Here is a 576,716-nt window from a genome sequence, read left to right as displayed (position 1 = left end):
TAGACAGAATTTTTTTATTTTTTTGGAGACAGGGTCTCACTTTGTCACCCAGGCTGGAGTGCAGTGGTGCAATCATGCTTACTGCAGCATAGCCTCCCAGGTTCAAGCAATCCTCCTCCTTTAGCCTCCTGAGTAACTGGGACTACAGGCATATATCACCATACCTGGTCAATTAAATTTTTTTTTTTTTTGTAGAGATGAAGTCTCACAATGTTGCTCAGGCTGGTCTTGAACTCCTGGGCTCAAGGGATCCTCCTGCCTTGGCCTCCTGAAGTGTTGGGGTTACAGGTGTGAGCCACCACACCCGGCCTAGACCCAGTTTAGACCTTTATGGATTTGAAGTGATTTGGTAAAGTTTAATATACGGTATCACGTTATGATGACTTCTGCTGTTCCTTCTCTTGGTAATCTTATTATTTGGGCATCTCCTGTTGGGGAATGCGAATGATAAGGATGATGGTAATTCTCGGTGCTGGTGCAGATGAAGGGAGGTATGTCCTCTCAGCCTAAATAAACATTGATGCACTCATTCCAGATAGCCGCTGTTATATATCACAATGCAAAGTGTGCATAGCCTTCTACCCAGAAAGTCCACATTTAGTAGGAATTTATCCTGAATAAATAATAGGAAATGTTAGAACAGATATGTGTGCATAGTAAAGAACAGCAAATAACCTTAGATAAGGAATGATTTAGATAGATTATATTATCTTCCTTGCATGCAGCCATTGAAAGTGATGATGCATTTATAGTAACCAATCTGGAAAGATACCCATAATATATTATTGAGTGAAAAAGATGGGTTCCATAAACATAGGCACAGCACTTAGAAACATATAGGCACAGAAGATGCTGAACAACTAGGCTTTGAAGGCTGAGCTCAGAGGAACTTCAGAAACCACCTGATAAATGTTTGTTTAGGTCACCATGGTCTCAAAGACTGCACCAACTGCTTTAATTCTCCTGTCATAAGATTCAGATTTCCTGGACTGAGCATATGATTGACCTTGGGTAATTTGCCTACCCCTTGCGGGGTGGGGGGGTGTGTGTGTGGGTGTGTGTGTGGGTGTGTGTGTGTATACTACTCTCAATTGACATTTCCATAAAGACCATATAGAATGTGGACGGACTCACAAGGAGAGTTGAGGTTATTTTAACCAAAGAAAGGGGAAGACATGCCAGGAAGACAAGGAGATGGATGCTCACTACCTATTTAGCTAAAATTATATACATTCTGGGTGGCTCTTGCCTGTAATCCCAGCACTTTGGGAGGCCGAGGCGGGCGGTTCACAAGGTCAGGAGATTGAGACCATCCTGGCTAACACGGTGAAAGCCCGTCTCTACTAAAAATACAAAAAATTAGCCGGGCGTGGTGGCAGGTGCCTGTAGTCCTAGCTACTCAGGAGGCTGAGGCAGGAGAATGGCGTGAACCCAGGAGGCAGAGTTGGCAGTGAGCCGAGATCGCACCACTGCATTCCAGCATAGGCGACAGAGCGAGACTCTGTCTCAAAAAAAAAAAAAAATTAAATACATTCTTTGCTCAGAAACATTAATCACCACATCTCCATAAAATTACTGCAAACTCTGATAAATATGTGCTTTCTTTTCCCTTTAACCATCTCTTTAACATGTTAGGATCTATACCAGTGAGTCAGCTCTACTTGGTTTCTTGCTTTCATAGAAAATAGTTGGTGAAAATTAAAATTTTGAATTCATGAATTTAAAAAATTATGCCCTTTTTCCTTTTAAATATGGCTAATTTAGAATCATATTTTTTCTAATGTAAGTAGAAATAACAGTCTATATACTTACGTGGTGTCAAGGATACTCACACGTGAGAGAAAGAGTATTTTAAGAACAGAATTGAGATGTAGTGTTTATGGAAAGCTCCAACAGTAATGGTGTGCTAGGTTATAGAGTGTAGGAAATTATTCTGTAGGTGTGCAGAGGTGCTGTGCAGAGGATATAGATTTATTTGAACATCTTTCTCACTGTTATTTTTAATGAGAAACACAATTAGAGTCAAAATGGATTTGAGAGAGCTTTGCAAAAGATACACACTATAATGTAAGATACTGATTTCTCACTTTTTAAAAATTAAAGACTAAATTTAGACTGTAATGGATGGGAAAGGATTTGGAAACACGTTACATGGGGTATTATGTTATTACCATTATTTCTACTGTTTCTTCCTTTTGTAGTTTTAACAGGTATCCCAGTTTGTAATGGGCATGTTAGATCCCCTGGGATAAAGTGCCTGTACTGTCTCATCTATTAACGTCTGGTTAAGTCTAAGAAGTTGATCCTTTACGTCAATCATGGTTTTTTTTTTTTTTTTTTTTTTTTTTTGAGACGGAGTCTCACTGTCGCCCAGGCTGGAGTGCAGTGGCCGGATCTCAGCTCGCTGCAAGCTCCGCCTCCCGGGTTTACACCATTCTCCTGCCTCAGCCTCCCGAGTAGCTGGGACTACAGTCGCCCGCCACCTCGCCCGGCTAGTTTTTTGTATTTTTTAGTAGAGACGGCGTTTCACCGTGTTAGCCAGGATGGTCTCGATCTCCTGACCTTGTGATCCGCCCGTCTCGGCCTCCCAAAGTGCTGGGATTACAGGCGTGAGCCACCGCGCCCGGCCAATCATGGTTTATGAAAGATTTTTATGAAAGATTTTTTAAGATTTTTATGAAAGAAAGCTATGAAGTCTTATAGCTTTCATTTGTATGTTTCAACTATTGATCCAGCTGGTTACTAGTTGGGACACTACATTCTGAAGACTCATTTGTATCTACTTTCCAAAACTGTTGCTCAGCAAGTTTGAATTTTACTTAAATGTTAATAGACTGTTGTCACTGGGTTCAGAATTTTTTCATCCTACTGGATGTTTCTTTTATTAGTTTCTTGTCAAGGACAAAAGGAAGATTAGTTTAAACTTCTTGAGTCAGTTATACCTCTGATTTGTGTGTGTGTGAATAATTTTCAGTTCCAGTTAGGGAAGTCAAGAGTTTTGTGTAGAAAACTCTTAGAGGACCATGGTATTCTCCCCTGCAACTGTGCCTTTCCACTATCTTTGGCTATTAAGAGTGTGTTTACCTCCATGGGGAAATGCACATCTTTGTTAGCAGCAGCTATGGCAAAATGGTAGTGTCAGAGATCCTCAGACAACACACTGAGCTGTTAGTGCTGGCGCAGTTTTAATATTCATGAACAGTTGATCAGCAGTGATGTCACTAGAGGCTGAGAAAATATACAGGATTATCTTTACACGTAATCAGTTTCTTAAGCTTCAGATGACCCTCTTAGCCCCAAAACCGGAGGCACAAATTCAGCTCCAGTGGTTAGAATATCAAGACCTACATCACAAGAAGTCAGGCTTATGCTGTGCCCACAAAACCCATCAGCCAAAGCTGACATTTTCAGCAGAGTTACTGTTTAGAGTTGTTAAATAATCAGAAAATTTAACTGTATGTTAACAGTCAGATTAGAGAATGCAATTTAAAATGTGATGCCTGGCCGTGCATGGTGGCTCATGCCTGTAATCCCAGCATTTTGGGAGACTGAGTCGGGAGGATCATTTGAATCCAGGAGTTGGAGACCAGCCTGGACAACAGAGCCAGGCCTGGTCTTTACAGATAATGAAAAAATTAGCCGGGCATGGTGGTGCACCTGTGTCCCCGCTATTCGGAGGCCTGAGGTGGGATGATCGCTTGAGTCTGGGGAGGTCGAGGCTGCAGTGAGCCATGATTGCACCACTGCACTCCAGCCTGGGTGACAGAGCGAGACCTAGTCTCCAAAATAAATAAATAAATAAATAAAGAAAGAAAGAAAGAAAGAAAGAAAGAAAGAAATAAACGGTGATGCTTGGATTTAATGTATCTGAGAGAAAGGTTTAAAGAGGTTGGGTTGCTCAGGCATGGTGGCTCATACCTGTAATTCCAGCATGTTGGGAGGCTTAGGTGGAAGGATTGCTTGAACTCAGGAGTTGGAGACCAGCCTGGGCAACATAGGTAGACCTACTTCATCTCCACAAATAATTAAAAAATTAGCCAGGTGTGGTGGCATGTGCCTGTGGTCCCAGCTAGGTGGGAGGATCACTTGAGCCCAGGGAGGTCAAGGCTGGGTGACAGAGTGAGACCCTGTCTCAAAAAAGAGGTTGGGTCATAGGAGAAATCCGTAAGATGAATGCGGTTGACACTGAGGTCACCTTTTCGAGGCCTTACAAGTAATTTGAGCCTTTTCCATTTTTATTCTTGTCATATTTTCCCATGAAATGAGAAACTGAGTCTTATGTTTCATATGTAAAAACTACTTTTTTGAGTTAATTTTCTGTTGCCTGAATAATGAAATAAATAATCTAATATTTGAAATGCTTGGGGGTAATACACAATAACTCTTAATAAAAGAGAGCTCACATTTTATTATCTTATTCCATTAGTCATTATTTTTAATACTGGGACAGAAGTAAGAATGAAAGTGGCACACATTGTGTTTTGTCTTTTTACCCAGCTTTGCCTGTGAGGGACTCGGGAATAAATTAGGTAGTGTAGGATTGGGATGCTGCCCAGAATCTTATCTGTTGTAGCTTACTCTAATGCATCAGTTCCCAACGTTTTTGGATTTATGACATTCTATTTGTGTTTAATTTTGCATCTCCCTCCTCACAACTTCAATGGCTGTGACAGCCAGGTCTGTGTTATCAGTGGAGAGCAAAGTGCTGATAGGAACTCCACAAATTATCTCTCTCATTCAGTTTTGTCTTAATTACATCCACCTTTAATTTTAATGATCACTTTCAGACTTTTCTGGATCATTAACAACCTGCTCAATTACATTGCTATACAGAATATGTTTATTTAAAGTTTTTGACCAATTAAAATGCCTTGAAAAATTTTGTGATATGGTATAAAAAGTAGTCAGTGGGCGGGGCGCAATGGCTCACACCTGTAGTCCCAGCACTTTGGGAGGCCGAGGTGGGTGGATCACGAGGTCAGGAGATCGAGACCATCGTGGCTGACACGATGAAACCCCGTCTCTACTAAAAATACAAAACAAAACAAAAAATTAGCTGGGCGTGGTGGCGGGCGCCTGTAGTCCCAGTTTCTTGGGAGGCTGAGACAGGAGAATGGCGTGAACCCAGGAGGCAGAGCTTGCAGTGAGCTGAGATCGCGCCACTGCACTCCAGCCTGGGCGACAGAGCGAGACTCCATCCCCCCCCCAAAAAAAAAGGTAGTCAATGATAGTGAGTGAGAATTGTATTTTACGTGCATTTTTGTGATATTAAGTATCATTTGGTCCCTCTTAGGCTAAAACTGCTTCTTTTTTTGAGATGGAGTCTTGCTTCGTCACCCAGACTGGAGTACAGTGGCACAGTCATAGCTCACTGCACCTCGATTTTCCTGGCTCAAGTGATCCTTCCACCTCGGCCTCCCAAAGTGCTGGGATTAAATACATGAGCCACCATGTCTGGTCATAATGCGTTTCTTTTCTTTTTTCTTTTTTCTTTTTTTTTGAGACGGAGTCTCATTCCGTCGCCAGGCTGGAGTGCAGTGGCACAATCTCGGCTCACTTCAACCTCTGCCCCCCAAGTTCAAGTGATTTTGTCTCAGCCTCCCAAGTAGCTGGGACTACAGGTGCCTGCCACCACACCCAGCTAATTTTTGTACTTTTAGTAGAGACTGGGTTTCACCATGTTGGCCAGGATGGTCTCGATCTCTTGACCTCATGATCCGCCCGCTTTGGCCTCCCAAAGTGCTGGGGTTGATTACAGGCGTAAGCCACCATACCCAGCCCCAGAATGCTTTTCTTTACAGAGATACATAGAAGCAATAATGTTTATGAGATGCTTTGAAATCAGCTTTCTGTAAATTTATTGTAAAATAAAGAAGTCTCAAGGTTGACCATATGATTCAGAAATGGTAGGAGTATTGTTCTTAATTCTGAGAGCCTTGGGATACCACAATTTTTGTTCCCTTTCTTAGTGTTTCACAAATACCTTGGCTGACTGATGCTCATATAAATGGAATCTCCTTGGCTGTCCTTCACTCATGTTTAGAAAGAAAAATGGCATGTGATTTTACTAATAGGGAATTGATCTGTTACTCTGATGCATACAAGACAGCCAAAACTTGGGAGATAAGGCAAGCACTATCAGGTGAATAATACCAATGATCTGTGGAGGTCAGTTTAAGCCAATGACTTCACCCTTCTAATTTTCATCAGTTATTCATTATTTATTACCAAACCTTTCACTAGATTGTTAATGACTAGCAGAATTGGTTTCGCTCCTTTGGTGTTGAGTAGTAAAGTGGACCCCAGATGAGATGTTCCAAGAAGGAGGCAGACAGGGGAGGCTGGGCTCATTCACAAATTAGATCACAAAAGAGCCCCGAGAAGTTAAGATCTGGTTAATTCCTTTCTCTTCATTTTGTGTCTACCTGACCTTAAGTACTGTCTGTTACCACATAATATTATTTTGAGAAGCAGACTATTAATATTTTATAGCATGGGTTTATCTAATGTTGTTGGAAGATTGTTAATCAGCTGGGATGCATACCTTCAGCTACTGAATTTTTAGTTTGATGGTTTAATACGGTCGTACTCTTCTGTGTGAAAAATATTTTGTTTCTTGGCTTCTGTATTCATGTGTGGAACTTCATTGTCATGTGAGATTTATAACCTTCTGCCTCTTAATTCTTAATGTAACATAACTAATATTTTTAATATGATTCTAACTTAGACTTAATATAAACTATTTTTTATATATAGGGACATTTGAAAGAAGTACACTCTCTTCTAATTCTCTGGTCTCCTTATACATTTAAAAACACACAGAAATGACAATAAAAAAATTCCTGAGATAGATTGGCTTTAATGTAAACTGCTGAGTTATAGGTAACTGTATTTTATTTTAAAAGATGCTTTTTCTTTGGATATGTGAGTCTTTCTAAAAATCCAGGTAAATGGGGCTCCAGGTGGGAAATGACTGCTCACCTGCATTGAAGCTTTTCCACTTCCCTCTTCTGGTGCTGATTGACTGGTGCTGAAATTTGAGTCTAGTTTTGACAGTGCGGAGTCTTTGCACTCCTTAGTCTTTTCTCAGGACCCCCACTTCTGGCTTGACCAGATCACTATCGTAGGTACCAAGTAGCTAAGCTCGACATACTGAGCTCAAAGAGGAAAGGTTTTACATTCTAGAAGATTTTGGTTAGGAATGGTCAGATTAAACAGAGGTTAGCTGCATTGAAGCCCAGCTTTCTCTAGCAGAACTCTCAGGCTGCAGAGAACCCAAGGAATTGGATGGTTGGGACGAAACATGTAGTTGAAGGAGATTTTGAATGTGAGTTTGGACGGTTTTGAAATGTGTGAAGCAGTTGTAGCAGATAGAGCATCTAGGCCTGTAGCCTTTTGTTTTTTTAAGTTTATGGAGTTTACTGTGTTACTGTTTTCACCTCTTACGTGTATACATATTTTTCATGGTTGGTTGCCTTGTAACTCTATGTTCACGACATATTTTGATGTGTACAAGTTTATTCTATGTAGTCAAACCTGTCGACCTTTTTTCTATTGTTTCTACTTTGATGATTTGCTTAGAAAGTCTATTTCTCATGGAATTTTTTTTCTTTTTTTTTCTTGAGTGGATGTTGGGTATTTTTAATTTTTTTTAATAAGCTTTTATTTATTTACGTTTTTAGATGGAGTCTTGCTCTGTCACCCAGGCTGGAATACAGTGGCATGATCTCAGCTCACTGCAGTCTTCGCTTCCTGGGTTCAAGTGATTCTCCTGCCTCCGCCTCCTAAGTAACTGGGCCTGCAGGCATGCACCATCACACCCAGCTAATTTTTGTATTTTTAGTAGAGATGTGGTTTTGTCATGTTGGTCAGGCTGGTCTCGAACTCCTGACCTTAGGTGATCTGCCTGCCTCGGCCCCCCAAATGCTGGGATTATAGGTGTGAGCCACTGCATCTGGCCATAAGCTTTTTATTTTGGAATAATTTTGAATTTATAGAAAAGGTAAAAATATAGTACAGAGTTCCCATATAGCCTTATCTCAGCTTCCTCTAATATTAGCATTTAATCTTTTTTTCTTTTTTTTTTTTTTGAGATGGAGTCTTGCTCTGTTGCCAGGCTGAGTGCAGTGGTGCAGTCTCGGCTCGCTGCAACCTCTGCCTCTCAGGTTCAAGTGATTCTTCTGTCTCAGCCTCCCAAGTAGCTGGGACTACAGGTATGCACCACCACACCCAGCTAGTTTTTGTATTTTCAGTAGAGATGAGGTTTCACCATGTTGGCCAGGATGGTCTCGATCTCTTGACCTTGTGATCTGCCCGCTTTGGCCTCCCAAAGTCCTGGGATTACAGGCGTGAACCACCACGCCTGGCCAGCATCTTGCATAACTACTAGAGCATTTGTCAAAACTAAGAAATTAACATTGGTACATTATTATTAATTGAACACCAGACTTCTTTCAGATTTTGCCAGTTTTTTCTTTTTTTTCCCTTATTTTAATGAAAGCAAGTTTATTAAGGAAGTAAAGAAACAAAAGAACGGTCACTCCGTAGGCAGAGCAGCCTGTTCTTTTCACTAATGTACTTTTTCCAGGGTACCACATTGGATTTAGATGGGGTAGGTTTTTCTATCCATGTTTGTATAGAACTTTACAGCTTTACAATTCAGAGTCCTTTCACACACATACGGTAATTTAGATGGAAAATAATCTTGGGCATTGTCTCATTAGACACATCTGCTCCATGAAGCTTACGTGTTGCCAGAGGTGCTGCTCTGTATGTGTGAGGCCACAAGAAACTTGGGCATAGAAATCCCATTCAAATTGTCAGTCCCTGCTTCTATTTTCCATTATTTGTTCATCTTAATTCCCTACGATGTTTTGCTCTCACTCTGCTGTCTTGTTCTTCCTTTGCCTGGACCTGAGTGGAAAATTAGGCTTTGTTGTTGCTGATTTTTAAGTCTAGGAGAGAAAGTCACCCTCATTGTGAGGAATAACGTATTCCTACACATCAGTCTCCAGGATCTAGGTGCGAGGCATGACCAGTCTTCCAACTTTATTGCCTAGACAAGACATGTTGCCTGGATAAAACGCGTGTCTTACTCTTCAGATAGGTTTGAAAATCTGTGTGGCCTGCTCTCCTGTCTCTGCCTTGCTGTAAGTGGAGACAGATGGAACTAAGAGATGGAGAGGGCAGGCAGGGAATTAGGCAGAGCAGGGTGCACATTGGGTGGCTTCATGTCAGGTGCGCTGCCTGGTCAAACTATCATTAGTAGGGAGGCCTTAAATGCCTCTGGATTTATTATCTTGTGGCTTCTCAGCTTACACCTGTTAATGTTAATGACCTGAGTTTTCTCATGGGTGACCAGTAGTAGCTTCTATTTGTGCGTTCAAATAATCTCCCCTCTTTCTAACTAAAACACTTTTTTTGATTTTCTCAACATTTTCTGACCTATAAAACACCACCGCCCTGCCTTTCCATATAGAAGATAGAATCTGCCGGGCACGGTGGCTCATGCCTTTAATCCCAGCACTTTGGGAGGCCAAGGTGGGCGGATCACCTGAGATCAGGAGTTCGAGACCAGGCTGGCCAACATGGCGAAACCCCGCCTCTACTAAAAACAGAAAAATTATTAGCTGGGCATGGTGGTGGACACCTGTAATCGCAGCTACTCGGGAGGCTGAGACAGGGAGAATTGCTTGAACCCAGGAGGCAGAGGTTGCAGTGAGCTGAGATCACCCCACTGTACTCCAGCCTGGGTGACAGAGCAGGACTCCGTCTCAAAAAAAAAAAAAGAAAAAGAAAAACAGTGAGAATCTGATTATTATGCATGCCTATGGAGGAGGGGTCAAGGAAAGAGTGGAGAAGGGAATCCTGGTTTTGGCCTCCAACCAAATCATTAGTAAATTGATGGAGACAGAGTCTTGCTCTGTGGCCCAGGCTGGAGTGCAAAGGCATGATCTTGGCTCACTGCAACCTCCGCCTTCTGGGTTTAAATGATTCTCATGACTCAGCCTCCCGAATAGCTGGGATTACAGGAATGTGCCACCATGCCCGGCTAATTTTTGTATTTTTAGTAGAGATGGGGTTTCGCCATGGTGGCCAGGCTGGTCTCGAACTCCTGACTTCAAGTGATCTACTGGCCTTGGCCTCTGAAAGTGCTGGGATTACAAGCGAGAGCTACTACGCCCAGCCCCCCAGAAACACCATTTTTAAGGTAGATGTCCGTTAGTAGATTACACATACTTCAGTTTGATCAGATGAGAGTGTTGGCCTTTTCTCCAAGGAGTTTTTCTCAATGATTTGTGACTTTTTCCATTGTAAGTAATAATCATTGCTTACTTATGTTTAACACCTAGTTTACAAAGTATTTTTCCACATATGCCATTTCATTTCGTCTTCACAGCAACCTTGCACAATATGTCAGCACATATTTTCATATTTTGTGAGAAAACTAAGGCTGAGATTTGCCTGTAGTCATAAGATGTTAAGCAGAAGTCTTGAGACTTGAGTCTGCATCTCCTGATTAAAAACTCTGTGTCCTGGCCAGGTGCCCTGGCTCACGCTTGTAATCCCAGCACTTTGGGAGGTTGAGGTGGGTAGATCACCTGAGGCCGGGAGTTCCAGACCAGCCTGGCCAACATGGTGAAACCCTGTCTCTACTAAAAGTACAAAAATTAGCTGGGCGTGGTGGCGGGCGCCTGTAGTACCAGCTACTCAGGAGGCTGAGTCAGGAGTATCGCTTGAACCCAGGAGGCGGAAGTTGCAGTGAGCTGAGATTGCACCACTGCACTCCAGCCTGGGTGACAGAGTGAAACTCTGTCTCTGAAACAAAACAAAACAAAAACAACAAAAAAACTCTGTGTCCCTTCTCTTACTCCCTCACTCCCACCCTGTGGCCTCCCCTCTGCATTGGTCCTGTCATGTTTATGGATCCCCTGCAGGTGATGCTGGTGGGGGCTTTCTCTTGGCAGTTGTAGACACTGTTGGGGACCAGAGCATGTACCCCAAATGGATAACTGGCAGACCCTGTCGATTGCACGTCTAATGTTCTTTCTTCCCTTCTAAGTAGAATTGGAATTTTGTTTAGAGAGCCTCTTGTCCTCTTGTGTGACTCTGGGGAAGGTGATCTTATCCCTAGCACTGGGGTAAATCCTGACTGGTTTCAGCTAGTCGCATGGGTCCCATTCTCCATAGGTGATGACTGTAGGGGTGAGCCAGAGACCTACTTCTGATCAATGAGATTAGTGGGAGGTCTGTCCAGAGGTTCTGGAAAACTCAGCCTTACAGCAACAACACTAGGAAAGGTGGCCTTTTCTTCCTCTGAAAGTTGTCATGTCTGGGTGTGGTGCCTGGAACAGTTACAGTTGTTTTACTGCTGGTCTGAGCATGAAGCCAACATCTGGGAGAGGACTGAGCCAAGCCAACAGCAGAGAGAACTCTGCAGAGCCCTGGTGCACCATGCCTGGCATCCACTCACCTTGGACTTGTTCTGTGAAATAAATTTTCTTATTGTTTATGCCAATTTAAGTTAGGATTATCTGTTACTTGCAACCCAAGATGTGCTAACTGATGCAATAGCTTTCATTCATTTCCTCATTGCATGAAGGAGAAGTACAGGGTATAAAGGCAGAATTGATCTAGTCAGAAGGTCAGAGGTGGCTTCCTTGGGGAAATACAGAGCCCTTGGTGGGAGAGATCCCTTTTCTTGCTGGGCCTTGTGTGCCACATTTAAGGATTTTGGTCTTTATTGCAAGAGCAGAGCCTCTTACTAGTTTAAGTACTGGGCTATTGCATGAATGCAGTGAACTCTTACTACTTAAAGTAACTCTCTAGTTACTTAAGCTACTCCTGCTAAAGAACACCTTGGCTTAACATTCCAGAGTTGAGTTTGATTTGCTGAGCAGGCAAGGAACAGTCAGTGGTTAAGGCTCTGGTGATTAGTAGGTGTGTCCAGAAAGCACAGGAGAGCATCTTTGCTTGGAATCTGATGAAGTGAACAGCCCAGATTGTTTTCTTTTTTCTTTGCCAGTGCATGTATGTGTGTATGTGTTTCTGTATGTGTGTGTATGTATAAACTGTGATATGTGTGTATATGTGGTATGTATACTCACATGTACACACACACAGGCAGCTTTCATGTTTTCTACTTTAAGGGTAACTTGTGAACAGCCTGTTGTTCTCTAAGTCTTTGATCAATTAAATAAAAAAGTTGCAGCCAAGAAACCAAGAAACCTGTTAGCAGTTATAAAAACAAGATTGGTGGTCTTATTGTAAATACAATTTTGAGAATGTATTAATATGTCTGAAATTGAACTTTTTAGCATTTCCAAAAGTTTTCCTCCAGATTTGATAATAAGATCTGCTCTCACTCTTATACATACGGATGTATTAGCAAAACTGGATTACATCCCAGTGTAATCAGGCAGGGAACCTGTCTGAACCATATAGTGGAACTGCAATGAGAAGCTACAGTATTCTTGTAATTATATTAGGACGTGATGTGGTCCCTCCCTATGTTTATTAATTAGTGGAGTTGTAATGAGCCTTCCCCCCTGTGCTTTTAAGGATGCTGATCAGTGGGCATCCAGGTAGGATTTTAGTTGTGTTTGGGAGCCTTCTGTGTAAAGGTGGAAGGGATTGGTGTTTCAGGTGGCAGCAGGTGAGCCTCCTGCCAAGTTGGCATAATGGGAACAGGACTCTTCTGAGCTGCCATCTGTTTGTGGCTGATAGGAAACCAGCAGTGATTTCTGAGGAGTGAGAAACTGTTCCATTTATGTTGAAATATTTAGGCCGGGCATGGTGGCTCACGCCTGTAATCCCAGCACTTTGGGAGGGTGAGGCAGGAGGATCACTAGGTCAGGAGATCGAGATCATCCTGGTTAACACGGTGAAGCCCCATCTCTACCAAAAATACAAAAAAAATTAGCCGCGGGTGGTGGCGGGCGCCTGTAGTCCCAGCTACTCGGGAGGCTGAGGCAGGAGAATGGTGTGAACCCAGGAGGCGGAGCTTGTAGTAAGCCGAGATAGCGCCACTGCACTCCAGCCTGGGCGACAGAACAAGACTCCATCTCAAAAAAAAAAAAAATTTTAGAAATTAGTAATATTAAGACTGTGCTGATCAGGTGTTAGTAGGTTGGAGAAAATGGACTGTGGAGTGAGTTTTTGTTGTTACTAATTTCAGAAGATGCCTACTTTGTTTGACAACTCCTGCCCCCTCTCCCTCCCAGAAAACGAAAAGCCAGGACTCTTTTCGTTTCTGCCCACCCAGACTTACCACTCAGGTCAGCCTCAGCTCTGTACTGAGTTGCCTTAGGCCAGGGAACACGTTATTTATACGACTGTCACATGTACACTGCCTGTGGTGTATTTGCAATGGAGGGGATTCAGTCTGTCTCAAACTCTTATGATGTGTCTTTTTAAAAAACTGTGATAAAATATACATAACAAAATGTATTATTGTAATCATTTTTCAATGTACAGTTCAGAGCCATGAAGCAACATTTATATTGTGCTGCTGCCATGGTGTGTCATATTTCAACCAGGTGCTTTGACGTACTTTAAAAATAGCGGACGCTTCTTCTGTATGGTGAATCATCAGCATGTTTTCTCTAACGTGATGTCCCTTTGGTTTTGCAGCTTGCATTTACTTCTTTCCTGTAGGAGTTGATTAGGTGAATGGAGGTGCTGTGTCCACATTTCTTCTGGGTCTGATTTGCTGCCCTTGCAGCTGGGGAAGTTGTACCCTCCATGTATGTTGTCTTTGATGGTATCCTGAAAACTTTGCTTTGTCTCCCCCGTATTATACTCTCAAAGCAGCGGTATGAAATAGAGAACAACTCATTTCCCCTTTAACCTAGCATTAGTTGGTAGGTTGGCTGGAGGAATTAGTCTGTGGCCCAAGGGCCTACCAGAAAGTTGCTGTGGAGCCCTGCAGTGGCCTGGTGTGGAGCGGCGAGTTAGGGTTATGTGGTCTAAGCCCTGCCACGGGAGTAGGTTCCAAGGGGTGGCTGATCTCTTTCTGGCTCTAGGACTCTGCTGGGTTCAGTCAACCACCTGTAGATTTCTGTCTTGCCTCTTTCAAAACAATCAGCGGAAAGAACTGTAGAACCCTCTGTTAGTCAGGGGATTCTTGGTTACTGGTGAAAGAGACTTAACTAACACAAAAAAAGGGAATTCAGTGGAAGGATCCTGGGCTGTCTACGGAATCCAGGCCAGGAGCCAGGGATTGGGCTAGGATGCTGCATGGATGGGGCCAGGAGGACACACACTCGCTCTCTTCTCTTCTGCCTCTTTCCCAGCTGTCAGCTCCCTCAGTGTTTCTGAGTTATTCCTTTTCCATCATGGACCAGCATCCTCTGCTTCTCGGTCCAGGTGGCAGAACCTGGCTGCCAGCCCCATGTTTTTCATATTATGACCCAGGTGTCCAGAGAGAGATTATTTTCTTTGTGTTCCAGAATTTCCAGGGAAGAGCTGATGAGTTGGTGTAAAAAATGGTGACTTCCATGGTAACGGTGGGAGGATGGAAGCCATTAAGGTAGTCATTGAGGTTCAGCAGAAGGTCCATTCTTGTTGCAGTTTATAAAAATGTTAGAGACACCACTCCAACAGTTAAAAAATAGGAAAGGATGCGGGCTGTGAAAGCTCCGAAGCCTTGCATTAAAATTTAAAGCAAAACAAGGCTGGGCACAGTGGCTCACGCCTGTAATCCGAGCACTTTGGGAGCCCGAGGCGGGTGGATCATCTGAGGTCGGGAGTTCGAGACCAGCCTGACTAACAGGGAGAAACCCCATCTCTACTAAAAATACAAAATTAGCCGGGCATGGTGGTGCATGCCTGTAATCCCAGCTACTCAGGAAAGCTGAGGCAGGAGAATAGCTTGAATCTGGGAGGCGGAGGTTGCGGTGAGCCCAGATTGTGCCTCTGCATTCCAGCCTGGGCAACAAGAGCGAAACTCTGTTTCAAAGAAAAAGCAAAACAAAACAATCAAATCTGATTAAACTAAATTAAAACAAAATGCTGCCATCACCAGGGCTAACAAAAAATCCTGCAAGATTGAAGATTTGAACCTGCTGAACAAATTTGGAAGCTGCTTTTTGTAAAATCAAAGTTCTTTTTTAGTAAAATAAATTATAGCTTATATTCATATCAGCATTATTTGAGCTCAGAGAATTGTGACCAAAGTTTAACCAAGCAGGGTAGTTTGACATGTGATATATTTACCTGAAACACAGAATAAATAAAGTATTCTAAATTTACCAGGCACAGTAGCTCATGCCTGTAATCCCAGCACTTTGGGAAGCTGAGGTGGGTGGATCACCTGAGGTCAGGAGTTCGAGAACAGCCTGACCAATATGGTGAAACCCCGTCTCTACTAAAAATATAAAAAGTAGCTGAGCGTGGTGGCACGCACCTGTAATCCCAGCTACTCGGGAGGCTGAGACAGGAGAATCGCTTGAACCCAGGAGGCAGAGGTTGCAGTGAGCCGAGGTTGCACCATTGCACTCGAGCCTGGGCAACAGAGTGAGACTCTGTCTCAAAACAACAACAACAACAACAAAAAAAAAACAAAACTAAAATAATATTTTAAATGCACAAGGAGATCTTTCTGTTAGAAGGCCCTTTTCTAAAATCTACTAATTTCATATTATAATTTGAATTTTCACTTAAATCAGTGTGTGCCAGTGGATCTGTCCTCCCTTGCTGTCATTGTGTCTCATCAGGGTCACTGATTCATGGGTAGATCACATACTCCACTGACTTCTGAGGTTATGAAAAATAGCTGTTCCCCTTATAGTTGTTTGGTTATGCACGTAGATATCCTCTATGATTTTGAGAACTCTATGGAATTCAGTTGGGATTGAATCCTATGTGTGAATTGTGAACCTGTATGCAGTAATCCAAGGTGAATTGAAAGCATCATTTAATTATTGCAATTTTGAACCACTATTGACTAAAAATCAGAACAGTGGCTAAGAGATCATAATGCTTTGACACCAGTTCTCTAACACCAGCTGGGTTCAACTTGGTTCTGATACTAACCGCCTGAACTGGATGTCAGACATGAGGGCTTATCTCTGCAAGGCTGCTCTCATGGCAGATACCAGTTGCAAGTCTTCAGGCTACCTGCACTTCTGACCAACTGGCTGTACATTTGGGGATTCCACCACCTTGTCAGGTTTGATAATTTGCTAAAACAACTCACAGAAATCACAGAAGACGGTTTTATGATAAAGGATACAACTCAGGAACAGCCAAATGGAAGAGACACATAGGGCAAGACCTGGGAGGGTCCTGGATGCTGAGCTCCCGTGCCCTCGCCCCATGGAGTCAGAGTGCATCACCCTTCTGGCACATCCATGTATTCATCAACCAGGAAGCTCTTTGAGCTCGGGTGTTTATTGTGTCGGTGTCTTATGACATCACTGGTCATGTGATTGAGCTCAGTCTCCAGCCCCTCTTCTTCCCAGAGATCAGGGGTGGGAATGAAAGTTCCAGCCCTCTAATCACATGCTTGGTCTTTCTGGAATGGCCAGCCCATCCCTTGAAATGTTCTAAGGGCCCACCCTCTGTCACCTCATCAGTGCAGACTCAGATGTGGTCAAAAGTGGCTCTTCACAGATAACAAAAGACACTCCTGTCACCCAGAACATTCTAAGAGTTTTAGGAGCTCTGTGCCAGGAACAAGGGCAAAACCCAGATATATTCTTTCTGCCACATCCATGATTTAGATAAAACTTGGATTCTTGCAGGAAGTTTCTGAGGATATTAAGGTGTTCATAGTGTTTAAGCTTTCTGCATAAGGATGACAGAAGGAGATCCCCTAAGCGGAGTGAGGGGAGAAGAGGGATTTGGATAGAGCTCTGAGAAATGCCAGCATTTGAGCAGTGAGTATAGAGGATGAGGGGCTGGGGAATGCCTGGGGAGGTGGAAGGGACACAAGGAGAACTGGCTGTCATCGACGCCTGGGGAAAAGTGTATTTCTTTTTCTTTTTCTTTTTTTTTTCCGAGACGGAGTTTCGCTCTTATTGCCCAGGCTGGAGTGCAATGGCGTGATCTTGGCTCACTGCAATCTCCACCTCCCAGGTTCAAGCGATTCTCCTGCCTCAGCCTCGCGAGTAGCTGGGATTACAGGTGCGTACCACACCTAGCTAATTTTTTGTATTTTTAGTAGAGATGGGGTTTCACCATGGCCAGGTGCGCACCACCATGCCTGGCTAATTTTTTGTGTTTTTAGTAGAGATGGTTTCACCATGGCCAGGCTGGTCTTGAACTTCTGACCTCAGGTGATCCGCCCGCCTTGGCCTCCCAGAGTGCTGGGATTACAGGCACCAGCCACCACACCTGTCTGAAAAGTGTATTTCTAGACCAGTGCTTTCCAGGAGAATTTTCTGGCCCGATAAAAACCGTCTGTATTGTTGTGCAGTAAGGTAGTTACCAAGCACATGGAGGCTGTTGAGCAGTTGAAATGCAGCTAAGGCATCTGAGAAACATAATTTATATTTTTATTTAATTGTACTTAATTTAACCATATGTGGCTAGTGGCTACCATTTGTACAGTGCAGTTTGATTTGAGGACATGGTCAGTGGGTTAAGAAGGATAAGGGCTTCAAGTATACTTTTTCCTTTCAGCCATCACGCTCTAGGGCTGAAGTTTTAGAGTAGCTTAAGACTGTAGAATATTCCCCACAGAGAACTTAGGTAATTGGGACCTGGTAAATGTCTTGGGCTTCAAGGGTAAGATCCAGTTATTCAGATACTTAATGAACATAAATGTCAAAATGAGACAGTGATTTGATTGATGGAGAGTCTTAAAAAATATAGGCGAGGGATATGAATTTCTGTAACATGCAGGGTTCAGCGGCATGTAACAGAAAACTCAAGTGGCTCATACAAGATGACTGCTGACTGTTCATGTAGCGGTCTGGAGGCAGGTGGGCATGGGTGGGCATGGGCTGATTGTATGGCTCCTACTGATCAGGGTTCCAGGATTCCTCCGCCTTTCTCTTTCACCATCTTTAACCTCAGAATTCCTGACAGTGCATGATGACTACTGGAGCTCAATAATCACACTGTGACCAGGCAGGAGGAGAAGAGAGGGTGGGAAGGGCAAAGGACTCATCTTCCAGATGAGCTAGTCCCCCTTAAAGATCTTTCCTGGAAGCTTCCTCTTCGCCTAACAACTTGACTTTCTGTTATGCTTCATCAGCAACAACTACATGTGAGGCGGGGAAATGAGTCCTTGATCTGGGCACTTTGCTGCCCCAAATAAAACCGAGATTCTGTTGGTGAGGAAGAAAGGGAGACTGGACATTGGGCAGAGGCCTGGCAGTCTCTGCCTTGGTGTGGAAAGGGTGCACCTCCGTGCATATGGGAGAAGGACCAGTGCCTTCATTCCCTGACATCGTGTCCATGAAGGCACCTGCTGTCGCAAACACCAAACCATCATTCCCACTCAGCCTCCGCAGATTTCTCTGCAAGCTCCCATGTAGGTTGGCACAGCTTTTACAACAATCCCTTTTGGTTCTCAGAGCTCTTCTGGAGACTTTAGTTGTGGGCTGCCTGCACCTTAGGTTCAGGTAACTGATAACAAGCCTACAGCGCTCCTGAGTGCTCCCTGAGAGAGCGTGTGAATCAGAGGTCAGTTTCAGAGGCACATTCTCAGGGGTTGTATTCTTCACCTAGGCCAATGACCACTTAAGTCTTCCTGCACATTGTTCCTTGCAGGGACAGCTGGCTGCTGGGCACACATGGGGGCACAAACTGGATAAGGCTCCTGCCCATTCGGGAGCTTAGGTCAGTAATTTTCCTAGTTCTTCTACAAAGAATTGAACTGTTTCCCCTGCGTACATTCTGTTAACCTTTTCAGTGAGGATTCCAGAAGAGTCTGAGAGAAGGCTGGAAGAAGGCTGGAGGGTGGTGTCATGGGATGCATGTGCAGATTCAGAAGTGGTGGGTGCAGAAGAATAGCGTCCAGGACAAGCAGCTGTCGCTGTGCCATGTCATTTGGCACCCTGCGATGTCACCTTGCTTTTCAGGAGTGCAGCCGGTTGTGGACATTTTGGAATTGTTTTGCTTTTGGAATGGGTGTTGGGGTGAAGCATTCTTCTGCTGGGTTTTCAGTTGTAGCTCTGACTAGCCACATCACTTCAGCCAAGTCATTTCTCTCTGGGCCTTAGATGTTTCCTCTGTGAGGAGGGAGTTGCCACATCCACCTAGAATATTGTTAGAGCCTGTGTGGCTAAATGCATGATCTTTCAAAATCTTCACCTGTCATAATCACTCATAGTGATACCAGGTATGCGGTATGCGGAGGTTGAGGGCAAAGAAGTAAAACAGATGTGTCTTTATCTTTGTGTCCCTGTATCTGTGTGTGATTGATGTGCCAGACTGAACATCCTACCAGTTTAAATTAACTGTGGTACTTCAGAAACCTGCTGCTAGGTTGTTAGATATATTTTTAGGTTGACATAAGATCTTTTATTTAGCCTTTCAGCAGTTTAGCATTTTTGGATTTAATATCAGGACTTGAACTGTTTACCAGCCACCCCTGAAAGGCCATGACGGGTTGTTAGTAACTTGACTAAAGCACTAATTACAACTGGGCCTGAGCCAGGGGACTGTCTGCTAAGAACTAGACACTCATGGAGTGAATGGCTAAGTGAGCCTAGCCAACCACTTAACGTTTCAACCTCAAGGTAGTTTTATTATCCTCTGCTTAATTTATAAATAGTAACTCCTGACCTGCTAAAGACTTTATTCGTTTGTGAAAAATACTCTAGAGAAGAAAGGCAATTATTAGTGCTATTGATGGAGGTAAATATTCTGAGGGTTCTTAGCCAGAAAATAGAAATTTTGGCTAAATTAAAGAATAGGTATTAAATTTGGTAGTGACATGGGTCTATAATGGAATGAAGCTATCAAAAAGAAAAAACTAATTCGCTGGGCGTGATGGCATGTGCCTGTTTTCCCAGCTACCTGGGAGAGTAAGGTGGGAAGATCGCTTGAGCCTGAGAGGTTGAGGTTGCAGTGAGCCATGTTTGCACCACTGCACTTCAGCCTGGGCGACAGAGGGAGACCCTGTCTCAAAAACAACAGGCCGGGCGCAGGTGGCTCACGCCTGTAATCACGGCACTTTGGGAGGCCAAGGCAGGTGGATCACCTGAGGTCGGGAGTTAGAGACCAGCCTGGCCAACATGGTGAAATCTCGTCTCTACTAAAAATACAAAAATTACCAGGGTGTGGTGGCAGGCGCCTGTAATCCCAGCTACTGGGGAGGCTGAGCCAGGAGAATTGTTTGAATCCAGGAAGAGGAGGTTGCAGTGAACTGAGTGAGACTCTGTCTCCAAAAACAAAAACAAAAACAAAAAAACAAAAAACCAGAATAAAGACAAAACTTATTAAAACTTTACTCATGAAGTAAAAGACAAAACTTCAGTGAAATTGATGCAGCCTATGGAGTTGGGCAGGCACAGAGGAACTGTGGCCTTGGCGGAATCACGTTCAGGAAACGCGTAGGAGCCCATTCAGAGGTTTTTACGGGCTCTGAGGTGGTGAGGGCAGTGGTGTGTGTCATTGCTGAAATGAACTTCAATTTGAAGAAAGATCGCTCTGATGTTTCTGAGAAGTAGTGCCATTTGGGAATTTGGGAATTTATATGTATGTTGGTTTGTCGTCTTCACACCAGAATCTGCTTTATTTGCACGTCAGTCATAAAGGTCATTTACCCATTTGGCTTATTTGTGTGTTTAAAATTAAAACTCAAACCATTTTCCCTCTGTAGAAAATGTGGCTGTGTGGTATGACATCTTACTGGAGTTGGAGGGAGGCATGGTGGGCACCTGAATAAACATCGATCTAGGGAAGATGCCCCTGGAGGGCTGCCTGGACAAGTCCCTGATGCTACTAAATTTCCTACTTTCAAAGGACTAGGAAACATTTTTTTCAGCTTTAAAGGATTTAAAAGCCAGTGGTATTTCAGAATAGTGCTGAAAGAGCCCTGCTGTTGAATGAACATTGGGAGCTCTGCGTGTGGGTTGTGGCAAATCCTTTATCCCATGAGGCCCACTCTTCTCCAGGCCTCTAAGTTCTATAGACCGTCAGTGCCGCCCCTGAAATGTCCTGTCTTAAATAGAATGCCTTGAACCATACCTCTGCATCAAAAATGTGGAGCCAGGGGAGCTCCAAGGACTGGGGATTCTCGGTGCCTTCAAAATGACAAGTTAGAAGTACTAAGGTAAAAGCAGAAAAGCATCTGTTTGGGACTGACTTTCAGGTGGTGCTTCTGACAACACACAGCAGTCAAGTTACTACTGTGCATTTAACAGGGCACACCTTTTAGCTCCGAAAGAACCTTAACTTTTTCAGTGCTTCTTTATCGCAGTATCACCGTTGGTTTTTACAGCATTCTTGAGAAAGGGCAGAGCAGATAGCCTGTTCACTTGCAGATGGGAAAGCTGACTTTCGGGTAGCTGACCCCATGCCAGGTCTCTCAGCCAGGATACAGCAGGTTAGCCAGAAGCTGTCTTCTGATTCCTGGTCTGATTCTTTTTCCATTTCAGTTTCCCCACCCCTCCTTTTTAAAAGAAGTTTTATTTTATGACAACTTTACTTACTTGCTTATTTAGAGCTTAACCTTCTCCCACAAAACATTTGAGGTGGCTTAAATGTAGTGACTAAAGAGGAAGTTGGCCGGGCGCGGTGGCTCACGCCTGTAATCCCAGCACATTGGGAGGCCGAGTCGGGCAGATCATGAGGTCAGGAGATTGAGACCAGCCTGGCCAACTGGCGAAACCCCTTCTCTACTAAAAAAAAAAAAAAAAAATTAGCTGGGTGTGTTGGCACACCTGTAGTCCCAGCTACTTGGGAGGCTGAGGCAGGAGAATTACTTGAATCTGGGAGGCAGAGGTTGCAGTGAGCCAAAATCGTGCCACTGCACTCCAGCCTGGTAACAGAGCAAGACTCCATCTCAGGAAAAAAAAAAAAAGAGGAAGTAATGTTGATACAAATTTTTGGCTCAAGTAAGGCAAATACTTGTTTTTTTTTCCATAAGCATTGAGAATGAGGATAAGAAGAAAGCTGTTTCTTTGATTAAACTGAAATCTTACCTGTGTGCCCAGACCTCCCCACCAGTTCTTAGATCATTGGACAGCACCCCCAATATTAAGCGTGTCTAAAACTTTTGTATTTCACCCCAAATTCAGGATGGTATGAATGGAGAAAGGAGTAACACATGAAGGAGCTTCGTGGTTATAGCCGCATTGCCTTTACCTTTTTGGTATTATACTTACTATATCATACTTTGTATTTTTGTGTGTTTAAACATGAAAAGTAATAAAATATTATAGTACATTTGTAAAAGGGGGAAAATCACCCCTAGCTTCCACCATTATTATAACTCTTAAGCATAGCATTCTCCTGAATTCGTTCCTCATATGCACTTTTTCCAAAAAGTTCTAAGCAACATTATAAACACTGTTGGAAGATTTTAAAATTTAGCATAGCATAAGCATTTTTTCATGTTTTAAAGTGGTTTCATAATTATACTTCTTTTTGAAAAATTTTTTATTGTGATAAACTTTACCTTTTTTTTTTTGATATAGGGTCTCACTCTCATCCAAGCTGGAGGGCAGTGATGCCAGTCATGACGCACTGCAGGTTCCAGGTTCAAGTGAATCTCCTGCCTCAGCTTTCTGAGTAGCTGGGTCTACAGGCATGTGCCACCATGCCCAGCTAATTTTTGTATTTGTTTGTAGACATATGGTTTCACCTTGTTCCCAGGCTGGTTTTGAACTCCTGGGCTCTAGCAATCTGCCCATGTTGGCCTCCCAAAATGCTGGGATTATAGGTGTGAGCCCCTGTGCCCAGCTAAAATGTACCATTTTAACCATTTAAAAGTATACAGTTCGCTCTACATATCCGCAGTTTCTACATGTGAGGACTGAAAACATTCAAAGAAAAAAAATACAACAAAAATATAGTAGAACAATAGCATTTACATTGTATTAGGCAATATAAGTAATTTAGAGATGATGTATCTGAGGGATGCATATGGATTATATGCAAATAATGTGCCATTTTATATGAGAGACTTGATCATTTAAGGATTTTTTCATCTTCATGGGTCCTGGAACCAACCCCCATGGATACTGAGGGGCAACTGTGTAATTCAGTGGCATTAAGTATTACGTTCATGTTGGTGTGCAGCCATCATCACCATCCATCTCCAGAACTTTTGTTCATCTTCCCAAACTGAAGCTCCGTGCCCACTAAACACTTCCCTTTTACCCCTTCCCCAGCCTCTGATAACCACCATTCTATTTCTGTGTCTATAAATTTGACTACTCTAGATGCTCATATTAGTGGAATAATAAAATATTTGTCCTTTTGTATCTGGCTTATTTCACTTAGTGTGATGTTCTGAAGGTTCATCCGTATTGTAGCATGTGTCAGAATGTCCTTCCCTTTCAAGGCTGAATGATATTTCATTGTATGTAGATACACATTTTGTTAACCCATTCATCTGGTTTTTTTTCTTTATAATCCAGGACAATGCTGAAACGCATTCATCTGTTGATGGACACCGGGTAATTAAACTTTTTGAAGACTGTAATAGTCAATCAAGTAGATAAATCATACTAGAAGATGTAGTTTTTGCCGTCAAAGAATATTGAAGTTGATATGCCAACATGTGAAACACAGAAAATGAAAGCAACTAAGTGATGTGAGAAGCCAGTGTGGGTTTATACAGAGTAACCAAAGGAGGCTGTCCTCGCCTTTCATCCAGTTGTTAGACTGAGGGAGGGTAGGACCTGGGAGGATTCCAGAAGAAGGTCTTCAGTTTGATTTCTGACCCTCCCACTTCTGCTGCTCTGTTAGGCCTCTGTGTACAGTTAGCAGCCATCTCATAGTAAATCTTCCAAATCATTAGGAGGTCCACTGCTTTGTCAGGACAATTTATACCTTTTCTCAATTAGCAAATTGTGTGGCAATCCAGAGTTAACTGGAGTGTTGCTCCCCTTTTCTGTTTTGCTCCCGTGTGGATGTAGTGCAAGAAGGCCTGCCAAGGTCAGGCTCCCATTTCCTCCCTGGGTTGGTATAGACCCGTTTGTTGGCCAGACATTGCCTAAAGCCCTGTAGTTGAGGGTGGTGTGCTTGCATTTGCCTGGCTGAATTAAAGCTCTTTGGTGCTTTTCTATCAGTCGAATCCCTTCTCCTCCATGTCTTTTAGAAATTTAGAAGGGTTTATCAGTGGTACCTCACTCTGTTTTCCACAGGTTTTTAAAACTTTTTTTTGTACTTTTACATTTGTTTGATTTTTTTTTTTTGAGACGTGCTTTCGCTCTTGTTGCCCAGGCTGGATTGCAATGGCGTGATCTTGGCTCACCGCAACCTCTGCGTCCCGGATTCAAGTGAATCTTCTGCCTCAGCCTCCCGAGTAGCTGGGATTACAGGCATGCACCACCATGCCTGGCTAATTTTCTTTGTATTTTTAGTGGAGATGCAGTTTCTCCATGTTGGTCAGGCTGGTCTCGAACTCCCAACCGCAGGTGATCCACCCGCCTCCGCCTCCCAGAGTGCTGGAATTACAGGTGTGAGCCACCGCACCTGGCCTTGTTTGATCATTTTAATGGGACTTTGGGGAGAGGGAATAGGTAAACAGATGGCTCATTCATCATCCTGAATTTATTTTTGTGTACTATTTATCATCTTAAGTCTGTTTGGCTGCTATAACAAAATACCTTAGACTGGGTAATTTATGAACAATAGAGGCTGGGCGCGGTGGCTCATGCCTGTAATCCCAGCACTTTGGGAGGCCGAGGCGGGTGGATCACGGGGTCAGGAGATCGAGACCATCCTGGCTAACACGGTGAAACCCCGTCTCTACTTAAAAAAAAAAAAAAAAAAAAAAAATTAGCCAGGCGTGGTGGCGGGCACCTGTAGTCCCAGCTACTCGGGAGGCTGAGGCAGGAGAATGGCATGAACCCGGGAGGCAGAGCTTGCAGTGAGCTGAGATCGTGCCATTGCACTCCAGCCTGGGCGACAGAGCGAGACTCCGTCTCAAGGAAAAAAAAAAATGCTAAACAGACATGTAGTTCTTACACAGAGTCAAATTTTCGAAACTAAATTACCTTATCATAACGTATACAAAAATTATCTGGGCGTGGTGGCGGGCGCCTGTAGTCCCAGCTACTAAAGAGGCTGAGGCAGGAGAATGGCGTGAACCCGGGAGGTGGAGCTTCCAGTGAGCTGAGATCGCGCCATTGCACTCCAGCCTGGGCGACAGAGCGAGACTCTGTCTCAAAAAAAAAGAAAAACCAATAGAAATGTGTTGCTTACCATCCTGGCAGCTGGGAAGTCCAAGACCAAGGCACCAGTGGACTTGTTGTCTGGTGAGGGCTTAATCACTTCTCAAAGGCCCCACCTCGTAATGCTATTACATTCGGTATTAGGTTCCAACGTAGGAATTTTGGGGGGACACCAACATTTGGATCATAGCAATTACATTTTCCTATTTACTGAACTCTTTTTTTTTTTTGAGACGGAGTCTCACTCTGTCACCCAGGCTGGAGTGCAGTGGTGCAATCTCAGTTCAGTGCAAGCTCCTCCTTGCGGGTTCGTGCCATTCTCCTGCCTCAGCCTCCGGAGTAGCTGGGACTACAGGCGCCCGCCACCACGCCCGGCTAATTTTTTATATTTTTAGTAGAGACGGGGTTTCACCGTGTTAGCCAGGATGGTCTTGATCTCCTGACTTCGTGATCCACCTGCCTCGGCCTCCCAAAGTGCTGGGATTACAGGTGTGAGCCACCGCGCCCGGCCTGAACTCTTAATTGTTCTGATTTCATTCGATTCTGTTGGGTTTTCCAGATGCAAAATTATATTACTTATAAATCAGGGTGATTTTTGGCTCTATATTTATATGACTTTTTTTTCCCTGTTGTAATATTCTGCTTGTAGTTTCTAGAATGATACTGAATAGCACTTTTGGTGGGCATCTTTGGCTTAATCCTCACTTTAGCCGTTAGCACTGTTGGCTTTAGTCACTTTCTGCATATTGCCAAATTGCTTTTTGGAAAGGTGCACTAGAATTGGAGAACGCTTGTCACCCATGTCCACACCCAAGCTTAGTGACCAAAGCATTGTGAAGGGTCTTCCCAATTTGTGGCTCTTGTCATTTTAAAATTAAATTTGGGTTTACCATTTATTATTTTTTCTAGAAATTCTGGAGTCTGAGAATAGAATTGGCCTAGGTTTGTACATTGTTTTGTTCTCACCAGATAATTACACAACTTTTTCTTCCTATGCCAAAGCAACAGTGTTGTGGAGTGGAAATTACTGTTGTTAATTTTGGCACCATAGTTTGGTGAAAAAAGTATGGATCTCGGAGCCAGATATCAGAACTTAGCTCTGTCACTAATAGCCTGGTGACTTTTCATAACCTTACTTAAACTCTTTGAACTTTAGTTTCAGCATTTGTTTAAAAAAAAAAAAAAAAAAAAAAAAAGATTTCACTGTGTCTCACTGGGAGATTGAGAACATGGAGTAAGATGCAAAGTGGGCCCTTCCTTAGCAATGGAGAAATCATTAGCATTCACATACCAAGGCATTCAGCAAGAAATTGTTGCCATTTGAAGATTTTGATAGACTTTAATTTTGATCAAAGGTGATTTTATAACCTTTTTTTCTCCGTGATTCTTTATCCCTAATTTCCAAATGGAATCAGGGTCAATGATAATTGTATCTGCATCTTTCTTTAATAATCTATTTTATTCCAGATTTTAAACATTGCTTAATGGGTAGAATATAAATGAAATTACAAAAGCAGTGTCCAACATTTATTGAGCACTTTACTATGTGGGCAGGTAATTGAGTACTTTACATATGTTTATTTAATCTTCCCAACATTCCTACTTCTTGGGGAAATAAAGGTGCTTGAGAGGTTACCCATTCAGGTCGTGGGAGAGCCAGGTCCGGGGCCTGGCAGTTTTGCTGCTGAGCTGCTGTCACTGTGCTGCCTTTGTGGTCTTTACAGGGTTGTTCCCTTTATTCTGTGTTCCTTAAGCCCCTTTTATTGCTTTGAGATCTAGGAAAAAACAAAACAAAAACACTGAGTTTTTGAAAATTTTGAAAATTTAATTGTTTTAAATAGTGTCAAATGTACAACATTCATATCTATTAAATATATGTTAATTCTACTCTGTAGCAGTAAGACCTTTTCTTTTTTTTTTTTTTTTTTTTGAGACGGAGTCTCGCTGTGCTCCCAGGCTGGAGTGCAGTGGCGTGATCTCGGCTCACTGCAAGCTCCGCCTCCCGGGTTCACGCCATTCTCCCGCCTCAGCCTCCCAAGTAGCTGAGACTACAGGCGCCCGCCACCACGCCCGGCTAGTTTTTTGTATTTTTAGTAGAGACGGGGTTTCACCATGTTAGCCAGGATGGTCTCGATCTCCTGACCTTGTGATCCACCCGCCTCGGCCTCCCAAAGTGCTGGGATTACAGGCGTGAGCCACCGCGCCCGGCCAACAGTAAGACCTTTTCTTATCCAGGCAGTATAGTTAGATCTTCTATTTATCTTTAATAGCCTTCTGTTTATCTTAAGAACTCTGGCTTAATTTTCTCTTGGATTATTATGAAGCCTTCATTATTGGGATATTTTTGTCAATAAATTGTCCTGACTTGGTCCAACTTGGAGCTCTCTTTCTTTCTTTGCTCTTGCATCATCATCTGAAGACCCTACCTTGGCTTTAGGCTGCCAGGGACCGGTCATTCCAACAAGATTCTCTCAACTCTGCTCCACAGCACTTTTTTGGCTATTGATTACAGGATTTACCTTGTAGTATTGAAGCTGGTTTATTTTGCCCATCTTCTGTCACTGTGTAGGGTGCTTCTCGGGGCTAGGGACTGGACTTCGATGAGTTTTGCATTGTCAGCACCCAGCCTGTTTGGCCTGTGGTGGGCACTCACTAAGTGTCTCTGGTACCGGGGCCTGTGATGGGCACTCGGTAAGTGTCTCTGGCTTGAGTGTTGCTTGGCTGCTTTCCTCGTTTCACACTGCACTTTAGACTATTGCAGCTAAAATTAGCACACATCATCTGTTGATGGGATGCTTGCCTCCTTTTAAGCATTTCTCAAGCTTTCAAAATTTCTTCCTGAAGTTTGTCCTTCACAGAAGAAATTGCTCCTGAATTAGAGGGAATTTACTCCAGGCTTCCTTGTGCTTAAATGTGGCAACTTTTAAGGCTGCCTTCATTTTTTGCCTCAGAGTTTATAAAGCAGCCTAGTGTAAATAGATGCTGTAGGGCCGGGCACGGTGGCTCACGCCTGTAATCCCAGCACTTTGCGAGGCTGAGACAGGTTGATCACCTGAGGTCAGGAGTTCAAGACCAGCCTGGCCAACATGGTGAAACTCTATTGGAAATACAAAAATTAGCAGGGCGTGGTGGTGTGTGCCTATGATCCCAGCTACGTGGGCGGCTGAGGCAGGAGAATTGCTTGCACCCAGGAGGCGGAGGTTATAGTTAGCCGAGATTGCACCACTGTACTCCAGCCTGGGTGACAAAGTGAGAGTCTGTCTCAAAAAAAAAAAAAAATTCTGTACTTAGCTTATTTAATATAAGCAGTTTTATGCTAGTCTCTGCTCTGTCGTGTTTTGTTTCATTTTCAATTGTTGCTTCTCATGTGGTAATGAAGAAAGCATTTAAAGGCCAACTTAGGTGGGTGCCTATTTTGGTCCAGCTTGCTCAAGTTGTATCATGACTCATTGATGAGGAGGAAGGGCAAGGAGACATCTAACTCTCACAGGCTTTGTTTCTTGTAGCTCAGAGAGGGTTCCTTTAATCCATTTTAGAATTTTTTTTTTTTTTTTTTTGAGATAGGTTCTTGCTCTGCCACTCAGGCTGGAGTGCAGTGTGCCATCATAACTTGCTGCAGCCTCAAACTCCTGGGCTCAGGCGAGCCTCCCACCTCAGCCTCTGAGTAGCTGGGGCTACAGGTGGGCCACCACATTTGGCAAATTTTTAAATTTTTTATAGAGATGGGGTCTCACTCTGTTCCCCAGGCTAGTCTCAGACTCCTGGGCTCAAGCCATCCTCCTGCCTTGGACTCCCGAAGTGCTGGGATTACAGGCATGAGCCACTGCGCCTGGCCCCACATTAAAAATTTTGAAAGAGTAGCTTTGATTCAGGTGTAACTGTCCTCCTAAAGAAAAATAAAATGTTCTGAGGCGTTTTATTTTAAAGTTGGAAAGTACTGGGAATAAATCTGTTTCAGGGGAAACATTGAAATGCTACATTTGAAAATCTGTAGAATTTGCTTCAGGTGAGACAAAGGATGGGGTGAGTCATTGAAAGGACTCACTGGGACATGTGTGTAGTGGAGGGTTTAAAAGTATTTGCAGGAAAAAATTGAGAACCTTTCATTTCTAAATTAGAAATGCCTGAGTGAATTTAGGAGGAAGGGACTGGTTAAGTTCCCAGGGGTTGGTTCCACAGTTGCTGAGCATCCGCTGTCACCAAGTCAGATGTGGCTACGGTCCTCGGGGAGGTGACAGGTAGGGGAGAAAGCCTTATCCACGAGGCTTTAATTCAAGGTGCCAAGGACCATGTGATTTGGCAGCAGGTGCATTTCAAGCATAAAGAGGTGGATTTTTTCAGTTGGGAATTACCAGTGGTCACCAATGTTTTTATCATCAGATTCTTTTTATATTTTCTTTCTTCCTCCCTTCCTGCCCCCATGGCTATGATCTTATTACTAGCCAAGAATTGTTGTTTAGTACAAGATAATGGTATTAATGGCTCATATTTGTTTATTAATTATGCTTAATGTGAGCTGAACGAGGCAGAGGCTGGAGATGGAGAAGAGGATCTGGTGGTGAGTGCTGTGGAACCCCAGCATCCCAGGCCAGGCAAGGCAGAGGAACAAGCAGAGGAGACAAAGAATCACAAGGGAGGAGGAAACTATCAGAAAGTTCCTATAGAGAGCTTACAGTTAACTCACTGAAATCCCTCTACAGCTGCCTGAGATAGGTTTTGTCATACCTCCATTTTACAGGTGGGGAAACTGAGACCTTGAGTAGTTAAGTAACATAACTCCAATGCAGGAAGTAGTCATTGACAGACCCAGGACTTGAAGTGAGGCTGTCAGCCTCCTGAGTTCCTCCTCTTAATCACTACTGCCTTCCAAGTTTCTAGAGTGTTTCTGTCAAAAACAAATGTGACAGTTTGGTTTGTGTAACTTTACTATAGTAGATCTGTAGTTCTCAATACATACTTTATCTTAGCCAGAAGGCTAAGGAAGCGATTGATATGTGTTTTAAATATTGAAAAAGAGCTTCTGGACTTTGATTATTGGGTTTGTAGAAGAATAGAGATCTCATGAGCTGGCTTTGGGAATCTGGTCCGATCTTGTCGTTTTGCCTCTGGCGAAAGTGAAGGCCCTTGTTGAGGGACCTACCCAACACTTCACTGGAACTTGAGCCTGGGTCTCTTGAGTCCACGGTCAGAGTTTTTCCCATTGCACTATGATGTCCTTGGAATGTGTGTTCTTTACACAGGCAGTGTTGCAAGTGAAAGTTAGGGAAAGTCAAAATGGGTAAGATGTTAAAAGTGCCCTTATCAAGAGCACAGATAATCTTCAGGAGCCCCATCCAGTGTCTTCATTGAACTGGACCCCTCTGCTGTCCTCTCCTTGCTCAGGTGTTGAGACTCCCCTCTCTTTGGTTTCCTCCTCCCTATTCACTCTTCTCACCCTCCTCTGCTGGCTCCCTACCTTTATTTACCTGATGTGGGGTTCCACAAGGCTCACCACTAGAGCCTTTCTTCCATCCTCATCCTCCCTCACTGGGGTCAGTATGTTCTGTAGTTAAAACTCACCTTTGTGTCGATGACACTGACTTAGCTCCAGTCTATATTTTGACTCTGAGGTTCAGATACGAGTGTCCAGCTATTTACTTGACCCTGCCCTTTGAATGTCTCCTAGACATTGCAGACTCAACATGCCACATCTGTTCATGGCAACTCCATGCCCTGTCCCATTCTTCCTCAGCTCAATTACTGCCACCACCAATTGGGAATTATTCATAACTGTAATAGCTGACACTTACTGAGAGTTTATTATGTGCTGGGCACTGCCTCAAAAATATTGCACGAATTTACACAAATAATCTGTTTGGTCCTAACAGTAATACCATGAGGCAGGTTATGGTAATAGTGATAGCTTATATAACTCCTAGTGTGTACCACACACTGTTTTTAGCATGTTACAGATATTAACTCTTTGAATTCTTGTCACAGATTCATGAGGTAGATACTGGTATTATCTCTAATTTATAGGTGAGAAAACTGAACTACAGAGAGATGAAGTTACTTGTTCCAGGTCCCTCGGTTACAACTTGCCTCCCAGGCTGGGTGCCGTGGCTCACACCTGTAATCCCAACACTTTGGGAGGCTGAGGTGGGTGGATCATGAGGTCAGGAGTTCGAGACCAGCCTGGCCAACATGGTGAAACCCCATCTCTACTAAAAATACAAAAATTAACTGGGCATGGTGGCGGGCACCTGCGGTCCCAGCTACTCGGGAGGCTGAGGCAGGAGAGTTGCTTGAACCCGGGAGATGGAGGTTGCAGTGAGCCGAGATCACGCCACTGCACGCCAGCCTGGGTGACAGAGCGAGACTCTCTCAAAAAACAAACAAAAAAACCCCCCCAAAAACCAAAAGCCTGCCTCCTGGCTGCTCTCTTGTCCTTCTCTCTAGTGAGCATCTTAGTGCTGGCCACCACCAGCTGTCCCCGGATCACTGCAGCAGCCTCCTACCTGTGCTTTCTGCTTTCACTCTGTCCTCTTCCACACAGCAACGATGTTGGTCCTGAAATGAAAAACAGAACATTTCATTTAAACCTTCCAGTGGCTTCCTGCTGCACTCCGAATAAAATATAAGCCGCTTTCTGTTGCCCACAGGCCCCTCCTAAGGAAACCCCCAACGTCCTGGTCTTTTCTGTATCCTCATACATGCCAGTCTTTCCTGCCTCTTGTTAGCCTTTTATTGATCTCTTCCATTTTGTTGTTCTCTCCATTAGAATGTAAGCTCCCTGAGGGCTAGAGCTTGATCAATGTAGAAAGAAGTAAGAAAGAAAGAAGTACAGGTTTAATTTTAGGCTATATCAGTGTTCCATTTGGAAATTGTGTTCTGAGTTCCAAAAGAGCCAAATCTTACTAGACTGGAACACAATCCAGTGCCAAGTTGTGGAGTGCTTGTATAGTTCTGCCACTGTCTGGAACCCATACAAGTGTCCCTGCACAGTTGCAGCTGCTTTTTTTGTTGTTGCTTCCCTCTTAGTCCTGCCCATCTGCCTTACGTGCCACAGTGTTTGAACTTCATGAGGCTTCTGCTTGCGAAACTGTGGTGATTCTGATGGTTCTGTGGATAGTGGAAGAAACCTGGCCAGGGACGCACAGGGAGAGAAGCTAAGCCTGAGAAGGTTTGGCCATATTCCTGCCTGTGAAAGACCATGGGAGATGGTAATCTTCATGGTCCCATACTGACCCTCACCAATTCAGATTCTCCTGGCACTGATTTGCAAATTGAGCAACAAGTCTAGCTGTCTAGATGGCCACAGTTACTATTTTCTTTAGCTCTCAGTGCCCATTCTAACCCATGGCAGCTCTTTGTCACTGTCCCTAGAGATTCCTTTGAACCCACCTTGATGCACATAACTACACTAATGGCAAATTCTTTCATTTTTTCAGTAACTAAACCTGTCAGCATGGAGCCCAAGGAAATAGGTCTTATGAGAATTTCTGTAGTAAGCAAAAACATAGAATTTGGGGTAATATTAGTAAATAAGCAATAACTTAGCAAATTAAGATCTTGTTTGTAGTTCTGCTGTGGAGGAGAGTAACTTGTCATCTTACTTAAGACCCTGTAACTTCCAAAGAAGTGTCATTCTGTGAAAGTGTTGAGGGAGGGTAGGCCCCTGCTATGAATTTAGGAGTGTGCAGTTCACATATACTTTCTAAATACTGAGCAGGAGTAATGACTGTAATAAACTAGGGAGACTTTTTTTTTGTTAAGGCAGAGTCTTGCTCTGTCGCTCAGGCTGGAGTACAGTGGTGTGATCTCAACTCACTGCAACCTCTGCTGCAAGGGTTTAAGCGACTCTCCTGTCTCAGGCCCCCAGGTAGCTGGGATTACAGGTCACGCCACCACGCCTGGCTAATTTTTGTGTTTTTAGTAGAGACAGGGTTTTACCATGTTGGGCAGGCTGGTCTCGAACTCCTAACCTCAAATGATCTGCCCACCTTGGCCTCCCAAAGTGCTGGGATTACAGGCGTGAGCCGCTGTGCCCGGCTGGGAGACTTTTTCTTTTTCTTTTTCTTTTTTTCTTTTTCTCTTTTCTTTTCTTTTCTTTTCTTTTCTTTTCTTTTCTCTTTCTTTTTCTTTTTTTGACAAGGTTTTGCTCTGACAACCAAGCTGGAGTGCAGTGGCATATCATAGTTCACTGCAGCCTCAAACTCCTGGACTCAAGTCATCCTCCCATCTCAGCCCCCCAAGTAGCTGGGACTACAGGTGTGCAACCACCCACTGGCTATTTTTTTTTTTTTTTTTGTAGACATGGAGTCTCACACTGGTCACAAACTCCTCTTTCTTCTAAAGCAACAAAAACGTGTTCTTAGTTGACAGTGGAATGGTAAACATGACTCTCAGAACTGTTGTACTGAGTTCATGACTTGTTTAGGTGACAGGAGGTCAATATAGATGGTGCCAGCTTCACACCCTTGTGTCATAGGGTCCCTTTGCCCAGCACTCTCTTTTTAAATTCAGAATAATTGGGAAGTGGTGGGTGTAAACCAGCACTGCCTTCTCTGCAGACCTACCAAGGTGTTATGCAAGCAGTATATTTACATAAATTTATATTGCATAAATATATAGTATATTTGCTAATAATAATACCAAGGTATTATGGAAATAGAGAAGGCCTAACTTATTAGAACCCACGTTTGTTTGTTTGCCAAGACCTCTGCTGGTCTTTTTTTTTTTTTTTTGGTCTTTTTTTCCTTTTTTTCTATTTTTCTTTTTTGAGACAGGGTCTTGCTCCCATTGCACAGGCTTAAGGGCAGTGGCATGATCATGGCTCACTGCAGCTTCAACTTCCCAGGCTCAGGTGATCCTCCCACCTCAGCTTCCCAAGTAGCTGGGACTACAGGCGTGTGCCGCCACACCTGGCTAATTTTTTATATTTTTTATTAGAGACAGGGTTTCACCATTTTGCCCAGGCTGGTCTCAAACTCCTGGGCTCAAGTGATCTTCATGCCTCAGCCTCCCAGAGTGCTGGGATTACAGGCGTGAGCCACTGTACCTGGCCCTATAGCATCTATTTACACTAGGTCTGTCTCTTGGTCTTGAATGTTACCTTTAATGACCTCTCAGTCAGGGAGGTCAGGAAAATGAGATTTCTTTGTAGATATTAAAGAATATCACAGAAAGTACTTTTGGTATTGCAGCCCAAGTACATCATGGGTTAAAATGACTTTTACAGATTAGCCTGTGTAGCAGTGATAATGCTTATCATATTACTTCTCTAGAAATGTTTTTTCAGAGTTCTGAACAACCTGTTTATAAGAAGACTTTAACAGTGTAGTCCGTGGGTTAATTGGGGAGATTTATGTTAGAGCCACCAGAAGCAAGGGTTAGCTTTGGCCACAGTAGCCAAAACAACTCTTGCGCCACCCCTCCCTCCTGCTCAGTGTGGCTCGTGTAGGTAGTTGTCTGGTTTCTAGCATCACGCAAGGCTTGGTTACACTGAGTTTCTGGTGGCCTGGAGGGTAACTTTCGGCCTTTGTGTGGAAGCTGTCACTTTGCACCTTAAATATCAGATTGTAATTTGGGGACTTCTTAAGATGATGTCCTTCAGTGATGCAGATATTCTGAAACAACTCCCTGCAGCAGTCCCAGGTACCAGAGATAGCCCTTCTTTTCTTTTTCTGGCAGCAGTAACCTTTGTGGTCTTTCTGGGCCATATCAAGCTTGGCTTGAGGCAACTCTGTTTCCTTCACTCAGAGAGCATTATATCACCTCCCATCACCTCATCCCTGGAATTCTCTTGACTTATTTTGCTGCTGTGACCTTTGAACCAGAGCCCAGGCTCAAGCTTTTGTTGGGTGGAGGTGAATGTGGACTCCCTTCTTCTTGTGCTAAATTCATCATCATAGGCATGGAGTAACTGAGCTTCAAGGGATCTTAAGTCTGTTGCATGTCAGTCAAGTGGACTGCCTTCTGTTTGTGTTAGATGAAGTATTGGGGGAAGTGTAGGGTCTGTGTTTTCACAGCTCCTTTGAGACTGCTAAAGGTATCCGGCCTGTACTGTGTGATACAATGAGCTGTACTGACAATACACCTTCACAAAGAGCAAGTCTAGCACTGTGTCTTTCCATACAGTTGTTTTGATGTGTAGTGCATTTTGTAGCGTTTAGAGGGGAAATGTAGAAGAAGATACTAGTTTTGTTTTTTTTGGCCATATGCTTCAGTGTAAAATGATCCAGCACTTTCCAAAAGATATTTTTATTAGTAGTACTAAACTATTATCTATATGCTCATGTTGATTAAATTGATTGAAAAGCTTAATTTTCAATACATATATTTAGATCTTTCCTAGACAAAATGTAATATTAACTTTGATAATACTTTTTGTTTTATGTCATTTGAGAGCATTTTGACATTGTAAGTTGAGAACAGTTGCTCTGATAATAGATTATTTTCTTCTTTATCATTTTACCTATTTTATTAGTTTATTTTATTTTTTAGTAGATGCCAGCAAGTATTCTTTATTTGATTCTGATACTTTTCCCCTTTAAGAGTCTTATTGAACAAATACTTTTAGAGGACCTCGTATGTTTAGGGCACTGTTGTAGAACCGGTGAAAGGAAGGAGAGCCGGAGGTAAGTCGCAGTCTCTATTTGGGGAGCTTCCCTGGGTGAGTTTAGCTTTCTTTGTGTAGACCCCATGGGGATCCAGAATACTGGCCATAGTTTTTGAAAATGTAGAACAGTTAGTAGATATTCAGAATTCAGAACTTAAATTATATATGCTTTCTACCATCTAGTTTAAACTTTTAAAAGATATTGTTAAATTTACACTTAAATTGCTTTAGTATGTCTTTATGATTTTAGCTCAAGTATGATAGAACGAAGATATGTTCTTTTCCCTTCACTGCTGTGTTCTGATCTTAATGTCAAGGGAAGATAGTAATATTGTGTTTGACACTAATACGTTTAGAAGATAATTTCTAGCCCCAGTTTATGATAGCTATGTACATTTATGAGGAAAATCTTTAGCACATGGCTTACATGGTGCAGAAATTAGTTTCAAATGACTTCATCTATGTTTAATATCTGATCATTATGTTAAGAAAAAAGGAGAAAAGCAAATGGAGACTCTCCCTCTCCCAGGCCATTTGACAATAACATAATTGGGAACGTGTCCTTGGCCTCTCTCCTCCTCCTCCCCGCAGAATGATGTAGGTCCTCTTTACTCTTAGTGAGATATACAGCAGACCTATTCATTCACTTCCAAGAAGTTCTCAAAACAGCAGACAGCTGTGAACACTTGATACGTGTTTGGCTTGGAATTCAGCGTGTGAACTTCTGCCTAGACGGGTTTTCCCCAGACCAGAGGGCTTTATTTCAGAACACAGTTGTGAAGTGAGGTGATGCTTCTTTACGGCGCAGCTAAACCTGCACCACTAACTGCGTGGATAGACAAGAGATGCACCATGGTAGTCGTGAGGGTCTGACTTTCTCCATAACTGGGAAGTTAAAATGGACAGTTTGGCAAGAAGGAAAGTTGCATATTTCTCATGTATTCTATAGCCATTTCCTTTTGTTTATCAACGTGAATGTTGAGAGTTGGACCTCAGTATGAATTTTAATTAGAATTGTAGTATAGCGTTAATCTTACTATGGTAGCAAGACCAGTGTAATATGAATACACTTAAAAAAAACTTATACATTATAAAATGAATAATTGAAGCCATGCCAAGTCCATGATACTATGCATTCATGCCATTTTATCTTTTTTTAATTGCTTTTTTATTTTTGATATTTCAACTGATCATTTATTACCTTTTCCTCCCTGGTTGTTTAAAGTTATCTTTTCTTCATTTTTCTTTAGCAGGAATCTATTTTATTAGCGTTTTGGGACAAGTGGCTACCTGAATACAGATTTTATTTTTGTTGTGAAAATTGGTTTCTTGCAGATATTCTTCAGTGAAATTAAAAAGTGCTTCATGCCAAAGGAGAAAACTGGTCAGGAGGAGTCCCTGCATAGTTTGATTTCCACTTAAATAAAGCCCTGTCTCAGTGCCTGTGCAGCTGTCTAACTGTTGGCTGCCGAGACAAATCTGCAAGCCTGGCTCTCCTTATGGAGTGGCGATAGTTGGGTGATTAATTGAAGATATGATTTTGTATTTGAGGACCCAAGCAGAAGAAAGTCTCACATTCTAATGGTGTTTGAAAGGTGTCCTCTTTTAACTATTTAAATTGGGAGAGAGAAATGCTGTAATTTGTCATCTAAATTAGAAAGTTAAACCTGTTTTATTCTTCTTAGCACAGTGCCTGGGATGTTGGGCATTCAAGTGTTTGTACAGTGAATGAATAAATGGACAGATGGGTGGATAAATAAATTTAGTTGATCTTTATTTAAAAAATATTTCATTCGAAAAGAAATGAAGAGCAGATACCTTACATTAAATGTGAGGAGTAATAGCTCCCTTGTAGCTTTTGCACTCCCATTTCTTTGGGCAAATGACTGGGGTAAATGGATTATGATATGGGGCCGGGGTGAACCACCTCACTTTGTGGGTGTTATGGGAGGGATATTTAAAAAGGCAGAAGGAGAAAGAAACAAAATCTCATTTGTTTCCATGCATTTTACTGGTATCTTAGCGAGGTAATTCAGACTTAAATCCTAGGCTGAAATTCCTGCCTTAATTTTTTTTTTTTTGAGATGGAGTTTCGCTCTTGTTGCCCAGGCTGGAGTGCAGTGGCGTGATCTTGGCTCACTGCAGCCGCCACCTCCTGGGTTCAAGCGATTCTCCTGCCTCAGCCTCCCGAGTAGCTAGGATTACAGGCGCCCACCACCACGCCCAGCTAATTTTTTGTATTTTTAGTAGAGACGGGATTTCACTATGTTGGCCAGGCTGGTCATCTTAATTTTTTTTTTTATTTATAGAACTGGCCTAAATACAGTGAGGCATTTCCATTCTGGTTTTTATCCTTCCATTAGCCTGAAGGGGTGATGGGGGCAGGTGGTCACATTTCACAGCAAAGTAGGGAGGTAGGGAAATGCAGTGCCGAGCCTTAGGACCAATCCTTAGCTTGTTAGCTGGCCTCATTAAGAGTTATGATTTTTAGGGAGAAGGGGAAGGACAGATTCTCTTGTCTGTTTTGTTCATAGCGTGTTTTGGACCACATTAACCTGGCCCTTAAAACATTGCTTTGACTGAGTTACCCATGAATGTTAAGCTTTTATTCATGTTCGCTATAGGAAATAATTGTAAATCCTGTTTTTTTTTGAAGCGGAGTCTGGCTCTATCACCAGGCTGGAATTGCAGTGGCGGATCTCAGCTCACTGCAAGCTCCGCCTCCCGGGATTTTTACGCCATTCTCCTGCCTCAGCCTCCCGAGTAGCTGGGACTACAGCCTGCCACCTCCTTGGCTAGTTTTTGTATTTTTAGTAGAGAGCGGGGTTTCACTGTATTGGCAGGATGGTCTCGATCTCCTGACCTGCGTGATCCGCCCGTCTTGGCCTCTAAGTGGGATTGAGCTTGAGCCACCCAGCCCGACCCGTAAATCCTGTTTTTACATTTGTATGAGATTATTGTCTTTGTCCCTTCCACCTTCTGATGACTCTTCCGTAGTGCTTCATTGGTGACATTTCTTCAAAATTTAATACTGGGAAAAACATCTTTCCTGGCTAACTAGACAGTTTCCTCATTTCTGATGAGATTTGTGTAAGCCATCCTGAGTCTGTCTTTGCCCTGATCAAGAGTATACTTAGGGCCAAGGTTTTAATGCTTTGCGTTAACATTTTTCCTGTCTTCTTTTTCTTAACTCTATTTTTCCTCTTAAAAGTTATTATAAACAATCTTATTTTGTATGTGCTTTTAATTAGGTGCTTTACATTCTTCTTGGAAAGAGTCATGTTTCTAATAGATTCTTTAAAACAACAGTGCATGTTCATTATTAAGTACTTCCTTTGTATTTATGCTTATTGCTCCTGTAACCTTTTCCCACTAACCCTAGTTGATTTTTCTTTCTCGTTTAGTCCTGGATCAAGCTGAGTATCTCCACGTTTAGATGCATAAATACTATTTTGTTAAGATCTTACGTTTGTGGTATAAGAACTTGAAGGAAATAGAACTGATTTGTTATTTCTAAAAGGTAAGCTTTTGATAAGTGAGTATGAATTCCCTCTAAGAACTAGATGATATAGATCATTGCTGAACCCCAAACTAATGTTCCTTATGTCCAGCTGTGATTCTAACCTTTGACTGAAATGTGGGTTAAGGGAACATTTGGATCATTATCTTTTTTCCTGCTACCCAGTGTCTACTCTTTGATTTGAGGTAATATTATTTTCTGGGAAGAACGGCCACAAGATTTAAATCCTGCCATTAATTTTCTCATGTTATATTTGTGCACCTATAGGACATGGTAGTAGTCAAGAATCAACTGAATTTTCCCTGACACTTTTTATTCTTGTTAGTGTTATTGTAATAACACCTGTTTAAAGCAGGCATCTGGATCTTCTAGGAGCACAGATGCTTTCTTGATGAACCTCATGTCATGTTAACCCTTTCTCTGTCTAGAAATATCTTAATTATTTCATATACAGAACGTTATATTACGTGAAACTCTATGGGCCGGGCGCGGTGGCTCACACCAGTAATCCCAGTACTTTGGGAGGCCAAGGCGGGTGGGTCACTAGAGGTCAGGAGTTCGAGACCAGCCTGGCCAACATGGTGAAACCCCACCTCTAAAAATACAAACATTAGTTGGGCATGGTGGCACACACTTGTAGTTCCAGCTAATTGGGAGGCTGAGGCAGGAGAATCACTTGAATCCAGGAAGCAGAGGTTGCAATGAGCTGACATCCCACTACTGCACTCTAGCCTGGGTGACAGAGCAAGACTCCGTCTCAAAACAAACAAAAAACCCCTATAAAGACCTGCGTCTGTAAGAGCCTAGATACAGTGCTGCCACCATGGCTCTATGGCTTCTTTTAGCCTCATTTTGCCAACTTGTAACTATTAATATCTTCCATAAATGGTTATTATTGTAATAAAGGAAAATCATTTTTAGAAATTTTGGAACACTATGTCTAGCTACATTCAATAGTAATTGAATCAGGATAATAAATGTTTCGAAGCCCCTGGTGGTAGTTCACTTATTTCCCACTCTTTGTAACAAAGTTCTTGTGTAAAACATAAGGTTTTGGCTTGTGCTCTGAATCTTAGCACTTTACAGCGGGCAGAGCACAGCATCCCCTTCATTCATCTTAGTTCCTTGGTTTCCTGTGTGCTGTTTCCTGCCTGAATTTGATTCAACTTTGGATCTGTGTGCTTGTCCTTACAGAATTATATGTGCAAGTGATACTACTATGTTCTTAAACTATCCTCTTTATTGGTGGAAGTACTAGTAAATAGAATCATTATATTCATTTACCTACCAGTCATCCTTCAGAACTAATTGAAGTGCAAGTTGGTCTCCTTTCACTAGGAAATAAACTGCCTCCAGCCTTCTGCTTCAGCAGGTCTGCTCCTTGTACCTCAGGCTCCTCTTCCACCCCAGCCAGCTTCAGCCTCTCTCTTGTATTGGCTGCTTGTGTTTTTCTTCACCCTCTCTGGGAGTCCCCTGGGGTATCCTCCTCTCCTTTTGCAGCTTATGTGGTTTCTGCGCTCACTTACTTCAGGGAATGGTTTCTAAACCACATCCAAAGTTAAAAGTGGTAGATTATGGACCCTCCTGTAAATGAGGCTGACCATATATTCTGGAAAACTCTCCTGCTATGAGCCCTTAGAAATACTGCAAAAGAGGCCGGGCGCGGTGGCTCACGCCTGTAATCCCAGCACTTTGGGAGGCCGAGGCGGGCGGATCACGAGGTCAGGAGATCGAGACCATCCTGGCTAACACGGTGAAACCCCGTCTCTACTAAAAATGCAAAAAATTAGCCGGGCGAGGCGGCGGGCGCCTGTAGTCGCAGCTACTCGGGAGGCTGAGGCAGGAGAATGGCGTGAACCCGGGAGGTGGAGCTTGCAGCGAGCCGAGATTGCGCCACTGCACTCCAGCCTGGGCGACTAAGCGAGACTCTGTCCAAAAAAAAAAAAAAAAAAAAGAAATACTGCAAAAGATACAGCAAACATCCTTTAAAAGTCTTTATCAGAAGAAAGTGAGAGAAATCCATAGATAGGGAAAAAGAAAGAGGAGTGAGTGTTTCTGGGAGACAGAAGGTCTAAAACTGGAGTGGGAAGTGAGCCAGACAGAGACCAGGCTGAAAAACAAAAACATCCATCAGCAAATGGAGTTAAAAAGAAAAAGTCTCTTTTGAGACTGTTTGGCTTGGGGTTTGAATTAATGCTACCTGCATGGTCTGGAAAACCCCAAGCTGAGAAACGAATCTAAATGCTTCTGAGTTGGAAGAGCCCTGGGGTGCTTGGCAGAAAGAAATAAATGCAAATCCCTTCAGGAAGAATGCTACCCTCCACCCGCTGATGAAGAGCTGGGGATATGCTGACGACAGAAACATTGCTAGACGTATAAGGAAATGAGCCGCCATGAATGAGAGTCAGCTTAAAGTCAGTGATGACATGCCATCTACTTGATTCATTCATTCCTTGCTTTTTAGCTGACCACCCATTCTATTCTGAGTGCTGTTCTCAGTGCTGTGGTTATAATGGCAAAACATTCTGTGGGGAAATGGGTACTGAGCTGCTGACCAGAGGCTTTGGTACATTTGGCCTGCAGCCCTGCCCACTTCAGGGCTCTGAGTTAATGCTAGAAAACTGGTGCTTGACTGGTCCCAGTTTGAAAACTGCTGATTATGTTAATTCCTGTATTTTACAAATGAAAAAACTGAGACCACAGTGGTTAAATAACTTGCCCGAGGTAGGAGCCTCAGTTTCCTTGCCTGTGGAATGGGGATGATACCTACCTCACAGGGTTGCTGTGGCCATGAACGGTTAACTGGCATGTTGTCTGCCTCAGATATTTCTATTCTTCCTTTGTCTTCGTCTTTAATGATCACAGATACTACAGGGACCCAGTTCTACTGCTTTTCAGATTCAACACTTTTCTGTTGCTGGTATGATTCTCAAGGTCTTTGATTGTTCAAGCCTACACAGAGCTCCACGCCCTCACTTTTAGTTGTTCTCTGATTATTTCATGTATGTGAGTTTCCCCTTCCTAACAGATTGTGAACTGTTTACGTTCAGGGTCCAGAGTTTGTATTTTTATGTTAGCTTTATATTATCTTTATCTAGTCTTGGACTGGTCTGATTTGTTGTTGTTGTTAAGCAACAATAAACAATTATTTATCAATAAACAATTATTATTTGTTTGTTGTTGCTTGATTAATCACAGTAGTTCCATTGTAATGAGGAAACAAGAATATTTCTGTCCAAAAAGTCATTATGCGAGAGTGTTGGCAAAGGAAAACACTTTTGCTGGCCATTTATGATGTTGACATCTGTATTCTGCTGCTTCAGCCTCTGACTGATGATTGCTACCTGAATTCCTACTGCAGTTTGCTTTACAGTACAGGCCTGCTCATTCCTTCTGTGCCAGGCCTGTTTGTGAATGCTGTTCACCACCCTGAGATTCTCTCTGTATGTTGGAAATCATTGAATGAATAGCTCAAGCCGCTTCCATGTAGTTGTAAGCACATGTATTAGGATTGGAAGTGCATCCATTTGTATGGGCACGGGTCCATGGTTAGCTTTGTTTTCCTGTCGCCCTGCCCTGCCCTGATCTCTGGCCTAGATGGACAGTGTGGGCGTGCTCTCTGTGTCTTTCCTGTCCATCTGTTGGCTGAGGGTCAGGCACTTCTGCTTACCATCAGAACCAGGAAGGAATCACTTGGAATTCATCCCTCGCATAGAACCCAACTGTGGCTGGGCTATAGCCAGGGCTCTGTTCAGTTGCTGGCTGCGTTTCAGCTCTCCATTTGAGTCCTTTCTATATGAAAAACATGAAAATGCCAGGGGATTATTTTTGCAAGTAAAAAAGATGGCAGCAGATGTGAAAACAGATTTACTCATCATGATGTAAATTGGTGTTTTGTTTTCATTTTAGTTTAACAATATATAGGTATTCATGAAAATATTTGGCTGTAAAAAATTAGGAAAATTACAAACTGCTGTTATCTGTTGCAGTTCATTCAATTCAGTTTTATTGGAAAGAACTTGAAATTGTAAGTTAAAAAATTTACTGAAATTTGTGGTAGTTAAGCTTTAAGAATTATAAGTAATGCAAAAGACATTTTAAAATTCAGATTTATCAAAATCAATTGTTCCTTTCTTTGTACAGATAAAATAATTTTCTGGAATATGGAATATGGTGGTAGAAGTAATGCAGACTTGTTTTACCACAGCCTTCATTTTCTCTGGCAATTATTTCTGCGTTTCTTCTGTTTTATAAAGGAAATGGCTTGTGTTTAGTAATTTCCTCTGTACCTGTAACCAAGAGAATAAACTTGTTATTACATCTAAACTTGTGTATTCTTGTATACATGCTGGACCAGAGACTAGTTAAAATATTCTGTGTTACCATGGGTCTGTGAAAAGATCTTGTCTTACTGGTTTTGTATTCCTAGTAAATTTCAGTATGATGATATCACCTAAACACTGTAACTATGGGGACATTGGCAGGAGCTTGGGGATATTTTTAGCTACTTGGAACTCTTCTTGTAATGGTATTTATTAGTAATTCAAGACAAATTTTATTATATAATTATGCTCGATGGGTTTATTGCCATGCAAGACTGCAATGTTTTAGATGACTAGAATTTAGCTTTTTAAGAACTCCACATTTTTATTTCAGCTCTTTCAATGGAAAATTTTCTAAAATATGCAATTTCCTTCTTAATGAGAAGGTAATGAGCATAATAGGACTTGTAATTGCCCACCCAGGGTCATCTCTTTATTCTTTTGTGAGGACTCACAGTAATGCTTTTGGAAGGGGTCAGCATGTTGGGCTTCTTTCTACATTTAATGGTCATTTGTCAACAAATATTTACTGAGTTCTTTTCTAGGTCTGGAGATTCAGTGATGAAGGCATATTTCTTGCCCTCAAAAGGTTCACATTGTAGTAGGGAAGATAAACCAGGTAGTAAATCTTAGGACACAATGGGATGTTTACAGTGAAGAGGAGAGGCCAACCTGGAGTATATGGGTTTGAGATCCATGCAAATCTGGGTTCAAATTACAGGGTGAATGGAGTTGTGTTAAGCTCCATCTAGCACTTGCATGGCTAGACGTATGCATGTGTAGTGTTTATTTCTGTCATAGCAGTAAAAAGACTTCTCCTGTAGTTTATTGGCCTATAAAATAATATAATTTATGACATCATTGGAAAAGTGTATTCCTACGTGGGGTCATTTGTTTCTAGAGTAAAACAGTTTTAACACCATATACAAATAAAAGCACTTCTATTCAATTGAACATGCATTTATTGAATACCTAATATACATGTACATTTTGCTTGCTAGATGTCTTGATGAATAGACATTTAAAAGTCCTTACCCTTAAGTAACTCACAAGTTAGCACGGATGATAGGGGCTCAAATACTTAAAATATGGTGTAGAATTGAATGAGCAACTTAAGGTAGAAACATTTGCTGTAGAAGACCATACTTGCTAGGGAGGAACTGGCAAAGATGTATGGAATAGGTGATGTCGAAGCTGCATCATGAAAGATGGCTAAAATTGGGGGAATTTGGGATGAGCATGTACTTAGGTGGATTAGCTGGGAGCTTAGTACAGGCAATAAATATATTAATACTTTGAAAGGAGCATAATTTTTATAGAGGACCCTGGTGGAAGACAAGACTGGCACGATAGGTAGGTGTAAGGCCCTTCTGTGAAGGCCCTTGAATGCCAGGCTGAGGAGGGTGTTCTTAGCCAGTGAATGTGACCAAGTGACTGTTCTTAAAGTTGCAAATGATATTATTGCAGCTGTCCTTTAGCTCACTGGCAAAATGGGTGAGTATTAACTGAGGGGAGGTCATGTGGGTCTAGAGTGAAGAGCACTGAAATTATCAATTGGTTTGAATTCTGGCTTCAGCACTTATTACGCTGGGGGGGACTTCAACTTCAGGCAAGTTGCTCAAAACCTTTCTGAGCCTCAGTTTCCTCATAGAGAAAATGGGAATAATGATTCCTTTTATATGGCTGTCTTAAATGACATAACATTTATGAAATCACCTTTAGTAATTTGCATGTGCAGTTTGTTTGGGATTTCAGCCTAGGTGGTTTGGTTTTTTTCTTTCCAATCTTCCCATACCTTGCATTGATTTTTGTTGTCTTCTGTGCTAGCTCGGAGCTCCAGTACTGTGTGGCAGTAGGGTTCTCATCTTTCTGCTTTGTCTGGGATTTCTAGTACAGCATGATACAAACATCTTTATCTCATTTCGTTCTTAAATATGATATTTGCTATAGATTGTAGGTAAATATCCTTTATCAGAATAAGGAAATTCTCTTCCTAATTTGGAATCTAAAAAAAAAGAGTGTTGAATTTTAGGATACTTTTTTGCTTGTATTGTAATAATCTTTTTCCCTGCTCTTTACTCTTTTAGTATGATGAATTATGTCTAATAGATTATATTTCTAATTAGTAGACAAACAGATTTTCTAATAACCTCTTAGAACTAGTTGTGGATATTATCACTTTTTTAATATTCTAGTTGAGTTTATGTAATACTGCTGTAGGCTATTCTTGAATGTTTGGTAGAACTTGTTTGTAAAATATGTGGCCTGATTTCTTTGTGGGATGATTTTAAACTACAGATTCATTTTCTTTAGTGGGTATAGAACAGTTTAGACTACCTTTCTTCTTGAGGTCGTTTTGTTAAATTGTGTTTCTTAGGAATTTATTCATTTCATATGTTATCTAATTTTATAGCATTAAGTTGTTCATGATATTATTTCATCTTAAGTTTCATGGTGTCTAGTTAGTTGTAGCCCCCTTTTCATTCCCAGTATTTGTATGTGCTGCTCTCTCTTTATCTGTCTTGCCAGAGCTTTGTGTCTGTGATTACTTTTTGCAAAGAATCAGTGTTTGGCTTTGTTTAGCCTCTGTAATTTTTTTTCTTTTTATTTCTTTAATTTCTGTTTTTATTATTATCTTCCTTTACTCTCTTTTGGTTTATGCTGTACTTTTCTAACTTCTTAAGTTGAATGTTTAGCTCCTTAATTTATAACATAAGTTTTCTTTTATAAGATAAGTTTTATAACATTTTATAACAGTTTCTTCTTTTATAAGCTTTTTTTTGTTTGTTTGTTTGTTTTTGAGACAGGGTCTCATTTTGTGGTCCAGGCTGGAGTACAGTGGCGCAGTCATGTTTTACTGCAGCCTTGACCACCTGTGCTCAAGTGATCCTCCTACTTCAGCCTTCTGAGAAGCTGGGACCACAGGCATGTGCCACCATGCCTGGCTAATTTTTTAATTTTTTGTAGAGATGGGGTCTCTCTGTGTTGCCCAGGATGGTCTTGAACTCCTGGGTTCAAGCAGTCCTCCCACTTTGGCCTCCTTAAAGTGTTGGGATTACCCATGTAATCCACCGTGCCCAGACTAACATAAGCATTTAAGGCAATGAATTTTCTTTCAAAATACTGCCTTTGCTATAGCCAAGAAGTGTTTTGTTTTGTTTGGAGACAGGGTCTCACGCTGTCACTGGAGTGTGGTGGTGCGATTATGGCTCACTGCAGCCCCCACCTCCTAGACTTAAGTGATCCTCCCACCTCAGTCTGTTGTGTAGCTGGGACCACAGGAGCATGCCACCATGCTGGCTAATTTTAAATTTTTTTGTAAAAACGGGGTCCCACTGTGTTGCCCTGGCTGATCTTGATCTCCTGGGCTCAAGCATCCACATCAGCATTTGTTATTTTCTGACTCTTTTAGTAATAGCCATTTTAACTGGGGTGAGAAGACATCTGCTTGTGGTTTTGATTTGCATTTCCCTGGTAATCAGTGATGTGGAACACATTTCATGTACCTGCTCTCCATTTGTTGTCTGCTTTTGAGAAATGTCTTTTCAGATCCTTTGCCCATTTTTAAATCAGAATGTCTTTTGCTGTTGAGTTGTTTGAGTTCTTTATATATTCTGGTCATTAATCCTTTGTTGGTTGAATAGTTTTACAAATATTTCTCCCATTGTGTTGATTATGTCTACTTTGTTGATTGTTTGCTGTGCAGAAGCTTTGTACATTTTCATTTATTTTTACTTTTATTTTGTTTTTCTCTTTCTCGGGGATTGATTTTGGTCTCCCCTGCTCCCACCTCCATTCTATTTTTACCCCTCCAGTGATTTAGAAGCTTTATACTTTATTTCTAGTCTTTTAGTGATTGCCCTTTAAATTTTACCATGCTTACCTAAGATAATTAAGTATAAAGTTGAGTATTTTAACTATCCTTCTAAAACGATATAAAGGCCTTAAGTACTTTTGGCTCTGGTCATCCTTGTTTTGATCAAATTGTCTATTTTTTTTTTAGTTTTCCACCCTCCCCCGTGTACTCGTCATAGACACAGTCTAGTGGTTAAGCACATAAACTAGAAACTGAAACCGGCAGCCTGGTGTGACACCCAGCTCTGCTGCCTACCAGATGAGTAGTGCTGGGCAAGCATTTAACCTGCCTGTGCCTCAATTTCCTCACCTATAAAATATGGACAACAAAAGGATCTTTCTTATAAGGCTAAGGCTTTTAAATGAGAAATACAGTACCTATAAAGCATTAAGAGCTATACCTAGAAGTTGATAAGTACTATATATTAATGTAAGTCTGCTGTTACTGCTTTATTGTTCTGTTTTGAATAGACATTGTTTAATTTTACCTACATATTTAACAATTTCTTTTCTCGTTGTTTCTTCTTCTACCTTAGACCTTACTTCTGAGACATTTTCCTTCTATCTGAAGAATATTCTTTAGATGTTATATTGCGAGGTCAGTTGGCCTTATATTTCAGCTTTTGTTCTTTTGAAATGGTCTTCCTATTTCACTCTAATTCTTAGAAGACAATCTTTCTGGGAACATAATTCTGTTTTCTTTGAGTGCTTTGAAGATACTGTTTCATTGATTTTGGCAGCCAATGCCGCTGTTGAGATGTCTCTTATCTGATTGTCATTCTTTTTTTTTTTTTTTTTTTTTTGAGGCGGAGTCTCGCTCTGTCGCCCAGGCTGGAGTGCAGTGGCGCGATCTCGGCTCACTGCAAGCTCCGCCTCCCGGGTTCCCGCCATTCTCCTGCCTCAGCCTCCCAAGTAGCTGGGACTACAGGCGCCGCCACCACGCCCGGCTAATTTTTTTGTATTTTTAGTAGAGACGGGGTTTCATTGTGTTAGCCAGGATGGTCTCGATCTCCTGACCTCGTGATCCACCCGTCTCGGCCTCCCAAAGTGCTGGGATTACAGGCTTGAGCCACCGCGCCCGGCCTTGATTGTCATTCTTTTGTGAGCACCTGTCTTTTCCTTTTGGCTACTTCTGAACTCTTCTTTTTGTGTTTTTATTGTGCAATTTTACTAAAGTGTGCCCAGGTGTGTATTTCTTCTTTATTTCTCCTGCTTGGCGTATATTGTGCTGCTTCTCATGTCTGTGCATTTTTTTTTTTTTTAATCAGTTTTGGCAAATTCTCAGTTGTTATGTCTTCAGATATTTCTTTTCCATTTTCTCTGTTCTGTCCCTTTAGAATTTTAATTAGATATGTCCTTTTTGGAGTCTCACTGTGTCTCCCAGTCTGGAGTGCAGTGGCGTGATCTTGATTCACTGCAAGCTCCACCTCCCAGGTTCACAACATTCTCCTGCCTCAGCCTCCCGAGTAGCTGGGACTACAGGCGCCCGCCACCACGCCCAACTAATTTTTTATATTTTTAGTAGAGACGGGATTTCACCGTGTTAGCCAGGATGGTCTTGATCTCCTGACCTTGTGATCCGCCTGCCTCAGCCTCCGAAAGTGTTGGGATTACAGGTGTGAGCCACCGCACCCGGCTGATTTCTTATATTTCTATCTCCTTGTCTCTCTGTGCTATAAAAAAATTGGTGGGTAATTTCTTGAGCTATTAGATCGAGTTCATTAATTTCTTTTTTAGCTGATGTCTTAATTGTAGAGTGCGTTTTATTGAAGGAATAGGTTTTTCATTTCTAAAAGAATAGGTTTTTCATTTCTAAAATATTTCATTTCTAAAACATTTGGTTCTTTCTGCCATTTTAGATAGTGTCTTGCTTTCTAATTCCTTTAGACATTTCAAACCTAATTATTTAAAGTCCTGTTTATTTCAGTTTCTGAAGATTTGCGGATCTAAATTTGTCGTTTGTACTAAGAATTCATGGTGACTTATTTTGTGTGTTTAGTAATTTTTAATTGTAAACAGTTTGGTTAAGCCTTATCTGAGGGAATCCTTATTTACTAAATTGGGACTGTTTGCATGCAGCTAAGATTTGTATTTGCTCTGGTATACAAGGATGTTAGAACTGTGGGACACTTAGCCTGTGAGTCCTGCTGAATGTGTGTGACTCAGGTTCAGCCTCTCTACCTAGAGGTTGGACCAAAGTTTGAATATCTGATAGAATGACCAACTGTCTGGTTAGTCCAGGACTGAGGGGTTTCCTGGGATGTGGGACTTTCAGTGCTAACACTGGGACAGTTCTGGGTAAACTGTGACTATTGGTCACCCTAATTCCGATTCCAGTGCTTGTTTTGTATCCGCTTGTGTCCCCTATCAGATGACCCTGGCTTTCCCTTATGTTTATGTGTATGTGCCTTCCTTAGAGATTTCCTATACTTTCCTGCAATTCCAGCAATTAAAAATTACATTTGTTGTAATTTACTCAAGATCTACTAGTGTGCAGAGGCCCTTTCAGAGCATCGTGGAAGTGTAGCATGTAATTTTACTTTTTACTTATTGAGAACGTCTTTTCATGTTGTTCTGTAGTCTTCTACCATATAATTATTAGTGGTTGTATAGTATTCTGTTTTATGTCTTTATCAACATTTATTCAACCAATACCTGTTTTGGACATATTCATTATTTCATATTTTTCCCTTATACAAACGCTATAAGAAATCCTTGTAGCAAAGTTTTTGCACAATGTAAGATTATTTCCTTACGATAAATTTCCAGAAGTGGAATTGATGAATCAAAAGGTTTTGCAGCATTTTAAGCCTTTTTGAATTGTATCACCAAATTGCTCTCTCATTTCTGTGTACCCTGTGTGACATGTGACAGGCTATTATTTCTTTCACTCTTTGTTGCTTTGATAAATAAGATGCCCCCCTTTTTAATGAAGGCACCTGACTTTTGATACTGGTGAGCCCCAGTATGGTACCACAGTATTTTAATATCTGAGTATCAGGTGTAGATTCACTCTAAGAAGTAGCTTAGCTAGCTCCCACTTTGTTTTAAACTACTAATCAAGCTGTTTGTCTGCAAGCTCCATACCCTCCTCTCTCTGTACAGATAATTAGATGTTCATGTTCTCAGAATTGGCTGTTGAAATCAGCCATATAAACTAAATAGGGAGTAGCTTTCCTTGAAAATACACTTCTTTGTGATTCTCTGAACTTGGCAGTGAACCCCTGGCCCTTGTGACTTTTGCTCACAGGGCTGAAATGCCCTTCAGCATTGGGCTTCCAAGTGGCTGGTGTTGACCTGGGGTTCACACAGAGAAACTCATTCAGTTCATGTTTATTGTTTCCCACTTCCTTAGACTGAAGCACTGTGCCATGCTCAGTACCTTATTGAACACTTAATTCAATGCAGGGGTACTGGTGGGAATTGCAGGGGGCATAAAAATTGGAGTAAAACATAGCCTCTGTTTAGGAGTATATGATTTAGGTAGGGATAATTAATTAAATGAAAAAAATACGTGTGCCACAGGCAGAAAGACCCTTGCTATATGAGTCTGCTCATGTGCTCAGCGCTTCTGTGTGCCACACCTGAAGGAGTTGGTGATGTTCTGAATAAGACAGAATTCTAGAGACTCCAACCTCTGTAATTTACAACGTAAGTCAACGGGAAAATGATTTGAGACTACCACAGTTGTAGTAGAAACACATCTTTCAAATAATCCTAGTCATACAGTATTTATCTCACTAGCACGTTTTGAGAATTAGAAGTAGAAAATGATAACACAATAAATATATAAAATCATTGTTAAACCCCATTACCTTTGCAGTGATGTTAGTTTCTTCTGGATGTATGTGTTTCCCTGCGTTTGTCAATAGCCACATAACGAGTGGCTGCTGAGAGTATTCCAGCCTTCAAAGGCAAGTTCTGAGTGCAAATTTGAACCAGCCTGGAGGCAGCCATTAAATCTAATTAGGAAACAAAACTGCCTCATGCTCGGTGGGTATTTGTAGGTTCTGGAAAATTCTGAAAGGAAAGGAGTGATTCTAATTAGAAGCAGGTCATCGGGCCAGGCGCGGTGATACACGCCTGTAATCCCAGCACTTTGGAAGGCCGAGACAGGTGGATAACCTGAGGTCAAGAGTTTGAGACCAGCGTGGCCAACATGGTGAAACCCTGTCTCTACTAAAAATACAAAAATTAGCCGGGCGTGGTGTCAGGCGCCTGTAGTCCAGTTATTTGGGAGGCTGAGGCAGGAGAATCATGTGAACCTGGGAGGCAGATTGCAGTGAGCCAAGATCGTGCCACTGCACTCCAACCTGGGCAACAGAGCAAGGCTCCATCTCAAGGGAAAAAAAAAAAAAAAAAAAAAAAAGGTTGTCATAGTTACTTTATTTAAAAAGAAATGTGGAGTTCAGGACCTGTTGCCATCTATGGACAGAAGGGCAATAATGAAGGGAGGTCTGGGTGTGGAGAGGAGGAAAAGGAACAGAAAGCACAGGATCGCTGTTTGTAGGTGGTAGAGCTGTGAGGACATCCTGTGTCCACACCCTCCATGGGTCCCTAAGGTAGCAGAGTCAGCCTCCCAGGAGAAACTGGGATGTGTTTGATTCAAATCATAAAACAGGAAATCCTCTTCGTCCTCCTTCTCTACTTCCTTCTCTTCTTCCTCCTCCCTTCTTCCTCTGCCTTCTTCCTCTTTTTTCTTCGAGACAAGGTCTGGCTCTTGTTGCCCAGGCATGGAGCACAGTGACGTGATCTCAGCTTACTGCAACCTCCACCTCCCAAGCTCAAGCCATCCTCCTACCTCAGCCTTCTGAGTAGCTGGGACTACAGTCATATGCCACCATGCTCGGCTAATATTTGTAGAGACTGGGTTTCACTATGTTGCCCAGGTCCTGGGCTCAAGTGATCTGCCTGCCTTGGCCTCCCAAAGTGCTGGGATTACAGGCATGAGCTACCTTGCCTGGCTTGCTCTCTTTCTTTTCCTCAGCCCCCAAACAAACCTGTAGTCAAAAGCTGAAATGTTAGGGTGTTTGCGTATTTTATTGAAAATTTTCTACTATATTTTTTTTTCTTGCTTTGCGTTCATCTGACACCTGTATATTTTTTTCCAAATCTGCTTTTCCATTGAACCACTGTTTTACGTTGTTATCCTTTAGAAAGAAATAGGACTTTATGCTGAAATTTTATATCCATTCATTACCGTTAATGTACATTTTCTTTGTAGACATCTGAGCTTGAGAACTAAAATAGCATCTTTATGCTTTATTGGGATTTTCTAGATTGGGAGAGTAGTACCCCTTACGGTTGGATACAATAATTTTTTAAAAACTTCCTGATTTTTCTAAAAGTCCCCCAGGACTGATGCCTTATATAGTTCACAGCTTGTTAAACCTGTTTAGATCAGGTTTCTTAAGTTAAAAAATTCTCAAATTAAAAAAATTATTTGCTGTGAGATATATATACAGAAGCATATGTTACAAAGAATGAAGTGTATATATGTAATAAAGAATGAAGTGAACACCCCATAACTACCACCCAGGTAAAGAAATATGGCCAGCATTGGCTGGGCGCGGTGGCTCATGCCTGTAATCCCAGCACTTTGGGAGGCCGAGGCGGGCGAATCACGAGGTCAGGAGATGGAGACCATCCTGGCTAACATGGTGAAACCTCGCCTCTACTAAAAATACAAAAAATTAGCCAGGCATGGTGGTGGGCACCTGTACTCCCAGCTACTCGGGAGGCTGAGGCAGGAGAATGGCGTGAACCTGGGAGGCGGAGCTTGTAGTGAGCCCAGATCGCGCTGCTGCACTCCAGCCTGGGCGACAGAGTGAGACTCCGTCTCAAAAAAAGAAAAAAGAAATATGGCCAGCACACAAGCAGCACACCTATGTGTGCCTCTCCTGGCTCACAATAGCCACCCCTCAAATAAGCAGCATACTGCTTTTTGTAATATTTTTCTTTTTAATTTTTAGTCATACTACCAATGTATTCTCTATTAATTGATAAAATTAGTTTGGCTTGTTTCTGAACTTCATATAATTGACTCCTAGATATTCTTTCATAAGATCCTTCCTTCCTCTTCCTTTTCCTTCCTTTCTTCTCTTTTTCCTTTCCTTTTCTTATTTTCTTCTTTCTTTCCTTTCCTTTTCTCTTCCCATTCCTTTTTATCTTCCCTTTTCCTCATAGCTCACTGCAGCCTCAATTTCCTGGGCTCAAGCAATCCTCCCACCTCACCCTTCAGAGTAGGTGGGACTGCAGGTGTGTACCCCCCATGTCTGGCTAATTTTTTTTATTTTTTGTAAAGATGGGGTCTTTTCCCTTCCCTTTGCCTTTATTCCTCCCCTCCCCTTCCCCTGTTCCTCTCCCCTCCCCTCCTCTCCTCTCCTCCCCTCCCTGCTTCCCCTCCTTTCCCTCCCCTCTGCTTGCCTCTTTCTTTCCTTGATTTTTCTTTTCTTCTTCAGGATCTCACTTTGCTGCCCAGGATGGCGTGCAGTGGTAAGCCTCAATCTACTAGACTCAAGTGATCCTCCCACTTCGGCCTCCTAGTAGCTGGGACTACAGGTGCATGCCACCGTACTCAGCTAATTTTTTTGTTTTTCATTTTGGAGAGACAGGGTGTCACTGTGTTGCCCAGGCTAGTCTCAAACTCCTGGGCTCAAGTGATCCCTCCTGCTTCAGCCTCCCAAAGTGCTGGAATTACAGGTGTGAGCCACAATACCTGGTCCATAAGATTCTTTTACTTAATATTATGTTTATGAAATTCACCCATTTTGTTCTGTGTAGTGTTCATTTACATTGTTATATAGAATTCTGTTCTTTAAATACACCACATTTGACCCATTTGTGTTGTTTTCAGTTTGAAGCTGATGTAAACCCTGCTGCTGTGAATACTTTGTATGTGAATACCTTGTATCTGCCTTCCCTTGAGCACTCACAGGGAATGTGTCTGGCGCACACTCAGGAGTGGGAATGCTGTTTGCAGGGTATTCGCATCTTCAGTAATACTAGTAATGCCAAACTATTTTCCAGAGTGGTTGCATTCTTACAACTTGTAATGAATATATTTCTGTCAAAATTGTGTAAGTGGGAAAAAAAAATCTTGTAAGTAGAGATCTCTAGTCTCTACCATTAATTCAAACGATTTTAAAAACAAAACCAACCAAAAATGCTTTTTTACCTCTCCACTTCCGATGGTGAATTTTATCTGTGTTGGTGGAAAATAGGAATCAGATAACAAAATAGACTGTAGTGAAAATAACTCAAGTTAGAAAGTAGAATATCTAACTGGGGACAAGAGAGGGAGAGAACACAGCACAGGGGCCTTGTATATAATATTAATAATATTAATAGCTGTTTAATGAGGATTTATTGGTTGATTAATCCATGGGTGTCTAACATACCTGATACACCATCCTGTCCCTAAGTAGAATTTTCCAAGCAAGTTCTCGGGCGCCTCCTTTGCCATTAGAACTGGGTCGTATGGAAGCTAGAGTGGGAAGCATCTGATGTGTTTCATTACTGGCATCTAGAACCCTAGCAGGTCATTAATTCAATTAGACACAAGTATTCTTTGGTTTAAGATTCTAATGCCCTAAAAGCAGGTATGGGTTTTGTACTGATTTACAGGAATGTTCTGAAAATAAGCTGCAATTATTAGAAACAGGTTTGGGCCAGTCTGTGGAGGTCAGCATTGTTTATTCTTAATGAAAACACCCAGGATCACTCTTGGGCCTGTGTTACAGTGTTCAGGGTAAAAAACCATCATGATGACAAACTGAGTCATATTTACTTTCAATCTGTTATTGAAAGACTATAGGAATAGTTGCTTTTTAACCAACTTACCTCATTTTTAAAATTGAGGGGAAATATATATACCATTAAATTTACCAATTTTACTCTTTTTTTGAGATGAGGTCTCACTCTGTCACCCAGGCTGAAGTACAATGGTGTGATCATGGCTCACTGCAGCCTTGAGTACCTGGGCCCAAGCAATCCTTCCACCTCAGCCTTCCAAGTAGCTGGGACTACAGGTGGCACCTCTATGTCTGGCTAATTTTTTAATATTTTTGTAATGACAGGGTCTTGCTGAATTGTCCAGGCTGGTCTCAAACTCCTGGGTTCAAGCCATCCTCCTGCCTCAGCCTCCCAGTGTGTTGGGATTATGGGTGTGAGCCACTGCGCCCAGCCCATTTTTACCATTTTTAAAAGTGTACAGTTTGGTGGCATTAAAGTGCATTCATGTTATTTTGCAACCATTTGACTCCAGAACTCTTTTCATCTTACAAAACTAAAACTCTATACCCATTAAACACTAACTCTTCATTTCCCCTCCCCTCAGCCCCTGGTACCCACCCTTCTACTTACTGTTTCTGTGAATGCTACTACTATCTACTCTTGGTCCCTCGAATCACTAGAGTCATACAGTATTGGTCTTTTTGTGACTGGCTTATTTCATCTAGCATAATGTCCTCAGAGTTCATTCATTTGATAGCAAGTATCAGAATTACTCTCCTTTTTAAGGCTGAATGATATTTCCGTGTGTGTGTGTGTGTGTATGTGTGTGTGTGTGTGTGTGTACATACATATACTACATTTTGTTTACCCGTTCATCCATCGGTGGACATTTGGGTTGTTGCTGGATGTGGTGGCTCACACCTGTAATTCCAGCCCTTTGGGAGGCTGAAGTGGGAGGATAGCTTGAGCTCAGAAGTTCGAGACCAGCCTGAGCAATATAATAAGACCCTGTCTGTACCAAAAATTTAAAAAAAAAAAAAAAAAAATTAGCTGAGCCTGGTGGCATGCACCTGTAGTCCCAGCTGTTTGGGAGGCCGAGGTGGGAGGATAGCTTGAGCCTAGGAATTCAAGGCTGCAGTGAGTTGTAATCACGTCACTGCACTCCAGCCTGAAAGACAGAGGGAAACCCTGTCTCAAAAAAAATGAAGTCATTTATGTTGGTTTCACCTTTTGGCTACTGTGAACATTGGCATGTATCAAGTTTTTGGCATACAAAAATTCAAGTTTCTGCTTTCCAATTGATAGTTGCTTTTTAATTGTTTTATACCAACCACCCTTAGTAGTGTTGATTTGACAATACTCTTATCATTCCTTGGAAACTTAATCAGTTTAGTTACTATTCTCGTTTTCTCATCTTTATGAGCAAATAAGGCAGAAAGAAGGGAAGCGAAATGTCCAACACCACTCATTTTTGTTAATGGTATTGATAAAATTGGCACCAGCCTTTCAGTAATTTGGATGCTATGATTGTTCTTTTTTGTTGTTAAATTTTTGTGTCCATTATGCATTTTGAGTCATAATAAAGTGGCATTTTAAAAAAAACCTGCCATATTTGTCTAGCATGTATGGCATTTTATGATTTTAAAGATATTTTTAAAGTTTGGTTAAAAACCTTAACAGTATATATAAAATGAAACACTGTGCTTTTACTGTGGAAATTTATCCTATATGCCTTAATATAATAGTTATTTAAGATTTACATTTGGCTGGGCACTGTAGCTCATGCCTTTATTTTTATTTTTTATTTATTTTTATTTTTTTGAGACGGAGTCTCGCTGTGTCTCCCAGGCTGGAGTGCAGTGGCGTGATCTCGGCTCACTGCAAGCTCCGCCTCCCGGGTTCACGCCATTCTCCCGCCTCAGCCTCCCAAGTAGCTGAGACTACAGGCGCCCGCCACCACGCCCGGCTAGTTTTTTGTATTTTTAGTAGAGACGGGGTTTCACCATGTTAGCCAGGATGGTCTCGATCTCCTGACCTCGTGATCCACCCGCCTCGGCCTCCCAGAGTGCTGGGATTACAGGCTTGAGCCACCGCGCCCGGCCGAGCTCATGCCTTTAATCCGAGTACTTTGGGAGGCTGAGGTATGCAGTTCACTTGTGCCCAGGAGTTTTCAAGACTAACCTGGGCAACACTGGGAAACCCTGTCTCTTCAAAAAATAAAAAAAATGTTAGCCAGGCATGGTGGTGTGCGCCTGTAGTCCCAGCTCCTCAAGAGGCTGAGGTGGAAGGATTGCTTGAGCCTAGGTCAACGGAGGTTGCAGTGAGCCAAGATTGCGCCGCTGCACTCCAGCCTGGGTGAGAGTGAGACCCCTTCTCGAAAGAAAGAAAGAGAGAGAGAGAGAGAGAGAGAGAGAGAGAGAAAGAGAGAGAGAGAGAAGGGAGAGGGAAGGGAGAGGGAAGGGAGAGGGAAGGGAGAGGAAAAGGAAAGAAAGAAAGGAAGATGGATTTACATTTTAGAGAGTTAGTATATGTCTGTTATTTTTGAACTTTTGGGTTTCAGGGCTCCTTTATATTCATAAGAATTATTGAAGGTCCAAAGGAACTTTTGTTTTTGTGGTTATATGTTGATATTTACCATATTAGAAATTAAAACTGGCTGGGTGCAGTGGCTGACACCTGTAATCCCAGCTACTTCAGGAGGCTGAGCAGGGGTGGATCACTTGAACCTCGGAGTTTGAGACCAACCTGGCTACCATGGTGAAACCTTGTCTCTACACACAATACAAAAGTTAACTGGTTGTGGTGGTGTGCACCTGTGCTCCTAGCTACTGCTGATAATTTAAAAAATATTCCCTAATTTATTACAAAATGTAAACCCATTAAATGTTATAAGTTATATATTTTTATGAAGACAACTGCCTTTCCTAAAACTAAAACATTTAATAATAAGAGTGTATTGTTTTATATTTTGGCAGCAATATTTGATGTCTGGCTTACTTAAAGATGGCTAGCTTCTCATATTTGCTTCTACATTTAATCTGTTGCAATATGTCGTTTTTATTGAAGTATATGAAGAAAATTCAGCCTCACACACATATAATTGGAAAAGAAAGGAGGATTTTCTTAGTCTTCCGATAATCACGGATATTTTTCTTTGATAACCACACTCAAATTCGACAAGTGGTAGCTTCTCAAAGATTAGTTGCAATATAGAATTTGAATGAAATATATCAGTGAATTTTTCATCCTTGGTTACACTAAAATTCATTTGTCTTCCTTGTACCTTTTGTTGTTGTTGTTTTTTGTTTTCGTTTTTGAGATGGAGTCTCACTGTCACCCAATCTAGAGTGCAGTGGTGCGATCTCGGCTCACTGCAGCCTCCACCTCCTGGGTTCAATTGATTCTCCTGCCTCAGCTTCCCAAGTAGCTGGGACTACAGGCACCCGCCACTACACCCAGCTAATTTTTGTATTTTTAGTAGAGATGGCGTTTCACCATGTTGGCCAGCCTGGTCTCCAGCTCCTAACCTCAGGTGATACCCCCGCCTCGGCCTCCCAAAGTCTTGCACCTTGAATAGATCTTTTACTCAAGTATAATTTCTATCATCTTCATTGGTCATTTGGAAAATACTGGTTTACCAAGTATGTGAGTCTTCCAAATATTGATACACAGTGAAATATGGGATAAAAAATAAAAAATTCACATTTATTAACATCACCCCCAGTTACATGGGGAGCTAGCAAGCTCATCGATCGTGATGAGTGCTGGTTTTCGCAACAATCTAAATTTAACTTGAAAGCTCGGTTTTTATTTTTGACAACAAATTCTGTCAGTTGTTTTCCTTAAAGTGGCAGGCTTACTTTGTTCATGTTCAAGACAATGTCTGCCAAGTATCCAAGCTGGAACAACCATAATTTGTCATTCATTCTTTTTAGTAAACTTGGTGTAGTAGCCCATTTGCATTACTATAAGGAATACCTGAGACTGGGTAATTTATAAAATTGTTTTAATTGGCTCAAGGCTCTGCAGGCTTTACAGGAAGCATGGTGCTGGCATTTGCTTCTGGTGAGGCCTCAGGAAGCTTACAAACATGGCAGAAGATGACAAGGAACTAGTGTGTCACATGGCTAGAGCCAGAGCAGCAAGAGAGGTGGGAGGTGCTACACTCTTTTTTTATTTTTTATTTTTTTGAGGTGGAGTTTTGCTCTTTTGCCCAGGCTGGAATGCCGTGGTGCGATCTTGGCTCACCACAACCTCCGCCTTCCAGTTTCAAGCAATTCTCCTGCCTCAGCCTCCCGAGTAGCTGGGATTACTGGTGCCCGCCACCATGCTCGGGTAATTTTTATATTTTTATTAGAGACAGGGTTTCACCATGTTGGCCAGGCTGTTCTCGAACTCCTGGTGCTACATTCTTTTAAACAACCAGATATCGTCAGAGTTCACTCACTATCAGAAGATTACACAAAGACATTCATGAGGGACTGCCCCCATGATCCAAACACCTCCAACCAGGCCCCACCTCTAACATTGGGGGTTATGTTTCAACATGAGATTTGGAGGGGCCAAACATTCAAACCATATCACATGATATTCCATGAAAAAAACAAGCAGTTCATTTTGCAACTTAAACTGTATAATACATGCTTTTTCCTGGGACTACCATGGTGCCTCGGTAGTCCACAGAAGTACTTCATGTGTACCTACTAGTTTGGGACACAAGGACGTTAAAAGCCATGTACTCGGGCCAATTTTTACTGCTCTATCAAGGATCTTCTTAAGTGAAGCTGGCATTTTCTTTTTTTTTTTAATCTGTGATTACTGGTGCAGTTGATACCTCTACCATGATTAGTGTTAAAGAGCTCGCAGTTTGACCCACTGTTGATTTTGCACCATGGACACAAATGTGAACACAGAAGAAGGCAAATTATGTTTTAGTATTATGATGAAAGTAGGGTGTTTTGCTGGGACTTGGTTTGCTACAGGCCAGTAGTTCTCAAAGCCTGGTTCCCTGACCAGCGGCATTAGCATCTCTTGGGAGCTTGTTAGAAATGCCAACACTTGGGCCCTCCCCTTCCCTTCCAGTGTCCAGGTCCTTTGGGGTGGGGCTACGCTGCTGCAGCTAGCTCCAGGGGACTGAGAGAGTCTGCTGAATTTCAGAAAGGCCACTCTGCCTTCTGGAAGGATGGTGGTTGCGGGGGATGAGTAAGTTAGGGACAGAGTGTTCTAGTGTTTGTAGAGGATGTGATGTGGCCTGGACTTCAGGCAGTAGGAAGAAAATGGAATGGATTTGCTAGAGATAGATTCTCTAGAACTTTATTGCTGGTAGACCACTTAAAAGCTTAGAAAACAACTGTGCTTTGCTCTGAGACCTGCCAGCCATCAGGGACGGATGAGTTTTAAAGGCCCTTGCTGCTTTGTGTCTTGAAGCAGTTTAATCTTTTATTAATCGTGAAAAAATCAATCCAGATAACTTGCCTGAGTCATTTCAGTCTCCTTTTTGAGGATGCCTGCTGAAGCAGTGACCATGATCTCTGGTAGGGTAGAGCCTCACATTCAGAGTTTAGAGTCTTAGAAAGGACAGTTCAGTGTAGGAGAATGGCAGCTATGATTTCATTCAGATATGCCCAGCTGCTGACAAATTGAATACAACGATCCGTGGCCGGCAGAGCTCTCATGTGTTGTGTGTTGTCTTGAGGCTGGTGAGGTGTATGTATCCTTTCACTATTGGATATTACCATTCAGTGCAGTCAGTAGCTCCATTTGATATAAGTGTAAAGATGGGTCTCTCATTTCAGTTTCAGCAATTATTCTCAAAACTTTTATTTTTCAGTGTTTTAAAGTTTTTTTATTTTATATCTTTTTTTTTTTTTTATTTTAACAGATTTGTAAGACTCCAGGGCCTTCCAGCCGTGAATAATCTGATGGTTCCTGAAATGACTGGGGAAACAGACGCTTCGTATGGCAGTTGAAGAGTGTGTGTCTGTGTGCATTTAAAACCTTCTTTCTGTACTTACACATTCACACGGGAAGACAGGCTCATTCTTGTGCACACTTGAGAGTTTTACAACTGATGAAAATTAATTTAAGAATCAGATGGAGCAACTTGACACCACTGGGCTCAGGAGCCCGGGGAGAAAAATACATCACTAATGGCCAATTTTCCATATGGTCTGCATGGGTAAAGAAAGTCTGCAAAAAGAAGAAAAAAAAATTTGCACAGATTAAGCCACAAAAATACCTTCCAGTTTAAAGAAGGAACTAAGTGCGAAGGTGACTGAGAAAGAAATGTGACTTCAAACATTGCAGCGGCTCACACAGTGCTTGTTGCACTTTATTTTTCAGTGGGTTTGGTGATTTTGATGGATTAAAATTCTGGACTGAAAAGTAACTCCTACTGTGGTTTTGGCTAGAGGAAAGCAAGTTCAAGTATGATGGGACAAGTTTGAATAATGAACTGATTCCTTTGCCTATTTTAATTAACTGTATTTGAGAAATTTTAATTTATTATTTCCCCGTTTCTTTTCCTGCATCTATAGGATAATATTGTAAAATAGCAGTTGAAACCAATAATTATAAAACAAATATCAAGGAAAATCCAAGCAAAGCCTTCTTTTTTTTGGACGAGCGGTGTGGTGTTTGGAGACAGTCTCTGAATGTGAACAGGAAAGCACCCATCAGCAAAACACGATCACTCTCTAGGGAGACAGTTGAGGGAATCTGACTCTGGCTTCTGCTTTTGTTTTAAGGGATTATCTTCCCTGTCAAGTCCAAGAAGATTTGCGAATGAGAAGATTACCTGATGGACTTAATTCTAAGATTAGCTTTTTTCATCAAGATGGAAAAAGATCTTTAGGAGCAGAAAAGGGGAGTGCTAACTGGGGGAGCGAGAAGGGAGACGAGCAAAAGAAATAAAATCTTGTAGCGTGGCTCTGTTTTGTCAGCAAGAGGATTTAAGACTCACCCAAGGCAAACACTGGGACCACTGTAAGAGCGCTGGAACATTCTGCCTCTTGAGTGAAGGGGCCTTCTTTCTAGCCTCTATGGCACTGAGGGGTGTGCCGGCTGGTGGAGGAGTAGTCCGATGGAGCCCTGCGTTCCCCGGGGACACAGGGCCAAGCTTTGAGGTGGAAAGTTTCTGGTTCTGAAACAACGGGGAGAGAGTCTGTTTTTCTTCCTAAAATTTGGACTCTTGTCTGCACAAACTCTGGTCTGTTTTGCACGGTTTGTGTGCCTTTTTTTCCCTTTATGCAATCTTTTTCAGCTTTAGCAGCAGAAATTTGTCTAGTTCAGAAAACATGCTAGAGGGTGGCTTCCGAAGGAAGATGATCCTGTGTGTTCTGTCTCTGCATCCGAACTTCTGAAGAGAAAAATTCGAGCTAGAGGGATTCTTAAAGCCTTAAGTTACTTGAAATCTATGTATTTGCAACCCGTTGTCTCTGGAATCATTACACTAAACTGGAATCTCAGGCTGAATGAGAATAACCAAGTGGAGTAAAAAGAAGAAAACCGTTTCTTGATCACCACTTAATTAACGATGCTCTTTCTCCAAAGGATCAGCACGTTCTTCCTCTGAGAACTTGAAAATAAAAATGGACCCCATGTTTTTTTAAGCATTACCTTTTCTTAGAAGACTGCCATCATCTTTTATAGAGGAATTTTTTCACTATGCATTCGGTGGATCTTTATAAAATACTGACCTTCTAATTAGATTCAGGTCAGTCTTAATTAAAGGGGGAAAAACTCAACGCAAACCAACCACAAAAACAAATACACCAATGAAAGAAATTGGTTTAAATTTCACAGCATTAGCATTACTTTTTAAGTAAAACAGTTCATTGAAGAAAGTATGTATGCAGCGGTGGAACATGGGCCTGTGCTTTGCAGTGACTCCAACATCCTGTGCCTGTCCTGGAAGGGGCGTGTCCCCAAGAGTGAGAAGGAGAAGCCTGTGTGCAGGAGGCGCTACTACGAGGAGGGCTGGCTGGCCACGGGCAATGGGCGAGGAGTGGTTGGGGTGACTTTCACCTCTAGCCACTGTCGCAGGGACAGGAGTACTCCACAGAGGATAAATTTCAACCTCCGGGGCCACAATAGCGAGGTGAGCTGTGGTTTTGTTTCACTTTTTGGTCACTTCCAGTGGTGTTTTTGAGCCCCTTGTGGACTTGAAACTTCCTTCATTTCAGTTTCATAGACTTGCTGCTAAGTGAGACTTTCCATGCTGTGAGTTCTGTCTCTTATGCTCTGGCAGAAAAGATGCTAAGGTGGACACAGTTCACAGTAGGCTGCCTCTCCCCACGTGGGTCAGTTGTCCCTGGCACCCCTGCTGTCTTCCCCCTGCACTCTCTCAGAGGGTCCAGGCAGTGGGAAGACGCCCAGCAGTAGGGAGGCCAGGGCGCTTTCTGACCACGGTGTGGGGTTAAATTAGATGATCCTAACCAACTTCTCATGCTCCAAGTCTGCATGGCAAAGAGTTATCCCCACCCCTGATGTCACACTGAGAGTGTGAAAAATGAAAGTGGTGCTGCCTTTACCTTGCACAGTTAACATCTACGTTTCTTTGGTGATGGCTTGACACTTGGCTTGTATTTTTTTGTACTACTAAAGAAGTAGTTAATGGACAAGAACCATAGTTTTTCACATGTATAGGGTATATTATATTCAGGCTATTATGCAATATATTTGTACATATAGATTCCTCTGGGCTTCTAAAATATAAGCAGTGGGATTATCTATGAAATTCATGTAACCAACATTTATTGAGCAATACTTAAGTGTTAGGCATTGTGTTTTAAAGAAGAGCTTTGAGTGATAATTTCTTGCAAAGTTATGCTTGTATAGCACCTTCACAATATTCATGTTTTACTCTTCACTAGCTTATTTAGATATTTTTAAAATGAGGAATCCAAGACTATTTCAGGCATCTTAAAATGTCATTAAATGGTTATTAAATAGCTATTGTAAAGGAGCAGGAATATTTTTCAAGTATAGGTCTTAGTCCATTTGTGCTACTATAACAGAATATAGACAGGGTGGCTTATAAACAGTAGAAATTTATTTCTCACAGTTTGGGAGGCTGAAAGTCCCAAGATCAGGGGGCTAGTATGGTACGGTTTTTGATTTCTTCTTGGTGGTAAGAGGATGAGAGGCTCTCTGAGGCCTCTTTTATGAGGCCATTAATCCCATACATGAGGGCTCCATTCTCATGACTTAATCACTTCCTGTAAAGACCCTACCTCTTACTACCATCACCTAGGGGGATTCACCATACGAATTTTGGGGGCACACAGACATTCAGATCGTAGCAATATAAACATTCAGTAAAGTGTACTAAACTTAACTTTCAATGATTATTTTTATATGCAGTCACCCATATAAGCGCCAAAAAGACCAAAATATACAGCATTTCCAGCACCAGTTACAGGTACTTGGTGCTCCTTTCCAGATTTTACATTCTGTCTTAATCCATTCCTGCCGCTAAATCAAAATATCTTAGACTTGGTAATGTGTAAACAACAGAAATTTATCGCTCACAGTTCTGAAGACTGGGAAGTCCAAGATCAAGACGTCAGCAGGTTCAGTGTCTGGTGAGGGCTCTCTTCTCCATAAATGACACCTTATTCCTGTGTCCTCACGTGGTAGAAGGGGCAAGGGAGCTTCCTTGGGCCTATTTTATAAGGATAGGAATCCCATTTATGAGGGGAGAGCCCTCAAGACCTGATCACCTCCCAAAGGCCCCACCTATTGATACCACCACATGGGGATTAGGTTTCAACATTGAGTTTTGTGGGGATGGAAACCTTCAGATCCTAGCACACCCCTCCTGAGAAGTAACTCACATTCTGACTCTGTCACTGCTTAATGGAAGTGGAATCCTTCATTACATACTCTCTATGTCTGGCTTCTTTCACTCAACATGATATCTGTGAGATTCATCCCTGTTGTGTATATTATTAGTTTGTACTTTTTAACTGATGTGAATTTTCCACTGAAGGAAGATACCTGGTGTTTTTCTTCTCCTGTTCCTGGGTATCTGGATTGCTTCCAGTTTTTGGCTGTTATGACTAATGCTGCTGTGAACGTTTATGTGCGTGTCTTTGTATGGACCTGTGCATTCAGAAGGTGGAATTTCTAAATCATAGTGTTGCATGTTTAGGTTTAGTAGAAATTGCCTGTTTTCCAAAGTGGTTGTACTATTTACACCTCATCATCAATGCATGAAAGTTTTAGTTGTAAGGCCAAGAGTAATTTGAGATTGATTTTTTCACCGAGTTTAATTTATTAAGAAGCTTCTTTTGAATTTGAACTTTTTCCATTAAAAAACAGTGCAATAAATTATGTTTTTTTTTTTGAGAGGAAGTCTCGCTCTGTCCTCCAGGCTGGGGCGCAGTGGCCGGATCTCGGCTCACTGCAAGCTCTGCCTCCCGGGTTCATGCCATTCTCCTGCCTTAGCCTCCCGAGTAGCTGGGACTACAGGCGCCCGCCACCTCGCCCGGCTGGTGTTTTGTATTTTTTAGTAGAGACGGGGTTTCACCATGTTAGCCAGGATGGTCTCGATCTCCTGACCTCATGATCCACCTGTCTCCGCCTCCCAAAGTGCTGGGATTACAGGCTTGAGCCACCGCGCCCGGCCAAGAAATTATGTTTTAGAAATAATATATTGGGCATATACATACAGGCATGCACGCATTATACCCCCCCCACACACACACATCTCTGCACCTTTGTAGTGGATACTCTTAAAAATATTTTTTCTTGTTCTTGTGTAACAAATTACCCCAGACTTGGTGACTTAAAACGTTACCCATTTCTAGTCTCACAGTTCTGTAGTTCTGAAGCCCTGTTATGGTATGTCTGGGGCCTGTGCTTAGGTCTCCCAGGCTGGGAAACGTGGTACCAGCCAGGACTGCTAGCTCCTCTGAGGCTCAGGGCCTTCCTCCAAGCTCACTCAGTTTGTTGGTAGAAATCAGTTCCTTGTAGGACTGAGGCCCTTGGGTCGTAGAGGCCCTAACTAGTCCCAGCCTTGTGACTCTCTCCACAGCATGCAGTTTGCTTCTTCAAGGCCAGAAGGAGAGCATCTGCTGTAACTTCAAATCTTTCTGACTTTCTATGTCTGAAAAATGGCATCCCTGAGCTGGCCATGCTCACCTCCACTCTGGGGAGGGGATTACACTGGGTGTGCATACCAGGGGGTGCGGTTTTAGAATTCTGCCTACCACAAAAGAGAGGATTCTAATTCACAGACAGTGGTCTGGCTGTCTCACTGTTGAAACTGTTTTGTGTGATTTTTTTCCACATTGCATTTTTACTTTTTTTGTTTTTTGTTGTTTTTTTAAAAATTATGCTTTAAGTTCTAGGGTACCTGTGCACAACATGCAGGTTTGTTACATAGGTATACATGTGCCGTGTTGATTTGCTGCACCCATTAACTCATCGTTTACATTAGGTATTTCTTCTAATGCTGTCCCTCCCACTGCTCCCCACCCCACAACAGGCCCTTGTGTGTGATGTTCCCTGCCCTGTGTCCAAGTGTTCTCATTGTTCAGTTCCCACCTATGAGTGAGAATATGCGGTGTTTGGTTTTCTGTCCTTGTGATAGTTTGCTTAGAATGACGGTTTCCAGCTTTATCCATGTCCCTGCAAAGGACATGAACTCATCCTTTTTTATGGCTGCATAGTATTCCATGGTGCATATGTGCCACATTTTCTTAATCCAGTCTATCATTGATGGGCATTTGGGTTGGTTCCAAGTCTTTGCTATTGTGAATAGTGCCACAGCAAACATACGTGTGCATGTGTCTTTATAGTAGCATGATTTTGGGTATATGCCCAGTATTGGGATCACCGGGTCAAATGGTATCTCTAGTTCTAGATCCTTGAGGAATTGCCACACTGTCTTCCACAATGGTTGAATTAGTTTACACTCCCACCAACAGTGTAAAAGCGTTCCTATTTCTCCACTTCCTTTCCAGCATCTGTTTCCTGACTTTTTAATGATCGCCATTCTAACTGGTGTGAGATGGTATCTCGTTGTGGTTTTGATTTGCATTTCTCAGATTGCCAGTGATGATGAGCATTTTTTCATGTGTCTGTTGGCTGCATAAATATCTTCTTTTGAGAAGTGTCTGTTCATATCCTTGGCCCACTTTTTGGTGGGGTTGTTTTTTTCTTTTAAATTTGTTGAAGTTCTTTGTAGATTCTGAATATTAGCCCTTTGTCAGATGGGTAGATTGCAAAAATTTTCTCCCATTTTGTAGGTTGCGTGTTCACTCTGATCCTTTTTTACTTTCAGTTAATTTCTGTTCCTCATACTAGAATCTGTTCCATTTAGCTGGGCATGGGGGCTCATGCTTGTAATCCCAGCACTTTGGGAAGCTGAGGCGGGAAGATTGCTTGAGCTTAGGAGTTCAAGACCAGCCTGGGTAACATAGTGAGACCCTGTCTCTGCTCTCCCCCACCCCCCGCAAAAAAAAGAATATGTGCCATTTACTGAATGCCTGCCAAGTAGAGTGACCAACTCTCCTGGTTTCCCAGGATGTGGGACTGTCGGTGTTAAGAACTGCAAAATCCCAGGCAAACTGAGGTGGGCATCCTACTGCCCAGTGCCCGATGTAGTTTCAGGCATCTTACCTCATGTTGTTCACAGCAGACTCATGGGAAGATATCATTATTTCCCTTTTATAGAGAAGAAAACTCAGGCTTTAAAGATGTTAAATAACCTGCCTAAATTCATGCAGCTTGTATGGAGGAGAACTTGAATCTAGGGGTTTAACATTTTCCTAAAACTTTATTTTCTTATAACTTGTGTTAAATACGAGTCCTCTATCCCTTATCCTCAGTTGTTAAATCTTTTTTTTAAAAATTTTTTGAGACAGAGCTTCTCTCTCTTCCCCAGGCTGTGATTGCAGTGGCACAATCACAGCTTACCACAGCCTCTGCCTCCCGGGTTTGAGTGATCCTCCCACCTTAGCCTCCCAAGTAGGTGGGACTACAGACATATGCCACAATGTTCAGCTAGTTACAAATTTTTTTTTTTTTTTTTGTAGAGACAGGGTTTTGCCGTGTTGCCCAGGCTGGTCTCAAACTCCTGGACTTAAGTGATCCACCCACCTCAGCCTCCCAAAGTGTTGGGATTATACGTGAGAGCCACTGTGCCCAACTCACGGTTGTTCAATCTAAGGGCTCTGAAATAGCGAGTTTTTGTGTAATTGTTTTAATGGCAAGACCTGACCTGGACTGATGTGAAGCTGCTGATTGTTATTATTCCATCACTTCAGCTGCAGAAATACTGTGTTTTATTATGGAGGCTGCCCAGACCTGTGGGTGACATTAGATAATTGACAGGAGCTCCCCCTGTAGGACTTTGCTAAGATTTAAAAACTTATGAACTCAAAATACTTGTCTGTAAGGATTCTGAATCAGGGGTTGTGAACTTGTATCTTCATTTAAGGAAATCATCAAAAGAAACCTTGGGTTTTATTTAATTTGTTTTTTCATTTCTGGGAAGGCTGACATGTAACTCATCTCTGCCCATACCTAGTTACCTTATCTTCACTCCCTTCTACCACAAGAAGCGGAAAAACCCTGTGTCCCCACCGGCCATGCCTTAAAAACACTACTGAAAGAACCGCTGCAAGATTTTATTTCTGGCCATGGAACTAACTAAATTGAAGGGGTCAGAACTAGTCATCTGCTAATTTCACAACTGAATTAAAAAGGAAACAAATCTGAATGAAAGATAATTTATTTCACCCTCAGCTAGTATGTAAAATCTGTTTTACATTACGCATTTAACAAATCTTAACAGTTTTGCAATTATAAATTTATTCAGTTAGATAAATTGAATCTGAAATTAAATACTGTGATAAATGTTTGTCTGGTCTTTGAGACTAGTTTCCCTTTCTCACATTGTGTATTCTGTTGTTAGAAATTTGTGATAAAATGGTATCAGCTATATTTGCCGGAGTGAAACATATAGGCAAGGAATTCTTAACCTGTATAAATGGCTTCATATTTGGTAAGTATGTTAATGGTTCTAATCAGATGGTCAAAATATGTGCCCCCCCCTCAATCCTGAAAGCACCTTTCATAAAAAAGAACCACTACCACAAAAGGTGAATGATCAACCAAATCAACTTTTCCCAAAGCAACTTTTTATGGCATTTGGGGACGGTTAATCCTTTTGCCAGTATCTCTTTTGAAACCTTTGATAGCAGTGTTATAGAAGAGGAATAGATGTGTGCTTACCTACTGAAACTCCAAGGGAGACTCTTCGTGGCTGGCTGAGAAGTGATGTTTTTTTAGAATTATTTGTCCTTTTACTGTAAAGCAGTAATTCAAGAAAGATGAGTTTTTCTTTTAAAAGAGTCCCCAACAGGTGGGCAGGTATGTCAGGCAAAATAATTATGTTCCATAATGAAGATTATTTCAGAAAATAATTACTTGGGAGTGTTTTTATTCTATGAAACAATTTCTTACAGATATGGTAGATGTCGTGCAAATTAATCAAGGTTAGTACTGATTGTCATTTAACAGGATTTTTTTTTTTTTTTTTTTTTGAGACGGAGTCTTACTTTGTTGCCCAGGCTGGAGTACAATGGCATAATCTCGGCTCACTGCAACCTCCACCTCCCAGATTCAAGCCATTTTTCTGCCTCAGCCTCCCGAGTAGCTATGATTGCAGGCGCCCACCACCACACCTGGCTAATTTTTGTATTTTTTTTTTTTTTAATTTATTTATTATTATTATACTTTAAGTTGTAGGGTACATGTGCATAACATGCAGGTTTGTTACATATGTATACTTGTGCCATGTTGGTCTGCTGCACCCATCAACTCGTCATTTACATCAGGTATAACTCCCAATGCAATCCCTCCCCCCTCCCCCCTAATTTTTGTATTTTTAGTAGAAATGGGGTTTTGCCATGTTGGCCAGGCTGGTCTCAAACTCCTGATCTCAGGTGATCCACTCGCCTCAGCCTCACAAAGTGCTGGGATTACAGGCGTGAGCCACCTTGCCCGACCAACAGGATTTTTTTGACTTAAGAATAAGCAGGCAGTCATGTGTAGTTGCTGGAATTCGTTTTGTTATAAGGACGTGTCTACTACAGCAGTGGTCTCACCTGAATTCTTGGATTGGATACATCTTCTCTGATATGCTTTGTCTGACCCTGCCCCTTGTCCCTGTTGTACACTGATCAGACTTCTCTGGTTGCACTGATAATGCTTTATTATAGTTATCCGCTTGCCTCGTTTGGTAAAACTTACTGGAAGATCAATGTACCCCGTCATTCTTAACTTCCTCACCTCTCATTGTTTAGAATATCAATTAGTTATTTATTTTTTAAAAAAATTTCCTTTAACTTTTTGGCCCCCTTCAGTGTGCTTTCCTTATTCTGCTGAAATGATCTCTTTCTCAATGACCACACATTGGTAAACTCATAGGTTTTTGGTGTTTCGTTTTTGTTTTTAAATTGCACTTGTTGCCTCAGTAGCAAGTTGCTCAGTAGCATCAGTAGAATTGAGACGTTGTCTTCTCTCACTTTCCAGGACATGAGGCTCTCCTGGTTTTCCTGTTACTGTTCTGGCCTCTGCTTTCCACCCTTCTTTGCTGGCTCTGCCTTTTTTTCTTTTTTCTTTTTTTTTCTTTTTTGCCTCATCTTTAAATGTTAACGGGTACCAGGCATGCATATTTTTCTGTATTTCCTCTCTATGTTGGCTTTAAATCTCCCTACATGCTGGTGACTCCAGGTGTCTCTCTCTGTCTGCCATCTCTTTCTAGTTCCAAACTTCATTCTCCAACTTGATATATGAGATACAAAAGTGGACACCAATCAGGCCTTGCAGACTATCGGTCACCCAGACAGAACTGATTTCTCCCCTGCCCCTTGAACCCTCAGATCAGTTCCATGCACTGTTTTCCCATTTTGGTAGATGGCCCAAGACCAGTCAGTCAGTCCAGCTCACAGTTCAGGAATCTCCCTGCACTTCCCTTGTCCCCAAGTCTTGTTATTAGCAAGACCTCCGACTGTGTTTGACTTCCAGATAATATCTGAAACGTGCTCACTTTTGTCTTCCTTCATCACCATGCCTAGCACAAACTTCCTCATGAATCTCTTGACTTAAACTCTACTATCTTCCCATTGTGGAGGACTCTACTTAACAATGTATAGTAAGTTTTTTCAGTGTTTAAAAATATTATAAAAATTTATTTCTAAGGTACTTTTCTTTTTTACTAAAAACGCTGTATGACACATCTTAATTCCAAAAAGGATGGGAATTTCTAGATTGTAAGAACGGCCTCCCTTGCAGTGAAAGACCCTCCTAGTACCATTGTCTGATTTACCCTCTCCTGAAGAAGGCCCAGAGCCACTGGGGACTGGCAAGCCAGGTTCTGTGTCCACCTCACTGTGCATAGTGATGACCAACTTTCTCAACATTTGGAGAGATTAGAAAACCATTTTATTTTAAAACTTTTTACAGTATTTAACGTACTTAATTTGTACAACAGTTTTAGTGAGAAAAGTTGATTAAAGTTTTGGATTAAAGCCAGCAAAAACTCACTGCAGCTCTTTTCTCTCTCTTATAAATTCTACATAGAAAGTGACTTTTAGTAGATTTGTGATGACCAACTAGGGTATTATAATGGTGGATATAATGGAGGGCTGTTTTATTTCCTTTAGTGATGGCCTGTTCTTTTTTCCTTTCTGTTTCTGTTTTTCCATATCTTGATTCCAAGAAGTTCTAGCTTTACCTGTCCAAGTCATTCAAGTCATTAGTTTACTCAAGTCAGTAGTAAATTGAAAATAATAATTCTCTTCTATCAGAGTTGTAGAACCTGAGACAGTGTGTTTTTCGAAGGGCTGTGAAAATGGTGTATAAGTGATGAAATAGTAAAGTACTCTATACCCTTTGTACTTAAAGTAATATACTTACGTATATCACTTTCCAATCCTTACAATATCACTTAGTACCTGGAAATTCAGTTACGGTTCTGACTTATGAGGCCAGAAACAGTGTTTGTTGATTTTTGTTCCTCAGTTTAGATTTGAAAACACATGCATTAGCAGGTATTTACTACATCTCTGTTGTGTGCTGGGTGCTGTGTGTACTTGCCACTGTGTGGGGGCAAGAGAAGTCCCAGCTTACACCTCATGAAATCTACAGTCTAGCATGAGGGTGAAGCGTGGACTTCGCCTTCTTCTATTTGCATTTCCATTAGGAAGAGAAAGCAAGCTTTGAATTGTTCAAAGAATGAAGAATGAGGCTTCCTAGAGATTGTGTGGTGAAGATCATCTTTGAGCAGGACCTTGAGAAATACTTAGGATTTAACTCGTACTTTTCTCAGTTGTGCAAGAAGATTAAGCCACATTCTGGCTTCAGAGACGCATTTCTGAGAGAGATGAAGGACACTTTGTTCCCCAGCCCCAACCTAAGCATGTGACTGTACTCCCTTGTCAGATGCTTTTGGAACCTGGCTGACAAGGACAAGGACCTATGCATTTTTTCCTGCCCTGGAACAAAATTGCCCTTGTTGGACATGCAGTGATGTTCTTTGTGCCTTTTGACTATACTGTGAAATGTTTGTAGTTTGTAATGGGGATTTTATCCATCTGAGCATGATACACTTTTTATTAATTTCCATGGCAGATGGTTAAACTAGGGTGCTGCCTTAATAATTTGACTTATGCAAGTGCTCAGATATGACTGTTTCTGTGCTTAATGTATTCAGCATGTGGTTGTAGTCAAGTTTGAAGTTACATAATCATGTGTTCATGACCTGAATTAGAGATAATTTATTAGTGACTCAGCATTAATGACTCGTTTTATGCAACTCTTCTGGTAAAGCAACGTTTCCGTTTATGTGAGCGTATTTTAGCATGCTAGATGACCACATCTACCTTGTTTCTTTCCTAGGTAGTGCCTTTAGGTATTCCATAACAGGAGGGCTGCCCCACTCCCAGAGGTGCATTGAATCCCAGAGAGGGCGTCGTTGGTGGATAAAAGCCCTCCTTGGGGTCATCTGTAGCTGGTAATAGGGGCTGAGAAGCTCAGGGCTACATCATCGTTGAATGTTTGTGGCTTCAGTGGATCTGCATGGCAGGTTTCAAAACCGTATAATGTTAGAGATATGAATTGCAAAACCACAACCCCTCAGACTTTTCTATACAGTAAGTCCTCAATATTGTTGGTAAGTTCTTGGAAACTGCAGCTTGAAGTGAAATGACATTTAGTAGTATGTCGTATATACGTAGGATATTTACTCTTGTTTATATCAGTTAGCTTAAGGTAAAATTGTTTTCATATGCAGGTCGTTTTTGCTTAAAGTTCAGCTTCTAAGAACCTATCCCTGAAGTTAAGTGAGGACTTAACTGTACTTTTTGCAGGTAAATTTACTGTATTGAGCAAAATGAATAGTGGAAACTTACCTAGTTTTTTACCCTGGAAAGGAGTTTAAACTGATAAAATGCACTTACTAGAATTTCGTGGATGTTCCACTTTTATCTGCCAGCTTTATTACTAAGGATTTCCTCAGTGGGAACACTGAGAGAAAGGATCTGCATAGTGGGACTGGAAAGGTGGAGCAGTGTGTGAATGAAGTCAACTAGGTATTTAAAAAATATTCTTACATTCCCTGAATATAGCCATAGTTAACTTCATTGTCCTGGTGAGTCTGTCTTCTTTTTTTAGACCAAGGCTGAAGAAATGGGTGGAAGATATTGTACTGTTCTGATGTACTGCAGGGTGCTGTAGTAGGTCAGAGGATGAAGCACTGTGGACCAATGTGGACAGGGAAGCTTCCTGTGGGGAGTCAGGGAATGAGCTGGACCTTAATGTTCATTTTGGTTCCGAAAATATTTGAGAGCCTGCTCTAGGCTAGATGCTATTGGGCTTTGGCTCTACTGTGATGAAAAAGGCACTGTTCCTGCCCAGATAGATCGCCTATCATGTGTGTCAGAGGGTGGATATCGTTTGCACGGATATAATGTTGTCTTTCCTGATGACAGTTGCCATATATGTTCCCATACTTTGTGTGTGTGTGTTATGTCCATTATTTAGTGTAGCCCTCATAGCATCTCTCTACGGCTTTGTATTAACATCCCTGCTATACAGTTGAGGAACCTGAGGTTCTGAGATGTTAAGGAAATTGTCGGAGGTTGCAGAACTAGATGATGGCAGACCTGAGATTTGAATTTGTGTGTTTTTCCATCTATAAGACACTGCTTCAAAAAGGTGAAGGGAAGAGGCACCCTTAAACAGAGTTTTGAATGACTGTGGTGTGTGTTTTGGACATGGAAGAGTTTGGTGAAGTGTTGGAGAGTAGTGGAAAGCAAAGCTGGATGGGCAGGTGGGACCAGACATACATAGTCATGATAATAAACAATAGTAACAAATGTTTGTGGCATGAAAGAAGACAGTGCTTTTGGTTTGGGTCGTACTCTCATATTGAAATAGAATTGTTGAAAAATCAAATGTGAGTATAAAAATTACCATTCAGTTCAGTGCATTTATTCACCAGTGTGGATAACTGAGAGTTGACAGCACTGGCTATGCTTAATCAATTATGGAAATAATAGTCTTAAAGAAGTAATAGACATCAGTCACCTTGGTACTGTGATAATGTACACATGAGCCTGACTCTTAATTGTAGCCAGTTATTGTAGACTGAAGGAATTTGAGGAACAGCTCTTTTTTTTTTTTTTTTTTTTTTTTGAGACACAGTCTTCCTCTGTCTCTCAGGCTGAAGTGGTGCAGTGGTGCCATCTCGGCTCACTTGCTAGCTCCACCTCCCGGGTTCATGCCATTCTCCTGCCTCAGCCTCCTAAGTAGCTGGGACTACAGGCACCTGTCACCACACCCGGCTAATTTTTTGTATGTTTAGTAGAGACGGGTTTTCACCGTGTTAGCCAGGATGGTCTCGATCTCCTGACCTCATGATCCGCCCGCCTCAGTCTCCCAAAGTGCTGGGGTTACAGGCGTGAGCCACCGCGCCCGGCTAAGGAACAACTCTTCTTTTAAATGTCTTAGGAATTCTTATTTTGAATAAGGAACCTTTCTAGCAAAGAGGCAGAAATGGAACTGTTGTTTTATATTTAGGTCAGAATCTCATTTCACCTAAACTGGCTTATCTATTTTTATACCGAAGCTCAGTAGTGTGAGTTAATTTTTTATCACAGTAATAGTTATACATATTGGTAAATGCTAACAATGAAAAATAGCAATGTTCTAACTCCTGTCTCCCCTCTCCCCCCACCTATTGTCCTGGCCACTTAACAAAGGCTCATACTATTATTTTTTTGATGAATCAATTTTAGGATTTTGTCTATTGACTTCATTCCCATCTCGTTAGGCGGAGATTTAGCTCTCTTCTCTTTCATAGTCACTCAACCCAACTTTGCCCTACCATCTAATCATTCCAGTATTACTGCATCACAAATATTGGTTATTTTTCAGTGTTTACACTATTTAAACTATGTCACTATTATTCCCAGATGAGCCAAATAGGGTACTATGATTGTATTCCTTCATTATTTAACTCTTTTCACTTCATGATAAAAATTTTCCCCCCAGTGGTTTAGTTTCTTTATTGCAAAACCTTCCTTTCTCTTCAGTATAATTTCATGCATTCAGACCGATTAGATGGTTTATCAGTTCCTGTAGTTTTTTGTTTTGTTTTGTTTTGTTTTTGTTTTTTTCCTGAAGACCTCCCCCTGGGAGTCGTTTGTCATCCTTCTGCTCTCTGGATTGGTTGCTCAGTGGGCCTGCTGCCCAGGTGATTTCCTGAACTTCCTTTTAATCATCATCTTGGGAATTCTCTCTGCCCCCTACTTCTTCTGTGTCTTGTTTTTGGAATCTTGTGGTTTTTTTTGGTCTAACTCCTTTTTATTGGAACATAATCTCCAGTATCTTTCTAGGAAAGTATTTGTAAGTCATAAATTATAAGACTTTCTTATCTCTATAAATGTCCTAATTCTGCTCTCACACTTGATAGTTTGGCTGGGTACAGATTTTTAGGTAGTTTTCTTCAGAATTTTGTCTTCACATTTCCAGAGTTTTTAGAAGCATAGTAGTTAAGAGCTCAGGCCCTGGAGCTAGACTCAGTTTACATTCTAGCTCCATCACTTAGTAATGCCATGACTTTAAATATATTATCTAATTTATCTTTATAGTTGTCCCTTGACCATCATGGTTTGAACTTTGTGGATCCACTTATATGTGGAGTTTTTTCAATCAAATATGTATCAAAAATATCGTATTTGAGGGATGCTTCATCTTGTGCTAATCCTCTGGCTGCTCCAGTTCTTATTTTATGGGCACTATATTTTCTCATACTTCTGTGAGGATACAAATTATGGTTTTAAACAAATTTTTTTTCTCCATGCATTAGATCTGCTTTTTTTGAGGTTTTTTAAAAGAGGTATGTGTGAGTGTGTATAGGGGTGGTTCTCTGTGAATCTCCTCACCACCACCCAGATGTTTTATAATTGAACTCTTCTTTAAATGTCTAATGATCCTTGAATATTTATTCAAATGTAAAAGCAGTGCACCATGAATCTCTTTGGCATCTTTTGTGTGTGTATATGTAGGGGGTGTTTAGCTGGTGAGCTTTATTGTATTATATAGTGATCTGGGGGAGAACCAGCACTTTTCTTGGGACTGCCAAAGGTCAGCGTTCAAGCAGCTTTCTCCATAGTGGTTCAGTTTCTTTCAATAAGAAACTTCCAGTCACATGCCTGTGAATATACTCCTATTGCCAGCATTCTGAGAGCTGGCGTGTGTGTGTGTGTGTGTGCGTGCGCGCGGCTGGGGAAGAGGTAGAGCTAGTTATATGAAAGTTGGAGGAGCAGGAGGAGGGAGGAGGAGGAGCTGATATTGGTTATTTACTGTGTACCAGACACCATCCTAAGTGCTATAGCTCACTCAGTCCTCACATCAGCTCTGCAGCTTTGCACCTGTTATTGTCATTTTTTTAGATGAAGAAAGTAAGGTACAGAGACGTTAAGCAGCTTACCCAAAGTAAGGTATCTCTGCTAATTGACAGAGCTGAAATTGAACTCAAGAACCTTCTAGATTCTATGTATTTGGCTTTTCACAACATCATTCTTGTTTTCAATCCTTGTCACCATCTCTGCTGTGCCTGAGATTCCCAAAACGAGTGGTGGCTAACCCAGAGAATAACCCTTCGGTGCCTGATGTTGGTGGAGAGAAGAATTGCCTAGTTACATCTCATCTGGCTTAGCAGGAGAGAGGAGCGCCCTCATGGTTGCTAAATGTGGGAATGGAATGTGAGGCAGGAGGCAGGTGAGAGGTTAGTACAGGTGGGAGGTGTCCCCGTTGTGTTGGGAGGAGGGACTTTTGCCCTAGTTCTGTTACAGGTTTGGGATTCTAGGACACTGGGCACTAATGTACCTAATCTGTAAGGCATTCTGGACTGCATCATGTGCAGTTCATTCATCTTCCTGCCTCCTTGCAAGCCAGCAGAGCCTGACTTGGGGCCTCAGCTCTGCATGGAGCTCTACCTATTGGGCCTTCAACAGCGAGGCTTTTAGTCAGAAACACAGAAATGGATTGGGCAGTGGGCATTGTATTTTACTAGGAGGTTTTTGTCTAGAAGTCGGTCAATTCTCTGGGATATAGTATAGGATGGGTGGGAAGGGTGCCACAAGGAAAAACATGAGAATTTGTACTGTGCAACAGTTTAGTGTTTCCAATTGGGTCCACCCACAAACTTGACTTCAAACTTCCAAAACAAACACGCCTGTGCATTTTGTCCAAGATTCTATTGCTGGGTGTTTTTATTGTACCTTCTGGCAGCCTCCATTTGGTTTCTCTTCCTCATTGTTGCTGTTTTAGGGAATTCTTACTGACATGTGTTGTTTTTTCCACTTGGCCTAGTTAGATTTGGTCTACTAAAATAGAGAGGAGATTGTCTCTATCTTAGGGACTTTTCTTTATCCTCCTAGTCAAGCTCACTTCCAAACTTTCTTTTTCCTCCCACTATATAATCCCTGTAACAATGTTTAAGGCAAAACCCAGATTTGTATGTTTTATCTGTATTCTTTCTTTGCTGGTTAAATTTTTAGAGTTTAAGGAGGAGTTCATTAATCAGAACCTTAACATAAAAAAAAAAAAAAACAACCTCGAAAGCACCATCTTTGTCAGAAAGGTCTATTTTGTAAAGTCCTTGGTAGCAGAAATAAATGTTTGATGGCTTTGTTTATAAGACAGTATGAGTTAATGTTTAGGACTTGGGAAGTTAATTTTATACAGAAAACAAGAGTGTAAAAACCATCTATTGTCTCTCCATTCACTTGATATTTTTCAAAATTTTAGATTTTTTTATTTTTAACCTCTTCAGGAAATTCACTACAGATGGCGTTTGTGACTAATTAGGGAATTAGTTAAACAACATGACCAAAGAGCTTTTGCTTGTCTCCTAGGCCTTAAAATTTTGTTTTCCTTTAATTATGCTTTAAAAAACCTAACTATGTATTTTGAAGATTAAAACACCTTAGGGGAGTCAGGCTCTGTAATGTAAACTGAAATTTTCCCCTAGTAATGAAATACTTGTTTAAGTGATCAATACCTCTTTTTTTTTTTTTCTTTTTGAGACGGAGTCTCGCTCTGTCGCCCAGGCTGGAGTGCAGTGGCTGGATCTCAGCTCACTGCAAGCTCTGCCTCCCGAGTTTATGCCATTCTCCTGCCTCAGCCTCCCGAGTAGCTGGGACTACAGGCGCCCGCCACCTCGCCCGGCTAGTTTTTTGTATTTTTTAGTAGAGATGGGGTTTCACCATGTTATCCAGGATGGTCTCGATCTCCTGACCTCATGATCCACCCATCTCGGCCTCCCAAAGTGCTGGGATTACAGGCTTGAGCCACCGCGCCCGGCCTTTACCTCTTTTTTTTAAAAAAGCATTATTATATTTTAACTCAGCACTGTGCAATAGAAACATAGTATGAACCACATATGTAATATTAAATTTTAAATAGACACATTAAAAGTAAAATGAAACAGGTGAAATTAATTTTAATATACTTTAACTCAATATATCTAAAATATTTCAGCATGTAATTGATATACAAACTGTTAATTTGATAACCGATACTTTTTTTTTTTTTTTTTTTTTTTGAGACAGAGTTTTGCTCTTGTTGTCCAGGCTGGAGTGCGATGGCGTAATCTTGACTCACTGCAACCCCCACCTCCCAGGTTCAAACGATTCTCCTGCCTCAGCCTTCCCAAGTAGCTGGGATTACAGGCATGCGCCACCAAACCCAGCTAATTTTGTATTTTCAGTAGAGATGGGGTTTCTCCATGTGGGTCAGGCTGGTCTCAAACTCCCGACCTCAGGTGATCCGCCCACCTCGGCCTCCTGCAGTACTGGGATTACAGGCGTGAGCCACCATGCCCGGCCCAGATACTCTTTTTTTTATACTTAGTCTTTGAAATCTGGCACATCTCAATCTGGACTAGCCACGCTGGCAAGTGCCCAGTTGCCATATGTGGCTAGTAACTACCATATTGGACTGTGTAGTTTTAGACAAGTCTCTTTCTTTTCGAGGGCTGTGGCAGAGCTGCATGCTTACCCAGAGAACTTGTTAATGAATGTCCCATAGGACCTTGGATAAAAGGCATTTAAAAACCATTTTATTTGGAAATAATTCCAAACTTACACAAAAATTGGAATAAAGTACAAAGAATACTCTTACTCAAATTCAGCTGTGAACATTTTGCTTTATTCTGTCCTTTGCACTCCCAAGTGCACACATACACTCACTCTCTCTCTCGTAATATATATGAGGTGTTCTTCCCCCGTGGATCATTTGAGAGTATACATCTTGGTCCTTTACTCTAAAATACTTCAGTGTGTATTTCCTAAGAACAAGAACATAACCACTGTAGTACAGTTGTCAATTTCAGGAAATGTAACCTCAATTCAATACTTAAACTATTCTCCATACTCCGCTTTTGTCAAGTGATGAAATATTCTCTGTAGTTTTTCTTTATTCCTCTACACAGGATACAGTTTAGGACCACACACTGCATTTAGTTGTTAGATATCTTTAGACCCCTATAATCTGGAACAGCTCTTCAGTTTTTCCTTATATTTTATGACATTGACCTTTTAGAAGAATGCCCCTCTTTGTTTTTAATAGAATGTTTGGTATTTTGTGTGTTTTTTTTCTGTTTTTATTATTAAATTTAGATTAATCATCCCAAGCCAGAATATTACATAAATGATGTGTCCTTTTCAGGGTGTCACATGTGGAGGTGCACGGTAGCTATCTGCCCCTCATTGGTGATGTTAATGTTGATCACCTGGCCCAAGTGCTGTCCATTTTCTCAACTGTGTTGTTACTGGTTTTTTCCCCCCTGTATTTGATAATCTGTTGAGAGAGAACTTCAAAACCATGCAAATATCCTATTCTTTATCAGAATTTCTTTCCTAGATTTATGATCCATCGATGGTTCTTCCATGAGCCAATCTTTTCTATGATAGTTGCAAAAATGGTGATTTTCCAATTCCACTACTCCCTCCGTGAATACTGACAGCTGATAGATATAATCAAGAGCCTCCTGTTGTTCCCTATCCACCCACCTACCTATCTGTAAACTCATGGATTTCCACTTTTTTCTTCAATGATTATTTCCTTTGATTACTTGGATTGAAATTTGGTCAAAGTGTCCCAGATTTGGCCAGCAGGAGCCCCTTTAGGTTGGCTCATGTGTCCTTTTGGTGCACCCCAATCACTGGCAGTGGTGGGTGGGCACCTATTTATTTATTTTCTAGCTTATGTTTCAGCATCATCTTGTACTTACCCTGCCTTGGGTCTGGAAGCAGCAATTTCTCTGAGGAATGCTGTTTCAATGGGGAGTGGTATTAGAAACCAACATCTGGCCTCTAGAGGTGTTCATTGTTACTGGAATATCTTTGCTGCTAGACTCGTTCAACAGACACACACACACACACAAACACACATATGCATACTTACATACACACATACACACATTCAGTAGCAGTCTGGGTTCAATTGGGAGATGGAAACCACACAGTAGGTTAAACACAGGAAGTTTAATATAAAGAGTAATTAACTGCCGGGCACAGTGGTTCACGCCTGTAATCCCAGCACTTTGGGAGGTTGAGGCGGGCAGATTACCCAAGGTCAGGAATTCGAGACCAGCCTGGCCAACATGGTGAAACCCATCTCTACTAAAAATACAAAAATTAACCAGGCATTGTGTGACACACACGTGTGATCCCAGCTACTCAGGAGGTTGAGGCAGGAGAATCGTTTGAACCTGGGAGGCGGAGGTTGCAGTTAGCCAAGATCACACCACTGCACTCCAGCCTGGGCAACAAAGTGAGACTCTCTCAAAAAAAAAAAAAAAAAGTATGTATATATACACACACATACACACACACACATATATTTTTTAACTGAAAAGAGAGAAACAATAAGATATAAAGGGACTCTGTATGGTACCCTAGGGCTGAAGGAGATGATGCAAGGAAGGATAAGCTTGGAAGGGGTTCAGATCTTACTGGAGAAGGTGTGGTTCAGCCTAGCACATAGCACGGAAATTTGTTAGCTTAGCCAGACTAGAGCTGGTCTAGAGTTGTTGGGCGATCAGTAAATACCCTCTGGAGTGCAGGCAAGGGAAGAGGCTATCCCTACATGGTAGTGGTGGAGTGTGGGCAGAGGGCCTTCAAAGTGAATCGCCCATACAGGAGGTGGGGTGGAGAGGGGCTTGCAGAAGGAGTGACCACTCACTTTGTGACCCTCAGGCCATTGGCAGCTAGGAGTGTGGACAAGTGACAGGATCACTGGTTTCCATGTTGAGGAGCTATAGAAAGATTGTCACTAGGCCAAAGCTGTAAGGTCATAGGACTGTGTGCTGGGCTAGCGGATAGGCGGACTTTCCTGGATTTTCTCATACCTTCATGGCATCTTCCACTGTCAAGAGCCCTGGAAATTTCAGGAACTACTTTCATCTTGTGGTGTCCTTCTAGTCCCTTTTCTTGAGAAAGCTTAACCTTGTGCTCACTTTAAAGGAGAAATGCTTAAAGGAATTCTGTTGTTTATTATAGAGCATGTATTGATGAGTTGGGAGCTGAGAGGCAATAAACTGACACACACACACGTACATACATGCATATATGTATACACGTACATATATGTGTTTTAGAAATAATGAATTTACACCAGTATTTCCAATTCCAGACCACCCCTGTACCTTCCCCCATTTCCTTTTTGTAATCCCTTCTTTCATAGTTTGCTTAATGCTATAATACATCTAAAAAGAATTTCAGATTTACTACACCTGTACTAATATGAAAACCAAACCTTCTAAAAGGATTTATGGACTGAATGTTTGTATCTTCCAAAAATTCATATATTGAAGCCCTAACCTCCAATGTGATGATGTTTGGAGAAGGGGCCTCTAAGAAGTAATTAACATTAGATGAAGTCATGAGGGTGGGGCCCTCATGATGAGGTTAGTGACCTAAAAGAAGACACATCTGAGAGCTTGTGTGAAGAAGAGATCATGTGAGCTCACAATGATATGGTGGCCACCTATAAATGAGAAGAGGCCTCAGGGTGAAACCTACCTTGCCAGCACCTTAACCTTGGACTTTCTAGCCCCCAGAACTGAGAAATAAATTTCTGTTGTTTGAATTACCCACTCTGTGGTATTTGATATGGCAGCACAAGCGGACTAATACAGAAGAGTTCAGAATTTGCTTGCAGTTTTTCTTCACCCTCCCTCTGCCCAGTTTCCCAAACTAGGTATGTACAGTTGGCCTCTGTGTGAGTCTACTTATTCTTGGATTGTTTTCAATAATACATGGGAACAATTTTTAGAGATTTGTGACAATTTGAAAAAATTCACAGATGAGCTGCATAGCCTAGAAATATTGAAAAAAAATTAAGAAAAAGTAGGGTCATGAATGCATAAAATAAATGCAGGTACTGTTCTATTTTGTCATTTACTGCCTACCATAAAATATATACAAATTTATTATAAAATGTTAAAATTTATCAAAACTTATGCACACAAACAGACCGCACATGGTGCTACTTTCAGTCGAGGGAAATACAGACAAACATAAAGATGTAGTAGTATTAAATTGTAACTGCATAAACTTAACTGTAGTATGTACTGCACTACTGCAATAATTTCGTAGCCTCCTCCTGTTGCTATTGCAATGAGCTCCGGTGTCGCGAGGATGCTGGAAGTGCTCCCAAGAAGCAGAGAAAAGTCATGACATTACAAGAAAAAGTTGAATTGCTTGATGGTACTAGAGACAGGTCTGCACCTGGGGTGGCTGCCATTTCAGACAGACAGTTCATCTTGTAAACAGGAAGTATAAACTTGCTGTATGGATAAATATAGTACAGTACTGTAAATGTATTTTCTCTTCCTTAAGATTTTCTTAATAATGTTTTCTTTGTCTACCTTTATTGTAAGAATATGTCTTTTTCTAGCTTTATTGTAAGAATATGGTATATAATACATAAAGCAAAATACATGATAATTTACTGTTTATGTTATTGGTAAGGCTAGTTACTGGTCAGCAATAGACATAAGTAAATAAGTTTTAGGGAAGGCGAAAGTTACATGCAGATCTTCAACTCTGTGGGGGTTGGCACCCCTAACCCCCGCATTGTTCAGGGGTTAGCTGTAGTTAAATACGGAAGCTCGTAAGTTGCTTATATTGATTACCCTTTACTCAACTTTCAGTGTGTGCCGTGGTCTGAATGTGTCCTCCAAAATTCACACGTTGAAACTTTACAGCCAATGTGATCATATTTAGAAGCGAGGCCTTAAATAGGTGATTAAGTCATGAGGGTGGAACCCTCAAGGTTGGGATTAGACTCCTTATGAAGGGGCTTGAGGAAGGGCTTTATTTCTCTGTTCTGCTCTTCCGCTATGTGAGGACACCTAGAAGGTGGCCTTTATGAGGAACAGGCCTTCATCAGACACCAGCTCTGCTGACAGCTAGATCTTGGACTTCCTAACCTCCAGAACTGTGAGAAAATAAATTTCTGCTCTTGGCCAGGTGTGGTGGCTCAGACCTGTAATCCCAGCGCTTTGGGAGGTTGAGGTGGGCAGATCACGAGGTCAGGCGTTTGAGACCGGTCTGGCCAACATGGTGAAACCTGGTCTCTACTAAAAATACAAAAAATTAGCTGGGTGTGGTGGCAGGCGCCTGTAATCCTAGCTATTTGGGAGGCTGAGGAAGGAGAATCATTTGAACCTGGGAGGCAGAGGCTGTAGTGAGCCGAGATTGCGCCACTGCACTCCAGCCTGGGCAACAGAGCAAGACTCCATCTCAAAAAAAAAAAAAGAAAAAATTATGTTCTTTATAAATACCCACTCTTAGGTACTTTGTCATAGTGACACATATACTTAATTTAGTAATTATACTTAATTACTTAATGTGGTTAAGTAATTCATTTAAAATACAGTTGTTTTTGTTTGTTTCAGTTTGCTTTTAGTTGATTTTTTCCTCTTCATTCTTGATTTTATGTTTTGAATATATAGAACATTAACATGCATTTAAAAGTTAAAACCACATAAAAAGGTATATCCAGAGAAGTAACATTACATTCATCCCTCCTACTTCATCCACCCATCATGTAGATACTAACTTCATTATTTTCTGATTTATTTTGTTACCTTCTGTAAAAATAGGCAGGGGTGTGTGTGTGGTGTGTATTTATGTTTTATTTTCTTCTCTCCCTTTGACAAAAGAGAGCATACCGTGTATACTGTTCTTTTTTACAGCACATGGTGTGCCATTATGTATATGTACCATATTTTACTCAACAACTCTCCAAGTTTGAGTGCTTAGGGAGTTCCTGCATTTTGCAATTACAGATAATGCTGCAGTGAATAATTTATGTGTATGTTGGAGGTGTATCTTCAGGGTAAATTCTTAGAAGTGAAATCGCTGCATTGTAATGTGAAGACATACATAGTTTTCTTAGATATTGCCAAACTTCTTTCCATAATGATGAACCATTTTGCAATCCCAGCAGCAATTTATGAGAATACCATTTTCTCCCACAGCTTCACCCATAGTATAATATATTACCAAGCTTTTACAAATTGTTGCCAATATGGTAGAAGAAAATGGCACTGCAATGTGGTTTTAATTTGGATATCTCCTATTATGAGTAAGGTTGAACGTATTTTCAAACATTTAAGGGCCGTTTAGAAAATCTTGTGAATTGTATCTTTCATCTATTTTTCTATAGGAATTTTGGTCACCTTCTTCAAATTGTAAAATTTCTTTGTATATTGGGGATAGTAATATTAGTCTTTTATCTGTGGTGTATATTACAAATGTCTTCTCTCAATTTGTTAACTTTGACTTGGCTTAGTATATTTTTTGCCATGCAGAAGGTTTAAAACATTTTTTTTATCTAGTCAAATTTGTCAGTTTCTTATTGCACTGGATTTTGAGTCATAATTAGAAAGTCTTGTTCCACATGGAAGTGATAGAGGAATTCACTCATATTTTCTTGTAGCTCAGGAAAAGACTCATAAAAAAGAATACTACTGGTAAGAAAATCAACATGTATTTTGTACTCATTAGGGGATTTTTCATTCATGACTTCCTTATATCAGGACAAATACTAATCAAGCACTTTTAGACCATTTTAGGCATTTTTAAATGCCTTCTAAAAATAGATAAAGAACAGAGAGATAACTAACTATTCAGGTAAATTTAAAATTTCAGTTAGGGACAGAAATGGGAATATAAGTCATTTTTTAGAAACTTGATTTTTTGGTCTGTTTTGAAATTAGTCCCTAGGACCAATTCACTTTTGTTTTTTTTAAGGTTCTTGCCTGTTAAATGGGTTATTTTGTTTAAGATGTTTTCTTCCTGATTTCGTAAAGCATTTTGCTCAGAATAGAATCCAAGTCTCACTAGTGTCTTACAGCTCTGTTCATTTTATTGCAGGGCTGAAGTTATTTGGAAAGGAAATGTTATGAGTTGTAAAATTTCTCTTCTCTTCTCTTCTCCCTTCCCTTCCATTCCATTCCATTCCATCCATTCCATTCCATTCCATTCCATTCCATTCCATTCCATTCCATTCCATTCCATCCATTCCATTCCATTCCATTCCATTCCATTCCATTCCATTCCATTCCATTCCATTCCATTCCATTCCATTCCATTCCATTCCATTCCATTCCATCCATTCCATTCCATTCCATTCCATTCCATTCCATTCCATTCCAGATCCATTCCATTCCATTCTCCATTCCATTCCATCCATCCATTCCATCCATTCCATTCCATTCCATTCCATTCCATCCATTCATTTCTCTTCCTTTCCCTTCCCTTCCTTTCCCTTCCTTCCCCTCCTCTCCCCTTCTCTGACAGAGTCTTGCTCTGTTGCTTAGGCTGGAGTGCAGTGGTTCAATCATGGCTCACTGCCAAGCCTTAATTTCCTGGGCTCAGGTGATTCTTCCACCTCAGCTGAGTAGCTGGGACTACAGGCACACACCACCATGCCCGGCTATTTGTTTGTATTTTTTGTAGAGATGTTCACCATGTTCCCCAAACTGGTCTTGAACTCCTGGGCTCAAAAAATCCACCTGCCTTGGCCTCTCAAAGTGCTGGGATTACAGGCATGAGCCACCACTCCCAGTCAGCTATAAAAATGTTTAGCCTTTTCTCCCTAATACAGACTAAAGCAATGGATAGTGAACTCATCTGTATGTCAAACAGGTGGGGGACTAAAAATAGGTCCTCACATACCTTTCTGCCATCAATGTCACTAAAGCCCTGGCACTCATTCCATTCCTGGAATTAAAGTGAGTACAAGAAGAAATACATTATTTACCTTTTATTTTAAGGCACCAAAGCCAAGTCCCTGCCCCCACAGAGTGTGCAAACAAATAGAAACGACAAAGTGTCAAGTACACTGAATACCAATCAATCGACTTATCTGACCAATACTACTCCTAAAGACCAAGAGTATTCAAAAACATTTCTAGAAAGAAGTGAACATTTGATTTTTTTTAAAGCCGTTAAGCAGTTTTGGGACTGTAACAAAGTTTCTAAAAGTAGGAAACAGAAGAAACTAGAGGACTTTAGAATCTTGGAAAGGCCTTAGAAACCACCTCATTTTTAAGATTAAGAAAATTAAAGGCTAGAAAGTAGCTGAAGGAAGATCAGATGGTAAAGTCACACTTTCACCCAACCTGTCTGTACCCAACAGTGAACTCTCCTGACCTTTGGCCATAGTTATTGAAGGGTAGGTACAATTTAGGGCCATGAAACAGTCAAGTTACTGGTCTCTATGGTAATAGTCTTCGGAGCACCTGATGGAAGCATTTCCATACAAATCATACTTTATTTTATGTATTTATTTATTTTTTGAGGCAGGGTCTTAAGTGCAGTGGTGTGATCATAGCTCACTCCAGCCTTGAATTGCTGGCCTCAAGCAATCCTCTTGCTTCAGACTTACAAAGTGCTGGAATTATAGATGTGAGCCACCCCACCCAGCCCAAATCATACTTTAAAGTTTAATGAATAATAACGATCAAAAACAGACATTTAAAATGATAGGTTTAAAGGACACATTATTTGGTGAACATGATATTGCAGTTAAACCTTATTTTGGACATTCTCATGCCGCCAGCTTATTGAAGTGCATGTCTCAGTCTGCACCTACCAGCTCATTCTGGGCCAGTCTCTGCTAAAGGAGTGCTGCTGAGGTGTGGACCATTCCAAAGCTGGGCAGGGACCCTGTATCCCCTGCGGAATTTAGCATTCTACGTTTATGCATACTAGAGGCTGCTTTGATATTTGTGACATTGAATCAGCCATGTGATGTTGCACCTGCAGTGGGGAATAGAGAGGCTAGCAGGTTGGGAGGTAAACTTGGCCCAGGGTCCTGAAGTACTACTTTGAGGTAGAGCCAGTTCCAGAGAGGGACCAGGTGAGATTGGTAGTTATAGGTAGAGAGGGTATTCTGCAGGTGGGGAATGATCACATTTCCCGAACCTTGCTTTTGAGATAGGTCTTGATTGACAAATATTCTCCCTGGCTCTGAGAAATGTTGCCTCACTTTGTCTTCAGAATTGCCCCCCTGTGAGTCTCTGATAACAGCTCTTCTCATGCAGGTATAAGCCCTCCTGAGTGGGCAGGCATTCCCTGTGCTTGCTTGCATGGAAGACAGTCCTGAGAGGGGCCATGGAGCTCAGGATACATTATTTGTATTGGCCAGGTGAGCTTAGTTGATGTGGATATGCTCATGCAAAGTGAGTTGACCTTAATGTGCAGGCAGTAGGACATGTTCAGAGATCTGTAATTTCATATGGTGGCGTGTACAGTAACCTTGATAATTGGGTGACTAGAGAAAAATTGATTTTTTTGGGGGAAAGAAGTGTATCAGAATTGTTTTATAACAAATTAGCCATTAAAATAAACCTGAAATAGTAGTATAGACATGCAAATTATAGAATCACTCCTAAGTGTTGAGTATAATCATATTTATTGAATTAAGTCCTCACTAATTAGCTTTATTTTCTTATGTTTGTTCCTGAGTGTGCCTAAGTGGTGTCTTCCTTCCTGCCCCTGACGCTGCTTGGGCCCTCCTCTGTGTGCACACAGGGTGAGCCTGTGCAGGGTGCACCTCCCATCAGCTGGTGTTATCCCGCTGGAGGAAAGGGCTGGTTCCACAGAGTTGACCGTACTGCTCCCAAACCAGGCCCTGCACCTGCTTTGAGTCCTGGGTCTTGTGAGAACGTGTTCTGATGTCCTTCCCTAGCCTGCCCTCCTGGAGTTCCCTTCTCAGGATGCACCTCCTCTCTCTCTAAGAGGAGAAAAGGCGACTCTGCTTAGCCCTACGTCCTCGACGAAGCGCCCTGACCATTTGGACCCAGTGATTCCAGAGAGTCCTTCATAGGCCCTCATTCCTTACTGTTTGTACCACTTGCTGGGCGTGTAACTTACTGCCTTCTGTTATTTTTAGGAATGTGTGCACATCTTGCATTTCTAGTTTAACAACAGTTGCTTGAGTCAGAGCCTTTGTGGGATTGCTGAGCTGCTTTAGAGGGCACAAATGAAGCAAGACTGAGGAGTTAGAGAATTTTAAGACCCTCTCTAGGTTTTTTTTTTTTTTTTTTTTTCCTCAAGCCTTTGCAGAGCCATGGATTTTCCTATTATGCTACTGAACACTAGATCTTATTCCTTCTGTCTAACTGTATTTTTATGCCCATTAGCCATGTTCTCTTTATTCCCTCCTCCCCACAGCCCTTCCCAGTTTTCTGATAACTGTCATTCTACTCTGTGTCTCCATGAGGTCAATTTTTTCCTTTAGCTCCTACGTATGACTGAAAACCGCACGTTATTTGTCTTTCTGTGCCTGGCTTATTTCACTTAACAATGTCCTCCAGTTCTATCCATGTTGTTGTAAATGACAGGAGTTCACTTTTTTTTTAATGGCTGAATAATATTCCCATGTGTATGTATACCACACTTTCTTTATCCATTTAACTGTTGATGGACACAGGTTGATTCCATATTTTGGTTATTTGAATGGTGCTACAGTAAACATGGGAGTACAGATAACTCTTTGACAAACTGATTTCCTTTGTTTTGGATATTTACCTAGCAGTAGGGTTGCTGGATCGTATGGTAGTTCTATTTTCAGTTTTATGAAGATTCTCCATACTAACTTACATTCCCACCAACAATGTATAGGGTTCCCTTTTCTCCGCATTCTTGCCAGCATTATTGCCTTTCTTGGTAAAAGCCATTTTAACTGGGGTGAGATGGTATCCCATTGTAGTTTTGATTTGCATGTGTCTGATGAGTGATGTTGAGCATTTTTTTTTCATATACTTGATGGCCATTTGTATGTTTTCTTCCAAGAAATGTCTGTTCAGATCTTTTGCCCATATTTTAATCGTATTATTTATTTTTTCCTATTGAGTTGTTTGAATTTCTTGTATATTCTGTTTATTAATCCCTTGTCAGATGGGTAGTTTGCAAATACTTTCTCCCATTCTGTGAGTTGTCTCTTCCCTTTGTTGATTGTGTCCTTTGCAGAGTAGAAGCTTTTTAGCTTGGTGTGATTTTTTTTTTCCCCCCTTGCTCTGTTGCTCAGGCTGGAGGGCAGTGGCACAATCTGAGTTCACTGCAACCTCTGCCTCCTGGGTTCAAGCAGTTCTCCTGCCTCAGCCTCCGGAGTAGCTGGGAATACAGGCACGTGCCACCACACCTGCTAATTTTTATATTCTTAGTAGAAACAGGGTTTCACCATGTTGGCCAGGCTGGTCTCGAACTCGTGACCTTGTGATCCGCCCACATCAGCCTCCCAAAGTGCTGGGATTACAGGCGTGAGCTACTGCGCCCAGCCCAGCTTGGTGTGATCTTATTTGTCCACTTTTGCTTTGGTTGCCTGTGCTTTTGAGCTCTTACTCAGGAAATCTTTGTAAGGCTCGCTCTTTTTTTTTTTTTTTGAGAGAGTCTCGCTTGCTGGCCCGGCTGGAGTGCAGGGCCAGGATCTCAGCTCACTGCAAGCTCCGGCCCCGGGTTTACGCCATTCTGCCCCATGCCTCCCGGTAGCTGGGACTACAGGCGCCCACCTCGCCTCGGGCTAGTTTTTTGTATTTTTAGTAGGTAGAGACGGGTTTCACCCGCAGTTAGCCAGGGATGGTCTCGACCTCCTGACCTCGTGATCCCGCCTCGCCTCTCGCCTCCCAGTGCTGGGATTACAGGCTTGAGCCACTGCCCGCCTGTAAGGCTCTTTCTATTTTTTGAGACTTGAGTCTCGCTTGTGCTCCTAGGTTGGAGTGTAGTGGCGCATCTCGGCTTCACTGCAGTGCCCGCCTCCCGGTTCATGCTATTCTCCACCAGCCTCCCAAGTAGCTGAGACTACAGGCTCAGCCACCATGCCCGCTAGTTTTTGTATTTTAGTAGAGACGTGGGTTTCACCATGTTAGCCAGGATAGCCTCATCTCCTGACCTGGGTGATCCACCCGCCTCGGCCTCCCAAAGTGCTGGGATTACAGGCTTGAGCCACCGCGCCCGGCCGGCTCTTTCTATTTTGAAAGCATGCTTAAGAACTTGCTGCACTTTAAAAAGATGAGTTTCATAAGTTTGTAATATTTATCAACATGAGTCACATTTTCACTCTCTTGTTCATTTGCACACTTTAGATCTCAATGTCGAGAACTAGGCTTTTGTTTATATAGCCTGGGTTGTCTGTGGAAGGAAAAATAGTTCCACGTGCCTGATCCATTCAGAGATGTAATTGCATAGCCTACCTGGTAGCTTAAGCATGGAAGTTTCCTAGAATAATGAGACAACTAATATACAATATGCGTTTTAAATTTTGTATTTGATACTTTAAATAAAAATGCAAGACTGTGTGCTCAGTTGCCTATATTTACTGACCTCTTGAAAGCGTGAATTGAAGGCACCATGGCATAAAGAATGTAGGATTTGGAGTCAGACCTTGAATCAGTTGTTAGTGCTGTCACATACTAGCTGTATAATCTTCAAGATGGTCCCTTAGCTGTAAAGCAGGGATAAAAAAATCATATAGGGCCGTTGTGAGGATTAAGTAGAATAATGTATATTTATTTCATATATAAAATATCTGGTATAGTGTTTGACCCTAAGAATAGGCTCAATAAATGATCGCTGCTAGGCTTCCTATAGTGAACGATGAGATTAAAAATAAGTGTGTGTGTGTGTGTGTGTGTGTGTGTGTGTGTGTGTGTAGGCACTGCTTCCACCAGGACAGCCCCCGGGTGATGTGCAGAGAAGCTGTACCCACCACAGCAGGGAACATGGAGGACAAAGGAGGTTCCTGTGATGGCGTGTTCAGGGGCCTCCAGGAGGAGTGGAAGTTGTGCATGCTTGGAGCCCTGTGTGAGCGAGCTTGGGCTCTGTGTGTTCTTTGTCTATGAAGGGGAGGGGCTTTGACTCCACAGGGGAGGTTTGCAAAAATACAAAAATTAGCCGGGAGCGGTGGCGGACGCCTGTAGTCCCAGCTACTCGGGAGGCTGAGGCAGGAGAATGGCGTGAACCCAGGAGGTGGAGCTTGCAGTGAGCTGAGATCCGGCCACTGCACTCCAGCCTGGGGGACAGAGCCAGACTCCATCTCAAAAAAAAAAAAAAAAAAAAACTAGAAATGAGTAACTCAGTGAGGAAGACATATCTAAAGCGAAACAAGCTGAAAACCAGGCCTCTTGAGCCAAACTGTTAGCCAAGTTGTGAATGCAAAGGAAAAGTTTTTGAAGGAAATTAAAAGTGATACTCCAGTGAACATGTGAATGATAAGAAAGCAAAACAGGCTTATTGCTGATATGGAGAAAGTTTTAGTGGTCTGGATGGAAGATCAGACAGCTCTAACATTCCTATAAGCCAAAGACTAATCCACAGAATGTCCTAACTCTCTCTAACTCTATGAAGGCTGAGAGAGGTGAGGAAGCTGCAGAAGAAAACTTTGTAGTTAGCAGAGGTTGGTTCATGAGGTTTAAGGAAAGAAGCCATCTTCATAACATAAAAGTGCGAGGGGAGTGCAATGGCGCAATCATGGCTCACTGCAGCCTCTAACTCCTGGATTCAAGCAATCCTCCCTGCCTTAGCCTTCCAAGTAGCTGGGACCACAGGTGCATGCCACCATGCCTGGCTAATAGACAAGGTGTTGGTATGTTTCTCAGGCTGGCCTTGGATTCCTGGCCTCGAGCTATCCTCCTGCCTCGGACTACTGTCGGGGGAACCTGCCCCCAATATTTCAACGTAGGTTCTTTCTATTTTTCTGTAAGTGTCAGCCGGTCTGAGAAATAAAGAGAAAGAGTACAAAGAGAGGAATTTTACAGCTAGGCAGCCGGAGGTGACATCACATATCAGTAGGACCGTGATGCCCACCTGAGCCACAAAACTAGCAAGTTTTATTAAGGATTTCAAAAGGGGAGGGGGTGTAAGAACAGGGAGTAGGTCACAAAGATCACATGCTTCGAAGCGCTAAGAACAGAACTACTGATAAGGGTCCAACAAAGATCACAAGGCAAAGGGCAAAAGCAGAATTACTGATAAGGGTCTATTTTCAGTGGTGCACATATTGTCTTGATAAACATCTTAACAGAAAGCAGGGTTTGAGAGCAGAGAACCTGTCTGACCTCAAATTTACCAGGGTGGGGTTTTTCCCCACCCTTACCCTAGTAAGCCTGAGGGTACTGCAGGAGACCAGGGTGTATCTCAGTCCTTATCTCAACCACATAAGACAGACACTCCCAAAGTGGCCGTTTATAGATCTCCCCCCAGGAATGCAATCCTTTTCCTGGTGTATTAATATCAATATTCCTTGCCAGGAAAAGAATTTAGTGGTATCTTCCCTACTTGCACTTCCGTTTATAGGCTCTCTGCAAGAAGAAAAATATGGTTCTTTTTGCCCAACCCCGCAGGCAGTCAGACCTTATGGTTGTCTTCCCTTGTTCCCTAAAAATTGCTGTTATTCTGTTCTTTTTCAAGGTGCACTGATTTCATATTGCTCAAACACACGTTTTACAATCAATTTGTACAGTTACAATTATCACAGGGTCCTGAGGTGACGTACATCCTCAGCTTACGAAGATAACAGGATTAAGAGATTGATTAAAGTAAGACAGGCATAACAAATTATTATTATTATTATTATTTTTTTTTGAGATGGAGTCTCACTCTGTCCCCCAGGCTGGAGTGCAGTGGCCGGATCTCAGCTCATTGCAAGCTCCGTCTCCCGGGTTTACGCCATTCTCCTGCCTCAGCCTCCCAAGTAGCTGGGACTACAGGCGCCCGCCACCTCGCCCGGCTAGTATTTTTTGTATTTTTTAGTAGAGACGGGGTTTCATCAGGTTAGCCAGGATGGTCTCGATCTCCTGACCTTGTGATCCGCCCGTCTCAGCCTCCCAAAGTGCTGGGATCACAGGCTTGAGCCACCGCGCCTGGCAGGCGTAACAAATTATGAAAGTATTATTTGGGAAGTGATAAACGTCCATGAAATCTTAACAATTTATGTTCTGCTGCTGCGGCTCCAGCCGGTCCCTCCGTTCGGGGTCCCTGACTTCCCACAACAGACTACCAATACCAAAGTGTTAGGACACAGGCATGAGCCACTGTGCCTCATCTGAACATAACTCTCGTGGGCACTGAGAAACCAAAAAATGGTGTGACTTGATTTATTTTGATCTTTGCTTCATTATAGTGATCTAGAACCAAACCTGCAGTATCTACAAGTTATGCTGACATATGGATTATTCCTGTCACTTCTGTTTGGCTTATCAAATAAAAAAAGTGTCTGTAACTTTATACTTGGGCTTCTTTTAGCACCAAAAAGTTCAGTGTTTTGGGTTCTAAAGATTCATTTAGGCAGAGTATTTAATGATTTAAGACCGGTGTAGATTGAAGCTTTTGCTGAAATGAAACCCCTTCAGCCACTCTTCCTTTCCTTTCTTCCTTCTTGAAGGTTTACATTTTTCTCTGTTCCTCATGACTTGATAATGATGATTCTGTAATTCTCTGATCTGCTACATGCTAACTTGGCATTCAATTTCAAGTTAGTATGTGTGTACATCTTTTTTGCCCCTCAAAATTTGGATGAAAGATGTAACCACAGCTGCAGCAGACATGAAAGGTGAAGTTCCCCCTGGAATCCCAGAATGTGGAAATGGCAGGGAGGATTTTTCCCTGGCAAATCACTTTTGTTGTGCTTTTTTCTAAAATAAGCCATTGCAATATTTCTTATAGAGCTTTTAGTGACAGAAATCCGTATTTTCCTGTACTTTGAGAATAATTGATATTAATAATGTGATCTTAAGGGCATTACTGGATTCCAGAGTGTCTTCTGAATTATTAATGAAAGATTATCTTCAGCATAGTTTTTTAGTTCATTGCATTTTATTGCATTATAATTAATTGAAAAGTAGAAATTTGTGTATTTCATATAAATGAGAACCTTCTCATTTAAAAGTAGCACATAATCCATTAACATATGTATATAAATCTTTAAATACAGAAATATGAAATATATACATGTTTCTAAGGCAATCACTTCCTACCATTTTACTGCTAAGCCTGGTCTAAGCTACCATCATCCCTTGTTTGAATTAGTGCACTGACCTACTTGGTTACCAGGCTTCTCTTCTGGACTTTTCTTTTAGTCCACATAACAGCCAAAATAGTATTTACAAGTATCCAGAGACCCATCTACACTCTGACTTGCTTAGCCCTCTACTGGCCCCTTGACTCATTACTGTGCTGCCAGGCCCTCTTCATCACTTATGCCTCTGACTTCATCTTCTGCAGTCTCTTTGAGGTAAAGTCTTCCTGCCTCCTGACCTTCCTGAAGTGAGCCAAGCTTGCTCCTAAGGGCCTAGGCCCTTAGTGCCAGCTGTCTCCCCTGCCTGCGTGGTGCCTTCTTGACACTTAGATTCTACTGTGTTTAAGGTGACTTCCTCAGGCCTTCCCTGACTTCTCCAGCCTTCTTGTTTATCACTATTAGATTTGGTTTTTTTCTGAAATAACACTTGGATTATTTTACTTCTCTGGTTTAAGAATCTATAAGGTAGAATCATGTTTTTGGATGAGAAAAAAAAGAATCTATAAGTGTTTTCTAAATTGCATATTTCATCAATGAAAACTCTCCAACCTGGATTTTTTTTTCTTAATCTTAATTTTTGTCATTTGAACATTTATGTTTTATATAAAATACTTAGAGAAAATACTTAGAGTCCCTTTTCTTGCTGAGATTCTGTGTTTCTAGCAATTGATCACTTAAAAAACATAAATCTTAATAGATAGATGCCATAAATCCACTAGCCCTGTGCATTATTTTGTGTTGTGTTTTGAATTTTTTTTTTTTTTTTTTTAAAGACAGAGTCTCGCTCTGTTGCCCAGGCTGGAGTATGGTGGTGCAATCTCGGCTCACTGCAGCCTCCGCCTCCCAGGTTCCAGCAGTTCTCCTGCCTCAGCCTCCTAGGTAGCTGGGATTGCAGGCATGTGCCACCACCCCTTGCTAATTTTTGTATTTTTAGTAGAGACAGGGTTTCACCATGTTGACCAGGCTGGTCTCGAACTCCTGACCTCAGGCAATTCGCCTGCCTCGGCCTCCCAAAGTGCTAGTATTACAGGCGTGAGCCACCACGCCTGGCCCTGTTTTGGTCTTTATCAGAGTCTGTGTATGCTTTCACAGAGTTCAAATGGATGTGAACTTGTCCTTGGATACTTTGCATTGCATTTTTATGTCGATAGTCCTGAGTTGTGCAGTACTGAACCCCAAATACTAATACTTATGTAGGCACCTTGATGAAAAACTACAGAGTGATGTTAGGTATGAATGCTTGATTAAGCCCATTTTTTTAGTGCGGAACTGCCTTGTGGCTCAGCCTGTGTAGCTGAGATGAGCGTTTCTTAGCCTTGCACTATGTATTTTGTGCTTCAGTTCTCTGTGAAGTCTGCTCATGAGGCTGAGGCTGTGCAAGACTTGGTGAGAGTGTTAGCTTCTGAATAGAAGGACCTCAACAACCCCGTTTTTGCAAATTAACCAAAAGTTGAATAAGGCTTGTTGTTAAATTAAAATTGTATTGCCTATTTACAAGTAATAGTTATACATACTGTGTTCTTAAGATATGAAGAAGCACTGGTGGCATTTCCTGGGAAAAACTTGGATGATTTGCTCCCTTTTGTAACTATATTTGTGGACTTTACAAACATAAACACCTTATGTAACTCAGAGATTGTCTGTATTGGCAAAGCTGATGAATTTGTCCTTTGTCATAATTAAGGAGTATCTTTTTGTGTTGTTACACTTTTTTCTTTTTTTTTTTTTGTTTGAGACAGAGTCTCACTCTGTCGCCCAGGTTGGAGTGCAGTGGCACCATCTCGGCCACCACATCCTGGGTTCAAGCGATTCTCCTGCCTCAGCCTCCCGAGTAGCTGGGATTACAGGCATGTGCCACCCCACCCAGCTAATTTTTGTATTTTTAGTAGAGACAGGGTTTCACCATGTTGGCCAGGCTGGTCTTGAACTCCTGACCTCAGGTGATGCGTCTGCCTCGGCCTCCCAAAGTGCTGGAATTACAGGCGTGAGCTACCACACCCAGCCCCATTATTTGTTTAAATAATTGTTTATTGGGGCATTTAAAAAATACATTTTCCTTAGAATAAATACTGTGTTAGTCTGTCCAAAATTCTTTTGGGGCTGCAGTCTCAAAAGTGGAATGAATAGGATTAAAAACTTGAATAGTTTAAACTTTTTGTTGTATATTTCCAGATATCCATTGGAAAGACTGGCAAAATCATGAGTACCAGGTTTTTTAAGAAAAGATTTCTGGAGTCTAAAATTTCTAGATCTTATGAAGTCTTAGTTTGTTGTTGTTAATTAAAGGATATAAAGTGGTTTGTCAAGTTTTAGTTTCTATATTTTCTTTTATTCAGTAGATGAAATTTTTAATATCATCCATTTGTCATGATATGGACTGATACTGGTTCTTTTTTTTTTTTTGAGACGGAATCTCACTGCATTGCCAAGCTGGAGTGTAGTGGTGCAATCTCGTCTCACTGCAACCTCCACCTCCCGCGTTCAAGTGATTCTCCTGCCTTATCCTGCCAAGTAGCTGGGACTACAGGTGCCCACCACCACGCCTGGCTAATTTTTGTATTTTTAGTAGAGATGGGGTTTCACCATGTTGGCCAGGATGGTCTGGATCTCTTGACCTCGTGAGCCACCCGTCTCGGCCTTCTAAAGTGCTGGGATTACAGGCGTGAGCCACTGTGCCTGGCCCTGATTCTGGTTCTTTAACTTTTGGGAGGATAAATTTTTTAATGTTGGATTTATCATGTTCTCCCCATCCATTAAAATAGTGTTTTTTATTTAAATATTGGAAGAAACCTTTCTTCTTTAATCATACCCTCTGTATCTCTAATAATCACATTTGGCTTTGTTTTATAGTTAAATACATAGATCTATTTATTTTAAGATGTTATTGTGATTTAAATAATAAAAGCGTATGAGTTTTTCCTCTCAAAATATTCTTTGGTGTTTGTGTCTACTTAATTTTTCTGATAAATTTTACAATCATTTTTTATTCCAAGTAGACAAGCCTGCAGAGAGCAGGTTCCAGCTGATGAAAAAAGTTTTCAGGCCCCAAATAAGGGTGAACCAGCTAGAAACCTTCCTTAGGATTGATATTGCTGTGTAGCATGGCTGTCCTCATCGACCTCCCAGACCTCCTGGCTTCAGTAATTTGTGCTGTGTCTCACAGTCCCTGCCTCTGTGTGACTCTTTCCATGGACTTTTTGATAATGCTTCAAACCTACACATGAATTGGGCAGACGTCTCTGTTGCTGTATTTAGTATTCCAGATAGAATCCTTATATATCTCTCCACTTGTCTTTATTCCCATTAGGGTTTTAAAATTTTCTTTAAATAGATTGCTTATATTCTACTTTAAGTTAATTCTTCCAAATTGGTCTTTTGCAAATGTGATTGCTTTGCAATTTTATTTTCAGGCCCTGTAGCTATGCATAATTTTTTGAAATTTTGAAACCAAGGACAATACACATTTATATGTATTTAAATTTATTTATTACAGTACCCTTTGTAAATTGAGGGTGGTGTGCATAGTAAAATTCTCAGTGTGTTCTTTTTTCTGCACTACCTGAAAATACCTTTCCTATTTTCAGCCTACCAGTTTTTAGCTTCTTTAATTCGTTCAGGTGTCACTTTATTGAGTGCTATTTGTGGAGAGACAGATACAGAGTCTGAAAATACTGCATTGCTTGTTTGTTAATATGTTCAAATACACTTTTATCTTCTATCTGTAAATCTCTGTGAATAGATCATTCTTAAAGTCTTTGCAAGCACTGAAATTGTTTCTGGAAATTAAAACAAGGTGAATTCTCTAACAATAAAAATATTTTAAATGAAGACTTAGATTTTTTTGATGAAGGTAGAAGTACATGGGCATTCCCTAAAGTGGTTTTATTTTATGTGGACACTTGTTGAGAAATGTCTGAGAACAGTATCTTCTCTGAATCAGCTGTAGTGGTTGCTGTGGTCATTGGCCCCAGAGTCTTCGGGGAGAAATTGTATTGACACAGGAGGTGTTCTCGTCTAGCATATGTCCTCACCTGAAGGCCCATCAGGATTCTTAGCTGGTACCGTTTCCTGAGGAGCACCTTTGGAAGGAATCTTGAGTAATTGTGTGACTACTGGTGGCCTTAGGGAATTTTACTAGAGGACTGTGTCTTTATTTTCCCCAGTATTTGTACTTCTCCTTGGAGGAAGGTATATAATAATTGTTGGTTGATGGAAAAACAAATGAGTGAACTAATAAGGATAGAAGCTAAAATATGAGTAGCCTTTATGTGTTTTATCTTTTTCTAAGTTGATCTCTAAGGCATTTGGAGAGCATCCAGCTACATGATGTCATTACTGAACAAGTGAAGCCATGGGGCGTACGTTCTGTTGTACTCACAGGCCGGCATTTTCCATTACGTTACCACATTTGCCGACTGGTGTCACCAAGAACAAATGCAAACATCTGTCTTCTTGTAGATGTGGAATATTTGTAATAGGCATACTTAACATGGTATCAGCTTTTTCTTGTTTCATTGCTTTAGAAAAAAAAAATATATTGAGATGACTTGCTGACAGACGTGAATAAAGAATAAAATGTTTGCCCTTGGCTAGGCATGGTGGCTCATGCCTGTAGTCCCAGTACTTTAGGAGGCCAAGGCGGGAGGATCACTTAAGGCCAGGCATTTGAGTCTAGTCTGGGCAATGTAGCGAGACCCCATCTCTAGAAAAACAACATTGGCTGGGTGCAGTGGTGCACACCTGTAGTCCTGGCTGCTCAGGTGGCTGAGGTGGGAGGATTGCTTAAGCCTAGGAGTTCGAGGCTGCAGTGAGCTATAACTGTGCCACTGCAGTCCAGCCTAGGTGACAGGGCAAGACCCCATCTCAAAAACAAAACAAAAAAAACCTCAAGATGCTCATTTGCTCATTGTCAAGTATAAATAATTGCCATACAGTAAAATAATAGTTGGGTACTGGTGTGTACATGGTGTAAGGAATGCTGAGGAAATTCTTCAGGGGATGGTTCATACCAGCTGAATTATAAGCAGAAGTTTTTTGCTGGTTTTTGTTATTGTTGTTTTTGAGACAAAGTCTTGCTCTGTCACCTAGACCGGAGTACAGTGGCACAGTTATAGCTCACCGTAACCTAGAACTCCTGGGCCCAAGCAATCATCCCGCCTCAGCCTCCTGAGTAGCTGGGACTACAGGAATGTGCCACCATGCCCAGGTAATTAAAATAATTATTTTGTAGAGGTGGGGGTCTTGTTCTGTTACTCAAGCTGGTCTTGAACTCCTAGCCTTAAGTGATCCTCCTGCCTTGGCCTCCCAAAGTGCTGGGATTACAGACATGAGCCACTGTGCCTGGCCTGCCAGCAGAGTTTTGAAGGGTAAATGAAAGTTTATGAGGAGAGTGGTTTGTCCAAGAGTCAGGTAGTAGAGGAGGAAGCTGGAAGAGTGGATGGAGCCCTGAGTACTAAGGAAAGGATATCCTATTTTATCTGCATTTACAAAAGCTCCGTTCATGTGTAGTGTAGGTTCTGAATAGGAGGGGAGGAGGGACTGGGAGCTGGGACTTTGGTTAAAAGGCTTATTCAAGAATCTAGGCAAAAAGGGTGGGCTCAGGAAATGGGAATGGAGAGGTTAAATTAGAAAGATATGTAGGGAGTGAAATGATCACGGACATTTTTGGTGTAGGTGGCAAATAAGGTTAGAGCCCAGAATGACTCCCAACTTATGAGTGGATGCCATTGACTCATATGAACAATACAAACTTCATTTTGTTGCATTTGAGGATCAGGTGAGAAATCTGTTAAAAATTTAGGTTCAAATTTATACATGCAACAACATGGATTAATCTCAAGAACATTATACTGAGCGAAAGAAGCTGGACACGGGTGACTACACATAGTATATTATTTCATTTATGTGAAACTCTAGAAAAGACAGAAGGCTGATCAGTGATTGCCTGGGGCCACTGAGTGATAGAGGTACAGGAAGATTTTTGGAGTGAGAAATCTTGATTGTGGTAATAGTTACGTGGATGTATAAATGTGTCAAAATTCATTGAAAGGTCCACTTTAATGTTTGCATCTTATTTGTTTACATTATACTTCAATAAAGTTAATTTTTAAAATTCAAGTTAGGTCTGGGCCAGAGATAAGTAAACATTTGTGAGTTAGTGATGTTTAAATTGTGGCCAAAATTCCAGGAGTGGATGAAATCATCCAAGCCACATATTGAGGATAAAAAAAGGACCAAAGAAAGTGGCCTAGAGGGTTCCAAGCTTTAAGGGGAAGGGAGGGAAATAAGGGCCTTTGAAGACAACAGGAGTTGTTAGAGCTGACCAGAGGACAGTCACATGAATCCAAGGAAGAGAATTTCACAGATGGAAGGGGGCAGAAGTTTCCCTCACTGCAAAGATGTCAAGATCAGGACTATTGGATTCAGCAGTTTGGAGGTCGTTGTTTTTCAATGAAATTGTGGTTGATTGCAGATACTGAGCATGAGAACCCAGAGAGAGTAGGGAAGACTGATACTGGCATTCTTTCAGGAATTCTGGCTATACAGGGGGCCAGAAAAACGGGCCCCTGCATAGGTGGTTGGGGCATCCAAGGTCCAATTCTTAACAACATCAGGACCCTTTTATCTTTTTACAATGAGGGGCTCTGGTGGAAAAAGCCAGATGGTAGATAGGGTAATTGATGGGGAGGGGCTCAGGAGCATGGAACAAAAGGAAATCCATCCCTTCTCAGAAAGCAGAGGACAGTGCTGTAAGGTGGATGCCCAACGGAAGGGACTTGGAGGCTGGTGTAAGGAGGAGCTGAAGCTGTAAAGTAACTCCTTAGGAACTGGGAAAGAGGACTGACTGTGGGTGAGTAGAGGGGTTGCCCAGGAGAGTTAGGAGTTAGGTCAGAAACCACGCAGTGGCTCTAATTGGAGAGACTGTAATTTTCCCCAGCTGTGCCTAGCAACTTGGAGGTAGGCACTTCCATTTCCAAAAAAAATAGATTTCTGTCACAAATACACAGAATAATAGTGGCTGACATTTTCTTTAATCTGCTCACTAGGAGGCTTCAGGATACAGCCTCTACCCAAAGCCCCCAGGCACCAGGTAGTGCCAGAGCATCCTCCAGATCGGGTGGGCAGCACAGACCCTAGCCTCTCCCATCTGCAGCCACCCTCTCTGGATAGGCTATTGCTAGGAGTTGTATTTGTGGTTGACTTTGTGACTCTTCGAGTCAAGGTTTTATTTGACTAGAAATGAGAGTCTTGTCGAGGAGAACATGCATTTTTTAATGAAATGTGACAGGATTTGCCACTGGTGTTACCAGCAGGGCTGGGCAGAGGCCTGTGTCAGGTTTCAATCTGAGCTGCAAGGGGAGTCATTTGTTTGTGGTCCGTCTTCTAACAGTCATTTTGAAATGTCAGTGTTCACTTCTGGTTGGAGGACCGCCCTGAGAAGATTCTCTTTCCCAGGAGTCAGTATTGGCTTGTGATGCACCTCTGAGATCCTACATAAACATGACTATAGTAAGCCAGCAGCCCTGCGGTGGCCAGCAGTTCCATTAAATGAGTAGAAAGAAAGCTGCGCTTTCTGCTGTTGTGTTTACTGGCTGGTGGAGCTACACCTTTGCTCTGATCTTATACCCAGAAAGGGAATCGTCTCCTGAAACTTGAAATGTTCCCCTGATGCTGAGGCCTGGCCTTCCCTGAGGGATTGCCCCGTGGTCCCTACACCAGCACTGGCCCAGGCTTGTCCTCGCCAGTCACTCTGGTTTGTTGTCAGGCAGAGAATTTCCACTTTCATCTTTGCTGCTGACTTCGCCCTCTCACGTCTTCATTTTTTTTCTTTGTAAAATTTAGGACCTTAGTTACGTGCTGTATTGAGAAAGCATAGATTGCTGAAGATCCATCAGGGTTGGAGTCTCCGTTACACACTTAGTAAGGAGGTGAGGTTGGGTGTGACACTTAACTCTTCTGGACCCCGTGTCCACTTCTGTGAGCAAAGGGTTGTGGTTGCGTCTGCCCTGACACATAGGAGTGTTCTGTGGGTTAACTCAGAACAGAAGTGGGACTCTGAACATTTTAAAGCAGCACACACATTAGTTGTTTTTAATGTTACTAATCCAGAGAAGACCTTTCAACCTTTCAGTCCTTTTGATGCTTCTCAAGATCGGTTTCTCAGAACGTTCTCTGCAGAACCGTGCAGGGTTGCACATGGAAGGGGGGAGAGAGTCCTTGGACCTGCGAACCTCTAAGACTTACAGACTTTGCTAAGATAATGATACAGCTCTGTGAACTATTCTTAGAGAAAAGTGATTCTGTGTGTAAATTTTATGTGTACTTTGTGATATTATGCTCAGTATACTCTATCCTCACCCTACTGAGGTATTTTATTTATTTAAACAAACAAACCCATCAGTCCTCATGGTATATTTATGTAGCACTTTATTTAATTGAATTGCTTCATTTGAGAAAATTTATTGACTCACATGGATTTATGCCTTATTTGGGGCAGTTAGCCCTGGAAGGTGAAGTATTTCTCAGTGTCACTGTGCATAACAGAGATATTAATAATAAATGAATTTGTTAGTTCTTGCAGTAAAACAAGTATCCTCTATAGGCTGGTTACATCCCACATCTATTTAGCATTGGTATAAAAAGACATATGAGAAGAGGTTCTGCACTCAAAGAGCTCTTACTTGAGGGTCAGAGACATGCTTGTAAGTCAGTAATGTACAAATCATGGAAAATTCCAGTGTGATAACAGCAGAAAATGCTTGTTTTGATGATATCAGAGAACCCATTTCAAAAGCAGTAACATTTGATTTGGGTCTTGATAGGTAAGGAGGTTTCCTGACTAAAGAGCAGGAGACAAGTGCTGTCTGCCCAGGGTATTTGTGGAGGGTGTGAGAAGACCTGCAGCTGGTGGTGGCTGGGGCTGGAGGGCCGAGGTTAGAGACAGGCTGGGCCACACCGGGCAGCATGTGCTAATCTAAGCCGTTGCAGCTTTCTCCTGGGCAGTGGTCAGCCATGTACATTACATGCATGCTTCCCTTCACTACATATTCTTTTATATTGAAAAAGGAGGAGTATGTAATACATTAAGATTAAGACAGCCTTCATAGGAAGATTCTGCCCCTAATTTGTTGTTTATCTGACTTTCTATGCCAGCTACCCTCCCCTCTTCCTCTTATCTAGAAAAGAAATGGGTGTTCACTTTGTTTACAGTGGTCTATACTGATGGAATTTGGGAGAAACACCCCCTTTTGAAAGGAAAAAAATCGTTCTTTGCCAGTTACTGCTGTGTACCTTCCTGATTATATTCTCAAAGGAAACTAATATCATCTTGTATTACGGTACTCTAGAGGGGCAGAATTAATAGGACAGATGTATATTAAAGGGGAGTTTATGGAGTTTATTAAGGAGTATTAACTCACACGATCACAAGGTGGGGTCCCACAGTAGGCCATCTGCAAGCTGAGGAGCAAGGAAGCCAGTTGAGTCCCACAGCTGAAGAACTTGGAGTACAATGTTTGAGGGCAGGAAGCATCCAGCACGGGAGAAAGATAGAGGCTTGGAGGCTAAGCCAGTCTAATCTCCACGTTCTTCTGCCTGCTTTTTATTCTGGCTTTGCTGGCCCACTGTTTAGATTGTGCCTACCCAGACTGAGGGTGGGTCTACCTCTCCCAATCTGCTGACTCAGATGTTCTCCTTTGGCAACACCCTCACAGACACACCCGGAAACAATACTTTGTATCCTTCCATCCAATCAAGTTGACATTGAATATTAACCATCACACAACTGAAGCTGGTAAACTAAAAAAATCTAAAACTCCCAGAATTTATCCTCTCTTCCCAGTTAAATAGGCCTTGGTACGAATTTTAGACTGCTTCTTGGACGAACTTTTCTGTGGGCCTGTCCCTGTGGACTGGCTTTCTGTCTGTTATGCTCTTGCCCATTTGCTTATTCATGTCCTTTGTAACTCTGCAGGGCATCTGCCCTTGACTCTGGCCTTGGGGGACTTGGTGAATGTTGGGCACATCTGGGCTAAGGGTCAGATAAGTCTTAATGTTGGTAAAATAAGACAATTGAAGCCTTTCCCCTTCCCTTTTACTCCTCCAAAAACAAACAAACAAACAAAAAAAAGTGAAGCTAGAATAACTGTAAATAACACCAATTACAGATTTCATGCCAGCACAATGTGCCTGTCAGCCAAGAAGCAGCACTTCTTATGGCTCCTGTACGGTGTCACTCCAGGTGTAGCATGATGCACTCTTGGGCGTTCCTGGTATCTGTCCATCATAGAGGGTTTGGTAGGGTCCAGGGCCTCAAATGGAAATGATCAGGCACTGATAGACCCTCAACTCATCTTGTTCTGGGTTGGCAGCCTCGAGTGCACATGTCAGTGTCTGCCCAAGAGGCTGTATTCATATATGTCATGTGCTGTAAGAATTAGTCTTCAAGTTAATACTATTTTTCTAAGTGATTTGGAAGATTGAATTTAAAGACCATTGTTGGAAGGCAATGGCAGCAAGTAGAATGTGGCATTTATGAAGAATTGGGTTCCATTAAAAAATGAGTGGTAGCAAAAGCAGACAATAAGGTAAAAGGGGAAGAAAAATCTGTTATTTGGCAGGTATTTGTTGCTGAGATGTTTACTTAATGTTGGAAGACATGGAAGATGATAAGAATAATCCCACAGGCTCTGAGCAGGTGGACTAGGTTGTATGCAAGTAAGAAGCCCTGAGCAAGTGAAACCCTATCCAATAAAGAGGTCTAGCAAAAAGTACAGTTCATGCTCTGCCCTCCATAATGCATGTGCCTATCAGAAAATAGCCTATTATTGCAGTTATGCCACCATCAGCATAAATGTCACCAATTAGCAGGATTACATTTAATGTAATTACTGATATAGTTGAACTTAGGTCTCCAATTTTGCTATTTGTTTTCTGTTTATCTCTTTATTTTGTTACTCCTGATCCTCCTTTCCTGCCTTCTTTAGTGCTAACCAGTTTTTTTCATGTATCTTTCTGTTGGCTTTTAGTTTTATTTCTTTTTTAAAGTGATTGCTCTGAAGATTGTAACATTCATCTTAGATTTATCACAATATACTTAAAGTTGACATAGAATTGCTTCTGGTGTGATACAGGAAGCTTGCAACAGTGTACTTCCATCTATCCAGTCCTTTGGGCTCTCCTTGTCAGGTTCAGCTTCTGCCTGTGATTGGGACCCCTGGGGGGTTTTGAGCAGAGGAATATCAGGAGCAGCTCTTACTGTTAGCTGTTCCTGTTAGCAGTACATCCAGACCCACTGATCATTCTAATAGAGTAGTATTCAATTCTAGTTTTTAGCAAGTTTTTAAAAACTTTGAGTGCATGGTTTTCACTGTTTAAAAATAGCAATGTGTTGTCCCTTATAATTGAGAGAAATGAGCTTTAGGGTCCCTGAAAGAGAATCTCAAAAGCCCATTTAACTAGTGTGCCAGATTGCCTGACTTTTTATGAGTTTTTTCTTAATTAGTGGATTTGTGTTATATTTTATTGGCTCAAAAGTGAATCCCTAGCTCATAGCTTATTTCTCAAATCATTTAGCATTTTAATTATTGTTCAGTGTTTGAGATACAAGTCACATATTTTCTTTTTAAAATTAATATATGTACTTTCTTATTGTAAAAGACCTGAACTATACAGAACCGTAAGGAGTAAAAGTCTTAGTTTTCCTTCCAGAGAGAACATGTTAGGAAAATCTCTTGGCAGCTGAGGAGCTGGCTGTCTATTATTACTTCTATATTGACTAGCTCCTTTTCCTTATAATAAAGAGTGTATATTGGTTTCAATAATACCAGCTTCCTCTGGGTTTTAGAGGTTAGCTTATTTGTAGATGAGTCTACCTACCACATCTATTTCTCCTTATGGCTTAGAACATTTTCTGATTATCAGCATAACATTTTAGGTGCCTTATTCATTTTGCCCCAAGAATGTTCAAACTCCTCAACCTCAGAAATTTTTCTAGTAGCTGAAAGACTGGTTTGCGATTACTCTATTGGATTCTACACAGAAGTACCCATAGCATCATTGAACTAGCTCTGTTGCATAACTGTCCTGTGTCTAAAAATACACTGCCGAGTAGCATCAGCTCTTGCCCAGGGATATGAACCCACACTCTGGGTTATTTGTACTGACTCTAACGATAGACTATCTTCCAGTATATCCGGCAAAACGATCCTTTATAGAAAACACCAACCTTGTTCCAGTGAGGTCTGATACTGTTGTAGTTACCGACAGCATAACAGACTGCGCTTGGCATTCATCCAACTTTGACTAGCCAACATTGAAGGATTTTATTTTTTTATTAACAGACAAGGTCTCTCCCTGTTGCCCAGGCTGGAGTGCAGTGATGCAGTCATAGTTCACTGTAAGCTTGACCTCCTGGGCTCAAGCAGTGCTCCTGCCTCAGCTTCTCAAGTAGCTGGAACTACATGTGCTCCCACGCCCAGCTAATTTTTGTATTTTTTGTAGAGACAGGGTGTGGCTGTGTTGCCCAGGTTGGACTGGAACTCCTGGCCTCAAGTGATCTTCCTGCATTGGACTCCCAAAGTGTTGAGGTTACAGATGTGAGCCGTGGTGCCCGGCCAGAGGGATTTTCATAATTATATTTATACTTCTCTGAGGTCTTTGGTGTCTGGGGTTGTAGATTGTGTCCATCTACACTTAACCCATACACACAGTGTTGTTTAGTGAATCTGACTTGAAACTCCATGCAAAGTCACAGTCTTGGCTGGGCGCGGTGGCTCACGCCTGTAATCCCAGCACTTTGGGAGGCCAAGGCAGGTGGATCATGAGGTCAGGAGTTCGAGACCAGCCTGGCCAAGATGGTGAAACCCCGTTTCTACTAAAAAATACAAAAATTAGCTGGGTGCAGTGGCAGGCGCCTGTAATCCCAGCTACTCAGGGGGCTGAGGCAGGAGAATCACTTGAACCCGGGAGGCGGAGTTTGAAGTGAGCTGAGATTGCACCACTGCACTCTAGCCTGGGCGACAGAGCGAGACTCCGTCTCAAAAAAAAAAAAAAAAAGTCACAGTCTTTGTATTAGGGCCAGGGAGTATTGTCCAGCTATTCACTGTTTGGAGTTAATACTTCTTTTATTTCCTGTTCTATCACATAAAAAACTGTAGAACCTTCTCTTGCTGGCTGTGTGTACAGTGTTACAAATAATTTACAGTGCCTAAAAATAGGCAAATAATTGCTCTGGGATCCAGATGTGGAGGTTGAGATGACTTTATTGGGGAATGTGTTAACATATCACAGATTGCAGCAAGGGAACTAACATTTGTGTATAAATCACTGTTACATCTTCGAGGGTTAAGGCACCTATTTTTTTTTTTTTATTCACTTAGAGTACCAACTAGATTTTTTCAATTGTTATTTTGCTGCCTATTTTCATCTAAGTTGAAGGTATGATAGTCACATGTTTTTTTGTTTTTGTTTTTGTTTGTTTTCTTTTGAGGCGGAGTCTCACTGTGTCACCCAGGCTGGAGTGCAGTGGCGCAATCTTGGCTCACTGCACCCTCTGCCTCCTGGGTTCAAGTGATTCTCCTGCCTTAGCTTCCTGAGTAGCTGGGACTACAGGCACGCGTCCCTGTGTTGCTAATTTTTTTGTATTTTTAGTAGAGATGGAGTTTTGCCATGTTGGCCAGGCTGGTCCTGAACTCCTGACCTCAGGTGATCCACCCCCCTTGGCCTCCCAAAGTGCTGGGATTACAGGCATGAGCCACCATGCCAGGCCACATTTTTTTTTCTTTTAATTAGGTGTACACATACAGTTGCTATTTGCAAAATCTTACTTTCATAAATACATATTAAAATAGTGAAATAGTTAATGTCATATGAAAAGAAACGTTTAGTTTTGTTTAGAGATGCACAGAATTTCTCTTTATTTAGATGTAAACCAAAGACAATTATGAATTATTTATCAACACTTTACCTTTCAAAATGAAAAAAACCCACAATTTTATATTAAATATAGAGGAAATAGAACGTATCACTGAGAGCCGGGTAATTTGACCAAAGAAAGGTACAGTCAGTAAAATGACTAGTAAATAACTTCTGTTGGATCTCTTCCTTATTCTAATCACACTTCAAGGAAGTTTTTAAAATTAAGAAGAAATAATATGAATGCTATGAAAAATATTTGAAAATATTTAGGAACTGTCAAGTGTAGTTCTATATCTAACTAGAAGTTAAAATATAAAAGTATAAAAATGAAAGATTAAGATGCAGAGAGTTAGTTTAGAGGAAAGAGTACTAACTTGGGAGCCAACATACTAAGGTTCTTTTGGTCTCAGCCATGAATTAAGAAACCTAAAACAAGTCCTTTATTCTCTCTTAGCTTATTGTATCACCTTTTTTCCCTTTGGGTTTTTATTATTTTTATTGAAGTACGTATTTTCTAGTAGTTCTTAGAGTAACTATCTATAGAAGGTAAACCTAGTCTTTATATTTCAGAAATATCTTTTGTTTCATCTTTACTCTTCCTGGGTTTGGAATTCTGGGTTAGCTGGTTTTGTCTCAGAACTTTGAAAATATGTTATTGCCTTCTGTTATTCATTGTTGCTGTTAAGAAGTCTGCTGCCAGTCTAATTATCATTCCCTTTTAACTGTTTTTTCAGTCTGCTAATTTTCAAGATTTTCTCTTTATCCTTAATGTTTTGCAGCATCACAACAATCTACCTAGATTTGTTTTTATCCAGTCTCTGCTTGGCACTCATTGTGAGCTTTCAGAATTGAGATTCAAGTCTTCAGTTATGGCACATTTTTAGCGTTAGTTCTAATATTGCCTTCCTACCACTCCTTCTAGCTTTATTTCTGGAAATCTTACTAGATGTATGTTTGTTTTCACTGTACCTGTTATGTTACTTCACTTCTCTTTATGTATTTTGTCTCTATTCTATACTCAGAGTGAATTTAATTTAATCATTTTCTCTTTTACTATGCCTGGTGTTGTTTCTCCCCATCTACTGACCATATATTTAATTTTCAGGATTTTGAATAGGTTCTTGTTTTCATATCTACTGCCTGATTTTGTTTCTTAAAAAAGTTTTTTTTTCTGGTTATTTTTCTTGTGTATCTCTTTGGAAGATTTTTTTTTTTTTCTTTTTTTGAGACGGAGTCTCACTCTGTCGCCCAGGCTGGAGTGCAGTGGTGCGAGCTCATCTCACTACAAGCTCCGCCTCCCGGGTTCACGCCATTCTCCTGCCTCATCCTCCCGAGTAGCTGGGACTACAGGCGCCCGCCACCACGCCTGGCTAATTTTTTATTATTTTTAGTAGAGACGGGGTTTGACTGTGTTAGCCAGGATGGTGTCTATCTCCTGACATCGTGATCCGCCCGTCTCGGCCTCCCGAAGTGCTAAGATTACAGGCGCGAGAGTCTTTGTTAAAGTTGATTTCCCTCACAAGCTTTGGGCTTTTAGTTTAGAAGCCCGTCTTAAGTGGACATCTTTGTCCCCCTCTGCTCCCTCACCTCTCAGGAGTGGTTTTGCTATTGTCCTTCCCAGGATCCTAGTTTAGTACCTGATCTTACTTTGGAAGTTGAGGCTCCTGCCCTTCTCAGTAGCGAGAGGAGGCCAATCCTTTCGTAGGCTGCAGGCTCTTGAACTTCCTCCTGCGGCTCCAGGGATGGGCTTTATCTCAGCCATAGCCTCGGGTAATGGCCACAGACCTCTTTTCAGTTTCTTTCCACAGTGGTTTGGTACAGCATCTTACACGGAGCCATTTGCCTCCGCCTCCATCCTTCCTAACTGGGGTGTGCCTTTGGCCTCTTTCTGTTTCTGAACAGTAGAGCTGTGGCTTCAGCCTTATCGCCAGGCTCTGTTGTTGTAACCATGTATCTTGTTTGTTCTGTTGGTAAACATGCCTTCCTTCCTTGCTTCCTTCCATCCTCCCATCTATCGTTGCTACCGTTTGCCATAGAGAGTGATACTCAAAACCTGACTCACAAGGCATTTTGCCCAGAAATTGACTTAGCTTCTTGATCTTTACTAAGTAATCTCAAAGTCCCTTCCAGCTCCAAAAATTCTAAGTTCCCATATACACAGCAAGAGAATTTACCTATGACCAGTCACTTTCCTGTCCTTATGCAGCTGGGCCAAACAATCTCATGAATTATTGATCGCAGAAGATGTCTAAAGTATTGTTGTCCAAAGCCTCTGCAGAAGCTTTTCCAGTTTTATTTGCCTTACCAGTTATTATTTTCTAAGCTGGACTTTGCTTTTGGATTGGAAAAGAAAAAAAATCTGAGTAACGCCTTGGGTCCTGTTGGCTCCAAGACCACATCCATGGGAATGGAGTTGGCCACTGTCACCTCTTTTCTTTCTCAGTACCCACCTGCTTTCCCCTGGCCTGGCTTCAGAGACCTGGATGCTCCCAAAATACAGCTTCTTGGGCACTGAGGACTCATTTGTACTTTCTCTTAGGAAGTTTATAACACATTGTTCAGCAAGCTGACTATTTTAATGTGACCTAGAGGGGACTCAAGAGGGTAGGAGAGAGGATTCGTCAGCCAGGAGGAGGTAGAATTCACTGTTTTACAAGCTTCTGAAGTCTCTTCATGGATGATTGCTGGAGCTGTTTGTTTATGTTTTACGAATGATGTTTAATAAAGAACTGCCAAAATTGCAGCTAGCATTTTTTGAAAAATAAGTAACTTAGTAAAGAAGCAACCATATGGTATCTGTTTAGAACTGGAAGTGCAGAATCTGTTTTCAAAAATAGACCGACAAAAAGACTGAACTCAAACCAGAAACCCTTCCACCTTAATAAAAATAATTCATGGTTAATTTTTTTTAAAGATTTATGAATTTAAAACTTTTACAGCTAGTACATTAAATTTGGCAAGTAGAAATTCTGAGGAAGAATGAATTTGATTCTGTCAGGTGGTTCTCAGAGATTCTTTTACTGTGAACTTTCTAAGTAGAAGAAAGAATTGCAAGGCCGGTGCGGTGGCTCACGCCTATAATCCCAGCATTTTGCAAGGTTGAGGTGGGAGGATCACTTAAGTTCTGGGTTTTCTGTCCTAATATCCACTTCAGGAACTGCAGGAGTCTGAGACCAGCCTGGACAACATGGTGAAACCTTGTCTCTACAAATAATACAGAAAAAAAAAAAGAAGCCGGGCATGGTGGGATGTGCCTGTAGTCCCAGCTACTCTGGAGGCTGAAGTGGGAGGATCACCCAAGCCCACAGATCGAGGCTACAGTGAGCTATGATCGTGCCACTGCACTCCAGTCTGGGTAACCCTGTCTCTAAACAAACAAACAAACAAACAAAACAAAACAAAAAAAAAAGGAGCTTCCTGATCTGAAAGATTGAGTTTCACGTGGACGTTTGAGCTTTCCACAAATTTTCTTTCTGTATGATTTCCCTTGACTGGTTTGTCTGTAAAAGAGAAGATTATCATTATCTGAAGAGTGGTTATCTAAAAATATGATTTGAATTTTTACATAAGAATTATCATTAATGGTAAAATGATTTCTATCAGAATTGAGTTGTTTTCTTCAGTTTAATTTCATTCATTTATTTATTTTTTGAGACAGAGTCTCGCTGTCGCCCAGGCTAGAGTGCGGTGACGTGATTTTGTATAAAGCATATCAGGAATCTATCTTTAGTAGTGTTTGGCAGCATTTGTGACCTGGGGTAGTTAACTCAGTTGATTAAACCCCTCTGTTGGAGCTTCAGTCCCTGGATTGACTGGTTCATTTCTTTTAGTTTTCTGCACACAGAGCCTTCGTCTTGAAAGAGAAATGGATCCTCACAGATCCATCCCAGTTATAAAAACAATTTCAGGGTACACAGCCTGGGGATGGAATGTATGTCAATACCATTTTCATTAAAATATACACACATACTCTCTTTTTCTTTTTTAAATACATAGAAATTATATACAGTTGTTGCCCGTGGTGGGACAAGCAAGAAATTTAACATTTTTAATCTTTGTAGTAATTGTGTAGTATTTAGCAGATTATTTTATTTTGTGGTCTAGGTCTCTGTGCAGCCATAACCTCACAGAAAAATGTACTATGATGTAGTTTTACCTGTCTTGAAGGTGTTTGTTGGAATTATTTTATTTTATAGTGCCATAGAGCCATTGTTGGAAATGTGCCAAATTTCAAGAAGCGACTCCATTTATGTCTTATTAGACTCCATTTTAAAAATGCAACTAGATTTTCATGCAAAAGTCATGATTATAGCTTCAAAAGAGCCTTTATTTTATGCAGCTTTTATTTTGTTATAATGTCTCACAGGGAATGTCATTTTACAAGGGAGGAAAATTGAGTCTCAAGCTGCTTTGAGTGACTGGGCTCAGTGGCTCACACCTATAAATTACAGAACTTTAGGAGGCCAAAGTGGGAGGATCGCTTGAGCCCAGGAGTTTGAGACCAGACTCGGCAACATAGTGAGACCCTGTCTCTACAAAAAAAAAAATAAAAGAATAGCTGGGTATGGTGGCATGCATGTAGTGCCAGCTACTTGGAAGATTGTGGTGAGATCATCACTTAAGCCAGGGACATCAAGGCTGAAGTGAGCCTTGATTATGTCATTGCACTCTATCCTGGGCAACAGAGTGAGACCTGGTCTCAAAATAAAAGGAGGCTTTAAGTTAGCCTCTGATGCACAATGAGGCAGAAATGGGATCCTGAGATGCAGAGCCTCCATTTGGGTGGATAACCTTGTTATATTTTGCACTGGTTCATTTTCACTTGAGATTTTCAAAGGCGGGAACTGAAGTGGTGTGTTTTTAAAAGCAAGGTACAGAACAGACAATGCTATCATTTGGTTTTAGAAAATCTGTAAATGTTTGCTTCTACATGCATGGAATATCTCTGGAAGGACATGCAAGAAACTGGTAACAGTGGTTGCCTCTGGGAAGAGAACTAGGTGGCAAGGGGATGGAGAGGGAGGGAAATTTGCTTTCTCTGCATCCCTTTTCCATCTTTGACTTTTGTACCATGTACATGAAATACACATTCAAAAAATAAATAACAGTCTGGGTGCGGTGGCTCAAGCCCATAATCCCAGCACTTTAGGAGGCCAAGGCAGGCTTGAGCCCCAGGACCAGCCATGGTCTCAAACTAGGGCAACGTGGAGAAACCTCATCTCTATAAAAAATACAAAAACTAGCTGGGCATCGTGGCACATGCCTGTGGTCCTGGCTACATGGGAGGCTGACACAGGAAGATCACTTGAGCCCTGGAGGTCGAGGCTGCAGTGAGTCAAGATCATGCCACTGGCCGGGCATGATGGCTCACTCCTGTAATCCCAGCACTTTGGGAGGCCGAGGCAGGCAGATCACCTGAGGTCAGGAGTTCGAGACCAGCCTGGCCAACATGGCGAAATCCCGTCTCTACTAAAAATACAAAAATTAGCCAGGCATGGTGGCGGGCGCCTGTAATCCCAGCTACTCAGGAGGCTGAGGCAGGAGAATCACTTGAACCCAGGAAACAGAGGTTGCAGTGAGCCAAGATCATGCTGTTGCACTCCAGCCTGGACAACAAGAGCAAAACTCTGTCTCAAAAAAAAAAAAAAAAAAAAATTGTGCAACTGCACTGCAGCCTGAATGACGGAGCAAGCCTCTGTCTCAAAAAGCAAAAATAATAAATAATAAAAATACCCAAATTACATAAGTCTTCAGAGTGGACTTGTTCAAACATGACGGAGTCTGTATTTCTTGTTTCTTTTACTTGAGAGATATTATTAGGGAATGTTATTATGAAATGCATATGGAAGATAATCTTGAAACTGTTCATCAGAGAATTGATTCTAAGTGGTATATTAAGACAGAAAACCCAGATATCCGAGTTTAAGCAGCGGTACCCTCACTGGATTGTTGGGGTAAATTGTGCAGAGGTGACAGAATACGGGTGGAGTCAAATAGTAGCTCTGACATTAGGCAGTTTATTTGAAGTCTCTGTTTCTCCGTTTTCTCTTCTAGAAAACAGGGCAAATGTGGTAGACATCCGCTGTTTTTGACATCCTGCAAGTGAGCTGAAATCGTGCCACTGCACTCCTGCATCCTGCATCCACTGACCCCTCCTGCCAGTTCCCTTACAGGCTCCTGCCAGAGGTCCAGTTCAGCTGTGGATGGCTGATTACCTCACCTAAGCTTTATGTTTTCCTGGAAACAGCTAAATGGGATCATGGAATGGGATCATGACCTTGTGAGAACAGTGAGATACAGAGACACTTTGGATAGCACATGAGGAAAAAAAATTCTCGTTCTTTCCCACTGGACTTAAATGAGAGGAGAGTGGGAGGTTTGAGTAGCATTCTTCCACAATTCTAACAGTAGGAACTGGAGACAAAGCCCACACAGAGCAGAGCTGGGAGCATGGAGTGAGATGGGGCCCTGGTGACACTGGCTGGGCTGGCTTGAGCCACAGCTGAAGCTCATTCTGCTCCTGGAGATGATTAGCCTCCCTGCTTCAGGAGCCAGTGAGTTCACTTTTTGGCTCTAGTTTCTGTCATATGTGTTAGAAATCAAACTCCCAACTGATACAGGGTGATACCAGTTAAATATTAGTATTATTTGATGATTAAATGACATGTATTTATAAAGTGCACTGCCTGTCATATAGAAAGCACTCAGCAGTCGTTTTTAGAAAATTTAGTCAGAAGTCCACCTCACATTTTACTAATAACTTATTCTAAAGTGAAGTGGAGGCTGACAAGAGAGATTATAACAGTGTCTTTTGTTCCTTGACATGGTACAAGTAAGGCCAAATACTTTAAGATAAAATAAGTCTTTTTTGGCATTTTACAGCCCAGAAGCACTACATCTGCATAGGTTCAGACTAGAGGCTATTTGAAAGTATTCATTTGAAAATAGATTTGAATCCCCTATTGTTTTCTAGGTTTTTGTTTGTTTTGTTTTGCTTGTATGTTTGAGACAAGGTCTCGCTCTGTCAGCCAGGCTGGAGTGCAGTGGCACGATTTCAGCTCACTGCAGCCTCAACCTCCAGGGTTCAGGTGATCCTCCTATCCCAGCCACCTGAGTAGCTGGCACTACAGGCACATGCCACCATGCCTGGCTAATTTTTGTATTTTCTATAGAGATGGGGTTTCTCTGTGTTGCCCAGGCTAGTCTCAAACTCCTGGGCTCAAGTGATCTGCCCGCCTCGGCCTCTCAAAGTGCTGGGATTACAGGTGTGAGCCACCATGCCAAGCCATTTTCTAGTTTTTTTTTTTTTTTAATACAATTCCATTATGTCTGCTATTTTTTTAAAAAGAAAAAGCTATTTGGGTGACTTAAAAAAATAGGAATTCAACAATAGCAAAACAGGCAAGGACTGATCAGGCTCTCTGAAGAGGACAGTCTATGACTGCATGATGATTTTAACTACCGTTCCTTCTTCTCCAGATCCTCCAAGGCAGAAAATCAGAAAAACAAGCAACTAGAGAGATGGAAATGGATTTTTTTCTTTTTTTAAGTAAAGCAGTTAACATTGAACCACAAGACTCATTGAGTTATGTAATAGCAGAAATATCATTGTTGATTTTCTGACATGTCAGTGCTTTCCTAAAAGTGCAGTGTGGCATATTTTTTAAAGATCAAATTGAAATAAAAATCAATTTCTATTTTAAGAATTTGAGTAGTGTGAGATAATTGGAAAGGCCCCGGAGTGTTTCAGTAATGGTTGAGAATCATTGTTCTTAATAATAGAAGTGAACTCTGAAATGCCAAGCATTTTATATACTCTGGCTAACCTGATCTTTAAAGTAATAATGTTTTGAATGCACTGGAGCTCATGGCCCCCGTCAGCAATCATCTTGACTCTTCCCTTCAGGACTTTCATATGATGATCTCATCCCAGCTCCACCATATTTCTAAAGTATCATCTTTTTATTATCAGGAAGTGTTATCTACAATATATGGTTTTATTTTTGTTGCTTCATTACTTTCATATTCTGAAAAAATAGCACACACTATAGCAAACTAGTCAGAAAACGTTAGACATATAAAGAACTAGGAAATCAAGTTGATGTTTAGATTATTTTTATGCAACAGTAACGGAAACTTTTAGCATTGTGTATCAACATGTACTACTGATATCGAACAAGGTCTCACCAGCTTAACACTGCTCAGACAGAAAACCTGAAGATTAAAGTAGGTTATGAGTAGAGTGGGATAGGAGTTGAACTGTAAATAAAGGCTAAATCAGGTTCTTAGAGAGAAGGTTCTTCAATATCAGTGAAAATGTAGTCTACTAATGATGCTAATAGGAATTTCAACAACAACAACAATAGCTTATGCCCATGTAGCCCTTACATGGCTACGTTCTATGCACTTTACCTGCATTAACCTGTTGAGTCAACCCTCCAAGGCAGGGACTTCATCAGGAAACAGAGGCAGGGGTTAAATGACTTGCTCCCACTGCACTTGGAAAGTGGAGGAGCTGGCACTGTTCACAACCTCCTGTCCTGTCTACTTCTGGAGCATTCTTTTGACAAGCCACAGGTTGAGGCAGCCAAGGTGACTGCTGCCGGGGAGACTGAATGAACAGTTAGAATGTGGCAGTCGAATCAGTCATCGTCATCGTGGATGGCTTTGCACTTGGACTAGAATTGAAAAACAATTTGTTCAGTTCCGCTTACAAATTAACGGAGTTTATCTCCACGTGGTAATACTGTCTTAATGAAATTAATACTTTTCAAGGAAAAGACATTTGGATTAAACAGGTTATGATGACCTTAGGTATCTGAAAGGCAAACTCCTCCAAGAAGCTGCCTTTATTCTCCTGAGTCCACAAAGATTTTTCCCCAGAACTTACTTATAATACTCATTTACCAACTACCTTGTCGTATAGTGTGTTTGTAGCATTCTTTCCATGTTAATATATTCAGCAAATGTTTATTGAGCCCTTGTTGTGTTCTAGTGGTTGAAGATGTGGATTTAGGACAAACTGAGTCCTTGAAGACTTGGTAGGTTTCATATGGGCAGGTAAACAGGAGACCTTACTAATGAGAATAGGATGTGCAGTCATCTTGAGATGAGTGTGAGAAAGGCTTAATTTTCTTAGCTTCAAACTAGGCAACTATGAATCTCTATGTTGACATGTCCTGCTAGTTGAGAATCTTGATTACACAGACTGTATCTTGACTTATTTTAATAGTGCCATTAGGATACTATTAATAACATAATGATGCAAAGTCCTGCTCAGATACAGATATTCATTGAAGTAAATAGCATCCAGGCACAGTGGTGCCCCTATAGCCCCAGCTACTTGGGAGGCTGAGACAGGAGGATCGCTTGAGGCCAGGAGTTGAAGCCTGCAGTGCACTATCATTGTGCCACCGCATTCCAGCCTGAATGACAGAGTGAGACTTTGTCTTTAAAGAAAAAAAAAAAAAGAAGTAAATAGCAGACATTTTCCAGGAATTGGTAGGGTGGATATATTGCAAATATGGGTAGTATTTGCTGGGCTTTACTGATTTTCCAAAATGGAAAGAAATTGGGGAAGAGTTATGAAACTCTGAGAAGCTGCTTCTTTAGTCTTCTTTTGTGTTCTCTCGTGGGCGCTCTGCTGGATCAGGGAGGAGAGTTGTCACAGGAATGGAAGAGTGTAGGGGTTTTACTTCTAGCTTGCTACCGACTTAGGCAGCACAACTTACTCCTTTTTTCCCATGTAATTTCAAAAACTGTTTTACTTCTTAAAGTCTTAGAAGTGGACAAAGTTGTTTATAAGAGCCGTATCCTTTTCCAATAGCAGTAACGATAAGCATAGGAAATACTATACTGCACCAGCTGCCGTTAGAGAAGAGTTCCTGGTTTCAGCTTTTCAGCCATGAATTTACTCATGAATGGTGCTTCCTGGGACTCATTATATTTTTGTTTTAAAACAGGTTTGAAATGTAACATTTTTCCAAAGTAGCTTATTAAGGACATTTAAACATTTATTTTCATAGTTATCAAGGTGTTGTTTTTTTCTTTAACATTGTGGCCTTACTATGCTTACCTAAGCCAAGTGTTAAAGAAGTTAAGGCTGGACATGGTGGCTCACACCTGTAATCCCAGCACTTTGGGAGGCCGAGGCAGGCGGATCACTTGAGGTCAGGAGTTTGAGATCAGCCTGGCCAACATGGAGAAACCCCATCTCTACTAAAAATACAAAAAACAGGCGTGGTGGTGGGTGCCTGCAATCTCAGCTACTCAGGAGGCTGAGGCAGGAGAATTTCTTGAATGCAAGAGGGAGAGGTTGCAGTGAACCGAGATCGCACCATGGCACTCCAGCCTGTGCAGAGAGAGTGAGACTCCATCCCAGAAAAAAAAAGAAGTTAAGTAATGAAGTTGGAATTTTTAACTTAGTACGTTCTTTTTTGTTGGCAATTCAGCGTGTTCCTTTTTCGTCCATTCATCAACCACTTGTTGAATTTCTCCTGCGTATCAACATTTGCCACTGTGAATAAAACGATGAATGGGAGGTGGTCTTTCCCTCAGTGATGGAGTGATTTGGTGAGGAGATAGGACACACGGTTCCAGTGTAACCAGACAGGTGAGGAGGATGAGAAGGGTGTGCAAGGTGCAGAAGAACAGAAGAGAGAGGCATTTCCTCTGGAAATGCGAGAAGTTAATAAGGGAAAAGTGTACAGGGAAAGTTACATTTGATCTGAGTTTCGAAGGAGGAAAAGACTCATACCATCACTGAGTGGTAAGGAGAAGGCTTTAGCTTTGTCTTGAGAAGGAGTTTGTAAGAGACAATGTAGGGTAAAATGCATGGTGCTTAGTTTCATTCGCAAGTGCTTATTAAACAGCTACTCTTGACCTTGTATGGTGTTTGGAGTAAACGAATATATATAATACAGAAATATGTTGGGATCCCCAAGAACCCAGGCTAGATTTAAGAAGCCAGAATAGTGGGGGCAAAGAATAGTGCAACTGAAAGTAATTAAACTTAAAAATATTTGTCATGCGCAGAAACAAGGGAGATCATTGTGGCTTAATGGAAGTGAGGAAACAGACTCATGATGTGGGGATAGCTCTCCTTTGCTAGCTAGGGCTGGAATTTCAGGTCAGGGAAGAGCAGGGGCATGAAGGCCGGAAACAGTGTGGATGATGGGGGAAGTGAGGACAGCAGCTGGACGGGCAGAGCATTAGTGGCTGTTGCCTGTTGACCCAGCCCCCTTTTCCCGGCCCCTCCTCTCTCACCTGCCTGCACTCATGTTGCAGTTATCTATTGGATAGCACGTCACTCCAGACTCAGTTACTTAAAACAGAAGTAACCATTTCTCTCTCATGGGTTCTGGATCAGAGACTCAAGAGCAGTCCTACTGGGCACTTCTGGCTTAGCATGTGTCATGAGGCCGCAGTCAAATGGTGGGTGGGTGGTGCTGGGCGTCTGGAAGGCTCTTCGTCCCATATCTGGTGCCTACACTGGACAAAGCCTCCTTCTGAGCACCTCTGCCTCTCTCTGTGTGGCCCATCCACGTGGCCTCTTCCACACCCACACCCCCAGCTCCGAAGGCATATGTCCAGGGGGAGAGAAATATGGGTGGAAGGAGCACCACTTCTACCTCACCCTGAAAGTCACACAGCATCTCCTCCATTGTAGTCAGAAGCCCACCAGATTCAAGAGGAAAAAACTTAGATCCCACCTCAAGAGGGGGGTTTCAGTGTCACAATTGAAGAAGAGCCTGTGGAGTGAGATCTGTTAGTGTGGGAGTCTTTGGGAAATACCATCTGCCACAGCCTCAGAGGCCGGAAGGGCTGCCTGCATACTTTTTCAGCCTCTCTTGTGGGATATCAATGAGACATAGGAGAAGTTGGCTGGAGCCCTGGGAAAACTTTTCCACATAACAGGAGCAGATGTGGCAGTCTCTGTCTCATGCTTACCCTGTTGAATGTGGCTGTCAGGCCAGGAACTGCGGCAGCCATCCCTTGACCACAGGGAGCAGCTGAGGGACTCGGGACAGCTGTCTCTGACACTTGTGACAGCCACTGGAGAATGACAGCACCTGCCTACCTCGAGGCTGTTTGATGGAAAAGTAAAACTGCTTTTACTTGTCTGAGACCCTGTTACTTGAGTTTCTGTTGCTTATCCTGGATGTCTTTCTAATTGATCTGGTTTGTGATATTACATAATATGGGATAGATGAGGTGGTAAGATTTTTAAATTATTGCTATGTAAAAGTAGTCAAAATTTTAATGGACAGTGGGAAGCCATTGAGATTTCTGTAGAGAGAGCAGTCCATGTGCTTATGAAGCACCCAGCACATCTGCCACATAGCCAGCACTGTTTTATACACACAGTAACATCTCTGTGGCTAAGTGACTTACAGTCTACTTGGAAAGAGAAAAACAGGTGAGTGATAACACCCACCACATAGGTATGGTTTTGTATGTGCCTGCTATTATGCTACAGATGTGACATGAACTCTTGCATTTAAACCTTAGGAGTATTACGTGAGGAAGATACTCTTATCCCCATTGCTTTTATAGATGAGGAAACAGATATGTAGAAAAGTTGAGTAGCTTGCCTAAGTTTAAAGGTAATCTGTTTTGTGTAATGCAATGTATTAATTGTAATGTAAATGTAATTTGCCCTAGAAATGCAGACATTTCAAATCTTCGCTTGACAATTATTTAACACATACGTTGAGGCTCTAATTTGTGCTAGACACTTTGCTGAGTGTTGAGAGTACGGAGATGAGCATGATAGGGCTCCTGCCTTTGAAGAGCCAAGTCTAGCGGGGAGACTGACTTCTGCATAACCACATTTGGAACAAGACATTTATTGAGGGTCTACCATGTACTAGGACTTTTTTTTTTCCTTTTATTTCCACTGTGCTCAGAGACTCAAGTACTAGGACATTTTTATATGTTTTCCTTTAATGCACTGAGTTAAATTTTGTAATGATTATATATTGTAGTATGAGAAACCATTCCAAAACATAGTACTTAAAACAACTGTTTATTTAGCTCAAGATTCTGTGGGTCGGCAGTTGGCCTGGGCTGAGCTAAGTAGTTCTAGCTAAGTTCTACTCTTAGCTAGACTCAGTCGTGTGTCTGGTCAGCGGCATTCAGCAAAGCAGTTCTGCTCTGAGGGCTGATAGGCTGTCAGCTGGAATGCCAGAGGCAGCTAGGCCACATGTCTCTCTTTGTCCAGTAGGCTAGCCTGGGCTTGCTTTCAGGCCGCTGGGCAGGGTTCCGAGAGAGAAGAGAAGCCCATTAAGGTCTCTGAAGGCCTAGACTTGGAATTGGCACATCCTGTCTTCTGCAGCATTCTGTTGGCCAAAGGTACAGGATAAGCCCAGATTCAAAGGATAAAGAAATAGCCCTGACCTCTTGAGGGAGGGAGTTGCAAAGTCACACTGCAGGTGGAAAGCAGATGAATTGTGACCATTTATGCAATCTTCAAAATTGTATACCAAATTTTATTATAATGTATATCAAGCATATTAAAACTTAAAGGAAGGAATAATTTTAGGGTTTCTATCTTGGGAGCATGGTGATATTATATATGAAAATTGAGCAGTTAGGATAGGGGAGCCAGTTTTTTTTTTTTTTTTTTTTTTTTCTTTTTTGGAGGCAGAATCTCGCTCTGTTGCCCGGGCTGGAGTGCAGTGGTGCGATCTCAGCTCACCGCAACCTCTGCCCCACTTCTCCAGGTTCAAGCAATTCTCCAGCCTCCCGAGTACCGGGATTACAGGCATGCACTGCTGTGCCCGGCTAAGTTTTGTATTTTTAGTAGAGACAGGGTTTCACCGTGTTGGCCAGGCTGGTCTTGATCTCCTAACCTCAGATGATCTGCCTGCCTCCGCCTCCCAAAGTGCTGGGATTACAGGCGTGAGCTACTGCGCCCGTCCAGGGGAGCCAGTTTTGAGGGGAAGATAAATTTGATTTGTAAATGTTGAGTTTGAAGTGACAGTAGGTTGTCCACGTAGAAGTGAACTTCTATTTCTTTGAAAATATGGACCTGGAGAAGTCAGGGCTCAAGAGAGAGCATTTTGCAATCATCTTCTCAGGGCCGGTGGGTATATTCATGAGAATGATGCCACTTTAGAGCTAGGAGGACAGAAATCTAAGTCTTGTGTGTGAAACAGCCTGTCCTTAGGGCCAGAATGAACAGAGAGGCCAGTTAGGAGGCTGCTGGAGCTGTCTGAGAGGGAGTCCGGGCTGGAGGCATAGGTATGCTATGAGACTGGCTGGATTCGGGATGTATTCGGAAGGTAGAGTTGACAGGACCTACCCGTGAATCACATTTGAGGTGTGAGAAGACTCAGACTTCCTGGTCTAATGGGTTGTATGATGGACTTGCCATTTACTGAGGAAGTTCTCCTCATTTGTTCTCCTCATTTGAACCTGTGGCTGGAGTTGCCCCAAAAGCAGTGGGACTGCCCCAGCCCCAACTCTCTTGAGGTAGGGCCAGTGAGGATTCCAGAGAAAGAAGCACTAAACACTAGAGTGCTCAGTCCAGAGCATTTATTAGGGGACTTATGGACAGAGTGCTGCGCCAGTTCTTGAGACTAGACTCATAGATAAAAGAAGTTCTACCTGGGCATGTCCACAACGATGGGGCAGAGTGTAACGTTTCCATGACGGTTTACAGAATGTGGCTCAGGGGATAGGAGCTAGTTTCTATGTGTTTATTCTTGTGGTTGATGTTTCAGTGTTTCAGGCAGTAACCTCAACAGCTGTATCGGTGCTTGGGAGTATTCAAGACTCCGGCTTGGGTTGAAGCCTATAGGGGAAAATATGCAGCTGCCTGAGACAGAGTGGTCCAGGCACTCTGCTTCTCGGTCAGGACAAAGAAAGAAAGTGAGGGGAGGGGGACGTGGGGGACCCTACCGTGTTTGGGATAGGCAATCTAGAGCTCTGCTTTGAACTTGTGAAGTTTGAGATCCCTGTTTGACATTGAAATGGAGATGGTAAGTGGGTAGTTTGACAAAGGAGTCTGGAGTTCAGGGAGGAGATACAGGCTGAAGATTAAAAACCGGGGTGTCAGACTGGATGAAATCACCCAGCGGTTGCTCTAGTGGATGATTAGGGCTGGGATAGGCTGGTAGCAGCAGGAATAGAGAGTGAGAATTTCAAGAGTTGTTTAAAAGAACAATGAAAAGGACTTGGTGGTAGACTTGATTTAAGGTCTTAAGGGAAAGGAGGAACTAAAGATGCTGCCTAGGTCCTACAAAGAGTTTGAAGATAAAAGTGGACAAGCTTCCTGGTTTCATTTACTTTAGGGTCTTGTCCACAGTTTTTATTTTAATATTTTATACATTAAAACTGTGATCAGTTGAGATGTGAGTGTACTTTGAGACTCTCCACAAAGGTTCAGCAAGAACTCTGGACAGCGCCTTGCCAGCATCCAGACTATACAGTTCCCTTTGCTTTGGCAATAACGTATTATGCTGAATCAGTGTTTCTCAGCCCTTAAATGGCCTTTCTGTGCTTAGCAGCCATGTCTTAAATAGCTCAGTTGGTTCTCTCTCACAACAACTTTCAAGTAAAACAAAAGTCTAGAAGAAGAAATGCACTTGATCTAGGTTTTGTGTATACTGAAGGGCAGAGCAATGTGGTAAAGGTTATTTGCATAGAAAGTTGGGGTGATTGTGTAGACTTGGGGGCTTACACAGATGACTTTCTGTTTGATAAGAGCCCAGATGCGATATACCAGGCTTCAGATAAAAAGACAAAGGAGGCCAGGCATGGTGGCTCACGCCTGTATCCCAGCACTTTGGGAGGCTGAGGTGGGCAGATCACCTGAGGTCAGGAGTTCGAGACCAGCCTGGCCAACATGGTGAAACCCTGCCTCTACTGAAAATGCAAAAATTAGCCAGGCATGGTGGCACACGCCTGTAGTCCCAGCTACTCAGAAGGCTGAGGCAGGAGAATTACTGGAACCCAGGAGGCAGAGGTTGCAGTGAGCCGAGACCACGCCACTGCACTCCAGCCTGGGCGACAGAGCAAGACTCCATCTCAAAAAAATAAGAAGATAAAGGTTTCAAACAGCTATCTTTGCCTGAGACTCTTGTCCTGACATGGACAGTGGTGGCATGTTGGCTCTGCCAGGTGGGGAGCCCTTCCGAGTCCTGTGATGGCATATGTAAGTTAGCAAGGCTTCCGGAAGGTGGGTGGGTTGTAATTTATTTGTACATTTAGCTCTGATTCTTGGTGATTTGGGAGAAATGACTGCGGGCAAGAAGATAGATGCTTTATGGGTTTTTTTGTTTGGTTTGGTTTTGGTTTGTTTTTTAACTTAACACTGAGTTTTTTCTCTCAAAGTAGTGTTTCTTTGATTCTGACTTCTATGCCTCCACAAAGTAAATACAGCACCATAATATCATCTGAGCATCTGTTCTTGAATTCTGAGTATTTTGGATTATAGAAGGTGTATGCTACACATACCACAGAGTATGAAAGACTCCAAGCAGGGCTGGGGCATCACCCTCTAATCAAACGTAATATTTCAACAAAGCTCATTAAACAGGATGATTAAAGGCTTAATAGAGCCTTATGGCAGTTCAGGACAGATTTTATAGCCAAATAAGTCAGCTCAAGTTTTGTCCTCAAATGCATTAGTGAAAAACAATTGGTTTTCAGAGATGTTTAGATTTCAGAATTCTGGAGAATTCATTATGGACCCATATTCCAGTCATAGGGCTCTGCTTTTATTTTCTTCTCCTTTGTAGGCTTGATGGTCATTAGAATTGTGGATTGTATTTTAGAGTGTGGAGGAGAAATGACTGAATGGCTGTGTAGGGTGGATTTTGCATTATGAACTATAGAAGTAAATGGCTACCTAGCTAAGAAGACCAATTCAGGTGTATTTATTCTTCAGTAATGACAGTAGTTTCATTTATTTTTCTGAAAGCTCAAATTATGAATACATAGCTTCTCTTAATGAAACCTCAGGTAAATGAATTTTCTCTTAATCATTTGTGTTTACTTGGATTTGGGATCACCACATTTAATTGTGTGCAATGCAATTTATTATTTTTTTTCAGGTATGTCTCTTTTACTAGACAGTGAGCTCTTTTAGGGAGGGAACATGCTATTTTCATTATCTTTGACATCTGACATAATAAACATTCATGTTGACCTGTTTCTAGGAAAAGCAGCCAGGAGTATGGGGAGGAAGTAGGTACATTGCTCTGGCTTGAGGTTTGGCGTGATGGTCTCCCAGAGGAGTCATTGTGATCACTTGTATTAAACTGTCATGAGTAAAACCTTAAGAAACAGATTTCTGGGACTGCATCTAACTGACCGACTGCTCCGTGATTGGGAAAAATTGATCTGTATCTGTCTATTTTGTTTTGGGCTTTATCCAGGGTCCCTGTGCCTGCTGACATCATCTTTTACCTCCTTGAAAAGTAAGAGGGCAAGGAATGGGTTTCAGTACCCTGTGACATTAGGAAGACTTTTTCTCATCGTTTAAATTGCTTCATAATTGAGCGGGAAAACAAACCTTCCAACATTATAGATATCTTCCTCCAAGTGGATAATGAACTGTGTCCTCTTTCCTTTTTTGCTGTTTGCCATGCTCCTCCAGGCAGCAGCGAGGATGAGAAAACTTTGGAGTCCAGCGGACTGGGGATTGAATCCTTGGCTTGCCAATTTGCTAGTTCATTTTGGTGAAATTACCTTCAATCTCTGAGTCAGGTTCTCGCCTTTGAGAGGATGGTGATTAATAGATAATGTTGACCTCACAGGTGTGTAGTAAGGATGAAATGAGATACTTTAAATCATGTATCTTTAAATGAGGTACTTTAAATAACACAGGGGTGAGCCACTTGGTAAGCCTGGAGAAATGGTAATTTCCTGTCTCAGCTTTGGTAGTCTCTCTGTAAGCCGTGAGACTTGTAGGTAGTTAACTGTGGCATTTATCTGAGAAATTTAGTTGTCATTACAGCAAGGGTTGACATAGTAATTAGAGCAATGCCCTTTTCACATAACTGAGTCAGATAACATAATAAATGCCATTAATCTTGGAAAGTCAAAAGGGAGATCCTGAGAGACGAATTAGTGCTGTGCGAAAAATGGAATGAGAACTCAGGTTCAAGGATCAAGGTCGCAGCCAATGTAGCCACTAGTGGGTCATAAGAAGCGTTTGCTGGAGCAATTTGACAGATTTTGTTGAACCTGGGACCAAAATGCAGCCCCTCTTGCCTTAGACCATTCTACTGTGCACCCTCCTCATAGTCCCATGGCCATTAAGATGTAGGGCCTGAACTTGAAATTCAGTCTTTTGACTTCAGACTGGGGTGCTTCTGACTGCTCTGTGCCTCCCTGCTGTCACTTAGAAAAGCTCCACCTGCCCAGTACACATTCCTAGAGGTGTCAAGGCATGAGGAGAGTAATAGTTGGTAAATTTTATAAAATCTTACATTCAGTTTCTCTGCTGTAACATGAGATGATTATATCTACTTCTATGGTACTGTTGTGAGAATTATAATGCAATGATAAAAGTAAAAGTGGCACACACAGCAATTAGTGTTACCCATTTTTTAGCTAATACTATCAAGGTATGGATTTACCTTGTTTGAGTTGAGGTAGTTGCCTATTTTCAAGGTTGTGGATAACTATAAGGAGATGAACCTTATAAAGGGAATAGAAATGTGCCCTTAGGATTCTAGAATGGACAGAAAACTAGCCCATACCAGGTGAGTCCGCAGCGATTGGGAGCTGGCATTAAACTGGACTTGAAAGAGCTTGAGGGATGCAGGAGAGCGGGTCAGGCCATTCTCAGTGTGAAGGCCGAGCCCGACTGAAAACCTGGGCCGGCTTCTCGGGGCACATGGTCTGTGGTCACTTGCCAACTGGGCATAATGGGAGGTAGTGTGGTGACTGCAGACCACCAAAGGGAATTTGTATTTGGTCTTCATGATTAAATGATGACTTTCAGCACGGCTGATTAGATGGACACACTTGTTAGGCTAGGGATGACTGTCTTCCAGGAGCTGAATGTGGCTTGGAAGAAAATGAGAGTAAAGTAGTTGGATTTGGCAGGAAGTAAATAGTTCAGACTTTATCCCAAAGAATCTAACATTATCCCAAGACTGCGGCTAGAGGAGGTGAGTCTTATCGGTGACTGCCCAGTCAGGTTGGTGGGATGGGGGAAACGTTAGTGAAGCTCTCTGAGCTCTTTCTTAGCCTTCTTAATTACAGTAATATTTTGTTTCTTTGCAATATAGCATCTCAAATATTCCAAATGCAAATTTCTCTAGCATGTAAAGCCAATTATTTTATTCCTTTTTATTACCATAATGTAGTATACGTTATGATAAGGTAATTTAATTTAGAAAATTTGACTTTGTGTAAGAACTACATGCCTGTTTAGCATTTTTTTTTTTTCCTTGAGACAGAGTCTCGCTCTGTCGCCCAGGCTGGAGTGCGGTGGCACGACCTCAGCTCACTGCAAACTCTGCCTCCCAGGTTCACGCCATTCTCCTGGCTCAGCCTCCCGAGTAGCTAGGACTACAGGCGCCTGCCACTATGCCCAGCTAATTTTTTTGTATTTTTAGTAGAGATGGGGTTTCATCGTGTTAGCCAGGGTGGTCTCGATCTCCTGACCTCGTGATCCAGCCGCCTCGGCCTCCCAAAGTGCTGGGATTACAGGCGTGAGCCACTGCGCCCGGCCAGCATTTATTTTTGTATTTTTTTATTAGTTGGCAGTGGTTGATCCTTTCTTGAAGCCAAGTATTTGAATTTGTTTGACAGGTGATTAGCCAGCTGTCTAAATTGGGTTTGAGGTGACATTATAACTCTGACTAGGCATGAGGAGTGACTCTGTGTTACTCAGAGGCCTCAGACCTGAACTGGTCCTTGCTGGTTACAGCTGAAAGACTCTAGGAGCAAGATATTCTGGGACTTGTGGAACAAGGAGATTGTTGGTTCAGAGGATAGTGTGAAGGGCTTATCTCGTAAATATTTGAATTTGGTGTAACACAAAGTGACTGCAAAATCAAATGATCTGCTTGGAAAACTTCCCAGAGTTAGCTTTAGAAGTTCGAAAGAAAGGCCAGATTATATCTCCCAATCCCAAAGTCTGGCTTTTAATTAAGTTAAAAGTTAGCTGACTAAGGCAAACGAACTGATGCTTGTATCTGGAAAGAAGTTACCCTCGTCTGCCTCAGTGTGTGGATGCTGTGAATGTGGGTTCCCATTACTGAGTACACCATTCAGTAATTACCAAGAAAAATAGAAAGAGTGCATGGTCACCTGTTGGCTTTCTCCCTCCATACTCACCAAAATTACCATCTTGATAAAAATATCAAAATATCAGGAGCTTATGATGATAGTTCATTACAAGTAAAACATTCAAAGACTCTTCTTGCTGACTTTCTATTACACCTGGCTACCATTATGTATAATTTCTCTGCAGTCAGGACTTCCAGCGTGGTGCCCTTTAGTTAGGTTGTACCATAGATGATAGTCCACAGAGGAGCATTTTGGTCCAAATAAGCAGCATTTTGTGGCAAAAAGAGCTCTGGAGTCAGCAGACTCTGGCTTCACATCCTGGCTTTCATGTGAATAAATGTGTCTTTGGCAGGCAGCTCTTTGAACCTCAGATTCTTCGGTAAAATGGTGATACTATCTGTGTCAAGGGGTTGTGAGGATTCAACCAATATTATATGCAGTATGTACATATGTACACATAATTATATACATATTACATATCAAATATCATACATGTACAATATATACAAATATACATATGTTTTATATATATAAATTTATTACGGGGTGTGGTATGTAAGTTTCCTGGGTTTTTTTTTTTTTTTAATTTCCTTATAACTTTTACCCTCTCTTCTCCAAAATAGTCTTGCCATCAGATATGATGATATACAGCTCAGGTTATGTCAGGAAAAGTCTACAAATGTGGAATTATCTTTTTTTTTTTTTTTTGAGAAAAAGTCTCACTTTGTCACCCAGGCTGGAGCACAGTGGTGTGATCATAGTGCACTGTGGCCTTGAACTCCTAAGCTCAAGCATTTCTCCTGCATCTGCCTCCTAAATAACTGGAACTACAAGCGTGCACCACCACATCCAATTTTTGAATTTTTGTAGAGACAGGATCTCACTTTGTTGCCCAAGCTGATCTTAAACTCTTGGACTCAAGTGATCCACCTCAGCCTCCGAAAGTGCTGTGATTATAAGTGTGAGCCACTATGCCTTGCCACATTGTATAATATCTTGATTTTAAAGATTGCAATTGGCTAGCTGAGATATTCACCTTAAACTTTTTTTAAATTTAAACCTATTCATAACTCTTAGATCAGCACTCCTATTAATTATATGTTTTATTACAAATTTCAGGTAAGGTTGATTTCTATTCAGGTAAGATTGGTATTCTAATTCAAGAATAATAAATTTGGGATTTCAGTACTGAAACCTTAATTAAGGGGTCATTACTCAAAATTTAACAAGTAAAGCCCTATTAATTTAAAATAATTTGGAGGACATCCAGTCTTTCATGGTGACAAAATGAAATTTATAGAGTACTAATAGATATATACTGTAGACCTATTTCAAAGAATAAAACTTGGGTAAGGTGCTAGTAGAGACAATGTAATAAATTTTCTTTTTACTCCTTACTATATATCTGATTTTTTTAAATAAAATAATGTATTACAATTATAGCTGTTATATATAAGAAGGACTCTTTAATTCCTTGACTGTAATTTAATATAGTCACAGAATTCAGATCAGATTTTCCTTAACTAGAAAGGCAGTATACCATAGTGTTTAAGTACAGAGGCGTAAAACAGACTGCCTGGGTTAGAAATATGACTTCACCACTTGCTAGCTGAACAACTTAAGTTACTTAACCTCTCTGTTTTCTCTATCTGTATTTGTAAAATGGGACGATAATAGTTTCTATTGGTTAGCTGTTTCTAGAACTTCGAAAATTGTCAGAGAATTAGTGTATTTTCTGTTTATTTCTCTCAAAGCGATTGACAGAAATAAACAGGTGAGAAAAAATTAGGATAAAGTAGTCAAGATGGAAAAACATTAAAACAGATGATAAAATTAGGGGGAAACCTGCATACCATGCAGTTGAGAGAGTGGGTGAGTGTGTGGGCCCACAGTGCTGCTCCCCAGTCCTCAGAAAAGAGGCCCAGGGACCACAGCAGCACTGTAAGTGTGGTGGCTGTTTTTATAGATCTGTCAATTAAAGCTCTCAATAGAAGCTTCTTGTAGGAATGTCAAAGTGCGGATCTAAACTTGAGACCACTGCTGGTCAGGAACATCCAAATTGGTAGAGGGCCTTAAGTATTAGATGACCATCTGTCAGTCCCATGTATCTATCTTAAAATTTCATGACGTTCTGCAACACAACATGCTGTAATAAATGTCCTAATTTGAGGAAATTGGGACTGTATGATGGCTGATTAATCTGGGGGGGAAAAAAACAGAAGAAAAGTTGGTTAAAATAGGAGATCATTTTAAAATAATGCATAGACACCTTATACGTTTTACTTTAACTTAAAGCATAATTTCTGAGTAGCAGCCTGATCAGTAAATAATTTTTTCTTATGCTGACTTCATGGATACCATGGTGTGTTTTCCATCATCCAAGGCATGTTCTACTTGCTGTAAAACATGACACTGCCAATATTTTATTAAAGGTTCTCATGGGATTTCAGGTTGTCTTTTTTTGCATGTGCATGCACACACACATACATTGTGGCTTCTTTTTTTTTCTTTTTTTTTTGAGAGGGAGTCTCGCTCTGTCACCCAGGCTGGAGTGCAGTGGCGCGATCTCGGCTCACTGTAAGCTCCGCCTCCCGGGTTCACACCATTCTCCTGCCTCAGCCTCCTGAGTAGCCAGGACTACAGGCACCTGCCGCCTCGCCCGGCTAGTTTTTTGTATTTTTTAGTAGAGACGGTCTCGATCTCCTGACCTCGCGGATCCTCCTGCCTCCGCCTCCCAAAGTGCTGGGATTACAGGCGTGAGCCACTGCACCCGGCCCTCTTAAAGCTAATTCATATATTATGCAATTCACCTATGTCAAGCTTTTGTGTACAATTTAAATGGTTACAATGGTTTATGATGAGCAAGACTCTAAAGCTACCTGGAAATGGAAGCTAAGTAGTGTGCACTGCCTCTTCAGATTATTATCTCTAATTTTTTACAATTCCTTTCTTAATTCAGCTGAAACCTCTTTTTAGTGACTTGCCTTCAATGAGTCTTTGTGAATTTAACTTACTTTTCATAGTTAAATTCGTATTTGTGAAAGTACATGTGAGTAACTCAAACTTCTCCAACAAGTGAATTCTGATCACAAATAAGACAGTAGAATAGCTAATCAGTTCTACTGTCTTATTTAGTACATATTAACATAGTTACTGAGAGAGAAGTATGTTTTAAGAGATTTAAGTATCTAAAATGGTTTAGCCAGAGTAATCTCATCTTTTTCTATTTTCTTTTTACTTTAGCAGATTGCCAAGCTCTAATTCATATAGCACAAGACTTAGTAATTTCTATGCTTAACTAGCAATAATTAACCATGTAATTTTGTTTCTATAGAAGATTGGTAATAAAATTGAACCTATCATATACATTGTTTAGAGAAAAATAATCTGCTCATTTTCTTTTTTTCTTTTTCTTTTTTTTTGTTGAGGCAGAGTCTCGCTCTGTAGCCCAGGCTGGAGTGCAGTGGCGCGATCTTGGCTGGCTGCAAGCTCCGCCTCCTGGGTTCACGCCATTCTCCTGCCTCAGCCTCCCGAGTAGCTGGGACTACAGGCGCCCGCCACCACGCCCAGCTAATTTTTTGTATTTTTAGTAGAGAAGGACTGTCACCGTGTTAGCCAGGATGGTCTCGGTCTCCTGACCTTGTGATCTGCCCGCCTCGGCCTCCCAAAGTGCTGGGATTACAGGCGTGAGCCGCTGTGCCCGGCCTAATAATCTGCTCATTTTCTAATTGAAAAAAAAAAAAAAAAAAAAAAAAAAGCCTGCATCACAGGTATAGCTATCCTGCACAGGTATAGTTATATTATTTTTTAACCAATCAATCACTTGAAAAATAAACTTAACGTTTAAAAATATAACTTTCGAAGGCATCAAAGTAAGTTAACCTTAAATTAAAGCCAATTAGTGGCATAATTGAAATCTCACAAAAGAAGCATATGACACAGACCAGAGTGGATCCCAGTGTGTCCCTGGGTTCTGCAGAAGCACTCTGTGGTGACACCAGAGGTGGCACTTCTCACCATGGGTAGCTGCCATGGTGGACACAGTAATTTACTGTTGTTAGTCTGTCCAGGTTTCATTTCTCTCTGATTCCTTGTCTGAGTTTTGAAAATGACTGTCCCAACTCAATATGATGTGGTGTACTGATTTTTAGTGGAACTACAAGCCAGAGTAAACAACAGTTTCATCATTTTGCCAGGTATATGTTTTTGCTTAAAGTATCTTGATAGGCAGAGGATTTAATTTTATCACAAAATTTATAAAAGGTACCAGGTGTGGTGGCTCATGCCTAGCCGGGCATGGTGGTATGCTCCTGTGGTCCCAGCTACTTGGGAGGCTGAGGTGGGAGGATCGCTTGAGCCTGGGAGGTGAAGGTTGCAGTGAGCCGAGATTGCATCACTACACTCCACATCCTGGGTGACAGAGTGAGACCCTCTCTCTCTCTCAAAAAAAAAAAAAAAAAAAGAAAAAGAAAAAAAAAAATTCATAAAAGGCAACTTTTCCCTGAGATAAAAGTGAGACAGCATACTTTTTTTTTTAATCATATACATTTAAACTTTGTATTTTGATGTGGAGACCAATAGAAGTCAATTTCAGGATTTTGTACAATTTTTTTTCTAAGGTTTTAATTAATTTATTGCAAAATGCTGTGAAAGGGCATATGAATCATGTGGTGTGCCTTTTTCCTTTGAGCTGGCAAACAGTGCTTTTGACACAGCTCCTGTGTTCTCATTGTGGACTTGGCCCAGCCATTCCTCCCACACATCATTTGCAGAGAGACCCTTTGGTTTGAGGTTAGAATACCTATTGTTAAGTAAAGACTGGTTAATCAAATTTATGTCATATGAGCCTACAGTTATGCTAGGTAGTTTGTTGTTGTTGTTGTTGTTTTTTTTTTTTTTGTTTTTGAGGCGGAGTCTCGCCTGTCGCCCAGGCTGGAGTGCAGTGGCACGATCTCGCTCACTGTGCTCACCTCGGTTACCATTCTTCCTGCCTCAGCCTCCCGAAAGAAGCTGGGACTACAGGTGCCGCCACCACGCTCGGGCTAATTTTGTATTTTAGTAGAGAATGGGTCACTGTGTTAGCCAGGATGGTTCATTCTGACCTCGCGGGATCCACCCGCCTCGCCTCCCAAAGTGCTGGGATTACAGGCTTGAGCCACCTCCGCCTGTAGCCTAGGTAGTTTTTATTTGATGGCAGGTGGATCACCTGAGGTCAGGAGTTCGAGACCAGCCTGGCTAACATGGTAAAACCCTATCTCTACTAAAAATATAAAAGTTACCGGGTGTGGTGGCACACACCTGTAGTCCCAGCTACTTGGGAGGCTGAAGCAGGAGAATCACTTGAACCCAGGAGGTGGAGGTTGCAGTGAGCCGAGATTACACCACTGTACTCCAGCCTGGGCAACAGAGGAGACTATCCTCAAAAAAAAAAAAAAAAAATTTAAATTGCATAAGTCATTTATGTGCACAGTGAGAAAGTCAAAGGATAAAAAAGTATATAAAATGATATAACTTCTCTAGTATCCAAAGAATCAACCATTAATGGTTTGGTATTCTCCATGAACTTTATTGCACATATAAAAACAGGCGAAAAACACAATTATGCACATAAATGTATCCAGCTTTTTAAAAAAACAAAACTGAATCATAGTATATCTGGTCTGTAGCTTGCTTTTTTTCCTCTACCTAGTTGTATGTGAACTACTTTCTTACCAGATCTAAAAAAAAACAAAAGAAAAAGAGTGTTATTCAGATGAATGTATATGTCATTATTCATTTATTCATTCAGCTACATATTGATAGATATTTACAATGTTTTGTTTTTAGTGATTTGTTAGCATCTTCTAATTAAAAAAGAAAAACTGGATTCTAATTTGTAACTGGAAGTATTTTCAGAGGCCATTTATAGAGCGTGGTCCATACAAGAGTTTCCTAGATAAGGAAAAGTTATTACTTTGCTCAACAGATAGGACAAGCAAATCACACTGGGAAAAGGAGTGAACAATGCTAAGATTGAAGCCTGTGTACCAAGTAATTGAAGAGTCATATGACATGAAGGAGAAAAGCACTCTTACCAGTGTTGTCTTGGAAACTGAAGACTCAAGAACAAAGAATTTTACTCAGTGAACATATTTGTTTTATTTTGCATGGGCCCTATGTTTGTTTTAAAATAGGAATAAAGGCCAGGCACAGTGGCTCACTTCTGTAATCCCAACACTTCGGGCAGCCACGGTGGGAGCATAGCTTGAGGCCAGCCTGGACAGCATAGTAAGACCCTGTCTCTACAAAAAGTAAAACAATTAGGTGTGGGGGTCTGAACCTGTAGTCTGGAAGGCTGAGGTGGGAGAATTGCTTGAGCTCAAGAGAGTTTGAGGCTGCACTGAGGTATGATCATGCCACTACACTTCAGCCTGGGCAACAGAGTGAGACTCCAACTCTAAAAAATAATAAGATGAAAATGAAGAAATAAAATGAAAACATTTGTAGTAATAGTAGAATGACACAACTTTAATGTCATAAGGATTTCTTTCTTATATGGTGTAGTGTTTGGGGGGTAGGTAAGGGATGGGTGTTATTTATTTCCTTTTGTACAATTTCAAATAAAAGCCATAAGGAAATATTTTATGAAGTGGAGTAGCATGTGCGTATCTTGACAAACTGAATAACCAGCCATTGTGTACAGCAAGGTCATTAGCTGTTCTTGTCTTTTGTTTTAATAATTGTATGTGTAGAGTGCATCGTGTTGCCCGGGGCAAAGGCAGGCAGCCTTGACTTAGGCCAGTTCATTGTTAGCCATGGTTTACTGTCAACTATAGTGTATGAGGGTGCTCTTAGTGAGTTCAAACCTACAAAGGCAAAGTTGGTGACTAATTTTTAAAGTATTTTTCTCTTAGCAGTGACATTTTTTGCTAAGACAAAATTTAAAATAGACTGGGCAGCCTGAGTGGCAGGGGCTTTCAAATGACTTTTCATACCTAGTATAATAAACTTGGAATCCCTCAATTAAGGAGAATGAATTGTGAGTGGGGATGGGCTACTTTGCTACATGCCACCTGTTTGCTTCCCAAAGTACCAGTCTAATACTGCTGTATTTGAAGACAGAAGTTTTATCATGTTTTTGCTAGCGTTAGATATGGCTGTTATATCTTACAATGACTTTTTGTTGTTCTTGTCATTCATTTTTCTTGTGGAGAGCCACCTAATGTTACCTCTAGTGGCTAAGCATGCTTTCTTCTGAGATGTAAGGAAGCCACACCAGAGCTGGTCATTTCTGCTTTGCTCACTTCTTTATTCTTAGTGTCTGGAATGTGTCAGGCACCTAGTAAATAATGTTAAATGTTATGAAGTGTAGTAGTCCATTTTCACACTTAAATGAATGAAGTGTATTAGTTCATTTTCACACTGCTGAGATAAAGACAGACCCTAGACTGGACAATTTACAAAAGAAAGAGGTTTAATGAACTTACAATTCCACATGGCTAGGGAGGCCTCACAATCATAGCAGAAGGCAAGGAGGAGCAAGTCATGTCTTACATGGATGGCAGCAAGCAAAGAGAGAGAGCTCGTGCAGGGGAACTAATCTTCTTAAAACCATCAGATCTCATGAGACTCATTCACTATCACGACAGCAGCATGGGAAAGAACTGCCCCCATGATTCACTTACCTCCCACTGGGTCCCTTCCACAACACGTGGGAATTCAAGATGAGATTTGAGTGGGGACACAGCCAAACCATATCATGAAGTAACAATATTTGCCTACCTATAGCTTATGCAAATAGGAATTTGAATCATGTAATAAGAAGCCCAGAGGCAGGTGGCTGCCACCATTTGTCATAAGCTCAAGGCAGCATCTTTGATTCTCCTGGCTTTTTTTCTCATAATCATAAGATGACTGCCATAGTTCATTCATATTGTTAAAGGCAGGAGAAAGCAGGAAAGGGTGGTGTCAGCAGATTTCTGCTCACATCTCAGGGGCCAGCATCAGGTCACACAGCTGGTGCTGACTCCAAGGGGTGGAAATCAGCAGAGCAGACGCAGGGGGTTTTGTGAGGACTATGGCGGCTGGGTGGTGAAGCATGTTGGGACTGAATGCTGGGTACACCGCCACCATCCTGCACTGTCACTGTACCTATTGTTTAAATTTGTATTTCTTTTCTTTTTCTTTTTTTTTTTTTGAGATGGAGTCTTACACTGTTGCCTGGGCTGGTGTGCAGTGGCACAGTCTCAGCTTGCTGCAACCTCTGCCTTCCGGGTTCAAGCAATTCTCCTGCCTCAGCCTCCTGAATAGCTAGGATTACAGGCACCCACCACCACGGCAGGCTAATTTTTCGTATTTTTAGTAGAAATAGGGTTTTACTATGTTGGCTAGGCTGGTCTCGAACTCCTGACCTTGTGATCCACCTGCCTCAGCCTCCCAAAGTGCTGGGATTACAGGCGTGAGCCACTGCGCCTGGCCGTTATATTTGTATTTCTTTGCTTTATAAGGAAACTTATTTAGCATGTTCTCTTATTAATCCTTTGTTACATTTAATAAACACATTTTTCTTAGTTTATTTTGATCTTTTAATTTTGGTAATTTAGTAATTTCAGTTAGCATTAATTATGTCACTTTTAGGTGCAAGTTCATAAATCTAACTTTAACTTAACAGAAAATAGGAAATTAACTGTTTCCTCTAACAGAAATGTCTTAGGTTGGTTTGACTTTGGACACATTTTGGTCCCGAGATTTAGGTGGTATCTTCAGCTCTGCTTTCCTCATGTGTTGACTTGTTTCTCTTGTCAGCTTCCTCTGTAGTAGGTGTTCTTTTGGTAGCACCAGCCTTCCATGACCCTAACAGCTCATTATACCAAGTGAAAAGGCAGACCTTCTGTCCTAGTCCATTTTATGTTGTTTATAACAGAATGCTGGAAACTGGGTAATTTATAAAGAAAAGAAGTTTATGTCTTATAATTCTGCAGGCTGGAAGTCCGTGGGCATGGCTTGGTGTCATCTAAGGACCTTCTCCCTGGTGGGGGTTCTGTGGAGTCCAAGGAGGTGCAGGACATCACATGATGAGGGCGCTGAGCTTGCTGGCTCAGGTCTCTCTCTCTTCTCTTGTGAATCCACTGGTCCTACTCCCATGATAATCCTTTAATCCATGAGTGGATTAATCCATTGGTGAGGACAGAGCCCTTATAACCCATTCACCTCTTAACGACCTCATCTGTCAGTATTGCCACATTGGGGATGTAGTAGTCCGTTTTTACACTGCTATAATGAACTACTGAGACTGGGTAATTTATTTAAAAAAGAGGTTTAATTGACTCACAGTTCTGTAGGCTTAGCAGGAAGCTTGGCTGGGAGGCCTCAGGAAATTTACAATCATGGTGGAAGGCAAAGGGGAAGCAACGACCTTCTTCACATAGTGTCAGGAGAGAGAGAGTGAAGCAGGAAGTGCTACACACTTTTAAACCATCATATCTCACGACAACTCACTCACTATCACAAGAACAGCAAGGGGAAAATCCACTTGATCCAATCACCTCCTACCAGGGCCCTCCTCCAGTTCGACATGAGATTTGAGTGATGACACAAATCCAAACCATGTTCCACCCCTGGCCCCTCCCAAATGTCACGGCCTTCTCACTTTGCAAAATACAAGTATCCCTTCTCAACGTTCCCCAGTCTTAATTCATTTCAGCATTAACTCAAAGGTCCACAGTCCAAAGTCTCATCTGAAACAAAGTAAGTCCCTTCTGCCTATGAGCCTGTAAAACCAAAAACAGGCTGGGTACAGTGGCTCACACCTGTAATCCCAGCACTTGGGAGGCCGAGGTGGGCAGATCACCTGAGGTCACGAGTTCGAGAACAGCCTGGCCAACACAGTGAAACGCCACGTCTACTAAAACTACAAAAAAATTAGCCAGACGTGGTGACACGTTCCTGTAGTCCTAGCTACTAGGGAGGCTGAGGCAAAAGAATTGCTTGAACCCAGGCAGTAGGGGTTGGCAGTGAGCCAAGATCACACCACTGCACTCCAGCCTGGGCGACAGAGTGAGACTCCGTCTGTATTAAAAAAAAAAAAAATTGGCTGGGCGCAGTGGCTCACGCCTGTAATCCCAGCACTTTGGGAGGCCAGGACGGGTGGATCACGAGGTCAGGAGATTGAGACCATACTGGCTAACACGGTGAAACGCCATCTCTACTAAAAATACAAAAAAATTAGCCAGGCATGGTGACAGGCACCTGTAGTCTCAGCTGCTGGGGAGGCTGAGGCAGGAGAATGGTGTGAACCTGGGAGGCGGGGCTTGCAGTGAGCCAAGATCACACCACTACACTCCAGCCTGGGTGACAGAGTGAGACTCTGTCTCAAAAAATAAAAAAATAAAAAACAAGTTAGTTACCTCCAAGACACAGTGGGGTACATTTATTGGGTAAATGTTTTTGATCCAAGTGAGAAAAATTGGCCAAAACAAAGGGGCTACAGACCCCATGCAAGACTGAAACCCAGCAGAACAGCCATTAAATCTTAAAGCTCCAAAATAATCTCCTTGGACTCCATGTCTCATATCCAGGGCATGCTGATGCAACAGGTGGGCTCCCAAGGCTTTGGGCAGGTCTGCCCCTGTGGCTCTGTAGAGTACAGCCCCATGGCTGTTTTCATGGACTGGTGTTGAGTGTCTGTGGCTTTTTCAGGTATATGGTGCAAGCTGTCGGTGGACCTACCATTCTGGGGTCTAGAGAACGGTGGTCCTCTTCTCACAGCTTCACCAGGCAGTGCCCCACTGGGGACTCTGTGTGGGCTCCAACTCCACATTTCCCCTCACACTGCCTTAGTAAAGGTTCTCCATGAGGGCTCCACTCTTGCAGCAGACTTCTCCCTGGACATCCAGGCGTTTCCATACATCCTCTGAAATCTAGGCAGAGGTTTCCAGACCTAAACTATTGCCTTCTGTGCACCCATAGGCCCAGTATCACGTAGAAGCCACTGAGGCTTGTGGCTTGTATCCTCTGAAGCAACAGCCTGAGCTGTACCTTGGCCCCTTTTAGCTACAGCTACAGCTGGAGCTGGAGCAGCTGGGTGCCATGTCGTAAGGCTGCACAGAGCAGCAGGGACCCTGGGCCCAGCCCACTAAATTCAGTTTTTCCTCCTAGGCCTCCAGGGCTGTGATAGGACAGGCTGCAGGGAAGATATCTGAAATGACCTGGAGACATTTTCCCCATTGTCTTGGCAAGTAACATTCAGCTCCTCTTTACTTATGCAAATTTCTGCAGCTGGCAGCTTGAATTTCTCTCCAGCAAATGGGTTTTTCTTTTCTACCACATGGCCAGACTACCAGTTTTCCAAACTTTATAAATTCCATTTTCAGACCATCTCTTTATGAACACATATGATTTCATGCTGTTAGGAGCAGCCAGGCTACATCTTGACTGCTTTGCTGCTTAGAAATTTCTTCTGCCAGATACCCTAATCATCTCTCTCAAGTTCAAACTTCCACAGTTCCCTAGAGCAGGGGCACAATGCCTCCAGCCTATTTGCTAAAGCATAGCAAGAATGACCTTGGCTCCGTTTCCCAGTAAGTTCTTCATCTCCATCTGAGACAGCCTCAGCCTGAATCTTATTGTCTGTATCACTATCAACATTTTGGTTAAAACCGTTCAGCAAGTCTCTAGGAAGTTCCAGACTTTCCCACAATCCTGCTGTCCTCTGAGCCCTCCAAACTGTTCTAACCTCTGCTTATTACCCAGTTCCAAAGTCGCTTCCACATTTTCAGGTATCTTCATAGCAATACCTCATTCCTGGTACCGATTTTCTATGTTACTTCCATTGTTACACTGCTATAAAGAACTACCTGAGGCAGGGTAATTTATGAAGAAAAGAGATTTAATTGCCTCACAGTTCTGCAGGCTTAACAGGAAGCATGACCGGGAGGCCTCAGGCTACTTAGAATCATGCAGTTGGAAGGCGAAGGAGAAGCAAAATTCTTCACATGGTGGCAGAAGAGAGAGAGAGAGCCAAACAGGAAGTGCCACACACTTTTAAATCATCAGATCTCGTGAGAACTCACTCACTGTCATGGGAACAGCAAGAGGGAAATCCGGCCCCATGATCCAGTCACCTCCCACCAAGCCCCTCCTCCAATTTGACATGACATTTGGGCGGGACACCAATCTAAATCATATCAGGGGATTACATTTCAACATGAGTTTTGGAGGGGACAAATATTCAAACCATACCATCCTGTGTCCCAGGTTGATCTGTAAAATTTCAGCAGTGATTCCAGTGGCTCACTCCTTGGAACAATCACTGTCAGTAGAAGTATGGAAGACCTGGCCGGGTACAGTGGCTCACGCCTGTAATCCCAGCACTTTGGGAAGCCAAGGCAGGTGGATCACCTAAGGTCGGGAGTTCAAGACCAGCCTGACCAACATGGAGAAACCCTGACTCTACTAAAATTACAAAAATTAGCCGGGCGTGGTGGCAGGCACCTGTAATCCCAGCTACTCAGGAGGCTGAGGCAGGAGAATCGCTTGAACTGGGAGGCGGAGGTTGTGGCGAGCTGAGATTGCGCCATTTCACTCCAGCCTGGGCAACAAGAGCGAAACTCTGTCTCAAAAAAAAAAAAAAAAAAAAAAGAAGACCTGATTGGCTGGCCTGAGTCATAGTCCTCCATGTATCTGGCTGACCCTGAGGTAAAGTGATGGGGGGAGTCATGGCAGAGGCACCTGGGATGGACTAGGGATCACTGTTTCTGTTGCAGAAGCCAAGAGTGGGAACATGTGGAAACAATGAGTGTCTACCACATACCTAAATTTATGCACTTCTAGTTGAACCTGTTTTTCTTTGATTTTTTTCTGTTGCCTCAAAGTTTAGAAATCTGTCATTTTTCAAAGATTTACTTCTACAATTCTGTTTTATGCTGGATTTTGCTATGGTTTGGTATTTTTATACATTGCACAGTCCTCCTAGAGTTAATTTGAAATACGATGTCAAGTGAGTTAGTGTAATGCTAAGGGCCTGAGCTCTTGACCCAGATGGCCTGGCTCCACCATTCAACAGCTGTGATTATGACATTTTCCTGTGCCTCAATGTTCTCAGTGCTAAAAGTAGGGAAAATAGTTCTTACTATTTTGAATAATCATCGTAGTTCAGTGAGAAAATATATGCAATAATGTTAGTAGAGAACCAAGCAGAGTGTTTGTATCTAGCAAATATTAGCTGCCATTATTATTATTGCTGTTCTTAGTATTTCCTCTCCCCAACCTCTATTTTCTCATGTCTCTCATGTCCAGAGCAGAACCCAGGCTGGCTCTTCTTTTTTGCCCTGCTCTCTTTGTCAGCTTGTCACTTGCATTCTCTGGGCTGGAATCACGCTTGCTTTTGCTTTTATGCAATTCAGTCAGACAATGAAGAAATATTTACACAGAACTTAACTGTGCATGTTTTCTTTGAGGCAGCAGTCCATTTTATCAAATCAAGTAAGTAACATATGATAATCAACTTTTGCTTTCCTTACCTCAGCTGCAATACTTTAAGAAGGTAGTGTGGAGGAAGTAATATATATACAAAGAATTAATTAGTATGAAGTTATCCTCTGAAAATATACCAAATGGACAGAATTTAATGTAGCATTTTCTAATTTTTATGTAATTATATATATGAAAGCGTATAAATAACATATATTTGTAAAGTGTAAAATGCATAAAAGAAGGTAAAGCTCCATCATAACCCCACTTCCTAGAAATAACCAGTGTTTACATTGATGTCTCCTGGACTGCTTTCTGTACAGATACATACACCTTGTAATATAAATTAAGATATTTCAATTAAATAGTCACAAGGAGGAAAGGTTTAACTTCCCTAAAGAAGTATATGTACTTTCTCCCCAAGTTCTGGCACTCGTAGTCCTGAGAAATCGGTGGAAGCTGTTCTGTGTAATCTGATGAGAGGCAGCTAGAAGAGGCAGGCTGCGTGGTTTTACAAGACATTAACTAGGGGTGTAGGGAAGTGGATCATGATGGGATTGAATAGCTGATGCAGTTATGGAAGGTGAGAATGTTTGCTCAGCAGGAGAGAAGTTTTCAACAGTAAGATGAATTTTAGGCAGAAACAGATAACCAAGTAGTGAGCAACCAGAGGGAATCCATAGGAAATGGCCCTGGAAGACCAGCACCAGCAAGTGTCTGTCCATCTGACAGCAGTTTATGGAAACTCCCTGGAGTGAGGGGCAAGGGTCAGTCCTGGCCAGGGTCAGAGGTACCTGCTGGAATCTGGGATGGAAGCATATGGCCACTTGTGCGGTTACTCTGACTTGTCTAGTTCTACTGGAATCTGGGATGGAAGCATGTGGTCACTTGTGCTGTTACTCTGACTTGTCTAGTTCTCTCCTATCCAGGCACAGGATACCATCACACTTCTCCTTCCTGTCAGGTTAGATGTTTTTAGCTGATTGGCCTTGTCCAATGGAGTATGTGTGGAGACCTTGTAAATCTCTGCCTGATTGTCCATGCTCCCTCTTCCTGGTACTGCAGAAGAGGTACTAGAGCAAGCCTGTCCAACCTGTGGGCCGCACGCAACCCAACACCAATTTGTACACTTCCTTAAAACATTGAGTTTTTTGCCGGGCGCGGTGGCTCACGCCTGTAATCCCAGCACTTTGGGAGGCCGAGGCGGGCGGATCACAAGGTCAGGAGATTGAGACCACGGTGAAACCCCGTCTCTACTAAAAATACAAAAAATTAGCTGGGCGCGGTGGCGGGCGCCTGTAGTCCCAGCTACTCAGGAGGCTGAGGCAGGAGAGTGGCGTGAACCCGGGTGGCGGAGCTTGCAGTGAGCCGAGATTGCGTCACTGCACTCCAGCCTGGGCGACAGAGCGAGACTCTGTCTCAAAAAAAAAAAAAAAAAAAATTGAGGTTTTTTTTTGCAATATTTTTTAAGGTCATCATCTATTGTTTTTGATGTGTGGCCCAAGACAATTCTTCTTCCAGTGTGGCCCGGGGAAACCAAAAGATTGGACATGGTGCCTGAGTGAAGACAGTGTAGAACGGAGCCTCAGCCGACCCACATGGCTGTGAAGCATGATTAAAAAATAAACCTTGGCTATTTTAAGCCGATGAGATTTGGGGCATTGTTTGTCATTGCAGCAAAACATAGCCTCTTCTTGATTGATTAGTGATGTCATCCTTCAGCCTCAACCCTGCAGAACCAATTTACCTGTTCCTGGGGCCAGTATGAGTTATAGGTGAGCTGGGCGAGGGGGAAATTCTGATGTAGCTTCTGTAGATTGGCAATCTTAAGCTCCTACCTCATTGAAAATACTAGGTTTATGTTGGTATATAAAATATATTAATGGCCTCCTACTTTTTCATATATTATGAAAATTTGAAAGTAAAAAGACTGAAAACAGCATAGATACAGATGTTTTGTAAGGCAGTGAGGACAGGTCCAATACTGGAGCACCATAAGACAATAGGTCTGTGCTACGTCTTTCTCCCATAGACTCTAGCAGTGCAGGGCTGATGCTTCAGGTACCTGGTGCCCCCAGCATACCAGCCAAAGGCCTTTTGCCTCTTTCAGCAGGTACTGTGGCTGATACTTTTGGAACCCACAGTCATTAGTCTATTTGTGCACAGTCAATAAATCCCCTAGTACATACAAGGTGTGGGAAGAGATTTAGCAGTTCTCCAAACCAAGCTACTAACCAGAGCAAGCAGGCTCCTGTTGGCTAGTTCACAATGTCCCCCCTTTCCGCCTTCTCCTCACCCACCCACTGTGATCTCTGGAGTAAGCTCCAGCCCTCACCTAGTTCACCACCCTTAAGGAGTGAGCCCTATGAAGAAGGAGCATGGGCATTTACTCTGTCCACTGAGGGTTTGAGGGCCCCCACCTCACAATGAAGTCAGAGGATGCTTCTGTTCAGCACTGGCCTGCATTGCTGCAAATGCCAGCCTCTCCCTTCTTACTGAGTTTTAGAGAAGACTTTCTGAGGTGGAGGGGGTGGTCATAGGAGACAGCAGCTTAGTATGATTAGTTAAGATGGAAAGGCAATTTGTACAAAATTGAATTGTTCGGCTGGGCGCGGTGGCTCAAGCCTGTAATCCCAGCACTTTGGGAGGCCGAGACGGGCGGATCACGAGGTCAGGAGATCGAGACCATCCTGGTTAATATGGTGAAACCCCGTCTCTACTAAAAAGTACAAAAAACTAGCCGGGCAAGGTGGCGGGCGCCTGTAGTCCCAGCTACTTGGGAGGCTGAGGCAGGAGAATGGCGTGAACCTGGGAGGCGGAGCTTGTAGTGAGCTGAGATCTGGCCACTGCACTCCAGCCTGGGCGACAGAGCGAAACTCCGTCTCAAAAAAAAAACAAAAAAAAACAAAAAAAAAAAACAAAAAAAACCAAAATTGAATTGTTCTTCTGTAAGAACCACCAATATAGATTCAATGAAATTGTTTTCCATTAATAGAATTTTCTTATCTGTAAATGCCTTGACAAAATTACAAAACCAATGTGACCTCTCATTGCACTGGTATTTGCTTTGTTTTGGTAAAATGACTTTGCCACTCTGTAAGTGTGACTTGTGAAGTAGTAGAAGAAAGGGCAGAGGCAAGAAGGATTGATGCTAGGCAGTGAATGACCTTATGGGCTTATCTTGCTAACCCATGGCAGTTTTTGAGACGGAGTCTCTGGCCTGTGTCACCCAGGCTGGAGTGCAGTGGCGCCGACCTCGCTCACTGCAAGCTCCTTCTCCCCAGGTTCAGGGCCATTCCTCCTGCCTCAGCCTCCCAGTAGTTAGATGCTCACACCACCTCCTGCTTTTTTTGTATTTTTAGTGAGACGGGTTTTCACCATGCCAGCCAGGGAGGAGCCTCTGACCTCCTGACCTCGGTGGATCACGCCTCGCCTCCCAGTGCTGGGATTTCACAGGCTTGAGCCACCGCGCCCGGCCACCCATGGCAGTTTTCATCTCACTTGTTTTTACAGATGCTGAACACCTTATTCAGTGACCTGAGGAAGGAAGCACTTGCCATTCATCCTCAGCTGAGTTCTGTTTCAGCATTTTACATGATGTTACAGCCAATGATTTGGACATTTAGTTCTCCTTTAGTTCGTTGCCTTGAAAACCTCAATGTGCATATGAAATACCTGTTCACATGTAGGTTCTAATTCACTGGAACTGGAGTAGAGCCTGAAGTTCTGCATTTTAACAAGCTCCCAGGTGCTGCTGCTAGTCTAAGGACCACACTTGAGTAAGAATCAGTGAAGTGTACTTACTGGTGGTGGTAAATGCAGGCCTCAGACCATACTGCCTGAGAGCATATTTCAAGTCTAGCTGCTGGGAGATCAGGCACTTCATATATGGGTACCTTTACGTAAAAAAAAAAATCATACGTAACGCTTATTGAATCTTTCTGTGTGCCAGATAGTTTTTGTTTTATTTCTCACAATCTCTCTATTTGTGGGTGAGACTTGCTCAAAGTTCCAAATTAGTATGTTCTGTAGCCAGAATTCATACACATTTGTCTGACATGAGACCCCATCCTTGGAACTATTACACTGTACTCAAAGTTTAGCATTCATGTTGATTTTGATGAAAGAACACTTTAAAAGAGCTTGAGAATTTTAATTCTCTCTGCCTCCAACTTCCCAGTCACCCATGACACTCAGATAATTCTAACTTAGCTGTTCAGATCCCAGTGTTCAGGCAAGAGAAGGTGCTAGCTACCATTGTAGGCTGTTGTCTAATAGTCTGTTTTGCCTCAAAATTGCATAGCACAAATCACATTTAACCAGATAAAGTGTTTTCTAATAAACTTGGAATTAACTGTGTGATCAATTTACTGAGATTTACCATTTTAATAAAGTTTACCAAATTAAAAAACATTTTCTGTAAATTGTTTAAAAATGTACTGAAGTGCATTACTGTAAAGGTATTTTTATACATAGGCATGATTTGTAGGCTTTTCTTGAATAAGCTTGAATAAGTACCTGTTGGTTAAAAAAAATTGAAGAGGCACCCCAATAAATGGCATATTTATATGTTATATACTTCTGTGTCAATAAAAGTATGTACATTAAAATCAACCCAAAAGAAATTGTGAAAGCATGAGATGTCAGTGAAATACAGTATTTTTAATGTCATGTCAATCGGACAGATTCATTCTATTATACAGTAACATCTGAAGGTGTAGTGTGTTTGTGTAGATACATAGCTAAAATGGCCGTCTTGGTCATTTCTTTCTTGATAATTTTGTTTTTTTGGCCGATGTCTTGTCAGATCTGATTGATCATCTTAGCATTTACTCCATATGTGGCTGTTGAAGGATCCATTCTGGGAGTAGAAAAAATGTCACCTCTGCCATTTTCTTGTTTTTGCTAATGCTTACATAATTTGTTTTATCTTCACTCTTTAGGTTTTTGGAAGTGATGTTTTAAAACTACTTGTTCATTTTGTGCAATTAGTTAAGCTAGATTCACAACTCAGACCCACACCTACCTGAGTGGATGTGTGCAACAGAACTCAGTAAGCCAGCCGAGGCGTGTGTTGTAGATGGTGCCTGGCCCTGTGGACCTGCCTGAGGTAGGGACCAAAGGGTCTTATTGTCAGTCCATATTTAATATTATTAATGGTAACATTTAGTTTTTTGTTTACTTTTAACTACAAAGAGAAACACTAATGTTGTCTTCCTTCACCCAATTGCATTGTCTTTGTACATCCAAGGGGTCCTGCACTCGGCTTTGGAAATCGCTGGTCAGGAAATGGCCACTTGGTCCCCCTGTCGTCAGCTCTGTTAGAATCCTCCTAGACTTCGGGAGGCCTCCCCAGAGGTAGTGGCACCTAGTAGCATTCCATTTCCATGTCAAGACCATTTGGATTGAATTCTGTCAAGGCTACTCCTTGATTAAAAGCCGACCACTCTACCTTATCAGGGTAAGTTTTCCTTCAAAGGGTCAGAAGTTTACTGCATCTCTGCTGTTCACCAGGACAATTGGACCACATTCTACAAAGTGCACAGATCAGCAGTAGCCTTCAGTGTCCTAACTGTAAAGATCCAGATTTTCCTTAACGCTACAATGCTGTCTCTTCCAAGTTAATCCTTTTTTCTTACCAAAAATTTTACAAAGTGAATCTCCCCTTTCGTGTTTCCACTAAAGAAATAATTATGCACCAAATATGTACAAAGACCCTTTCTCCCATTGCCTTTCTCTCCTGTTTTTATTGTTTGCTTTCCTTCTGCTCGTGGCCTCTCCAGAGAGCCCCCGGGGCATGTGGTAGAAGCCTGGTATGCTTCAGCACCTGCAGCTGAAGCACCTTCCACTAAATGGATTCAGTGGATCCTCTGCCTCCAGAAGGCACTGCAATTCTCAGTTTTCATCAGAGCTGCCTGGAGGACTTGCCAAAACACAGATTACCAGCCCTACCCCAGGGTTCCTGATGCGATTGGTCTGCAGGGGCCTGAGAATGTGCAAGTCCTCAGGTGAGTTCTGGTGCTGCTGATCCAGAGACTCACCTTAGAGAACCACTGGCCACAGGAACAGAGTTCCTAATCAGTCTCAGGTTTTCAGAGTTCCAGAGCCTGAGATGGGGATTCTTGTCCCAGCAATGTGTAGGAGGAGGCTCTCGGGAGAGCAGGAGCAGGTGGCATGAGCCAGCCTGGGTGTCTGGTCCCCGTTTTCTCCTGGAGCAGTGGAGGGAAGGAACCAGCAGCCTCTCAGGGCCTCCAGCTTTTCTCTGCCAGGCCCCGTGATCCGTGGCTGGGTGCTCGGTGCTCTGAAGCAGTAGATCTGCTGGCATTTGAGAATCTGACCCCCAGATCGTTGAGGGTCTGAGAGTGAACCTGATTCCTCAAAGGAAGTGACCCTTGGGAATGCTCATTTTGGGGTGGGATTTTAGGATTGCTGAGCAAGGCACAGAATGGAGGACAGTGGGAATGCATGTGGTGGAACCAAGGGAGAGGATGGGATTCCAGACAGGCACAGGTGGGTTTGGGGGCCCAAAAGGAAGGGAGAAACATGGCTCTTGTCTGATTATGAGAACACAAAGTGGGATCAAGATGCCCAGGTTGCACTTGGGTGAGGATTTCTTAGGAACATCAAGAAAACAATGTGGCCGGGCACGGTGGCTCATGCCTGTAATCCCAGCACTTTGGGAGGCTGAGGAGGGCAGATAGCCTGAGTTCAGGAGTTTGAGACCAACCTGGCCAACACGGTGAAACCCTGACTCTACTAAAAGTACAGAAATTAGCTGGGCGTGGTGGCAGGTACCTGTAATCCCAGCTCCTCAGGAGGCTGAGGCAGGAGAATCACTTGAACCTGGGAGGCAGAGGTTGCAGTGAGCCGAGATGGTGCCACTGCACTACAGCCTGGGTGACAGAGCAAGACTCTCAAAAAAAAAAAAAAAAAAACAATGTGCTGCTTGACAGTAGTGGCTGTTAACTTGGCTGCTATTTCTGGGGACTTGTGCTGTCTAGGCACTGGTCAGAGACCTGGCACTGGTCCAGTCAACCCCAGGGTCATCCCTGTCTCTGTCCCCACTTGCTGATATATTTGGGACCGATTATTGCCTCATCTTTAGAATGAGAATGGTCCTGATGACCCCATACAGGTTTTGCATGGGGATTGAGGTGTTTGTGAAGAAGCTGGTGGGTGGTAAGTCCAGAGCGAATGGTAGTTGTTGTTATCTTGAGCCATTACACTCTGCAGCAGTCCTGGTAAGTTAAATGCTGGTGCCCTTGTTTACAGAGGAGAAAATTGAGACTCAGTGAAGTTATGTAACTCACCAGAGTCACCCAGCTGATAAGACGTGTGTCCAGTTTTTTGTTAACACTATTCATGATGGAGTATAATTGACTCCTGTTTTGAGTTTATTGGTATTGGTGGCTGAATTATTTGACCATCCATGCTGCCTTTGATAATTCCTTTCAAAAAGAATGTTATAGTTGCATCAGCCAGCAGGCAGAGGATGTATGTGGAATAATGGATTCTTCAGCAAAATGGGGAAAAGTTGAGCTTTAATAAATCATAACATGTAACTAAATGCAAATACAGAGTTGATTAAATGGACTTAAAAAAAATTCAAGGTATATTCCAGGTAATTCAGACTGAGAGCTAATGCTGAGTTATACTGTAGCAGCTCATATGCACAGAAAATTAACCATTGCGAAATACTTTGAGGGGAAATCTTAAGTGTTAAATATGTTAGGGAATGTGTAAAGGGTATTTTTCTGTTTGTAGCTGTTAAACCTACTCCAGTTTTCACTGTAAAAGGGAAAGAGTGCTGGGTAGAAGGAAGTCATTTGCCTGTTTAAGGAATTCTAGATAATTGGTGCTTTAGCAGGGAGTGCTAAAGTTTCCCTTGCTTTGAATGTTTAGAGACATGTCAAAGTACCTTTCTTGTAGATATGTGAGTAAGGAAGCTCCCGACACTCTACACTGCATTTGGAACACTTTGCATGTTTCTAGCATTGCACTGAACTCATAATTATTTACCTGCCTGTCTCTCCGTGTCGTGAGCATCCTCTGAGTATGTGAGTCAAGCACCATGTTTAGCTGTCTGGCTCCAGCATGCTGTCTCGTGTACGGTAAATGCTCAATAATATGTAAGAAAGAACCTCAGGCATCTCCATTATCCTTTAAATATTTTAATTGGGATCTAGCCCATTGGTTTACCTATTCTGTAGTCTAGACAGTTCAGAACTTTTTGTAAGTAACTGCATTGGTCGGAAATGATTTAAGTCATCCTGGTAGTAGTTTAGGGAATACAGAATTTCATTTCTAGCCTTTCAGAGTATGAAAGAATCATAATTGAATTTTATCAGAAAACTTTTTTCCCCTCATAATTCGTGTTCATTTTGTGCATTTCTATTTACAGATGTACTGTGTAATGTAAAAGAATGATGACATTTCAGTTCTTAGCAGATAACTATTGATACAGGTGTTCTAGGCTGTGTACTGAAGTAAGTGAGCAGAAAATAGCTTTTTTGGATTGAGAAGATAAAACCTGCAGGTACTTCCAGGTTGGCCGCCTTTTATGTTTGTTTAGGTTTGTTATTGTTGTTGTTGTGGTTCTTTTGAGACAAGTTCTCTTGTACCTGGGCTGTAGTAAAGTGGCATGATCACAGCTCACTGCAGCCTGGACGTCACAAGCTCAAGTGATCCTCCCACTTCAGCCTCCCAAGTAGCTGGAATTACAGGCACACACCACCATGCCCAACTAATTTTGGTGTTTTTTGTAGAGACAGGGTTTCACCATGTTGCCCAGGCTAGTCTCGAACTCCTGGGCTCAAGCGATCTGTCCGCCTCGGCCTCCCAAAGTGGTAGGTTTACAGGCATGAACCACCGCACCTGGCCAGCCCTCTTTTATGAAGCTGTTTTTCCCTGGCAACTAACAAGAACTGTATAAAACATAGTGCATATGTGTGCACGCACTGTTTGCTTTTATCTGTGGAACATGTTGTGTGTCAGAAGTGTGAAGTGACCCACAACCCAAGAAGTAAAATGTGAATGTTAGACAATAGTTAGTGATGAAAAATGGAGTTGTGCTGAGCCACTTTCATCTGGAAGCAATGCAGAAAACCCATGCAGAGTGAAGCTGTGGGCCCAGGGTGTGGTCAGGCCCTTCTAAGCATTTGGCAGGTAGAGTCAGCTCTGGACACGAAGACGCTCATCTGTGTCTGTAGCGCATCTGAGCGCTGGCTCTGCATTCGTTTCATCTCAGGTGCTAGTGTTGTGACTGGCTCTGTGCTTTTGGAATTGCTCTAGTAGGTGGATACAACACCTCCTCACTTTTTGTTTTTTTGGTTTTTTTTTTTCATTTTAAAAAATATATAGGACTTCTTTATAATTTTGAGTGATCATTGGTTTTTGTAAGATTGTTTCCACGTATATCTCAATATGGTTGAAAATCAAACAGTCAAAACCAGTGTGGTATTCTAGACTCATGTTTTGGATTCTGAGTGTTGGCACTAGCTCTACAAATACGTGCTGGAAAGGTCTTAGACAAAACTTCTGTATATATTTTTCTGTATGCAAAATGCCCCCTGATTGATGAGAAAGTTGTGAAGGTTCCCATGGATATTATGAGGACAAGTTAAATAAAATTCTTTTGAGCTGCTTTGAGCTTCTCAGAAATGTAAAAGAAAACCAAAAACAAACATTGCCTAAACCTAGCTCTTCCTTTACTCCTGATGGGGAGCTGTCCCTGTCCTGGCATCCCATGCCCCTACACCCCACTCCCACCCCTTCCCCACCCCTCAGTTACCCTTCAGCTTTGTCATACTCCCAGTGTGGCAACACTGGACTGCAACTTTCAGTATCTCCAGTGCCTGGCACAAGGTTAATGCTCAGCTGTTACTTGAATTAAATTGAAGTTTAGAGAGGATGTGGATGGAGTCACAGATTGGTTTTTCTTTTAATTCAATTGGGAGATAGTGTTGACTCTCATTACTGTTATAAAATTATTTGTATGAATTGAGGGAAATGCAGATTGTCTGTGAGAAAGCAAATGAAGACTGGTGTTCTGAATAGAGAATCCTACTGATATTAAAATTAACTGGACTTTTTCACTTCCCAATTAAAGGGGGTAAGATGCCAGCATTTTAGACATTATTATTGGAATATCTTTGATAACTCAAAAACATTGTACATTTTGTTGTGTATCAGTTGTTTGAAGACATGTTTATTAGGAAGATAATGCCATATTAAAGGTCTGAACTAAGCTGTTAGCTTTCAAGCCTTAAGTTTAGAAAGTATACAGTGTACATTTTGAAATGGCAGTTGATTTTGTAAGGTCTTCAGGTTATTTTTGTAGCTATATCCAAAAATAAATGATGACTATTGGAGTTATTAGAAAGCAAATTATCTCTGTGCCAGAATGCTGGCTTTGGGAGGCTTTTTTTTTTTTTTTTTTTTTTTGACAACTTACGTTGGGAGAATAACAGCCGATAACAGCACACAATAAACATCTCAATAATTTGTGTTGTGTTTACTAAAAACAAGTTTGTATATTTATAGTCTTGTTCTCAAGTGGCTGACATGAACAGTAAAAGTGGAAAACTTGTGGGAATGAATATCCAGCAACTGCCGGAAAGCACTGGAAATTTAAGTCATTAAAAATCTTCCCTGTGGTTTGCTATATGCTAACTGAGCCAGATCAACTTTCTGCAGCCCACCCCATCCACTGAGCTCCTGAGCTGTGCTGGAAAGCAGGTGAGGACCCTTGCTCACTCCCTGTTTGGCCTCCTGTACTACTGTTCCCCTTGCTAAGCTGCAGTCTGTCCTCCCAGGATAAGTTCCTTGTTGTGGCCCTTTTTATACAGTGAGTGTCTCCAGGGACATTTTTTTTTTTTTTTGGAGACGGTGTTTCGCTCTTGTCGCCCAGGCTGGAGTACAGTGGCGTGATCTCAGCTCACCACAACCTCCGCCTCCCGGGTTCAAGTGATTCTCCTGTCTCAGCCTCCTGAGTAGCTGGGATTACAGGCATGCGCCCCTATACCCGGCTAATTTTTGTATTTTTAGTAGAAATGGGGTTTCTCCATGTTGGTCAGGCTGATCTCGAACTCCTGACCTCAGGTGATCCGCCCACCTCAGCCTCCCAAAAAGTAGAAAGAGCTTTTTCCTCCCGGTTTTGAACTGGGGACATTTCACGTGTTAGGCAAATATGGTAATTACTATACTATGGAAACCCTGGGACACTTCTAATTAGCCTTGTTTAACTAGTATTTTAATTTGGGCATCTCATTGTTCAGGTATATTCCTTTTCGCTTAATCACCTGGATATCTTGTACAGTCATGTAGTTTAGGTTTCTAGCTAAAACAACTCCTCTTCTCATTAGAATTCACTCGTGTGTGTGTGGTGTCTTTAAATGTAAACTTAGGAATTGCATCTAGGTTTGAGTGGTTGGTGCCACCACCATGTGGCTATGGGATGTTGAACAAAGCACCTAACCTCCCTAAGTCTCAGTTTCTTTTGGAAGATAAGAATGGCAACATTTGCATCATATGGTGGTTGGGAGAATCAAAAGCCCTTACCCACCATACTCTCCTAGTGTCTGATGTGGAAATGTCAATCTCCACTCATGCTCCAGCTCTCTTCAGTTTGCTAGAACCTTTTGTATGGTGAGTTCATTGTTCTTTTAGGATACTGGATATCCTTTAAGACCAGAATGTCCACTGCAATACAAATCAGCTTTCATTTAGATTTTTCTTCCTAGCAGCGTCTCCTGTGGTGTTAAAAGATCCTGACTTCTGCAGAAAGATGGTAGAAGTTCCATAGCCCTTTCATAAATATTGAGTGATAGTTTCTAACCATACCTGCTTCTTAGGTTTGAAGTGTTCCATGGAGATGCTTGGAAGATGTTAGGCCAGGGATCTCTTAGGCCCGTGGTGAATGTGTGCTGACTTGTCACAGGTGAGAAAGGGCAGTAGAGGCAGGCACGATCACATAAGAGCATCTGTGGCTCTCAGTAGTTTGGTCCTTGTCATCTTGGAAAGTTAGTGTCATAGTCGGTGGCAGAAGCACCAGCCTCTACCCAGCAGCTTGTCTGTTACTACCTTTGGAGGAAAGAGTGCAAAGTACGAGTGTCTGCTGAAAGGAAGTGGGTACTGTTCATGCTACTCTCTGGTGCTCACCACCTCTGGAATAATGAGTAACAATTTCTCCTTTGATTTTTTTTTAATTTTTAAAACATTTCTACTGTGGTGAGAAGAAGGAATACAGCAGGAATCGGTAGAGAGAGTTCTCTCCTGCAGAATAAGAAACCAAGGGGCTTGGCCTAGCTTTGAATTTTTATTAGAAAAAATGACAAGGAGAAAAAATTCTTTGGTGAGAAAGTTTCATATTAAAACTATGTACAACCTTTCATTCATAAAAAATTCACATAAATTTTTGTATTTAAACCTAAGGCTGTACCTTTCACACACCTCCAACCACCTGTTTTTTTGTTTTGGTTTGTTTGTTTTTTGTATTATAGAAAGGTACATGGGATAACAAGAGCTAATCCTTACTCAGCTCCTAATGTGTGTCAGTTACTGTTCTAACCATGCTAACCAAATTAGTTTGCTTAATCCTCACCATCCTACCAGGATAAAGAACTGGTCCAAAGCCACAGAGCAGTAAGTAGTGGCACTGGGATTCAATCTTGGCAATCCCTCTGCACGATCACAGATGGGACAAGAAAGCTGATGAGTTGTGGAGGTGAATATCAGTACCTTTGGATTACTTGGGTTTTCCTTAGTTCCCCTCCTTTCCATCTTTTCATCCTTGTTTCTGTTTTCTTAGCGTGCACTTGTAAGGAAGGGTGTGTTACTGAGCCAGAGAAATTTTGGGAAACAGAAAGTGGCCAGCAGTCATGTCTGTCAAGGTGAGGTTTGTTGCCCAGTCCTCCTAGCATGGAAGACAGATACAGATAACTTTTGAGAAGAAATGAATCCATTTAACTGCTATGATTGGTACTAGAAGTTGAAAATCATCTTGAAGGAAATTGACTTTGGCGATTAGCATTCAGGTATGCAGTGTCTATGTGAATTCTTCCCAGTGAAAATGATTCTCTGGCAGTTGCTTTTCACTGAAGATGTCCCTCTGGGTTGCTCTGTCCCTCTGTGTGTCTGATGAGCAGTCAGTGCCAGTTGATTTGTGCCGCCATGCTCCTGACAGGTGAGGAAGTTGGGAAGACACCCTGTGGTCCCCCACCTAACCAAAAGCCATACTATTTAGGGGACCTGAAGAGCTGTGTTGTGGTTAAGAGAGCCCTTTAGTGGAACTATCCAGGGGCTATGTTGAAGCTCAGTTAGTGACATCATCAAGGGAGGGCTCCTGTGGATTTCTTCAAAGAAATCGTAGATGGTTAAAAAGAGCTGCTCTTCCCTCACCCTAGGGTCTTGTGATGGAGGAGAGGAGAGGGAAGGGTGTCCCTTGGCCATGAGTTTGTGGTTTTGTTTAAATATGAAATGCAGAAACGTAAAATCATTTGAAAACAAGATATTAGTGTGTGCAAAGGTGATGATGGGAAATGGAGTTATTGGAAAGGGGCATCAGGAGCTAATAGAAGAGAATGAACATACTTTCGTTGTGGGATTGTTACACACACACAAGTCGTAACAAAACAGGGAGGAAACACTTGTGGCAGTGACAGTCCTTGTTTCTGTCGCATCGTCGTAGCTGGCATTTATAGCTACCCTTCTTCCACTCCCTATTCTGTATTCTTTTTGCCTTCAGCAGGCAGCTCAGCTGGTCACGGTTCTTTTACCTGATGTGGTGACCATATCCCAAACTGTCATTCCTGAAGGGTCCAGGCCATTCTTAGTTCTGCTGGGGTTGGGTTGTTGCGGTTTTCCATTGGTGTTAATCCCAGGGCATGGTAACACTAAGCGATGCCCTAAGGAAGGGCTCTCCTGTATCCCAGATATACCCTTCCTTACCTGCATAGTGGATTCGTAATCCAGTGTCCACATGATTGTCAGGGTCAGTCACCCCGGCCAGCACAGAAACTCCCTTCTCTGCCTGTTGATTCAGAGGTGTGAGGAACCTAAAGTGGCCAAGGCAGCAGTCTTAGCTTCCAGCTCAGTGGAATCATTGTTGTATCTCCTGCTGGAAGCATGTCTTCCTTTGGATCTGAGACCTATAGGCCAGCAGAGCATAAGGTTGTGAGGACAGGAAGCAGGTTTTGCTGGTGGATCCTAGGGCAACCATGAGTTGTACCACTCCCGCTTCCACCTGGTGATTCCTGAACTCACACATCCAGCCTGTCAGAAAAAGAGCACTCCTGCTTCCAGGTGATTGTGTTATGATCCAGCTGCTGGATTTTCTTCTTGAGTGGTAAATCTTTTAAGTTTTGTGAGATTACACTTAGCAGCGGGCATGTTGTATTTGCTTAGTATTTGTTTGAGTAAGATCCAATGAATTGAAATAATAGAACTAGAAGAATCCTTAGAAAGTATCTAGACCAAATTGACTTTTCAGACAAAATGAAGACGCAGAATGCTAAAGCCCAAACTGAAATTCAGATTTTCTTTTGCCAGCCAAGAAGAATTTCCCGGTTCTAGCTTTGCTCTGCTCACGCATGGCTCAGAAGCAGGCTTTGATGTGGGTTGATAGTTGGGGGTGTCAGATGATGAGCTAAGATTTATCTTCAGTTGGTAGCCAAACAAACTTGGCTACCAGTCAAAGGTGGTGGTTGTACGTGCAGAGCAGTGCCATTTCCCGTCCAAATGCTAAACATGGTGGGCTAAGTGGTAGAGATTTTATAGAGCAGAATGTAGAGAATCCTGCTGTCTTAACTCCTCTGAAAAATGAGGAAAAACATCTTGGAAATTAATAGATTAAATGTAAATGACTAAAATACATAGCTGATAGGTAAGGCTTATATTAAAAACATAAAATTTCAATCAAAATAGACAACTACTTTAATAATTGAATTTTCCTTTAGCAAATTTGGTGAAGGATTAGCAGTAGGTAGATGCTTAAGATTAGTGCTTTTTTTTCCCCCTGAAGCCATCATACCATAATATCACTAAGGTCAAGAGCATATTTAATTTGTGCATGGTGTTGTGGCTTCAGACCTTGCATTGGGTGGTGATGTGCAGTCTTCCAGCTAATTTTAAAAATGTGAGCATTCTGCACAAATACAATTGTTTTCCTGGGATGAATAGGTGTTGCCAAACAACAGGACCATCAAATGATTCAGACCTACCTTATTTTTAAAAGAGGAAAACATGCTGGACTAGGAATGGATGCGCTGGCCCCTGGTCATTGCCCTGCCTTGTGCTGATTGGGTTCTTTGGGCCAATTAACCTCTGAACCCCAGTTGCCTTTTCTGTAAAATGGAGATGATGATGCCTGCTCCAGGTTCCAGGCCACAGGGTTGAGAATCAGGTCCTTTTGTAATCTGTCCATTTCCTTACATATACAGGAAGTTAACTCTCTTGTTTTAGAATGAAACATTTTGAATCATGTATGATAATTTAGCAGAGGCTTAAATAATAAGATGATAGATACATATGAGGCTTTTTGGTAGATATTGAGAGCCTATTAATATGGTAGGTTGACTGGTTAATGCTTTATGCTTTTCTGTAGATACTGGGAGAGATTTTAAGAAATTCAATAATTTTTTTTAAATGTCTGAATGATGTTATATAGCTCAGAGATTTGTTTGCTTAGATCAAGGCTGTATCCATATCTATAATGGCAAAAACCTCAATTACTTTTGCACCAACCCAGTAGTCTACATTAGTGGGTGATCAGTGTGAAGCTTGTAATTTGAGTTAGGATCTCTGTTGCAAATTTGAATCACATCTGAATGCAAAGGAAAGATGTATCATTTGCTAATAGACAATAATGACCTCACTGATTATTTTTAAGGGCTAGTGCTTTTTATTCAGAATATCTTATTTTCTAATTTAAGATTCCCTAATACTACTCTTTTGATACTTAAAGTAATTTTTATTTGCAGCTTTATTGGCACCTGGGTTCTCTGGTTTGCTTTGTTTTCAGATAATCCCTTTCCAAACTCAAAACCCCCATCCTGCTCCAGAAATGCTTAAACAGGTGGGCCTCCAGTGTGCCTTAGAGGGACATTCTCACCCCAGAGCAGCGCTCAGGGAAGACAGAGTTGAGAGAGAGGTTCGCCAGAGAGAGGCACACGTCCCGGCTGGGCGGGTCCAACTGGACAGCTGGACTAGATGAAGAAACCGAAAAGCAGGAAAAGAAAATTGCCCTTAATCCTATAAAAATAACAAACATGATGCCCTTTTTTTAAAAAAAAAAAAAATTATTATTATTTATCCGGAGTTTCGCTCTTGTTGCCTAGGCTGGAGTGCAATGGCGCGATCTTGGCTCGCCACAACGTCTATCTCCAGGCTTCAAGCGATTCTCCTGCTTCAGCCTCCCGAGTAGCTGGGATTACAGGCATGCACCACCATGCCTGGCTAATTTCGTGTTTTTAGTAGAGACGGGGTTTCTCCACGTTGGTCAGGCTGGGCTCTACTCCCGACCTCAGGTGATCTGCCCATCTTGGCCTCCAAAAGTGCTGGGATTATAGGCGTGAGCCTCCACACCCGGCCCAAATTCACTTTTAAGCCATAGCAAGTCGGCAAAAAAGAATAAAGAGGAAGGTCATTAAGGATTAAGAGATTTACCCTCAGTTGGTCATAATCAATGATCATCAGAGAAATCCAAATCAAAATTGTATCATCTCACCCCAGTTAAAATGGTTTTTATTCCAAATATCCGGCAATAACAAATGCTGGTGAGGATGTGGAGAAAAGGAAACCCTTGTACACCCTTGGTGGGAATGTAAATTAGTACAATGACTATGGAGAACAGTTTGGAGGTTCCTGAAAACCTCCAAATTGTTAGAGCTACCTTATGATCCGGCAGTCTTACTGCTGCATATATACCCAAAATAAAGGAAATCAGTGTATCGAAGAGATATCTGCACTCCAGTTGCAGCACTGTTTACAGTAGCTAAGGTTTGGAAGCAATCCAAGTGTCCATCAACAGCTGAATTGATTAGGAAAATGTGATACATACACAATTGAGTACTACTCAGCCATAAAAAATGATGAGGTTTAGTCATTTGCTACAACATGTATGGAACTGGAGATCGTTATGTTAAGTGAAATAAGCCAGGCACAGAAAGACAAACATTGCATGTTCTCACTTATTTGTGGAATCTAAAAATCAGAACAATTGACCTCATGGACATAGAGAGAAGAAGGATCGTTACCAGAGGCTGGGAAGGGTAGTGGGAGGTTGGGGTGGGGGGAGGTAGGGATGGTTAATGGGTACAAAAAAAAGAATAACACTTAGTATTTGATAGTACAGCAGGGTGACTATAGTTAATAATAATTGTACATTTTAAAAGTACTTTAAGAGTAATTGGATTTTTGGTAACACAAAGGATAAATGCCTAAGGGGGTAGATACCCCTTTCTCTAAGATGTGCTTATTTCACATTGCATGCCTGCATCAACACATCTCATGTACTCCATAAGTAAAAACTATATATAGTTTTTTAAAGGTTACAGCATGCAAACATGTGGATTATTTTAAAGCTGGATGATGGGTACATGGAAGGTTATTAAACCCAGTTGCTCTTCTTTGGTGTATGTTACATTTTTTCTGTAATATATAAAATAAAAACCTATAAGAATAATGTATTGAGGATCTGTACATGTATGATTAAGGTATAAAAATGCCTGTGAATTAAAAACATGAAATGTCCATAAGGTCATTTTTTTCCTCAGATGAGAAAAGACTGAGGCCTGAGGAATACACAGGACTCTGGATAGTACTGGTGATATTTTAAGCTGAATGAGAACACTTCATAGTAAATTTTTCTTTAAACTTTTATATATGTCATAAATACTGCCTACGATTTTTAAGTTAAGTCTATGGAGAGATTTTAACCTTTCAGCTTCACTTATCTGAAGCAAGGTAATAGTAATGGCAATACTTCCTTCTAAGATATTTGTGGAGATAAAATAAGCTATGTAAAATAATGTATGTAAAAATGACTTAAACTTATTGTTGCTAAAATACATTGTTTAAATTCACTAACAAGATAGTTTTTTCAGACATGCGATGGAAGTAAAATATGTTCATTGTGGGAAAATCAGAAAAGAAGGAAAAGTTTAAATAAAAATCATTTATAACACACTTGTTGGGGTGATCAGACCCAACACCAGGTCGTGGGGGTGACGAAGTCCAGCAGAGTCAAAGGAATGAGAAAAGACAGTTTGAGAGAGAAAGTGGGTCCAGGGGGCCATCGCTAGTGTATGGAGGCTGCGAAGGCCCTGAACCTTGGAAGCCCAGACTATTTATTGGTGATCAAACAAAGAAACGGGTGTTGAGAATGTGGGGGTCGAAAGGGTGCCGTTACATTAAGCACATGATTTACAGCTGTGATGGTTTAGCATCTGCTCTGCTACTTGAGATAATGGAGAGCAGGTTCTTTTAATTCAAGATACGATCGATCCTGGGAGAGCGAGGAGCCAGTGAGTCTAGACACATTCCAGAGCCATGAGCCCTGGATTCTATCCAAGCCACGAGGGGTTTTATGCCCTGGGCTTAGATTGTGGTGCGTCAGGGTAGCCTTCCACCCTTTAGCGCAGAGCTTGGCGCTCCAAAGGCCACAGGGAGTTTTAGACCCTGGACCCCGGACATGTTCCAAGACTCTTTTACATTATGTCAGACATGCAAGCCCTGCCTCAGCTTCTCCCAACACTCAGCTTTTCTCCCATCACACACCATCACTAATGTCTTAGTTTATTTCTTTTTAGTGTGATTTTATTTTCTTCCCTCAGAACCAGAACTAATTGATACAGTTGTTTTCTAGGATATTTTTGCATTGCCAAAGTATGACAGCAAGAACACATGCTTAAAAAGCAAAGAATGAAGTGGCTCCTCTGAGTGTTCCACCAGGTGCTCCTTGAGGGCAGGCGTCTCTCCCCTCTGTGTGTCCTCCCTGAATGCACCTGTTTGGTGCCTCCTGAATACTCATTGGCTGAGTGATTGACGGCCACAGGTGCCAGCTTGGTTGACAGGTACTCTGAACAAGAGAGAAGACAGAGCCTCTGGGACCCTGACCTAACCTTGAACTTGCTTTGTGACCTTAGGAAAGTTTGTTCACCTCATTAGCCTACCTTTCCTCATCTACAAGCCAGAGCTCTAAACATCAATGTTTAGATGTCTGTTTTAGCTCTAAATTAACTACTAATACTAATAACTACTAGATACACCAAGGGTATTTAGTTGAGAGTGAGTGAAAAGTGGTGATAAGGAAAAATGTGAATTTCACAAGTTTTCAAAGTGATTTGCAACCTCAATGAATAGTGCTTGTGATTGAACATAGTTTCCAGTAGAATTTTTATTCAGGAGTTAGCAGCTATGATGAGTGGAAAAGAATAGAAGTTAGAGTCATAGGGGGTACTATTCCACAGGATTTTGAGGCAGGTGAATGCCTGAATATGGTCAAAAGATGAAAATATTAACTGTTAGGTTTCCGCCAGACAGTAATTATAATGTAGCTCTTCAGCATTGTTTTATCTTGCTTTAATGGAAGAATATTGCTGCCACTTAATAGATGAGAAGGGTGGAATGGTCGTTTTGCATTCATATCAGATTTGGTGTGGAGTTCTCTTTTTCCTAATTCAGGCCTGGCTAATAGTATAAACTCTATCCAATAAGAAGATATATTATTTTCTGACAACAAAGTTTGGAAAATACAGGAAAGAATGTGTAACTGTGTTTCCTGGGACGTGTCCTAAAGAAGCTGGGACTAGAAGGTCATCCCCCAGCACATGCAGGTTCAGAACTAGTTTGAGGCACCGTGGTCCCCGGATTCCAGGGCTCTGACCACAGATCTGTGTTTTCTGAATTCCTTTATTATCTCTAGGCCATTTCATTCACAGATTCTTATCAACCAACTGAGATTAATTGAATTGTGTTTGAATGAGAACTGGATTTGTGAACATTTAAATGAGATAAAATAAATTTGTCTATCTGGAAATAAAACCTAAAGTTTTCTTCAAATGTAGTTAGCGTTTCAGAGGGCTTAAGAGAAACTCCTACAACTCAGTAATAGAAAAGACTACCCAACTAAAAATAGGCAAATGATCTGAATAGACATTTCTCAAAAAATACACAAGCAAGCACATGAGAAGATGCTCAACATCATTAGCCATCAGGGAAATGCACATTAAACTGCTGCACACTCACCATGGTGGCTATCATTTTTTAGAAGACAGGCAATAGCAAGTATTAGAGAGAGTTTGGAGAAACTGGAAACCTCATCCATTGCTAGTGGGGTTGTAAATTGATGCATCACTTTGGAAACCAGTCCTGTAGTTCCTCAAAAAGCTGAACATAGAATTATCATTTGACCCAGCAACTCCACTCCTAGGTATAGACCCAAGAAAAATGAAACATGTTTATACTAGAAAATTTGCACACAAAAGTTCATAGCAGTATTCATAATAGCTAAAAGTTGATGAACAGCCCAGATGTTCATCAGCTGATGAACAGATCAACAAAATGTGGTCTCTCAATACAATGGAATGTTACTGGGCTATATTTTAAAGGTAAACACTGATATATGCTACAACATGGATAAACCCTGAAAACATGCTAAGAGAAGGAAGCCAGTCACAAAAGACCATGTATCGTATGATTCCTTTTATATGGAATGTCCAGAGTAGGCAAATCTGTAACACCAGAGAATTGGTTGCTTAGGGCTGGAGTGAAATATTGTGTGGTTGGTTGGTGGTAACTGAAAAGTACAGGGCTTTGGGGGTTGACATAGATGTTCTAAACCATATTTGAAAGGTTGGACAACTCTGTGAATATACTAATAACCATTGCATTGTACATTGACAATGGGTGAATTACATATGTGAATTTTGTCTCAGTAATCTGTTATCCACCCCCTTCTCATCTGAATCAGTTTTAACATCTTACTCTTGAGAGGGAGAGAGGGAACAGATATGGTTAATCATCTTTCAAGAATAGTTTAATAGAACAAAAGTTACAAAGTTCTCAGTCTGGTGTGGAATATTTGCGTGAGGGAGCGCAGTGTACCGCATGCGCCGGGACTGTGCAAAAGGTGCTGCACGCAGAGCAAGTGGGATTGCTTGGAACTTCAGGGAAGGCTTTACTCACCAGGCGGCAAAGGGCAGAAAGGTGTTCCTGGCCAAGGGTGGCATGAAGCATGTGGTGATGTTGCTTTTTAAGTTACAGAGTTGGGTAGGGAGTGCAAGTGGTGGCAGACGGGTCTGGAAAGGGAGATTACCTTTCAAAACGTTTATCTTTCATTAAAGAGGAAACTATATATGTAAATACTGTGCTGAACCAGTCTTTATCTTCTGGAGTTTTGAGTTTGTGAATTAATAACACAGAGCTCTCATTTGCTGAATGTTTGCAGTGTGCCTGGCCCCAGTCTGAGGTCCTTTCTTATGATACTCCTCACAACTCAGTGAGGGGTATGCTACTATGGCGTGTGTCAAGCGGACGAGGAAAAGGGCAGCAAGAGGGTCCTGGTGGCCACAGCTGTGCAGCTGGTGGGTGAGTGAGGAGGCCCAGAGTCAGAGTCAGGCAGCCAGACTCCGGAGCCCGCCTTCCTGAACCCTGACCTCTCAGTGACATCTCTGGGGGCAGCAGTCTGCGGAACCATTGTTCTAGTTGAATTTCTTCCAGCCTCTTTTTCAGGGTGCTCTTGGTTCGTTAAAATGACCAAATGTGTCTACAATTAACTTGGCAATCACTTTGTTTTTCTTGCACAACTGTAGTTGTTGCTGGTTCACTTAATAAATTGCAGAAGAACAGAGTGGTGATAATCACAGGGATTTCTTACTTGAGCTGTGTGTATTTAGTGTTCATTCAGATTACATTTGCTTTAGGTTGAGAGAAATCCTTCTAAACAGTGATGACACTGGTTGTTCCCTGAGATGACTTCTTGTGTAAATCTGTCTGTCAACACCATTTGGAAGGCTTCTGACTCAGAAGATGAACATCCTTGGGATGGGCAAAGTGATGCTTGTTTTGCTTTCCCTAAAAGTAGTTCTAGGTGTAAGAAGTGATGTGACTGACTTAGGGTCTTAGATTATGGCCCAAATACAGACTTTTAGCAGTTCTGCCCTTTGTTTTTTGTGGAGATTTCCCTACCTTTAATAGCTTTACTGACAACAGTAACACTCTAAAATGAGAGAACATGTCTTATATTAGAGAGGGTAATAGGTTGGTATTTTTTGAACTATCAAAGGCCTAGGTCAAAACTAACCTTTTCCTCTGACTTTTTAGTCAAAGAACATACCCTTTAGCTAATACCCCAAGACAGAAGTTCTTTGGTGCTGAGAGTCAACGACAGTCACATTTTCCTTGAGAAGGGAAGGAAAGCTCTATCTCTGGATAGCTGGGCAGATCCATAGCCCCATAGCACAAAATTCGGGCAACTGAGAACCCAGCTGGCCCCCAGTTGGCAATTCCTCAACATTCTGGTATGTCCTAACATTGCCAAATAGGCTGGAAGGATTTAGAGAACAGGAAGTAAGCTACTGGGAGATAAGGCTGCAGCTGTAAATTGTAGACAGGGGAGGAAATGGGAATAACAGCATTAGCAGTTTGGCTTTATTTTTAAACCAAAAATCACTGGAAAGATTTCTGTCTCTAAGGGTGTTACTCACCTATTCGTTTATACTGTTGGAACTCTTAGCAAAGTGTGTAAATGGGACCACGTTTCCATGTACTGCTGCATCTCAACTGATGAAGAATTTCTGAAAGATGAAATTGAGTCTGTGAACATTTCGTTTATCCAACAATGGCAACTGTGTTGTCATAAAGACCAAAAAATCTTTAATTTCACATTAGAAATCATTTGAAAATATTTTTTGCCTCCACTCTTTTGTGTTTGTGTCATGCTATGACCGTTCAAGCTTTTTCATGAAGAGGTTTGTTTTTTGATGGATGTTAAAGGTAAAAAGGTAGATAATGTGTCTAGCCCCTCTCCTCTGGAGTATGACATCTTGTCATCAAGTATTATTTTACAGAGAGGATCATAGTGGATGAGTATTCATTGGTATTACATTTAAATAAGGTAATAATTTAAAAACTGATCAGTCATGAATATTGTGTTTTTAATTTGTCATGTTCCATTCCACAGTGGCCATTCTGAAGTACATGAATGACTATGGGTTTAAATAACTAATGTGTTAGGGACCAAATTGTAGCCACATGCACATTTGTGGATTCTAGTGCTTGGGTCAAATCATTGGCAGATCTGAAAGAAGTTTGTGAAGATGGCTTTTATTTACCATTTGGAAATCCTAAATTTTATGACATGTTCAGTGTCATTTAAGGACTTTTGTTGATGTTGGTCTAACTTAAAAAAATCAGTAATTCTAATACAGGATTTTTTAAACTAAGCTAAAAAAAAATGAATCTGGGTTTGTTGCCCTGCTGCCCACGTGAGTTGAGCCCCCTCCTGTGTCTGTGTACAGAGGACTATATTAATGTCTGTTTAGGAAACAACTCCAGGGACACAAGATGTCCTAATCGCTGTCCTTAGCCCTAACAGTGTCTGGTTTATCATAGGCAGGCAGGCAGTGTATGCTGTTGTTCAAATGCCTTTGGGAATTGAAAGTAAACTACTTGAGGGAGCCGCGGTGGCTGCGGCCGGTTGTCCTGGCGCACAAGGAGGCGAGGCTGTGCGGTCGAGGCCACCTGGGCAAAATTGGAGAAAAAAAAAAAGGAAAGTAGACTACTTGAAATCATTTTCAATACCTTCTATATAGTTCAAAGATATAAGTTAACAAGGATTACAACCTCTAATAATATATTGTTGTTTGCACAATATATTCAACATTACTATATGTCAGTATTCAAAGGTGAACATGCTGTCCTTTTCCTCAAGCAGCACAGACCTGTGGTGGGGGGTGGTGTTCACAAGCTGATAGTTATGTAAGCACTGCATCCGCAGAGCTATGACTAGAGCAAGGAAGAGGGTCTCAACAGAGAGGATACAGCTAGATGGGGCCACCTGGGAGTTCTTCGTGTCCACATCCATGCAAGGTGAGCCGTCAACTGGATTCAGTTTTCCTGGTTATCACCAGGTCTGAAAAGATCTCAGCCTCACAGCTGCCTCTGATTTTTGCAGTTTTAAAAAAGAGCTATGATATTCTTCACACTTTAAATAGAATAATTTCCTCTCGAAAAAATTGATTTTATTATACATTTTACAACAAGTGCAGGTAACACCAAGTGTGGCCAACCAAGGCTGCTCAAGGCAGACTAAATCAGGTGGTTCTTGGGGGTTCCTCCTAGCCCTCTGGTGCCCTAGACACAAGTTTAAAGACCTAAAATCAGGTATGTCCATGGCATTGCTTTGAGAAGTCCCAGGGTTTATGCGTTAGTCTGAAAGCAGAAATTGTACTCTGGACAGAGGGTGTGAGGAGGGGCCTGGGCACTGTGGAAGTCTTTAACCATCAGTCCTTTTTGTTTTCAGATATAAATTAGAATTTGGAAACCATTAACACCAATGCCACATGTTCACAACTATTATGATTAGCTATTAGGCACAAAATGCTGGGAGTAGACAAAGGTTCAAATCTTTTTTTATTCATAGCAGGAGTACTCTTGCTGGTTAATAATAGCTCTCATTTTATTGATGTATGTCAGTATCTAGCTGCGTGTCTGGAGGTTCTGACTTCCCAGCTGGAACTTACCTGAGAACAGCAGGTGTGTTTCATAGCTACCAACTCAGTATTAGTCACACAGCATGAACGTAAAAAATGTGTGCTGAATGTCTCAGAATTAATTCGTGATCACCAGGATGGGCCAGTCAGGAACAGCCTCAGGGAACATTCTCTAGGGTGAGCCCTGCTGTGTTGCTTTTGTGGCTCATGGTGTCCGGGAACCATTCCGTAACCCTCAGTCCCTTGCTACTTTTACTGGGCTCTGTGAGGCCACCCTCAGACTCCTCCGGCACTCATCTATTCTCAAAAGCCACCTAGCAGAGCTGCTACCTTTTTAGATAAGTGATCAGAATTTTTCAAATTATAAAACAAAGTTCTTAGAAATTTTGAAACTTATAATTTCTTCCTATTTCCTCTGGTGATAAATCCTAAACAACTTAGATTTTTCAACTATGTATTTTTTTTCCCAAATTAACCACATTCAAATGCTAAACTATTTAGAAATAAGGTAGACCAAAAAAGACACTGAAAATTTTGCTTCAGGAGGAAAATGAACCTAAATAGTACTCACCCTTTCCTCTTTCCATACTAAATAAATAATACCCTGATTCAAATCCATAGTAAATGTTGTTAAAATAGTTTCCCTACAGCACAGGACCAGCAGGTGAAGGATCATCTGTGAGAGGCAGGTGCTGGGTGCGGACGGGCCCCAGGTCCCCTCTTTGTTTTTGTAGTAGTGGGCATGTTCGCGCTGCCTCTCATTGTTAGGAAGCTGTGTCAGTGGGGCTGATTCCCTGTGGACTCTCGTGTGAACTCTGGCTGTTCCCTCCGCTGATCCCCGCATTCGCCCCCAGTCTTCTCCCTTTACTGACTGCATTCTAATTAGTTTTTCAAGTTTGATCACATCACAGAAATAATCCTGGCCCACAGATTCATTTCCTGTGGTAAATGTCTTCTTGGTGGTTTTCTAGGTTGTGCTGGTGAGGTGGAATGAGCCCTACCAGAAACTGGCCACGTGTGATGCGGATGGAGGCATATTCGTGTGGATTCAGTACGAGGGCAGGTGGTCTGTGGAGCTGGTCAACGACCGTGGGGCGCAGGTGAGTGGCAGGCGCAGCTCTGCCAGTGAAAGGCTGCGGGGTAGAGAATGCCCAGACAGGCATTCCAGAGCAAGCGCGTTAGCACCACACAGCAGCCCGTGCTCCAGAGCTGGGGGAAGAGAAATCAATCAAATTAGAATCCTGTGGCCAGGCGCAGTGGCTCACGCCGTGATCCGAGCACTTTGGGAGGCCGAGGCGGGTGGATCACGAGGTCAGGAGATCGAGATCGTCCTGGCGAACACAGTGAAACCCCATCTCTACTAAAAATATAAAAAATTAGCCGGGCGTGGTGGCGGGCGCCTGTAGTCCCAGTTATTCAGGAGGCTGAGCTTGCAGTGAGCTGTGTGCGCCACTGCACTCTAGCCTGGGTGACAGCGTGAGACTCCGTCTCAAAAAAAAAAAAAAAAAATCCTGCTTTTCATTTCTTTTGCATGTGTCACTGATAAAAAGAGAGTGCAGGATCATGCCTCGTTTTCAGCCGTGCTGCTGTTGTGAGAACTCTCCAACTTTTAAGCTTTAATTAGATCTGTGAAATCATTTTTTACCCTTCAGTGTTACAATTCTGTGTTAAATTTGGGGCCTCTGGCATATCACTGTTTTGCCCCCTTTGAAAGGTATCTTCCCTGTGTTGTCATTTCATCAGTCTCATGGAGAGCTTCACGTGACTTCTCACAACCTGCTCAACAAGGGAAGGGGGCTACAATCTCTTCCGCAGGTTTCAATCAGCACAGCCAGCTGTTGTCATCTTCCAGCTCTTCCTTTCTGATAAAATTTGCCTCTGCTCTCAGGAAACAGTTGTACCCAGGACACCTGCTGAGCTGCGCTGTTTCTAGTTCTCCCATAGATTGTTCTGGTTTATGGGACAGCTTCATGGTGCACTTTTTGTATGGGTTTAAGGATACAAGTTTGAGCAGGCAGCTCCCATCCTGGGGATTGTACAAAACTGTGACTTAAGAACCTGAGTCCTCAGGGGGTGTCAATTAATAATTAATGAGAGGTTTCTTGGACTATTTTAACTCTCAAAATGATTTCCCTGTGGCTGCCTTTCTATACACTTCTAAGGTACTTGGATTCTCATCCTTCCCTCTCCCACCTGTTGCTTAAATAAGCTGTGAGCTTCCCAAGCTGCAGATCGATCAAGTGACATAAAATTACAATGAATGAAGATCGTATTGTCGGCGGCTCACGAAAGACCCTGTGTGAAAGCAGCATTCTTTTTTTCTGAGTTGATTTGGTAGAGTCAATGTAATAATATTGACTGACTGATAAGGCCTTACCAGTTTCCTTCAGGCCTCCTTACAGTGAGAAAAGGAAGAGGCAGAGCGTCCTCTGTGACCATTAACTGGCCTTCTTGAAGGAGAGTCACAGATGTGGACATCTTCATGTGGGTGGACATGTGATCAAGAGCACGAGCTCCGGAATCAGACAATGTCAGCCATGAATCTCACCCCATGACTTGTGTGGGAGATACTTCCCTGTGTCTCAGTTTTCTTATTTGTAATGTAGGGGCTATAATGTGCCTGCCTCAGGATCACGGAGGATTACATAAGACTGTGTATGAAAAGTGCCTATGGCACTGCCTGCATCTTATCACAGTACCACCTTATCTAGCACAGAACTGCCCTGCCCTGAAGCAGTAGCCATAGGTCATCACCAAAATGAGTTTCAGGCCTTGAGGTAGCAGCTTTTCATGGTTTTCTGTGAAATGGACACCTCTCCGAGTTGGCCTGTAAAGGTTCTGAAATGCTGTCATTCTTCCATTAACCAAAGCATGGGATTCTTTTCCCTAGAAAGGCCCAGTGATAAGGTGAGACATATCCTCAAATTTAGGGTGACCAGAGGACTTGAAATCACTGCTCAGAGGAAGAAATGGAAGGGGATCAAGGATAAACGCCAAATGAGGGAGAAGGATAAACGCCAGATGAGTGCTTGGCTTTTTTATGCGTTATATCTTTCAGTCTCCAGGAACCCTGTTCTGAAAATATTGTTATTCTCAGTTAATAGAAGAGAAGAATCCAGGTCAGGAGTTCAGTAACTTGTCCAAGGAAGTTCATGGGTGGTAAGCCAGAATTCAAACCCTAGTTTGTTTGAGTCTGTAATTCCTCACCACATTATCATGCTCCCAAACAAGAAAGGATTTTCTCTTTTGTCGGAAATGCGTGTATTCGTAGTGTAGTTACATGCTGCATAATGACGTTTCAATTAACGCAGACTGCATATACAATGGTGATCTCATAAGGTTATAATGGAGCTGAAAAATTTCTCTCATCTAGTGACATTACAGCACGACACATTCCTCATGTGTTTGTGGTGTTACTGGTGTGAACAAACCTACTGTGATGCCAGTTGTATAAAAGTGTAGCACATTTTTATACAAGCATATGGAGTCCAAAAGTCCGTAATGCTTGATAATAACAAATGACTATGTTACTGGTATTTACTGTACTTTTTATTATTTTAGAGTGTGCTTCTACTTTTTTTTTTTTTTTTTTGAGACAGAGTCTTGCTCTGTCACCCAGGCTGGAGTGCAGGGGCACTGTCTCGGCTCACTGCAAGCTCCGCCTCCCGGGTTCACACCATTCTCCTGCCTCAGCCTCCCAAGTAGCTGGGACTATAGGCGCCCGCCACCACTCCTGGCTAATTTTTTTTGTATTTTTTTTAGCAGAGACGGGGTTTCACCATGTTAGCCAGGATGGTCTCGATCTCCTGCCTGACCTCGTGATCCACCCGCCTCAGCCTCCCAAAGTGCTGGGATTACAGGCGTGAGCCACCATGCCTGGCCGCTTCTACTTATTTGAAAAAAAGAAAGTTAGCAGTCTCAGGCAGGCCCTTCAGGAGGTATTCCTGAAGAAGGCATTGTTATAGGAGATGACAGCTCCATGGATATGTTATTGCCCTTTGTGTTAGGGTTCTCTAGAGGGTGGAACTAATAGGATAGATGTCTATATGAAAGGGAGTTTATTAGGGAGAATTGACTCGCATGATCATGAGGTGAAGTCCCACGATAGGCCGTCTGCAGGTTGAGGGGCAAGGAAGCCAGTGGTGGATCAGTCTGAGTCCCAAAATCTCAAAAGTAGGGAAGTTGACAGTGCAGCCTTCAGTCTGTGGCCGAAGGCCTAAGAGCCCCTGGCAAACCACTGGCGTAAGCCCAAGAGTCCAAAAGCTGAGTAACTTGGAGTCTGATGTTCGAGGGCAGGAGGCATCAGCATGGGAGAGAGATGAAGGCTGGAAGACTCTGCAAGTCATTCTTCCATCTTCCCCTGCCTGCTTTATTCTAGCTGTGCTGGCAGCTGATTAGATGGTATCCAACAGATTGAGGGTGGGTCTGCCTCTCCCAGCTCACTGACTCAAATGTTGTTAATATCCTTTGGGAACACCCTCTCAAACACAGCCAGGAACAATACTTTGCATTCTTCAGTCCAGTCAAGTTTGACACTTAATATTAACCATCACACCCCTGAAGACCTTCCAGTGGGACAAGGTGTGGAGGTGGAATCATCCTGACCCAGTGTAGGCCTAGGCTAATGTGTTTGTGTCTTAGTTTTTAGCAAAAACATTTAAAAAGAAAAAAAATATTCATAGAAAAAGCTTACAGAATAAGGATATAAAGAAAAAATATTTTGGTATAGCTATATAATATGTTTGTGTTTTAAGTGTTATTACAAAAGGATCAAAAAAAGTATCAAACTTTTTGAAAAATTGAAAAGTTTAAAAAGTAAAAGAGTTACAATAAGCTAAGGTTAATTTATTATTGAGGAAAGAACCATTTTTTAAATAAAATGAGTGCAGCCTAAGTATCCAGTGTTGATAAAGTCTGCATAGCATACAAGGTAATGTCCTAGGCCTTCAGTCACTCTCCACTCACTCTCTGGCTCACCCAGAGCAACTTCCAGTCCTGCAAGCTCCATTCATGGTAAGTGCCCTTTATAGGTGAACCATTTTTTATCTTTTATACTGTATTTTTACTGTATGTTGTCTATGTTTAGATAGCTTTAGTCACATGAATACTTGCCATGGTATTACAGTTGCCATGTGTACAGGTTTAGTCACGTGTACAGGTTTGGAGCCTAGGAGCAATAGGCTGTCCCACACAGCCTAGGTGTGGAGCAGGCTCTACCATCCAGGTTTGAGTAAGTGCACCCTGTGGTGATCACACAAGGGACTTGCCTAATGACATACTTCTTAGAATGTATCCCCATTGTTAATCGACATGACTGTATACCACAAGGAGCTCAGGCTTCATTACCATTAAAAGGCCCACCCCACCAGCCAAGCAGTGCCACCAGCACATGGATTCTCCTAGCAGGAGCCTCTGTGAGCAGGGGCCCTCTGTCATCTCCATAGCAGCTGTGAGGTCACCACCACCCGGCACTTCCCTTGTGTTTCTTTCCATTGAGAGTTTGGAGCAGATATTAGAAACAAGAAAGGGAGGATGAGTTTAGCCCTGGAGGCAAATGAGCTTCCCTGGGCCACAGAACGTCTGGAAGCACCCAGAATCTCACAAATGCCTGCCTACCAGGTTCGACTAAAGTAATTACTGTATGTTGTGATCTCATTTAGAGTTTTGTTTACTTTTGCCGTTTGGAACTCAGATTTTTCAAATCTTAGAACCCATTGAACAACCGTCATCATTAAACACTGGCATTTTGGGAGAGGCTTGGCTGCCTTTAATCGTCTTGGAGTCAGATCTTATCCAACTAAAAGGACACCACACACTTGTGACGTTGGATCACTGGTCAAGGTAGTGGTGGCTTTGTGCACCTGGAAAAGTTCTGTGGCTTAGAAGAGGAGTGTCCTTGAAACCAGCTCAGAGAAAAAGACTACTTTTTAGAAGAAATGACAGATTATCTTCATTATATAGCATGACTTTCATTGTCACAAAGAAATCATGCATTTGGCAAAAGCTAAGAGATGCTTTAACAGTTTCTTTTTCAGGAAATTATTAAGAGTCCTTTATTTCAAAAATGAGTTTGGAACAGTACACGCATTATTTTACAGTATTAGTCACCAGGGGCGGCTGTACCAGGCACACACACTCTGAGACAGTGTGATGAAAAGCTGCCTGGGTCAATGGCATGGTCAGCCTGCTACTCAGCTTCAATTAATCCCTGCCTGAGAACTCTCTTTAGTAAAGCAAGAGCATTGCAACCTTCTGCAGTTGAAAAACAACCACAAGAACTGGAGTTTCTGCCTTTTTGTTTTGTTTTGTTTTAGAGACAGGGTCTCTCTGTCACCCAGGCTGGAGTGCAGTGGCGTGATCTTGGCTCGCTGCAACCACCGTCTCCTGGGTTCAAGCAATTCTTGTGCTTCAGTCTCCTAAGTAGCTGGGATTACAGGCATGCACCACCACACTCGGCTAATTTTTTGTACCTAAAAGGGAGGTACTACACCCTGTCTCTTCTAAAATAGAGACAGGGTTTCACCATGTTGCCCAGGCTGTTCTTGAACTCCTGGGCTCAGGTGATCCACCCACCTTGGCCTCCCAAAGTGCTGGGATTACAGCTATGAGCCGCCACTTTTTTTCTTTTCTTTTTTGTTTTTTGTTTTTTTAAGTAATTTGATACTTGGTTTTCTCTGGTTTTGTTTTTCCAGTCGTGATATATTCTTATCACTTTATGTTGACCTAATAAACCCAAATTTGGCCAAGTGGCTAGTTGGGAGACTGAGTCAGGAGGATCTCTTGTGACCAGAGTTCAAGATCAGCCTGGACAATATAGCAAGACCTCATCTCGACAACAATAGTTTTAAAATTAGCTTGGTATGGTAGCACCACCCTGTAGTCCCAGGTACTCAGAAGGCAGCAGCAGGAGGATGGCTTGAGCCCAGCCATTTGAGGCTGCAGCGAACTCTGATTGTGCCACTGCGCTCCAGCCTGGTGACAAAGCAAGACCAAGTCTCTAGACAAATAAATAGAAACCCAGTTAGTCCATGTGAACGTCCTCTATTACCAGTTTTTTTGTGTGATGTCAAATTGCTGGTATGTCTAAGAAGCTTCTTTTTACTGGCTATGCGTTTTGGCTATTGATTAAGGAGATTTCCCAAAATAGTTTTTTCTTTTAGTACAAATCTTTTTTAAGATACATAGTTAAAATGCATATAAGTAAATAGCATTATCTTTGCAAAATGAAAGAACTTTTAAATTTTATTCCGGAATGCAATGCATTGTTTCTGAAAAACATTGTTTTATGTTAATGAGAAAAACCAGACAGTATAATTGGTTGGAACATAAAGTCAGTGAAGCCAAAGTTCTGAGTTTATCTGAGGAAACAACTTTTTTCAGTAATCTGAGACCAGCTATTCAAGAGCTATCTCACAAACCATGCCATTGTCATGATACAGACATTGCTGATCACACTGTCATGCACGTCCGTGTGAAGAGACCACCAAACAGGCTTTGTGTGAGCAATAAAGCTTTTTAATCACCTGGGTGCAGGCGGGCTGAGTCCGAAGAGTCAGCAAAGGGAGATAAGGGTAGCGCCGTTTTATAGGATTTGGGTAGGTAAAGGAAAATTACAGCCAAAGGGATGTTTTCTCTGGCGGGCAGGAGTCGGGGTCACAAGGTGCTCAGTGGGGGAGCTTTTTGAGCCAGGATGAGCCAGGAAAAGGACTTTCACAAGGTAATGGCATCATTTAAGGCAAGGACCGGTCATTTTCACTTCTTTTGTGGTGGAATGTCATCAGTTAAGGCAGGTGTAGGGCATTTTCACTTATTTTGTGATTATTCAGTTACTTCAGGCCATCTGGGTGTATACGTGCAAGTCACAGGGGATGCGATGGCTTGGCTTGGGCTCAGAGGCCTGACACACACAACATAAACCCATAAACCCTGCTTAAAAAACAGCCAGAAGTTCATGTTTTTTTGGTGTTTGTTCACTTATTTTCTCATTACCTGAAATGTCATATATCCATTAATACCATAGATTTTTTTAAAAGCTAAATGTTTGTAACTATAAGTAACAGTGAAGATTATTGATAGCATTTGTTTTGTTAGAAAAGATTAAAAAGAAACACCATGTAGGACAAACTGAAAAACCAAGGTGGTAGAAAATAGGAACAACATAACACTAATTAGAATAAATGTAAATAGATTAAATTTACCAATTAAAAGATAAAGCTTAGCAGATTATATTTGTAAAAATCTAGATAACAGTATATACTGTTTAGAGCCACACCTCAGACTTAAGGACATAAACAAATTTAAAGGATGAGAAAGATATATCTTGCAAATACCAAGAAAAAAAATAAAGCTGTTGTAACTGTATATTAGTATCAGATAAAGTAGATTTGAAGATAGAAAGCATTATTTGGTAAGCTGTAGTTTACCAAGCATATATTTTTAATATGTATACACTTATTAATAGCATCACAATAAATGAAGGAAACTAATAGAACTGAAAGGAAAATAAATCCATTGACATACTCAGACATTTTAACGACAGTCAGCAAAGATGCAGACGATCTGAGCAACACAATTAACAAGCTTGACCTAAAGGACATTTATAGGTTCTTAATTCACCAATTGGAGAACATACATTTTTCTCAAACACGGAAGGGTTAAAAAATTGATGTTCTAGGACAGGATTCTGCAAACCTTTTCTATGACGGGTCAGATAGTAAATATTTTAGGTTTTGTGGACCAGGAGCCAAAATTGAGGCTATTATATAGGTATTATATAACAAGAGGAAAATCAGATTTCCAAAATATTTTTATTGACAAAATTTAAAATTTGATTTATGAACACTGAAATTGGAATTTTATGTAATTTCAAATAACAAAATCTCATTCTTTTGATTTTTTTCTTCTGAACCACTTAAAACCATTCTCAGTTTGTGGGCCATACAAAAGTAGGTGACAGGTCAGATTTGGCTCACAGGCCATAGCTTGCCGATCCTGTTCTAGGACATAAATAAAAAACAGATTTCCAGTGTCATGTTTTATGATTATAGACCATGATCTCTGAACACGGTGCAACTGGGTTAGAAGTTAATAATGAAAAGATAACAGATCCCTGTCTGTTTTTGTTTTTTGTCTTGTGACCGAGTTTCACTCTCGTTGCCCAGGCTGGAGTGCAATGGCGCTCACTGCAACCTCTGCCTCCCGGGTTCAAGCGATTCTCCTGTCCCAGTCTCATGAGTAGCTGGGATTACAGGAGCCCGCCACTACACCTGGCTAATTTTTGGTATTTTTAGTAGACATAGGGTTTCACCATGTTGGCTGGGCCAGCCTCGAACTCCTGACCTCAGGTGATCCACCTGCCACAGCCTCCCAAAGTGCTGGGACTACAGGCGTGAGCCACCGCGCCCGGCCTGTTTAGACATTTTTAAATATGTTGTTAAATAGCTCATGATTTAAAGAATATATTTAATAGACATTTATAAAACCCTAGATATAAATTATAATGAAAACATTATGCTGACAAAAAGAGTCAAACTCTGTAAAATATTTAAAGAGATTTATTCTGAGCCCTTTATAAGTGACCATGGCCCGTGACACAGTCCTCAGGAAGTCCTGAGAACATGTGCCCAAGGTGGTCAGGCCACAGATTGGTTTCATACACTTTGGAGAGGCTTGAGACATCAATCAAATACATTTAAGAAATACATTGCTTTGGTCCAGAAAGGCAGAATAACTCAAAGGGGGTCTGGGAGGTTCCAGGCTATGGTGAATTTAAGTATTTTCTGGTTGACAATTGGTTGAGTTTGTCTGAAGACCCGGGATTGATAGGAAGGTAATACTCAGGTTAAAATAAAGATTGTGCAGCCCAAAGTTATTTTCAAGTCTTTTTGTGGATGTCGTTAGAGACAGTAGGATGACAAATGTTTCCTATTCAGATTTTAGGTAGTCTCTTTAGAATTGGGAGGGGTCTGGAAGAAAAAGATCTAGCGACATTAGTAGAGATTCTTTACCGATGCAAACTTTTCCCCACAAGAAACAGCTTTGCAGGGCCATTTCAAAATATGGCAAAGAAGCATGTTTTGGGGTAAAATATTTTGATTTTCTTCTTTGTCTTGTAATGTTATGCCAGAGTCAGGTTGGAAAGTAAATTGTGATATATAGGGTTAAATAAAACCCAGCCTGTCTGATGACAATTTATGATTTGTAGGGCATGCCTCCCAAGACGCCTGAGATAGGAATTTGGACAAGGTAAAAAAAAAAATCAAGAGTTTTTTCCTTAATTATATACCAGAATTTGTGAGATATGCTTCAAGTGGTGCTGTGAGATAAATGTGTATCCTTAATTACTTATATTAGCAATAAAACTGTGATCATTGGTCAGATAGGTATTTATCTTAAAACATTATTAATTGAACAGGAGAGTAAATCCAATGAAAGAAAAAGTAAGAAGTAATAAAAATGAAAGTGAAAATTAGTACTATAGAGAAAAAATGATAAGGTAGAGATCAACAAATCCAAAAATTTGTTCTTTGGAAACAAATCAACAAAATAGACAAATTGCTTGCAAAACTGATCAAGAGAAGAAAAGAGAACACAGAAATAATTTTATGAATGAAAAGTTGGGCATAGCTATAAATAGAGATTACAAGGTAACCAAACGTAATTATAAGATGCATAGGTAGTTCAATGGGGGAAAGATAATCTGTTCAACAAATGGTGCTTAAACAACTGAATTATCTGTGTTTTTTAAAAAGAAAACCTTGATTCTCCCTCACACCCTGTGTAAAAATTAACTCCAGATGAATCATAGACAGAAGTGATACGGCTCCAGTGAGTGGAGGAACACCAGGGTTCTTAGTCCTCAAGCCAGTTTAGATAAAATGACCCGGACACATGTGGAGTGGTTTTAAGGAGTGGAGAGTTTAATAGACAAGAAGGAAGAGACTCCCCCATACAGAGATAGAGGGAGAGGAGGCTCCAAAGCTGAAAGAGGAGGTCACCAAGTGCACTGGATACCAGCCAGGTCTATATGCAGAGGCTGGAGGAGGTGTCTGATTTGTATAGGGCTCAGGGGATTGATTTGACCAGGCATGTCATTCAAGTAGCCCAGGGAAAACGTTGGCCCTCCCACCCTAGCCTTTTAATATGCAAATGCAGGGCGCCAAGAATGTTCTACTGGGGATACGTGAGGACAGCCATGTTGCCAGGAACACCTGGGACAAGGGCAAGAAGGCCGCAGGAATTGCCATGTTGGGTGGACCCAGTTTCTAATGGCCTTCATTTGCATATCAAAGATTGCCAGCCTGGCTTTAAGAAATTTACAGGCTCAGGCCTGTAATCCCAGCTCTCAGGGAGGCAGAGGCGGGAGGATAGCTTGAGCCCAGGAGTTCGAGACCTGCCTGGGCAACATAGCAAGACCCCATTCTCCACAAAAATGTTTAGAAAAAAAGAACAACTTCCCAGGACCCCTTTTCCTCTCTGCCTAAAATAATTTTTCAATAACTCCTACAACATAAGTGTAAAAGCTAAACTTCTAGAAGTCTTTGCAGCCTGGGGCTAAACAAAGATTTCTTGAATTGGATACAGAAAGCATGATCCATAAAAGAAAAAACTTAATATTGGACTTAATTGAAATGTAACGATACGAAGTCACAATTAGGAAAAATAAGATTTGGTGTTCTATTACACAGTAGAGTAAGTATAGCAAATAACAGAGCATATTTCAAGATTGCTAGAAGAGAAAATTTTGAGTATTGTTACCACAAAGAAATGATAAATGTTTTTTGTTTTTGTTTTTTTTTTTTTTGAGGCAGAGTCTCGCTCTGTCACCCAGGCTGGAGTGCAGTGACTTGATCTCGGGCTCACTGCAAGCTCTGCCTCCCGGGTTCACGCCATTCTCCTGCCTCAGCCTCCCGAGTATCTGGGACTACAGGCACCTGCCACCATGCCCAGCTAATTTTTTTTGTTTGTTTTTGTATTTTTACTAGAGACGGGGTTTCACTGTGTTAGCCAGGATGGTCTCCATCTCCTGACCTCGTGGTCCGCCTGCCTCAGCCTCCCAAAGTGCTGGGATTGCAGGCGTGAGCCACTGGGCCCAGCCGAAATGATAAATGTTTAAAGAGATATGGTATTAACTCTGATTTGATCATTATACTGTGTGTTCATGCATTATACTATGTATACATATATACCCTTGTCATACATATATACATTTATTATGGGCCAGTTATAAATTAATTCTTTTGAATTTTAACTTCTTCTCTTTGGAAGATACCATTTAAAAAATGAAAAGGCGGGCCGGGCGCGGTGGCTCAAGCCTGTAATCCCAGCACTTTGGGAGGCTGAGACGGGCGGATCACGAGGTCAGGAGATCGAGACTATCCTGGCTAACACGGTGAAACCCCGTCTCTACTGAAAAATACAAAAAAATAGCGGGGCGAAGTGGCGGGTGCCTGTAGTCCCAGCTACTCGGGAGGCTGAGGCAGGAGAATGGTGTAAACCCGGGAGGCAGAGCTTGCAGTGAGCCGAGATTGCGCCACTGCGCTCCAGCTTGGGAGACAGAGAAAGACTCCGTCTCAAAAAAAAAGAAAGAAAATGAAAAGGCAAACCAAAGACTGGGAGAAAATATTTGAAATACACATATCTGATAAAGGATTATATCTAGAATTTATAGAGAAATTTTATGGCAGAAGGTGAAAACTGGTATTTACTATATATATTTTAAATATATTTGCCTGCATTCGTGTAGTCATCCCTTGATATCCATAGGGGATTGGTTCCAGGACTTCCCACAGATACCAAAATTCACAGATGCTCATGTATATGGTATAATATTTGTATATAATCCTTGTACATCATCTTGTATACTTTATATATTTATTTGTTTTGAGATGGCATCTCACTCTGTATTGGAGAGCAATGGCTTGATACTGGCTCTGCCTCCCAGATTCAAGCAATTCTCCCGACTCAGCCTCCTGAGTAGCTGGGACTACAGATGCACATTACTATGCCCGGCTAATTTTTGCATTTTGAGTAGTGACAGGGTTTCATCACGTTGGTCAGGCTGGTCTCGAACTCCTGACCTCAAGTGATCCTCCTGCCTTGGTCTCCCAAAGTGCTGGGATTACAGGTGTGAGCCACTGTGCCCAGCCCATCTTGTATACTTTAAATCATCTCTAGGTTACTTGTAATACCTAATACAATGTAAATGCTAAATAAATAGTTGTTATATTATTTAGGCAATTATATTATATTATAATGACAAGGGGGGAAAAGCGTACATGTTCGATACAAATGTAATTTTTTCCAATTATTTTTTATTCAAAGTTGGTTGAATTCATGGATACAGAATCCATGGATACAGATGGCAAACTGTATATGGAAAGGGATTTGAACAGATATACCCCAAAAGATGTGTAGATGATCAATCAACACATGAAATGATGCCCAACGTATTAGTCATTATGGAAATGCAAGTTAGAAAGACAATGTCATACACCTACTAGAGTAGTTAAAATTAAAATGACTGACAACAGGCCTGCCGTGGTGGCTGACGCCTGTAATCTGAGCACTTTGGGAAGCTGAGGCGGGCGCATCACCTGAGGTCGGGAGTTCAAGATCAGCCTGACCAACATGGAGAAACCTCATCTCTACTAAAAATACAAAATTAGCCAGGTTTGGTAGCAGGCGCCTGTAATCCCAGCTACTTGAGAGACTGAGGCAGGAGAATTGCTTGAACCGGGGAAGAGGAGGTTGCAGTGAGCCAAGATTGTGCCATTGCACTCTAGCCTGGACAAGAAGAGCAAAAACTGTCTCAAAAAAAAAAAAAACAAAAAACAGCAGATGCAAGTGTAAAATGACATAACCACTTTGGTTTTTTGAGACAGTGTCTCACTTTGTCGCCCAGGCTGAAGTGCAGTGGCGCGATCTTGGCTCTCTGCAACCTCCACCTCCCAGGTTCAAGCGATTCTCCTATCTTAGCCTTCTGAGTAGCTAGGATTACAGGCACTGACATAACCACTTTGGAAAACGGTTTCATAATTTCTTATACAGTTAAACATACATTTACCATATGGCCCAACAGTTCCACTCCTAGGTATTTACTCAATGAAATGAAATCATGTGTCATAAAAAGTCTTGCACATGAATGTTCATAGTAATTTTATAATAACTAAATGCTGGAAACAACCCAGCTGTCTAGCAATTTGTTTTAACTTTGTAGTTCAGGGGTACATGTGCAGATTTGTTACATAGGTACACTTGTGTCATGGGGGTTTGTTGTACAGGTATTTTGTCACCCAGGTGTTAAGCCTTTAGTTATTTTTCCTGATCCTCTCCCTCTTTTCTACCCTTCATCTTCCACCCTCTGATAGGCCTCAGTATATGTTGTTCCCCTCAATGTGTCCATGTGTTTTTGTCATTGTTAAGTGAGAACATGCTGTATTTGATTTTCTGTTCCTGTGTTAGTTTGCTAAACATAATGGCCTCCAGCTCCATCCATGTTCCTGCAAAGGACATGATCTTGTTCTTTTTTTTTTTTTTTGAGGCAGAGTCTTGCTCTGTCACCAGGCTAGAGCGCAGTGGCGCGATCTTGGCTCGCTATAACCTCCATCTCCATCCCGGAGTCAAGTGATTCTCTTGCCTCAGCCTCCCGAGTAGCTGGAATTACAGGCATGTGCCACCATGCCCAGCTAATCTTTGTATTTTTAGTAGAGACAGGGTTTCACCATGTTGGCCAGGATGCTCTTGATCTCCTGACCTCGTGATCTGCCTACCTTGGCCTCCCAAAGTGCTGGGATTACAGGCATGAGCCACCGCGCCTAGCCTAATTTCATTCTTTTTTATGGCTGCATAGTATTCCATGGTGTATATGTACCACATTTTCTTTATCCAGTCTACTATTGATGGGCATTTAGGTTGATTCAGTGTCTTTGCTATTATAAATAGTGCTGCAGTGAACATACATGTGCATGTGTCTTTATGACAGAACGATTTATAGTCCTTTGGGTATATACCCCGTAATGGGATTGCTGGATTGAATAGTAGTTCTGTTTTTAGGTCTTTGAGGAATCACTACACTGTTTTCCACAATGGGTGAACTAATTTACAACCTAACCAATAGTGTGTAAGTGTTCCTTTTTCTCTGCATCCTCTCCAGCATCTGTTATTTTTTGACTTTTTATTTTATTTTATTATTACTTTTTTTTTTCTTTTTTGAGGTGGAGCCTTGCTCTGTCGCCAGGCTAGAGTGCAGTGGCGCAATCTCAGCTCACTACAACCTCCACCTCCCAAGTTCAAGCGGCTCTCCTGCCTCAGCCTCCCAAGTAGCTGGGACTACAGGCACGTGCCACCACATCCAGCTAATTTTTGTATTTTTAGTAGAGACGGGGCTTCACCATGTTGGCCAGGATGGTCTCGATCCCTTAACCTTATGATCTGCTTGCCTTGGCCTCCCAAAATGCTAGGATTTACAGGCGTGAACCACCTTGCCCAGCCCTATTTTTTGACTTTTTAATCATAGCCATTCCAACTGATGTGAGATGATATCTCATTGTGGTTTTGATTGCATTTCTTTAATCAGTGATGTTGAGCCTTAAATAAATATGCTTGTTGGCTGCATGTATGTCTTCTTTTGAAAACTGTCCGTTCATTTTTTTGGCCCACTTTTTAATGGAGTTGTTTTCTTGTAAATTTGTTTATCCTTATAGATGCTTTATATTAGACCTTTGTCAGATGCATACTTTGTGAAATTTTTCTCCTATTCTGTAGGTTATCTTTTTACTTTATTGATAGTTTCTTTTGCTGTTCTGGAGCTCTTTAGTTCAACTAGATCTTACTTGTCAATTTTTGCTTTTGTTGCGATTGCTTTTGGTATCTTCATCACGAAGTCTTTGCCCGTTCCTATGTCCAGAATGATATTGCCTAGATTGTCTTCCAGGGTTTTTATAGTTAAGTCTTTAATCTTGAGTTGATTTTTATATATTGTATAAGAAAGGGATCCAGTTTCAATATTCTGCATATGGCTACCCAGTTATCCCAGCACTCCTTATTGAATAGGGAGTCCTTTCCCCATTGTTTGTTTTTGTCACCTTTGTCAAAGATCAGATGGTTGTAAATGTGCAGCCTTATTTCTGGGTTCTCTGTTCTGTTCCATTGGTCTATGTGTCTGTTTTTGTACCAGTACCATTCTGTTTTGGTTACTGTAGCCCTGTAGTATAGTTTGAAGTCAGGTAGCATGATGCCTCCAGCTTTATTCTTTTTGCTTAGGACTGCCTTGACTCTTTGGTCTCTTTTTTGGTTCCGTATGAATTTTAAAATGTTCTGTGAGGAATGTCTTTGGTAGTTTGATAGAAATAGCATTAAATCTGTAAACTGTTTTGGGTAGTATGGCCCTTTTAGTGATATTGATTCTTCCTATCCATGAGCATGGAGTGTGTTTCCATTTGTTTGTGTCATCTCTGATTTCTTTGAGTAGTGTTTTGTAGTTCTCCTTGTAGAGATTCTTCACCTCGCTGGTTAGCTGTATTCCTACGCATTTTATTCTTTTTGTGGCAGTTGCGAATACGAGTTTGTTCCTGGTTTGGCTGTTGGTGGTGTGTAGGAATGCTAGTGATTTTTGTGTGTTGATTTTGTATCCTGAGACTTTGCTGAGTAGCAATTTGGATAGACAAATTGTGGTATATTTGTACAGTGGAATAATATGTATAAAAAGGAATGAAGTACTGACACACATAATTCAGATGACTCCCAACATCTTTATGCTGAGTAAAAGTATTTAGACACAGAAGGTCCCATTCGTGTAAAATTCTAGAATGAACAACAGTTACAGAAATCAGATCACTGCCTAGGACTAGGGTTGGGGATTGACTCCTGGGGCGAGGGGGGACTTTACTGCATGTAAATTATACCTTAATAAAGTTATTTTTAAAAGGAAAATATTAACAACTACTTGCCAACAGTTTTGAAAACTTACGTGAAATGGACAAATTCCTTTTCAAAATTATCAGAACTTTTTTTTTTTTTTTTTTTTTTTTTTAAGATGGAGTCTCTCTCTGTTGCCAGGCTGGAGTGCAGTGGCATGATCTCGGCTCACTGCAGCCTCCACCTCCTGGGTTCCAGCAATTCTCCTGCCTCAGCCTCCCAAGTAGCTGGGACTACAGGTGCGCACCACCATGCCCAGCTAATTTTTGTATTTTTGGTAGAGACGGGGTTTCACCATGTTGGCCAGATGGTCTCGATCTCTTGACCTCGTGATCCAGCTGCCTCGACCTGTCAAAGTGCTGGAATTACAGGCATGAACCACCGCGCCCAGCCCTAAAATTATCAGAACTGACTCAAGAAGTAAAAAGGTTGGATGTTTAGACTGGGCGCAGTGCCTCACGCCTGTAATTCCAGCACTTTGGGAGGCAGAGGCAGACAGATCACTTGAGGTCAGGAGTTGGAGACCAGCCTGGCCAACATGGCAAAACCCCATCTCTACTAAAAATACAAAAATTAGCTGGGTGTGGTGGTGCGTGCCTGTAATCCCAGCTACTCAGAAGGCTGAGGCAAGAGAATCGCTTGGACCCAGGAGGTGGAGGTTGCACTGAGCCAAGATTGTGTCACTGCATTTCAGACTGGCAACAGAACAAAACACTGTCTCAAAAGAAAACATGAAAGTTTAGTACTAGGACTATTAAATTGAAGAAGTGGTTAATAATCTCCCCATTACAAAAATACATAGCCAGATGATTTGGCAGGCTTGTCTACTAAACTTTGAAGCAACAAATCATCTCAGTTTATACAAATTCTTCCAGGCATTGGAAAAAGAGAGACTACTTCAGCTCATCCTGAGAGAGGTAACATAACCCTGCTACATCCAGAGACGCACATTACCAAAACAAAATCACAGGTCTACTAATGAATGCAGATGCAGAAAATCTAAAGACACTAGCAAATCAGTTTCAGCTGTGCATAAAAAGATACTACTTTACCTCTAAATTGGACTCTGGTAGGTATGCAAGCATAGGATGATGTGTAAAAATCCATACAAACAAATTACCACAGTAGATTAATAGAGGGAAAAATGTGGTCATTTGAATAGATGTAATAAATGCATTTGATAAACTTAACACCCAAGTATAAATAATGTTTTTCAGTTAGATTTTTTTTTTTCTTCATTCTGATTGAGGGGGTATTGTTAGCAAGACCAAGGGGCAATATAATCAGAAACTTAGAGCTTTACTATTTTGGTACGGGGTCAACAGACACTGATGGAGAATCTATTACTAACCATAAGTGAGAGGCAGTGTAACAGTGGTTGAAAGGAAGGACCCTGTAGCCAGCTTTTCCTGGGATTTTTCCTGTTTCTGTCTCTTGCCTCCTCTGTTGACTGAGTCTTCTCCGTAGATGAGAACAATAATACCTTCCATAGGCTGTTGACTTAAGGCTTAATGAATTAATGTACATGAAACACATAGAACACTGTTGATGCACAGTATGCACTGAAGTCAGTTTCATTCATTTTTCTTAAAAATATTTCTTTAGAGACAATACCTTACTCTGTCACCCACGCTGGAGTATAGAGGCACAATGATAGCTCACTAAGGCCTCAACCTCCTAGGCTCAAGCAATCCTCCCACCTCAGCCTCCTGAGTAGCTAAGACCACAGGTGTGTGCCACCACTGCCGACTAATTATTTTGAGACAGAGTCTCGCTCTGTTGACCAGGCTGGAGTGCAATGTTGCGATCTTGGCTCACTGCAGCCTCTGCCTCCCAGGTTCAAGTGATTCTCTCACCTCTGCCTCCTGAGTAGCTGGGCCTACAGGCACGCACCATCACGCTTGCCTCATTTTTGTATTTTTAGTAGAGACGGGGTTTTACCATGTTGGCCAGGCTGGCTGGTCTCGAACTCCTGACCTCAAGTGATCTGCCTGCCTCGGCCTCCCAAAGTGCTGGGATTACAGGCATGAACACCGCATCTGGCCCTGACTAATTCTTAAAATTTTTTGTAGAGGTAGGATCTCGCTATGTTGTCTAGGCTGGGCTCGAACTCCTGGCTTCAAATGATCCTCTCACTTTGGCTTCCCAGCATTCTGGGTTTACAGGCATGAGGCACTGTGGCTGGCTTCAATAATTTTTTTTATAGCTTTCAAATAACATATGTTATGTTTTAAGGCCATCTCCATCTTAGCCAAAAGGCTAAGTTAATGACTATGTGTAGACTTTGATAAAAGTGTTTTCCTTTTCAGATTACAAATTGACCCTTTTCTGTGTGTGTGTGTCCCCAAGGTGAGTGATTTCACGTGGAGCCATGATGGAACTCAAGCACTTATTTCCTATCGAGATGGGTTTGTCCTGGTTGGTTCTGTCAGTGGACAAAGACACTGGTCATCCGAAATCAACTTGGAAAGTCAAATTACATGTGGCATATGGACTCCTGATGATCAACAGGTAATACCTCTGAAATGTGGGTATGTGATGTTAAAACCATGGGCACTCGGAGGGAAGAAAGGGGCAGGAGAAGCGGAGCTGGTGCAAAAGCCTCTTTAAGAATCACAATGGAAAAGAACAATAAAACTGTCCAAGTAGGGCCGGGCGCAGTGGCTCACGCCTGTAATCCCAGCACTTTGGGAGGCTGTGGCCGGCGGATCAGGAGGTCAGGAGATTGAGACCATCCTGGCTAATATGGTGAAACCTCGTCTCTACTAAAAATACAAAAAAATGGCCGGGCGCGGTGGCTCAAGCCTGTAATCCCAGCACTTTGGGAGGCCGAGACGGGCGGATCACGAGGTCAGGAGATCGAGACCATCCTGGCTAACACGATGAAACCCCGTCTCTACTAAAAGATACAAAAAACTAGCCGGGCGTGGTGGCGGGCGCCTGTAGTCCCAGCTACTCCGGAGGCTGAGGCAGGAGAATGGCGTGAACCCGGGAGGCGGAGCTTGCAGTGAGCCGAGATCGGGCCACTGCAATCCAGCCTGGGCGACAGAGCGAGACTCCGTCTCAAAAAAAAAAAAAAAATACAAAAAAATTAGCCGGGCATGGTGGCGGGCACCTGTAGTCCCAGCTACTCGGGAGGCTGGGGCAGGAGAATGGCGTGAACCCGGGAGACAGATGTTGCAGTGAGCCGAGATCGTGCCACTGCACTCCAGCCTGGGCGACTGAGAGAGACTCTGTCTCAAAAAAAAAAAAAAAAAAAAAAACTATTCAAGTAAAAATTAAAACAAAAATTTTAAATGAACCATAAATTGGAGAAACAACATTTCCCACCAATATGGTAACATTAATTTAACGTTTTAATTATATAAAATGTGCATACACTTTTATTAATAAAATCTGCATAAATATACAGTTGGTATTAGATATCAACTAAGTTGATACGAAGCTAAAACAATCAGGATAGGAAATGGGATGTGTGGTATATTCCTACATCGTAAGACAACAAAGAAGCCCATGCACATGCTAAAAAGAGCTGGAGGGAAGTGAATCAAAAGATTATAAGCAGTTATTTTATGCTAATGAGCCTCTGGTTCATTTTTTAAAAATCGAATTTCAAAATTTAATATGCCTGTTTGACTTTCATGAGAAAATAACATGTAAAAACAATACAATTCTATATTGATAATTCATTTTGGAGGCCGAGCATGTTGGCTCACGCCTGTAATCCCACCACTTTGGGAGGCCAAGGCGAGTGGATCACCTAAGGTCAGGAGTTCGAGACCAGGCTAACCAATATGGTGAACCCCTTCTCTACTAAAAAAAATTACAAAAATTAGCCAGGCATGGTGGCGGGCACCTGTAGTCCCAACTACTCAGAAGCTGAGACAGGAGAATTGCTTGAACCAGGAGGTAGAGGTTGAAGTGAGCTGCGATTGTGCCACTGCACTCCAGCCTGGACAACAGAACGAGACTCCATCTCAAAAATGAAATAAATGAAATGTAATGAAATGAAATGAAATTCATTTTTAAAATATAAGGATTGACTAGTTAAAACCTTTGTAAATATAAAATTTGTGTTTTCCATGTACAGCAGAGAACATATAATGCCAGGATGTTTTGTAGCAGAGATTTAAGTTTATTATTGGTTAAAAGAAACCAAGCAGTGTAATATGGAACCATAACTTTCATATTTGAGCCACTTTTTTTAACTGAATTGCTTTCCTCTAGTCACTATATATTTAATGTTTCCATTTTTCAAGTAAAAAGGCAAATATTTTTTCTCATCTCAAAATTGGTATTATGAGATTTACGAAAAGGTATTTTCAACTCCATGTTTCTTCCTTTGCTTTCCCCCAAAGACTTCCAATTATCCCTAGTATTTGTGTGTATTTATATGAAATGCTTAGATTCATTTATTACAAAGCTGCATTTTTATAGCTTTTTACTACCCCCAGAGTCTCCGAAGTGTGTTGCATTAAGTGACCTTGCCCAAGTGACCTTGCCTAAGGCACCTGATCTCTCCCATGTCGGTTTCTCCTGTGTGACAAGGACTATGTATTATTTCCTGCCTAATCCGCAGGGCTTTTGTAATGATCAAATGAAGGAACAGATGTGAAAGCCTTTAAAAATCCAGGAGTGGAAGTCTTGGCTTCACATTCTCTTCTCGCCTAGAGTGGTGGAACCCATGAGCCATCTGTGAGGTTCATCTCAGGGTCCTCTGATGAGTTGTGCCAGCCAGTGTCCCCAGCAGACTGCGCACATGTAGGACAGGCAGGGGGTCCACTGGGAATACAGCATTGAGAGAGACGTAGCTCTTGCCTTTGAGGTACAATTGGACCTGTCGAGGAGACAGACCTCTCCTTACACAGAATACTGCTGCTGTGGCTTGGCAACGTGTGGAGGAGGACTTCCCAGGAAGGGCTGGCTATGACTCCCAAGTTGAATCTGGGGTACGTTGTTCCAGGCAGCCTGAGCAGAGTTCCAGAATATTGACACCATGGTGTGCATGTACCACAGGGAGTGGTTTCCTGCTGCTCTGGAATGTGAAGGGGGACTCCTGGGGCTGGAGGAGTCGGTAGGACAGTGGCCATGGGAAGCATGGAGACCATGCTGACGTGTCTGGCCTTGACTGCGTAGACCTTGGTGTGAGGAAAGAGCTGATGTGGCAAGCAACTGGGCCCTTGGCCCCAGCCTCTGTCCTGATGACTGCTTTTACTAACAGGTGGGATTTTCTTCTAGGAAAGTGCCCCCACTGCCTTTAAATAAAAGGGTTGCAGCAGGGTGCTTCTTGTCTCAGCTAGTCAGGAGGCTGAGGTGGGAGGCTCACTTGAGCCCAGGAGTTCTCGAGACCAGCCTAGACAACATAGCGGGACCCCATCTCTTAAAAAAAAAATAACAATAATAATAATAAAAAAAAGGGTTTGTAGGTCATTGAAGCAATAAGGACCCTGGGAAGAATTTACCACAGAGAAGATGTGTATCAGGCACTCTGTCAGTCCTGTTTGAATTGGGACGTAGAGCAGGAATACTCCTCTTCCCGTCTCTGCCACTCATTCATATCTGTTGCTCGGTTTGATTTTATTAATGAAAAAATAGTACAAAGACAGGTTGTGCGCCAGCCTAATGGCTGTAATGTCAGGAGTTCGATGTGGAAAGCAGCACCTCTGCAGCTCAGGGGGCTCTGAACAGTGGACATGAAGGTAGAGCAGCAGGAAGCCGACTGAGTCTCTTCCTGCTTCCCCGAGAACTTTCTGCCTTTAATGTGAGTTAAAACAGCTTCCAGAAGTAAACCTCTTCCTCACATCTTGAGCTATTTTGGATTCTAGTGGAATTTTAGGCTACTTCCTGTCAACTTTAAAAAATATAAGCAGTACATGGCTGGGCGCGGTGGCTCACTCCTCTAATTCCAGCACTTTGGGAGGCCGAGGCAGGTGGATCACCTGAGGTCAGGAGTTCGAGACCAGCCTGACCAATATGGTGAAACCCCCGTCTCTACTAAAAATACAAAAATTAGCTGGGCATGGTGGTGTGCACCTGTATTGTGCACTGTGTTGCCAACTTTCTGTTATGAATGTGTTCAAATGTACAGAAAAGTTGAGAAAATAACCCTTCCTGAAACAAATTACCATATTTGCACTTTTTCCTCACCACTCCCCACTTTTTTGTAGTTCTTGTTTTTGAAAGTAAGTTGTAGACATCCTGGCACATCAACCTTATATATTTCAACATGTGCTTCCTGAGATAAAGCCTTTCACCTGCACAGGCACCCCTAAGAAATTAGCAATGACATTATCTGGTATCTAGGCTATCTTTGTATTTCCTGAATTGTTACAGGAATGTATTTCATAATCTTTTTTGGTTTTTTGGAACCAGGATGCAGTTTAATTCACGTACAGCAGTTGGTTGTTCTGTCTCTTCAGTCTTTTAGTCTAGAACAGTTTCCTTTTTTTTAAATTGACTTTTTCATGAAGTCAGTGTGGCTACCTTATAGGTTGTCGCCACACTCTAGATTTGTCTGATTGTGGTTACTCATAGTATCATTTTCCTTCCAGCCCTTATATTTCCTATAAACTGGAAGTTGAGTCTAGATTAGAGTAGGAGTAAACAATTTTGGTAAGAATACTTTAAAGGTAACATATTCTTTACTCTGAACCACACTAAAACTCTCATCCCAGTCTGAGGGTTGCTGAGTTTGATGGAACCTTTGTAAAAACAAAAGTTGCCAGGCACAGTGGCTCACGCCTGTAATCCCAACACTTTGGGAGGCCGAGGAGTGTGGATCATGAGGTCAGGAGATCTAGACCATCCTGGCTAACACGGTGAAACCCCGTCACAACTAAAAATACAAAAAAATTAGCCAGGCGTGGTGGCACGCGCCTGTAGTCCCAGCTACTCCGGAGTCTGAGGCGGAGAATTAGTTGAACCTGGGAGGCATTACAGTGAGCCGAGATGGCGCCACTGCACTCCAGCCTGGGCAACAAGAGGGAAACTTTGTCTCAAAAAGAAGTTATTTTTCACAGTATGTTGTTAATGTCTGTTCAAAGGATGTGTTTTACTTCAGGGTAAAATTTGTCTTCCATTAAATTGCAAGAAGGGAATGTAATCCTATTTGGAATCTATTTAGTGGGTAAGGACTCTGTATTAGTTTGCTTGGGCTGCCATGACACAATATCACAGACTGGGCAGCTTCAACAACAGAAATTTATTTCTCACAGTTCTGGAGGCTGGAGGTCCAAGATCAAGGTGTTGGCAGGTCTGATTTCTCCTGAGTTCTGTCTCCTTGGCTTACAGACACCTGCCTTCTTATTGTGTTCTCACATGGACTTTTCTCTGTGCACCCACGTTTCCAGTGTTTCTTCCTCTTCCTGTAAGGATACCAGTCCTATTGGATTAGGGTCCCACCCATACTACCCCATTTAACTGTAATTACCTCTTTACAGGCTCCATCTCCAAAAATAGTCACATTGGGGGTTCAGTACATTTGTTCAACAAAATTCAGCATATGAGTTTTGGAGCATGCAATTCAATTCCTAATAGACTGATAGAAAATATTTTGGAGAACAGAAAAGTTACAGAAGAAATAGTGATATAAACTCAGCTTTAGAAACTTGGGATATATTTATAAATAGAATGGGTTTTTTAGGGCTTGGGAGCAAACCAGAATGACACAAAGAGAAAATGTCAAATAAATGTAAGTATGACTGGGAAAAATATCTGGGTCCTAAGTTGATCCAGAGTAATGCTGCAGCAGTGAAGCTTTTGCAGTTCTGGAAACACCCAGCATCACAGCAGAGTGTGCCAGAGAGAATGTTTCATTGCCTCTGTGTTCTCCTTGGGTTTAGGAGAATACCTTGCCCCTTGATATGTGAAAGTTATTTGAGACGTTGACATTTTGAAATATTCTTCCAGCATGTTTTGGATCTTAGCTAACTGCCAATTCACTTGGAAAGCCTTTCAACCAGAGAATGCGGTGAGAACCTGAGCTGTGTTTCCATGAAAAAGGTAGACTTGCCAATGTGCCACCCAGCATTTCCAGGCTGAGTGTGGTCCTCCTAGGGCGGTGATCAGCTGATGTGACTGAGGCCACTGAGGATAGGTCAAAAGAAGAGCCCCAAACTTCAATTTGAGACTCCAGTTTGAATGTGGAAGAATTTTGTGGTAACTTCTGAATGAAAGTTACCACATACATAAAATGGCATGGGAAGAAAACCCTCTCCTTGTTCCTGCCCTTCCTGGGGGATCTCCAGGAAGCAGCCCCCAGGCATTGCTCTGTTGTGGAAGACAACGGGTTCTGCCAAGAACTCTTCCCAGACTGTGGCTTTGTCCCTGTGTCATCTCTGACATCCCATCTCCACAGAGCTCCTGCAGTGAGGCACATACATAATTTGGATGCGTGAACCATTTTTTAAATCATCTTAAGACAGTTCCAGGGCGTTAAAGCTTATGGAAGTTAGTGACACCCATTTCCCCCCACAGTCAGGGTAGCTCCCGTCCTGGGTCAAGCAAAGATGTGTATCCTTTGTGTGTCTTCCAGGCATTTGCAGCTTTCCTCCCCAGTCACTGGTTCCTATTTCTTACTTCAGGAGCCACAGAGCATGCTTCTCTCTGGGCTCTTGGCCTCAGATGCGATCTCCTTAGCAGCCTGGTGCTTCCGTCCTCTGCTTGGCTACCTTGGTTGGCATCTTCTAGACCCTGTCAACACATCCAGGCACATCCTTTCTAGCAATGCCTCTCCCAGCTGGATCTCACCTCCTCCTCCCATCCCTGTCATCTCCCTCCCTGGCTCTTACATGGCATGCCTTTCCAACTCGGTCCCCCTTCTGAGGTTCCAACCTCAGGCCTCTTCCCTTTTTCCTATCCTTTGGGTGATTTCTTCCACTGCCACAGCTGCATCAGCTCCCGTCTGTCCACTGCCGGCTCCCCACACCTGTCCCGCACTCGTCGCTCTTGTCCTTCACACTGCGATACCATCACTGTCACCACCACCACCATGCCTGCAGAGCAACTCCGGGTAGATGTAGACATTGCTCAAGTCCACTGTGGTGTGAACTTAGCATCCTCTCCACCCCGCCTCTTCTCCCTCTGGCCCCTCAGCTGCACTCCTCTCTTGCTCATCTTGTATGCCCTAAACTGGGAATTGCTCATCGTTTGTGTCCTAAACTGGGAATCATTTATGCCCTAAACTGGGACTCTTTTTTTTTTTTCATTTTCTTTTTTTTTTTGTTTTTGAGATGGAGTCTTGCTCTGTTGCCCAGTGGCACGATCTCAGCTCACTGCAACCTCTGCCTCCCAGGTTCAAGTGATTATTGTGCCTCACCCTTCCAAGTAGCTGGGACTACACAGGCATGTGCCACCATGCCTGGCTCATTTTTGTATTTTTAGTAAAGACGAGATTTCACCATGTTGGCTAGGCCGGTCTCGAATTCCTGACCTCAAGTGATCCACCCGCCTCAGCCTCCTAAAGTGCTGGGACTACAGGTGTGAGCCACCATGCCTGGCCTGGACTCTCTTTTCTGTACCTACAACCTTCATTTAGTCACCAGGTCCTGTTGATTCCACTTCCTGTGTTTCTATCTGGGACTGTTTATTTTTACTTAAAGTTTATAGATGATTGTGCTCAAACCAGCTTAACTGAAAGTATTTAAGTTTTCACATAACTTGACCAGAATGTGTCACTTGAAGGGAGGTTAATGGTTCTCCTGAAATACAGGTACAGATATACTTCACTTTATATAGTGGATGAAAGAATGTAGGTAAAGTGAGTTTTTGAAAACATGATTATATTTTAACTACCCACCTACAGTATTCTCCCTATTTAAAGAATATTCTATAGAAATTGCCCTTGCTTAGAAGGTAGTTGTTTTTGAAATGAGAATTCTTCACCTAGTACATGTTTTTGCTAGCGATATCCAGGTTTTAGTTTTCTGGGAGTAGAGGTAATATTTCTTTATAAATACTAAAACTTTTTAAAAGGAGAGCGTCTTAAATCTGGTATTTTCTTAGACGCTCTTAAACCATGATTTCAAATAAAGTAGAAAGAGTTCAGGCTGATTAGTATTAAATAGTCACCGTGATAAAGCTTTTAGCTTTTCAGGTCTTGGCACATGCAGTACTAGTAGGTGGCATTTTCTTCTCTAGCCTCAGTGCTGATTGTATTTAGTTTTGTGTTTTTTAAACCTAGAAAGAGGGAAGGTTTATCCTTTTTGTTTTGCGATGCAAAAGGTAGGTCCCAAATCCCTTCTCATCTGCTAAGGAGGTTTTGCACCCTGTGTGATCTGTTGTGTGCTAGTGTGATCATGTCCCTGAGGCCACTGTGTCTTCACGGCAGCTAAGCACTGTCAGGTCATTTGGGGAGAGAAGCAGTAACAGTCACTGAATGCCTGTGCACTTCTGGGACATCTGTGAGATGAAAGCTTTTTCATGTACATGTTTTGCAAGAAATATGACCTTTATTTGCTATTTGGAGTGGAGTGGAATCAGGACTTGAGTAGTTAGTGTAATAGGATTATTTAAAATAATATTTTAGTACAGAATTTTTAATTCATTTAGTTCAAATGGCTTAAAAATAAATTTTAGGTCAGGCCTAAAATCATGCTGTAATCTTAGCACTTTGGGAGGCCAGAGCAGGAGAATTGCTTGAGGCCAAGCGTTCAAGACCAACCAGGGTAATGTAGCAAGACCCCATCTCTACAAAAAATTAAAAACTAACCAGGTGTAGTGGCACATTCCAGTAGTCCTAGCTACTCAGGAGGCTGAGGCGGGAGGATTGCTTGAGCCTGGGAGGTCGAGGTTGCAGTGAGCTATGATTGCTCACTGCACTCCAGCCTGGGGAACAGAGCGAGACCCTATCTCAAATAAAATAAAATTAAAATAATATTTAAAAATAATTAGTATGCAGATATCTTTCCAGATATATTAAGGGATGAAAAATGAACTGTTATAGACACTCATATGCAGGTAAATGTTAAAACATTGGTCAATTGAAAAGAATAATTCATTCACTTTTAAAAGATAAAGTCATGACTGAAGTACCAATTTAGAACTCAAGGAGATTCCCTAACTCCCCCAAAGTATCCAAGTAATAAATGATTCTGGCAAGGCACATTGGCATGTGCCTGTAGTTCCAGCTACTCAGGAGGCTAAGGTGGGAGGATCCCTTGAGCCCAGGAGTTCTGAGCTGTGGTTTGCTATGTCATTTAGGTGTCTACAATACAGTTTACTTCCTGGGTGCAGGGGACCACCAGATTGTCTAATGAGGGGTGAGCCGGCTCAAGTCAGAAACTCCCATTAAAGCAGGTTAAAACTCCCGTGCTGATCAGGAATGGGATTGCACCTGTGAATAGCCACTGCACTTCAGCCTGGGCAACATAGTGAAACCCCATCTGTAAAAATCAAAAAATAAGTGATTCTGTAGGGATTTTTAAGTATATAATTTTTTAATTTGACTATGAAAAATTTCAGTAGCATATGAAAAATAAGGAATCCGCATATTTTACATTTGCTTTTTTATCCCTTTCTTTTTCTTCTTCTTTGCTGTATTTAAAGCGAATCCCAGATAGCATATCATTTCACCAGTACATATTTTAGTGTAAATCTCCTCAAAACGTGGCATCCTTCCATAACCACAGTGCCATTATCACACCTCATCTGTTCCTTTCTTGGAGGGAGGTTCTTGTTGGATTGAAGCACATAGTTTAAGTCTGGCTCTGCTCATGGCTCTGGAGGAGCACATCTGCAGCACCACGGAGGCACACGTCCCTGCTGAGGGCTTCCTTTGTCTTGCATAGTCAGAAAGGAAAAGATAGAACTTTAAAACAGTAGTATAACCCTTTGCTTTCTCAGCTAAAAACACCACAGTTTGTTTGTTTGTTTGTTTGTTTGAAGCAGACTTTCGCTTTTGTTGCCCAGGCTGGAATGCAATGGTGTGATCTCAGCTCACTGCAACCTCTGTCTCCTGGGTTCAAGTGATTCTCCCACCTCAGCCTCCTGAGTAGCTGGGATTACAGGCGCGCACCACCATACCCAGCTCATGTTTGTATTTTGAGTGGAGACAGGGTTTCACCATGTTGGCCAGGCTGGTCTTGAACTCCTGACTTCAGGTGATCTGCCCGCCTCGGCCTCCCAAAATTGCGCCCAGCCCACAGTTTTATAATGAAAAGTAATTTACAGGCTGGGCATAGTGGCTCATGCCTGTAATCCCAGCACTTTGGGAGGCCGAGGCGGGGGAATCACGACGTCAGGAGATTGAGACCATCCTGGCTAACATGGTGAAAACCTGTCTGTACTAAAACTACAAAAAATTAGCCAGGCGTGGTGGCGGGCGCTTGTAGTCCCAGCTACTCAGGAGGCTGAGGCAAGAGAATAGCTTGATCCCAGGAAGCGGAAGTTGCAGTGAGCCGAGATCGCGCCACTGCATTCCAGCCTGGGTGACAGAGCAAGACTCTGTCTCAAAAAAAAAAGTAATTTACCGATATTTGATGTATAAGTATCAACTAACACATAGAAGAGGTCTATTCTTTGATAGAAAAAAAATCGAACTTCACAAAAGCAAAACGTCACAATTTATTATTATTTCTTCCATTCCCTCTTTATCCATTCCTTCCTTCCACCCTTTCTTCCCTCCCACAAGGGCATTCCACTGAGCAGCTCCACTCCCTGGGAACACAGCTCTCCACAGAATACAGGCAGCCTCCTCCCACAGAACACAAGAACTGACTCCTCCTCCCCTGGAACAGCTCTCACTCCACACAAGGCCAGAGCAGCTCCACTCCCACAGAACAGCTCCACTCCCACAGGAGCCCAGGCAGCTCCTCCCACTGGAACCTGGAGCCTCCTCCCTGAGGCAATCTCCTCCTGGGCAATCTCACTCCTGGGGACCCCAGACATATCACACACGGGATACGGGCGATATCATCACGCAGACGATCTCCCATCACCTGGGGCGATCTCATCACGCAGGGACATCACGCACGCAGGACCTGGGCAGTCTCTATCACGCAGACGTCTCATCACCTGGAACCTGGGCGATCTCATCACCGGGACGCAGACGATCATCACAGGAACAGGTCATCATCACTGGGTTGGGCGATCATCATCACGCACAGATTGGACGATCTCATCACCTGGAACCTGGAACTTATCTCGCTCCCCGCGCAGACCGATATCACGCAGGTTGGGCGAAATCTCCGCTCCACTGGGACCCAGAACATCATCCCGCACAGGGCGATCACATCACCTCCACAGCTCCACTCCCACAGCTCCTCCCCCATTTTGCTCTCACTCCACCTAGGCAGCTCCTCCACTCCCACACAAAACAGCTCACTCCCCTGGAGCACAGGTGGCTCTCCACTCCCCACACCAGGCAGCTCTCACTCCCACCTGGGGCAGCTCCTCCTCCCTCACAGGACCCCGGGCATTCCTCCCTCCTATGAGACCCCCAGGCAGCTCACTCCTGAGTGGGCAGCTCTCCCCTCCCACACAGGGCCCAGAGCAGTTCTCACTCCCACACAGGGCACAGAGCAGCTCTCACTCCCACACAGAGCAGCTCTCACTCCCTCACAGAGCAGCTCTCACTCCCTCACAGAGCAGCTCTCACTCCCACACAGAGCAGCTCTCACTCCCTCAGAGGGCAGCTCTCACTCCCACACAGAGCACAGAGAAACTCTCACTCCCACACAGGGCACAGAGCAGCTCTCGCTCCCTCAGAGGACACAGAGCAGCTCTCGCTCCCTCAGAGGGCACAGAGCAGCTCTCTCTTCCTCCCTAAGCAGTTCTCACCTCCTCCCAGAGCAACTCTCTCCCTCCACCCACCTGGAGCAGCTCTCAATTCCTCAAAGAGCAGCTCTCACCTCCTTCCAGGAGCCTGCTGGTTTTGAATCCTGATGCACCTGGTCTTTTAAGATCGTGATTGTAGGCACTGCGTAGATTTTATCCCTGCAAAGACTTAAAAAGTCATTTTGAGTAGAGACAGGGTTTCACCATGTTGACCAGGCTGGTCTTGAACTCCTGACTTTAGGTGATCAGCCCGCCTCGGCCTCCCAAAACTGTCCCCGGCCCAGTTTTATAATGAAATGTAATTTACAGGCTGGGCACAGTGGCTCATGCCTGTAATCCCAGCACAGAGCAGCTCTCACTCCCTCACAGAGCAGCTCTCTCTTCCTCCCTAAGCAGTTCTCACCTCCTCCCAGAGGAACTCTCTCCCTCCGCCCACCCAGAGCAGCTCTCACTTCCTCTAAGAGCAGCTCTCACCTTCCAGGAGCCTGCTGGTTTTGAATCCTGATGCTCAATACAAGAAAAGAACATGGTAATCGGTCACACAAGCTCTTGTAGTGAGTGTTTCTTTTTTAAAAAATAAATCTGTCCTGGTGTGGTGGCTCACCCTTCTAATTCCAGCACTTTGGGAGACCGAGGTGGGAGGATCACTGGAGCCCAGGATTGCAAGACCAGCAACATGGCAAAACCCTGTCTCTACAAAAAATGCAAAAATTTTCGGGGTGTGGGGTCATACATGTAGTCTTAGCCACTGGGGAGGCTGAGGGGGGAGGATTGCTTAAGCCCAGGAGGCTGAGGCTACAGTGAGCGATGGTTGTGTCACTGCACTCCAGCCTGGATGACAGAGTGAGACCCTGTCTCAAAAAAAAAAAAAAAAAACCCACAAACCGACTAAAGTAAAACCCCACTGGTCAGCTCCTACACTGAAAACCCTTGCCAGTGACTGGTGAGTACGTTGTAAGTAGGTTAAAGGGCTGGTAGAGTGGAACTGCTGCTGGTAGCTCTTGGGGACTCAACTTTGCAATGAGATTTAGTCTAAGCCAACACAAAGAGTGATCCTTTTTCTTCCCTCCCATCAGATCTGCCCATGACTTTTTAGTAGTGTGAATACTACACAAGGGAAACCCATCTTTATTTTAAACCCTGAACTAAACATATATAGGAATGGTTCTTGTCAAAATCAGCAAGGAGCACAGGAATCACAGTTAGGAGGATGAATTGCTCAGGAAAGAAGTTGGGAGACAGCCTCCCACCCTTCAGGGCTATCTTTATCCAACGATTGATACTGGTTTATTTTTAGTTATTTCTTTTTGCATGTATTTGAGAAATTCTGTCGTACTTTGTGGAATAAAATACATTTCTTTAGGAGAAACAGGTGCAGCTACTATGTTTGTAGTTTTTCGTTTTGTCAGTGTTTTGGTTGACTGACACGACAGTTAAGATGTCTAGAAATTAAGTCACCCTTTGTTATCTCTGGACTCAGGTGATGAATCACCAGATAGAGCACTCAGTATTAATGAATTATAAAATATGCTAAATAAAAATGTTTCTTGAGATTTACATTGAGTAAGCCAGGTGCAGTGGCTCATGCCTGTAATCTCAGCACTTTGGGAGGCTGAGGCGGTAGATCACCTTAGGTCAGGAGTTCGAGACCATCCCGGCCAACATGGGGAAACCCCATATCTACTAAAATACAAAATTAGCTGGGCATGATGGTGCACGGCTGTAATCCCAGCTAGTCAGGAGGCCGAGGTAGGAGAATTGCTTGAACCCGAAGGCAGAGGTTACAGTGAGCCAAGATCGCACCACTGCACTCCAGCCCAGGTGACAAGAGTGAAACTCCGTCTAAAAAAAAAATTACGTTAGAAATAAAAGATGAGAGGAATGTATTCATATACACTGGCTCTTGTTACGTATACCTTCTTAAAGTCAGTTTCTTGTTAATGCAGTGTTAGATTTTCTTCATATATCTTCTTCAGTACCACAGCATGATGATGGCCTTGGTTTTGACACAGGGACCTTGCCTGAATGCCACCATTTAGCCAGGTGGTGAACTACAAAATTGATCTTCCTAGGGTTCCACATGGCATTGCTGCTCTACAGCCCCTGCCCTTGACATTGAATATGTCCTTGTATGTGTCAGGAGGGGTGAGATGTGCTGTTTCACATGTGTTCACCACCAGGACAAAGGCTCGCTCCTTCTGGTCAGGACTCTCTGGGCCCTCTTCTCAGCTGGACCTCAACCTTGGCCTCTAAAAACTGCACACTCCCAGCATAAATGGTTTCATCCACACCGTCTTTTTCCTTCCCACACACACATCCTGGAGCAAACACTGGCAGAGTTTCTTTTTTTTTTTTTTTTCCTTTTTTCTTTTCTTGTTTTTTGTTTTGGAGACAGAGTCTCACCTGTCGCCCAGGCTGGAGTGCAGTGGCACAATCTCGGCTCACTACAAGCTCTGCCTCCCGGATTCACGTCATTCTCCTGCCTCAGCCTCCCGAGTAACTGGGACTACAGGTGCCCGACACCACACCCGGCTAATTTTTTTGTTATATTTTTTAGTAGAGACGGGGTTTCACCTTGTTGGTCTGGCTGGAACACTGGCACAGTTTCTAACAACTCAAGACTGCGTCCTGAGGATGACTGCTCCAACTTTCTTACGTTCCTGCCTGGGAGAGAGGCTGCCAAGAGAATCAACTGTTTGATAGGGCCCATCTCCCAGGCTTTGTGAGAGAGTAGGGGCCTAATTTTGATTATCTCCAGTTAGTAAAGCCAGAGAGCCTAATCACATTGACATCCTCCTTCCAGCTTTTCGATTATTTCTCCTTCCCTGGCTATAGCCTATGCCTCCCTCCTCCTCCCTCATTCTCCCTGCTGCAGCATTTATTATGGATTAAATATTTGTCCTTCCTGCATTAACTCAAGTCCCGTTTGGCTTGTCATTGGCACCGGTCACAAGTGCTGTTGGGTCTGCTCGCACCACTGTTCCCCAGCTGCCACTGGTAGCACAGACCAGCAAGTCCTTTCCTCTCTGTTCGTTTGTTGAGAAGTTTATCAGTAACCATAGGAAAAAATTACTGTTTTCATCATGTTTAGAAGTATATTTCAATGTGTTTTGAAGAGTTGTAAAATTTTGAAATGGGAAGGGATTTGAAGCTGACACTTGGGAGGCAGAATGATGAACCTAAGGTGCTAGGACTCAAAGTAGGATGAGCCCCACTAGCTGACCCCCAAGCCCGATTCTTTGCAAAGGAAAGGATGTTTCCCCAACAGGCTCGGACTACACACCAACAGGCCAAGCAGATTCCAACGTCTCTTGGGGTCTTCTGATCAAAGTACACATGCACCTTCCCAGGCCTCTTGGTGAGTGGCTACCCTGGGCAGTTATGCCTTACTTCTGGAGGCTGATGGGGATATAATTCATGAGCATTGCATATAATTTCGATATATGTTTGGATGCCTGACATATTCATGAGCAAGTAGTATTTCATGAGACATGATGAAGGATCACTCCTTCCATCCCTGTGGTAGGTGTGTGAACAGGTTGCTGTGTTTGAGTTGAATGCTTATTTTTTTTTTTTTTTTGAGATGGAGTTTTGCTCTTGTCCCCCAGGCTCCTGGAGTGCAATGACGCGATCTCTGCTCACTGCAACCTCCACCTCCTGGGTTCAAGCAATTCTCCTGCCTCAGCCTCCCAGCCAAGTAGCTGTGGTTACAGGCGTCCACCACCGCCTGACTAATTTTGAGGCGGGTTGGCTCTGTCACCAGGCTGGAGTGCAGTGGCACAATCTTGGCTCCTGCAATCTGCCTCCTGGGTTCAGCGATTCTCCTGCCTCTGCCTCGAGGAGTAGCTGGGACTATAAGCAGCGTGCCACCATGCCCAGCTAATTTACATGTTACACAGCAGTAGAGGCAGGCTTTCACCATGTTGGTCAGGATGGTCTCGATCTCCTGACCTCATGATCCACCTGCCTTGGCCTCCCAAACTGCTGGGATTACAGACGTGAGCCACCGTGCCCAGCCAATTTTTTTATTTTTAGTAGAGACGGTGTTTCACCATGTTGGCCAGGCTGGTTTTGAACTCCTGACCTCAAATGATCTGCCCGTCTTGGCCTCCCAAAGTGCTGGGATTACAGTCATGAGCTACCATGCCTGGCCATAAATGCATTTTTGTATTGGTCCTGTAGTCAGACTATTCTCTACTCCGACAAATTGATATATGGGTGTGTCTTAGAAGGATGAATAAACTTAAAAATGGAGCCTGAAAGATTTGGAGAAGAATGTTCTGGTAATGGGAATCATTTAACATTAAATTTGAGGCCTGAGGCAGAATACCTCCTTCTTTGAAAATCTTTAGACATGGGAGAGTCTCTTATCTTAATGGGTTAGTTTACAAGTGGTCTTTTCTTCAGTGAAGAGATGAGATGACTTCCAAATTATTGTTAGCCTGAAGATTCAGATTTAGGAATGATTGTAATAATCAACTTTGAAATTACATTTCATCTTTAAAAAAAAAAAAAAACAAAACAGGAAATAGTCTGTTAATTGAGCAGTTCTGTCATTTACAACTGTCTGATTTCAGTGACTGTTTATTTAGTTGCAAAATATTCAAGTCTGGCCTTGAAGCACATCTGAAGGCCAGTATTCTGAAACCCAACAGGGAGGTCTTAAAAATTTTTTTGGCCGGGCACGGTGGCTCACACCTGTAATCCCAGCACTTTGAGGGGCTGAGGCGGGCGGATCACGAGGTCAGGAGATCGAGACCATCCTGGCTAACATGGTGAAACCCCGTCTCTACTAAAAAATACAAAAAATTAGCTGAGCGTGGTGGCGGGCGCCTGTAGTCCCAGCTACTCAGGAGGCTGAGGCAGGAGAATGGCATGAACCCGGGAGGTGGAGATTGCAGTGAGCCGAGATTGCGCCACTGCACTCCAGCCTGGGTGACAGAGCGAGACTCCATCTCGAAAATTTAAAAAAAAAAATTTTTTTTTTTTTTTTACTTTAGCCACATCTCAGAACAAAAAGAGTTCCTTCCAAGGAAAAGGAGGGGCATCATGGCTGTTTTTTCATTTCTCTGTCTGCAGCTACACGTTCATGCCACCAGAGGTGCTAAGGTCACTAGGAGGGATTTGTAATCAGTTTTTTAGTGTATTCCCCCAGCCTTCAATCATAAAAGCAAGTAAGTGGGAAAAAGTCACCTCCTTCAGGAACTAGTTCCAATACTACAAATTAAACTCTGTTACAGAGTGAACATTTTTGAAAGCATGTGTTATTGAAGTTGACATTTCCTAACATGGTTTTATTCAACAATTTAGATGTGTAGGGTCCAAAGATAAAGGTACTGATGAGATACCACGGCTTCCAAAATAGAAGTCTTTTCAATGATTTTATATCCTCTCTTCTCCCCCTTTGGCTGTGGCTTGGTTTATTTTAAACTACTGATAATAATTGTGCTTATTTTTAAATAATTGCATCTAAAATAGTTTAGAATGGAGTACATTGAAATAAAGAGATTATATATGGATATCATAATTGCATTGCTGTGGGGGTGTGTGTGTGTGTGTGTGTGTCAGAGTCTTGCTTAGTCACCCAGGCTGGAGTGCATTGGCACAATCGTGGCTCACTGCAGCCTTGAACTCCTGGGCTCTAGTGATCCTCCCGCCTCAGCCTCCCCAGGAGCTAGGACTACAGGTGCTCACCACCATGCCCTGATACATTTTTTTGTTTTTTTGTAGAGGACAAGGTCTCACCTTGTTGACCAGGCTGGTTTCAAACTCCTGGCTTCAAGTGATCCTCCCATCTCAGCTTCGCAAAGTGCTGAGATTATAGGTGTGAGCCACGGTGCCTGGCCGTGTTGCTATTAGAAACTGCCCTGCAGTGAGTATATTCAAGGCTGCAAAGTAAACCGAACCCAGCGAGGCAGCCATTGAACTGGTATGACTTGACCTGTATGTCTCTACTGCTTATTTTGTCCTGGTATATGCATTACAGAGGGAACATTGGCCCTGCCCGTACCTGAAGCCTACAGTTCATCACAGGAAACAGCAGGAAAATATGGGACAGAAACATACATGATTCATCCTTGAAAGTGGTTTTTGGGGATAGTTTTATGGGAGGATTTGGGAATTGGTTTATAAAGAAGAAAGGAAGGAGATTGCTCCTTCATTTTTGTAGGAAAACTTGGGCAAATATTTGGGCAAAATGTATTTATATTCATTGAGTCACTGAGTGAATGAGAACCTGGGAGTGCAGACCTGCCCTTGAGATACTTGTGGTTTACTGGCAGACAGGCACACAAAACCAGAACCAAGTTCAGAATGCTGTGGGGGCCATCGTTAGAGCAAGATTAATTCTGTGTGGTGGGGCCCAGAAGCCTTTAAACATGATGTCTGAGCACTGCTGTGAACCAGCTGGTGTACTAGACATTAGAGATAAAGCACAAGCCTCAGTCCTTGCTTGACGCGGTCTGGTTGTGTGTGTGTTGCTCAGGAAAGGATGCAATCATGCGTTTGATCTTAAGACATGTTGACACTGAGGACCTTTGGCACATCTTTGGGAGATGGCAGGAATGCAGTTACATGTGAGAGTCTGGGGCTCAGGACAAAGGCCTGTGCAGGGAGTCAGCTATGAATGGGATCCTTGAGGCTATGGGTGTGATTGTGGTTTCCTAGAGAGAAAAGGACCTAGAGCCGAGCCTGGGGAGCACTAGCACAGAGAATTCTAGAAACAGGAGCACCAGCCCACTCAGAACACATTCATTGCTTGACCAACATTAAGGAGCAGAAGCAGCAGAGATTGATGCACTTGCCATATGTGTATTCATTATTATTAGGCTGTCAATCTTGTTCTTCTGAAGTCCTTTGCTCACATAAGCTTTATCTCATTAAAAGTGATTAGGCGTGAAAAGAAGGTGTATTGGAAGAGATTTTTAAAAATCTGATTTCATATTATATCACTGTTCTTCAGTTATCTGTGACATACTTGTTCCAAAACAGAGTAATTTCTTCCGTCATTGCTTGATGACTAAACTGTCAGTGCTGCTTTTCTCATTTTTTCCAATCTTAATAGTGTTTCTGTCTTCCTGTGGGAGCTGTAGTTGGAATTAATTAATGGTAGTGGATTTGGGGCCTGCCCTTTTTGTTCTGTTTTGCTTTAGTGTGATACTAAACTCTGATAACTTAATCAGACCTTTATTCAGGAATTACATGTATGTACTCTCATCTGTCCTTCTCTAAAATGGAAAAACGAGTATTAATTCAAAAGACATTTAATGCAGAGGCATTTCCTCCCTTTTTCAAATACTTCTTGTGTTGTACACCATGACAGGGCCTAGGGAGGTACTGTTGAGCAAAGCTGATGTGGTTCAGGTCTCTGCTTGGGCCGCTATAACAAAATACCACAGACCAAGGGGCTTAAACAACAGACATTGATTTCTCACAATTCTGGAGTCTGGCAAGCCTAAGATCAAAGTGCCAGCCAATTTGGTTCCTGGTGGAGGCTGACTCCTGGCTTGCCTTCTCCCTGGGTCCTCACATAGCCTTTCCTCAGTGCTTGGGGGTAGCAAGAGCGCTTGCAAGCTCGGGTCTCTCATACTCTTCTTATGTGGGCACTAATCCCGTCGTGGGTGCCCTACCCTCTCGACCTTATCTAAACCGGATCATCCCCCAGAGACCTCACCTCCAGATACCATCAACATAGATTGGGGAGGCAGGCTGCTCATAAACATTCAGTCCATAACAGTCCATCGCCTCAAAAGCTTATAGTGTAACTAGGGGTCAGAAATCACACAATCCCACATAAAGGGATGAGAATAGTGATAAATGTGGCGGTAGGTACAGCTCAGTTAAAGTTTTAAGAAATCATATTTCGTATTTATTGTCATTGAAAATGGCTCACCAAGCACATTAAACATCTGCCTCTTTCAGGACTTCAGCAGGCCTGTGGCCCATGCTCCAGTGTCTTGATCCCTACACCTGCGTCACGTGAAGGCTTTGTAGACATGCCGTCAGATACTAATTTTTTTTCTTGACAGCTAAAATTGCACCTTTTTCTACAATGAATTCCATGGTGTTCCTAGTAGTTATGTCTTTCCAGTAATGAATTAATTGCTGCATCTGGAGGCAAATTGTTTTAGCCTTTTTTAGTGTTCATTCATTAAAATATAGATCATATTTAAAGGAATATTTGATGAACAATTTATTCTAAAATAGCTCTGTGAATTCTGTGAACTTTCTGCAGGCAGTCTCTCAGTTATCAGTATTTATATCCTAAAATTGCCTTTTGCTTGTCACAAACTTTAATACATTCATTTAGCAATAAATATTTATTGAGTGCCTGCATTGTACACAAAGCTCTGTTAGGTGCCAGGGATATAGCTATGGACTGTCTCTGCCCCCAAGGAGCTTCACATTAAAATCTCAAGCAAAAAGAAGCAAAAAATTGAAAAAGCCTTAACCAGGTCTCCCTTTGGGTAAATTCTAGCCTTTCTAGTCAGACAGCCTTGGCTTGATCACTTAATGCCTTTGTCAGCCTACTTGGCCTCTCTGAAGTTGTTTGTGTGTTTGTAAAGTGGAGATAACTTGCATGATTGTTACAATGAGATGCTGATGGATAGACAGATCTCATTAGACACAAAAGATGTAAAGTTTTTAATGACAACCAATGCAGAAACTGCAGACATCATCACACAGGACAGAAGATAATGCAATGTGATGCACCTCGGTGGAGGTCCTGCTGCCCAGGCCCCAGGATTCCTCTCAGGATGTCCCACTGGTGGCACCACCAGTGTTATTGATTGGTTGGTGGTGGCAGGGGGATGTTCAGCAGCTGTGAGGTGCCCCTTTGCCACTGTCATGGAGGGGAGCATCCGGCCTTCCTCTACCCAGATCGTTCTTTAGCTCTGGCCGTGTACCTGTCTGTACTACCCAGCATGCTCCTGAGTGTGTGCTCTGAGATGGGTGAAGCCAGGGAAGGTGTCTGAGGAGCAGCCCTCAGCACACTGTGGTAGCAAAAGCCCACCTGGGCCACCCCAGCAAAACTAGTACCTAACTCATGGTTTTGACAGTTAATGAGGCAGAGCTTTCAGCATAGTGTTTAGTGCAAAGTACTTAATATTTTAATACCATTACTACATCCTTAAATTAATTATAAATTAATACGTTAATACCATTATTATTCTCAGTGAAGTAAAACATTCAACATTGGAAATAAAACATTGTTTCAGGAGGATCTTCTTTTCCAGATATGGTTAGATAACATGCTTACATAACCCAATGTATTTTCTCTTGGGTCAAACATAAACCTAAACTTTTTCTTCTAAATTTGAGAAAATTATAACAACAAATCTCTGCTGCTGCTTCGTTTTCCAGAAAAGTAAATGAATATTTTCCTAACTCCTCTCCTCCAATAAAAAATACAAAGCAAAACCCCTACAAATATTATAACAGTGATTTTGCTGGTATTACTTGAAAACGTCCATGCAATATAATATACTCATTCTGCTGTTAGTCACGTTTCAGTATTAGAAGACTAAAATTCTTGCAGGAATAGCCAGCAGAGGTTCTACTTAACATTTTGTGTCACTGTGCTGTTGTTACTTAACTAGCAATTTTTAGTTCTAAATATATATTATCTTCCTAAAACAAATTGAGGCAACAAGGTGTGCCAGAAACTGACCCTTGCTGCCACTTGGTCAGAGGTCCCCGTCTTGGATTGCAGGTGCTGTTTGGCACAGCTGATGGGCAGGTGATTGTCATGGATTGCCACGGCAGGATGCTGGCCCACGTCCTCCTGCACGAGTCAGACGGCGTCCTCGGCATGTCCTGGAACTACCCAATCTTCCTGGTGGAGGACAGCAGCGAGAGCGACACAGACTCAGATGACTACGCCCCTCCCCAAGGTACTCATTGGCCCTACTTTCCTTGTCACTGACCAGAAGGACAAGGAAGGGCGCTGGAGGGGAGTAGACTGATGTAGAGGAGGGACGGTGAAGGACCACAACACATATGGCACCCGGGCTTCCTGGGAAGAGTTCTCAAGCTGAAATGCAAGATAGGGCTGGCCTCATCTAGATGTGACTGTCTCCCTGCTGTTGTCCCTTTTCTCAGAATCACTGGTCGAACTGATTACACTTAATTCGCTTACCTTTTCCTAGATATAAAGTGAGACACATGGCTCTTCCTGTGTCCCTGAGATATGGTGGGGCTTAGCTGCTTAGTGACAATAAAGAAAGCTAAAGATGAAAAATTCTGTGCTATTATTATAACTTAATATGTGATATATCCAAATCCCCAATGTTATTAAAGCCTGTGGCTTTAGGTTCATGAGAAAAGGATTTGTTCTGCCATAATGAAGGCCAGCACCTTGGGCAGATAACTCCACATTTCTGTCTATCCTCTTTATTTCAGGCAGAAGCTTTCCTCCTCCTCGGGTCAAAAAGACCTGCTGCCTCTGTGTATACACCACTTGGTGTTGAATACTCTTGGTGGGGATAACTTCAAATTCTAGCCACCTTAACCTCTAGCAGGTCTCCAGAATCAGTGTACAGCACTGGCCTACTCTGTTGGCTCTTCACCAGCATCCCATCCTCTGTATCCATCTCTTCTAAAAAAAATTGACATACAATAATTGTACATATTCATGAGGTACATTGTGACAGTTTGATACACATAATGTATAGTGATCAGATCATTTTAATTAACATATTCATCATCTCAAACATTTATCATTTCTTTGTGATGGGAACATTCAATATCCTCGTTCTAGGTATTTGAAACTATATAATATGATAATATGTTATTGTTAACTATAGTCATCCTACAGTGGTATAGAACACTAGGATTTAGCCTTCCTACCTAGCTGTAACCACCTCGTTTTGGGGAGTGGGACCGGCTTCTTGATTAGAAGTGGTCACACTGCCACAGGCTTCTATCCTTAGCCTGGCAGAGCTGTGCTTACACTGCTGTGTGCCCCTCATAGTCAAAGGGTACAGTGGGTGGTTTCTAACCTTTCCTGCCACTGTGGGGTATGTCATCCTGTGAAGGGCTGTTCTGGGGGAAATTATAGAAATTTTCTCCCCCGTCAGTGTCTGCCTCCATTGGAACCTGCAGTATTCTCATGTTGTCTTCTCTTTCCTGCCACAGCACGTTATGCTCCCCAGCAGCAGACACGTGTGTGTACACACACACTCATTCATTCATTCATTTTAGGAGAAGGCATTCACATGTGAAAAACAGTTGTGATTAATGGTAGTGTTTTAGGACCAGTGGCTTGGGGGCTGTTTATGGGTGTTCCTAGCACTCATAAAGCAGTTTAGGAGTTAACCATCCCCTTTCCTAATAGGATATCAGCCTTGAGAGAAGTGTTTGTCGTATTTCTACAGCCTTATAATAGTAAAGTCAGTGTCTTCATCACATGGACTCAGGATACTCTTAGAACTCCTCTTTAGTGGGTCAAATCCAGATTTACTTACCTCCGTTTTATTATTGAAAAAAAAAAAAAAAAAAAAAAACAAGGGGCCAGGCACAATGGCTCACACCTGTAATCCCAGCACTTTGGGAGGCCAAGGCGGGTGGATCATGAGGTCAGGAGATCAAGACCATCCTGGCTAACACACTGAAACCCCGTCTCTACTAAAAATACAATACAAAACAAAACAAAACAAAAATTAGCCGGGTGTGGTGGTGGGCGCCTGTAATCCCAGCTACTCAGGAGGCTGAGGCAGGAGAATGGCATGAACCCAGGAAGTAGACCCTGCAGTGAGAGCCAAGATCGCACCACTGCACTCCAGCCTGGGCAACAGAGTGAGACTCCGTCTCAAAAAAAAAAAAAAAGAAAAAAAACACAAGATCCAGAGACCAAGTTTATAAAGCAAGTCCAGAGTAAGTCTAAGAACAGAATTCAGTCCCTGGTTGCTCCTCCAGGCAGTTGCCCTTCTCAGAAGCTCAGAAGCAGAGGGGCAGTTTAGAGGATGACAGGTGACAGGTGTTCGCCTTTCACATGCAGCAAGCTGCTTCTTAGTGGCCTAGGGAATTTGAGGGCAGAGGTCGGTATAGTGCAGTGTCATGATGTAAAGCAAAGCAATAGCTGGGCTTCCTCTGCAGACAGATGGCAAGCCGGCCCGCCTCGATGGCTGCTAAGATGAGCCCAGTGTGGGGTAAAGCCTACAGGAGCCTTCTGAAAACCTTGATCTATCTAGGCATCTAGGAAGGGCTTACTTTTGCTTTTTCAAACACCCTGTGAAAGACCAAGTCCATGGTCCATCATGGCCCCTTCTGTAATGTCTGCGTGAGGCTCCAGCGCAGGGTTTTCCTTAACGCCGGCTGGGCTCCGCAGGTGCAGCAAGCCTCTATGAGCCACATTTAGCCCAGCCTTCTCTCCAAATATGGGCGAGCCACTGTGGCTGCTTATTTTCTGTAACATTCAACGGAAGAGGAGTTAGTCTTGAAAAGCAACTTTTTTCTCTTTTAGACCATAATTAAGAAAATGTTTTTATCCCTCCTCCTACCATCCCTGGACATTGTACGACATTAAAATAATTTATGTCTATATAATATCATTAGAACCATGTAACACATTAACATCAAGGTAATAAACTTTCACACATATTCTCACCACTCACCAGTTGCCCCTAGGGCTGTGTCTCTAGTGTCCTGCTTCTTACTCAAGAATTCTCTGTTAGTGCCCACTGATGGCCCTTGTGTAGTTCCTGAATGATGTTGAATGCTTCATTTAGGTAGCATCCCAATCCAGAGCAGGATCTGCATTGTCAGGCAATTTGTAAGGCACCATGCAAGATTGCAGCTTTGGGAACCTGGATTTGGGTGGTGTGCTTCCCTCCTTTTCACCTGGCACTTGTGTTCCTGCAGATGGTCCAGCAGCGTATCCCATCCCAGTGCAGAACATCAAGCCTCTGCTCACCGTCAGCTTCACCTCGGGAGACATCAGCTTAATGAACAACTACGATGACTTGTCTCCCACGGTCATCCGCTCAGGGCTGAAAGGTACAGAATGCTGCACACACCCCAAGCCTGCAGACCAGGCCTGCGTGTGTTTGCTTCAAGGCCGGTCTTGTACACCCTGTGCTTACTGATTCCTGTCCTCTGTGGTGACCCCTTCTGGGCTTCGTGGAGTCTGTTAACTAAAGCCGCTCCCTCTTCGCTCCTTTGCTTATGTGACAAGTCCATACCTAGTCTTATCTCAAAGGGAGATTCCTGACATTCAGTCTTCGTCTTAACCTGCTCTTTTCCTCACTATGACAAGAATGATCCTCTCTCAGGTGTACAAGTGTGTTTGTATCTGTCTTAAGCGTGTCTGCACAATAAACGGACTGCAGCACCTGCCATCCCTGAGGGAGCAGATGGTGCACAAACCATCATTTACACAGAAGCCCCTGTGATTTTAAGAACCTGGCAGGCTTATTAAGGAGCTGATCATTGTGCGATAAAGTTACCTTGAAAGACTTGTGGAGGTTCTGCAATTACTAGACTGAGACATTGATGTGAAGGGCAGCAGTCAAGTGCTGATACCTTCCTGATAGATATTATGAGTGTTGTTATCTCAAAAGAAAATCAGTGGGCATAGGCATTTGGAGTGTTGTAAATTTTGCAATTCGAGGCTACTGCTGATGTTGTTGACTCCATTGATGTGAGTTCTATGGAAAAACAATCTGTCTCTTCAGGGTTGAATGGTACAATGTAAAAAGGTTTTAAAATTCAATACCTGGCTGCCTCTGACCCTTGATGTTTAAGGGACCTCCTGTAATCTGAATGAGGATATAGGAGACAAGGCAGGAACTTTGGTATAACTCGCTACTGTCATTCAAAACTGGCCATCAGTCTAGGGAGTCATTACCGTGTGCTGCTGCTGCTGCTTGCCTGAATTATTCAGCAATCACAGGGATGTAAAGTCTAGGCAGGGCACGGTGGCTCACGCCTGTAATCCCAGCACTTTGGGAGGCCGAGGTGGACGGATCACGAGGTCAGGAGTTCAAGACCAGCCTGGCCAACATCGTGAAACCCTGTCTCTACTAAAAATACACAAATTAGCTGGGCGTGGTGGCAGATGCCTGTAATCCCAGCTACTTGGGAGGCTGAGGCAGGAGAATTGCTTGAACCTGGGAGGTGGAGGTTGCAGTGATCTGAGATCGAGCCACTGCACTCCAGCCTGGGTGACAGAGCAAGACTCTGTCTCAGAAAAAAAAAAAAAAATTAGCCAGGTGTAGTGGTGTGTGCCTATAGTCCCAGCTACTTGGGAGGCTGAGGCAGGAGAATCGCTTGAACCTGGGAGGCGGAGGGTGCAGTGAGCCGAGACCGCACCATTGCATTCTGGCCTGGGCGACAGAGCAAGACTCCGTCTCAAGAAAAATAAAAGGATCAAGTCTATATACTTAACTGTTGGTTGACAAGAATCATACCTGCCTCTGCACCCCCTCAAGTAATTATTCTGTTTTTACACTATAGAATATTTTTGGAAGCATATTACGCACCCTCTGTGGGGCATCCCAATCTACTGTCTCAGGACTGTAATTATAAGGAATTACTTAGGCTGTAAACTCCTGAGGGACGTGAATGATGCTGAAGTCCTTTTTATCACACATACGCCCCGGTAGGAGCTGAGTACCTATTTTTTGTGGTGATGATGAACTTAAATTCCTGTGCTTGTCTGTAAATTTTTTTCTGAATGTTCTGTCTTTCATGGAGCTAAAACACAAGGATGTAATTCCTAATGTATTTATAATCCATGCTTAGCCTTTTTCTTCGAAATTCTGTTTTTAAACCTTTAAACCAAATTTATTAATTTTTTGAGAACCTGCCTCTAGTTCTGGAATCCTGAACTTTGTTTCTCTACCAAATATCTGGTGAAGGCTGAACATAATGCAATTATCACTCAGTTCGTTTTTATTCTTTACAGGGGGAATTTTTCCAATTTTTTGCCACCCTGCTTATGGAAACTTTATTTTTACCCTTTGAATATGCCCAAGGTATTGGAGCAGCATTTCTCTTTTTTTTTTTTTTTTTGAGATGGAGTTTTGCTCTTGTTGCCCAGGCTGGAGTGCAATGGCACGATCTTGGCCCACTACGACTTCTGCCTCCCAGGTTCGAGTGATTCTCCTGTCTCAGCCTCCCGAGTAGCTGGGATTACAGGCGCATGCCACCACGCCTGGCTAATTTTTGTATTTTTAGTAGAGACGGGGTTTCATCGTATTGGTCAGGCTGGTCTGGAACTCCTGACCTCAGGTGATCCACCCGCCTCGGCCTCCCAAAGTGCTGGGATTACAGGCATGAGCCACCACACCTGGCCTGGAGCAGCATTTCTAACGTGTTGCAACTATATGTGTAATATAGGTAGAAGCACACGTTAGGTAACTTGGGGAGGTGACCCAAAGTAGCCCTCCCAAATGTGAAAATTTTTTGAGTTTTCTTCTAAAAATACAGGCAAATTTAGCATTTTAATTATTACCTAACTAGATATCTAAATCTAACCTAAAAATGTTTTCAGTTATTTACAGGATGCTTTCAGTGGGGTGCGGTGGCTCACGCCTGTAATCCCAGCATTTTGGGAGGCTGAGGCAGGTGGATTACCTGAGGTCAAGAGTTCAAGACCAGGCTGGCCAACATGGCAAAACCTCATCTCTACTGAAAATACAAAAATTAGCCAGGTGTGGTGATGCATGCCTGTAATCCTAGCTACTTGGGAGGCTGAGGCAGGAGAATCACTTGAACCCGGGAGGTAGAGGTTGCAGTGTACCGAGATGGCCCCATTGCACTCCAGCCTGGGCAACAGAGCAAAACTCCGTCTCAAAAAAAAATTATTTGCAGGATGCTTTTGTTCTGTGTCTTCCTAGTTTCAGAAAGTTAGACTAAATAGAAATGAGCTGGTGCCATCTAGTAAGTGCTGTAAGGACAGAGGAAAAGCTTCCCTTCTGTCCTCTCTGAAGGTTCCCTGAAATGACTGACAGTAGACAGATTAATAGGAGAAAAGGCATAGAAATGTATTAATGTGAACAAGCATAGGACCCACATAAAATAAGAGACTCCAAGAAAGGCCACATGGTTGGAAGTTTTTATACCCTTTTCATGGGAAGGAGGGAAGTGGGGAGGTGGGTAGGCAATCATGATTTAGTAGTAAGTGATTTCTAGGAGAAATGAAGGGACCCAGGAGGTAGACGTTATCTTGTTAATAATTCTTGGGAACTGAATGGGACTTGTAAGTTATGGGAAGGTGAAGGGTAGAACTCTGCCTGTGACCAAAGGTTTTGACAACTTTTATTATCTTCTCTGGTGGTTAAGTCTTTCCTGGTTATTTGGGGAAAGCAGGAGAAGATCAGAAAGTCCTTGGCTCTGAAGCAGCTTCTAAGGCATGCTTGTGCAGCTTGCAGCCTGTGGGCCACAAGCAGCCCAGGACAGCTTTGAATGTGGCCAACACGAATTTGTAAACTTCCTTGAAACACTATGAGATTTTTTGTTTGTTTAAGCTCATCAGCTCCCGTTAGTGTTCGTGTATTTATGCAGGGCCCAAGACAATTCTTCTTCCAGTGTGACCCAAAGAAGTCAAAAGATTGGACACCTCTGTTCTAAGGCCTTCCAGTTGCCTTTAATTCAAAATGCTCAGGCCGGGCACGATGGCTCATGCCTGTAATCCCAGCACTTTGGGAGGCTGAGGTGGGTGTATCACATGGTCAGGAGTTCAAGACTAGCCTGGCCAACATGGTGAAACCCCGTCTCTACTAAAAAACACAAAAATTAGCCGGCCATGGTGGCTTGCGCCTATAATCCCAGCTATTCAGGAGGCTGAGGTGGGAGAATTGCTTGAACCCGAGAGGCAGAGGTTACAGTGAGCTGAGATCATGCCACTGCACTCCAGCCTGGGCGACAGAGCAAGACTCCATCTCAAGAAAAAAAAAAATGCTTAGTGTACCAAAGCACCATACTTGGGATCTCGTTCTCTGTGCCCTGACAGTGCTGTATGTAGGCAATTTACCTTTTCTCTCTTGGGATCAGAATGTTTTAAGGACTTAACCTTTACATGTGGTATGAATAGCAATCATTTTTGTTTTGTTTTTTTTTTGAGACGGAGTCTCTCTGTGTCGCCCAGGCTGGAGTGCAGTGGCCGGATCTCAGCTCATTGCAAGCTCCGCCTCCCGGGTTTACGCCATTCTCCTGCCTCAGCCTCCCGAGTAGCTGGGACTACAGGCGCCCACCACCTCGCCCGGCTAGTTTTTTGTATCTTTTAGTAGAGACGGGGTTTCACCGTGTTAGCCAGGATGGTCTCGAACTCCTGACCTCGTGATCCGCCCGTCTCGGCCTCCCAAAGTGCTGGGATTACAGGCTTGAGCCACCGCGCCCGGCCTCATTTTTGTTTTGTAACTTATTTTTTTATCCACTATCTTACGGGCTATGTTGGTAAATATTGGGAAGAGACAACCAGGATACTGTTGGAGATGGCACATGGCAGTGTTTTTAGCCTAGGGTCATCTGTTCTGTTACAAACAGGTCAGTTACTTGTCTCATAGAGGAAATTAAAAAGGTCTCCAATCCACCTGGTTTTTCTCTGTTACTGTCTCAGAGGAATATCACTAAAGAACTTTTGCGGTGGCTCAAGCCTGTAATCCCAGCACTTTGGGAGGCCGAGGCGGGTGGATCACGAGGTCAGGAGATCGAGACCATCCTGGCTAACATGGTGAAACCCCGTCTCTACTAAAAATACAAAAAACTAGCCGGGCGTGGTGGCGGGCGCCTGTAGTCCCAGCTACTTGGAGGCTGAGGCAGGAGAATGGCGTGAACCTGGGAGGCGGAGCTTGCAGTGAGCCGAGATCACACCACTGCACTCCAGCCTGGGTGACACAGCGCGAGACTCCGTCTCAAAAAAAAAAAAAAAAAAAAAAAGAACTTTTGCAGTGAAGGAAGGTGACTCACAATATTGTTTTAGTGTATCACCAGCACTGGAATTTATGTCCTGTGCAAAAGAACCTAGAATTCCACATAGCTCTTGGTCCCTGCCCAGGCCTTTTCTGCATCATCCAGCACACTTCATTTTCACTGCAGATGTGTCTGTGGGCTCAAACGCCGGGGTCTGGGGAGGGTTAGGCTCTGGGTTTGCTTGGCAGTGGTTTGCTGAGGAAGTTCTGCCTTACTCAGATTCTCTTCCTTCAGAACAGGGACTTCTGTTCATCACGCAATAAGCAGGGAATTATTCATTTTGCTTGGGGTTTTTACCCATTGTTATGACTTCTACTCTTTTCCTGAGTGGAAATAATTCAATTATGAGTTCAGGAATTTTCTGCCCAAGCCAGTTCATCCCTCAGTGGCAAAGCAGGCTCCCAGAGGCACTCATTTCATCCCACACTTGCCTTGAAGTTAAAAGCTCCAACCCCTGGACTTTGTTTGTTTTTTTGTTTTGCAGAATTTTCTCTTTTTATCATTTCATTGAGCACACTGAGAAAATGAGGAGGGAATTTTTGAGGCAGGTAGTTTCAGTCATTGATGCCATCTGCTCCTGCGGGCAGACCTGATAAGATTTGCCCACATCATCCTCATTGCGTACATGCCCCTTTTTTTCGGTCCTTGCAATGAAACATACTTCTTAAACGGGGAAAAAAAAAAGTACCTGTTATTTTATCATCACACACTTTGCTAATTAATTAGTTTCTCTTTCCTCCACCCCCCACTGCTGCATATGCACGTGTGTATGCAAATACACACATGCGTGTCTAATGACTAATAAAGAGGTGAATCAAAAGGACCGGATAACTGCAGACTCCAAACAGTAGCTGCAATATATATGGTGCTTGATAAGCACATCTTTCTTTTTCTGTTAAAATGTAGCTGCCTCTTTCTGACCCAGTAATACCACACAAGGGCTTCTTGTTAACACAAAAGAACTACATTTTCACTGACTTCATATAACCTTCCAGACTTTTACCAAAAAAGATCCATAAGATTTTCTGGCTAAAGAATAGTGTACGTGTGCTGAATTTCTTTGTGTAAAATCTGTTAGAGACCAAAAACCCACACCCCCCAAAATCGCTGAGAAACATAGATGCTTCCGGAGTACGGGCCTCTTGTGTGCTCCGGAACTCCCCGTTGCCTGTGAGGGTGAGATTAGAGACTCTGGGCCACGAGCTTTAGGAAAAGGGACAAGAGGCCTGCTGAGTAGAGCATTAGTTTGTTCCTTTTAGGTTGTATTCTGAAACAAATTTAAAAATGAGAGATTCAAGCAAAATTACTATGGAAGTCTTGGGCAAAGACACTGGGGATTATTTTTTAAATAAGACAGACATCGTTTACAAAAAGTTTCTGAAACAAAAAAGTTCTGTCCTGACTATATCTAGGCTTCTGTATCCTCCTCTTCTTTATCATAGTGACATGTAGAAATTGAATGAGTATTTTCTTTTACTTTGATTTTCCCACTAATTTCTGAAAATTTTAAATTCCTACCCTAGGAATTCAACTCCTGCAGAAAACTCACATACTCCTGGCTGACACTGAACAATTCAGGGTTATTCTTTCTTAGTCCCACTGCTGAGTTCTTCCTGCTAGTACTTTATGAGATAGCCAGAATCCCTGGTCGCGGCTGTGCCTGTCATGTGGCTCAGGACTGCTTTATGCTAAATCATCAGAGGTGTTCACATATGTTGCTATATCACTTGATGCATGTAGCTCCATAATCGTTGGAACAAGAAATGGCATTATTTGTATAGAATTTAATCTTTTTTGAAAGAGTCATTCGCCTTTGCAGATGACAGTAATCTCATTATAACTTTGCATCTGCATTAAAAGAAGTCCTGGCCGGGCGCAGTGGCTCACGCCTGTAATCCCAGCACTTTGGGAGGCCGAGGAGGGTGGATCACCTGAGGTTGGGAAGTTGAAACCAGCCTGACCAACATGGAGAAACCCCGTCTCTACTGAAATACAAAATTAGCTGGGCATGGTGGCGCATGCCTGTAATCCCAGCTACTCGGGAGGCTGAGGCAGGAGAATCGCTTGAACCTGGGAGGCGGAGATTGCAGTGAGCTGAGATCGCGTCATCGCACTCCAGCCTGGGCAACAAGAGTGAAACTCTGTCTCAAAAAAAAAAAAAGAAGTCCCTGAGAGTTAACTTGTAAACATTTGGATTCATTCTTGCCTCAGCTAGAGCCCATCTCGTAGACAGATGGGGAGTGCCCCAAGTTGCTTGCTGAGTCCCTGAGCAGTCTCCGAAAGCATCATCGTCTAGGTCAGCTCTGCAGGGGCAACAACCCACTTTTCTGTTGGGGAAAGCCACCTTGCAATACAATTCAAAAAAATCTTATTTTAAAAATAAATACAAGAATGGTGCGGTTCAGATGAGGAGCTCTGGAAATTTCATGTCATCACCTTTATTTCTACAATATTGCAATGATGCTTCTGTCCTAAGAAGCTTGAGACACCGTCGTCTTTGTTACTACTTTGACTGTTTATGTTAGTGCTTTGCCTTTTGGTTGCCTTGTGTGCCCAAAGCTGCTCTCCAGAGAACGTCATCTCAGTTTCCTGATCACAAGCAGGGTTTTCCCTGAGATGGACCTAGGTGTTGAATGCCCAGAGCGCATTTAGTATGTGCACGAATCCTCTAGCTTCCCCCCCACCCCCGCCCTGTAAAAGAATCTGATTCACCAGGATGTTTTTTATTCTTTTATGTAATTTTTCATTTCCTGGTTGTGACAGATTTTTTTCCATTTTCTATTCATCTGTAACTGCTTTGGCTCAGCCCTTTGTCTCCCTACTTTCTGCTCTGCAGCTAACTTCATGAGAAAGTCCTGGGTTCCCTGGGTCTGGAAACCTGTCTTGTCCCAGGAGACACACTCCAGTTTTCAGCAGAGGTGAAAGAGCCTCAGCCACCTCAGAATGTTATGGTAGCAGCATCAAAATCATGACCATGCATGAATAAGGGGTATTGTAATGTGCGTGCTGATAGAGCCTGGGGACCACTGAATTCTAGCCCCACCTCTGAAATATGTGCTCATCAGGGCAGAGCATTTTCTTTAAGTTCCACCCAGCTTCTCTGCAAAGTGGGCCACTTTGGTTCTAGATTTCAGAGATCTCTGTATAAACCAGATTACGATTTTAGGGTCTTAGGGAGAAAAAAAATGTCATAAATCTTATTAATACTAATAGCTTTTGTTTTACCAGCAAGAAATAAGTAAATTGCTCACATTGGGATAAGATAAACCTTTTAATAGCTATTTTTTATAGTCACTGAGTAGTTTGTAAGTGGGCATTGAATTTCCAGTGTGGAAATTACGCTGAAAAAACTGTCTCCCAGCAGGGGTATTTTCTTTTCTAAGCCCCACAACATCATCAAATGGCGAATAAGAGTCAGCGTTCTCATATGCTTGTGTGTCCTTTGTGTGAACCTTATCTGCCCAGTAGTGCTCAGAAATCAAAGGAATATAAACTAAAGCTTTGTTTTCGATGTGTTTTTTACTTTTGGCATTTATAAACTCTCTGAGTCATCCCTGGGAGTGGAGGACACGGCAGTGGGACCAGCACTTATATGAATATACAGTCATAGGTTTTATTGTCTTGCTTTCTCTTTAAAGAAAAAGGAAGTTCTACAAGTCTCATTATGGAAATACTGGAATTGGAGATACATATTTAATATGCCAACTTTATTATATCATGATTTCTACCTAATTTGATTGTGTTTCAGGAAACTACAATTTCCATTCATGTGACAAACACCTGTTTTTAATAGAATCCATCTTCTTCAGAGAAATAGGTGGTTGTATTCATGAGCTAAAACATGAATATATGGGCTGGGCACTGTGGCTCACCCCTGTAATCCCAGCACTTTGAGAGGCCGAGGCGGGCAGATCACCTGAGGTCGGGAGTTCGAGACCAGCCTGACCAACATGGAGAAATCTCGTCTCTACTAAAAATACAAAATTAGCCGGGTGTGGTGGCACACGCCTGTAGTCCCAGCTACTCGGGAGGCTGAGGCAGGAGAATCGCTTGGAACCAGGAAGCAGAGGTTGCAGTGAGCCGAGATCATGCCATTGCACTCCAGCCTGGGCAACAAGAACGAAACTCCATCTCAAAAAAAAAAAGAAAGAAAGAAAAAACCATGAATATATTTTTTGTTACATTTGCTCAGTGTCTGTATTTGTTAAACTACTGAAGACAGTAGCCTTGCTGAGTGACAGTTTAAAGAGGGCTGCGTCCTTGTGCTGATCCTCTCTCCTCTGTTTCAGAGGTGGTAGCCCAGTGGTGCACACAGGGGGACTTGCTGGCAGTCGCTGGGATGGAACGGCAGACCCAGCTTGGTGAGCTTCCCAATGGCCCCCTTCTGAAGAGTGCCATGGTCAAGTTCTACAATGTTCGTGGGGAGCACATCTTCACACTGGACACTCTTGTGCAGGTAAGGATGTTCTCTGGAAACAAGTAAATTTTCATCTGTATCTGCTTTCAGGGAGTGGCATCACTATGTTGGTATTCCCCCAATTTCTGTTAAATACTAGTGAATGGGTTATTATAATTATTGTTGACAAATTTTATTTTAATCTTTTTTTACCTTAGTTAGGTTGTGGTGTTTAAACCAGGAGAAATAAGGGAGAAAGCAGTTTTTGCCTTTTAACCAGAATGCTTTATTCCATTTCCCAGTCAAATGAGCATATAGTGAAGAAGCAGAGTAAGCTGGTGTTTATTATCAGTCTGAAGTAGAAATCGGAAACTTGCAGAAGTGATTGCTGAATCTTCACTTATTCACTTTTAGGAAAGGAAGAGTAATTTTCTTCTCTACTCTTAGTGAGTTCTTAGCAGGACTTTCCGTTACAAAGGACAGATTAACAAGAGAAAAACAAACAGAAGTTTAATAACATGTACATCTCCTGCATACACGGGAGTTAACCCAAAGAAATGAGTAAGTCTTTAGAGCAGCTCAAAAAATTGTCTTAGACTACAGGCTCAAATGCTTCACAGAAACAGAAAGAGGGGTGATGTTCGTTCTGCAGATTTAAGCCAATGCCTTCTCTTTTTTTTTAAGTTTCCAGAAATCCAGTCATCCTTCTCTTCCTGGTGCCGAGAGAGACCGTTACATGTGTAGATTTCTTTTTTTCTTTTTCTTTTTTTTTTTTTTTTGAGATGGAGTCTCACCAGGCTGGAGAGCAGTGGTGTGGAAATCTCGGCTCACTGCAAGCTCCGTCTCCCGAGTTCACACCATTCTCCTGCCTCAGCCTCCCCAGTAGCTGGGACTACAGGTGCCCGCCACCACACCTGGCTAATTTTTTGTATTTTTACTAGAGACAGGGTTTCACTGTGTTAGCCAGGATGGTCTTGATCTCCTGACCTTGTGATCTGCCCGTCTTGGCCTCCCAAAGTGCTGGGGTTACAGGCATGAGCCACCACACCTGGCCTGCCTTTCCCTTTTAAACTGTTCTTCACTTTGTAGCCACAGTCTTTGTAAAATCACAAGTCAGATCGGTAGCTTCTTACTGTCCTTAGGATAAAGTTAAAAAATTCATTATGCCTTAAAAAGATCACCATAATCTGGTCCTCCATCCTCTCTAGAATTAGCTCTTACCACAGCCAGATTTTCTTTATAGATGTAATTTATCTTACAAAAGGGTAACTCTTCAGAGTTTATCCTGTGTCCTTTTATTTTTTATTTTTTTTTTGAGATGGAGTTTTGCTCTTGTTGTCCAGACTGGAGTGCAATAGCACCATCTCGGCTCACTGCAACCTCCTCCTCCCGGGTTCAAGCAATTCTCCTGCCTCAGCCTCCTGAATAGCTGGGATTACAGGCACCCGCCACCACGCCCGGCTAATTTTTGTATTTTTTTTAGTACAGACGGGTTTTTGCCATGTTGGCCAGGCTGGTATTGAACTCCTGACCTCAGGTGATCCACCTGCCTCAGCCTTCCAAAGTGCTGGGATTACAGGTATAAGCCACCACTCCTGGCCTACCCTGTGTCTTTACCCTATGTGTATCTCAAAATAACCAGCTCGAAATTATCCTTATGCCAAAGAGGCAGATTTGTGGTGGCTTATTCTGGTCTCCTACGGTCATATTTGGGAAGCATGTCCTGAACCCTGTCACACTCTGATTTTGTGTTTGTTACGCCAGTGATGAACCTTTATATTTTAACTAAATTTTTGTTAAGCAGTAATTTTAAAAGCTTAGAAGTCTTTAAGAAAGTATACACAGATGGGCCCCCTTTCTATTTGTTTTTATTTCCCAGAAATCTTTAGGCCACCTTATGTTTGGGTCAGTTATAGTGGAGGATTATTTCTCAGCAGCGCGTAATAGAGGCATGCCTGGGAGGGAGTTGACAGTGGAGGTGATAATAAACAAGAATCTGTGTCCTAACATTACTCGGCTCATCAGAGAGGCAGGGATAGCAGATATGGGGAAATCTGTAATTAGATGCAGGCATTAAATATTTAAATATATTTTTTCTTTTAATTGTGGTAAAATACATATAACATAAAATTTATCATCTTAACCATTTTTAAGTGTACTGTTTTATAGTGTCGAATATATTACATTATTTTACAACTAATTTCCAGCACCTTTTCATCTTGCAAAATGAAAACTCTTTAGCTATTAAACAACTACTCCCTGTTTCTCCCTCTTCCCAGTCCATGAGAAGCACCATTTTACTATCTTTTCTATGAGTTTGACTCTACAATCCTCATGTAAGTGGAATTATGCAACATGTTGACAAACCAAATTCTGTGCAGTATTCTGAGCCAAATATGAGCAACCGTGGCCTAGGACACAGTCACAAGAGGTTCTGAGAATATGTGCCTTAGGTAGTCAGGTCACGGCTTGGTTTTGTACGTTTCAGGGAGACAGAAGTTACAGACCAAAGACATACATCAGTATTCGTAAGGCACATGTTGGTTAAACCTGTGGAAGGATAGGACATCTTGAAATGGGGCCACACACATGTCACAGGTGGATTCAAAGATTTTCTGATTGGCAGTTGGTTGAAAGAGTTAAGCTTTGCCTAAAGGGTTGAAGTCAGGAGAAACAAGTGCTTGAGTTAAGGTAAGGGGGTTGTGGAAGCCAATGTTCTTGTTCCCCGCCGCAACCTCCCTGCGCCCTGCCAGACGGAGGTCTTGCCCTGTCCCACAGGCTGGAGTGCAGTGGCGCCATCTCAGCTCACTGCAACCTCCGTCTCCCGGGTTTAAGCAGTTCTCCTGCTTTCACTGTGTTGGCCAGGCTGGTCTTGAACTCCTGACCTTGTGATCTGCCCTCCCAAAGTGCTAGAATTACAGGCAGGAGCCACTGCGTCCGGCCCCAAGGTTCTTGTTATGCAGATGAAACCACTTAAGTAGCAGGCTTCACGGTGAATAAATGGTAAATGTCTCCTTTTAGACCTTAAAAGGTATTAGACTCTTGGTTAAATGTCTCCTGGATCAAGAAAAGACCTAGGAAAGGAAGGACATTCTCTACAAAATGCAAATTTCCCCCACGAGAGATGATTTTGCAGGGTTTTGCCATTTGCAGGTTTTGCCGTTTCAAAACATATCAACAAAATATATTTGGGGGTAAAATACTTTGATTTCCTTTAGGCCCGCCATCCGTTGTATGATGCTATGTCAGATTCAGGTTGGAATTTGGTATTTTATTGCTACAAAGAGTCTTAGTTTTATCAGTCTTACCTCTATTTTAATGTTAATGTTGGTCAGTTGTGCCTAAACCCCAAAGGGATGGGGGCAATATAAGGACCATGTCCAATCTTCCTTCCTGTCATAGCCTGAACTAGTTTTTCGAGTCTCGCTCTGTCGCCCAGGCTGGAGTGCAGTGGCATGATCTCGGCTCACTGCAAGCTCCGCCTCCCAGGTTCACGCCATTCTCCTGCCTCAGCCTCCCAAGTAGCTGGGACTACAGACGCCCGCCACCATGCCCGGCTAGTTTTTTGTATTTTTTAGTAGAGACGGGGTTTCATCCTGTTAGCCAGGATGGTCTCGATCTCCTGACCTCGTGATCCGCCCACCTCGGCCTCCCAAAGTGCTGGGATTACAGGCTTGAGCCACCGCGCCCAGCCTGAACTAGTTTTCTAGACTCCTTTGGGATCCCCTTGGCCAAAAGAAGGCCCATTCTGTAGGTTGGGTGGCTTAGAATTTTATTTTTGGTTTACAAGTGTTTATCTTTTTCTGACTGGCTTATTTCACTTAGCATAATGTCCTTAAGGTTCATCCATGTTGTACCATGTGTCAGAATTTTCTTTCTTTTTAAGGCTGAATAATATTTTATTGTATGTATATACCACATTTTGTTTACCCATTGATGAACTTTTGGGTTCCTTCCGTCTTTCGGCTGTTGTGAATAATTCTTCTGTGAACATGGGTGTACACATATCTCTTTGAGACCCTGCTTTTCAAGTCTTCCGGATTTGTGCCCAGAAGTGGACTTGCTGGATCATATGGTAATTCTATTTTTAATTTTGTGAGGAACTGCCATACTGTTTTTTCATAGCAGCTTGTTAACAGAAAGACTAGTAAAATACTTTAAAGAGGTTTATTTTGAGCCAGTATGGGTGACCCTGGCCCAGCAAAACAGTCTCAAGAGGTCCTGAGAAAGTGCACCCGAAGCAGTTGAATTACAGTTTGGTTTTGTGCATTTCAGGGAGGCAAGAGTTACAGGCAAAGACATAAATCAACATGTGGAAGGTATCCGTTGGCTCAGCCTGAAAATGTGGAATATTTTGAAGCCAGGAGAAGTAGAGGAGTGTACAAGTCAGGTAGATTCAGAGATTCTTTAATCTAGTTAGTTAAAGCAACAAAATTTGATCTAGAACTTGGGAGTCAGCAGAAAGGAATATTTTAAGTTAAAACATTCGGATGCTATGTCAGAGTCAGCCAAAATATGGCCCATTTAGTGAGATTGATGGCCTGTAGGCATGGCTTAAGGCTTGCCTTGCATGACCTTAGGTATTGTTTAGAATTTGTTATCTTATTTCCATCAAGAGTCTTTTGTCAGTCTTATGATCTCTATTTTAACTTTTACTCAGGTCAGTTGGGGGGGGAGTTTACTCAGTCAGTTTACTCAGTTCCAGATGGGGGGGGAGTATAATGAGGTGTGTCCAACCTCCCTTTCTGTCATAGCTAGGAATTTTTAAAAGTTTTTCTGGGGTTTCCTTGGCCAAGAGAGGCTCCATTCAGTCGATAGGGGGCTTAGGATTTTATTTTTGGCTTACAAGCTGCACCATTTTACATTTTCACTAACATTACACAAGGATTCTAGTTTTTCCACATCCTTGCCAATATTGTCATTTTTCTGGGATTTTTTTTTGGAGTAACCATCCTCTTGGATGTTAGGTGATATCTCATTGTGGTTTTGATTTGCATTTCCCTTAGGATTAATAATGTAGATTAGTGATGTTGTTGCATATCTTCTTTGGAGAAATGTCTGTTCAAGTCCTTTGCCCATTTTTCAGTCAGGTTATTTGGGTTTTTGTTTTTAAGAAGTGGGATTAAACTATGTCTTTGGGCAGTATAGTATCTCCTTGAGCAAATAAGCCTATTTGTTCATTCATTTGTTCAAGCATCCAGCCAAGATATTTTGAGGAGCTACTGTGTGGCTGGCACTGAGCTCTGAGTACTGGTGTTTCCGAGCTGAACAAGGAAGACATGATCCATACCTCCTAGGAGCTCACAGCTAGTGAAGGAAGACAGACAAGTGATGACACAGAAATGCTTTTGATTTTGAAGTAGAACGATTTACCTGGTGCTTTGATAACCTGGAGGAAAGGACTCTTACACCTGCCCTTTGTGGGTATTTTTCTACCTCTGCCTGATCTCTTTTCTCACCCTGTATTCCTCAGACCGTTTCAACCACTCTTACAGCTTTAATTCCAATCTCAGTGAAGGTCTGAAGCCTAAGGAAACAGGCCTGTATAGACCCACCTGCTTACTTCACAAACCCACTAGCCATCTCATAGGCATTGCACATGCAACATGCCCAAATCTCAGAACACTCCACCACGTAGATAATGCTCCTTTTTCAGGTCGTGGTCCAGCTGCTCAAGCCAGAAGTCACAGCCTGTCCACTGAATCCCAGTGAGTATTTTTACCTCCTAGATATCTTCATGTCTACATCCTTTTGTCTTCATTGGCCACCACCTTAATCCAAGCCACCCTCATCTTAGCTGCAGTGTTTGAGCCATGCCTTTCCCTTTCTTTTCTTTTTTTTTTTTTTCTGATGGAGTTTCACTCTTGTTGCCCAAGCTGGAGTGCAATGTTGCAATCAGCATTCACTGCAACCTCTGCCTCCCAGATTCAAGTGAGTCTCCTGCCTCAGCCTCCCGAGTAACTGGTATTACAGGTGCATGCCACCACACCTGGCTAATTTTTTGTACTTTTTTTAGTAGAGATGTTGGCCAGGCTGGTCTTGAACTCCTGACCTCGTGATCCACCCGCCTCAGCCTCCCAAAGTGCTGGGATTACAGGCATGAGCCACCACACCTGGCCTGCCTTTCCCTTTTAAACTGTTCTTCACTTTGCAGCCACAGTCTGTAAAATCACAAGTCAGATCAGTAGCTTCTTACTGTCCTTAGGATGAAGTTGAAAAAATTCATTGTGCCTTAAAAAGATCACCATAATCTGGTCCTCCATCCTCTCTAGAATTAGCTCTCACTCCATCCTCCTCTGACCCTGCCAATCTGGACTCTTCTGTTTCTCAGTTTACCAGATGCCTCCTTTCTTCCAAGCTTTGCACCATGCCTGGAACAGATCTTGGCTCATGGCAGTCTCAGTAAATACTGGTTGAATCAATCAGTGAGCCTTAGCATTGTATCTTACTGCTCTGCCTTACTTGGTGAGTTATGTTGGGGCAGCACTCCTCTCCTCCAGGGGGCACCAGCTGCCGGGAGTCTGTCCCTTGCAGACTCCTGATCCAGCAACAGGTGAATGAAGTACACTGACACACAGATAAATTCTGCTTTGCCAGTCCAGCTGCGTGTGTGGGAGCCGCTTACAGACTCCCTGCTGAGTCCTGTAAACAGTTGCCACTCGACCCTGATCAGCTAGTCTGACTTGCATTTATTCAGTAAGTTAATTAAAAAAAGCTTGAGTCAACACCATTAGAGGGTAATTGACATTGTGGACTTCCCCAGTAAAAAGCACTTAAGCACCTCCGTACATCAAAGGTTAGTCTTAAGATTATATGAGTAAACAAGCGAGCTAGGTAAACTACTCCGCCTTTCTTTATTACTATTTTAATTTGTTTAACTAAAGGTAAAGGGATCAGTTTGCCTTCAGCCAGATATTTTACCGAATTTACCCACCAAAGTTATGCGAACTTCTCAGCCTTCCAAGAAGATTTGTGTCTATTTCTGTAACTAACTCTTTTTCCCACCAGCCTGATTGAACCCCAACATTATGTAAATTTCAAGGACCAGATAACTTAAGATTATTTGCCATTTACATTATCTCTTGGTTTCTTTAGCCACTGGCAATCATAACATAATTTCTTTTTAAAAAATTAATAGTAAATTACTTTTAGAAATAGAATACAGTTTGATTATAGCATAGGTTATGTAAGGGGCAGCAACAGGAAGTAAGACTAGAAAAGTGTCTTAGGACCAAATGTGTCTTAGTGTGTTTGGGCTGCTATACGAAAATACCTTAGACTGAGTGATTTATAAATAATACAACTTTATTTCTTACAGTTCTGGAGGCTGGGAAGTCCAAAATCCAGGCACTGGTAGATTCTGTGTCTGGTCTGCTCCATAGATGGCACCTTGTGCCTGTGTCCTCACACGGTAGAAGGCATAAAAGCAGGGAGGCACCTCCCTTTAACCTGTTTTCTAAGGGCACTAATCCCATTGTGAGGACGGAGGCCTCATGACTTAATCACTCCCCAAAGGCCCCACCTAATACCACCACCATGAGAACTAGATTGCAGCAAGAATTTTGGAGGGACACACATTCAGACCATGCATAGCACTGGCCAAGATGTTAAACTTCATTTGGCCTTTTGTTTTGTATGTTTATTTTATGAGCAAGGGAGAGGTGAGACAGGGCTTTGGGGAGACTAATCTGACAGCAGTGTCGTTATCTCAGTAAGAAGGAATCAGGACAAAAAACCAGAACAGTGAAAATAGAGTGGAAGAGAGACACAGAGTTCAGAGAGATTATAAGAGATTTGGCTTCTGGAGCACTGTGAGGAGGAGGTCAGTACCAGTGAAAGCATACCTTTTTTTTTTTTTTTTTTGAGATAGTGTCTCACTCTGTCACTCAGGCTGGAGTGCAGTGGTGTGATCTTGGCTCACTGTAACCTCCACCTCCTGGGTTCAAGCAATTCTCCCACCTCTGTCTCCCGAGTAGCTGGGACTACAGGTGTGTGCCACCACACTGGCTAATTTTTGTATTTTTTGGTAGAGACAGAGTCTCACCATGTTGGCCAGGCTGGTCTTGATTTTTCTGACCTCAAGTGATCTGCCCACCTTGGTCTTCCAAAGTGCTGGAATTACAGGTCTGAGCCACCACACCTGGCCAAAAGCAGACCATTTTAGTTACTGTTGCAGCCATATCTCTAAGGGTGGAAGGCGTTTGGGGATGTGGGACTGGAACTGAGACAAGAGATTGGGTTGGAGATAGATATTTGGAGTCATCCACAAGGAGGCCATAGTTGGAGAAATGAAATGGATTTAATGTCAAAGGAATGAATAGAAAGAGGGGAAATGAGGAAAGGACCAAGCATAGAACTTTGGATAGTGGAGTGATAGCCTTCATTTAACAAGCAGCAGAAGGAAGGAGATGGAAGAGGAATGTCACAGAGAACCATTAAAGGAAATATGTCAAACAAAAGAACAACAGTTGAAAGTAGACATGAAAAATTGGATTTGGAAGTTTTAAGGTCAAAAATGGTCTCGCTGGAATAGTGATGGAGGTCACATGGTAAAAGATTTTTTGTTCATTCAGTCGATCTTTATTGAGCCATCTATATGCCAAGCATTGTTCTATGTGCTGGAGATACAGCTGTGACAGCCAAGATGAAGAACTGGCGACTAAGCGGCTAGTGAAGAAGTTGAGGCAGCACATGTAAACTACTGTTTTGACAGGGTTTGAGGGGAAGGCAGAGAGAGGATGGTAACTTGAAATGGAGAGGCATAACTGTGTTCATATACAATTAATAAGTCTTTGGGGAAAAAAGAAGACATAAGGAAGCAAGAAAAAGAATAGCAAGCTACAAGAGCCCACTGCAAGTTGGAAGATGTGGGTTTGATTGCAGTACGGAGGTTTAATCTAGAAGAGACAGAAAGGAAGGAGAGATTGTGGAAAGAGATGAAGGATTTTTAAGTAAAGGAGGGGGCCAAAGCACACACACACTACAGGACAATGCCAGTCTGCTCAGTAAACTAAAGGCAGGATGAAAAACACAGGGAAGATTCGGCAGGAGTGCCATGGAGTACCATCCACTTGCCATACCGGATAATAAATTTAAAGTGAGAGTCAGTGATGTCCATGCCTTCACTGTAATCCTAGAGTCAGTAGTACCGATTGCTTGAAATTAGGAACTGGAAAGGTGAGTGTAGTAGGAGGGCCAAGGAGTCGAAGGAATCTAGGAAACTGCTAGGGATACTGTGGAATTGGGCAGCCGTGGCATCAGTGGTTAGATACTTCATGACCTGAGGCTAGGAAGTGTAAAGTCATAAAAAGACATGTTCAAGAGGAGGTGATACAAACAAAATGGGAAATTGTGGTTGGATAGGGACTTTAAATTTCTATTTTGGAAGTGAAGTAATTCTGAGTTAACCCTGAAGTAGAACAGAGTTAAGGCCATATGTATGAGGCCAGGGCATTAGTTAAACAAACTTAAGTATTAGAGTTCCTGTGGCTTTGGGATTGAAGGAAGGAGAGATTACCTTGATTCTATTTGTGTCCCCACTGCCAGTTCATTGCCTAAAACATAGTAGGTATTAGTAAATCTTTCTTCGGTGGGTTTATGGATGGACTGGTGTCAACATAGGCTTTCTTTCATCTTTCTGTCGATTGTTTGAACCTGTAAGTTATGTCACCTTTATAATCAATCTGATGCTGGCTTTTTATAAGGCTTTTATGATTAGAATATTTGTGAATTCAAGTGCTGAAACACACTCAGCATTGTCCCCACTTCGTCTGACTTAGGGCCCCCTTCCTGCTGGCATTGTGTTCCCTCTACAGGGAATGTCCTTCCCGCCGTTTTAGCTCAGAAAGTGGATCTTCCTCAGTGCCAGCTCAGTCACGTTTTCTTTTAAAGCTGCCCAGTGGATTGAGGCTCCCCTTCTCTGTAAACCCTCGGGGTGCTTAACACCTGTGGCATGTATTACACTTTTCTGTCTACTTGTCTTATTTTCCTGAAGACGGAGGCTTCCTTTTTCTGACCAGTGCCTAGACTGTAGTAAAGGTTCTATGGCCTTAACCATTGCGGAAGTTCTCATCAGCCACCACATGAAACTAACATGGATCCTGAATTTAAACTGTTTGAGCTCAGGAATAAGAGAAAAGGCCCTGACTGATCTTCCTTTGAAGAAAGATAGATATCCCTACGGTACCTCAGCATTTCAGTAAGTTATTGATTCTTTTTTTCATTGAGGGTCCATTTCAACCATTGAAAAAATTGTCTCAATAATAGAAGGTTAAATAATGATGCCATTAAAAATCAAGTACAATATTAATTATATTTAGCACCAGTTTAACTCTTGTCTAATGATTCTAAAATCACATGTGATCTATGCTGTGCTATTCAAGGAGTCCAAAGGCAGGGACATTTTTATAGCAGGAAGGAAGTTAGGCGATTTATTGGACTGCTTATAAAAAGAACTAAATGCAATTTAGATTGGATAATGTATTTCCAAGTTAATTAGATTGTAGGTTATTGCATACAAAGCCATTGCCTGGGACGAACTTGCAGCAGCAGCAGCAGCTTTAAAATTGATTTTCTTGATTTACTTATAACAGCAATGCTTGTGGCTGGAGCTCTTCTAAGGAAATATGCTATGATTTATTTTCCTTTCTGTCCTACATGCTGTAATGTAAAATTCTGTAATTTATCTCATTAGCTGTTATCTGTGACTCTATATATTCTTGCATATCTGAAAATGTAACAGGTTTTTAGAGTTAGCACTACTGACTGAAGTTTGTAGGCTTCAATAATTTAGGCCCAGGTTTTTGTTTTGTTTTATGGACTTCTGGCATTGAAGGCCAGTGGAGAGGTCACCCTATATTCTGTAAGGTTCGGTTGTTGATGTAAGATATTGGGTAAAAAATTAAGAGAGGAGAAGTTGGAAAAAGACGGGTATGGGAATTTAAAAATCAAATAAGAGATTGCATGTGTGATCATGGACTTCTGTACTCTTGGAGGCGAATCCTATAGTAAAAATAGACTTGCTTTCTTTCACTTAGGATTAACTCTGCCTATTCTCCTGAAGTAGCCCCCGTTGTGCTTTTCCCATTTTGTCTTGTAAGTAGATGAGAAAGTCTTCCATGAGTGTTGTCTGCTTACAAAATACAAGGATGATTGTGTTCTTTTAAAACTGAAATTTGGTTGACTGAGTGTTGAACTAGCTTTTATTACTACAATTTAGTTGGTGGCCAAATGATTATAACTTTGTATTTAAAATTGTCTGTGGCTCCAACCAACGTAGTTTGATGGTGACTGATCACCAACTTATTCTGTTTTTTTGTTTGTTTATTTGTTTTTAGACAGAGTTTCACTCCTATTGCCCGGGCTGGAGTGCGATCTCGGCTCACTGCAACCTCTGCCTCCCGGGTTCAAGTGATTCTCCTGCCTCAGCCTCCCGAGTAGCTGGGACTACAGGCATGTGCCACCACACCCAGCTAATTTTCTTGTATTTTTAGTAGAGACGGCGTTTTACCATGTTGGTCAGGCTGGTCTCAAACTCCTGATCTCAAATAATCCTCCTGCCTCAGCCTCCCAAAGTGCTGGGATTACAGGCATGAGCCATAACGCCTGGACTTTTTAAAATTTGTTATAAACAGAGTCTCACTGTCTCCCAGGCTGGAGTGCAGTGGCATGATCATAGCTCACTGTAGCCTCAACCTCCTGGGCTCAAACGATCCTCCTGCCTCAGTCTCCCAAGTAGCTAGGACTACAGGTGTGCACCACTACACCCAGCTAATTTTGAAAAATTGTTTTGTAGAGACAGGGTCTTGCTGTGTTGCCCAAGCTGGTCTTGAATTCCTTGCCTCAAGCAATCCTCCTGCCTCAGCCTCCCAAAGTGCCGGGATTATAGGCGTGAGCCACTGCACCTGGCCCTTCATCTGTTTTAAAGTGAACTATTTTGCACATGTTTGTACAATCATAAAACATTTCATCCTACTAGGTGCATTTCCTTCAAGACAGATCCCCCATCCTTCTTAGGGAGAGCTACAGAAAACAAAGGGTGGAGAGGGAGGCTGAAGAACCTCTGACTGTCCCAGGAATCTGCCTCCTCGGTGGCTGGGTAGCCAGTCCTCAGCCCAAGGCCTCCCTCAGGCATCCAGAAACCCTGTGCTTGCACTGCCTGGTTTTCCCTGTCCAGGACCAGTGGAGTTGGTTTTTGTTCCTTTTACAGTTTCAGAAGACTCTATCCAACTCACTGCTATATACAAAAATAGTAATATAGTGAGGAAGCTTTCAATCCCAATTAAATAGATTCCTCCTCTCAGCCAGGCCTCTGCTCAAACCACCTCCAGGGCAGCCTCCCTGCTTCCTCTCTTCAAAAAGACCCCCTTGCCCCTGCTCTGGCCCTCTTTCAACACTATTTTTACTTCATGGAATTTCACTACCTCACGTTCTTAGGCGGTTCCTGTCACAGATACTAAGATACAGGTCGAGTACTCCTTATCTGAAATGCTTAGGACCAGAATTGGTTTGGATTTCAGATTTTTTTAAAATTTCAGAATATTTGCCTTGTATCAGGTGAGCATCCCAAATATGAACATTTGAAATAGTCCAATGAATATTTCCTTTGAGCATCTTGTTGGCACTCCAAAAGTCTGATTTTGGAGCATTTTGGATTTCATATTTTCAGATTATGGATACTTAACCTGTATTTATCTCTCTCCCTGTGACGCCAGGATGTAAACTCCACAAGGGCAGAGAATGTATTTAATTCATTGTCAGTCCCCTTATAACTAGCATGTATCTGTCCATTTGTATACATTTAGCAAATATTTAATGACTAACAGCTCAGTAGATTAAAAAAATGATTGGCTGGACACATGGCATGTCTTGTGTAGTAGCAAGAGGAGAGGTGGGCACGTAAGGAACTGGCACCAGGCCTCGATTGTCATACTCCATGGTGGGAGGTGAGGCAGAGCCGGCCCGCCCCTTTTCCTTTCCAGGACTCAGCCTCAGCATTGAGGGGGAGAAGCCAGAGGAGAAGTCTGCCCCTCCAGGGGCCACTCGCCTCCAGCACTGTGGCCTAGAGTGCATCCTCTCCAGCTGAGCAAGTGTTCTCCCTATTCCACCAGACTCATGCTCCCTGAAATACAACTCCGTTTCTTGCACTTTTGCCTTGGATTTAGACGTGCAAAATATGTGAACCTTCCTATGCAAATTAAGATTTGAATGTCATCTGCTTCACAGTTCTAGCCATCAGTTCTAAAAATAGTCATTTTATGGGATTTGAGAAAGAGATTAAGACCACAAACTTACAACTGAGTTTTTCCCTAGCAGACAGCAGCTGTTCAAACAAAACATAAATCTGGGAGTTTTGAAGAGCTATGCTGTTGTGCTGCAGCTCAGCCCAGTAGGTGGAGGTTCCTAGGGAGGAGATATACTCAGCATTGGTGAGATCTGTGGGCCTGCAGACAGTGTGTTCATGTTCTGCCATCACCCGTGAACCTAGAGGACAGAGTGATGGAAATCGATGATTGTGAGGCAGTGAAATTAGGACTAGCATTAGTGAACGCCCCGCCCCGTGTCTGTGGCCATGTGCAGTTAGCGCCATTTGACTCTTGTTCTTGTGAAAACTACAGAATATTTGTAGCAAGGGCTTTATAGGCTGAAATACCAGTAAACAGCCAGAGAAAAATTAACACCAGCAGAAATGTGACTTTTAAAAAGTAAGATGACCTGTTAGGGACTTTCTGTGAACTTACAGGGGTCCTGAGAAGTCATACCCTGCTGCCTGACCTCTGACCAAACAGTAATCACAGGCATTCATTTCCCCAGGTCAGTGAGGACTCAGAGTCTTCAGACAAGAGGGGCAGTTCGTGTTATCTGTCACTCCTTCCCCATTTTTCTAGCACAGCTTTAAAAATTATTATGGCAAAGATACCAGCATCTTTGCCATTTTGCTGCTTTATCATCTTACATGGACTGTATGCTACACAAACTAAATTAAATTAAATCAATGCATCTCCGCCCTGCCCTCCTCCAGAGTAAGTTTTCACTGACTTGGGCAAGTAAATGAGTGCTGCATCCTAATTAATGTAATAGAAATTCCTGTGCTGGTATTCTTGTCCCATTCTTAGAAGAGGGAATTTCCTGGTAACATTGCCCCAGATAATAATTATTCCTTTGAGACGCTGCAGGCATCACTTCTCCAGGCTAAATAATTTCAGTCCTTTTTCTCCCAGGTTCTAGCATTCCATCCTTTAATCTTGCAAGTCTTCTCACTCCTACTTGGCTGAGAATTCTAAGTCATCCGAGCTAATGTGCTACCTGGTTTGGAGTCACTCTGTCCTCCCTCACCTTCCAGATGTGCCAGCGACTGTGGTCCCTGTTATCTAACAATGCTACCTGGCTAATTACCTGTGGGCTCTTTTCTGCTGTGATGAACCCAGCAGATCATTTATTTGCTATGTAAACAGCCTGTTTCTCTTCTTGTCTATTTGCCTTTTCTATAGACAATGTTTGGTTTGTTTCTGAGTAAAGTAGCCTTGACCAAATGGACTAAGGGGCCATTTGGGGCTCATTATTTTGTATGTGATTGACAGATAGTTAAATTTTTCAGTGGGGTATTACACATTCTTTAGGCTGTGGTATCAATATGCTGGCACTTCAGAGAGCCAGCACCATGTAGTAAGATAAGGACCAGCGGTGGAGTTGGGGCGGGATGAGAATCACAGCTCTTCCACCATTTATTGCTGTAATGTACCTAGCCTCCCTTAGCCTCTCTTACCTCATATGTTAGATGAGAATAATGTTATTTGTGTGGGAGAGTAGAGCGGATGCAGTGAATTCAGGTTTGTAAACATTTGATGTGCTTACTGTTGGAATGTAGTTTTACAGACAAGGTTGTTTTTGTCATGATGGGTGGTAATTATATATATAAAGGTAACAGAGCTGATTTTCATCTAGTTGAAGGTCTGTGTGAGTGGTTTAAGTTCTTGGTACAAAGATATAAGAGACACATACATATGATAATTTTATATAAAATATGTCATCAGCTGTTATGCAGAGATAGTTACTATGAAAAGCAGAACTAGGAGGGAGGGGGGCAGAGGATAAATCCAGAGTGTCTGCCTTTCAGATAGCTGGACTCAAGAGGAATGGGAAATTAAAGGGAAGAAGTGTCTGATGTTTCTGCAGCCAGTCAGGTTATGCTCATTGAAAACTGTTTTTCCAAACAACCTCATTAAAAAGTGGGCAGAGGACATGAACAAATCATTTTCAAAAGAAGACATACATGCAGCCAACAAGCATATGAAAAATGCTCAACATCACAAACCATTAGAGAAATGCAAATCAAAACCATAATGAGATACTATCTCACACTAGTCAGAATGGCCATTATTGAAAAATCAAAGAATAATAGATGTTGGCACAGTTGCAGAGAAAAGGAAACACTTCTACACTGCTAGTGGGAGTGTAAATTAGTTCGGCCATTGTAGAAAACAGTGTGGCAGTTCCTCAAAGAATTGAGAACTACCATTCGACCCAGCAATCCCATTACTGGGTATATACCCAAAGGAATATTTGTTCTGTCATAAAGACCCACACATGCATATGTTCATTGCAGCACTATTCACAATAGCAAAGACATGGAATCAACCTAAATGCCCATCAGCAGTAGACTGGATAAAGAAAATGTGATACATAAACACCATGGAATACTATGCAGCCATAAAAAAGAACAAGATCATGTCCTTTACAGGAACATGGATAGAGCTGGAAGCCACTATCCTTAGCAAACTAACACAGGAACAAAAAAACCAAATACCATATATTCTCACTTCTGAGTGGGAGCTAAATAACAAGAACACATGGATACTGGAAGGGGAACAACTTGAGAGTGGAGAGCAGGAGGAGGGAGAAGATCAGAAAAAATACCTATCAGGTACTATGCTTATTATCCAGGTGACGAAATTACCTGTACACCAGATCCCTGTGATACACAGTTTACCTACATAACCTGCTTGTGTACCCCAGAACCTAAAAGTTAAAAACAAAAATAAAACCTTTTTTTTGTGACTTGAGCTCTAAGTTATGAATATTGTCTTAGGGGGCTCAAGGGTAAAGGGACAGCAGCGTATCTCTAAGATTAAGCATGATTTTGGTACTAACAGAGCCTCTGTCCTAACCTGTACTTTTGGGGGTTGATGATACCAGAGAAACTTTTCTGTACATTTTTTGTGTGTTGGTTTGCCCTGTCTTCAGCAGTGATTATGTATTTCTGTGAAGTTAATAGGCCCCTTGTGTGGAGCCTACCCCCCGTGTGGAATCATCTCATAAGGAGACACATCCTGGAAGTGTCCCGGAAGCCCCTAGACTTGAGTTTTCCAGACTCCTTGGCCAACAAACACGGCCCTCCCCTGGGGGCTGTGGCCATCACCCCACCCTGCGGCTGCTTGGCCTCCTATAGTAGAAAGGGAAGATGAATGATCATCAGCGCTCCATCTGTCTGGATCGGAATGAACAAATCTCTTGCTGCTTCTCCGTCACAACCCTTCACCTTTCTTTTTCCCTTGGCTAGATGGCACCCTGAGCTTTGGATTTTTTTTTTTTATTATTATAAGAATTTTCTAACTTGCATATTTGCATTTTGGCCTAAGATAATGATGGCCATGACCCTAGCAAGGCTACCGCAGGAACTGTGTTCTCCTCAATCACCTTTCCAGAGAGCTTTCTTTCCCTACACTGTCAGTGCCAAGGAAGGCTGAAAATGCAGTGACTGTGGGTTATAACCTGTGATGGCCCCAGAAGGGCTGTGACTTCATCACCTCCTATAATCCTCACAGGGTCCCCACTGGACTCATGAGAAAAGGGGGAGGCTTCTAGGGGTTATGGAGTAGCCCCCAGGTACACAGCTGGTAAGCCCAAGTCCATTGTTGATTTGACTCTGGACAGAAGGGAAGGGCCTTCTGGTCTACCTCATCACCACCTCCCCAAGCCATGGGACCCACCCCTGGGTAATTTGGGAATCCAGATAACCAGCCCTTCAGTAAGGAATATGAGTTACTGCCCCACAAGGTGATTGCCCTACTAGTAGAAACCTTACTACCAAGAGCTCAGTTGGGTTTCGTGACCCCAAATTAAATGAAATATAATACAGGTAAATGAACTTTATAAAATTATTACAGTGCTTTAATGCTCTGGCCTGGGGACCTAATTGCTTTTATTTTATTTTGTTTTATTTTTGAGATGAGAATCTCGCTATATTGCCCAGGCTGGTCTTTCAGCCTGGCCTCATGTCATCTTCCCACCTTGACCTTCTAAAATGCTGAGATGACAGCCTCATGCCACCACACCCAGCCCTCTAGCCAATTTTCAACAAATATACTGAATTTTCATAATATAGTGTCTAACATTCTCTACTGTGCTTATAGAACCAGTATTCTCAAAACAGCTTATTTTATTTTGCTCGAGACAAGTATGCATTATCCCTTTTTGCTTCCCACAAGAGCAAAAGCTTAAGCATTTGTCTTCCCTTCACTTCCTGCCAGCGCCCCATCATCTCTATCTGCTGGGGTCACCGGGACTCGAGGCTGTTGATGGCATCAGGACCAGCCCTGTACGTGGTGCGTGTGGAGCACCGGGTGTCCAGCCTGCAGCTGCTGTGCCAGCAGGCCATCGCCAGCACCTTGCGTGAGGACAAGGACGTCAGCAAGCTGACCCTGCCCCCCCGCCTCTGCTCCTACCTCTCCACTGCCTTCATCCCCACCATCAAGGTAAAGCCCTCTACCCCTCCCTCTTCCTCCTCCCTCACCTGTGCTGGCTCCCCACAGAGCCAGGGCAGAGACAGGTGAGGGTACCAGAGTGAGCACATGGGGCCATGTGCAGCTGTGCAGGATCCTGTCATGTGCTGCCAGGTCCGCAGTCTGTCCAAGCATCATGGTCCATGTCCATGAGAGATTTGCGCTGTGTGGTGGCTATTATCTTTCTCATAGCAAAGCTGGTATTCCTAGCTTGACTTCTGTGTCCCTCTGATGATCAAAGGAGTGACCATTATTCAGCATTTCCTATATACTAAGCATTATACTAGTTAATTTTTAGAAATCTGTCTTGTTCAGTCCTGACTTCCTGACAGATGCTGCCATTATTCCCATTTAAGGAAGCAGGAAACAAGTTAGGAGAAGTTAAGTAACTTGCTCCCTAGCTAGTTAGGGGAACAGTCAGGATCAGACCCACCCCGGTTCTAGGGCCAGCTCTTGGCACTGTGCTGAGGAGAGCCACGCCAGCCAGCACTCAGCGTCAGCCACCTTTCAAACCAGTGGGAACTCTAGAAGGTAGCATGTAGAATGCATCTGCCAGTTGCTGTTTAAGTGTGGGTCCCCCTAACCTTGGGTTTTCCCAAGTGGTTCTCTTTTGTATTGTCTCTCTCTTCTTCTAAGTAGCAGACCCATTTGTTGGTTACTTTTTTCCTGAAACATCAAAGTTTTAGAATCTATTGGTTTTTGTTTTTGTTTTTGTTTTTCCAAGTTGCCTTACACTATTGATTCTACACGAGCAGATCTCAACGCTGGTGTATTATATAGCATTGGAAAATACAGGTGCCCAAGCCTGCCCCTATGGATCCTGATTTCATTGTCTGATATGGGATCCTGGTTTAGATGTGTTTTGAAAGCTCCCAGGAGATTCTCACATGCTCCTACCATTGCAAAGCACTGTTCTACACCACATAGTTAGCCTCTCCCCAGGCTCCCAGCCTGTGCTCTTTCTGGAACAGTGGTGTTTTTAGTTGACCTGCCCCCGTGCTCACTCTCTTTCCCTCTCTCTCTGCCTCTCTGGAGTCCCAGCTCTTCCTTTTCTTCCTGTGTCCTGCAGCCCCCAATTCCAGATCCGAACAATATGAGAGACTTTGTCAGCTACCCATCAGCCGGCAATGAGCGGCTACACTGCACCATGAAGCGCACAGAGGACGACCCAGAGGTGGGCGGCCCGTGCTACACGCTCTACCTGGAGTACCTGGGCGGGCTTGTGCCCATCCTCAAAGGGCGGCGCGTCAGCAAGCTGCGGCCGGAGTTTGTCATCATGGACCCGCGGACGGATAGCAAACCAGGTGGGTCCCTTGCCCGAGGGACTGGGACCTTGTTCTGCTGTGGTCATGGGCTGTTACGCCTTACACCCCATACAAAGAGAATGCGTGCTAATGAAACATGAGCCTGTGGTGGCTGGTGTGGAACTTCGTTGAAGAATCCCACTGAAATGAACTGTTCTCTAAATGTACTTTTTGACAGGTTTTAAATCATATTTCGTGGGCAGTGGATAGCTGGGCTGTGAATAGAGGAACCATTGGCTGTCAGGCAAGGGGAAGCTAGTGCAGGCCTCCCGGGAGCGAGGGTTTCCTCTTCACAGTTACGGAGTGTTCATCCAGTGTCTTCATGTAATATTCAGACAACTTGAAAATAATAACAAGATACAGTCCCTGCCCTCCCAGAGTGGATGATAAAATTAAAATCAAACCTTCAGCCTCCTGCCCCTCCCTAGTCTACTGTTAACTGCTTTGTACCTGATTACTAATGACAATTTTTTGCTCATCTATAAAGATGTTGGTATGAAACACCCTTTTCTTCTAAAAACCTTTCCCTGTGGTGATTTTCTTTGCTCAGTTAATGTATTCAACATGCTCCCTGCACACCTCTCTGGGATCCTAGATTGTAAGCTTCAGAGGGAAGGGACTGCGTTCTTTTTTTGTGCCACTTGGTGCTAGGCTAGTGTCCGTGCACCCGTCAGTCACTGCCGGCTCAGTCTGCCACCTCCTGTGAAACTTTGCCCATCACCTATGGCAGAATGAGCAACACACTTAGTCATTGTGCTCCACACTCTGCCCTGCTGAATCCTGTGGGCCCTGGGGGAAGAGAACTGAGTCGTCTTTGTGCCCCCAGTGGATTTGGATTTGTTTTCATTAGTTCATGCTTCCTCTCGCCACTTCCTCGCTCCAGTTTACTCTCCTGCCCATTAGTCTGGTCCCTGCCTCTCATTACGGCCTGGAGCTAGCATGACATGTGGCCTGACCAGTCACCCCAAGTCACAGTGTGGTGGGCTTGTTCACTCTCAGCCTGTACTCAGCGCTGTACAGTTGCCCCACCTCTGCCTGCCAGCCTTCATTTGTTCAGCATCAGCCGTGCCACTCTACTACCCCTGCAAAACAGCAATACCGCTTGTCAATATTAGATATGAGTCCGTTTTTTCTGTCTTTTGACTCATGTGACAAGCTAGTACCAGGAACAAAGGAAGCGACCAGCAGAATTGGGGCTGGTAGGGAAGCAGACTGAAAGGAAGGAGAGGACAGATTCAGGAGGAAGGCAGGCACAGTGGAAAAAACAGGAGAGAGAGAAGCGCATATTTACGTGGGATGGAAACATGGTTTCAGGGAAAAGGAGAAGGGCCACCAATGGTTAGAGATGACTGGGGTGGGGGCCGTGGGACAGGCCCTGAGCCCAGGTTTGCAGCAGGTGTTCTCGCTGATGTCAGCACCTCTGAGGTTACTCCCCTGGGTGCAATTTTATAAAATCTGTATTGAGATTAAATGTTGACAGTAACTTAGGTGAAGAGCTTATTTCCTCGTGTGCATAAATTCCTCACTGAAGAAGAGGACAGGAGGCTGTGCTGTGGAGTACCCAAGGACTAGGCTTGCTTGAACCTGGCCCGACTACCCCAAATGCCTGCTCTTCCTTCCTGTTCATGTTTATCAGCTTGTATCAAACACAGACCCATTCATTTGCGCACAATCCTTTGAGGGAATAAGATGTTGTATTTTTATAATTAAAAGAGTTAAAAGCTATAAAACAAAGCACATTGACAGATATTTAGTCAGTGCCTACCTTGTGTGGGATACTTGAGTCTCCTGCTATTATTAGGTAATACCAGGTCATCTCTGCTTTTAAGGAGTTTCTAAACCCTTTTAGGTGATAAGACAATGTAAGCACTTGAAAAGTTTAAAAAGTCAAGATTTAAATACCTGATGACAAAAATAGAGGATATGTCACAAGGCACAATATGACTAATTGCCACCTGAATGGCATATACAAACTATTTCAGAGGAGGAAAAGAATCCCTGTCATTGAGAAAACAGGAATTTCTTTTTTCTTTTTATTGGGGGATGGAGGGACAGGGTCTTGCTCTGATGCCCAGGCTGCAGTGCAGTAATGCCATCACAGCTCGCTGCAGCCTTGACCCTCCCAGGTTCAAGCAATCCTCCCATCTTAGCCTCCTGGGCAGCTGGGGCTACAGGTGTGCACCACACTTGCTAATTTTTGTATTTTTTGTAGAGACAGGGTTTTACCATGTTGCCCAGGCTGATAAACTCCTGGGTTCGAGCAGTCCTCCGCCTTGGCTTCCCAAAGTGCTAGGACCTATTACAGGCATGAACCACCGTGCCTGTCCAGGAATTTCTTATCGTTAAAAGCTGATTAACTCATTGAGGCCGCCATATCATCGTTTCTCAAAATGTGTTCCATGCACCACCACCTCCATGCAAATCACCTGGGATACTTATTTAAATACACGTTCCTAGGCTTACCCTTAGATTACGATTCATTAGGGCTGTGGTGGGGCCTACATACAAACATGCGACTTAATGGGTTTCCCAGGTGATTTTTATGCACTAAAGTTTGTGATCCACTGTCAGGTGACTTGGCAGATATGTCCCTCAAAATTACCAGTGTGTATTTTTATACCAGATACCATGAGTCCCAGTATTTTTTTTTTTTTCAGACAAGGTCTCACAGTGTCTCCCAGGCTGGAGTGCAGTGGTACAATCATGGCTCATTGCAGCCTTGAACTCCTAGGCTCAAGCAGCCCTCCCACTTCAGCCTCCAGGTAGCTAGGATTGCAGGTATGCACCACCACACCTGGCTAATTTTTTTATTTTTGTGGAGATGGGGGCTCCATGTGTTGCCCGGGCTGGTCTCAGCCTCCTGGATTCAAGATCGTCCAGCGCTCGCCTCCCGTAGTGCTGGGATCATAGGTGTGAGCCACCATGCCCAGCTGCTTCCCTCCACCACCCCCACCAGTTTTCTTTAAAAAGAGATGGGGTCTTACTCTGTCACCCAGACTGGAGTGCAGTGGTATGATCGTAGTGCACTGTAAACTTCTGGATTCAAGTGATCCTCCCACCTCAACCTCCCGAGACTATAATAGGCACACACCATCACACTTGTCTAATTCTGTTTTTTGTAGAGATAAGGTCTCACTGTGTTTCCCAGGCTGGTCTCAAACTTCTGATCTCAAGAAGTGAAGTCGTCCTGCCTTGGCTCACCACAGTGCTGAGATTTACAGACATGCTATTGCACCTGGCACACATTTTCTAAAGGAATCTTTAGCCACAGCTTGCTATGGACTGACTTGTGTTCCCCTAAAATTCATATATTGAAGTCCAGACCCCCAATGTGAGGGTAGGATGACATTTAGGGGAGATTAAGATTAAAGGAATTCATATGCGTGGATCCTGATCTGATTTAGTTACTGGCCTTAAAGAAGAGAAGGAGAAAGAGACCTCTCACCACGCACGTGCACCAAGGAGAGGACATAGGACACAGTGAGAAGGCGGCTCTCTGCAGGCCGGGGCAAAGCCTTCACCAGGAAACAGGCGTTGTCACCCTAACCTTGGGGCTGCTCAGCCTCCATAATGGACTGGACCCGTTATTTAGTGTGTGTGCATGCGTGCTAGTGTGTACACACACGCATAATACTGGTTTTGTTTTTCTGGAGAACCCCGACTAATACAGATTTTGGTTCTAAGAAATGGGTATTGCTGTAACAAATCTCTAAACATGTAGAAGAAGCTTTGGAACTGAGTAATGGATAGAGGCTGGAAGAGTGTTGAGGTGGATGCTAGAAATATGGAAGTTAAGAGTAATTCCGGTGAAGTCTCAGTTGGAAATGAGGAACATACTGAAAACTGGAGGAAAGGTGATCCTTGTTATAAAGCAGCAAAGGATTTGAGTAAACTGTTCCAGTGTTTCCGTGGAAGGTAGAACTTGCAAGTGATTAAATTGGATATGTAACTGAAGAGATTTCTAAGCAAAGTGTTGAAGGAGCAGTTTGGTTCCTCCTGATGGCTTACAGTAAAATGCAAAAGGAGAGAGATGAATGGAAGAAGGAATTGTTAAGATAAAAGATGAAGATTTAGATTTAGAAAATATTTAGGCTATTCATATTGCAAAAAAAAATAAGTATTAAATACATTTTGAAGAAAATACCAAAGTTATGGCTGGACTGTCATTTAATAAAGCGCTTACGAAATTATATGAGCAGAGACACTGCCAGTTTGAACTGTAGTGGATGGAAACAGGATGAAATGAAGGAGGAAGGCTGTTGGACTTCTTAGCTTTGACCAGCTGGAATGATGGAGGTGTTTGGCCACTAATGTGCATTATTCTTCAAGAAGAGGGAAAAATAACTCTGAAAGTGATTCAGAGATCATTAGGTCCACCTCTTCGGTTTCAGCAGGCCAGATGGCCTTTGCACAGAGCCTTGCGGGCAGAGCCATGGGGGCAGGATCCCTACCAGAGCTATGAGGGTGATGCTGACACCCCAGTAGACCTGGAGGACAGGATATCAAACCAAAGAGGACTCCACTCAAGCTTCAAAATTCAATGGAATTTTCTTTGCGAGATTTTGGATTTGCTTGGAACCTGTCACCACTTTTGTACTTCCAGTGTCTCCTTTTTGGAATGGGAATGTCTATCCTATGCCTGTCCCACCATTGTATTTTGGAAGCACATAACTTCTGTGGTTTCACAGGTTCACAGCTGGAGAGCAGGTTTGCTTCAGGATGAATTGTACCTCAGGTCTCACCCATACTGGATTTAGGTGACAATTTAAATGAGACTCTGGACTTTTAGAGTTGATACTGAAATAAGTTAAGACTTTGGGGGCTTTGGGAATAGAATGAATATATTTTGCATGGGAGAAGAACATGAATCTGAGAGTGGCCAGGAGTAGAATCCCGTGGACTGAATTGTGCCCCCACGTCACCCCCAAAATTCATATTGGGAAGTCCTAACTCCCAATGTGACTGTATTTGGAGATAGGACTTACAGGGGGGAGATGAAATTAAATGAGATCTTAAGGGTGAGGTCCTAATTTGATAGGGCGATTGGCCTTATAAGAAGACAAGATAAATGCCTGTGATCCAGCGCTTTGGGAGGCCAAATCGCAAGGTCAGGAGATGGAGAACATCCTGGCTAACACGGTGAAACACCGTCTCTACTAAAAATACAAAAGATTAGCCGGATGTGGTGGCGGGTGCCTGTAGTCCCAGCTACTTGGGAGGCAGAGACAGGAGAATGGCGTAAACCTGGAAGGTGGAGCTTGCTGTGAGCTGAGATCACGCCACTGCACTCCCGCCTGGGTGACAGAGCGAAACTCCGTCTCAAAAAAAAAAAAAAAAAAACACCAAGGAAAGAGAGCTCTTTCTTCAAGCACATACACTGAGGAGAGGCCACCTGCAAGCCAGGAAGAGAGCCTGCCCCAGAATCCAACCATGCTGGCACCCTAGCCTTGGTCTTTCAGCCTCCAGAGTGTGAGGAAACAATTTCTATTATTGGAGCCACCCAAGTCTGTGGTATTTTGTTATGGTGGCCTCAGCAGATTTAGAGTGTATATTTAAAAAGCCATTAAAACCATTTTTCAAGATTTTATTTTAAAAATATATGTAATTGGCCAGGCGCGGTGGCTCACGCCTGTAATCCCAGCCCATTGGGAGGCCGAGGTGGGTGGATTACGAGGTCAGGAGATCGAGACCAGCCTGGCTAACACGGTGAAACCCCGTCTCTACTAAAAATACAAAAAATTAGCCAGGCGTGGTGGCGGGCGCCTGTAGTCCCAGCTGCTCAGGAGGCTGAGGCAGGAGAATGGCATGAACGGGGGGCGCGGAGCTTGCAGTGAGCAGAGATCGTGCCACTGCACTTTAGCCTGGGCGACAGAGTGAGACTCCATCTCAAAAACAAAACAAAACAAAACAAAAAAAATATATGTATAATTCAGGAAGCCAGGCACAGTGGCTCACACCTATAATCCCAGCACTTTGGGAGGCCAAGGCAGGAGGATTGCCTGAGCTCAGTAGTTCAAGACCAGCCTGGGCAACACGGTGAAACCCTGTCTCTACTAAAATGCAAAAAAATGGCCAGGTGCGGTGGCTTATGCCTGTAATCCCAACACTTTGGGAGGCCAAGGTAGGCGAATCACCTGAGGTCAGGAGTTCAAGACCCGCCTGGCCAACATGGTAAAACCTTGTCTCTACTAAAAATGCAAAAATTAGCCAGGTGTGGTAGCAGGTACCTATAGTCCCAGCTACTTGGGAGGCTGAGGCAGGAGAATCACTTGAACCCGGGAGGTGGAGGCTGCAGTGAGCTGAGATTGCACCACTGCACTCCAGCCTGGGTGACAGAGCAAGACTCCGTCTCAATAAATAAATAAATAAATAAATAAATGACTCCGTCTCAATCAATCAATCAATCAATCAATAAAATAAATAACAAAAAATTAGCCAGCCGTGGCGGTAGTCCCAGCTACTCAGGAGGCTGAGGCAAGAGAATCGCTTGAACCCAGGAGGCGGAGGTTGCAGTGAGCCGAGATAATGTCACTGCATTGCACTCCAGCCTAGGCGACAGCGAGACTCCGTCTCCCCAAAAAACCCAAAAAGGCTTCAACCCAGAAGAAATCAGCGGATTCTTGAACACTGACAGAATTGAGATGTAAAGCCCCAGACATTGTAGTTAAGCCTTAGGTTTTCAAAGACCAATCCCAGCTTACATTTTTCTACAACTTAGATGTTTTTACAGAACACCCATGATAAACTGATGACACAATCTCTAGTAGTATGAGGTACACCCAGCCACCACCTCAGCCTTCGCAAATGTGGAGCTTATGTCATGCACTGAATTTTTAGTTGTGCTGATGATAGACGTCAGAGTGGCAATGCCTGCACGTGTGGAATTATGACACTGAACAAGCAGGGCTCAGGGCATATTTTCAGAAAGCCATTTTCTTTGTCTCTTGCCACCCCTTAAATCATCATTTATTCTTTCAGAAAGTATTTATGAAGTCTCAGGTAGTCTCTGCGGTTAAAGCAGGAGGCAGGACAGATGACTTTCCTTCCCTCATGGAGTTCGCACTAGTTGGGGAGACAGACAATAAAGCAATAGTTATGGCCGGATGCAGTTGCTCAGCTCTTCTATTCCCAGCACTTTGGGAGGCTGAGGCAGGAGGATCACTTGAGTCCAGGAGTTTAAGACAAGCCTGGGTGACATAGCGAGACCCCATCTCTATAAAAAAGAAAATAGTAAAAAATAGTAGTTATGAGTGAAGGGATAGAGGAAGTGGTCTGGGACATGGTATTTGAGGGATCCTAGCATTGATGAGTGAGTCAGGAGCTGAGTGGGCAGTGTCTTACTGGGTTTCCTCAAGTCGAGTCACACACACAGGCTTGTTCTGTAGGCTTGCGTGCATGCTTGAGTCATGACAGAGATTCCTTTGATCCAGTGATTCATAAATTAAATCATAAAACACTGCTCAGGGTTCGTGCATTAAGCCTTTTTATTTGCTTAAACACAAACACCACTGCGGCTTCACTACGGCTTTTGCTGGGTCCGGGCGTGGCACCTCCTGATTCAGTGAGTGCTTTAAGAAGGGGGTGATGTGGGCAACACAGCCTGGGGCCAGCCTCCTTTCCAAGGAGCTTGCCAAACTTTTCTGCCCCAGAGAGGCCCCTGTTCATAGATGCTACCTTCAAATGCTCAGAAACTTCTAGATTGGTTTGGATTAAGAAACTCATCCTTTAAAATATAAACAGCCCTTTTGGATGGTAAAATCACTCATTATGAATTATTTCATTATGATTGAATGATTCAGCTTTTTTATTACCTGGCAAGGCACTTGGAGCCTTGAGGCAATGAGATTTTCATCAGCAAAACAAAGTAATCTGGAAGAATGGGGTCCTCACATTGAAGACAGACCTCGGGTGGTGGAGGGGATGGGGGGGATTTGGGTGGTGAGGGGATGTGATAGCACAGTGGGGATGGGCAGCCAAGGAGAGGAATTCCAACGAGGAGGAAGTTTGCCCCACAGTTTTGCCATCACCCCACTCTGCACATCATCTCACCATCTGCCTGAAGGCCCCATGCGGAGTACCTACAGAAGAACCCAGAGCCATCCTGAGAGTTCCCACCACCAGGTCTCCTAGCCTTTGCTCCACGCAGGCAAGCAGCTCTACCAGGCGGGAGAGCCAGGCCCCCACCGCGAGACCTGTGGCAATTCCAGGGGACTTTCTGGCATTCCAGACCTAAGTGGAGCGGACCTGACTCTGTCAGGACTCTAATTCAAGCAGGCCTGGCATCAGCAAGGACCTTCTCAGGTCAGAAGCAGGTTCTCAGTGAATCAATGAGTCCACAAGCCCCTCAGCCCAGGTTCTGTGGCTGCCTAAAAGTCCACATGAACCCAGGTGGGCACCTGTGTGTTGTGAGACATAACAGCACAGCCATTTTGGTTTCAGCTTTTGGCAAACTGTGTGTATTTTGTACATGCCTAGAAACATTAAAATACCATGCCCATTTTGACAACAGTAGGAGTAATTGCCTACTTCTGCTTAGAAAATCTAAAAGAGAAAAACAATGCTAAGCTGCTTTCTGTTTCAACCTCTAGGTCTAAAATGATGGCCTGTGGAGTCCATCTGTCTTTTAGTTTATAGTAATGATCATTGGTAGGGGCTAATTGATATAACTTCCCTTGAAATGTGCTGGTTGGTGTTTTACCAGATGAAGTCTATGCGAACAGCTTGATTTCTACTGTGATCGACAGCTGCAACTGCTCAGACTCCAGTGACATTGAACTGAGTGATGACTGGGCTGCCAAGAAATCTCCCAAAATCTCCAGAGCTAGCAAATCACCCAAACTCCCAAGGTAATCTCAGTCTTCGGGGTGATCGTCCTTTCTTGTGCCTCTGAATATGTGTGTTTGTGGCTGCAACAGAATCCCACTAAAACTGACCAGAAGAGTCAAAGAGCCACCTCCCTGCCTTTTCTTCCAGAAGATTCCAGCTGGAATAATTACAACTTCTATTTGTTTTGTTTTGTTTTTCCTTTGGGATAGACAAAGACACGCAGAAGTTTGCTACACCCTCAGAACTTCTCTAGGCGTTAGCAATGATGGTGGGTGGCAGAGGGGTGGCCATAGTTCCCGGGCTTATATGTTTTTTCTTATAGTTTGAGAAAAGGAATAAAAAGGTTCTCCAGTGGATGTAACATGTTGAAGAGAATGCCAGATAAGATGCCTGTAATGCCAGAGCCGGGCACAATGGCTCACGCCTGTAATCCCAACACTTTGGGAGGTCGAGGCGGGTGGATCATGAGGTCAAGAGATGGAGAACATCCTGGTCAACGTGGGGAAACCCCGTCTCTACTAAAAATACAAAAATTAGCCAAGCATGGTGCGGGCGCCTGTAGTCCCACCTACTCGGGAGGCTGAGGCGGAAGAATCACTTGAACCCGGGAAGCGGATGTTGCAGAGCCAAGATTGTGTCACTGCACTTCAGCCTGGCAATAGAGCGAGACTCCATCTCAAAAGATTAGATAGATAGATAGATAGATAGATAGATAGATAGATAGATAGATAGATATAAGATATAAATAGATAAGATAGATTAGATAGATATAAGATAAATAGATTAGATAGGTATAAGATATAGATAAGACAGATATAAGATAGCTAAATAGATTAGATATAAGATAAGATAGATTGATGTGAGATAGATAAGATAAGATAGATAGATGGATAAATAGATAGATAGATGCCTGTAATGCTGTAATTGGGAAACATCAACACATCGCATCCACTGTAGAACCTTTTTCTTCACTAAGATTTCTAGTTTTAATTCTGTGATTTTTTTTTTCTGATGCCATGAAAAGCTAAGGTATAAGTTACATACAGATACACACACATCTGTCCAAATTGTAAACACCTAGCCCGTTGCACAAGGGCTATCCCAGTGTCTTCCCCCAAGTTCAAGATAAAGGACATGTCATCATCCCAGAAGGTCCACCTGTGCTCCCTCCATTTGATACCCACTCCCTAGAAGTAATCACTGTTCTGACTTCCATCATCAGCTTTGCTTGTTCTTGAACTTCATATAAATCGAGTCAAACAATATGTTCTCTTTGTATCTGGCCTTTTTTTTTTTTTTTTGCTCAGTGTAGTGATTTTGAGAGTCATCATGTTGTTGCATGTATCAGTAGTTTGTTTTCTTTGTTGCTCCATGGTATTCCATTGTAATGAGTATACTACAATTAGTTTATTCTGTTTACCAATCAATGGATATTTGGTAGTTTCCAGTTTGAGGCTATTATGAACAAATCCATGACAAACATTCTTATACAAGTCTTTTTATGGACATGTGCGCTCATTTCTCTTGGGTATAAACTTAGGAAAGGAGTTGCAGGGTCATGGGTTAAATATATGTTAAAGTTTTTTAGAAACTGCTGAGCAGTATTCCAGGGTGGCTGCACCCACATAAATCCCCACCAGCAATTTCTAAGAGAGTCCCAGTTTCTTCCATCCTCAGCAGCAGCTCTGTTGTCATTTTTTAGAAATAATTTGGCCGGGCACGGTGGCTCACGCCTGTAATCCCAGCAGTTTGGGAGGCCGAGACGGGCGGATCACGAGGTCAGGAGATCAAGACCATCCTGGCTAACAAGGTGAAACCCCGTCTCTACTAAAACTAACCGGGCGAGGTGGCGGGCGCCTGTAGTCCCAGCTGCTCGGGAGGCTGAGGCAGGAGAATGGTGTAAACCCAGGAGGCGGAGCTTGCAGTGAGCTGAGATCCAGCCACTGCACTCCAGCCTGGGCGACAGAGTGAGACTCCGTCTCAAAAAAAAGAAAAAAAAAAGAAATAATTCTACCTTGTTCTGGTAGGTGTAGTGGCATCTCATTTCAGTTTAATTCTAATATCTCCAGTGATGGATGCTGCTTAGTTTACATGTTTCTTGGCCACTTGGCTATCTTCTTCTTTTGTGAAGTGCCTGTTCGTCTTCTGCCCTGTTTATTATTGGGTTGTTTTATTGAGTTGTAAGAGTTCTTTCTTTTCGTTTTTTTTTTTTTTTTTTTTTTTTTTTTTTTTTTTTTTTTTGAGGAGTCTCGCTCTGTCACCCAGGCTGGCGTGCAGTGGCACGATCTCAGCTCACTGCAACCTCTGCCTCCTTGGTTCGAATGATTCTCCTGCCTCAGCCTCCTGAGCAGCTGGGACTACAGGCTTGTGCCACCACAACCGGCTAATTTTTTGTATTTTTAGTAGAGATGAAGTTTCACCATGTTAGCCAGGATGGTCTCAATCTCCGGACCTCATGATCCACCCGCCTCGGCCTCCCAAAGTGCTGGGATTACAGGTTTGAGCCACTGCGCCCGGCCCAAGCTCCTGTGTACCCTCCCCTCCCTTTAGAGCAATCACTACAGGAGCATCTGAATATCTCATTCTTTTTTTTTTGAGATGGAGTCTTGCTCTATCGCCCAGCTGGAGTATAGTGGCGTGATCTCGGCTCACTGCAACCTCCATCTCCTGGGTTCAAGTGACTCTCCTGCTTCAGCCTCCCGAGTAGCTGGGACTACAGGCACGTGCCACCACACCCAGCTAATTTTTGTATTTTTTAGTAGACATGGGGTTTCACCATATTGGCCAGGATGATCTCAAACTCCTGACCTTGTGATCCACCTGCTTCGGCCTCCCTAAGTGCTGGGATTACAGGTGTGAGCCACCGCACCCAACCAAGAGTTCTTTCTTTCTTCTAGATTTGAATCCTTTGTTAGATATCTGTATGGCCATATAGTCCAGCACGTGGCATTCTTCTTTTGTGGTTAGTGCTTTCTGTGTCCTGTTCAGGATGTCTTTGGTTACCTAAGGTCATGGAGCCCTTCTTCAGTTCTCTTCTATCAGCTTTCTAGTTTTAGCTTTCATGCTTATGGATTAATTTTTGTGTTTGGTATGAATTAGAGGTGAATGCTCATTTTTTAAATATGCAGATATCCAGTTACTCTAGCTGTCTGATTGATGTCTTTTTTCATCTTTGTTCCAGAGCTTGTTAAAATTGCATGTAACATTATGAACTTTCCTATATTTCCAAAGTGCTTTTTTCCCATTATGTAAGCAGAGAGGACATTTAATGCATGCAACTAAATCCTTTGCCTTTAAATGTCCTCTTCAGGTTGCCATCTTGCTGTGGCTGGGCCTCCTCCTGCTGTCCTTTCCCCATTTGGACCCTTCACACAGCAGCCACGCTAATTGTCCCAGATCATAGCTTTAGGGAGCTCAATCTGCCATCCCCCCATTCCTCAGGAGCCCAGAGTTTCTCATCAAGCTCAAAACCAGTATATATGAGACAATGCATTTTTTCACAGACTGTTTTAAACCTTACCATACTCGTTTTAATCACACTGTCTTTGGGGTAGACTGTCATTAAACACGTGTGTCTCCGTGTTATAAATAAAGGGACTGAGGAGTAGAGATACAACATGGGATCAAAAGGCAGCCAAAAAACTTTACTAATTTGATTTAAATATTGCAGATGGTGAAATGCTAGATAAATTTGTTGAAATTCACACTGTTGCAGAAGAAATTAGAAAGATCACTGGCCTTAGGGTAAGAAATGACTTGTCCCACCTGCCGTTTTCCCAGGACGGATTGTGCAGGCCTCTGGCAGAAGGCAGTTTCCACGCTTGCTCCAAGGCAGCGGAGAGTGAAAGACAGTTAATTATTTGAGTTCCTTACAAATGGATCGCTGGATCTCATTTCAGTATATACTCAGTATATTTTGGGAAGGGGTCTTGCTCTGTCGCCCAGGCTCAAGTGGAGTTGTGTAATTGTAGCTCATTGCAACCTTGAATTCCTGGGCTCAAGCGATCCTCCTGCCTCAGCCTCCCAAGCAGCTGGGACTACAGGTGTGTGCCACCACACCCAGTTTCTCAATATATTTTAAAATGTATATTATTCAATGTAAAGTTGTCATTCTTTCCTCATATTCATAAAGCAAAAGCAAGGGGAGAGCTTTGTTAAATTCAGGCACTGGCTGCAGGGTGAGAACCCAACATACAGGCTGGCTGTCCAGAAAAAGAAAGGAGTGCCAGAGTCAGGGCCATGCTCACTATTCCCACCACGGGTGCCTGACCCCTCCTGGCCTTGCCTCCCCAGGATCAGCATCGAAGCCCGCAAGTCCCCCAAGCTGCCCCGGGCTGCTCAGGAGCTCTCCCGGTCCCCGCGGTTGCCCCTGCGCAAGCCCTCTGTGGGCTCGCCCAGCCTGACTCGGAGAGAGTTTCCTTTTGAAGACATCACTCAGGTAGGAGCCCGCAGCTGCCCTGCCTCGCTCCCCTCCTCCTGGGGGCTATGCCCAGAGGGCCCCTTCCTACCCGCTGCCTGCCCTGCTCACTGCCACCATGGGCCCCTGAGCTCTGCTCCACATCCTGCATGCCACCTGCTACCTCAGGAGTTGCCCTCAGGTGGAGCTCTGGCTTCTCCACCTGTGCCCCTCAGCGAGTTCTGATCTTGCAGTCACTGTGGGAGAGAACCTCCCACTTCCTATCACAGCTCCCACCATCCAGCCCTGCCTGCCTTTCCCTCCTGGCTCCTCAGTGCCCCCTCACCCTCCAGGTGCTGTAGCCACACCTGATTCTCACCTGCCCCAGGCTTTGCCCTGCCTAGATTGTCACCACACCACCTCCTCATCCTTGTTACTGCACCATGCTTCCAGATGGAACTCCACCACCACCTCTGCTGTGAAGGCCTCCTGCCCTGGCTTAGCTGGGAGGGGCCAACACACCTGGTGTAGAACTACCTTATGACATTGCTCAGTGACTTCTTTATACACAGATCATTACAAGCTTTATCTCCTCCATCAGGTTATAAGCTCCTTAAGGGGCTGTATTTTGTCCATCTTTATTTTTGCCGTTGCATACATACCTTGGGCATAATAATTTCTTAAATTTTAAAAAATTTAATTGAATGAGAAAACAGATGATGGGTAGTTTCAGGACATCCTGGTATCAATGCAACCGATGTTTTCAGGAGAAATATCCAGGATAAAAATGGATTCAGAGTTAGATCCCTTTCTAGGCTTCTTTAAATCACACACCTGTGGACATACTGGGACACACCCCCACCTTTCCCCCAGCTCGATGCGCACCCACTCACTGCTGCCTGCCTGACTGCCCTTGTTAGCTTCTGATCTTGGAAATGGTAGATGAGGTAGAGAATGGGTGTTTCTTGCAGTGTACACTCGTGGTTTGTTAAGTAATAAATATTAACATTCTTACTAAGTGACCAATTGAAAATATGGAAATAGATTGTGATTCTTCTTTTTTCTTTTCTTCCCCCACCACAGCACAACTATCTTGCTCAGGTCACGTCTAATATCTGGGGAACCAAATTTAAGATTGTGGGCTTGGCTGCTTTCCTGCCAACCAACCTCGGTGCAGGTAAAAATCACGTCCTGTTCTCTCATTGTCCCAGTTGGAACAAACTAAAATGTCCAGTTTCCACCTTTAGTGGTTTAAAATAGAAGATGAAAGTGTAAAATAGAAGATGCATAACCTACTAAAAATGGTTTTTGAAAAATTCTGAATCTATCTATGAGTTGTACGAAGCAACTCATACACAGATCCTTTAAAATAGATTATTACTACAGATTAGATGTTAGAAAGACCTATTGCTATGAGGCATCTCAGAGATTTTTTAAACAGCAGTGCATTTGAGTTTTTCATTTTGAAGTATCTGAGCTCAAAGAAAAAGAGGAATAAAATGTAAACATAAAACCAACTTAGGGAATCACAATGGACCATCCCTGTACATAGTGCAAGTAAATCTCATAATATTTTCAACAAGCTGGAAACTCTCTGATGACCACAAATGTCTGTTGTTCAGTTACTTGTTTGTGTCCTATTGATAGATAAGGTTGATTTTTAATAACCACTGTTTGACTATTGTGATTATTCCCACATTAGTAAGCTGAGAACTTAGCCATCTGCCTCTGGTAAATATTGAAAAAGGGAATGGAAGTGAGAATTTACTTAATGGGTCTTTTCATTCTCGGATGTTGAATAGGTCCACAAATAAGCCAGTAAAGATCATACAATGAGAGAGCATGTGAGAGCCTTTGAGACAAACGATGGCCTTTTTTTGGGGGGTGCGGGGAGGTAGGGCCTGGCTATGTCACCCATGCTCGAGTGCAGTGGCACCACCCCAGCTCGCTGCAGCCTCAAGCTCCTGTGCTCAAGTGATTCTCCCACCTCCGCCTGTACTAGCTAGGGCGGTAGACAAAGCACATGCCACCATGCCCAGCTAATTTTTTAAAATTTTTGGTAGAGATAGGACTTCACTGTTTTGTCCAGGCTGGTCTTAAACTCTTGGCTTCAAGCCATCCCCCCATCTTGGCCTCTCAAAGTGCTGGGGTTACAGGTGTGAGCTACCATGCCCAGCCTGACCTTTTTAAAAATACCATTTTGGTCCACAGAGCTACTTTGTCAAGCGGAAAGAAATTTCCACTTGATTCTGTTAATACTAGAGAACAGAAATTAACTATTGGATACTAGAAGATATGTTATATGTGGTACCCCATTAAATAATCTTTTCAAAGACAGTATATGGCCCTCTAGTGAACTTAAAAAGTGAGTGCTGTTCCCCAGGTTGGATAATTTGTTTTCTTCAATTAGAATGATCTGGCCCATGAAATTTTTTTATTTTGAATTTTTGGCATTTTAACAATACACAGTAGATTCCACAAAATTCAAAAGATTCAGAGGGGTCTACATTAAAAATCTTTGTCATTCTCACCATCAGCCACCTAGTTTTCTTTCGTGGAGGTAACTGATGGTCTTTTTCTAATCCCTCCTAGAATTTTTTTTAAATTGCTTTGTCAATGTGAACAACAAATAATAGCACTTTAATGCATTCATTCTTAAGTCATATGGAACCACACAGAATTTTTAAACCAAAATTCATATTCTCTTTCCTTTGTGGGCAAGAGAGATAAACACACGCATAGGGCCTTTCCTACTGTTGGGCGGGAGAAGTTACCTTAGCCCATACCAGTCCATGGGCCAGCCCTGCAAAGATGCTTGGACAAAGGAGGCCTGCTGTGCCGCAGGCATGCGGCAGGTCAGCCGCTAAGTGTTAAGGTTACCGCCATGGAGCTAGAATAAAGAAGCTTTGTGCTACCTGTCTCACAGGAGAGACTACTGAACACAAAAGCAAGTTCATAGGGCAGTTTCGCCCTGACTTTAACTACTGTGAAACTTAAATTTAGATTCATTATATTTAAACTTATTTTGTCTCCTCTAAATATTTTAGTTGCAATCTGGGCCTTCTCCTAATGTCCCTGTTAATCAAATTAAATCTTGAGGTTTTAAAAAAAACTGTGTGGAAATTCCCTATAAATCTCTATCTTGATGATTAGATTAAAATTGAAAGCCAAGGCTCCAGCTGAAATGAAGGCTGTGTTTTATTCCTACATGAAACCATGCCACCTCCATCTCAACATTGCTTTCACACGGTTCCTGGGTTGCTCAAGCTTCCCTTGTTTGGCACTCTGGTTGTCACAACTATTTCCATTCAATCATCCTTCTGATTGCAAATGAGGTTTTTGAAAAATATGTTTTTATATATACCTAGCTCTTTCCAAAAGAAATAATTTATGTCTAAAATGTTTTTGACATTTGAAATGTGTAGTTCTGTAGACAATCCACTGGCAAGGAGGCCAAGCTAGACCAGGAATCTGCTGTTACTGAATCCAGAACCGTGGCTAGTATGGTCGTACTGAGTACTAGGGAGAAATGAAGAGCTCCTCTCGGCCTCTGGACCCTGCCTACACAGATCTGTCTTCTGATGGCAGGGAAACTGCAGTGTGCTCTTCTTCCCGTGACTCTCTTGACACTTTGGCTCTACTCTGGTGTGTCTCTGTTAACTGTGCCCTTCTTTTTCCCCACCAGTAATCTATAAAACCAGCCTCCTGCATCTCCAACCGCGGCAAATGACCATTTATCTCCCAGAAGTTCGGAAAATTTCCATGGACTATATTAATTTACCTGTCTTCAACCCAAATGTTTTCAGTGAAGATGAAGATGATTTACCAGGTGTGTTCACATACATCAACTTGTTTGTCACGGTCCCTCTGTCAGTGGATCGTGCAAAGGGAACAGAGTGGCAAGTTGTTGAGGTTTCAGTCTGCTCCCTAGGTTCAGAAAAGGTATTCCTGCCTCAGTAAGGTTGGTAGATATGATGGCGTGTCCCAGGGGAAAACGTCACAGGTTGGCACCAGTGTTGGCAGGAGCGGGGCTGCTGGAGCACAGATGGTTACAGTGGCAGCGGTGCCTTGTGTTTGTGGAGCACAGCTCTACCATCTGGCTTTATCCTCACAGCCATCCTCTTAGTCATGTGTCTGGATTCAGGTAAGTTTGTGGGACTGATTGGAACTAAATAAAATCAGAACTGAGACCCAGTCTCATTGATCAAGGCCAGCCTTCATCCTTTCAATCCCTGCTGAGATACTGTCTCACTCCAGCATTCCCGTGGTGCCCACAGAGTCTAGTTTCTCAAATCTGCCCTGTGTCCAGGACACAAAAGCCTTTACCTGTAACCACCTCTCTTCCACCGCAACCGCATGTCTCCGTGCACAGGACCCTGGCCTGAGTTCAAGATAAAATCTGGTATACGATTTTTAAATTCCAGTTTTCAGATGGTAAATATCAATATATATAGCATCTTAAGTTAACGTGTTTCCTGGCGGGGGGATTCTTAAAGGATCCTATTTTGATTAATGGATTACAGTGACTTCCAGTTAGTCTGGCCAGTTAGTTGTGTGTAACTATTTCAGTTGCTAGAGGGTACTTGAAAATAACTTGCTTTTCTAAGTAAAAGACCACCTGAGATTTTATAGATACACAGACTCCTCTACTTCCAACTAAGCAGGGCTCTGGAAGTCTCCAGTTTCTGAGCTAGAGGAACCTGGACATGGACCGTGACTTCTCCAGTATCTGGATGTCTGTGACCCGAGGGACTGGTTCTCACAGTGGACATAGAGGGCCACCCATTCCAGCTCGGGCCCTGCTCCTCAGTCGGGCTCTGAACTTGAGGGAATTGTTTACCTTCTCTCAGCCCAGTCTTTTTACCTGAAAAAAATGATTTCTACTGCACTTTCCAACAATAGCCATCTTGCTTCTCTGATGGTGACCTCTCCTGCATGGGTGAGCAAATCTCCTAGGCTTATGTGGTCCTAATAGGCCAAGCTTACAACCACATAAATACCTGTAGTTTGGTGAAGCCTCCCATACCTGAGCTTTCTAGTGCATCCCCTTCTACTTCAGAATCTTGGAATTAGAAGTATCTTTTAAACTTTCCCCTTAACGCTTTCCCTGTTCTCCCAAAATGCGACGAATACAGCCCTCTCCAAGGTTCAGCTGTTGCTGCTGTTGTCCTTATTGTCTGTGGTTCCCAATGAGAGGAGGGAACATATTGTCTCAGGGATTACATTTAATGATGGTGACTCAGCGAAGAGGCTCTTCTTCCTTAAAGGGGAAGATGCCTGCCATCAGTGTTTCATACAGACGGGAGAGCTTCTCGAAGGGCATCTGAACAGGAATGACAGGAAACCTGAGACAGACCCAAATTTGTGCGGCCAGGGGAGAGTTATGTCTCACTAGGAGACCCCCAAGGAAGGGCCAGCTTAGCTTCTGATAAACTGGCTGGCTTGATTCTGTAGTTCTTTTGATGAAAAGTCAGCCAGTGTCACATTTCCTAATCATAGACTAGCTGCCACATAGTACTTACACCATGCCTCAGATTTCTGGATCAGTGGCAGTTTTCTCTAAGGGAAATGCCACAGGGTGGCACAGTGGGCCTAGAGGAGCCAGTTGCAGAGTGCTCAGTGTGCACTTTAAACAGGGCCGTGCAGACAGCAACTCTGAGCACCTGTCTCTAGATCACTGTTCAAACACGTGCTCTGTTAAACTCTCACTGTGTACAAATAGGATATATTTATAGGGTTTAATTCAGCATGGTTCTACCTTACATACTATTTGAAATGCTAAAAAGCAGATAAAGGTCAGGCATGATGGCTCACACCTGTAGTCCCAGCCCTTTGGGAGGCAAGGTGGGTGGATCACCGGAGGTCAGGAGTTGGGGACCAGCCTGGCCAACAAGGCAAAACCCCATCTCTACTAAAAATACAAAAATTAGCTGGGCGTGGTGGTGTACGTCTGTAGTCCCAACTTCTGGGGAGGCTGAGGCAGGAGAATCACTTGAACCCAGGAGGTGGAGGTTGCAGTGAGCCGAAATCATGCCACTGCATGTCTGGGCGACAGAGCAAGACTCTCTAAAAAAAAAAAAAATTAGGAAATGATCCATCATGATGTGATACTCAGATTCACTAGAAGATTCTTTTCATTGTTTTTTCTACTACGTTTTACATGGTTCTATTTACATACATTTCTTATACACATCTCTTGCGTGACACTTGCCACACTATCCATCCCATAATCATGAATAGACCTAATTCAGAGGCCTAGGCACTGCGAGTCCTCAGTGGAGGTTTTTCCTGTACCATTGCCCTCTTCCTGCATAAAAGGATGGGTGTTTTATGAATATCACCAGTAAAAAGCTTCTTCAGACATTTAATTATCTGTGATGGTGCCATTGAGGCACTGGTGCCAAGTTTAGAAGGTTCAAAAGTGAGCTAGTTGAAAAGTTATAACAGTACCCTTAGCTAACAGACAAGCAGCAGGCTGCCCTCAAGAACCCATCTCACTTGTGTGAGCAGGCCAGCTTTCCCCAAGCAGACACGTCTCTGTCACTGGCAATTGCGTTTTGTTTACAGAAGGAGACTGGATGAGTCCAGATGTATTACTTATCCTGATCCGGTTTAATGGCACTGTTTTTGTAAGCAGTTCCTTTTTCTAATTTTCTTCCAGTGACGGGAGCATCTGGTGTCCCTGAGAACAGCCCACCTTGTACGGTGAACATCCCTATTGCACCGATCCACAGCTCGGCTCAGGCTATGTCCCCCACGCAGAGCATAGGGCTGGTGCAGTCCCTACTGGCCAATCAGAATGTGCAGCTAGATGTCCTGACCAACCAGACGACAGCTGTAGGAGCAGCAGAACATGCAGGTGACAGTGCCACCCAGTACCCAGTCTCCAACCGGTACTCCAATCCTGGACAGGTGATTTTCGGAAGCGTGGAAATGGGCCGCATCATTCAGAACCCCCCTCCACTGTCCCTGCCTCCCCCGCCGCAGGGGCTCATGCAGCTGTCCACGGTGGGCCATGGAGACCGAGACCACGAACACCTGCAAAAGTCAGCCAAGGCCCTGCGGCCAACACCGCAGCTGGCAGCTGAGGGGGACGCAGTGGTCTTCAGTGCCCCCCAGGAGGTCCAGGTGACAAAGATGAACCCTCCACCCCCATACCCAGGAACCATCCCCGCCGCCCCCACCACAGCAGCACCCCCGCCCCCTCTGCCGCCCCCACAGCCCCCAGTGGATGTGTGCCTGAAGAAGGGCGACTTCTCCCTCTACCCCACGTCAGTGCACTACCAGACCCCCCTGGGCTATGAGAGGATCACCACCTTCGACAGCAGCGGCAATGTGGAGGAGGTGTGCCGGCCCCGCACCCGGATGCTGTGCTCCCAGAACACCTACACCCTCCCCGGCCCGGGTAGCTCCGCCACCTTGAGGCTCACAGCCACTGAGAAAAAAGTCCCCCAGCCCTGCAGCAGTGCCACCCTGAACCGCCTGACCGTCCCTCGCTACTCCATCCCCACCGGGGACCCACCCCCGTATCCCGAAATTGCCAGCCAACTGGCCCAGGGGCGGGGGGCTGCCCAGAGGTCCGACAATAGCCTCATCCACGCTACCCTGCGGAGGAACAACCGTGAGGCTGCGCTCAAGCTGGCCCAGCTGGCCGACAGCCCGCGGGCCCCCCTGCAGCCCCTGGCCAAGCCCAAGGGCGGGCCTGGGGGGCTGGTGACACAGCTCCCAGCGCGGCCCCCACCTGCTCTGTACACCTGCAGTCAGTGCAGTGGCACGGGGCCCAGCTCGCAGCCTGGAGCTTCCCTGGCCCATACCGCCAGCACCTCCCCATTGGCCTCCCAGTCCTCCTACAGCCTCCTGAGCCCACCCGACAGCGCCCGTGACCGCACCGACTACGTCAACTCCGCCTTCACAGAGGACGAGGCCCTGTCCCAGCACTGTCAGCTTGAGAAGCCCCTGAGGCACCCTTCCCTGCCTGAAGCTGCTGTCACCCTGAAACGGCCACCCCCTTACCAGTGGGACCCCATGCTGGGTGAGGACGTTTGGGTTCCTCAAGAAAGGACAGCACAGACTTCAGGGCCCAACCCCTTAAAACTGTCCCCTCTGATGCTGAGTCAGGGCCAGCACCTGGATGTGTCCCGACTGCCCTTCATCTCCCCCAAGTCTCCTGCCAGCCCCACTGCCACTTTCCAAACAGGCTATGGGATGGGAGTGCCATATCCCGGAAGCTATAACAACCCCCCTTTGCCTGGAGTGCAGGCTCCCTGCTCTCCCAAAGATACCCTGTCCCCGACACAGTTTGCACAACAGGAGCCTGCTGTGGTCCTTCAGCCAGTGTACCCGCCTAGCCTCTCCTATTGCACCCTGCCCCCCATGTACCCAGGAAGCAGCACATGCTCTAGTTTACAGCTGCCACCTGTCGCCTTGCACCCATGGAGTTCCTACAGCGCCTGCCCGCCCGTGCAGAACCCCCAGGGCACTCTCCCCTCAAAGCCACACTTGGTGGTGGAGAAGCCCCTTGTGTCCCCACCACCTGCCGAACTCCAAAGCCACATGGGCACAGAGGTGATGGTAGAAACTGCCGACAGCTTCCAGGAAGTCCTCTCCCTGACCGAAAGCCCAGTCCCCCAGCGGACAGAAAAATTTGGAAAGAAGAACCGGAAGCGCCTGGACAGCCGAGCAGAAGAAGGCAGCGTTCAGGCCATCACTGAGGGCAAAGTGAAGAAGGAGGCTAGGACTTTGAGTGACTTTAATTCCCTTATCTCCAGCCCACACTTGGGGAGAGAGAAGAAGAAAGTGAAGAGTCAGAAAGACCAACTGAAGTCAAAGAAGTTGAATAAGACAAACGAGTTCCAGGACAGCTCCGAGAGTGAGCCTGAGCTGTTCATCAGCGGGGATGAGCTCATGAACCAGAGCCAGGGCAGCAGAAAGGGCTGGAAGAGCAAGCGCGCCCCACGGGCTGCTGGCGAGCTGGAGGAGGCCAAGTGCCGGCGGGCCAGTGAGAAGGAGGACGGGCGGCTGGGTAGCCAAGGCTTTGTGTACGTGATGGCCAACAAGCAGCCGCTGTGGAATGAGGCCACCCAGGTCTACCAGCTGGACTTCGGGGGGCGGGTGACCCAGGAGTCTGCCAAGAACTTCCAGATCGAGTTAGAGGGGCGGCAGGTAAGACCACAGACTGGGTGGCGCTGTGGACCCAGAAGGCGAGGGCATCAGGGCCTCGGCCTTCAAGGAGCATTTTTCAAAAGGCCAAATGGGAAATGTGGAAAACAACAAATACCTCTTAGGTGGAGCTCACGGGGTTACGATTTTTAGTCTGCCCACTGCCGTCTTGTATTTTTTTTTCTTTTTGAGACAGAGTCTCGCTCTGTCGCCCAGGCTGGAGTGCAGTGGCGCGATCTTGGCTCCCTGCAAGCTCTGCCTTCTGGGTTCACGCCATTCTCCCGCCTCAGCCTCCCGAGTAGCTGGGACTACAGGCACGAGCCACCACACCCGGCTAATTTTTTGTATTTTTAGTAGAGACGGGATTTCACTGTGTTAGCCAGAATGGTCCCTATCTCCTGACCTCATGATCCGCCCGCCTTGGCCTCCCAAAGTGCTAGGATTACAAGCGTGAGCCACCACGCCCGACCCTAATTTTTTTTTTTTTTTTTTTTTTTTTTAAGAAATGGAAGTCTCACTATGTTCAGTCCAGGCTGGTCTCAAACTCCTGGGATCCAAGTGATCCTCCTGCCTCAGCCTCTCAAAATGTTGGGATTACAGGCGTGAGCCAACACACCTGGCCTGCACTCATATTTGTAAAGAATATGTTTCTACTTCTATTCATTGACTTTTCTGGTTTTGGCATCAGATGGTGACTTCCTAAGGAACGTAAGGGTTAGTTTTGCTCATGCTGTGCACACAAACACACACACATATGCACACAGTTTTTCCTTCCCCATTAAATCAGTGGTCACTGGTTACCTTGTTATGCTAGTCAATAGGACCCACAGCTGAACCATGTATTAGAGCTTAGTTACATTTCCTTTTTTGTATACTTTTCTTTCCCTAGACATACCAACTTCCTGTTTTCTGTCTGTTTGCTCGTTTGCCTATTTCTCTGTATATGGAAGTCAATACCCAGTTCTCGAACCAGATGTAACCTCATGGTGCAGCTGAACACATTGGGTCCTAGTTCTTCCCTGCTCCAGCCTGGAAGGGTTGCTCTGTCCTGCTGCCAATGTCCCCCTTCACCATCCTGCAAAGTCCCTTCCCCTCTCTACTTAAATTCACATTTTTGTTAATTCATTCAATAAATGTTATTGAGAACCTACTGTGTGCCTGGCAATCCTCTAAGCCCAGGGGTTGGCAAACTGGCCTTTGGGCCATTCTGGCCAGCCGCCTCTTTTTGGAACAAAGTTTTATTGGAGCACAGCCACACTCATTCACCTGAGTGTCGTCCCTGGCTGTTTTTGGCCAGACAACAGCAGAGTTGAGGAGTTGTGGTAAAAACCGTGTAACCCACAAAGCCTAAAATATTTATTATCAGCCCCTCACAGAAAGTTTGTCAACCCCTGCTATAGTACTAGAATCAGGGCAGTGAGGAAGACAGACAGAGATCCTGCCGCTGTGGAGCACACAGGTTGAGTACCAGAGGCGATGAGTGCAGCCCATGTGCTAGGGCGTGGTGCCACTGTCTGATGGGATGTGGGCACATGAACTGGTGAGGAGGTGGCCACCAAGTCCCTCCCTGAGGCAGCAGCGTTGGACAGTGGCAATGCTGCTTCTCTTCTGGAGCCTCTGGCCTGTTGGTGCTTCTTTCTGCTTTTCTTTCTCCTTTCTACTTCCTACGTGAAGAAACCACTTCATTTGATCTATAGCATTCCCCCCATTCTTTTTTTTTTTTCTTTTTTCTTTTAGATTCAAGGGTACATGTGCTTATTACATGGGCATTACATGCGTAATGGAGGGTGGGCTTCTAGTGTGCCCATCACCCAAACATTGGACGTTGTGCCCCCAGGTAACTTTTCATGGATGGAGCTGGAGGCCATTGTCCCCACATTCCAAACCTTGCTTATTGTCTCCATTGTGTTAACATGTTCCTCAGTCCCCTTGTTTCCTACAAACTTGGAGTTAGATATAGAAGCTTCACCAGATTCAGAGTCACTTTTGTTAGCAAAAGCATCTCATAGACAGTGCTGTCTGCTTCCATCAGGAGCCATGCAGACCCAGCTTGTCGCCTTGCTCTCCTTGTTTTTTTGTTTGTTTGTTTGTGGTTTTTTATTTGTTTTTTTTTTTTTGAGACAGAGTCTCCTCTGTCGCCCAGGCTGGAGTGCAGTGGTGCGATCTCAGCTCACTGCAAGCTTTGCCTCCCAGGTTTATGCCATTCTCCTGCCTCAACCTCCCAAGTAGCTGGGAGTTCAGGCGCCGGCCACCACGCCCAGCTAATTTTTTGTATTTTTAATAGAGACGGGGTTTCACTGTGTTAGCCAGGATAGTCTCAATCTCCTGACCTCATGATCCGCTCGCCTCAGCCTCCCAAAATGCTGGGATTACAGGCATGAGCTGTCACTCCCGGCCTTTTTGCCTTGTTCTATAATGTCTTTGCTTCCCCTGCCCTCCTCCAGGTGATGCAATTTGGACGGATTGATGGCAATGCGTATATTCTAGACTTCCAGTACCCGTTCTCAGCCGTGCAGGCCTTTGCAGTTGCCCTGGCCAACGTGACTCAGCGCCTCAAATGAAGAGACTGGTGTGGGGAGGAGAGAGATGCAGAGAGCCTTTGGAAGAGGTCTTCGGAGATGCCAGAGGAGCCCTCAAGGGGCCGGATACCTGGGAGGACCAGAAGCCAACAGCGAAACTGGAAAAGCCCAGCAGGCCCAGGAGAGGGCGCTGACCTGTGGTCATCATTTATTTGGTTGGGCTTTATTACCTTTTATTGTCTGTTCTTCTTTTCTTCTTTCATTTCAGTGGCATTTGGAAGCAAAGAGTGCTAGGCACCTGCTGTTCTTTCCGGAAACGTAGCTTGGCTGTGGTAATGCTCTACTGGGCCCTTCAGAATGAAGACAGACTGCCTTAGAGCCTGCTATTCTTTCACACATAGGGAGGATGCATTCTCATGCATTCTCCTCCAACATCACCACTAGTGTAAAAGCAAAAAGCTTTTACAAAATTCTGAAGATACAGGTTCTTGGGGAACGGGGTGGGGACAGCATTTGATTTACACTAATTATGTTACTTCCCAAAAGGTGACTTAATTAAAATTGGGCATTTGGGCAGACACACTGTGTTGGACCAACAAAGTAGGATCTTTTCGGGGTGTTCTCACCAGGTAGAAATGTGATTTGCTCATTGAGGATGTTGGGGAAGGGACGAAGGGTGAAGAAGAAACTGCACATATACACGGGTTCACATCACTCTGCAGACAGCGGTGTGACTCAGCGTGTGACTTGTAGCAGCAGTACGAGGGCTACACTCCTGTGCTGACGATGTTTACATTGAAAGCCTCCACTAGTTTCATCGTATGTCAAAGTTCCGTAGGATCAGTGATGATCATTCAGTATGACTGGTTCTGGGAGAAGGTGAGAGACAAAAATGGAAAGATCCTGGCCTGTGGTAGTGGTAGCAGTTTTCTCAAATAATGTGGTAGCAGTCACTAGATCCCCACATGCTGAGAAACAGCCTCTACTCTCTCTGCCCTTTTACTTTTTAATCTGGAACACATTACTGTAAACGTGATCTTTCCCGTGAGATATCCTGTTCTACGCCTTCCCATTCTAAAAGTGTGGATGAGGCTTGATTTAAAACCACTCCTTTTCTCCTCTTGGCTACATTAAAATTCAGTTGACTACAAATGCTTTCTATGAAATTATAAATGTTACCAAAAAAATGTTAAGTGTTCACCAGGGTATTAAAATACATGACTATGGTCAAATCTTTGACAAAATTTTCATGATCTTCTTTAAGAAAAAAAGTTGTTTATTAACTGTACAGACTGTTTACTAAGGAGCTAAACCACTGAGAAAACGTTGTTAAAATTATACCTAGGTAGTTGGTTGATCACACTTTGTTAATTGTATTAAAAAAAAAAACTACCTAGAATATCTCTTCCCACTTCCTCCTCCTCATGAGAACCTGTGGGCAGTGTTCAAGCCCTGAGGACAAAACCCAGTGATTTTTGTTGTTGTTTGTTTTTTTGTTTTTTCAGTTATTCCTACCTGTGATGTTGTTTAGGATCAGGCCCCTCTCCTGGGCCTGCTGTGCAGGAGCCTGCACAGGAACTATCTGCTGGCGTTGGGTTCCAAATTTGGATTTTATTTGGAAACAGACAAGTAGAAGATGCTACAGAAAAGTATTTTCAAATTTAAGTTTTTTTAATCCCCTGTTTTAGTTAAAAATTACAAAAGAAACCGACCCATTTTTTTCCCAGAACAAGATGACATGACATCACTCCTGATTCTCTCCAGACCCCAAAGAAATACTGACGAGGTTTTCTGATATGGCAAAGGACATCTCCCATCTAATACCAGGGTTTCTCATTTATATTTAAAGTATTGGGCCTGATATTTTTAGTGGGTGCATTCTTCCAGAAAGAATTTAGCAATGTTATCAGAATTAATTCTTTTATATGAGTTTCTGTAGCTTAATATGGTGTTTCAGTGCTTATTAGTTGTGCAATAATGGTTATAGCCTGTCAGATAATTTAAATGCAATTCCCCTGTTTTATTGTCTAAGAGATAATTATTTATCTTGCTTTTCATAGTGTTCTTAGGAATTATTTTGTGTTATGTTTTGGTGAGTTATGCCCATTTTATTTATTTAGAAAAACAGTATCTTTGTAATGACTTACTTGGTTGCAGTATATTTTGCTGCAAGAAATAGGATATGACAGAAGGTTTTTTTTTTTTTTTGAGACGGAGTCCCACTCTTGTCACCCAACTGGAATATAGTGGCACAATCTCGGCTCACTGCAGCCTCTGACTCCAGGGTTCAAGTGATTATTTTGCCTCAGCCTCCCAAGCAGCTGGGATTACAGGCACCCACCACCACCCTTGGTTAATTTTTTTGTATTTTTAATAGAGATGGGGTTTCGCCATGTTAGCCAGGCTGGTCTTGAACTCCTGACCTCAGGTGATCTGCCCGTCTCGGCCTCCCAAAGTGCTGGGATTACAGGCGTGAGTCTCCACGCCTGGCCGATAGAAGGTTTTTTGCTGGGCAATTTGTAACTTTTCTAATTGAGAAAAAATTCATTTTAATCATTTAAAAATCTTTTTTAAAATTCTGTGTTATTGATTATATACAAAGGAGACTTTTTTTGAGATAACACTCAAATACTATTCTCTCTTCTCTTGAAAATTTTATTTTTATCTGAAAATAAAAGGTGATCTGAAATAAAAAGGGGAGGCCTATTAGAATGAGAGTAGCCAAGGAAAGAATTAGTAGGTAATAAGCTTCACTTTCTGTGTTCTAATTGCTTTTGAGATATAAAGACCCTGAAAAAGCCTGTTTGGAACCTGTTTAATAAGAGCAAATATAGGGGAAAATCCTTGAAATGAAAGTTACAAATATATGTGAGAAGAAAAAAATGGATTTTTTTAGCAAATAATTAACTAAGCTTCTAAATTCCTAGCTCACTCCCCAAAAGGCATTTTTCCCTGATGGAGGCACAGGCTTCTGTCTCAGATGTGTGGCGCACATTACTTTGTACCGGAGTGACCCCAGCAGCCACTGCTCAACTCCTCTCTCCCAGAGGCCTGAAAAGAGAGGCTGCCCTCCTGCGCCAAGGCAGGCGTAAGCTGCGGGCTGTACGCTCCTAGTAGGGTGACTTTTCACTTAATGGTGGTGGTCTTATTTTCAACTACGGTTTCATTCAGTCAGGCTCTGTTGACTAAATACGACGAAAATTTATACTTTATGCAGGAGATTTCTAAAAATTTTATGTTTATTAATAGTTTATGAATATCAAGATACCTCATTGAATTCCCTAAATTTAAAAGCAGTCCAGTAAAAGGTTAACTGTATAAAGAATCTATGACTTTTTGAGGGAAGTATGATATATAACAAATACAAACAATTCTAAATTTGTTTTAGCTCTAACCTCATCAAACCAAAGGCACAGATTTGTGTACAATATACCCATTGAATGTATATCCCAAGAAAAACTAGGGCCAAAGAAGCCGGAAAATCTCAAAGCTCTAATGGCAGCATAAATCAAAGAATTTTGCAGGCTAATATTTTTTATCCATAGTCATTGCTCCCTTGTCAAGTGTCCCACAAGGACATGGAAGAATGTGTTATGTTCATCCTGTACTCGTAGCAAAAAGTCAGGAAACCCCAGGGTCAAGCCTGCTCTGCCACAAGGTTGGAGGGTGATCTCGGGCAAGTCCCTGGGGCTGGCTAGGCCTCCATTTGTCCATCTGTGAAATGAAAGGGTCAGCTTGGACAACCCTCTAAACTCCCTTACAGCTCTCACAGCCTAAGAGCGCAACACTAAACAGCCTCATCATTCCACTTTTCATGAGAAGTGTATTTCACAACATTGCCTTTGTGGAGAGAAATATTTCTTTTCCTGTGTTAATGAGCTATGTACTGATTATAAACCAGTGCATTTAAAGTAATATCTTTAGAAAATGCACCTCTAAATGCATTTGGAATTGTGTTCTCATAGAATACACAAAAGTACTGATTCTAGGTAAGAGGAGTCTCCACGTGTGTGCCCTGCTCAGCTGGGTGTCCATGAGAACAGCCCTGAAATAAGTCACTACTCGTCCCCAAAACCACAGGAATATATACCTAGGTCACCTCAAATTCCTGAGTGTGCTCTGCCATGTTACACAGTCTTCAAATTCAACAGATTTCTTGAAAAGGAAAGTTTGGCCCAGTAACTGTGGAGAAGGAGTCCATGGTGTCGCTGTGGGCCTGTATCATTTGGCCAAGTCAATGGTTGTAAGCAAAGTTAGTGGAGACAAAAATGTGTCCAAAATGTCGTTTGAGTTCCTGGGATTTCTGTAACAGCACACAACTCAGAACTCTTCAGCATTTGTGTGATTCCTTACCTCTGGCTGATAAAACTCTGATGGGTTGTGGCTTACTTTGTTTCCATTTTCTTTGGCTTTGTGCAATTTTTGTGTAACTTGTACCTATATTTTCTGTTTACAGTTCTTTTTAAGGGGAGGGGTAGGGTTCTAAGATCTTGTTGTTTATTGTAGATAAACATTTTTTCGTGTTGTAGAAAAGCATGGGTTATGCATTTGACTGAAAAAGGCACTGTATTATTTACCAAAGGGGTATTGTTTTTGCATTTGTTTATAAATGCATTATTTTGGTACTGTAAATTTGGACATAATTTCTGAGTTTATTACTACTGGCATTTTCTTTTTTCCCTTTTTTTTTTTTTTAACCATAAGTGCGCGATGCAGGTGCATAGGTCCCAGACCAAACTAGACCACCAGCATGTTCATGTCCAGACCTCGGCAGTGGCGTGCACTGCTTGTGCACCTCAGTTCCTCCAGTGTTGGTTTGTTTGTTTTTAAATTCAGCATCCTGCTTTGTTTTACTTTACAAGCAAGATCTGTTGTGATTCCCAAATGCGTTTTAATGAGCTCATCCTTATTTGCCTCTCTTCTTATGTATTTTGTGTATTAGATTGTGCAGGAGATATTCTAGAAGGCATTAATGGTTTGCATTCAAAACGATGTGGTTTGTCCAAGTTATTTTCTGTCTTTATTATTGAGATGGATTAATCTCCTTATTTTTTTCTTGATGATTTGAAGTTGTAAGAGTTGTCCAGCTATTGCTTAATAAAATTTTGCAGATCAAAAAAATTGTGTGCAGAATTCTTGAGCCTCGTGAGGAGAAATCACCTCGCTCCATTGGCATGACCTCCCCACCCTCAGTTGCTTCCTGGGTCTCTTGGTAACTGCCAGCAGCTACTCGAGCCCCTGAGACCGTGGTCATCATGTTGCCCATTTGGGGAAGTCAGAGATTGTGCTGGCTTCTTGATGATCTGGTTTACATTTGCTTTTTCATGGCTTTTTAAAAGAGGACTCGATTAAAAGTGCATCTACATAGCACCTAAAGGTCAGAGTTGCCAAATATATTAACATCTTTGTTAATTTGTAGGAAACTTAAACCTAGGTTTTAAGCAATTCGACTCTTAAGTGCTCATATGACTGTTAACTGTTGTTGTTCCTCATGAGTGCTTAGTGAGCCTCCTTCCTCTGCCCTGAAGTTCCCTATGACTATGGGAGGTGGGAAGGTGGGGCATGGGAGGTATATCTGTGATAATACATGTGTACATTTACAGAATTACCTTTTTGGTGTTTTTCAAAGAATAAGGAATCAATTTTGCTCTAACCTAGCTCCCAACATTCACTGTAGAAGAGAAATAACTGTCTCATGGAGATTGCGTTGCAGTTTTCCAAGGATGAAAGATGCTAACCGCAGCCAAATCTCAACTCCATTATGAAGTGGATACTTTTTGCCACTCTTTCAGAAGAAAATGGAAGCAGTGAGAGGTTGAAATGATTTCTGGATTCCATAGACAAAAACCAATCCTGAAACAGAATCCAAGATTTCTGGGTCACATTAATGAATAGACCTGGTTTATTCCCAGCTTCTCACTCTGGTGTGTGGTAAAGATTTGCCTGTAATGAGCTCTGAGCTACTTACACTTACTCATCTCCCATGAAAACAAGTATTATAGATGGGCCACCCCTGCCCCTCATCAGGTGAGCTCATCCGCTTTACAGAATGAGATTTGAGTCCTTGTTACTGAATCTGTAAAGAGTGAACCTTCGGCTGACCAGTTTTATTACTCACCCAGGCTTCACAGAGGAGCCAGTCTGTGTGGATTTGTTTCCCTACACTTCCTAGAAACAGCTGCTTTACGCGCTGAAGAATAAGAAGCCATTCATTTGAAGTGCCAGCTCATTTCTTGAACCCATTTCAGAGTTCCTGTCTGAGCGATCGCTTCAAGTAAAGAAGGCGCCTCACCATAAGTCATAGGAATTGTGTGTGTGTGTGTGTGTGTGTGTGATGGAGTTTTGCTCTTGTCGCCTAGGCTGGAGTGCAGTGGCATGATCTCAGCTCACTGTAGCCTCTACCTCCCAGATTCAAGCAATTCTCCTGCCTTAGCCTCCCGAGTAGCAGGGATTACAGGCACGCACCACCATGCCCAGCTAATTTTTGTATTTTTAGTAGAGATGGGGTTTCGCCATGTTGGCCAGGCTGGTCTCTAACACCTGATTTCAGGTGATTCACCCATCTTGGCCTCCCAAAGTGCTGGGATTACAGGTGTGAGCCACCGCACCCGCCACCACACCCGGCAGTCATAGGAATTTCTTAAGCTTCAACCACTGCTCAGGCAGCATGCAGACACCTTGCAAAGCATCTTGTTCTTTGTCCTCTGACCTGCCCATGTGTTCTTCCAGGTCACTGTTGGGAATCCCAGCATCCCATTTGCCACTTAGCTCTGGCTGGCTCCCAGGCTCTCCCCTGCACCCGGTGATGGTGCAGCATCCTCACTGCAGGCACAGCTATGGGATAGCTCTTGTCCGGGGAAAGAGCGGGGAGCTTGGATGATAGAGGCAACCAGTCACATTGCCTTCTCCCAGTTGTGCCAGTCATTTCCCATCATCTTCAACCCTGAGGGTATGGATAGAACCTAGTGTTTCCTTTTTCCACTCCTCCAAAAGTAGAGAAGTGCCCAGCCCTGACACCATTCCCGTGCTGTCCTGGGAACCAAGGGTCTCCATGTCTCCTGTTGTTTCATCCTCCAGCTCATGTGAATGGTCTGTGGTTCCTCCTTTCACATGATACTCGGTGTCTCCTGTGTCACCTTGAGGATCTTCTAGGAACCACTGATCAGAATCTTGCACTTTCACCCAGTAGCAGGGGCATTTCCTTTTATTTCAATGTCTGGGGTCACTGAAACGGGCTTGACCAGTGTTATATTTTCTTTCTCTCCCCAGTAAAAAGGCAGGCAGACCAGACACCACAGTACGTGCATGACACACTCATGCGCTCCCCCCCCCAACCCCTATGAGAAGGAGACACACCCTCCAGTGATGAACTTCTTTCTGTGCCTGAGTCCATGGGGTCCTCTTGAGTCCCACTTCCTGCCTTTCTCAAGCACCTGCTTCTGACTGCAGGAGGCTCTTCCATCCCAGGATTGTGTTTTCTCATCAGTTTCCTTTGTTGCAGAACTTCAGAGAAAACATTCCTCTAATAGAAAGAGACTGCCTTCCTCCACCCTTTGGAACAACCAGTTCCAGCCTAGGTCCCATTTCCTGCACTGGTGGAAGAAAAGTCTCTTCTTCGCTAAGTGGTTCCTTTGATGACCTTACAGATTCAGGCAGCTTGGGAAGGGAAGTTTCTAAAAGCCACAGAGCGTCCAGCTCATGGAACCCTCAGGATCCCTGCCCATCTTAGGCCACATGGAGTCAGCCTCACGCCCCCAGCCCATCTGTTCCTGTGCGCTGCACTCCAGCGGGTCTCACTGTTGCATCCAGGGTTCCCTCCCACAGGATGAGCTTGTAAACATTCTCTTTTTCTAACACACACACTTGCCAGCAGGTGCTGGTGTAAGCCAAGCCGAGCTCATGGGAGGATAGCAAGAGAATGAGCCCAACAGTCTTTGTGGGAGACACAGGCCACGTTTCTCCACCAACAGCTCCTGGGAAGAGCGGATGGGTCAGACTAGACCAAACCAGCCTCTTGAGAACACCACACTGCCCAGACCCACTTAGTGCCTCCGTGTAACCCGCTGGTTAGAGTCTGCCTGCTAGGCAGCCAGAAGCAGCAAAAGCCCAGCCCCTCTGTCCCATTCCTGACCTGGTCCTCCACACTCACTGTGGCAGCAGCACAGGCACCCCGACTGGGCCACAGCGAGCTGGTGGCCGTGTCCCTGGCTCTGCTAACTTGGCCTATCTCATTTCTTAACCTGTTTTTCATGATGTGGACCTCTTGAGAGTATACTTGAAAAAAAGTGAATTATCTATGTGGATAAAGGACTGGTACACGATGTTGAAAACATAACCAACCAACCAACCAGGTGTGAAAGCATCTGTGCCATGGGACTTCCTGTTTGCTTGTTTTGTTTAATAGGCATATTTTCTTTAAATAAATCTTCCAGTAGGAAATGGAGAATGCATTGCCTTTGCTTAGAAGAGGCCTCTGTGGCCGGGCGCGGTGGCTCAAGCCTGTAATCCCAGCACTTTGGGAGGCCGAGACGGGCGGATCACGAGGTCAGGAGATCGAAACCATCCTGGCTAACACGGTGAAACCCCGTCTCTACTAAAAAATACAAAAAACTAGCGGGGCGAGGTGGCGGGCGCCTGTAGTCCCAGCTACTCGGGAGGCTGAGGCAGGAGAATGGCGGGAACCCGGGAGGCGGAGCTTGCAGTGAGCTGAGATCCGGTCACTGCACTCCAGCCTGGGCGACAGAGCGAGACTCCGTCCCAGGAAAAAAAAAAAAAAAAAAGAAGAGGCCCCTGTAAGAAGTTACCTGTAAGTGCCTATGTGTAGCTCACCAGTATTCCCCTACTGGGAACACCAGCACTTCCACATCACAGTTCCCAAAAGGACTTTAAAGTCTCAGAACCTGTCCCCTAGGCTCGTCTGGCTCCTGATTCCAGCCAGGCTTTATGAATGGTTCTCTGCACAGCCTTATCTCCATCCTCATCCACTTCCTCTAGAACGTTCGTCAGCCCCTCCCTATGGTCTGTTCCAGTGTCGTAGGGGGCCTTTTCTGTTTATTTGTACCCTTTTTCAACCTGAGTCAGGTGATCCCACCCGTGTTTTCTGCTTTCCTTCTACAGAAGGTAAGAACTGTATCCGCCTTGCCTTCCACAGAAGTAGGTGTCAATGGATTGTTCACCCTCATGGATAACCCTGCCCAGTTAAATCCTATACCAAGAGATCACACGACCTCTCTGGCGAGCGCATCTACACGTTCTCAGCGGGAACTTGGCCTCCTCACCTGGCTGACCCCGTGCATAGTCACCGAGTGTCACTGTAGGTCCCCTGTAATGGAAGCCAACACCGCAGCTGGCTTTTCGCTGTCAAGGAGTTCTGCTTTCCTCTGTGATTTCTGCCGCATCCTGTTCATTTCTGTCTCAGTTTTGGATTTTTCAGCTGGAAGGGCATCACGTACTGTTTTCCTAGTTGCCTTTTCCAACAACAACTTTACCTCTTCTGGATCTTTCTGTAGCTCCTCCAAGCTGAAGCCATGGCCGGCCTGGGTCAGACCAAAGGCGCGAGCGGCAGCCGCTCAGGGTAGGGAACAGGAAAGGAAACTCCCCAGGGAACGAGCCCTCGACCAGAGCGCAGACCCTGAGTGCAGTGTCCTCGGCCTGCGCGCGCACCCGTCCTGTACGTGCACCCGCCCTGCGCGCACCCGCTCTAGACGCGATCCCGGCCGCGAGCACTCCGAGGGAGTTTTGTATGGAGACGGAGTCTCGCTCTGTCGCCAGGCTGGAGTGCAATGGCCCGATCTCGGCTCATTGCAACCTCTGCCTCCCGGGTTCAAGCGATTCTCCTGCCTCAGCCTTCCGAGTAGTTGGGGTTACAGGCATGAGTCACCACGCCCGGCTAATTTTTGTATTTTTAGTAGAGATGGAATTTCACCATGTTGGTCAGGCTGATCTCGAACTCCTGACCTCACGGTCCGCCCGCCTCGGCCTCCCAAAGTGCTGGGATTACAAGCATGAGCCACAGCGCCCGGCCCGAGCCTGGTACTTTTTTTTCTTTTTAAACTTTATTAAAATTTTTTTTTTATTATTATACTTTAAGTTCTAGGGTACATGTGCATAACGTGCAGGTTTGTTACATATGTATACTTGTGCCATATTGGTGTGCTGCACCCTTCAACTCGTCAGCACCCATCAACTCGTCATTTACATCAGGTATAACTCCCAATACAATCCCTCCCCACTCCCCCCTCCCCGTGATAGGCCCCGGTGTGTGATGCTCCCCTTCCCGAGTCCAAGTGATCTCATTGTTCAGTTCCCACCTATGAATGAGAACATGCGGTGTTTGGTTTTCTGTTCTTGCCATAGTTTGCTGAGAATGTTGGTTTCCAGCTGCATCCATGTCCCTACAAAGGACAAGAACTCATCCTTTTTTATGGCTGCATAGTATTCCATGGTGTATATGTGCCACATTTTCTTAATCCAGTCTGTCACTGATGGACATTTGGGTTGATTCCAAGTCTTTGCTATTGTGAATAGTGCCGCAATAAACATACGTGTGCATGTGTCTTTATAGCAGCATGATTTACTGGATCCTTTCCTTACTCCTTATACGAAAATTAATTCAAGATGGATTAGAGCCTGGTGCTTTTTAAAAAATCCTCAGTACCTGTAGCGACACAGCTGAACATCATCTTATTAGCCAAGGTTTTCTCCCATCTAAATGGCAAGAATGGATGACTTTCGGTTCTTTCCATCTGGATACCTGTAGTCTCCAAAAATAAGGCAAAGGTAAAGATGACACCCAGAGCCAACCCCACGTAACAGCAGGTTCGCAAGCCACAGTACAGCTTGTTCTGATAGCAGGAAGACCCCACAAGCCCTTCTCGGGGAAGGTGACGGGGTTCAGGACACATCACCCCAGAATGTGGCACCTTGACATTTGAGAAAACAGCAGAAGCAGGAAGGTCACTCTCACCTTCCCCACACCCCCTGGTCCCTGCAGCAGGTCCATGACCCTCGTTCCACAGGTGCCCTCCCTGCCCCCAGAGGAGAGGAACGTCTCATCTCTGAAGACAGGGGCACAGAGAAGAACCTGCACAAATGGGCACTGCGGAGTCCCCCAGCTTATTCCCAGGGGATCACACTCCTTTGTCCAGCTGTCCTTCACACCTGTCCACTTCTTCATCAGACTTAGCAGTGTGAAAATACACAGGTGTCGGCTGGACACAGTGGCTCACGCCTGTAATCCCAGCAGTTTGGGAGGCCGAGGTGGGTGGATCACTTGAGGTCAGGAGTTTGAGACCAGCCTGGCCAACACGGTGAAGCCCCATCTCTACTAAAAATACAAAAATTAGCTGTAATCCCAGTTACTCGGGAGGCTGAGGCAGGAGAATCGCCGGAACCCGGGAGGCAGAGGTTGCAGTGAGCCGAGATTGCCCCACTGCACTCCAGCCTGGGCAACAGAGTGAGACTCCACCTCAAAACAGACAAACAAATGAAAAAACAGGTGTCCGTGTCTTTGGGTTCTCATTTCTGAAGGTTCCTGTGTCATGTAAAACTTGCATCACTTAATGATGCGATGTGTCCTGAGAAATGTGTTACTAGGCCATTTTGTCACTGTGGGAACCTCACAGAGTGCACTTACACAGACCTAGAGGCACGACCGGTGGCACACCTGGGCTCTGTGGGGCCACTGATTTTTTCCGGACTGCAAACCTGCACAGCATTCACTGTGTTGAACACTGCAGGCAATTGAAACACAACGGCAAGTATTTTTATATCTAAACATAGAAAAGAGACAACTAAAACACAGTATTATAATCATATGGGATCACCATCATATATTCGGTCTGTTGTGGACTGAAGCATCTTTATGAGGTGCATGGCTGTATTAAATAAAATTTGTATGGTTTTCTCTTGTTAATGGGGGCCCTGGCCATGACCCTAGTGACGGGTGAGGAAAAGAAATGTTTCCTCCCCTACAAAGGTTTGGTCCCAGTTAAGAGATGGGGAAATCTCAGATAGAAAATCGTAAGTGACTTTCCTCTAATCCAGGCAGTGTGTGTTGAAAAAGAGTCAGGAGCAAATCTCAGAGCCATGAGGCCGCAGCCCCTCTTTCAGAATCGCTCCTTGAAGCCTGCTGAACCACAGAGAACAAGCGCCAGCTCCCCAGGGAGCAGAAGCCAGCACCTCAGGCAGAAGCCTCCCTTCCAGGGAAATCTGCGCAGCTGCGCCTGCCCGGACCTTTGCTTTTAACTTCCTTTCTCCTTTGCAGTCAGTTTCCCATGAGGGAGATGATACTCCAAACGAAGATGGGTTCATTTTGTTCAGACTTTGTCCAGGTTCCCGAAGATGATCTGGAGGATTATTTTGTTGTATGTTTATGGAAATAAACAAAACCAGTCGTGAGCCTCGCAATAGAAGGTAGTGAGTATAAAATGTAAATGGCACCTTGATCAGCACTCAGCCTTCTTCGTATTCACATTGAAATTACCCAGCCTGCCAGGTCCTTGCTACTGGGTAAACAGCCTCTCCCCCATTCCCCGTGCAGTGCTCTCTGTTATTTGGGCTCCATCCCCTTCTGGTGCCCTCTTCAGGAGAACAATGCTTTGAGCTGAAGGTTATAAATTGACAAGTGGAGTGGTGTGCTGGTAAATAGCTAACAACCAGCTCTCCAGAAACATACAGACAAACTTGGAATGAATAAATATACCTTACATGAGCATTATAAATTGTATTGCTATATAGGATGTGTAGTACACAATTACAATAACAAAATACACAATATTCTTTCTTATAACTCCATATAGCCAGACTTAATAGCTAACGCTTTTGTTGATTTTTGCCAAATATTTGTCTTGCAGCCAACCTATGATTGTAATTGGTAAACAAATGTAGCTTCAACATGAATGTTGGTTATTTTCATTTACGTTTTTGAGCAAGACAAAAGTGAAACAACGAAAATGTATCTTCAATGAAACATCACAAACATATGTTAGAACTTTACTCATACATTAATGACACAAGCCATTTCTTTGCTAAATGGGATAATAGTTTTTGAAGATCAGATCTCCTCGATTCTTTTGTGCTGTTTACAATGTGATGGCTGCAGATATGACGCATTTTAAATTTAAATTGCATTATGAACACTGCCTTCATCACATTCTTAAGTCTAGAGCCTAGACTAAAACAATGAAATGAAATCAACTCTGATTTGTGGCTTTTGCTGGTTTCCATGATATAAATATTCCCACCAGAGTCACTGAATGAGGAGTTGGAGAGAGATGTGCCATAAGTAGCAATTTAATTTTATATAATGACTGTATTTAAAAATTGACTCTCAAGATTCCTGGAAATGTCACCATCAGCTGTCACGAGGCAGGGTGAGCTGCCTGCAGCACATCGCGGCTGTGTGTGGTGTGTGTTGGGGGCAGCGTAAGCCCAGACTCTGATTGGAGGGCTACACAGGCCTTGCTGAGTCCAGGCAGGCTAAGGCGCTCAACTAGTGAGTTCAGGACACAGATTTTTTTGGTTGTTCTTTCATTAATCAGGAAATATTTATGGAGTGTCTAACACATGCCAATCACTGTGATGCCTGGAGGAGACAGGTAGCCCCACGCAGAGCAGAAACAGCCCTGCTCCGCAGAGGGTATGGTCCCAGCTGGTTCTCTATCTCCAAGACTGCTGAGTCCCTCTCTGCCAGACCAACTCATCCGCTCCACCCAGTGTGTAGTGGTCTTGGGACCCTGTGGAAGGGTGCACAGCGGTTCCAGATGACGGGGAGCTATCCCGGACCCCTTGCTCTCCTTCTTGTTCCACAGTAGCCACTACCAAGTCCCGGCCACTTCTGCAAGAGCTCCCTCCCTCCCTCTGCTGCCTGACCTGGGCCAGCACCACCCTCACTTCTGCCTCTTCAGCAGCCTCCTGCGGGCTTCCTGCTCCCTCCTCCCCCAGGCCACTCCCCATTCAGCAACTAGGCTGATTTTTAAGATAAAAAACTGTGTTTTTTGTTTTGTTTTGTTTTTGAGACAGGGTCTCACTCTGTCACCATGCTGGAGTGCAGTGGTGTGATCACAGCTTACTGCAGCCTTGACCAACCTCCTGGGTTCAAGTGATCCTCTCACCTTAGCCTCCCAAATCGCTGGTACTATAGGTATGCACCACCATGCCTGGCTAATTTTTGTATTTTTCTATAGAGACAGGGTCTTGTATGTTGCCCAGGCTGGTCTTGAACTCCTGAGCTCAAGCAATCCACCCACCTTAGCCTCCCAAAGTGCTGGGATTACGGGCATGAGCCACCACACCTGGCCAGATCAAATTTAATGAGCATAAAAACCGAAAATCCATTCAGGAGGGTCCATGATGTCAAAGTTAGTTCTTGGAAAAGATTAATTTGACAAATATCTGGCATGATATAGGAAGAAAAAAAGAAAGCACAAAAGTGTGATATCAGGAATAGAAACGGAATCTAACTTCAGAGAGAGATCTTTTTAAGAAACAGAAAATAAGACTATAAACAATTGTATGCTGTAAATTTGAAAACTTGGAAATATAGTTATCAGTAGAAAATCTTCCTGCAAAGAAAATTTCAAACCAAATAGTTTTACTGATTAGTACCATCAACTTTCAAGGAACTTGTTTCTCTACCCTTATACACTTTCAGAAAATTAAAAAAGAGGAAACACTTCTCCTTCACTATAAAGGCAAAGTGGTATAACATTCAATATAACATGTCTAGACACCCAAACAAGACAAGGACCAATCACAAAGGAAATACAGAGGCCACCTCACTTAAGTGATCACACCACTGCACTCCAGCATGGGTGACAGAGCGAGACCCTGACAGCCTGGCCAACATGATGAAACCCCATTTCTACTAAAAATATAAAAATTAGCTGACAGTGGTGGCGCACGCCTATAATCCCAGCTACTCAGGAGAATGAGGCAGGAGAATTATTTGAACTCAGGAGGCAGAGGTTGCAGTGAATGGAGATCTTGCCACTGCACTCCAGCCTGGGCGACAGAGCAAGACTCCGTCTAAAAAAAAAAAAAAAAAAGAGAGAGAGAAAGAAAGAAATGCCTGGCATAGGCCAGGTACAGCAGCTCACACCTGTCAGCCCAGCACTTTGGGAGGCCAAGGTGAACAGATCACTGGAGCCCAGGAGTTCAAGACCAGCCTGGGCATCATGGTGAAACCCCATCTCTACAAAAAATATGAAAATTAGCTTGGCATGGTATCGTGCACCTGTAGTCCTAGCTGCTTAGGAGGCTGAGGTGGGAGGATCGCTTGCCTGCGAGTTTGAGGCTGCAGTGAGCCGAGATTGCACCATTGCACTCCAGCCTGGGCAACAGAGCAAGACTCCATCTCAAAAACAAAAACAAAAACAAAAAACAAAATCTATTTCCAACCAAATTTTTTATTCCTAGCCAAGCTATCAAGAAAGTGTAAAAGAATGTCATTTTCCTACATCCACAACCTCAAAAAATTTGCATCCCATGCATCTTTTCTCAAAATCTTATAGAAGATATTTTCTACCAGTAAATAGAAAATGTGGGATTCAAACAGAACAGAGGGGAGAGAATGCCCAGGATGATGGTGGGGAGATCCCTCCAGGCACCCATGCACTGGGTATGAAGATAACTTGTCTACAGCTGGTCAGAAGGCCCACGACAGCTGTCATTCACAAAGGCAAAACCGACAGGATGTCTCATGCACCGGAGCATCTTAAGAGAGAAATTAGACAACTGGTGTGGGACCTGAGGTTATATTAATAAGTATATTTAAAAATCAAGCAATAAAAATGACAACCATTAATTCTATGGGAAATAAAATGTACAAAAAAATTATAGTATGTGGTTCAGCTGTGCATAACATGTAGAGTCACTGTGTGTGTGTGTTTTATCTCAAATTTCTAGCGATTTGTAGTAAAAGAGCTGACAAAATAGATTAGTACCTCACAGTGCTGGAGCCAGATGTGTATTATCCTCGAGGGGCTACTGTACTTCAAAGAGGGAGGAAAAAAACTAGGCTTGAGAAGCTAAGGAAAGCTCCCTAGAGGATTTTTTAAGTGTTTTGATGTATCTTGGAGATTGGCCTATATTCCTCCTAAAAATAAGCTCTCTGTAGCCAATGATACAATGTTTAAAATATGGCACATGCTGAACTCAGTCTCTCATTTCAGAAAACAAATCTGCATGTGTGTTCTCTGAAGTTCTTCTTAGTGCGCCTCTTGATGCACTATATTTTGAGTATTACCAAACCTGAGCTCTTTTTTTTTTAATCTTGAGATGATTAAACACAAATGCTCATGTTAATGAATTAAGGCTAAAACCTAACCGTGTGCAGTGCAAGATGATCAGCAGTTATGGCAAGATGTGCAAGCCCTGATAGGGGAGCCTGGCTAGCATACAAAAGCTGTTCCAAAATGTAAAGGGAGAAAAGAAATAAAAATACAGAGCAAGGAAGAGCGGGTGGAGTGACAGAGTAGGCACAGACAGAAGGACACATGGGAATGCTGAGACTGCTGGCACCTGAGTGGTCATTAGACTTGCCTGTGGAGTTTGGACAAATACAGATTCCTGGGATCGATATTCCACAATTATTTAGGTTCAATTGTGTAGGTTTTGTCCCTAAAAGCAAGAGGTTTCCCCCAGTGCAGGCAGGATGAATCTTGCGTGGAAACCTGCCCTGGGTTCAGATGGAAATGCACTAACATCGTCTGGAAAGGCTGTTTCTCCACGTATTATTGGAAAAATTCACAAGAGGAGATCACACCACGCTTTGGAGAAGCCATTCCGTAGAAGACGTGTTAATTTGTTAACTCTGTAGTTTGCACACTGGTGTTGAGCTTGTAGAGGGTGAGAAACTCCTCTGCCTAGACTTTTTTTTTTTTTTTTTGATGGGTTTAGTACATGTGGGAAGAGGCACCTCACTTGGACACGCTTCATTAAAAAATATTTATTATGACTACAACCCTAATGGTCTCAGTTTTAAATGTTACTGCATTAGGCCAAGTGGAGCCCGAGAAGCCAGAAGGCGCCCCCGGGAGCTGTCCGCGGTGCTGAACGCGGTAGCCGGCTTCAGCCTTTGACCTCCCCAGCAGGAAAGGGCTCTCAGTCCGGCCCCCAAGCCCCATTTTCCTTCGTGCTCCCACCTCCAGTGTGTTCCCTTCCCAGCGCTGCCACTGGCGAGGGCGGCACTGAGATTTTTGTCCTGAGAGGCAGACGACCTTGTGTTGCACTTCCTCCCCCGCCTTCTGCCTCTCCTGGGGCGGCGGCGGATGGGCGCGGAGGCGGATGGGCGCGGCCCCCTCCCCCACTCAGGCCCCCTCCGCGGGGCGGGGGCCGGACCGGCTCCTCGCGTGCTCGCGGCGGCGCCCTGAGCGCACCGGGTCCGCTTCCTGCGCGCCCCCTCCCCACCTCCCCAGCACCTGCTCCTCCTCCTCGGTCCCGCCCAGCGCGCCGGCAGCCCGATCCCCGGTGCTTGGAGGAGAGAGGGGGCGCAGGCGGCGACACAAAGGGCGGAGCGGCGGGGCCGGGGCCCGGGAGGCTGCGCAACATGGACGCCGAGTACCCTGCCTTTGAGCCCCCGCTCTGCAGCGAGCTCAAGCACCTGTGCCGACGGCTGCGGGAGGCGTACCGCGAGCTCAAGGAGGACCTCACGCCCTTCAAGGATGACCGCTACTACAGGTGGGCGCGGCGTCGGCAGCGGCAGGGCGGCCGGAGGCTTCCGGGCCGCAGTCCCCTCCCGGACCCCGGCGGCGCCGGAGGCTTGGCCTGGTCCCGCCCTCGGCCGCCTCCGCCCGCCTGGCGCGGAGCGTAAGGATGGGGACCGGGTCGGGCCGGGGATCTGGGAGGGACTCGGAAGGGGACAGGGAGCAGGGGTGCTGGCAGCGGGGCGCATTTTCCTGGATCCAGGGCAGCCCCGCGTCCCCGGGCGAAGGGCCGACTTCCGTTCAGCTCAAACCCGAGCCTAGGCTCCCGCCAACCCTGTAAAGGAGCTGCGGGTTCTGGCTCCTCCCCGCGCCCCGCGTCGTTCTCCCCTTGCGCCCGCCCCGCCACCCCCGCTCGGGCCTCACGCAGCGGAGTCTAGGGAGGCGACCGCGCGCGCTCCGGCGTCAGGAGGAGGGTCTTGGCCGCAGCTCCGAGCGCCCCAAGCCCCTGGGCTTTGCAGGACGCCTCCGAGGCTGGGGCGCCGCCGAGGGCTGGGGGCGGACGGGTGTGGCGGGGCGCCCTGCGGGGACACCGCGCCTGGGAGCCGCTGTGTGGAACTTGTTTGCGTTCATCTCTGTCTCCCTCTCCTGCGGCCTAGGGGAGAGCGGTGGGGGCTGCAGACCCTGGCGCCGGCACCCCCCCTTACTCTCCGCGCCCTGCAGTTCGGCTCGGCGGTGTCGGGACAGGACCCTATCGCGAGTCGGTAGAAGTCTCCCTCACCCCACACCTCAACCTTCCTCGTCTGTTAAATGGGAAGCCTGAACCAGAAGGTCTCGGAAAGCTGAGGTTTAATCATGATTTACTCACTCTGTGCTAAGGATGGCGAGGGTATCGCACTACTATGGGGAACGGGTGGGTGGTCGTCATTTTTGTAAGACCCATCCTGTGCTAATAATCATGGGTACATGCTCAGAAAAAGGTGTGTCACACTTATCCTCACATCCGTTCAAAAACCTAATGCCTTCCCACCGCTAATCAGCAACGCAGAGGGACCGGGGTCATGGTTACTGAGTGAAAATGCCTATTTTTAAAAAATGTAAAAAATCGTGTGATGTAGCTTTTGGGCGAGCCTGGAAACCTGTCTAATGCAGCCTCCTGGGAGACCTGATGGTATGGGAAAAGAACCCACAGTTTCATATCATACTTGGTTTTTTTTTGTTTGTTTGTTTGTTTGTTTGTTTGTTTTTTTGAGATGGAGTCTCGCTCTGTCGCCCAGGCTGGAGTGCGGTGGTGCGATCTCAGCTCACTGCAAGCTCCGCTTCCCGAGTTCACGCCATTCTCTTGCCTCAGCCTCCCGAGTAGCTGGGACTACAGGCGCCCGCCACCTCGCCCGGCTAGTTTTTGTATTTTTAGTAGAGACGGGGTTTCACCGTGTTAGCCAGGTTGGTCTCGATCTCCTGACCTCGTGATCCGCCCGTCTCGGCCTCTCAAAGTGCTGGGATTGCAGGCGTAAGCCACCGCGCCCGGCCTCATACTTGTTAAATAAGATTATTTCCAATCTCCTTCTCTAGTACTCCCCCCCCCCCCCCCCCCCTCTTTTTTTTTTTTTTTTTTCTATTTATTTATTTATTGAGACAGGGTCTTGCCCTGTAGCCCAAGCTGGAGTGCATTGGTGCAATCTTGGCTCACTACATCCTCCACCTCCCTGACTCAAGCAGTCCTTCTACCTCAGCCTCCCGAGTAGCTAGGACCGCAGGCCCGTGCCCCATCCCCTAATTTTTGTATTTTTTGTAGAGATGGAATCTCCCTCTATTGCCCAGGCTGGTCTCAAACTCCTGGGCTCAAGTGATGCTCCCATCTTGGCCTCCCAAAGTATTGAGATTACAGCCATGAGCCACCATGCCTGGCCTTTTTTTTTTTTTTTTTTTCTGTATTTTCTTTTCCTGGGAATATTTCTTTGGCAACAGAGCTAAGTGAAAGTGGAATGATCACTATGCGAATAGCAGAGAAGAGAACACACCCCAGTGGTTAATCTCCATCTTTATTCATTGACCAATTTATTCATCTGGTAGTTACTGAGCATGTTTTATGTTCCTGCTGTTGGTCTAGGCGTTGTGAATACAGCAGTGAGCAAGACAGGGTGTCTGCTGTCCTAGGGCTTACAGATAATAAACCAAGTGACATGAGAGAGTGACAGGGTGCTGCCACACAAGGTAGTCAGGTGAGGCTCATCTTGAAGGTGACATTTGTCTGAGAACTGAAAAATGAGGAGCTAACCAGACAAGGAGGCAGGGAGGAAAGTCCCAGAAGAGGAAGGAGGATTGCAAAGTCCCTGAGGCCATAAAAACATGAAATGTTCAAGGCACAGACGGAAGACCAGTGAGCCTGGAGCACTGTAGTCAGAGAGAGAGGCAGGGCCAGACCCTGAAGAGGCTTGAAGGTCAGACTAAGGAATGTGGATTTCACTGGGATTGCAGTGTGAAGCCACTAGAGGATTTTACACTGGACAAGTGACATCAGCAATTTGGCTGCCTGTACTACAGCAAGCATTTGAGTCTTTGCTCCAGGAGCCACTTCCTTAGTTGAGTTGGAGCTTGAAGACAGATTGACAGCGGTTGGAAGTGATCAGTGATGGATTCTGCCCCCCCACCGTGAGCCCAAGTTGACTGCAGAGTACTTTACAGTATTTTGTATAGACAGGGCAGTTAGGCTGAATCACAAAGTCTGTTTTTAGTGAGAAGATGTTTTAGATCACTGAACTATCTTCACTAGCTCCATTGAATTTTTTATATCAATGGATCATTGCTGTACAAAACTAGGTGAAATACTGTTGGGTTTCTAAGTTGGGAAGCTGCTAGTTACAGCTCCTGCATCTGCCTAGCTGGAAGGTGAAATTGCTACTACGATTTTGGTTCCTTCTCTTCTCACTGTCTTCATTTCCTTATTGGTGATTTATGGGTAAAACACACCAGCTCTTTTCCCTGGAGGACCAGGGACTCACCTCACGTGGTTGGCAGTTTTCTCATAAAAGGGCGAAGCAAAGAACACAGCTGCTAAAGCTCCGTTTACAAAACATGATTGGCCCCTCTGTTCACCAGCATGGCTGTTTGCATATTTGCTACATAATTTGGCATCAGTGAAGAGCTGCAGCTATGTGATCAAAGGACTCATGGCCATTTTCACAAAACGAGAGATGACAGTTGTACTGCCTGTCAGGAGAGGGAAGGTGGTAAAACAGCAGGCCAGGGATCTGAAATCCCGGTTCTAGCCCCAGTTCTACCCTTTGCTAACTCCCCTACCTTGGGGGGAATTAATTGCATTTCATTGCACAATCCATTTCCACATCAGGATAAAGAAACTCTCTTCACAAGGATTTTCGTAAGACTCAAACACTTTATGAAGAGAGCACTAAAGATGTTTTCAGATACACATAACAGAAAAACCACAGTGAACCAGTCTAAACAATAAGGAAATGGATTGGGTTGCTATCCAGCAGCCTAATGATGTAATCAAGTTCTTTCGTTTTAACTTGATAGCAGTTGGCTGCTAATAATCACTTGGGCTGTTGCTTCTCATTCACATTCATGGGGGAAACTGGCTGGCTTTCTATGGCTGTCTGTAAAAGAAAATAACTTGAAGTCTACGGAAAACTCCTTGACTGTCCTCTACACCCCACCAAAGTGGTAACAAGGACATGGAATGTTCACGCACTGCAGATGGGAGGGTAAATTGCTATAATCATTATGGAAAACCACTTGGCAAGCAGCTACTAAAGTTGAACACACATTTCCTTAGGCCCAGCATTTTCTGTCGGTTATATGCCCGGCAGAAATGTATTCATGGGCCGTGAGAAGACATGTACTAAAAAGTGTTCATAACAGCACAAGTTGTAATACTCCTAAACTGGAAAGTAGCCAGATGCTAAAAAACAGTAGAATGGACAAAGGCAGCCTGGCACAGTGGCTCGTGCCTGTAATCCCAGCACTTTGGGAGGCCAAGGCGGGCAGATCACTTGAGCCCAGGAGTTCGAGACCAGCCTGAGCAACGTAGTGAAAGCTCATCTCTACTAAAAATACAAAACTTAGCCGGGTGTGGTGGTGCATGCCTGTGATCCCAGTTGCTTGGGAGGCTGAGGCATGAGAATCGCTTGAACCCCAGGGGAATTGATAAGATCAGGATTCTCAGTGCTGGCTGCAGAATCATCTCAAGGAGCTTTTTTTTTTTTTTTTTTTTTTTTTTTTGCGGTGGATAGGGGGAGAGAGTCTCATCCCTCTCACCAAGGCTGGAGTACAGTGGTGTGATCATGGCTCACTGCAGCCTTGACCTCCTCAACTCCTCCCCTGCAGCCTCCCAAGTAGCTGGTACTACAGGCATGCGCCACCACACCCAACTAATTTTTTTGTTCATTTGAATTTTTTCGTAGAGATGAAGTCTCACTATGTTGCCCAGGCTGGTTTTGAACTCCTGAGCTCAAGGATGTGAGGGAGCTTTTAAAAACACAGATGCCCAGGCCCCACCCTTGAGGATTCGGATGTAATTGGCTTGGGGTGGATCTCTGCCAGGATGGAGAGCCATGAGGGGTGAGTGAAATCTCTTAGAGCAGGCTGGGCGCGGTGGCTCACGCCTGTAATCTCAGCACTTTGGAAGGCTGACGGGGGCGGATCACTTGAGATCAGGAGTTTGAGACCAGTCTGGCCAACATGGTGAAACCCCGTCTCTACTAAAAATACAAAAATTAGCCAGGTTTGATGGCAGGCGCCTGTAATCCCAGTTACTCAGGAGGCTGAGGCAGGAGAATCGCTTGAACCAGGGAGGTGGAGGTTGCAGTGAGCCGAGATTGCGCCACTGCACTCCAGCCTGGGCGACAAGAGCGAGACTCCCATCTCACAAAAAAACAAAAAAACCAAAAGAATTATCTTAGAGCAGCAGGAGACACGCTGAGGCACCCATTTCCTCCTCTGATGGATTTTCCAATGGGCGGCAGTACTGGGAGCCTGGTGCCACGTCTCCCTCTCCCCACACAAAGCTCAGTGACCACTGTCAGCTCACCTTGGCTCCTGCTCCGTTTCTATGCCTCCAGGCTGGCCCACGTTCCTTTCTGCTTTGACACCTTTGATCGGGTTACATTCAGGTTGAAAGGTCTGGGAGCCATGTTTTCTGTTTAAGGCCAATGTCATTTCCTGACACATCTGTACTGATTTTGATGTAAGCATTTCAGAGGACCTCATTTTTTCTCCTTGTTTTCAAGTTACTGGATACACCTCAATGTAACTATTCACTGACAACTCTCTCTGTCTTTCGTTTCCTTTTTTTGGTGGGAGGAACGGTGATTCCCCTATTGAACTGGGATTTTTTTTTTTTTTTTTTTGAGACGAGGTCTTGCTCTGTCGCCCAGGCTGGAGTGAAGTGGCGGGGGATCTGGCTCGCGCCGGCTCACTCCGGGTTCATGGTGATATGCCTCGGCCTCAGGCCGGCGGGACTGCAGGCACCACACCTGTGACTGGGGACGTTTTGCTCCAATTTTAGTAGAGGCCGAGGTTTCACCGTGTTTATTAACCAGGATGGTCTCGATCTCCTGACCTCGTGATCCGCCGATCACCGGCCTCCCAAAGTGCTGGGATTACAGGCTTGAGCCACCGCGCCCGGCCGAGACTGGGATTTTATCTTTTTTTTTTGAAATGGCGTCTTGCTCTGTCACCTAGGCCGGAGTGCAGTGGCCTGATCTCAGCTCACTGTAACCTACGCCTCCCGGGTTCAAGCAATTCTCCTGGCTCAGCCTCCCAAGTAGCTTGAGATTACATGCATGCGCCACTATGCCTGGCTAATTTTTGTTTTTTTTTAGTAGAGACAGGGTTTCACCGTGATGCCCAGGCTGGTCTTGAACTCCTGACCTCAAGTAATCCACCCGCCTTGACTTCTCAAATTGCAGGGATTACAACCATGAGCCACTGCACCCAGTCTAGATATTCTTTTAATCACACAGCCAGAGGCTAACATTCTGAATCTCACATATAGTATTGACCATATTTATGTCTATAATGGACATCTCTTGAATTGTATTTTGTCAGATACTGTTACTCTCTTATTGAGTCCTTACTATGTACTGAGTTCTGGACCAAGTGTTTACATGCATCGTCTTATATAATCTTCCCAGCAACCCTCAGAGGAAAATGAAGTCTAGCCAGACCAAGTAATTTGTCCGAGGTTGCATTTTAGAACCGGAATTCAACCCAAGTCTGTATCGTATGCATTCATCAGGTCTCTTCGTGGTGGTTACCCAGGCTTAATTACTTCTTTGTGAACCTTGGGGTGAGCGCGGCTGTTGTCCACACAGCAGAGTATGGGGTTTTTGTTGTTGTTTGTTTGTTTGTTTGTTTTTGAGACAGAGTGTTGTTCTGTTGCTCACGCTAGAATGCAGTGACGTGATCTCAGCTCACTACAACCTATGCCTCCTGGGTTCAAGCAATTCTTGTGCCTCAGCCTCCTGAGTAGCTGGGACTACATGCGTGGACCACCATGCCTGGATCATTTTTGTGTTTTTAGTAGAGAAGGGGTTTCACCATGTTGGCCAGGCTGGTCTCGAACTGCTGACCTCGGGATCCGCCTACCTCAGCCTCCAGAGTGTTTTTTTTTTGTTTTGCTTTTTTTTTGTTTTTTGTTTTGTTTTGTTTTGTTTTGTTTTTTGAGACGGAGTCTTCCTCTGTCACTCAGGCTGGAGTGCAGTGGCGTGATCTCAGCTCACTGCAACCTCCACCTCCCGTGTTCAAATGATTCTCCTGCTTCAGCCTCCTGAGTAGCTGGGACTACAGGTGCATTCTACCACACCCGGCTAATTTTTGGTATTTTCAGTAGAGATGAGATTTCACCGTGTTAGCCGGGATAGTCTCGATCTCCTGACCTCGTGGTCCACTTCCCTCAGCCTGCCAAAGTGCTGGGATTACAGGCGTGAGCCACCGTGCCTGGCCTCAGAATATGTTTATTTAAGCCACATCTCACTCTGAATTGAGAGGGAAAAAATAAGGATACTAATTTCCTGGATAGCAGAGCAGGTATAAGCATCCCATCTGTTCTTCCTGGTCATCATCCGGCTGCAGCGATGACTCAGCTCTGGCAACTGAAAGACCATCCTTTGCCAGGGAAGAAAAGGCCTCAAGGCTGGTGGGACACCTGAAGCTTGAAGTGGGCCTCGTTCCCCAGATATGGAAGCTGGGGCTCTGGGGCCGCCTTCTAGGGCTGCGGTAAGGAAACACCACAGCCTGCGGGCTCAAGCAACAGGGATGTGTCGTCCCCCGGTTCTGAGGCCCGGAGTCCGAAATCCAGGTGTTGGCAGGATTGGCTCCTCCTGAGGGACATTCTGTCCCAGGCCTTTTCTCTGCCTTCTGGTAGCTTCAGGCTTGGCTTGTAGATGTCTGTCATCTCCCTGTGTCTTTACATCGTCTTCCTTCTATGTGTGTTTGTGTCAGAATCTCCCGTTTTTATAAGGACATCAGTCACACTGGATTTAGGGCCCGCCCTGATGACCTTATTTTAGCTTGCTGGTCTGCCAAGGCCTTAGCAAATCAGGCCACGTTCACAGGCACGGCGTGTTAGGACTTCAGCATCTTTCAGGGGACAGAAGCCACACCATTAACGGGTTTCCTTGAAAAGAACAGCTCACGTGTTGATACAGGGCTGTGGATTTTGGCTTCTCTCTGCCGGTATTTTCTAAACATAGCAGCTGAGTGTTTGATCAACAAGAGGCAGGAGGACTGGGCGGGTCCTGGCTTGGATCGGCCGCTGTGCTGATTGGAAATAGGGTCTGCCATCTTATAGGATGATCTCGGATCCCTCCTGTCTAAAACGGAGACAGCAAACTCATGGTACAGCTGTGTCTGGATCAAGGTGGCTCCGTCTTCCCAGCAGAGGTGTCTGAAATCTCCACTGTGTCACCTGAGTTGCCTGAGGTTTCTCAGGTGCAAATTGGGGAGGGTGTGTGTGTTGGGGTGAGGGAGAGTATGCAATGAAGGCAGAGGAAACAGGCTCCGGCCTAGCTCAGGAGGTGTTGGTCAGAGATACGGTGTCAGTGCATCCTGGCTTGGAAGTCTAGTGTTCCAGGAAAGCCCTCGGTCCCGGAACAGTTAGGATGGTTGGCCACCCTAAAGGTGGATCAGGACACAAGGAGCCACTCCAGGTTAAGCCAGGCTGGGTGAGGCAGGGTTGGAGACTCAGACAGATGAGCCGTCTGCTGGGGTAGTGTGCGTACGCTGGGGGATCACGGTCAGGGAGCGGGCAGAAGGCCGCTGAAACCCAGCTGAACAGTGCAGAAAGGGGACGGGACGCTGATTTCCCCAATTTCTTCAGCCTCAATGGCATTCCCTTCCATGAACCTCGGGGCAAACCCCTGAGCTCTTGCGCTCTGGGGTCTTGGTCTTCCCACCTTCCTTCCAGCTGGCCGGTTCTCTTGCTCTCCTTGGCTCAGTCCTCATTGCCCCCTCCCCACTCAATGGACAGCTCCCTGTAAGGCCTGCCCATGGCCTCAGGGCTGTGCTTCTCAAAGGAGAACTCCCTCCTGCTCTTTTTATAACAGCAACTATGTTGTAGTCCCTCTTTTCCTATCCTGAAATGAAATTCCTTGAAATCATCATACATGCTTCCATAACTTAAAAACATTAAATTACCCTAAATGTCATCTAAACAAGCAATTAAAGAAATAGCGTGCATTTCAACGTGAAAATGCCCTGGCAAGACTACCCTCAAAGGAAAACGCCCCAGGAGTGACGGTTTAGGAAGCGGGCACCTTAGAGCCGCACAGGGAGAGGCTGCTGCCCACCGCTCAGGGGCCAGGCAGCTCTCCAGGCCCCGTTCCCCTGCGGCTTGCTCGGCCGTGGGCTGCAGGGCACTGCTATGCCGAACGTTTCTGCACCAGCGTTCCCGCTACATCCCCCTTTCTTCCTTACCCTGTGTTTACTGGAGTTGTGAGGTTTAGGCCATACTTAGGAAATCAGCACAAGGTCCCATTGTTCTGCGTGTTCAAGCCCATAGCAGAGGATTTATATGTGATCCTGGGACCCACAGCTGCACAGACTCATCATGTGCCTGGGACTGGCCTCCCCTGGCCTTGTCCTGACTTGGAAAGTCGTGGCAAATGACGGGCCTCGCTGGAGCAGCCCTTGTTTTGCTATGTAGGAAGCAGTTTGAGCGAAGGGCTAATCGCCTGCCTCTGGGGGCAGAGCTCTGAAGGCGTGAGGCAGGCACGTCATGAGCAACACCGCCCGCTTTTCCAGCTGCTGTGGGATGCAGGGGCACATGGCGGGTGGGCGTTGTCCTGCCTTTTCTGTCTCCTGGGGAGTGAAGGAAACGAACAGAACTTGGAAACGTGATGTAAGGGGGCACGGCTGCACTCTTTCCATTGTTTTTTAAGTTTTTTTTAGTGGTTGTTGCCTTGTTTTTTTTAGAGATGGGGTCTTGCTGCATTGCCCAGGTTGGAGTGCAGTGGCTCCTCACAGTGCAGTCATGGTGCACTACAGCCTTGAACTTCTGGGCTCAAGTGATTCTGATTCTTCCACCTCAGCCTCCTGAATAGCAGGGGCTCTGGCTTCCCATTCTTTTAAATACACCCACATGCCTAGGAAGGTGCCCTCTGTGCTGTGTTTGTTAATGGCGGAGTACAGCCAGCAAAGTAATCTTGGTTGTTTACTGTTGACGTTCAGCCTTCAAGTCTTGTCAGGACTTAAAGACGGAGTTTTGTTCCTAAGTGAAGATAATGATCAGCTTCCCTGGCTTATCTATCTGGCATGACCGGGGCAGTGTTTCTGATTTGTAAACCCATGCTCTTCGGGGAACAGAGCCCCCAGTTTAGGATTCAGGCCGACAAAGATTACTTCCTACTCCATCTGGAAAGAGCAAACATGCTCCCGCCGGGTGGTGACAAGCTGGGAGCTCCAGAACTCTCGTTCTTCCGGTGGAGACTGTTCTCAACTTCTGCAAGCGGAAATGCAAAACCAAATACCCTTCCCTCAGGCTGCAGTACAAATGAGAACATTCAGAACTTTGCTGTAGTTCTCATCATTGGCAGCTATGTCAGGGACAGCGAGAGGCATTGACAGTCACGTTATAAAGATATGGCACTACGCCATTTAAGACTGTTGGTTGCAAGTATTAGTTTCAGCCAAAAAGGGTAAACTCATTACGAGAATACAGGGATGGTTCACAGACCAAAGGGCAAAAATGCAACGGAACCCCAGGGGGGAGCCGGCGCCGAAACGGAACCCCAGGAAGGCACTGATGTGGCCTGGATTCCATGGGTTCGTCTTCTAGATCTCTCTTGCCACGCCCTAAACCGTGGGTTATCAAATTTGCTGTACATTTGGAATCCTGTAGGGAGCTTTAAAAATACTGATGCTGGCCAGGTGCAGTGGCTCACACCTGTAATCCCAGCACTTTGGGAGGCCAAGGCGGGTGGATCACAAGGTCAGGAGTTCGAGACCAGCCTGGCCAATACGGTAAAACCCCATCTCTACTAAAAATACAAAACTTAGCCAGGTGTGGTGGTGGGCTCCTGTAGTCCCAGCTACTCGGGAGGTTGAGGCAGGAGAATCATTTGAACCTGGGAGGTGGAGGTTGCAGTGAGCTGAGATGGTGCCACTGTACTCCAGACTGGGTGACAGAGTGAGACCCCATCTCAAAAACAAAAACAAACAAATAAACAAAAAGTACTGATGCCAGCTGGGCGCGGTGGCTCACATTTGTAATCTCAGCACTTTGGGAGGCTGAGGTGGGCAGATTGCTTGAGCCCAGGAGTTCCATACCAGCCTGGACAACATGGTGACGCCTCATCTCTACAAAAAATACAAAAAATAACTGGCCGTGGTGGCATGTGCCTGTAGTCCCAGCTACTTAGGAAGCCGACGTGGGAGGATTATCTGAGCCTGGGAATTCGAGGCTGCAGTGAACCATGACTGTGCCACTGCACTTCAGCCTGGGCAACAGAGTGAGACCCTGTCTCTAAATAAATAAATAAATACAAATACCGACGCCTGAGCCCTGCTTCAGATCTGACTCAGTTGGTTTGGGGTTCAGCCTGAACACTGTGATTTTTAAAGCTCCCCAAGTGATTCTAACTTGCGCAGATACTGAGACCCATTGTCTTAAACTAATTTGCTTCTCTGTCCTTTCGTCTCATCTGTCCTGGGGCCCCCAATCTCTGATCAATACAAATACTCTCATCTCATGCTTTCGCCACCCATTCAGCAGGAGGAAAGTGCTACCAGGCAGGCGCTCCTGGAAGTCACCATTGACACGGGGTCTCCCCCCTCAGCTGGGGTCTCAACGAAGCTCTGAAATCCTGCTAGCTTTTCCCAGGCTGCTCATTTCTCCAGACTTTGTAACGATGATTCTAAACCTTTTCCACCTCTTTGCACTGGATCTAGTTGACAGGCCCCCCAGGCCCCCTTGGTCCTGCCCATATCCACCTCCCCTCTTCCACCCCTGCCCCCGGCCACTGGCCCCTGGCCTTGTCTCCCTACCTGACCTCCTGGTGCAGGCCCCGGAGGTTGCGGTGAGTTGATACCGTGCCATTGCACTCTGGCCTGGGCAACAAGAGTGAAACTGTCTCAAAAAAAAAAAAAAGGCCTGACAAATAGGTTGGTGAAGGCCATGAAGAGAAGCAGTTCACAGCCTCTGCCCCTTCAGCCCTACAGACCAAAGAGCTGCTTGACATGGGGCTCGTTCGTACCATGCTGACTGAACTGGCAGCCACGGGCCCAGCTGGACGTGTAGGTCAGACTTTGGCCGAGGGTGACAGTGACTAGACAGAGCTAACAGATTGTTTCCAAACACAGTAGTTTGGAAATAAACCAGCTGTGTTTGTCCTGAAGCTCTGGCCCGCGTGCACCCTCTGAAACGTACTCTCCGACCTCCTGTCTGACTCCGTCCTCTCTCCTTCCTTCCCTGGGATTGTACCACTCCCAATAAAATGGACATGGAAACTGTTGCTCTAGGTTCTGTGTTTGAGGGAACCCAGCTGCTAAGACATTCTTTAAATATTGAGATAATCTTGCCCAGTAACTCATAGAAAAACATGGGCCAGAAGGAGGGTGGCCAACGATCCTGGTTTGCCTGAGACCGAGGGCGTCTTTGGGACCGAGGGGCTGACAGTGCTCATACTTGGAAAGTCTCAGGCAAACCAGAATCAGCCGGTTGCTCTGGCCAGGCAGCAGGAACGCGCTCAGCTTCCACCTCTAATCCTGGCTCACTGGCCCTCCAACTCCCTTCCCTTGCTTCCGTGGGAAGGTGTCCTCATTCTCTAAACAATGAGGAAATGGGTGTCTTATTGTGAGGCAGCCAGCAAGCCCAGGGCAGTCATTTGTTCAACACACAGGGGCTGGGGGTCTTTCTCTACCAGGCTGGGTGCCAGGTCCTGGAAAGAGGAGGACTTACTTACAGGCTTGCACGGTGAGATCGTAGGAGACGATGATGGAGAGGCACTGCTCAAACATTGAAAATAAATTAAAATACATGTTTCATTTTGATAGCTTGGGAGTGATACTTAAAAACCACCCAAGGCAGAGAAGGTGAAGGGTGTTGGGAGGCTGGAGCCTTTTTCCTGGTCAGCACCCAGGCTGTTCCAGAGAGGCAGGGAGGGGCCTGCTCTATTCACCAGGCTTTGTTATTGTAAATTCCAGAAATCAGCAGGGGCCACAGAAAATAGGGCATTTGCTTTAATGGTGGCAAAGGGGACAAAATGAGGGAATATGTGTACACTTCTTTTTTTCTCTTTTTGAGATAGTCTCTCTCTCCCAGGCTGGAGTGTAGTGGCGTGATCACGGCTCACTGCAACCTCTGCCTCCTGGGTTCAAGCAATTCTTCTGCCTCAGCCTCCGGAGTAGCTGGGACTACAGGTGTGCCACCATGCCTGGCTAATTTTTGTACTTTTAGTAGAGATGGGGTTTCACCATATTGGCCAGGCTGGTCTCGAACTCCTGACCTCGTGATCCACCTGCCTTGGCCTCCCAAAGTGCTGGGATTACAGGCATAAGCCACCGCATCCGGCCTATACTTCTTAACATACAGTAGTAGACTTTCAAGTGATGATGAATGTTCTGTGCATAATCATCTCACCTTTAGAGACGAAGAAAGGAGAGAATGCAAACATGGTTGTTTACAGACTTCAAGACTATGGTGGTGTCAGCCTAAAAACAAACAGAGAGCAGCTTTTGAAAATAATATTTATTTGGGAGCAAAGCATTGCAGTGGGAATATGCATTCCACAGTAAGCTCTGTGCGTAGTCAGGGCGGTACAGGAAGACAAAGGTTTTTAAAGGAAAAATGAAGAGGATTACATAATTGCTTTGAGATAATTATTTTTGGCTACAAGGATCAATAACAAGGGTGATGCCAATTTGAGGTTGGACAGGCAGTAGCTGGGCAGGTGGTGTTGCAGGAGTATTTTTTGTGTGTAAGGTGGTAACGGCCTTTATGCAACATTGTAGTTTTTGTAGAGTCTTTTGTGAAAGTTTTTGTTATCAGGCATTTATGCATAAGACTCCTCTTCATGGCCTTCCCCAGCCTATTTGTCAGGACTTTTTTTTTTTTTTTTTTTAACACAAGTGACTCCATTTTGATTCTGATAATTTCCCCATTCCCTCTTTTGATCAAGATCTTTCTCCAAAAGCGTCGCTGAACAATCATCCTGTAGTTAGGTTTTGATGTCCCTCTGTGCTGGATGGACCTGACTTGGGTTGCTGGTCTGTCCTATGTTGGAGGGCGTGAATGGTGGCCAGGAGTCACTGTCAAAACCCTTTCAGCCACATTTGAGCAACAAGGGAGCTTTGAAGGGAGTGGCTGTGAGGCTAAGAGATGGGGTTTCACCATGTTGGTCAGGCTGGTCTTGAACTCCTGACCTCAGGTGATCTGCCTACCTCGGCTTCCCAAAGTGCTGGGATCATAGGCGTGAGCCACCAAGACCTGCTGAGACTTGTTTCTTAAAATGTATCTAGTTTTGGCCAGGCGCGGTGGCTCACGCCTGTAATCCCAGCACTTTGGGAGGCTGAGGTGGGCAGATCACAAGGTCAAGAGATGGAGACCATCCTGGCGAACATGGTGAAACCCCGTCTCTACTAAAAATACAAAAATTAGCCAGGCGTGGGTGGCGTGTGCCTGTAGTCTCAGCTACTTGGGAGGCTGAGGCAGGAGAATTGCTTGAACCTGGGAGGCAGAAATTGCAGTGAGCCGAGATCGCGCCACCGCATTCCAGCCTGGTGACAGCAAGACTCCGTCTCAAAAAAGAGAAAAAAAATGTATCTAGTTTCGTGTTATAGGTCTTAGGAACAGAGTAGTCCCTGATTTTAGTAATTTCATGGAACACAGTTGGATTGGAGAAACATAGAAGAATTCAGGACCTAGCCTAGTCTATAGGCAAATAACAAGAACTTGAAGCTAATGCACAGAGCTACCATTTATAGTTTTTATAGTGTATTATAGTTTTTTTAAAAGAAGTATTTTAGGCTGGGCGCGGTGGCTCACGCTTGTAATCCCAGCACTTTGGGAGGCCGAGGCGGGTGGATCACGAGGTCAGGAGATAGAGATCATCCTGGCTAACACAGTGAAACCCTGTCTCTACTAAAAATACAAAAATTAGCCGGGCGAGGTGGCGGCACCTGTAGTCCCAGCTACTCGGGAGGCTGAGGCAGGAGAATGGCATGAACCCGGGAGGCGGAGCTTGCAGTGAGCCGAGATCGCGCCACTGCACTCCAGCCTGGGCGACAGAGCAAGACTCCGTCTGAAAAAAAAAAAGTATTTTAAAATAAGTGTCACTCTTTTGCTTCACATTGATCTCATCGGAGTCTCAGATTTAAAAACCTCTTGAGGTTTGGACAAAACATTAGATTTTACCTAGTCTGAAGGTTTCTGAGCCTACCAAGAAGGGACACTTTTAATTTATTTACTATAAGCCTGGGAACCCTTGAAGCCAAGCTTTCTATGCACATTTAAAATACAACATTTCAACCAAAGCCTTGATAATGTAGCCCATGTCTCTAATTGTATCCTGCTATACAGAGAGGGCAGATTTTTACTGGACGTATGCAACTATATATATTGTCATAATAATACTCAGAAATGGTTTTCAAACTTTGGAGGAGTCAAGCAGAAAAAGCAAATGCTTTCATCTCTGTTCACAAAAGTATACTTTATCAAATTATTATAAACTACAGATAGCTTAAGAAAGAAAATTGCCTTAAATCTGGTAAACAAAACATTTAAGTAGAGAACTGGCTGGGTGCGGTGGATCACGCCTGTAATCCCAGCAGTTTGGGAGGCCAAGGTGGGCAGATCACGAGGTCAGGAGATAGAGACCATCCTGGCTAACATGGTAAAATTCCATCTCTACTAAAAATACAAAAAAATTGGCCGGGAGTGGTGGCGGGTGCCTGTAGTTCCAGCTAGTCAGGAGACTGAGGCAGGAGAATCGCTTGAACCCAGGAGGTGGAGCTTACAGTGAGCTGGGATCTCGCCACTGCACTCCAGCCTGGGCGACGGAGCGAGACAACGTCTCAGAAAAAAAAAAAAAAAAAATAGAACCAATAGTGTTTTAAATAAAAATCATACAAACATTATCTTTATCAATTACTTATTTTATTTATTTATTTATTTTAGACAGAGTCTCTCTCTGTTGCCAGGCTGGAGTGCAGCGGTGCAATCTTGGCTCACTGCAACTTCTGACTCCCTGGTTCAAGCGATTCTCCTGCCTCAGTCTCCCGAGTAGCTGGGATTACAGGCATGCGCCACCACGTCCAGCTAATTTTTTTGTGTTTTTAGTAGAGACGGGGTTTCACCATGTCGGACAGGAGGGTCTCGATCTCCTGACCTCATGATCCACCGACCTCGGCCTCCCAAAGTGCTGGGATTACAGGTGTGAACCACTGTGCCGGCTAAATTATTTAATTTTAAGTAATTTTTTGTTCTGCTTGATCTGAATTAGCAGTTTCGTAAACCCATCAGTTTGTTTATTAGAGTTCTGGGAATTTTATTGAATCCACTGGTTCTACAGTTACTGGAAATGTGTTCAAGAGTACTTGTTAGGGTGTTTTCCATGAAAAGCCATTTTGGAGTATAGCTAATTGTAAATGTTTTTGGAGACGAATCAACACAAGAACTATGGATGACAAACACAGAATAGCCAGGGTTAAGAACCTGACAAACATTTATTATAATCGGGAACTGCCAAGGACATGTAGTTATTTCTATTACACACAATTTTTTTTTTTTTTTGAGACGGAGTCTTGCTCTGTAGCCCAGGCTGGAGTGCAGTGGCGAGATCTCTGCTCACTGTAAGCTCCGCCTCCCGGGTTCACGCCATTCTCCTGCCTCAGCCTCCCGAGTAGCTGGGACTACAGGCGCCTGCCACCATGCCTGGCTAGTTTTTTGTATTTTTAGTAGAGACGGGGTTTCACCATGCTAGCCGGGATGGTCTCTATCTCCTGACCTCGTGATCCGCCCGCCTCGGCCTCCCAAAGTGCTGGGATTACAGGCTTGAGCCACCACGTCCGGCCCCACACACATCCGGCCCCACACACATTTTAAGATAGCAACCAGAATCATGACTAACAGCATCACATCAAGACCATTAGACTTTTACAAATTTTACATAATCTTTAAGATACTCACATCAAAGCTATATCTCTACAAATATAGCTTTAAAGTAGACTTAACATAAGTAAAATATGATTGATAATGTATTATCTAATTTTTGAAACATTTGTATTGATAACATATCCATAAATGTAATTGGAAGAAGAGCTACTATCACTGATCATTTGACAATGTTTTTCATGGAGCAAGTAAGCCTAATCATTTCCTATCACTATGAGATGAGAGATACATTTTTTATGCTCTCCAGGGGCCTAACTGGTAAATTCCCAAGTTAATTTTAGGTCAAAAGATTTAATTTAGAGTTTTGATCCTGGGGAGGCCTGGCAAAGATGTCAAAAAGTTTACAATACTTACGCAAGACAGGATCACAGCTCATTGTGAAATAAGAGTTATTTAAGCAGAGTGGTAATTGAAAGATTTTAAAAGCAATACAGAAAGGCATGTGAAATTTAAAAACCTTAACCCTTTTAAAGCTGTTTTCCTGCGTAATCAAAAATCTAATAGAGATAACACAGGAAGTTATCCTAATAAAATATAAATCCTGTGGTTTTTTTAGGCCAGTTACCAAAAGGTGAAGGAAAACCTCCTGCCGTTTATTGCTTTTCCTTATGGGAAGCCCATTTGGATATCTCAGAAGTTGAACCTGATGAAAGATACTTAAATTTAATCAGAAGCAGGAAGAGTGTGTTCAAGATGTTGAGTGTACACTATATTATAGAGGAATATAGACAAGAAAACTAGTACTTTGAGCAGGGAATACATGGATCTTAGAGAAAGTGAGAGCATGTGAAATATCCTTGTTACATAGAACAATTCAGACACATCAAGAAAAGGCAAGAGTACAGAATTAAGTTATACTGGAGGAAAAGATTGCTTCTTCGGGTCTTCAAGATAAACATTTTAGCAGTGGGCCATAATAGCAGAGTTAGAACTGAAGGCAAAAGTTACAGGAGCTGATGAAAAGGTTGAACGAGAGAGTTATCGTCTCAGACCTCATCGGGGAAGAAAGAGCTGAAGGCAGTGATGTGTGACCTGCCAATTATGTGCTATGAAATGCAACCAAAGTTGAGCTTCTGAGAGATGAACCTGAGAAGCTTTAAGACGAAAACCCTAGGCCGAGCGCAGTGGCTCATGCCTGTAATCTCAGCACTTTGGGAGGCCGAGGTGGGCGGATCACCTGAGGTGAGGAGTTTGAGACCAGCCTCAACATGGAGAAACCCCGTCTCTACTAAAAATACGAAATTAGCCGGGCATGGTGCTGTTTGCCTGTAATTCCAGCTACTCGGGAGGCTGAGGCAGGAGAATTGCTTGAACCTGGGAGGTGGAGGTTGCGGTGAGCCAAGATCGTGCCATTGCATTCCAGCCTGGGCAACAAGAGTGAAACTCTGTCTCAAAAAAAAAAAAAAAAAAGAAAACTCTACCTCAAGAAGTGAAATTACCATTCTGAAGGAAAAAAAAAATTCTGTCTTGAAACTAGAGAAATTAAGTGGCTTTCAGGAAAAAATGTGGCAGAAATAGAAACCGTCAGCCAGGCACAGGGGCTCATGCCTGTCATCCTAGCACTTTTGGAGGCTGATGCAGGAGAATCACTTGAGTCTAGTTTGAGACCAGCCTGGGCTACATGGTGAGATCCTAGTCCTACAAAATAATTTTAAAATTAGCCAGGTGTGGTGGTGTGTGCCTGTGGTTCCAGTTACATGGGCGGCTGAGGCAGGAGGAGCGTTTGAGCCTGAGAGGTCGAAGCTGCCTGTGAGTCATGATTGTGCCATTGCACTCCAGCCTGGTGACAGAGAGAGTCCCTGTCTCCAAAAAAAATAAAAAATAAAACATTTGGGGCCGGGCGCAGTGGCTCAAGCCTGTAATCCCAGCACTTTGGGAGGCCGAGACAGTCGAGACCATCCTGGCTAACACGGTGAAACCCTGTCTCTACTAAAAAATACAAAAAGACTAGCCGGGCGAGGTGGTGGGCGCCTGTACGGGAGGCTGAGGCAGGAGAATGGCGTAAACCCGGGAGGCGGAGCTTGCAGTGAGCCGAGATCCGGCCACTGCACTCCCGCCTGGGCAACAGAACGAGACTCCGTCTCAAAAAAAATAAAATAAAATAAAAAAATAAAAAAAATAAAAAATTTGGAAATGAACCAGGCATTTAATGAATACCTATTGTTTAATATACCATAAAACTTGAAGTTTTAAAATTACATAAAAAGGTTATAAACATGTATACCATTTATATTTACAAAATTTATTTATTTTTAACAATTATATACCTAGATTACTTACTAAAACTGAGATACTAGACAAAGCCAGTCATCACTTAGTTTGTTAACCATTTTTATAGCCTGTGCATATCAGGTGTTCACCTAAGAACCTTAAATATATGGTTATTTTGTCAGTAACTCAGAAGATACAGCTATTTTTATTAAACCAACAATATTAAATTAGTCTTATAAAATAATTGTACAAAAAGTTTTATTTTAAGCTAGGTTTATAGTTTTATAATCTTTGTGTTAAAAACCCTAATGCATGAAAACATCTAATGAAGACCAATATAAAACTGTCTGCCACAAAACCCATGCAACAATATATTAATATGTTGACAATTGTGAAGACATTTTTATCAACAATTTAGAAACTAGTTTGTTTATTAAAGATATACTTAAGTCACATGAACTAAAACACATTGGGGTTAATTAATACAGAGAGCAAGTCAGCACTTAATGTCATTAGTAGGTTCTTGGAAACTGTGACTGGGTGAAACAACGTCCATCAGGTCCTTAAATAATGTCACTTTGTTCAATGCTATTTCATTATTTTTATTTTTATTTTTTATTTTTTTTGAGATGGAGTTTTGCTCTGTTGCCCAGGCTGGAGTGCAATGACACGATCTCAGCTCACCAGAACGTGCCTTAGCCTCCTGAGTAGCTGGGATTACAGGTGCTCGCCACCACCTGACTAATTTTTGTATTTTTGTATTTTTTTTTTTTTTGAGACGGAGTCTTGCTCTGTCGCCCAGGCTGGAGGGTCTGTGGCTCTTATCTCGGCTCACTGCAAGCTCCTGCCTCCCGGTTCAAGGCATTCTCCTCATTCCTGACAGGAACTGCGGGTGCCTTGCCCAGGCTGTTGCGTTTTTTAGTAGAGCGGGGTTTCACCATGTGGCAGGATGGGTCTTGATCGCCACTGACCTCGTGATCCGCCCGATGTCGCTCCCCAAAGTGCTGGGATTGGCCGATGAGAACCCTCCACTCGGCTTCAATTTTGTATTTTAAAGTGGACCCATGAGTTTCACCATGTCGGTCAGTCTGGTCTCGAACTCCTGACCTCAGGCAATCCGCTTCCGGCGTTGGCCTCCCAAAGTGCTTCTGGAGTGCAGGCGTGAGCCCGCCGCGCCCTGGCCTAATTTTTTATTTTTAGTAAGATCACGAGGGTTTCACCGTAGCCGGTCAGTGTGGTCGAACTCCTGACGCGGGCAATCCAGCTGCGCCTTGGCCTCAAAGTGCTGCTTTCTGCGATTACAGGCGTGAGCCACTGTTGCTAGCCAGCAGCATTTTTTAGTAGAGGCGGGATTTCACCATGTTGGCCAGGCTGGTCTCAAACTCCTGACCTCAGGTGATCCACCTGCCTCGGCCTCCCAAAGTGCTAGGATTACAGCCGTGAGCCACTGCACCTGGCCAATGCTATTTCATTATAACATTGATGATGAAAAAAATTGGTTTCATTATACATTGTTTTGCTCATAGTCACAGTTTCCAACAACCTATTCACAGCATTGAGGACTTACTATATTTTATATGAATGCTCATTTATCTAAGACAATCTGAACAGAATTTAAGGGTCCATGCTAGATCTTACCATGAAGACATAACATAAAACTTAATACACGTACATATGTGTAAATGCCCTGAAACATATCCACACACAGAAATATCTTAGAGCTTTCATTTTAGAATTTTAGTCATGAGACAGTAAAATATATAAACTCACGGGTTTATAAAAGACAGCTGGATCCAGGCACCTATTCACATGCCTGAACTTTATTTGCCCTGATAGGTAATCTAATGAAGATGGTGGACCAAGATTTTGGACAAAGCAGTTTGGTTTTAAAAAATCTTTTACGCGGACTCTTTTTCTTTTTTCAGTTTTAAATGAGTTTAGGGTTACATTTTCAGTGTTTACATTTTAGCTAGGACTGGTTGAATTGTATAAGGAAGCAAACTCTCCAAATAGCCTTGAACTGGTAACAAATGTATCTTTTGTTTGCCCATCTGGTTTGCTTGGTTAATGTGAACAGGGAAGCATTTTAGCAGGGTTTCCTGTGTTTGCTTGGCTTTTTCTTTTTGGCCCCTGTGCGGCAGAAAAAGCAATTTTTATGCCAGAGACACTTTATATTATTGCTCTGAGCTCAAGATTTTGACTTGTTTGATCTGTGAGCCTTTTATAAACATTTATCTAATTTTTTCAGTAGACTATCAATCCTTCAACTAACTTCCAATATCCTAAACAATTATTAGGCAAAACTAAATTTACCTTAAGAGAGATGATCCTTAGGTCTAGGTTGTGGGTTTTGGTTTAAAAAATCTTGGCTGGAATGCCGTAAGCAGTGAGTTTTATCTCAACTCCAGTAGAAAAGTCAGCAGATTTAAAGTAAGCAGAAAAAAATGATAGAGAATTTAGAAGAGTTTACATGCTAACTCTGTAGTTGCAGAGGTGTTTTTAGAGAATTCAGATAAAGATCATTTGAGTTCTGAATGTTTCTTGATGTAATTTGTCTATTAGTTTAAAAATGTGTGTGAAAAGAAGCCATAATATACAGCTAGCTGGAGTCCCAGAAGACCTGAATTGACAGAATCCCATTGACTTGACTTGAGAATCCCATTCTGTTTTTTTTTTATTAATCTCTCAGGAGCAAAAGAAATCCTGTAAATTCTGTCAGCGAATGTCAGGAGTTTGGACAGTGTTTAGATAGTGACTTTTAACTAGCCATCATATGCCTACCATTTAGAATGTTTGTTTTTCTCTTGGAAGATTTTCAGAAACAAGCAAGGGAAAAAAGACAAATCATTTACAGACACATAACTAAACCAAAATCAGCGTAGTCACAAGCTTTAACTCAGCATGCAGATCAAACAAAATATTAGATTAGACATTTAGAAAGAAGCAAAAGTAAATTAACCAGAAAAGACATGGCTCAGAAACAGAATGTCAATTCTGCAGAAACCAGAGTACTAAAACCAGCATGTCTTTCTACCAAAAAGGACTTCAGAAAAGACAAAAAAGTATTTTATCATCCTAGTAGGGATGTAAGGCAGCCTTTATTAAGGCGACCTTATAACCAAAACAAATCCAGAATAATATCAAAAAGCTGGGAGTGTGGACCTGTGAGAAGACTTGCCATGGCCAAAAAGGCAAGCTGTGCCAGCAGAGAGTTCAGAGGGCTTGAAATTACTGCCGCGGCTCTAAGAATCATCAGGCAGGCGGTGAGAGAACAGCCTGTAATCCCGCACTTTGGGAGGCGGGGCGGGAGGATCGAGGTTAGGAGGTCAGGGCCATCTGGCTAACCGATGAAACCCGTCTGCAAAAATACAAAAATAGCGGGCGAGGTGAAGCGGCGCGGGCAGCCTGTAGTCCCAGCTACTAGGAGGTAGGAGGCAGGAGAATGGCGTAAGCCAGGAGGACAGGGGCTTTGCGTGAGCGAGACCCGGCCTGCACTTACAGCCTAAGGCGACAAGCGAGACTCCACGTCTCAAAAAAAAGAATCATCACTTCTGGCAGGCTGATGGCTCACATCTATGTCCCAGCAATTTGGGAAGCTGAGGCGGCTGGATCCTGAGGTCAGGAGGTCGAGACCATCCTAGCTAACACGGTGAAACCCGTCTCTACTAAAATACAAAAAGTGGCAGGCGTGGTGGTGGGAGCCTGTATTAGTCCCAGCTACTTTCCGGGCTAAGGCAGGAGAATGGCGTGAACGTGGGAGGTGGAGCTTGCAGTGAGCCGAGATCTCGCCACTGCACTCCAGCCTGGGCTACAGAGCAAGACTCCGTGTCAAAAAAAAAAAAAAAAGAATCACCACTTCCTTCCCATAATGATCCTTTTCCTGATTCCACTTCTGACACATTTGTGTCAACCTAAATAACAAACAAAGAGGCTCTCTAAAAGAAATATTTTTTTCAGGAATAGGGCATTGCAGTGGGAATATGTGTGCCATAGTGAACTATGCTTTTTCAGGGAGGTATGGAAAGATGAAGGTTTTTAAAGGAAACATGGGGAGGATTACATACTTGTTTTGAGTTAATTATGCTTGGCTACAAGGATCACTCACAAGGGGGATGCCCAGTCTGAAGCTGGACAGGCAGTTACTGGGCATATGTCCTCGCAAAAGTGTGATATTTCAATGGTCTTTATACAAGGTTATGATTTTTTTAGTCTTTTGTTACAGTTTTTGTTATCAAGCATTTATGCATGAGAATCCTTCTCTTCATGGCCTTCTCTGGCTCTATTTGTCAGGATTGTTTTTTTTTTTTTTTTGGTTTTGGTATTCTTTTTGAGATGGAGTCTTGATCTGTTGCCCAGGCTGGAGTGCAGTGATGCCATCTTGGCTCACTGTAACCTCCGCCTCCTGGGTTCAAGTGATTCTCTTGCCTCAGCCTCATGACTAGCTGGTATTACAGGCACCTGCCACCACACTCAGGTAATTTTTGTATTTTGTTGGCCAAGCTGGTCTCAAACTCCTGAGCTCAAGTGATCCGCTCTCTTCAGCCTCCCGAAGTGCTGGGATTACAGGCATAAGCCACTGCACCTGGCCTGTTTTTTGTTTTTAATACAAGTGACTCCATTTTAATTGTGACAACTTTCACAGTAGCCTATCTTCAAAGGCGGTGCACCTCCCAGGATTCATGCACTTTTTTTTTGTCCCTTCCTTTTGGATCTGGGCTGGCATTGACTCTCTTTTTTACCAACAAATGTGATGCTGAATGACACCTGAGGCTGTCGTAAGAAGCCTTGTAGCTTCTGCTTTGGTGCCTTAGAACATTTGTCCTAGGAGCAATCAGCCACTGTGGTGGAAGTCTCACTACCCTGAGACTTCTATGCTATGAGAAAGCCCAAGCTAGCCATTTGGAAAAGCCACATGGGGGAAAACTGCCTCGCCAGCCCCCAGCTTTCCAGCCGTCCCAGCTCAGGTACTAGACATGCAAGTGAAGACATCATTTTTTTTGGGAGGTCCAGCCGCTATAGTTTAGATGTGATTTGTCCTTGCCAAAACTCATGTTGAAATTTGACCCTGAATGTGGTAGTGTTGGGAGGTGGGGCCTGGTGGGAAGTGGTTGGGTCATGTGTATCCCCCAGGAATAGATTAATGCCCTCTATGGGGGTGAGTGAGTTTTTACCATCTTGGGAATGTATTTGTTCCTATGAAAGCAGGTTGTTAAAGAGTCTGGCCTCCTCAGATTCTCTGTCTTGCTTCCCTTTGCCATCCTTTGCCATGTGATCTCTGTGCATGCTGGTTCCCTTTACACTTTCCACCATGAGTGGAAGCAGCCTGAGGCCCTCACCAGATGCAGCTGCCCAATCTTAAACCTTCCAGCCACCAGAATCATGAGCCAAATAACCCTCTTTTTTTTTTTTCTCTCCCCAAGACGGAGTCTCGCTCTGTCACCCAGGCTAGAGTGCAGTGGCACCATCTCAGCTCACTGCAACCTCCACCTTCTGGGTTCAACCAATTCTCCTGCCTCAGCCTCCTGAGTAGCTGGGATTACAGGCATCTGCCACCACGCCCGGCTAATTTTTGTATTTTTTGTAGAGACGGGATTTCACGATGTTGGCCAGGATGGTCTCTCACTGGCTAGTCTCGAACTCCCGACCTTGTGATCTGCTTGCCTTGGCCTCCCAAAGCGCTGGGATTATAGGCGTGAGCCACTATGCCTGACCCCATAAACCTCTTTTGTAATGGATTCCTAGCCTCAGGTATTCTGTTACAGCAACACAGGATGGACTTAGACACCAGCACAGTTGAGCCTCCACACAACCACAGTCCCAGCTGTCAGTTGACGGCATTCTCAAGAGACACCCCCAAGCCAAGAACCGCCCAACTAAGCTCAGTCAACATACAGAACCATGAGAAGTAATCAGCTTATTTCAAGCCATTGTAGTCGGTGACAGAAATATTTGCAGTGGTCCCCCACATCCTGGTCTTCATGCCCTTGCATGACCTCACCTCTTGAGTGTGGGATGAACCTACTGACTTCCTTCTGAAGAACAAAATGGAGCAAAAGTGGTGGGATGTCATCTGTGAGATTAGGTTATAAAAAATTGTGACTTCTGTCTTGCTCTCATGCTCTGGCTCTTCTCATTTGCGCACTCGGAAGAAGCAAAGCTACCACATGGTAAGCTGCCCTATAGAGAGCCTCATGTGGCAAAGAATTGAGAATGATCTCGACAGCCCGTGAAGTGCTGAAGCCTGCCCATGACCACATTGTGTGAGTTTGGTGGTGGACCCTTCCCTAGTCGAGCCTTGAGATAACTGCAGCCTCAGCCGAAACCGTGATTGCAGTCTTGTGAGAGATCCTGAGCCAGAGGACCCAGTTAAGCTGCACTGGATTCCTGACCCACAAAGGCTGTGAGACAACAAATGTTGTTTCAAGCCACTAAGTTTTGGGGGCAATTTGTTATGTAGCAATAGACAACTAATAGACCTGCTACATTTTAGCATCGTTCATTATACTGTAATAAGTAATGGGAACAAGTACTTTGACCACAAAGCAAAACTAATGGCCTTATATTGTCAGTAAGTGCTGAGCAGAAGAATGCCTGTGTTCCTGGTGGGTGTTATAAAACTTGATGAGCACGATAAAGCATTTGAAGCAGTAAGAACGAGACTCTTGCTTCTAAGGATCAGTGCTTAGGAGTAAAGGAGCCACTGGAAAGTAAGCTCCCATGCCTGCTGCAAGTGGGCCAGCAAGGTACAAACCCTCCTTCAAATTATGGGAGGGAGGGGCTCTGGGGAAGGTAGCTCCATGAGGGAACTAAGCACCACAGGAAGCACCTCAGTTCATGCTGTGCTTTTTGGAGAGAGGTTGAGTCAACTGAAGATGGGTATCTGGGAGCCGTCAAAACCTCAGGTCAAGAGATGTCTCTAACATCAGCTGTCACAAATAATAACTTTGCTTGAGGGGAAGCCTGGATTGTGAGATTTTCCTGCCTTGGAATGAAGAATAGAGAATTAAGAGTTGTTGGTACTGAATTCTTCTATACTCTCTGCACTGAGCACGCAGATCAATTTCCTTTTTTTCTAAAAAATCTTCCATATATGGATGTTGTGGACTGAGATTTATATGTTGAAGCCCTTGCTCCCAGTATAGCTGTATTTGGAGTAAGGAAGTAATTAAGGTTAAATGAAGGTATAGGTGGGGCCCTCTTCTGATAGGATTAGTGTCCTTAGAAGAAAACACTCTGTCTCCCTCTCCCTTTCCCTGCACACACACACTGAGGAAAGTGTGAACTGAACACACAGTGAGAAGTCATTGCATGCCAGGAGAAAGCCTTCACCAGAAACCTCATTAGCCAGAACCTTAATCTTGGACTTCTAGCCTCTAGAACTGTGAGAAATTTGCAAATGAGACTCTTGAGTTGCTATCAACTTTGAAAAATAGCAGGGAGTGGCTGGGTGCGGTGGCTCATGCCTGTAATCCCAGCACTTTGGGAGGCCGAGGCAGGCAGATCACGAGGTCAGGAGATCGAGACCACGGTGAAACCCCGTCTCTACTAAAAATACAAAAAATTAGCCAGGCGCGTTGTTGGGCGCCTGTAGTCTCAGCTACTCGGGAGGCTGAGGTAGGAGAATGGCGTGAACCTGGGAGGCGGAGCTTGCAGTGAGCCGAGATTGCGCCACTCCACTCCAGCCTGGGTGACAGAGCAAGACTCCGTCTCAAAAAAAAAAAAAAAGAAAAGATAAAAGAAAAAAAGAAAAATAGCAGGGAGTAGGAGTCAGCTAACTATGGACTGGTGGGCTTGACTTTGGTCCTATTCTGGAAGGAATTATTTAAAAGGATGGTTTTTTGGCTCGTAGAAAATGAAATGAATATTAGGTGTGAGTAGGGATTTTTCTAAGAATAAGTGATGTCAGACCAATCTAATTTCTGATGTCTTAGATTCATTTTGGAATAAGGTAGAGTTTCAGATATATATATATGTGTATATATACACACACACACACACATATACACACACACATACACGGCTCAAATTCCCCAATTAAGTGAGATTACTGGGAGAATGCTGTGGACATGGTATATCTGGACTTTAGAAGGCTTTTAAATAAAAGCAAAGTTTATCAATGTGGGCTGAATAACTGTGGTTGGAGAGACTATACCCGGTGGCCCGTTTGTGCCCAGCCTCTGCTGGTCACCATGTCCCTGTTGCCTTCACCATTGCATGGGACACTGGCCCTCGAAGGGCATGGGCTTGGGAACAGGACACCTGGGTTCTTACCAGTAGTCCCTGAGAAGAATCACTCCCTCGGGCCTCAGTTTTCTATCTGTAAAATGAGGATAATGACCAGCTCATATCCCAGGGTCTCAAGCTTTGCATGTGCTCAGCAAATGCTAGCTACTCTCTTAAGATGGCATGATCCGGCCAGGCGCGGTGGCTCACGCTTGTAATCCCAGCACTTTGGGAGGCCGAGGCGGCTGGATCACGAGGTCAGGAGATTGAGACTGTCCTGGCTAACATGGTGAAACCCCGTCTCTACTAAAAATACAAGAAATTAGCCAGGCGTGGTGGCGGGTGCCTGTAGTCCCAGCTACTCAGGAGGCTGAGGCAGGAAAAGAATGTGACCTGGGGCCAGGAGCTTTGCAGTATGAGATCAGCCACTGCACTCAACCTGGGTGACAAATGAACTCGTCTCAAAAAACAGCTGATCTAGATGGAGAGCTGTGGATGTCACATGAGGCTGACAGGGCGAACTAGGCTGGAAGCAGCCAAGACATGGTCATTCTTGGACTCTGGGCCTCACCTGAGAATAGGCTCATTCTGAGCAGGAGGAAACATTGCAGCAGAAAAGGAGTCTCAAACGAAGTGGCCCTGGAAGTGAATATGGAGGGATCTGAAAATGCATCACGTAGGCCGGGCTTGGTGGCTCACGCCTTTAATCCCAACCATGGAGGAGGCTGAGGCAAGAGGATTGCTTGAGTCCAGGAGTTTGAGGCCAACCAGGGCAACATAGTGAGACTCTATCTTACAAAATTTATATACATATAATACATAAATTAGCTGGGCGTGGTGGCATGTGCTTGTAGTCCCAGCTACTTGAGAGGCTGAAGCGGGGTGACTGCTTGAGCTCAGGAGTTTGAGGTTACAGTCGGTTATGAGCATGCCACTGCACTCCAGCTTGGGGGACAGTGTGAGACCCTGTCTCTAAAAAACAAAAAACAAAAAAAAACAGGTCATGGACCACGCATGGTGGCTCATGCCTGTAATTCCAGCACTTTGGGAGGCTGATGTGGGCAGATTGATTGAGTCCAGGAGTTCAAGACCAGCCTGGACAACATAGTGAAACCTTGTCTCTACGAAAAAATACAAAATTAGCTGGGTGTGGTAGTGCACACTCCTAGCTACACGGGAGACTGAGGCCGGAGGATCTTTTGAGTGGGAGGCAGAGGCTGCAGTGAGCCGAGATTGCGCCATTGCATTCTAGCCTGGGTGACAGAGCGAGACTCTGTCTTAAAAACAAACAGGTCATATGAGAAATGGCTGATAGAGCAGAGCAGGCTCTTAGAGCCCAGAATATTTTGGGTCCCTTTCCCCTTTTCATAACATGGATCATGGATCATAGCACCTTTCATTTCCTTTTCTATCACAGCTGTAATTAAGTAACTATTTATTTATTTGAGACAGAGTCTTGCCGTGTCGCTCAGGCTGGAGTGCAGATCTCGGCTCACTGCAGTCTCCACCTCCTGGATTTAAGCAATTATCCTGCTGCAGCCTCCCAAGTACCTGGGATTATAGGCACCCGCCTCCATGCCCAGCTAATTTTTGTATTTTTAGTAGAGACGGGTTTCGCCATGTTGGCCAAGATAGTCTTGAACTCCTGAGCTCAGGTGATCCCCGCCTCAGCCTCCCAAAGTGCTGGAATTACAGGCGTGAGCCACCATGCCCGGCCAATTAAGTAATTATTTAGGTTATTGTTTGTTCTTGACTAGAAAAGGACAGGGACCTCATCTGTCTATTCATGTTGTGTTTCCAGAGCTGAGAGTTGTTTCTGGCACACACAGAGTGCTCCATTAATGTTTGAAGAATAAATAAATGAGAAAACGAGTATGACGGGAGAAGAGGAGCCACGTGGTTGTTTACATCCTTGAAGGAGTGTTGGGAGAGGCCTCTTGCTGACCTGCGTGACACTGGACAGCAAATCCAGCGGGATCTGACAGGAAGGAGTTGCCAGGAGGTAGTTCGGAGCCAGATGCACAGTGAGGGCCAGTGGTCCCTGGGGTGGCGAGAGTTTCCTCTTGCTAGAGATGCCTCAGGAGAGGCCAGGCAGCTGGCACAGAGCAGGGATTTCCACGTCACCTCATGCCGCTCTGGGCTGGAGGTAGATACTGGCTGCCTCTAGGCAAATGTGGCCAGCAAATGTGCTTTGTTTAGTCCCTCCCAGGGTTTAAGATATTTTTTCAAATTAGTTTCCAACATTTTAGAATCAGAAGTGTCGAAAGACAAAATGACAGTAAATTTAAAGATCCTAAATAGCTTTTCTTCGTGATTCTAGAATTGGGTAGCCCTCAGAACCAACAAGTTCAAAGGACTCCGGGACTGCAACGTGGTTGGACAACATTTATGGACAGAAAGTGGAACTGAGGCTCAGAGACGACTTGATTGGTTACAGCTTTGTGTTCTAGCTTATTTGAATCAGCTAACCACCCGAATGACAGAAGCTCAGTGGCTGTGATTGGCTGAGACTCAGCTGTTTGTTACAAAAGCATCCTCCTCAATTAGGGTGTCCTCTCTTTTATGTTAACTATGCCAGGCTGCAGCTCCTTATGTAAGGACTCAAGCAGGGAGGCATCCTCAGGCCTAAACATTTAACAGAAGGTGTCACATGAAAATGCATGTTTGGGCTGGGTGCGGTGGCTTACATCTGTAATCTAACAGGCCCCGGGGTTGGCGACCCCTACTGTAGCTCATAGAGCTGCCTCCGACTCACCCCTTCCTGCGCCCCACGTCTCTGTTAAGTCTGTCCCGGCAGGTACCGAGTTTGTGTTCTGTGGTCTTGCTGCTATGAAGAACCCTTTCCCTCTGCGTGTGTATGAAAAGAACTTGAGAAATAATCTGTTATTTCTTGAAGAGTTGCGGTTTAGGATTCAGAGCACTAATGAAATTTTGTGTTACTATTCCTTGGTGTCCTGGCTCAGACTGTGCTTTGCTTGGTATCTCCCCTTTTTCCCCCCGCTCTTCCTAATATCCACCTCACCCTCCAGATTCAGCCCCAACTCTGCACATTCTCTCCCCTATGTTCTCCACTCCCCCAAGGCGAGTTAGGCACCCTTCCTCACTGTAGCACCCTGAGCTAAGGGTACCTACCTTACTGTTGGTAATTTTCTTTGCCTGTAATTTCACTGAGGGCAGGAACTGTTTTATTCATGTCCACACCTTTCTGCCAGTAGTAAGCCTGTTTACAGTTTAGTGAATGAATGAGGATACATTGCAAAGGAAGCCTGGGAGTCCTTTATTTAACTCATGCAGACCGACTTTAAATCCACAGCACAGGGGAACACGGGACATTTTGAGTAATGCTCCAAAGAGAATCTCAGAAATATCTAAACCTTGGTTCTCATCCATTCTTGATTACAGAAATGGAGAACAGTGAGCCAAGATGGTAAATCAGAAAAGTGCTTTTGGTCCACTAGTCTCTTCACACTGTGTCGAAGCCCCGGATCCCCACTCCTGTTGCAGCGCCGGGCAGAGTGGGGCTTGCACTTTCAGGTCCATTTCCAGCTCTATGGGATGCAGGATCCACAGCGCATCCTTCCCCAGGGCCAGAGCCTGGGATGGAAGCTCTCACCCTATGCGTAGCTGCAGTCTAGAAGCGGCTTGAGGGAGAAGCTACCAGAAAGAGCCTGGAAGGTCTGTCATCATTCGGGGTGGCAGAAGTTTGCCCTGGCTTTTAACCTTTTTGGGGGTCACGAGCCCTTTTGGGAATGAATATACAGCTATAGCTCCTCTCCCTAGAAAAATGCAGACATCCGTAGCGTTTTCCAGACAACTGCAGGGCATTCATGGACTCCCGAGGCCCATGCTTACGCCCCGACACTCCGGAAGTAGGAGTGAATGAATGAGCAGTTTCCCTGCCTTAGGGACAAGAAGTAAATTAAGTCATTCATTCACTCATTCCGTCTTGAGCCCCAGCTCAGGGCTAGCCTGGGTGCTTCCGGCCGTGGGGCTCCGCCCTCGCAGGGCGCCACGAAGCGGGGCCACCCCCCTCGCCGCGCGCCCACCCCCCTCGCCGCGCGCCCACCCCCCTCGCCGCACCCCCGACCCCCGCCCCGCTCCGCGCGCCCCCGACCCCGCCCAGCTCCGCGCCGCGCGCCCCCTTCCGCCGTGAGAGCCCCTTCCGCGCACGTGACCTCGGCGTCGCGCTCTGATGAGTTTTCAGCTGCCGGCAGCTTCGGGGCCGCTGTCGCTTCGGCTCCGGCTGCGGCTGCCGAGGCTGCTGCGCGGCGCCCGGAAGGCTAGGGACGCCCGGGCCGGGGCCGAGAGCTCGGGGCGTCGAGATGGAGCCGTGAGTCCCAGGCCGAGTGGGCGGGCTGGCTGGGTCTCCGGACACTGCAGCCAGAGTTGGGGCTCCCCGGCTCCCGGCGTCCAGCCGCGGGGTCCCTGGCGTCCACGTGGAGCGAGGGGCAGCTAGACGGGCGCTGAGGGGGGCTTCGCGGGCGGGTCGGGCGGAGGTCCTTGCGCGGGGCGAGAGTAGACCGGGGCCGGTGCTCCCTCCGGCCTGCCTGCCCGGCCGCGGTTAGAGACCGGGATGCGGTAGGGGTTCCGGGACAGGACTGCGAGCGGGAGCGTGCACTGGGGGGCCGGGAGAACCGGGGGCGCTGCGGCCCTTCCCCGGCGGAGGGTGACCGCCCGCTCGGAGCCCCGTCGCCTCCCGGGCAGCCTCTCCTGCCCGAAAGGCCTCGCCCCGTCGTCCCCTCGGTATCGAAAGGGCCCCGCGCTGCCCTGCGGTCTCGCCCAGCGCCGGGTGCGAGGCCCTCAGAGACGTTTGGTGACGTGGGCACCGGGGAGCCTGGCGCAACAGCCCCTTTGGACCCGGGGTGCCGAGTTTTATGAGTTTTATGCGTTTTACGATCTGCTGACTTCGGGCTTATTTTTTTTACCTCTTTGAAGTTCAGGGTTTGTAATGAGGAAAAACCTGTCGAGGGCCCTATGGACGCCATCCCTAAAGCTTGCTTTTGATGCAACAGTCGCCTGGGTGTTCCCCTGGGCGCATCTGGAAAAGAAGGAGACGGAGTTAACCAGAGGGTTAGCGCCGCGTGGAGTTGCAGGAAGTCCGGGAGAAGGAGTGGCTCAGCTGTGCAGCCGCCCCTGGCAGAGGAGGCTTCCAGGGCCGGCTCCCTGCACTGAACGCAGCCTCCGAGGTTCCTGGGCGCGCTTCCTGGCTTATGTGCGGTTTTTGAGGCAGAAGGGTTTTGTTTGGATCTCTGCTGATTTCTCTGGTTTTGGACGTGGTCAGAGAAGTAACATCCAGGCCTGTTGCCTTGTCGCAAGTGCCTGTGACATCTTTTTCCTCTGCTTCCTTAGAAGTTTTTGACTTTGGTATGTTGCTTTAGCACCTCTTGGGAAACTGGAATGGCATTAAATATCAGACCTATGTGGATGTCTTAAGTATTTTAAAAGCCAAGTGGAGGTAGGTTAGTAGTACTGCCTCTGCACAACTCCAGAGGGCAGCATTCTTGTGCGGCCTATGTGAATAACACTGCTTGGAATACCAAGGGAACGGTGTGTTGTGGAACTGTGGCCTTGTAGCAGAGTGACAACTGCGTGTTATAGGTGGTCTCTTACCGCCGCCCCTTGGATCTGCATAGGTGGGCTGGGTGTGCTTTTTCAGTAGGAGAGAGACCAGGAGTGTGAGGTGGTGAGGGCTTTGGTCAGGACAGGGATCTGGGTCTTCTGCCAGGGTCCTGTGCTGTTACAGGACAGGGAACTAGACCAAAGAAAGCAGTTGACTTAAGGAAAGGTCCCGAGGAGGACAAGCAAAACACAGCTTGAATTTTGTGCGAGTTTGACGCCTCCCTCTGTGCAGCAGTAAGCGCTTTGTGCCTCAGGCTCTGTGGAGCACTGAGAGTGTTAGGGAAGAGGGGGATGTGGGTATCTGGAAATCAGCCCACCTCCATCGGCCAGCATTCCAGGCACCTACCTGGAAACCGAGAAAAGTTTGGTAGCAGATAAAATCCTCCTAAAAAACAAGTCTGAAAATCCGAAGTGCATCCTGGACTCAGGGGACTGAGTGCTCTCTGTCCTTGGCTGGTGTGCCTGAGAGCCCAGAGGTGAGAAAGGTGAGAAGGAAGAGAAGCCCAGGGAAAGAATGGGAGAGAACAGCCGCTTGGAGGAGCCAGGGGCAGCTTCAGCACTCTGCTTACGGTGTGTAGGGGACCGTCCCCCTGCAGACCCTGGCCCTGTGACCTCACTCATTCGGCCCAGCCTGCTCTTTAAAAAGGTAGGAGAGATTGCCATCAAAACCCATCAGCAAAAAGAGGTAGCGGTTCTTACGGCTTTACTTTGAACTCTCCTCCAATCTCCATTCCTTCCCTGATAATGCTAGGGACAGGAAAGATGCCAGGAGTCTGAGGATGGTGTGGGGCGTGTCTCATTTGCTAACTAATGTGACTTCTTGTTTCAGCTACAGGGCTGCACGGAGTTGAGACTTTCTCATGCTCACATGTTGCTTTGGTCTTACTTTAGTATTTCTCTGCAAATTTAAATAAGGCTGTTTTTTGTCTGTGTGTGTCTTGCTTGGCATGTGAAGCCATTTTTTAGCGTGTATTTTATGTGTTTCTTTCATCCTGGGGACATTTCAGTGTAGAAGTGTATTAATTAGAGCTGCCTTCGGCCAGCAACAAAGCATGGCACAGACAAATTACCATGGAGCCCTGCTGTGGTTTCAGGATCCTGGGCCTCCCGAGTCTCCCTGTGCTTTTGAGGGTACACCAGGCTTGGGTCAGTATCCTATTCCTGCAACAATTTAATTATTTAGGACTTTGTCTCCTAGAATGGTTTTTTTGTTTTGACCAAAATGATCTCTAGAAATAGTAAAAGATAACTGTGAATGTTCACCATGTAGCAGGTGCTGTTGTAAGCACCTTACATCCATTGTTTCATAGAATCCTCACAATCACATTTCGTGAGGAAGTTTCTCTTTTCCCCATTTTGCAGATGAGGAAACTGAGGTATGAAGAAAACAAGTGAGTTTGTCAAGGCCTTAGATCTGAGCCCAAACCCTGGGCCACCTGGCTCTAGAGCCTACACTCCTGACTGCTCTACTCTGCCCCTCTCAGTAACTGCTGATAGTTAATGGTTACTTGGCAAGGGTTTTCATGTCGTAACGGATTTAATTGCCACAGCATTGTTAGGCCTGTGGGTTCCCAAGTTTCCTGAATTTTCAGGAAGGGGGTGTTTTGTTTGTATTTTGAGACGGAGTCTTGCTCTGTCACCCAGGCTGGAGTGCAGTGGTGCAATCTTGGTCACTGCAACCTCCGCCTCCCGGGTTCAAGCGATTCTCCTGCCTCAGCCTCACGAGTAGCTAGGATTACAGGGAAGCGCCACTGAGAGGTGACAACATCCTAGCAGCCCGCGCTCTCGGCACCTCCTCGGCCTCCGCGTCCACTCTAGCGGCGCTTAAGGAGCCCTTCAGCCAGCCACGACACCGTGGGAGCCCCTCTCTGGGCTGGCTGAGGCCAGAGCCGCCTCCCTCTGCTTGCCGGGAGGTGTGGAGGGAGAGGTGCAGGCGGGAACCGGGGCTGCGCGCGGCGCTCGCCGACCAGTGTGAGTTCCAGTGGGCATGGGCGCAGGCTCGGTGGGCCCCGCACGCGGAGCGGCCGGCTGGTGCTGCGGGCCCAGGGCAGTGAGGGACTTAGCACCCAGGCCAGCAGCTGTGGAGGTTGCGCCAGGTCCCCTAGCAGTGCCAGCCCGCAGTCGCTGCACTCAAAATCTCGCGGGGTTTAGCTGCCTTCCCGCGGGGCAGGGCTCGTGACCTGCAGCTTGCCGTGTCTAGCCCCGCCCCCGTGGGCTCCCGCGAGGCCAGAGCCTCCCCAACGGGCGCTGCACGCTACTCCGTGGCACCCAGTTCCATCGATAGCCCAAGGGCTGAGGAGTGCAGGTGTGACTCAGAGCTGGCAGGCACCTCTGCCTGCAGCCCCCGTGCAGGATCCACTAGGTGAAGCCAGCTGGGCTCCTGAGCCGAATGGGGACTTGGAGAACTTTTATATCTGGCCAGAGGATTGTATGTGCACCAATCAGCACTCTAGCTAATCTGGTGGGGATTTGAAGGACTTTTATGTCTAGCTAGAGGATCATAAATACACCAATCAGCACTGTGTCTAGCTCGGGGTTTGTAAATACACCAATCAGTACTCTGTGTCTAGCTCAAGGTTTCTGAATACACCAATCGGTACTCTGTATCTAGGTAACTCTGTGTCTAGCTAACCTAGTGGGGACTTGGAGAACTTTTCTGTCTAGCACTCGGTATCTAGATCAAGGATTGTAAACGCACCAATCAGCACTCTGTCAAAATGGACCAATCAGCATTCTATCAAAACGGACCAATCAGCTCTCTATAAAGTAGACCAATCAGCTCTCTGTAAAATGGACCAATCAGCAGGATGTAGGTGGGGTCAGATAAAGTAATAAAAGCAGGCTGTGTGGGCTAACTAGCGGCAATCAGTTGGGATCCTGTTTCTTGCCGTGGAAGCTTTGTTCGTTGGCTGTTGGCAGTAAATCTTGGTGCTGCCTTTATGAGCTGTAACACTCATCACGAAGGTCTGCAGCTTCACTCCTGATAGCGAGACCACGAACCCACCAGAAGGAAGAAGCTCCAAACACATCTGAACGTCTGAAGGAACGAACTCTGGACACACCATCTTTAAGAACTGTACCACTCACTCTGAGGGGCTGTGGCTTCATTCTTGAAGTCAGCGAAACCAAGAACCCACCAATTCCGGACGTAGCACCACGCTCAGCTAATTTTTGTATTTTTAATAGAGACTGGGTTTCGCCATGTTGGCCAGGCTGGTCTCGAACTCCTGACCTCAGGTGATCTACCTGCCTCAGCCTCCCAAAGTGCTGGGATTATAGGCGTGAGCCACCATGCTTGGCGGGGAACTGGGGTTCTTGACAGGTAGAGTAACTGCCCCAGGTTACCCTGCAATGGATGGGTCCAGGCAGCTGGCTCCCAGCCCAGGTTCATAACCACCAGGCCGCACTGCCTGGAGCCTCCTGCTAGGGCCAGTGCTGCTTGTGCTGAGATGGGGTTCACTGACCAGTGAACGTTTGACTTACTTCCTTGCTCCCTGTGGCCTGGGCAGGGTGTTTGCTGACCTGACCAACACGTTCCTGCATTTGTCACTGGACTTGCAGTCTGGAAAGGATACATATGAACTCACTGCTCTTTGGGTAGGTGAGGATATTGTTTATTAAATTGTGTTTTGGGGTGGTTAGGCCTTGAATGTTCACATAATAGCTTTTTTGAAGCCTACTTAATTTTTTTTTTTTTTCTTTTGAGATAGGTTCTTGCTCTGTTGCTCAGGCTGGAGTGCAATGGTGCGATCTCAGCTCACTGCGACCTATCCCTCCCAGGTTCAAGCGATTCTCCTGCCTCAGCCTCCAAAAAAGCTGGAACTACAGGTGTGCTTCACCACACCTAGCTAATTTTTGTATTTTTAGTAAGGACACGGTTTCAACATGTTGGCCAGGCTGGTCTTGAACGCCTGACCTCAGGTGATGCACCTACCTGGGCTTCCCAAAGTGCTGGGATTACAGGCATGAGCCACCGTGCCTGGCTTGTACTTAACTCTTGAGTAGCTAGAGAAATGACTTATACCCAAGTTGGCTGATTGAAATTTTAGAGTTCCTATTCTGCTCCCTTTGAGAAGTTTGTTTTCAAAACCCATTAACTGGTAGGTTACTTGGAAAGATTTTAGTGAGGGGTCAAAGAGTGCATGTGAGGGAGTGATGGGCCTTCTTTCCGCCCCGACTTTCACATGCTGGATGTGCGTTTGTGGGTTCCAGTTCCACCTCCACACCCTGCTGCCTGGGGCCTCAGTGGGCTTGTATCCTCCCACTCCAGCCTGTGTTTCCCCACTTGTAAAATGAGCTGATGTGCGTGTTTCACAGCGAAGCTCCCAGCCTGGTCCCAAATAGGTGCTCAGGAAATGCCTTCTCTCACCTCTGCTGCAACCAGCTGGAGGGGAGACTTCACACAGTGGGTCTTCGGAGATGCTGTTAGAACGAAATCCAAAATGCTTTCACACAGAAAAAGTAGAGGATAAAAAGCACAGCCATCGTTTCTAATTGCCTGGCAGAGTTCTTGTCACACTGTTCTGAGCACCATGTTTATGAGTCCACTCGTACCTGCCAGTAACTCTGTGGGATGAATCTTCTGCCTCTCTCCATTTTGCAGATGAGGACAGTGAGGGTCTGGGGAGCTGTTTACTTGCTTGCTGTCCTGTGGTCAGGAAGTGGGGAGCCAGGCTGTCAGGCAACAGGATAGCTTTTTGGGTCAAAGGAGAAGAGATTATTTTTATACAGATTGGAAAAATAAAAACGACAGTGTGAGAATGGGCTGGGAGATTTAAAGTCCCTGACTACTGCTCAGATCCTAATTTGTCAGTTCTTGAGTGGGAGATCCCAGCATCAGTTGAACAAGTAGCAGGATGTGTAGTATCAAGAGTTCTCAGTCTTACCCGCCTACCATTGTGGTGGCTTGTGGAGACCGAGATGAAGGTGTCTCTCACACCCCTTGGGCCCCTGCTGTGGGTGTTGGTGTTGCTGGGTTCTGTAGAGGTGGGAATGCTGGTGCTGGCTTCCCTCCCGTCTCTGTCCCTGTCACTGCAGGACAGCAAGTTGAGGTGTTCTCACGTCCTCTGCTCACCCGGATTGCATCTGTTTTGTGGTTCTGTGCAGCGGTCCCAGGGTGGCTGAGTGCTTGGGGAGTGCTCGCCTCCCCTGCTGTGCCCTCCTGCCCCTGCTTTCTGAACCCACATGAGGCCTCTGGGAGGGGCAGGCATTTACTGGGCAAAATTGTGTTGGTGCTGTGGTCCTAAGGCGCTCAGTGCATCTAATGGGGTCATGGCTTTACAGTTGGCTGGGCTTGAGCAAGCCTTGTGGCCTTGAGGACCAGGTCCCAGGGAGAAGGCTTTCTGGATGGGGCCTCCAGGAGCTGCTGTGCCCCAACTACAGAGGCAGAGGGCCAAAGCCAGAGACACAGCAGGAAGAGACAACGCTGGGGGGAGGAAGTTCAGCGTTGTAAATCAGTGGTTCACTTACCATTTACCATTGCAGGGAAAATAGAACATGGAGGAAAATAGGAAAAAACAGGGGAAGAGTGAGTTAGTAAAAATGAGAGGTGTCGAAAGTTACTGGGCCTGCACCATATCTAAGGCGCAGTGCTGGCCTCTGGGGGTGGGAGGGGAGCTGCAGGTGCAGGGAGGGCATGGGGGTGGATGCGCAGTGGAGCCCCTGTAATGAAATCCTGAAAACTGGTGCACCGTGTCCTGCGGGCGAGTGGACGGTTGCTTTCTCCCACAGAGCCTCGTAGTGGGGGCAGGGGTGGAGTGACCTGTCAGTGGCAGCAGGATGGGCAGTGCTCCATGGCAGGGATGACTGTTGACTGTCTTGCATTCTGAAAGGACAGTTCCCGGCACCTCAAGACAGGTTTTCTATGCCTGTGTGACTTTGTAGAGTTTCCTTTTAAATTGTTTTTTATTTCTGTGGTGTGTGTATTGGTGGAAAACTTTGGATTTAGTAAAGTATCCGAGATGAATCTGAATGGATTCTTCCCGGTCTCCTGGCTTGTGTACCTGGAGGGTTGGAGGAGTTGTGTCCTGAGATGGGCAAGGCCACAGGCACAGGATCAGGGGTTTGGTGTGAGGCAGGTCATGTGTGAGGTACCTGCTTGATAGCCAAACGGGCGTGCCAAGTGGTTGAGTGGGGGTCTGGAGTTGAGGAGAGAGGACTGGGCTGAGGTTTAGAGCAGGCCATAGTTCACACCTGCATCCTCTCGCAAGCCTGAGACAGGATGAGATTACCAAGGGAGTGAGAGTAGAGAAGGTGAGGGGACAGAGAGCAGTGTGTTCCAGGACGACGATGGTGAGGGAGGTGATGGGGTCAGGGAGCTTCCAGTGTTGTACTTAGCAGCTTTGTGATCTAGGGCAAGTAACAGAACCTTCCTAAGTCTGAGCTTTCTTATTTGAAAGGGGTTGCAATAGTACCTACCTCGGGGTTGTGATGACGGAGGGAGTGCGTAATTCACATAGGATACGTGCGGGGTGGCAGGAAGGCTGGAGAGGGATTGTGGGGAAGGATCTCGGGGACTTTGAAAGGCCTGTCTGAACTTGATCGAGTTGGCTGTGGGGCACCGTTTCCTGAGCAGGGCAAGGCTGTTACAGTGCTGTAATGGCACAAAGGAAGGCGCGTTTGGGGGTGATGGCAGCAGCTGGCAGGAGTTTTTGGGGCCTGGACAGTGGGATTAGCATGCTGGGGATGAAGAGGAGCTGGGGAACAAGGACTCAGCTCTTCCTGGCTGGCTGAAGGTATGGGAGGAGCGAGAGAGGGGCATCTGAATTGGTGCCAGGTTTCAGGGTACGAGAATGGAGAAAGGGTGGAGGCAGGAAGTGGGCAGTGGAAGCGGACTTTTCAGTTACGTTATTTTGGTTTTTCACTCAGTTTGAAATCTTTTGACCTTAAAGTACTGTAGGGCTTCTAGGTGAAAATGTCTTGGCCGACCTGTTTCAGAGGGGGTAGGGTGGGCAGGGAGGATGGCTCCCGAAGGCAGGAAGGACGGAGAGAGAAGCAGCAGATGAGCTGGTGTTGGAGGACTGATGTGAGGGGTGGCCGGAGTCTAGGGCTGGAGGTTTCAGGAAGCGCACAGGGACAACAGAGTTGAGATGAGCAGAGGGAAGGCCTGGGGTCAGGGTATATTTTCTGCATCACAGCCTTGCCTCTGGTGTTTAGAAATATCCTCCCTTGGGGGACTGATCAGAGAGGGCTGTGAGCTCTCGGACACTGACACTTACTCGGTCGCTGGTCTAGGCTGGCTTCGTGTTAGAGACCTGTGAGCATTTCTGCAGGAAGTAGAGCTGCCAGTGGGTTTCTGGTGCAGAACAGGAGCCATGTTCTGAAGTGGCTGGGGACTCCAGCCGTTGTGGTTGGTCCCTGAGCTGGTCTCACAGCAGGGGGCTAGGTTAGTTCTGGCAAAGACACCCCCCGTCCCCCATCTTTACCTTGACTTCTCAGTGTTTTGTTGTTTTGCTCATGAGCCACAGTTTTGGAGCTACGATTGATCTGAAACGGAGTCTTGTTTCTGAGGCTTCAGAAGTCTCTGTTTTTTTGACTCAAATCTTTTTTATTTTAATTTTTTAGTGACAGGGTCTCACCCTGTTGCCCAGGCTGAGTGGCTGAGTGCATTGGTGCAGTCTTAGCTCACTGTAGCTTCAAACTTCTGAGCTCAAACGATCCTCCCCGCTCAGCCTCCAGAGTTGCTGGAACTATGGGCATGAGCCTTGCTGGGCTGGTTCAGAACTTTTAGATTGGAAGTTGAGAGCGGACTGTGGAGGGGAAGGCATCGATCGTTACGTAGAATCATCCTGTCCTGGTGCTGCCTCGGCCCACGATAGCCCTGCAGGCTGCAGAGGGTCGCAGGACCCTAGGCCCTCCAGCGAGGATGCCTGCTTGACAGGAAAATGAAGATGGCGGAAGCCAGGGCCTGGTGCCCACCCTCTCACCCATGAGCTTGGTGCAGCACAGGCGGTTATATCCAGCTTACACTTGCTCAAGAAGACGGATTATGTTGTTTCCTCTGTGTCTTTTTTCCTTTGAGTTGGACGACTTGATTGCTAAACCGGGAAAATTTGTAATAAGTTGGACTTAAGTAGAAATTTTCAGGAAGGGGAGACGATGGATTTTATTGAGCCTTCTGAGAGAGACTGGCAGGTGCCTGGGGTGGGTTGTACCCCCATGCCCTTTTTCTTTTTTTAGAAAAAATTGAGATGGGGTCTTTCTGTGTTGCCCAGGCTAGAGTACAGTGGCACGATCTAGGCTCACTGCAACCTCCACCTCCCAGGTTCAAGCGATTCTCCTGCTTCAGCCTCCCAAGTAGCTGGGATTATAGGCATGTATCACCACACCTGGCTAATTTTTGTATTTTTAGTAGAGATGGGGTTTCACCATGTTGTCCAGGCTGATCTTGAACTCCTGACCTCAAGTGATCTGCCTGCCTCGGCCTCCCATGCCCTTTCTGGGATTGCAGGCGTGAGCCCCTGCACCCAGCCTCTCATGCCCTTTCTTAAGGCCTCTTTTTGCAACGTTGCTTCCCATTTGCTAAATAACTGTGCTAGTAGGGGGTCAATAATGTGTTTTTGAAATCAAGATTTAAAATATAGTTATTTTGGTTTTCTCTGGTTCCAAGTAATTTCTCTTGTGCTTTCAGCCTCTGCTTGGGGAGTTCTCGGAGCTCCTTAGTCTTGGGACTGTCACCCTGAGAATGGTGCAGTGGAGGAACTCAGAAATAGCAGTGTCATTGTTGAAAAGCCACTTGAGCAGTACAGCAGAGGGTCAGAGATAGCAGAGTGTTTCCGTACACTCTTCTTCAGTTCACAGGTGGGGAAACTGAGGTCTGGAGACAGTGCACGTGCCCAAGATGCTGCAGCCCTGCCCTGTGCACCTGCACTCCGCAGAGGTGGCTCTGGAACGGCTCCAACCTACACCAACTCCTCTGGGCAAGCCCTGCGTCTTCCCCTCAGGGAGCACTTCACGTAACCTGGCGCGTTTATCAAAACGAAGACATTGACCTTGGTGCCATACTGTTAACTGAACTACAGGCTTTATTTGCATTTCCCCACCATCTAGTCCATTTAGCTTTGTGTCTTTTTTTTTTTTTTTTTTAACTGAAAAGGCCCTGAGCAGCTGTCTAGGAATCTTCCATTCTGCAATTTTTGTTTGTTTGTTTTTGAGATGGAGTCTCGCTCTGTCGCCTGGCTGGAGTGCAGTGGTGCGATCTCCGCTCACTGCAACCTCCAACCCCCTGGTTTAGGCGAGTCTCCTGCGTCAGCCTCCTGAGTAGCTGAGATTATAGGCACGTGCCACCACGCCCAGCTAATTTGTTTTTTTGTTTTGTTTTGTTTTGGTTTTTTTTTTTGAGACAGAGTCTCGCTCTGTCACCCAGGCTGAAGTGCAGTGGCGCCATCTTGGCTCATCTTGGAAGCTCCGCTTCCTGCGTTCACGCCATTCTCCTGCCTCAGCCTCCTGAGTAGCTGGGACTACAGGCAGCCTGCCACCACGCCTGGCTAACTTTTTGTGTTTTTTAGTAGAGATGGGGTTTCACCATGTTAGCAGGATGGTCTCGATTTCCTGACCTCATGAGCCGCCCGCCTCAGCCTCCCAAAGTGCTGGGATTACAGGTCTGAGCCACTGGCCACTAATTTTTGTACTTTTAGTAGAGACAGGGTTTCATTGTGTTGGCCAGGATGGTCTCAATCTCCTGACCCTCATGATCCACCCACCTCGGCCTCTCAAAGTGCTGGGATTACAGGCGTAAGCCACTGCGCCCGGACCTCTGCAATGTTAAAGCAATAACATATTAAACACACCATGCTTACACTAAGGAATAGACTTAACACTTGGTTAACTGCGGAAGGTCAGAGGAGACACTTCTTTCCGGTCCAGGCTTCACACTGCAGGGCTTGCCCAGAGGAGGTGGTGTAGGTTGGAGCCGGCAGCGCCATCCCAGAGCCACCTCTGCGGAGTGTGGGTGCAGAGGGCAGGGCTGTGGCATCTTGGGCACGTGCACTGTCTCCAGACCTCAGTTTCCCCATCTGTGAATTGAAGGTGTTGAGTTTGCTCCCTGAGGTCATTTCTATGGCTCCTGGGCCTCTGAGGATCTGTCAAGCCCCAGAGCTGAGTTGGGGCCGGGCTGCCTCCTTCCCCAGCTCTCGTCTCACGTTCGTGGGTGAGTGTTTTCACCGAGTCCTGGGGCAGCCGTGGAGGCACCTATATTTTATTTCTTCACTCAGTGACCTTGGTCTGTGTGCTCACTGCCCAGGTGGCCACGCAGGCCCTGCTGGGGGCAGCGGGCCCAGCCTTATCAGAGCCACGTCCCAGAGGTGTTGACTCAGCCTCACCCAGGCCCTGAGGCGGGCCTGGCAGTGACTGCCTGTTCTGCAGCCGCAGTTTCAGGCATGTGCTGCGGGGGTGTGGGCACGCAGGCCCATGTGAGCTTTGGACCGTGAAGCCAGTAACCTTCCTGCAGGGCCGGGCTGAGCCTGTGTCTGCCTCCCTGGGTGGGTGTGCAGCTGCCTGTCCCCAAGGTGAGGTGCCCAGGGTCCTTCCTGCTGGCCTGACTCCTAGGACCAGAACATGCGAGGACGACAGAGAACACAGAAGACAGAGCGAAACAGACAGCACCGCGTGTCCGTCTGGTCTGTGGGTCTCCTCCTCAGGGCACAAGGCGGGGGATGGCCGCACCCCTTTTGTCGGTGGTTTGATTGGGACACATTCATGCTCATGCGTCCCATGCTGCTCAGAGAAGCAGAGCTGTGCCTTGCGACAGAGACCGAGTGTTCCCAAAGCCTCACATGTACTGCCTGGGCCTTTACAGATTTTTCTTTTGTTTCTTGGCCCCTGATACAGGGTGTTCTAAAAGAAATGATTCCCGCCCCCGGTGTTTTCCTGTGACCAGGCAGGAACCTGGCAGGGCGAGTGGGTTTCCCCGTTGGTGTAAATCACAGAGAAGTGCACAGCAAGGCAGCGTCCACGCTGGTGGGTGGCACGAGGGGAACCTGAAGTTGTTGAGGACTTGGGACGGGAGGAATCAGGCTGTGGGCTCGTGGGAATGGCAGAGGAGTGTGGTGCTGGCAGGACTTGGAGCTTCAAGTGGAGCCTGACGGTGTCACCCCTGTAGGCTGTGTGCTTGTGGGTGTGCCTGTGTGTGCGCGTGTGTATATGTATATGCGTGCATGGGGTGGGTAGTGGGGTCTGGTCACTGCCTCTGTGGTAGTGACCCTTGGGGGTTCTAGGAGCCCCAGTGCGTTCTCCTTGAGTGTGGGGTTGGTGTGCCGCGTGCAGACCGTGGTGACCGGTGTGTCCACGGACCCTCTAACCCAGAATGTGCAGGAACGCATGGCTCTTGAATCGGCCGCCGAGGCTCTTTTTTTCAGGAGGTCACCTGGTGGCAGTGCAGGCCCACTTCAGAAGTGAGGGGCTGGGAGGGGAGGTGGGCAGTGTCGTGTGGGGAGGGGTGTTGCTGTAGGGCCGCCTTCGTGTGACCCCTGGGCCTTCCCCTGACTGTCCCTCACTGCTGGCTTCTGCCCCCAGGCTGGCGCCCATGCGGCTCTACACGCTCTCCAAGCGCCACTTTGTCCTCGTGTTTGTCGTCTTCTTCATCTGCTTTGGCCTGACCGTCTTCGTTGGGATCAGAGGTAAGGTTCTGTTTTTACTCAGTGAATCTTTTGCCATGTGTGGTGGCCCTGGCGTGTTGCTTTCAACCAGCCCAGCTGTGCCCCTGTCTCCCACTGCCAAGGGCCCCAGCATGGAGGGAGAAGTGCCCACAGGGTGGATGGGTCCCAGTCCTGCGCTTCTAGCTGCTCTGTTTCTCCTGGAGGAGGTGCAGTGAGTAGCCCCAAGTAACCCTGTCTATGCCCTGTGCAGCAGCCAGGGGCAGCCTTGACCACATGCCTTCATTGACCAAGCAGACATTTCTAATCTGCTGTGCACCAAGCCCAGCTGGGCACTGATGCATTCAGGACATGCTGCCTGGTGGGGGAGACAGGCCACGAAAGAGCTCCGATGCAGCTGATGGGGATGGGAGGAGAGTTGAGGGGCTGACGGCTGTGAGCATGGGGCGGGGTGGCTGCAGGAGCAGTGAGATCATCTAGGCCAACGCCCTTTCTTATGGATGGAGAACCTGAAAAGCCAAACGGTTTTCACAAGGTTCTCAGAGACCCAGGTGTCTTCAGTCCTGTGCACAGGGCAGGCAGCCAGGAGCCTGACTTGTTTGGACAGAATGTATTCCATTGCTATGTTTCCGTCTTAAATATCTGTCTCCATAAGGGTGATTTCTAGTAGATGTTATTTAATCGATTTACTTAATGCTAAAGTGTGAACGGCAATTAGGCTTAACCTGTCCCAGAGGCAATTTGTGCCTCAAAAGGCTAGTATCTTACCCAAAACTGGGTTGGTAAATGGACGAGGAAGCTGGCGGGGGAGGGTGGCTCTTCAGGTGCTGTTATCTGATGGTGATGGTGATAATAGCAACTGTAGCCAACTTCTTTCCCGTTAAGTCATCAAGAAGTAAAAATTACATTAATTACAGCACAAGATATATCCATAATCTTACTTGATTTTCACTGTTATCCTTTAAGATTGGAAGGGGAGGCATTAATATTCTCATGGTCTCCAGTCCCAGTGGGACCTCAGCCACCTTCTGTTCATTTAAGCTACTCTTCTGTCGCAAACGACCATGATTATATCAAACCCTCTCCACTCTTGCAGAAATGTAAAGTGATGCACCACAGCTGAGATTCAAGCGATGTCAGGATTTCTGCATCCCCTTCTTTCTTTCCATACAGTACTCTATTAGTCAGAGTTCTCCAGAGAAACAGAATCAATAGGAAATATCTATCTGTGTATCTGCCTGCCTGCCTGTCTGTCTGTCTGTCCGTCCGTCCTACCTGTCTGTCTGTCTATTATAAGGAATTTGTTCACATGATTATGGAAGCTGACAAGTCCAAAGATCTGCAGTCAACAAGTAAGAGACCAGGAGAGCCCATGATGTAGTTCCAGTCCAAGCCCAAAGGCATGAGAACTAGGAGAGCTGATGGAGTAAATTCCAGCTGAGTCCAGGTCGGAGTCTGAAGGCAGGAGAAGACCAGTGTCCCAGCTGGACATAGAGAGAGAGAGCCCGGGCAGAGAGAGCAAATTCTCCCTTACTCAGTCAGTATGTTTTATTCAGGTCTTCGATGGATTGGAGGAGGGGTCCACCCACATTGGAGAGAGCAGTCAGCTTGACTCAGTCTACCGATTCACATGTTAATCTCATCCAGAAACAACCCACAGACACAACAGAATAATGTTTAACCGAATGTCTCGGCACCCTGTGGCCCAGTCATGTTGACACATAAAATTAACTGTCACAAGTACTCTGCTCCTGATTATTTTCTGTGATAAGGTTATTATTATTTTAGAGTTAGGAGTACCTTAGGGGACTATTGGCTTAGTAACTGTCATTTTGCAAATGAGGAAATCAAGACCCAGAAAGCCTTGTTAGTGAAGGCTAGAGTCCAGATTCTTCTTTTTTTTTTGTTTTTGTTTTTTTTTTTGCCCAGGCTAGAGTGCGGTGGTGAGATCTTGGCTCAGTGCAATCTCCTCCTCCCCAGTTCAAGCGATTCTCCTGCCTCAGCCTCCCAAGTAGCTGGGATTACAGGCACTTGCCATCACACCTGGCTAATTTTTTTTGGTATTTTTAGTAGAGACAGAGTTTCACTGTGTTGGCCAGTCTGGTCTCGAACTCCTGAGTTCAGGTGATCCACCCGCCTTGACCTCCCAAAGTGCTGGGATTACAAGTGTGAGTCACCGCAGCCAGCTGAGTCTAGATTTTTCTGATTCCCAGTTCTTAATTCTTTCCAGGAAACCAGACTGCCTTACTTCCTGGGTTAGTAGTTCACTTAGATTGTGAATCTGTTTAAAAGGAGCCTCATTGTGAACACAACCCTCCTTCCTCCATTTGATGTATCCTTCTCAGCATTCCTAAATGCATTCCAGAGAGAGGTTATTGCCTTGGTTGTGTATTTCCTCCTTTTGAGTGGAGGATTGTTGGTGGCACACGGGGGGTCGTCACTGAGGCAGCCCCGAAAAACTGACATCACCAGTTGAGAGTGATACGTTTTGGAACAAATCTTTTGTTTTTTTGGAGACAGAGTCTCCCTCTGTCGCCCAGGCTGGAGTGCAGTGGCGCGATCTTGGCTCACTGCAAGCTCCGCCTTTCAGGTTTACGCCATTCTCCTGCCTCAGCCTCCGGAGTAGCTGGGACCACAGGCGCCCACCACCATGCCCGGCTAATTTTTTGTGTTTTTAGTAGAGATGGGGTTTCATCGTGTTAGCCAGGATGGTCTCGGTCTCCTGACCTCGTGATCCGCCCACCTCAGCCTCCCAAAGTGCTGGGATTACAGGCGTGAGCCACCATGCCCAGCCGGAACAAATCCAGTTCTAAATTAAATTAAAATCAGATTCACAGTGTTTCGTTTGACGACTACTTTTAAGGCCAAAACTCTGAAGAAATGCATTGTAAGAATCTGTGAAGCTTGGAGAGGATTCTGGAAAGATGGTGGCATAGGAATCAATGTTTTCTACTTAGACAACAGCTGCAGTGGCATAATCTGTATGGCGTAACTGTTTTGGAACTCCGGAGTCTATTGAAGGCTTGCCGCTTCGAAGGGAATGCTTGTACATAGATTGTGGTTACTTTTGGTCAGTGCAGCTCTTAGCACAGTAGCAGGTACCCATCCTCCATTGCAGGCCTATAGCAGGCAGCTGAATGTGTGTTCCTAGAGCTTATAGAAACCAAGGTGGGCAAAATGGACTGTGTCTTCCAGATATCAGAGATCTGTGCTCTGATGGCTGATGCTGCTTTTGATCGTAGAAGTACGATGAAGTAAGAGTGGCTGCTGCTGCTGTACCTCTCAGTTGTTGCAAGCTCATCCCCCGCTGACTGAATTTGCTTCCGGGGGATTTAAAGGGCTGGTACTTTTTTACCCCTTCATTTTTCCCTTTTTCCTTTCTCGGGAATCAGACATTGAAGACCAGGACATTCAAAACTGCTAATACAGGGAAATTCAGAAAGTCACCACACCTGCCCAGAGGAAGGCACAGTCTCAGAAAAGACCTGAGAAGACCTTAAGTTTAAACCTCAGGCTGATCCTTTGCACAGAGACAGTCTATAACAACACCAAAAACAAAAGTACAAAAATGAGTAACAGCAAACTCTGAGGAAGGGTAGAGTTTTTTTTCCAGAGGTACATTATTAGATTTAAGTATCCACTTTCGACAAAAGGTCACAAGGTGTCTGGGCGCGGTGGCTCACGCCTGTAATCCCAGCACTTTGGAAGGCCAAGGCTGGTGGATCACGATATCAGGAGATCGAGACCATCCTGGCTAACACGGTGAAACCCCGTCTCTACTAAAAATACAAAAAAATTAGGCAGGAGTGGTGGTGGTCTCCTGTAGTCCCAGCTACTCAGGAGGCTGAGGCAGAAGAATGACGTGAACCCGGGAGGCGGAGCTTGCAGTGAGTTGAGATCACACCACTACACTCCAGCCTGGGCGACAGAGCCAGACTCCGTCTCAAAAAAAACAAAACAAAAAAAAAGTCACAAGGCAAACAAACAAAGTATGGCCCATTGAAAGGAAAAAAATGAACTGTCAGAATCTGTCTCTAAGACCATGTGACAGATCTGTTAGGCAGAGACTAAAACAACTGTCTTAAAGATGCCCAGAGAACTAAAGGAAGAGACAGGGAGACCATCAAGAAAACAATGTATGAATAAAAAGATAGAAAACCTAAAAGGAAACCAAAAAGAAATTCTGGAGATGAAAAATATGCTAGAGTGATTCAAAGGCAGATTTGAACAGGTAGAGGAAAGAATCAGTGAATCCGAAGATAGGACAGTGGAAATTTTTGAGTCTGAGGAACAGAAAAACAGAAGAAAATTGAACAGAGACGGCGGGACCTTGGGGACACTCAAATGGAGCAACATCCACACTGTGGGAGTCTGAGAGGGAGAAGAGATAGAGAATGGGTCAGAGAGAATATTTCAAGCAGTGATGACTGAAAACTTCCCAAATTTGGTGAAATGTGAATATAAACATCCAAGAAGCTCAACAAACTCAAAGTAGGATGAACTCACAGAGACCCACACCGAGATATAATCAAACTGTAGAAAGCCAAAGACAGAATCTTGAAAGCAGCAAGAGAGTGACTCATCACATACAAGGGATCCTCATAAGTTTGTCAGCAGATACTTCATCAGATACTTTGGAGGCCAGAAGGCAGTGGGCTGATACATTCAAAGTGCTAAAAGAAAACTGTTGGCTGGGCCCGGTGGCTCACACCTGTAATCCCAGTACTTTGGGAGGCTGAGGCGGGTGGATTACCTGAGGTTAGAAGTTTGAGTCCAGCCTGACCAACATGGTGAAACCCCGTCTCTACTAAAAATGCAAAAATTACCAGGCGTGGTGGTGCGTGCCTGTAATCCCAGCTACTTGGGAGGCTGAGGCAGGAGAAACACTTGAACCCAGCAGGGAGGTTGCAGTGAGCCGAGATCGCGCTGTTGTACTCCAGCCTGGGCAACAACAATGAAACTCTGTCTCAAAATTTTTTAAAAAAAAGGAAAGCAGGGTCTTGAGATATTTGTATACCCATGTTCATAGCAGCATTATTCACACTAATTGAAATTGTGGAATCAACCACAGTATCCATTGACAGATAAATGGACAGAGGAATGAAATGTGGTATACACATACAATGGAATATTTAGCCTTAAAAAGGAAATTCGGCCAGGCGCAGTGGCTCATGCCCGTAATCCCAGCATGCAGGCTGAGGTGGGGCGGGATCACGAGGAATCCAGGAGTTAAAGACCAGCCACAATAACATGATGAAACCTTATCTCTACAAAATACAAAAAGTGGCAGTGGTGGTGAGCATAATCAGCTGGTTGAGGAGAGCTGGGGAGCAGGAGAATAAACGAACCTGGGGCAGTGGTTGCAGTGAGGCTGAGATTGTGCCATTGCCTCTAGCCTGGGCAATAGAGGTGAGACTCCATCTCAAAAATTCATACAGAAGCTGTATGGATGAATTTTGAGAGACATGTCTTGAATGCAGCTAGGTGGCAAAAGTGTAAATACTGTAAGATTCATTTACATGGGGTACTTAGAGTAGTCAAAATCATCAAGACAGAAAGTAGAGTGGTGGCAGCCAGGGGCTGGGAGAGGGGAATGGGGAATTGTTTGATGGGCACAGTGCTTCAGTTTTGAATTGTGGAGATGGATGGCAGTGATGGTTGTATGGTATGAACGTACTTACTACCACTGAACTGTACACTTAAAATTGGTTAAGAGGGGCATGGCATAGTGGCTCACACCTGTAATCCCAGCACTTTGGGAGGCTGAGGTGGGCGGATCACCTGAGGTCAGGAGTTCGAGTGACCAACATGGTGAAACCCTGTCTCTACTAAAAATACAAAATTAGCCGGGCGTGGTGGTGCATGCCTGTAATCTCAGTTACTCAGGAGACTGAGGCAGGAGAATTGCTTGAACCCAGGAGGCGGAGGTCGTGGTGAGCTGAGACTGTGCGATTGCACTCCAGCCCAGGCAACAAGAGCAAAAATAAAAAAAATGGTTAAGATGTCAAGTTCTTGGATCTATAGAAAAAAAAATGGTTAAGATGGTAAGTTCTTGGGTCTATAGAAAAAAGTGGTTAAGATGGCAAATCTTACGTATATTTTGTCACAGTAAAAATTAGGAAAAAAGAATCTATGAGGTTCGTATACCTGTTATTTCAGTTAAAACTTTATGCTTTCCTACTTATATTAGCAAATATTATGTTTATAGCCCTTAATTAATATTTTTGGAAGACGAGATTAATTGGATGAGCAGATAAGTGTGTCTTAGGTTTTGGAAGAAATCTTTTTATTTTACAGAATATGTAAGACAGAGTCTCTATGGTTAATGCCTTCTTGGGCCCATGCATGTAGAGAGAGTTCTCACTGAGAGCTTAGCAGGGCGTTTCCTGTGGAAACCCTCTGTGTTGTGTGCCAGTCATGCTGGTTGACTTGTGTTGGCAAATTGTGAAGCACGGCAGAGTGTATATTCTGTGTCTGTGTTTGTGTGTTTATCTTTTACTTACACATTGTATAATCTCTAAAGAAAAAAACAGGTAAATTAAGGCCATCTCCGTGTAATGTATGAGTCTGTCTTGGAATTTGGAAAAAAAAAATACTAAATATCAGTATCACTATAACCTGCTTTTATCCTTTTCTGTTACACTTTAGGACCTAAAGTGATCCAGACTTCTGCGGCTAATTTTTCACTAAATAATAGCAAAAAGGTAAGACTAGGTCTGAGTGGCAGCTGGGTGGTGGGGTACATTATAAACCTCAGGTCACTGAGAAATTGTTCTGCTTAGAGTCTTTAAGGTAGCCCGCCCTTGCCTTGGCTTCTCAGGCAGCACACATTTCGTCTTCCATTGTCAGCCACTGGCCTCTGGGTTCTTGTTTGCTGAAGTCGCCATTTCTGCTGTAACAAACATCTCAGTACTTAGGAAGACGGTAGTATTACCTCTTAGGGAGCAGTTGTTCATTTCCGAAGAGTGATTAACTCATCCTGATTCCTTGCCTCTGTAAGTCCTATCAGATTGTAATTTTTAATAATGATACCAGTTAGGTGTCTCATCTTTCTCATATTTGCCCAGGTTAAGAATTGGCCTCTGTCAGGTTTCTAATGGTACAGTTCTTTCTAATGATTACTTTGTATTCCTTGTGTGAACTCAGTTTAAATGAAAAATCCTTTAAAAAATACACCTTAACTTGGCTGGGCGAGGTGGCTCATGCCTGTAATCCCAGCACTTTGGGAGGCTGAGGCGGGCAGATCACGAGGTCAGGAGATCGAGACCATCCTGGCTAACATGGTGAAACCCCATCTCTACTAAAAATACAAAAAAATTAGCTGGGCGTGGTGGCGGGCGCTTGTAGTCCCAGCTACTCAGGAGGCTGAGGTAGGAGAATGGCGGAAACCCGGGAAGCGGAGCTTGCAGTAAGCCGAGATTGTGCCATTGCACTCCAGCCTGGGTGACAGAGCGAGACTCCGTCTCAAAAAAAAAAGCCTTAACTTTTTACCACCTTTGGAGAAAAACAGAGGTTCTTTCAATTGGAAAATTTTGGTTTCCTTGAATAAATGCTAACTTGTGAGAGCCTGGACAACTAAACCTTTTTTTGTGTGTGAAATATAACTTTATCTATAAACTGAACACAGTTGCCCTGCATCTTTGAGGCACCATGATATGTATAGTTTAAATCTGATTGTATGACCCCAAATCCCCCTTCCTTCTGTTCTCACACTTCCCTGCGAGTTTTCTACCCTTATAATTTTGCAAAAAGGCAAAAGAAGAAAAAGTACTAAAACTTACACCATTTGATTCTTCTCTTTGCTACTGGTAGTTTGAAAGGGCCCTCTGCATAGCCTGTCTTCACATTTCCTTTGCATTGCTTTATTTTCTTTCACTGTTGACCTGATGATCTGATTTGAAGAGGTGCTGCCGTGGACTTTCCTGGTAGTAGTTCATCTTTTACAGTTTCAGTCTCTCAGGGTGAGTCTTTTTTTGACACTGAACACAGCAGCCGTTCCACTGAACTGACTTGCTTCCAAGAGACCATCCTCACTTCACTGAGACAGTAGCTCATTCCTGGAGAGATTTCCTGCCTTGATGGTTTTTAGGCAAGTCTTTAGTCTTAGGGATTTTTATTGAGACCCTGACAGAAGTATTAAGACACAAAAACACATGCATTTGAGACTAGCCTGGGCAACATAGGGAGACTGTCTCTACAACAAATTTAAAAATAAGCTGGTTATAGTGGGGCATACCTGTCGTCTCAGCTACTTGGGAGGCTGAGGTGGGAGGACCACTTGATCCTGAGAGGCTGAGGCTGCAGTAAGCCATGATTGCACCACTGCACTCCAGCCCTGGGTAACAGAGCACCACCCTGTCTCAAAAAAAACAAAACAAAACACACACACACATTCACCTCCAAAGACGATGCATTCAAATAATGCTTTTCTTTGGAACCATGGATGGGCTGCTTCAGTAAATCTCTCTGTGGTCGGCTGTTATTAAACACCAATATTACATCTTTCAAAAGATACTGCAGAAGAATCATTGACAACATTCATCACCTCTAATTTTTCTCCCCAGGGGTGTCAAGACTTTCAGAAACATAAAAATAGCAGACGTCAAAGAGCAATTTGCCTGGCATATAGATACTAAAGAAATAATTCTTGGCTGGGTGCGGTGGCTCACGCTTGTAATTCCAGCACTTTGGGAGGCCAAGGTGGACTGATCACAAGGTCAAGAGTTCGAGACCAGTCTGATTCAGAGACAATGAAACTCCATCTCTACTAAAAATACAAAAATTAGCTGGGTGTGGTGGCAGGTGCCTGTAATCCCTGCTATTTGGGAGGCGGAGGTTGATCTCCAGCCTGGGCGACAGAGCTAGACTCCCGTCTCAAAAAATAATAATTCTTGAGATATGTTATCTTGTAACTATGAAAGCATTCCTTTGGTATTCTTTATTATCTTATTATGTATCTCATTCTGCTCATTTTATTGTTTTTCTAAGATGGTTTTTTTCTTGGTATTTAAGTAAGTGTATTGTCCCCAAGGGTCCAAATGTGGAAAGTGCCTGCTTAGAGGTTTCTGTGAGAGACAGACATGAATTGGAGCTGGAAGTTAGTCCTTTCTTCTTCTGGAAGGCAGAATGTCACTTATGTAGTTGAAAGGAAAACCTCATGGCCGGACGCGATGGCTCACGCCAGTAACCTAGCACGTTGGGAGGCTGAGGAGGGCGGATCATGAGGTCAGGAGATAGAGATCATCCTGGCTAACACGGTGAAACCCCATCTCTACTAAAAATACAAAAAATTAGCTGGGCATGGTGGCAGGCACCTGTAGTCCTGGCTACTCGGGAGGCTGAGGAAGGAGAATGGCGTGAACCCGGGAGGCAGAGCTTGCAGTGAGCTGAGATCGCGCCACTGCATTCCGGCCTGGGCGACAGAGCGAGACTCCGTGTCAAAAAAAAGAAAAAGGAAAACCTCACATATTTCTGTTTCAGAGCTAACACTCAAGCCTTTTTTGCTAAAAGTAAAGTTTGTGTGTTAACATGATGAGGTATTTGGTAGACTCAATGAAAAGGTCACATGGATTACTTTGTTTTTTTTTCCTTCAGCTAAAGCCAATTCAAATACTTTCAAATCCACTGTCTACATACAATCAGCAACTATGGCTGACATGTGTTGTTGAGTTGGACCAATCAAAAGGTATGGAGCTTGACATTTTGGGATGATTTTTCTTTGTACAAAAAACATCGTATTTTAGATGTTGACTTCAGAATATTTGGACAAGTGCTCAAAGATAGATGTATGAGGATGTCCATTATTATTATAGCAACAAATTGGAAACCCCTCAAATGTCTTCCTGTGGGAGAGAAAGTTACAACAGATACACGTCCTCCGTAGAGTCCTGGTCAGCTTAGCTCAGTGGCTGCATGGTGTCAGTGCTACAGCTGCCAGCCTTTTCCAGTGAGGATCTGGGAGAGGATTAAGACCTGATGCCCTAAAGTAATGGTTCTGGCCCCCCAGGGACACTTGCCAATGTCTTGAGACAATTTTGTCACAAATGGAGAGGAGGAGGGAGTGCTCCTGGCATCTAGTGGGGAGAGGGCAGAGATGCCAACACCTCCCGCCCACTTCCACAACAAGGAATTATCTGGCCCAAAATGTCAGTGATGCAGAGACTGAGAAACCTTCCCCTAATGCATCCATTGTTCAGGATGAGTTAGCTTCTGTCAATCTACAGTGGCACTAGCTTTATATCATCCTGGGGAGAATGGAGAAGAGACCCAAATCATTATCTGTTCTGTGGTTCACGTGAGACACTCTGGTTGAGAAAGGATTTGAAAAGATAACCCCATGACCACAGTAAATGAAGTGAAACAAATACATTTACAAAAAAATTATCCCCTCTTTGTACCATTTCAGAAAGCAAAAAATTCACGTTACTAGGTATTCGTATGTCTAGAAAATGGTCTGGAAGGATAGACACAAAATATGAATTGTGATTATCTCTAGGTGGTGAAATTCATAGTATTTAATCCGTCTTTATATTTTGTTACGATTTTTTAAATGAGAATATAATTGGAAAAACCTATAATTAGAAGAAATCAGAAATCTGTTTCTATTTTTGGTATAGAATTTGGTAAGTTAAAAATGTATGTGAGAAATTAAAAATACAAGTTCATTAACCATGAAATATTTACCCTTTTTTTGTGCGTGAAGTGGAAGTGAAACCGATGGATCTGAAGTGCAGGTTTTGACATAGACCCCCTGGGTCTTGGGTTGGAATCTAATGGAAAGGCTTTGTTTGCTGGGCAATTAAGAGATTTTCAAATGTACTGAGGCCAGTGTGGCCTAAGGACCTTACGGGCTTTCTGTGTTTTCCTGGCTCCAAGGTCATTACAGAGCCCGGAAGGCACCTTTGTAGGTGTGATGTGCCTGGCATGGTCTCTTAACACTGAATTTTTTTTATTTTATAGAAACTTCTATTAAGACAAGCTTTCCCATGACTGTTAAAGTCGATGGTGTAGCTCAAGATGGAACCACGATGTACATTCATAACAAAGTTCACAACCGGACAAGGACCCTCACATGTGCAGGGGTGAGTGTGTGGGGCGAGCCCTACAGTCAGTCCTCAGGCTGCGTACACATTTAATTGTAGAAGATAGCATGGTAAGAGGCTTTGAGAAATTGTTCTTAAGTGAGAAAAATGGAGTCGTAGCAAAGATGGCATGAGAAAACTTACTTAATTTTATAGTTGGATATCTTTGAAAATTCTTACAAACGTACACATGCATTCACACATCCATAGTGCGTGCACACATGACTGCCAGCCAGCCTGAGCATACATGGTACTTGTTTTTACTGTGTGTGTGACCTACTGCCCAGTGTGTCCCTAATGAATGTTATGGGCTGCCACCTCATACGAACGTCTGCCACCGGCTGTGGTCACTCGTTTTTTGTTTAGTTTTGTTTTGTTTAGAGACAGGTTTTTGCTCTGTCACCCAGGCTGGAGTGCAGTGGCACAATCACAGCTCACTGCAGTCTCAAACTTCTGGGCTCAAGCAGTTCACCTGCCTTAACTTCCCAAGTAGCTGGGACTACAAGCGTGTGCCACCAGGCCTAATTTTCCATGGTAACTCCTGACTGAGGCTTTGGGTTGTTCCCAGCCGCGTGATGCATGCCCTGATCTGACTGTGTGAAGCTGAGTACCTGGGCCTCTTGGGGGTCAGGGGCCTACCTTTTTGAGCATCTGCTTCAGAGTACAGTATGGCTGAGGCATAGGAAGCCTGGGGTCCAGAGTGGGGAACGAGCCCTCACGTTTGATTTCATTGGCACTGTATTCTGTTCTGAGTCCAGAGAATCAGAACCAGATCCCTGCTATACAGCAAGGAGTCCACCTCAGACACAACAGGTTATTGGCAGCGTGGAGAACTTGGAGAGCATCAAAACAGGGCAATGCATTTTCTTATAGGATTAGAAAAGTAATGTCAGAAGCCGCATGGCAAGTAGTTTCTCTGCTAGGTGTCATGCCAAGTACCGTCCACTCACTGTCTCATTCGAACGTCACAGCAGGTCCATGAAGTAGAAACTACTATTAGAGCCTGTTTTATAGAAGAAGAAACTGAGGCTTAGAGAGGTCTAAATCATCGCCCAAGGTAACACAGATACTAAGTGGAGTGCCTGGGATTTAAACCTGTGCCCTTTTATTCTGAAGCTTGTGGCCTTAACCACCATGCATACTGCCTAGTTACTAGTGATACGTATACTGGCCCTGTTTTTCCTAGCAAGAAAGAATTCAAGGACTGGGCCCGGTGGCTCATGCGTATAATCCCAGCACTTTGGGAGGCCAAGGTGGGAGGATCATGTGGGACTGGCCTCTCATTCTGCATCCAGGGACTGAGTCAGCTTCCAAAGTGTATTTTCCCCATCTATAAAGTTGGGATCAAGCCTTCCTGCCTGCCCTAGGAAAGCAGTAAAGATCAAGGTGAATAACATGTGTGAGTGTGCCTTATGTGTGCAGCATGAGGCATCCCTTCATCCCCCATTTGAGGCCTCTGTGCAGGAGGGGTGTGATCAGTACTGCTGAAGGGATAACAGGTCTGAGTGTCAGACAGGACCATGGCCCAAGAAGCTGCTTTCTTCCCATACGAGGGCCTGGCGGCCACTCCCACCTGGAGAGCTTGATGACACCCACCTTGTTGTGCTGCCTCTCAGATTGAGGGTCAGTGGACCATTAGTCAGGGGTTGCTTATTTGGAGCTGGTGAGACCCATCGTCCTGGTTTGCCTGCGCTGAGTGGTTTCTCAGCACCCAGGATTTCCTGTTTTAAAATCTGGACAAGTGGGTTGCCCTACCTAAAGCCTTTGCTTCAAGCAGGGCCAGGCTGCCAGGGTACTGGCTGGCCTGCACTTGCTTCTTGGATGTGGCCACCGTGCTGTGCACCTTGAGAATGGCCCTTCAGTGTGTCTTCATGGTTTCCTCCCTCTTCATTGTTGGCCCTACCTCAGTTTATACTGTATCACTCCTTAGGAATATCTTGTTTCTGTTCCCTGTCTACTCAGGTCTCTCTCTAATCCTACAAGGAGCATTGCCCTGGCTTTAAAAAACATGGAATTTTTACATTACAGAGATACTTAGCACCCTCTTACATACTTTTTTTTTTTTTCCTTAAACACAGTCTTGCTATGTTGCCCAGGCTGGCTTTGAACTCCTGGGCTCAAGCAATCCTCCTGCTTCAGCCTCCCAAGTAGCTAGGATGACAGATGTGCACCGCCGTGCCTGACTTGCTTTTTTTTTTTTTTTTTTTTTGCTGTAAAGAAAAGCCATTGTCTGACGTAGGTAGCAAGGCCTTCCACACCTTGCAGGTGAGAAAGCTGTGGTACCATCACGTGATTTTCAGAGGTACATCATAGTCAGCAGCAGAACCGTGGTTTGAACTTGGGATGCCAGAATCTTTGGTGTAGTTTTTTTAAACTCATAAGTATATGCAGCCTGAGATATAGCTCTTTTGTTAATTAAAACATCCCTGAAAAGTGAGACAAATTCTTGAACTCGCAAGACATGTTTGTCTACCCAGCAAAAATGTATTTACAAATTTTAAGCCATCCCTTCCTGCATAGTCCTTAGCCACCCCTGCCTCTGCACCTCATCCTGTGACCCGACTGCCGGAGGGGAAAGGTGAATTTAGTTTTGCCGAGAAGGTGGACAACACACTTGCCCAGAGGGCAGGCAGGAGATTCTAATGAGAGCTGATCAGGTGGAAAGGAAGCCTTGGCTTCCCTTTCCAATGTGATGAAAATAGCAGATGACCTGTGCTTCTGGCATAGGAGAGTGGGAGGTGGGCGCCTTTAGCCCCTCTGCAGGGCAGCCCCTCCTTGCGGGGCACTGTGGGCTTCGGTGCAGGCCCAGGGCTGCCAGTGGGCTGAAGTGTTTTGTGAGTTGAGATGGTGACCTTGGTGCTGCCTTCAGCCCCCTGCACACTCCGCTCCTCTCTGCTTTCTCCCAGTTCCCTTAGGTCAGCACCCCACCGTGTTACCCAACTCCACTCCTCGTCCTCCTCCCTGACAGTTGTCCTCTTGTCTTTTTGTTTGTTTGTTTTTGAGATGGAGTTTTGCTCTTGTTTCACAGGCTGGAGTGCAATGGTATGATCTTGGCCCACTGCAACCTCTGCCTCTCAGGTTCAAGGGATTCTCCTGCCTCAGCCTCCTGAGTTGCTAGGATTACAGACGCCCGCCACCACACCCGGCTGATTTTTGGTACTTTTAGTAGAGACGGGATTTCACTATGTTGGCCAGGCTGGCCTTGAACTCCTAGCCTCAAGTGATCGGCCTGCTTTGGCCTCCCAAAGTGCTGGGATTACAGGCATGATCTACCATGCCTGGCCACCCTCTTGTCTTTTTAAGGCTGCTGTATAAAACCCACACCTGTTTTCTTACCTGACCTCAGACATTTGAGGCTTGACCAGTCATTGGAGTGATGCACTATTAGAAAGCCAGAGAACCACCCATTTGCTCTGGGCAGCAGCAGGATGGTGGAGAGTGACATTCCGAAAGGCAGGTCCGGGACCGAGCTTGCTGGGGAGGAGTGGCTGGCTCTGTGTGCGTGGCCAGTGGGTGCACCTCTGTAGCCCTGCATGAGGGTTTGTCCTCCCTGCCACTCCGGAAGGGGATAACAAAGCAGAGGAGACCTGGCTTTTAGTTCTAAAGGACAAAAGGAAGGAGCTCTTGACAACAGTGGAGCACACATATCTGCACATCCGCACTTGGCTGCTGTGCACACAGCCTTTGCTTTGACTCGGAGTGGAGGGTGGAGGGTGCAGGGTGCAGGATGGAGAGGAAAGAGGGCTGCATGTACAGAGTGACAGGTTAAAAGAAGAGAAAGAAAAATACGTAATTCATTCTGTTTATTACTACAACAGTCGCAAAATTGGGCCAGGGAGGACAAATTAGGTCGCGGCGTCCGTGTTGACGTGTCTTAGCTTACGTTTCCCCCGTGTTCTAGTGTTAACATATTTATGGAAATGTCAGGCTTGCATTGCACTGTTAACTTTCTTACACAGTGACTTATTTTCAGTCATCCAAAGTAGAAAAGATTCTAATTGGTGTAAATCATATATTATGTTTCCGAAAATACCATTTGGTTCATTCTTTCTAGGAACTGTTTGGCTGGCATCTGACTTTCTCTGGGCTTTTGGAGAGTTCCCTGGAGACGATGAGTTCTGCTCATCTGCTGAAATGTGTTACTTCCTGGGTTATTTGGTGGGAACGTGAGTCTTGCTTTCTTTAAAGGCAAATCTTCCTGTGTATTTGCAGAAATGTGCAGAGATTATTGTGGCTCACCTTGGCTACCTGAATTACACTCAGTATACGGTGATAGTGGGATTTGAACACCTGAAGCTCCCCATCAAGGGAATGAACTTCACAGTAAGTATACCAGCTGACTGCACGTTTCCATGGCTCATGTTCTAGTTCCCTTTCTTTTGCTCAATGATTGAAATACATCTCAACATCTAAATAATGTTAATTTGGAAAGTGGAGGACATGTAAAGTTTTTAAAAATTATAGGAAAACTACAGTTTCTTAAGTATATGGAACCAAGAATAGATTCAATAGCATAGAGACAGGGCAAACCTTAGGTATCTTGAGATTTAGAAAAGAGAGTGTATAGTGTGTTCAGCTGCAAGGCAGTGAAGGGGTTAGCAGGTATACCCTCCTGCAGACGCAGCACCCCCTTCTCCGGCCCCTGTGAGTGGTTGTCAGTCTCTGCCTGAACTGCCAGTGAATGGGAGGGCACTGTTCTAATTGTTAGACTGTCCTTTCTTGTGTCCAGCTGAAATCTCCCCTTTCCACTCATTAGGAGTCAGTAGAACCAGCGTAGTGACGAGGAGTGGGGATTTGGACTGGACGGTGAGCTGGGTTCTCGCCCTACCTCCATCATTGACCATGTGATTTTGTTGAGCCTCAGTTTTCTTACGTGTAAAATAGCTGCCTCATAGAGCTGTGAATATTAAATGGAGATACTAACGGATACCTTCAAAAAAAAAAAAAAACAGCTTTATCAAAGTAGAAAGTTTGCCCTTTTAGTGAAAGCATACATTCAGTGGTTGGTTGGTTGGTTGGTTGTTTTGAGATGGAGTCTCACTCTGTCACCAGGCTGGAGTGCAGTGGCTGTGATCTTGGCTCACTGCAGCGTCCACTTCCTGGGTTCAAGCAGTTCTCCTGCCTCAGCCTCCCAAGTAGCTGGGATTACAAGTGCGTGCCATCACGCCCAGCTAATTTTTATGTTTTTAGTAGAGACGGAGTTTCACCATGTTGGCCAGGATGGTCTCGATCTCCTGACCTGGTGATCTGCCTGCCTTGGCCTTCTAAAGGCTGGGAACACAGGCATGAGCCACTGCGCCCGGCCCATTCAGTGGTTTTTAGCACAGTCACAGAGTTGTCCAGTCATTCTGGTTCCAGAACATTTTCATTGCCTCTTAAAGAAACCTGTTAGTAGTCATTTCCCATTCCCTCCCCACAGTCCTTGGCAATCACTAATGTTCTCTCTGTCCCCATGGATTTGCCTGGTCTGGACATTTCATGTGAATGGAATCATGCAACGTGTGGTCTTTGGTGACTGGCTGCTTTCACTTAGTGAAAGCAGTGATGTCTCAAGGTCCATCCAGGTTGTCGCGGGCTCAGTACTTCACTCCTTCATTTTGCTGAATGATATTTTGTTGTATTGCTAGACCACATTTTGTTGATCTGTTCGTCAGTTGACAGGCATTTGGGTTGTTTCCCATTTTTTGGCTGTTGTGAATAATGCTGTTGTGAACTACACAAAATGAGTTTTCTCCTTTGTCTACCCTATAGCTCTTTGAAGGCGGCCGTCTCCTCCCCTCTGAAATTGTTCTTTTCTTTCACATTGTGCTAGGGATGTGACTCTGCACCCCTCTGGCTCCAGGTTTCCTTCCTGAAGCTGCCCCCGTCACCTGGCTGCAGCGGCAGGTGTTCCTGATGTGGAAGGAGCAGGTGGCCCTGGGCTGTGCTGCTGGGACACCTGAGCTGGCTCGCTGTCACTAGTGGCCTCTTCCTTTCGGCCCTTTGCCTCAGCCAGCCTTTCCAGATCTTTTGGATCTGAATCTGGGGTCTGGTCTTTGTGGTCTGAGTGATCTCCTGGATCTTTGTCCTCAGAGAATCTGATTAGTATTCTGCTTGTGTCCTCTGGTTCATGGTGCCGGCGGGGGGGGGATCCCAGATGGGGTCTGAGGCAGGTGCACTGAGCTTAGGCATACTTTGATGTAGTCCTTTGCTAACCATCTGTGCTTTAGACTTCGCTATTTCAGAATCATTCTGATTCAACAGTGCAGACAAACGAGGGACCTCTCCCTTCCATCATCTACTTTATTAGAACATCATCTCCTACAAGCCTTTTATGGTTCTCAGCACCTTTCTCCAGAGGCTGCAGTTTATCCTGACCCTATTCCGTGGGTGTGGGCCACTGTTTTATTTGCCTTTGTGGGTTTTGTCCTTCCATCTTTTGTATCTGTTTATTTCCTCTTAAAGTTGTTCCTGAAGAATTTGGTACATATCTTAGGTAAACTAGGTACATGCCATTCTGCCATTGCTGATGGAAGGCAAGTGATACGATATTGTTGTGGGGCTCAAAAAGGAATGGGTTCAAAAGACGTTACCGTGGGAACCACTCACCTTGAATTACAGCACAGCCAGAGCCTCATTTCTGGTGGCACTCTTCAGCATCTGGAAAGACAGTCCTTAAGACCCTTGGAGATTTGTTAAGGATGTCACCAAAGATTTTTCTGCGTTTTTGTACATTTCATTTCCCCAGCAGTCAGCATAGTGCCCGGCGGCTGCTAGGCTTGCAATAGATATGTATTGGTTGAATGAAAGAACAGCAATACAGCACCTTACAAATTCAGAAATTCACGTGGCAACAGACTTCTGAAATTATGTTCATCCTTGCTATAAACCAAAGATTAGAGAGTTCAAGAATGAATGCCTTTTTTTTTTTTTTTTTTTTTTGAGACGGAATCTCGCTCTATCACCCAGGCTGGAGTTCAGTGGCATGATCTCGGCTCACTACAACCTCTGCCTCCCGGGTTCACACCGTTCTCCTGCCCAGCCTCCTGAGTAGCTGGGACTACAGGCGCCCGCCACCACACCCGGCTAATTTTTTGTATTTTTAGTAGAGATGGGGTTTCACCGTGTTAGCCAGGATGGTCTCAATCTCCTGATCTTATGATCCGCCTGCCTTGGCCTCCCAAAGTATTGGGATTACAGGTGTGAGCCACCGTGCCCGGCCATGAATGCCTTTTATTAACCAATCAATCTTCATAGTTTGGGCTGGGAGCAGTAGCTTATGCCTGTAATCCCAGCACTTTGGAAACTCGATGCAGGAGGCTTGCTTGAGCCCAGGAGTTGGAGACCAGCCTGGACAGCATAATGAAATCCCATCTTTGTTTTTTTGTTTTTGAGACGGAGTCTCACTGTGTCTCCCAGGCTGGAGTGCAGTGGCGCCATCTCGGCTCACTGTACCCTCTGCCTTCCAGGTTCAGGCAATTCTCCTGCCTTAGCTGTAATCCCTAGTAGCTGGGATTACAGCTACTAATAGCTGTAATAGTTTACCATGCCCTGCTAATTTCCATGTATTTAGTAGAGATGGGGATTTACCACGTTGACCAGGCTGGTTTCAAACTCCTGACCTCAGGTAATCGGCCTAGCTGAGACCACATCCCTAAACAAAATTTTAAAAGTTAGCCATGCATAGTGGTGCATACCTGTAGTCCCAGCTGCTACGGAGGCTTAGGTAGGAGGATCACTTGAGCCTGGGAGTTTGAGACTGCAACGAACTGTAATCACACCACTGCACACTCCAGCCTAGGTGACAGAGTAAGACCCTGTCTCACACAAAAAAACAATGCAAATATTAAAAATAACAAATAAGATAACATGGTGGGCGAAATGCTAGGACACAAGTTTTCTCATACACATGAATGGGGGTGTAAACTGATTTAACTTTTGGGGTAATTTAGCAGCGTATAAAAGCCTCTACTTCCATGTTCTTTTTGACTTAGTAATTCTAATTCTAGAAATTTATACTAAGGAACTGGAAACATATACAGTGATTTATGTTCAATCCTATTCCTCAGAGTAAGAAGTTGGGAGCAATCTGTATTTCAGCAGTAGATTTCTGGTTAAACAATTAGTTCTGTAGCTACTAAAATAGTAAGTTAATAGGATAACTAGCACAAACTATATATTGATTTAAGAAAACAAAAGCGCATGAATTAGAAGTGTTTCTGTTACAGAAAACTAGATGTCTAGAAGGCTGTCTCTGGGTGGTGGGATTAATATTTAATTTCTTCTGTGTTTTCCTTTATTTACCGTGATGAATGTTATTTTTATTACCCGAAAAGAAAATTATTTGAAAACAAAACAAAAACTCCTGAGGCAACTAATACTGAAGGGGGAAGTCCTGGGCATATGCCAGAATCCATCCCAGAACCTCAGGTGCTGGCGAGCCCTGTGTGCTGTTTCTTCTGTTGTGACTCAGTATCCTCGGAGAATCACATAATCAACGTTATGCTGGCAGCTTGTAGAGAGATGCACTAAGAAATTAGAGAATTGTATGCAAAATGTTTCTATGTCTTTTATAAAATTGTTGTTGAAGACATTGTGTTGTGAACTTTAAACGTCCAAAATTTTTTCCACATTATTATTTTTTAGAGCAATTTTAGGTTCACAGCAAAATTAAGAGGAAGATACAGAGATTTCCTAAATGCTCTCTCCTCCTACACATGCACAACCTCCCCCATTGTCAACATCTCGCACCAGAGTGGTACATTTGTTACAGTTAATGAACCCACATTGACACACCACCCAGAGCCCACAGTTTACATAAGGATTCCCTCTTGGTGTTGTACATTCTGTAAGATCCACTATTTGTAGTACCGTAGAGGTTCGTTTCAGTGCCCTGAAAATCCTTTGTACTCCACCTATTCATCCCTCCCTCCTCAGACCCCAGCAGCCACCTGTCTTTTTACTGTTCGTATGGTTTTGCTTTATTTATTTATTTATTTTTTTGAGACAGTCTGTTGTCCAGGCTGGAGTGCAGTGGTGAGATCTTGGCTCACTGCATCCTCCGCCTCCCAGGTTCAAGTGATGCTCGTGCCTTAGCCTCCCGGGTAGCTGGGATTACAGGCGCATACCACTACGCCCAGCTAATTTTTGTATTTTTAGTAGAGACGGGGTTTTGCCATGTTGGCCAGGCTGGTCTCGAACTCCTGACCTCAGGTGATCCGCCCACCTCGGCCTCCCAAAGTGCTGGGATTACACACGTGAGCCACTGTGCCAGGCCATGGTTTTGCTTTTTCCAGAATGTCATCTAGTTGGAATCATATAGTATGTAATTTTTTCAGATTGACTTCTTTCACTAAGTTATTTGCATTTTAAGTTTTTTCCATGACTTGATTGCTCATTTCATCATGGAATAATTTCATTGTCTGGATGTACTGCAGCTTGTTTGTCCATTGGCTGAAGGACAGCATCTTCATTGCTTTTATGTTTTGACAGTTATGAACATAGGTACTATAAACATCTGTATACAGATTTTTCTGTGCACATAAGTTCTCAACTTCGTTTTTGTTGTTGTTTTTTTGAAACGGAGTTTCATTCTTGTTGCCCAGGCTGGAGTGCAATGGCACTCAGCTCACTGCAACCTCTGCCTCCTGGGTTCCAGCGATTCTCCTGCCTCAGCCTCCCAAGTAGCTGGGATTACAGGCACCCGCCACCGTGCCTGGATAATTTTTGTATTTTTCGTAGAGATGAGATTTCACCATGTTGGCCAGGCTGGTCTCAAACTCCTGACCTCAGGTGATCCAGCCTCTCAAGGTGCTGGGATTACAGGCGTGTGCCACCTTGCCTGGCCTGTATGTTTTCAGTTTCTTTGGGTAAGTACCAAAAAGCAAAAACAGAATTCCTTTTGCTATTTGTTATAATGCCTTTTATTAGAGAGTGAAAGCCATGGGATGCATTACATTTTTTCTCGGTCCTGGCTGTCAGAAATTTCAGAAATCAGTTTTTTGCTGAATTGTACTAATTACTAACACCCTGATATGGATTTCTGGTATAATTATCTGCATTCTTTCTTCACTATTTTGCCTTTTAAAACACTTTAAAAATTATTTCTATCTAATTTGGCTTTTTGTTATAAGCTGCCTTCATTTCTTTTTGGAAGTAAACAAGTATTATAATAAGTAGACACTAATAGTATTTTAGTGGTGTTACTACACACCCACCAGAATGGCAGAAATAAGACAGAATATGCCGAAGCTGGCAAGGATGTGGGGAAGACGGAGCCCTTGCCCCTGCTGGGGAGCATGTAAACTGATACAGCAGAAATGCGTATGTATACTGACCAAAAGACATGTATTTAGATATTCATAGCAGCATAATTCTTAATAGCCAAACTGTAAACTGTATACTAGCAGCAAAATGAGTACATAAATTCTGCTATATTTGCATAATGGAATACTATACAGCAAGGAGAATGAACTTTCACAGCTTCACGTAATGTTATGGAGGACTTTCTGAAGCATAATGTTGAATGAAATAAGCTAAATACAAAACAGTACAGAGCGTATGATTCCATTTATATAAATTACAAAAACAGGCGAAACTAACTGATGCTGTTCAATCAGGGTTAGTGTACCTCTTGGGTAGGTTAGTGGCTGGAAGGGAGCATCAAGGGAGGGGCTTCTGGGCTGCTGGCGATGTTCTGTGTCCTGGTCAGAGTACCATTTACACAGGTGTGTTCAATTTGTGACGTTCATTGAACTGTAATTTAGGTTACCTGTCCAATTCTTTTTTCTTTTTCTTTTTTTTTTTTTTTTTGAGACGGAGTCTCGCGCTGTCCCCAGGCTGGAATGCAGTGGCGTGATCTCGGCTCACTGCAGGCTCCGCCTCCTGAGTTCACTCCATTCTCCTGCCTCAGCCTCCTGAGTAGCTGGTACTACAGGCTCCCGCCACCGTGCCCAGCTAATTTTTTGTATTTTTAGTAGAGATGGGGTTTCACCGTGTTAGCCAGGATGGTCTTGATCTCCTGACCTTGTGATCTGCTTGCCTCGGCCTCCCAAAGTGCAGGTGTGAGCCACCGCGCCCGCCCGATACCTGTCCAACACTTAATACACGTTACCTTCAGTAGGAACTTAATGGTATACGGTGTGCCTGACAAATTGGAGCTGCTGCCAGTGTGGCCGCATGTTTCTTGAGACAGCTCTTGCTGCTTCAGCAGTACCGTGTGTGGCTGGCCATACTGACACAGTTAACCTTTGAGAGTTTCTGTTGCTTTTGTTTGGCATTTCTTTGGGAAATCTTTGGCCTTTGGAGTTCTGAGTTCTGCGTTGCTGGAGTCAGGGCTCCATTTCACTGAGCCTGGTGGTGCCCTTGGCTCTGATGAAAGAGCACCAGGACCACACGGACACCTTCCCCTGGTGCCACTGTTTGTTTCACTAACCAGCTCTTCCTTGTTGATGACAATCAAATTCAGGGTAAAAATGACCCTGGTTGCTTCCTGTATTAGTCAGTTTTCATACTGCTGACAAAGACATACTCAAGACTGGGAAGAAAAAGGCGTTTAATTGGATGTAGAGTTCCACATGGCTGTGGAGGCCTCAGAATCATGGCGGGAGGCGAAAGGCTCTTTTTACATGGCAGCACCAAGAGAAAATGAGGAAGAAGCAAAAGTGGAAACCCCTGATAAACCGATCAGATCTCATGAGACTTACTCACTATCACGAGAATAGCACGGGAAAGGCTGGCCCCCATGATTTAATGACCTCTCCCGGGTCCCTCCCACAACACATGGGAATTCCGGGAGATATAATTCAAGTTGAGATTTGGGTGGGGGCACAGCTAAACCGTATCACTTCCCTAATGTACTGAGAGAAAATTGTCACCATGCATCCAGCATGTTCAGATGAGGCTCTGTTTTCAGTGGAAGGTGTCTGTGCTGAGCAGATGTCTAGATGGTCGATGGCCCTTTCCTGCCTGAGCCTGTCGTGTGGGCTGTGTCTTCCATCTGGCACTGTTGTCGATGCCATCTCCCTTTAACTCAAGAAGCTGATTTCTCTCTTCTTTTGTTCTCAACCCCATTTTCCATGAACGTTTGGTTCACTGGTTTCTACTTAAATGTTTATCTTTTTGAAGTAGAATGGTATCTTAGTTTATGCTGCTGTAACTGTACACCACACACCGGGTAATTTATAAATAATAGAGATTTAGTCCTTACAGTTGTGGAGGGCTAGACAAGGTCTCACTGTGTTGCCCAGGCTCGAACTCCTGGGCTCAAGCAGTCCTCGCACCTCAGCCTTCAAAAGTGTTGGAATTACAGGTATGAGCCACTGCACCGCACCCCTCTATCCCTTTTATAAAGTGCAAATCCATTCATGAGGGCAGAGTCCTTATGACATAATCACTTTCCCGAATTCTCCACCTCACAGTACCACCATAATGGGGGCTAAGTTTAAACATGAATTTTGGAGGGACAAATTCAAACTGTACCAAGTGGTGATCTTTCTCTCTATCCCTCTTGTTATCAGCTCTTACTCTTCGGAATACGTCGTGCCCACACCCATTGCCACGTTCAGGCCATGAGACCACTCACTAGGTCTCACTGGCACTTGTGGGATGATGCTTACCTCCTGTGTATTTTGTAAAGGTGGTTTCATCGGCCATGCTCTGTATATGCAGTGACCTTTGACACCACAAAAATCACTTGTACTCACTTTTTTGTTCTCTTCTCCTGAGATTTTGCAGGCACCTTCTCTGGGCACGTCACATGCGTCATCCTCAGCACCCTGGGTCCTCTTGGTTACTCTGGGCATTTTTTCCTCTGATTGTTTTTCCGGCTGACTTTTGAGTGACACTCTGTGGCCAGCTGTTCACGTCTCATTTCCTCCATTTTCCTCTAAGCCATGACCTTTGACTGGTGTGTGAGATGAAAACAGCAGCTCACGTTCCGGAGTCCTTCAGGCTGTTCCCTGGGGGCGCCCTGTGGTTTCCCAGGGAAACTGAGAGGAGAGCGCCAGGCCATGCTTTCCTGAGTGTTGCCCGGCTTCTCGGACTTGTGCTTACTGTACTTCCCTGAGTGCCACCCGGCTTCTTGGACCTGTGCTAACTGTGCTTTCCTGAGTGTCGCCCGGCTTCTTGGACCTGTGCTTACTATGCTGTCTTGAGTGCCGCCTGGCTTCTCGGACCTGCGCTAGTTCCATCGTTCTCATTTCCAGCCTCCCAGTATTCCTGGACAGTGCATTTCATGTTTTGTTTTATTTTGGTTTGGTTTGTTTGTCGCCCCGGCTGGAGTGCAGTGGCGCTATCTTGGTTCACTGCAAGCTCCACCTCCCGGGTTCACACCATTCTCCTGCCTCAGCCTCCCGAGTAACTGGGACTACAGGCGACTGCCACTGCGCCTGGCTAATTTTTTGTATTTTTAGTAGAGACAGGATTTCACCATGTTAGCCAAGATGGTCTCGATCTCCTGACCTCGTGATCCACCCACCTCGGCCTCCCAAAGTACTGGGATTACAGGCATGAGCCACCGTGCCCGGCCATTTCGTGTTGTTTTAAAACATGGGCACCAAGGCTGTGAATCTGAAGCCGGGCCCCCAGCCCGGGCACTTTGCTGGGTGCTGCACAGGTAACTGTGACACGTCCCTCACTGCGTCTGTTTCTGTGGTTGTCCATTCAGAGGACTCTGAGGATGTGAGGAAACGTTTGTTCTGTGCCAAAGAGCCAGTCAGCTCCTGAAAGCCTTTTACTGGTCACATTTTTGTTAAACTCACTTATTTCGTGCTGCATGGGATTTGACATCAGCCGTGCTTGCGCGGAGGACAAGGTTGTGCTCAGCAGATGTGGATGGATGGATGGGCGCATAGGAGATGTAATCGGGGAGGAGTGGCCCAGGGTATGGTGTGGGCACTTGTTCTAAAGGTAACTTCGTGGCGTCACAGGGCAAGTTCTGGCTCTGAAAGGACAAAGACAGCAGCTTTGTGACGCCAAAGGGACCTTGACATCAGAGCTTGAGTACCAAGTGACAGTGCTTCAGATTTCAAAGGGAATGTCTAAGCCGGGGTATTTTCTGGGAACTGTACTTTTTATTTCATTTTACTTATTTTACGTTTTAATTTCAAAAATGTATTTGGAGGTTTAAAAATAAACACAGAACAAACAAAACCCCCAAACCCAGTTCCCTAGAGTTGGGTCCACACGGTGGACCTGACAGTGCCCACAGGATGGGACGGGATGACCTCTGCTTGGACACCTGTGCGGCGCTGGCTGGGCTTGCTCCCTGTGGACCTTCTGGCCCCAGCTCACAGGATCCAGCGCACCTGGAGGCCGCTGTGTGTCATGGAGGGGCCAAGGCCCTACTCTCGGGGCTTCCTGCAGTTTGCTTGGGAAGACACAGCCTTTCAAGCCCTTGGCACAAATGCGTATCGGATTGAGCTGTCAGCTGGGCTGGCCCAGGAGGAGCACACAGGTGATTCTGCTTGGCTGCTTGGCCTCCCAGAGAGTCAGCATATGTGAAAATGGCTTTTCCCGGAACCAGGAGGATGGGGACACATGACAGGAGGAAGGAAGGCCGGATGGAGTGTGATGACGGGCGCCGCCTGCCTCCTTCAGGGCACATAGCAGGCTTGATGCGCAGGGTCTTGTTTGAAAGCTGGACCAAAGTGTGCTCTCTCATTAGCTCACATTTTAGAACTAAAATGCATGTTTTAGATTAGCTACATTTATTGAATAAAGCATTGTTTTCTAGTGTTAATTTTTTTGTTTTTGTTTTTGAGATGGAGTTTTGCTCTTTTGTCCAGGCTGGAATGCAGTGCAATCTCGGCTCATTGCAACCGCTGCCTCCTGGGTTCAAGCGATTCTCCTGCGTCAAGAGTACCTGGGATTACAGACATGCAACACCATGTCTCTATTTTTAGTAGAGATGGGGTTTCACCATGTTGATCAGGCTGGTCTCGAACTCCTGACCTCAGGTGATCCGTCTGCCTTGGCCTCCCAAAGTGCTGGGATTATAGGCGTGAGCCACCATGCCCAGCCTAGTGTTAATGTTTTTTTTCTTTTTTCTTTTTTGGAGATGGAGTCTTGCTCTGAGGCCCAGGCTAGAGTGCAGTGGTGCAATCTTGGCTCACTGCAACCTTCACCTCCCGTATTTAAGCAGTTCTCCCTGCCTCATCTTCCCAAGCCTCCCGTATTCAAGCAGTTCTCCCTGGCTCATCTTCCCAAGTAGCTGGGATTACAGGCATGCACCACCACGCCTGGCTAATTTTTGTATTTTTAGTAGAGTTGGGGTTTCACCATGTTGCCCAGGCTGGTCTCAAACTCCTGACCTCAGGTGATCCACCCACCTCAGCCTTCCAAAGTGCTGGGATTACAGGTGTGAGCCACCGCATCCAACCCTAGTGTTAATTTTTAATGAGAGTGAGTTGATTATTTTCTGTTGCTCTAACAGAATCTTAAGCTAGAATCCCCCTCCTCCAGGGGAGTCTGAGGTTATTTTTTTAAGAGTTACGGTTCCTTGAGAGTAAAAACAACCACCCAACCTTTCGGGCCTGTTAGTTCAAGCAAAGTTTGTGTTTTTTTCTGATGGTAGCAATTCTTTTTTTTTTCTCTTCTTGACTGTGCCTTAGGGTATGTTTGTTCAACTAAGACATGTAGTAAACGTTTTTAATCTGAATATTATGTGTAGTAAACGTTTCTAATCTGAATATTACGTTTATGTCAACACTTCCCCCAAATGCTCAAGTCACTACTTTGATCATCCTATAAATGATATAATAACTGTTATAATATTTAAATGCCATAGCAATAATCCTAATAGTTATATGATGTTTTGGATTTATAGTAGCAACTGTTGTTTACTGAACCTTTGCTGTTTGCTGGGCATTGTGCTTAGCTTTTAATACGCATCATCTTATTAAAATGCTATGATAGGCTGGGTGTGGTAGCTCACGCCTGTAATTGCAGCACTTTGGGAGGCCGAGGCTGGCAGATCACCTGAGGTCAGGAGTTCGAGACCAGCCTGACCGACATAGTGAAACCTTGTCTCTGCGAAAAATACAAAATTAGCCGGACGTGGTGGCACATGCCTGTCATCCCAGCTACTCGGGAAGCTGAAACAGGAGAATCGCTTGAACCCAGGAGAGGGCCAGGTGCAGTGGCTCATGCCTGTAATCCCAGCACTTTGGGAGGCTGACGCAGGTGGATCACAAGGTCAGGAGTTCAAGACCAGCCTGGCCAATATGATGAAACCCCATCTCGACTAAAAATACAAAAATTAGATGAGAGTGGTGGCACGCTCCTGTAGTCCCAACTGCTCGGGAGGCTGAGGCAGGAGAATCACTTGAACCCGGGAGGCAGAGGTTGCAGTGAGCTGAGATCCTGCCACTGCAGCCCAGGCTGGGCAACAGAGCAAGACTCTGTCTCAAAAAATAAAAATAAAAATAAAAAATAAAAACAAGGCTAAAAGGCCACAGTAATTACGTTAAGTAGGTAAGTAGGTTACTAGCATCCCCATTTTATGGAGGAAATGAGGTTTCATGAGATTAAGTCATTTGCCCAACTAGTAATGGGAAGAGCTGGAATTTGAATCTGAATCACTGTGATCTCCACTTCCCCATTACCATCTATTGTTAGTGGTTGGTTTTTGTTTGGCAGCTTTATTGAGGTATAGTTGACACACAGTGAAACCTGGGAAACTGTTCCCACAAATAAGATCATAAGCATCCCCTCACCAGCCATCATCCCTAAACATCTTCTTGTGCCCCTTCCTCCTGTCCTTTCCCATCCCTGGGAAGTCACTGATCTGTTTTCACAACACACTTATTTGCATTTTTTTTTAGAATTTTATGTAACTGGCATTATACAATATATACTCCAGTATGTTTGAATTGTTTCATGTAGGATAATTATTTTGAGCTTGATCAATGATGAGTGTGTCCATAGTGATATTCTAGTGTAAATGTAACAGAAATTGTTTATTCATTCATCTGTTGATGGACATTTGAAGTGCTTCCAGTTTGGGGCAGTTACAAAGAAAGCAGCAGTGAACATCTGTGTATAAATCTTTGTGTGGACATATGCTTTCATTTTTCTTGGATAAATGCTAGAAATGGAATGGTTGGGCCATGCGGTTAAGAAACTCACAAACTGTTTTGCAGAGTGGTTGTGTTATGTTACACCAGTAGCCTATGAGGGTTTCAGTTACTTCGTATCCTATCAATGCTGGGTATGGTCTGTCTTTTCTATTTTGGCTGTTGTCGTAGGTGTGTAATGGGTATTTAATGGTTTTACATTGTGGTTTTAATCTATGTACTTTTTTTTTTTTTGAGATGGGATCTTGCTCTGTCACCTAGGTTGGAGTGTGGTGATATGATCATAGCTCACTGACCCTGACCTCTTCTCTGCCTCCTGAGTAGCTGTGACTACAGGCACATGCCACCATGCTGGCTAGTTTTTTTATTATTCATTTTTGTAGAGACAGGGTCTTGCTGTGTTGACCAGGCTAGTCTCAAACTTCTGGCCTCAAACTATCCTCCTACCTCGGCCTCCCAAAGTGTTGGGATTACAGGCGTGAGCCACCGCATCTGGCCTAATTCACATGCTTAGAAAATGTTGGTCACTGTCTTCTGGCTTGCATTTTTCTGACAAGAAATCTGATGTCCACCTTATCTTTGTCCTTATCTTGGTTTTCTTGTAATAATGTTCTTTGTTCTTCCCTCTCCCCAGCCCCTTTGAGGATTTTTCTCTTAGGGTGCCGCTTGTACTTTTCCTCGTTACTTGTGCTTGGGGTCCATTGAGCTGCTTGGATTTGTGAGTTGATAGTTTTCATCAAAATGGAAACATTTTGGCCATTATCTCTTCAAATACTTTTTTTGTCTTTCTGGTCCCCTGACTTTCCAAATTCAGGGACCCCAAATTAGGCCACTGGTCCCCAACCTTTTTGGCATTGGGGACTGGTTTCATGGAAGACAATTTTTCCATGGACCAGGTTGGTTGGGGATGATTTTGGGAAGACCCAAGTGCATTACATTTATCATTAGATTCTCATAAGGAGTAAGCAGCCTAGATCCCTCCCCTGCACCGTTCACAGCAGGTTCGTGCTTCTATGAGAATCTAATGCCCTGGACAATCTGTCAGGTGGAGCTCAGGCGGTAATGCTTGCTGGCCCATTGCTCACCTGCTGCTGTACGACCCGGTTGCTAACAGGCCACGTGGCCAGTACTGGTCTCTGGCCTGGGGGCTGGGGACCCCTGTATTAGGCCACTTGAAGTTGTCCAAAGCTCCTGATGCTCTCTGTTCGTTTTTTTCAGGGTTTTTTTTTTTTTTGAGTTTTGTTTTAGATAGCTTCTATTGCTGTGCCTTCACATTTACCAATCTCTGTAGTGTCTCATCTGTTGATCATCTTCCAAGTCTTTATTTAACACAAGAATCTTTCATTTAGCTGCTTGATTTCCTTATCTGCTAATTTTGTCATCTGTGATTTCTGGGCCAGTTTTGATTGGTTGGTTTTTTCCTCATATGGTTTGTATTTTCCTGCTTTTTGGTGTGTCTGGTACTTTCGGTTCAATGCCAGACATTATTGATTGCTAGGTTTGATATCTTATAAATATCCCTGAGCTTTGTTCTGGGACGTTGTTAATTTCCTTGGAAATGGTTTGATCTTTTCTGGCCTTGCTTTTCAACATTGCTAGGTGGGGCCAAAGCAGCATGAAGTCTGACGCTAATTTTTTCCTACCACTGAGGCAAAAGCATTCAGCTTATGCTACCCAGTGTCCTTTGATGGTGAGTTTCGTCTGTGTCTTGTGGGAAGAGGTACCATGACTGGCTCTGTGGGTGCCAGGCACTGGCTTTTTGGGAGCTTCGTTCTTTTTCTGTACAGCTCTCTTTTCCAGCACTCTGTCCTGTGGATTCAGGCCAGCCCTGTCTCCCTGGACTCCCAACCATGGCTCTGCCTGGGTTCCCCTCCATGATGTGGGGCCACCAGGGGCACCCCTTATTGTTTGCCATCAGTCAGAGGTTACTACCCTTCATGACTTCCTCAGGTCCAGTGTCTTAAATCATCCTTGTGCATGCATGCGTGTGTGCGTGTGTATGTGTGTGTGTGTAATAGGTAAATCTAGCATCTGTGACTCTATCTGTACTGAAGTAGATTTTTTAAATTGCTCAGATGACTTGAATTCAATGCATCAGAATGATGAGGCTCACTGGCCCTGTGAGCGCAGTTTTCTGGGGTGTGGTTATGGACCTGGCTTGTGCTTAGGTTGGCGGTGGCTGGCCTCTGCCCTGCTGTCAGCAGCAGTGTCCTGTCCTCGGCTCCAGCAGTGCACACTTGGCACACCTGGGACTTCCTGGTCAGCATGAGAACGGACTCCTTCAACTGCAACTCACTCTTCTGCTTTCACATTCATACTTAAAGGTTTTACTTAAACTTTGTTACAACATTCTAGTCGCACTTTTGCATCTTTTAAAACTTTCTTTTGATGGAAAGTATGACTATTTCTAATAAAGAGATTGACAAGGTTGATTTTTGACATGAGATTTAAGATGCAAATGCTCTTATGATTATAAAATAATTTGTCAGATTTATCATCCATATAACACCATTTGAAATTATTTTTTATTCTTGGTAATTAAGATTTTTTATGTCTGTGTCCTTTGATAAAAAAGTAAAACTGTACTAAATGTAAAAATTTAACCTGCGTGGTGTCAGGCACCTGTAATCCCAGCTACTCAGGAGGCTGAGGCAGGAGAAGTGCTTGAACCTGGGAGGCGGAGGTTGCAGTGAGCCAAGATTGCGCCTCTTCACTCCAGCCTGGGCGACAGAGTGAGACTCCATCCCCCCCAAAAAAAAGTGTGTGTGTGTGTGTGTGTGTGTGTGTGTGTGTGTGTGTATATATAGTCATATCTAGAGATAACTATTAGTAATCTTATGTATTTTCTCTTAGATGCACATATTTTTTTTCAAATCATTTTCCTCACTTTCTATTTTAGTGGAAGACTTATAACCCTGCCTTCTCCCAGTTGGAAATCTGGTTCCGGTTTTTCTTTGTGGTGCTCACCTTCATCGTCACTGTGAGTACCATTCGCCTGACAGAGCACGGCAGATCCCAGCCAGGAAGAAGCTGGTTGATGCAGTTACCATCTTCCGTGCAAGCCACATGGAGATTGATCTGAACTCAGATGCTCCATCCAGTGGGCTGTGCTGATATTACTACTCTGTGTGTCTGCCAAGATGCTGTCATGCGAGAAAGAATGATGTGGTATCCTGTATTCAGGATTTCTGTAGAGTGCAGGAGTCATTACACATCACCGAGTTTTAAGTAAATGTTCATCATGTGCGGTGAGAAATGCCATTTCATGTGTATGGAAGGAAGTCTGCCTTATTTGAGTGAGCTTCTCTGAGTGCAGATGCAGCATGCTCTTGGGTTTTTATATTTTATATTTTTATAGTTGTACCAGTCCTTTGTGTTTTTGGGCATTTTCAGGAATAAGGCCAAAGAGAAGTGTTTTGGGAATGCAGGCGTTGGGCTCCTTTGGGATCTGAGGTTTCTGTCCACGAGCCCACAGTAGCTTTGGGGGAAATGCTTACCCTGAGAAACCCAAGGGAGCCCCCCAGAGCCCCAGTCTGTGAAGATGAGAATTGGTAAATTGGAGGAAGGGAAGGTGTGCTTCATGTAGTGATCTGTCACCACCTGAAGCATGGCGTTCTGCCCTCATCAACTGCTTGTCCTGGTGCAGGATGGTGGGGAGGTGACATTTAGGAAATGTGTCCACCCAGGAACACTTGGTATTTCTCAGAGTAACTGTGCATGGAAAGACACAGGCGTGTGCACCTGTGAGCAGATGCTCTGCTGGAGCGAAGGGTGTGGGTGCTAGAACCATAGGAAGCTGGAGGGAAGGGTGTGAGTGCTAGAACCACAGGAAGCTGGAGGGAAGGGCGTGAGTGCTGGAGCCACAGGGAGCTGGAGGGAAGGGTGTGGGTGCTAGAGCCACAGGGAGCTGGAGGGAAGGGCGTGGGTGCTAGAACCACAGGGAGCTGGAGGGAAGGGTGTGGGTGCTAGAACCACAGGGAGCTGGAGGGAAGGGCGTGGGTGCTGGGGCCACAGGGAGCTGGAGGGAAGGGCATGGGTGCTGGAGCCACAGGGAGCTGGAGGTTGTAGTCAGGCCCAGCCCAGGGCCTCCAGGATCCCAGGGCTCCCCCAGTGAGCTTCGTAAATGAAAGTGGAAAGCTGGTAATTGTATCTGGATAGTCAAACTCTTGCTTCTTCTCAAAGGCTCTCTGATGCCCTGAGATTCTGCTGCCACACTCTGGAGCCCAAAGAGCTATTTATTACTCAGGGCCCTAAGTATGTTCTTAAAAAGAGGGAAGATGGTCCCTAGGCAAGGAAATCCACATTGCCTAGAAAACTACTGGCTTATATCAGATTATAAGAAAACAAATCAACAACAAAACCCTGGCCTAAAAATTATAAGTTATGTAATGTTTTGAAGCAGTTTAAAGAAACTTCTTCCACAGGCTTAACACACTTTCTTCAGGGAGGTGTTTGAAAAGAAACGCATCCTCTGACCATTGTTACGAGACTCCTACATTCTCTTGGCTTTGCGTGGGTGAGCCCTGGCACCATCTTGGAAGCTGCTGCCATCTGTAGCATTTGCACTGCCGGGAACTTGAGGCTCCTGTCACACCCACGGATGTGGCCTGTGTCCTGGGTGGGTCCTTCTGAGTGCGGGCTCTCTGGAGCAGGCCCAATGGAAGTGGGCCTTGTTTTCCTCACCGGTGGAGGTGAGGGGGCAGGTGCTCTTCCCTATTGCAGGGATTACGTTCCTCCTCCTCTCCTGCTCCTATGAGGACAGCTAGGAACCTGTCTTAGCTATTGCTTCTCTGCAGAAAGTAACAACCTTGTCTTGGTTGTCACTGATGGTCTCCAGGACACAGTAGACAATTCAGCCAGGGCTTAAGGCAGTGGATCTTAATGGGGCACCTAGACCATTGATTAGAGAAGACAACCTGGTATGCAGGCAAGGTGTGAGCAAACCCTGCGGACAAGGTGTGAGCAAACCCTGCGGGCAAGGTGTGAGCAAGGGCTGTAAGAGCAAGGTGTGAGCAAAGGCTGCGAGCAAAGGCAGTAACTGGAGGCCTGATTTGGTTTGCAGTGCCTGTTTGCGCATTCCCTCCGGAAATTTTCCATGAGAGACTGGGGCATCGAGCAGAAGTGGATGTCTGTTCTCCTGCCTCTGCTGCTGCTTTACAATGGTGGGTAGTTCCATTTTTACTTAGGAACTTTCCCCTTTAAAATGTAAAGCTGGAGGCCAGGTGCAGGGTTGTGCCTGTCATCCCAGCACTTTGAGAGGCTGGGGCAGGAGGATTGCTTGAAGCCAGGAGTTTAACAACAGCCTGGGTAACATAGCGAGACTCTACAAAAAATAAAATTAGCTGGGCACGGTGGTGCGTGCCTGTGGTCCCAACTACGTGGGAGGCTGAGGTGGGAGGATTGCTTGAGCCCAGGAGTCTGAGGCTGCAGTGAGTCATGATGGCACCACTGCACTCCAGCCTGGGTGCAGCCTCCAACCCTCTCTTAAAACAAAAAAGAAGTAAAGCGGGAAGGCATCTTGGAGATGGCCTAGGCCCAGAAGAGCCTGTAGGGAGCCCCAGAAGGAACATGTAGCCGTGTGCTCCCTGGCGCCCCAGGAGCCATGTTCCACCGAGCTGGGGCAGATGCCTGGCTCTCTAACAAATAGGCGGCTGTTTGGTAGTTAAAACTTGGATGTGCTACAGACACAGCAGTCCTGGAACTTGGCTGAAGGTGGCCAGACGTGGCTGGCTGTTCCTCTTTTCCTGCTCCAAAAGTGTTTGCTTCCTGAGCTGCCGCAGTCAGAACTCTTAGGCTCCGGGAGGAGCTAATGGTAGCGGCATACGGTGCTCTGTCACGATCAGTGCAGCAATCTGTTCAGTGGCTTTTAGGTGTTTTGGAAGACAAAATAGCCATTGGTTCACTACCTTTCCTTTGGCTCTGACCAGGGAGAAAAGCTGGTAGTGAGCTCCGACTCCGCAGAGGGATGGGGTGCTCTCTGCTAGGTGCTGACCCTGCAGAGGGTTAGGGTGCTCTCTGCCGGGTGCTCGCGAGCCTTGTTCTCCTCATGCATTTCTGCCCTTTGTGTTCCAGATCCATTCTTCCCCCTCTCCTTCCTGGTCAACAGCTGGCTCCCGGGGATGCTGGACGACCTTTTTCAGTCCATGTTCCTGTGCGCCCTGCTGCTCTTCTGGCTGTGCGTGTACCATGGGATTCGCGTCCAGGTGAGCCGCAGCTCTCCGCACTGCTGGGGGAGGTTCCAGACTGTGTCCTCCCTTCCAAACTCTGAGGACAGCCCGGAAAGGAATTTATCTATGGAAGCCTGCCTGCAGGCCCATACTCAATAGAAAAATCACGTTATGTACAATTACTAATTTGGTTTTCTTTATTTCTTTTTATTTTTTTCTTTTTAGGGAGAAAGAAAGTGCTTAACTTTCTATTTGCCTAAATTCTTCATTGTTGGACTATTGTGGTTGGCTTCTGTTACGCTAGGAATATGGCAAACGTGAGTAATTCTATTATGTGTGAAACGTCAGTCATGAAAAGCATTTGACAAAAGTGGAAAGGCCAGGCTGGGCGTGGTGGCTCACGCCTGTAATCTCAGCACTTTGAGAGGCTGACGTGGGCAAATCACTTGAGCTCAGAAGTTCAAGACCAGCCTGGGCAACATGGTGAAACCCTGTCTCTACCAAAAATACAAAAATTAGCTGGTCGTGGTGGTGCACACCTGTAGTCATAGCTTCCTGGGAGGCTGAGGCGGGAGGAATCCCTTGAGCCTGGGAGGTAGATGCAATGAGCTGAGATCGCGCTACTGCACTCTAGCCTGGGCAACAGAGTGAGACCTTGTCTCAAAAAAGAAAAAAAAAGGGGGTGTAAGGGCCTGGAATCGAAATGTGTTTTGTGAACTCATCCAGAAAAGAATCAGCTTTCAGTGTATCTAACTTGGTGACACAGTAGACCCCCCCTTATCTTTGGGGGATTTGTTCCCAGATCCCCAGTAACTACCTGCGGTCTTGGATAGTACTGATCCTTATATATATAGCTGTTTATACCCTATGTATACCTACACTATGTTTTTCTTTTTTTTTTTTTAGACGAGTAGGAGGGTGACTTTAGTCACAGGCTGCTCAAAAGCACAGGCTGCAGAGAACAGGATTTGGATTGGCAAACTCGTTGTACCCTCATGTCACACTTCTTCTTTGCTCCCGCCCTGGAGCATTTTGGCTGGGACTCAAAACCCCAGTGCTATTACGGGCAGTCCCCTTGCCCCTCATTCCACACCCCCACCCAAAAGCTGAAGCCTCATGACCCACTTCGAGGAAAAATATCCTGTCCTGGTTTTCTGTGTCCAGTCGGCCCTCCAAACACATCCTTCCCCTGGGACACATACTTCAGGCCGGCCTATATTATGTCAGGTGGCTGGTTGCCCTTTTCTGGGAGACTCCCAATGACTGTATCCTCTCTGCTTAAAGACTGTAGAGGCAACTGGTGTTCTCACGCAAAATGGCCAAGGTGTGGGAGACTGGATCTTTGACTCTGGCGATCTCTGGGACTGTATGCAAGGCCAGGCCCAGGTGGGCATACTGGCAAAGGCTTTTGGGAACCTGGCATGGGAGGAAGTAGGGAGCATCCGTTTCCACGATGATTTTCTCCAGTGGGATCTGCCTCAGCACTTCCAGGCTTCCCAGGTGGAGGAGTACGTCGGGACCGCCGTGAGGCCCACCGACATTGGGAAAGTACTTCAGCAGGGGCTCGATGGCCAGGTAGCTGCGGTGAAGCAATGCCTATGGATCTCGTAGTCAGAGGACACACATTTTCTCATGGTGTCCAGCCGATCCTCGTCAGCTTGCCGGCAGTGGATCACCAAGGCTTTTCTGGAGACACAGCCAGCTCAGGCTGTCTCTTAAATACCTAGTGATGTTCTGGGACAATCATGGTGCACTTGAAGGAATAATCGAAGCTTATTTCTCCAAATGCCACAGCCTTGGGATGCCTTAAGGCTTGTAAAAGATTTCTTTCCTGACTCTTACTGTAGTAGCATGGAAAATGATAATGACAGCCAAAGGCCCCCCAGACCACATCCTCTTTGAACAGCTCTCCCCACAGGCAATTTGTCAGGGTATGAGAATGGCAGAGGTCAGAGATGCAACCCTGAAATTCCTTAGTGAAGGAGCTGCTGTAAATTCTTCTGAACTTAGTCAAGGTCCCTTTGAAAGACAACTTGGAAGATAGCGTGTCCAAGTGACAATGGGTATCAATGAAGCCCTGTTCTAGGCTTGGCTCCCAGTGGCTCTTTGGCAGGGAACTGGATGCGTGTCCTCCACAAGGACGTGGAGGCGTTTCCTTGGAATGTTTTTTTCTGCTTCACCTCTTTTCCTCCCAAGTTTCTGGAGAAGTGAAATGAATGGGAATTCTAGGAGCTGCCGTCCTCTGAGGCCTCCACATCTCAGGAGCTGTTGTGGGAGCTCATTGCAGAGTTGGGGGAAGAATCACTGAGGCACTCCGGCTGCTCCTCCCAGCCTGCACTGTGTCATTGCTGCTGCTGCCCACAGAGAGGTGGCTGGAAGGCGTGGGGCTGCTGGTGCACTAGCTGACATACGCCAAGTACTACTGTACAGATGTGGCAGGTACATGACATAGTGGCAAAGAAAGAAGGCTCTGGAATGGCTGAGGGTTTCAGCGAGACGGGTTCCTCCTGAGAGAATCTGACCGTGGAGATCTCCACATCAGACCAGTTGCTTCCTGAAGAGGGGTGCCCCATCACCACCTCCCTATCTTTATGCTTTTGGATTTCTAAATGGGAGTCATCCAAAAACTCTAGGGGTGGAGAGCGTTTGTCAGTGACTGTCCTTTGGTCCCCAGGGGGCTCCTTGATGGGTTTCTCCTGAGAGTTTGTAACTACTCTCCTGTCATAGAAGCTGCCCGTCTCTGGCACGGTCTTGTCCTTCTCCACTGACCTCTGGGATTGACTCTTTATCCTTTTGAGCAGGGGTGAGTGTGACACTCCTGGCTGTTCCTTCTCAGTCCTGACTGGTCCTTCACTCCTGGCTGGTCCTTCTCCACAGCTGGGACACTCTGCTATGCTTGGATTTGCACTAGTGACAGCCTCTCCCTTCCTTTTCGGCATCGATTTCCCCTGGATGTCTTGGTTAGCCTTCAGGTGGATCATTGTGGAGCCCTGATCTCAAAGTCTATCCCGCTTGCTTTTCTGGACCTTGTTGGGATTCTCAGTCATGACATTCTGACTCAGCTTTGCAAATTCAGAGTTCATGGAGTTAACAACAACTGTCTTTGGAATCAACCTTAAAACTGCAGGCTTCCTTTTCTAGAGAAGCTATTTCTTCTAGAGAGGGATTGGTAGGATGTGGAAGGGAAGGGTTCCCCCTGACAAAAGGACCCCCCCCCCCGCAGTGCTCTGAATCAGGAATCAGGCAGCCTTTGGTGGTGGCCCTGCCCACACCTGTGCCCGAGGAATGTGGGAGGAGTGTAAGAGTTAAAGAAAGAGGAAAGAAACAGGAAAAGTGGCTCAACAGTCAAAGACAGGTTTGTTTTGGACGGTAAACCTGAGAGGGCCTTCTGGCCGAGTTAGGTCAGAGGCACTGTCTCTTATAGACTAAGAGTATTTAAGGGTTCAGGGCAGGGGAGCTTATCACAGACTTGGAATGTTTCTGTGTCTCTTCCTCTTGCTTATTTGGGAGGGGGAGTTTTTGTGTCTCTTCCCATACATCTTCCTGCAGCTGCAGGGAACCCCTCCCCACCCGCTAGTCCAGTTTTAGCTTGTCTGTCTGAGCGCATATAAAGGGAAAGGAATGTGCTTATTAGGGCCCACTTTTTTACCGGGGCCCATTTTTATGGGGCCCATTTACACTCCCAAAATGTGAGTGTGAAGTTTGGTGGTCACCCAAGAGACTTTCCCCCCTCCCTTTGTGCCCAGCTGTCTTATCTGTGTTCTACTGTCTGCTCTTTCTGGCTGCTTGTTGATAGAAGTGATTTCCTTGAAATGCATGAAGTTAGAAAGGGAGCTGGAACTGAAAGTGGTGGCGTTTATCCAAGGTGATGGTGCTCCTGCTCTGTCATTCCAGACCCTATAGTTACAAAAGGATCAGGGGCGACGTGTTCTTTTTGGTTACTTCCTGCTGGGCGGGAGAGGTGGAGAGTCCTTTGGTCTTGGATTGACTGCAGGAGCGGTGCTGTCTGTAGATGTTTGGGGTAGTTGTCTGTGAAATAGCCATGCTCCTGTCAGTTAAGAATCTTTGAAAAAGGTTAGTTAGGCAGGGTAAAAACATTAGTCCTAGGCATATTATTAGGAGAGGGCGCAGGAATGGGATGACCCGTGGAATGATTTTTGTTCCCAAACCAGTAATTTATTTGCTGGTTTTGGTATTCGCTTAGCCTTTTAACCCTTTCTTTGAGATTTTTAGCAGTGTCTCTTAGGAGGCCTGATTGGTTGAGATAGAAGCCACATTTTCCCAGTGAGAAGCAGAGGCACACATTTGAAAAGACCCATGTGTTATTTTTTGTTAGTAACTTATTCCTGCTATGAGGATAGTAATAAAGCAAAATGCTACGGTAATTGAGACTGTCTGTCTGATACCCCACCATCAGGGTGCTAGCGTATGGTCCTACTGTAAATAGTCAAGTAAAGCGTCCCGCAAGGGTGGCGTAGTAAATAATTTCCATAAAAAAGCTTTAATATTTGGCTTAAAAGGAGTGGTAGAAACGACAAAAAGTATTTGGTGAGGTAGGAGTGAGACTGAGTCAGATGCGTAATGTTCACTCAGTTACTTACTTTTTATGATTTTCGGTTAAGATTTCTTGTTTCTTTACATTGATATTTAGGACATTCCTCTGGGCTGTTAGGAGTTGCTTCCTCAGCTTTTCAGGCTTTGACTTGAGTGTGATGTATGCAGGAGTTGATTCCTGTGACAGATGTAATTTAAACTGTAGAAAACAGTAAAAATTGGAAAACATCAGTCAAGACTAGAATTTAACAGGTGTGCTATAGTTTTTGAAACCTAATTTTCTCTCTCCAGTTTCCCATTTTTATTAAAAGACAAATCATGATAGGACTGGTTTGCTTTATTATACTTGGCTTAATTATTTGTATACAGTGCAGCAAGAGTAATTATTTGCTATATATGCCTTTTAAATTGGCTTTGATGGAAATTTTTTCCATAGAAGGAACCCGAGATAAGACTTTCCAAAGCCAAACCCAGCCATGGATTTGGACCATTAAATACCTGTGAGTTGGGCGAATTCCTTTCCTCTTGAGGTTTCAAGATAACTTGGGGTTCCTGGCCTGTCAGAAAGTGACATGCTTTGCTTTAGCACAGGTCAGAAACCCAGTACAGGGACTGTGTACCCAAAATATGAGGCCAGTTTCCAGGGGCTTTCTTGGCTACCTAAGTCAAGTTCGATTCCTTAAAGGAGAGCACACCATTCCAGTCAAAGCCTTGGCAAAATGACCAGTTTCTCCAATTGTGTTCTGTTACACAAGAAAATAGAGTCTTATTGCACTGATGCAAACAACTATATTGTTGTAGTTTGAGAATACTTATAAGTAGTTTTCAAATTCTAGAGGAACTAGGCAGAGAGAAACAAACATTTTAAAATCCTACCTACAGGAGTATACTTAGTTTCTGTTGATTGGAATAGTTTCAGAAATAATGCTACCAGTTCCTCTCTGTACCTCTGGTAGAATTTGGCTGTGAATCCGTCGGGTCCTGGACTTTCTTGGTTGGTAGGCTATTAATTATTGCCTCAAATTCAGAGCCTGTTATTGGTCTATTCAGGGATTCAGCTTCTTCCTGGTTTCGTCTTGGGAGGGTGTATATGTCCAGGAATTTATCCATTTCTTCTAGATTTTCTAGTTTATTTGCGTAGAGATGTTCATAGTATTCTCTGATGGTAGTTTGTATTTCTGTGGGGTTGGTGGTGATATCCCCTTTATTTTTTATTGCGTCTATATGATTCTTCTCTATTAGTCTTGCTAGCGGTCTGTTTTGTTGATCTTGTCAAAAAAACAGCTCCTGGATTCATTGATTTTTTTTTTTTTTTTTTTTTGGAAGGGTTTTTTGTCTCTCAGTCTGCTTCAGTTCTGCTCTGATCTTAATTATTTCTTGCCTTCTGCTAGCTTTTGAATTTGTTTGCTCTTGCTTCTCTAGTTCTTTAATTGTGATGTTAGGGTGTCAATTTTAGATCTTTTCCTGCTTTCTCTTGTGGGCATTTAGTGCTATAAATTTCCCTCTACACACTGCTTCAAATGTGTCCCAGAGAGGGTGGTATGTTGTGTCTTTGTTCTCATTGGTTTCAAAGAACATCTTTATTTCTGCCTTCATTTCGTTATGCACCCAGTAGTCATTCAGGAGTAGGTTGTTCAGTTTCCATGTAGTTGTTTGGTTTTGAGTGAGTTTCTTAATCCTGAGTTCTAATTTGATTGGGCTGTGGTCTGAGAGACAGTTTGTTATGATTTCTGTTCTTTTAAATTTGCTGAGGAGTGCTTTACTTCCAACTATGTGGTCAATTTTGGAATAAGTGTGACGTGGTGCTGAGAAGAATGTATATTCCATTGATTTGGGGTGGAGAGTTCTGTAGATGTCTATTAGGTCCACTTAGTGCAGAGCTGACCAGCGTTCAACTCCTGGATATGCTTGTTAACTTTCTATCTCATTGATCTAATGTTGACAGTGGGGTGTTAAAGTCTCCCATTATTATTCTGTGGGAGTCTAAGTCTCTTTGTAGGTCTCTAAGGACTTGCTTTATGAATCTGGGTGCTCCTGTACTGGGTGCATATATATTTAGGATAGTTAGCTCTTCTCGTTGCATTGATCCCTTTACCATTATGTAATGCCCTTTGTCCCTTTTGATCTTTGTTGGTTTAAAGTCTGTTTTGTCAGAGACTAGGATTGCAACCCCTGCTTTTTTTTGTTTTCTGTTTGCTTGGTAGATCTTCCTCCATCCCTTTATTTTGAGCCTATCTGTGTCTCTGCATGTGAGATGGGTCTCCTGAATACAGCACACTGATGAGTCTTGACTCTTTATCCAATTTGCTAGTCTGTGTCTTTTAATTGGGGCATTTAGCCCATTTACGTTTAAGGTTAATATTGTTATGTGTGAATTTGATCCTGTCATTATGATGTTAACTGGTTATTTTGCTTGTTAGTTGATGCTGTTTCTTCCTAGTGTTGATGGTCTTTACAATTTGGCATGTTTTTGCAGTGGCTGGTACCAGTTTTTTCTTTTGGTTAGTGCTTCCTTTAGGAGCTCTTGTAAGCCAGGCCTGATGGTGACAAAATCTCTCAGCATTTGCTGTCTGCAAAGGATTTTATTTCTCCTTCACTTATGAAACTTAGTTTGGCTGGATATGAAATTCTCGGTTGAAAATTATTTTCTTTAAGAATGTTGAATGTTGGCCCCCACTCTCCTCTGGCTTGTAGAGTTTCTGCGGAGAGATCTGCTGTTAGTCTGATGATCTTCTCTTTGTGGGTAACCCGTCCTTGCACTCTGGCTGCCCTTAACATTTTTTCCTTCATTTCAGCCTTAGTGAATCTGACAATTATGTGTCTTGGGGTTCCTCTTCTCGAGGAGTATCTTTGTGGTGGTCTCTGTATTTCCTGAATTTGAATGTTGGCCTGCCTTGCTAGGTTGGGGAAGTTCTCCTGGATAATATCCTGAAGAGTGTTTTCCAACTTGGTTCCATTCTCCCCCTCACTTTCACTACACCAATCAAACATAGATTTGGTCTTTTCACAGAGTCCCATATTTATTGGAGGCTTTGTTCATTTCTTTTTACTCTTTTTTCTCTGAACTTCTCTTCTTGCTTCATTTCATTCATTTGATCTTCAATCACTGATACTCTTTCTTCCACTTGATTGAATCAGCTACTGAAGCTTGTGCATGCATCATGTAGTTCTCATGCCATGGTTTTCAGCTCCATCACGTCATTTAAGGTCTTCACTGCACTGTTTATTCTAGTTAGCCATTTGTTTTTTTTTTTTCAAGGTTTTTAGCTTCTTTGCAGTGGGTTTGAACATCCTCCTTTAGCTTGGAGAAGTTTGTTATTACTGATCTTCTGAAGCCTACTTCTGTCAACTTGTCAAAGTCATTCTCCGTCCAGCTTTGTTCCATTGCTGGCGAGGAGCCGTGATCCTTTGGAGGAGAAGAGGCGCTCTGGTTTTTAGAATTTTCAGCTTTTCTACTCTGGTTTCCCCATCTTTGTGGTTTTATCTACCTTTGGTCTTTGATGATGGTGATATACAGATGGGGTTTTGGTGTGGATGTCCTTTTTGTTGATGTTGATGCTATTCTTTTCTGTTTTTAGTTTTCCTTCTAACAGTTAGGACCCTCAGCTGCAGGTCTGTTGGGGTTTGCTGGAGGTCCACCCCAGACCCTGTTTGCCTGGGTATCACCAGCGGAGGCTGCAGAACAGCAAATATTGTAGAACAGCAAATGTTGCTGCCTGATTCTTCCTCTGGAAGCTTCATCTCAGAGGGGCACCCGGCTGTATGAGGTGTCAGTCGGCCCCTATTGGGAAATTCTCCCAGTTAGGCTACTCAGGGGTCAGGGACCCACTTGAGGAGGCAGTTTGTCCATTCTTATGTCTCAGATTCCGTGCTAGGAGAACCACTGCTTTCTTCAGAGCTGTCAGACAGGGACGTTTAAGTCTGCAGAAGTTTCTGCTGCCTTTTGTTCAGCTATGCCTTGCCCCCAGAGGTGGAGTCTACAGAGGCGCAGGCAGGCCTCATTGAGCTGAGGTGGACTCCACCCAGTTCGAGCTTCCCACCTGCTTTGTTTACTGACTTAAGCTTCAGCAATGGCAGACATCTGTACCCCAGCCTTGCTGCTGCCTCGCAGTTCCATCTCGGACTGTTGCGCTAGCAGTGAGCAAGGCTCTGTGGGCGTGGGACCTGCCGAGCCAGGCACGGGATATAATCTCCTTGTGTGCTGTTTGCTATAAGACCATTGGGAAAGTACAGTATTAGGGCGGGAGTTTCCCAATTTTCCAGGTACCTTCTGTCACAGCTTCCCTTGGCTAGGAAATGAAATTCTCCAACCCCTTGCACTTCTTGGGTGAGGTGATGGCCCACCTTGCTTCGGCTCACACTCCGTGGGCTGCATCCACTTTCCAACAAGTCCCAGTGAGTTGAACCCGGTACCTCAGTTGGAAATGCAGAAATCACCCATCTTCTGGTTCGCTCATGCTGGCAGCTGTAGACTGGACCTGTTCCTATTCGGCCATCTTGGAATGAACCAGCAATCCTATTTAATTTTAACCAATTTGACCATGAAGTGAGGTTTTTACTAACCTGTTATGACCCTTGACAAGTTTTGCTAAAGAGTAGATTGGGCATTTTAAGAAAACCTTGTGCTTTTATTTTAGTAATTATAGAAAAAAAATCCATATAATACCCTTTTGAATTTAATAAATATGTTTACACACAGTTTTCTTTACAGGATTAATTTTTACAATCTTTTTAAAATTTGCTTAAGCTGTCCAATTTAATTTTAAAATTAAATGAGGAGGGGCAGGGTTTGGGGCTAAAGACTTTGGGGCAGGAGGGGCAGGGGGTTCAGATGGGCAAGGAACAGAATGCAGAGGGTTGAGTGTGGAGGGGGTTCACGTGCAAGGTCAAAAGGGGTTTTGGAGGAAGGAGAGACCTGGGGAGGGTTTTTCATTTTGTTTTGTTTTGTTTTGTTTTGTTTTTAAAGAGAAGGATGTCAGCTGGGCACGGTGGCTCACGCATGTAATCCCAGCAGTTTGGGAGGCCAAGGCAGGCCGATCATGAGGTCAGGAGATTGAGACGATCCTGGCCAACATGGTGAAATGCTGTCTGTACAAAATACAAAAAATTAGCCGGGTGTGGTGGCGGGCGCCTGTAGTCCCAGCTACTTGGGAGGCTGAGGCAGGAGAATCGCTTCAACCTGGGAGGCACAGGTTGCAGTGAGCCAAGATTGCGCCACTGCACTCCAGCCTGATGACAGAGTGAGACTCCGTCTCAAAAAAAAAAAAAAAAAGGATGTCATGCAGGGTGCAAGCTTGACATAGGGAGGGTAGAAGAAAGCCTGAATATAGGGAATCTCTTGCCATTTGCCATTCCTGGTGATAAAATTGTCGAGGTCCCTGAGAATCTGAAAGTTAAAGGGTGCCATTTTCAGGCGATCGGCTGTTACTATCTCATTTGTATTGGGTCCAGGCCGTGTTGCAATAAAAGCTAAACACTTTGGCTTTAGGCTTCCCTGTGAGCCAAGTTTGGCGAGGTTGTGAAGGAAACAGCCCAGAGGGGAGACGTGGGAATGTGGATGGTTTGGCACCATGTGGACTGGTGAGAGGAGGCTGAGTGGGTCTATTTTTATTAGGTATCCCCAGACAAAACAGACCCGGAATCTTCTTTCCAAAGAGAACAGTTAAGCTGAGAAGAAACTAGGTGTCCCCAAGATGTCCTCTAACTTAGTCCCACTGGTCCTCTGAGGACCAGGACGGCAGGCCAAACTTTCTCAGGTACCTCAAGAAAGCCAGGAGAAGGCAGATCTTACCAGCCAGCTGAATTAGTGTCTGATGTTGGATGTTCCTGTTGGAATCAGCAAAGGGCCTCCCGAACTGGAGTGCGCGAGGAAGAGAGAGAGGGGGAGAGAAAGAACAGGGAGGAAGAGGGAGCAAGGGTTAGGGAGCGAAATAACCCATTGCCGGCGGTTGGAGGTGGATTCCTGAGACCTGAGGGTTTTGAGAGCCCACTGGGCAGTAGCCCCGGCCCAAGCCTCACAGTCCCCTTCCGATTAGTTGTCCTCCTCACACAAATCACTCAAAAAATGAAGCAACAGAAGAGACGGGGTGTGTGGCCAGAGACTCAGGATCCAGGAGTTAACTCAGGACGAGCTGTCGCTGCCCACTGCTTCCTGGGTTGCAGGAGAGCCTCTGCCCCCAACATCCGTCCTGGGTTTCAGCACCAAATGTAAGCGTTAAAGAGGAAAGAAACACGAAAAGCGACTCAACAGTCAAAAACAGGTTTATTTTGGACAATAAACCTGAGAGGGCCTTGTGGCCGAGTTAGGTCGGAGGTGCTGTCTCTTACAGGCTTAGTGTATTTAAGGGTTCAGGGTGGGAGAGCCTATCAGAGGCTCGAAATGTTTCTGTGTCTCTCTGTCTTGCTTATCTGGGAGGGAGAGTTTTGTGTCTGTTCCCATACATCTTCCTGCAGCTGCAGGCATACCCACCGAGTCTGCTTTAGCTTGCCTGTGTTTCCCTGTAGTGCACCTAAAGGGAAAGGAATGTGCTTATTAGGGCCCACTGTTTTACTGGGGCCCATGGTATGACTGTGAAGTTTGGTGGTTACCCAAGAGACTTTCCCCCCTTACTCTGTGCCCAGCTGTGTTATCTGTGTTTTACTATCTGCTCTTTTCTGGCTGCTTGTTGTTAGAAGTGATTTCCTTGAAATGCGTGAGGTTAGAAAGGGAGCTGGAACTGAAAGTGGCGGTGTTTGTCCAAGATGATGGTGCTCCTGCTCTGTCAAGGAGGAGGAGTGACTTCTGTGATGGGATGAGCCCCAGGAGAATCTCGGCGAAGCAAGCCACATGATCCTCTTCCTGGGCTTTCAGGCGCTTGGGGCTGCCAGCCCATCCTGAACGCAACACAGAGCTCTGAACTGACCGGCTGAGGGGCCACATCACCGGGCTCCCAGAGGCAGCTGCGCTTGCCAGGACACCTTCCCGCATGCTGCTGCGTGGTACTTGACCTCGTGCCAATCCAGCACCATGGACCCCCTTCCTCCTCTTTCCCACTGCCCATCACAGTTCTCACAGTTTCAGAGATGCCAAAGTGCTTTGGAGAAGTCAGAATGCTCCGATACTTACAAAAGGCTTCGGTGTGGCTTCCGAGCTCAGTGTGCTTCCGAGATCACCAGACGCTTCTGTCTGTGCAGGCTGCTTAGAGATGCCTAACTGCTCTGGGGCTACAAAGCGCTTTGATTACTTTGCAGTACAAAGCCCAGAGCTGTCAAAGCACTTCAGAAGACCGCAAGGGGCTTTAAGGTTCACACATGGCTGCTGACCCATGGGCTCCTGCAGCTCACCCAGCTGCCCTGGAAGGGGGCCCAAGCGCCCCTCAGAGCCAGCCGCACCCCTCAAGGCCGCCTCCAGACAGCCCACCTGGCTGCTGAGGCCCAGACACCCGCCATGCCTGCCCCGTTGGGCCACCCACACTGTTCTGTCCGGCCCGACCTCTGCCCAAGATGAGACCACTCTGACCTCCCCAGTGCCCGCCCTCTGGTATGTTTTTCCGTATACATACATACCTATGATAAAGATTATATGTTAGGCTCATAATAAGTAATCAAATAGAAAAACTGTAACAATATGTTATAATAAAAGTTGTGTGACCTGCTGTCTCTCTTTCAAAATAGCCTGTATTCTTCTGGTGATGATGTGAGATGGCCCAGTCCCGGTGTGTGGGATAGGTGAGGGGAATGGTGTAGGCATCGTGACATAGGGCTGGGCTGCTCCTGAGCTTCCTGTGATGTGTCGGGAGGGTCACACAGCGGCGACAGTGTCGGTGGTTGTGTGTCAGGAGCAGATGATGTGGCTGACAGGTGAGCCGCATTTGCAGCCCCAGGGTACACGGGACAAAGGGGTGGCGCCCGTCCCTGGGTAGATGGTGCAAGAAGTCATCGTGCTGTCAGATTGGCATGCAATTTAAAACTTAGGAAATGCCCTTTTCTGGAATGTTCCATTTAACGTTTTCTGACTGCAGTTGATCTTCATTAACCGAAACTGCGGACAGCTGTGTGGCTTGAACTGACACATTTGTTTCTGCTTAAATGACTTATGGAGAATCCACAATTGTACTGGTCTAAGATGGAAAATGAAAAAGACCATGTCCTTTTTGATTTCACCCTTGGAGAGAGAAGCCATTGTTGTAGGAGTGAATCTTAGGTGGCTCCTGGCTCTCCACTGTCCACCGATGCTCTGCTGCGTCCACACACTTTCAAGCCCTGTGCCCGCTCCCACGCTGGATCTTTGTGAGTGCTTTTGTCCTGTAAAACGGCCCCACAGTGGAAGCCTAGTGTGGTAGCAGCCTGGTTCACATGAACAGGACTTTGACGGAGTAGTTCCGTTTCCGGGTATGACTTCGGAGCCCAGCATGCCTAGTTTCATGCCACAGTGACGCAAGCGAGTCACCCCGTCTGCTCCAGTCCCCTGTCCCCAATTCCCGGTCGTCTCAGCCACTCATTTTCATTTTGAAAATTAATCTCATGGAAGTTTCTATTTGCTTTTATTGCTTTCTTTGTTTACTTCTCTATTTTTTTTTTTTTTTTTGAGACGGAGTTTCACTCTGTAGCCCAGGCTGGAGTGCAGTGGCCGGATCTCAGCTCACTGCAAGCTCTGCCTCCCGGGTTCACGCCATTCTCCAGCCTCAGCCTCCCGAGTAGCTGGGACTACAGGCGCCCGCCACCTCGCCCGGCTATTTTTTGTATTTCTTAGTAGAGACGGGGTTTCACCGTGTTAGCCAGGATGGTCTCGATCTCCTGACCTCGTGATCCGCCCATCTCAGCCTCCCAAAGTGCTGGGATTACAGGCTTGAGCCACCGCGCCCAGCCTACTTGTCTATTTTTTAGTACTCGTGCCATTAAAAAGGTGACTGGAAAAACAGCTCTTAAAACTGTAAGAGAAATAGTATAGGGCTTTGTGTAATAAAACATAGTGCAACTTTCCAACACTGATACCTGTGGACATTTGGTAGGACTGTATGCTTTTTCCATGTGAAATACGAAATTGAGGATTTCTCATAAATTTAGGATTGCTTTGTAAAAATAGTTCACTATTGGTAGAAAGTAGTTTATATTAATAAGTACAAAAACCAGAAAGTCAGTGAGAAAAAATGTAAAATAAAAAGGTAGTTATTAATCTGCAGTTATTTACAATGTCAATTTTCAGAGTTAACGAATTACATGATCCAATGTACCAGTACCGAGTTGACACCGGGAATTTCCAGGTAAGGATTGTTCATGAAGCCTGCAATTTTTCTTCTTAATGCTGTTTTATAAAATTACTGAAATTTGTGACTTAAATTGTTATGTTGAGCCTGCTGACTACTTGGGAAGGACTGCATAGAAAGTTCAAGGGTGGAAGATTTGGGGAAACTTTTTTTTCTTTTTTTTGGGGGGATGGAGTCTTGCTCTTGTCACCCAGGCTGGAGTGCAGTGGTGCGATCTTAGCTCACTGCAGCCTCTGCCTCCTGGGTTCAAGTGATTCTTCTGCCTCAGCCTTCTCAGGAACTGGGACGATGGGCGTGCACCACGACACCTGGCTAGTTTCTGTATTTTTAGTAGAGATAGGGTTTCACCATATTGGCCAGACTGGTCTCCCAACTCCTGACCTCAAGTGATTTACCCATTTTGGCCTCCCAAAGTGCTGGGATTATAGGCATAAGCCACTGTACCCAGCAGAAAAGCTCTTTTTTTGTTGTTGTTTTGTTTTTGTTTTTTTGGTTTGTGGCTGACACAGTGGCAGCCCCTGGAAGGACACAGCTGAAGCCCCGTCACTGTGGTTCTGGTCGGCTGCTCTTCCCTTCCCAGTCAGGTGTCGGGGAACACCAGGTCTGTGGGCTCCAGAACAGACCCCAGGGCCCACGTCTGTTGCTGAAGGAGACACTGGAGAACAGAGCCTTCTCAGTGCTAAACCTGCTGGTCTAGTCCAGTCCCTTTGCTTTACATAAGGTCCCAGCTCAAGTCACTCAGGTGCTCTCGAGAAAAATGATCCCGATTCCTGCTGTGCTGTCCTGTGTTCTGAGCCTTGACCGTAGGAGGGGAGCTCTGGTGCTGAGAGGACAGGAAAGGGCTGGGGGGATGGCGTGGGCCGGAGTCATTGAGGAGCGGGGACTGCGTCCAAAGATACTGTCCACGCCACAGCTTGGTCCTTGTCAGAACCCACGGGCTTGCCCTCCCCATTACAACTCTGTCTTCAGAAAAGGGCTTTGTCTTGCTGTAACATTACAGAATTGTGCACTTTTAGACCTTAGGTCCTGTAGAGCATCTAATTCAAGCCCCTCATGTCACAGATAAGAAAAGAGAGGTCCGGAATGGTTGATGGTTGAGACGGTGCGTGGATTCTCAGGGCCTAGTCTGGGTCCTTTTCTTGGATATGTGCCACCTTCCCACATGCAGGGGAAGGGTGGGGAGCCAGCCCTTCACCCCCAGGGGCGAGAGAGACAGATAGTGGCCGCCGCGGTCTGAGCACCCACTGTGCCTGGACAGGTCTGTGGTGGGAGGAGTTTGGGCTCTGCCCTGCTGATTTGCAAGGCCTGGGGTGTCGTCCACCTCGGGAGCTGCATGTGCTCGCAGTGGGACTGAGCGGATGGTCCCGGGTGGGAGCCGTTGTTCTGCTTCCTGGAGGGACGTTCGGGATTTAAGTCCCTTCTAAAAACCTGTGGCTTTGCTGCCTGTGGTGGTGCGGGGAGAAGGTTGCAGAGGCCCTGTTCTGACTCCAGTGCTGCCTTGCGCCCTCCTAGGGAATGAAGGTCTTCTTCATGGTGGTGGCAGCGGTGTACGTCCTGTACCTCTTGTTCCTGATAGTGCGGGCGTGTTCCGAGCTACGTCACATGCCTTATGTAGGTAAGTGCCCCTTTCAGAATCAGTCGGTGCAGGGGTGGCTTGGGAGTGACTCGGGTGGGAGAAGAAGTGGTTGGAGTCTCCTAAGCCAGGGGCCTTCCTTGAGAGCCCAGGGACTGGTCCATCCCACAGACTGGGGACCAGGGTACATGGTCTCCGGGAGGCACAACAGACCTAACAGGTTAGTCTGGCATTTGGGGCCTTCAGAGCAGCCTGGGTCCTGCAGTACTGCACCCTGCAGAGCAGAGTGAGTCACCCTGAGCTTGGGGGATCCTTCCCTGAACCCGTCCCACCAGAGGATGGTGGCTGTGGCCTCCTTGGACACCACCCTGGCCCTGGGAAGGGACTAACATTCTCTTGGGCTGCAGGTGACTCCGGCCATGTCTGGAGGGAGGAGCATTTGTCCAAAGAGCTTTGCTTCATTTTTGTTTTATGTTTTTCAAAATCAAATGAGAGTGGAATTTACATCCAGGGTTGTTAATGAGAATTTCTTTCTTTTTCAGATCTCAGGTTAAAATTTTTGACCGCGTTGACTTTTGTAGTACTTGTCATTAGGTAAGAAGACCTTATTTCTTGAAAAGAGCAAAACGGAATTTTTCTTTTACTGTCAGGAATATCTGTTCCCTCCTTTTGTGGGGTAGATTTCAGGGTACTTCTAGCCCAGTTGACTCATGAGGTTAGAGGGCCTCCCACCAAGGGTGGGCAGCTGAGAGCAGCCATCAGCCTGGAGAGCATGTGTTTGTTGTAAGTGGCGGGGGACTGGAGCACGTTCACTCGCACACTCGCCCCATGCTGGGCGTGTTCTGTTCTAGCTGTGCCACCTGCCACCTGTGCCGTGTTCACAGTCACCTGCTGGACGGTTGGAAAATCACAAGACGGACGTGAGGGCACTGGGGACCTTGGGATCCTTGGGGTGTCCCAAGGACAGGACTCTAAGCATGAGTTAGGACAGCAAACACTCTTGAGCAGCATGCTCTGTTGCCACTGTTGGGGGAGATGGAAGGTGAGGCAGGCTTGGTCCTGTTGTGTCAGGGAGTGGGGTCAGCCTGAGGTCTCTCGGGGCAGGCTTGGCCTGGCCTGAGCGCCCCAGACCTCCCTGGGGACCAGTGCTGGCCAGTTGGTAGAGTAACAGAGCAGGCTGGGAAGTTGTTTCTTTGAATAGATTCCAGATAATTGCTTGGTGGTTTATGGTTTGTCTCTTTCTCCTAAAATCAGAATCCAGAGGACGGAAAAATCTAGCTGCTGTTTTCCTTTTTAGGTTGTTTGGATGGCAAATAAGTAGATGTCGGCTCTTTTCTTTTATGGGAGTGACAAGCGGCCTTTGGGAGGTCGGCCCTTGTCCAAGCTTTCCAGGTGGGCTCTGGGGGTCCCTACCTTGTGGAGGGCAAGGACTGAGATAGGTATCCAGGGCCGTCCACCACCACTGGGAGTGTGAACTCAGCTCAGACTTGAACTCAAATTTCATTCAGCATCAGAATTCACTCAGAATAATGCGGCATGTGTGTTTATTAGTCTCTGTTCAGGGCTACGTGCGCATGCTGTCCTCTCTGACGTCTCAGACACACGGCCATACAACCTCACATACAGGCTTACTCACACAACCTCACTCACTTTCACTCAATCTGATTTTAATTTTATACTCTTTTATTTTTACTTTATAGAGGTTTCAGACACTTGAGACTTTTTTGTTTTATTTACTTTTTACTGAGACTTTTTATTTGAGACTTTTTTGTTTAGACTTTACTTTTTATTTATTCTTTACATTTTATTAAGATCTTTTATTCTTTTGATTTTTTACTCTTTTTGTGTTTTACTTTTACTCTTTTATTTTTATTTTGATTTTTATATCGAGAGATTTTTTATCTCTTGAGACTTTTATATTTCGTGACGAGTATTTTTACTCTTGAGACATTCTTTATTTCCATAATTCTTTAGGGACTCTTTATATGATTTCCTTTTATATTATTTTGTTATATCTGATTCTTTATTGTTTTTATTTTTCTTTTATTTAATTTTACTGATTTTTATTCATGACATTTTCTGATTTAATTTATTTATTTTTGAGAGATTTGAGATTTCATGATTTTTGAGATTTTTGAGATTTATAGAGTCTTGAGATTTTTATTTTTGAGATTTATTTTGAGATTTAGAGATTTTTTGATGAGATTTTTGAGATACTTTATCTTTGAGAGCTTTAGATCTGAGTTGAGATTTTATTTTTGAGATTTTCTCGAGGACTTTGCCTTTGAGATTCTTTTTGAGATTTGGATTCTTTTTGTGATTTTTAGAATTTTTATCTTTTGTTCTTTATTTGACAGATTCTTTTGATTTCTTTGAGACTTTTATCTTGAGACTTACCGGATTTTACATTTATCTTTCTGATTTTCACTTTTATTTGTCTTTTATGACCATTTTACTCCTTTACATCTCTTTACCACCTTTTACTCTTTACACCCCTTTATACCTTTATACTTTTACACTCTTTACACTTTATCTCTTTATGACTTTATATCTTCGGACTTTGAGATGATTTTTTTATTTTTTGTTTTGATTTTTGATTTTGAGATTTTTGTCTTTATTCTTTATGTGAGATTTTATGATTTTGTTTTTTTTATTTTTTATTTTTATTTTGAGATTTTTTTATTTTATCTTTGATGCATTTTTATTTTATTTTATTTTATTTTTGATTTTTAGAGATTTTTGAGATTTTACCATTTGTCCTTTTATTTTATGATCTGATTCGATTTTTTGAGATCTTTTACTTTACTTGAGACCTTTAATTTCATCTTTATGACTTCCACTCCCCTTTAATTTACCTTTATTTTACACCTTAATCTTTTTTATTCTTTGTCTTTCTTTTTACCTTTACTTTTTTATTCCTTTTGTTTATTTTTACCTTTACTCTTTTATTCCTTTGAGATTTTGATTTTACCTTTATGATCTTTTACTTTAATTTTTTAATTTGTCTGAGAATTTTACTTTAAGACTTTTTACTCCATTTCTTAATTTTCTTTATTTTATTTTTAAAAAAAAAAGACCTTTGTTCCTTTGTTTTTAACTTTATTTCTTTATTTACTTACTTTACACCTTATTTTACCTTTACACCTTTACTTTACCTTTTATGACTCTTTACCTTTTTTATTTCTCACTCTCCTTTTACCTTTATTGAAATTTTATTCTTTATTTCTTTACTTTACTCCTTTATTTTTATCTTTTAATTTTTTATTTTTATTCTTTAATTTTAATTTTTAAAAAGACTTTTTGAGATGAGATTCTTTTATTTCTTTTTTTGTCTTTATTTTCTGATTTTTTATTTTATGAATTTTTACTCTTTATTCTTTTTATTTTTATGAGATTTTGATGATTTTATTTTTATTCTTTTATTTCTTTATTTATTAATTTTGACTTTTATTTTTGATTTTGATTTTTGATTTTTTTATTTATTTTTATGAGACTTTTGAGACTTTACTTTTAATTTTATTTTATTTACATTTTTATTTCTTTTACTTATTTTTGATTTTTTATTTTTATTTTTTTATTTTTGAGATTTTTATTTCTTGATTTGGTTTTAGTTTTATGAGATTCTTTATTTTATTTGACATTTCCTTTTTATTTTATTTTTGTTTTGACATTTTTTATTTGTTATGATTTTTATTTTTTATTTTATTTTATTTTATGACTTTTATTTTATTTTCAAGACTTTGAGATTCTTTACCTTTACACTTTACTTCTTTATTCTACTTCTACTCTTTACCCCTTTACTTTATTCTTTACTTTTACCTTTACAATTCTTGCTTTACATTTCACCTCACTTTACACCTTTCATCTTTCATTTACTCTTTCACACCTTTACCACCACACCATCACTCTCACACACCCTCACCCTCAAATTACCTAGTCCCCAAGTTGGGAGCTACTGTCTACTTCTGGTGACCTCCGTCTCGGAGGTTGCCCTGCCTTGTGATCTTTCTTCACGCTGGTGTCGGGACTCATTTATCCTACAAATAGTTAATGAGTGCCTCCTGGCAGACAGGCTTCTCTCTGTCACGGGATTTATGTTCTCACAGAGGGAGACGAGTGGCAAACAACTAAATACATTCCCCCTGCGGGCCATGCGGCAGATGAAACGAAGACGTGACTTGCGGACGGGAAGGGTCCACTTCAGATGAGTGGTTTAGGGATGTGTCTCTTGGGGAGGTGACATTTGGCCGAGGACCTGAGGAGGATCCCTGAAAGCTGTGGGGTGGCTGCTCCAGGCTGCAGAACAGGCAGCCTGGGTGAGCATCAGCATGGCGAGGTGGAGAGACAGCAGTGTCGCTGGAGACCAGCATGGCTGGAGACAAGCAGGCGTGGGCACGGTGGGAGGCAGAGCGAGCTCTCGAGTCTAGTTTCCATTCTGTGCTAGGAGACCGCCAGAGGGTCTTGAGCTGGGAGGTGAGAGGGTCTGGTGCACATGTTAATGAAACCGTCTGGCTGAGAGTGGCATGTGGGAGGTGAGGTGGAAGGCTGGCGGAGAAGGAGCCTATGGACCTGTTACCTGAGGCCTCTGTTGTCATCTGTCACCGAGTGGGAGTCTGAACCAATCTGAACCACAGGTGCTGCCTTCGTTGCTGTGCGAGTCACTGGAACTGACCGGGGAGGTGTTTGAAAGGGGAGCTGTGATGAAGGAGAAGCGGGCTTCCCTTGGGAGAGGGGGACTCTGTCACCAGAGATGGTCTCGAAAACCTGAATTACAAGAGCGAGAGCAGGGAGGAAATGTGCCAGGGGGGCTTCAAGGCCCCAAGTAGGGAGAGTGTGATGGGGTCCGCAGCAGGGTTCATCGTGTCCCTGCAGCTGGCCGGTGGGTCTAGCCTGCCTAGATCCGAGACCAAAAACCAGAGGCAGGGGCTCTGTGTGTGTGTGCATGTGCGTGCGTCTGTGCGCGTGTGTGGAAGTACCCATACAGAAATCATAACGTACAGACCAAAAAGTTGAATGGGATGAATAGAGAATTCTCTGAAGCGAATGCCGTTTTCATGCATGTTTACATATTGTCTCTGTTCGTCTGTCTTTTTCAGCATCGTCATCCTTTATTTGAGATTTGGAGCACAAGTACTACAAGACAATTTTGTAGCAGAGCTGTCAACTCACTACCAGAATTATATCCTTTTAACTGGAGGGCCCTGGCTGCAGGAGGCCTGCTTAGCATTGCAGCGGTTAGTGGCTCAGATTTGCCCCTTTCAAGAGGAGACAAGTCAGCTCCTCACGCCCTGTTCTCTGGAGGCCTCGTCTCTGCTGAGAGGCATCTCAGTTGGCCCCGCTGCAGCCCAGGGACAGGGCAGCCTGTCCTTCCTCTGTACACAAGAAGCTTGAGCCTGGAGGGCTCAGTAGTTCCCCCAGGTCAGGTTTTGGGTGGCAGAACCCGGTTCCAAACCCAGGGAGGCTGGTGCTCTGGAGCGTGCCCACACCACCCTGCTTTCCACCCAGAGGGGCAGGCGCCATGAGGTAAATGAGGTGCGGTCGCCCCTCCACACCGCGGGGCTCCAAGCCCCCTCTGCCCTCCAGCAGAGCACTGCGGGGTGGCTGAGGGCTGCCGTGCACCTCCTGTCTGCCCCGGGGGTCTCTCTCTCATCATCACTGAGATATAGGGGTGACAGTCATGGCAAGTTGAGCCTGTGTCTGTAGGGAAGAGCTCATAAAATACTAAGACCCCCTTCGATTCCCGCTGTGCCCGAAGCCAGTGGGGCAGGGCTGTTGCCTCCAGGGAGCCCTGGCCTCGCCCAGAAGTCGGAGAGGTGATGTGTGTGCTTGTTGGCACATACTCCTTTTTGGGGACACTTCAGGAGTTAATCGTTTAAATCTTGGGTTCTTTGGGATTTCTTATGTCCCAATTAATGCATGAATTAATACACGATTTTTTCAAATTTTTGTGACTGAATTTCATGCTAAGCTTTTATCAGATTTTCATAGGGGTCTGTAATCCAGAAAATATTCAGAACAATTGGTTTGAGAGTTTGTTTCCAATTCTTTATTTCATTATTGTGTCTAGAGACCTTGATTTGCTGTTTGCCCGTGGCCTTCCTGCCCTTTTCGTGTAACTTCATCTCTTCTGGCCCTGCCCTCAGTGCCGGTGACAGGATCGCCACCAGATGGCTCAGTGGAGCTAGGTTTCCACTGATGTGAGAGGCCACAGTTGATCTGTTATTTACTGTGACTTTGAAGAGTCCTTGTGACCCTTGGCTGTGGGCTTGAACTGCGGAGTCCTGACGTCTGGGTTAGGGATCCCCGGGCACTGTCAGGGGCTTGGCACCAGAAGGGGCTGCTGATTGCAGGAGGAGTGGTCGGGCTGAGGCACAGCCTCTGACTGCTGTGTCCAGATGCCGCGTTCCTTCCCTTGACAGCACCACCAGCCGAGTTCTTATCTTTCTATGGCCTGTTGAACTTCTATCTCTACACCTTGGCCTTTGTATATTCTCCGTCGAAGAATGCCCTCTATGGTAAGCCACCCTGGGGTCTGGGCTGCTGGCCAGGTAGCGGGCACAGAAGCCTGTGTTCCTCCATGACCCACTTCCTGGGTTTCCCATTCATGTGGGCACTGTGATTCCTAGTGACTTCTCTTGGCAGAGAGACAGTGAGTTGAAATGTTGAGCTCTGAGGTGAGTTGGGGGCCAGCATACGTAGAACCTGCGTTGTGTCCTTCCCACACAGTTAACATACTCATTTTGTTAGTGTCAGTCCTCAGCTTACGCTGTTCGGTTGGGGATTTTTTGACTTTACAAAGGTGCAAAAGCAATACACATTCAGGAGACATCACACTTTGAATACCCAAACAACCATTCTGTTTTTCACTTTCAGTACAGCATTGAGTAAATTCATGAGATGGTCAACATTTATTACAAAACAGGCTTTGATCCTTTGATCCCAGCACTTTGGGAGGCCAAGGCAGGAGGATTGTTCGAGGCTGGGAGTTTGAAACCAGCCTGGGGAGCAAAATAGAGACCCCATCTCTACAAAAAATTTAAAAATTAGACAGGTGTGGTGACGTGCCTATAATCCCAGCTACTCTTTTGGCTGAGGAAGGATGATCACTTGAGCCCAAGAGGAGAGGTTGCAGTAAGCTATGAGCACGCCGCTGCACTCTAACCTCGGGGACAGAATGAGACCTTTTCTCTTAAAACAAAAATAAGCTTTGCATTAGATGATTTTGCCCAACTAAAGGCTAAGGTAATAACACTTAAGGCAGAATAGGCTAAGCTGCGATGTTCGGTACCTTAGCTGTAGTCAGTGCATTTTTGACTTAATGATATTTTCAACTTAACAATGGGTTTATCAGGACATAACCCCATCGTAAGTCAAGGAACATCTGTAGTAGTGTTGTGACCATTAAAAAGAAAAGCCAAAACATACAGAAAGTCACCCAATAATGAAACCAAAACAACCCTCTTTCACAGGGAGTGAAAAGGATGGGAGCTCTCTAGAACATAGGCAGCCCCCCGCACCCCCCGACATCTTACAGTGTGCTGGCACTTTCACAAACGGCGTCTCACTGAAGCTTGACAGCAACTTTATGATAAACTTATAATTATGCCCATGTTACAGAAGAAGTAGCTCGCTGCAAGTCCAAGGACTGGGCCGGGGCAGGCAGGGCAGAGCCGCCTCTCCTGGGGCCTGTGTTCGGCTCCCCACTCCCCGTGTCAACAGGAGGCAGCTCGCCCGCGGGCACCGGCAGCCTGCCTGCTCCTTCCCACAGGCTGCCTCCCTCAGCCTTCAGGACGTCCCTGCCAAGCAGGCCAGGCCAGCCCTGTCTTGTAGATGAGAAAATAGCCTCATGAGATTTGATGATGGCAGCATCTGCAATTTGAATCCAGCTCTTCCCGACTCCCATCCTTTGTCTGGGACAACATTCTGCCTGTCCAGGCTTATCACGTCAGTTGCTTGAGATGAAAATGCTCTTGTTGGTTTTCAGAGTCCCAGCTGAAAGACAATCCTGCCTTCTCCATGCTGAATGATTCCGATGATGATGTGATTTATGGGTGAGTCCCTGTCCCTCAGAAGGCCGGCGCACCTCGGGCATCCCAGCCCCTGTCCCTCAGAAGGCCGGCGCACCTCGGGCATCCCAGCCCCTGTCCCTTAGAAGGCTGGCACACCTTGGGCATCCCAGCCCCTGTCCCTCAGAAGGCTGGCGCACCTCGCACATCCCAGCGCCTGTCCCTCAGAAGGCCGGCACACCTTGGGCATCCCAGCATGGCCTTGCATGTTTACTGAATGGGTTACTATTCTAAAATTACTTTTAAGGTATGAAAGCATTTACTTTGGAGTGTCGAGTGGCTCGTGGTTTTCTGTTTTCACAGTATTCGGGCTTAGATGTGGTGGTATTCCTTTCTGCTGGCTACCTGTGGGGCGTGCTGGCCACGGGAAGAACTGTGCCCTCTGGACTGATGGGTCCTGGGAACTGGGGGTGGGGGAGAGGAGGATGGGGTCAGCAGCAGTAGCAGTTGGAGATAGAAAATTGAGGAAGCAGGCCGGGCGCGGTGGCTCAAGCCTGTAATCCCAGCACTTTGGGAGGCCGAGATGGGCGGATCACGAGGTCAGGAGATCGAGACCATCCTGGCTGACACGGTGAAACCCCGTCTCTACTAAAAAATACAAAAAAACTAGCCGGGCGAGGTGGCGGGCGCCTGTAGTCCCAGCTACTCGGGAGGCTGAGGCAGGAGAATGGCATGAACCCGGGAGGCGGAGCTTGCAGTGAGCCAAGATCACGCCACTGCACTCCAGCCTGGGCGGCAGAGCGAGAGTCTGTCTCAAAAAAAAAAAAAAAAAAAAAATTGAGGAAGCAAAGCTGTGGTCGAATTCCTGCAGGGATGGTGTGTCAGTGTGGAAGAGATGAATAAAGAGCTGTCAGAAGTCAGACGGTCTCAAAGGTCTCTTTCCTCACAGGAGTGACTATGAAGAAATGCCGCTGCAGAACGGCCAGGCCATTCGGGCCAAGTACAAGGAGGAGTCAGACAGTGACTGAGCCCTGGCCAGCCCAGCAAGGCGACAAGGTGCCTGGATGCTTTCCCCGGTGACCGTCTGCTGACCTTCCCCTGTTATATTCAGACTTTTCTTATAAGCAGAGATTTCCTGTTCCTCATTTGTTTACATATTTTTTTAAAGGAAAACCAAAACTGAGGGCAAATTTAAATGTTTAGCTAAATTTATTGTCTTGGTGGCTATGAGAAGAGAGGCGCTGATAACAAGTTTCAACAGCCAAATCCTTTTTCATGGAGATTTCAGATGAGAGAGCATGTTTTCAGTGATGAGGAGGAAATCACACATTTTTAGTAGAGTGAATTACGTACTTTTTTTTTTCTGTGATCATTCACTGATTCCAAGTTCACGGGCCGCCTGTGACTAGGTCCTCAGCGTGACAGCCTCACCCTCTTTCTTCCCTTCTCCCTGGTACTGTTTTTTGGCCTTTTAAACTCAAAGGGAAGCCTTATCTGTGGCCGCTTCAGGGCAGTCCTTCCTCGTTGAGTGGCCAGTGCCCTGGGTAACCAGGTGGCTGAAGTGATTGGTCACTTACATGGACTGCGTTTGGTGCAGTGTGTGTTGTGACTCATCAGGGGAATGGGGGATGCCTGGGTTCCAACCCTTCACGTCACCAAAGGGGAAGTAATAGTGTGGAGTTCTGAGGAGGGTTTGATAAGTTGAATAAGGAAAGGCTAAGGTAATTTACAGGTTACCAACTCCTGTGGGGAAGGTCTTATTGCCATGGTGCTTTTCAGGGGCCTGTGTGTACACACATCACTAAATTGGATTTCCCTGTGGGTGGTAAATTGGGCAGGAGAGGAACCCTTATCATTCCAATAAATGGCAGTTTCTGCAATTCTGTTGAATATGAAATGCCACAGAGCCTTATTTATTTATTTATTTAAATAAAAGCTAAATGAGGGATCAGGCACAGTGGCTCACACTTGTAATCTCAACACTTTGGGAGGCCAAAGTGGGAGGATCACTTGAGCCCAGGAGTTTGAGACCAGCTTGGGCAACTTAGGGAGACCCCGTCTCTATAAAACATTTAAAAAGTTAGCCGGGCATGCTGGGGCATGCCCATAGTCCCAGCTACTCAGGAGGCTGAAGTGGGAGGATTGCTTGAGCCCTGGAGGTCGAGGCTGCAGTGAGCCATGATTGCGCCACTGCACTCCAGCCTGGATGTCAGAGCGAGAACCCGTGTCATTCATAAATAAAGCTTCATGAAAGATTGATAGAATATTTTAGATTAGTTATTGGCAAAAAGTTTTTAAAACTCATATTTGGAAACAAAATGAAAAGTAAAATGTTTTAAATGGTTCATGGAAAACGTATTTGGGTAGAAGGCAACTCGTGCTTCCGGAAGGGGTTCCCTGTCCTCCATGCGTCACATAGCGGTCAGGTAGGGATGACCTGCTCTGTGAAGTCCTTGGCACCATTGAATCTGTGGCATCATAGAAAGCCCTGGAGCTTCCCCGTTCCTTTCAGTCAAGGACTCCATATAGAAGTCTCGTGTGGACGTCTCCTATGCTTTCTTCTTCACCTCTGCAGTCACACATCTATTAACATCCGGTAACTGTGGGCAACCTGACTGATGCTGTCTTGGCGATTGAGGTCCAGAAGATGATAGTTCCGCAACCCAAACAGTACCTACTTTTTTTCTTCATCTATGCATTGACTCTCAGATTACCATGCAGAGCTTCAAATTACCATCCATGTTAAGTAGTGCTAGGACTTCAGAGATGTTCATGAGAAACTATTTGTTACGACTTTCCTTTGTATCTTTCAATTTAAACTTTAGTGATAATGTACTTTTAATATGGGTTCCATTCACATTGTTTTAAAAACCTTGTAAATATGAATGTTTAAGACAACTTACTGCAAGGGTAATTTAAGTTTACATGATTTTTAAATTTGCAATGATGTGTTTTTTTTTTTTTCTGTGTATGGAAAAAAATTTTCTGTTACCAAATTTTACAACTTCTAATAAGACTACTATAATTTTATGTAAACTGATGAAGACTTGTGCTGATTAACATGTTCTGTGATACAGTTTACAATTTTTAATCATTATAAAATAATTGTCCATGATTTGGAATGCTGTTACTTATCAGTAAATGTAAAATATTTGAGGCATTTAGCCATACACACACTAGAACTTTTTAAAACTTATCTTTGTCCTATAGTGTAATTATAAACTGATGACTTATCTTCATACATTGAGTTTTCATGCATCAGTGAAATGAAAAATACGGGATTTATTTACTTTTTGTAACTAAGTTGGAAATAAGAAAAAAATTAGTACTTTAAGGGGAAAATGGTTCTTATTAAGTCATGTATTTTCAACTTGTCTTCCCTGGTATATCATAAATATCAACTTATTACATACCCCATGTAAAATTTTGCTTAAACTCTCTAGCACTTGGCATGTAGAATATGTACCATAGGTATCCGGTTAAAACACTAAAGTCTGCCAGAAACTTTTGACAGTAGCAAGAAAATTATTGAAGAAAAAATAAACTATTTACTGAGGGTAGTTATGTTAAAGTTTTTGCGAACTTAAAGGGCTGACTTTAGTTCTTTCATGGTAATGGCTTGAATAACATCATCTTTGGGATTTTTTAAATACTGGTCCAGTCTAGCAGAACCTGGAAGATGACCAGAGGTATTTCAGTTTCCCTAGGGAGAGCTTCATTATCCATGTGGATAATAAGTCTGCTTGATTTATTATTAAATCATTACAGCAGTGAAGTGGTGCCATTTTCTCTCTCTTAAGCCCCATTTGAAAGGCTAGAGAAGGGGATATATATACTATATTCAAGGTTTGTAAGGTTGTTACTGTACATAATTGCAGATTGCAGTAAAAGCTTAGATACATTATGTAAACCCAACCCACTAAATGAGCAGGTTACAAGACAAATGTTACCAGCCCCAAGTATTTTATGAACTATTTACTGAGGGTAGTTATGTTAAATAGATTATAATGTGGTAAATTATTTCCTGAATCCTTTATCACAGGAAAAACACAGATCCTCATAAAAGGGATAATTAAAAGGGATGTCTCTGAACATTTAGTGAAGATGAGACTTAAAACATGAAAGTGTATTTGTGTATTTTGAGGGTTTTAGAAACCAGTTGCCTTAGAGGTTAGACTTCTTTTCCCCTGGCCAAAGGGAAGTTGTGTGAGTCTGTGACATCTTGTGATGCTGTTTATCTTGGTTTGACATTGGAGATACGCTGGTAACTATAACACCATACTATAAAACAGAAGAATTTTCTGCTACTGAAACTGCCTTTTTACAAAATGACTGTAAATATTTGTAAAGTAACACTAAACTTTAAGCCCAGAAGGAGAGGTTCTAGAGCCATGTATTCAGCTGGGGACCTGTCCTTGGAGCACAGTGCCACCCCATCACAGTGTTGCTGTCGTCAGGCAAAAGTGAATGAGCAAATTCGTGTTTTGCGAATGGCTTAATTCTGACACTACCTTTCTGGTAAATGTTAATAAATTTTTAATATTCACTTCTATGTGTCTTGATTTGTTTGCTCTTTATGTGTGGAGTTAATTTGGCCTTGCAGACATAAATGCTTTAATAAAGCAGCTTTGGCGGTAACGGAAGGGCTTTTCCATTTCAGCAGGCAGGCACGGAGGTGTCTTTATTGCCATGTCTGACATGGCCTGGGGAAGAGCACTGAAGATGGAGACAAGTCCTGGGTTTGGGCCCATCTCCCTAACTTGGATGTGTGACTTTAAGCCAATCAGATAACCTCCAAACACATTTTCTGATTTTTAAATGACTGCAGATTGTTGAGGACATAAAATGAGTGATTGTGAAAGCCATTTTGTAAGCTATGAAGTACTAAATTTGTGAGCCCTACAGACAACACGGGATTAACAGTTAAGGTGTCACAGCTTTGGGCCAAGTGTGAGCTCTCTGGCTAAGAGAATAGGAATTGCTTTGGCCACCTCCCACCCCTTAATCTCTAGAAGAGGAGGGCTTAAGAATGGTGGGTGTGATGCCCAGGGGTAGGAATCTAACCAGAGCCCAGCAGAGACGTCAGGATCCTGGTCCCATGGGTGAAATGAGTACATCAGAGAGAGGACCACAGCAGAACTGCAACTTTTTGTTTGCATAGTTTTTTTGTTTTGTTTTTTTGAGGCAGAGTCTCGGTCTGTCGCCTAGGCTGGAGTGTAGTGGCGCGATCTTGGCTCACTGCATGTTCCGTCTCCCGGGCTCACGCCATTCTCCTGCCTCAGCCTCCCGAGTAGCTGGGACTACAGGTGCCCGCCACCACGCCCAGCTAATTTTTTGTATCTTTAGTAGAGACGGGGTTTCACAGTGTTAGCCAGGATGGTCTCGGTCTCGTGACCTCATGATCTGCCTGCCTCGGCCTCCCAAAGTGCTGGGATTACAGGCATGAGCTACCGCACCCGGCCCGGTTGTATAGATTCTGAAGCCACTCACTAAATACGAAGAAATCATTTATGATACTATGCAGACCGTGGAGAACACAACAGACTCTAGATTTGAATAATTTATTCTAACAAAAGTATAAAGTATGGAAAATTAGTGTCTATGAATCATTTCAGAGAGTAGAGCAAGTTTCACACTAGCAGATTTCAGATTTTAGCACCTTTGAAAAGAAATATTCAGAGTTAAGACAAGTGGCAATGCAGGCTGCAGGTGACCTACAGGGATACTCATCTGACTTCGGTGCCGTTCACATCACAGTGTGGTCATTTGGTTTTTTCCTCTACATTGTGAGAGTGCCACAAAACACTTAAAGAGAACAAGGAGAGAGTTCACTGAATTCATGGCTGGTGGTTAGAGGATGAACTAGAGACAAAAGGAGAAAGGCCATAGGCTGAACTGCAAGTCAGATAGACAGTCCGAAGGCGCTGACGATGCAGTACATGGTCTTATTCTCCCATCGCACAGTGCAGCTCCCTGCGGGAGGGAAGAGAGCAGCATTTAAGGCAGGGAAAGCTGGGGGACGACGTTTTACTCACAATAAGGCCAACAGTCAAGTACCTATAGGCTACACAAAGAACCTTGGCAAGTCTATTATAAAATGTTTTAAAAGGTTGATAAACATACATTGCATTCAAAGATGATAAACGTCCAGTCACATATTTCACACAACAAAACTTCACAAACATGAATGAAAATCATACCGTCAGTAGAGCTGTCCCAGAAGCAGGAACTTGCCGTGTGTAATCCAGCCCCATTCTTCTGCATGATTACACAGGTCACTTAAGTTAAAACAAATTTTTATTAGAGAAGTCTACCGGGTAACACAAATGTCATTCTGTCTACTTCTTTTTTTTTTTTGAGATGGAGTCTCACTCTGTCACCCAGGCTGGAGTGCAGTGGCGCAATCTCGGCTCACTGCAACCTCCGCCCCTCCAGGTTTAAGCAATTCTCCGCCTCAGCCTCCGGAGTAGCTGGGATTACAGGCATGTGCCACCACGCCCAGCTAATTTTTTGTATTTTTAGTAAAGATGGGGTTTCACCATCTTGGCCAAGCTGGTCTTGAACTCCTGACCTCGTGATCCACCTGCCTCGGCCTCCCAAAGTGCTGGGATTACAGGCGTGAGCCACTGCGCCCGGCCCATTCTGTCCACTTTCAGCAAAAGTACATAGCTGCACATGGTTGATGTTCTCAATAAAAATTATAGGGACAGATTGCCTCGTCTCACTACACTGACAAATTATAGGTGCTTCTTGACTTACAGTGTAGTGTCCCATAAACCCATCATAAATCGACAATATATAAAAATTAAGTTGCAAATGCACTTAATACCCTGGTAAATCCATCACAAAGTTGAAAAATCCTAAGTTGAACCACTGTTAAGTTGGGGGCTGTCTGTACACGCTCCCTCTCCACTTCACTTGTTCTAAAAGCATCTGATGGGACTTCCTGTAAGATCCCGCTTCACAAACGCCCTGCAACTGTACCAGCAGGCCAAATGGTCAAGTGTATGCTAACGTATGCTACACACACGACCGACTCCCACCAGGAGCCTTCCTTGAGGTGGGGCCACGTTAGCTGTTGTTTCTGGTACTAGATGCCCCTCTGATCAGTGTTAAAAAACCATCCCTCAAATATACAAGAAACAAAAACCCATTACCGATGTATTTAAACGGTTTTCCCAGCTTAGTGAGTTGGCTTAAAGTTTGTTCTACTACATTTGTGGTCCACTGGTTCACTTTGCTGTGTTGATAAGCATTACCACCAATTGCGCTTTCTATAGCCTAGAAAACAAAGCACAAAGTGCGTCCCGGTTAACCAAATGCACTCACACCACCTTTCAATCAGAACTGACAGCACCCCAAGAAGTGATTTATGAAAAGTTTATTTTTAATCATGAGGGTGCCTTTGCAAATATACCTTTTAATAGTATTATATTTCATTTAAATGTTTGAAATTTGCTTTAAAAATTCAGTCTGTCAAATTATTTACACATTTTGACCTAATACTTACACTTAATGTTCACTACTACTATTAATATTTAGAGATAAGCAATACATTTTTTTTCCTGTCGAGGTTAGAAAATATTTTGCCATTCATTTCTTAAAGGTGTATTACTTTTATCTACTACTATCTAACATATACTAATACTATGTATTAGAAGAATTGTATTATTTGTACAACTGACAATATACAAAACCTATCCAAATAATCATATATTAAAAAATACTTTTATCCAGCATTGTTTGGGAACAGGTTATCACGTTAAGTGCATTTTTCAGATAACTAAAAGCCCTTTATATTCCAAAACTTATTTTAGGTTTATGATGACATTTTTTAATTTTGATTTTTCTGAGGCAGGGTCTCCTTCTGTTGCCCAGGCTGGAGAGCAGTGATGCAATCTTGGCTCACTGCAGCCTTGACCTCTGGCGCTCAAGCAGTCCTCCCACCTCAGCTTCCCCAGTAGCTGGGACTGTAGGCATGTGCCACCATGCCTGGCTAGTTTTTTGTAGAGATGGGGTCTTGCTCTGTTGCCCAGGCTGCTGTCAAATGCCTGGGCTCAAGTGATCCTCCTGCCTCAGCCTCCTAAAGTGCTGGGATTGCAGGCATAAGCCACAGCACCCAGCCCAACTTTTCTCCTTTATTATACGCTTACTTCTTTTTCTATGCTATATTCTTTGGGGGTTATCTGACAATGCAAGGCTCACTGTCGCTGTTCTCGCTAAGCTTATCGCTATGATACTGCCATTGTGTGATTTTCTGGGTTTTTCAGCGTCAGCTCCCCTTTCACATGGATGCCAGTGTGCTTGCATCTCAGCAACTTTCTTCTCTACCCCTAACTTGCTGTGCTAGAAACCAGGAACCTGAGTTTCTATGACACTTATGACCTAAAATGAAAATAACAACATTCAGTGAGGGCCAAGGTCTGTCCTCAGACAGGCAGAGCAAACCAGCAGTCCGGGGATCTGAGCTGTGCACAGTGGGGACAGACTGGTATCTGATGCCTGCGGCTTAGATCCAGTGACCTTGCTTTTGAGGACCTAAAACCTCCCTAGGTCACTCTGATTTCTACCTACAGACCTGCTGATCATCTCCCTGGGACTCTGAGTAGTCATGTTACACACAGGGCCTGCTTACTTCTTGTCCTCTGCCACTGTGCTCCCTCCCAGCTCAGAGGCTGCAAGAGGGCTGGGGGGCCAGAAGTCCCAGTTTAAGAGGACAGCGGTATTACTAAACCTGGGCATTGTCAAAAGGTGGGGGGGCTTTGTTTAAGCTAAACCTCTCCCTCCACCAGCTCTCCCTCCTCACATACTTTGAAACTCAGTTTTTCAAGGAGGAGGGAACTCTCCACCAATTTTGGACCTGCGCAAATTGACTACCACCCAATATTTAGGGTCACCTGAGTACAGAATTACCTGTAGTCCCTGCAATAGGGGAGAACGGGGAATGTGCACTGCCCCCACTTCCCACGGGGCCTTGTCCCCTCTTTTTACTGCATTACCCCTACTTCTACTCATTCTTCAGATTTCAGCTCGAAATGGTCCCTGAACTCCCTGGGTGGGTCACATTCCCCGTTCAATGCTCTCACAGCACCACCACTAGTGGCACTTACCACACAGCAAATGCAGGCTGACACTTTCCAGGGGGACTGTTTGATGTGTCTGCCCTGCCCGCCCCTCAGCTGTAAACTCCAGGAGGGTATATGCCCTGCGTGCTCCCTCAGTATGTACTTTCTGAATGAATAACAAACATCCCTTCTGTCTCTCTTCCTCTTCATGATCAATAACACAATAAAGTGTGAGTTTAGAAATGTAAGAAAAGTAAGCATATAGGCCCCAAACTGGATCACCAGGTCCAGAATAACTGGAAGTTAACTGTTCAATTTTCTTATACTCACTCTTTCTTCATTCAACCCTGGAGACATCTATTTGTATGCCAGGAGTCTTTTATGCTTAAAAGATTATAGAATCAAGTCTTGGTGATATTCAGGAATAATGCTATGTACATAAAATTCCTTGTCTGATTTAAAATATGTAATTTGTATAATATAGAAGCAATTCTTAACTAGCTATTTGCTGAAGTAAAAACTGTTATTTGAAACACCAAAACACACAGACTCGGTCAAAACAATTCCAAGATAGTATTTAAAACACATTATTTTCTCTAATATAAGCCATTAATCAAACCTTTAAGAAGTGAGCATTTATCCTCTTACCTCTTTTACAATGTTGCTCACTTCATCAACAACAAAAGCAGTCTGCAAGGAAGAACATTCAGTTAAGTTTATTTAAAAGACATTTCCACTACATTGATAAATGCAAATTTACGTAATGAACATAATTTAGAAATGAAGACCTTAGAAATAATCTAAGTAGACTGTTCACTTTAGCAAGGATGGATGGCATTACAGTCTTCAGAAACCAGAAGGCTAGAATACATGTACATAATGTAAAGGTGTTCTGTTTTATTTATTTATTTTTGAGACAGAGTGTTGCTTTGTAGACCAGGCTGGAACACAGTGGCATGATCTCGGCTCACTGCAATCTCCACCTGCCAGGTTCAAGTGATACTCCTGCTTCAGTCTCCCAAGTAGCTGGGATTACAGGTGTCCTCCACCACACCCAGCTAATTTTTGTATTTTTAGTAGAGATGGGGGTTTCACCATGTTGGCCAGGCTGGTCTCAAACTCCTGACCTCAGGTGATCCTCCCACCTCAGTCTCCCAAAGAGGTGGGATTACAGGCGTAAGCAGCCACACCCGGCCCTGTTTTATTTTAATCATGCCACAATCTAAGACTTCACTTTAAACTAGAATTCATTCTCTTCTTCCATTTCAACTGACTGCTAGAATCATTAACCAATAGAGAGGCTTAATGAGTTGGGTGATTTTTGTATAAATTAACTGAAGCTGCTGAAGCAATCCATTTAAGATGTAATTCTCTCTTCCATGATGTTAACTGATTAGGAGGCCTGACCTTGAGGAAATTTTTTTTAAAGCACCATTAGTTGTAAAATGTACAATGATTATATTATTTCCAGGTAATTATTTTTCTTTCCCAGTGATGCCCTCCTACTCCAGGACTAACTACCATCTGCCAGCATGGCCGTTCTCCGTCAGTGTCTGGATGACTCAGGAAGTGAGCTGCCTGCAGTAATCTAGTGCCAGGAGTATAGTTTTCTTAGTTTTCCTTTTACACATGGTAGATCTGAATGGGTAAAAGGTCATCCTGAAAATAACATCAGTCAGGCACTTGCCTGCCAATGTGCTCTTCACATGAGCACAAGCGTTTAAAGTTACAGCTGAGTCCCAGGAAAGGTACGCAGCTCTGGACATGCCTTCAAGAGGGCAATCCCCCGGGGCCCTCAGTCAACGTGCATTCTGGGGGAATCAAGGCAGAGAACCCTGACTTGGCAGTGAGTCTTCCTCCCTGCCTGGCTGCTGTCCACTGCAGGCCCTGTCCTTTCTTTTTAGGGGGGTCAGGAGCTGACTGCCCGAAGCCACCTCACTCGCTGTACTCAGAAGTCAGACTTGGAAACAAAACCAACTCACTGAGTGAATGACAGTTTGCAATATCTTAGAGATTAAGTCATTTCTGGAAGCTTAAAGGATCCTTCCAAGTGACTACAGTGACCTTAATCACAAAGGAAAGGCACTGTATCACCTCCCATATGGTTACAGTACGAAAAAGGTTGAGGGACATTTGAAAGAATTTTTAGTGGAAAGCAGAGAGTTGTATTGAATCCAGTGGACAGTTTTAACTTCTCCAAGAAAGATGAATGGTGAGTTGAGAGAATACTTACAAAGGCCCAGGCATCTACATGAAATTAGAATAGATGGAGAAAAGGCTGCTAAGAGGCTGCTGGGAGGACCAGAACGGGCCATTCAGTAAACACCTAAGACATGCCTACTACAAGGCAGCCATGGTCTCCACCTCCCAGGGCTTCCATCCCAGGTGGAACACTCATCACTCTGTCCAGCCCCTTCATTTTACACATACGCAATTAAGATCTCGAATAACGAAGCCACTTAGCCACCTCATTTGTGGGAGTCAGAATCGGACTGCAGTACTAAGCGCTTTCCTTTACAAAGCGATTTCTTTTTTAGAAGTTTTACTCGATATTGCTATAATACATTTTCCAATATTATATTAGCAACAGTTTAAGGGGAAAGGCTTTTTCTTTGCCAACTGCTCCTGCACCAGGTCTTCTGGTCACTATTCACTTGGTTGCCATCAGCATTCAAACACCGACTATGTCATTGTCACAGGAAGCGTGTGCTAGTTAGGAAATCAGATCAAAACTGAAACTTAATCAGTCCTTAAGTTTTAGTTTTATTTTCCCTGAAAACATTCCTCGTTAAACTAAATTTCTTTTCTTTTTTTTTGTTTTTTGAGACGGAGTTTCGCTCTCGTTGCCCAGGCTAGAGTGCAATGGCGCGATCTCGGCTCACGGCAACCTCTGCCTCCCAGGTTCAAGCGATTCTCCTGCCTCGGCCTCCCAAATAGCTGGGATTACAGGCATGCGCCACCATGCCCGGCTCATTTTGTATCTTTAGTAGGGACGGGGTTTCTCCACGTTGGTCAGGCTGGTCTGGAACTCCTGACCTAAGGTGATCCGCCCGCCTTGGTCTCCTGAAGTGCTGGGATTATAGGCGTGAGCCACCGCACCCGGCCACTAAATTTCATAAATGGTAAAATATCCAACCTTACCAAATGTATCTATAGTTTATATTTTTGACAGGCTGCATAATAAATCCATAGGGCTCTATCTGAATTTCAACGAGGATTATTCAGTAAGAAGAAAAATGAGGGTTGTATCTCAGCTGCGCTCATCAGCGCTATTCCCCGAACGACCGTGAGCTTGAAGGAAAGCCATTTAACGCACACGGTGCCGATGGGTGTCTTCTGCTTGACAAGATCGTGGGCTTTATGCTACTTCCTCAAGGAGGCACTAAGACGATTTTTTCCCCCACAACAGTGAGCTTTCTTACAGACCTCTTAAACGGAAATGAAATGTGCTACTCATTCCCAGCGCTGCAGACCCAGGTGAGGCCCGAGACAAAGGCGCGGGGCTGACGGGACGCCAGCCCGGGGCGGAGGGGTTGGGGACAGGAGGGTCACCCGCACCCCCGCGGGGAGACATCCAAGCCTCGGCGCTCCCAGACCGGCCGCCGCGCCCCGCTCCAGGCTGGGGCTGGGGTCAGCTCCGCAGAGCAAGGGGCGGTGATGTCATCCTCCCGGCGAGCCTGGCTGCGGGCGGGAGGCGAGGCCCTGCGTGAAGGTTTCTCTGCACCGCTCACCCGGGCGCTCTCTCCGAGTCACGCCCGACGCCTCCCCGCGCGGGAAGCTCAATCCCCTTCCCGCCCCATGCGCCAGGGAAACGGCGGCAGTGTCAGGGCAGAATGGGGCCGGGCGGAGCGCCGGCTATCGTGAACCTCAGGCCGTGGGCTGCCGAGACCGGCCTAGCTGAAGGAGGTGGGCCCCCAGGTCTTCCCGGGCAGCACCGCGTGTCCTTCCGCGGCCAGGGCTCTAGGCCTCCACCCTTCCGTTGCCTACCCGGCGGTTACCTCCTCCGCAGCCTGGTAGTCTTCCATCTTTCCTCCCGCGCGTCGCCTCCGCCTCCCTCAGTGGCGCAGACTACGCAGGCGCACTCAGGCCCCGCCCCTGACCTGCCACGCCCCTCCCCGTTCGCGCCAGCCCCGCCCATGCCCAACTCCCGGGCCCCCACGGCCCCGCCCACGACGAGCTCCCGGGTCCCGCCCTTCCCTGCCCGGACCCTCACTGACCCCATCCCTGGGCGGGGCCTGCGGGTGGACCCTGAATTGGCCTCTCCTGCTGTCCTCTGGGAGGTGGTGGTTTCCATGGGAACCCGTGAGGGTAGTCGGGCAGCTCCCTAAACCTCAGCAACGGAAACAAAACACACTTACAAAAGGCAGTCCTGGAGGGGAAGCGTGATCCCGGCCCCTCCCCCGGTTTGTATCGTGTGGATTGACGCGGACTTTCAAATCGACTCGGACACCTGGCAACTGCCAAGGCAGTGCGCCCGGTGAGACGTTGTTGCAGTTCCCTTGGGGGCTGGGATTGGCAAACTTTAGCTATCTGAATGAAACTTCCCTTTAGGGAGTTAAGTTTTCCAGGTAAATGAGAATTTTTCCTTTAAGCACCATTTAAAAAAAAACATTTTGGGTGGAAAATTTTGTAAAATGTGGCACACTTCCTGACTACCTTAACCACAATGAACTAGACAGACTTGATTTGAATGTGGGTTCTTTATGGAAATTAGGAATTGCACTGGACTCTGGTAAACTGCCTTCCACAGAAAGCTGGGGCATATGCACCTGTTGGCAGGTATTCTCAGGCTCAGAGTTTTGATTTTGGCGTTTGCTTTTTCTGGTTTCATCATGCACTTGAATTCAGGCTGCTGGAACCCACTTCCCATTCTCCAGTCAGGAAGGAGCTGACTGCAAGAGTCCCAGGGACTTGGTAGAACTAAACTTCAAATCCCACATCTAATCCATCAGCAACCTTCGTTATTTCTACCCTATATGCTCAGGACCCCAGTAAAAGATTGAAATCTCTCATCTGGATTATGACCATCGGACTGTAACCTGGTCGGTCTATCAGGGTCTTATTAGAGCCCTTCAAGAGGAACCTAACCCGCGACGCTTCCCTCCCCTCACCCGTTCTGCCTTGCCTTGACAATAGTTCCTATGTTGTCAGACTATAGACTAATCTTAGTGATCTTTGGGTGACTTAACTTTTAACATATCTTAGCTCAAAATCTCCTACACGGAGCCATCCTGTGACCACTGTATCTAAGGTAGCCGACCTCCTCATTCTCCATCCCTGCATCCTGTACATTTTCCTCATAGCACTTCTTTCAGTTTGCAAGAATGTATTTATGGTTGCTGGTTTATGGTGTGTCTCCATTTAGAAACTAAGTACCATGCAGGAAGGATCTGTTTTATTCACTAATGTATCCCCTTCCTTCCACATTGTGCCTGGCACATAATAGCTGCACAATTAAAATTTATTTATTTATTTAGAGACAGGGTGTCATTCTGTTGCCTGGGCTGAAATGCAGTGATGTGAATGCTCAAGAGATTTTGAGCTAAGATGTGTTAAAGTTTAGTCATCCAAAGATCACTAAGAGTTTGAACTCCTGGGCTCAAGGTATTCTCCTGCCTTAGCCTCCTGAGCAGCTGGGATTCCAGGCACTAGCAATCACACCCTGCTATTTTTTTTATATGTCTTTTGTAGAGATAGGGTCTCACCGTGTTGCCCAGGCTGGTCTCAAACTCCTGGGCTTAAGGGATCCTCCAGCCTCAGCCTCCCAAAGTGCTGGGATTATAGCTGTGAGCCACCATGCCCGGCCTAACATTTATTGAATGAATCATTTCCCCCATGGGTGTTAGCTTTGCCTCAGACCCAAATAGAGCGAACTGGGGAGTGGAGGAAGATGCAACGACCTGCCTCCTTGAGGGAAACAGGGCTGGCGAGGGGAGGACAGAGCCCTGACTGACCCAAGGCTGCTGGCCCTGGGTCCTTGACCTGAGCAGGGAGACTTGCTGAGTGGGCTGGTTGCTCTCCCACACCTGGTCTTCCTCTCCTTGGATTCTGAACTTTATCTGCCTTTTGAGTTCCTTTCTTATTACCTGGCTTCAACTCCCCTGTCCTGGTGTTTCAGTCTTGCGCCTCAGTCCACATGTGATTCTGATGCTGACATTGCTTTACCTTCCTGCCGTTCTCAGCGTCACCTGAGATCTCATTTTGGGTGTTCTCTGCCTACCTGATTCCGAGCTCTCGGCCCCACCATGATCCTGAGCCAATCAGGAGCCTCTTAATTCTTTTTTCTTCTGCTACTTTGTTGTGGACCTGGAGTTCAGTAGCTAAGTGTCACAGAATTATGTGTAAACCGGTTCTGAGCGAACACTGGCAAGGGAAGAGCCTTTTCATTTTTCAACCTTTTCCGTTTTCCCCACACCCTTTTAGGAACTTCCTAATTTAAATGAATTTCCTGAATGGCTGCTAGGACGGTGCATAATTAATGCATGGATCTTGTTACATTATAACTGCGGATCACAAGCATACACATAAATCAACAGAAAACATGCAAATGTTTACATGATTTTAGCTTTTATACATTGGGTACCACTCTCCAATTTTAACTATCAAATAATGTTTGTTAAATGATCATGAGATATGGCATTTTGAGACTGCCAATAAACAGTTGAACTGGTCTGTTTATCTTCATAACTATTTGTTCACTTGTTCAAGACACATATATGGAGCACTCCCTTTGTGTCAGGCTCTGAGCTGGGGTTGAGGCTACAAAGTTGACTAAAACATGGCCTTTATGGAATATATTTTTTAAAATGGATGTATCTGTAAATAGGAGGGTTTGAATTCTCTAGGCTTATGTGATGTTGTACTGCTTGGAAAAATGCAGTGATGTGGTATTATATTCTGCCCAACTGATGTAGTGTCTGTAGGGCTAAGGCATTTAAAATCGTTAAGACATTTGGCAGTTCACCAGATGCCATTGCCAGCACCTTCCATCTGCCACAAATGGATGTCCCTCAGAAGCATTGGAGCTCAGACACCTTGACTCGTAACTGCTCATGAATCTTTAGCATTCCGCCATATTTTACAATAATGTTTAGTTTCTATGCAGTAAGTCAGTGGAGTGAATCTTGGGTTTGTTTTTCAATTTGGAGGTTAGTGATAGGTTGGCAGGTTTGCGTGCAATCACCTTTCTTTCCTGGAGTCAAATTTCTTAAATACAGACTGTGGGACTGGAGCTGCCAATACCTTTATTTAGCAACTGTGGGCCTGATAATCATAGCAATCAACGAACTGTCACATCAATAAATAACATCAAGAATATCCAGCAGTGGCCGGGCGCCGTGGCTCACACCTGTAATCCCAGTACTTTGGGAGGCTGATGTGGGCAGATCACCAGAGATTGGGAGTTCAAGAACAGCCTGACCAACATAGACAAACCCCATCTCTACTAAAAATACAAAATTAGCCGGGCGTGGTGGCACATACCTGTAGTCCCAACTACTTGGGAGGCTGAGGCAGGAGAATCGCTTGAACCTGGGAGGTGGAGGTTGTGGTGAGCCGAGATCGCGCCACTGCACTCCAGCCTGGGCAACAAGAGTGAAACTCCCGAGTAGCTAGGATTACAGGTGCCTGCCACCACGCCCAGCTAATTTTGTATTTTTATTCTCAAATAATAATAATAATAATAATATCCAGCAGTGTTGTTCTGCTGTCTATCATCTGCAGCCCTTCGTAGTCCAAATCCCATCCTGTGGATATTCCATTTTTTCCTTTCTTCCCCTGTGCAAAGAAGTGTGTTACTGAGATGTACTATGAGATCATGCTGAGTCAAAATGATAATAAAAGAAGACGACGATGAGGATGAGGGTGATGTTGAAACACTCATGGCTGAGGAATTTAATGTTGTAAAGGAAAAGAAACTCTAGCTGACACATATCTAAAGTGAGAGTCCTGTGCTGAGAAATGCTGAAGAGATATGGCATTCTGAGGCTGCCAATAAACAGATGAACTGGTCTGTTTATCTTTATAACTATTTGTTCACTTATTCAAGACACATATATGGAGCACTCCCTTTGTGTCAGGCTCTGAGCTGGGGTTGAGGCTACAAAGTTTTTATATATATATTAAATATATTTAATATATGTATTAAATAAATATATAATTAAATAAATATTAAATTATATAATATTAATATAATATATAATATATTTAATATAGGCATTTCTTAGCTAATCTCTGTTGAGCTGGGAAGCGGAGGCACAGTTGTGCTGGAATACCTCTGTACACCATGAAAGAGTGGTGGCTCTGAGCTTCTTGGGCCTCTCTTCCTTTCAATCCTGGTGACTGCAGCCCCTTCCCTGGGACCTCATCCTCAAGATCCAATAACTAAAGGATAGCTCATGGTATAGCAGGGCCTCCGCTGGCATTTGTTCCAATGGGTAAATATTCATGCTATCATAGTTATTAAATAGTTTGATGCTCAGTTCTGTGTTTATGCAAACACTACACACTACATCAGCAGCATAGGCTAGGTTAGCTGCAGAAACAAATGGCCCTACACTCTCAGTGGTTGATAACAGCAAACATTTATTTGCCACTCACACTCCATGACCATCAAGGATCTTCCATGGCTCTGCTTCACGTCTCCTCCATGCTGAGACCAGGATGATAGAGCAGCCTGTGTCTGGAGTCATCAAGGGAAAGAGAAGGGAAAGAGAATGGTGGCCCCAGTACTGCTTGGAAGGTACCACGCCTACGTGGCACGTGGCACCTCTTTACACACTTCATTGTCTTATTGCTCTCCAGAGCACATCTTTGGCCATGCCCGAGTTAGCAGGGCAGGGACACTTCACGGTGCTGGGTAATACTACCTAGTACATGCACAGCATTTTGAAGATTCCCCTTGGTGATTTCATTACAATCTTCATCGCTCTTGGCCTGGCTGTCCCCCTTTCTTGTAAATTATTCTTGAGTTAATAGCCGTTCTTTGAGATGTGGTTAGTCATTTACACTGAAGTCAATGTGAAACCCTTCACAAATGTGGGAACATTTGAATAGTTGAAGCCTGTAGTCTCTGTGGGGAGTTTCCTTAGGAAGGGTGAAACATTTCACCAGCATCCGCTTGGTCTTTCCTCCAGCTAAAAATGTAAAATGTGGGCATAGAAGAGCTCCTCGGTGTGGTTTTGGGGTGACTTTGCTCCCCGGGTCCCTAGTGATGTGGGAGTAGCCACCAAGGCACGTAAGGCTGGCCACACAGGGTGCAGTGCGTCAGCCTGTGACTGACAGGAAGGGAAAAGAAATACGTCAGTTACTCTAACAAGAAGAATTGACTTCCTTATCTGCAGAGCCAGCTCTGGTCTCTTCTCTTGAAGCAGATGCAAAGGTAGGATGAGAATGCATGACTGGCCATTGTAGCAGGTCGTTTTAGGAGTGGGGTGCGTAGAGATTATAGTTATTGTAACTTTTCTTAAATTTATGACATTGAAAAGGTAGGAGACAAAACATAATAAATTAGATAAAAGATATCTTGTAATTTTATTGAATAACATAATTTAATATTTGAGATAATAATGATTTAAGTGATATGGTAGAAGTAACTTCAGAGTTAATTAAAAACCGAAACAAAACAGTAAAACACTATCCAAAAGCTATATGGTGTGATTTTTTTTAAAAGGGTAGAGTGTCATTTGCTTTCTTCTTTGGTTTGTAAATTCTTATACTTATAGTTTGTTACTGTTTTGCTGTCTCTGAATCGACTTTATTGTTTTAATCACCTGTAATTTCTAGTTTGGAGGTGGAATATCAATATCATTTTGGAATTATAAAAAAGTTAGCTAGGGTCTAATTTAAATTTCTTTTAATTAAACTTCCTTAATCCCTAAATTGCTTGGTAAGAAAGAGACTATGAGAGGAAAATGCACATTAGATATTAAATTAGAATTGGGCTGAGTGTGATGGCTCACACCTGTAATCCTAGCACTTTGGGAGGCCAAGGTGGGTGGATCCCTTGAGGTCAGGAATTTGAGACCAGCCTGGTCAACAGGGCAAAACCCCATCTCTTAAAAAAAAAAAAATAGACAAAAATTAGCTGAGCGTGGTGGTGGGCACCTGTAATCCCAGCTACTCAGGAGGCTGAGGCACGAGAATCACTTGAACCCAGGAGGCAGAGGTTGCAGTAAGCCAAGGTCCCGCCACTGCAATCCAGCCCGGGCAACAGAGCAAGACTCCATCTCAAAAGAAAAAAATTAGAATTGGTGTAGAAAAGATTATTCTGCCAAGATAGTCGGAGATTCTAATTTCTTAGCTGCTTTGCCTAAATGAAGCATAAGGTTTTGGAGTTAAACAGACCCAGTTTAGAGTGTGAGTTTAGTTAAGTTACTTAATCACTCCAAGACTCACTCTCCTTATCTGTAGAATGGGTACATTTATTTACTTCATAATGTGGTAATAAGGATTAGTAGAGACAATGTATGCAAAGTACCTAAACTATCTGGTTCAGAGTAAGAGCTAAATAAATAGTAGCTGTTGGCACAACAGAAAGCATAACAACAATTGCGAGTAGTACCTAGAAGGATATAATAATATTAATTCTCGGCCAGGCGCAGTGGCTCATGCCTGTAATCCCAGCACTTTGGGAGGCTGAGGCAGGTGGATCACGAGGTCAAGAGATCGAGATCATCCTGGCCAACATGGTGAAACCCCGTCTCTACTAAAAAATACAAAAAAATTAGCCGGGTGTGGTGGCACACACCTGTAGTCCCAGCTACTAGGGAGGCTGTGGCAGGGGAATCGCTTGAACTCAAGAGGCAGAGGTTGCAGTGGGCTGAGATCGTGCCACTGCACTCCAGCCTGGCGACAGAGCGAAACTCCGTCTCAAAAAAAAAAAAAAAAATAATAATAATAATAATAATAATAATTCTAATGTATTTGCTCTTCCACATGAAGAGGTCAGGTTTAAAGTATGAATGCCATGGCTTCCTATTTCAGTCATGAAGTCCTATTTCTCACTTTAAAGTAACATTTTTTGTTGTTTTTGGGTGGTAAACGTCTCCCCAAATGAGAAAGAATACACGTAATCAGCAGTGAATTGCAGTGACCTTTCAGATAAAGCACCTGTTCGACTTTGTCCTCTCTCAGGTAGGTTTCAAGTTTTATAGATTCAAGCCCACGTATGAGTCTTCTAATGTTTTTTATATGTTTATTTATTTGTATGTATTTGTTTTTATTTTTATTTATTTATTTGAGACGGAGTCTCACTCTGTTGCCCAGGCTGGAGTGCAATGGCATGATCTTGGTTCACTGCAACCTCCGCCTCCCAGGTTCAAGTGATTCTCCTGCCTCAGCCTCCCGAGTAACTGGGATTACAGGTGCCTGCCACCACGCCCAGCTAATTTTTGTATTTTTAGTAGAGATGGAGTTTCACCAGGTTGGCCAGGCTGGTCTCAAACTCCTGACCTCAGGTGATCCACCCACCTCGGCCTCCCAAAGTGTTGGGATTACAGGCGTGAGCTGCCGACCCCAGCCTTTTTATTTATTTATTTATTTACTTTTTGAGATAGAGTCTCACTCTGTCGCCCAGGCTGGAATGCAGTGGCCACAATTTCAGCTCACTGCAAGCTCTGCCTCCTGGGTTCACGCCATTCTCCTGCCTCAGCCTTCTCAGTAGCTGGGACTATAGGTGCCCGCCACCACGCCCAGCTAATTTTTTGTGTTTTTACTAGAGATGGGGTTTCACCATGTTAGCCAGGATAGTCTCCATCTCCTGACCTCATGATCCGCCTGTCCGATCCTCCCAAACTGCTGGGATTACAAGCGTGAGCCACCACACCCAGTCTTATTTATTTTTTTGAGATAGAGTCTCCCTATATCACCCAGGCGGGAGTGCAATGGCATCATCTCAGCTCACTGCAACCTCTGCCTCCTGGGTTCAAGCAATTCTCCTGTCTCAGCCTCCTGAGTAGCTGGGATTACAGGCGCCCACCACCACACCCAGCTAACTTTTGTATTTTTAGTACAGACAAGGTTAGTAGAGACAGGGTTTCACCATGTTGGCCAGGCTGGTCTCAAAACTCCTGACCTCGTGATCCACCCACTTCGGCTTCCCAAAGTGCTGGTATTACAGGTGTGAGCCAACACACCCAGCTGAGTCTTCTAATGTTAAGTACAGATTTCTGAGGAACCTGAAGCTTATACAACTTGTGGAGACTTTAGGAAAATAAAGAGGGAACCAGGTATAGGGCATCTTGGACCTTGGACAGGGCTGTGCAAATAAGGGATTCTGAAGTTGAGGTGTCATTAGCTTCCCAGAAAACTCGCCTCTGAATAAGTAACAAGATAGACACGAAATTTATAAACACACATCTTCATTTCTGTGTCAGACTTTCTGATGGATATGCATATGTGCTGTCTCATTGTTGCAAAAATGAGTCTTTTAAAAGCCTATGAATAGGGAACTGAGCTGAGAGCTGTTCTTTATTCATCACCTTCCTTTGTGGCTGCCATCAGCTTCTGTGAAGAATCTATGCAAGCGGGCCGGTGGCTCACGCCTGTAGTCCCAGCACTTTGGGAGGCCAAGGCGGGCAGATCACCTGAGGTCAGGAGTTCAAGACCAGCCTGACCACCGTGAAGAAACCCTGTTTGTACTAAAAATACAAAATTAGCCGCGCATGGTGGCACATGCCTGTAATGTCAGCTACTCAGGAGGTTGAGGCAGGAGAATCGCTTGAACCCGGGAGGCGGAGGTTTTGGTGAGCCAAGATCGCGCCACCGCACTCCAGCCTGGGCGACAATAGCAAAACTCCATCTCAGAGAAGAAAAAAAAAATCTACGCAAGCAAAAACGTCACGAGGTTTTCGGGTAAAATTTCAAGGACAATGCAGTCACTCAACTTTTCCCCTGCATACGAGGCAGAAAGCGTGCTGGCTGCAAGCTGAAGCTGTGAAACTTCTCAAGGAAATAGCTGTGGTAAACAACACAGGAGTGAGCTGCTTTGAAATGACCTACAGGGCCGTGGCTTGTGGGCTTTGAGAACGTTCTGTAGTTTTCCCTTGAAAGCGTGTGTGGTGAGGACAGTCACGTTCACACGCACTCATGCTGCAGCAGATCTCTGCATTTCCACTCTGGTGACGTTTCCCCCGTACCAGGGAGGGCTGAACATTTATTTCCTTTGATCCGATGACTGGCTGCCCAGAGACAATAGATAAAGATTGGATGAAAGAAATAGGGGCCCCTGTCTACGAATAAACAATGTGTCTCTTTCCCATCCTCCTCGTCTCTTTTCTTCATCGGCTTTACTTTTCTCGTACTTTTCCCCTTTTACCAGATTTAAAAGCCAAAGTCAAGATTTGCTGTTAGGCTAAGGAAAGCAAGCAGGCATTGTTTCAAACTCCTAGTGCATGGATGACTATTTCAATCCCCTGGAGGAGTTGTCCCACACGTCTCTCCCCGGGAAGCCCTCCCTGGCCCCACCAGCCCTCTCTGCTCCTGCGTGGAGTGACTCGTGCCTTCTGATCCTTGGGTTTTTGTACTCATCTCACCATGTTATGAGTTATTTGTCTATATGTCCATGTTCTGGCTGGGATGGGCCCTTCTTAAATGCAGAGATTGGGTGTCAGTTGTTTTTAGATCCTTAATATCTGGCACGTGCTTGATACACAGAGGCCAATAAAATCAGTGTTGCACTGACACACTCAATGCCATAACCAAACTGTTTGTCTGGATGCCAAAGTTCCACTGGGATACAGCATGACCGGATAAAGACCAATGGAAACACCTGAACTGAAGTTTTCCCCATGGCTGCCTGCGTCCCTCCCAATCCCAGAACAGTGGCTTAGCTTCCTACTCTTGGGCCTTCCTGAAGGAGAGATGGAACGGTAGAAGGAACCCTTTGAGCCAGGCTTGCTTTGTTCTGGCTGTTGCTCGAGGGCTGTGCCTGGATGACTCAGTGAGTTCCACAAACAGCCCTATGAAGCAGGGATGGCTCCATGTCACGGAGGAGGAAGGCCAGTCTCCCAGAGATGAAGCAGCTGGCCCGAGAGCACCTGACTGAGTGCTGGCTGGGTATGAGCCCAGACTGGCTGGCTCCAAAAGTGACCCAGAGACAGGATGACTGAGTGTCGGGGGGGACTTCTCCACGTGACTGTAGGAGAATGTTTCCTTCAGGTGGTGCTGTGGTGTGGGATGTATTCATTTTTAATTGCCAGACAAAATCAGGCGGATCAATGGAGTGCTGTAAAACAAAGACAGGTATCATTACAAAAATGTAGCAAGGGAGTTAGGAGACTGCATCTAGGCTCCGAGCAGGTGAAGACGGTGCCTGACTCAGTGCTTGGGACATCATAAAGAGCATTTAAGATCTTGTTGCACAAATGAGAGAGTGACCGAATAAATATCACCCTGGGAAAATGGACCTGAGAGATTTCATTATTCGAGCTGTGAGATTGTGAATTCCTGCACGAGATGATTAAAATACAATTTCAAAGATTCCTGTTAAATTCTAAAATGACTCAGATTTTTCTATGCTTTTTGGATTTCTGAAGACTGAGGCTTTCTGCAATGAGGACTCACTTGCCCCCTGCCCGTCCTTACTTCCTGCTGTACTTGAATGTAGGCTTCCTGCCCTAGAAAGGAAGTTTGACATTGCAGTAAATCTCCATGTCACAATATTCATCAGGTTTCTCAATTCAAGCAAACATCAAGTGCCTCCTTGCTGGGTGATGGGGGAATCACTGAAATCTGATGTTGTCCCTGGAAGGGAAACACTCAAGACAGAATGAAATCAGGGTCACCATCGAGATATACGAAGTAGAAAGCAGTTAAATTTGAAGGAGCAATGGATTTTGATTGTAAATAAGGAGAAAGTTTCTGAACTAGGTAGCCTGGATCTGGCCCTTGAAGGGCTGAAAGTATGAGTGAGGCTGCTCTTACTGTTAGTAGCACGACTGTCAGCGGGCATTTGCTGAGTGTACTTATGAGCTCGGCAGTGTGCTCCAGAGGTCTCCACACGCATCAGCACGTTTCATCGTCACAGCACCTCCATGAAGTGGGTGCTGCACCTCTCCACTTCGTAGATGAGGACATGAAGCCCCAGACGGCTTAAGTAACTTGCCCATCATCAGCTCAACAGCAAATAGGTGGCAGAGGTAGCTACGCACCCTCACAGCCGGCCCCAAGCCCTGATCTCCTGACTGACCCCATCTCTCGCCTCGTTGGGCAGAAGCAAGAGTGGGGCCAACGTGTGGAAATGCAGAGCGCGTGTGGTCAGGGAATGGCCTTGAATGAGTTCAGTATAGGAGTGGCGAGCGTTCTGTGGGAACTGAGGATGGAGGGGGCAAGAGAGCTGGATCGGGAGGTCAGGACTGGGATGCCTGTGCTTTAGAATGTGTCTACGGGAAGGGAGAGCCAGCGTGACTTCACTGGAGAGTGGAAGAGTGACACATTCCCACCTCAGTATCATCACATCTGCCATCTCTCGCCCTAGAGATGCCTTCTCCTCCTTTCCATTCCTCACGCGACTCTGCTCTTCTCCCAGGCCCGGCGGTGGCGTCTCAGCTGGGCAGGTGTCCTGTCCTTTCCTGTCACCTGTCAGTCTTCCTCTTCCTCGTGGTCCATTCAGCAACATCACTGCTGCTCTGGGTGGTTGCATGTGGTGGTTTGCCTGCAAGCAGGTGGGTGCAGCCAGTTCAGGACCCCTGTGACAACTGTTCCCGTTACCCACTTTGTGAGTGTTAAAAATGTCATCCTTGGCCGGGTGTGATGGCTCACGCCTGTAATCCCAACACTTTAGGAGGCCGAGACAGGCAGATTACGAGGTCAGGAGATCAAGACCATCCTGGCTAACACAGTGAAAACCCGTCTCTACTAAAAGTACAAAAAATTAGCCGGTCATGGTGGCACACACCTGTAGTCCCAGCTACTCAGGCGGCTGAGGCAGGAGAATCACTTGAACCCGGGAGGTGGAGGTCGCAGTGAGTGGAGATCGTGCCACTGCACTCCAGCCTGGGTTATAGAGCGAGACTCCCTCTCAAAAAAAAAAAAAAAAAAAAAAAAAATTCATCTACCTTACTCTGTAAAAGGGCCTGAAGCACAAACCTGGTGTTGTGCGGTGATGGCGGGACAGTGTGGAGAAATGTGCAAACGAATTTTAATAGATTTCACAGAATTCCGTGACTACCTCATGTTCTACTTCAAAATGGCATGAAATCAAAAGCATTCAAGAGAGAATTATATTTGTTTCAGCCATTTTTAAAGACTATGTAAAGTAACTCCATGTGGTTTTTCATTTCTTGCTCGTGTAAGCGACCAGAATTTAAATCTGTAAAGGTGCACTTTTTATTGCTAATGCTGCAAAGTGTTTGGAAGTTATCTCTGACCTTCCTGGTACTTACTATAGGCTCATTCAGCTCACTAATTAACTCCATCTGCCACCCTGAAAACCCTTAGTGGTTGCTGGGTACGGTGGCTCACGCCTGTAATCCCAACACTTTGGGAGACTGAAGCAGGCAGATCAGCTGAGGTCAGGAGTTCAAGACCAGCCTGGCCAACATGGTGAAACCCCATCTCTACTAAAAATACAAAAATTAGCCGGGCGTGGTGGCAGGCGCCTGTAATCCCAGCTACTCGGGAGACTGAGGGAGGAGAATCGCTGGAACCCAGGAGATAGAGGTTGTAGTGAGCCGAGATTGCACCACTGCACTCTAGCCAGGGTGGCAGAGCGAGACTCTGGCTAAAAAAAAAAAAAAAGAGAAAAACAAAAAAACCCCAAAACAAACAAACAACCAACCAACCCCACTAATGGCTAGGAAAAACTTTATGAAAAAACTTGAAAGACAATTTTAAAATGAGTAAATTGTCACCTACGCATACTTTGTCTTGGAAAAATAGACTATGACTCTGTCTCAAAAAAAAAGAAGTAAAGGGATAGTGAATGATAATATGTACTTGTGTATGTAAACTACATGAGAAGACAAGGTGAAATAGTCAGATGTTTGCATACATCAAATCATATTGAGGACCCTGTCTGCAAATGTGGGCCATCAGTACATGGCATAGTGATTCCAGTACTGTAAGCAATGTTGCCCTCCATGATGTCTTTCTGAAACAATAAAAAATTCTTGTTAAAGTTTGAAATGAAACAAAGTACAGTCTTCCTTCCATTTACATACTAGTTGTCTGCCTTCCTCCCTTCCTTCCTTCCTCCCTCCCTCCTTCCTTCCTTTGACGGAGTCTTGCTCTGTCGCCCCGGCTGGAGTGCAGTGGCGCTATCTTGGTTCACTGCAAGCTCTGCCTCCTGGGTTCACACTATTCTCCTGCCTCAGCCTCCCAAGTAGCTGGGAATACAGGCGCCCGCCACCACGCCTGGCTAATTTTTTGTATTTTTAGTGGAGACGGGGTTTCACCGTGTTACCCAGGATGGTCTCAATTTCCTGACCTCATGATCCACCCAGCTCGGCCTCCCAAAGTGCTGGGATTACAGGTGTGAGCCACCACGCCCGGCCCACTAGTTGCATTTCTAGAACATTTAGAGTATATCAAAACCTTGCAAAATATACTTTTAAATATGAGTTAAATTCTGTTGTTAGATAATTAATTTTTTTTTTTTTTGCCTAAATGACTTGTCAACATTTACATGAAAATACAAGACAGTTATTTGTCACTGTGACAATCAAATAGACTCCACACATTCCTAAAGACAGGCGTATGGTACTACCCTTGTTGAAAATCTGTAGTGAGTCCCGGTGAAATGAAGCAACCGTGGTTCAAACATGTTCAATCAAATGTCCAACGCCATCAAGCTCGGGGGACACTAGAGGAACACTGGAAACCAAAGAGAAATGACCTTCCTAGGTTTCTGGTCAATCTTGATGCTACCATAGGATGATGCTCTATGCTATACCTCTTGCATCATTGCAAAAAGTCACCCGTTTTTTGGAGTGGACCTTCCAAAGTTAAACAAAAGAGTACATCGGCCGGGTGTGGTAGCTCATGCCTGTAATCCCAGCACTTTGGGAGGTTGAGGTGGGTGGATCACCTGGAGTCAGGAGTTTGAGACCAGCCTGGCCAACATGGTGAAACCCCATCTGTACTAAAAATACAAAAAAAAAAAAAAAAATTAGCCAGGCTTGGAGGCACACCCCTGCATTCGCAGCTACTCAGGAGGCTGAGGCAGGAGAATCGCTTGAACCTGGGAAGCGGAGGTTGCAGTGAGCAGAGATTGCGCCATTACACTCCAGCTTGGGTGACAAGAGCAAAAGTCCATCTTAAAAAAAAAAAAAAAGAATATGTGTCATTCTTGTCAATAGAAGGCTTTACTCACAGTAGATGCTAAACCATAGGGTTGGTTGGTTGGTGTTCTAAGTGCTAACCAAGTGCTTGAGTGACATGGTTTATAGAAGCTAGAATCAAAGTCTAGAGAAACTAGGATCAAAGTCTCTAAAAGTGAAGAGTAACAATGATGGGATGGATGCAGCATACACTTACCTTGAGTTCTCTAAGCTCTGTCCCAGGCAACTGTGAACACCAGAAAGTATCCTGCTTTGGTCTGTATTTGAAAGACTTTCAATGAATTACAATGAAGTGTTATATCCTTGGCTTTGAGAGGATCATTATATGGATCTATATATATTGATACAGAAAGTGCAGTTTTGCATCTTCTGCCAAGCTACTGTCCAGGGAGTTGATTATCTTAGTCTTTTTTTTTTGTCTTGAGATGGAGTTTCACTCTTGTTGCCCAGGCTGGAGTGCAATGACGCGATCTCAGCTCACTGCAACCTCCACCTCCCGGGTTCAAGTGATTCCTCTCCCTCAGCCTCCCGAGTAGCTGGGATTACAGGTATGCCCCCGCCAAGCCTGGCTAATTTTGTATTTTTAGTAGAGACGGTTTCACCATGTTGGTCAGGCTGGTCTCCAACTCCTGACCTCAGTTGATCTGCCCACCTCCGCCTCCCAAAGTGCTGGGATTACAGGCGTGAGCCACTGCGCCTGGGATATTGTCTTAGTCGTTTGCATCTTGAGGATGTTTTTCTGTATTTCTTTCGGTGTATTAAAGCTATAGACAGCATCTTGACTTTTCATTCTTTTCATTTCATTTTGCTTTGCCTTGGCTACCAGGAAGGTCAGAAATACATTTAAGGCTCAAGTGATCACTGTTTTCTTCCTGTTCTTAGTAGAATTATCAGTCCTTTTTCATTTGCTGCTACTGTCTCTCTTATTTTAGCTGTCTTCTATATGCTTTTATTGTAAGCTGCATCATATTTTTGTTAGAAGTAGAATAGGGTATAAATGACCAGTCAGTCAAGTCAAGAACCTTGAACAGGCTGGGCATGGTGGCTCGTGCTTATAATCCCAACACTTTGGGAGGTCGAGGGCCCGAGTTCAGGAGTTCGAGACCAGCCTGACCAACATGGTGAAACCTCGTCTCTACTAAAAATACAAAAATTAGCCGGGCACGGTGGCGGGCGCCTGTAGTCCCAGCTACTCAGGAGGCTGAGGCAGGAGAATGGCGTGAACCCGGGAGGCGGAGCTTGCAGTGAGCCGAGATCGCGCCACTGCACTCCAGCCTGGGCGACAGAGCGAGACTCCGTCTCAAAAAAAAAAAAAAAAAAAAAAAAGAACCTTTGCTTAAAGGAAATGATACCTTAGAGCTCTATTAGCCTCTCATTCACTAATTTACCATGGATCATAAATTAATATAATGTGGATTTCTTTTGAAGCCCAGCAAAGGAAGTTTAGCTTTTAAAGCATTGAAAGGATGTCTTATCACTCAGGGATTCATACAGATTTAATAACAAAAATGGTACTATAGGAAGTATATTAATTTGATCTTCTGCATTCTCTGGATAAAAGGATGTATGCAGAACCTTTCAACTGTCATTAAACAAAAACAAGAGCAAATGCATAAGGCAGCTCATGAAACTTATTCAAGACGGTAAATAATTGATAGACTGAGCTTGTGGTGATGCCACTTCATACCTCCTTCATTGATTAAAACATTTCTGAGTGTTGAAGTTAATTGTAAAAATAAGAGCCAACAGTTGGGAATGTCGTTTTTCCAATGTGTCTTCAATCAGGATACTGTACATTAAACACAGACTTTTATGTCCTCTGGCCACTGAAGTTATGGAATTCATATTAGGAAAATTCAAGTTTGGAAGTTTGAGGCTTTTAGAAATATGAGAAGGGTTATTTAAGAAATTTAAAAGTTTACATTATCACCACGAGCAAAAAATGCAAGGGTTTGTGTAGAATATTTTGTCTTTTTGGAAGTAATGCTGCAGAGATACTTAAGCCACGAAAAATGTTGCCATTTTTTGTATTCTTGTCTACAGGTATTGAAGGAGTTGGGCTTTTAATGATGGTTCCTGCTGACCTGGAAACATCTTAAGTGGAATGTTAGCTTCTATGAGTCACTGATACTCTTTTCATTGCTATTTGTAAATTTCCTTGGCTTGAAGATTACTTCTGCTTTGCAGAAATTATCTGCTTGCAGCTGTGGATGATTTATCTGGTGAAATCTCAGAAAAAAGATACGCTTTTGTCTTAGATGGATGTCAGCGGCTGCAGCAGAACCCGGTGAAGACACCCCCGGGTGGCACAAGGCTCTGCGAGCTGTAACTCCGACAAACGCACAACCTCTTGAGGCTTTCTTCTTCTAAGGAGTATGACACAGTTAAAAAGGAAAAAAGAGCCTCAAGCAAAACAGTCGCCAGTGAAATAGGAGAGGGAGCTCTTTAAACAAGGCTAGCTGCAGCTGGCCTCCGCTGCTCATCTGCAGGGTGTGAGCGCTTGGTCCATGGAGTGAAGCTCTTCCAACCTGGGTCAACGAAAAGGAAGAAGAAATGGCCCAAGAAGTAGATCTGAATGCTCTCAAGGAGTTAGAACGCGAGGCCATTCTCCAGGTCCTGTACCGAGACCAGGAGATTCAAAACGCAGAGGAGGAGAGGATACGGTAAGCTGTCCTTCCCGTGGGGTCACTTGGGGTTTTAGCTTTCTCTGCTTGGGGCCTGCCACTCCGTCTCTGATGCTGCTTGCTTCCAAATCGCTACCCACCTGCTGCTGGGCTTCATGACTGAGAAGGGTCCTAACAAAGGGCTGTTGGTGGAGATGATCCTCCTTATGTAGCTCAACGTAGAGGATGCCTGGGACAAGGGAGGCCGCTCTTGTTATTCATTTAAAACAGTGCGTTTGGGCGGTGAGTTTGCTGTTTGCCATCTGCTTATCTGTTTGCCGACTTGGTGGGAATCATTCAAGGGACATTTTCAGGCTTCTAGTTTACCACTTATTTAGGGAAAGACCTCGGGTTAAGGGTTTTCCTACCTCATTTTTGACGGTGCCTGAAGGTGTAAAGAAAAGCAAAGAAAGCAGTTCAGAAGCAGCAAATCTGATGGAATCCAGCACTGTCTTTTTTCTTTGCTTGCTTTTGCTTCCCAGCTGGCTTTGAGGAAAGGGGGGAGAGCATAAAATATGAACCTGCTTAGCCTGTTTCCTGACCGGTTTGCCAACAGGGAACTTCTTCCCTGTCTGTCTCTAAGCTGCCTGGGCCGTTTGATATGGGTTAACATTTAGAAAAGTGTGCTGAACTCTATCAGAGCCGTGTTCAGCCTTAGCTGTCAAGATCCATCTTTAAACAGGTTGGCGCTTTTTATCAGCGTCTACGGAGGAAGTGAGGGTTTGGTTTCTAATGGCAGAACACATTAGAAAACAAAACTTTGGACAACCAAATGCTTGAGGAGTGAGGGGAATTTTCTGGTATAGTATTCTTGCTTCATCCTCTCTGTTACTTCAGAGCTCTCTAAGTGTACTTGTAAACTTTCTTCCGCTAAAAACTATAATACAGGCTGGGCACGGTGGCTCACACCTGTCATCCCAGCACTTTGGGAGGCTGAGGCAGGCAGATCACCTGAGGTCAAGAATTCGAGACCAGCCTGGCCAACATAGTGAAACCCTGTCTCTCCTAAAAATGCAAAAATTAGCTGGGCATGGTGGCAGGTGCCTGTAATCCCAGGTACTCGGGAGGCTGAGACAGGAGAATCCCTTGAACACGGGAGGTGGAGCTTGCAGTGAGTCGAGATCGCGTCACTGCACTCCAGCCTGGGTGACAGAGCGAGATTTCTGTCTCAAAAAAAAAAAAAGAAAGAAAAAGAAAATAAAAAACTACAATACAGTGAGAAAAGTGAAATTTTATTTGATGATGAAAGATCTTTCAGTGATTTAGAGACATCATTTTGAATATTAACAAGGTGACATAGACATAGTGGTAACGAAGTTGTATCTCAAAGGGTACTAATTCTAGGGTAGATCCTGAAAGTTGCATTTTAAAGTGCATTTCTGATGTCATCTTGTTTCTTGGGATTGGCTCATCTCTTCTACAAGTAGGTATCACAGACATTCATAAAAGAGTATGCTGGTAAATGACGCCTTTTTGTCCAATACAATGTCTCTTTGCACTATGGCTATTTGTCTAGGGGAGTGAGCTGACCACTCATTAAAACAACAACAACAACAACAACAACAACAAAAACGTAGCAAAAGCATAGCATCAGTTGATTTTATTGGGTAACTTATACCAATAGCAGGGATGTATGCTGTGTATTTCTGGATCGTTCCATGCCTTGCAGATTGGAATGGATGCTGTTTTCGGTGTCTTTTCCTCTCGTTTCACTATTCTTGCTTACTATCTTAACAGCCTTTGGGGAGGAAGGGATGGATCTAGCGGGGAGCTTCTCTGCACCAGGCATGTTATTTATACTTTGCCATTTAGTCCACAGCAACCCTGGGAGTAGAGGTAAGGTCGTACCTTACCTCGCCTGTTTCACGGTTGAGGAAACCCTTGAGCCTCGACTCTGAGACATTGAGTGGGAGCCCAGTTCGCACAGCCATGTGGGAGCCCAGGGATGTCAAATGCCAAAGCCCCTTCCCTTGCCATGGGGGATACCCTCTGGGCTCTTGCCCTGTAGCCTGGGGTTGGGTGTTCCATCCAATAGTATCTTCTTTAACTTTGTGGGCTGCAGGAAACTGAAAACGCACCTGCAGCATCTCCGGTGGAAAGGAGCGAAGAGCACGGACCAGGAGTACAAAGAGAAGTGCTGTGCGCGCTGCCAGAGGGTGCTGGGGCTCCTGCTGCACCGGGGCGCCGTGTGCCGGGGCTGCAGCCACCGCGTGTGCGCCCATTGCCGAGTGTTCCTGAGGGGGACCCATGCCTGGAAGTGCACGGTGTGCTTCGAGGACAGGTGAGCAATGCCGGTGGTTGGATCCCTCCCACTGACTCAGGTCTGGGAGGAGGCCTCTTTACAAACCGCCCCTAAAGAGAGCGCTCACTCCTCACCTTCAGCCAGTGAATGTGTACCGAGTGCCTGATAGGGAGCTACCTTTCTAACCTTAGAAGTTATCTTCATCCAAAAATAAATTTTATCATATAGCAACATTTTTTTTTTGTTTACAGAAGTTTGGGCCAAGCGCGGTGGTTCATGAGGTTAATCCTAACACTTTGGGAGGCCGAGGTGGGTGGATTGCTGGAGCCCAGGAGTTTGAGTCCAGCCTGGGCAACGTAGTGAGACTCTGTCTCTACAAAAAATACAAGAATTAGCCAAGTGTGGTGGTGCATGCCTGTAGTCCCAGCTACTTGGGAGGCTGAGATGAGAGGATCACTTGAACCTGGGAGGTCGAGGCTGCAGTGAGCTGTGATCGTACCACTGTACTCCAACCTGGGCAACAGAGTGAGAACCTGTTTAAACAACAAAAGTTTGTTAAGTCTAAAGATGGGCTAACCCAGGAGTTCAGATTCATTTGGATCTCTTCACTAAGTGCTGTCATTTTCTTAGCACTTAATTTATCTCCTTCAGTACCAGTGGAGTAAATTATAATGTAGGGAACATTGGAGTAATCCTTTGAGGCTTTAAATACCACCTTTTTGAAGGAGGCAAGCTGACCTGTCTTTGATACTCAGGTAAAGAAATGGACATGCTTTCCATTAGTAACAGACTGATTCTACGTTTATAGTAATAAATTTGTGTTAGGGGTTTTAAGACCAGTTTTAACATGGAATTGGTGTTTTTGCACTCCCCATTCTGAAAACGATAAAGAACTGACTTGGCTTAGACTCCCGTTGTTCAGAGCAAGAATGAACTGGCCATGAGCTCCGTGAAAACACTAGAGGGGTGAGTCCGTCTGCTGGGGGAGACGGTGCACAAGGACATCACAGAACTTTGGAGAAGGGAGGAATGCTAGGCTGGTGTGAATGGGAGTCATCAGAGACCCGGAGATTTGAAAACCACTTCTAAATATTGTCACAGATTTGTGAGAGCTCCAGGGACAAAGACTGTGGGAGGCACTTATACAGTGTGGGCATCGTGGCTGGGGTTTCTCCCCACTAAATCGGGAAGGTTGTGTTTAACGCACGCCCTGGCGTTCATCTACTTAAGTGTCCTGTCCCTTAGCAAGACTTACTGTATTTGAGTCATCTGGCCAGAGGGGTGAAGTGGTTCAGCCCGATTTCTTTGCTTTCGAACTGCATCCCGTCCATTTCGCTCACAGCGTGCCAAGTCACACGGACGGTGGCAGAATTAGCCTTCTCTTCTCATGTTCCTTTGGTTTGCTGAAGCCATTGTCCTTCAGGCTTTTCCTTGCCTGAGAGCAAAACATAATTACTGCGAGCTGCCCTGGCAGCATAGGGGGCAATTCCAAATCATCTCTAGAGTGAAGATGGCCTCAGGATCTTCTTCCCCATTTCAATCAACCATATGTATTTGAAGTCTAATGATAAACATTGCTGGACAGGGTGTTACATTTCTCAGCGTGTTGTCTTCTTCTAACAATCAACTGTAAACAAAAAATCAAAACAAGAGGACAAGGTCTGCGGCAATCTCCCAGGAAGCTGACAGTGTTGAAATCTCTGCCCTAGCGAGCACTGTGTCCCCGGCACTGTAACTTTACCCTCTAACTACATGAAATACGACTTCTAAAACCCCAGCTTCCTTATTTTGAAGAGGGTGGTTTTCAAAATACCTCAGGTCATTGCATTACTATGAGTGCATTAACAGGAGAAGTCGGGAGGGGAGAGAGCCTCTGTCCTCTCTCCAACTTTACCCAGTCCGGGCTGTCCTCCTCCTTGTAGGACCAAAACAAAGATGAGACTGTATAAAACTTTAGAATCTTGACATTCATAACTGTCGCACATATGGGGACCTAGAAAAGGTTTTTGACTCCAATCAGTGTCTCCCCTGCTTCTTCCTTCGTTTCAGGCTCATTCCTCAAGAAAACGTAGATCCGTGGCGGGAGCAGGGTGAGGAAAATCGTTTTTTAAAATCAAGAAAGAGGAAGTGCTAGGGTACCAAAGACCAAAACCAACCAACAACTCAGGGGTTGCTGCAGAACAAGAGGCCTGTGGCAGGTGCTGGCCCTCACCTTGTGTAGAGAGGTTCCAGGGGACATTTCAGATACAGTTTCTGTCTTCAGGGAAAGGTTTCTCTTGGAGAACTACTGAGTGCCAAGCTGCCAAGGTCCCTGGGGGCTCAGAGAGGGACAGATGAGGCAGGCTGAGTGGCTCAAGACGACTTCCAGAACATTCATGTTACTAATTTCCATTAGTAACAGACTGAATCTACGTTTATGGTAATAACTTTGTGTTAGGGGTTTTAAGACCAGTTTTAACATGGAATTGGTGTTTTTGCACTCCCCATTTTGAAAACAATGAAGAACCGACTTGGCTTAGACTCCCGTTGTTCAAAGCAAGAATGAACTGGCCCTGAGCTCTGTGAAAACACTAGAGGGGTGAGTCCTCTGCTGGGGGAGATGGTGCACAAGGACATCACAGAACTTTGGAGAAGGGAGGATTGCGAGGCTGATGTGAATGGGAGTCATCAGAGACCCTGAGATTTGAAAACCCCTTCTAAATATTGTCACAGATGGAATATTCTTTTAATGTTTTATTAAAAGATTAAAACAATTGTATGGGGTAGCTACTACTTTCATCCTCATTTTACAGTTGAGAAAGTGGAGGATTAGAGACACAAGATGGTTTGTCCATGGTCATATCAATAAGAACAGAGTGAAGATGGCAACTCAGGTCCCCCGGGACCCCAGGCCTCCCTCTGAATCTTCAGTCCTCTCCTGCCTGCTGGGAGCCTTGTCCTGGGAGGGCAGAGTCTTTTTTTTTTTTTTTTTTTTTTTTTGAGACGGAGTTTCACTCTGTCACCCAGGCTGGAGTGCAATGGTGTGATCTCGGCTCACTGCAACCTCTGCCTCCGGGCTCAAGCGATTCTCCTGCTTCAGCCTCCCGAGTAGCTGGGATTGCAGGTGTCTGCCACCACGCCCGGCTAATTTTTGTATGTTTAGTAGAGATGGGGTTTCACCATGTTGGGCAGGCTGGTCTCGAACTCCTGACCTCAGGTGATCCACCTGCCTTGGCCTCCCAAAGGGCTGGGATTATAGACGTGAGCCACTGCGCCTGGTTGGCAGTCTTAAAAGCCACTCACAAGAGCTTGCCTCCGAAGCAGTAGGAACTGGAGTCTGAGTGTGTGCTCTTTGCCAAGCAAACACCATGCCGAAAGTCTGCGTGTTCTGCAGGGCAACATCAGGAGGGCGGAAAGTACCTGAGAGTTGTTGCAGTGAATGAGAGGCACCGAGGGAGGAGGCTGGTGGCAATGGTGATGGAGAATGGGAGAGACAGGAAAAGGGGAGGATGGACCTCGGTTACAGGGGATAAAAGAGAAAGGTGAAAAGTGATTCTGAGGACTGGCCAGACAGGTCGCTGGGCATGCTGAACTGGATCACGGGGCATCAGAGAACCAAAGAAGGAACAGAAAGAGCCCAGTAATCAAAGGCACATTGGAAAGGACCTGGAAAAACAAAGGAAAATTGCTTTCAGTAGTGAAGGGGCGGCATGTTGTCCTCAGCAGGGGCCAATCAGAAAAGGGTGACTTGGTAGGAGAAACAAAGAAGTTAAAAGCAGAAACATCCTTGTTATCCACCGATGTTTCTTCCCGTGAAATGTGTTGACAATTTCTGCAGTGAAAGGGCAGATGGTAACAATTAAGTTGAAATATCAAGGAGGACACTATGCTTTGTATATGTTTGTTTTAGCTTCGTTTAAAAAATAAGGTTAAGCTTGATGATTTATGTTTGCATTAATTTTTTTCTGTTGAAACTAATATACTATGCGGTAACAAATTCCATGTGTAATAGAAACCTGCTCTTCTCCCCTAAGACTGCTGAGGAATTACTCTTGTTCAGACTTGTTTCCTTCAAATTGTGATCTTCTTTTCATGCTTTGTAATTGCTGTGACCACAACAATTTGATGATTCTTCAGTTTCAGATATCTGTGGACACACTGCCTGTTTCGTTAGCAACATTTTGCCGCCAGTCAGGTGCTTTACAACTAAATCGGTTTGTGCAGAGAATTCTGTAAGTTGCAAATATTTTAACAATAATAAAGGTGCAGCAGAGCTTATATACCATCATTAGAACAGAAGGTTTCAAGTTGCAGCAGGTGATACTGGTGATTTCAGGCTACCTTTCTGGATTGCTCAAATTTGTCTCTTGTACCACAACTGATGCCAACAAAGAGCAGCTTAAGTGTGTTCGGTTGAAAAATTGATCCAGACCTTGGCATTTGATTATTGTGTTCTTAGTTCTCAGGTTGGGTCTTGAATTATTGCTGCGGAGCAGTAGTGGTTAAAATAAGACCTTGAAATGTATTAAAAGGGAGGTGAGCTGGATGGGGTCATCCACAAGGTCATGGATGTGGTGTGCATGCCTGTGGTCCCAGTTACTCATGGGATGCCCAAACGGGAGGATCACATAAGCCCAGGAGTTTGAGGCCAGCCTGGCCAACATAGCGAGACTTCGTCTCCAAAACAACTTAAAAAGGTTTTGTTGTTGTTGTTGTCATTTGGCATTTCAGATCAGGACTTAGATGTAAAGATATTGTTCTTTGGGAGGTCGAGACGGGTGGATCACGAGGTCAGGAGATTGAGACCATCCTGGCTAACAAGGTGAAACCCCGTCTCTACTAAAAAATACAAAACAAAAAAACTAGCTGGGCGAGGTGGCGGGCATCTGTAGTCCCAGCTACTCGCGAGGCTTGAGGCAGGAGCATGGCATAAACCCGGGAGGCGGAACTTGCAGTGAGCTGAGATCCGGCCACTGAACTCCAGCCTGGGCAACAGCACGAGACTCTGCCCCCCCCCCCCCCAAAAAAAAGATATTGTTACAGGATGATGCATTGTATTTTCTGCATTGCATGAAATAATTTTTATTGAAAATCAAGTGACATTTCAAAGGAAGTTCTATTCTAATTATGTTTCTGCCTAAAGTAAACTTCCCAGAGTTTAGAAAATGTAATCTTTTAAATTTCAGACTGGTACTCCCAGTATTTTTATAATCCCATGTTTTGATAAAATATTGAGTCATCGTTTTCTATTCACAAAGGCAAATAACTAGTGTATGAGAATGGGATAAATCACCCTCACTCTTGAAAATATGTCTATTCTTCAAGTGAGTAAAAGGTCTAACTCTATAAAAGACTGAAAAGAAATTGAATGCCAAGTGTGGTACAGGAGAGTTGGCAAGGAAAGATTTTAGCCGGGTGTCAAGGTTAAGATGACATTTGTCTACTGACTGTTTCTTGTTTCAAAACCTTATTTCTTTTTTTCCTGCTAAATCCTACTTTTAACATTGCTGGCCAGGTACGGAGGCTCATGCCTGTTATCCCAGCACTTTGGGAGGCCGAGGCGGGTGGATCACTTGCGGTTGGGAGTTGGGACCAGCCTGGCCAACATGGTGAAACCCCGTCTCTACTAAAAATACAAAAATTAGGCCGGGCACAGTAGCGAGCGCCAGCAATCCCAGTTACTTGGGAGGCTGAGGCACAAGAATCGCTTGAACCCGGGAGGCAGAGGTTGCAGTGAGCCAAGATCATGACCCTGCACTCCAGCCTGGGTGACAGATTCAATCTCAAAAAAAAAAAAAAAAAAAAAAGTAGAAATTTATGGAGTACTTTTTTTGTTTTTTTTTCTTTTGCGACCGAGTCTTGCTCTATTGCCCAGGCTGGGACTGCAGGCACCCGCCACCATGCCGGGCTAATTTTTTGTATTTTTAGTAGAGACGGAGTTTCACCATGTTAGCCAGGATGGTCCTAATCTCCTGACCTCATGATCCACCCGCCTCGGCCTCCCAAAGTGCTGGAATTACAGGTGTGAGCCGCTGTGCCCAGCCAGGAATGGCTTTGAAGGCATAAGTTGCCTTCCTTTTCTCTTTGTATTAATAATCTTCTCCCTCAGGCTGGATGTGGTGGCTCACGCCTGTTATCCCAGCACTTTGGTAGGCCGAGGTGGGTGGATCACTTGAGGTCAGAAATTCAAATCCAGCTTGACCAACATGGTGAAACCCTGTCTCTACTGAAAATACAAAAATGAGTTGGACATGGTGGTACATGCCTGTAATCCCAGCTACTAGGGAGGCTGAGGCAGGAGAATCGCTGGAACCTGGGAGGTGGAGGTTGCAGTGAGCCGAGATCGTACCACTGCACTCCAGCCTGGGCAACAGAGTGAGACAATGTCTCAAAATAATAATAATAATAATAATAATAATAGTAATGATAATCTCCCTCAACATTTAATGTATTTTTCTTTCTCTTTCACGTTCTGGCAAGTGTCTCTGCCAAGTCAGCCTTACAGATTCAACTTTCCAGCCTGCCAGTTCTGCTCTTTTCTGCTGATAAAACAGAGTTCATTCTGCTTTGGCTTGGTTAGTTTATGAAATATTCCCTTATTGTAGTCCTGCTGTCTCTTCATCCGGGCTCTTCTTTCTATCTTGCTGTTTCTTTTCCTCAGGGGTGGGTCTTGGATGTTTTTGGAGGCTGATTGCTTTCTGGAAGTTCCCTCTGGTTCCATGGAGATGCACGGTTGCAGAGGCTGCTGCCCTGGTCTTCTGGATTCCATGTACACTGCCTGTGGCATTTTTTTTTTTGAGACGGAGTCTCGCTCTGTCGCCCGGGCTGGAGTGCAGTGGCTGGAACTCAGCTCACTGCAAGCTCCACCTCCCGGGTTTAGGCCATTCTCCTGCCTCAGCCTCCGAGTAGCTGGGACTACAGGCGCCTGCCACCTCGCCCAGCTAGTTTTTTGTATTTCTTAGTAGAGACAGGGTTTCACCGGGTTAGCCAGGATGGTCTCCATCTCCTGACCTCGTGATCCACCCGTCTCGGCCTCCCAAAGTGCTGGGATTACAGGCTTGAGCCACTGCGCCTGGCCTGCCTGTGGCATTTTATCCGAAGTTCTTTGTTGTCTCTTTAGAAAGCCAGGTTGAGGGGTTGCCCACAGAGAGCGTGTGCTCCTGCTTTCGGCCTTCTCGTCACCCCTCTGTCATGGTGGATCCCGCTTCTTAGGTCTACAGGGAGAGGACAGGTCGGTGCACAGCATCTAACCATTTTTATCGTCAAGGCCTTAAACAAGTACAGCTCTCTTTAGCTGCAATATAATTTTTCTTACTTTCATTGACTGGTTATCTGATGTAACAGACCAGGAGTCACAAAATTGACATCAACAGACGACAGATGATAGGGCACAGGCCTTGTTTGTTTTGACCTGTGCAGTGTTTAATATTGATCATTTTAGTGCTTTAAAATGGGCGTGTATCCTGTGGTAAAGCACAATGCCCACCCCTCCCTGTTGTCTCCCCTCCCAGCCCCCTTCCCTCATGTAGAGTTTCTGCTTGGTCCCTCAGTGTGTGGCCCTGCCCAACACAGTTAAAGGGTGTGATACCCACTCAATTTCAGTGCACACTGCTACAGGGCTACACCTATTTTGGATCCCACCTTGTCCCTTTAATTCTAAGGATGCCCCCCTGCAGAAGGGAGGATATTCATTCATTCACTGGGGCTGCCATGTAACTGGCTGGAGCTTGTAGCTGTGAATATAGCACTGGGTGTGACAGAGGGGGACACTTGCCTTCTCTCTGAGGTTAAGCAAGGGAGAGTTATTCGTGTTTTGTAAGAACTGTTGGTAGCAGCTTGATAAAAACCCTTTCTTTATCTTCATCTTGATTCTCTGACTCCTTTGATAGTTACCTAGGATTCAATCACAATGATCGGTCTTTTTTTCCTGTAAGGATGTCGAAATCAGATCAGTTGAGCTGGTGGAAAAAACGAGTGTTTTGCTTTGTAACTGTGAACCATTTTAGATGCCAGACTAGTTGAAGAAGGGCTGGTCACAGTGGCTCACGCTTATAATCCCAGCACTTTGGGAGGCCGAGGCGGGTGGATCACCTGAGGTCAGGAGTTCGAGACCAGCCTGGCTGACATGGCGAAACCCAATCTCTACTAAAAACACAAAACTTGGTTGTGGTGGCAGGTGCCTATAATTTCAGCTAATAGGGAGGTTGAGGCAGGAGAATTGCTTGAACCCTGGAGGCAGAGGTTGCAGTGAGCCGAGATCGTGCCATTGCACTCCAGCTTGGGTGACAAGAATGAAACTCCATCTCAAAAAAAAAAAAAAGACTATTTGAAATAAAAAATAAATAAAAATCCAACTGTACACATGCATAGGACGAATTTAGCTGGGAATTAATGTGCAATTGGACAAACTATCATGAAAAAATTAGGTTGATCTCAGTTTTACAATATGTGGCTTCTGCTGCTGCTGCTTTTATTATTATTATTTTTAAAATTGTATTTGAGATACTGTCTCGCACTGTTGCCCAGGCTGGAGTGCAGTGGTGCAATCTCGGCCCACTGTAACCTCCGCCTCCTGGGCTCAAGCAATCCTCCCACTTCAGCCTCCTGAGGAGCTGGGACTACTGGCTTGCACCACCATGTCTGGCGAATTTTTGTATTTTTGGTAGGGATGTTGCCTGGGCTGGTCTGGAACTCCTACATTCAAGCAGTCCTCTTGCCTCGGCCTCCAAAAGTGCTGAGATTCTAGACATGTCCCACCGATGCGACTTCTTGATTTGAAGTTTTTGTAGCTCATGTGTCTGAAGGGCTGTCTGGAGACTTCCTTGCCACTAGGGTACTGGTTGGAGAGCAGCTCTGCACAGGACATATGCTTCTTTAGGGATTTGAAGAATCCTGGCTATGCAGACCAATTTTCTACCTCTTGTCAGTTGAATGGTGAAAATACATTAAGCAACTCTAGGGACATCATGCTGACTTTTCTTGGAACATAGAGCATAGATGCAGCAGCTTAGCCAGCTGCAGATGCAAACAATTTAGATGCAAAATGCATTACAACATGTGTGTTTGGCTAACTGCTTGTTAGTAATGAGGTCAAAATATTTTCTGGTGGGGTCTTCCATTCATCTTATTATTGAACATTTGTGTGTAGAATTTGCAAAGTGTTTTTCAACAGTTATGTCTGCTTTGATAATGAAATGACAGCATTAGCAGAATTCAAGGCTGTGAAAATGGATGCTGAAACCCCCAGAAGTTTCCTAAGAGCCATCTAGGCATCCAGTGCTTGGCGTTTATAATTCTAGTGATCCCCATGTAGTTCATGTGAAGGTCCGTCATGGGTCAGGTGTCCTGATTCTAGAGCTTCGGCTCTCCCCGCCACCCTAGGCTTTCGCCTTTTGAGATATATTTATGGGCTGATTGAAAAAATTTTAAAGAAGTAAGTCATGATTCTGAAAAGTTTAAGGGCACAAATGTATTGCTGAACTCATTAAATCTTTCAAGAAACTTTCATAACCTCATTCGGAGTTAAACATCTGGGAAGAAGTGCTAGATACTTTCTTTGGTTACTAATGAATCGCACTACCCTGTGTTGGCCCCTAACATGGACAGAGACTGCAGGATCTACCACCTCGATCATAGACTCTGAGGACAATGAGTGGTCCTCCTTTGTAAACTTGGGATTAGGCCGGGCGTGGTGCCTCACACCTGTAATCTCAGCACTTTGGGAGGCCAAGGCAGGCAGGTCACTTGAGGCCAGGAGTTCAAGACCAGTCTGGCCAACATAGTGAAACCCTGTCTCTACAAAAAACACAAAACTTAGCCAGGCGTGGTGGCGCATGCCTGTAATCCCAGCTACTTGGGAGGTTGAGGAGGGAGGATCACTTGAACCTAGGAGGTTGAGGCTGCAGTGAGCTGAGATTACGCCACTGTACTCCAGCCTGAGCCATAGAATGAGACCCTGTCTCAAAGCAAAAAGCAAACAAACAAAAATCTTGGGATTAGTGTAGACAGTGAGTCCTTACAACAGATATTGTGGAATAATTGCTTTGGAAGCCGCTGATTTTGCAAGCAAGGGTAATGGAGACCTGGGCCAAACCTAGTATTCAAAGGAAACAGCCTCAAATGCAAAAAGTGCTGGTTGTCATATGGTTTAGGGATAAAAAATACTGTGGTATTTTTATCCTTCTATTCTTTAATCACAGATAGGCCCAAGAGATCCTCGAGTTTGTGTCCAAATCTCTGTATGCCAAATTAGCTCCTGCTTAAACTGTGCAAGTAATCAGTTGGGATTAAATGAGATTAGATGGTTATATTAGATGATTCACGCTGGGTGACTAGGATTTTAATTTATCTGCTTCTTGTGTAGGTTCTGAAACCAGGGCTGGAGTCCTTTCAGTGATTTGCAATGTTCATTCACTTAGGTGCTTTCACCTTTCGCTCTTCCTTCTCCTCAGCTATTTTTCATTTTCTGCGATTGTGTGTCTGTGTGTATGTTTACTTACCGACGTTGTCCCCCTGTCTGATCAGCTCAGTCGACTATAGCGTCTCAGATATGGATATTTTGGGCCCAATGGTAACGGGCTGGAGCATGTGAGAGAGTAGATGACCTGAAATGGGTCACTTAACAGAAAAGCAATTCTGCAAGTAAGGTGCATTTATCAGGTGGGGACCTTGTAATTCCTGCCCTTTGGATTTGCTTTCCTGTCCCCTCCTCTAAGGGTTAGACCTTGAGCTGTTCGCCAGGACTGAAGAGGCATCTTCAGAAATTGAATATGGAGAGGTCCTTCAAAGGCATGGGAATTTACCACCCACGGCTCCCTCTAGACTTGCCCTGATTTTTTGATGTTCTGCTTCCCACAAGGGGGAATTTTCTGCTCCAGGGGAAAATTTCTGCCTAGAAGCAGAGATTGCCTTAAGGTGTTTTGTGTTGATTTAGGGGATTAGATAGTTGAGTTTCTGACTATGGATGTAAACTTTTCCCTGTCTCTCTAGAGACGTATCTCAGTTGTACATTTTATATATTTTTGGTTCTGAATGGTAGTGATGATTATAAAAATTCTGTTATAGGCCAGACACGGTGGCCCGTGCCTGTAATCCCAGCACTTTGGGAGGCCAAGGCAGGTGGATCACTTGAGCTCAGGAATTTGAGACCAGCCTGGGCAACATAGCAAAACCCTGTCTCTACAAAAAAAAACACAAAAATCATCCAGGGGCGGTAGCGTGTTGCCTTTAGTCTCAGCTACTCAGGAGGCTGAGGTGGGAGGATTGCTTGAGCCCGGGAGGCGGAGATTGCAATGAGCCGAGATCGCGCCGCTGCACTCTAGCCTCAACAACAGAGCCAGACCCTGTCTCAAAAAAAAATTCTATTATGAAATTCTTAAATGCTCTCTCTATATTTTCCTTGTTCTAGTCACTAAGTATTGGTAGTAATCATTTATGTACTAATCAGAAAATAGTAGTGTCTAACCAGATGGAGAGAAAGTTGGTTGATGTCTTCTGACAATTACTAGCACTTCATAGAGAAAGGATATTTTGAAAAATGTGTATATTGACATATATTTGTGATTTTCCTTACATTAGCAAGCATTAATTTTTTAAAAAATCCACTTGAGTTCATATATAGCCTAAAAGAACCTAATGGAGAATTTATTTCAGTCAGTACTGTGATTTATAGAAGAGAATTAGTCATGAGTTGAAGTTTTAATTTTTTTCTTAAATTCACATAACAAAGGAATTGGCCAGTTTTGTGGCACATTATTTTAAGAATGTGAATATCTTATAATATTTACATGTTTGCCTTTTTATATCCTAAAAGGATATTAACAATTCTGCCTTTCTGAGATAGATTGAGGTTGAGTATGGATTCCCCAGAAAACCAAGAGGAAAACCCATGTTAGGACGTCAGTTTTGAGCAGTTAGCATCTCGAGTGCCTTCTGTGTGACTAAGATGGTAGAGTTAAAGTCCTGCCATAGGGAGCTGCTGTCAGACCAGCGGGCCAAGCAGGGCTCCTTTCCCCTGATTCACAGGTGGTCTGCTCAGGCGGATCACCTGAGGTCAGGAGTTCGAGACCAGCTTGGCCAACATGGCAAAAACCCATCTCTACTAAAAATACAAAAATTAACCGGGTGTGGTGGTGGGTCCCAGCTACTCTGGAGGCTGAGGCAGGAGAATCACTTGAACCCACAAGGTGGAGGTTGCAGTGACTTGAGATTGCACCACTGCACACCAGCCTGGGCGACCAGAAAAAAACGAAAAAACAAACAAAAAAAACCAAGTGGTCCACTCAGATTTAAGTCCCCAAATCTTCATCAACACACATTGATCCCATATTCCATACTTCAGGTCCTCCCAAGAATCTTCTCACGTGACCCTGCTCTGTGGGCTCTTGGTGCATGTTGTAAATACAAACTAACCTTAGTTTAACCTACAGCTGATGTCCCTCAAAGGCCAATGCATAGCATCGAGTTTTCCTGTAGCCCATCATTCATGCCAGAGCTTCCCACCATTGACATGATACATTGGTCATTTGTGTTGTTGTTGTTGTTAAGATGGAGGCTTGCTCTGTTGCCCAGGCTGGAGTACAATGGTGCGATCTCGGCTCACCGCAACCTCTGCCTCCCAGGTTCAAGCGAAATTCTCCTGCCTCAGCCTCCCGAGTAGCTGGGATTACAGGCATGTGCCACCATGCCCAGTTAATTTTGTATTTTTAGTAGAGACAGGGTTTTGCCATGTTGGCTAGACTGGTCTCAACTTCCCGACCTTAAGTGATCCACCCACCTCAGCCTCCCAAAGAACTGGGATTACAGGCGTGAGCCACCGTGCCTGGCCGATACATTGGTCATTTTGATGACAATAATTTTGTTTCTCTTTGTGTATTTGTTCACAAAACATTAAGTACTGGATTTGTGCCAGGCACAAGTATATGTTAATATGCTTAATGTATTCACATATTATAAACTGAACGTACATATGACATGCAAGATAAAACACATGAGGGTGGGAGTTGCGTGGCTTTGCTGCTGATACTGAAATTACTTCGCCTCTATGGGGAATCTGTAAAGTTAGGGGTTTAAGCCAGGAAATTGATTGCTGAGGTCCATCGCAAGACTAATATTCTGTGACCGTATGTAACCCTTAAAAGGGGTTAATATAGCACTATTCATATCTTCTCTTTCTGAAGCTTCCTTTCTGCTCATTTTTTCAGGAATGTCAAAATAAAAACTGGAGAATGGTTCTATGAGGAACGAGCCAAGAAATTTCCAACTGGAGGTAAATGCTCTTTACTTTTTTGTTAGAGTAAAATGATCTATTCCTAGTTTTAAAATATTTGACGTTAAGACTTTAGAATATAAGCAACACGATGGGTTTAGTCTACTGGCCCCTACGTCTTGCCGTTCCATTTGCTGATGCTCTCACTGTAATTCACGCCGCTCATTCCCTCTGCTTGCTACTCTTCCCTCCGCCCATTTCCACCTCTGAGGTTGGCCCTATTCTTTTTTTTTTTGAGATGAAGTCTCGGTCTGTCGCCAGGCTGCAGTGCAGTGGCACAATCTCCTCAGCTCACTGCAACCTCCGCCTCCTAGGTTCAAGCGATTCTCCTGCCTCAGCCTCCTGAGTACCTGGGATTACAGGCATGCGCCACCATGGCCAGCTAATTTTTCTATTTTTAAGAGACGGGGTTTCACCATGTTGGCCAGGATGGTCTCGAACTCCTGACCTCATGATCCGCCCGCCTCAGCCTCCCAGGGTGCTGGGATTACAGACATAAGCCACTGCGCCCAGCCAGGTTGGCCCCATTCTTTTTGTTTTGTTTTGTTTTGTTTTGTTTTTTGAGACGGGGTCTTGCTCTGTCACCCAGGCTGGAGTGCAGTGGCCGGATCTCAGCTCACTGCAAGCTCCGCCTCCCGGGTTCACGCCATTCTCCTGCCTCAGCCTCCCGAGTAGCTGGGACTACAGGCGCCCGCCACTTTGCCCGGCTAGTTTTTTGTATTTTTTAGTAGAGACGGGGTTTCACCGGGTTAGCCAGGATGGTCTTGATCTCCTGACCTTGTGATCCGCCCGTCTCGGCCTCCCAAAGTGCTGGGATCCCATTCTTTAAGGCTCGTGCACCACGAGGTTTCCCTGGCTTCCTGCTTCTGGGTGTGATGTCCCCTCCTCTGAAACACCATCAGTGCCGGGTTTGTAATTCTCTTATGTAATTGTTGCAAAGTTCCTTATACTGTAGCATTGCTTGTGCACTTCTGTTTCTCTCTACAAGCAGTAACTGTGATTTTAAAATCTTGTTAGCCTGTGTTGCAGCAAAGCACAATACCTTGTTTATAATACTTGAGTAAGATGATTGAATCAGTGAAGACCACAGTGAGTGAATAGCATTTGAACCAAGCAGAGGTTGATGGTTGTGGAGTGAGCGCATGTTGTGATGATATGGGTGGAAGCGTGCATTTCGTCTGTGTACTATGAATGTCTTATAATGAGATGTTGACCTAAAGAAGGAAACTGAGGCAAAACTAATATAGGTGGAGAGTTTATTTGGGCCAAGGCTGAGGTCTGCAGCCCAGGAAACACTTCCAAGGGCTCTGGAGAACAAAGGAGAGAACGGTGAATCAGGAGAGGGGCGATTACAAAAGTCAGTTTTCAGGAATTCTCGTGGGTTTACAGAAATACCATTGATTCATGACTGGCTATCTATTGCTGAGCTACAGGGTGTGGGTGATGGTGTCCAGTGTGTGGCATTGTTAGGATAATTTATGGCTATTGGTGGTGACATTCAATCTAGAGTCCATAGAGCAAGTGGCTTTGAAATGATTAGTTAGCCCAAGCTGGGGGACATGATTGCAGTCTCATTTCAGTGTCTCTCTAGGCCTGATACTTTAAAGGGGGCTTGTGTTTCTTAGATTAAAAGTTTCTTTTCTTTTTCAAAAGTATTTGCAATGTAAGGTGTGCCGGTGTAATTGGTAGCTAGGACCTGGACCTGTGGAGAGGACGATTTGTGCTGTGATGGGGCATCGGGACAAAGGTGCACACAGGCACCGTCACAGTGGAGTGCAGGCAGGTGCTGTGGGAACCACATCTGACTGTATCAAGAACGTGGGCAGCACCCCTCCTCTGATGTGGTGATGGGGACCTAGACCCACAGCCTGACTTAGAGGGCAGTGGTGGCTCTTTTCTAGAGAAAGTGGCAATTTGCAGGTAGAACCTCACCCAAAAATGTGTTGGCAGTAAAGGAAGCCGTTCATTTGGGTTGATATTCAGCTTTTATAAAGGGTGGGTTTGCCCAGGTATAGATTTGGTTGGTACTAAATTGTCCCATGGCTTATGATTCCTGGCTCTTCTTAAGAAAAAAAATGCTGCTTCTGCCAAGTTTATTAGAAACCTAGAGGAAAAAAATAATACTAAGGGTCATGTCAGGCAATGGAATGAAGCAGAGATGTCTGTTTCCTCTAAGCCAGTGTTTCTCAACGCCTTCTTACCGCCACCCTCTCCCCTACCCCACACAGCCTTTTTAGACACTTTTTCAAAATTGCTACCATAACATTTTGATATCAGATATCATGTATCTATGTACTGAGGCCTTTTGGAGAGTCACAGACTGTTGAAATAGCTAAGATTTGCTACTAATCTTTGTCCCCTTAGGGGTGCCATCATCCCATGTGGAATGTGTGGCCTTGGCAAAGTAGCTGCAGCACAGGACTTTTCTCTGTTTTTGTTGCTTTTATGTTTCTTTCTTTCTTTTTTTTTTTTTTTTTTTTTGAGACAGAATCTCGTTCTGTCGTCCAGGCTGGAGTGCAGTGGCACGATCTTGGTTCACTGCAACCTTCCCCTCCTGGGTTCAAGGGATTCTCCTGCCTTAGCCTCCTGAGTAGCTGGGATTATAGGCACACACCACCATGTCTGGCTAATTTTTGTATTTTTAGTAGAGATGGAGTTTCACCTTGTTGACTGGTCTTGAACTCCTGACTTCAAGTGATCCGCCCACCTGGGCCTCCCAAAGTGCTGGGATTACAGGCATGAGCCACTTCACCTGGCCACTTTTGTGTTTCTTTAAAATACTTTTTTGACCAGGTGCAGTGGCTCACACCTGTAATCCTAGCACTTTGGGAGGCTGAGGTGGGCAGATCACCTGAGGTTGGGAGTTTGAGATCAGCCTGACCAATATGGAGAAACCCTGTCTCTACTAAAAATACAAAATTAGCTAGGCATGGTGGCACCTGCCTGTAATCCCAGCTACCTGGGAGGCTGAGGCAGGAGAATTACTTAAACCTGGGAGGCAGGGTTGTGGTGAGCCAAGATGGCGCCATTACATTCCAGCCTGGACAACAGTGAAACTCCATCTCAAAAAAAAAAAAAAAAAAAAAAAAGAATCTTTTTGCTGATTGTCTGGAGCCTTCTTCAGAAGGTAGAGTCTACCCTTTTCCACATCAATTCCTAGCTTATAAACAGTAGTACTGTAGGAGGTGAAGTTTCTGTCATTTCTCGATGCCAACTCAGTGCAGACATCTCCTTCACTGAAAACGTTTTCTGCGTCGTTGGAAGTTCTAGCATCATTATTTCAGGTAAGTTTTCATGTGTGCATGAATGTGTGTGTGTGTGTTTGTGCACACACGTTACCATCTTGTCATCTTTTCAGCACTTCGTCTCTCCTGAGTGAATGGGAGATGTTGTCACGGTGACTTAAGATAAAAAGGGAATTAGGAAAGAGGTGAGACTGGTGTCTCAGGTTTTCTTTTTGCCTTGTAACTTTATATAAGAATAAAAACATCAGTGAGGACAAACAAACCAGGGTTAGGAAAATCAACCTAAGCATAAATCATTCTTTTTTGCTGATGTCATTTCTACCAATGTATAAAATAAACACCAGAAAAACCCCAACTTTCCCTCCTTCTTTTCAACGCTTCCTCACATGCCAAGGTGCCTCATCTTCCTATTGTCCTGTTTCAGTACAGTTGGGGTGAGAGGCATGGAACTATGGGGGAAGATGCCAGGTTGGGAGCACACAAGTAGCGCTATGAGCCAGACCAGGTTGGGTGGAGTTTGCCCCGGGCGAGTCAGGAACGGTAACCAAGGATCAGGTCACAGAGGTTTAGGTGGACAGGCAGGAATTCCACCACGCTCCTATTTGTGCCCCTAAAAGAGAACCAGGTGCAGTCGTTGAGGAGTTGAATTGGATTTGTGTGCTGTAGCAGTTAAGATCCACTCAGGAAAATAGAAACTGTCTGGTTATTTGAATAAGAATTTACTTTAGGGATTGGTTAGACAGGAATTGGAGGCAAAAAGGGAATAGTGAGAGAACAGAGCTAGCAGCTGCAGGAGGCCGACACCCTCTGACCCTGCTGAGCCGATGCTGGCCAGACACAGGTCAGAAGGAAGGCAGGAGCCCCTTCTCCCTCCTCCTGGCCCTGGTCTCCCTCTGGAAGTCCCCATTGGACCGTAATAGGGAGGCAGCTGCAACCTCAGTTCTCTTATGTGTTCCAGAAAAAGTGTGGTTTTGCATGTTCTCTAGTGTTTTTGTTGTCATGATGTGGGCAATACTCTTTCCAGCCCTCTATATCCTGAGTGGAAGTTAGAAAAACTAGATGGTGGTTTAAACCACAAAAGTGTACAGACAGCTGCAGTCTGTGCCTCTTTCCATGCACTGGTTATCTACTGCTGTATAGCAAATTCCCCTCAAACCTAGTGACACAAAGCAAGTAACATTCTTTTACAGTTTCTGTCTTCGGTGGAAGGCTTGCCTGGGTCTGGGGGATCTGCACTCTTGGGGCTTACCCTCATACCTGGCCAGTGACTGCCGGTGTTGGGAGGAGGACTTGGTTCCTCACCATGGGGATGTCTCCACAGGGCTGCTTGAGTGTCCTCATGACATGGCGGCTGGCTTCCCCCAGGGCAAGTGATCCACGAGAGAGAAAAGCAGAGCCCCACAATATCTTTTATGGCCTAGCTTCAGAAGCCACACCCTGTCTTTTCTGCTATGTCCTATGGGTACCACAGGTCAGCCCTAGTCAGAGGGGACAAAGGGTCTGAATATCAGGAGGCAAGAATCACTGGGACCATCTTGGAGAAGGCTACCAAATCCTGTGTTCCTTATCTTGGGAGAATGGCGGCACCTCTCACTCTGTCTCCAAATCCACAGAGCTGAGAATCATACTTGACTCCTTTGTTCCTCATTCTGCCGCTACATCTGATCAGTCAGCAAATCCTGACATTTCTGCCTCCCGAGTCTCGAATCTTCCTCTGCCCTTCATTCTCATTTCCAACGTAGCAGCTCCTGACTGGTTCCCAGTGACCCCATCTGCTTTCCCCTCGTTCCATCTTTTATTCTGTGAAGAGAGAGAGCTTCCTTTTCTCTTTGAAAGGAAGTTACTTACTTTCTGATTACAGAAGTAATGCAAACATTGCAAACATTTGGGAAACACAGAATAGTATTTAGACGCAATGGAAATACTACCACAATCCCAAAGTACTGTAAATTACATGCATGTGTATACACGTGCAAACTCACATCCTTCTTTCTAGGTGAGCCTATGCATGTGTGTGCACAGATAGACTTATCCAATTAAATGTATTGTTATCAGACTCTATGTAGTTTTATCTTGCTTTTATAATTCAACTTGGCATAAACATTTTCCTGTGTTATTAAGACTTCTTCAAAAATGTATTGATGACTCCATAAAATACACCAAATATGTGCACCATAGTTTATTTAACCTGTTCCTGAAAGTCTGTGGGTCTATCACTGTATTTGATTTTTTCATGTTACAGATAACTATGTGATGAACATCTTGTACAGGTATCTTGACATGTCTGTTTATTTTGGGGGGATAAATTCTTAGAAGAATGGTTGGTCAAGTGTATGAATACTTGAAAGGCTTTTGATATTTTGCCAAATTACCCTCTGGGACTGTGTCATTATTTACAACACACTGGCAGGGCACACAAATTTCCTTCTTCCCACACTCTGCCCCCATTATGTTCCGACCTTTGAAGCATGATTTCAAATTACATTCATGTAAAAAACTAGACGCCAGGCGCAGTGGCTCATGCCTGTAATCCCAGCACTTTGGGAGGCCAAGGCAGAAGGATCGCTTGAGCCCGGGAGTTCGAGACCAGCCTGGGCAACATAGTGAGACCCTGTCTCTGAAAAAATTAAAAGATTAAAACCTAGAAAATGAAGAAAATTATAAAGAGCAATGTGAAAAAATACAGCAGCTTCACCCAGAGAACAATCATTGACATTTTAGTATATACCATTTCTGTTCTTTTGTGAGTGTATCTATGCTCGTGGGTGCATATCTGTATGTGTGAATATATGTGTGTGTATACACACATCTACATAGACTTTTTTAAAGTATTTAGGTTGAACCATAAGAAATTGGTATTTTTAGGCAAAAAGGTATTGAGTAGAGGCAATTTCACATGAGTCAAGCTAATATATTTACATAATTGAAATCAAATTGTATGTACAGTTTTATCCTAATGTTTCTTCATGTAATAATTTACAAGGAACATTTTCAGTATCTGTAAATATCGTTGGCTATATGATTTCTGATGAGTGCATCTCACCCCATCATAGGAATGTGTCATTATTTGTTTAACCAAATAACTATTGTGGGCTAGTTAGGGGATTTCCAGTTTTCTGTGGCATTTTCGAAAGTTTATAATGTTATTAAAATGAGAATAATGCAAAGAACATCCTTGTAGATATCTCTTTGGCACACCTCTGAATATTTCTAGAAAGAGAACAAGATGAAGGTTAGGAATGTTGCCTCCTTTGGAAAGGGTGTGGAATTATCCTTAAAAATAAACCAACAAGCAAACCAACAAACAACTTTGTCAGTTTGGCAAAACAACACTGGTCATGCAAAATGGTTTTCTCATCGTTTTGATTTGAATTCATCTAATATCTTCCACTTTTCAACCTTCTGTAGATGTTCTTGGTATGTGAAGGCGATTAGTCCTTTTCAGTCATGTTAGTTGCATATGTATCTTCCTGGTACGTATGCTTTTAACACAGAGAAGTTTTTTGTTTGCTTGTAGGCAAATCTCCTTTTTCTGTATAATTTCTTCTTTTGCTTTTATGTGTCAAGACTTTTTCGTTATCCTATGATGGGTTAAATATCCACATTAATTTTCTTCTAATTTTTACTTAACTTTTTTTTTCCCCCCCTTGAGACAGTCTCTCTGTCACCCAGGCTGGAGTACCATGGCACAATCTTGGCTCACTCCTCCACAGCCTGGGTTCAAGCGATTCTCCTGCCTCAGCCTCTTGAGTAGCTGGGATTATAGGCACATGTCACCATGCTCAGCTGATTTTTGTATTTTTAGTAGAGACGGGGTTTCATTATGTTGGCCAGGCTCGTCTCGAATTCCTGGCCTCAAGTGATTTGCCTGCCTTGGCCTCCCAAAGTGCTGGGATTATAGGCTTGAGCCACCATGTTAACTCTTTACAATCATCAGGAGGCCCTATCTAATTTTTTTCTCCCAATCCTTTATGTTCCCAGTATCATTTGTTACATAACCATTCCCCCTTCCCATTGCATTGTAACCCAGGGCCATTGATTGGCACAGCGTGGGGCACCATGCTCCTTGTGCCCAGCCCTGTGCTCCAGGGGGTGCCATCTCATAGAGGACACACAGTGCCGTCCCCTTCACCTGCACCTTTTGGCGATTTGGCCCTAGCCGGATTTTGAATGTTTGAGAGCAGGAGCTATGAGTAAAGGAATAAGTGAATAAATAAATTGAGCAAGGATCGGCTCATTTGGCCATAAAAAGTGCTGTTAGAAGGAGTAGTGTCCATTGTCAGTGCCTAGCACTTAGTAGGCACCTTACAAATGTAGACTTCCTTTCCTTGTTGGCACCAGGAAACCTAAAGCTAAATGTAACATTCAGTTGCAGTAATTCCAGGAATCATTACACCCTCTGCACCCAGTTTCCTTTTTATTAGCTTTTACTTATTTCTCTTTTGATGACCTTATTTGATATGTGCAATTTAAGATAAAATGCCCCCCACATTTCCTTGGAAGTAGACAAGCTGTAAGTAAGAATCCAGTAAAGAATAATAGGTTAATTGTGGCAATGTGTGTTGTGCTATTTTTTCAACTATTAAAACAGTTTAAAAACAAACAAAAAAATGAGCCTCAATTCTTCATTTCGTAGGGAGATAGCACTAAAAATTTTAAATATTTGGATTTATTTTAAAATTTTTCTGATTATAGGCTGGCTTTTTCCCCTAAAATTTCATAACTTGATATTTAGTGTTGTGGTCTTAAAATAACGTCTTTGATGCCACAGCAATGGCTCATCTGTAGTGCATTCAAATTAGGCAAGCACCCAGACCTTCGTAGGATCTCTTGCCTTTTGGAAGCTCCCCAGGACAACCTAGCATCTTCGCCTTCTGTGCCTCCATCCACGGGCATTTAGCAATCTGTGCAGAGGGTTTTTAATGTGGCTTCTAGACCCACGCTCCAGGATCAGCTGCAAGCCGATTCAAATTCAACGTTCCTGGCCTCACACACACAGGTTCTGATTTGATGGGGCCAGATGGCGTTCAAGAGTGAATGTCTGGATGAGGGCGGTGGGTCATGCCTGTAATCCCAGCACTCTGGGAGGGTGAGGTGGGAGGATCACTTGAGGCCAGGAGTTTGAGACCAGCCTGGTCAACATGGTGAAACCCTGTCTCTAATAAAAATACAAAAATTAGCCGGGCATGGTGGCGCATGCTTGTAATCCCAGCTACTCTGGGAGTTGAAGCAGGAGAATCCCTTGAACCCGGGAGGAGGAGGTTGCAGTGAGCCAAGATCGTGCCACTGCACCCCAGCCTGTGCAACAGAGACTCCATCTGCAAAGAAAAAAAAAAGAGTGACTGTTTAACAGTTCCCCAAGTAATTTTTTTAATGTACTTTAGGTAGAATAACAAAATTAGTAAACAATTATGACGGAACTTTTTTAGATCACTAATAACTAGAAAATAAGCTGAAAATTCATCTCTCTTTTGGCATCTGCTAACCATATAGAGATGATGCCCTCTTCTGGCTCCTCCCTGTAAATGCACATCTTTTACTTTTTTTTTTTTTTTTAACCACCATGACATTCTGTTCCTTGATATACAAGCTTAAAAGCAGAAAGATGACAATATTAATATTAAACTTTTTTTTTGAGATGGAGTCTCGCTCTGTCACCCAGGCTGGAGTGCAGTGGCGCGATCTCGGCTCACTGCAAGCTCCGCCTCCCGGGTTCACACCATTCTCCTGCCTCAGCCTCCCGAGTAGCTGGGACTACAGGTGCCTGTCACCACGCCCGGCTAATTTTTTGTATTTTTAGTAGAGACGGGGTTTCACCGTGTTAGCCAGGATGGTCTCGATCTCCTGACCTCGTGATCTGCCCGCCTCAGCCTCCCAAAGTGCTAGGATTTCAGGTGTGAGCCACCGCGCATGGCCAATATTAAACTTTTTAAAGTTAAGAAATGGTTAAATGTACTAGACAAGCAATCTACTCAGACTTTCACTGTATTTCTAATAATTAGGGAAATAAAATAATTTAGAAAAGCTAAGGCTTAACATAGTCTCTGATAATTCTCTCAATGATTCATCACGTAACCAGGTTAATTATTGTATCTTATAATTATGAAGGAAAATGACCTTTATCCCTCCCTCCCAGTAGTAAACGTGTCTGAGTTCTTCAGGTGACTTTTCCAAGTTGTATTCTTCTGCATGGGCAGTTTAGATATGATCCGTCCCATCACAGGGTTATGAGGACAGCATCACATTGGCTGTGTGGGCTTGAAACACTCAGGCTCATGAGTTAAAAGAAGCAGGTGCCAGGCTGGGCGCGGTGGCTCACACCTGTAATCCCAGCACTTTGGGAGGCCGAGGAGGGTGGATCAGGAGGTCAGGAGATCGAGACCATCTGGGCTAACACGGTGAAACCCCTTCTCTACTAAAAATATGAAAAATTAGCCGGGCGTGGTGGCGGGCGCCTAAGTCCCACCTACTCCGGAGGCTGAGGCAGGATAATGGCATGAACCCAGGAGGTAGAGGCTGCAGTGAGCCGAGATTGCACCACTGCACTCCAGCCTGGGTGACAGTGCGAGACTCCGTCTCAAAAAAAAAAAAAAAAAAAAAAAAGAAGCAGGTGCCAGTCAATACATAGCTGACTGTATCCCAGTGCCCTGCCTGCCTTTCCTCTCTGCTGGTTTGCTCAGTAAACACCCCTCACCCCTGCAATTCATCAAATGGATTCTACAAGGATGATTCTGTAAAGCTTTCTTTGAATTACAAATGGAGTCCCTAGTTTATGTGTGCATATACTCCTCAAAGGATGTCTTTATGAAGTCATGTTTATTTCCCAGATACAAATTTCAACAAATTTGTATAAACTTTTGTTTTATTTTATTTTACTTTATTTTTTTGAGACGATGTCTCATTTTGTCACCTAACCTGGAGCACAGTGGCAGGATCTTGGCTCACTGTAGCCTCAAGTTCCTGGGCTCAAGCAATTCTCCCACCTCAGCCCCCCAAGTAGCTGGGGCCACAGGCATGCACCACCACGCCCGGCTAATTTGTTTTGTTTTGTTTTGTTCTGCTGAGACGGAGTCTCACTCTGTCACCCAGGCTGGAGTGCAGTGGTGCGATCTCAGCTCACTGCAATCTCTGCCTCCCTTCAAGCGATTCTCCTACCTCAGCCTCCCGAGTAGTGGAGATTACAGGTGCATGCCACCACACACAGCTGATTTTTGCATTTTTAGTAGAGACAGGGTTTCACCATGTTGGCCAAGCTGGTCTCAAACTCCTGACCTCAAATGATCCACCTGCCTCAGCCTCCAAAAGTGCTAGGATTGCGGGTGTGCCACTGCATCCAGCCTTTCTTTCTTTCTTCTTCTTTTATTTATTTATTTATTTATTTATTTATTTATTTATTTATTTATTTTTAGAGACAGGGTTTTGCCATGTTGCCCAGGCTGGTCTCGAACTTCTGAGCTCAAGCGATCCACCTGCCTTGGCCTCCCAAATTGCTAAGATTGTAGGCGTGAGCCACTGCGCCTGGCCTGCTTTTATTTTAAAAGAAAGGTGGATCCTATTCTTGAATATTTTGTTACTACTCTCCTTAAGAGGAAAGATAAACACATCACCACTAAAAGGAGTGTGTGCCTTGGAAGTGTTTTCCCAGAAGATTGGATTGCTTGTCATGTCCCTGAGATATTTTTAGATGGGTCCATTTAAACTAAGTAGAGCCAAGACTATCAGATTTTATGATTCATGTAATAAGACCTTGCCCTTCAAAGTTTTGCTTTCTCCTTGTGTTTCTATATAATAATCTTTCTGAAACAGCTTCTTGATTTTATTCATTTTTTTCTTGACGTGAGGTTTCACTCTGTTACCCAGGCTGGAGTGCAGTGGCGTGATACTGGCTCGCTGCAGCCTCCGCCTCCTAGGATCAAGCAATCCTCCCTCTCAGCCTCCCAAGTAACTGGGACCACAGGCGCGCACCACCACGCCCGGCTAGTTTTTGTATTTTTAGTAGAGACAGGGTTTTGCCATATTGCCCAGGCTGGTCCTGAACTCCTGGGCTCAAGTGATTTGCCCACCTCAGCCTCCCAAAGTGCTGGGATTACAGGCGTGAGTCACTGCACCTGGCTGATTTTATTCATTTTTGATTTCATGATGCCTTTGGCTTTGCACATAGTAGCAACTCAAAAATTGAATTGATTAGAAGGTCCAAGTCACTTTGAATACATGAATTTGACCTAGACATTTTTTGTATCTCAAGTATCTTAACTGGACGACTGGAGTTCCCCGATGCTTTCTGAGCGCCTGCGTTCCTTCCAGGACTACTTCTTTGTCTGTGTGTCTCCTGATGTCCTCTGAGCCCTGTCCGTCACTCCTTGATAATGAGGTCACTTTAGGCAGCCTACTTCTTGGTCCTGAATTGTCATGACTACCCTACTACTTACTTGCTTCGTCGGGTTTTCATTCACTGTTTTCGAATGGAGGAAGAACCATGATTAGGTGGGCTGGTAATCAGGTTCGTCAATATTTCATTTTACTAAATATACTCCCTGCTCTTTTGGGAGTTGGCAAACAATAGCCTGCAATCGAAATCTGGCCCATTACCTGCTTTTGTAAATAAAGTTTTATTGGAACACAGCCGTATTCACTCATTCTCATATCTGTGGCTGCTTTTGCAACAGGTAGTTAGTTGCAACAGAGACCTTATGGCTGGCAAAGCCTAAAATTTTCTACCAAAAAATTTACAGAAAAAGTTTGCTGACCTTTATTCTGGATGATCAGTTGATAAAATACAACAATGCTTTCATGACCATCATTATTTTTCTTATTTCAATGAACAGCATGGAAACCAAGGTGAAGTAATTGAACTGAAGGGATTTCTGAATGAAGGATTAATGTGCTCATATGTTTAGACAAAATTACTCATTAGGCTAGTTTTTAGGGAGTAATTTGCTGCTGTTAAACTGCCTCTTCATGTGAATAACTTTTTAAAAGAGCAGACACATATATACTTAAATAGGAAATAATTTTGAATTTAAGAACTTGATGTTCATTTTTTAAATTGTGGCAAAATATGCACAATATAAAATTTGCCACTTTAGCCATTTTTAAGCATTAAGTTCATTGGCATTAAGTATATTTGCATTGTTGTGCAAACATCACTACTATCTGTTTCTAGAGCTTTTTCATCCTGCTGTGTTGAAACCCTGTACCCATTAAACAATAACTCTCCATCCTCCCCTTCCCCCACTGTTCTACATTCTGTCTTTATGAATTTGACTACTCTAGGTACCACATATAAGTGGAATCATCATGTATTTGTTCTTTTGTGTCTGGCTTATTTCACTTAGCAAAATGTCCTCAGGGTTCATTCATGTTGTAGAGCATGTATCAGAATTTCATTCGTTTTTGTGGATGAATAATATTCTGTGCCATGGATATGCCATGCTTTCTTTATCCATTCATCTGCTGGTGGACGTTTGGGTTGTTCCCACCTCTTGACCATTGCGAATAATGCTACCGGGAACATTGGTGTACAAATATTTACTAGAGTTCCTGCTTTAAATTCTTTTGTGTTTATACTCAGAAGTGGAATTACTGAATCAAATGATAATTCTATGTTTAATTTATTGAGGAACTGCCGTGGAATTTTCAGCATCTGCTGCCCCATTTTATTGTACTTCCCCACGAGCAATGCACAAGGGTTCCAATTTTTTCACATCCACACTAACACTTATTAATACTTTTTTTTTTTTTTTTTTTTGAGACAGAGTCTCACTCTGTTGCCAGGCTGGAGCACAGTGGTATGATCTCGGCTCCCTGCAATTTCCACCTCCTGGGTTCAAGTGATTCCCCTGTCTCAGCTTCCCGAGTAGCTGGGATTACAGGCGCGTGCCACCATGCCTGACTAATTTTTTTTTGTATTTTAGTAGAAATGGGGTTTCACCATGTTGGCCAGGATGGTCTCCATCTCCTGACCTCGTGACCTGCCTGCCTTAGCCTCCCAAAGTGCTGGGATTACAGGCGCGAGCCACTGCGCCTGGCCAACACTTGTTTTTATAACACTTATTTTATATTTGCTTGATAGTGGCCACCCTAATGGGTGTGAAATGGTATCTCGTTGTGGCTTTGATTTGTATTTCCCTAATAATTAGTGATGTTGAACATCTTTTCATGTGCTTATTGGCCATTTGTATATCATCTTTGGAGAAATGTCTATTCAAGTCCTTTGCCTATTTTTGAATTGGATTGTTTTATTTGTTTCTTTAAAAAAAAAAAAATGAGCAAAGTTGGAGGACTCACACTTCCAGATCTCAAAACTTACTACAAAGCTACAGTAACCAAAACAGTGTGGTACTGATACAAAGACAGACATATAGATCAATGGAATAGAATAGACAGCCTAGAAATAAAGCCATGCACATATGGTCAAATGATTTTTGAGAAGGGTGCTAAGACCATCCAATAGGGAAAGGATAATCTTTTCAACAAATGGCACTGGGAAAACTGGATATCCACATATAAAAGAAAAAAGTTGGCTTACTTCACTTAGCAAGTGCTAAGTGAAATAAGGTAAGTCAGGTAAGCCAGACATTTACCTAATAACATATATAAAAATTAACCCAAAACGTATCAAAGACCTAAATGTAAGAGCTCTTGTTTTCTTATAATAAAATGGGGAAGCTGGGCATGGTGGCTAACACCTGTAATCCCAACACTTTGGGAGGCCTAGGTGGGTGGATTGCTTGACCCCAGGAGTTTGAGACCAGCCTAGGCAACATGGTGAAACCCCGTCTCTACAAAACAAAAGAAAAAATTAGCCGAGCATGGTGGTCCGCGCCTGTGGTCCCAGCTACTTGGGAGGCTGAGGTGGGAGGATCGTTTGAACCTATAGTGAGCCAAGATCGCGCCACTGCACTCCAGCCTGGGTGATGGAGCAAAGACCTTGTCTCAGATCAGTCAATCAATCGGGGGAAAGATTCACGACATTGGATCTGGTATTGATTTCTTGGCTATGACAGCAAAGGCACAGGGAACAAAATAAAAAATAGAGAAATTGGACATCATCAAAATGAAAAACTTCTGTGCATCAAAGGACACTATTAACAAAATTAAAAGGTAAGCGACAGAATGAGAGAAAATACTTTCAGATCATATATCCGATAAGAGATTAACATCCAGAATATATAGAGAGCTCCTAGAGCCTATATTCTTTTTTTTTTTTTTTTTTTTTTTTAAGAGAAAATCCAAAGGATGCTGAAAAGCAGTTTAGACCTTCTTGCCCCAGGTACTCACCAAATCTGAACCAGTCACCCTTGGCCTTGAGTGTGTGTCAGTGGAAGACTTACTGCCCAGAATGTCTGCCTGATAGGCCGTGGTTAGCTTCTTTAAAGGGAATATGTATTGTTCTCTCCTGTCACTAAGCAGAAGAGTAATGTCTGGTGGCAGAAGGATGCCGGATGGGGGATGCTTCATGCCCACAGGATTGTAAATCTTCTGTTAGTAATTGTTGCTCCCTGGAAGGCACTGGTTGCTGATTCACAGTCCTGTACTGTGTCGTCTTTCGTCCTGGGATAGTGGCTTGGAGTCAGTGCTATCTTAGCTAAAATTTTCCTAAGGACTAAAATATGCTTAAAATGGCTCTGGGCTGGGCGTGGTGGCTCACCACTGTCTGTAATCTCAGCACTTTGGAAGGCAGAGGCGGGCAGATCACTTGAGGTCAGGAGTTCGAGACCAGTCTGGCCAGCATGGTAAAATCCCATCTCTACTAAAAATACAAAAATTAGGTGGACGTGGTGGTGAGTACCTGTAATCCCAGCTACACAGGAGGCTGAGGCAGGAGAATTGCTTGAACACAGGAGGCAGAGGCTGTCGTGAGCTGAGATCATGCCACTGCACTCTAGCCTAGGTAACAGAGTGAGACTCTGTCTCAAAAAAAAAAAAAAAAAAAAAAAAAAAGCTCTGGACTCCTACTCTAAAACCATCTGTGACTGGATATCATGATTCTTTACAAGCTGAGGGATTTTCTTTTTAGGTGAAAGTTTTAGAGAGATTTTCCATTTTGAATATGTGAGCTATAGATTGGTTTAAAACTGTATTGCACCCGGGACCTTTTCTCCCCATTAAAGAAAAAAGTTCTCAAACACAATGCAGTTGTCCAACACTCACTCCAACCCCTGATTTTGCTCACCATTCTCTAGCATTTGGAGAAAACTCAAACTTCAGTGTAGGTCAGCCCTCAGAACTGTGACTTACGGTGGCACAGGTCGGACACTGCACAAGGGAGCCACTTGTATAAGGGGGTATTGTTCAAATACCCCTTCTATTGTGTATTGATTGTGATGATTGTTTGTCAGATACAGCAAAGTGTATTGTTCTAACAAGATCCATATATTACGACAAACGTCCTGGGGGCAGGCATACGGCCTCTTGAGGAAGGCGCACATTTGCCCAGTTCCCATGGAGGCTCCGTGTAGATAGCCCCACCTGTGCTTTGCTTTGGTGGCACTTGGAACCCCAGGGTATACTTTCTTACACAGGACGTTATTCCCACTCCACGGGCACCAGCAGAGAGGTGGCCAGGGGAAGGCCACTTCTCCCCTGACTGCCTGTCTGTAGCACCGCAGTGTGACCCATGCCGTGTGGGTGTGCGTGACCTTCCACACACAGGGCGGCTGTGGGGCCTTTCAGTGGAGGAGGGGATTTGCTGATCCTGCTTTGACAGAGGCCTAACCGCACTGACGATGCAGTTCAGGACGTGAACACCCTCAGCCAGCTACGAGCAACATGACGTGGCAGGCTGATGGAGTCGCTGTGGAACATTCCAGGGAGTCTGCACTGTGTCCTCTTTCCCCGTGAACTGAGTCACCCAGGAGAGAAGAGTTGGAGCAACAGGGCCCGCATCTGCTGCAGGAATTGCAGTCCAGGGCACTGGCATGGTTGGGGGTTAGCATCCTCAACTGAAACCATGACAGAGCCCAGTTTGAGATGGTCATCCATGTATAGAGATTTGTATCAGTAGCTGAAATAAGTTGCGTCATCCCTATTATTTCTAGGCTGAGAAATGGGTGCATAGATGGATAATGACTTATTATAGACATGCCAGCTTCAGGGGCAGGACTGGTTTTTGAGCCACACGTGGCGGCTCTTGACTGTCCGCTGCCTCAATCTGTAGTTTGTGTGAATCCTTACAATGCTCTGAGCCCTGCTGTGGGTAGAAGTTGTGACTCACTTGTTCTTTTTTATTATTATTATTTATTTTTTAAAAATTGGGCCAGGCGTGGTAGCTTACGCTTGTAATCCCGGCACTTTGGGAGGCCGAGGTGGGAGGATCACTTGAGTTCAGGAGTTCGAGACCACCTTGGCCAACATAGTGAAACCCTATCTCTACTAAAAATACAAAAATTAGCCAGGCAAGGTGGTGTGCACCTGTTATCCCAGCTACTCGGGAGCCTGGGGTAGGAGAATCACTTGAACTGGGGCAGCAAAGGTTGCAGTGAGCTGGAATTGGGCCACTGCACTCCAGCCTGTGTGATGGAGTGAGATTCTGTATCAAAAAAAGGAATAATAAAATAAATAGGCCGGGTGCAGTGGCTCACGCCTGCAATCCCAGCACTTTGGGAGGCCGAGGTGGGTGGATCCCCTGAGGTCAGAAGTTCAAGAGCAGCCTGACAAACGTGGAGAAACCCCTTCTCTACTGAGATATACAAAATTAGCCAAGCGTGGTGGTGCATGCCTGTAATCCCAGCTACTCGGGAGGCTGAGGCAGGAGAATTGCTTGAACCCGGGAGGCAGAGGTTGTGGTGAGCTGAGATCGCGCCATTGCACTCCAGCCTGGGCGGCAAGAGCAAAACTCTGTCTCAAAAATAAATATTTTATTGTAACCCCGGCACTTAGGGAGTGTTAAAAAAAAAAAATTTTATTTTGTAGAGATGGGATCTTGCTATGTTACCTAGGCTGGTCTTGAACTCCTGGGCTCAAGCAATCCTCCCACCTCAGCCTCCCAGAGTGCTGGGATTACAGGTATGAGCCACCACACCCAGCTTCACTTATTCTTATCTCTGTCAAAGTACCTGTGTGTATTGCACTTAATGTGAATGAATTAATGAAATTACATGTAAGCTAAGTTGTGCAAAACCAATGACCTTGTGTTAATATACATTTGGTTGTACAGCTCAAATGAAGTAATGCTTCCTGCTATTGTTAAAATAGTGTTGGTTGCTACTGGTGTTGTATGTATGAGTATATATATATGTATGTATGTATTTATTTCGAGACGGAGTTTTGCTCTGTCGCCCAGGCTGCAGTGCAGTAGGGCGATCTCAGCTCACTGCACCCTCCGCCTCCTGGGTTCATGCCATTCTCCTGCCTCAGCCTCCCGAGTAGCTGGGACTACAGGCACCCGCCACCACACCTGGCTAATTTTTTGTACTTTTAGTAGAGACAGGGTTTCACCATGTTAGCCAGGATGGTCTCGATCTCCTAACCTCGTGATCCGCCTGCCTCAGCCTCCCAAAGTGCTGGGATTATAGGCATGAGAATGTAGACAGTGTAGATGAAGGGCTGTCTAGGAGGGAGGAGCCGTGGGGAGAGGGTCATGGAGGAGTGTGAGCTGGGGTGTAAATGAAGGGCTCTCTAGTGGAGAGGAGATGTGGGGAGAGGCACAAGGCCTGGAGTGGGCACAGGCAGCTGGGAGGCTCTGCTTGACTAGGGCTGAGTGAATGGGAGGGGGGTGGCAGAAAGGGACACCGGAGAGGCAGGTAGTCAGTCAAGCACCCGCAGCCTCTGGATTTGCCTCCTGGGGCTGCAGTAACAGAGTGCCACAACCTGGGGATCTTCCAACAACAGAAATGTGTCTTCTCCCAGTTCTGGGGGCTGGGAGGCAGAAATTGAGGTGTCAGTGGGGCCATGCTTCCTCTGCTGGTGCTGGGGGGAACGCTGCCTCCGTCTTCCTGCTTCTAGTGGGTCTCAGCAATTCCCCCAGTCTCTGCCCCCATGGTCACGGGGCTGTTACCACATTGTCTCCCCTCTGTGCACGTCTACCTGTGTGTCTGGATTCCCCCTTCCTCTCTTGTTTTTTGAGACAGGGTTTTACTCTGTCGCTCAGGCTGGAGTGCAGTGCTGCGATCAGAGCTCACTGTAGCCTCTCACTCCTGGGCTTAAGCGATCCTCCCACCGCAGCCTCCTGAGTAGCTGGATGGGAGGATCGCTACAGGCACATGCCACCATGCCCAGCTCATTTGAAAATTTTTTCGTAGAAAAGAAATTAGCCAGGCGTGGTAACTCACGCCTGTAATCCCAGCTACTTGGGAGGCTGAGGCAGGAGAATCGCTCGAACCCAGGAGGCAGAGGTTGCAGTGAACCGAGATCGCGCTATTGTACTCCAGCCTGGGCAAAAAGTGAAACTGTGTCTCAAAAACACACAAAACAAAACAAAATAAAACAAATTTGTAGGACATAGTCTCACTGAGGGACCCAGGCTGGTCTCAAACTCCTGGCCTCGAGTAGTCCCTTCTGCCTCCTGGAGGAGGCTGAGGCGGGAGGATCGCTTGAGCCCTGGAGTGAGAGGCTACAGTGAGCTATGATCACAGCACTGCACTCCAGCATGAGTGACAGAGTAAAACCCTGTCTCAAAAACAAGAGACGGAAAAAAAAAAAGTTACTGAGCTTTCTGGGACGTGGTTGTTGGTTTCCATGTGGCTGTTTTCCCCCGGCTTTGTATCAGGAAAATGTTCAAACAGAAGCAGAGCAGTGACCCCATGTCTGTACAGCCCTCGGCTATCCCCGTTTTGATCTTGTCCCCACCCCCTCCCCACCCTAAGTTATATTTGTACCCTTTCTGACTTTCTGCAGGCTTTTTAGGCAAGTTATGGTACAAAATCCAGCTTTGTCACTTGTAGACATTGTGACTTTGGACCCATGACACCATATCCCTGGGCCTCGCTTTTCATTTATAAAATTGGGGGCTGGGCACGGTAGCTTGCGCTTGTAATCCCAGCACCTTGGGAGGCCGAGGCAGGCAGACCACGAGGTCAGGAGATCGAGACCATCCCGGCTAACACGGTGAAACCCTGTCTCTACTAAAAATACAAAAATTAGCCAGGCGTGGTGGCACGTGCCTGTAATCCCAGCTACTTGGGAGGCTGAGGCAAGAGACTCACTTGAACCCAGGAGGCGGAGGTTGTAGTGAGCTGATATTGTGCCACTGCACTCCAGCCTGGGTGACAGAGCAAGACTCTGTCTCAAAAAAAAAAAAAAAAAAAAAAAAATTGGGATGACACCTGGCAACTGCCTGAGCAGCAAATGTGTGCAAAATGCTCTGCGCCATGCCTGGCAGATGCGGCTGCCAACCAGCCGTGTGCCTGAGACAAGCCCTGGCAGCCTCAGACCTGGGCCCTGGCCCACAGCTGTTCCTGTCCCTGGCAAAGACAGGTATTCTTGCTAACGTCACTCGTCAGCCATACTGGGCAGGGTGGTGGGGGCCCTTGATCCAAAAAACCTGCCTCTCAAGGGATGTCTGTCTGTGAGTATCTCACAGCTCCTTGCGCAAATGTTGACATGTTAACAAGAAGTCAAAATTCAGGGCCCTTTAAGGAAGCTTCTAGGAAGAAACAACTGAGGAATCAAAGAGAAGAAGTGAAATGACAGTCAACAGTGGGCTGGTAAAAGCCACATAGGGCAGTGCTGCGCCAGCTTCCTTGAGTACTCACATCTGCCGGGGTCTTGGCGCTCTGCAGGCTGGAGCCGGCCTGGGGCTCTGTGTCTCTAGCAACCCCTGCCCTGCCAAGAGCCACAGCCCACAACTGTGGGGCAGTGAGGGCAGGGGGCAGACTGGGACCTGCGGGTCCCCCTGCATGCTTTCATATGTCCTGTGAGCTAAGAGTGGGTTTTACATCACCATTATTATTATTATTATTTTGAGATGGAGTCTCGTTCTGTCTCTCAGGCTGGAGTGCAATGGTGTAATCTTGGCTCACTGCAATCTCTGCCTCTTGAGTTCAAGCGATCCTCCCATTTCAGCCTCCCGAGTAGCTGCAATTACAAGCGTGTGCCCCCACGCCCGACTAGGCTAATTTTTGTATTTTTAGTAGAGACGAGGTTTTACCATGTTGGCCAGGCTGGTCTCGAACTCCTGGCCTCAAGTGATCCGCCTGCCTCAGCCTCCCAAAGTGCTGGGATTACAGATGTGAGTCACCACACCTGACTGGGTTTTACATTTTTAAGTGGTTAAAAAAAAATCAAAAGAATAATCTTTGTGACACATTCAAATTTCAGTGCCCATGAAGTTTCGTGGGAACGGGCACGCCTGCCCTTTATTACTGTCTGTGGCTGCTGTCACAGGGCCGAATTAAGCTGCCGTGACGGGCCCCTCCCCGGGGCCAGCAGAGCGCAATGTTCCCTCTCCAGCCTTGACCCAGGCCCCGCCTGTGCCCCGCGTCGCTGCAGCCAGCAGGGGGCAGCAGAGAGCCACGCACACGCCCAGGCTGCGCAGGAGCCGCAGCGGGGACGCGGGGGATTTGCGTCCCGGGCTGAAGCGGAGGTTTCCTAGCTGGGGTCTGAGATGTGGACCTGGAGTAGAACTGCCCACAGGGGATAGCAGGAGGAGACGGGGTGGGGGTGACAGTAATCGTGCAGGCAGGGCCGGCCTCATCCGGGTAGGCAGGGCAATAAGGGACAATTTGTTTGCTGGAGTGAAAGGGCAAGACCTGCAGGCAGGCGGGGGGAGAGTGACCCCACAGGATGGGGCACCCCGAAGGCCACGTGAGCCTGGACTTCAGGCCGCGCCATAGGGAGTCACTGAAGGGCTCCAGGCGGTAACTTGATAGCCTCGGATTCTCGAAGAGGGATGTGGCTTTTTGGTGACTGTGCCTCAGGACGCTGTTGCTACAACCAGGGACAGAGTGACAGTGAGGGCTGAAAGGCAACATAGGGCAGGAGGGACCCGGGGCAGTGTGACAGCGAGGGCTGTAAGGCCATGTAGGACCGGAGGAACCCCGGGCAGTGTAACAGTGAGGGCTGTAAGATCACATAGAGCGGGTGGGGGGGGGGGCGCCTGGGGGCAGGGTGACAGGTGAAGTCTGGAAGGTCACGTAGAGCAGAAGGACTCACAGCAGGGTGACAGGGCTGTAAGGTCAGGTAGAGTGGGGGAGCCTGGGGACAGGGTGACAGATGAGGGCTATAAGGTCACATAGGGCATGGGGGACCCGGGGACAGGGTGATAGTGGTGGCTGTAAGGCCACATGGGGCGGGGGGACCCAGAGACAGGAGCGTCCTGTGGTAGATCGCGGCCCACAGACTGCTCTGCGCTGGTTGTCCCAGGTCTGTGCTTGCCCCAGGATGGGCAGGATGAGCAGTGTGGCTGTTTTTCTTCTTGCTTCCATTGCCAGCACACTGCAGTCACGCTGTCTCTTTTTTTGCTTGGACCTGGATGTTTTCTCCAAGGGTGCTCCTGCAGGTGCCAGCTTTCGTCCATGACCAGCTGGTCCTACTAGTTGAGTGCTCGGGCTTCAGGCAAGGCTGTGTTGTACCTTTTCGTTGTGTCTGAAGTATTTCTTAATGGGGAGGGGAAGGGTCACAGGTGCCTGATAGAATCCGGTGAAAGCCAGATGTCCCCCCGATGAACCCCAGAAAATGCACACAGGAAGGTGGCCTCGGAACTGTAGCCATGATTTCAAACGCTCCTGCACTCCCTGTGGCCAGCCTGGCTAAGGACCCCGACCTCGGGGCTGCCTTCTTCCTTTGAGGCTTGGGGCTTGGTGTTGAGAGCTTAACATCAGATGCTATTGGCCCTCCCAACGGCCAGCCCATCTGATTTTCTCACTGTCTTGTGTCCTTCAGTGCGTCTTATGGAAGTGATGCTTCTGTATGTAAATGGTTTTTTGGAATGGCTAAAATCCCCCAAGCACACGGCACAGGAGCTGGACTGCCTCCCAGGCTGGCAGGCCTGGTGTTCTGGTCTGTGTGTTGGGCAGAGTGGAGCCCTCTGGGAACCTCCCTTAGCAGGAGAATGCTGCTTCTCAGCCCCTTCCTGGGGAAGGACTGACCTCTTCCTATGCATTTGGCTGGGAAACACTGTGTTCACAGAACTGGGAACATGCTGAGTTTTATTTCTGGGCTCTTAACACATCATAAAAACCCCTCTTTTCTTGAAACAAAAAGAGTACTATATCAGACGCAGTCTTATTTAGGAAATTATTAGCCTCTATAACTAGAAATAAGTAGATTACAGTTTTTAAAAGATTAATTTAATCTTCATCACAAGGCAAGTTTAGGGGAATCGATTCATTCCATTATGAAATGTTTCCAAAGGATGAATGGAAGATTTAGAAAATCTAATCCAATATCAACTTTTAATAAAAGTAGTCATTCCCAACAATTATGGTTTCATAATGTGTGTGTGTGTTTAAATGACAGCTTTAGGGGAGTTTAATTTCCGTAACATAAAATGTATCTTTTCAGCATACAGTGCAATAATTTTGAGTAAATTTACAAAGTTTTACAACCATCTCCACACTCTAATTCTGGAACATTTCTACCATCTCCAAATGATCTCTTACTTTTTAATCACTAGAAATGATACTGGAGAAAATAATTGTAATCTATTATTTCCTGTATTTACATCAGCTAAGTGCTATTCTTAATAATAAACGCCCTCTATGGATATCTCTTGCAGGCAAACATGAGACAGTTGGAGGGCAGCTCTTGCAATCTTATCAGAAGCTGAGGTGAGTGTTACAAAGGACAGACCGTCCCAGGCCCTCCGGGGCAGGAGCGCAGAGGACACTCTGCAAGAACTTATAGGTCTCTTGACTTTCACATGTCACTGCTTTGGAATGTAACTCTTTTTTTTTTTTTTCTTTTAAAGATAAAGTTCCTGAAAAAGATTAAAGCAGAGATGTTTCCAGATTCTCACGAGAAACCTTCTAGCTAGCATAGTATTTTCTCACTAAATATTCAGCTCTACTTCTTAAATTCTCCTGAAATGTCATAAGGAAACTAAATATTACGTTTAATTGCACATTAAGTGAAATTCTAAGGCAAGCATTTGCTCTGATTAATTATGCCTATCTCTAACACCTTACGCAGTGCCTGGCACGTTAAGAGATATTGGTGGAATAAACATTGATAGACTTGAATAATGGCCTGAGAGATGTGAACTTCTTTGCATGAAATTCTAAAAACTGAGCAGTCACGAAGCCGGCCATAATTCACACACCTGATTACACTCAATTTATTAATTTATTAAAGTGTTTCTGAAAGCTGCCCACCAGCTGCTATTTTGTTGGGTCCATGGTGAAATTTTCCAGTATCAAGACTTTTTCCTTTTTTTTTTCTCCCGTATTCTTTCCCATTTCTTTTAGCACAAGCTTCCAGTTTGCTTTGTGGTTGATTCTCACATCCACAACATTTTTGGCGCTTCTGCTGGTGTGGTTTGTGCTCAGAGTACATGGGAGCGCCGATGGGAGCCAGGGGTTTCCCCGCAGCCAGGTGGCGGGTCCAGGCCGGAGCACCCAGGCCGTTTCAGGACACGTGACTGAGCAGAACGGAGTACCGAGATTTTAGGCAGCATCACCCTCATATAGATACCAGGAAATCATGCCCTTCAAAGAGCAGCAGGTCCAAGCAGGGCTGCTGGCTATTCTTCCAAAAAGTGAGGCAGTTATTAAAAAAAAAAAAAAAAAAAAAAAGGCGGAGAACTAGAATTATAGAATAATGGCACATTTTGTGTATTCGTAAAACTAATGACTTGCATAGTTCACAACCCATTTCTTATTCCTGTATTTTCCTTGGCAGCAAAATTTCTGTGGTTCCTCCTACTCCACCTCCTGTCAGTGAGAGCCAGTGCAGCCACAGTCCTGGCAGGGTAATGTATCCATTCTGGGCACTTCTCTAGTAGGGGGTAGGGGATAGAAGGAGAGGAAGCAGGGGAGCTTTGGAGGCTGAGGCTGGGCACAGAACCTCCCAGCTAAGGGATTTGACTGTGCCTGGAGCGGGTCACAAAACGGGGTGGGGAGTGAGGGCCCTCAAGGCTGGGCAGAGCCTCTCTCCTCCTTCTGGTCATGGGACCCTCTGTGTCATCAGCGACCCCTTCTGCCTGCACCGGAGGTCTCTTTACTCTTGGCATGGCATCGGCCCTCTTCCCCAACTCTGCTCTGTGCTGGGCGTGTGTGTAGAGTCTCTGGGGTCTCAGGGGAAATAAGATTGGTTACAGGTGTGTGAGAGTGGGAGTGTCTCTTTTGAGTGTGTGCAGGCTCTAATGTACAGTGGACCAGCACCATTTCTGTCCAAAGAAATTAGCTGTGCCATCTTGGGGCAGTTACCTGGGTTTCCCACCTGAGAGGCGGAAATAATTTTACAGGTGCTGCCTGACTCACGATGGGGTTATGTCCCAGTACACCCATAGTAAATTGAAAATATTGTAAGTCAAAAATATATTTAGCTAGGCGCGGTGGCTCACACCAGCACTTTGGTGGGTCACTTGAGGCTAGGAATTCGAGACCAGCCTGGCCAACATGGTGAAACCCTGTCTCTACTAAAAATATAAAAAGTAGCTGGGCATGGTGGCAGGTACCTGTAGTCCCAGCTACTCTGGAGGCTGAGGCAAGAGAATTGCTTGAGCCTCAGAAGTGGAGGTTGCAGTGAGCCAAGTCCCACTGCACTCCAGCCTGGGCAACAGAGCAAGACTCCATCTCACAAAAAAAAATTGTGTTTAATACACACCTAACCTACCAAACATCATAGCATAGCATAGCCTGCTTAAATGTGCTCTGAAGGCTTGCGTTAGCCTACAGTTGGACAGAATCATTTAATGCAAAACCTATTTTATAATAATAAAAATGTTACTAATAATACAAAATAGAAAAGATCAAAATGCAGATTACGGTTTCCACTGATATATATTACTTTCACACCATCATCAAGTCAGAAAATTGTAAGTCAAACCATCGTAAGTCAGGGAGCGTCTGTATTTGTCTGGCTTGCCTCCCATGGCTGTTGTGAGAAATTAACAAAATAATGTCTGTGTTGGTACTTGGAAAACTGTAAAGTGCCATGGAAATATATTGTCTTGGTTATCTTCATTATTCTATAAATTAAAGGCAGCAGGTATATATGGGAGAATACAGGAGCTGATCATAATCCCAGAAGGCATAGTTTCGGGTGTCATCATCCTGAACGCTGGAATCCTGAAAGATCAAAATCCCAAAAATATAATTCTAGAAAATCTAAAAATTATTTTGAAGAAATGTATTTAAAATTTTTAAAGGGGGGCCGGGTGCGGTGGCTCACGCTTATAGTCCCAGCACTTTGGGAGGCTGAGGCGGGTGGATCACGAGGTCAGGAGATCCAAGACTACCCTGGCTAATACGGTGAAACCCCGTCTCTACTAAAAATATAAAACATAGCCGGGCCTAGTGGCAGGCACCTGTAGTCCCAGCTACTCGGGAGGCTGAGGCAGGAGAATGGCGTGAACTTGGGAGGCAGAGTTTGCAGTGAGCCGAGATCATGCCACTGCACTCCAGCCTGGGTGACAGAGCGAGACTCTGTCTAAAAAAAAAAAAAATTTAAAGGGGATTTGAGAAACATATAAAAACATAGCAACAGCCTGGGCAACATAGCAAGACCCCATCTCTACAAAAAATTTAAAAACTAGCTGGGTGTGGTAGCACATGCCTGTAGGCTCAGCTACTCAGGAGGCTGAGGGAGGAGGATCCCTTGAGCCCAGGAGGCCAAGGCTGCATTGCGCCACTGCATTCCAGCCTGGGCAACACAGCAAGACTGTCTCTAAACAAACAAACTAAAAACAAAAACCGTGACAGAACACTTCATTGGCCACTTTACACAATACATAGGGCAAAAACAGCATGCATATTTTTACAAGCATAAACACTCAGATATACTAATGACAGTCACATGGGTATAACAATTATGAACAGCTGAACTATATTCATAAAGAAATACATCAGAGAAGTGTAGAAATGCATATTACTGTGGCCGGTGTTGTGTGCATCCAGCTTTGTAACTGAAATATTGTCATGAACAACAGTATTTTTCAAACAGTCATTTGATGAGATGGATCAAAAACCGTCATGGGTCACCATTGCATATGCAGTGACCCAAGCAACTGAGATCTCAAGAAATTTTATCTTTTGCAAATACAGATGTACAAAAAGGAGATCTCTTCACTTAGGAAATATCAACATTTTTATGTACAGCTCAAAGTCATGGTGTGATGACGTACTTCGAAGCATGCAGTCAATTAAAAAAAAAAAGTACATAACAGAAATTAAAACTCTCTAAAAGTCTCTGCAATTTTTACCTCCAGCATGGGAAATGATGAACTACATAGCATAGCAAACTGCTGTGTGTGAAGGGGCAGCGCTCATACACAACTAAAGTAAATAATTTGGCAGGGGAGATTTCTTGTAGTTTTTGGCTTGTGTTTTTACTTCTAAGATCTGTGAAACACTCGCTGCACTTGTATTGAGAGAGTGGTTGTGGTCTAAGCATTTTTTTTTTTTTTTTTTTTGAGACGGAGTTTCACTCTTGTTGCCCAGGCTGGAGTGCAATGGTGTGATCTTGGCTCATCACAACCCCTACCTCCTGGGTTCAAGCAGTTCTCCTGCCTCAACCTCCTGAGTAGCTGGGATTACAGGCATGCACCACCATGCCCAGCTAATTTGTTTTGTATCTTTAGTAGAGACGGGGTTTCACTATTGGCCAGACTGCCCTTGACCTCCTGACCTCGTGATCTGCCTGCCTCCCAAAGTGCTGGGGTTACAGGCGTGAGCCACCGCACCTGGCCAGGTCTACGCATTTTGTAAGCACATGCTGTCCATTTGAAAGGCTGGGTCTTGCTCAATCATGGTAATTAAGCCATTTCCTGCCTTTGCAGCACCAATACTAATTAGTTTTTAAACTTTTACCATTCATTATCAAATAACCTTATACTCATATCACAGGCTTTTTGGTGAAGGAACCATTTCACAGATCTCTTCTGTTGTGCTGTAAGGAATACAATAAGAAGAAATGATAGTTGACTTCCTCAATACCAAATCTGTATTAGGATTCTCCAGGTAGACACAGCCAATCGGATACGTATATAGATATATGAGAAGGGTCTTACTAGGGGGATTGGCTCACATGATCGTGGCAGCTGAGAAGTCTCTCTGCAGGCCATCTGCAGACTGGAGACCCTGGGATACCAGTAGCGTGAGTCAGTCCAAGTCCCAAGGGGTCAGCATCAGGAAAGCTGATGGTGTTGTTACAGGAAACAGACCCCAAGAGATGGTTCTTGGATCTCGAGGAAGAAAGAATTCAGGGCGAGTCCATAGAGTAAAGTGAAAGCAAGTTTATTAGGAAAGTAAAGGAATAAAGAATGGCTACTCCACAGACAGAATAGCCCTGAGGGCTGCTGGTTGCCCATTTTTATGGTTATTTCTCAATGACTTGCTCAACAAGGAGTGGATTATCCATGCCTCCCCTTTTTTAGACCGTGTAGGGTAACTTCCTGATGTTACCGTGGTGTTTGTAAACTGTCATGGCACTGGCGGGAATGTAGCAGCGAGGACAACCAGAGGTCACTCTTGTCGCCATCTTGGTTTTGGTGGATCTTAGCTGTCTTCTTTACTGCAACCTGTCTTATCAGCAAGGTCTTTATGGCCTGTATCTTGTGCTGACCTCCTATCTCGTCCTGTGACTTAGAATGCCTTCACCATCTGGGAATGCAGCCCAGTAGGTCTCAGCCTCATTTTACCCAGCGCCTATTCAAGATGGAGTTGCCCTGGTTCACACAGCTCTGACAGTGTAACTCTCAGTTCAAAGCTGAAAGCCACAGGACCCAGGGAGCCTCTGGTCTAAGTCCTGGAGTCCAGTGGCCAATCAGCCTGGAGTTCTGATGTCCAAGGCAGCAGAAGAAAAGTCTGTTCCAGCTCTCAGAGACCAATTCCCTTGCTGTGTTTGTTCTCCTTAGGCCCCTGGTTGAGTGATGGTACATGCCAGTATTGAGGGCAGATCTTTCTAACCTAATCCACTGAGACTCACACTGATCTCCTCTGGAAACACCCTCACAGACACACCCAGAATAATGCCTTACCAGGCTTCTAGGTATTCCTGAATCAAGTCAAGTAGATATCTATAATTAAGGTGTCATTAATTAATTAAGTCCACCCCTTGTCAACCTGGTACCCATAGGCTCTCCTTAAGTCATACTTAATTTAATACAGGCAGTAACAAGGTAATAGGTCCCGTAACATGATGCAACTATCCCGTAATTGTGATTTTTGGGGATTTTAGATGTTGGGGATGTAGACTTTAGGGATTTTAATCTTTAGGGATTTAGACTTTAGAGATTTTGATCTTTCAACATTTGGGATTATGGCATTTGAGACTGTCTTTGAGGTTATGATCCAAACCCAAAAATATATAATGCTGATAAGAGAGAAGAATCACATACGTTCTTTTTCAATTTCTTTCTTTTTTTTTTTTTTTTTTTTTTTTGAGACAGTCTCGCTCTGTCGACCGGGCTGGAGTGCAGTGGCCGGATCTCAGTTCACTGCAAGCTCCGTCTCCCGGGTTCACGCCATTCTCCTGCCTCAGGCTCCCGAGTAGCTGGGACTACAGGCGCCCGCCACCTCGCCCGGCTAGTTTTTTGTATTTTTTAGTAGAGACGGGGTTTCACTGTGTTAGCCAGGATGGTCTCGATCTCCTGACCTCGTGATCCGCCCGTCTCAGCCTCCCAAAGTGCTGGGATTACAGGCTTGAGCCACCGCGCCCGGCCTTCTTTTTCAATTTCAAACTGAGACTCTGGGGTGACCTTCAAAATCCTGCTCTCCTTTCTCCTTGAAATTTCAAATTCTCCAGAGTTGTTTCAGTACCTACATGCTCAAGATGTATTTATCGGACTGATGGATGATTGGATGGATGGTAGGATGGATGAAGGTTTGGTGGCTAGATGGGTGGATGGATGGATGAATGAATGAGACTTGGAGAAGGAAGTGAACTCCTTTCTGTTGTTTTATCTTTTTTTTTCCTTCTCTTCTGCTTTGGGAAGTGGAGCCCTTCAGCTCTCAGCTGGTCACCTTGTAGCTTTTACCATCCTTATCCTCTGTGCCACCCGCATTCTGCCACTGTTGACATCCCACTCTGCATGGAGTTGGGGTGGAGCCATAGGAGAAAAGAGGTTAAACAAGCAGTAATTTACTTGAGTACAGTCTTTGAGCCAGTGAAATGCCAGTCATCATTTCCCAGGGGTACTTGTCATCTTGTCAACAACCCACTGATAATGCTCCTTCAATGTGAATATCAAAAGCAGGGAGAGACACTGAATAAAGAGGATGCCTACCCCTCCGGAAGACTGCTGTCCACCTCCAGGCCTGCATGCACACAGCCACGCCCACCTGCACCCCCAGCACCACACCCACACTCATGCCCACACACCCACATGCCAGTGTTTTGGGGTTGGCAGCCTGGACGCTGCTGAAGCAAACACAAGTCATCAAGCATAATTCTCATTCTCTCCTTCTGTCTCTGTTTTAGTTACAGGAACTTGGTCAGTGTAGAGGATTTAATAAGTCCGTGGAAAATTTGTTTCTGTCTCTTGCTACCCACGTGAAAAGTAAGTGCATGCTTCATGATGTGTTTTCCCACCACCCTCCAGACCAGCCGAGCCCACTGGCTAGGGCCTGGCCGGTGATCTCAGTTGGCACTGTCCCTCAGGCCACTCACTTTGTGTCTGGACCCCGGGGAAAGCCACAGCACCTGACCCTTCACCTCTTTCCCAACAGAGCAGGCCTATGGTTCCTTGTGGGAAGGGAAATGCCATTTCAGTCTACAAGGCTGGCTCAGTTTCCCCTACTCCCGCCAAAACCTGCCTAGCTCAGCATCATGGGCAAAGGAGTTTAGACTTCCCTGAGGACCAACAGAGAAAACGTAAAGAGACAATTTCAGGGCTGGACCTGGTGGCTCACACCTGTCATCCCAGCACTTTGGGAGGCCAAGGTGGGTGGATCACTTGAATTCAGGAGTTCGAGACCAGTCTGGCCAACATGGTGAAACTCCGTCTCCACTAAAAATACAAAAATTAGCTGGGCGTGGTGGTGGGTGCTTGTAATCCCAGCTACTGGGGAAGCTGAGGCAGGAGAATCACTTGAACCCAGGAGGCGGAGGTTGCATTGAGCCGAGATCGCACCACTGGACTACAGCCTTAGCAGCAGAGCAAGACTCCATCTCAAAAAACAAAAAACAAAAAACAAAAAAAGAGAAGAAAAGAAAGATGTAATTTCAGGGAATCTAAAACCAGAACCTTTCAGGCCGGTGGGGCCCAATATCTATCATCTGCATGGAATTACTTCACCTTTCTCCTTTTCTCCTTGGTAAATGTATTTTCTTCGGTTAGCAGTAATCCTGTGATTTTCCGGTGCACGTAACCCGGAACCACTTCCACTTGGAATCTTGTGTCTTTCAGTGTTCTCTCTGTTCAGATACTTTTTTCTCTATTTATCTTAAAATGCAAGTCCCAGAGGACCGACTCCTTTTCATGCCTCCTAAGATGCCCAGGGCTGGTCAGGTGTTTAGAAAATGTCCTTATGGGCTCAAGTGTCCTTAGGCATGGATTTCTCTTTCACTGTGTTTCTGCTCGGCTTCTCTTCATCATCGCCTTTTCTGCAGTTGCGTGCAGATGGTCTCAGTGCTGCACTTGGCTCTGAGACAGTCTCTTTATATGACTTTAATTAGTTGTCCATATTCCTCATGAGCCCTGTCTCAGCTGTCACACGATGACAATGGACGTCAGAGCACTGCTCTTCAGATGAACAGAAACAGTGACTGTCTCATGCAATGGTCTGTTCCTTCCTTGTTCAGAGGGAGGAAGCAGCTGAATTTCATGAGCCTGTTTGCTAAGAGCACTCGGTGGCTTAAAAATCACTGCTCCCACCCTGCGGGGCTCGCTGACAGTACCCCCGCTCTGTGCCCCTCGGCCTGGAATTCGTTTTCCAGCTGTCCTGGCTGCCTGTTCTCTTGTTGGTGCTGTTTTCCCACCCACACCCCAGTAGGTGCTAGTCCACCCTTCCCTGTATGTCTTTCTAGATGAACAGCCCTTCTCCAAATCTATGTGGCTTCTGTGAATTGTCTCCCACCACTGCCACTGTGGAATCAGTGCCTTGGAGTTAGCCCCAGCCCTGTCATCCCTCAGCCACCGAAATCCAGAGAGGTGGGACACACACGTCAGCACACACGCGCCTTCTGGACGCTCCCAGTCCTACACACAGGTGCATTGGATGTGCTCACAGCTGTCAGACAGCCACCCCATAGCCTGGCCTGTGTACCTGCTCACACACTTGAGGCTAACCAGTGAAATACCCAGTTGGACGACTAGAGCTAGTCCCTGGGTGAGGTGTGGGGGAATTCACAAGAGCAAAGCAGCAAGCATCCCTTCTCAGATGTGGGAAGCTGACTGAAACCACATAACCTATACACACACACACACACCCCCCAGCACCCACTCCCCCACCCCACCCCTGCCCCTGCCCAGAGGCAGAGATAGAAAACCCCAGCTTTCTGGTTCCTGGGAGTGGTGCTTTGCCTCTGACCTTTCCCAAGTGCTTCCCCTGGTTCTGCAGGAACAGGACACGTGACCACACACACGCCCTTCTGCCGTCCTGTAGGCACTGACTCCTATTGCTTTGGATTTTGAGCTCTTCTTCTCGTGCCCCTGTTATCTTTTTGGCTGTCTGTTTCCCCACAGAAGTGGGTGCAGAGGGAAGCCTCATTCTCAGGGGAGGAAGTCAGATTGGCACCTGAGGTCCTCGGGGAGGGGCTGTGGAGGGCCCCAGACTCTGCACTGGCCCGGGTGCTGAAGGGTGGCCTTGCCCCTGAGGGGTTTTGAAAGCTGACCCAGAATTACAACCTCTAGCTGCTGAAGCTGCCCAATGAAGTCAAACCAGCGGAAGGAAATGAGTGACCGCAGCTCTGTGTATTATCAGTACATTTCTAGAAGATGTCAGCTTTGTCGTCCCCCTTAGAAGGGGGAAGAGGAAATGAGAAAACGGCTTGCTTAGAAGCAATCTGCATTTCTTTCTCTTCCTTATCCTTTGTCCCCTAATAATACTGACCCATAAACCTATTTCTTAGGGCCCAAATTTCTCAAGAAGGCCCGTCCTCTCCCCTTGTCTGTGAACTTTAAATGGCCCATATAGGCCCAGGCTTTGGGGTGGGCACGAAGAGATTGCTGGGGGACCAGTTCCTCCTAAGGGGTTAGAAATTAGAGCCCCTCACAGCGTCACAGCCCAGACTGGGATGGGCCATCTGAGCGTGTCCTTTCCTTTGTCCACTTTGAGGATCTGGTGCGTGCTAGTACCTTGGGAGCTGCTGGCCTTAGAAAGATACCCCAGTGTTTCTTGATGGTCACCTTGAGGATGTGGGGATGGCATTGCTATCAGGGGAGGCTAGGAGGCATCCTGGTGGAGAAGCTGGACACCCCAGCAGTTTCGGGGAGCGTGTGTTGAATTTCCCTCTTTAGAGGGAAAAGTCACTGCAGGACTCATTCCTGGGCAGTGCAGGCGGGAGAGAACCCATACATAGCGAGAGGATAGAGGATTCATGCAATAACATCCCAGGGAGTGGATCCAAAGCCAGCCAGGGAGGTCGAGAGCCACGCTGTCCATTGCAGTAGCCTCTAACCACGTGTCGCTTTTGAGCCCCTGAAATATGGCTGCAAGATGCACTACCAAAGTGAACACACTGGGTTTCAGAGGCTTGGAATCCAACAAAAGTAAAATATTTCATGGATAACTTTAATATTGATGACATGTTTTAATATTTTGGATATATTGTGTTAAACTAAATATAGAATTAAAATTAATTTGGCCGGGCTCAAGCCTGTAATCCCAGCACTTTGGGAGGCCATGGTGGGTGGATATCTTGAGCTCCTCAGGAGTTCGAGACCAGCCTGGTGAAACCCTGTCTCTACTAAAAATATAAAACTTAGCCGAGTGTGGTGATACGCACCTGTAATCCCAGCTACTTGGGAGGCTGAGACACGAGAACTGCTTGAACCAAGGAGGCAGAGGTTGGAGTGAGCCGAGATCACATCATTGCACTCCAGCCTGGGCAACAGAGTGAGACTCCATCTCAAAAATAAATAAATAAAATAAATAAATAAATAAATAAAATAGAGTTAATTTTACCTGTTTTTTTTTTAAACTTTTTTAATGTGGCTACTATAAAAATTTAAAATAATATGTGTGACTTGCATTGTCTCTCTACCAGACAGCACAGATCTAGAGACAGTTTTAAGGTCCTCGTTTGGAGGAATGGGGGTCTCAAGGGAAAATGAAACCATCTTTGAAGGATGAAACCATCTTCAAGGTGGTTCTCTCACTTCTGTGTGTGGCTTCCTTCCTTCGAACTTTATTCATCTTTATTCTAGACCACTATTACACTGTACAAACAAATTTGTTTACAGTCATCTTTCCAGGGTTTGCTTACTATAATTGTTATGAGGACACCCCAAATCTTATTTTTACCTCACTTCAGAGAGTCACAAGAAATGGTGTTAAGTTGTAACATCTTTGAAAGGAACCCCTAGAAAGCCAGCTTGTTTGGTAGGCTGCCACCTTCGTGTTTGGACGAGTGTACACACATATGTGTGACCTGGAACGCAGGGGAGCTTGGGTTTATGATTTCCCTTCACCTCACCCTGACTATGGCCCGGGTGACCACAGCGGGACCTTGAAGGAAGCCAGCCTTCTCCTGCCCTGATCCAGCACACTGTCTGCTCACCCTCCCGACGCCTCTGCACTTGGTGAGGGGATGTGCCACCCTTGCGCCTCTGTGCACTTTGCCCTCTTGGGACCTTGCGACCTACTGTCTGTGGGTTCAGGGAACCCCAAAAGAGGCTCCCACAAGCCTCAGCAAAGCTGCGTGTTCCCACCCGTCAACCCTTGTGTTTGCCTTTTAGAGCTCTCCAAATCCCAGAATGACATGGCCTCTGAGAAGCATCTTCTTGCCACGGGCTCTGGGCAGTGTGCGGGCCAGACAGAGAGACGGAGCCAGTCTGACACCGCGGTCAACGTCACCACCAGGGTACCCTGAGCCCCACAAGGCCTCCATGCTGTTCACCTTCATGTTGTCTTCCAGAACTTTCTAGCCTGCCTTCTCTGTAGATTTATGTTTTCTTTGGTTTTATGGAAAAACAGCCATCAGAAAAACATCATTACCAGTCAGCGCTTCTATGAGGGCAGGCCTGGCCCAAGGCAGGTCAGGATTCAAGGTCAGTCTGGAAAACTGTTCAGTACAGGGAAAGGCTTCCACCTAATCACCAGCCCCTGAGGCTCCTCTGTGTCCACAGAGCTCCCTGCCGGCTTCAAGCCTGCACCAAAGCCCAAGGGCTTCCTGCAGGGCCCACACCTGCCGAGTTAGCCCTTGAGTCTGCAAGACCAGCGGCCTCTGGTTAAAATCTGTCCTGGCCTCTGATGGAAACTATTGAAAACATAAAGCCTGTGGGGCGCTCTTCCCCTGCTGTCCACACCACAAGTGAGAGCTCCCCTAGTAAAGGCGTCTAGGGAAATAATTATTCCACCTTCCCACCAGGACTAACCCAGCCTGGAGTGAATGCTTCGGGTATGAGAGAAAGCCAACCTTGGAACTGGAAAACCTGCATTCTAGTTCAGCTGAGGTGCCTTGGCTGGGCAGGTGCCACTAGCTGTTGCTTGCAGAGTTGATGTGACTGCCCTGGTAGGCTGGACAGAACGGGTGTCCCTTCTCTGCTGCTGTGGACTCCACTCAAGCTGTCCCCAGACAGACTGTCCTTTTAGGCGAGGGTGTGAGGTCAGTCCCCCTCTCCTGCTGGAACTTGCACACAGCCTCTTGAGAGTTCACGTCTTGCCTCCCACTCGAGCCCGTGTACCTACCCCTCTATAAAATGAAGATGATAATTGATACCTGTTCTGCCCACAGCACAAGGTTTTGTAAACATCTAATGAGATAATATAGTATCTTGATTTGCTATGTAAGTCATCTAAATATTTTATCTAAATTGCCAGCATTTACTATGATGTGCTGGACTCTGTACTAAAAGCTTAACTAAGCTATCTCGTTTTATCTTCATAACCACCCTCTAGGGTAGGTATTGCATGCAACCTCATTTTACGTGTAAAGAAATGGAGGCTTAGAGAGATTAAATCACATGCCAAAGGTTGTGTAGCCAAAAGAGGACTGAACTCTGGGCCAGTGATTCCCAGCTCTTATGAGTATGGGAGTCACTGGGGGTCTTAAAATGCAGATTCCGAATCAGTAGCTGCGGGGTGGACGTGAGATGAGGAGCTGCAGATGCATTTTTGGTGAGCTCCTGGGATCTGGCGAAGTCTATGCTGTGAAGTTCTCAGACCACACTTTAGGAACGAGGTGTCTAGATGGTTTGAAATGTATTTGGCAGGTGTTTGAAATTCTATAACACAAGTGTCAGCTCCTGCCAGCTTCCCAGGGTCTACAGAAGTGCCATCTGAACTCCCTCGGGGGATCACTCCTTCTCCTAGTGAAACAGGCGGAGGGGAGGGTTAGCAGCCCCTTATGAAGCCCTGTGTTCCACACATGGTGGCAGCATTTTTTCTTACCTACTTTATCACATTTAATGCTTACAAAAATACTGTGATAGATATTGTTACTCCCATGATAAAGATCGGCCGAGCCTGGTAGCCCATGCCTGTAATCCCAGCACTTTGGGAAGCCGAGGTGGGCAGATAACTTGTGCCAAGGAGTTTGAGACCAGCCTGGACAACATAGGGAAACGCTGTCTCTACAAAAATGCAAATATTAGCCGGGTGTGGTGGCACATGTCTATAATCCCAGCTACTCAGGAGACTGAGGTGGTAGGATCTCTTGAGCCCAGGAGGTCAAGGCTGCAGTGACCCATGGTTGCACCACTGCACTCCAGCCTGGGTGACAGAGTGAACCCCTGTCTTAAATAATAATAATAATAATTAAAAATTTTAAAAATTGGCCAGGCACCATGGCTCATGCCTGTAATCCCAGCACTTTGGGAGGTTGAGGTGGGTGGATCACCTGAGGTCAAAAGTTCAAGACCAGCCTGGCCAACACGGTAAAACCCTGTATCTACTAAAAATACAAAAATTAGCCAGGCATGATGGCAGGTGCCTGTGATCCCAACTACTGAGGAGGCTGAGGCAGGAGAATCGCTTGAACCTAGGAGGCGGAGGTTGCAGTAAGCCGAGATCGTGCCATTGCACTCCAGCCTGGGCGACAAGAGTGAAACTCTGTCTCAAAAAAAAAAAAAAAATCTCTCTCTCTCTCTCTCTCTCAAGAACCTTAGTTTCAGTGAGAGGTTAACCAACATGCCTAATGTCACATACTGAATGAAAGATAGAGCCAGGAGCAAACCCAGGATTTGACTCTGAATTCTAAACTCTATGTTCCTGTAAGAAGGACAAATGAGGACCGCTGAAGAAAGAGGGTTCAGGAAGGGGATTGTGGAAGTATGAGTAATTCTCTTACTCGCCTGAGTCACAGGAAACCACTCAGAGTCTAACATTGACTTAGGGTTAACCAGATGCCTGGCATTATTCTCAGCATAATGCCCCTCAGAGGTATTCAGCCTTTGTTATCCTTAAGACAGCCCTATGAAATTTGCACTGTTCCTGTCCCCATTGAAGACGGGGACACTGGGGCCAAGAGATGACCAAGCGCTAGGTGGAGCCTGCTCCAGAGACCAGCCACACCCTGCCCCTGCCCCTGAAGTGGGATGCACTTCCCATTTACACCATGCTGTGCTGTGTGGTGGCACATCCCGCGCACCACAGGCTGGGCTTGTGGCGTTCTGCGTGAGGATGGCCCATGAGTCCTCGGCACGCCCCCTCCCCTGCTGCACGTGCACATGGCCCAGAGCCTGGCTGGGGTTGTCTGATGGGCTCTGGGAGCTCAGGGATAGAAGTGGTGGGGTACAGGGGAGACAGTGGGGGGAGAGCCCATCTAAGTAGACGTTGTTATGCCTGTGTCCACTTCTCAGCCATGCCCTTGGCAGGACATGCTTCCAACTTTCTACAGGCCTTCTCTCTCCCCACCTTGAGGATGTGGCTGGGTTGGTTTCTTTGTTTTGAGACCAAGTCTCGCTCTCTTGCCCAGGCTGGAGTACAATGGTGCTATCATGGGTCACTATAGCCTTGATCTCCTATGCTTAAGTGATCTTCCCACTTCAGCCTCCCAAGTAGCTGAGACTACAGGCATATGGCACCATGTCTGGCTGATTTTCTTTTAATTTTTATTTTTAGTAGAGATGGGGGTCTCACTATGTTGCCCAGGCTGGTCTCAAACTCCTGGGCTCAAGCAATCCTCCCACCTAGGCCTCCCAAAGTGCCAGGATTACAGGTGTGAGCCACCACACCCAGCCCGATATGGCTGTTTTAAGGGACAATTTAACCAAATATTTATAAAGTATTCATCTTTGATAGTATGATTTATAAATGCTAAATAACTATTGGGTTAAAATATAAGGAGTACATCTCTATTTATTCATTTTTATTTATGTTTGAGACAGAGTCTCATTCTGTTGCCCAGGCTGGAGTGCAATGGCACAGTCTTGGCTCACTGCAACCTCTTCCTCCCCAGTTCATGATTCTCCTGCCTCAGCCTCTTGAGTGGATGGGATTACAGGCATGCACCACCACACCCGGCTAATTTTTGGATTTTTAGTAGAAATGGGGTTTTGCTGTGTTGCCTAGGCTAGTCTCAGACTCCTGAGATCAATTCGATCTGCCTGCCGTAGCCTCCCAAAGTGCTGGGATTACAGGTGTGAGCCACCGCACGTGGCCCTGAAGTACATCTTTAAATAGAACATTCATCAGACTGCAGTTACACATGCCTTAGCTGGGGAGCGCACCAAAATTCCTCTCGTTTTCATCAGAGCATGTTGGAGCATCTTGTCAACGTTAATTATAGAACACGGTGCCCCTGCTTTGGAAGTGGGGGATGTTGGTGTCCACCTTGCAAGTGGCTACATTGAGGCACAGAAGTAGTGGATAACTTTTTTTTTTTTTAGAGACAAGGTCTGTCTTTGTCACCCGGGCTGGAGTGTAGTGGTGCGAACACGGCTCATTGCAGCCTCAACCTCCTGGGCTCAGGTGATCCTCCCACCTCAGCACCCCCAAGTAGCTGGGACTACAAGGGTGCACCATTCCACCCAGCTGATTTTTGTATTTTTTCTGGAGATAGGGTTTTACCATGTTGCCCAGACTGGTCTTGAACTCCTGGGCTCAAGGGATCCTCCTGCCTTAAAATCACGCAGTGACCTGGAGATGTTAACTGAGAAAACAGCTCAGCATCTTTTCCACACCGCTTCTCTGACTGTTAAGTTTGAACCACATATTCTGCAAACACCCCTTCAAAAATGCTCACTTAAGCATCTGGGCCAGGATTCTTCAATAAGTGAATTCTTGCCTCTCCTCTCTTGTGCGTTCCACTGGGATTTTATTGTATGTGTTATGAATGTACAGTATTGACCTATATTAGCCATAAAAACATGCACCTGTTAAACAGGAAGAATGCCTAAAAACCGTCAGCAGGGGCTATCTCTGGAGGGGGGAACTGAGGACAGAGGTGGAGGAAGAAGATTTTCTTTTTTTTTTTTTTTTTTTTTGAGATAGAGTCTCACTCTGTCACCCAGGCTGGCAGTGGAGTAAGTGATCTCGGCTCACTGCAACCTCCTTCTCCCAGGTTCAAGCCATTTTCCTGTCTCAGCCTCCTAAGTAGCTAGGACTACAGGCATGTGCCACCACGCCCAGCTAATTTTTGTATTTTTAGTAGAGACAGGGTTTCACCATGTTGGCCAGGCTGGTCTTGAACTTCTAACCTCAGGTGATCTGCCCCCCTCAGCCCCTCAAAGTGCTGGGATTACAGGCATGAGCCGCTGTGCCTGGCCAGCTATTCCTTTTTAACAGCTACTTTTTTTCTTCCTTTTTTTTTTTTAGACGGAGTCTTGCTCTGTTGCCCAGGCTAGAGTGTGGTGGCGCGATCTCGGCTCACTGCAACCTCCGCCTCCCAGGTTCAAGTGATTCTCCTGCCTCAGCCTCCTGAGTAGCTGGGACTACGGGCATGTGCCACCACGCCTGGCTAATTTTTGTATTTTTGGTAGAGGCAGGGTTTCACTTTGTTAGCCAGGATGGTCTCGATCTCCTGACCTCGTGATCCACCTGCCTTAGCCTCCCAAAGTGCTGGGATTACAGGTATGAGCCACTGTGCCCGGCCTAACAGCTACTTTTTAGGGCTTTTAGTTCATGCTGCCAAGTTGCCTTCCGCTGAGGTTGACTCAGTTTACCTGACCACTGACAGGACAGTGACCTGTTTTCTAGCACTCTTGCCAACACTCAACTTTGTACCTTTTTTTTTCCTCAAAATGTTTATTATAGTAAAATACACATAAGACTTACCATCTATGCCATTTTAAGTGTATAGTTCATGGCATTGAAAACATTCCTAATGTTCTGCACCCATCACCACCATCCATCTCTAGGACTCTCTTCATCTAGTAAAACTCAACTTTATAATTTTTAACATTCCCATCACCACCATCCATCTCCAGGACTGTTTTCATCTAGTAAAACTCAACTTTATAATTTTTAACATTTGCCAATATAATGGGCAGTTATTTAAAATGTGCCTTTCTTTAACTGCAGGTAAGCTTTTTCTCCTACTTTTTCCCCCGTTTGGCACACCTTCATTCTTGAACCCCTCTCATTGGATCTGCTGGCTCTTCCAGCCTCTGGCTCCTTTGCTGTGGCTTTGGTGGACACTTCTGTCACACCGTTAGTGTCCCCTCAGACAACATCGCACATCCCCTGTGTTCGTGATCTGTGTCCACGTGTCTGCAGGTCTAGGATGTGCTTTCTGTTTAACCATCACCAGCTGCTCCAGGGGGAAGGCCTTCCCTCTCAGGCTTACCCCAGCCAGCCTCAGCACCCTCTCGGATAATTGCAGCCCCACTGAAGACCATCCTAGAGGCTTGCATGCTGAAGATACTCTCCCTGGCCTCTTTGCCATTGACCTGGCTGGTGCTTCCATTTGAATGGTGTCTCTGTCTTCCTACTAGCTAGTGAGCCCTTGGAGGATGGACGTTTCATCTTCTCCTCTTTCTCCTCTCTTCCTCCCCTTCTACCAGCCCCCAGAATTTCGCGTGGTGGCGCAAATATAGTGTTGCCTAACAAATAAATGTCTGTAGGAATTACGTTGGCATTCTGGGGATGCAGAACATCAATAACGCGGAGGTAATCTTTTCTTTCGTTTGTTCTGTCGTATTCTCACTTAGTTTTTTCTTCCTGAAAATTATGACTGTGGGGCAACAGTTGTATTTCTGAGTTCTGCTTCCAACCCAGCACCAAAAACTAAAGTATCCACTTGGAAAGTTGGTATTTTCAGCCATTAAGAGGTTTTCCCACCTTGCCTGTTGTGTTTATTGCGCTCTACGGGCACTGTCCGATGGAACTTTCTGCAGGGATGGGAATGATCTTTATGTGAGCTGTCCAAACAATGACCATGGCTGCATGTGGCCACTGAGCATTTGAAATGGGTCGAGCGCAACTGAGAAGTTAATTTTGTTTGATTTCAAGTAATTTGAGTAGTCACGTGTGGCTAGTGACTACCATATTGGAAAACACAGCTGTATACATCACAGAAGCGTCAGCTTGGCTGTGCGCAGTGGCTCGTGCCTGGAATCCCAGCGCTCTGGGAGGCTGAGGCAGGTGGATCACTTGAGGTCAGGAGTTTCCGGTCAGCCTGACCAACATGGTGAAACCCCATCCCTACTAAAAATACAAAAATTAGCCAGTGTGGTGGCACATGCCTGTAGTTCCAGCTACTTGGGAGGTTGAGGCAGGAGAATTGCTGGAACCCGAGAGATGGAGGCTGCAGTGAGCCAAGATTGTGCCACTGCTCTCCAGCCTCCAGCCTGGGTGACAGAGCAAGACTCCATCTCAAAAAAAGAAAGAAAAAATAAAGAAGGGTCAACAATTAGCAAAGTAGTTTTAGAAAATTTAGAGACGTATTTTGATTGTTCCCTTTTTAGAAGCATCTTAGAGCTAAAACTCTGCTTATCAGGCCAGTTATTATATAACAAGTGATTAAATGCCAGGACTATTTATTAAGGCTAAAATTTGGACTTCTTTAAGACTTTTACTAATCCACGAGTGATCTACCCATTACTGTTCATGACTATCCCAAAGCTGGATGTTGTCTGTCTCTGGGCCCTGTGTGTGTGCGTGCGTGTGCGTGCGTGTGCGTGCGTGTGCATATGTGTGTGTGTGCGCACACATATACCAAATGGAAGTGTGTCCTCCTACTCAGAGGTTTGCGTATTAGTAACATCAAGTAATAGATGCTTGCTGAAGTCACCACATTGGAACAAAACCAAACAGGGATGGAGACTATAATATTAATTTTTGTTTTTCCTTCTCCAGAAGATCAGTGCACCAGATATTCTGAAACCTCTCAATCAAGAGGATCCCAAAAGCTCTACTAACCCTATTTTGAAGCAACAGAATCTCCCATCCAGTCCGGCGCCCAGTGCCATATTCTCTGGAGGTTTTAGACATGTGAGTCTCATTCCAGTGCTCTTTTTTTTTGTTCGTTTGTTTGAAAGCATAATGTACAAGTATTTATTTCAATTACTCCTATTTGAAGGTCCTTATTTTTGGAGAACGGCAAGGCATTTTATTATCCATCCTTCCATTCCTTATAAGGCTTCCACAGGTTTTGGTAAAGTCGCATTATCCTCAGGCCTGTTGTTTTGGAGTTACTCCAGGTGTGTCAGCAGATTCATTATCAATCCACTCCACCAGTGCTCTGTAGCCTTCTACAGCGCTGAAGTCAGTAGCGCTCTGCAACTCGCGTAAACAGACAGGGCAAGAGGGCGCCGGTCAGCTTTCTCCAGGTGGTTGGGGCCTTGCGTTAGGCGTGGAAGCTACCAACAGTGTCACATTCCACGTGTGTGTCCAGTCTCATGGGTTAAAATCTTACAGGCTCTATGTACTGAAACACTAGTTCTTTCCAGAATGTAATAGTTACCAAAAATTGAATAGTCAGTTGAAAATGTTTTCTGGCACTTCCTCCCTTTGCCTTCATAGCACAAGCTTTAAAAATCACTGCCATGGCCGGGCACGGTGGCTCAAGCCTGTAATCCCAGCACTTTGGGAGGCCGAGAAGGGCGGATCACGAGGTCAGGAGATCGAGACCATCCTGGCTAACACGGTGAAACCCCGTCTCTACTAAAAAATACAAAAAACTAGCCGGGCGAAGTGGCGGGTGCCTGTAGTCCCAGCTACTTGGAAGGCTGAGGCAGGAGAATGGCGTGAACCTGAGAGGAGGAGCTTGCAGTGAGCTGAGATCTGGCCACTGCACTCCAGCCTGGGTGACAGAGCAAGACTCCGTCTCAAAAAAAAAAAAAAAAAATCACTGCCATACTTAGCAAAGCTGAATATCCCTACACCATCTGTCAAAGAGAGCCGTCCAAAGACAAAGTTTCAGGAGTCTCTTGGGTAAAGATCAATCATTGTTATTGACACAGGCATTTTCAGGTTTCTTCTTTGTTAAGAACTTCACGATGTCCCCTGCATGAACTTGCAGGCTTTGTTTGTGAGTTATCATTGACTCTAAAGGAACACCTCATTGCAGAAACAGGAACCAGTTCTAGGAGTTTTGCTGTCAAGCCATAGAAATATCCCTCACAGTAAGCCTTGAGCCATTTAATAGATTCTTCACTGATAATTCTGCTGTTTCCTAGAGATCCAGTGGACTGAATATAAATACTGCATTTGTCTGGAGAGAGTATCTTTCTGTAAGGGCCACTGAAGTACTGTTCAAAGTCTTGGGGAGCCTCTGGATGGGAAGGGTTCTAATATGATTGGGAATGCAAAGTAATGGGTCCAGAGAGATCAATGGCTGGGTGGAAGTCTTCGTTCATACAGCACTGTTTTCCCCAGCATCTAATTTCCCATACTGTGACACAAGGCCTGGGTTCCTTGAGATGAGAGCTGTTTTCAGTGTTTGTTCAGAGTGCCGTACTGGTTGCATAATGACAGATCTCTTCTGTTAACATCGTGTTCCTAGGTTGAACTTTCTTTCTTTTTTTTTTTTTTTTTTTTCTGAGACAGAGTCTCGCTCTGTCGCCTAGGCTGGAGTGCAGTGGCACGATCTCAGCTCACTGCAAGCTCCGCCTCCTGGATTCACGCCATTCTCCTGCCTCAGCCTCCGGAGTAGCTGGGACTACAGGCGCCTGCCACCACGCCTGGCTAATTTTTTTGTATTTGGAGTAGAGACGGGGTTTCACCGTATTAGCCAGGATGGTCTCAATCTCCTGACCTCATGATCCACCCGCCTTGGCCTCCCAAAGTGCTGGGATTACAGGCGTGAGCCACTGCGCCCGGCTGAACTTTCTTTATTTTAATTTTCTTTCTTTATTTATTTTTTGAGATGGAGTCTTGCTCTGTTGCACAGGCCAGAGTGCAGGCTGGTGCCATCTCAGCTCACTGCAGCCTCCGCCTCCCAGTTCAAGCAATTCTCTTGCCTGTCTCCTGAGTAGCTGGGATTACAGGTGCCCACCATCACGTCTGGCTAATTTTTGTATTTTTAGTAGAGACGAGTTTCACCATGTTGGCCAGGCTGGTCTCGAACTCTTGACCTCAACTGATCTGCCTGCCTTGACATCCCAAAGTGCTGGGATTACAGGCATGAGCCACCGCACCTGGCCTACAACTTTCATTCTTCCTTTTAAATGGGTCAAACAGGTGTTCTGCCATGAGGCTTTATTAGGAAGAAGGCATCCTTCTGAGGTTTTTACCTTACAAGGATGGACATAGCAGGGCCTGGCTGGAAAAGTATTGTGGAAGGAATCTTCACCCACCAGGCCTTGAGATAACCCGCCCACCTCCCATGACTGTTCTGATGTGTGCACCTCATCCAAGTACTTTTTTTTTTTTTTTTTTTTTTTTGAGATGAGGTCTCTCTCTGTCGCCCAGGCTGGAGTGCAGTGGTGCGATCTCAGTTCACCACAACCTCCGCCTCCCAGGTTCAGGCAATTCTTCTGCCTCAGCCTCCCGAGTAGCTGGGATTAACAGGCATGAGCCACTGTCCCCAGCCCCAAGTACTCTTGATATGTGCGGCATGGTAATGACATCAGTAGACAAGGGGAAGGATGAGCTGCCGCCCTTGTGAGAGAAACTGGAATGTGACAATAGAACTTGTAAGTGATATTTTACTTAGGCTGGGATTTGGGGAAACCCTTACTATACTTTGAGAGTGGTTTTCTTTTTTACATCTTACTGTAAACATTTTCATACATTTGGAGAGTAATAATAAATATTGGTGTCTTTTGATTTTGTGTGTTTTTAATTTTGGTGAAGTCTGATTTGGCAGCACGTTCTTTTACGGTTAAGTCTGTGTCTTATCCGTCCACAAGTCATGAAGATATTCTCCCATGTTGTCATCTAGAAGTTTAGAAAAGTTTAGTTTTTATGTTCAGGCCTGTACTCCAGCTCATTATCATTTTTGTGTGTGGGTGAATGGTGTAAGGTAGGGGTTGGGGCTCATTTTTTTCCATGTGGATATTTGGTTAATCTAGTACCATTTGTTTAAAAAAAAAAAAAAAGGGGGGGGGGCTATTATATCCCCCAGTGACTTTGGCATCTTGGCTGGAAATCAAATAACCACATAAGTGTGGCTCTCCTTATGGACTCTCTGTTCTGTTCCAGTGATCTACTCGTCTATCCTTATGCCAAGACCACACTATCCTAAGTACTGTATCTTTGTAGTAAGTCTTGAAGTTGGGTATTATAAGTCTTCCAATTTGGTTCTTCTTTTTCAAGATTGCTTTGTGATGTCTTAAATGTATTCTCTGTGTTTAGGTAGGCATTTTAATTCATTCGTTCATTCATTTGCTTATTAAAAAACATTGAGGCCAGGCGCGGTGGCTCATGCCTGTAATCCCAGCACTTTGGGAGCCTGAGGCGGGTGGATCACGAGGTCAGGAGATCGAGACCATCCTGGCTAACATGGTGAAACCTCATCTTTACTAAGAAAAAAACAAAACATTAGCTGGGCATGGTGGCAGGCGCCTGTAGTCCCAGCTACTCGGGAGGCTGAGGCAAGTGAATGGCGTGAACCCAGGAGGTGGGGCTTGCAGTGAACCAAGATTGTGCCACCGCACTCCAGCCTGGGCAATGGAGCGAGACTCCATCTCAAAAAACAAACAAACAAACAAACAAACAAAAAACAGTGAGTGTTAACTTTTTGCCTAGAATTGTGATGCATGGTGTAATAGATGGATTCTTGGATGAGGGGCCATGATGCTTCAATTAACAGTTGTGTTAGTCCATCCATGTTGCTATAGCAAAATACCACAGACTGGGTAATTTATAAACAATAGAAATTTATTTTTCTTGGTCCTAGACACTGGGAAGTTCAAGATATCAAGGCATGGGCAGGACTGATGTCTGATGGTCTGTGGCTCATAGATGGCTCCGTCTAAATGTCTTCCTCACATGGTGAAAAGGATGAAAGGGAAAGAGGGTCCAGTGCTGTATGCAGCCTCTTTTATAAAGGCCTGAATCCCATTCACTAGAGCCCTGTGCTCATGGCTGAATCAGCTCCCAGAGGCCCCACTTCTTCATACTATCACATTGGCGATTACATTTCAACATGTGAACACTTGGATCTTTCAAGTTGCCAGCTTAGCGCCTTTCCAAGTGTACTTTACTTTGATTTGTAAAACAAAAATTAAAATGTTTCAACATGTGAATTTTGGAGGGGACATAAACATTCAAATCATAGCAACAGTCATGGTTCTTTCACATCTTATATGACCTTAGACAATTGCAGAAACCCTCTCAACATTGGAATCCTCATCAGGGAAATGGGCATTCGAGTTCTTTATTTTTTTGAGGAGTCTCGCTTTGTCGCCCAGGCTGGAGTGCAGGGGTGTGATCTTGGCTCACTGCAACCTCCACCTCCAGGGTTCAAGAGATTCTTGTGCCTCAGCCTCCTGAGCAGCTGGGATTACAGGGCCACGCCACCATGCCCGGCTAATTTTTGTATTTTTAGTAGAGATGTGGTTTCACCATGTTGACCAGGCTGGACTCGAACTCCTGACCTCAGGTGCTCTGCTCACCTTGGTCTCCCGAAGTGCTGGGATTAAAGACATGAGCCACTGCGCCCAGCCCTTCCTTTTTTTTTTTTTTTTTTTTTTTAAGACAGAGTCTTGCTTTGTCACCCATGCTGGAGGACAGTGATGCAATCATGGCTCACTGCAACCTTGACCTCCCAGGTCCAAGTGATCCTCCTTCCTCAGCCTCCTAAGTAGCTGGGACCACAGGCATGCCCCACCATGCCTGGCTAATTTATTTATTTTTTTGTAGAGCTGAGGTCTTGGCTTAAGCAATCCTCCCATCTTGGCCTCCCAAAGTGCTGGGATTATAGGCATGAGCCACCATGCCCGGTGGAGGGTTTTTTTTTTTTTTTTTTGCTTCACTGCATTGCTTAGAAAATTCCATGGTGCAGTGCAGTGTTAAGAGCTCAGCCTCTAGAAACCAACTTCTTGGTACAGGTTCCAGCTCTGTTAGTGGCAAGGAGTGTGATGCAGAGCAAGTCCTTAATAATCCATGCCTCTGGGTGGCTGTGTTCTTATGGAAAATGGTGTTTGGCTCTGATAATTTTGCACTGCTCTCCTCATCTACCGAAACGTCCAGTGGGTCACTCAAAAGTTGTGGCAGGAGCGGGCCAGGCCATGCACTGAAGGGCAGCTGGCGATTCTGACTGTATCCACTACATGCTAGCAGCCCCCAACCTATGCCTTCGCCTGCTCCTATGGGTGGTTCTGTCCCCATCAAAACCACTGTTCTATACCCTCACTCAAAATATGGGGCTCAGTAATCCCATATCACCTGGGAGCTTGTCAGAAATGTCAACTCTTAGACCCTCCCACAGACCTACTGAGTCGGAATGTGTAAGTTAACAGAGTCCAGGAGATTCGTATGCACAGTCAAGTTTGAGAAGCACTAATTGAGGCCTGGCCATGTCAAAGCTTGAGTAAAAGCAGTAACTTGTTAAGGAGTCTTGAACAGGTTAGGGCTGTGCTGTCCAATTTAGTAGCCATTAGTCACATGCAGCTACAGAGCACTTGAAATGTGGCTATTCCAAATTGAGATATTCTGTGAGTGTGAAATATATGCTGGATTTTGAAGACTTCAATATAAAAAAATGAAAAATATCTAATTAATAAAGTACGTATAGATACATGTTGACATGGCAGTATTTGGAATATATAGGATTAATAAAATAGATTTCTCTTTTTAAATGTGGCTGCCAGATAATTTTATTTATTTATTTATTTTTGAAATGGAGTCTCGCTCTGTTGCCCAGGCTGGAGTGCGATGGCGCGATCTCGGCTCACTGCGACCTCCGCCTCCCGGGTTCGAGTGATTCTCCTGCCTCAGCCTCCCAAGTAGCTGGGACTACAGGCATGTGCCACTGCACCCAGCTAATTTTTGTATTTTTAGTAGAGATGAGGTTTCACCATGTTGGCCAGGCTGGTCTCGAACTGACCTCAAGTGATTCGCCTGCCTCAGCCTCCCAAAGTGCTGGGATTATAGGCTTGAGCCACCATGCCTGGCCCCAGAGAATTTTTAAGTTGCAGATTTGGCTAACGTTATATTTCTACTGCACGGCCTTGATCTCGATATTATTGTTGTGCATTAAGTAGCACCGGACTAGGAAGCCTTTTCCGGGGTTCTTTGGAACAGTATCCAAAATGTCCCGTGCCTCTGCCTCTGTACCCTTTCCTGGGAAGAAGGTTCATATTTTCATCCAGTTCTCAAACAGGTCTGTGAGTCCACATTGGTTCAGAGCCAGGATCAGGCTCTGAGGCACAAATACTTCCTCTCATGGGATGCTCTTGACTTCCTTGTGAGTGCAGCCACCTGCCCTGGGTCACACAGCTGGTGGTACCAGAGCCTGGAAGCACGTTTCTGACTGCTGACGCCCTTTGTCTGTCTGGGCTGCAGTCACAAAGTGCCATAGACTGGGTGGCTTATAAACAACAGAAATGCATGTCTCACTGCTCTGGAGGCTGGGAAGTTCACGACCAAGGCACTGGCAGAATCCGTGTCCGATGGGGGCCCACTTTCCAGTTTATAGATAGCACCTCCTCACTGTGTCCTCCCTTGGGCGTATTTTATAAGGGCACTAATGCAGTTCATGGGGACCCCAGCCTCATGGCCTCATCACCTCCCAAGGCACCACCTCCTAATATCATTGCCCTGGGGGTGGGGATTTCAACATGAATTTTGGGAGGACACAGGCATTCAGGCCACAGTGGCCCTGATCCTCTGCTTCTTGGATGCCCTTTTCATTTGAGAAACCAAGGCTGTGAGAAGTCTGCAGCGATTTCTGAGAGCACAGACCCTCTGCAATTGTGCTGGAGGATGCTTCAGCACCTTTCTTCATGCCACGGTGGGGTTTATATTTGAGAAAGGCATCTTTCTGAACTACTGGCCTGAGTCAAGCCTTCCCCAAGGGCAAGGTGGGTGAAGGCGGCTGCAGACCCTTCTCTCCGGGGACTGAACCCCGACATGGGTATGAGATGTGAGCTTAGAGGGGCCTCTGGGAGACTTTTCCAAGACCTGCCTGAAGGTTTGCCCCTACCCTAGGTGACAGAGGACCCCAAGGGATCCAGCCAGTTTGAACCTCTAAAAGGCTGATGGGGGTTAGGACGTTGTAGAAAGTAAAACTTTTTTTTTTTCTTTTGAGACGGAGTCTTTCTCTGTCACCCAGGCCAGAGTGCAGTGGCGCAATCTCTGCTCACTGCAAGCTCCACCTCCTGGGTTCATGCCATTCTCCTGCTTCAGCCTCCGAAGTAGCTGGGACTACAGGCGCCCACCATCATACCTGGCTGATTTTTTGTATTTTTAGTAGAGACGGGGTTTCACTGTGTAGCCAGGATGGTCTTGATCTCCTGATCTCGTGATCCGCCCACCTTGGCCTCCCACAGTGCTGGGATTAGGGGTGGTGAGCCGCCACACCCCGCCTCCCACAGTGCTGGGATTACAGGGGTGAGCCACCGCACCCAGCCTCCCACAGTGCTGGGATTACAGGGGTGAGCCGCAGCGCCCGGCCTCCCACGGTGCTGGGATTACAGGTGTGAGTCACCACACCTGGCCAACATTTTCTTTTTTAAGTTTCCTTTTTTGTTAAAGGATGATAATGTTAAAAATAATTTCTTTTAAAGACTTTCTTCAAGCCTCCTTGCTTTGTGCTAATAACTCTTTGTTAAGCCCTATCCTATGTAGCTGTTAGATATAAAGAACTAAGTACATTCTATGTCCTTGTGCTAATAACTTGTTAAGCCCTATCCTATGTAGCTGTTAGATATAAAGGAATAAGTATGTTCTGTGTCCTTGTACTTTAACGAAGGTATCTGTGCTGAACATGCTCACAGGCACATACAGCTCACAGCCTATGCCCCTTCCTTATTTGAAAATATTACTTTCTAAGTCCTTTCACAAGCAACTTCCTCTTTTCCTTTGTTCTCTATTGCCTATACCTATTTTAAAAAGGTTTAAATTATTAGCCAGTCAGGTTTTAGTTTAGATTGTAAGGTCTGGCTCCAGCCAGTGGAGACAACACAGTAACAGGGACAAGCTGCGTAAAGGATAAAAATTGCTTCCCTCCATTGTTCAGGTGTGCTCTCGTCATTGTTCCATCTGCGAGGAGCACCCTTTCTGCAGAAAGTAAAATTACCTTGCTAAAAATACTTTTTGTCTAAATGCTAATTTTTCCTTATAGTATTTAGGAACAAGCATTCTGTTTCTTTTTCTTTTCTTTTTTTTTTTTTTTGAGACGGAGTCTTGCTCTATCTGCCCAGGCTGGAGTGCAGTGGCCGGATCGCAGCTCACTGCAAGCTCCGCCTCCCGGGTTTACGCCATTCTTCTGCCTCAGCCTCCCGAGTAGCTGGAACTACAGGCGCCCGCCACCTCGCCTGGCTAGTTTTTTTGTATTTTTTAGTAGCGACGGGGTTTCACCGTGTTAGCCAGGATGGTCTCGATCTCCTGACCTCGTGATCCGTCCGTCTCGGCCTCCCAAAGTGCTGGGATTACAGGCTTGAGCCACCGCCCCCGGCCGCATTCTGTTTCTAAATAAACATTTTACTTATAACAAAATGGTGGCCCTTATGGGGATACACTGTCCTCCAGGGGCAGTCTCTAGTCCTCTCTCACGAGGAGGCGCCCCACTGCCTTGCTGTGGTGGCCTCAGGGGTAAGGAATCGAGACCCACCTGGTGTGACGAATAAACCTGGACTCTCAGCAACGCGGAAAGAAAGCAGCCGGCAAGCTGGAGTAAAGGATCCTCACATACCACGTGGGCCAGGTAACCTCATGCATAAGACAAAGAAGGAAATACTGGAGGGGAGCTGGTCAAGTATTTCCTTGGTGGTCAGGACTAAGGAAAGAAAAGCCTGGGGCAGTAAAGCATTCCTTGGTGAGGACACACCAACGCAAGAGAAACTGCAGGGGCCCTAAAGCATTCCTTAGGACTGAGGAAAGAAAAGCCGCAGGGGTGGGTGGGGGGCTGGTGGGGCGCGGTGTGAAGTATTCCTTAGTTAGGATGTCTTAAAGGTTAAAAAGAGGTGAAAAGTCCCCATTAGGGGGAGATTAAACATCACACAAATCTCCAGTAGTAAAAAAGATATTCAAAACTTCCCTTTCCCCTCTTCTCAGGGGAAGAAAGAGGCTAGGCTCCATTCCCACTGACTGCTCCTTAGGAGAAAGGGAAGGAGAGGGGAGAACAGCAGCGTGGGTGGCTGGCAGAGGTAGGGAAAGACCAGCAGAGAGAGAGAAAGGCAGAGACAGAAAGCAAAAATCTTTTAACAAAGTTTCAAAGTTTTCTAAAAGTAAAAGAAGAGCTGGGCGCAGTGGCTCACGCCTGTAATCCCAGCACTTTGGGAGGCCGAGGCAGGCGGATCACGAGGTTAGGAGATCGAGACCATCCTGGCTAACACAGTGAAACCCCTTCTCTACTAAACATACAAAAAATTAGCCGGGCATGGTGGCGGGCGCCTATAGTCCCAGCTACTGGGGAGGCTGAGGCAGGAGAATGGCGTGAACCCGGGAGGCGGAGCTTGCAGTGAGCCCAGATCGCGCCACTGCACTCCAGCCTGGGCGACAGAGCGAGACTCGTCTCAAAAAAAAAAAAAAAAAAAAGAACTCAGGAATGCAAAGACAAAGAAGGCAAGGTCAGTACTTTAAAGGAGAAGGTCAAAGCAAGCGCTGTAAAGGCTGTGGATGTAAACGTAAGAAAGAAAGAAAAAGGGGCCCTCTGGCCCAGGGTTAATGACTCATGCAACTTGCGTCGGGCATCTGCCGAGCCTCTGGGCCAGCGGCGGCTCTGGGCCTGGATTGCGGCCACACGGATCCCACCCAGCCCAAGAGACTAAGTGTAAAGGAAAAAAGGAAAAAATGAAAAGAGAAATTGGAAATAAAAAGAAGAGACAGAAAGCGGCTCGGGGGCAGGGCCCATGCTGTTTCCTGGCCCCACCAGTGGGGCCGCTAGAATGGGAGAACTCGGGAAGGAGAGAGGAAACGGGATGACAAAGAAAAAGCGCAAATGAGAGAGAACTAGAGGGAGAAAATGAGTAATAGAGAGGCTGAAAGAGACAGAGATCAGAGAAAGAGGGTGAGACTGAGGAGAGAAATAGTGGAAAAGAAAATCAGAAAGTTGAGGCATGTCAAAGATTGTAAAAGTCATAAAAAATGTTATTAAAAAATTTATTAATCCCAGCACTTTGGGAGGCCAAGACGGGCGGATCACGAGGTCAGGAGTTTGAGACCAACCTGGCCAACATAGTGAAACCGCGTCTCTACTAAAAGTACAAAAATTAGCCAGGCGTGGTGGCGGGTGCCTATAATCCCAGCTACTTGGGAGGCTGAGGCAGGAGAATGGCTTGAATCCGGGAGGCGGAAGTTGCAGCGAGCAGAGATCACACTATTGCACTCCAGCCTGGGTGACAGAACGAGACTCCATCTCAAAAAAAAATAAATAGCCGGGCGCGGTGGCTCAAGCCTGTAATCCCAGCACTTTGGGAGGCCGAGACGGGCGGATCACGAGGTCAGGAGATCAAGACCATCCTGGCTAGCACGGTGAAACCCCGTCTCTACTAAAAAATACAAAAAACTAGCCGGGCGAGGTGGCGGGCGCCTGTAGTCCCAGCTACTCGGGAGGCTGAGGCAGGAGAATGGCATAAACCTGGGAGGCGGAGCTTGCAGTGAGCTGAGATCCGGCCACTGCACTCCAGCCTGGGCGACAGAGTGAGACTCCGTCTCAAAAATAAATAAATAAATAAATAAATAAATAAATAAATAAATAAAGTCTTTTAGCACAGGTATCACCCCTAGAATTTCCAGCACACCAGCACTAGCCTGGGGACCACGTCCTCATCAAAAATAAAAAGAAAAAAAAACTCAAGCCAGCCTAGGAAGGACCCTACCTTGTGCTGCTAACCACCAAGACTGCCTTTGCACAGCAAAAAAAGGATGGACACATCATACCCAGGTCAAAAAAGCATCATCACCTTCAGAATCATGGACCATTGTTCCAAGGTTAAGCCCTACCAAATTAAAGGTAAAAAAAGCTTTCTCTCTTTTTCTTTTCTTCCCTTTACTTCCCATCTTATTATTAACATAACTAATCTTTTTTGTTGTTGTTGTCGAGACGGAGTCTCTCTCTGTCTCCCAGGCTGGAGTGCAGTGGCACAATCTCGGCTCACTGCAAGCTCTGCCACCCAGGTTCACGCCATTCTCCTGCCTCAGCCTCCCGAGTAGCTGGGACTGCAGGTGCCCACCACCACGCCCGGCTAGTTTTTTATATTTTCAGTAGAGACGGGGTTTCACCATGTTAGCCAGGATGGTCTCGATCTCCTGACCTCGTGATCTGCCTGCCTCGGCCTCCCAAAGTGCTGGGATTACAGGCGTGAGCCACCGTGCCTGGCTGCCTATATCTATTTTAAAAAGTTTTAAGTTATTAGCCAGTCAGGTTTCAATTTAAATTGTAAAGTCTGGCTCCAGCCAGTGGAGACAAGACACAGTAGCAAGGCCAAGCTGTGTAAAGGATAAAAATTGCTTCCCTCCATTGTTCAGGTGTGCTCTCACCATTGTTCCATCTGCGAGGAGCACCCTTTCTGCAAAAAGTAAAATTGCCTTGCTAAAAAAAACCTTTTTGTCTAAATGCTATAGTACCAAAAAAACAAGCATTCTGTTTCTAAATAAACATTTTACTTATAACAGGAGTGGAGGGATTGGGATGAGACTATGCCTTCATAGAGAGCCAGTGGGCCAGTTTCCACTAACTGCTCAGGGTCCCACTAGATTGGACCCTAAGCTCCTTCAAGGGCCAGAATCATGTCCTTGTAGCCCTAGAAACCAACACATAGCCAAGTACGTGGGCTTGGACCCACCCCCTGATGGTCTGTGGGGTCCTGTGTGACCTGCCCACCACTCTGCCCTGACCTCACTGGTTCTCACCCTCCCCATCGCTCATTCCACTCAGCTGCAGGGCCACTCACTGTTGCTGGGACCCCCAGACACATCCTACCTGCAGGTATTTCTGTACTCTTCCCTCTCTAGACATCGCAAGTCATGCAGTCCCTTCCTTTAAGGCTTTGTTCCAAGCCACCTTCTCAGGGAGCTCCCCCTGCCCCGCTCTCCCCACCTACTCTATGTTAATCCATGTCCTTACCACCCTCGACGTGCTATAGAGTTGGCTCATCTGTTGGGTATTGTCTGTGTAACCTCTCTGCTAGACTAGTTCCCAAGAGCTGTGTCTAACACTTAAATGGCCTCAATAAATGTTTGTTGAGTGATTGGGTTAATCCTAATCATAGTTACCATTTATTGAAAGCCCAAGGCAGGTGCTTCACAGCTCAGTCATTCTCACAAAGATCTTTTATGGAAGGTGCTGTTGTCCCATTTCACAAACAAACAACCTGAGGTTCACAGAGGTTAATGCAACTTGCCAAGGTCCTGAGCTGACTATAGAACTCTGATTCAAATCAGGGGCCTGGGGAGTCCATACCGGGGAGTCCAGGCTTTTCATAATATCCCACAGGTGTGTTGTACTCTTACACTGAGCAGTTTTCCTGACCCATGCTACCTTGTTCAGCTTCACTCGGGGCCAATCCACACATAGAAGCAGGGAGCCAGGATGTTGGCTTAGGGAGAGGTGGGGTGAGCAAATCCATCTTAGTCCCTTTGCTGCTTAGGGACTTTTTGTTGGAAAACAGAAAAAAAAAAATTTTTTTTTTTTTTTTTTGAGACAGTGTCTCGCTGTGTCGCCCAGGCTGGAATGCAGTGGTGCAATCTCGGCTCACTGCAAGCTCCACCTCCCGGTTTCCAGGTTCACGCTATTCTTCTGCCTCAGCCTCCCCAGTAGCTGGGACTACAGGTGCCCGCCACCATGCCCAGCTAATTTTTTTGTATTTTTAGTAGAGACGGGGTTTCACTGTGTTAGCCAGGATGGTCTTGATCTCCTGACCTCATGATCCACCCACATCAGCCTCCCAAAGCGCTGGGATTACAGGTGTGAGCCACCACGCCTGGCCCCCCAAAATTGTTTTTAACAGCCCCGTCAGTGGCATATGAGATTACGCAATTCCCCATACACTCATCAACTTTGAGTATTAATCAGATTTTACACATACACACACGGATGTTAATTTTATAATTATTGTTTACCTATGCTTAACTAAATCATAGTGCAAATTCAGTAGGGCTCTCTATTCTCACCCATTTTCCTAAAGTTTTCTCTTATTTGTGCCCTTAAAATTTATAATCATGAGATGTAATTATTATGCATTTAATCATAACCTGTTCCCTTTAGGATGAAGCAGCATTTACTCGAGGAAGCTGAGCTCCCACCAAACCACTGCTTTTCGCTTCTTGCCAAAGGTGTTGCCTTCCCTTCTGAGAACTATTTGCATTCTCTGAGAAACAAAGATTGGAGCTAAAAAACAACAACAACAAACAAACCCAAAAAAACCCAGCTTATTAACATTCCACTTATTACAAAAGTATAAAACCAGATCTAGACAACAAATAGGAAAAATCATTTAACCTCTCAAGTAGGCAAATCAATATAAAATTAAAGCAACCTGCTATTTTGGGACCACTTTCGTAAATTTTAAAAATAATAGAGCTTAGTGTTGGTAAGGTGTAAAGCAGCAGGCATTCTTACAAACTGTGGGGTGAGCAGTAACTGTTACAACTTTTCTAGAGGGCAATTAGCAGTAGATATCAAAAGCCTTTACATGTTCTCTTTAATTGAACTTCAGTCACAGGAACTACTCTTTAAAAATTATCATGAATGTTGGCCAAAATGTGCATACATAGATGTCCCAGACATCATTGTTTATAACTGTTTTAATTTTGAAAAACTGTCAACAACCAAAATGTCAAGAGAACGTTAAATTATGGAGAATGTGTACACAGTATTATTCTAACTGTATAAATGTCAAAATCAGGTAAAACTAGACAGTAGATTGTTTGGAGGATATATTCATATATAATAAAATCATTGGCTGGACACGGTGGCTTATGCCTGTAATCCCAGCACTTTGGGAGGCCAAGTCGGGCAGATCACCTGAGGTCAGGAGTTTGAGACCAGCCTGACCAACATGGTAAAACCCCATGTCCACTGAAAATATAAACATTAGCCAGGCGTGGTGGCAGGTACCTGTAATCCCACCTACTTGGGAGGCTGAGGCAGGAGAATTGCTTGAACCTGGGAAGTAGAGGTTGCAGTGAACCGAGATCGCGCCATTGTACTCCAGCCTGGGTGATGAGAGCGAGACTCTGTCTCAAAAAAATAAAAAATAAAAATTTTAAAAAAAGTAAATCCATCAAGAAAAGTGAGGATGATTAACAGACAATTTGAAATAGTGTTTCCTGGAGACAGGAATGAGAGGGGATTTGATAAGGGAGGAGGAGTTCTGGGGCGCTTCTGAAGTCCTGGTGATGTTATTTTTCTTAAGCTGAGTATGGGCGTGTGGATGTTAATTTTATAATTATTGTTTATTCCTATGCGTTATATGTACTCTTTTGTTATACATTTCTTGGCAAAAAAGAAAAAAATGAAGAAACAAAAAATCAAATTATTTGCTTAGCTTACAAAAGGCATCCACATTTTGTGGCATTTTAAAAAGGCTGATAATCTGGCTGGGCATGGTGACTCACGCTTGTAATCCCAGCACTTTGGGAGGCCGAGCTGGGTGGATCACGAGGTCAGAAGATTGAGACCATCCTGGCTAACATGGTGAAACCCCATCTCTACTAAAAATACAAAAAATTAGCTGGGCGTGGTGGCAGGCGCCTGTAGTCCCAGCTACTCGGGAGGCTGAGGCAGGAGAATGGTGTGAACCCGGGAGGTGGAGCTTGCAATGAGCGGAGATTGCACCACTGCACTCCAGCCTGGGCAACAGAGCGAGACTCTGTCTCAAAAAAAAAAAAAAAAAAAAAGGCTGATAACCACTAAGCTTACCAAACATAGGCATGGTTCTAAGTCTTTTTCCAACCTCACCACGACCCTGTGAAATAGATCCCCATTTTACAGATGAGGAAACTGAGGCTCTGGAGGGTAAGATAATTTCTCAAGATCACACAGCCACTAAGTGTCAAGGCCAGGCACTGGAAGACTGCTGGGTGGCCTCATCACTCACCATCTTAACCACTTTGCAGAAATGTTCTCTGTGTGTTCTTATCAGGATTTATTATTTTTAATTTAGCTGTGGCTTCAGTGGACTCTGGGTTTTCTGCCCTTGTAAAATAAAAGGGCATGAAACTTTGCTTGCAGTTACAGGAGATAAATTTGTGACCTTCAGAGAAAGTCGCTGGCAGAAGGCTCCCTGCCTGCCTTGAGTTTTTCCTCTGCTGTTGCCCAGATTGACTTTCTTTCAAACCCAGACTGCGCCAATGGCTTTAATAAAAGTCAGCCTGAGTTTTGGGTTGCTTTTCTGGGCCAGAATCTTTTGGTTGACTCCATTTGCTGCATTCAGCTTGTAACCTGCTCAAAGGCTCTGTTCTGGCTCCAGAGAAAGCAGAACCAGCAGCCCTGCCAGGGCGATGGTGGTGGAGCCATGAGTTATCTGGGAAGGAATGCACTTGACGGATGAACGGGCTCTGCTCTCCTTTCATTATGAGGGTGTATCCTCCCGCTCCCTGCTCAGCAGACACAGTGGTTGAACTACTCAGAGACACAAGCATACCTTATGGCCCAAAGATTTAGGAGCCCAGGTCTACTTCCAGGTCTGCTTCTGATGTGTGATGCAATTTGGGGCATGGCTCAACCTGCCTTGACCTTGGTTTATCCACTTGTAAAATGATGAGTAATGACAGTGCTTCCTGGATTCTTTATAATTCTGGGTGCCAACCTGGATGAGCCCAGCTGTGCACTTTTCTTTCTACCTACACGCCGACAGCTGCGCACCCAAGGAGCAAGGTGCATGGCAGGGCAGCCCTAACCCCAGGACACTCACGCCTGCATGCTGGAGATTAGGTCTGCCCTGTTGTGTTCCCAAGTCCAACTGTGCCCATCACTGCCCAGCAATCCTGATGTCTTTTCGTGATTTATATGGTTTTTTTGCTCTCTACAACAAACATTTCATACCTCCTCCAGTCTTTTCAAACCTGCTCTTCCTCCTCACTCTCAAGAAATATCCCTTTTACTCTACCAAGAAAGAAAAGAATCAGGTTGAAATTTCCCAATCCTCCTGATACCAAATTAACCAACTGCATTTGCATCCAAGTGGCTCTCCTTTCCCCACCTGCAATAGAAGAAGCTGATGCCTTCAGCAATACTTGGGATCCTGCCCTCCCCTGCCTTCTGTGTTCCTTATTCTATCACTTATCCTTCCTCACATATGCATTCAGCCTCTACTTACCTGGACCCTTGAACACATTCCAGTCTCCTGTGATAAAACACCTTCACTCAACCTTCCATTCCCCTCCAGCTCCCATTTTTCTCTCCCCACCTCAGCTAATCTTTCTATTTTGTTTTGTTTTGTTTTGTTTTGTTTTGAGATAGAGTCTCGCTCAGCTGCCCAGGCTGGAGTACTGTGGTGCGATCCCAGCTTACTGCAACCTCCGCCTCCCAGGTTCAAGCGATTCTCCCACCTCAGCCTACCAAATAGCTGGGATGACAGGTGTGTGCCACCGTGCCCAGCTAATTTTTGTATTTTTAGTGGAGACAAGGTTTCGCCATATTGGCCAGGCTGGTCTGGAACTCCTGACCTCTAGTGATCCGCCTGCAATGGCCTCCCAAAGTATTAGGATTACAGGCCTGAGCCACCGCACCCGGCCCCTTACCTAAGTTTTATTAGTTTTCTGCACTTGGCATTCCTGCCTTTCCCCTCCTACTCACACAGCCCTCCCTCTCTGGCTCCCCACCCCTTCACCCTGCAAAAGAAGGCCCCTTCTCTTCCTGCCCTTCTGTACATTCATATTTCAGCTATGTCTCATCTAAATAGCACAGTCAGATGTTTTTAAAAATCCAGTCATTGACTTTTTTTGTAGTATGTAATCTGTTCTAGTTTATTGTAACTACTTTTTTCTCCTGCTCTGTGTTACTGTCTCTACCCCCTTCTTTTCATCATTCTTTTTGGATTAAACAAGTCTGGCTTCTGTCATTTCTGGGGGGCAATAAAATGGTTAAATCTTACTGTTTATTCCGTCATAGGTAATAGATCCTTTTTTTTCTCTACCATTAAGATTTTCTCCTTGTCTTTGATTTTAAACAATTTTATTATGATATACCTATGTATAGTTTTTTAAAAAAACATTTTTCCTCTTAAATCTGTGGTTTATTGTCTCTTGTTAGTCTTTAGAAATTCTTAACCATTATCTCTTCAAATATGTCTTCTGCCCCATTTTTCTCTAGATGAGAGTCCAAACATACACTTTTTCGTTATGTCCTGTATGTCTCTCTCCCTCTCTCTCTCTCTGTCTCTCTCTTTCTCTCTCTCTGTCCCATCTTTCTGAGATGGGGGTCTCATTCTGTTGCCCAGGCTGGAATGCAGTGGCACAGCCCTAGCTACTGCTTCCCAGAACTCTTGGGCTTAGCAGGAGCACCCACTCACTATGTTGTGCAGACTGGTCATGAACTCCTGGCCTCAAGCAATCCTCCCACTTTGGCCTCCCAAGGCACTGGGGTTACAGGCATGAACCATGGTATTTGGCCCTGTATGTCTCTTATACTCTTTATTTTTCATTCATTTTATTCCCCTGTGCTTCACTCCAAATATTTTCCATTGACCTGTCTTCCAGTTTACCAATCCTCCCTTCAGCTAAGTCTGATCTTATGTTAATTTAATTTGTTGAGTTCTTCATTCAGTTGCCTTACTTTTTAGGCAACTTACTTTTTTTGAGATGAAATCTCACTCTGTCACCCAGGCCGGAGGGCAGTGGTGTGATCTTGGCTCACTGCAACTTCTGCCTCCCAGGTTCAAGCAATTCTCCTGCCTCATCCTCCTGAGTAGCTGGGATGATAGGTGTGCACCATCACACCTGGCTAATTTTTGTATTTTTAGTAGATTCAGGTTTCACCATGTTGGCCAGGCTAGTCTCAAACTCCTGACCTCAGATGATTTGCCTGCCTCGGCCTCCCAAAGTGCTGGGGTTATAGGCGTGAGCCACCATGCCCAGCCAAGGCCTTAATTTCTATTTGATTTATTATTATAAATTCTAGTCCTCTGGAGAAATTTCTGTTTGATTCTTTATTATACATTCCAGTTCTCTGGAGAAATATATTCTTGTCATGTATTTTCTTGACCATATTAGTTACAGTTATTTTACAGTTTATATCTTTCAGTGCCAGTATCTGGATCACCCATGAGACTATTTTTATTGTGCGTTTTTTCCTCTTTGTTTTTGGTCACTTACTCTTGGATCTTAGACTTAGGATGACTAACCACCCTGGTTTACTCAGTACTCACCTGGTTTTAGCAGTTCAAGTCTTGAATCCCAGGAAATTCCTTAGTCCTAAGGAAACCAGGACACTTGGTTACTTTTTAGTCCTGGTATGCATGGCAATCTTTTCTTGAATGCTGGACATTGAGTATGAAAAACTGGGATAATTTGAGATTCAAAAATATTAGATTGCTAGAAAAGTAATTGTGGTTGGACCATGAATTTTATATCATTGTAACTAGGCTCAAACACATCTTTTATTAATAAAAGTGGGATCTGTTACGATCGACACATTTTTGCCAACAGGAAATAAGTTTGTTTATTCCTGTACCATAAAAATCTGTGCTTCGGGATTCGATGAACTCTTGGAAAGCATTTTCTGCATCCTTCTGGTTGTGTTTTCCCTGCACAAAGTTCTCAAGATGCTTGAAGAAGTGGTAATCTGTTGGCGAGAGGTCAGGTGAATATGGCGGATGAGGCAAAACTTTGTAGCCTGATTTATTCAACTTTTGTTTTGTTTTTTGTTTTGAGATGGAGTCTCGCTCTGTTGCCCAGGCTGGAGTGCAGTGGCGCTATCTCAGTTCACTGTAACTTCCGCCTCCTGGGTTCAGGTGTTTCTCCTACCTCAGCCTCCCAAGTAGCTGGGATTACATGTGTGCACCACCACGCTCAGCTAATTTTTGTATTTTTAGTAGAGACAGCATTTCACCATGTTGGCCAGCTGGTCTCGAACTCCTGATCTCAGGTGATCCGCCTGCCTTGGCCTCCCAAAGTGCTGGGACTACAGGCGTGAGCCACCACGCCTGGCCTTGTTCGACTTTTGAAGTGTTGGTTGTGTGACGTGCAGTAGGGCATTGTCATGGAGAAGAATCGGGCCCCTTTTGTTGGTCAGTGCCAGCTGCGGGCATTGCAACTTTTGGTGCATCTCATTGATTTGTTGAGCATACTTCTCAGATGTAATGGTTTCGCTGGAATTCAGAAAACTGTAGTGGATCAGACTGACAGCAGACCACCAAACAGTGACCATGACCTTTCTTTGGTGCAAGTTTGGCCGGGCGCGGTGGCTCAAGCCTGTAATCTCAGCACTTTGGGAGGCCGAGACGGGCGGATCACGAGGTCAGGAGATCGAGACCATCCTGGCTAACACGGTGAAACCCCGTCTCTACTAAAAAATACAAAAAACTAGCCGGGTGAGGTGGCGGGCGCCTGTAGTCCCAGCTACTCGGAGGCTGAGGCAGGAGAATGGCGTGAACTCGGGAGGCGGAGCTTGCAGTGAGCCGAGATCTGGCCACTGCACTCCAGCCTGGGCGGCAGAGCGAGACTCCGTCTCAAAAAAAAAAAAAAAAAAAAAAAAAAAAAAAGTTTGGCTTTGGGAAGTGCTTTGGGTTTCTTCTCAGTCCAGCCACTAACCTGGTCATTGCTGATTGTCATATAAAATCCACTTTTTGTCAGACATCATAATCTGATTGAGAAATGGTTCACTGTTGCGTAGAATAAGAGAAGACAACACTTCAAAATGACGATTTTTTTGATCTTCACTCAGCTCGTGAGGCACCCACTTATCGAGCTTTTTCACCTTTCCAATTTGCTTCCAATGCCGAACAATCGTAGAATGGTCAGCGTTGAGTTACTCAGCAACTTCTCGTGTAGTTGTAGGTTCAGCTTCTATGATTGCTCTCAATTGGTCATTGTCATCTTCCAATGGCCACCACTACACTCCTCATCTTCAAGGTTCTCGTCTCCTTTGGAAAATTTCTTGAACCCCCACTGCACTGTATGTTGCTGAGCCAAGTGCGTTGTGGATATTGCGGATTGTCTCCGCTGCTTTACGACCCATTTTGAACTCGAATAAGAAAATTGCTCAAATCTGCTTTTTGTATAACATCATTTCCATAGTCTAAAATAAACATAATAAACAGCAAATAACCCATTATTAGCAAAAAATAATAAAGCAAGAAATGCCCATTAAAATGATGTATGACATAACCACATTTATTTAAGAATGTATTCCATTATCAAACGGCGAATTCCAACAATGTAAAAACCGCAATTATTTTTGCACTTTTATTATGCTTCATAGAGAATTTACTTTTGCTCTTAACACACAGAGTGGAGGCAAAGAATCTTTATCTAATCTTTATCTAGTCTGGGGCTGAGCTAATTCAAAACTGGGTTTCTGTTGATGAAGACAGGTCCGTTTCCAGGTGACTCTTCTCCTAGTAAGAAAGTCTTTGGAGGATCCCAGCTGAAGGTCTAGATATTTACTAAGCCCCTTCCCTGTGATAAGCCTGAAGGCCAGTTTTTTTCCTTTCTAGTAAGATGAAACTGCTGGAAGCTTTCCTTTTTTTTTTTTGAGATGGAGTCTCGCTATGTCACTCAAGCTGGAGTGCAGTGGTACGATCTCGGCTCACTGCAACCTCTGCCTCCTGGATGCAAGCGATTCTCCTGCCTCAGCCTCCTGAGTAGCTGGAACTACAGGCGTGTGCTACCACGCCTGGCTAATTAATTTTTTTTATTTTTAGTAGAGATGGGGTTTCACCGCGTGAGCCAGGATGGTCTCGATCTGCTGACCTCCTGACCTCGTGATCTGCCTGCCTCAGGCTCCCAAAGTGCTGGGATTACAGGCGTGAGCCACTGCGTCCGGCCACTTGGAAACATTCTTAAGCTTCTCAGCCCCTCAGCCACAGCTTCCAGTTCAGCAAACACCTTGAGGAAAAGGCAGCGTCGGGGGTACTCGTGGATTTGCCCTGTCTCTGGGACCTTGGCTCCTCAGGTTCCCCATGACTTCGTAGCCTTGAATGCTGATTTTGTCCCCCAGTCCCGTTAGACTGCTGAAACTCTGCTCAGCTTCTCAGTCTCTTTGCCATTTTATTTAGATGACGATTTGGCCGTCCAGCCCTTGGACGTGCAGCTGCAGTCATTCAATGTGTTCCTGATACAAGGAGAGTCAAGCAGGTCAGTAGAATAGAATCCAAAGTCCTGTGTTGCTTACACAGGGACCTATGCCTTGAAGTGAAAGGCAGCTCCAGACGTCAGGCTTACCTCCATGTGCTTCTCAACATCCTGGCTTCTTGCATCCTGGTGGTCTTGGCAGCTCTACAATGTCTTGAAATAGTTTGGTTGTCTAATTCAGCTAATTGTTCTCAGCAGAAAAGTGTGCGTAACACCATTTAGTCTGCCATAGCCTGAAGCTGAGTCCCATGACGAATGCTGTATTATTCATTAGCCTCTCCATTCATCCACCTGGTTCTTCTCTCAGGCCGCTCACACCTTTTGCCAAGCTCCTCTATCCATTCTCTTCTATCTCATGCTGGCACACCAGTCCATGCCTTTTTTTTTTCTTTTTTTGGTAGAGAGGGGGTTTTACCATGTTGGCCAGGGTGGTCTCAAATTCCTGACCTCAAGTGATCTACCTGCCTGTGCCTCCCAAAGTGCTGGGATTACAGGCGTGAGCCACTGTGCCCGGTGTATGCCTTCTTGAGCGTGTAAAAATTTTACATTATTTTCCTTTTTAACAGTGGGATGGTGTTGGCAGGTGAGATTCTTCAGAGCCAGTGACTGGATGTGGTGAAGCTTGTTTTGTTCTTGGCATTCATCAGTTCAGGTTCCAGCCTGTCTGATGACTTGTTGGTATTATTTTTTGTTTGTTTGTTTGTTTGTTTTGAGACAGGGCCTCATTCTGTTGCCCAGGCTGGAGTGCAGTGGTGCAACTTCGGCTCACTGCAACCTCCGCCTCCTGAGTTAAAGCAATTCTTATGCCGCGGCCTCCCAAGTAGCTGGGATTACAGGTACATGCCACCTGCCTGGCTAATTTTTGTATTTTAGTAAAGGTTTCACCATGTTGGCCAGGCTAGTCTCAAACTCCTGACCTCCAGTGATCCACCGGCTTTGTCCTCCCAAAGTGCTGGGATTACGAGGGTGAGCCACCACGCCCGGTCTCAATTGTTGGTTTTGTTTTAATTTTACCTTTCCCTCGTGGTTCTGACTTTCTGCCCCCAGGCTTGTTTCTTTTTTTTTCTTTTCTTTTTTTTTTTTTTTTTTGAGACAGAGTCTCGCGCTGTCACCCAGGTTGGAGTGCAGTGGCGCAATCTCTGCTGCAAGCTCTGCCTCCCCGGTTCATGCCATTCTCCTGTCTCAGCCTCCTGAGTAGCTGGGACTGCAGGCGCCTGCCACCACGCCTGGCTAAATTTTTTTTTTGTATTTTTAGTAGAGACGGGATTTCACTGTATTAGTCAGGATGGTCTCGATCTCCTGACCTCATGATCCACCCATCTCGGCCTCCCAAAGTGCTGGGATTACAGGCGTGAGCCACCACGCCCGGCACTCCCAGGCTTGTTTCTTAGTTCCTTTTCAGGATGTTTTATAGTGTGGAGTAGCTAGTTGGGAATTCGAAGTATAAATCAGTTAGGCTTCTCTTCCTATAAAGACAGCACAGAGATTGGTAATGCAAATGTTGGCAAGTATTTTAGCACGTTTAATAGTGATGAGGTGGCTTATTGTATCTTTTAGGCCCAGGAATTTTGTGCTAATTAATGGCGTTGATTAGCCTCTCCTTATCTGCATCGTATAAGCTTGGAGTACCCTAGATTGTGATGATAGTTTTATTTTTCATTTTAGGTAACCAGAAAAATTTAAATACAATTTACTGTCACCTGGGGTAGACACTTTACTTCCTTTCTTCTATTTATTCCTCACCATAGCCCTACGAGATCAGTATGGTTTTTTCCAGTTAGACTTTGCCACAGCTAATGAGTGGCAGCACCGGCATTTGAGTCCAGGTCTATCTGATTCCCAGTCACAGCCACTTAGCCCCAGACTGTGCTGCTTTCCGCATAGCTGTCCTGCCATGGATTTTATCTTGGCCTCCTGAGAGTGATCTTGCAGAATTGCATAGGAGCTAGTCCATTTCTCCCCAAGCAATTTGTATTAAAGAATGAGATTGTACAACCTTTATTGCTAGACAAAAACTATATCCAGGCAAGAGAGGGCCTTCTGAGGATTCTCTGTCTCCTTGGGATAGAACATGTGGCAACTTACTTTGCCTAAGTACAAGCTGGTGCATTATTAACTTAACGTGAGTCAGGATACATGCTCTGTATGAGGTTTTATTTATGTGCTGTCTTGAAACCAGAACATCAGAAAAATGAATTAACTGTGAAGTAACTTATTATATCTGTTGTTCTTGATTTCAGGGAAGTTTAATTAGCATTGATAGCACCTGTACAGAGATGGGCAATTTTGACAATGCTAATGTCACTGGAGAAATAGAATTTGCCATTCGTTATTGCTTCAAAACCCATTCTTTAGAAATATGCATCAAGGCCTGTAAGAACCTTGCCTATGGAGAAGAAAAGAAGAAAAAGTGCAATCCGTAAGTTTTTTTTTTTTTTTAACATAAGACATATTGATTCTAAAATTTATATGAAAAAGTAAAAGTCTAAGAATAACCAAGACAATTATTTAAAAGAAACAAAAATGAGAAGGCTTACTTCAAGAATTATTATAAAGCTGTAGCAGTGCAAACAATGTGTTATTGATACAAGGATAGAACAAGTCAGGAGAGTAGAATCAAAAGTCCAGATACAGACCTTAGTGTATATGAAAACTTACATGATCAAGGAGTGTCTTCATCCATTTCGGCTGCTGTGACAGAATACCATAGACCAGGTGGCTTTTAAGCAAGACAAATATATATCTCACAGTTCTGGAGGCTGGGAAGTCGAAGATCAAGGTGCTGGTAGATTTGGTATCTAGTGAGGACCCCCTTTCTGGTTCTTAGATGGCTGTTTTCTTGTGTCCCCACATGGTAGAAGGGACAAGGCAGCTCTCTGAGGCCTCTTCTATGAGGGCACTAATCTCATTCATGAGGGCTGCACCCTCATGACCTAATCACCTCCCAGAGACCCTACCTCCTAATACCATCACACTGTAGGTTAGGCTTCAACTATGAATTGGTGAGTGGGGTGGACATAAACATTCAGCTGAGGAGCTATTACAGATGGGTGGGGAAAAGTGGACTTCAATAAATGATGTTGGAAAATTTGGCTTTCCACACAGGAAATACAAAATGTAAATCTTGACTCACACAATCCATAAAGAGATTTAAAATGTTATTCTCACTGATAGATATGAAAAGGTGTAGCACCATTATTATTATTATTATTATTATATATTTTTTGAGACAGAGTCTTGCTGTGTCACCCAGGCTGGAGTGCAGTGGTGCGATCTCGGCTTACTGCAACCTCCGCCTCCCGGGTTCAAGCGATTCTCCTGCCTGAGCCTCCCAAGCAGCTGGGACTGCAGGCATGCACCACCATACCCAGCTAACTTTTGTATTTTTAGTAGAGACGGGGTTTCACCGTATTGGCCAGGCTGGTCTCAAACTCCTGACCTCGTGATCCACCCACCTTGGCCTCCCAAAGTGCTGGGATTACAAGTGTGAGCCACCGCACCCAGCCAGCACCATTATTTTAATGTACATTTCCCTTATTACTGACAAAGATGAGCAACTTGTTTAAAAATAAATAAATAAATAGACACAGGGTCTCACTATGTTGCTCAACCTGATCTTGAACTCTTGGGCTCAAGAAATTCTCCCGCCTCAGCCTCCCCAAATGCTGAGATTACAGGTGCAAGCCCAGCCTTTTGAGCCACTTCTTATATATGCATTTGCCAGTTAGGTTTATTTTATTTTATTTTATTTGAGACGGAGTCTTGCTCTGTTGCCCAGGCTGGAGTGCAGTGGCATGATCTCGGTTCACTGCAACCTCCGCCTCCTGAGTTCAAGCAATTCTCCTGCCTCAGCCTCCTGAGTAGCTGGGATTACAGGGGTGGAGTGCAGTGGCATGGTCACGGCTCACTGCAGGCTCAAGTGATCCCCCTGCCTCAGCCTCCTGAGTAGCTGGAAGGCACATGCCTGTAGTCCCAGCTATGTAGGAGGCTAAATTTGTAACTTTTTTTTCCAGCTAGATTTTTTAACTTATTTTTGTAGAGAAAGGGTTTTGTTCTGTTACCAACGCTGGTCTCAAACTCCTGGGCTCAAGCCATCCTCACACCTCAACCTCCCAAAGCTCTGGGATTACAACGATGAGCCACTGCACCTGGCCTCCCATTTTTCTATTGGATTGTTTATTGTTTTATTTATTTACCAGAGGTTTTTTGTTAAACCTAATTTAAATAGGTTTAAAAATTATTTATTAGTTATATGTATTGCATGTATTTTATCTCAGCTGTAACTTATTTTCTAACTCGTTTATTATGGCTTGTCTTGTAGAAAGTTTAATATTAAATTTATCAAGCTTTTCCTTTAAACTGTCTGCTTTTTGTGTCTGTAGAAGAATTCTTATGGCACCCAAGAATTTAAATACATTCTCTGTTTTCTTCTAATCATTTTTTTCCCACAGTTAGATTTGTTCACATTACAACTGAAATTGATTTTCTAAATATAGTTTAAGGCAGGGGCCTCATTTTTGCCTTTCTTTTTTCTTACATGGGGAACTTCTGGCATACAGTTTTAATTACCACCTAAAGAGTGATGATGGGAAAAGAAATCAATTGTTGATTTAATCAAACCCTCTGCTGCTCTGAAATTTTTAGTAGCTCTTTAGTACCAGACAAATGAAGTACACATTTCTATGGCACTTACGGTTCCTTCATAACAGAATCTCTCCTTTTGTTCTAGTCTTAGCTGTTATTATTACTCTTCCTGTACCGTCTACCTCAGAAAAACTGGAATAGTCTTTCTCCCAAAAGTATTTCGTGACTTTTACATTTCAAAATTTGAGGGATGCAGTTAAAGCAGTGCTTATATTTAAAAGAAAAAAAGTTTAAAATGATTTATTTAAACCTCCACCTTAAAATGCTAGAGAAAGGCTGGGTGCTGTGGCTCACAACTATAATCCCAGCACTCTGGGAGGCCAAGGCAGGTGGATCACCTGAGGTCAGGAGTTTGAGACAAGCCTGGACAACATGGTGAAACCCCGTCTCTACTAAAAATACAAAAATTAGCTGGGCGTGGTGGTGCGCGCCTGTAATCCCAGCTACTAGGGAGGCTGAGGCAGGAGAATCCCTTGAACCAGGGAGGTAGACGTTGCAGTGAGCTGAGATTGCGTCATTGCACTCCAACCTGGGCAACAAGAGCAAAACTCTGCCTCAAAAAAAAAAAAAAAAAAAAAGAATACTCAAATAGCGGTATAGGAATGAAAGAAGAGACAACATAACAGCACTTGCAGACATTAAAGTACAATAAGGGGGCCAGGCATGGGGGCTCATGACTGCAATCCCAGCACTTTGGGAAGCCGAGGCAGGTGGATCACCTGAGGGTCAGGAGTTCAAGACCAGCCTGGCCAACATAGTGAAACCCCGTCTCTACTAAAAATACAGAAAAAATTAGCCAGGCATGGTGGCGTGTGCCTGTAATCCCAGCTACACAGGAGGCTGAGGCAGGAGAATTCTTTGAACCCAGGAGGCAGAGGTTGTAGTGAGCCAAGATCATGTCAGTGCACTCCAGCCTGGGTGACAAAGTGAGACTCCCTCTCATTAAAAAAAATAATAATAATAAATAAAAATTAGCCAGGCGTGGTGGCACATGCCTGTGTCCCAGCTACTTGGGAGGCTGAGGTGGGAGAATCACCTCAGCCCGGGAGGTGGAGGTTGCAGTGAGCTGAGATTGTGCCACTGCACTCCAGCCTGGTGAGACTCTGTCTGGAAAAAAAAAAAAAAAAAAAAAAAGTGTAATAAGGGTATATTATATTAAATTTTGTGCTAATAAATTTAACAACTTAGATGAAATGAAAACCTTCTTCTTCTTTTTTTTTTTTTTCTTTTTATAGAAACAAGGTCTCACTGTGTTGCCCAGGCTGGTCTCAAACTCCTGAGCTCAACTGGTCCTACTGCCTCAGCCTCCCAAGTAGCTGGGATCACAGGTGCACACCACAATGCCCAGCCAATTTAAAAAAAATTTTAGTAGCGATGAGGTCCCACTATGTTGCCCAGGCTGGTCTCAAATTCCTGGGCTCATGAAATCCTCACACCTCGGCCTTCCAAAATGCTGGGATTACAGGCGTGAGCCACCACACCTGGCTGAAATCGACACATTCTCAAGAGACAGAAATTGCCAAAACTGACATAAAATGAAATAGAAGACCTGCATAACCCTGTATCTGTTAAAGAGATTGAATTGGTAATTTGGCATCATCTAGAAAAGTTGAAGGGGCATATACCCTATCACCTCTGGTTATATGCCAAGAGAAATGCTTGCACATGTGCACCATGAGCAGAGCGAAAAACTAGGACATAAGACAAATATTCATCAACAGGACAAATGACTTGTGTATTCATTCAATAGAGTGATATGTAGGATTAGAGATGAATGAGTGGCGGTTATAGCAACATAGATAAATCCCAAACATAATATTGAGTGAAAAAAAGCAAGTTACAGAAGAATGTGTACAGAATGATCCCATTTATATGAAAGTTCAAAAACAGGGAAAACTAAGCAGTACATTGTTTAAGGAGACACATCAAAATGGTGAAACCATAAAGAAAACCAATGGGGTGATAAATATAAAATCCAATACGGTTATTACCTGGTTACGGGCAGGATTATGATAGGGAAGTCATTGGTTATGTTCTGTTTCCTAAGCTGGGGGACGGGTACATGGGAATGCACTTTATTATAATGCTTCCAACCATATAGGTTTATTTTATATATTCTGTTTTACATATATGAGATTGCATGAATGTGTACCACTCAATAACTTAAGAGTAAATGAACTGTGGAGAATTCGAGACAGGGAGTTTTGAGGGATTTTTTGTTTTGTTTTGTTTTGTTTGATACAGAGTCTTGCTTTGCACCTAGGCTGCAATGCAGTGATGTCATCATGGCTCACTTCAGCCTTGACCTCCTGGGCTCAGGTGATCCTCCAACTTCAGGCGTCGGGTAGCTGGGACTACACGTGCACACCACCACACCCAGTTGACTTTTAAATTTTTCGTGGCGATGAGTTCTCCATATGCATTGCCCAGACTGGTCTCACATTTCTGGCTTATGGAATCCTCTCTGAGCTACCATGCCTGGCCAGTTTTTGGGGTGTTTTTGTTGTTGTTGTTGTTGTTGTTGTTGTTGCTGTTTTTGAGATGGAATCTCCCTTTATCGCCCAGGCTGGAGGGCAGTGGCGCGATCCCGGCTCACTGCAACCTCCATCTCCCAGGTACAAGCGATTCTCCTGCCTCAGCCTCTTGAGTAGCTGGGATTACAGGTGCATGCCACCACGCCTGGCTAATTTTTGTATTTTTAGTACAGACAGGGTTTCACCATGTTGGCCAGGCTGGTCTCAAACTCCTGATCACAGGTGATCCGCCCGCCTCAGCCTCCCAAAGCGCAGGGATTATAGGTGTGAGCTTCCGTGCCCGGCCTCCTGGCCAATTTCAAGTATTTTTACAAAAAGTTTAACTGAGGGGGAAAAGAGGCCCATGACTGGGGCTAAAGAAGGGCACAGATAGAGGGAGGCTCACTGTGATTTTTTACTTTGGAAAGTGGAGCCTGTTTCTAGCCTGTGGAGAGGGGGCTTGGACTGCTGCTGGTGGGGTGCGGGGGAGGCGGTCATTGCCATCACTGGGGCTGCCAGAGGAGCCATGAAGGGCAGCGTAGGGGCCTGTTTGGAGGGGTCAGCCTAGAACAGGACAGGACATGTCTTCCTCTCCGCCTGGATTTCAGGAGCTGGGTGAGTGCAGATGGAGCCACCTGTCATGCTGCGTGCAACCTCTAGACTCAGCAGAATCCCACTTCTCAGCGGTTGGGAGGAGCAGAGTCTTTGAGGCCCCTGCAAGGAAACAGCACAGTGCGAGGCTTATGCTTTTTTCCACTTCCACTTTGTTTTCTTTTGCAGATGGTGGGTGGTAGAAGGGACGGGAATCCAGCTCATGGCCTTGACGTCCAGGCAGGCAAGAGAATCTCTGGTTCCATGGTCTTCACCAAATGGAGTAGGGCTTGAGGAAGGCAGGATGAGCTTCACACCCCCAGGAATATTCCAGAGGGTTATGTAGTCAGCATTTGACCATAGACTGCGTGAATCAGAAGCTGCCCACCCAGCACTAACATTGCTCACTATTAGGTTATTAAGTCCTTTCTATCAAAAATTCCAGCAGGAAACCTGGTAAAGAAAACGCTGATGTGTGGGTTCTGCTGCCCCCAAACTCTTTATCCACCCTTTTCCCTGAGTTCTCACCTCTGTCCCCGCTGTGCTTGGCCCCTAGGTATGTGAAGACCTACCTTCTGCCTGACAGATCCTCCCAGGGGAAACGCAAGACTGGAGTCCAAAGGAACACGGTGGACCCGACCTTTCAGGAGACCTTGAAGGTACTTGCTAGACAGATGTTCCTGTGCAGAGTCCTCCCCAGCCCCAGTGGGGTGCCCGGGGCAGAGTCCAGTGGATGGTGCTTTCAAACTCTTGACTCAGTTAGATATAATGCAGACACCTATATGTTTCTTTGTGGCTCTGTCAATCAGTGTTAAGTTGGTAGAAAATAAGTGTCAGCCTTTGTACCGGAAAAGTGCAGAGTCTGCCAGACTCAGGAATGGCTTTTGATTAATGATTTCTGAGAAGATAGTGAAAAAGAACCTGGCTGCCTCTTTGTCTCGGGCTAACACTGGAGCACAGGATAATTTTATTTTTTTATTTTTATTTTTATTTATTTTTTTTTTTTTTTGAGACGGAGTCTCGCGCTGTGTCACCCAGGCTGGAGTGCAGTGGCACGATCTCGGCTTACTGCAAGCTCCGCCTCCCAGGTTCAGGCCATTCTCCTGCCTCAGCCTCCGAGTAGCTGGGACTACAGGCGCCCGCCACCACGCCCGGCTAGTTTTTTGTATTTTTAGTAGAGACGGGGTTTCACCATGTTAGCCAGGATGGTCTCGATCTCCTGACCTCGTGATCCGCCCGCCTCGGCCTCCCAAAGTGCTGGGATTACAGGCTTGAGCCACCGCGCCCGGCCAAGGATAATTTTAAAATGTTTTTGTGAATGTTTCTATCAAAGAGGTGCTCCCAAACAAAGTGCCCTGAAAATTAAACTTCTGAGTTACTGTCTTCGTAAAAGTACCCCTTTATTGTATTTCTGACAAACTCAGGTTTCTTCTAATTTTATTTTATTTTTTAATGTATCCTTTTATGAAAAATCTTACAAAGGAATTGTTTGGGTTTTCACTTTCGATGATACTAGGAAATGTGATTGATGGTTGAGGGCAGAGACGGGGCCACGTGCTCTGGTTTCGGGTGGAAGGCTGCAGCTGAGGTCTGGTATCTAGGAGAGCTGGCGGTGGCGGCCCCCATCTCGGTGCAGGGCGAGGGGGGTAGCCCAGACCTGTGGAGGCTACCCCGCCCGGGCTGGGCAGCCAGAGGTCCCCTCGTCTCATGCCTGTGACAGGAGAGGGCTTTGTTTGCCTTTCTTGGCAAGTAGGGGTGCCTGTGAGCTGCCAGCCAGGGGCCATCTGGGCAGCTGGCACGGAGCCCTGAGTTCATTAAATAATAATAGCGCTTGTCTCCCGGGTCCCTACTGTGACCAAGTGCTTTATATACAGCCTGGAGTAAGTATTAGAATCCTCATTTACCCGCAGGGAAACTGAGACCTAGAGAGTCGTTAGAAATACAGCTCAAAGCCACAAAGGACTGGCGGTTCTCAAAATTTATGTGCATAAAATCCTGTGGGGATTTACGTTTTTAAAAAATTTTTTCTTTTTTCTTTTTTTTTTTTTGAGACGGAGTTTCACTCTTGGTCGACCAGGCTGGAATGCAGTGGCGTGATCTCGGTTCACTGCAACCTCCACCTCCCGCGTTCAAGCGATTCTCCTGCCTCAGCCTCCTGAGTAGCTGGGATTAAAGGTGCCCGTCACCACGGCCGGCAAATTTTTTTGTGTTTTTAGTAGAGATGGGGTTTCACCATGTTGACCAGGATGGTCTTGAACTCCTGACCTCAGGTGATCTGCCCAGCCTGGCCTCCCAAAGTGCTGGGATTACAGGCTTGAGTCACCACGCCTGGCCTAAATTTATTTTCTAAGATGCAGCTGTACTTGGACCCTGGGGATTTTTTTTTAAATGCAGATTCTGGGCTGGTCACGATGGGCCACACCTGTAATCCCAGCACCTTGGGAGGCCAAGGTGGGCGAATCACAAGTCAGGAGTTCGAGACCAGCCTGGCCAAGATGGTGAAACCCCGTCTCTACTAAAAACACAAAAAACTAGCAAGGTGTAGTGGTGGGTACCTGTAATCCGAGCTACTCAGGAGGCTGAGGCAGGAGAATCGCTTGAACCCAGGAGGCAGAGGTTGCAGTGAGTCGAGATCGCACCACTGCAGTCCAGCCCTGGTGACAGAGTAATACTCTGTCTAAAAAAATTAATTAATTAATTTTTTTAAAAAAGCAGATTCTGATTCAGCAGACGTGGGCAGGGCCTTTCTCCCTGTGCTGGGACCAGGCACCACACAGCAGCAAGTTGCTGGAGAATGTCTTCGGACGGTTCTGCTCATGCACCTGCTAGAAGAATTGTGAAAAACTGTGTATCCCCTCACACATTTTAATTAGAGATCCAAAGTTACTCATAGGAAGTTTAAGGTATTTTGTGTAAACAGCTTTATGAAATGAGATAAACATTTCATATTGTCTATATTTTAGATAAATATTTAGTTGTAAGGCCGGGCATGGTGGCTCACACCTGTAATCCCAGCACTTTGGGAGGCTGAGGCGGGTGGATCATGAGGTCAGGAGATCGAGACCATCCTGGCTAACACGGTGAAACCCCATCTCTACTAAAAATACAAAAAAAAAATTTAGCCAGGCGTGGTGGCGGGCGCCTGTAGTCCCAGCTACTCGGGAGGCTGAGGCAGGAGAATGGTGTGAACCCGGGAGGCGGAGCTTGCAGTGAGCGGAGATCTCGCCACTGCACTCCAGCCTGGGTGATTGAGTGAGACTCTGTCTCAAAAAAAAAAAAAAAAAAGTTATATAATTGGATTTAAAAGGTTACCTACCTTACTTAAAATGTGCACAGAATCTCAAAGATATCACTTAAAATTTTTAGCCGTGGGTCTTATCCAGTATATTGTGAATATTTCATAGTCCTGGGAAACTTTCCAGTTATAATGAAAATAATCAGCATCTCTAATCGATCCTAAATGCAGAACATCCTAACACTGGCCAGCCTCGTCCTTAATAGAAATATGCATAAGGTGCAAAGGATGGGAAGCCAGGGAGGCTGATCCATCATTGAAAGTCTCACAGGAGGTAGTATTTCCGATCACAGTCACCCCTTTGTGCTGCCCCCAGGAGCTTTGTGCGACCTGGGGTAAGCCATCAGGGCACGATTCAGGTGGATGAGGCTGTGAGAACTGTCTCCAGCCAGTTTTGAGAGAAGTGCACATCCGATGCGAGGATCTAGAAATTGATCCTCAACGTTTGCTGAGCAGAGGACTTCTTGGCAAGCCTTTCTGGACCCAGAGAGACTTGTACCCTATTTGAGACCACTGTCTTGGGGGCCCGGAGAAGATGAAGTGATCTCACTGGGTGACATTGGTCATTGCCCGGCCCTGCTCTCGAATGATCCTTACACCTCATTCCCTGCTGAACCTGGAGCAAGCCTTGTGGACCTAACAGGGCAATGGAAAATACGTCTGGTTTGAAAAGGCAGATTCTATATGCAGCAGGGAGTAGTCCTATTGACAGAAAGGGGCGAGCAATGGGTAAGGACACAGGAGAAGTGGCCTGAGCGTCGCCCACACACAGCTGGAGATGAGAGAGCAGCCGGGGGCCCGAGCCCGACCTTGCTAAGTGGCGTAGTGTTCCAGTAACCACTTCATTTCTCAGAGGGCAGCAGATGCAGCCAGCCCGCTGGCCAGTTGCCTGGACTAACTGATAAGGAATGTAACTGGAATATAGGGAATAATAATCACGTCAATCCAGAGTTTGTAGACAGATTGAATGTGGGGCAGAGTCGGAAATGGACCCATGGACTGAGTGTGGGGGTTCACGCTTGTAATCCCAGAACTTTGGGAGGTTGAGATGGTGGATGACTTGAGCCCAGGAGTTTGAGACCAGCCTGGGCAATGTAGAGAGACCCCCATCTCTAGAAGAAATTCAGATTAGCCAGGCATGGTGACACCTACCTGTAGTCCCAACTACTTGGGAAGCTGAGGTAGGAGGATTGCTTGAGCCTGGGAGGTGGAGGCTGCAGTGAGCTGAGATTGCACCGCTGCACTCCAGTCTAGGTGACAGACTGAGATCCTGTCCCCCCAGAAAAGATATGGACCCATGAACTTGAGGGAAAACTGGCTCAAAGTTATCCAAAGGCAGGAGAAAAAGGAATACGACCCAAGAAATTCGCATCTCCGTGGCCACAAGCCGTCCCAGCAGGGAAGAAAAGGAGGAATGAAGCGAGGAGGCTAACCTGGCCAGCCAAGCCATGTGTGCCTGGCCTGCGGACGTCAGAAGTGTGGACAGAGCCTACGGGCAGCCCCCAGCAGAGCAGGGGACGGCCCTGCTGTGCCTCCCCTCTGTTTGCAGAGGCTGAAGGAGAGAAGTTACTGCATTTCAGTTCCTGTTTTATTCCATCTCATCCCTCGATCGGAAAGATGGGTGAAGGTGGGCATGAGGAGATGAACCCCAAAGTAAACAAACCGCACAGCTGCTGCAAGTGGGTGCAAGTGTCCAGCCTCACAGCAACAGCCATTTCACGAGGAGTCACCATTCAAACCCCAAACAAGCACCAGAGTGAAGGCAGCATGGGCCACAGAGGTCGGCAGCGAGACTTGGGCCTGGACACAGTGAGTGCACGTGACGCAGGCCTGCAGTGTTGGCTGCCAGACCAAGGGAGGGTCACTGAATTTCCAAGCTTCTTTTTTTTCACCTGCAAAATGGTCTGAATAATACTGACCTCGTGGGGTGCGTGTGAAAGCTAAAAAGATCAATGCATCTAAAAAGCCTGGTATGAAATAAATAAGTGTTCAATAACTTGTAGGTTGTGTTCAATAACTTGTAGGTTTTGTTCATTATTGAGAAAATCCAACTAATAAGCTTAAAGTGAGGCCCTCAGATGCTGAGGTGGAGTCAGCCATACCTTGGGAAGGGCTGGGTGTCACGCAGGGGCCTTTGGCCTCCAGTCTCTATGGGACAGAACCCATGCTTGGCTGGGGAAGGGGTTCTCTCGTCACTCTTGGGTGTGTTGGGAACCCCCTGTGCGGACAGTAGGAACATCGTGTTGCCCTCTGCCAAGCCAGCACAGGCCCTGCATGCCTGGACACAGGCATCGTCCCTCCAGGGCAAATACGTGGTATTGGGGGGAATGGAGGAGGGGGAGTTCATGGTTGGCTTAAAACAAAAAAATACAGGCCGGGCACGGTGGCTCACGCCTGTAATCCCAGCACTTTGGGAGGCCGAGGCGGGTGGATCATTTGAGGTCAGGAGTTCGAGACCAGCCTGGCCAACATGGTGAAACCCTGTCTCTACTAAAAATACAAAAAATGAGCCAGGCATGGTGGTGAGCGCCTATAGTCCCAGCTACTCGGGAGGCTGAGGCAGGAGAATCACTTGAACCCAGGAGGCAGAGGTTGCAGTGAGCTGAGATAGGACCACTGCACTTCAGCCTGGGTGACATAATGAGACCCTGTCTCCAAAAAAAAAATTTTTTTTTTTAGTATTTTTGGGCCTGTTTTCAGTATTTTTGGCCAAGCCTGGCTGGGTGCAGTGTTCAGATGCAAATTCAAATCCTGTGTGAGCATAGACTTTGGCTTGATTTTTAGTAGGCGTGGGCTGGGCAAGGACTTTCATCCTTGTCTTGTTCTGAGAATTGGGGGTTGGAGGGGCTCAGTGGCTACCAGGGCTACCCTAGCCTGTCCCCAGGCAGAGCACTGGGCACCTGGGGAGTAGCGGGAGGGGCTCTTGAGCAGAGAGAGGACCCCCCGCCCCAACCTGGCTGTAAGCACCTTGACCCCCGCAGCCACATCAGGTCCCTGGCTGCATCCGCATCTTGGACTCAGCCTGTGGGAGGGAGGCCTGCGCCAGGCCCCGGGAAGTGGGGCCCTGGGAGGTGGGGTCGGAGATCCTAGGGAGTGCGGGCCCCAGGAGCTCAGCTGACCATCTCTGCTCTGCCTCTGCAGTATCAGGTGGCCCCTGCCCAGTTGGTGACCCGGCAGCTGCAGGTCTCGGTGTGGCATCTGGGCACGCTGGCCCGGAGAGTGTTTCTTGGAGAAGTGATCATTCCTCTGGCCGCGTGGGACTTTGAAGACAGCACAACACAGTCTTTCTGCTGGCATCCACTCCGGGCCAAGGTGATGTCTGGTTTTGGACTGAGTGCCCTCCATCCCCACTGTGATAAATAAATCACTTTTCAGAGAGATCCCAGAGGAGAAAACATACCGGGAAAGACTTGGACCCAAGACAGTGTGTGCTTGCCGGCCTGGCGCTGTGACTTTCAAATAGTTACTTTCTCCTGGGTGGGGTGGACGGAGGGATTGTTTTAACTGTCTCAGCTCTGTTCCGGTACCCCAACAGCCCCCGCCTCGCATCACACACAGACCCGACTGGATCAGGTCCTGTGGCTTCCCCTAGCAGAGGCCTCACCTTGCTGGTGGCTGACGTGCTGGAAGCCGGCCATGCCCTTCCCTGCGGGCACCACCCACAGCTATGCGGTCCCCCTGGGGGCTACAGTGCGTTTTTTCTAACCTTTGAACCCCAGGTACTCTCAGAACAATAACAGGTGACAGATGACTGGACCCAATGCTATGAGGAAGGCAGAGGCCGCCCTGGCTGGGTTGTGGAGCTCCAGCTTCTGGTTTGGAATTGTACAGCAGGAGATGGATAGCAAATGGGCAGGTGGGCGGGTCAGAGGAGTTGACTCGATTTAGGATCCGTGTCCCCCAGGCTGTGCAGGTAGGAGGAGAGGCCTGGGAGAGAGGTTAGCATTTCTTGGAAACTCTGCTTTGTACTTTTCTGTGTCCAGATCCCAGACTGGGAGAGAGTTCATGTGAGACCATGAGGGATGAAAAACGTGGGCTTCTGCCATCTCTTTAAAAACCCCAGCCGGGAGGCCGAGCACGGTGGCTGTCAGCAAAGTGCTGTAATCCCAGCGCTTTGGGAGGCCGAGGCAGACAGATCGCGAGGTCAGGAGATCAAGACCATCCTGGCTAACACGGTGAAACCCTGTCTCTACTAAAAATACAAAAATTAGCTGGGTGTGGTGGCGGGCGCCTGTAATCCCAGCTACTCGGGAGGCTGAGACAAGAGAATTGCTTGAACCCGGGAGGCGGAGGTTGCAGTGAGCCGAGATCGTGCCACTGCATTTCAGCCTGGTGACAGAGCAAGACTCCGTCTCAAAACAAAACAAAACAAAAACGAAAACAAACCAGCCGGATGGACTACTCCCCTCAGCCAAGGGCCCACAGCAGGCCCAGCCTTCTGCTCCAACCTGGACCTAGGGCACGGGGGCCATCTGGCTTCTTTTCCTCTCTGGAGCCAGCACCGCTGGGATTTGCAGTGTCGCTGCCGGGAAGCTTCTCAGGTTTCAGCCGAGGCCTCCTGGTGAGCCGCCTGCCCCCTCCCTGCTCCTCCAGGCAAGGCCCACACTCCCATCGCCTGTGCTGACTCCCCCAAGCTAGAGTCTGGGCTTAGACCTCCCCTTCCCAGTGCCCACCTGGAATGCATCCCCTATCCAAGGTCAGCCCAAGACAACCCAAAGCCTACCTCCTCTAGGAAGCCTTTCCTGATTACCCCTACCAGAAGTGGCCTCCCTTCCAGGACCCGGAGCTCAGGATGCTTGCCGTCTCTGGGCCTGATCTTCAGCCACGGTGTCCCTTTGCTCCTGCCCCAGCCATGCTGCGGGGGGGGTGAAGCGTCTGGCTTCCATGCCTTCTTCTCATCCCCACTCTCATCTCTCAGAAGAGCGTCGGCTCCTCCAGGACACCCTGTTTCCAGCCTAGACTCCCTTCTGTCAGAGGCTGAATCCCCCGTGCACCCTATCTCCCACACCTCTGTCATCAGCTTGAAGACAAGGCCTGGAACAAGCACAGGGCCTGGCATAGGACAGGTGGCCACCAGGCCTCATCAGACTGAGCCTGCTCTGGCAAGTGGGTGGGGAGCAGATGGCATGGAGCTGAAAGGCATCCCTCCTAAAGCCAGTGGGGTGGGGAGTCCACCCACAGGCCTGCCCCGGGCTCCATCCTGACTGGGTTTCTGACTGCCGAAGCTGGAGACAGCCATATCTCGTTTGGTACCCGAGGGCCAGGAAGACGGGGGCTTGCCCATGTGGGCTCCCAGGAGGCTTGAGGCCTCTGAGGGTAACTGAGAGGGCTGCTTCTCAGTGCTGGCGGAAGCCATGGTGGACCGGATGTGTCGAGACCAAACTTGTCCAACCTGCAGCCCAGGACAGCTCTGTTTTTTGGTTTTTGTTGTTTGTTTTGAGACGGAGTTTTGCTCTGTCACCCAGGCTGGAGTGAAGCAGCATGATCTCAGCTTACTGCAACCTCTGTCCCCCAGGTTCAAGTAATTCTCTGCCTCAGCCTCCCCAGTAGCTGGGATTATAGGCACCCGCCACCATGCCCAGCTAGGTATTTTTAGTAGACACGGGGTTTCACCATGTTGGCCAGGCTGGTCTCGAACTCCTGACCTCAGGTGATCCACCTCGGCCTCCCAAAGTGCTGGGATTACAGGCATGAGTCACCAGGCCTGGCCCTAGGATGGCATTGAATGCAACCCAACACAAATTCATAAACTTTCTTGAAACATGAGACTTTTTCGTGATTTTTTTTAAGCTCATCAGCTGTTGTTAGTGTTAGTGTATTTTATGTGTGACCCAAGACAGTTCTTCCAGTGTGGCCCAGGGAAGCCAGAAGACTGGATATGCCTGCTCTAGTCTCTTCTCAATACTCTCCTCCCACCCCACTGGGAGAAAGATGGTGTGGATTTCAGGATCATCTCTTCTCCCGGCCCTCTCTTCACTCACTTTCTGGCAAAACCACTCATGACAGAAGCGCCTCGGTGGGCAGGGACATGTCCTCAGACTTACCACACCCTGGGGGGCCACCCCCGGTGGCTCTGGGCAGAGTCTACGCCCCATGCTGTCCCCAGCATCTGTGCCAGTCCTTGGCATTGGAGGGCAGCGCGAATCTCTACTGACCTGGGTGGGGTGGATGGGGTGGAGGCTTGAGTTCATTTCTGTTTTTCAAACTCAGGCTGCGTCTAGGTTTTCGTAGAAATGTCTTAGGGAGTGTGCAATGCCCTCAAGTCACTCTGCTTCCTTAAGCTCATCTGGCTGTGATTCGCTGGAGTGGCCGAGCTGTTCCTCCCCATGCTGGGGTTGGGGAGAGTGGGTGTGAAACCATAGATGGAAGGAAGACCAGTCCTGCCACACACACGCCTGCTCCCCCCAGGGCCTTGCAGGGGCCAGGGGGAAGCATCTGTGGACAGAGCTGAGACAACCAGAGGAGCCCGAAGGTTCTCGGGACTTGGGGAGTACCGTGCCTAAGCTGTGCCTCTCTTCCCCAGGCAGAGAAATACGAAGACAGCGCTCCTCAGAGCAACGGAGAGCTCGCAGTCCGAGCTAAGCTGGTTCTCCCTTCAGGGCCCAGAAAACTCCAAGAGGCTCAAGGTCGGTGGCCTCCAGCCCCCTGGACATTGTCTGTGTCATTGTCCGCAGAGGCTGGTGCAGCAGGCAGACTGAGAGATGGGGTAAAAGTTTTCTAGCATTTCCTTTCTACGGCCCCCGTGCCCAGCTCCAGCAGCAATTTTCTGAGCGATGCAGTGAGCGAGAAGGGAAGAGGTTCTCTGGAGCCCATAGCCTGGGGGGAAACGGGTGACCAGAAGCAGACAAGGCCTCCGATGCCCTCTGTACACTCCTCTAAGGATACTGCCCTAGGCCTTCCTCCCAGGGGCAGATTGGATGGTCTCTGGGGGGAACCGTGGACCCTCCTGAAGAGCAGAGGCTCCATGACAATGTGGAGCCAAGAGCACATCTCGAGGCGCTGGTACCTGCAGGGCTCAGATGAGATAAATCCCTGCCCCCAGGCACGTGGGTAGCTGCTGCCCAGCAAAAGAAGTAGGTCAGGAAGGTGGGTCCTCAGGGACCCTATGGAGATTTTACTCCTTCAATAACGTGGGGTGTGTGGAAAGCAGGAGGGTGGGGAAGGAGGAGAGTGGGGAAGGAGGACAGGGAGAATGCACATTTTTTTTTTTTGAGACAGAGTCTCGCTCTGTCACCCAGGCTGGAGTGCAGTGGCCCATCTTGGCTCACTGCAAATTCCACCTCCCTGGTTCACGCCATTCTTCTGCCTCAGCCTCCTGAGTAGCTGGGACTACAGGTGCCCGCCACCACACCTGGCTAATTTTTGTATTTTTAGTAGAGATGAGGTTTCACCGTGTTAGCCAGGATGGTCTTAATCTCCTGACCTCGTGATCTGCCGGCCTCGGCCTCCCAAAGTGCTGGGATTACAGGCGTGAGCCACCACGCCCGGCCAAGAATGCACATTTCTGTTGTTTCAGTGACTTCCTATTTGGCTAGAAGAGGGAATTCTGCTACCCAAGTTCACGGGGTCACCAGCAGACCAGCAGCAAGTGCCCCGTGGCCATCCCAACTTCCTAGACAGAGTCTCGGGGCTCTCACTTCCCCCCAAACTGCTGGCTACAACTAAGACTCAGACTTCAGCGTCTTCCCTCTCCTTGTGTTCCTCTTTACTCTTTGCTAGGATCTTAGCGATCCCTCCATCCTGTCCTCCACCTGACCACAGAGCAGCACGGTGTGGGCAGCGCCACAGCCTGTGGGCAGGGCCAGCGGAGCCCACTGCACCACTCCCACCTGCCCTCTTGGGGTCTGAGGGCTGTGGCAGATTCTCTTGCTAAGCTATCGGTTTTGGGGTGGTGGTACTGCATACTAACGTGTCAGGAGACATGGCTTTGACAGTGAATACTGGCTTTCCTTCCAGGGACAGATGAGCTGTCACTTAATGGCCAACTTTGTTTGGTAGTGCTGGGAGCCAAGAATTTACCTGTGCGGCCAGATGGCACCTTGAACTCATTTGTTAAGGGGTAGGTATTTGATGTAATCAAATATTATTTCTTGATGATGTAGTATATACATCATAACCTGGCCCAGAACCTGCAGGGAACACCAAAAACATGTAAGCCAATTAAAATGTCTTATTTTAGCTTTCCTGTGAAAATCTAACATAACACATATTAAAGACCCTGATTTCTGAAAATTCATGGGACGTGTACATGCTGGGGTACCCGAAACCCTAATCTTCTCAGTTCTTGTGATATCAGCAAGCCAGTTTTGAAATCAAGCATTAAAAAGTAGTGTGTTCAGTAAATATTTCCTGAGCTTAACATCTCCTCTTGGACCAACAGTAAAATGCATGCCTGTCCACATTTCATTCTCATTCACTACAGGGCGGCCCTCTAAAAGTAAGGCAAATACCATTAATTATTACATTGAAGTGCAAACTCCCTGTCAGTGACATAAGGGAAAAATGACGGTCAAGATAGAACTGAGGCTGGACGCAGTGGCTCACGCCTGTAATCCCAGCACTTTGGGAGGCCGAGGCAGGTGGATCATGTGAGATCAGGAGTTCACAACTAGCCTGGCCAACATGAAACCCCATCTCTACTAAAATATAAAAATTAGCCGGGTGTAGTGGTGGGCACCTGTGATCCCAGCTGCTCAGGAGGCTGAGACAGGGGACTTCCTTGAATCTGGGGGGCAGAGGTTGCGGTGAGCTGAGATCACACCACTTCACTGCAGCCTGAGCGACAGAGCAAAACTCCACACCTCAAAAAAAGGAGAACTGAGCTTGTGTTCTAATCCTGTTGCTTATCTGCATGGCCTTGGACAAGCTTTTGTGAGTTGATTTTCCTGAGAACAGGGTTAAAAGGAGATAACGTGTGTATTTGCATTCAAGGCACCTCAAGGAGGGAAGATTAAAATGAGGGCCGCCAGGCCATAGCATGCAACTCGCCCTTTTTACCTGATGCAGAATTCAGCCCTAAGGGAAATGTGCCAAGTCCTGTGGTTCCCACCCTGCTTCACTGTGGAGGGTGTGGATGTTGTGGACTTGGCACTTTTCTTAGTGCTTCTGGTCTGCACTGATGCACAGGCCTCGGGAGAGGAGGCCATGTGGATGACAGTGATTGCAAGGTTTGTGTTCCCTCTTCAGCTGTCTCACTCTGCCAGACCAACAAAAACTGAGACTGAAGTCGCCAGTACTGAAGAAGCAGGCTTGTCCCCAGTGGAAACACTCGTTCGTCTTCAGTGGTGTAACCCCAGCCCAGCTGAGGCAGTCGAGCTTGGAGTTAACCGTCTGGGACCAGGCTCTCCTTGGAATGAACGACCGCTTGCTTGGGGGAGCCAGGCTTGGTTCAAGTAAGTCTGAAATATTGAGCCCCAACATTTATCCTTTGTGATTATCCTAATGGGTACTGTGCAAAGAAAATGCTTGCAACAGGGCAGTGACTTAACTGGTTTTGAAATTGCCTAGCCTTCCTTAATTGGAAATTCCTAAGTCTAGTTTTTACTCTACAGCTGAGCCATAATACAGCCAAGTATTTTGACAATTTAAATCAGATTTAGATCTGTTAAAGAAACAAAAATTATAGGCCTCCAAACGGGCTAGGTACAGTATTTGCTTTTGTTTCTGGCGTCAATCATAAAAGGATTATTTTCTTAAAGGAAAAGATCTTCTTAACTCAAACAAACGGCAATTCAGAAAGTACTCCATCAAAAGTGGTCAAAACAGCAACGCTGTCCAGAGCCGCTCGGCAGGGCGCCGCCAGCCTGGTGGGTGGACCGCCCTCTGCTGTGAGGTTCTGTGCCTGGCACTGCTTCTAGCTGCCAGCAGTGTCCCTGGCATGACAACCAAAAACACCTGCACACATCTCCCAAGGACTTCCAACTGAGAACCAGTGACTGAAGAGAAATAAGCCTCACTGCTCAATTACTTTTCAAAGATATTTTGTCCAAAGCTTACTGTCTTCCTCTAAGAATCCCTTCCCCTGGGCAAGCCCAGCCCCCAGTCTGAGACAGCCCCACCCAGCTAGCCATGCTGGTGTGCGACTGTCCACTCCCTTGGTGAAGACTCAGCCCATCACACCAGAGTCCTTGCCTCACTTTCAAACTACAGAGCAGAGTGCCTGGGTGAACCCGTCTCCACACTAGCTTTGTTGGGGTGGGGGTAGTGGTGGTTGGCCTTTTAGTGTGGACTGAAGGTGAAAAACTTTTCTGGCTGGTCATTTTCAAAGAGCTGAGAGGGGACAAAGTGGTGCCCTCCCTGACCATGGCTAAGCTGTCATCCTCTCTTACAGAGGGAGACACAGCTGGTGGCGGGGATGCATGCTCACAATCGAAGCTCCAGTGGCAAAAAGTCCTTTCCAGCCCCAATCTATGGACAGACATGACCCTTGTCCTGCACTGATGCGAAGGCCTCGAGGTTCCAGGTTGCAGTGGGTGTGAAGCACTGTGCATCTGCAGAGTGGGGCTGCAAACCAGGGGCAGGGTCCCAGCTGGAGACCCTTTGGACCTTGAGCAGTCTCCATCTGCAGTCCTGTCCCGTGGCTTAAACGCCTACTGGTATCTGTGTATATTTAAGTTAAACACAATAATGTATGTTACCTAAGCCTCTGGTGGGTTATCTCCGAGATGGAGAAAATGGCCAGATTTCAATAAATGTTGTTACCGGCATCCTCCAGTGCTTATCAAATGGTAAAAGGCTGGCTGGTGGGCATGGTGGCTCCCCGCCTGTAATCTCAGCAACTTTGGGAGGCTGAAGTGGATGGCTTGAGCTCAGGAGTGTGAGATCAGCCCAGGCAACACAGAGATACCCTGTCTACAGAAAAAACAAAAAATTGGCCGGGCGCGGTGGCTCAAGCCTGTAATCCCAGCACTTTGGGAGGCCGAGTCAGGGGGATCACAAGGTCAGGAGATTGAGACCATCCTGGCTAACCCGGTGAAACCCTGTCTCTACTAAAAAATACAAAAAACTAGCAGGGCGAGGTGACGGGCGCCTGTAGTCCCAGCTACTCGGGAAGCTGAGGCAGGAGAATGGCGTAAACCCGGGAGGCGGAGCTTGCAGTGAGCTGAGATCCGGCCACTGCACTCCAGCCTGGGCGACAGAGCGAGACTCCGCCACAAAAAAAAAAAAATTATCCGGGTGTGGTGGTGCACACCTGTAGTCCCAGCTACTCAGGAGGCTGAGCCAGGAGGATAGAGAACAGGAGGTTGAGGCTGCAGTAAGCCCTGACTACACAACTGTGCTCCAGCCTGGGCCAAAGAAGACCCTGTCTCAAAAAAAAAAAAGTCACAGCTTAAAGGAGCATTTTATTTTTTTGAGATGGAGTCTCCCTGTGTCGCCAGGCTGAAGTGCAGTGGCACAATCTCAGCTCGCTGCAACCTCCAACTCCCGGGTCCTAGCAATTCTCCTGCCTCAGCCTCCCAAGTAGCTGGGATTACAGGCATGCGCCACCACACCTAATTTTTGTATTTTTAGTAGACGGCGTTTCACCATGTTGGCCAGGATGGTCTCCATCTCCTGACCTTGTGAACCGCCTGCCTCGGCCTCCCGAAGTGCTGGGATTACAGGCATGAGCCACCGCACCTGGCGGTGAGCAGCATTTTAGAGGAGCCTGGTGAGCTGGAGTGTCCTCTCCCATGGAAACTGTCTCCAGAGGAGGTTAGGTGACCTACGGAGCACCATGTCTTGGGTTGGTCAGCTCTAACTTACCAGTGTACCCCCAGGGACACCATGGCCCCTCACAAAACCCAGCCAGAGGACAGCATAGAGCCCAGGCGAGTCGGCGGTGGCCCTCCCACCCCACACACAAGTACACAGCCATGCTGCTTCGTGCCTTTGCAAAGCTTTTATTTCATGTCTGCAGCATGGAATCCACCTGCACATGGCATCTTAGCTGCGAAGGAGTAAGCAGTGCACGAGAAGGAATGAGTGGGCAGAACCAATGGCCTCCACAAGCTGCCTTCCAGCAGCCTGCCAAGGCCATGGCAGAGACTACAAACACAAGCAAACAGTCTCTCCATGGCTGGAGTCTGAAAGATCATAGTGGCATGTGTGTATTTAACAAAATTAAAAGTGTGCATAGTCCATTATATGCATAAAACACTAACAATAAAAATCCTGTTTACACGTGACTGCAGCAGGCAGGTAACCAGCTTCACCACTGCCCTCCTGCCACATCACATCAAGTGCCATGGTTAGAGGGTTTTTCATATGTAATTCTTTTATTCTGTAAAAGGTAACAAAATATACAGAACAAAACTTTCCCTTTTTAAAACTAATGTTACAAATCTGTATTATCACTTGTATATAAATACTATATAGCTGATCATTAATAAGGTGTATAAGTACAACAATGTATTCTAACTGTTAAGCAAAAAAACCTAAAAAAAAAACTAAAAAAAAATTTATCCAAGTGTCCTACATACACCACTCACGCTGGTGATCACTGCTCTCTGCCAGCTGCGTGGAGTGACGGAAGGAGGGAATCATTGTGTGTGTGCCAGAGTGCTTCAGACTCAATTTCCCAAAAAAATTTTCACCCCTCAAAGCATGTAAATATACAAAGATGGATCCTTCATAGAAATTAAAAACAAAAACCAATTTGAGCTCATTTGAAATACAGAACAAGTATGGCACAGATGGAAGCCACGGTTTCCTTTAACGATGCTGACTCTCGTATCACACAGGCCAGCATGAAGTTTCTTACTCAGACTTTACAGGCATTTTCCGTAATTTAATCAGTCCTGCTCCCAGCACAACACAGGAGGTGATTTGAGAATAATCGCGAGAATCAGGCCTGCTTGGCACTATGATACAACTGGGGAAAACCAACCAGGGCGCCTCCCTGGTTCCCAGCCCAGAATGTTTCTGTTGGGTAACTGCTTTTTAAAGGAACTGGGCTCTCGGAGTTCCTAGACTCGGAGCACTAAAGACACAAGCGTGGCGAGGCTGGCAATGCCGGCGGCAGCGCCCACTGTGAGCGCCCCTCTGCCCTTGGTCCTGGCCTGGCCATTACAGGGCCTCGAACTCGTCGATGCGCTGCTTGGTGTTGCCCTGCCGGATCTGCCGCAGCGTCTTGTACTTGTCCCGGCCTTGCCTCATGTTCTCGTTGTGGATGATGTCATTGTGGGTCCTCTTATTCTCATCTCGGGCCTGGGACAGCTCGCTGCTCAGCGTCTGCAACATTAAGCAGCATTGGTCAGGTCCCTTCCTCCCCATATGGCCCAGCCCCTCCCCTAGGAAAATGGGAAGGGCAAGATGGGTGCTAGGTGGGGCTGGCTCACATCACTGCCTTCCCCAAGCCTGTCTGCTGCAAGAGCGAGGCAGGCCCCCTGGAGACACACAGCCCCTTGGGCCTCACCAGCAGCTGCCGCTGCACACGCTCGTTCTTCTCCGCCTCAGTGATACGCTTCTCCTCATTGCGGTCATCCCGGATGCCCTCACTAGACAGCTCTGCACTGTAGCCCGTGGGCTCCGCACCCTCATCCTGCAAGCTCTCCTGGACATGGTAGCTCAGTGGCTCGTACACGGGGGGCGGCGGGGGCGGGGGTGCCGTCATCACCAGGTGCAGCTCCTCCTTGGTCTTCACCAGGTCATCCTGGGCTTCCTTGGCCTTTGGAAAGCAAAATTAGTAGGTGAGGACTTCTCACCCAAAAGTCCTATCCTCCTGGCTATAAGAACCAACTGTTGCCTCCCTCTGTCCTGGCACGCTAAGGCAACACTAAACCGTGCTGGGCCATGGCTTCGAAGAAGAGCCCCTCAAAGTGCATGTGGGGTTTACAACCCTCTGCATCCAAGACAGGAAGAGGAACTGTGATGCCGGAGCCTGGGCAGTTTTAAAACTACTATTTCTTTTTTTTCTGTCTATAACTCTAGACGTTATATAATTTTTAGGAAAAAAAATCCTGTTAAATGAGTAACAGGCTCTGTTCCCAGCCTCCCCTCATGCCACGGTCATTATCAAGTGGTCTCCTGCTCACCACTTGCAGTCCTTCCAACAGCGTCACACATGCCCAGTCCTGCCCGCCTCCATCCCAGCCCTGGAGTCGAGCTTAGTGTGGATCTGCGCTGGAGCCAGCTCTCCTCACTTACCTCTTAACAGGTACTTTCTCAAAAACCTAAGAACCAAAGTCTTCTGCTTGCAACTTCGGATGGTGATATGGCTGTGTCCCCACCCAAAGCTCATCTCCAACTGTAATCCCCACATGTCGGGGGGGTTACCTGGTGGGAGTGACTGGATCGTAGGGTGGTTTCCCCTATGCTGTTCTCGTGCTAGTGGGTGGGTTCTGAGTGAGAGCTGATGGTTTCAGTGTTTGGCACCACCCCCCTTTGCTTTTCTCTCTTCTGCCCTCACGTAAGAGGTGTGCCTGCTTCCCCTTCACCTTCTGCCATGACTATAAACTTCCTGAGGCCTCCCCAGTCATGTGGGACTGTGAGTCAATTAAACCTCTTCTTTAACTACCCAGTCTCAGGTAGTTCTTTACAGCCGTGTGAGAACAGACTAATACAGATTGGCAGCAGGAATGGGGGCTGGAACAAAGGCAAGGAGGCACTGGCCAGAAGTGGCCCTGGAGAGCCAGGAGACACGTCCCCAGAAGGCACCACCACAGATGGAGAAGCCACAGTGGGGGAAGGACAGGCCAGAGGATCTGTGAAGGAGAAGAGCTTCTTTTTTTTTTTTTTTTTTTGAGACTGAGTCTGGCTCTGTGTCGCCCCAGGCTGGAGTGCAGTGGCGGGATCTCAGCTCACTGCAACTCCGCCTCCCGGGTTCAGCCATTCTCCTGCCTCAGCCTCCCGAGGGTAGCTGGGACCACAAGCCCGCCACCTAAGCCCGGCTAGTTTTTGTATTTTTAGTAGAGACAGAGGGTTTCACCCGTGTTAGCCAGGATGGTCTCGATCTCCCTGACCTTGTGATCCCGCCCGGGCTCAGCCTCCCAAAGTGCTGGGATTACAGGCTTGAGCCACCGAGCCCGGCTTGAGAAGAGCTTCTTAAAGCCTGGTGTGCAGTCTCCAATGGGAACCATCCCCAGACTTTCTCAGGGGCTGTGCCTTCCTGGAGGGCACAGGGGATCCCAGCTTCTCTCTCCCAGAGAGAAGCTCTGTGTGCGTCTCACAGTGACAGCTACAGCTGATTAAACCTCTGTTTGCCAGGTCCTGGGCATGGGACCTCACATCTGCAGAGCAACTTTATGAGTTGGGTATCGCCGATCTGTATTAGTCTGTTCTCACACGGCTGTAAAGAACTACCTGAGACAATAAGGAAAATGAGGCTGGGAGAGGTGATGCTACTAGCCCCCCGTCAGATAGCTGATGGGCAGCAGAGCCCGGCTCTTGCTCCAGCCTAGAGACTTCCAAGGACCTGGATCTTTTCATGGTGCCCGCTATATATACCAGCTGCAGGAGGTTATGTTTCAGGCACTGCGACCCCATTGCAAGGGGCACATATATAATCAGATTTAAAACCAATTCAGATCAGCTGTCAGAGGAGGCTATCAGATCAGCACTGAACAGTTTGGGGTGGAGGGAGCAAGGTCGTGAAAGTCAATCATAAGTCCTCCCTCTATGAATCCAGCAGCTGCACCTGACTCATGTACAAAGTCAAACCCATCTCTTTGGGAATGTCTACTTCAGTAATACAACTGGTATTGGCAGAGGATCGTGAGACATCCCAGAAGCTTCCAGTAGGACATGGCAGCTGAGCCAGACCTCTCCCCCAACCCACCCACCTGCAGAAGGGCCCACTGCCCAGGCAGTGGGCAACAGATGCCGTGGCCATGCGGCTTCCCCCATGCAGACTCACCCTGTGCTGCCACTCTTCAACCTCATCCTCCTTGCGCCTCCGCGCCTCTTCCAGGAGGGCAATCTTGGCAGTGTATTCTGCAAGCTCCGCAGCCTGGGAAGGGAATGCCAAGCTAAAGTGACTTCTGATATCCTTTCAACAGAGTCCAGTTGTGAATGAGTGTTAATGTGTGTTGGTGAGCAGCCTCCACTGTGACATCTGAGTCCCCGTCACCCCCACTTCATGGCCAGCAGGGTTCATCGTGCACCCTCCCTGCCATCACTTCCTGGATGCCCACACCCACCTTCAACGGGTGACCCTGGCAACAGCCCGGCCCCTTCCCCGCCAGCTGCTTCAGTCCCCAGCAGATCAGCTTACAGCTTCCAGACATGACAATTATTACAAGGCAGGTGTCACATTTTCCATCCTCAGAAGCAGCCTCTCTATAATTCAGCATCTTGAAACTCAGGCCATTCCTACCAGCTGCTCCTGGCTCTTTATCTGATCCACCGCCTGTCTCTCCAGCTCCTCCTTAGCCCGCAGCGCGGCCATGCGGTCAGCCTCTAGGCGCTCAGCCTCCTCCTGCGCCCGCTTCCTCTCCTCCTCCAGCTGCAGGGCCCTCTGAATCTGCTCCGAGAGCTCTGAGAAGACACAAAGCCAGAGCCGTTCAAGCCCTTGGCCCAGGAACCTAGGCGCCCTCGCCTTCCATTTGCACCCCCAAAGCCACAGAGCCCTAGACCAAGTCACAGGTCAAGGGGGGATGTCTTCCAGTGACCCTGGAGGAAAGCACTTCACAGCTCATTGCTGTTGTTTGCATGACAACTTCCTCAAGATGGTTAGAAACCCATCCAACGTGGTGGGCCAGGCACCCTCTGGCATGCCTGACTCAACCCTCTTGGCGTTAACTCTCCCCAGGTCAGCCGCCCGCTGTGCTGGTGGCCCACACTCCACTCAGAACACAAACACCCTTCCCATCTGTGCTAAGGGCTGCCAGTGAACACAGCATCTGTGGCACCTTATGTAATCAGCCCAGCTGCTGGGGTTGTCAACTGGAGCTGTGCTGGGGAGTCTGGTTCTGAAGAAGCCTTTGGGTTTTAGTCTAGAGGTCAATGACAGTGCAACATGGCCCTGTCACTCATGGGCTGTGGGGCTGTGGGAAGATCACTGTACCGCACCAAAACCTTACTGTACTCATCAGGGAAACTGGGTGATGGAGCACTTACTGCAAAGGACTAGGGAAATTTTAAAATACAATGTCTTGGCCGGGCGTGGTGGCTCACGCCTGTAATCCCAGCACTTTGGGAGGCCGAGACGGGCGGATCACAAGGTCAGGAGATCGAGACCATCCTGGCTAACATGGTGAAACCCCGTCTCTACTAAAAATACAAAAAACTAGCCGGGCGAGGTGGCGGGCGCCTGTAGTCCCAGCTACTCAGGAGGCTGAGGCAGGAGAATGGCGTAAACCCGGGAGGCGGAGCTTGCAGTGAGCTGAGATCGCACCACTGCACTCCAGCCTGGGCGACAGAGCGAGACTCCGTCTCAAAAAAAAAAAAAAAATAAATAAATAAAATAAAATACAATGTCTTAGAACAATGAGCACCAAAGTTAATGAACTACAGAATTGTTTTCCAAACCAAATAACTATTTTATCATTTCGGTTGTGAGTCTGCAGTGTGGGACATGTTCTTGGTTTCATTTCCAGTGGTTGGGTGGGTATGGCCCCTGCCCCTGTGGAAATGCATGACCCAGTGTAGAGTGCCAGCCCCAGGGCGCCTGACCTCTCTCTGCCTTCTTGGTCTTCTCCTCATAGTCCTGCAGCCGCAGCATCAGCTCCTCCTTCTCACGCATCATCTGCTCTTTCTCTCTCTCCACAGTTTCTCTCCTTTTCTTCTCTGTTTCTAGCTGTTGCCTGGTGCAGGGAAAAAGAGGCACAGGGAGATTTAGACTGGCAGGAAAGTGAGGGGTCAACACACTTCACGGGTATGTGCAGCTCCAGGATAGACTTGGCATCCTGAGGGCCACCCTGGCCTGCCACCAGCCTGAGCTGCCTGAGGGAGCAGCCGCTCCAGGGCTGACACCAGACTCAGCACCACAGCAACCTCCCAGAGACAAAGGCCTCGAAGATCCCAGTGTGGCGACTGGGTTCCATTCCACCAGGCTCTCCCCATCAGCTGCGCGGTCACCTGACAGGCACTGGCTGCCTCAGCAGGCAGGGCTGGCGGTAGCTGAGCTGGGAGAACACAGGCCCCCGCTCTGGCCTCCCACGCTCACCGCTCCAGCTGCTTCTGATGCTTCTCCTCCCGGGCCTGGGCCTTCATCTGCTGCACCTCGATGGTGTCGGGCTTCCTGCGGCGCATGTACAGCTCGTGGTTGCCCATGCAGAGCTGCAGGATCCGCTTGTTAATTCTCAGGCGGGGGGCATAAAACACAAAGTCCTACAAAACAGAACAGGGCCACCTGGACTTAAGCTCCTTTGTTTGGTTTTCTTCTCCCAAACCATACTTCACAAAGGTCCGGAACTTTTCTAAAAGAACAAATGTAGCAGAACAGGGATGGCAGCGTCTCAGCACTGGAAATGTGCATTCTCCAGGACGGGTGGAGGAAGGGCATGTGCTGCGTGTGTGTGCAGTTACATGTGGGTATGTACATGCTGCATGCACACTGAAATCCCGCTGCACGTAAACTGCAAAGCTTTTCCAAGGTGAGAACTCTCAGCCTTGGGAAACCCTTCAAGTCTCAGACCTGCCTGCTCTTCCAGGTAGCCACCTTTCATGATGTCCTCTCCAGCCTCACTGCTCCATCCCCAATGCTTGCCTGGATTGCCTCTGCTTCTATTTGAGCTTCCTCTGGCACAGCCTCCCCTCCCACACTGTTATTGCTATGCTGACCACCAAAGTCGTTTTCAATCTATAATTTTCATAAAATTCAGAACAGGCTCTAAGGTGGATAACAGAATTTCTCCAGGTGGCAATTTTTTAGAGAACCAGATTTATGATTAGATAACAAAATCCTTACCCCTTCTATAATGCTACAGTTATGTGCATATGTCTCAAATGTTCTGAGCTAACAAAAGCTTAAATGTCAGCAGAATAAATAAAACCAAAACAAATTTCCATAATGCACTGGTCTCTGCAGCTATTACAATCAATACTCTCAGATTTCAGGACATGAAGTGTCACCTTCTTACTATCTCCTCCCAAAATGACTGCCTGCTAGTGTCACCTGTGTGAGGACGCACACTTCTGACGACAGAAGTGGGTGAAGCCTAGATGAAACCTTGGGGACCAGCAATGCTTGGGTGTAAGTCTGACTGTCCCTATCTTGGGTAAGTTCCAGGACAGCTCTGAAAGGCAAATCTGGCCCTTGAGACTCGCAGGTCCCACTGTTGGTCAGGTGCCAGAGACAGTCCCCACACCCAGGTGCTCCAGGAGGCAGGCTGGCTCTCCACACCAAAAACACAGCATTTTGGGAAATGCTTATCTGGCCAATGACTCAGAACTGCCCTTTTATTCATAAGGAAGATCATGTGAAAAGTTAAGTGGTCTCCGCTGCAACAACTGCCTGGCCCACAGGATCTCTGGCCCACAGGATCTCTGGCCCTCAGTGTAACCACATAGGGAGTCTGGACTATCACCGGCTACTCATCACAGAGAGAAATCTGTTACCCTGACAAGTATAAGAATGAAAAACAGTAGTCCCTGAATAGAATCCTTTGGAACTTACAGGTGCCTTCTTGTCGATGGGTTTAATGACAAACTTTTTGTCATTGAAAGAGATGTTCCTGATTTCACTCCAAGGGAAGCCAATCTTTGGGGTTAACCTGAGGTTAAAAAGAGAAAGTGAATGGTTAGATGTATACGTATGTTCGTGGATTGGCTAAGAGATTCGTAAATCAATTCTTATTACTTCAATTAAAATAATATGCCTCTTAACCCAGGAGGCATAATGTGTTATATGCTATTATCAAATATTTCCTACCTGTCCTAGGTTAAGCCAAGTGGCTGGCTTTAAGGCATCTGCAACCTTAGTCTGTTCCCATTTCCTTTGGTTTTTCCTCAGTTTGGGGCACCTATGATTACCCAGGCTGGTGATCTCGAGGTCAACTGCAATTCCTACCCAGGCACCTTGACCCTCCCTCAGGTATCTTCTGCTGTTCATTCCCACATCACATCACCACACTCGCCTACCTCTCATCCTGCCAGAGCCCACTCTCAAGCACTGTGCTGGAGCACCCCTACTTTCAGTCGGCCGATCTGATTAACTTACTCTCCTCATATGTCAACACAGTTCTTAACTCAGCATCCAAGAGCTGTCAAATCCAGCCCCAAACTCCGCGGTTCAGACCCATCTTTCAACACACGGTTCCCCGGGGCTGCCTCCCTTTCCCTTGAGGCCTCCCTTAACATGCAGGCTCTTCTGCTACATTCTGTTTGCTGAATGTTATTTAAGTTACTGATCATTTAGTTCTATGAAACCAACAGGGAGGGCCAAGATCCCATCATGTTCCTAGATGTGCCATACTCAACAGAGCTTGCCAAGAAAAATGGACAAAGGCCTTGCTATGCATTCTGCTCCTCTGGTTTTCACAGCACATAGCACTGTGAGCCAGTGTGCGGCATCCTGAAACTTCAAGGGGCTAGGATCCAGTCTCTATACAGGACTCTCAAAACAGGTTCTGACCTTAGAAAACTTAGGCCTCCAGCTCTCTGGTGTGTCTAGCAAGTTTGTCCTCTTAGGACTTTGAAACCTCATATAACAATTCATAGCCACTCATAAGCATAATTGCAGTATCAAAATAAAAGGGTTAAACATGAAAATTATGACTTACTTTTGAGTTAAAGAACTTCTTTTAATTCTTGACCAAAGTTGGAAAATTAAAGCCCAAGGATTTCCTTTTTCCTAAGAGATCACATATAGGACATGAACAGGGTCCACAGAGAAGGGGGCCACAGGGTTTATAAGTTTCCTTGCTTAGGCCACACATTAAGAAAGCGTGATTCTCCAGTAACAGGGACCAGACAGAGGCCTCTGGAGAAATGGCTGATTCCAGGACTAGTATGGGGAACACAAACGATGAACTTGGTGCATCTTGAAGAGCCAGAGAGTAAGGAAGCCTGCAAAGAATGCAGGGCTCACACTTCAAGGTGCTCCTAAAGGCTATATCTCAAACAACCTGAGCAAGATACATACTCGTAGATCATAACCTGAAGACCGAAACATATATCCATGAGTCCATATTAATATAACTGAATAAATGGAGAAAGAAATTGGCTCCTTACAGAATTCTAATACATATAAAAAGAAGTTTTTAAAAATCACAATTTCTCAAATACCAAAGTAATCTCATCAATGGTAGCTAGAACTAGGATGTTTACACAGTTTAAAGTTATCTCCCCCAAATACACTGACCAATTGTAAAGGGAAGGATAGTGATGTTACAGTGAAGAAACTTGGCAGACACCACCTTAACTAATAACCAAAATTAGCACCACCTAAGATAAGATATACTGACCACATGTGCCACCTTGAAAGAGGCCCTGGAAGGGCAAAACAGCACTTTCTTCTCACCAAAAATGTAAAACTCCAAATAATGAGAAAACACCAGACAATCCAAGGGCTTTCCAAAGTCAATGGACAGTACTCGTCAAAGACATCAAGGTCATGACAAAAAAAGACTGGAACTATCCCACATCAAAGGAGACGGGGAGGTCTAACAACTCACTGTAGGTGTGGCTCCAGAGAGGGTCCCGGGGCAGAAATAGGACATCAGTGAGAAAACTGATTAAAATGAGAATAAGATCTAGAGACTATTAACATTAATTTTCTGATCTTGGCATTTGGACTAGGGTTACATAAGGTGTTAATGTTTGAGGAAGCTAAGTGAAGGGCATATAGGAATTATTTGTACTATTTTTAGAATCTTTTTAAAGTTTGAAATAATATATATTTTTTAAACTGAGATGGGGTCTTACTCTGTTACCCAGGCTGGAGTGCAGTGGCACAATCTTGGTTCACTGCAGCCTCCGCCTCCTGGGCTCAAGTGATCCTCCCACCTTAGCCTCCCAAGTAGCTAGGACCACAGGCATGTGCCACCACACCTACCTAATTTTTTGTACTTTTGGTGGAGACGGGGTTTTGCCATGTTGCCCAGGCTGGTCTTGAACTCCTGACCTCAAGGGATCTGCCTGTTTTAGCCTCCCAAAGTGCTGGGATTACAGGTATGAGCCACCATGCCCAGCCTGAAATGACTTTAAAACGCAAGGATGGGCCAGGCACAGTGGCTTACCCCTGTAATCCCAGCACTTTGGGAAGCCAAGGTGGACAGATCATTTGAGGTCAGGAGTTTGAGACCAGCCTGGCCAACACAGTGAAACCCCGTCTCTACTAAAAATACAAAAATCAGCCGGGTGTGGTGGCGTGTGTCTGAGGCTGCTACTTGGGAGGCTGAGGCAGGAGAACTGCTTGAACCCAGGAGGCAGAGGGTACAGTGAGCCGAGATCGTGCCACTGCACTCCACCCTGGGTGGCACAGTGAGACTCCGTCTCAAAAATAAATAAATAAATAAATAAATGCAAGAATGAATGATTTAAAAATTTCAATCCAAAATATGCAGCTGAGGGTGATAATGTTCTATATGTCTTAAGATTTTGCATTTTTCGGGCATATCTGTCAAAACTCAGCAAATGAACACTTAAGATTACATTTCATTGTATTTAAATTTTACATCAAAAGAACAAAACATAACCAACCTCACCTCTAGTATATCATATGCACTTTCATTTTGAGGAAGGATATGGATGCCTGCAATTTTGTTGGAAATGTGTTAGAGAGCCAGAAGGTGGCAAGTGATGTGCAGATGGAAAGAGACGTGAGACAGCAAGTGAAGCCCTGAGTACCTGTCTGCAAGGAATTTAAAGAAAACACACGTTCTGTGGCTCCTGTTCCAGTCTCCAAGCTCCCCGTGTGCCCTTTCCCTTTAAGATGGGAGCCCTGGACCTAGTGCACGTCCAGAAACTCCTACCTACAGAAGTACTTCTATGATGAAATCTGCCCAAAGAAGGATGAAGCTAAGGGGAAAAAAAGTGATTTTATAGGACTACAGATAGATCAGGTTCGTCTAGTTTTTGTTTTTGGTCTGAGAGTGTCAGGTTTCAAATTCTAACCTAGCTAAACTGAACTTTCTCTGTTCACAAGCTTATAATGCCAGTCAGGAGGGCGCTTACCTGTTTTTGCCCTCTTTATACTCCCACCTAGTCCAAGCTAAGGGTTTAAAGAAAGATGACAAATAGTCCTACATGCTCCCACTTAATGGTTACGTGTACAATGAAAGGAGACCCCAAGAGACAGATTTCCAGCCAGACCCTATTTAGTACTAAACAGGGAAGTGTTTTAATAAAATAGAGACTTTACTTGCAGAGTACAAATCTCTTAGAGCTCAATTTCCATATTCAATAGGTTAGCTTTCTCACCTGAACAATGTTCAGGCATATCTAATTCTCCTAGTTCCACCGAGAGAGGTAACAGCACAACAGCTGGCTGTTCTCAGCACTCCTCAGACTTCAGGACAGTCTCCTGCTTATGCTGCTACCAAGTTGTCAATATTTGTTCAAAAGGGAAAGAATTTGGGCCTATTAATTGACTGAATATCTACATAAATGCTTTTTTTGTGAAGAGAGGGGTGTGCCTTCAGGAATGGGGAAAAGAGAGGCAGAAAGTGAGCCTGCCCAACACCCCAGTGTGCTCTGCGGGAAAAGAACCATCTGAGAGAGTTGCCAGGTTCACTGCTCAACGGTGGGGGAGGGATAGCAGAGAGCTAGACCAGTACTAAATAGGGCACACAGCTCACATTTTTACTTGGAAGAAATGGACACTTACGTGGGCTGGGGCAGCTACAAGCTGACATCAGCAAGTTCCTGCTCATGGCTGTTTTCCTGCAGGTTGAAAAACCTGTTTGGACAGCCCTGGCCTGGCCACATTACAAAATCTGGTCATTCAAGAGATTTCAAAGGCAGAGGCAGTTTCCCACATACGTTCCCACGAGGACTTTGTGCACCGCTCCTTGGCATGGCTATCTTAAGAGCCACGGCTTCAGCGCTGGGGTCCCCCAGAAAGATGGTGTCCTGGTTCCAAGTTCCTGTATCTACCCACTTTCCCCACTTCTTTAAAATTTTTTTTGAAACACAGTCTCGCTCTGTCACCCAGGCTAGAGTGCAGTGGCACAATCTTGGCTTACTACAACCTCTGCCTCCCAGGCTCAAGTGATCCTCCCACCTCAGCCTCCTGAGTGACTGGGACCACAGGCATGCACCACCATAGGCAGCCGATTTTTTAAATTTTTGGTAGAGACGGGGTTTTGCCATGTTCCCCAGGCTGGTTGAGACTCCTGAGCTCAAGGGATCCGCCTGCCTCGGCCTCCCAGAGTACTGGAATTCCAGGTGTGAGCCGCTGTGCCTGGCTTTTTCCCGCTTCTTTACCAGTGCTACATCCAGCACACTCAAGAGTAGGAGCGAACCGAGTCCTCAATATCTCATTTCCAGGTTCTCTGAGGAGCTCCTGTGATTCTGACAGGTAAATCACATTGGATCGCGTAACTAACTCCATCCCTAATGGGCACCTTCCTTCCAGCAGACAGCGCCTGCCTCCCTCCCTGTGCAGTATCACCACGTGGGCCCTGGAAGTGAGAGGAGGTTGGGCACAGCTGGCACAGGTCCCTGACCCCCAAGTGAAATAGATCTGTGCCCTGGGTTCTGGCAGGAATTCACATGGTTGCGAATGGAGAGATGGACTCATGTGCAGGTCATTTGTGGAGAGCAGCGCCACTCCCTTTGAGAACTCCAGAGAGGATTCTGGGGGAACCTGAGATGTGGGGGAGCTGAGAACAGAAATACCTGAGAACAGGTGAGATGGGTGAGCCTCAAGTGGGAAATGGGGAGAGCCGTCATCTCAAGGAACAACATGAGGCTGGGAAGGAAACCAGGTACATCCAGAAACTCTGGGCCACTCTCCTCCTTACGTGGAAAGCAGGAACCCAGGCCAAAAGGCAGGGCTTGGCAAAAAGACCCCAGGAGCATTCTTGCCCTGGCACCTTCTCTGCCAGGCCCCTGAAGCTGGAGGCCATCAGAGGGTTTGTTTAGGGGAGCCCTGCAGAGCAATCAAGCTGACTGTGGACAATCGGAGCAGAGACAGTTGGCAGGAGGCAGTCAAGAGCCTCTCCCTTCTCTTTCCAGAGGTAGTTTCCTTCTGCCTCTTAAATTCAGGTATCTTCTGATCAGATCAATCTAGAATCTAGGCTTATGCTGATGTCACGGACTCACCATGGGAAACCTACCCTCACGAACTAGGATGACGTTCCCTGTTTATCCTCAGCAGAAAGCAGGCAAATGCCCTGTATCTGAAAGCAGGACTGTCTGTCCCTGTGGAGAGGCCTGGCTCTGCTGTAGTACCCAGCTTGCTTACAGGCCCTCACTCAACAAACATCATTAACTAAATGTGAGGTAATTAAGAAATCTCCTGCAGACTATTAGCTAAAGTGTCCACACATACAAGCTATTGTTTACAGCTCTTCAAGTCTATCATCACACCATCAACATTCCTGGTTGGATTAGCACAAACCTCAGAGCCAGGAGTCAGCACTGGCTGGGCTGCTTGTGAAGTAGCTATGGATGGATGTGCTGGTACCTGCAGGTAGCTGAGGTGGAACCTCAGAGGCAGGGGGAGGAGAGGCAGCCTCTGCTCCATTCTGCCATCCTCTCCCAGGTCTGAGCCCACTATTGGCCCTGCCCACTATGAGAGAGGATAACCCACACACCTCTGGACCACCCTCTGAGCGGGCCACAGCAGTCCAAAAGCCCTTAAACGATTCTTACTTCAGGATAGTAAGTTGCTAAATAAAAACTTCAAAAATAACCCACAAATTTGCCATTTTGCCACTGTTTCCAGGCCCACCACCCCACCTACTGAAGATAACTGTGAACTTCAACTCACTTATCATCTTTCTCATAAATATTCAGTCCAAGGGCATCAACTCCAAGCCAAAGTTCTGTTCCTTTCTTGTTTTTTATCTCGAAATAGTTGATTCCATACATTTCCAGGTCCTGAGCAATCTTCAGGTATTCCAACATAGCATTATCTCTAATTGGAGAGAGTGAAACAGGCAGTTATTGGTAGCACTCAATATCCAGAACACTAAAACCTTTCCAGTATTTTTAAATTAAGGCGCCTTGTGTAGGATGGGCTCAACGCTGTGTGCTGCGTGCAGACAGGCAGGGGCCAGGCAGCAGACTGGTGGGGAGGGGACCCAGGCAGCCCGGAAGCTATGCCTGGGGTGGGTTCCGTGCTGCCCTGCAGCCTCACCACCAAACCCCAAACTTTCAGGAAGAACTGATTCACACCGGCTTCTCTGACAGGTTTTTAAGTTTTATCACTCGGCACAATCCTCCTTCTTCTCTTGCCCACACATATGTCTTCTGGGACTCCCACAACCCTCCCCATGGGCTTCGAGTTGTTTTTCTTCCACAAAGGATGCTTGGGCCAGACAGGAAACCCTGAAGCACAAAATCTGAGGCTCAAACCTCAAACAAACTTCAGAGGCTGAAATAATGCAGAGTCGCAAGACTAGGCCAGAGACAAGGCTCTAGGACAAGAACACCCAGAATCCGGTGGTCTGGCCATGTCTTACATTAACAGCCCCACGTCCAGGTTCTGGATCCCCACGTCCAGGATCCCAAGTGAGAAATCAGGATTTCTCACTTGGGATCCTTTTTCATTTACATACACTTTGTAAGACAACTACCTTCATACAATGAGCAAACTAGCACCTCTTTGACAGAAGAAAAATAACACCGATTGTAGGTGAACAATGCCCTACTGACTAAAATGAAGTTTAGACATCACACTTTCTACAAACAGAGGACATAAGCTTTTAGAACCTGAAGGCTTGAGCTAAACTGTTTCTTTCCCCGGGCAAGACACCTGGCTTTTTTTTTTTTTTTTTCCCCCAAAAAAACCTCTTCCCTAAGGAAACCCCACTTTCAGCTCGGTTCCCTCAAGGTCTTCACAAGGCCTGACAAAAAGCCCTTTAAAGTACTAACTAGAGTCACAGGTAAAGACACGCTGGAGCGCATGGAGATGGCCAGATCCCAATAGCAGGGCGCAGCACTCACTTGAGCATCCCGCGGTGTTCCGCATGCCACACCTGGATCCGGTCCTCCCACTGGTCCCTGGTAAGTTTGTGCTGGTCCATGACTCTGGAATGCAAAAGGAAACAGCACTGTCATCCTTAAGGGCTGTGACAGGCAAGGAAGGAGGACCACTTACCACCCACACTCAAACCCTTACTTTCCATTCAAATCAATCAATCCCAAAGAGCTTTGGTTTCTATTTCCTGATGTGTAGCATTTCTATTCATGACGATTAATCTGGAAGACCAAGCGTTTTGAACAAGAACTCAGGCTGGAAAAACTAAGAAGGTATTTTAAGTGGCCTTTTCTTCCAAATGGGGTCATTTTTGTGACCACCAGTAAATAAAAACAGATTTCACAGGGGCCAACCTATCATAAACCAGGAGGAGCTAAGCAGTCAGGTCGAGAAGTTTGCTATGTTGCTGCGCTCCCACAGGACACGGCTGTGCTTTAGTTTCCGTGAGGAATGGCAGCTCACCTTCCCTGGCTATGTTTCAGGTCGCTGGTCAGTGCCTTAATGACTAGAGTCCCAGCGTGAAGGAGCACTTGACACTGGCAAAGTCCCTGTGTTTCTAATGTAATCGCTTCTCCCTACCGAGTATGGCATGACTGCTCCTGCCCAGGCCAGGTCACCCTGTGCTCACCTTTGAGGGATCAGCCTCTCAGAGCTGAGGTACCCAGACTTGTGCACTTCTTTGTTGTAGTCCCCAAACTTGGCCTGCACAGCGTAGGACCCCAAGAGCACGGCAGTCTCAGGGGGGCAGTAGATCTCATCACTAAGGATTCCCTCCTTCACTTGGAGGAAGAAAAGTTTCTGGGTGATGTCCTGGATGAGCTCCTCAGCCACATCTTCAGGAAAGAACTTGGCCCGGAACTTGAACTGGAGGGGATTCTCCTTCCTGACCTCCTGGGCAGACACCTGGACAAAGCAAGCCACACTCTCGACACAAATCCGGAAGACGAAGGCCCACTGTCCCCAACACAGGCTTCTAACCAAGACTCAATGGGGCCCTCAGGCCAGTCTTCAGGAGATAATGTCTATTCTTAATCTTTTTAGCATTCCAGACAAAAAATGGTTAGTCAAAAGGCCAGATATGGTGACTCATGCCTATAATCCCAGTGCTTTGGGAGGCCAAGGCAGGAAGATCACTTGGGTCCAGGAGTTTGAGACCAGCCTGGGCAACGTAGAAGAGATCCCATCTCTACAACATTTAAAAAAAAAAGTTAGCTGGGGATGGTGGTGCATGCTTATAGTCCCAGTTACTCAAGAAGCTGAGCAGAAGGAACCCTGGAGCTCAGGAGTTCGAGACTGCAGTGAGCTATGATGGCGCCACCGCACTCCAGCCTGGGTGACCGAGCAAGACCCTGTCTCTTCTTAAAAAAACAACGAACTAGGCCGGGCGCGGTGGCTCAAGCCTGTAATCCCAGCACTTCGGGAGGCCGAGACGGGTGGATCACGAGGTCAGGAGATCGAGACCATCCTGGCTAACACGGTGAAACCCCGTCTCTACTAAAAAGACAAAAAACTAGCTGGGTGAGGTGGCGGGCGCCTGTAGTCCCAGCTACTTGGGAGGCTGAGGCAGGAGAATGGCGTAAACCCGGGAGGCGGAGCTTGCAGTGAGCTGAGATCCGGCCACTGCACTCCAGCCTGGGCAACAGAGCGAGACTCCGTCTCAAAAAAAAAAAAAAAAAAAAAACAAAACAAACAAAAAAAACAACGAACTAACAAAAACAAAAAATAGGCCAGGCGCAGTGGCTCACACCTGTAATCCCAGCACTTTGGGAGGCTGAGGTGGGCGGACCACGAGGTCGGGAGTTCGAGACCAGCCTAACCAACATGGTGAAACCCCATCTCTACTAAAAATACAAAAAAATTAGCCGGGCATGGTGGCATGTAGCTGTAGTCCCAGCTACTTGGGAGGCTGAGGCAGAAGAATCGCTTGAACCCGGGAGGTGGAGGTTGCAGTGAGCCAAGATCACGCCACTGCACTCCAGCCTGGGCGACAGAGCAAGGCTCCATCTCAAAACAACAACAACAAAAACAAACAAACAAACAAACAAGTACTATCACACTCTTGCACTCAGCTGGAAATCAAAGCTACTGCCTCACTAAGCCCCAGTCCTCATGGGATGATGCTATCAATCCTAGAGAACTCAAATTTGGAAATGACTCCCACAGTGACCTGGAATCTGGCCACATGCCAATAGGGCCCTGGACCCCAAAGCTTACTCTTAAGAATTCCTCCTGTTCCTCCACTCTTCCCCACCTCCCATTATCTTTCTAACTTGTTGCTGTGACTTGGGAGGACAGTAGGGGTTTCGAAAAAAAGGATAATTTTCAAAGAGTCTGAAGAAAAACTGTTTATGTTACTACTTTTCTTTATGGTCGGTTAATGGAATTATCCAATCTTTAAAGTTGGAAGATAATCTGTCACAGGTTCACACAAAGCAATAACAGGTTCTTACGAAATAGTGGATGATTCACAGTTTATAAGGTTAACAATCTCATTCAAAAAAACTAAGGTCAACTAAAAGCTATGCAATTAGCCATCATGTGCTCCGATGAGTGAGCTGTATGGAGAAATGCCAGAATCTGATTTCCAATCGATATCCCCATTTACTGGAAACTTGCAACCATTTTTGTCTGTAAAAACTTTTACACAAACAAAAAGGAACAGAAAACAAGAGACAGGGTGAGTTGCTCCCGTTTCCTTATCAACAAAGCAGACCAACACTCAATCCACAGTCTGTAAATAGTTAACCCTGACTTACCTTCTTATCCAGCTTCAGCCAGGTAGGAAATCCTTTATTATCCACATACTGGAGGCCAAAGTACCACACTTCCCGGAGGCCGATAGTCTTTACCACCTGCATGAGAGAGAGAGGCCCAACAGTCATGAGAAACTCACTCAAAAGGGCAACAGCTTTTGGCTGTCATTCATCACATGGTCTAGCAGAGTCCCCAGGAAACCAGGACATCTGCTCAGTCCAACCACTGGGCAACACCTGTTTAGCACTCTCTCAAATAACTTGTTAGTAACCGAGGCTATTATCTCAAAGCCATGAACAACTTATTTTTAATACAAATTTGAGCAGACTCAGGGTTCTACCTTCAAATCTTAGAAAACCTCACTCCTACTCCTTTGTACTCCAGGATGCTCTCCTGCATGAAATTCACCAGGTATGGCCAGCACACACGGAACCATGGGAGCCCACAACCCCCCAGGGAACAGTGCAGTGGGTGCATCACTGCCCATCAGGTGTGCTCATGTGGAAGACTCAAGTATCCAGCACCACACTTGAGCCTCCTCTGGCTGCCTGCCTCTGCCTCTCAGCCAGCTGGCCCAGGGGTCTGACTTACTAGGAACAGGGACAAAGAAGTCCTAGGAAACGTAGGAAAACAGGCAGTGGCAGACTTCTGGGACGGAAGGGTGTCAATGCACAGGGGTGCCCAGAGGAACCTGCATCTTATAGGCCTCCAGAAATGGGACATTCTGATGTAGCAGAGGTAGAATCCTGACCCTAGGTCGCAGCAAGGATTTCACGTTTTCAAGTCCCTGTTGTGCATTACAGAGGAGTCCTGAGCTGCTTATTCTCATGAGTGTCTTAGAAACAGATAGTCGAACTTGCCGTGGACACTTGTTGAACATCATCTAAACCGAGTCTCAGACAAGTTTGACTATTTACATATATATAGATGTGTAATTTAAAATCCCATGATATATAATGTTAAACTTTAAAAAAAAATGCTACCATCCTTCAAATACATGGTTTCTATCATATTTAATGCCAAAGAGGGTTGAATACATTAGAAATGACAACTCAGGTATACAGAACATTTGCTTAAAGTAAACCCTAAAATTCCAAATTAACTCCTGCTCTGGGCCTGTTTCTTCATCTGAAGGGTACAGGGAGGCCAGAGGCTCCCTAAAGCCCTAGGAGTCTGTTTATTAAATGCCCAGGACTGACCTGTTCTTTCCCTCTTCCCACTCACCCAAAGGGGATGGGGGCAGGCTGTAACCAAGCTGCTTCATCATGGAATGATAGAAGAAACATTTAGACTTTTTATGCAATGCTTTGCTCCCAAGTCTTTTGCGAAACCTATGTTTTTTGTTTTTGTGGTAGCAAAGCACAGAGAAAACTGAATTCAAAGACCAGGTTTCTATATACAGTCTTGCTAATGTCTTGTTCCTCACAAGCCTCCATCTTATCACTGATATGAAACCTGCCTAGCCTTCCTCTCTGGGTTGTTTCAAAGTTGCACAAGAGGTTGGGCGCAGTGGCTCACGTCTGTAATCCCAGCACTTTGGGAGGCTGAGGCGGGAGGAACACAAGGTCAGGGGGGTTTGAGACCAGCCTGATCAACATGGTGAAACCTGGTCTCTACTAGAAATAGCCAGGCATGGTGGCACGAGCCTGTAATCCCAGCTACTCAGGAGGCTGAGGCAGGAGATTCACTTGAACCCAGGAGGCAGAGGTCGCAGTGAACCGAGATTGCGCCACTGCACTCCATCCTGGGCAACCGAGACTCCATAAAAAAAAAAAAAAAAAAAAAAAAAAGTTACACAAGAAAACTCCACATGCCTAAGAAATTGCTTGCTCTCTGATGCCATCCTTCACTTCATCCACCCAACTGCAGCCTCAGCCTGCACATCTGAACCAGTTAGAAATAATCTTTTGTCCACTTGACTTCCACTTGACATAACTGTCAGGCTCTCGCTGATTTTCAGGGTCACAGCTCAGGATCCTCTTCTGCATCTGCTATGCTGTGGCCATCCCCCTTCCACAGGGCAAATCACAGAACCCGTAGCCATACCATGCAGTCCAAACGAGAGCCTACCTCTCTCAGCAAGGCCTGTCCCTGGCTGCCCTAACCTGCGCGCACCTTCCTGGCAGGAATTTTCCATCAATCTCCAGGATAACTATGCTCAGAGTGTGTTTCAGAATCCTACTGCTCACACAATGCATTCCCCAAAGGGACACGTTAGAATTAAGCAATCTTCCTCTCTTCAGTCCACTCTAAAAATCAATCCATAGGTCATCCCTACAAGGAAAAAGCCAACATTCCTAGAAAAACACCCCTCGCCATTCCCTTCATTGGTGAATCCTGACACACCATGGGTGGAGAGTCTCAACATTTGTGTCTACTCCCTAACCCTGCCTCAGTGGTGTTTGGTTTTGTTTGTTTTGGTTTGGTTTGTGAGCCAGGGTCTTAAACTGTTGCCCAGGCTGGAGTACAGTGGTACGATCTTGGCTCAATGCAGCCTCAACCTTCTGGGTTCAAGCGATTCTCCGACCTCAGCCACCTGAGTAGCTGAGACTACAGGCGTGTGCCACAACGCCTGGCTAGTTTTTAAATTTTTTGTAGATATAGGTTTTTGCCATGTTGCCCAGGCTGGTAGCCTACAGGAGACTGGGCTCAAGCAATCCTCCCGCCTTGACCTTCCAAAGTGCTGGGCTCAGTGGTGTTTTAAATGGCAGAATTTTAGGAAAGAAAAGGTGGGAGATGTCTATTTAACTCAATCTCAAGCAACAGCTGGAGCAGCTCCTCCCCACTCAGGAGCTTCTGGCATGGGGGGGCCGGCTTATCAAGACACCTGGGCTGCAGTCCAGCCCTGGCTCTGTCCCTCAACGTGGCAGCTGGCCCTGGGTGTTCTCCATCACACTGAAGCCCTGGACTAGGACCCAGGAGTAAAGCAAAAGCACTCCAGGGCTTGACGCTGGGGTGGGGGGCGCTGCAGGTGAGAGCTGAGTAACAAAGGGGTATTGGGGGAGGAGAGCTGATTACTTTACCTCCAATCTCTTTCAAGCTATTCCCTTCGAGACCTTATTTTCAGTGACATCCAGGTCCAGGAATGAGCTTTCCATCAGAAATTTCTCCATAACTATGACCTAGTTTTTCCACTTATCCTAGGGCTCCCAACCCTGCTTTAAAGTTTTTGCTCGAGAAGGTCTCATTTATAGGTAAGAACTCAGGCTCCAGGAGGCTAACCAAGGGACATACTGGCAGAACCAACACCAGAAGCCAGGGCCCTACGCAAGTGTGCTGTACAGGGTTCAGCCGGCAGCACTCAACTTACTTCAGGATTCTCTTTCAGCAGAAACTTTTAAATTTTTACCCCAAGTCCAGCCTCACCCAGAGTAGTAAATATCTTTACCCCTACCAGGTGAGGCAGACCCAGGAAATGACCTCAAAATAACAGTGGAAGCTGTCATGATGATCGGCCACTGGCACTGCACTTACTCTGGGGGCGTCCACCTGGGCACATTCTGGCACCTGCATGTTCTGCTGCACGGAGCCAGCCCACTGCTGCTGGGCGCTCCTTTTCGGAGTGAGAGGGAGATATGGTCAAGCATGGGTGGAGTCTCCTGTGGTCTAAGTGTGCTAAAATTCTCCCTCCTAGGTCTCCCAATCACCACCCACTCTAATTTCTGCGTTTGGTGCTAGAACACAGAATATCACTTCTACCAGTAGGGCTCCTCGGGATGGTTCAAAGGACTTGTAACTCACACCTGGCCCTGCTCCTCTACTGGCCCCAGAGAAGAATCCATTTAGTCCAGAAAATAAGATCTTGCTTTCTTTAGAACTTAGAACTGCTCCACAGAAAAGTTATCATAGCCTTCATGGTGGCTCACCAGTCTTACTGAAACTGAACTCCATGTCTCACGAGGAATACGCAGCAATGGGGAATCATTCTGGGCCGCCCATCTCAAGAAAGAGTCTTCGCTGGCACCTGAGTGAGCTCACAGAGCGGGCTGGATGGGGCTTGCGGTGACTTGCATTACTGACTACTGCCACAAAGGTCCTTTCCACTCCACGACCTCTGGCCCACTTAGTTCACAAAGTCAAGCAGGGAAACAGGAGCGAGAGGCGAGGGAAGAGGACTGTCTAATATAAACCATAAGGTGAGATCTAGTAGCTCTATACATTTCCGTCTGAGGGGGTCACTTATAATAAAACGTGTTCAAAAAGCTTTTTACCAAAAATGAGCATTGATTAGTGGGGTATGGCTGCTGGAGTGGAATATCTAAAGTCTTTTCTTAAGAAACAGAAAACATTGTTAAATATCAAAAAAGATAAGAGAGATCAAAGAGTCTGACGTTTTGAAACTGTGAGGTGTTGGACCGGTGCCGCCCTGGTGCCTTGCCATGCACAGGGCACTGCTGTACATGTCGCAAAGCTGGTTCTGCGGTGAACTACAAGAGAGAGTTGTAAATAACACAAGCGCAGCAAGCTAAGGCCCATGGGCCAAATCTTGTCTGTTGGCTATTTGTGCAGCCCACAGGCTAAGAATGGGTTTACATTTTTTCAATGGTGGTGATGGGGAAATTACATAAAAATATCAGTGCCCAGCCAGGCACAGTGGCTCAAGCCTGTAATCCCAGGACTTTGGGAGGACGAGGTGGGCAGATCACAAGGTCAGGAGACAGAGGCCATCCTGGCTAACACAACGAAACCCTGTCTCTACTAAAAATACAAAAAAATTAGCTGGGCGTGGTGGTGGGCACCTGTAGTCCCAGCTACTCAGGAGGCTGAGGCAGGAGAATGGCGTGAACCCTTGCAGTGAGCCAATGTCGTGCCACTGTGCCACTGCACTCCAGCCTGGGCGACAGAGCAAGACTCCGTCTCAAAAAAAAAAAAAAAAATCAGTGTCCACACAGAGCTTGACTAGAAAACAGTCATGCTTGAATCTTCACGTGTTTATGGCTGCTCTCAATACTACAATGGCAGAGCTGAGTAGTTATGACAGCAACTGTGTGGGCTGCAAGTCTAAAATATTTACTCTCCAGCCATATGCAGAAAAAGACTTCTGACCTGTGCTATAAAAATACTAAATAGGCCAGGTGTGGTGGCTCACACCCGTAATCCCAGCACTTTGGGAGGCCACGATGGGCGGATCACGAGGTCCGGAGATCGAGACCATCCTGGCTAACATGGTGAAACCCCGTCTCTACTAAAAATACAAAAATTAGCCGGGTACGGTGGCGGGCGCCTGTACTCCCAGCTACTCGGGAGGCTGAGGCAGGAGAATGGCGTGAACCCGAGAGGCGGAGCTTGCAGTGAGTGGAGACTGTGCCACTGCACTCCAGCCTGGGCGACAGAGCGAGACTCTGTCTTAAAAAAAAAACAACAAAAAACTAAATAATGGTTTTTAGTCACTCCTTGACTGGAAAAAATCCAAGCCATTAAGACTGTATTTGGGCTGAGCGTCGGCTCACACCTGTAATCCCAGCACTCTGGGAGGCTGAGGCAGGTGGATCACTTGAGTTCAGGAGTTCAAGACCAGCCTGGCAAACATGGAGAAACTCCATCTCTATTAAAAATACAAAAATTAGCAGGGCATGGTAGCCTGCGCCTGTAATCCCAGCTATTGTGGAGGCTCATGCAGGAGAATTGCTTGAACCTGGGAGACAGAGGTTGCAGTGAGCCGAGATAGCACCACTGCACTCCAGCCTAGGCAACAGAATGAGACTCAGTATCAAAGGAAAAAAAAAAAAACGAAACTGTATTTGGAGCAGCTGTTATTAGGGAAAAAAGTATTTAATAAATAAATAGTAATATCACTAATAAATACTTGATTAAAAAAAAATCTTCCAATTTTAAAAAATGAATTTTTTTCTCTAAATCTTCATTTCTTCTTTTCATAGATGTTCAGGTATGACCACTTAGAAATGAGAAGATGCACCAACTGCTGAGACAACTAAGGTTCACTCATCCACGCAGTGAGAGGGGTTCTACTCTGGAGGTGGAGGCGGCTGGGGGTAGGAAGCTGCGTCTCTAACACAGGGTGAGAGACACATAGGCGAGCACACCTCCTTACACTGACAAGCACAATCACTCAGTTCAGCCCTTTGCTTCCATGCCTGGTAACACACTGAATCCACCTGGCTTTATACAACAGATAGCTGTGTGCTTTCATACACCTCCTAGGCATGATATACGTGTCTATTAATGCATTTTATAATGCTATCATGAAATACTTTCACCTTTTAAAAGATCCTTCTCATCTATTACCTCAAGTGAGTAAAACAAGGTAATATGCTTAGCAAACAAAATAATTGAAATGTTGCAAAACAATTTTTTTGGTAGATAGAGTTAAATCTCAAGTTCAGAGACCAACCTGATCAAAAAGCTGTTTTCCAGTTGTATTTGGCTGGATTGCAAACTCCAGCTCTGCATCCATGGTGGTAACTCGGACATTGATCTGAAAAACAGAATGAAAACAAATTACGCTTAACTGAGTATTCTTTTCTTCTGATAACCTCCTGCACCTTCTACATAAGCTGCTCCTCAGTGTGGCAATGGCACATGCCTGACATCAGTTTCCGTGCTAGTCAGGAAGCCACACACCACTCCTGACTGCAGATGGCTGGGGACATCTCAGCAGGCGCACAGTGTGAACCAAACGCAGCCTCTTTGCTTTAATAAAGCACACTGACACTTAGGTGTAAGCAGTTTTTCTCTTCTCTTTGAGACAGGGTCTTGCTCTGTCACCCAAGCTGGAGCGCAGTGGCGCGGTAACAGCTCACTATAGTCCTGACCTCCCAGGCTCACATGAACGCCTCCCACCGCAGCCTCTCGAGTAGCTGGCACTATAGGTGTCACCATGACCAGCTCGTTTTTTTTTTTCTTAAAACTTTTTGTAGCGACGGGGTCTCACTATGTCGCCTAGGCTGGTCTTGAGCTCCTAGGCTCAAGCAAGCCTTCCATCTCAGCCTTCCATAGTGCTGAGATTACAGACATGGGTCACCTTGCCCAACCTAAGCAGTTTTTTTTTTTAAAAACAATAGTTTAACCTATTTTTCCATGCACCATCTCATATGAGCCTTACGCCAAGGAGGCAGGAGGGCTCCAGAGGGGCACCAAGGGAGTCAGACAAGGGAAGAGAGAAAGAGCTTTGTACCAGAAGTTTTGAAGCAACCTTAGAAACCATAGTGAGAGACAAAGGATGAAATGTCCAAAGACACATCAAAGATGGATTATGTAGTGATATTAAATTATAATTATGAAAATAGAAACTGGGCAAATTGCTTCTGAAATCAAAAATATGACAAGCAATACTCTCTCAATGCAAATGTGAGATCTATTTAGACAAGAGATGAAAAATAAAATGTAAAAATGGAAATAGTATCAGGATGGCGAGACACAGAACTGAGGAGATAGAGACGGGAGGGCCTTAAAATATTTCTAATGTTGCCATGTAGCTGTTTTAAAAAAAAAAAAAAAAAAAAACACAGTCGGGTGCCATTGACTCACACCTGTAATCCCAGCACTTTGGGAGGCTGAGGCAGGTGGACCACTTGAGGTCAGAAGTTCAAGACCAGCCTGACCAACATGGTGAAGCCCTATCTCTATTAAAAATACAAAAACTTAGCCGGGCGTGGTGGCGGGCGCCTGTAGTCCCAGCTACTCGGGAGGCTGAGGCAGGAGAATGGCGTGAACCCAGGAGGCGGAGCTTGCAGTGAGCTGAGATCGCACCACTGCACTCCAGCCTGGGCAACAGAGCGAGTAGTCCCAGCTACTCGGGAGGCTGAGGCAGGAGAATTGCTTGATCCCAGAAGGCGGAGGTTGCAGTGAGTCAAGACTGTGCCACTGCACTCCAGCCTGGGCAACTGAGCGAGACTCCATCTCAAAACAAAAACAAAAAAACACAACAACAACAAAACAATCCACTTACATCAAGGTAGTTTTCAAATTTATCACTTGAGGAAACCCAGATTTACTAAAGCATATGAAAAACACTCAAATTTGGCTACTTTATGTCACTGTCCCAAAGGAAAATAGTAGAGCCACAAAGCAACTATAATGCTTAATATTAAGAAATGCTTGCTTCTCACCATTGTCAAGTGAAATATACAGAAGCTAGAGAGATACCTATCCTGGATTCTTCCTAACGCAGGTATAAATGTAATGAGGACATATTACCTGTGCCAGGATTTGGCAACAGAGGTTTTGTTATCCAGCCAGGGCACCAGAAATATTAAGCACTCACCAAATGTCACTTCCTACTTCAGGAACCACCTGCCCCACCTCCACCCCGTCCCAATAACATTTAAGACTGTGATGATTGAGAGATCCTCTGATATACATCCAATATGCCTTAAAGGCTCCCTGACTGGTATAACAAGTACAGAAGTATTGTTTTCCAGGTCTTGTTTTAAAAGTTTTCTCCACAATTCCAAGTCCAGAAGTTAAAGAACTCAAGTTTACTGAGAGGAAACCAGACCTGTTTTAAAGTCTTTAATCATACTAAAATATAAAAACCTACTTTTCTTTCATTTCCTGCTGGCAATTTTTTTAAAATCACAAAATGGCTGTTATGAAGCATGAAATAAAGCATGCATTTCTCTCAATTATGGTTCCAAGGGCCTGTATTAGAGATGGGAAAACCAGCCCCAAGTCAAATATTTCAATAACAAATGCAGCTCCAGCTACATACACAGAAGCCAACAATGACATACCACACTCAAAACTAAAGTGAGGGGCATTCGCTCACAAATGCAGAGCCCTGGGTATGCCTTTCTTTCTCTGCTATCTACTGGTTCAGAAGTGGAACCCCAAGTACAATTAGAACTGAAGGCCACTACCTGGTTAGGACAAAGACAAATGACCAGAGTCCATGCACACGATATTTCAGACTCCATTTTTTTTTTTTTTTTTTTTGAGACGGCATCTTACTCTGTCGCCCAGGCTGGAGTGCAGTTGTGCGATCTCGGCTAATTGCAAGCTCCGTCGCCCGGGTTCACGCCATTCTCCTGCCTCAGCCTCCCGAGTAGCTGGGACTACAGGTGCCCACCACCACGCCCAGCTAATTTTTTGTATTTTTAGTAGAGACAGGGTTTCACCATGTTAGCCAGGATGGTCTCGATCTCCTACATTCATATATGTATACATAGGGCAGGCTCTACAATCTGTATCTTTACATAGAGATTGAGAAGATACTCATAAGATCTCAACAGGTAAATGAACACTATGTTAATGAGCTGCTTTAAGTTAAAGGGCTGTCTGTTACTTGATTAGTCATTAGGCTACTAGTGTTTCCCACTGGGGGTGCTCTTGTCATTCTGGACAGCAGAAGTATTCATTCTGCAAGACTATACCAAGCACTCAGGAACGTTTAGCATCCTTAAGCCATCCAATGACTGAGTGTCCCCAGTCATTGGAACATCTAAAAGCAACCCCATCCACATACACATTGCCAAATGCTCTATGGGGAAAAGGGAGGAGATCCTCCCCAGATTAAGGACCACAGCACAGCACTGCCTTAACCTACTGCATGATAAACAGTTCCATGATAAACAGTTCCATGTTTAGAAAGACAATTATGGATAAAATAATGTGCTGCAATACAGCATATGCATTCACCGAAGTTTAAAATGAGACATTCACTGAGATGACAGGACCATTTACGTACATACTTTGTCTACTTATCCAAGGGCTTGGAAAAAAAAAACAAAACAAAACAGACTTTGGGGCCAGGTGCAGCGGTTCACGCCTGTAATCCTAGCACTTTGGGAGGCCAAGGCAGGTGGCTCACTTGAGGTTAGGCGTTCAAGACCAGCCTGGCCAACATAGTGAAACCCCATCTCTACTAAAAATACAAAAATTAGCTGGGCGTGATGGCACGTACCTGTACATAGTCCCAGCTACTTGGGAGGCTGAGGCAGGAGAAGTGCTTGAACCTGGGAGGCAGAGGTTGCAGTGAACAAGATCGCGCCACTGCACTCCAGCCTGGGCGATAGAGCGAGACTCAAAAACACCACCAGCACCAGCACTACCACGCTTCAGCAACTGAGAAAACACATCTAAATCCCAACTTTCCATTTTATTATCAGGGTGTTAGGCTTCCCTAGTCAGCAACTGTTTTTCTCAACATATTTGAATGCCAGCTGGTTCTTGTATCTTCAACAGTGCCACAGGAATAAGGGGGGACTGGGACTGTATGAATCTGATACACGCAAGGATTGTCCCACAAAAAACTCAAGTCCATGGGCTTAAATACACCGCCACACAAATCCAAACTATGTGCAAAGACTGGAGAAAAAGAGCATGTGGTTTGCAGTTTTTATTATCTTAGTAATTCCCCTTAGATTACACACTGTTATCAAAAACTGTGTTCGGTGAAGGCAACGCAATCACATGTGTGGTACAGGTGTGTGTATAGTAAGCAGTTAGTCATCTAAGATCTACCCAAAAAAGGGCAATATTTCTATCAGGTTTGCCAAAATATTAAAAACTTTTTAAAGTTATGCTTTGCTTGTGGGTGGTGGTGGTGATTTAAGTTTAATTTTACTCCTGTACCACTCCCCAGACAAAAAGAACCATGTGGTTGACGGTGCAGATGAAGTTAATGAAAAACCAATACTGTCTCTACTCTCCCTTTGCTTAATAATCTACTCTTTAAAAAATTCTAGGCCAGGCGCAGTGGCTCATGCCTGTAATCACAGCACTCTGGGGGGCCAAGGCAGGCAGATCACTTGAGGTCAGGAGTTCAAGACCAGCCTGGCCAACATGGTAAAACCCCATCTCTACTAAAAATACAAAAATTAGCCAAGTGTGGTGGCACACACTTGTAATCCCAGCTACTCAGGAGACTGAGGAGAGAGAATTGCTTGAATCCAGGAGGCAGAGGTCCAGTGAGCCAAGATCACGCCACTGCACTCCAGCCTAGATGACAGGGTGAGATTCCATTGTAAAAAATAAATAAGTAATTTTATTTGTCGGCCAGGTATAATGGCTCAGGCCTGTAATCACAGCCCTTTGGGGAGCCAAGGCAGGAGGATCTCAAGGCGAGGAGTTTGAGACCACCCTGGGCAACACAGCGAGAACCCGTCTCTAACTTTTAAAAACTTCAAAAAAATTTGTGTTATTACAAGTTAGCTCAGCTCAAACTTATACTACAGGATGAACCACAATAGCTTTATTCTTCTAATGTTCCATGGCCACAGACTACAGGACCAACCCCTGCTAGTGGGCACCTAACATGTTCATTCGATCCACAAACACCAATTAAATACTGCAAGGTGTGCCAGGCACCACGATAGGCACTGTGAGTACAGAGAGGCATTAGCCCTCCCTATCCCTGAGTGGCTTATACATTAATGAAGATGGCTGTGCCTCAAACAGTGATCACATACTACAGTGCTTCCCACATCAGCCCCACCATCAGGATCCTCACAGAAGCTTTTCAAACACCCTCAGCCCCGGAAGCTGTCACTTCCACAAGTGATTTTGAGGAGGCCAAACTTGGGAATCACTGGAAGACAAGACACAGGAGGCAGAAGGCCTGGGTTTGAGAGCTAGCTCTGTAATCTGAGGATCCCCAGCAAATGACTTTCTGCCACTGGGCATCAGTTACCTGATCTGCCGGTAGAGTTTGGACTAGACGGCTTGAGGCCTTTTCCCACTCTGAAATGCTAGCTTCAAAGCCCGCAGGCCAGGTGTGACACAGCCAGTGCCATCGGACAGAAGAGGTATGAGTACCCCCTGAAGAGTCTCTTCCTTAGAGGACACATGCCAATGGAACCAGAGGTCCAATAAATACTGTCTGACCACTAGGAGAAAAGTAACCCACTAGAATGCTATTCAAGACCAGCAAGTAGAGTGTTTTCAAGGAAAAGGGACAACACACCTGTGTTCACTTTCCCCAGAGGGAAAGTACCCCTCCAGGCAGTCACACAATGGCACAGGTGTTACCACTCCAATGCAATGGACATGCAGGGTGTTAAACCCCAATCTGCTTTGTTTTTAAATAAACTCAACAATTCGCTTAATTAAAACAAAATAAACCCAACATCCTCTTTGCTCATTCCCTGAAGCACCTGAGCCCGGCACACAGGCCTGGTGGCAGGGGTGGCCCCAGCCTCACTCAGGCCAACCCTGTTCCTCTCCCTTGCTGGTGATATTGAGTGGCTGGAGACCATTTAATCTGTGAGCATCTTCCAGCTTGATCATTCTATGACTTAAAATCATCGTGCCTGGCTTTTGACACCATCCCAAGCCAGCAGCTATGTAGTTCTCTTTGAAATTATTTGGCTTTGAAAGAGAAAGGGACAAAAATGGGGATATGCTGTGGGGGGCAGTGTTTGGAGGTCACGTAACTCTGCAGTGGTTAAGGTGGGGTTTTCTTTCTTCCTGCTTTAGCTGAAAGGCTGCTGCTTGTCTGCCATGTTCATGCCAACAGTGGCAGCCCAAGATGGGGCCACAGTCTCCGCTTCCCAGACTGTTCTGCCCACAGATTATTTCCATGGAGCAACCCAGGGAACTAACATTTTTCAGAATATAGTTGGGAAAACATGATTTCTGAGTCTTCCCAGTTTAACTTTATCAAAATGGCATCTAAAATGCCTTCTAAGAGTCTAAGGAACGAAAAAGATACCAAGTTGACAATTAAATTTTGTATTTTGCTTCTAATCTATGAATACAATTGCTGAATATTTGGCCATCAAATTATTTCCCAGGTATTTTCCTCATTTTGGTAAATAAATATAGGTATGCATTATTTCCTTTGCGAAGCATCCATTTCCTCTGAATATTTTAAACTTGGCTGAAGATTACCTCTACAGTCACACTTCTTACAGCATAAATTCAAACTGCAACAAAAGCCCAAGACAGGAGGGAAAAGTCCAAGATCAGTTCCTCCACAAACATTACAGGAAAGCAACCCTGAGTCTTAGACAAAAGAACCAGATTTAATTTTAGAGGCCAGAACACTTCAGGAAAAAAGTTTGCAGTAATTTTTTTATGTACTCAAAAATCTGGAAAACCATGTAAAATAAAAAAGGGTAATTCAAATGGAAGCATCTGACTGTTTGAATTTCAGGCAGTGGATTCACTGCTAACAGATTAATCCCTATATTATCACACCTGCCATTTACTATAAAACCAGTCTGAGTAGAGCCATCCAGCCACCACCACCAAGATTACATTGCGAGTTTGACCTTCCATATCACTTAAAACATCAACGCCGTTATCAAACATTCCAGTCCTCTTCCGAAGGTGCCACTTCAGCAACTTTTAACAGCTTTCAAATATTTGGATAGGACCTTTCAAATACTTAGAAATGCTCTGATAGGAAGTAGATACAGTAAATTTTCTCCCACAGATGGGAGTATGATAGGGAAAATTCTTACAACCAATGATAAATGAATTAAAAGCTTTGTAGCTGCTATTTTGGTTCACTTAATTGGGTAATTAGAGACAAAACTGTATGTTTCCTTTCATGTTGAGTCACTATGTACTTTAAGTAGCAGCTATTGAAATATAATTTACCATAAAATTTACCCATGTAAAATGTGTAATTCAGTGGTTTTTAGTATATTCAGTTATGCAACTGACACTGCTATCTAGTTTTGGAATAGTCTGTCAGCCCAAAAAGAAACTCCATGGCCACTGGCAGTCACTCCCCATTCCTCCTGATCCCTCAGCCCCTGGAAACCACCAATCACTTTCTGTCTCTAAGGATCTGCCTATTCTGGACATTTCAGAGACACAGAATTTTATAACATGCAGTCTTTTGTGACTGAATCCCATGACTTAGCATAATGTCTAAAAGGGTTATTCATGTTGCAGCATGTACCAGCACTTCATTCTTTTTGTACTGCCCAGTAATACTCCATTGTGTGGATGTCACTTCTGTCTACCCATTCAGGTGATGGACATTTAACTTGCTCCTTGCTGCTTTTAGCAATTGCAAATAAGAAACAGCTGAGAAACAATGGCATTCAAACTAGACTGTGGTCATTTTCAAAAGAATAAAAATCTTTAGAGAGAAACAAAAATGAATTTTTAAAAACTAAACTTTTAGGGTTTACTGTTTTTAAGTTCTAAATGAAAATATTCTATGTTCTTAGAAGTTGCCGGCTGCTAAACTGACATGAACGCAGTAGCGGCACTCCAATCATGCACGGCCATGCTGCGCTCTGCTGCCTTAGCCCTCTCACTGCTTCTGGGCGCCATGGGGTGCCCCACCAGTGCAGAGCTGAGAGGCCGGCTCAGCTTTGCTTCAGAGACCTCCCTCGATGGAAGAGGGTCTTAGTTTGCTGCTCCACTTTTTTTTTTTTTTTTTTTAGAAAGGGTCTCGCTCTGTCGCCCAGGCTGGAGTGCACTGGCACGATCTCAGCTCACTGCAACTTCTGCCTCCAGGGTTCAAGAGATTCCCCCTGCCTTAGCCTCCTTAGCTGGGACCACAGGCAGCCGCCACCACAGCCGGCTAATTTTTCTATTTTTTGTAGAGATGGAGTTTCACCATGTTGCCCAGGGTGGTCTCAAACTCCTGACCTCAAGGGATCTGCCTAACTCAGCTTCTCAAAGTGCAGGGATTACAGGTGTGAGCCACTGCTCCACATTTAACTCCAATGATGCTGAGCACAACCCAGCACTCTAATTACAAAAATTGGTTTTGTTATAACTGAATATTCCCTTTCCATTTTAGACTTTATTGGCTGAACATCTCTCTCCCCCAGTCCTATTCACGGCTGCTCACAAAAACATGACAATACCAGGCATGGTTCATGAAGTCTGGTGTGGGAAGAAGAGGCCTGGCTCACACCCCTTTGAAGTCATTTAAGACATATGGCCAGCTGTACCTTATATGCAGCCATTCACAGGCCCTCGAGGTGCTCAAACTTGAAATGTGAAAAAAATCACGTGGGAGCTTGTTAAAATAGTTTCCTGGACCCCAGGCTAAGGGTCTGACTCAGGTTGGGAAGGGCCTACATTTCCATGTTTACCGGCTCACAGCTGATGCCAATGCTGCTGGCCAAGGCCACGCTATGACCAACAGTGCCCGGGCAGCAGGGGGCAGAACTTGCCATCGGGGAAAATGCAAAAGGACACGACCTGTTTGGCCAAGATTAATGTATTTACCTCTGCTGATTTATAATCCTTTATATAAAAATATCCTTACTAAGTCTCCATTCATTGTACTAGCAGACAGGTTTTCTCTAATGAAACCTCAGATCACAACAGATGGACTCACATATTTTAGTAGTCTCTCTGGATCCTGATCCCCTTATCTCACTGTCTCCATGAACAATATGCCAACTGAATAAATTATAGCACTAGCTATGACAGACACTGGTTGTTTTCCACAAATGCTGGCTAACAAATAGCCAAGCTCTGTAAAACATTACCATTGACTTAGCAAACCTTAACCAGCTTAGTGCAGAAATGCAGATACTCTTAATTCAGTCAAGGTAGGCAAAGCAGAAAAGCCCGAGAGGCAAGTGAATTGTTTGTGGGTTTTTTAAGCTCTTCTTTCTCCACATCAACAACCTTTTTTTGGAGTGTTACAGTAACAGTTAACACTGAAAAGATAACTTTGTTTCCATGTATTATGTGAAGCGAATGTCTTTCTTACATGAACAATGCTGCTCCCAGTAGCAAACTGTTTTATATACAAAATTATATCAATGTAGTTGCAAATGATAACCCAATGACTACATTTAACATTATGGTTTCCAGCAAGCATATGGTTAGAAGTGCCCAAGTTTTACTTCAGAAAGGCAGTCCAGAAACCACCCTGTTATAAATAACATCTTTCAAGGACAAAGAGGGCTGAGATGAGAACCACTATGTTGCTAAAGGTATTTATCAAAATATTCAAAACATTATTAGAGAAGTAAAATAGCAAGGTGGTCCTTAAAATATTATTTTCTATTAAATGAAGTCTCTCTCTCTCTCTATATATATATATATAAAATCAATCTATGACATTGACCTGACAGTATACTTGGCAAAGACATCAACCACTGGTCAGGGTTCTTCTCTAAACATTCCCACCCATAGCAGTGGCTGTGTCACTGAGGAAAGGAAGGGCTAGAAGAAATTCCAGGGACACATATTTAAGCTCCCTTTTTCCTCAGAGATCCTGTTCTGATAAGCGGTCTCTCTCAACATCAGCCTTCTTGAGCTAAATGTCCTTGTTGACCTTTAGGAGGTGGGAATAACAGTATAAATACATCACGCTGGGCTGCACACGGTGGCTCACGCCTATAATCCCACCACTTTGGGAGGCTTAGGCGGGCGGATCAGTTGAGACCAGCAGTTTGAGACCATCCTGGCCAACATGGTGAAACCCCGTCTCCACTAAAAATACAAAATATTAGCCGGGTGTGGTGGTGCACATTCATAATCCCAGATACACCAGGGACTGAGGCAGAAGAATCGCTTGAACCTGGGAGATGGAGGCTGCAGTGTGCTGAGACTGCGGCACTGCACTCCAGCCTGGGTGACAGAGTGGGACTGTCTCAAAAAAAAAAAAAAATTGTACTAATAATCCTGAGATGTATCTGCAAATGCAATAAAGATGCAGCTACTCCTTTCTATCGAGCTTTCTGTATCTTAAATTATACCTGATCATTATTTTATATGACCTCTTCTTTTAAGGTTAAAGAAGAACGTGAGCACAAAGGCAAAGAAATCTTGGCTGGGCACAGTGGCTCACTCCTGTAACCCTAGGACTCTGGAAGGCCAATGTGGGAAGATCACTTGGGCCTAGGAGGTCAAGCCTGCAGTGAGCCATGATTGTGCCACCATATTGGGTAACAGAACCCTGTCTTTATTTTTTTTGAGACACGGTCTCGCTGTCAAGGTTGGAGTGCAGTGACACAATCTCGGCTCACCACAGCCTCCACCTCCCGAGTTCAAGTGATTCTCCTGCCTCAGCTTCCAGAGTATCTGGGATTACAGGCATGCACCACCATGCCCAACTAACTTTTGTATTTTTAGCAGAGACGGAGTTTCACCATGTTGCCAGCCTGGTCCTGAACTGGGCAGGGTGCTGGGATTATGGGCATGAGGAGAACCCTGTCTCCATTAAAAAAAAAAAAAAAAAATCTGCTTGTCTATTGGACTCAGGAAAATGTTCAGATGCCAAAGAAAGGCCGGCCACCTATTTACGCTCCACAAATCTTGTAAAAAGTGCACAGAATTAGTTGTAACAAAAATTGTCAGGTAATTCAGTAAAATTTCAGTGCATCATTTTGTCTGTAGCACAATAACAAAAACATGGGTACACTAGTTATAAAACTCATTCTGATAAGTTTTCATATAATTATATAACACCAGGATATGTACTAGTCTTTTATTGCCTAAGTAATAGGAATAATAAAATCATCCAGTGTTGGAGCTCACAAGAGTCCACTTGTCACAACCCTGATAACCACTATAGACAGCACTCCCCACAGGGGTCAAAGTGCTAGCTCCTTGTCCTCAGTTATTCCTCGAGCTTTCCTGGGAATCATGGACAGTCATACTATTCCCAGGAACATGATGCACAGAAAGTCACTGACCAGGTGGCAGAGTCCCGAGTACAGACCAGTGTTAGCTGCTGTGGGACGTCCTGGGGCCCATGATGGAGCTACAGACACTGTCCCTTGTGACAGCAGTTATTCCCCATCAGGAAGCTAAACCAGGAGAATTCAAGTTTGGCTACACATGGATTGACAATGACAGTTAATGGAATGACTTAGTTGCCTGTAGGCAGTGTCTATCAGAAAATGAAACCCACCACAATGTAGTGCTAACTGAAACAATCTAGCCTCCCCACCCATTCCTTCTTGCCAGGTGTAAAGGGCATTCATTGGTTAGTACCTGCCCAGGTGCTAACTACTAATGAAAGCAAGGTCATAACTACAGACTTCAACATCAATGGAGCCAACTTAACTCTATGGAAAACCAAGCAGCTGTAGCTAGAGTTTCTCAGTTCAGTCCTCATTTTAGGAAATGGGAGTACAACTTTTAACCTGAATAAAAAGCGTTTCGGTACAGTCACTGTTTCAAATTTTAACTGCCAGCAAGTCTGGCAGAAAGGGAGATTTGCCAAATATCAATTTTTGTTAGGATTTTTTATGATATGTTCTGCTTATACTCATTCACATCTAAATATTTACAAACACCTTATAGTTTAGTTCTTCTGGAATATTTGTATACTTCTACATTGACCATGGCTAGTTAGATTTTTGCTTTTTTTTTTTTGAGGCAGAGTTTCGCCCTTATTGCCCAGGCTGGAGTGCAGTGACGCGATCCACAACCTCTGCCTCCTGGGTTCAAGTGATTCTCCTGCCTCAGCCTCCCGAGTAGCTGGGATTACAGGCATGCGCCACCATACCCGGCTAATTTTGTATTTTTAGTAGAGACAGGGTTTCACCGTGTTAGCCAGGATGGTCTTGATCTCCTGACCTCGTGGTCCACTCGCCTCGGCCTCCCAAAGTGCTGGGATTACAGGTGTGAGCCACCGTGCCCAGCCAGGTTTTTGCTTGTTTAAAGCACAAGAACCATACATGGTTTATCCCTCAAACACAGCATCCAACCCATGTCCAGTATCCCAGGGGCCGTGTCTCCTACTCTGCGATCCTCCTGACACCACAGGGACGCAGGGACTCATTTCCCAGTGAAGCCAGAGGCACTTTACGGTACTTTTTGAGTAACTTAAATGATGAAAACTAACACCACATGCCATTCACAACTCCTTTTCTAAACTGTTCTCCTTACTGCCACCTCCACCACCACCATTAGGCTAAACTTAAAATGTCAAGGCTAAATTCTTAATGTGCAGCAGATGTTAACAGGGCAGAGTACTGACACAGAAGTGGAGGCTTGGAATTTCCTAGTAACTGATTTTTCAGGTATCTTTGTTATATTTTTATGTTATATAAATGTATGTTTTCAGTAGACCAATCAGAACAGTGATGAAGTATAACTGGTAGAGTGACTCCAAATGAGTACTCGATACGAGGTATAGGTTATCCTCGTCTGATGACCTTTTTTTAATGGTTAAGGAAACTGAGACCCTCAACTTCTGGTAATCAGCTACCCAAATATCTGTGCTCTTTAACATTATTCCTAAAATAGTATCTTTAAATAGATGCCAATGGTGCTAAGCTTTTGAAAAGTTTGTATTTCCCAATTCCAGGGTAAATATTATGTAACATTATATATATATATATAGAGAGAGAGAGAGAGAGAGTCCAGATTAATAGCCACCCCATAATTTCAAGAACATGTAATGAAATCTCAAATCCTTCTAAATAGCTCCTTTTGCCTCTGAGAGTAAGCCACTTCCTGCCCCTAGACCCACATCCTGTCAGACCAAGGCTGCTTAACAAACACAAAAAGCGGACAAACCAGTCCCATTTGCACTCATTATAATCAGTGAGAAAATCATGACCTTAGAACTAGAAGGGAACTTTCTGGGCATTCACATTAAAAAGAGGGTCATTTTAAAACCAGGTTGGAAACAGTTCTGTGCTAAGCCCTCCCTACTGTTCACTGCATTTGGGAGGCAGAAAGGAACTGCTTTCCATAGCTCTGACAATGAAATGACTGCTAGTCATGCCCAAGTTCCAAGCCTGCACTGCCAAGTAACAATGATGGCCATTTCCGACCTGCTGATGGCATATGAAAATAATGCTCCTGAGACCTATTAGCTGTTAGTTTTTAAGTCCCTATTTGGTGAGTGTCTCTAAGAACCAACTTCTTCTACACTGGGTATAACATACATTGTGTGTTATCTAACAGGGAAGTAAACTGGAATGCTTAAACAACACTTTCTCCTAGGAAAGGCAAAAGAAATAATCAAAGGATGTTACATTCAGCAAAAGAAACTATTCTTTCTAGAAACACAATCTACATCCTTCTCAACTCCTCACCTCCGGGCAGGCAAAATAAAGAGAAAGTGACCTTGAACAAGAATTTATCTAATAAACTTGTGAAGTCGGAGTCTTGATTGGGTACCATGTGATTTCAGTTTCACTAGGTATATCATACATACTTCATCATCAACATGCTTCACTGAAATGTGTAGGTAATTATATACAGAAACTTAAGTTTAGTAACTACTTAGTAAACTTAGTAACTATACACATAAACAAAAGTAAGGGACAAGGCCAAGATGGCTTACTATATGCTAGAGTTGGTTTTAATTCTAGGCTCAGAAAACACAGGGAACTAAAGGCCTATAGATTAAACATTACTATTCACCTGGAACACATGGTTCTCTCTGTAAATTTAGAAGCCTGTGAAGACTTTTTCCTTTCTGATCTGGGCGGTGAGACGCTAAGTCTAGGAAACAATGAGGCCGAGGTGGGTGGATCACGAGGTCAGGCGATCAAGACCATCCTGGCCAACATGGTGAAACCGTCTCTACTAAAAATACAAAAATTAGCTGGGCACGGTGGCGCGTGCCTGCAATCCCAGCTACTCGGGGGGCTGAGGCAGGAGAATCGCTTGAACCAGAGAGTCGGAGGCTGCAGTGGGCCTACAAGGTGCCACTGCACTCCCAGCCTGGTGACAGAGACTCCGTCTCAAAAAAAAAAAAAAAAAAAGTCAAAAAATTTCTTGGCTAACCTGTTGTTTTAGAGGACATATGACATAAACCATACTTAAGTGTTGTGCCATTGCCGAGATAAATTTTTGCCCCTAGTTAAGATCACATGAGCAATATTATGCAACGTTAAAGAACATTTCTCCCATAAGAAACTTCGATTAGACAAGATTTGAACTCACCCCAGTCTTTACTTTTGCCATCTATCAAAATAATTAGCAAGACCAAAATTGCTCCTTTTAAAAATTCCAAACTAAATCAGTAAGCTTACAAAATTTGCTTAAATAAGCAAACCCCACCAAAACTTTTAAAATCACCATTTCTTAAATTATACTAAATTAAAATTTTAAAAAAACCTCTTCAATTTATACTATCAGTATCAACTATGTTACATCTGAAATGGCATAATTTATACATCATTACTTGACTGGAGAAGACATGGTGTACACTTTACAACCCTATCACTCACCCCAACCCCGACCCATGGTTTGCTGTATTTCCTTCCCCCATCCTTGCCCACAGCACCAGTATGTAAATTGATCTCTTAAAATGGCTAAAGCCCTACCCAGTAGATGCCCCTTATTTTGTTCATTTCAATTTTCAAGTCTGAGAAAGTTGCTATTAAGACAATGACCTGTTCCCAGTTGGGTCACAGCACTCTGCCCCATTCCTATGGGCCCCCCAAAATATTGGGAATACAGAATAATAGTGCAAAAAACTGGGAACAAATCGTTCTACGTGTTTCCAAGTCAGCTGCAATTTTCAGTAGAGACCTCCTTTTAAAACATGTGCATGGAGGGTGAGATGGCCCGGGTGGGATTAAATCAGTTACTCATTTGATCCAGAGCACAAAGGTTGTCCCAACAGCAGGAAATGGGGGACCTGCCCTCGCCCTGGGATCCTCCCACCTCAACACTCAGGCACTTCATGATGAGTAAAAGTAAAGCATCTCTCCCTTTAAAAAACATGCTTTTTAAAAGCAAATATTGTATTATGGAAAGTTGAAAACATTCATAAAAGTAGAGAGAATAACTAGTACCATGATCCTCCATGCTCTCTTTTTTCAGCTTCAACACCATTTTTCTTTCTTCTACTCTTTCTACCACTTTCACTTTTTTTTTTTTTTGCTGGCAAATTTTAAGGCCCTCATTATTTCACTTGTAAAAACTTCAGTGTATTGCTCTAAAGCACTAAAAAAAAAAAAAAAAAACACAACACAATACCACTATCACATCCAACATAATTTAAAACAATTCCTTAATATGTCAAGTTCAGTAAATATTCAATTTTTCTCCATTTCTTTGAAAATGTCTTTTTGCAGTTGATTTTGTTCAAGTTATATAACGCAACTTGTTATCACACTATTTCCACACTACCTTGTTCAACCAGGTTCTAAATAAAAAACCCAGTTTTCTCACCATATCTCACCGTCTAAATCCATTTAAGAGTCTCACCCAAACAGCAATGGATTATGTAAGCAAATACTTCAACATCCCAGAAGCCAACACCCTTAATTATTTAACAGAGGCAATGAAACACACCCTTAATGAAAATACTGTACCAACATACACTATATATATGTTTACAAATAAAGTGATTCCAATCTCATATTTATGTGCTAAGCTTTAACCAAATGACCTGTGGTTTAATTTTCTCTTTAAAAACATAACAGGCTGGGCGCAGTGGCTCACGCCTGTAACCCCAGCACTTTGGGAGGCTGAGGTGGGCGGATCACGAGGTCAGGAGATCAAGACCATCCTGGCTAACACAGTAAAACCCCATCTCTATTAAAAAATACAAAAAAATTTAGCCAGGTGTGATGGCAGGCGCCTGTAGTCCCAGCTACTCAGGAGGCGGGGGCAGGAGAATGGCGTGAACCCGAGAGGTGGAGCTTGCAGTGAGCCAAGATCGAGCCACTGCACTCCAGCCTGGGCGATAGAGCAAGACTGTCACACACACACAGACACACACACACGCAAACATAACAAGACATATTTTACAAGAAATTTACAGATAAAGTAATGGTGCAACAGGTAAAATACTATCAAAACAATCATTTCCCTGAACCACAGCACCTGAGAAAGGATGGAAGCGTAAGTGGGCTTGGCAAATGATGGACTTATCACCAAACCCTTGCAAAAACAAGTTCTTATAGAAAGACCATCATGGTTCACTGTCCAACCCAAAAGTGATTTACCAGAAAACCAACAAAAACACATCACTGTGGGTTCACTCATAAGTCACTCTGCCCAATGGTTTTAATGCTTCAAAGAGTTAGTAAAGAATAAAAGTTAACTCTACCTCTTGCCAAAGCCTAGGTGAACATTTACAGTTGCACGCTCATCACGCCTTGACAATGTATTAGACATGTCTTTCCCCCTGCAATATAAGCTTCTTGAAAGTAGGTCTTTCTTTCAGGAGGGGCTGAGGAAGGCACGGCTCCCTTTACAACTCCAAACAGAAAGCCCATTTTATTTAGTCAGACCAGCACCTACTTTCTAGAGCATTTTGCCATTGAGGAAAGGTGGGACAATGTGCATTTCAGGCTGAAATACACACTAGCAGGAAATGAGTGCCACCATTCACTGGATGTGACTGTCAACCAAGCAGGTGATAATCCTTTAAAAGCCCCTTTTTTGTTCACCAATGTCTCCCCAGCACCTGAAAACCTGGCACAAAGTAGGTGCTCTATTGAAGAAATGAATTTTATGCAGGATGGTTGTACAGGTGTACCTAACATCCATGACTTAAGAAGAATGTGTGTGTGGAGTTCTGAGCTAAGGAATCCTAGTGGCCAACCCTGAAATCAATTCCTTATCTATGAGGAACATCTGAACCCCCAGCCCACAAGCTCTTTGTTTTGGGTTACAGGAAGGCTGCCAGGTGGAGGCTGTTAGGGGGAGCATGTTAAGTAAAAATGCTATGTAAACTGCATGCTTTTTGCAAGCTTTCGGGAAGCAGTTGCTGTTCTGTCCAACCCACTACCACTGGACTATCCCATATGTAAATTTCCAATAAACCTGGTGCTGTCCCCGCTGAAGTCAATAGGGGTCTAGCAAGACAGCTGTGTTCACGTGGCATCAAAAGGACAAAAAGCAAGGTTACATTTACTTACTACATTATTTCATTGGGCTGCTAAGTTAGAGGAAAAGAATGACCATTATGAGCTAGTAAAGCTTTTAATCAGATTAGAATTTAGTGAGTACAAGTGGAACCATACAGCCCTTACTGACCAGGGCCAGGCACAAGGCCAGGCGCTTCCTGTGTGCCATCTCAGCAGGCATCCCAGGTGGGCATGCAGGATCTTGTTTACAGATGAGGAGGCAAAGGGAGGTGAAAAAACTTGCCCAAGATTACCCACTAGGAGGCAGGTATGTTTACCTATTTGGTCGTCCTCCTTCCCTCTATTTCTCCTACCAATAAACGAGAATTTAAAGTTTGCAATAAAATAATAATGCTAAACAAAAAACAAAACAAAACAAAAAAATCTTAGACCAGGCATAGTGGCTGATGGCTATAATGCCAACACTTTGAGAGACTGAGGCAGGAGGATGGCTTGAGGCCAGGAGTTTGAGACCAGCCTGCAAAAAACAGTGTGAAACCTCATCTCTACAGAAATAAAAATAAAAAGATTAGTCAGGTGTGATAGTGAGCGCCTGCAGTCCCCCCAGGAGTTCAAGGCTGTGGTGAGCTATGACTGTACCACTGCACTCACGCCTGAGCAACAGTGCAAGACCACATCTCGAAAACACAAAAGCAACATCAATCCTCTTTCTTTGCTGCCGGAAAAGACAAAAAGCACAAATAAACTAGCACCTGACAGCGTTATAGGTGGAGACTGAGTTCTATGAGTGCAGTAAAGTAGGGCACAGCGCAGACAGAGATGGAGCTGTACTTTAGACAGGGTGTTCTGAATCAGTAATGGACTTATAAAACATCAGCAGTCAGAAATTCACATACAGACTACAGTAGGTCAAAAGCTCATTTTAAACTATCAATGAGGAAAAAAGCAATTTATTTACATACCATTCTCTTTCCAACTCAAATATCAGGTACAAATTGCTTTCTTTTAGCATATGCCAGAAATCTGTCATTACACAATGGCTTAGCAAGTGTGACACAAGATACTGCCACTTTCTCTACACAAAGACCCACCCGAACACCAGCTTTGTTTAAAACATTACCTCGGTACCACTATGCCTCTCCTCAGTGAGTTTCTGAGTCCATGCTCAGAGCCCATGATGCGCTCAATACTGGCTAACAAAACACATTCTGTTCTTTTGAGAATAATTTTTTAAAAACAGGAACCAATGGGGTGGATCTGCTTCCAAATATTAGTCCAGCCATAAAATATATACAGGTTATAATAAATGCTTAACAATAATTATTTTTATGCTAGAAGCAGGAGTTGGCCCATTTGTTTCTCTAAAGAGTCAGTCAGTAAGTATTTTAGGCTTTAAGGGCCTTATTTGGAGTCCGTTGCATATTGTCGTTTTTAAAATCCTTCAAAAATATAAAAACCATTTTTAGCTGGTAGACCAAATAAAAACAGGCCACAGCCAGACTCAGCCCTAAGATGACAGTTTACCTACCCCATCCTAAAGTAAAAACAATTATTTACAATATCTGAAATGACAACTGTCCACACAGGGAGTTTAAAATCGATCTCTCAGGCAAAAATGGAAAACAAAATTAGGTTTCAGAAAAGTGACTTCGAACTTAAAAACATGAGCAAAATCTGATATACTGACAAAATATGATAATCTGATATGCTTGATCCTCAGGTGATACTGGTTCCTCTCCTATCAAAAAAAGGTGGGTCATGGTGAGACATTTTTTATTTTGCTTTTAAGGTTTTGTTTTCTCAAGTATATTAGATTAAAAGGATTAATTATTAATGAACTTTTACATTTCCTTTGAAACAGCATTACCATTTACCTGTAAGTGTTAAGAAGGGGTTAATGAATAAAGGAAAACAGAACTGACCACTGCTGACTGGGAAGCCCACATCCCTCCACACTTACCCAAAGGATCTTACCAGCTGGGACGCCCTCCTTGGTTCCCAGGGCACACTTCTCTTCCATGAGGACCTCTATAATGCACTATACTGCACTGTAAATTGTTTACAAATCTGCTTTCACTAGGAGACTGAGAACTCCTTAAAGGCAAAACCAATCTTATTTTTATTGTCCCTGCACCAAGCACATAATGGGATATAATAGCGTTTCAACACATGAAGGTGATACCCATGTGACTGATAAGGGAAGTCCGACTAGAACACACAGAGGATGGACACAAGAGAAAATCAGAGCCCTCCCTTTTACTAAGATAACCCAAACTGTTCATATTGCTTTTTCCCTGAGAAAACCAATGGACAAACTTTACTTTGTTTATAGGAACCCAACGTTTTAGCTAACAGGGTAAGTTTGAAAAACATTTAGGGGGTGGGGAAACAAAAAAGAAACACATAAAGCTTACAGCATCTGAAGATGAGTTGTTTGGATTTCACTGATAAAAACTTTGTCTCCGCTTATCTTACTTAACATTCTTTCCACTTAAAAACTAACTCCCATTTTATGGCTGACGAAATTGAGGTTCTCAGATGCTAAATGGCTTCCCCAAGTACAGGTAAGCAGTAAATTAGCTATGAAATTCTTTTTATAGCTCTTTGTAGTTTCATTTTGAAATAAACTACGTATATTAACTACATCAAGCATTTCAGTCAAAAGTCTGTAAGACGCATTACAGCACAATGGTTTCATTCGGTTCTGAAAACTATCGAAATCTGGAAAAATCTTTTTGTCAACAGGCATGGATGGTAAATATATTAGAAGGAAAATAATGCAACCTTTGGTCTTTTCAACAAACACACATTTAGTGCTGAAATTAAAAACTAATTGGAGTACTTGGGGAGTCTCAACGTAGTTACTACTGAAATAAGGGATAAATTAACATGCATTCACTGACTTTGAAAGCAGACTGAATTTCACTGCTTCAGAATAGAGTTGAAACGTCTAACTACCATTAGAAACCAGGTATATCAAACCACCCTAAGAATCTCCAAATTGTCAAAGATATATAAAAGTTTAAGTTAAAAAAAATTAAGAAAAAAAATTACACTTCACTGAGAGTTTTCCTTTCCCAAACTGTATTTATTAATAACATTATTCAACATTTTTGTTAGAAACCACATTATCAGCCAGGCATGGTGGCTTACACCTTGTGATCTCAACACTTCGGGAGGCCAAGGTGAAAGGATAGCTTGAGCTCAGGAATTTTGAGACTCGCCGCCTGGGCCACACAGTAAGATCTCGTTTCACAAAAAATAAAAAATTAGCTGGGTGTGGTAGTGTGTGCCTGTGGTCCCAGTTACCCAGTAGGTTGAGGTGGAAAGATAGCTTGAGCTGGGGTGGGGGGCGCTGAGGCAGAAGTGAGCTGTGACTGTGCCACTGCCCTCCAGCCTGAGTGACAGAGACCCTGTCTCCAAAACAAAACAAAAAAAATCACATTATTTCATTAACAAGAGGCCAGTGTGGAAGGAATAAAAGAGAAAAGAGGAACAAGGCATTAATGGGATCTTCTACTTCCCTACCATTTATAGGGAATGTCTAGCCTCTTTTTTTCTCTTTGAAAACAAAGAGCCAAAATGTGAGAGACCACTGGGCACTGCCAAATGAAGCTCTGCTACTGGACTCCCTGAAGAGAGAAACTCAAGTCAGAAGGATATTATGCTGAATTGCCTGCCCAAGTACAGGTAAGCAGTAAATTAGCTACGAAATTCTTATTTTTATGGCTCTTTTTCACAAAGAGTCATCCTAGCCCCTGTTCGAGTCCCAAATACCAATAACAGCACTCCTGGCATTTCAGCCGGACTTTAAGAAGGCGGCGGGGCATCAGTGACTGCTTTCGCCCGAGTGGGTGCTCTGAAATCACACTGGGCTTGATTGGGGTGCAGGAGAAAGGAATATATAATAACTGCCCTTTTCCTACTGAATTAGCAGTACCATCTGGAGAGCTTATTTAAAACATAAGCACCCCAGCCTGCACTTCATCCTAGAGATGGAAGTCTTATTAGTTCTTCAAGGGACCCAGGAATCAACAGTCTCCAGACAATAGTGTACACAAAATTTTGAGAACACTGCACTAAATTAACCCTTCCTCTTAACTTTAGGTATGTACAGTTTGTATGTATACTCAGGGAAAACATACAAAGCTACTGAATTATTTGGATTTTAAAATAACGTAGTTTAAGAAGTGTGGTACTTTAATATTTTGGGGGGCAGTGGTTATAATGAAAGAATGCAAGAACTTTTTTCATCAACCATTGTCACAAATGTATTAACATGTACAACAAATCCAGACTCCACGCCTTCCCCCACACCTGGTCCTTCTCCAGGACTATTTATCTCAGCAATGGCACCACCACACATCTACTTGCGAAAGCCAGAAACCCGAAGTCAGCCTTGACACCACCCTTGGCTCTGCATATCCAACCCATCACCTGGTGCTATCAATTCTATCTCCCAAAGAACCCCCAAATGCATCCACTTCTGTTCCCACCACCACCACCTTGGTCCAAACTATGAGCTCCTTCAATGGGCTACCGTAACTACCCTTGCTGTCTCCTGCCTCCTGTGATTTTCCTATTACAGATCACAGTCAACTTTTCAAAAGGCAAATTGGATTATGTCACCTCCCGGTCAAAACCCCAAGTTAAACTAAAAAATGCCCAAGGATGGCTTACGAGGCATGGCCTGACCTGTCTTCCTCTCTAGCTACGTTGGGCTTCATGTGGAACCCCAAACTCACACTACTTCCTCCCACCACAGGGCCTTTGCACAAGTTGTTACCTCTGCCCGGGGAGGTCGGTCACCTCCTCAGGGATGCCTTCCTGACTTTCCCTATTTGCACCCGCACCAGCACACACACCTCATCTACTCTCAGGCCTCACGTACCCTCTTCAGGAATACTCTCTGGAGCTGCAGTTTTACATTTACTCTGGGATTGCTGTCTGTCCCCCAAACCAGACTATAAACCCGCTGACAGGGACTATGTCTGTGAACATCCAAATACATTCGTTGTGCCTTACAGTGTGATCATGGCAAATCACTCATCCTACCACCACTTCTCACTGCCACATGGCAAAATGTTAGCTACCCTAATTCACTACTGCCCCTCCTGGAGGAGGAGGGGTGGAAACAGATGCCACGTGTCCTCCTCAGTTGCGGAGGAGTGGGGGGTACAGTCAGTAAATTGTCCCTGTTAAAATATTTAATAGAAAAGGCATGGCTGGGTGTGGTGGCTCAAGCCTGTAATCCCAGCACTTTGGGAGACCAAGACGGGCGGATCACAAGGTCAGGAGATCGAGACCATCCCTGGCTAACACGGTGAAACCCCGTCTCCACTAAAAAATACAAAAAACTAGCCAGGCGAGGTGGCGGGCGCCTGTAGTCCCAGCTACACGGGAGGCTGAGGCAGTAGAATGGCGTAAACCTGGGAGGCAGAGCTTGCAGTGAGCTGAGATTCGGCCACTGCACTCCAGCCTGGGCGACAGAGCAAGACTCCGTCTCAAAAAAACAAACAAACAAAAAGGCTATGTATTCCCAAAGAAGTAAGGTAATCTCAGAAATTACCTTAAAATTTTGGCACAGTAGAAATGTGAACATGCTTTCAGAGTTTTCCTAATGAAAGGTAAACCTGCTTTTATATTAGAAATGTCTATAAGAACACTTCAGAAATGAACAGGTAAGATGTGTTGGAGTCACTTAAAGGCAGTTCAGCTCTATGGTTCTTATGACAGCTTAAAGAGATCTCGGCCCTGAACACAACACCCTTTTCCTTCCTGAGCTTAACTACAGTGGTTTTCCTTGCTCACTCCCCATGCTTTCTTTCCATTGGGCAGAAGAAAGCAAGTGTGAGTAAGGCGCTCTGCAGTCACCCTAACACGAAGGGGCGGGCAGAGAGGACGCTCCCGGGACCAAGGATCTGAGCACCAACTCCTACACCTCTCCTCAGATGGGGCAGACCCACAAGGCCACACAGCACACCATGTCCTGGGGACTGGCCTGAACAGAGGCCAAGGCTCCCTCTGGGACCCCAAATCACCCTCCTTGGACGTCAGCCAGTCACACATGAATAGAGTCCCCTAAGCAGCTGTGGGAAAAGCAAAACCAGACAACAGATCACAGCTGTTCCTGTGGAGTGCTGCCACGCGCGCCCCCCAGTCCTCAAGCAAGATTCAGCTGAAGTGTTACTTCTCAATACAGTCTGCCGATTTCCCCATCAGATGATTTTCCTCTCGACTGTGTCACGCGTTACCTAGGCTCCTTCCCAGTCTGACAGCACTCAGCAGGTTTTCAATTTCAGCGTTTACCTGCATCTTGGCCCAGGTACCAGACACTAAGCTTCCAGAGGACAAGGTCTGTCTCGCCCTCTGTGCAGGTCACCCTGCTTGCTGATGAACAAACACTCAAGTCTTTTTTTTTTTCTTTTTTTTGAGATGGAGTCTCGCTTCGTCACCAGGCTGGAGTGCAATGGCACAATCTCGGCTCACTGCAATCTTCACCTCCCGGGTTCAAGTGATTCTCTTGCCTCAGCCTCCAAAGTAGCTGGGACTACAGGTGCCCGCCACCATGCCCGGCTAATTTTTGTAGTTTTAGTAGAGACATTTAGTTTCACCATGTTGACCAGGATAGTCTCAATCTCTTGACCTTGTGATCCGCCCACCTCGGCCTCCCAAAGAGCTGGGATTACAGGCATGAGCCACTGTGCACGGCCTCAGTCTTTTAAGTAAGTGTTGCTTTTGGGAAATAGTATTAGGAGAAAACACAGCAAATAAATATTTTCAGTTATACTGTTTTATGCATAAAGTCATCCACTCACTCAGTTCAGACAAATCAATCAAAAATACTTTGCCTGTTGAATTCAAGGGTTAACAGTTGCAGTGAATCAGGTGGAAGGCCAAGTACTCAGAGGTATCCATCCTTTAAGTGTGGTTGCCCCTTAATCCAGTTGTTAAACATTAAGCCCAACAAAACCACCTAACATTCTTCGCTAACATTCTTAACTTGAGCTTGAATAATTAGAATCAATAAACCTTTGTTTAAAAGACACATCCATAGAGCTGTTGGTGGATGTTTCATTTTAACATTTACTCAGGCAGCAAAAAAACCCCAAACCAAACCAAAACTAACTGGATCCTCTCTAGCAGCCTTACGAAGCGTCATATTCAAGTATGTGCAACCTACTATGCTCTTATCAGTGATTTGTGGGATGGCTCTAATATAATTTACACACAGAAAGGCTTAGTGTGTTTAATTTATCTCTAAGACCCTCCTCTGCCAAAGAAGGGGAAGGGAGAAATTTCCCATGGCAGACAGGTATGGCTGAACTAAATGGAAGCCTCTCAAAAAAGGTTTGTGTTTGTTTTCAGACAACATCTCACTCTGCTGCCCAGGCTGGAATGGAGTGGCTTGATCTCAGTTCACTGCAGCCTTGACCTCCGGGGTTCAAGCAATCCTCCCACTTCAGCCTCCACCCCCAAGTAGCTTAGTCAGAGCCCAGGCCACCACACCCAACTAATTTTTCTATTTTTTTGTAGAAACAGAGTCTATGTTGGCCAGGTGAGTCTTGAACTGCTGGGCTCATGTGATCTGCCTGCCTCAGCCTCCCAAAGTGCTGGGATTACAGGCTCATGCCTGTCATCAGGCCACCTTGCCTGGCCTCAAAAAAGGTTTGAAAATTCTAATTGTAGATATTATACAAAATACAGTCTTTCAAAGAGTAACTCTAGCTCTAATACACAAGGTGATGGCTACTGTCTTTCCTTAACTGTTTCACAACTATCTTCACTTTGTCAAATGTCAGAAACATCTTTTAAGTTCTGATCTATCATAAAAGACCTTTAAAACAAAACAAAATGAAAATATACCTGCCACAAGAAATAAAAGAGAGAAGGGAGTTCTGACAATGCAACATGGATAACCTTGAAGACATTATGCTACGGGAAATGAGACTACCATAAAAGGACAAATGCTATCACGATTCCACCTATATGAGGTATCTAGAGTTGTGGAATTCACAGAGACAGAAAGTAGAATGGTGGTTGCCAAGGGCTGGTGGTGGGGATGGGGAGGGAGAGTTTAATGGGTAGAGTTTCAATCTGGGAAGATAAAGTTCTGGAGATGGACCTTGGTGATGGCGATGTAACAATGTAAATGTACTTAATACCTTTGAAATGTAAACCTAAAAGAGGATAAATTGTATATTTTACCAAGATACAAAAAAGAAACCAGAAAAATAAATTACCATTCATTACAAGAAAGAAAAGTAGTGACTGAGAACAGGTTAACTTTTTCCTGAGTGCTATCTTAGCTGAGCTCTGCATCTCTTCTTTTAGTGAAATAAAGAAAACCACACCCAGAAGGGTAATCTTGACCACTCCTCTGCATACCCTTGCACTCAGCTCTGCCTAAGTAAGGGGTTGTACTTAGGTCAGTTTCATACCACATGCACTGTCAAGCCTGGATGTCACGTGTCACTTTTAAGTTTGAATTAAAAAGAAAAATTTTGTATAGAAAATACTCTGCACCGCAAATAAATCTTAATGTAACTTAGGCAAAAATGATATTGGCTTCTGAATCTATTGGCATATTAATATTCTCTAACCTAACAGCAAAATTAATACCTCTAACAAAGATCTTCTTAGAGAACATAAAATTTAACAGTAGAAAAAGCACCAAGGCCGGGTGTGGTGGCTCACGCCTGTAATCCTAGCATTTTGGGAGGTCGAGGTGGGCGGATCACCTGAGGTCGGGAGTTTGAGACCAACCTGGCCAACATGGTGAAACCCCCTCTCTACAAAAATACACAATTTAGCTGGGCATGGTGGCACATGCCTGTAATCCCAGCTACTCGGGAGGCTGAGGCAGGAGATTCGCCTGAACCCAACAGGCAGAGGTTGCAGTGAGCTGAGATCAGGCCACTGCACTCCAGCCCGGGCGACAGAGGGAGACTCTGCTCCCCGCCACCTACCTCCCCCCACCAAAAAAAAAAAAAAAAAAAAAAAAAAAAGGCACACAATCATTGATTACAGAACCAACTTGTTTGAAAAACCAGAAAAAAAATCCGGATGTATCTGTAATCCCAGTTTGTAATGAACCCTGTTATTTTGTCCACTGTGATTCAAAACTCAAAAAATGTTAAACCTTCCCCCGAATGTCTAGTCAATAGTTCCCCAGCGTTAAAAGCAGGTAGAATACATACAACTTTCTAAGAAGTGTCAGTCCCAGAGAACCTGCCTTTTGCCTACAACCCCCAGGCCTAGCCAGCAATCTCAACACAATCAGATTCAAGGAGGCAGAGGCGCAGGCACAGCCCTTTCATCAGTTGACCAGGAGTGCTCGGCCCAGCGTGCCAAGAGCCGCTCATCAAACTCCGCCGACTGCCTGCATCTACAATTCAAGTCCATGGCTAACCTTCTGTTAGAGACAGAAATTCTGCTGCAGCCAGCAAGTTTCCTGGTGAACAGGGCACCGCTTCATGGGCCTCGTAGGAAGCGAAGCTGAACGGCAACTTCCGAAAGCCAGTCTCCTCTCCCAAACGCCCTTTAAATCTCCCCAGTTGGATCTTGGGCGCCTGTGGTTTCGGACCCTTAGGAACTCTGAGAGCTGGTGTGTGTGGTCGGAGGCCATTTGAGTCTCCCTGTGATTTGGACTTTTTAAGAAAATTCAAAGTTGCATTACCATACCCTTTAAAAACAGACGGAAGCAGTGTAAAAGGGCCTCTAGTTTTCAGAAAAGATCGTAACTACTGGGGAGGAGGCTCGCAAAGAAAAAGACTGCAGAGAAAAGCATCAAAATGGTGTTTTCCTAACGCTCCACAAAAGGGCCAACAAGTAACAAAGAGCGGCGACAACCCCCATTCCCATCCTCTTCTGCGTGTGAGAAAAGCCTTCTTCCACCAGGAACTGCCCCAACACCTCGTGCAGGTGCCTCCCCTCGCCAATGAAGCCTCCCCCGTCCGCCCGTCCCAGAAACTGGGCAACTTACTGGTTTCGGCATTTTCGGTTCCTGTTGAGTATCCTCGATCCCCGGAAACACGACTCTCCAGCAGCAGCGGAGACGCTGTCCCAACCTGGAGTCAAAGCAGAGCCCTTAGAGCGCCGGTCGGCCCTGCCTCCGTCCTCCTGCCGCGCCCGACACTCCGCGCCCGCCGCGCGCCGCCGCTTAAGAACCGGCCAGCCCGGGCCGGGGTGAGTCAGCGCCCCGCCCAGCACTGCGGGCACGGGGAGGGGGCGCGGCCGGGCGGGCCCCTGGCGAGGAGGGGCCCGAGCGCGGGGGCGCGCGCCCAAGGGGCAGCCGGCGGGCACTCGAGGTGCCCCCAGTTGGGAGGGTCCGGAGAGAGGGGGTGCGCACCCGGGGACCCCCAGCATTAAGGGGCTGGTGGGGGACGCGGGTCCGGGAGAGATAGGGCAGGGGGAACACTCGGCGGAGAGGGTCGGGGGGAGAGGGCACGGGCCCCGGGGAACATTCGGCGGGGAGGGTTGGGGGAAAGAGCGCTGACCGGGCGGGAAGGTGTCTGGGGGGCACTCCAGGTGCACCCGGCTGAGAGAAGTGGAGAAGAGAGGGCGCGGGGCCCGGGGTACCCGGCGGGGAAAGGCCCGGGAAGACGGAGCGCGGGCCTGGGGGAGAGGGCGAGGGGCAGGGGGAATCACCTAGGAGAAAGGAGTCCCGGGAGCGCCGGCGCGAGCCCTCGGGGCACTCGGCAGGGAGGGGTCGGGGAGAGGGGGCGCATGGCCGGGGGGCACTCGGCGGGGAGGGGTCCGTGGAGAGAGCGCACGGGCTCGGGGTCAGCCGAGGAACTTCCCAGGGCTGCCAGGAAGCCCGTGAGGAGCCGAGCACTCGGCAAGTTTCACTTTGTGTAGCAACCGTTGCCCCGCGGCTGCAATCGCAACCGTCACGCCTTTGAAAAACTCTTTCAAAAACTGCAACCGCCCGGGAGCCGCCAAGGGACGGCGCTCAGGCACCCAGGCTCCGCGTTTCCTTCGGGAGAGGGGACCTGGCGCCGAGGGGAAGGTCGCGGGGCCGCTGGCTGGCTCAGCCCCACTGCCCCGCGAGTGCCGGGCAGGGACCCGCGCCGCGCCCCCCAGGCTGCCCGCCGCACCTGCATCCGAGCTCCCGCTGCCCGCCCGGTCCCTTCGCCAGGAACCCCCGCCCCGACCCCCGCCGCCGTACGCCTCACCCGACGCCTGCAGTGCTCCGTGTGCTCCCCGCAGCCCTGGCGTCCGCCGAGTGCGCTGGCTGCCCGCGCTCCCAAGAGCCCTGGCGGGGCGGGTCCCGGGGCCACGCCCCTTCCCGCCCAGCTAGCGACCTGTGAGGTGCGCCCCCCGCAAGATGGCGGCGGCCGGGACTCGGGCTCGGAGGCGAATTTGGCGGAAGTACGCGCTACTCCCAGCGCAGATGCAAGTGGGGAGGCTGTTTGTCCCACGGCGGGCAGGGGGAGGTCAGGAAAACGTAAATAAATCTGGAGGGGTGGACAGCCCGGGGGAATTGCTGGGCCGCTTGGGGCTGGGACCGGGGGCCCTTTCCGATACCCCGGCCCTGGGGCGGCTGCACCTGGCCCCAAGTCTCGGTGCACGTGGCCGGCCCAGCCGCTGTCTTCCGAAGCTCTGGTTAAGCGGCACTTTGTGGCCTCTTTTGATGTGACTAGCAAAAAACTCCATGGGATTTCTCTGAAATTCTAGGAATTAAGTTTTTTTGTTTGTTTTTTGCTAATGGTTCTCAACAAATTTTTAAGACACACAAAACACGTGCTTTGGGGGCCAGTAGAATTTGTTGCGGGAGACTTCACTGTAGAAGGGGTTCTCAACGTCTGGCTTCCAGACGAGCAGCAACAGCATTCACTGGGAACTTGCAGAAGTGGAAATTAGGTGTTGCTCAGCCTTAGGATTCAGAAACTCTAGGGCTGGGCCCAGCAATCAGTGTATTACAAGCCCTTCAGGTGATTGTGATGTTGGCTAAAGGTTGAAACCAGAGAGCTTCTCCAGAATTCGTCTTCTGGGTTTACTGGTCTCTTTCTGCTTTTAGTTTTCTCGTCTGTAAAGTGGCATAATTATGGCACCTGTATCAGAGGGTTGTAATGGGGATAATGAGTTAGTACATATAAGATGCCTGGAACAGTACCTGACAGTAAGCACTTAAATCTATCCTGGTAGAGAAACTAGTGACTTTGGGTGAAGTTCCAAACTCTGTATCCCAGTTTGTTGAATGAACATACTAGTAGCCCCTCCTACATACACTTGTAAGGATTAAATGACATTGTGCATGCAGAGTGCTTAAGTTGTGCTAGCATCATAGTAATTGATGCTTAACCTGCCTTCCTAGTGCCACACTGCTGTTTGAGCAACCCTTGTCAGGGCCTGTAATCTCCCACTTGCAGGTCCAGGGCATTTCAGAGGTCAGAGAGAGGAGGGAGGCCTCTTCTGAGACTTTGGCCTCTATTCAGGTAAGTGTATTCCCTCTGAAAGACTGAATTTCTTTCCTTTCCTTTCCTTTTTTTTTTAGACGGAGTTTCACTCTTGTTGCCCAGGCTGGAGTGCAATGGCGCAATCTCGGCTCACTGCAACCTCTGTCTCCCAGGTTCAAGCAATTATCCTGCCTCAGCCTCTCCAATAGCTGGGATTACAGACACCCGCCACCACGCCCAGCTAATTTTTTGTATTTTTAGTAGAGATGGAGTTTCACCATGTTGGCCAGGCTGGTTTTGAACTCCTGACTTCAGGTGATCCGCTCACCTCGGCCTCCCAAAGTGCTAGAATTACAGGTGTGAGCCACCGCGCCTGGCCTGAATTTCTTTTTTATTAAAATGAAGATATAGGCCGGGCACAGTGGCTCACGCCTGTAATCCCAGAACTTTGGGAGGCTGAGGCAGGTGGAACACCTGAGGTCGGGAGTTCAAGACCAGCCTGACCAACATGGAGAAACCCCATCTCTACTAAAAATACAGAATTAGCTGGGCTTGGTGGTGTGCACCTGTAGTCCCAGCTACTCGGGAGGCTGAGGCAGGAGAATTGCTTGAACCTGGAAGGTGGAGGTTGCGGTAAGCCGAGACGGTGCTATTGCACTCCAGCCTGGGTAACAAGAACGAAACTCCGTCTCAAAAATAAATAAATAAATAAAATGAAGATATAATGGTAACTGCAGTAGAAAGGAAACTATGAAAGATATTTAAATTACCTGTACTGATAATGTTTCCAATTGGACATCAGTACCTCCACCGTCTTATCATTGCCTAGAGCCTGGTTAGCCAATTTGGGTTCCTAACTCTGATAATAGAATATGCCTCTAATCTAATTTTCATCTCACTCCGTTTGAAGTATACTGTCTTCTAAATTGAATATTTGAAATAGCCATGCCCCAAGACCTTGAAGAGCATTTCTGAACTTTACCCTTTAGGGGAATGCTGAAAAATGAAGTGGCCTGTGGCAGTGTGGTAAAAATGAAATGGCCGGGTGCGATGACTCAAGCCTGTAATCCCAGCACTTTGGGAGGCTGAGGCGAGCGGATCACCTGAGGTCAGGAGTTCGAGACAGCCTGGCCATCATGGGGAAACCCCATCTCTACTAAAAATACAAAAAATTAGCTGGGCATGGTAGCACATGCCTGTAACCCCAGCTACTTGGGAGCCTGAGGCAGGAGAATCGCTTGAAACCAACTGGGAGGTGGAGGTTGTGGTGAGCTGAGATCGCACCATTGTACTCCAACCTGGGCAACAAGAGCGAAACTCTGTCTCAAAAAATAAATAAAATAAAATAAAAATGAAACGATGGCAGGTTTTTGAGGCAAACAGAGCTAAGTCTGAATTCTGCTTCCTGTACTTCCAACATGGTTAGTTTGGGCAAGTCTGTCAACCTGACTCAGCATCCGTCTCTTCATCTGTAAAACGGAAATGATAATATGTATTTCATGGTATTCTTGTGTCACTGAGTCGTATCATATGAGCATTTAACTCACCCAACTTATATGTACAATCAGCCCTCTATTTGTGGGTTCTGCATTCATGGAATCAGCCAACGTTGGATGGAAAAGATTTGGAAAAAATAAAAATAAAAAATTACAATTAAAATACTAATAAAAATCCAATACAGAATATAGTATAACAAGTAGTAACATTATATGACATAGGTAATCTGGAGATGATTTAAGATATGCAGGAGGATTTTGTACGTTATATGCAAATACTATACCGTTTTTTGTCAGGAACTTGGTCATTGGAGAATTTTGGCATCCTCAGAGGTCTTGAAACCAATCTGTGGATACAGAGGGATGCTATATAATTTTTCTTAAGTTAAAATAGTATAAAGTCATATTTGTACATGCATTCCTTATCATTACTGTAAGCATGACACATTGCATTTACATGTTACTATACTGTTCTGCCCACCAAGGAAACACCTACAGTGTATCTTACGGATGTTTTCAGATTTTCTAAGGGTAATTTATTTTCATTAGGGTTTAGAACCTAAACCCCTGCCCCCCAGCACACACAGAAGACTCAACTCCAGCTGTGTTGAAACTTGAATATGCATTAGAATCACTCTTAGTGCCCTTCTCCAGGAATGATGGCTCACTAAGTCTCAGGCAGCTCCTGGGAATCTATATCTTTAACAAGTCCCCACGTTATTTTGATGTACACCATAGTTTGAGAACAACTGACTTAGGATGTGGCAGGACCTTGACACATGTTTTGCTTGCCTGTCCTTTCAGCCCTCATTTGTGAAGCTGTTCCCTGTGTTTGAAAGTCATCCTTTTGTTAATATATGATACTTAGTGCCTTGGAAGGAAGTGAGGAAACACTGGAGCCAGGACTATGTTGTTAGTCTAGGTATTTACCTTGAATGACCCTTCACTGCCAGGTTTCCATTATTCAGTTTTTCAGCTCGAGAAGGGTAATCATAAGTCTGCCTCTTGAACCTGGTGAAGGGCTGTTGGTAACTTCCTGGGAGTTCTTCAGACAAGGTTAAAGTAAAGTGAGGAAGGACAGCCCTCCTGGAAGCTCGGAACAGTGTCACGGACTGGAACCGTTGTATCCAGAACAGTCACATCCACTGATACGCGGGCTTTCTATCAAATCACCTTGGAGCCTATCTCCATCCTGGTGCCGGGTTAATCTCAACCAGTAACGAAAAAGTGACTAAAGCTCTATCTAGTTCTAGTCACTTCAAAACAACAGTCAGTAGGCAATGGGGAAATATATAAAGAGTACTCTTGGCTAAACAAGGATTGGGGTTATTTTCCACCCTTAATAACCTTGGGGGAAAATGCAAGACAGTAACTAAATCTGGAGGACAGGGTGATGACACAGTGAGAGAAGCATGGAGGTTTTCCACTGCCTTGGTAATACTTGACTAAGGTGCCTGGTAGTCCACGGGTTTGCTTTATAGCCTCCTTGCTACCTCTTTATTGGTCTGAAATTTTTATTTTATTTTTGAGACAGGATCTCGCTCTGTTACCCAGGCTGGAGTGCAGTGGCATGATCTCCGCTCACTGCAACCTCAGGAGATCCCCCCACCTCACCCAAGTAGCTGGGACTATAGGCGACGCCACCACACTGGGCTAGTTTTTGTATTTTTTGTAGGGAGGGGGTTTTACCATGTTACCCAGACTGGTCTCGAACTCATCAGGTAATCCACCCACCTCAGCTTCCCAAAGTGCTGGAATTTCAGGTGGGAGCCACTGCGCCTGGCCTGAAATGTTTATTTAAGAAAAAGAAAAACACAGTAAGCATTTTGCTGGCTGAGATGATAGCCACAGAGAAACATTTCATGGAATCATAAAGTTCTATGAACTCGGCATGCAAATTCCTGATATCATCTAACATTCCTTTTTGACCTTGGGAAGGGTGGCCAATCCTTTCAGAGTGGGTGAGCGAGTGCAGGAACAACTAAGGACTCAGACAACCTGATAAGTGACCGTTCGGTGGAGTCCAAATGTGTGTTGTGTTCAGAAAGAATGTTTAAGGCCAGGTTCAGTGGCTCACGCCTGTAATCCCAACACTTGGGGAGACCAAGGAGGGTGGATCACCTGAGGTCAGGAGTTCAAGACCAGCCTGGCCAACACAGTGAAACCTACACTGTGTGGTGGCACGTGCCTGTAATCCCAGCTACTTGGGAGACTGAGGCACAAGAATCCCTTGAACCCAGGAGGCGGAGGTTGCAGTGAGCTGAGATGGCACCATTGCACTCCAGTCTGGATGACAGAGCAAGACTCTGTCTCAAAAAAAAGAAAAAGAAAAAAAAAGGTTTAAGGATCTTTATTGTATAATAAGCTAGGAAGAGTGTCTTGGTACTGTTTTGATGGTACAATTTATATAATTTGGGTCTGCTAAGAAGAATTCTGGCCACTAACTGTTCTATTTTAATTGTTTCCTTGGCTTATTTAATAATTTGCACAAATATCCTTAATAACTTCTGTGTAAAGGAGAACTAATGGCTGGGCACAGTGGCTTACACCTGTAATTCCAACACTTTGGGATGCCGAGGTGGGAGGATCACTTGAGCCCAGGAGTTTGAGAGCAGCCTGGGCAACAGAAGGAGACCCTGTCTCTGCAAAAAAAAAAAAAAAAAAGAGTACTGATGATCACACAACCTATTTGACTAATAAACTCCCAAATAGCATAGCTTTCTTTATTATGACTTCTTTTCTTTTTTTCTTTTTTTAGTAGAGACAGGGTTTCTTCATGTTGGTCAGGCTGGTCTCAAACTCCCGACCTCAGGTGATCCACCCACCTCAGCCTCCCAAAGTGCTGGGATTACAGGCGTGAGCCATGGCGCCCAGCCTATTATGACTTCTTATCCTTAATCATTGTTTTGTTCCCCCACCCCCACTTGCCCCCTTTTGTTTTTGAGACAAGGTCTGGCTCTGTCACCCAGCCTGGAGTGCAGTGGCACAATCTGGGCTCACTGCAACTTCAGCCTGCTGGGCTCAAGCCAACCTCCCACCTCAGCCTTTCAAGTAACTAGGACTACAGGCATGCGCCACCACCAGCTGATTTTTGTATTATTTGTAGAGGCAGGGTTTCGCCATGTTGCCCAGGCTGGCCTCGAACTCATGAGTTCAAGCAATCTGCCCTTGGCCTCCAAAGTGCTGGGAGTAAAGGCATGAGCCACCCAGCCTGGCCTCTTTCCCCATTTTTTGAAAAAAAGTATGTGGCTTAATGAGATAGTAGGAAGCTTAAACCTCCTCTATTCGGATACTCTCATTTGACAGAGGAACCAGGCCCCAAGAGATTAAACTGATTGTCCTCATTCCTGCACTTAAACGTCTCTTGTCAAGATTAACATTACCTCCATCTTGCTGAATCCAGACGCCAAACCTCTTGGCCTCATCTGACCCTTCTCCTAAGCAGCCTCCCACATGTCGAACCATTCCCTGAGCATATTTTGTGCTTAGGATTTCTGTGCTTTCTCTTCTCTTCCCCTCCAGGTCTTTCCCAGCTCTTATCTATGTAGGAATTCTCCTAGGTCCTGTAGTCTGATCCCAAGGCTTCAGTCACGTCCCCAGCCCTGCCTTTTCCCCCAGCAACAAGGGTTCTTGTTTGTTCAAGAGCTTCCTCCTGCCTGGCCTCCCCGTTCTCAGCAAAGAGCTCCACCACACACCCTGTTGCGTGACCCCAAACCTAGAGGTAACCTTCATTCTCTTTTTGCCTCAACCCCATTTTATCCTCCACCCCTGTGCCTCCAATACAGCAGACCAAACAGCCATATTTCCAGGCTAGGTTGGATTGTGCATGGCTGGGTTTGGGAATAAAATTCAGACTCTTCCTTGGCCCCGAGTGCATCGGTGTCTCCAGCTGCGTCTTCTTTCCCTCACTCTCACTCGCTCTGAGCTTGAGCTCAGCTGGCTCTGCTCCCGCTGCTGATTTTTTGATCTGTGATCACTCAGCCCCGTCGCTGCCTTAGACGTCTTGTGCTTCATGTTCCCATGGCCTGGAAGGCATGTCCCCAATGTGTGCCAGGCCGGCCTTTTCTCATCCTCCAGGTCTTTGCAGCAGTGCCTCCTCCTCCAAGAGCACTTCCCAGCCACTGTCCCCTGCCGCCCCCTACCATCCGAAGAGCCACCCTCTGGTGCCCTGCCACTTCACCCGATTCACTGCCTTCAGAGCACTTGACTCAGCAATTCTCTTCCTTGGTTGTTTTTTGTTTTTTTTCTGTTTTGAGACAGGGTCTCACTCCATTGTGCAGGCTGGAGTTCAGTGGTGAGATCATGAAGATCATGGCTCACTGCAACCTCAACCTCCCAGACTCAAGCGATCCTCCTGCACTGGCCTTTTGAGTGGCTGGGACCAGAGGTGCATGCCATCACGCCCAGCTAATTTATTTATTTATTTTTAGAGACAGGGGTCTCTCGATGTTGCTCAGGCTGGTCTTGAACTCCTGGCCTCAAGCAGTCCTCCTGCCTCAGCTTCCCCATTGTGTTTTGTTTTTGTTTTTGTTTGAGACAGGGCCTCACTTTCATTGTTGCTCAGGCTGGAGTGTAGTGGTGGTGGTATGAACACGGTTTCCTGCAGTCTCGACATCCTGGGCTCAAGTGATCCTTCCACCTCAGCCCCTCAAGTAGCTGGGACTACAGGTACATGCCACCATATCTGGCTAATTTTTGTATTTTTGGTCGAGATGGGATTTTACCATGTGGCCCAAGCTGGTTTTGAACTCCTGAGCTCAAGGGATCCACCCCCTTTGGGCTCCCCACAAGAGTTGAAGCCCCTCTCCGTCTTGTTTGTTTGTCAATGGACCCTCAGCAACTGAAACAGTGTCTGGTGTGCGGTAGCTGTTCAATAAATATCTGTTGAACAAATGAATGGACAAATCCTGCTAGTTAGTCCCAGAACCGGGGTACTCAGGTAAGTTTTCCTTCCTTTGCATCATACTTCTGTCCACTGGTTTGCTAACCATGGGGAACACTTTACTCAAAGTCTTATGTAGCAGCCCAGCTGTGCAAAACACCATTGAAAACCAGATGTTAAAAAAAAAAAACAAAAAAACAGAATTCATGTATTTAGAATTTCTCTGGGTTTCCCCTAAAGTGTACTAATTCCTGTTTTCATTGTGAGTCTAAGTTTTATTAGTTCCTTTCCCAGGCCGTGGCAGATTAGCAGAGAGGGTGCAGGGTGCAGACAGACACACTGACAATAGTAAGAAGCAATGCTTGACGGTGAAGAGGCAGGAATTGTACAGAGCAGGCAACTCAGAAGGGCAGCGGCAGAGTGGACTGTCCAGGACTGCCGGGAAGCCTGAGGGCATTAATTGGTGTTCCTGGTGATTGTTTTC

At 44.9% G+C, this 576,716-nt stretch overlaps 5 protein-coding genes and 2 pseudogenes across 30 annotated transcripts in view; 3 read left to right on the top strand and 4 right to left on the bottom strand.

Annotated features, from left to right (window-relative positions):
• Positions 1-269,881, top strand: part of TULP4 (TUB like protein 4) — a 280,793-nt gene extending 10,912 nt beyond the window's left edge. Inside the window, exons 1-15 of one of the 7 annotated variants that reach the window (XM_017958184.3) lie at positions 38,835-39,421; positions 61,214-63,430; positions 168,749-168,877; positions 187,044-187,205; positions 208,180-208,360; positions 211,329-211,463; positions 220,670-220,836; positions 238,305-238,529; positions 239,626-239,860; positions 248,562-248,706; positions 252,980-253,124; positions 254,166-254,259; positions 256,768-256,911; positions 259,744-262,244; positions 264,686-269,881. In XM_017958184.3, the coding sequence (XP_017813673.1) occupies positions 63,179-63,430; positions 168,749-168,877; positions 187,044-187,205; positions 208,180-208,360; positions 211,329-211,463; positions 220,670-220,836; positions 238,305-238,529; positions 239,626-239,860; positions 248,562-248,706; positions 252,980-253,124; positions 254,166-254,259; positions 256,768-256,911; positions 259,744-262,244; positions 264,686-264,802 (4,632 nt within the window). In that variant the 5' untranslated portion in view covers positions 38,835-39,421; positions 61,214-63,178 and the 3' untranslated portion in view covers positions 264,803-269,881. Of the gene's footprint in view, positions 1-38,834; positions 39,422-48,172; positions 48,197-49,204; positions 51,250-61,213; positions 63,431-168,748; positions 168,878-185,344; positions 185,764-187,043; positions 187,206-208,179; positions 208,361-211,328; positions 211,464-220,669; positions 220,837-238,304; positions 238,530-239,625; positions 239,861-248,561; positions 248,707-252,979; positions 253,125-254,165; positions 254,260-256,767; positions 256,912-259,743; positions 262,245-264,685 lie in introns of those variants that run through there. The other 6 variants (XM_017958183.3, XM_017958182.3, XM_017958185.3 and 3 more) reach the window with 6 other exon arrangements.
• Positions 269,882-282,031: 12,150 nt separating this feature from the next.
• On the top strand, positions 282,032-388,908 carry TMEM181 (transmembrane protein 181). Its single transcript, XM_021937702.2, is given in 18 exon segments — positions 282,032-282,096; positions 282,098-282,439; positions 326,597-326,700; positions 333,325-333,380; positions 336,271-336,361; positions 337,636-337,757; positions 341,970-342,080; positions 357,711-357,791; positions 359,874-359,973; positions 360,884-361,014; positions 361,204-361,295; positions 374,717-374,774; positions 376,290-376,392; positions 376,893-376,944; positions 381,447-381,529; positions 382,776-382,865; positions 384,335-384,401; positions 385,306-388,908. Coding segments are annotated over 18 exon segments (1,812 nt in total). The 5' UTR covers positions 282,032-282,046; the 3' UTR covers positions 385,385-388,908.
• LOC103883912 lies at positions 362,087-372,572 on the bottom strand (annotated as a pseudogene).
• A 993-nt stretch (positions 388,909-389,901) lies between the features above and the next one.
• On the bottom strand, positions 389,902-397,519 carry DYNLT1 (dynein light chain Tctex-type 1). The gene is made up of 5 exons (XM_009205792.2): positions 397,420-397,519; positions 394,070-394,111; positions 391,514-391,637; positions 390,557-390,634; positions 389,902-390,329 (listed from the first exon to the last, which is right to left on the bottom strand). Exons 1-5 carry the CDS (start codon positions 397,444-397,446, stop codon positions 390,259-390,261), a joined length of 342 nt encoding a protein of 113 aa, XP_009204056.1. The 5' UTR covers positions 397,447-397,519; the 3' UTR covers positions 389,902-390,258.
• On the top strand, positions 394,975-514,774 carry SYTL3 (synaptotagmin like 3). 19 transcript variants are annotated; one of them, XM_031667333.1, is made up of 17 exons: positions 394,975-396,898; positions 413,743-413,805; positions 413,958-414,362; positions 416,425-416,643; positions 429,786-429,850; positions 452,753-452,804; positions 453,874-453,943; positions 459,616-459,694; positions 464,036-464,160; positions 471,537-471,671; positions 495,266-495,444; positions 501,330-501,432; positions 507,210-507,380; positions 510,592-510,694; positions 512,025-512,127; positions 513,255-513,460; positions 513,767-514,392. In XM_031667333.1, exons 3-17 carry the CDS (start codon positions 414,253-414,255, stop codon positions 513,991-513,993), a joined length of 1,947 nt encoding a protein of 648 aa, XP_031523193.1. In that variant the 5' UTR covers positions 394,975-396,898; positions 413,743-413,805; positions 413,958-414,252; the 3' UTR covers positions 513,994-514,392. The 19 variants fall into 19 exon arrangements, 18 of the variants coding, with proteins under 18 accessions (XP_031523193.1, XP_021793388.2, XP_021793384.2 ...); XM_021937696.2 differs by having other exon boundaries at positions 413,887-414,362; XM_031667332.1 differs by lacking the exon at positions 394,975-396,898 and adding an exon at positions 401,674-402,800.
• Positions 471,764-473,148, bottom strand: LOC101020547 (annotated as a pseudogene).
• A 1,160-nt stretch (positions 514,775-515,934) lies between the features above and the next one.
• Positions 515,935-568,760, bottom strand: EZR (ezrin). 2 transcript variants are annotated; one of them, XM_003897981.4, is made up of 14 exons: positions 568,631-568,760; positions 567,439-567,523; positions 540,185-540,268; positions 533,835-533,930; positions 531,707-531,981; positions 531,045-531,128; positions 529,867-530,013; positions 523,606-523,702; positions 522,154-522,317; positions 521,661-521,791; positions 520,363-520,523; positions 519,904-519,996; positions 517,465-517,716; positions 516,299-517,280 (listed from the first exon to the last, which is right to left on the bottom strand). In XM_003897981.4, exons 2-14 carry the CDS (start codon positions 567,448-567,450, stop codon positions 517,116-517,118), a joined length of 1,761 nt encoding a protein of 586 aa, XP_003898030.1. In that variant the 5' UTR covers positions 567,451-567,523; positions 568,631-568,760; the 3' UTR covers positions 516,299-517,115. The 2 variants fall into 2 exon arrangements, with proteins under 2 accessions (XP_031523188.1, XP_003898030.1); XM_031667328.1 differs by lacking the exons at positions 531,707-531,981; positions 533,835-533,930; positions 567,439-567,523; positions 568,631-568,760 and having other exon boundaries at positions 515,935-517,280; positions 540,185-540,243.
• Positions 568,761-576,716: the final 7,956 nt, after the last annotated feature.

Source organism: Papio anubis, chromosome 6 (assembly GCF_008728515.1).
Source record: "Papio anubis isolate 15944 chromosome 6, Panubis1.0, whole genome shotgun sequence".
Classification (NCBI taxonomy): domain Eukaryota; kingdom Metazoa; phylum Chordata; class Mammalia; order Primates; family Cercopithecidae; genus Papio; species Papio anubis.
Note: the sequence above shows the minus strand (reverse complement) of the source record. Positions and strands in the feature narration are given on the sequence as shown.

Excerpts from the sequence above, each read along its gene's own strand:
- DYNLT1 (XM_009205792.2), bottom strand. The coding sequence starts at position 397,446 with ATGGAAGACTACCAGGCTGCGGAGGAG. Across the intron at positions 394,112-397,419 it reads ACTACCAGGCTGCGGAGGAG|ACTGCTTTTGTTGTTGATGA; the intron begins GTAACCGCCGGG and ends TCTTCCTTGCAG. Across the intron at positions 390,330-390,556 it reads CTGGGACAGCTCTACTGACG|GGAGCTGCACTGTGCGATGG; the intron begins GTATGATTTTCA and ends TCCCTCCCGCAG.
- SYTL3 (XM_031667333.1), top strand. The coding sequence starts at position 414,253 with ATGGCCCAAGAAGTAGATCTGAATGCTCTCAAGGAGTTAGAACGCGAG. Across the intron at positions 464,161-471,536 it reads CGGTCAACGTCACCACCAGG|AAGATCAGTGCACCAGATAT; the intron begins GTACCCTGAGCC and ends TTCCTTCTCCAG. Across the intron at positions 471,672-495,265 it reads TCTCTGGAGGTTTTAGACAT|GGAAGTTTAATTAGCATTGA; the intron begins GTGAGTCTCATT and ends TCTTGATTTCAG.
- EZR (XM_003897981.4), bottom strand. Across the intron at positions 530,014-531,044 it reads GAACACCGCGGGATGCTCAA|AGATAATGCTATGTTGGAAT; the intron begins GTGAGTGCTGCG and ends CTCTCCAATTAG. Across the intron at positions 520,524-521,660 it reads GACCAAGAAGGCAGAGAGAG|AGCTCTCGGAGCAGATTCAG; the intron begins GTCAGGCGCCCT and ends GTGTCTTCTCAG.